This window comes from Orcinus orca, chromosome 5 (genome assembly GCF_937001465.1).
Source record: "Orcinus orca chromosome 5, mOrcOrc1.1, whole genome shotgun sequence".
NCBI classification, from domain to species: Eukaryota; Metazoa; Chordata; class Mammalia; order Artiodactyla; family Delphinidae; genus Orcinus; species Orcinus orca.
In genome coordinates, this window is record NC_064563.1 from 30592862 (window position 1) to 31169577 (window position 576716).

Here is a 576716-nt window from a genome sequence, read left to right on the forward strand (position 1 = left end):
CCATTCACAGGCGGGGCAGCTGAAGAGTAAAGCAGGTAACTCGCTCAAAGGCACATAAAAGTCAGAGGCAGAGCCCATATCCAGGGCTGCGGGACATCGGGAGACCGGCAGGACGGGGACAACCCTCAGAGTCACCAGCTGTCTTCTCCGCAAGAGGGCAGTGTTCTGGGTCAGACGCTGACAACGTTTAATGTTCTCAGCAAAACGTCAGGAATATTTGAGTAAGAGGAAATCAGACAGAGAAGTGTTCCTCTTCTTTTCTTTATTAATGAGTTGGGATACACAAAGACTTAATAAAAGTTACATAAAAGGCTCAAGCATCATTGAGATCTTCAGGCATCACTCTCATTTCACGACAATGGCCACCTGTGTAGACAATGGCTAACACTGTGTAACAGAAGCTGGGCGCTCACGGGCGCTCAGTAATTCAAGTATCTTTCATTCTAAGTAAACCCGACATGGACTTTCTAATCCAATGGGCTGCGAATGGAGGGAAACTGTCTCTGGCTCCGGATTTTCTGTAACACGTCCGAGGGGCCTTTGGGTTAGAGCTGCCACGTGTTAGTGGGTCACTCTTCCTAGGGACACGAGGCAGGCCGCACCAGGCTGACAGGCATTCTCCACAAGAAGATGGGGGGCAAAGTCCTAACAGAAGCCATCCAAATGTCCCCTGTGAGGGAAAGTCAGTGGCCATCGCCCCAGGCTGGGGGTGGAGAGGATGGCTAGCATTACTTGCTGGGGAGAAAAGAGCCCTCTAAGTGGGGGAGGGGCGGAAGAATGTTAGAAGGAAATCTGAGAGCACACAGTGGCAAAGGCATGGGGTGAGAGGATTTCAGAAAGGGTGTGCTCCAGCGGGCATGAAGGGAGCACTAATTCAGATGGAAAACCAGTGGGAACACCAGAATGCCACCAAAGACACAAGTCCCCTTGGGCTCCACAGTCAGGAAGTAGCACGGCCAACTGGTTTTCCAGACTGACCCCGCCAGGTGACCGTGTACCGGGGATGCCCTTGGGTATGCTCCACTCAGGCCTGTGCAGAAGCCCCCACTGCCACAAGTGTCCACAGTTCTCTAAAACGCAAAGAACCGCCTTTTAAAAGTGTTATTTACCCATCTCACCTATGGGGAAAATGAGGTCACGGGAGACGAAGGCCGACCATTAGCTCAACAGGGAGGCTGCAGGAGGCTATCCCTCACCCAGTTTCTCCCTCCGGCACTGTGGGCTGAGTGCAGGAGAGATGGAAGATGGGGCCGGGGGTGGGGCAGATGTGCTGCCCTGTTGGGCGGAGGGCCTAGAAGCAGCTGGAATCTCTTCGTCTGGTTACATTCACAGCTAAGGGCTTCGTTCTCAGTCAACTGATCTGTTTCCAACAAGACTCCCCCATCCGGTGCCGTCAGGGAGCTGCAGGCTCCACAGTGGGCCGGGGTGCTGGTGGTGGTCCGTGCCCGGGACCTTTCTGAAGCGGACGCTGCCCCGTGAGCCGGGCTTCCTGTCCTGCTCTTCCAACTCGCTCCATCACCGCACCTCCATCCTTCCTTCTTCCCGCTGTCTTGCCTCTTCCTCATCTCCAGTTTGCAGCTGCCACCCAACTGCACCTGGGCTGCTAGGGTGTGGCTCAGAGGAGCGTATTGGTTGGAAAGAGCCTTGTCCTGTTAGTGTTTAGAAGGCCCATTAACATTACAGGATCTTGGGAAGCTCTGAAGTGCCTGATCTGGAATATTCTTTGTTATCCTTCCTTTTAGGGTCAGAAAAAAAGGGCCATTTAGACAAAGAAGTTTGATTTTCCAACAAACAGAAGTCCCAACTGTTTTTTCCGGCATCAGAATCATTCTTTGGCTGCGCTCCCCTTCCACCACGTTGCTGGTGCTCTTGCTGAGTTAGGAACTCAGCGCATTTTCAAAACTAGGGAAGAATCCAGGGGTCTCGATGTCCGGCTGAGTGCTCACTTTACCCGGGTTTCTCTCTCCAAATGGTGACCAGGCCACTCACTAGGGATATTCTAGTTTGCTTGGTGGCCTGATTTGTAACAGATGGAAACTAAGGTCACTAGCCGGCCGCCTCATCTTTTGACTCTCTCTCGAGGGTGCGCTGTCCATCCATCCCGCCCCAGCCTGGCTCACACCAGCAGCACCTGAGAGGCAGGTGGGCGTGGTCAGGAAGCTAGGGGGCTGGCCCCTTGTAGAAACAGGTATATGGGAGCCATGTCGGCACCCCAACCTTACTTTCTCCTCCACTTATATAGCATAGTTAAGATCCAAGAGGTTAATAAAAGTTCCTGCCAGAAAGGCAACCTGTAATACTAAGTTTGCAAATGTTTCAAGGGGTTTTGCTCATTTACTGGGCTTAAGAAGTGAGTCAGTTGACTCAAAGGGAAAATGGCTTCAGGTCTTGGTGCTGTTTCAGTAAGAACAGTACTGGATCATTTTTGGTTAAGATTTAGCACGAACCAGAGTTTTCCAGATGGTGTCCATGTTAGCTGACTTCGACGCAGAGACCGTACACGCCTGTTCAGTGTGTTTGTATCAGAGGCACCAGACAGCACAGGTGATGGGAGAAAGCCCTCTCCCACGGCTGCGAAGAACACAGAACTTAACCCACACCACCTGAAAAATACACGAACACTTTTGCGACTCCAATAAACTTACTTAAAATTTATATATTTCCAGGGTAATGAGAAGCCCTTTTAAAACTGACGTGCCCGTCTCTCCCCTCAGCAAAACAAAATTTTGTTCCCTACTATCTGCATCCTCAACCACAGTAAAACCTTCTGGGTACACACATCTCTCTTCTCTCCAGTTTATAGGAGGCCATGAGTAGGGTCTGTTCCTCCCGAGGCCTCCAGCCACGGTCCCCGTGAACTTCTGGTCTCTCGGTCACTCTGCTTTCACGTTGAGTTGAGTTTTGGCACGGCTGGGAAATTTCAGTTAAAAAACAACCATATTCCAGACATGTTATAGAAGAGGTCTGCTGAAGACTTGAAACTTCACCAGGCAGTGGGCACAGACCCCTTTAATAAAATAATAATCCCTAAAATAATTTAAAAATCTACAAAAGACACCCAAGCTCAGACACTGTGGACCGGGGTTGGGGTGGGGGAAGCGTGATCATGGCTTGTTTTTGTACGTGGAGGAACACTTCCACATCACACCCACACTATGTAGTTCAAAGAAACAACACAGCCACCAGGAGCGGGGAGGGACCGGGTTGCATTAACACAGGGACTTGGATGCTGCTTTGTTCACTGTTGCCTCTTCATTGCTGCTGAGACACAGGGCAGCCCGTGCCCTTCCAGCAAAGCCAGACTCTATCTCCTCCCTGCCCACCCTCCCTCTCTCTCTCCCTGTGTCAAGTCCTTGGGCCAAGGGTCATGGTTAGAATGGTCTTCAGTGCGGTTAGGCAGTGGAGGGGTCCCAAGGGCTGGCCAGTTCCCGGTCACTGTGCCCAGGGCCTCGGGCCATCACAATATCACGCACTGCAGTTTGTGGGTGCCAGTGGCCCGGTCTCCCCGCCATTTGGTTTTCTTCTTCTTCTTCTGGCTTTTTTCTGGAATCTGTTGCCTTTTGAGACAAGGAAGGGCAGAATAACAACGTTAGAAAGGGCTTTGCTTCTCCCTGCCTTCTCCTCCCTTGCCCCTGGGTCTGCGGCTGGGAGGCCAGTTCTGGCTCTGGAGGGGGAGGGGGCTGGGGGAGGGGGAGGGGAAGGGGGAGAAGGGGCCTCTGTCCTGGATGCTGGAGGAAGAGAGCCTGTCCTGGACAGTGTCTCTAAGGCGAGGAAGTGGGAAGGGAGAGAGGGCAGAGCAAAACCTGTCATGCTACTGCTGAGACTTCCTGATACCATGCTGTGGCTATGTTTATTTCAATCACAAGCTATGTTATATGTTATACAAGGTTGGCTTCTATGTCTGTGTTTCATATTTTAAATAAAATGACAGGTCAACTGAGCACAAAAGCTTTTTACGTGTTTCCTGTTCATTTTTCCTACATCTAAAACCTGCCCTTGGAACTCGAGGTCCATAACCAAGACATCACCCCCTCCTGGTGTGGTAGCATCTCCTAACTCCAGGCAAAGGCCCATGAGAAAATCGCTTCCCGAGTGCAGGCCTGCCAGCTAAAGCATAAGGTGAAGGCTGCAAACCACAGTCCACGCTGGGGAATGACGAGAAAAGGGGGTTGTCGGGTGTGTGTGTATGGGTGTGAGTGTGTGCACGCACTGGGGGGGCTGAGAGGCGGCAGGTTGGGAAGTGCACGGCGATTCCATGACTAAGCAACAGCCCTACAGGTCGGCATAAGACAACACACCAAATGCACGCTGTCTGAGAACCACTGGTTAGGCCGCTCTGTACGTTGAAGATTTTGGCAACAGCAAAGGTGGGGGGACAGTGAGCCCAGCCAGGACACTGTCTCCGTCGTCTAGGCATGAGATGATTAAGGTTTGGACCTGACTATGCATAGGAATCCACAAGAGACTACAGCCTGGGATTTCTGACACTCCCTGGAGACCGACAGTGGGTAGGGGCTGGAAAGGCGACACATGTACAAAGCCTCTGTGATTGCAGCCTGGGGATCAGAATGCTGGTTGTTCAGGTGAAACGTCAAGGGGTGCTCTGACATCAGGGAAGAGGAGAATGGCCTACTTTTTACCGCGTTGGCAGCTTTGGTGTTGGGAGAACAGCGGGGGCAGGATGGAGGCGCTGCCCTCGGGGAGCCTGAGCTGCAGGATGGAGGGGAGGCCAGGGAGGCACCTCGCGCAGGAAAGCACTTTGTTTAGCTTGTGGTTTCACCCATAGGGAGTCGGGGAGAGCAAAGGTAGGTGGGAAGGACAGAGATGGACAGAAGTGTAAGAAATCCAAAACTAGGGACTTCCCCGGCAGTCCAGTGGTTAAGAATCCGCCTTCCAATGCAGGGGACGCAGGTTCGATCCCTGGTCGGGTAACTAAGATCCCACATACCGCGGGGCAACTAGGCCCACGTGCCGCAACTGCTGAGCCCACGTGCTCTGGAGCCTGGGTGCCACAACTAAAGAGAAGCCCATGCACTGCAACGAAGAGCCCGCATGCTGCAACAGAGATCCTGTGTGCCGCAACTAAGACCCAATGCAGCCAAAAAATTAATAAATAAATTAAATTAAAAAAAAAAGAAATCCAAAACCAGGCCCAGAACTGCCCAGCCTGGGCCTCAGACACGGCACCACGCTCCTCCAGCCTTCCCGGTGTCCGTCTGGCCACAGAGGCCCTGCTTCCAGGCAGGCGAGCCTCACTCACCTAATTACTCTAACCAGGTCATGGAAGGCTCTGTCGACGTTGAGAGGTGGGTCCTTGGCACTGGTTTCTATGTACGGAATCTGGAAGGCAAAGCAGCGTTACGGAGTTCCTGTAACAGCGTTACAAAGTCCTGTTCCCTAAAGAGGCAAATTCTCAGAGGTCCCAAGGAACCCTGAGAAGCCCCCATGGAACCCCAGCTCCTACAACCTCAAGCCCTCAGTGGTTTCTCACTCTATAAAGTCAGAAAGTTTTACTGACAGCTTTTCTGATTCTCTCGTGTTCTCTGGTCACAGAGATATTTAAGAGCCCCCTAACAACAGAATAAAAATGATCTTTTTAGACACTTGAAGACTAAAGACTGTTTCATTTATCAAACTGATGTATGTTCTGATTCTATTCAGTTTTCTCTCTGAGGTCTATTTCTCTACCTTAGAGGATTCTGCCCCTCTTCTCAGGTCCTCCAGAGGGGACGCCGGTGGGAAAGGCTGAGGCGAGGCTGGCCCAGGGCAGGACTCTGCACCCTGGCGACCCCGGTGTCTATGCACCCCACACCGACCTCAACCGTCTGCCTGGCCCAGCTCTTGCTTGGTCTGCATCTATGAGCCGGGAGCTCAGCCACGTTTGCAGAAGGCTTATGTCTGCATGTTGAAGGCCGAGGATCGTTACCCGGCTGGAAGGCAGCAGTAACTGTGAGATGTGGCTGAGGGGACCCTATAGGGCCATGTCTACCCCAAGCCTCGGACTGGCACAGGGAGGAAAACAAAGGCTCCATGAGGTCAGGACATGGTCTTCTCCTTTAACAGGGACCCCACAAAGTCAGGAGGCTCATGCCCACTCCCCCAACAAGAGGCGAGCGTGTGGACTCCGGACAACACGCACAGGCCCCCTAGATGAGATGCAGGTGAGCCAATCATGATTAGACTGAAGAACTTTGGTATTTTTCGCAACCTTCTCCTGATTACAAAATTAAGGCATTTCATTATAACACACTTGAAAAGGAAAGGCACAGCAAAGAAAATAAAAACAATCAACACTTTAAATGCATGGGGGTCCGGGGTAACAGGGTAAGTCGTTATCTTAGAGGAGCATGTCGTAACTGATCGCCCAGAACACATCATAAAGTATCTTCCCCTCATCGCGGGAGATCAGATGTTCACCCACTGCTGTGGCTTCAAGCAGGGGCTTGCTCTAGCCGACCCAGACACAAAGGGCAGAGTACAAAGGACATGGCTCAGACCTTGGAAATTTTCATTTGACAAATATTTGAGCCTCTGATAACCCCGAGAGGAAACTGCCTTCCACTGTAGGCTGTTGGACTGTAGGCTGCTCACCGAGGTGACCGTGGGCTGTTTGGCCTCCCAGGTCTCAACGTCCCTGACCTCACTAATCCTCTCGTTAACCCTCTGAGGTAAGCGGTTATCTCCGTTTCACAGCTGGGGAGACTGAGCTCAGAGTGGTGACGTACTTGCCCAAGGCCACACGGTGGCCAGCAGAGAATCAAGATCTGGACCAAGTGCACACTGCACTTCCCACATGGCCTGGCACGGACAGGTAGAGGTGCTGAGGTCTGCTGCGGAGCCTCTTCTAGGCACGGCAGGTGCCCCAATAGCTCTTGGGAGCCAGAGTCCTGTGCAAGCTCGTGAGGGCAGGACAGCGTTCTTCCCTGTGCACACTCACCCAGCGGGGAAGCGGGAGGGCAGCTGGGGCTGGGACCTCCCCGGAGGCTCGTAAGTCCCAGGCTCCTGGGGCCTCGGACCTCCGCTGCCTGCTCACGGGCACACCGCTGTAGCACGCCCAGGTCCCCAGACGCCTCCGCTTTCTTTCTAGGGATCCTGCTTCTGAAGAAACACTGATGTGCATTATCTGGGTTCTTAGAATTCTAGGGCGTCGTAGTAACAAGACTTAAACTAAGGGAAACCCTGCAATAAGTGGTAGTACTATATGACTCCACCGAAGGGCCAGGAAATGCCACCTTCCTGCATTGGATGGTCAGCTAAAGAAGAACTTGCCTTATGAGCTCTAAAATTAGGACAGTAGCTCACAGGGTCATTTGGTCGAATGATAAATGAGGCAGCAGCATTTGCTGTAGGAGCAAGGTCAGCTGAGAGACTGGAGACCTGGGTTCTAGTGGGGATGGGTGGGTACTCCTCGCCAGCCGTGAAGCCCCCAGAATTCCCTCAGCCCCCTGTGTCCCATTCCCTTTTACCTGCAGAATGGGGCTGCTGCTACCCTCGTGCAGCGCCCTTCCCCCGTCCCCAGCCAGCCACGCGCCCACCCAGGGGTCTGTGAAGGCTCTTAGCATGAGCTCACCGTGCGGAGCCCGAGGCTGTGGGATGCAATGGCTCCTGGCCTCTCTCTGTGCAGGAGGTTGGCCGGTGGAGGGCACGGGCACGCTACTGTCTGAGGCCTGCGTCTAATGCTAAACCCAGAGGTTAGTTCCAGGTGCTCACCTGGAGACTTCTGAGCACACCTGTCTGGTTGATGACTTCCTCCTCCTCGAGGCATTTCCTTTCCTTGGCTCCCAAGGCCCCACTCTGGTCCTCACACATCACTGACCACTCTGTCCCTTTTGCTGCTTCCTCTCATTTCCCCATACCCACAGCACCGAAGTGTCCCCAGCCTCAAGCCTGGGACCCCTGCCCTAACGACACCCATTCCCCTGGGCTTCATGGCTTTTTTCTTTTTGTGTGTATATATCTCTATCTCTATCTCTATGTGTGTGTATACATAAATACATAATTATATACACACACAAAATTGAGGTAGAACTGAAATAACACTAATTTCAGGTGTACAACGTAATGATTCGATATTTGTATATGTTGCAAAATGATCACCACAATGAGTCTAGTTACATCCATCATATATAGTTACAGAACCGTTTTTTCTTGTGATGAGAACTTTGAAGATTTACTCTGGTTTCATGGCTTTAGATTCTACCCACATGCTGCTGATTTCCAATATTTACCTCCAGATGGTGTATCTGACAGCAGTCTGGACACCTCCACTTGACTATCCCCTCAGCTCCTCAAACTAAGCACCTAAAACAAAGCTCCTGGTGTTCCCCACGTCCTCGATGCTCTAGTCCCCCTGCCCGGCTAGTGGAACTCCAGTCTTCTGAAAGTTCCTCGTGCCCCAAACCTTAGCATCCTCCTCAAATCCTTTCTCTGTCACCCCACATCCGGTCTGGGGACAAATCCTGTCGGCTTTCAGAAAGACACCAGAATCCACCCGCTCCTTGCCACCTCCACGGGCACCACGCGGGTGCACGTCAGCCGGTACCCGGCTTACGGTGCAGCCCCCAAAGACCTTTCTCCACACGGGCGCCAGAGGGAAGCTGTTCAGTCATGAGTCGGGCCATGTCACTCCTCACTCAAAACCCTCCAGTGGGGCTTCCCTGGTGGCGCAGTGGTTGAGAATCTGCCTGCTAATGCAGGGGACACGGGTTCGAGCCCTGGTCTGGGAGGATCCCACATGCCGCGGAGCAACTGGGCCCGTGAGCCACAACTACTGAGCCTGCGCGTCTGGAGCCTGTGCTCCACAACAAGAGAGGCCGCGATAGTGAGAGGCCCACGCACCGCGATGAAGAGTGGCCCCCGCTTGCCACAACTAGAGAAAGCCCTTGCACAGAAACGAAGGCCCAACACAGCAAAAATTAATAAATAAATTAATAAACTCCTACCCCCAACATCTTCTTTAAAAAAAAAACAAAAACCCTCCAGTGGTTTCCCCTCCACTCTGAGCAAAAGCCCATAAGGCCTTAACCCCCCCGCTCTGACCTCACTTCCTGCTACTCACCCCTCCTACTCCTGCTCTGGCCGCTCCGGCCTCCTTTCACCTCCTTGCTGTTCCTCAAACTCCCACCTCAGGGCCTTTGCACTGATTATTCCTCTGCTGGAACATGCTTTCCCCAGATATCCAGAGGACTCACTCCCTCACCTCCTGTCAGTCCTCACTGATATGCACCTTTCCAGTAAGGCTTTCCCTGACCACCTATGTGTAAAAACAGCCCCCCACTCCACGTTCCCTACCCCCTTCCCTGATTTACTTTCCCCCAGAGCACATGTGACCTTTGGACATGCTCTAATTTGCTGCCGTCTCTAGAAGCAAGCACCCTGAGGCAAGGAGTTTTGTTTGCCAGGGCCTAGGACTGTTGAATGAATACGTGAATAAACACAGAAGGCAGAGAAAAGCAAAATGAACTCGCAGTGGGCCCCTCCCTCTACTTACGGAGCTGGGCCCACTGGGCAGAGGGAAGGGGCAACCCTGCAGACTTTCCAGGAGGCTGGGTGAACTTCTACATAACTGACCATTGAGGCTGGGGCATGGCTGTGCTAATGCGGGGGGAAGGGTGGGAAGAAGCCCAGTGACCCCACCATCCAGTGGGCAAAGGGGCATCACAGTGAACTGAAAAAAAGAGCAACCCAAAGGTGTCTGCTGACATGCACGGTGTGGCCTGGGCAAGCCTCGGTCTGATCACTTGATGAAGACAGTGGTGCCTACCTCAATGTGTGGTTGCGGGGAGTGGATGCTCCCCCAGCACAATGCCTGGCACAGAGCAGGGCTCAGTGAAGGCGGCTGATCTGACGATTCTGAACATAGTCAGGCACTGGCTCAGAGACAGGGACGAAGCCAAGCCTCTGCACAGCCCAGCGAGGAGCCTGCTGCGTCGGGGCCAGGAGGTGAAGGTACCTGCTCTCGACAGTAGGGCCTCTAACGACTGCCAAGTAGGTGCTTTCTCTCTGGCCTGTCGTCTTGTTTCACAAAATATCCCACATCACATGTGCCTCTATGTGGATCTAGCCCACTACTTAGGAGGCCTGTGTTTCATTCCAATAGACTAGGACTGCAGGAGTGAAGGGGCACTGACATCTCCTGAGCCCTCACCCTGACACCCCACCCCCACACATGGGTGCGCACACACCCACACATGGGTGCATGCACACACACACACGCGTGTGCGCGCACACACACACATACCACCTACATTGTGTTTGGTGGCCATTTCTTTTCCTTGCTCCCTGGTGATTTTCCTCAAATGCATCAAATCGACCTTGTTGGCCACGAGGATCATCGGGAATGACTCCCTGGGAAAAAAAGGAACAGCAGCTTGTGAGCTTCCCTTGGTGAAGGCGGGGCACCCACGTCTCAGACCTGACACAGCACACAGCACCTCCCTGTGGGGCTGGGTTAACTTCAGAGTCTTTCCCTCTACATCTCCTGGAATGGAAGAGGGACCCGGGGGCTGCTGGCTGCCTTGGTTTGAAGCCTCAGGCCTGTTGCAAGGTGAGTGCAGGCCCTCCTGGGAATCCCCTGGCTCTGCACTGACTGGGCCAGCGGCCAGGTTCCCAGACCTGCTTCCTCTCATCTCCCAGTCACCCTGACACACCACCCGTGCAGGCCATCATGCTGTGGCCATCGGCAGTGACTTGTGAAGAGCACCAGGGCCAGGGGCTGGCACACAGCTGCCACTCAATGAATGGCAGCCGCAAAGTCAGGATGGCTCCCAAGAGTGGAAGGCGGGGATCAAGAGGCATGTCTGCCTTACAGATTCCCGTGGACACATGGGGCCAAACTGCTGTCCCAACGTGAATGAAACGCCAGTCTTTGTCAGCGTTGAGTATTTTCATAAAGAAATTATAATTTGATGGGTGAAAAATGGTACTTTATCCTTCTTCCTTGCACTTCTTTGATTAGCAAGAAGGTTGAATATTTTCCCGTATCTGTGTCATGTATGTTTTCTCTTTAGAGATTCCTATAGTCAGGGGCTTAACCCACATTTGTCTCTTGGAGCTCTGTGTGTATATGTGTGTATGTGTGTGAGTGTATATCCCTTTACCTTGAAAAGTTATTAACGCTTTGCCTTTGAGATAAGTGTTAACTGGATTTTTCGAATTTTGAAATTTTCGAAAATTTTGAATTTTCGAGATTTGCTCAAAGCTTGCTGTTTTCCTATTAGTCTGTCCTTTTACTTTTACATTGCCTCTTTAAGAGCCAATTAACTGAAAAGACCAGTTGGGCTTAAAACAGACTCCAAATTATTTAGCTACGCCATATTATGCTAAGGAAAACATGAGCCTTTAATAGGGGCTTAGAAATCCCACAGTCAAATGTGATGTAACCAGTTACGATGTACGCCGGAGAGAAAATTCACTTTTTCTTTGACTGTAATAAAATTTGGTTACATTGGAGCTGAAAAACAGATGTTATTTATGATTCCTTGACTCATCGGACAGTTTAGGAGAGATGGCGGGGGGCGGGGGCGGGCGCCTCGAGGCCTTGGTTGCGTGTAGACTCCTCTGGCTGTGCGGAAAGGTCTGAATTCAGCTCTGCCCCTCGAACCTCAGCTTTCACCTGAAGGTCTGAGAAAGACAGACAGACAGACAGAGCCCACCCTGAGCCAGGCATGGGGAGGTCCCAGCCTGGCCGCCCTCACCTGTCCTTGACGCGCAGGATGAGCTGGTGGAAGCGGTCCACGTGCTCGAAGCTGGCCTTGTCCGTGACCGAGAAGACGATGAGGAAGCCGTCCCCCGTGCGCATGTACTGCTCCCGCATGGCGCTGAACTCCTCCTGTCCGGCTGTGTCCAGAACTGGGGTGGGATGAGGCCGCTCAGGGGCTGTCACCACCCACCCTGGAGCCCCTGGGGCCTGTGGACCCTGAGGCTGCTGCTGCGGCCCCTGGGGTAGCTCCATCGAGCTCCCCCCAAGAGGTTCCAGGCTGTGCTTGGTAAGGGTCCAGCGGGGCCTCAGACACCTCAGTGTGCGGCTCTAACTGACTTACTTGTGGACCCACTGACTCCAGCCCACGGCGCTCCCTGGGCCTTAATTCTCTGCCTACAGAAAAGCCTCATAAAGCCAGTGATCGACTCTGCCGCAAAACCCCTCTGGAGTCCCCAGACCTAGGCTTGGAGCCCTGCTGCAGGCCTTACAAGCTGATTCTTGGGAAAGTCACCTGACTCTCTGAGCCTCCATTTTCCCCTTTGTAAAATGGACACAATGGTGTTTCCCTGGTGGCGCAGTGGTTAAGAATCCTCCTGCCCGTGCAGGGGACACGGGTTCGAGCCCTGGTCCGGGAAGATCCCACATGCCGCGGAGCAACTAAGCCCGTGTGCCACAACTACTGAGCCTGTACTCTAGAGCCCGCGAGCCACAACTACTGAGCCTGTGCTCTAGAGCCTGCAAGACATAACTACTGAGCCCATGTGCCACAACTACTGAGCCTGTGCTCTAGAGCCCGTGAGCCACAATTACTGAGCCTGCGCTCTAGAGCCCGTGCTCCGCAACAAGAGAAGCCACCGTAATGAGAAGACCGTGCACCACAACCAAGAGTAGCCCCTGCTCGCCGCAACTAGAGAAAGCCCACGCGCAGCAACGAAGACCCAACGCAGCCAAACATAAAAATAAATAAACTAAAAAAAAAAAATGGACACAATGCCTCTACCTTGCAGCTCCTGTGGAGGAGAACCCTGGGACAAGTCTGAGGGAAGCCCCAAGAGGCCATCCCCGGGTCAGGAAGGGTCCTCAGTCCCTGTGCGGACAGACGCCAGGCAGGGCGAGGAGAAGAAGCAGCCCCCTGAGAGCCGGGACCCTCGCCACCTAGGATGCGGCTGCTACCGGGTGGTGGGATGTGGGAGCTGAGGCAGCTGGGGAGACGGAGGCTGCGGGGGGAACCTCTCCACAAAGGCTCTTCCCCCCAACCCATCCATCTCTTCCACTACCCGCACCGCTATTCTCCAGAGATAAAATGCTCTCCCTGACTGTTTCAGAGAGAGGTCACAGCCTCAGCGGCGTAGGGGGCGGGGGTGTCTCCCTTTAGACCTGCAAGCCTGGCCGGCTCCAGCCCTGTGGGCATTGTGAAATCTGAACCCCTCAGCGGCCTGCAAGCCCCTGCCCCAGACTCACTTCCCCTCTCCTGCACGCAGCGGAGCGGCTAGTTACCGATTTCGAAGCTGGGTTCTGGGCTGAGTCTGGCTCCTCATATCCCTAGAGTGTGACCCTGGGCAAGCTCACTTCTCTGTGCCTCCTCTTCCTAAAATGGGGCTTGTCGGGGCTGTTTTGAGTGAATGTACTCAGGCCCTCGGAGCAGTGCTGGCACAAAGAAGCCCTATAGGAGCATCTGCTGTGAGCCTGTGTCCTCTCCCACCTCCGGGCCTGGGACTCCATCCCCCAGCCACCCCTCCTCTCTGCTCCCCTAGCTTGGTGAGCAGGCTCTGACTCACAGAATTCTGCTCCTGAGCCCCCATGACTCTCACCACCCCCATACAGACCCTTCATGACGCTGTTCTCACTGCCCATGAAAAGGCCCCCAGCTGGACTGTTAGTTCCCAGAAGCAGGGACCTGGTTTGTGTGTCACTCATCTACTCAGAGCCTGGCACAAACAGTACTCAAATAGTAGTTGAATGAATAAATGAATGTGAAGTCTATTTGGTTTCATGCATCCATTCATTCATTCAGGAAATATTTGAGAGCTACTGTGTGTCAGGTAGTGTTCTAGGCACTATGGATACAGGGGGAATGGGGCAAAATCCTTGCTCCCATAGGACTTACATATACTCTGATAGGAAGGCAGATAAATGAATGGATAATATTATATCTAGTAAAGATGAGCACATACTATGAAGAACAATGGCACCAGTTCAAGGAAACTGGAAGAAGTTGGTGTCGTTTTGGATAGGGAAGGATGGCGTCTCTAGGAGAAGCTTTTGAACAGTGACTAAATGATGGGGGAGGGGGAGCCACGTGGCTGAGGGCAAGAGCATTCCCAGCAGAGGGAACACAGTGCGTGGAGGTGTGCAAGGGCAGGCCCGCTGGCCTGGGAAAGAGGAGGGACTGGTGAGTGGAGGATAGGAGGTGGGGGCAGGTGATGGGGGGGGTGGGCTGCTGCACCGGGGTAAGGCTGACTTCATTCTAAGCAAGAAACGGGCCACCGCAGAGACTGGGCCAACGAGCGAAATGATCAATAGGACATTTGAAAAGTTTATCCTGGCTGTTGGGAAAACCCAGACCAAGAGTAGAAGCAGTGGCACTAGGTAGGAGGTTATGCCATAACCAGCAGGACAGGATGGAGGGCTGGACCAACGGTGGGATGCGGTGGACGCTGTGAGAAGTGACCAGGTTTAGGCCACTTTCTAAGACAGAGCCAACAGGAGCGGGGCGTTCTGGGTGGAAATATGCAGATGTGGGAGTGGGAGAGAAGAGTGTTGAGGACAGTGGCTGTCTGGGGCCTGGGCCAAATGAATGGTGGTGTCTTATCCCGAGGTGGGGAAGACGGTGAAAAAAGGGTTGGGAGGGCTGAGTTGTTTTTTTTTGCGATACATGGGCCTCTCACTGTTGTGGCGTCTCCCGTTGCGGAGCACAGGCTCCGGACGCGCAGCCTCAGCGGCCATGGCTCACGGGCCCAGCCGCTCCACGGCATGTAGGATCCTCCCGGACCGGGGCACGAACCCGCGTCCCCTGCATCGGCAGGCAGACTCTCAACCACTGCGCCACCAGGGAAGCCCAGGGCTGAGTTTTTGACACACACTTCAGAACCTCTCAGACTCCTATGTGGGTTTCAAATAGGCATTTGCAGACTTCAGTCAGAAACTGAGAAGAGGGGCAAGAGATACAGATGTAGGATATATCCATCTACATGTGTGTGGATGGCAAGGAAAGCCACAGGACGGGCTAACCAGGACCCCCAGGAAGCCACGTCTCCTCAGGAGACATCTTGAGCCCGTGCCTGAGAAAGTGACCTCGTCCCCACAGCCTGTCGCCCCTGCACACCCTCCTGAGTCACTCAGCATGGCCGAGGGGCAAGGCTCGGCGGACACACGGACCCAGGCTGTGCCCCACGCACAAGAGCCTCGGTCTCCTCATGGACGAAAGGCGGGGCAGGGCTCCTGGGTCTTCAGGATTGAGTTCTGATATCCTAGAATTCTTTGGTCTGGATATCAAATGAAGGGGCTAAGGAAATAAGATCTACAGCTGAGGACCAGTGGGGTGACTGAGGCAGTTTCCCCAATTTCCTAGGGAGGGGGTGGGGAACGAAGACTGCACCTTCACCCAGAGGGAGTGGAGCCTTTGGTCCTAAGTAAATCCCACTCAGAAATGCAGTCAAGAAAACAGATGAAAATGGCATGGATTTGGCTGAAGTGGGGATGGGGAGGCCTGAACTGAATAGCAAAAGACATTCAGGTAATATTGTAGTTAATATGCTCATAGATTTTGAGGGTGTATATTATCCAAAACAAAAACTAGAGGTCTAAGATATTTAAAAATCTGATCATTCAGAACTTATAAAAAACGATTCAACAGGGAGTTGAAAATCAAAATGGACCCTCTAGAACGGAGAAAAAGTCATTTCAGACATTGATGGCCTTAGAAATTACATTACCCACAGTTTCTAAGAGAATTCTTGGAGGATATACACCAGCAAAGTGAAAAATAGATCCACGAAAGAAAGACAAGTGGTATTATAAACAATGGTACCAATGGTATGCAAAGGAAACAGCAAAACCTAAGAGTTAAATTTAAATAAATATAACACAACTTGGAGAAAATGAATGGCAATTTAGAACTAAAATCTATGCTGATCTATATGTGAGGGTATGGGCTGGGAAAAAGTAAGTCATTACTAAAGTGCTTGCCTTATCTGGGAAGAGTTTAAAGATGTTGATCACATCCAGATGTTGATAGAAAAACATAAGTATATACACACATATGTATATAGAATAACCACCTGAAATAAAACTCAAACCTTCCTAATCATTAGAGGAAAGAAAAACAGGACTAAGTAAACGGGACCAATCCAATGAAACTATACAAAAATAAGAAAGTTTAAAAAGTAGACATGAGGGCTTCCCTGGTGGCGCAGTGGTTGAGAGTCTGCCTGCTGATGCGGGGGACACGTGTTCGTGCCCCGGTCCGGGAAGATCCCACATGCCGCAGAGCGGCTGGGCCCGTGACCCACGGCTGCTGAGCCTGTGCATCTGGAGAATGTGCTCCGCAACGGGAGAGGCCACAGCAGTGAGGGGCCCGCGTACCGAAAAAAAAAAAAAAAAAGTAGACATGAAATAAGATGGCAGAAATAAACCTATGATGAATGACAGTAAATGCAAATGGGTTAAATTCACCCATTAAAAACAGATACTCAGTACAAAATCCACTTGTCTGCTACTATAAAAGACACGTCTAAAACAAAATGACACAGAAAGAGTGAAAAATGAAAAGATAAAAAAGGATATGCTAGCCACATGCATCCACAAAACAGAATTCAAGGCTAAGGAATTAAACAGAACAAACTAGGGTATTTATAATAGGAAAAAGTACAGCATCAAGAAATGCCAAAGTCATGAGTCATAAGCATATAAGAATGTTGCCTAAAATATATATATATATGTATAAAAAACTAATTTTTAAAACAGTAGGAAATGACAAATCCCACAATCATTGTGGGAGAATTGAACAGTCCTCCCTTAGAGATAGAACAAGTGACTCCCAAAATAATGATTTATCGTTAAATAATACAATTCACAAATGTAATCTGAGAGACTGAAAGAATGAACTTTACATTCAAAACCATAAATAAGTATTTTCAAACACACATGAAATTGTCATAAAAATTGGCCATATATTAGGCCATAAATAAAAATTTCAACAAATTCCAGAAAGCATAAGTCATATGGGTCATCAGAAATGAACAGAAACATGAGTATAAAAGAAACTATCGGGCTTCCCTGGTGGCGCAGTGGTTGAGAGTCCGCCTGCCGATGCAGGGGACATGGGTTCGTGACCCGGTCCGGGAAGATCCCACATGCCGCGGAGCGGCTGGGCCCGTGAGCCATGGCCGCTGAGCCTGCGCGTCCGGAGCCTGTGCTCCACAATGGGAGAGGCCACAACAGTGAGAGGCCCGCGTACCACACACACACACAAAAAGACAGAGCCTGGGGAAGGGCCTCGTAGGCAGAGGAACAGCATGGGCAAGGGCCCGGGGGCTGGAAAGGAGAGAGCAGTGAGGAGGCTGGTGTGCTGAGGGAAAAGGTCTGTGTTGGGAAGAGGAGGGAGAAAGAGAAAGAGGAGACAGGGAGATCAGAGGCTGGGACCTTGGATCCTAAACTAAAATGTTAGAACTTGGGGGGCACTGGGGAGCTATTGAAGGTCCAGAAAGGAAGGAGATGTAGTCAGGGGAGAGAGAGTTTGGCATCCAGAGAGGGAGGGGGCTGAAGGAGGGTGCTTGTGAAGAGGTGGAGAAGGACCCCGAGCAGAGGCTACCAGGGTGTAAGCAAAGGCAGTGTGCTTCAGAGGGAGGGGAAAGAATGAACAGGGGCACCCCGAGGACATGGAACACAGGGAATGGGGGCCAAGGGGAGAGAGCAGAGTTGAGGGCGCCTTGGAAATTCCAAACCTTGGGCCCCAGGAAGGCAGGTTCAACCAGGGAGGAGTGGGGGCCGAGCTGGGCCTTGTCTGGTTTGCGGTCCACCCCTTGCCCACCCCTCCCCTCCCCTCCACATATCCTGCAAAAGCCTGGTCACAGGCCCCTGGTCAGCAGCTCTGCCTCCAAGACTTCTGGGGAGGCTGCAGAAAACGGGCAGCTATGCTTTAAAAAAAAAATCATGATTCTGCCTGCATCCCCTATGCCTGATGTCATGAAGGTAGGAGGACTCCTGAGACAGGAAGTATTAGTCACTGTGAGAGGTGTTCTGCCAATGTGTGCATGTGTGAGCGAGACAGACGGGCAGACAGACAGAGACAGACAGAGGCAGCCAGACTGGAGAAAGAGGGAGGAGAGAGACAGAGGGGGCCAGTGCTGTGCATCTCCATCTGCCCTGCCCCAGTCTTCCCACCCGGGGGTGGACAGGCCCTGCAGTGCTGCTGAGGAGGATTTAAGTGGAAACCCTGGAGCCGTTCTTGGATCTGGTGGATTCAGAAGCCGAGCCCACATGCTGGCGGGGATGGGGCCCCAGGCCGGCGGGCAGCCAGCATGGAGGCAGCACCTGCTTGGGTCCCTGCTGAACCCTCCCCCCATCCCCCTCCCTAGGTCTCTCCCTCTCCTTCCTCCTCCTCCTCCAGGGCTCCCAGAGGGAGGCAAACCCTGGCAAGGGGTCTGGTGGCTGTGACACTGGCCCACAGCTCAGGGTACAGTCCAAGCTCTTTGGCTAAGCGCAGTCCCACTCACTGTTCCGACTGGCGGCAAGCGCCGCGCTGGGGCTTTACACACACACGTCCTTGCAGTCCTTTTCATGGCCCTGGAAAGAAGGTATTACTGTCCCCCTTGCACAGATGAGAAAACTGAGGCCCAGGGAGTTAAAGGGATCTGCTTAAGGCCACACGCTGGGGAGGAGGGTGCTCTAACTCCCCAAGGCCCAGCTGCCTCAGCTCATCCAGGCTGTTTCCTTCAACCAGAGGGTGTGGATCTGGCCGGGCTGTGTCTCGACTCCAGGCCTTTGCCCAGCCATGACTCCAACCAGAATGCCCTCTTGGGGCTCCCCCCAGCTGCCCTCCAAAAGGGCTACAGCCCTCCTCCTCTCCTGAGGGCCCCGCCAGCCTCTGACCTCCGACCTCCGTCTTTGAACCCTTGCTGGTGTGTGTGGCTCTGGTTCCTCCCAGACTGTGCCTCTAGGCCGGGCTCAGCTCCCCACCAGGTGGTGGAGCCCCAGAGCGTGGGAGTCTGGCTTTCATTTCCCTGGGTCCCCCAAAAGCTTCAGCACCCAATGAAGGGCTCAAAAAATATTTACAGAATGACTGGACAAATCGCACGCACGCTACGGGAAATGCAGTTATTGTGTTCAAGCAGCTCACGCCAGCTGTAAGGGAAACCACTAAAAACAGACTTTTGAAGTCCTATAACTCACCCTTCAGGGTGAAGTAAGGGTTCTGGAACATGAAGCAACACAGATGACCATTTCTGGAGATAATATGCCTCCAAGGACCGTGCGTGGTGTTTTCTATACCCCTCTCATGCACGGGCCCACTGTGCAAGGCAGGAGGGATGTGCCCATTTTACAGGGCAGTCAGGCAGCGAAGCCTGTGCTCTTCCTAAGAAAAGACTCCCATTAAGAAATGCCACCTAGTTGAGGGTCAATAGTGATGAAGCCTCCCCTTTCTGGGAGAGGGTGTGTATGGGGTAGGCTGGGTGCCGGGCAGAGGGCCGGATGCATCGACCAGGCACTGTTCCCAGAAAAAGGGCCGCTTTCTCCTTCTCCAAAGTGCTGGCCCAGTGTGGGAGCCAGGCCGCTCTAAGGGGAGGGAGCTAAAATCCCGTGGCAGGCGCCAGCTGGCTCCCTGGCGATGGGGGAAGATTTCCTCTGGCAGTGGCCCCAACCTTGACTAGCTGACCCCAGGGGAAAAGTGCTGGCCACCGGCCCCAGGGGACACTTGTTCTCATGACCATACCGCTGCAGCTGCAGGAGTGGGGTAAAGTGGGGGAGGTCTTGGGAGACATTTCCATGAGGCCCACAGATTCATGGACTTGGTGGGCACATTGCATGTGTGGGTGCACACCCTTTCAGGGAGGGGATCCATGGCTTTGTGGGATTCTTAGAGGAGCCTGGACCTCCCCGCACCCCACCTCCATGTCGCTCTCAGGGAGGGAAGAGAAGAAAGAGGGGAAAGAGCAGCAGCGGGGCTCACCTGTGTAACCAGGGACCCAGGAGCATCCCAGAGACAGGTGGGGGCCTGGGTCCCGGCCTGGCTCTGCCAGTCCCTGAGTGAGGAGCTGGCAGCAGTGTCCTCAAGGCCTGTGAAGAGGGGCAGGCCTAAAAGGAGGGGTGAGGACGGAACACCTGAGGTTTGTGGGGATGGAAGACAAAGTCCTGGAGGCTATGCCTCCTCCCCCCACCCCCACCTGGTCACCCCAAACCGTTCACCTACTCCACATCTGCCCCTGGGCAGCCACGTGGAGCCAGGAGGAGAGAGCTCGGCTGAGCTGGCCTGGTTCCCTTAGAGCAGCTCGCAGGCCACCCTTGGAACACCCAGTAAATCTAAACACATCCCCATCCAGTCCCTCCATTCTCAGGCCACCATTTCCCACCGCTTCCTCTCTCCTCAAGCCTCCACCCACAGCTGAGGATCAGAAACAGATTATCAGGAGCTAAACTCCACAAGTGTCCAAACCAACCCGCCTTGGAGACAGCAGAAGCCTCATACACTGCAGGTGAGGAAAGTAAAATGATGCAGCCACTTTAGAAAACAGTTTGGCAGTTCCTCAAAATGTTAATCAGAGTTACCACAGGACCCGGCAATTCCGCTCCCAGGGGTGTACCCAAGAGAACTGAAAACACATGTCCGCACAAAAACTTGCACACCAATGCCCACAGCAGCATTATTCATCATAGACCCAAAGCGGAAACAACCCAAGTGTCCATCAACTGATGAATGGATAAACGAAATGTCATCCCTCCCTATACAGCTGACCCTTGAACAGCATGGGTTTGAACTGAGCAGGTCTATTCATACCATTTATACGGGGATTCTTTTCAATAAATATACAAAAATATATGTGTAGAACATCGTGTGCAGGACTTGTATTGAAGTGGATGGCCTATCCTTACATTAGGCATAAGGTGAGTGATATTTAAAATTACTAATCTGTTAGTTTTCTTATTGTTTTATAACTTTGCTTTCAAAGAATTACATAACTGCAGAGTATGTCTCTTCCCCTCCTCAGCTTGTAATTAGAGAAACTGCATATGAGTCTATCATCACGAGTAAGTGGTTTCTAAAAAAAAGTAACAGTGTTTCCAGTACTGTATTATGAATATGACTGTAATACTGTATGCTGTGAAAACTTTATAACGCTTCATTCATTAGTGTTAAAGCTAGGCTACTGGGAAACAGCTGTATCGGTTACACTAGGCTACCATAAAGTGCTCATGTCGCTGCTCCTTTGTTATCAATGCATGAATCATTATACCTGTGTATAAATATGAACTTCTTTTTCATAGTATCCTTTCATTTTTGATGTTTAGTGTTAGTAACACATATAATATCTACAGTGCTTTGTATCCTATAAGACAAAAGTGATGTAGGTACTGACAGACAGATATAAACAGATGACATAAACTTATGGTATCGATAAATACAGTACTGTAAATGTATTTTCTCTTCCTTATGATTTGCTTAATAACATTTTCTTTAGCTTACTTTATTGTGAAAATACAGTATATAATATATGTAACGTATAAAATACACGCTAATCGACAGTTTATGTTTTTGGTAAAGGCTTTGATCAGTAGCAGGCTATTAGTAGTTAAGTTTTGGGGGAGTCAAAAGTTATAAGCAGATTTTCAACTGCGAGGGAGGTCGGTACCCCTAACCACCACGTTGTTCGAGGATCAACTGTACTAGAATATTATTCACACGTAAAAAGGAATGAAATCCTGAGACATGCTACAACATGGATGAACCTTGAAAGCACTGTGCTAGGGGACAGAAACCAGACACAAAGGTCACATGTTATATGATTCCACACATGTGAAATGTCCAGAATGGGAAAATCCATAAAGACAGAGAGGAGATGAGTGGCCTGGGGACTGGGGGGGGGGAGGGTGGGGGGAATGACAGATGATGGGTGTGAGTTTCCTGGAGGGTGATGAAAATGTCGAGGATGAGACAGTGGTGATCCCAGGGCTCGCTGATCTGTGACATCTATCAGCAGTTTGTGATTGCACACCTTTGTGTATATACTATCAGCCGCTGAACTGTACACTTTAAAAGGGGGGGATTTTACACGTGAATTATATCTAAATTTTGAGGGAAAAAACCCACCTCCCTTCTCTGAAATGCGTGCTCCGCCTTCCCCTCTCTGCGGTGGACGCCCCGGCCTACTCCTGTCCAAGACCATCATCCCTCCAGCTGCCCACTGGATCCTGTCCCCTGTCACCCATGGAAGCACATTGCTACTATTTTGTCTCCTCCCCCTCCTGCATCATCCATTTCCCTATTGGTTCATTTCCATCAGTATGTAAACATGGTATAATTTCTTTCACCTTAAAAGAAATGAACAAAGATAAAGAAGAAAAAATTAAAAATAAACAACCCCTCCCCTTGACCTCACACCTTCCAGCTACTGTGCATTTCTCTCGTCCTCTTTACAGCCACACTCCTTGACTGATCTGTTTTTACTGCCTGTCCTTCCTCTCTCCACTCTCTCTATTTTTTTTTTTTACATCTTTATTGGAGTATAATTGCTTTACAATGGTGTGTTAGTTTCTGCTTTGTAACAAAGTGAATCAGTTATACATATACATATGTTCCCATATCTCTCCCTCTTGCGTCTCCCTCCCTCCCCTTCTCCACTCTCTTGAACCCACCGTTATCAGGCCACTCTATCAACGCTGAGCTTGTCAAGTCACCATGACCTCCATGTCACTAAATCCAGTGGACACTTCGTGGTCCTCATCCCACCGGATCACTCACCAGCATCTGATGCGCTTGATGGTTCCCTCCTTTTTGAAGAGCCTTCTGCACTTGGCCTTGGTATGTCACTCTATCTTGCTTCTTCTCTGACCCTAATCACTCTCTGAGCACCAGTGGGTTGCTGCGCTCAATCCCGGGACCCCGTCTCTAAACACGTTCACTTTCTCAGAGGTCTCCTGTCTCATGGCTTCATGTGGCAACTCCCAAGTTTCCATCTCCAGCCTGCACACCTCCCCTTACTCCAGACTCAGACCCCAGGTGCTGGTTTGACTTTTATTTGTATGTGTGAAAGGCATCTCAGATTTCACACATCCAGAATTAGACTCTTAATTTTTCCCTCAAACTTGCTTTTACCAGTCTTTCTAACCTTTTTTTAAAAATTTATTTAAAAATATTTAAAAAAATTTATTTCATTCAAGTATAGTTGATTTATCAGTCTTCCTAATCTTGATAAACGTAACTCTATTCTACCCGTTGTCCAGGTCAAAGGCTCTTCCCTCCATACTCCTACCCCATCCCACATACTCCATCGACAAATTCTGTTACTTCCTCCTTAAAATACATCCAGACTCTCTTTCTCACCACCTCCTTTATCGATGCCCTAGTCTACCATTAGGAGCCTCTTAACTGGTCTCCCTAGTTCTGCCCTGGCTCCTCTCTGGTCTATTGTCCACACCACGGCCAGAGTGAGCCTTTGAAACATCAGTCAGACCATGCCCGTCCTCTGCTCAAAACCCCCCAGTGGCTTATTTCCCTACAAGGCCCTAGAAGATCACTGCCCCCTAGCTATCTCCCTGATGTCTCCTATTAGCTTCTCTCTCACTTCCTCTGCACTCTAGCCTCCTAGCTATTCCCCAAACACATCCCTGCCTCAGGGCCTTTGCACCTGATTCTCCGTCCAAGATTCTCTCCCCCCAGGTACAGGCACAGCTTTTCCCTTCAGGTCTCTGTTCCAACACCACCTCATCGGGAAGGCCTTCCCTAATGGGCACAGATAAGATAGCAACCCCGTCCTCACTGTCTATTCCCTTCTACCTTGCCTCATTCTCCTTCACAGCATTCATCACCACCTGACACAGTACATATTTGTTTATGCCCTGTCTCCCCCATTCTACCAGAAGCTTCATGAGAGCAGGGCCCTGGCTTTGCCAACTGCTGCACGCAAAGCGCCCCAAAGACAGCAACAGGTACCCAGAAGTATTTCTAGAATGAACTAGTGAACAGTCCCACATACATAAGTCTCGGGGACCGATCCACACAACACTGGAGGGGAGAGGTGGAAGCTCCACGTCAGGGGATCAAGCCTCACTCTGGACCTCCCCAGATGCAGGCAGATGGGTCAGTGACCCCTCATCTGCACACGTGATAGGACCTATTCTTGAAAGCACCAAGCCACTCTCTGAATATAAATCATATTAGAACAGCCCTAGCAACAAAAGCATTACCGAGGCTTTCTACGTGCTGAGCTTCACAAGGTGCTGCGTTCCCTCCGTCACTCAACAAACAATAACTAAGCACCCAATAGACGCTGCTGGCACCAGAGATACAATGGTGGGCAAAGTCTCTCTCCTGAAGGAGCTTACAATCTGTGATGTTTCTTTTTTTTTTTTAACTTTTTATTTTATATCGGAGTATAGTTGATTAACACTGTTGTGTTCGTTTCAGGTGTCCAGCAAAGTGATTCAGTTATACATACACATGTATCTCTTCTTTTCCAAATTCTTTTCCCCTTTAGGTTGTTACATGATACTGAGCAGAGTTCCCTGTGCTATACTGTAGGTCCTTGTTGGTTATCCATTTTAAATATAGCAGCGTGTACACGTCAATCCCAAACTCCCTAAGGGATAGTTAGGGAGTCAACAGCTATGAGGCTCTCTCCCATTTGGGCACAGACCCCACCGATGAGGGCAGGTGGTCTTGGCCCAGAGGCTGTCTGTGCCCAAGGGAAAGAGGAGCCCCCAGTCACTCGGACCTGGGGCCTGGTGACAACAGGCTGACAGCATCACCCAACACAAGGGCAGACAGGTGAGATCTCAAATCTGCTGACCGGGCTGGTGCGCTTAGCGCAGACCGGTCACGTGACTTCTAACAGGGATCAACTCGAAGTTCTGAAATCAGGGCAAAACCCGAAATTAACTGCAGGAGTCTAGGACCTGATTGTCAGCAAGGTGAGTAAGAGGAAAACCTGGGGTTTGGGGTGCTGACAAGCTTGGAATGACCCCCAGGCTGTGCTGTGACTCTGAAGGGGGAGGGGTGCACGCTGCACTCAGACCTTCACCACTCAGCCCTGCCGAACTGACTCTAGGTCACTGGCTGATGGCCGGTCCCTCAGCTCCCAGGCTGGCTGGTGGGGCTAAGATGAGCATAGAGCAAGATATCCTTGGCTTCAGGGTCAGAGGGAATGGGGTGCTAAGTAGCTGTGTGACCTTGGACTTGTTATTTCACCTCTCTGAGTCTTAGTTCCTTCCCCTGCAGGGCCCTGACCTACCAGTCAGGGCTGCTGGACAGGTGCGGAAGCAGGAGGTCTGGGTTCCCAGCGGGAGGGCTCTTGGGGACACAGGGTGGCAACGCTGGCAGCAATTTTACGATGGTACCAAAGTATTTCACCATTTTACCCACTGGTACAGTAGTACTGCTGCGTACTGGCCGGACCCTGTGCTGAGTGCTTCACGGGGATTGCTTTATTTCATCCTTGTAGCAATCCTGCTAAATTGAGATTAGTGTCTTCACTTTACAGGTGAGCACAGCTGCTCTTCGGCCAGTACACACCAGTGCTACTGCACCAGTGGGTGAAATGGTAAAATACTTCCGTACCATCGGAAAATTGCTGCCACCGCTGCTACCCTGTGTCCCCAAGAGCCCTCCCCCTGGGAACGCAGACCTTCTGCTCCCGCAGCTGTCCAGCAGTAGCTGCTAACACTGCTGAGGGCGGAAGGAGCGACAGCGACCAGGCTTCAGGGTCAGGAAGGGCTTTCTACCAGCAAGCACCGCCCCAGGCACCTTGGAGATCAGTGAGCTCTGCGTCACTGGAAGCATTCAAGCAGGGATGGCTGATGGAGGTGAGATGAAGGGTCAGGCAGAGAGGCCTGCGGGGCTGAGTTGCATAATCTCAGGCCAGCGGCCATGCTCCCTCAGAAAGGAAAAGAAAGAGGGAAATCCCTCCCACATCACTGTGGGCAGGGAAAGGGGAAGATGGGTGGGAGGACGGGTGGAAGGACGGCCAGCTCTGCCCATACCCCCCTCTTAGTGGGGGCCACAAGGAGGGGTCTACTCTGAAGTTGGCCTAAGGGCTGCTGAGCATAGAGGCCACCATGCAAAGCCCCCAGCTCAGAAAAAACTCTCAGTAAGTGTTCCTGTCCTCTTGCTGCCCTACCCACGTCCTCCTCCCCCCACCTCCCCAGAAAGAATGTGGATTCAAGTGTTCGGGGAAAAGCCAGGTCCAGGCCCCTCGGTGAAGACAACAGCACTTGTGTCTGCGGTTTGGGCAGAAGCCAGGGTGGAAACGTCCCAGCTTCTGAGGGTGCAGGAGGGGAGCCAGGGTTTTTACTCTTTGCAGAGACTGAGCCCTTGCCGGGGACAGAGTGGCTGCAGAGCGGGGCCCAAGAGCCCCTAGGTGGGAAGGGGTGTCCGCAAGGCCACTGTCCTCTGTCAATGGAAGAAAGATGCCAGCTTCCAGAGGCTGGCTGGGCAGAGGGCGGGGCTGGCAGCCATGTGGGTGGGAAGGCCCAGATTGTTAAGTGGGCAGAAGATTTGGTCAACATCCTACCCTGCAGGACTGAGGCTTGGGTCAGAGTGGGAGGCAGGCTGACAGGATGGGACGTACTTGGCAGAGTGAGGAGGCCCTAGGCCTGGCTCTGCCTCTAGAGATGTCTGAGCCCGGCAGTCACTTCTCCATCTGCACTGCAGTTTCCTCAGGTGTAAAGTAAAGGGGGCTGATACCACAGCGCTCAGGAGCCTTCCAGCTCCAAACAGACTGGAAGAACAGGCAGGCAAGCACTCCAAGACAAAAGAAGTGAGAGCAGGGACTGGAGCAGATATCTGTACGCCCACGTGCACAGCGGCTTTGTTCACGATGGCCAAAACGCAAATGTCCATTGCCGGATGAGAGGCTCAACAAAATGTGGTAGATGCATAAAGTGGAATAGGAAGGGAATTCTGGCACATGTTATAACATGGGTGAACCATGTGGTAAGTGAAATAAGACAGTCACAGTCGGATATTGTATGATTCCACCCGTACGGGGTCCCTAGAGTAGTCAAAACCATAGAGACAGAAAGTAGAATGGGGGTTGCCGGGGGCTGGGGCTGATGGGGAAATGGGAGCTCTTGTTTGGCAGGTACAGGGTTTCAGCTGGAGGAAATGCAAATGTTCTGAAGATGGATGGGGGTGATGGTTGCAGAACAATATGAATGTACTGAATGCCACAGAACTGTCCACTTAAACATGCTTAAGATGGTCAGTTTTACATTACGTATATTTTACCACAAAAAAAACAAAAACAAACACAAAACTCCAGGACTCTGGGCCTCCCTGGTGGTGCAGTGGTTGAGAGTCCGCCTGCCGATGCAGGGGACGCGGGTTCGGGCCCCGGTCCGGGAAGATCCCACATGCCGCGGAGCGGCTGGGCCCGTGAGCCATGGCCGCTGAGCCTGCGCGTCCGGAGCCTGTGCTCCGCAACGGGAGAGGCCCCAACAGTGAGAGGCCCGCGTACCGCAAAAAACAACAACAACAACAAAAAAACCTCCAGGACTTTGACTAAGGCTCGGGTCTTCCTGATTCATGAAGCCGGAGAACTGGGGTATGGGGAGTCATACAGCTGACAGACAGGGTGATGGGGTCCAAAGCCACAGACCCCCGAAGAGGGAGATGGGGAGCCGATGCAGCCCCACAGCGCAGAGGTGGGGCCCAGATGATGAGGAGGCGATGCCCCCAGAGTTGGGCCCTTAACACTGCAAGGTGAGACAAAGGTCCCAAACCCTTGTGGGAAAGAACACAGAGCAGGCTTGCTCCAATGTTGGGGGGCCCCACAGACACTGGGGAACCTGGCTGCTGGCCCCTGAGGTCGGCCATCTCCTGTCTTTTAGATTCTGCGAGCACCAGGGCAATGAGACTCCTTGAAAGACAACAAGAAATAGGTTTGTAAGTGGGAAGACTGAGACTCTTCAGTATGGAAACCACAGAGAAGGCCCCCTGAGCAAGTTTGAGCATCTCTGCTCTGAGATTCAGATCAGAACTGGAGCCCCTGGTCCTCTGAAGACCTTGGGCAAGGAGCTGGAAGGGCAGGTGTGTGTGTCTGCCGACCCTGATAGTCCAGGCCACGCCCCCTTCTCACTGGGATTTCAGCTCCATTCCCAGAGGTGCAGGGACCAACTGTGTGAGGTGGGAGAGGTTTTCCCACCCAGCCACACTGACGGAGAGTACAGGAGACAAAGGGAAGTTGAAACCATTGCTGGCTGTGTGACTCCCTCCGTGCTTTATTTTTATAGTGATAACAAAAGTAGCTACCACAATAGTGTTTGTAAGGATGAACAGTACATAGCACGGGCCTTCCACACAGTAACTGCCCAACAGATATCATTATTATCTCCTCCTGTTCATCATCATTATCACGCTGCCATGTTTTTCTCTTTCTGAATTTGGAAGAAGAGAAACCCCAGAGTTCAGAGTGCTTGGCAGGCATCCCAGGCTTAGCACCTCCCCCAGGATGCTGTGGGCTCCAGGGAAGAAGGATGTCACGGGTAGTCCCGTCCATCCCAGGGCAGCCAACAACCCCAGAAGAGTTCAGCCCCAGTAGGGGTCAGAGTTACACCCAAGCCTAATACAACCAGCCTTTGATTAAAGTTCCCCAAATATGGGACAACCTTTTAAATGCCAGACTAATTAGTATTTAGCTGTAATGCTTTAAGCCTTTCTTTTCTTAAAACAAGACCTAATTGAGTAGAGAAGTGTGCTAATCTGGGAATCCAGTACCTACTCCTGAGGCAGGCCTGGGTGGGCAATGCCCTAAATCAGGCCTGATTCTGGGGGCAGGATCAGAGGCGTAGCACCTAAGGGGAGCCCAGGAGCTTCAGAACACAAGCTCTGCAAATTCACACTTATAAAGTAATGCTGTGGCCATGCTTCCTCCACTGCTATAAATGTCATCCCCAAATCTTCCTAAAACCACCCTTGAGGAAAAAAAAATCTTTTTCTAGAAACAACCTTGGGTAATCTAATATCCAAAGTTACTTTTAAAAAATGTTAGAGGGACTTGCCTGGTGGCACAGTGGTTAAGACTCCATGCTCCCAATTCAGGGGGCCTGGGTTCAATCCCTGGTCAGGGAACTAGATTCCACACGCATGGCACAACTAAGAGTTCGCATGCTACAACTAAGGAGCCTGCATGCCACAACTAAGAAGCCCATGCGCCGCAACTAAGGAGCCCGCCTGCAGCAACTCAGGAGCCATGTGCTAAGGAGCCGGTGCAGCCAAATAAATAATAAATAAATAAATAAATAAATAAATAAATAAACATTAAAAAAAATCTCCATCATTAAAAAAAAAAGTTAGAGAAGTTAATATGGCAGTAGATAGAAATAATATTTATTGAACCAGGCATGACGTTACTCTCTTACATATGCATTATGCAATGCTTTTCAGAATGTCTTCTGTGGAACTAGCCCAGAATGATGTGCAAAAAAATGGTCCTTTGGGAAACCCTAAGGATAATATATTCTTCCAATATACTTATAACGTATGTTTGTATATTGAAGGTTCTTTCAAGCCCTGCAGTAAAGAAACTGCTTACATTTATTTAACTCAGTATATCCCAAAGAGTGGTATATATTCAAATGGGTGATGCATGAGATGATTTTAGAAAGTGCATAAATGTTTTTAATTTTAATGGTTATATATATTTATTTTGATGTCAGTTGGCAAATAATATAGCTAGCACATCAAACCTATGATTGCACATATATTGCTCAGGACTCATTCGTTCACTCATTCCACGGACATTTACTGAGGACCTACTATGAGCCCAGCAGTATTCTAGATGTTGAGAATGTAGCAGTAAATAAAATAAAGTCCCTGCTCTCATAAATTTACTTTTTAGTGGGGAGTGACAAAAACTCAAACAAACAGAAAAATATATTGAACACATATAAATATATGTTCAACAGTAAAAGGCAGAATAAAGAAAAACAGTTGGGCAAGGGGACAGAAGTGACAGGGGTGGGGTGAGTACTAGTGTAGGCAAGACCTCTCAGACAAAGGGGCACTTGAACGGAGAGCTAAATGAAGGAGACTGTCTTTCTGCAGGAAGAACGTGCTGGGCAGAGAGAACACCAGACACAAATCCCTGACGTGAGAATATGCTTGGCACCTGGTGGAACGGTTCCAGGTTCCAGGGCGGCAGACAAACCCTAAGGGATGCTTTTTAAAATTAATTAAATCAAATTCAAATACCATAATATTTGCCCTTTTAAAGTGTATATACACAAAGTTGTTCTGTTTTTTTAGAGTGATGATTTGGTTCTGGTTCTGGCCAAGATGAAGTACTGGGGGTCAGATTTACCTTCTCACCTAAACAACCAAAAAACAGACAAAATATAGGAAACTGGATTTCAAGACACTGGACATCAGGCAACAAAGGATGGTGACCCCTGAGAGATGGGATACAAAAGAGGGGAAGGCATGGGAGTTCCCTGGTGCCTAGTGGCTAGGATTCTGGGCTTTCACTGCTGTGGCCTGGGTTCAATCCCTGGTTGGGGAACTGAGATCCTGCAAGCCAAGGCCAAAACGAACAAACAAAAAACAGGGAAAGGCACCTATGAACGTTCAGCTTCCCAGCTTACTGCCCTGAGAGAGCTTCTAGGCCACAGTGTTGAAACCCAGGGATAAAGAATGTCATTTTATAATAATAAAAAGGTCAGTTCATCAAGAGGATGATCCAACCTAAACATTTATGCACTTAACAACAGAGTGTCAAAATACATGCAGCGAAAACTGATCGAACTAAAAGGAAAAAAATAGGCAAGTCCACAATTAAACTGTGAAATTCAATGCCCCTCTCTCAATAATTGACAGAACAAGTAGACAGAAGATCAGTAAGGATACAGAAGACTTAGAGAACACTACCAGCTTGATCTGGTTGACATTCGTAGAACACCCCACCCAACAGAGTGGAATACACATTCTTTTCATGTGCACATGGAATATTTGCCAAGATAGACCATATCCTGAGTCATAAAACAAGCCTCAATAAATTTTAAAGAATTCAAATAATATATTGTATGTTTTCTGACACAATGAAACTAAAATAGCAATCGATGACAGAAAGATCTCTGGAAAATTCCTAAATAGTTGCAACTAAATGATACACTTCTAAATAACCTAAGGGTCAAAGAAGATATAAAAAGGGAACTTGGAAAGTATTTTTAACCTAATGGCAATGAAAACACAACATATTAAAATTTGTGGGATACAGCTAAATGAGTGGTTAGGGGGAATTTATAGCACCAAAATGAATATCTTATTAAAGAAATGTTCAAATCAATGACATCAGCTTCCACTTTAAGATGTTAGAAAAATTAGAGCAAATTAAATCCAAAGTAGGAAGGCAAAAGGAAACACTAAACATAAGAATGGAAATCAATAGAATTAAATGGGAAAAATCAATTTACTGGTTCTTTGTGAAAATCGATGGCATTGATTTTCAAATCTCTAGCCAGCCTGATTAGGAAAAAAGAGAAGACACAAATTACCAATATCAAAAATGAGAGATGTAACATCACTACAAATCCTACGGAATATAAAAAGATAATAAGAGAATATTATGAACTTGATGCCAATAAATTTGATAACTCTGATGAAACGATCAAGTTTCTGAAAGGCACAAACTACAAAAGCTCACTGGAGAAGAAATAGATAACCTGAATAGCCCTATATCTATTAAAGAAATTGAATTTGCAGTTAAAAACCTTCCCACTAAGAAAACTCCAAGCCCAGATGTCTTCATAGGTGAATTCTACCAAACATTTAAGGAAGAAGTAATACCAATGTCATTGAAATTCTTCCAGAAAATTGAAAAAGAGAGAATACTTCCCAAGTCATTCTATAAAGCCAGAATTACTCAGACATTACAAGAAAACTACAGACCAACATCTCTCAAGAACACAGATGGGGCTTCACTGGCGGTACAGTGGTTGGGAGTGGGCCTGCCAATGCAGGGGACACGGGTTTGAGCACTGGTCCAGGAGGATCCCACATGCCGCAGAGCAGCTAAGCCCGTGCGCCACAACTGCTGAGTCTGTGCTCTAGAGCCCGTGAGCCGCAGCTACTGAGCCCACGTGCCACAACTGCTGAGGCCTGCACGCCTGGAGCCTGTGCTCCGAGATGAAGAGAGGCCACCGCAGTGAGAGGCCTGTGCACCGCAGCGAAGAGTAGCCCCTGCTTGCCACAACTAGGGAAAGCCTGTGCACAGCAACGAGGACCCAATGCAGCCAAAAATAAAATAAATAAAATAAATTTATTAAAAAAAAAAGAACATAGATGCAACAATTCTAAAAAACTTTTAACAAATCAAAGCCAACAATATATAAAAAGATAATATATCATGACCAAGTGGGGTTTATCCCAGGAATACAATCTTGGTTTAACATTAGAAAAACTAATCAATGTAATTTACCATATTAAAGACTAAAAAAGAAAAACCCATATGATTATCTCAATAGACACAGAAAAAGCATTTGACAATATCACATTCCTGATAACATTCAATGTCATTCATAACATTCATTCCTGATAAAAAACTCTCAGCAAACTAGGAATAGAAAGCAACTTCCTTGACGTGATAAAGGGCATCTATAAAAACCCTACAGCTAACATTATACTTAATGCTGAAAGACTGAAAGCTTTCTCCTGAAGATCAAGAACAAGACAAGTATGTCTTTAAGTCAATGAAATAAGGCAAGAAAACGAAACAGAAGTCATCCAGATTGGAAAGGAAGACGTAAAACTATCTTTACTCACAGACATGATCATCTCTGCAGAAAACCTAATAGAACCTATAAAAAAGCCACTAGCACTAATACGTAATTAGCAAGGCTGCAAGTTACAATATATAAAATTCTATTGTATTTCTATATACTGGCAATAAACAATTGAAAACTGAAATTAAAAAAACAGTATCATTTATAATACAGAGGTAAGTATAAATCTGACAAAATATGTAAAAGGCCTATGCACTCAAAACTACAAAACAATTGATAAGAGAATTAAAAAAGACTTAAATAAATGGAGAGAGGTACTGTGTTCGTGAGTTGGAAGGCTCAGCGTTGTTAGGATGTCAATTCTCCTCATATTCATCCATACGAATATGAATCAACACAATCTCAATCAAAATCTAGAATCTTAGAATTTAACTGATTCTAAAATTCATACGGAAATGCAAAGGACCTAGGCTAGCCAAAACAACTTTGAAAAAGAATGAAGTTGGAGATTTAACAGTACCTGATTTCAAGACTTATTATAAAGCTACAGGTACCAAGACAGTGTGCTATTGGTGTTAAGACAGACAACAGATCAAACAGAATATGTGGACAATCAATTTTCATCAAAGGTACAAAAAAGGCAATTCAGTAGGGAAAGGACAATCTTTTCAACAAATAGTGCTGGGACAACCGCATATCCATATACCAAAAAGATGAACTTTGTCCCATACCTCATACCATATACAAAAATTAATTCAGGATAGATCATAAACCTAAATATAAAACCTAAAACCATTAAACTTCTAAAAGAAAACATAGGAGAAAACCTTTGTGACCTTGGGTCAGGCAAAGATTTCTCAGACACAACACGAAGCGGGGTGGAGAGTCACCTCAAAGAACAAACTGATAAACTGAACTTCATCAAAATTAAAAACTCTCATCTTTGAAAGACACTGTTAAGAGAATAAAAAACAAGCCAAAGACTAGGAAAAAACATTTGCAAATCACATGTGTGAGAGAGGACTTGTATCCCCGTGGTTTTCAAATGTCATAGAATGACATTCTATGATTAATGGCTCTTTGTTTCGAGACTCAGATGGTATAAAGTAAGAATCAGTAAGAATCTAGAACAGTGGTTCTCTAACTTCATCACCTGAAGGGCTTGTTAAAACACAGGTTGCTGGGCCCCACCCTCAGAATTTCTGAACTGGTAGGGCTTGCGGGTTTTCATTTCTGATTAAGTTTCCTGCTGGTGCCCCTGCAGCTGGTCTGGCTACCACACTTCGAGAACTGCTACTCCAGACCAACTTAGACTAAACTAGAAACACAATGTCAGATGCAAGACTCCCCACCCCACCCCAGGGACAGTTTTCAAATAAACTATGTTTATTAAGAGAAAAAATTGATTTCCCCCTTTTTAATTAGCTAGAGACATCTATAAATGTTAATCAGAGCTTCTGATGAGAGAGAAATAAACATGACATCACTGAGTTGGCTTGATTCTAGCCTTGCCTCTTTGTCGAATACACATTTTGGTTTCCACAAAGTTGTTCAGAATTCACCCTGGAAAACATACACAGCCTTATACCAACCATCCCATAATGGCAACACAGAAGAAACTGGCATGCCCCGCTGAAGCCTATCAACTTTCCCTGACCCCCGCGTAACGCCCCACCGACAGGCAGGGCTGCATCGCGTCTCACCGTCCAAGATGGCCCACTGGTTGTCAATCTCTGTATGCTTCAGGTAGGAGTCTTCGATGGTGGGGTCATAGTCAGGCACAAAGATCTTCTGGAAAAACTGGATGGTGAGGGCGCTCTTGCCCACACCCCCGTCTCCCACCACCACCAGCTTGTACGTGGGGAGGTTGTCACTGGGGACAGCACTGGTCGCCATGTTGCTGGTAGGTCAGACCTGGGGAGGCAAGATATGTGGAATGAGACGGGGCTTCTTCTTCTCTGACTCAGGGGAAAATATTCACGGGGCTTCCTCCTTTCTTACAGAGTAACAAATACTCCCAGTTGTAGAAAGTTTTGAAAATGAAGACATGCAAGAGAAAAGTGCTACCCCAGGTCCCTCACCCAGAGACAATAACTGTTAAAATGATTTATTCGACCATTTACTGAATGTCAACTATGTGCCAGGCCCGGTCTTGGGGATATAATGCCACACGGCCTTTAACCAGCCAAAGGCCATGTCAACGAAGTTTTTCCACCATCAAATTCCGCCCTAGTCCTGTACAGTTAAACACGTGGGCGTTAGTCTGAGCAGGGAGGGCAAGGAGGTTCGCCTTTCACATCAACTGGTCATTGGACTGTGGTGCTGAGAAGAATGGGAGGCTGTCTGAGCTTAAAGGAAAAGACAGTCACAACAGCTTAGCACAGCTGAGCTCAGCGTCTCTGAGCCCCTTCCAACTCTCAGAATTCTGTGATCCTGGCTCTGTTCTCTGATCTCCTTGGCCTCTATCATGTAGAAAGTCGTGTTAGACTCTCGTGACATCTGGTCAACCCCTCTTTTAGCTGGGGAGGAAGAAGAGGAGGATCAGGGATAAGTTTTATTTTGATGACGTTGAGTCCAGTTAAGGCAGTGGTTCTCAACCAGGGGCAATTTTGTCCCCCGGGGATATCTGCAATGTCTGGAAATATTTTTGGTTGCCAAAACCAAGTGGGTGCTACCAGCGTCTAGTCAGCAGAGGCCAGGGATGCTGCTAAAGATCCTATAATGCCCAGGAAAACACCCCCAGAACCACCCTAAAATGTCCACAGTGCCAAGGCTGAGAAACGTTGAGCTAAGCTGACTAGGCAGGGGCTGGAAATATGGGACCAGGATCCTAAAGAGCAGTTGAGCCTGAACAGATAAGGACTGACTGTGTAGAGGTGATGGCAGAGAAGTGAAGAGTGACTTTGGAAACTGCATCACAAAGTACCAAGGAGGAGAGGCGGGCAGAGAGCATGGAAGGAGCATTCAGAAAAATCGGAGGGAAACCAGGATCTGTCATGGTGATGGAAGCCCAGGGTTTCCAGAAGGAGGAGGTTGACAGCACCGAAGGCTAAACACTGGTGCGGGATGAGGGAGGAGAGTCACCTAAAGAACAATTTGAGGGTGTTGCCAGGGACCTAAGATGCTAACTAGGGAAACGCACAAACCACCTCTGGTAGGGCCATTCCTGGGTAGCTTCAGGACTCATAGAAGGGTAGGGGGGCAGGCAGCATGCCAGGGGACAACGAACTGTGTGTCCTGTGTGCAATCACTGCTGCTCGGGAAGGCCACTGACTGAGCCATAGTTTCCTTACGTAATAGATTAAAGGGCTGGGTTTTCACAGTTGTTCTTAGCTCTAAAAGAGTCCTCCATTCTAGATTTCAACAGAAAGGACGTTAGACACAAATGTAGGTTATGTGGCCACGCTGATTTGCATGGGGCTATAGGCGAGAGTCGTTGCATAATCTTTTGCAGTTACTGAAGCTTGATGTTGACATTTAGGGTTTCCCTGCAGTGGCAGGGAAAGTAGGCGCTTTCACACGTTGTGGGTGAGAATGTAAATCTGTCCAAACTGGACTGAGAATACACTTGCATAAATACATCAAAATTTAAAACAGACATATCCTCTCTCAAAGCTATACCACATGTGAGAATGTAGTCTAAGGAGGTAATCAGACAAGTGTACAAAGATGTTAAGAACAGGGGTAAAAATGGAAATAACTTAAATACTGGGGGGCAAGTTAAAGAAAAATTTATCCATACAATGCAATACTATATGGCCATTCAGAAGGACGATATTCCCTAGCCTAGAAAAGGTTTATAATATACATGGGGGAAAAAAAGCCAGTCTGCAAAACAGCAAGTACATATGATTACACTTCCATGAAGCTACCATCTATGAATCTACATGTCTAGGGTGGTTCTAGGCATAGAGAGGATTGGCACGTAGCTGTCTCTACAGGAGACTTAGGGACACTTTCTCAGATTTTCAATTTTCTACAACAAGCATGTGTTCTATTTGTGTATCAGAAAAGCTGAACAGTATTAAAATATTTCCACCAAGCAGCCACATAGCACAGGGATATCAACTCGGTGCTTTGTGACCGCCTGGAGGGGTGGGATAGGGAGAGTGGGAGGGAGGGAGACGCAAGAGGGAAGAGATATGGGAACATATGTATACGTATAACTGATTCACTTTGTTATAAAGCAGAAACTAACACACCATTGTAAAGCAATTATACCCCAATAAAGATGTTAAAAAAAATATTTCCACCAAATAAAATGTTCGGGCCACCTGAAAATGTGCGATTCCCTCTCCTTCGAGTGGGGATTTATAACTCCTTTGGTGCGGGATAGAAGGACCAGGTGCCAGCTGAGCCCCAGCATCTGGTTCCCCCATCCCCCCTAGGTGGGGATGATAGTGGGGTTAAGCTGAGCCTTCAACACACTGAGCTCTCCCACGTGACAGAGCTGGTGGTCCAAAGGGGCCAGAGGGGAGGTGAGGGAGACAAAAATGAACTGCTGTCCTAGCCTGGGGAGGATGGTGACACTAAGCCAGCGTGAACATGTCTGCCTATGAAAGAGGCTGTTTTTAAAGCTCCCTTCCAAGAAGATACAAATGCTCGGGCTTCCCTGGTGGCGCAGTGGTTGGGAGTCCGCCTGCCGATGCAGGGGACACGGGTTCGGGCCCCGGTCCGGGAAGATCCCACATGCTGCGGAGTGGCTGGGCCCGTGAGCCATGGCCGCTGAGCCTGCGCGTCCGGAGCCTGTGCTCCGCAACGGGAGAGGCCACAGCAGTGAGAGGCCCGCGTACCGTAAAAAAAAAAAAAAGTGAAGTCAGAAAGAGAAAGACAAATACCGTATGCTAACACATATATATGGAATCAAGAAAAAAAAATGTCATGAAGAACCTAGGGGTAGGATGGGAATAAAGACACAGACCTACTAGAGAATGGACTTGAGGATACGGGGAGGGGTAAGGGTAAGCTGTGACAAAGTGAGAGAGTGGCATGGACATATATACACTACCAAACATAAAATAGATAGCTAGTGGGAAGCAGCCGCATAGCACAGGGAGATCAGCTCGGTGCTTTGTGACCACATGGAGGGGTGGGATAGGGAGGGTGGGAGGGAGGGAGACGCAGGAGGGAGATGTGGGAACATATGTATATGTATAACTGATTCACTTTGTTATAGATCGGAAACTAACACACCATTGTAAAGCAATTATACTCCAATAAAGATGTAAAAAATAAATAAATAAGCTCCAAGGATATGATGTATAGCACAGGGAATACAGCCAATATTTTATAATAGTTTTAAATGGAGTATAATCGATAAAAAATTTGAATCACTATGTTGTACACATGAAGCTAATATAATATTGTAAATCAACTATACCTCAATAAAAAAAATTAAAATAAATAAAAATGAAAGCTCCCTTCCCTTCTCGCTGGCAGCAACGTGAATAAAAAAATACTAAGTGGGTGGGAAGGTATCGGGAAGGAAAACCGTTTCCCTTGATTTTCTTCTCAAAATAAAACAAGATGAGAAATACACTAGTAAATATGATAGAGGACCAACCTTTGAGGCGGTGCTCAGACCACCCACAGTAGAACCACCTGGGGACTTGAAAAAAATCGCCCTCTGCTTGCGAAGCAAGGCAGCTGGCAGGAAATGGTCAGATGAGGGCTGATTTCCTTTCACAGTGCCCTGCACTCAGGAGTTGGGCCCTGAGAGACCACGGGGGGCCAATCTGGGGTTCCCTCCCACCTCAGACTCAGTGGAACAGGGTTAGAACGCACGGTTAACACAAACCTTGGACTGGGTCCCTCGTGGGGAGAAACCCTTTAGTGCTTCCCGTGGCTGATGGGTCAAGTCCTCGCCCCTTCACTGGACATTCAAGGCAGTCACTGGCTGCCATCGCTGACCTCTCCAGTGGGACCCACGTTGCAGCCTCTGACACTACTCTCTCCCAAGCAACTCTGTGTTCCCCAGTGTGCCCTGTGGTCCTGTGGAGCCCTCTGCCCACCCCACCTCCTACTGGGGCCCTGGGGAGAGCGCACACCTCTTCACAGGTCAGGCCCAGGCCGAGGAATCGCCTCTCGGGAGGCACCCCCTTCGACCCCGTGCCCCACAGTTCCTGCTGCAGAGCCCACCACCACACTTGAAGTTTTCTATACTTACTGTACACAACAGGGCAGGGATGCATCTCGTCCCTCCCTGGATCACCAAGGCCCAGCACCGCATCAGCAAGGACAGACGTCAGCTAGAGGAACTGGGGGCCCAACAATGGCCTTTCTGAACAACCATCAGACAACCCACCAGCCACAGCACTGGCCTCCCCACGCAGCGGGCTCGGGGGCAGCTCTCCCGGCCAGGCCTTGGGACTGTCTCCCTCCTTCTCCCAAGTCAGACGGATCACACAGATAAGACCCTTCCTGGAAGCAAGTGTGAGCCCAGGTTTACAAAGGCGGGACCATGAGTCCAGAAAACCCCTCAATCTATAAGGGCTCTCGGGCAGATCTTCTCTTCATGCACATGTTTTTCCAGTCTTCAACCTCCCCCGAAATAATCCCTGACTAAAATGATGTCTTTGTAAACAGGGAGGGCAGTCAAAACGCCAAGGGGCGTGCACCACACTCCTACAAAATCGGCTGATCTCACGTGGTGTGGAGAAAGAATTTTTAAAGTCACCAGAGGCTATGACGAAAGTCACCACAGGATAAATGTTGGTCGGTGCTTAAGGAGCAAACTGTTTCCATTTACGACATCCCTCTCCTCTCCAGTCTATTCAACTAGACGGCACCTTGGAGATCATTCTAGAACGCTGGTTCTTCACCATTTGGGGGTCATAGATGGCCCCTTCGAGGTGGGAGGGTGGAATAAGGTGGGCCCGGGGCTCCCTTTAAAGTCTCGCCACCAATTTTCCGTGCCTGATACTCTCCTGCCCACCAGCTGAGCGACCTTGGGCGAGTTAACCTTTCACAGCCTCAGTTTTTTTACTTGAAAGATAGAGTTGGCTAGAGAATCATCCTTTGCAGGATTGCTCTAAGCGGGAAATTAAAATGTATGAGGCAAGCCCAGCTTAAAGAAGGTGCTCAAATGTTTGTTCTCTCGCCCTGTTTACTTTGTTCCCAGAAGAGGCGGACCCACAGTCTCCCTCCCTCCCTCCACTCTGAGGCTCCGCGGTTCCCAGCCTCCTCCCCCGCCCCCATCAGAAGCCCCGCTGCCACCTCAGCTCCCTTGCAGTCAGATTAAATAGGCTCGTGTGGCAACGTCACCCATCAGTTAGAACACTGTTTCCATGGGAAATGGCTCCGAGGTTCCAGACAGCCCACTCCACTCAGAAACCAACTTTTGGAACCGCAGCCCCTGGGCGGAGGAGGCGCCGAGCGCTGGTTCCCATGGCAACCACCGCTCCCAGAGCCCTTCCCAGTGCCCGAGCAACCCAAACCCCGGCTCATACTGGAAACTTCTCTCTAAAAGGCAGTATCACTGCCTCGACGATTTTAATGACGTGTATACGAAAACTTCAGGCATCTTTCGGCTGAGAAATAAACTTTTTTGGTGGCTGTCTTTTGCTCCCTTTCTCTCCCCACGATTAGCACCAGGCCTGCTTGGTTTGAAGTTGTTTCCTGAATGGCAGATTTCGTCTTCCCAGCAACGGGGGAGCTCCAAGAGGACAACAGCCACGTCTCCTCATTCTCTTGACCTCTCACAGGGCCAGGCAGGGCCCAACACGTGGGAACCTCAGGGTGTATTCGCTGACTGACTACTCCATACTGGCCCAATAAGCAGGGCGTGACACCCTCCCTTCGGACAGGGGTAGGCTCGTGTCCCTAGGACGTGGGGGCTGGGTGGACCCATGACCCCAGAATAACCTTTTCACCCAGCAATTTTCAAAGTGTGCTTGGAGGGAGTTCCTGAGACCTCCTGGGAAGCCTTGTGCAAAGCCCCCTCTGTTCTCAGGGGGGCAGCTTGGGGTGGAGCGTCAGTCATAGCCCTGGACTCTTCAGCCAGGCAGCTTGAGTTCCACTTGTGTCTCTGATACGGACTCCCTGTGTGATGTGGAGCGAGTTTCTTAACTTCAGGGAGCCTCAGTTTCCCCATCTATAAAACAGAACAGGACCCTCAAGAATGTGTAATTACAGTCCCAGTGGGGGGGAAACTGGAGGGCCCCCCAGTGAGGGCATACTTGCACTGATGTGCAAAGCAGCTGGGCCCCTGGGCTCCCTGCAATGTGGTAGAGCCTAGTGATCTGGACCCCTGCTTGTCCCATCCATGGCCCTGAGAGCACCTGAACGCATAGGGCTGCTGGAGGACCCAACACAGTAACAAATCCTAGGACAGCAGTGGGCCCCAGCAGCCCCCCAAAAGAGCAGTGCCCAGTGGTTATTATCTCTTACCAAATCTGCCGCCTTCTCCCCAAGTTCCCAGTTTCTAGGGCTTCTAGAGAGCTTGTTTCCCAGAAGAACAGCCCAGAACACTGCCCATTTTTCTAAGTGGGCACATAGGAAAAGAAATGGCTTTGGCTGCAGACACTGTCAAGGGGCTCACGGGTTTCCTGGCCTCTCCATGCTCCCCATCCCCCAAGCACCACTTCCGAAGTGATGTCATGGTCCTAGCCAGAAGAAGAGGTGCCCAGGAGAGGCTACATGGCAGTAACAACCCCCACTATTTAGTGGGCATCAGCAGTGGGTGGATCAGACACCGAAGGTCAGGCTTGGAACCGTCGTGCTGCACTGCCTAGAATTCTTTCGGTCATTACTTTTGCAACATCACAGGACTTTTCCTTGACTGTCTTTGTGACTCGTAACCCATAGGGCACGCTTCATCTTCTCTGACTATAGGAGCTGTGGCAGTGGTCATCCCAGAGCCTCTCCCAAAGATGCTACCAACTTAATTGAAGGTTTAGTTTTCACTGCTTTTTGCTTCTCTATTTCCATACTAATTCTTTTAAAGACCTCCCCTAACCCCATCTGTCAAACTACAAGTTGTCTGGTAAATAAAGCTGGAAGAGGGGGACACATTCATTATTAATGCAGCTCTTGGGAGAGTGAATGGACTTTCATTCACATTGAGCTGAATCAGCGCTGGGAAGCTAATCTCATCTCTGTGACGTCTGGGTGTGCCCAGTGCAGGGGGATGAGGATACATTGGGGGGTGACCCAACCCATGTGGAGGAAACGGCTCTGCATTCCAGGAGCTGCCCTTCCCTTCTGCACAATTCCCAGAAATGGGCAGCTTCCCCAGGGCTGCTGATTTGCAGGCTGTGCAAAAGTGGCGTGCGGCCCCGCCAGGGGTCTAGGCCACTTGGCATCCCTAAGGCTCCACTCTCCCCTCCCTAAGACTTTGCTCTGCCCTTTGTCTCCCACCTTTGCTAATCCCAGCCCAGCACTGTCACTGCATCACTCAACCCCTCCGGGAAGCCAGCGCATTCAGCTCACTTGATTATTAAGATTTAACCACCAATCCCACCGTGTGCTATTTTATGCTGTACAGGACCTTAAACATCAGCAGGTCTGGATGGTATGTGGCATGGGTGCCTCCCCCGCTTTCCCAGAGCCAATGGCAGGCACCACAGTCCATCGTGGTCCTCTTTCCTGCTCAGTCCTACAACCCTTTTCAACGCAGCACACTTGGCAGCCACAACCAGGTGACTGGTCCGGAGAGGAAACTTGTTTGCCATCCCAGATCGAACCCACTACTCTTTAGGTTCCCTCCAAAACATCCCACCTACTGGCCGTCCTGTTCCATGGGAGGGGCTCAGGACCTTCTGGGGGAGCCTGCCTGGCTACCTCTGGAGAACTCTGTTACACAAGTCTTCTGGGTAATACATCAGCCCCTGCTTTTCTACCCCATCAAATCCAAGCTCCTCTGCCAGGATCACACCTGGACTGCTGACAGCAGGGCAGAAATATCAGACAGGAGTCCTGAGATCCAGACAAAGGCCAATGCCTGAAGTAAGCCAGGCCCTTGACCTTACTCATGAACCCCAAGTACCACGTGCTTCCTTATATCACAACTGTTAACACTAGGGTCTTACTTGCTAGTGTGTGAGTACCTCCTGACAGAGCCTGGAGCTTAGCCATCTACAACCCAGCGCTATGAGTCCCAGAAATGACCTGCTATAATAATTACAAGGGTGATCATGTTAAAAATGATAGGAGCACTTAATTAACGTAGGCGATGTGTCTGATGCTGTTGGAAGATTTTACCAAATTAACTCATTTAGTTGTCGTAACAACCCTATGAGGTATAACTTTGTCCCCGTGTTACAATTGAAGAAATTGAGACACCAAGAAGTCAAGTAACTCTTCTAAGGTCAGCCAGCTAGAAAGCAGCAGTGCCAGGATCTAAAACCACAAGAGTGTGGCTCCAGAGCCCATGGCCAGTGCGCCAGGCTAGGCAACTTCTCGTGGGGCAGAGGGGTGGGTGGGGGCAGACTCGGGCCAGGCCAGAGGCAGCAGATCCGAAGTGCTGGGAAGAGGTCAGCAGTGAGCCAGGGAGGTGGTGTCAGAGTCAGGGAGGCCTCCAAGGCCGGACTGCTGCCCCTGTGGGAGAAGCAGCCGAGCAGGTCAGGGCCCAAGGGGCACCCAGGGTAAATACTAGTCACTGGGAACAGACACGCCCCCCCCATCCCAACTGGGACAAAGTCTGCCAAATAGGGCACAGGTCTGGTACCGCCAGGTGCTCCTGCCCTGAGGACCAGGGAGAAAGCTGAGGGATCAGGCAGCTGCCCAGCACCGTGGGAACACCAGGGGCTTCTGAGACCTCCTATTTCAGCACCCGTGTCGGGCCCCTCTCCACTGTGCTGGTCCCTGCCCCAGCCTGTCTCCTTGTGGTCCTACACACCGGCTGCTCCCTGCCAAGCTGGGGGCTGGCGCCTCAACTGGAGCCCTTCACCAAGGAGCCTGAGCTAGGAACTCGCACAGCTGCAACCTTAGGCAAGTTACTTACACTCTGTCCCTCGGTTTTCTCTTCTGTAAAAGTGGGAACAGTGGCAGCATTTGACTTGTGGTGGTCATGATAGGCTACATTTATTTGCTTGGCCCAGTGTCTGGCCCATAGAGAGCGTTCAATAAACATCAGGGAGTTACCAACATCAGCATCCTTCGAAGTCCATCTCACGTCCCTCCTCCTGCAGGAAGCCCTCCTGCCTCCCCAGAGTCTTTCCTGAGCTTATGCCCTGCAAACTGGCTGGTTCCACAGATGACAGCTCAACGGAACTCAGCCCCTCGCCACTCCGTCCTCGGGGCGCTCTCACGCTCATCTGCCAGCTGGTCTCAGCTCCCCCATTCCGCCTTGGGGGGCAGCCTCCTGCAGCCATGCTGTAGGACGACAAGCCCCGCATGCTGCTGACCCAATGATGAAGGAGATTTAAGCTCCTCAAAGACATTTCCCCAAATATTCAGGAGACGCTTTTTCACTGAATAGACTGCGCAGCAGATACCGAATTGCTGGGAACTCGGCATGAAACGGTTTCTCCCTCTGGTCTTTAAACCCAGAAGTGCTCTCCATCCTAAAGCCTAGCCCCTCTCTGGGTTCCTCCTGTTTTGGTGGATTTATCCTTGGAAAGAAAAACCTGTTAAGGACACATGACATGAGAAAGGGCCCATTTTTCCTGAGCCCAGAGGAGAATGATCCAGGAGAAGGAAAGTGGATAGGCCACCGGTGCTGGCCACCCTTCCCCCAGTACACACAGAGGGTCAGATCCGGGAGACTTGCACGTCCAGTCAGTACTCCCAGAGCACCTCCAATGTGCTGGTCCTCGGAGCTGGGGAGACGGAGATGAATGAGGCCCAGCGCCTGGCTTTTGGGGCTCATGGGGTGTGGGGGGGGGAGGGGCAGACAGACAGAGGACTACAGTATACAAAGCTAAGTGGGAGCACAGGGGCAGCGGGGGGCATCTCACTCAGCCTGGGGGCATTGCAGAAAGCTTCCCGGTTGAGGCAATGACAAAATGGGGTCTTGAAGGCCAAGTAGGTATCAGCTAAGGGAAGTGATAGGGACAAGCATATCCCAGGTGAGGACCAGAAGTTGCAAAGCTGTAAAGCACAGAGGTGTGGAAAACCAAGAAGGTGCCAAGTTCTGCAAGCAACACGTGTGACTGGAGCGCAGAATGTGTGACGTGTGCGGTGCGGGGGGAAGGGGAGTGGGGAGGAGCTCCTGTTGGCTGCCTGACATCTGGGGGCGTCTGTCTTTGTATCCAGAGCACTAAGCACAGTGCCGGGCACACAGTGGCTGCTCTTCAGCACAGAATGATGAAGGAACAAGCGCAGGGGCTGCAGGGCGAGGCGGTGGGGAGCATAGGGGCCCCGCGTGACCCCGAGGCCCCCGGACCCTCCCCTCCCCACAGGCGCGCCATGCAGGCTCGCTGGAAGGCCGCACGGTCCAGCAGGCCCACAGCCCTTTCTGATGACCGCAGTGAAGTTCACCAGCCAGAAAAGCCCAGCGGACGCTGCATAACTCGCACAGGACAAACTGAGGGCTCCAGAAGCTCAGAGGAGAGGAGAGGGGAAGCAGACGGGAAAGGGCTGCAGGGCCGGTGGGAGCGGGAAGGTCACGCAGGCGGAGCTGGCATGGCCACAAAGGCCCAAAGGCAGAGCTGTGTGGGGTGGCATTTGGCCTCCCCATTTACCAGCGGGGAGCAGAGTCAGAGGCGCTAAGGCATGTGCCCGAGGGCACGGCTTGGGAAAGGGTGAAGCTGGGATTTGGCATCCAGACCGACAGCTAAAAACTAGAATTCTGCCCCACTCCCCGCCCAGCTAGTCCAGGCGGCTGGGTGGGTCTGCGGGGGTCTCCGGGCCGAGGGGTTAACGGGGGCTTCGGTGTCTCAGGGTCTGCACGACCCTTCAGAACAACGTGCTCCACTGGCATCCCCGGGCCACGGGGGTGCTGCCACCTGGCCGCTTGGCCCTCACAGGCCCACGTCCTCACGGGCTGAGGTCGCACCCCAATGCCCGGCCCCCTGTGTCCCCGTGTCCCACCACCACAGGGAGGCTGGGGCTGCACTCAGTCCAGGGGTGAGGGGCAGGGCTGCCGCCCGGCCCGCAGCTTCCTCGAGGGGCAGAGAGGAGGAAGTGGCTTTATCTTTGGATTCTTCTTCTCAGTCCTGGGGGCCATTCCGATTTCCCTAGGGCCGGGCAGTCCCACCCGCAGTTGAGGAGGAGCTTCCCAGCCTCAGGCCGGCATCTGCATGCCCATCGGGAAAGTCACCCTGGCCATCACCCCAATGCGGAGGGTCGTCTTCTGGACACTCTGGGGCTCCCCAAAGTGAGGCTCTCAGACTCCCCAAAGGCTGGCAGCCCGCTCCGCATCCTGATTCAGGTGCTCCCTCGGCCCATGCCTGGAGGAGGGGCTCCTGCAAGCCCCCCACACCCCGGGCTGCTCAGGCTCAACCCCGCACACGGGACCCCCGGCAGCCCGCCCTGCCCCTCTCTCCTCGGCCTCCCCCGCCAGCTCCAACATCCCTTTACCTCAAATCCCAGGCCAAGACCTCGTGGCACATCTCCCTCCGTGGCTGGCTCTGCCCTCTGCCTGGGCCCCCCTCACTGGCGCCGCCCTCCCGCCACTCCAGCGCGGCCACCCCTCAACCGAGCCCGGGCGCAGTGCGCCTCCTGGGAACCGACCCGGTGCCTGAAGCTCTCCCCACGGGCCCTCCCTGAGCTGCCGGGCATCACATCCCTGGCGCCCAGAGCCTCTCTCCCACTGATTCCTAGTACGGCGTCCTTGGGGGCAGGGGCAGTGCCCAATTCATAGGGCCTCACGGAGTCAGCCAGGGAATGCTGTCTGCCCGCACTGCCTCTTCACTCTCCCCGGCCTGCGAAAACACTCCCTCTAGGAGGCACGGCCGCCCTGCGCCCCAGGCTCCCGAAGCCACCCCTTCGTTCCCGGCCGCTCCTGCTCCCCAGGCCTCCTTCCACTGAGCCGCCTTGCCTGCGTCTACGAAGTGCCGCCAGGTGGCAGGTGGCAGCCAGAGTGCTTTGCAGCCACTATTCCGCTGATTCATCACAGCCACCTCGTGGAGAAGGCTCTGTTTAGCCCCTGAGGTCCCCGAGGTTCCAGGGTTGTCCATGCCACGCATCGCCACCTGCAAGTGACCACGAGCTCCCGGCTCAGCCACATGGCCACGCTGCCTCTTCTCCCTTCAAATCTAGGAGCTGGGAGTTGTTTTACTGGCACATTTCCCCGCGGGGGTGGGGCTGGGGGCTACAGGCTGGGCTTCATTTTCCTTATCTCGGGGTCACCCTGGAGCCCTGGTATGGCTTTCCGCACAGAAATGCTTCCGGCGTCTGCATTTCCCAAATGCAGGGGTGACCCTGGGAGTTGGCTGGGATTCTGCTTGGGTGGCGGGTAGGCTGAAGTGCTGTGAGCCACACAGAGAAGTGGGGTGGTGGCCCTCACAAGGGAGATACCATGTGAGCATTCCCACTGGGCACACAAGGGCACCAGCCCAGAGGAGGAGTGGGTGACCGTAAGGGGGTCCTTCCCTGTCAGCCACACTCCCGAGCACTGAGCCCCCTGTGGCTCCCAGGGCCCAGCTCCCTGACCATCCCTGCCTTCGGGCTGGGGATGCCACACCCCGTCCCCAGAACTCCCTGATGGCATCAAGGCAGAGGTTCTCACACTGTCTTTCTCCCGAGCGGAGGCAACCGGAGCACAGCTCCACAGGCTGTCCCTCAGCGCTGCCCCAGCCCAGAGCTGCTGCCTCCTGGAACCTATGGCCTCACACCAGCGCAGCAGGTAAGCGGCCCAGGAGAAGGGCAGGGGTGGTGACAGACAGCAAAGGGAAGGCCTGGATGCCGGGGGCAGGCCTCCCTTTGTGTCAGCAACCCCCTGCCTATGAGATGGATGCTTCTCACCAGGGCTGAATGGTTAAACTCCAGCCCCCCGCATCCTACCTGACCCACTACCTCAACTGCTTCACCCTACAATAGCAGAAAGAGGGACTCAGGAGACAAATGGACACCCCAAACTCATGTGTAGGCAGAGGCCAGGTCGATAAATGAGAGAAGGGGACAGGGACAGGCAATAGGGAGCAGTGGGGCCTGTGGTAAACAGGAGGCCACTGGTACCTTCCACCACCTGACCGCCATGACAGAAGCATATCTGCAACGGGGCTTCCAGACAGTCAAAATTTTTAAAGCGTAGCCAGAAATCTGAATTTTTATGTGAAAATGATTTTTTACATGTTGGCTACCAATTAAAAAGTTTTACACATTATATAAGCCAAATAAATCACCTCCCTGGGGTGGGGGGCGGGCAGCCCATAAGGGCACCTGCTGCTACCCTGCCACCTCGAGCATGCCAGCATTGAGTGGTGTGGCCACTCCGAGGCAGACGACCCTTGGCACTGCCTTGGCCTGGCCTAGCTTCGGCCGCAAAGAGGTGTGAGGTTAAAGGAAGTGGCAGTGACACTGCGGAGCAGCTGCAGGGCTTACTCAGCCTGGAAACTTTCCGGTCTAGCCGTCTTTAGCTGGGGGAGAGCACACAGCCACCCCAGGAGCACGGCAGAGCCCTCGGAGGAAGAGGGCAGAAAGGCACATTCAAAAATGACCACTGCTTTGATTTGTTTCCATCGTTTGTATTCAAAAGGTTAAACATCATAAATGAAAAATGTGAAAAATTTTATGTTCGACCCAAAATGAGAAAGAAACAGGATCTAGGCCCTTCCCCGAGGTGAGGAGAGGTGACCCAATCCCCATTCGAAACGAGTAAGCAGACTGCAGAGAAAAGGGCTGGGGCAAAACAAAAGGGAAACTTCCTGAACACGAGGCGCAATGAGCGGCCGGGGAGGTGTGGGGTTTTCCTCAGCAAAGGGAAAGTCCAGGGAAGCAGGACCAGGGTGGGAGGGTCCAGCCGCCTTGTTGTGGAGGCTTGAACCAGGCTGGAGGTGGGGAGGACTGTCTTCTCAGGGACCCTGCCAAACTCCGGAAGGGCAGTAGGCCACTATTCACATCTCTCTCCCCAAACCCTATAGAGTGGCTGCATCTTTCCTGCCCTCCTACCCAGCCTGGCCAGGCCAGACAGCGAGTCCTGGATGCAGAGGGGGCAAAGGGCAGAGTGGGCAGACCTACTCCGTTCCCAAGGGGCAGGAGACATCTAGAAGCCGCCATTGGCCAGGGGACCGGCCGCCCACCTCTCTTTTTTCTATATACAGCACTTTTATAAGAAGTCATGAATCAAAGCATTTGCCCCTCTGCTGGGAATGTGACGTCAGGTAAATCACTCAACCCGGGTGTGCACCTCCGTTTCCTCATCTGTTATCTACGTCCTCACCTCACAGCGTTTTTCTGTGGACAGAATGAGCCAATACACGCAAGTGCTTAGAACAGTGCCTGGCACAGAAAGTGTTACTATTACTGTCATCGTCATCCTCATAAGTATGTTGTGGGAACTCTCTCCAACATCCCCTCCACGAAATTGCACAGAAGGGTTCCTGGGGCCACACAAGGCTGCTTTCCAGGCTGCCCCAGAGCACTCAGGACCGGGGGCAGGAGGGGAAGGAAGCGGCTGCTTTTGAATCACCACCTTCAGCCCGCGAGGCGCACAGCGCAGCCTCCTCTACAGGGAGACCTCAGCCACCCAGCGGGATGAAGGATCACTGCTCCTGCCGCTGGGCCACCCCAGGGTTCAGCAAGGAAGCACATTCTATTCCGGGACGATCTGAGGAATGATCACCACCCACAGTCCGTGCTGGCTTGTTTCGGGGGTGCAGAGAAAGGAGAAACTGTGGAGCTACATGCTATCGGGCAGGGGACGAGCCCAAGTAGGGTAAAGCTGGAGGCAGAGCAGATGTCAGGAGCATGGAAATGAATCCAACGGACCCAGTTTTGAATCCTGGTTGTGCCACTTACTAGCTGTGTGACCTCGGACAAATTACGTATAAACCTCTCCGTGCAAAACTATCCTTGGTGAATGGGTAGCAGCAATCAGCTGGAGGTGGAATCAGGCCCAGTGCTGTGGCCAGGGCCGATCATTAGAATGCCTGTTTATCATGTCCTGACCACATGCCACACTTCCCTGACCAGCACCTCAGACTAGGTGAGGTCACTGCTCTAGTTCCCTAGACACCCAGCTGTCTGTCTTGACAGCACTTTGCATGCTGCACTCAGTTGCCTAATTGTTTATGATGTAATGTGTCTTCCCCACCAGACTGTCAGCTCCAGGAGGCCAGGGCGCATCCTCCGTTTTATTCTCCACTGTTATCTCTGGAGCCCAGCGCATGCCTGACACCAAGAAGATGCTCAATAAATATCTTGATCTGCATCAGCTCTAATCCTCACAGCTACTCTGAACACTGTCCTAACACAAAGGAAAAAAGATCACCACTTGAGTTTGCTCTGGTCATTGGGAAAGCCCGACTTAAGACTCTGACCTGGCTTGGAACAGTGACAGTAACCACCCCCACAGCTCCTGCTGTGGGTCCTGCAGAAGGTCACAGTGTAGGTCTGGGGTGCATGCCTCTTGCTCAGACAAGCTCTTTATTGGCTCTTTTCAGGAGTAAAAGGGTAGGCTCCCAGCCTTGTCTCCATGTCTTTACTCCTCTATAGTCAAAAGTAATGGAAATTGGGAGTTTTCAGAAGTTCTGGGGGAAAGTGCCCAGAAAAATTGGTCCCTGGAAAATGGCAGTCAACTAGGCTTGAGGAGACAGAGAGCCGGGGAGAAAGTCTCCAAGGGTGTGAGCAGGCAAGAGAAGGGTGTCTGACGCTCAGTTTTAACTTCTGCCCCGTTCTAAGCTACGGGCAGCCCCCTTTCTCAGAGGCCCTTGGTGACAGCCTGTTACGTACAATAGCCGTGGCTCAGCGGGGCTTAGGGAATGAGGAAGCCACGCCTATGGTACCCACGCAAAGTGTGGCAGCTGACCCCGGAGCTCAGATGGCCTGCTGGCATGGTCCCCACCCTGCAATCCCCAGAAACACTGCAGATGGGGACGGTTTCCATCAACGACTGCATAATCTTCAAAGAAAAATAAATGATACGCTCAGAAAACTTGCACAGGGAGAAACTCTTTGGGGAAGAATGAAGATCTATTGGGGCGAGCACCTCTCCATTTCCACATATGTGGGATGAGGGCCTGGCCCCGCATGACCGGGCTAGAGGAGAAAAGGGGGTGGGGATGCCTGAGACATGTGTCACAGCAGCACTGTCCCTATTACAGACACCGCTAAGGAGGCCCACGGCAGATAGGGACTTGCCCAAGGTCACACAGAGGACAGGTAGGGGGCAGAGACTCAGCAGGGGGGCCCTCTGGCCTGCAGCCCGGGCCCCTTCCCACTCTCCTGTGGGTCTTCTGAGGAAGGGAGGGAGGGCTGAGGTTCCGAGGCCCCTCTGGCTGCCAATCTGGTGGTGCCAGACCCTGCCTGGGGCCCTCTCCTTCCTCCTTCCACACAGATGCTCTCCCAGCCTCCACCCAGCTTTCCTATCCACACACACCAGCCCTAAGGAGAAAACAGCCCCTGTTGAGTGCTTTATTAGAATGGTTATTTGGTGCAAGTGCTAAGTGACCTGCTCCCACTCCCCTTTTCCATCCCTCCAGCCATCCCCAGTTTGAGCCCAGAAGTAAAACAAAGGCTTTGTTTCTTTATTTTGATTTCCTGCTTAAAATCTCAAACATGCAGGAAACACCCACCCAGCCCCAGATAAGTGGACTGGGGCCACTGCGTGCAGGCAGGGCCGGGGGTCACTGAGTGGGGTGACCGGGAAGGCTCTGATGCCAGCTGACCTTCGCTCCCGGGAGCGCCAGCAGGCCACCGGGGCCTGACTTCCTTTGCGGGAAGAGAATGGGTGTGCGGAGCGTATGGGGAATGCTAGGCCTTTTTCACTCTGTCGCCCGGGGAATCTCAACCTGAGGAATGTGGGTGTGGAGGGACCACCGAGAAGACACATCTCCTACAAGTTAGTATTTAATATATGCCCCCGGGGCTTTGGGACCGTGGCTCCACCCTTTCCCATCATCTCCAGTTACAATAAAGCAGGCATTGAAAGAAGAACATGATAGATGCTATTTTTGGGCTGCTGAGCCTCCTTGTGAGAGAATGGTACTCGCCAAGAAAGATGCATTTGCCTCCGCCTCTTCCCGGGGACCTCCATTCCCAGTGGATTTAAAATATAAAGGGGTGAATTGGGCGGTCATCTAAAAGGGGGAATTTTCAAGAAGGTGTGTTAAAGTTCTAAAGGCTAAAAAGAAGAAGAAGAAAAAAAACTGGAACTGAGTTAAAATGAATTTTGCTCTTGAAGTGAATATATAATATGCTTTGGGGAGGCAAGAACCTGTCCCCAGGCCCCCCTAAAAATAGTCAGCCCTAAGCGGAGAGTGGGCCTCCCCAACTCCAGCGCATCTTCAGCGATCTCCACACAGCACCACATGCCTACAAATATTTGTACTTTGAATCTGGGTAGTTAGGATACTAGGGACGGCCTAACACACAGTATGTATAGCAGATTCTTTTTAAACCAAAGCTTTTCTTTAAAAAGTAGGCCGTCAACATAACATGTATGTGTATTTTTGCATAAACCAATAGGAATGGACTTTAGAATATGCTTAGTTGCCTTCATTGGTACAGTCTCTGACCGCTTCTACTGCAAGACAAACCCCAACAAAGCAGGTCCTTCTGAGGTCTTTGGGGTCCCAGCCTTTGCTGGCTTTTGCAGCATCTCCATGGAGTCAGGGGAAAGGACGCAGGCAGTGTTATCCTTTGTCGGCAACTCGGGAATGGAAAACATCTCAACTCATTCTCACCACTTAGTAAAGAAAACTCGGGGACGCCTCAGATCTCCGTGTTCTATTACGAAACTCGTTCACATCTCTGTCCCCGGTTTGAACTCCTTGACTCCTTGAAAATGGAATCTGCCTGGGTAGGCAAGGCTTTTCCAGAAGGTTTTTCATCTTTTCTGCGCAGCTTTAGAAGTGGTGCTTTGCTAACTGCCCTAAGTCAAGCCCAAGCTACCTGCAAATGGGCCACGTCAGGCTCCAGCTCGGGAGTGGGGTCAGGCGGGGGCGGGGCGGGTAGCAGGAGGCTGCAAACAGCTGGGGGAGAAGCCTTCTCCTGTCTCCTGTAGTCAAGGAGAGCTTCCCCCTCTGCAGCTGGAGAGCTTGGCAGAGGGGAGGACCTGGGACCACACACCTGGGACACCATCTTTCTGTGAGAGCCGAGGAAAGGGAGAGCTGGCAAGGCCACGTTAGGGGTTACAAAGGTACTACGTTGCACTCTGGTCTTCCTTCCTGTAAAGCGGTCCTGCACTTTAGACCAGAAATGTATTTTGCTCAAGATTGTTGACGATGAGCGGCTTCACAAGTCGGTGTCATCTAATGATAAAAAGAAAATCATGGGGTTTTCTTCTCTCTTTTCCAAATATATACATTTACCATTTAAATTACAGTTCGCTTTGGGCAGCTCTGACTAAATGATGCTCCACAGCCTGGCCTGAAGCCACAGTGGTCAAGGCAAGTATGTATTCGGATAGAGGAACTTTTTGAAAAAGGTTCAATCCCGAGATGCACACTCATTCCTCCCCGGGGTGAGTTCAGGCAGCAAAAGGATCTATCGACAACCTTGATGGAGACCCAGGTGGCATTTTCAGTGAATTCGCTGGGGACGTGGAGGTAAAAGAGCCAAGACACGGAAACTTGGGAGCAAGGCTCTAAAAGCCAGCCGGAGGCTGAGGGCAGGCCCAGCCAGCCAGGCCTCCTGACCGAGGATGTGCTGAAGCCCTGCCAAAGGGATCAGGTGCCGGCAAAACGGTCGCATCTGCTCATTTGGGGTAACGGGTACACGGTGCTTGTTATATGTTATCCTTCATCTTTTATATTTTTGAAATTTAAAAAATATACCAAGTGCACAAATGATGGAGGGGTTCCTGGTTGACAGTGAGATTAACGAGAGTCGGGGAAAACCACTTCCATCTAGGCTCCCTCTGCCTTTCTTGCCAACCAGCCATGCCTGCACCTCCGTGGCTTCTGCTGCTTCACAGCGTCGCTGTGCATGAACTGCTCTGTCCCCTCTCCTCACGAGGCCTTCACTCCACTGCAGCACTGATTATATATGGCCAGAACCCTGTGGGCCATGTCCCATGAGCACCAGGAGAGAAGGGGCGTGTCATCAAATGACCAAAGTCATCAGTCCTGGGAGCAGCACCGAGTAACAGACGGAGCATGTGCTCCAGGACCAGAGAGACCTTGGTGAGACTCCTTCCAGGCTCTGCTCCTCTCAGGCCATGGCCGTGGGGATGCCTACTTAACCACCCTGAGCCCCCATTTCCACATCTGTAAGAGGCTAACAGCAAAACTGTTGTGAGGCTTAGAGATGGTCAATGCGGAACATCTACCGCAGCCCAGCCCACAAGTCTTCACTGAAGGAAGGGAAGGAAGAGACGGGAAGGAGGGAGCGGAGAGAGGGTAGACCTCCAGAGAGGCCGTCTTTAAGCCACGCCACCTGAGGAGCAGTTGGAGAAAGCATAGGCTGCTTGTGCTGGAGAAAAGCACGGTTGTCAAGGTTCACGTGGCACAGATCCAGCGGGACAGGTTAAAGGGAGAAAGAAAAGAACTTTGCCAGGATAAGTGAATCCCCAAACGGGGTAAACTGATTTAAGGGGCGTCAAGCACCCTGCCTCTGAAAGCGTCCAGCTAAGACCCGCCCCTCACAGGCTGCACCAGAGGGACCCCCTGTTGAAAGTTTCCCAGCCTCTACTCAAGGGGTCACTTTCCCATTTGGGCTGTATTTGTCTACTACTGAACTATTACTGGTTTAATCTTTACCTTAAAATCGCCATACTTTTTAACTTAAAATTCTTACTCAGCCTTAATCTGAATAAAATAGCCAGTAAAAAAAAAAAAAGGGTTTGATGTCATACCTGTATTTTTATAGTACACAGAAGTGTGTGTATATATACATATATATATAACTATTAAAATGTGTCCCACCTGAAACCATCTCCCTCATCACTATGAGAAATGTGCTCTCCTGGGTCTGAATTGAGACTGAATATTCTCCAGGGGCCCCTTCTGGGTCCATGATTCTGTTATCTGAAGGCTGCTTGAATACTGATAATGCTCTTAATTCTTACGGCCCTTTCTGGTCTCCCAAGCATGTTCTCATCTGTGTGTTTCATCTAATCCCCATGACAACCCTGAGGGCGGGGCAGAGAAATCGCAGACAGAGCCTGGGCCCCTGCAGCACAGGACTCTCCCAAGGCCCTGTCAACGGTCGCAGAGGACCTGAATCACAGCGCTGAACTCTCCATACCCCCTCCCTCCTTCTACTGCCACACACTGCACAGCCAAATCCCTTCCTGGTACCGTCCAAACTCTCATTAGCAACACAACCCAGATCCAAATCACGATGTTTTATCCATTTAGGCGGCCAGATGCCAGGCTCCGTAGGTGAAAATATGCCTCTCTGAGACCCAGAATGTCATTTCACAACCAATGATGACCCACACTGTCATTTGGCCATCCGGCCATCAACAGGTTCCACCGAGTAAAGCTATCAAAAATACTAAAGGAGGGCTTCCCTGGTGGCGCAGTGGTTAAGAATCCACCTGCCAATGCAGGGGACACGGGTTCGAGCCCTGGTCCGGGAAGATCCCACATGCCGCGGAGCAACTAAGCCCGTGTGCCACAACTACTGAGCCTGCGCTCTAGAGCCCATGAGCCACAAGTACTGAAGCCCACACGCCTAGAGCCCATGCTCCGCAACAAGAGAAGCCACCAGAATGAGAAGTCCGCGCACCGCAACAAAGTGTAGCCCCCGCTCGCCACAACTAGAGAAAGCCCGCGCACAGCAGTGAAGACCCAACGCAGCCAAAAATAAATACATATAATTAATTTTAAAAATACTAAAGGACAATGATAGCGACATTAAAAAGCTAAATACACACTGCTACTTCATGACCCCTACAAGGGGGATGGCTGCAGAAAGCTGCCATGGATCATACCAATGGGCTACAGGCCCTTGGCTCAGTGGTGGAGCTCAGTGGAAGGCCGGGGGAATCTCAGAACAGGCGGGACCAGCCTCATTATGCGCAGCAGGAACGCTACCTAGAAGACTGGAGATGGGCACCAAGGGATGCATGGCAGACACCAGGGAGTGCAGTGTGGCTGTCACCTCGGCCTCGACAACGTCCTCTGCTGCCTGAAGCAGGAGGTGGCGGCACTGCCCCCTCAGTCAGAGTTCCACAAGACAGACCCACTAGCTGATTGCATGGATTTCTACCCACAAGCTGAGAACTGACACCCGTCCCGCTCTACTTCCACTCTTGACACCGGCTCTACCATGACAGCCTGCTGGCCTGGCTGGGAGGGCAGAGCCCCAGGGTAGGTCCTCAGTGAACAGCAGTGAAGCAAGGGATCTACCCTGGGATCCAGGGCTCATTTTCAGAGATCCACACATCTCCCAAACTGAATGCCCAACTTCATACATCCCAGGAATTTTCTTTGGGCTTCTCACTGGCATGTTAAAGAGGCAGTGGCCCAAGAAGGTAAAAATCATTGCTCTGAACGCTCAGCCCTCTTGGCTGCCTGTCCCGTGCAAAAACTTGCTGGAAGTGGCACTAATATCCCATCCCTGTGGCCAGAGACTTCACAAAAGCTGAGAACATCTTTGGGAGATCTAAGCTCTCCTTAATCCACTATGACTTGGGTTACGTTATTTGCAGCCAAAAGCACCCGCACTGATCCGGTACCACAGGGCCCAGTGGCATCACCCAAGACAGTGAGGGGTGGCAAGGCCTCAGAGTCCAGCAACAAAATTCCTCTCAAAGCTCGACCTCTCCGCTCAGCCTCTAGACCATGCATAGCTGCCAGATTACCCGGGCACAGGGAGCTCACCCAGTTCCTTCCTTTTCCCCATCCCCAGACAAAGGTAACTTTACCTCCTAGCCAGCCAGATACCTGCCCCCGGCCAGGTAAGTACAGAGCCTCTGGAACTCAATGCACACTCTTTGGACCCTTGAGAACATCCCAGCTTTGCACAAGAACGTGTTCCCAATTCGTTCACATGTGTATGGTTTGTGCAAACTACGTGAAGCTCATGAGCAGGTATGTTTTCAATCGCTTGCAGGGAGGCATGCTCCATATGGGGGGACTTCATTGGTAGACAATGATGACACCAGATGTGAAACATAAAATGGAGGCCACATTTCCCCAAGAAGTCACTTGATGCAGCAGGCTGGTCACCATGTGAATCAGGCTGATGTTAGGACCAGGCACCCCAGGAGTTAGTTCAGTCCATCAGAGCCCAGAAGTCCTCCCTGGTGCCAGGTGATCACTCAGGCTCAGGAACCAACCCCAGGGATAATGGACTTGCCTCTCTATAAGCAGCTCAGATCAACTGAAAGTGTGAAATACCTGTGGTTAGAGCTAATAAAAGTTATACCTGTCACAAAGATATCTTAGGTAGGTGAAAACATAAGTAGTGGCAAATACAAACAGAGCTGGCAGCCCTGGAAGACTGTCACTGCCCCACCAGGGTTCAGCAGAGGGCCACACTGCCCCCCCATAAGGAAATGTTGAGGCGGGGAGCAGCTTCTATCAGAGCACCCAGCTTACGCAACCTCCACCCGCACCCCCAAAGAGGCTGGCAGACTCTGCGCCTCGAAAACCCCAGAGCATTAAAGCTCCAACCTTCCTGACCTAGCAGAGAAAGGACGAACTACACCTTAAACCACAGACAGAAAAGCTAATTGGCTGGGAGTGAGAACAGACTGGGGGTCAAAACCATGAATGTTTTCATGGAACATTTTCAGCCCCAGTCAGCAGGGACATGCGATTTACAGGAAATTAGGAGACTTACAAAAATGTTAGCCAGCTCAAGTTTCTTTCCTGGGAAGAAAAGTAGGAGAAACTCTAAGAACTGTTTTGGTGAAAGTGCTTTGTTCACTGCAAAGCCCCTGACACGTGTCAGTTATTAATACCAGCAGCTCGCCACCCCACACTTCACCCAACCAGTGAAAGGCAATAGAGCCAAAGCCTAACACAAGCTGCACCTGGAGCCTTCAGGCCAGGTCAGCCAGACCCTCACAAGAGGGGCCTGAGGGGCTGCGGGGTCTACATCATGGACCCTAGATATGATCTTGCGCAAGGTACTCTTTCTAGCCCCTGTTCCCCATTGCACATGGGGGTCATAATAAAGCCCTTCTGCAGGAGTCTTGTCAAATGATGAGCAAGCGTACCCACGTCAAGTGCCTGGTCTGTGTCAGCCCTGCTGGCAGCTGTTATTACAGCGGAGCTTCAGGGCTTTTAGTCAGATTTCCTTATCAGATTTCCTTATCATTCCTGCTGCCGGGGAGGTCACTCTTTTGAGGCCACAATTTTGAGCCTTGTCAGTCACCCTCTCTGGTCAGGTCCAGGATAGAGTGTGAGTCCTAAGGGGCAAGAACCATTCAAGCCCAGGGAGGGTTGCTCGGAGTAGGCGCTGGTGGGAGGAGGAGGGGCAATCCCAGAGCTCCGGGGATCAAGGCCGGGATGAAGTGGCCCTTCTCCACCTCTCCAGCCTCGGCTCTGGCCCTGGCCAGCATAGACCTCAGTTCCAGCCACAAAGTCTAATTGGTGTCCAGTGCCCACGCTCCCGCCAGGCATCACCTCCCCTCCCCTAGGAGGCCTTCCCTGCCCTTCCACGCTGTCTGCTCCCACAGCCCCCGTGCTTCCCTCATCCCAGTACCGACCACGCTGGCTGTCGCTCAGTTTGCACCCCTACCTTCCTCGCGGCGCGGTAACTGGCACTGTGCCCTACATTCGGTGGGCGCCCCTGCAGCTCCCGTCAATGAATGAGCCGGGCCCTGGTTGTGACCAGAGACCCAGGCCCCCGGCGCAGCAAAGGTTTATGAAGCAGCCTGCTTTTCATCTTTCAGATGAATCTGACAACTCCCTCGGCCGATCCCTGCCCTCGTTAACGCCATTTTAAAAGGGGAAAGATCCCCCAACTCCGCCTCCAACCACCCGAGTCCCGCCGCCCACCTCCCCGCGCGTTCTCGCCAGGGCAGACAAGGAACCCAAGGGCAGTTACCATGAAAGGGGCTTTCTGTGCGGTGGGCAGGCCCTTCTCACTGGGGTCTCGATCGTCTCCGAATTCTCGATCGCACACCGTCACGCTGGAGCCTGCCGTGGGGGCAAAAGGCCACTCTCCGCCAGCCCCTGAGCGTAGTCCGCCTGTGGCGAGCGCGGCCGGGCCCGGGGCGGCCACACCTCCCCCCCGGAACAAAGCGCCCGGCCGGGTGCCCTCCCTTCCCAGCCTGCCCCGACCGCTCACCGCGCGCTCCAGCCCGGCTCGGCTCCGGCCTCAGGCCGCCTCCTCCATGCCCGCACCGGCGAGAAGGGAGCGCCGCGCCCGCCGGGCCCCGCGGCAGCCGGACTGACGGCTCCCGGCCCGCGGCCTCACGGCCGCTCTGGCCTGTCCCCGCCCCGGCGCCTCCTTAAAGCGACCGCGCAGCCCGGCGCGCCGCGCATTCCTTATAATGCAACAGCGGCTGCTAAAAATAGAGCGCCGCCGCCGTGGGCGCAGTGGGGGCCGGGCCCGGCGCCGCGACTCTGACACCCCGTGGGCCCCAGATTCCCAGGACGCGCGGCCCGATGCTCAGGCCATCCGCGCCGAGCGCCCCGGACCCGGCAGGGCGAGCGGACCCGGCCACGGAACCCCGCCGCCGCCTCCCCCGTGGCCCCGCGCACTTACCCAGATCCTACCCTCTGCGCGGCGGAGCTGGCTTTAAAGTGGACGCCGAATGGGAATTCGCCCGGGCCTCTTTAAGAGCCTCTGCACTCCAGCCTTTAAATCTCCGCTCCCGCCCGGCCAACTTCTGAGCCTGCAGACGCCTCCCCCGACCTAGGCGATCCCAGCCCGCCACCTTAACCGCGTTCCCTTCGAATCCCGGGCCGTGTTTCTTCCTAGATCCAGTCCCCAGCGTTGCTTCCCCCAGGCCCTCTCGGTGCCAGGTTCCTGGGCCTAAAGTTCGTTCAGATGGAGGCGACGGACGGGGACGGGCGACACTCGCGATCCATTTCATTGTTTCAGTTCCTCTAACTCCTCTCCATCGGCGTCATTTTTTCCTTATTTTAAAAATTGAGATGTAATTCACATACCATAAAATTCCAGCTTTTAAAGTGGACAATTCAGTGGATTTTAGTATAGTCACAAAGTGGCAGCCACCACTATTACCTAATTCCAGATCATTTTCATAACACCCCCCGCCTCAAACAAACAAACAAAAACCGCCGAACCCATTTGCAGTCACTCCCCATTCCCTGCGCCTTCCCCAGCCCCTGGAAACCACTAATCCACTTTCTGTCTCTATGGATTTGCCTACTCAGGACATTTCATGAAAGTGGAATCATACATGTGGTCTTTTGTGACCCAGCTTCCTTCACTTCGCAGGATGTTTTCAAGGTTCATCCACGTTGCAGCATGTAGAAATACATAACTCCTTGTCGTGACTGAATAGCATTCCATTGCGTGGATACACCACATTTTGTTTATCTTTCATCAGCTGATGGACAGATTGTACTTTTGGGCTATTATGAATAAAGCTGCTATGAACATTAGTGTACAAGTCTTTGTATGAACATTTCATTCCTTTTGGGTATATATCAATACCTAGGAGTAGACTTGTGGGTCATATGCTAGCTATGCTTAACATTTTGAGGAACCCCCGAACTGTTTTCCAAAGCAGCTGTGCTATTTTATATTCTAACCAACAATGTATGAGAATTCCATGTGTCCACATCCTCACCAATACTTGTTATCATCTCTCTCTCTTTTTTTTTTTTTCCGGTACGCGGGCCTCTCACTGTTGTGGCCTCTCCCGCTGCGGAGCACAGGTTCCGGATGCGCAGGCTCAGCGGCCATGGCTCACGGGCCCAGCCGCTCCGCAGCATGTGGGACCTTCCCGGACCGGGGCAGGAACCCGTGTCCCCCGCACCGGCAGGCGGACTGTCAACCACTGCGCCACCAGGGAAGCCCTATCATCTCTATTTGATTACAGCCATTGTGTGTGGGGGGGGGACATATCTCACTGTAGTTTAGATTATCAGTGTCATTTTTGAGGATGTTCTTTTTGTAGACGGACCTTGATGATGACTTGGAACCAGCTTTACACATCTGGGGAACTCATTCCCTTATCATTTTGAGAGCTTCACCCACCACCCCAGGTCTCAGGAAACTTTGCTACCCTGAGTCATTCATGCCATGGTGGTTTCAGTTGGCACCCCAGGCATCCAAGCAGCCATTTGGTGAGAGCTATTGTGCCCTCTGCAGCCACTCCCACCTGCTGCTCTGAAGGCCCCGTGGACCCCTCGGGTCCCCATGGCTCGGGGGAAGGTTTGGGTACCATCAAGAGTATCTCATCTCGGTAGGGAGTAAAAGAACTGGTTGAGGAGGGGCCTTGAGGGACAGATGTTCATCTCGACCGGCTGGTCTTGGCCTGGGACCTGCATCTTCCTCCCCCTTCCATTTACCACAGGCCCTGGGGGAGGCAGGCAGGGGTCTGTGTGTCCTGGTTGTCTCTGCACAGGAGTCAAAGCTTTGTCTTTATACCCCTTTCATATACAAAGCTTTAAGAACCTGTTTGCCTTAGAAACAGGTTCTTAACCAGCTAGTAATCACACACAAGTACCTGGGATTCTCTAATGGTGAGATTAGACCCTGCAGATTATGGCTGGGGTCTTACAACAGGGTGTTCATCCCACTTGGGCTGCCACTTCTGCTCTTTGCGCCCTGAAATAAAGCAGGACTCAGCTGCTGGCAAACAGGAGCTTTAGAGAACAGGGCCACTGAGCAGAAAAGGGAGGCCTGGGATTGATGGTTCATTCACTCAGTAAATGCTGCCAGAGCACCTACTACGTGCCGGTGCTGTGCACAGTCCTACCTCCAAGCAAACTCAGAGCACCAGCGGAGGGGTAAGTGGTGTGGAATCAAGAGGCGGCGCAGAGGGAGCCCAGAGGAGGGGCACATAACCCAGTGTGGGGAGGGGCAAGTGCCCAGGGCAGGTTTTCTGTGAGAGGTAATGATGGAGCCAGGGTTTGATGGGCAAAGACCAATCAGCTAGGCTGTGAAGGGAGGGAGAAAACCTTATAGGCTGAGGTATGACTGAGCTGAAATCTTTCCCCAAACTCCAGCAGATCCCCATGGCTGACCAGGTGTGCATGGGGCTTGATAGAAGGTCAAGAACCCAGGCAGGGCTCAGGCCAAATTTCAGGCCCTGAGGTCCTAGGCCAGACCCGAGGCCAGGAGACAGTTCCTGGAATAGGACAAAGATCGGAGCTGTGACCCAGAGTAGAACTTCCCCGCTCAGCGACAAGAGCAAACATGCCTGATGCGCTGCAGGGCGTCCCGTGCCAGCCTCTCTGCCCAAAACTTGCTGAGTGCCACGCCTCACAGAAGACCCACACCGGTGTCTTGGGGTTCAGTAGGCAAACATGGGGGGCCTGTGGACTTCAGGGCCAGGAGCCAGCCAGGTCACAGTGGCACAACCTTCCTCCAGAACTCTGCCCGAGTGCGGCCCCTGGGGGTTCAAGCAGCTCTGGGCTCCGGAACCCTCACAGCATGCCAGACACGGGCACAGTGATGGGTCTGCACGCCTCCCAAGGACCCGGGCAGAAGGTCTCACTGGCCCTGCTTTAGACATAGGAGACCACAAGCCCAGTCCAACCCAGCCAGTGGACTGAGAGTCAGGGCCTTCTGAACACAGAGCCTCCACTCTCTCCCCTATGTCTGGTGGCCTCGGCGGGCAGGTTGGTCAGTTGTGTGTGTGTGTGTGTGTGTGTGTGTGTGTGTGTGTGTGTGTGTGTGTGTGTGGTGTTGGGAAAGCAGGGAGAAGGTGAAGAAAACACTAGCACTTGTTCCAGTCCCAGTCTCCTCGGGCCTGTGGCTGGAATTTATCTTTTGCTGGCCCTGGAGCGCCAACGATGGGTTAGCCGAAGAGCCTCACCCCACCCACAGGCCTGTTCTTTCCCTCAGCTGACCTTCCCTCTGTGCCAACTACAAGACCTTTGGCCAGTGATCTGGCACCAGGAACTCCATGGTCTTCTCTCAGGGCTGTCATGGGCTTTACCAACGCAGGTTCAGCCGTTTCTCAGCTTCAGCTCTCCCTGCTACCCCTCTGCACCTGCCACAGCTGCCCCAGCCCCACTAGGAGCTAGGCCTCCCAAGATTTTCTTCTCTGATGCTTAAGGTTACTGATGCTTGCGGTCCATCCTTTGCATGGGCTCCCTCTTGCTCTCTGGGGCCAGAAGAGCAGCTTTTTTTTTTTTTTTTTTGCGGTACGCGGGCCTCTCACTGTTGTGGCCTCTCCCGTTGCGGAGCACAGGCTCCGGATGCGCAGGCTCAGCGGCCATGGCTCACAGGCCCAGCCGCTCCGCGGCATGTGGGATCTTCCCGGACCGGGGCACGAACCCGCGTCCCCTGCATCAGCAGGCGGACTCTCAACCACTGCGCCACCAGGGAAGCCCCCAGAAGAGCAGCTTTTAATCAATCGACTTCCCACTCATGGCCAAACTTCTCCCCAGAGTTGTCCATACTCAACTAACATTTGTTTCTGATCGTTTATTTTTCTCCACTTCGTCCTTCCTCTGTTTAAACTAAAATCCAGCGGTTTTTAAACATTTGGGGGGACTTCCCTGGTGGCACAGTGGATAGGACTCCATGCTCCCAATGCAGGGGCCTGGGTTCGATCTCTGGTCAGAGAACTAGATCCCACAGGCATGCCGCAACTAAGGAGCCTGCATGCCACAACTAAGGAAGCCACCTGCCGCAACTAAGACGTGGCACAACCAAATAAATATTTTTAAAAATAAATAAATAAACATTTTGGCCTGCAACCCATAGCAATAAAGAGGTTTGACATTGCAAACCAGAACACAGACATACACACACAAGTGCAACAAAAATTTCATGAAACAATACTTATTGTTACTATGTGCCATGCACTCTGATCTATTCTATTCTATTCTGTTTCATTAGAAAATGCTAGCAAGACCTACTAAATTGATTTCACGCCCCACTAATGGGTTGTGACCTACAGTTTGAAAAACACTGAACCGTGGGTTTTTGTTTGTTTGTTTTTCCATGTTAAATTTATTTATTTATGGCTGTGCAGGGTCTTCATTTCTGTGTGAGGGCTTTCTCTAATTGTGGCAAGTGGGGGCCACTCTTCATGGTGGTGCGCGGGCCTCTCACTATCGCAGCCTCTGTTGTTGCGGAGCACAGGCTCCAGACGCGCAGGCTCAGTAATTGTGGCTCACGGGCCCAGTTGCTCCGCGGCATGTGGGATCCTCCCAGACAAGGGCTCGAACCCGTGTCCTCTGCATTGGCAGGCAGACTCTCAATGACTGCGCCACCAGGGACGCCCGTGAACCGTGTTTTGACACCTATAGCCTCAGGGTAGTGACATGATAGAAATTTGTCAAGAAAGAAAAGTCTACTCTAAGATTTTGAAACACATGCTAGGGACAATAGTTTGAAAAGAGTTCTGAGTTTCATAAGCCCAGGAGATTTCCTCTTCTAAGTAGGACGTGGTAGGTTGCGGCTGGTCAATTCTCCTATTGCAACAAAATGAGATGAGGCTCTCCAGCTGTTCCCTCTCCCCTCCCCAAGGACATTTGCTAATTCGGGGCACTGGCTGATGATCAATCTTTGTCCAGAAAGAAGACTTCTAATGGAATAAAGAGAAACCAGTAAAGCTTTTACTGGTCACATGGTATTGGAACGAATCTAAATGCATCTAAAAAGCAGAGTGAAATCTTCCAAAGTCCCACAGTGCTTAGAAAATAAAGCCTTCCCAAGAAGAAAGAGCCTGCCTCAAAAACAAGGCCAGCTCCTGCCTCCTCCTGAGATTTGCCAGATTTCGAAGCTCCGTGGGGACAGTGGCCAGAGAGCTGGACTGGGAACTTCTGAAGGGCAGAGCTGACTCTCCATAACCTTCCATGGCTTAGGAGACAGAGATCTGCAAGGCTCTCAATCAAAATCCACACATGAGGAATAGGGATAAACCGGAGATACATTGAGTCCTGTAAAAACTGAAACCCAGCCACAACCCAGCTCAATCCTTCAATGGATTGAGGTGATCACTCCTCAACCCACCTGCTTGTCAGAGGAAAGAGGGAACACGTGGGTCAAATGACATCATCTGGAGTCTCTCTACTTCTTATTTACCATGTGTGTGTATAGTAAAACATAACTAGTCTTGTGAAGAGGCATGAACATATAATTGATAAGGAAGAGAAAACGTTGTAGACACCCAGATCATTCAGATATTGGAGTCAGTAGACAGGACTTTGACTGTGGAGGACCTGGAACTCTCATACACTGCTGGTGGAGGTGTAAAATGGTATATCCATGCATCAGCCAGGGTGTATGCAGGATACAGAAACTACACAGTACTTTGGACAGGAAATTTTAATATAAAGAATTATTAAGTATTAGAGGGGGGACTTCCCTGGTGGCGCAGTGGTTGGGAATCCGCCTGTCAATGCGGGGGACGCGGGTTCGAGCCCTGGTCCGGGAGGATCCCACGTGCCGCGGAGCAACTGAGCCCGTGAGCCACAACTACTGAGCCTGCGCTCTAGAGCCTGCAGGCCACAGCTGCTGAGCCCACGTGCCACAGCTGCCGGGGCCTGCATGCCTGGAGCCCGTGCTCCACAACAGAGAAAGGCCGCCGCGGTGAGAGGCCAGCGCGCCGCAGCAAAAGAGTGGCCCCCGCTCGCCACAACTAGAGAGAGCCCACACACAGCAACAAAGACCCAATGCGGCCAAAACTAAATAAATAAATTTATTAAAAAAAAAAAAAAGTATTAGAGGGGACTACCTACTAAGGAGAAAAGAGAGCTCTAAAGAAGATAGTTATAGCAGATGTCAGGAGAAGCCTCTTGGGCTGAGACAGAGCACCCAAAGAAGGAACAAGTGTGTATGAGTCCTAATGTTCACCTTCTACCAGGGGGCTGAGAATCATACCTTGTTGGAGATTATGTAGCCATGACCCACTGGATGATGAAGACGTTTGCTGAAGGTCTATGCAGATGGTATTCATTGGAAAGCATTCCTCTTGGTGCTGAGGGAAGCCATCCATGGAAGGGCGCCACACCGTGGAAATTGCTGGAAAACTTCCCCCAGGAGTGATGCATTGGAAGGTCAACCTCTGGGGTTTTGGAGGAAGCTGCCCATGGAGATGTGCTTTGTATTTCTGGTTGCCACATGCTACAGGAATCTTCCAGGTGAGAACATCAGAACCAGGAAGAGAGTCCTCTTTCTCCTGCAGTGACTGCCAGTGCTCCCTACTGACAAACCTTAACACTGTGCCAGATGGCAAAGGAGAAATGTTTGCAGGGCCCAGCTCCATTAGCACAGGGCAGGTCATTAAGTATGGATTTGGATCTGAGAGGTAATAAATTGATAACTGGCACAACTAGCTTTGAGAAACTGTTTAGCAGAATCTACTAAAACTAAACATACAGCTACCTTTGGACTCAACGTTTCTACTCCTAGGTATATATCTAAGAGAAATTAGCCCCTAAAGAGGAGACAATCCAAATGTTTATTAACTGGAGGATGAATAAATAAGTTGTAGTTTATTCATACAATGGAATACTCTACTGCAATAACTAAGAATGATACAAAAACAACAGGAAGGAATCTCACAGGTACTATATTAAGTGAAAGAAGCCAGATGCAAAAGACATTTATGAAGTCCAGTAAAAGGTAAAACTAACTGATGGTGATTGATGTCAGAATAGTGGTTTTCTCTTGGGCGAGAGGAAGATAACAGCTTGGGTGGGACAGAAGTGCCAGAAGTGTTATGTATCTTGATGTGGGTGGTGGTTTTATGAATATATACCAATGTGAAAGTTCAATAAGCTGTGCATTAATGATTAGCACACTTTACACATTTCACTGTATGTGTATTACACAGTCATCCCTCGGTACCCACAGGGGATCGGTTCCAGGACCCGATGCAGACACCAAAATTCACAGATGCTCAAGCCCCATGGTCGGCCCTCCAGTATCTGCTGGTTCTGCAACCACAGATTCAACCAACCTCAGAGCATGTGTTCAGTTTGCGATTTGCAGTTGGTTGAATTGGTTGGATCTGTGGATGTGGAATTCGTGGATACCGAGGGCCACCTGCCTGTATATTTATTGAAAAAAATCCATGTAAAAGTGGACCAGTGCAATTGAAACCCGTGCCTTTCAAGGGTAAACTGTACTTTAAAAATTCATAATACCTCCACTTAGATTAATATGTTGAATAAAGTGGAGAAAAATGTAGACAGATTAGATGGAGAAAAATGGCACCAGATAAGTGGAATTTACCAAAAAACCAAAACTATAAAAACAAAGTGAACATTCTAGAACTTAAAAAGTATAATAACTGAAATCAAGAACTCATTGGATAAGTTTAATAACAGATTGAACACTGTTGAGCACAAAATTAATGAACTTGAAGATGAGTCAAAAGAACATGTTGAAACTAAAGCACAGAGGGAGAAAAAAGATGGAGAGAAAAAGAGATAATAGTATCAAAAAGATATGTGGGACATATTCAAATGTCTAACATTCATATCACCCGATTCGCAGAAGGAGAGGAGAGAGAGAAAATGAAACAGAAGCAATACAGGTTTTCCCCACTATCTGAAAGTAGAACGTTCCTATGAAAACTTTCATAGGCTGAAATAGTATAAAATGAAATAGCAATTACCTTTGTGCTAATAGGTGCACAAAATAAATTGAAATAAGGCACACATGCTCACAGACACCATTCAAAGCTATGGTGCCTTGATGCTGAGACACTGAATGTAGTTCCTGGGAAGGAGCGTGGCGATGCTACTTTTGCTGCCTCTGTAACAGCTCCATGCAAAACAAATGCTGAATGTTATTTTTGATTTTTTCCTTTTTCCTTAAAAGTGAAAAGCCTCTATGGATTTCTTTCTATTAGTGAAAACATGTACTAATGTAGGTCTTTTATAAAAGCAAGGTGACATAAAGTGAACTTTCAAAAAGTGGGAAATGACTGTATTCAGAGAGACAATGGCAGAGAATTTTCCAAAACTGGTGAAAGACATAAATCCATAGATTCAAGGAGTTTGATGAATTCCAAAAAGGATAAACACAAAGAAAACTACACGCAGGCTCATCATAGTTATATTGCTGACAGCAGGGTAAAAAATAAAATTTTAAGTGTCAGAAATCTTTCTTCATTGAAAAAAACCCTTTGATGAAAAAACCCATTTCCTGGCAGCTGATAAGAAGCTGATCTTGAGTGAGAGCCATTCTCTGCCACATTAAAAATGTGGCCAGCCCCCAACATCATTCTGCAGCTCAGAGCCTGGGACCAGCATCCTCAGCACCACTTCTGAATGATGCCCAGCCCCAGCTTGCAAAATGATTGGAAAATGATCATCATTTGTAGCCATGTGTTTTCATGTCTTAGTATTTGAAATATTATAATACCAAGTCAGAAAAAGGGAAATTGCTTGGATTTTGAAACTGAAAATGCAAGGTTGGCTCATTTCAATTTAGCCCAATTTTCTGAAATCCAATAGCATCACCCCGTCAACAAACAAGACAGAAGAATTTTAGATCTCTGATGGTTAGGATTTTAAAACATTATTTTTACATTAAAACAAATATGTATATGGTAGTATTCCAAGACACATGCAAATCTTTGAGATAAATATTAGCGAAGTTTAGAGAACTCAGAGGCCATTTAGAATTAAGACCTTAGATGTCCACACAAATTTTAGGATGGCACATGGCAGAAAGAGAGCTAGCTAATGATTTGGCCTCTTCTTATAAGGGCACTAATCCCACTCATGAGGGCATCACCCTCATAACCTAATTACCTCCTAAAAGCCTCACCTTCAAATACCATCCCATTAGGAAATGGGTTTCAACATATGAATTCCGAGGGGACACAAACATGCAGCCCATAACACTATGAAACTATAATAATCAAGTCAGAGGAGTCCTGACATAGGGATAGACAAATAGATCAGTGGAATAGACTAGAGAGTCCTGAAAGAAATTCACACTTAACAACCAATTGATATTTGACAAAGGTGCCAAAGTAATCCAACGGAGTAAAGGAAAGTTTTTCAACAAATGGTGCTCGCACAGTCAGAAATCCATATGGAATAAAAAAAAGAACCTTGACCTCTATCTCATATCCTCCAGAAAAATTAATCTGAAACAGTGGTACAACCATACTGTGGGATGTGCAGCAATTAAAAAAGGACAAAATATTGATACATGCAACAACTGTAGGGAATTATGCTGAATGACAAAAAGCCAATCCCCAAAGGCTACATACTGTGTGATATGATTTAGATATCATTTAAAAAAATTTTTATCTTATATTAGGGTATAGTTGATTAACAATGTTGTGTTAGTTTCAGGTGTACAGCAAAGTGATTCAGGTATACATATACATGTATCCATTCTTTTTAAAATTCTTTTCCCATTTACGTTATTACAGAATATTGAGCAGAATTCCCTGTGCTATACTAGATATTTTTTAAATGACAAAATTTTAGAAACGGAGGGCATAATACTGGTTGCCAGAAGTTAGGGACTGGTGGGGAGAGATATGTAGAAGGGAGGTGGTTGTGGCCATAAAGGGCAACACAGAGGATCCTTGTGTTCAGGATCTTGACTATGGTGGTGAATACATGAACCTAAATATGACAGCATTTTATAGAACCTAATACACACACACACACACACACACACAAATGAGTACAAATAAAACTAGGGAAACCTGAGTAAGATGGGTGGATTGTATTGATGTCAATATCCTGGTTGCAATATTATACTATAGTTTTACAAAATGTTACCATTGGGGGAAACTCGGCAGAGTGTACAAAGATTTTCTCAAGGTTATTTTTACAACTGTGTGAGTCTATAATTATCTCAATAAAAATTTCAATGAAAAAGTGAATTTGAGATGGATCATCTCAAATGTGAATTTTAATCATCTAAATGTGAATTTTAAATAACTTCTTTTATTATAATTAAAAAATAATTTCTAGGGCTTCCCTGGTGGCGCAGTGGTTGAGAGTCCGCCTGCCGATGCAGGGGACACTGGTTCGTGCCCCGGTCCGGGGGGATCCCACATGCCGTGGGGCTGCTGGGCCCGTGAGCCATGGCCGCTGAGCCTGCGCGTCAGGAGCCTGTACTCCGCAATGGGAGAGGCCACAGCAGTGAGAGGCCCGCGAACCACAAAAAAAAAAAAAAAAAAAAAAAAAAGAAAAAAAATAATAATTTCTAGTATTATAACTTTAGGATAAAGGGTATGTCTTCATGGGAGTAGGCAAAGATTCCTTAGGAAAAGATCTCTTCAGACAAAGAAAACAATAAATAGAATAAAAAATTAGTAAATTAAATCTCATCAAAAATGTAAAATTTCAAAAAAAAAAATGTAAAATTTCTGGTCATTAAAGCCATCCTGGTAACATCAAGCTGGCAGCTAGGGGCAGAGTGTGGAAGATTCTACATCTGATACTTCACCACTTAGGCCCCCGAGTAACACTAACCGTGTCCACCCTGACTGAGGAAAACTAATCCAATGGCTCCATCTGTAGGCAAGGGAGGGAGCGGTCATCTTGATCCTTGACTGGGAAGCTACCTCCCAGCAATGATCCTACACTCCAAACATGATACTTTAACAACAATACCAATAACGGCTTTACTGTCCAGAAACTTTAAAAGGCATTATCTCTCTCCACAACATCCCTGAATGGTAGGCATTATACTCCTCCTTTTAAAGACGAGGAAACGGAGGCTGAGGAAGTTGAAGTAACTTGCCCAAGCTCACACGGGCAGTAGGTGGTAGGTCCAGGGCTCACCCAAGCCTATTAGACTCGAAAGTTCCCAGTTCTATGACTCCTGGCTGCCTTCCTCAGAGCAAGTTACAGTAGGGACATGCTGGTACTTATGGAAAAAGAAAACATAATATCCAGAAGCAGAGATATTTGTCAGCCTAGACAAAGATGTATTATATGTATACATTCTTATCTAACATGGAAGACTGGAAGTTATCTGGGGAAATAATTTGCTCTGGTTTGTGATTTGCTGTTAAAGCGAGTAGGTTCATTCTTCTTTTACACAGTCACATCACGGCTCTGAAGAGTTTTAATCGAGAAAATGCTCCTGGTGTTCAATTTGGATCACAGAAGTGTTTCCCTTGAGGAAACCACCACCTTGTGGCAATGAACATAACTCGCAGGAGAAAGAAGGGTTTTTGTCTGTTTGTTTGTTTCCAGTCTTTCAAACTCCAAAACACAGTGGTAACACTTAAGTTGGAAGTTTTTGCAGTAAACAAAGCAAAACAAACAAATGGAAAAAGTACCTTCCTTAGGATGGGCTTAATTAAAACGGGTGTCTTTGAAAAAGGTATCTGACTTCTGGGCAAAGCAATCAAATCACTGACCCATGTCATAAAATAGGTAACATGGAAATTTCATTAAATCAAGACGTTAAAAGTTGGAGTGATCCATTTGGGGGAAAATTGAGGAGGTTCCATACTGTTTAAACCGTACACTTTAAAAAAAATTTTTATTTTTGGCTGTGTTGGGTCTTCGTTGCTGTGCGTGGGCTTTTCTCTAGCTGCAGCAAGCGGGAGCTACTCTTCGTTGCGGTGTGTGGACTTACTGCGGTGTCTTCTCTTACTGCAGAGCATAGGCTCTAGGCACACAGCCTTCAGTAGTTGTGGCACACGGGATCAGTAGCTGTGGCTCGCGGGCTCTAGAGCACAGGCCCGGTAGTTGTGGCACATGGGCTTAGTTGCTCTGTGGCACGTGGGATCTTCCCGGACCAGGACTCGAACCCGTATCCCCTGCATTGGCAAGCAGATTCTTAACCACCGTGCCACCAGGGAAGTCCTGTAAACTGTACACTTTTGAAAGTAAAAAGCATTGCTATTACTAATTACACGGGACAGTAAGTGTAAGGTCAGGGTGTAAAGACATGTTATTCCCCATATTTGTTTCTGTGTTTTAGCCTGGCAAAGTTGTGACTGCATTTTATAGCAGAGACCACGTGATGAGAAATCTAACCTTTTTAAAGTGAATAAAAAGTCTTTATCTCTCTGAGTGCTGGCAGGAGGAGTTTAGTACCTGATTTGAATTTTATTTTGGGAACTAAGATCTAAGGGAAATTTCAAATGATTCAAGAACTTGAATAACCACCACCATGTGGCCAAAAACATCACTTGCACTTAGTAGACCCAGTCTGTAATGCTGTGTCTTACAGATACCATTGTATGGATGTAACACAGACTACTCACTCACCTACTGAAGGACATCTTGGTTGCTTCCAATTTTGGGTGATTACGAATAAAGCTGCTATAAATATTTATGTGCAGGTTTTTGTGTACACATAAGTTTTCAAGTCTGTTGGATAAATATATAGGAGCACAATTGCTAGATCATATGGTAAGACTATGCTTAGCTTTGTAAGAAGCTGCTAAACTGTCTTCCAAAGTGGCTGTACAATTTTGCATTCCCACCAACAATAAATGAGAGTGCCTGTTGCTCTGTATCTCCACCAGCATTTAACATAGTTCTTTTTAAAAATTTTAGACATTCTAATAGGTATGTAGAAGTCTCTCATTATTGTTTTAATTTGTAATTCCCTAATGACAAAAGGGGTTGAGTGTATTTTTCATTTGTTTACTTTTCATCTGTATATCTTCTTTGGTGAGGTATCTGTTCAGATCTTTTGCCCATTTTAAAAATTGGGTTGTTTACTTTTTTAAAAAATAAATTTATTTGTTTAATTAATTTATTTTTGGCTGTGTTGGGTCTTCGTTGCTGGGCGCGGGCTTTCTCTAGTTGCGGTGAGTGGGGGCTACTCTTCCTTGCCGTGTGCGGGTTTCTCATTGCGGTGGCTTATCTTGTTGCGGAGCGCAGGCTCTAGGCATGCAGGCTTCAGTAGTTGCGGCACAGGGGCTTAGTTGCTCCGTGGCATGTGGGATCTTCCCGGACCAGGGCTCGAAGCTGTGTCCCCTGCATTGTCTGGTGGATTCTTAACCACTGCACCACCAGGGAATCCTGGGTTGTTTTCGTATTGTTGAGTTTTGTATATTTTGGATACAAGTCCCTTCTCAGATATGTGTTTTGCAAATATTTTCTCTCTTGTCTTTCCATTCTCTTAACAGTCTTTTGAAGAGCACAAGTTTTTAATTTTAATAAAATCTAACTTATAAATTTTTTCTTTCATGGATCATTCTTTTGATGTTTTATCTTAAAAAGTCATTGCCAAACCCAAGTTCACCTAGATTTTCTCCTTTGTTTTCTTCTCAAGTTTTAAGGTTTTCCATTTTATATTTATGTCTATGATCCATTTTGAGTCAATTTTTGTGAAAAGTGTAAGGTCTATGTCCAGATTTTTTTTTGCAAATGGATGTCCAATTACTCCAGCACCATTTTTTGAAAAGACCATTCTTTCTACAATCACTTTCCTTTACCCCTTTGTCAAAGATCAGTTGACTACATTTGTACAGGTCTTTTTCTGCACTTTTTATTCTATTCCATTGATCTATGTATCTATTCTTTCACTAAAATGCTGTCTTGCTTATTGTAGCTTAATGGTAAGTCTCGAAGTCCAATAGTGTCAGTTCTCCAACTTTGTTATTCTTCACTGTTGTGTTGACTATTCTTTGTCCCTTATCTTTTCATATAAAACCTAGAATTCGTTTGTTGTTATCTACAAAATAGCTTGCTGGGATTTTGACTGAAACTGTGTTTAATCTATAGATCACATCTAAAAATATTGATTCTTCCTCTCCACAAACATGGAATATCTCTCCATTTATATAAATCTTTTAGATGTCTTTCACCAGCTATTATTGATTTCTAGTTTAATTCCATTGTGGTCTGAGGATATACTCTGTATGATTTCTATTCTTTTAAGTTTGTTAGGGCATTTTTATGATGTGGCATGTGGCCTATCTTGGTGAATGTTCCATGTGAACTTGAGAAGAATCTGTATTCTGCTGTTCAGAGGAAGTATTGTCTAGATGTCAATTAGATCAGGTTGGCTGATGTTTGCTTAGTTCAACTATATCCTTGCTCATTATCTGCCTGCTGGATCTACTCATTCCTAAAGATGTGGTGTTGAAGTCTTCAATTATAATAGTGGGTTTATCTATATTTTCTTGGCAGTTCAGATAGTTTTTGCCTAGTATTTGGATGCTCTGTTGTTAGGTGCATACACAGTAAGTATTGTTATGTCTTCCTGGAGAACTGATCCCTTTAACATTATGTAGTGCCCTCTCTTTATCCCTGATACATTTCCTTGTTCTGAAATCTGCTTTGCCTGAAATTAATATAGCTACTCCAGCTTTCTTTTGATTAGTGTTAGCATGGCATAGCTTTCTTCACCCCTTTACTTTGCTTTTAAGTGTCTTTTTTTAAAACTTTTAAACCTGTGTCTTTATATTTAAAGTGGATTTCTTGTAGACAGCATACAGTTGGGCCTTGTTTTATCCATTGACAATTTCCGTCTTTTAATTGGTGTAGATCATTTACAACAGGTTTGTACTTGTTTTCTATTTGCTCCACTTGACTTTCATACTTAATTTTGAATTTGTAATTTTGTATTCTTTGTCTTAAAGGGAACCTCTTCCGACCCTCAAACCCTGGAGCCACCCCTGCCCGGCATGTATTAACTAGCAATAGAAAAGCTGCATGCCAGTCCTGGTGGGACAGAAGGGATGCAGGGATTCGAGGATGCAACTCTACAGTACATGGATGCACGGGGTCTTTGCTTGGTGGGTTCATATGTCCCAGACAGGGACAAACTCTTTAGCCAATGAAAGTGTTCCTACAGTCCAATTCTGACAGCAAGGGGCGGGACACCCTCCTGCCTTTCCGCTGGGCTCAGAGTAGGCGTGTCTTCTGTGTACTCCTGTTTATTTCTTGGCCGCCTTAGGCCAGCGCTGTGTTGCCATGACGACCGTGGCTGGGTCGCAGCAAATTTTGTTGGAAACTCTCGCTGCAGGTTGAAGACGGTGTATCTGTTTGCAGTGACTCAGTTTCCCAGGAATAAATTGGAACAGTAGGGATAGCAAGGTTCTGTAGACTTTTTCCATCCGAATTCCTCGGCAGGCGCTCGGATACCTGACGGGCTGCGTGGCCCGGGAGCTCGTATTCTGGCCTCTGCGCGTACCCCTTGGCCAGCTCCGGGGCGGGAAAGGGGCTCCGCAAATCCACAGAAAATCTTCCGGCGAGCCATGAGCCCGCGGGCCGCAAGCTCTGCTTCTCCCGTGGGGTGTTCATTTTGCATCATTGCGTTTATTTGCTGCCACTCTAACTTAAAGGGGCGGGGGGGCTTTGTCTGAAGGAGGATCTCGGCTTGCTGATCAGCGCAACGTTTTGTCAGTAACAGAGCTTCTGTCTTCTTTGCAGTGCCATGGGGAGCAAGAAGGAAATGGCCCTGCAGGTAAGCCTCAAAGAGGAGCTTCCTTCCAGCACTTGACTGGGGTTGGGGGGCGAGGAGGATGGTGTGGAGCGGGAAGTGGAGTATAAAAACGATATTGTGGGCTTCCCTGGTGGCGCAGTGGTTGAGAGTCCTCCTGCCGATGCAGGAGACACGGGTTCGTGCCCCGGTCAGGGAAGATCCCACATGCCGCGGAGCGGCTGGGCCTGTGAGACATGGCCGCTGAGCCTGCGCATCCGGAGTCTGTGCTCTGCAACGGGAGAGGCCACAACAGTGAGAGGCCCGCGTACCGCAAAAAAAAAAAAGATATTGTTTGCCAGTAGTATGTGACAGACAGCGTTCTCGAACTTGAATATTGTACCTTCCATCTTAAAGGGAAAAAAAAACCTTATCTTGGATCTCTAGTGATGACAAATTTTTTGTGCACTTAAATATAAACACACATAAACTTGGGTGTAAGCTGTTTATGCTTATAGTGCTTATGCAACCATAATACTCAAACATGAATTAACGTAAAACTAAAAAAACAAGAAAATATGAATCAGTATAATTCGATGTTGACATCTTTTTTTGTTGAAGTATAATTGTGGCTTGCTGAGAGAATATGGTATCGGTTCTTTTAAGTTTGGCCATGTGTCTGTAACTATGCCCTCTCTGCAGACCCAGTTCTCACACCACTACTCTCTAAAATCATTCGCTTGTTCAAGAAATATGTTTTGATATTTTGTGCGCTGCACTTTCATTATAGAGTGCCTTACTTCATTTGTGCCTGTGATAAGTGACTCCATAAGCCAGGGTCTGCTCTTTTATTCCCTGGTCCTGGACAGTAAGTGGTGGTTGACTCTAAAGTGATGCAGGCATGGGTCCTGGCAGCGGAAGGGAGGGCTTTATCATAAGATCATCTGGATGATGTATAATATGGATACCTTTGAAAGCACACTTTAAAATGTCTCATAGTCAGTTCAGTCCATCAGGGTATGAGCTCAGGCTCTAGGCACTTCCTGGAGAGAAGAGCGGCAGTGGTCTTGAGTCATCTGATTTCTCCTTTATTGTTCTCTGTGGCACCAGCACTTTACATGTGAATTCCAAAAGCCTAGTGATTTTTAAAAGGGAGAAAGCAATGTCAGGCTGAGGATAGTGTTCAGGGGGCGGGGTGGGGGAGGAGGGAAGATCTTCGGACTGGAAGTCGAAGACTTGATGTAGTCCTTACCTCTTCTCTTAGCCAGCTCCGGGACTTTGGATAAATCACGTAACCTCTCTGGGCTATAGCTTGCTCACCTGTGGAATGAGGATGTTGGGTGAATTATACCTAAGGGCCTTCCAGCATTGATATTCTAGTACTCTAGAGTTATAAAACTTTTCCTCTGTCTGTATTCTGTCTGTAAATCAATTCTAAGCACCTGGTCCTACCACTTATTGCTGTGAATGATTTCCTCAACCTCTCTGAGCCTCCATGCTCTTTATGTAAACAGGACGGATAATGCATAACCAGCAGAGTTGTTATGATGAGACTTCTTTAGACATTTCCAGGCTGGTCTGAATGCTGTCTGTCGTGGCTCTAAGATTTTTGCCCCATACGACTGTCTTTTCTTGTGTCTATACCTTATATCCCCTTTGAGAGTAATAGCATTTTTCACCAATTCTTTTTCCACGCGTATTCCTCAGAGCTCTGAGTTCACTGCGGTCCTCAAAGGAAGTGCTCCCATTTGCTGAGGTCGGGGTGGCTATGCACTGAGGCATCTGTGTAAGCGTTGCCTGTCTACCAGGTCAACTCCTTGAAAGCAGTGCTTTAGGGTCTGCCAACCCAGGAACCCTGTTCTCTCTCTGGGTAAGACTATTTAGGGTTCCTTCTGTGACTAAGACAGGAATTGCAGGATATCAAGAGACAGTGTGGTCAAAAGGTGCCACACATTCGCCATTCATTCTCTACCTCATGTAGGATTTCTTGAGGTCCAGGTATTTCCCATACTTCTCTGTTCCTGTGCTGCTCCTAGGAGTGAGGTTCTTCAGCTGTCCAGAGTCCTGGCCCTGGTGTGGCTCAGTCCATGATGGGGGTGCACCACAGAGAGTTGCCACTGACTGACAGCTGAGTCTCTGAAAGTGACTCTTATGAGAGAGAGGGTGAGGACTCCTGAGTTCTATCATTTTCCTCAGGACTACAGTTGTGGGCTCAGGATGACACCAGTCCAACTCTCTTACGGCATGTAAGGCATCATGAAGACTTTTCTGTTTTTAATTTCTTTTTTTTTCATAGAAACAAAAAATGTATGGAAGCCTGAATTATTTAGAAAGATGGATGTTTAATAGAGGATTTGCAGATGTTACATGTTTCCAGCCCTTTTAAAGAGACAAACACCTTAGCATACCTGTGTTAACAATGAGCGGTAATTGTCATGGTCTTTTAATTTATATTTTTTCAAAGCAGCTCTCCACAAAAACTTATTAATTACAAAGGGAAAGAGAATAATTTCACAGTGCAGAAGTCTGACAGACCACCTTAATCAAGTGATCAAAGTGAACATCATCATGGAGGCAGATCAACAATGTGTGTCACCTGAGAGGATGCAATGAGAGAACATTCTTCTGATTCTGACACTCCAACCAATCCAACTAGTTCCAGCTAATCCAACCAGTTCTGACCAATCCCAACCAGCTCTAACCAATCCAACTAATTCCAACCAATCCAACCAGTTCCAACTAATCCAACCAGTTCCAACCAATCCAACTAATTCCAAGCAATCCAACTGATCCAACCAGTTCCAACTGATCCAACCAATTCCAATCCAACCAATTCCAACTAATCCAGCCAGTTCCAACTAATCCAACTAATTCCAACCAATCCAACCAGTTCCAACCAATCCAACTAATTCCAAGCAATCCAACTGATCCAACCAGGTCCAACTAATCCAACTAATTCCAACCAATCCAACCAGTTCCAACCAAGCCAACCAGTTCTGACCAATCCCAACCAGTTCTAACAAATCCAACTAATTCCAACCAATCCAACTAGTGTCAACTAATCCCAATCAGTTCCAACTAATCCAATCAGTTCTAACCAATTCAACCATTCCAACCAATCCAAAGATGCACAGCCTGCTTCTAATCAGGAGGAAACACCAAACACACCCAAACTGAGGGGCATTCTACAAAATAACCCTCCTGTAGTCTTCACAAGTATCAAGGTCCTGAAAATCAAAGAACAGCTGAAGAACTGTTACAGACTAAGACAGACTAAAGAGACTTGACAAATAAATCCAGCACATGATTCTGTTTAGATCCTTTGTTATTCGGGACATTATTGGGATGATTGGTAAAACTTAAATGGGGTCTGGGGATTAGATAGTAATAATATATCAGTGTTTATTTCTTGACTTTGATGATTGTACTGTGGTTATGTTGAATAATGTGTTCGGGGATAACAGGAAATCAGGTTAGTAATTTACTTTCAAATAGTTCAAGAAAAGATTATTTACACTGTACTTGCATATTTTCTGTAAGTTTGAAATTATTTCCAAATAAAAACATTATACAAAAATGTACACTATTAATAATGTACTATTTATAATATGTATTTCTTTGATTCTCATTTCTGATATAAACCAAAATACTTTGTAGATAGATAAGAGAAAAATGTGAAGAAATGGCAATAAACGCAACTGTTAATTACTTAGGATGTAGATGTTGGGATATATTTAACAAAAGATGTGCAAAACATACACACCAAAAACTATGAAAAGTTGCTGTGAAAAATTAAGGGCTATTTAATAAATGTTAAGAAACATTATGTTCATGTACTGGAAGACTCAGTCTTGTTAAGATTTCAGTTTTATCCCAAATCGATCCATAGATTCAATGCAATCCCAATTAAAATAATTGCAGAAATTGACAAGCTGGTTCTGAAATGTATATGAAAATGTAAAGGAGCTAGCATAGCCAAAACAATCTTGAAAAAGAAAAACACATATGGAAGCCTTACACGGCCTGATTCCAAGACTTATCATAAAGCTACAGTAATCAAAATAGTATAGTACTGGAATAAGAATAAATAGGTCAATAAAACAGAATAGAGTCCCAAATAAACCCATACTTACGCAATCAATTGGTTTTCAACAAAGCAAGTTAATAGGGAAATAAATTTTTTTCAGCAACTTTTGCAGAAACAACTATACCTACACATGAAAAAAAAATTAACCCCAATCGTTCCCTCACAAAAATTAATTTCAAATGGCTCACAGGCTTAAATGTGAAAGCCTAAATTGTAAAGCTTCCAGAAGAAAATAGGAGAGCATCTTTATGACTTTGAGGAAAGGTTTCCTAAGAAGGACATAGTAGCCTTAACCATAAAACTAAAATTTAATCCATTTGATTTCATCAATATGAAAAACTTCTGCTCAACAAAAACTGTTAAGGAAATTAATAGGCCAACCTCAAACTTGGAGAGAAATTTTTTATAATACATATTTCTGACAAGAACTTGTCCCCCACCAAAAGTATATATAATCTAATAATATACTTTAAATTGGTCAACAATCCAATTTAAGAAAATGGACAGATCAATGGACACTTCTCACAGAAGATATACAAATGACTGATAAGCCCATTAAATAGTGCTCAATACCATTAGTCATCAGGGAAAAGAAATGAAAGCCACACTGAGATACCACTACATCACCATTAGCGTGGCTAGAATTTCAAAGCCTCACAGCACCAAATTTTGGTGAGAATGAGGAGCAGCCAGAGCTCTTATACTTTGCTGATAGAAGTTTAAAATGGTTCAAGCACTTTAGGAAAAACACTGGCAGTTTCCTATTAAACTGAATATATACTTACCCTATGTCCCAGCAATTTAATTCCTAGGTATTTACCTACCAAAGACAAATGAGAACACGAACACAAAAAGATTTAACAAGAATGTTCCTAAGTCTTTATTCATAAGAGCCCCAAACTCTCTATCAAGCAGTTTGTGATGTTGTCGTACAATGGAACATGCTCAGGAATAAAAATGAACAAACCACTGACACACAACTACGCAGATGAACCCCCAAATATGCTGAGCCAAAGAGGTCAGTGCAAAATAAGACATGCTGTACTATTTCACTTATATGATGTTCTACAATAGGCAAAATGACCTTTTTGCGGTACGCGGGCCTCTCACGGCTGTGGCCTCTCCCGTTGCGGACCACAGGCTCCAGACGCGCAGGCTCAGCGGCCATGGCTCACGGGCCCAGCCGCCCCGCGGCATGTGGGATCTTCCCGGACCGGGGCTCTGCATTGGCAGGCGGACTCTCAACCACTGCGCCACCAGGGAAGCCCAAAAAGAACTTCTTATGACGGAAAGCAGATGAGTGTTTCCCTGGGATGAGGACTGCGGAGTGACCGGGAGGAGAAAGGAGGGAACTTTCTGGGAGATGGAATGTCCTGTATTGTGATAGGAGTGTGGTTACCTGGATGTGTGCATTTGTCAAAACTCATTGATTCGTAGCAATTTAGTTCTGTGTATCTCATTATATATAATTTATAGCTCGATAAAATGTATAAAAAGACAAAAAAAATGAGTACCTCTCTGTACATAGATACAGATAAATGTCAGAATTTAATGTTGGGCTTCCCCGGTGGCGCAGTGGTTGGGAACCTGCCTGCCGACGCGGGGGACACGGGGGATCCCACGTGCCGCGGAGCTGAGCCTGCGCTCTAGAGCCCGCGAGCCACGGCTACTGAGGCCCGCGCGCCTGGAGCCCGTGCTCCGCGGCGGGAGAGGCCACTGCAGTGAGAAGCCCACGCGCCGCGGCTGGACCCAATGCAGCCAAAAATAAAAATAAATTAATTAAAAAAAATTAACGTTGAGTAAAAACACAAATTGAAAAAGGATATATTCAGTATGATACCATTTATGCATATTTAGGGACACGAAACAATTTTATATAGTGTTTTTGGACAAGTAACAAGTTAAAAAATTTTTAAATGAGATTTTCTTAGGACAGTGGTTATTCTTGGGGGTGGAGGCAGGAGGAGAGAGAAAAGAGAAGAGAGGATTGGGGAAAGATGACAGCTGAGCTGTATTTGTAAGTATTTCATTGAGAGAGAGAACAAGAGCGAGAGAGAACAATACGTAGATACCTGGAGCAAATGAATACATAAAACTGTCTCCCCATCGTCACCCTCAGTAATACAGCGTTTGTTTCTCTTTGATGCTAGGTCAACATCAGTACCCAGGAACTTTGGGAGGAAATGCTCAGTTCCAAAGGACTAACTGGTAATTTAAGATAATTTTTTAGACCCATCCTTTTCAAAATTGCCAAATGACATATTGAACCATGAAGAGAAAACTGCAAAGAGCATCATTTTCCTATAACCTCGAGTTTCATAAATAAAGAACCAGGTAATTTCTTTGTGTTTAAATACATATCTGACTTGAACATCTGTGAGTTCAGTTCAGGAAACTAGTCAGTACTGCCGGATAGCAGGGTTCCCTTCTTTTAGATTATGGTTAGCCATACTCAGGGCTTGTTTGGTGTTAAGCAACGGAAACCTCTTCTAATTACCTGAGGCACAAAAGGGGAAGGTACTGAAAGGAATACGGGATCTCTCAGAACTCAAGTGCTGGAAGGAGAGACAGGCAACCCAAGCAAGTGGAACCAGGGGCTGCACAGTCATTAGGAAACAGCAAAGCCACTGTCACTGGGCCTCCTTGTCGCTGTCATCCTTGTATCAATTATCTATTGCTGAGCAACAATTTACCCCCAAACGTAGTGCCTTATAACACTAAACATGCATTATCCCGCGGTTTCTGTGGATCCAGAATCCAGGGGCTGCTTAGCTGGGTGCCTTGACTTGGAGTCTCTCACAAGGCTGCAGCTACGGAGTCACAAAGAGAATGTCAAGGCTCAGCTGAGTCAGATCTACTTCCAACGTCAGTCGTTTGGCTTTGGCAGATCTTAGAAGGTCACTTCCAAGCCCATTCCTGTGGCCATTGGCAGGACCTAGGTCCTTGCTAGCTGTTTACCAGAGACATCAGTTTCTTGCCGTCAACTTCTCCATAAGGCTACTCACAACATGGTAGCTTCTTTCTTCCCCCAAAGCAGGGCTCAGGGAGGGAGGAAAAGAGAGAGAGAGAGAGATACGAAAGTCCCAGCCTTTTTGTAACCTAATCTCAAAAGTAACATCCCATTGTTTTTGCCCTGTTCTCTTCGCCCTGGGTGGAGCCTGCACTCAAAGGCAGAAGGTTACACAAAGGCTTGAATCCCGGGAGGCAGGGCTCACCGGCGGCATCTTAGAGGCTGCCCAGCACAGCTGCTCCCTGTCTTCCTATCTCTGCTTCTTTTCCTCTAGAGATCTCTGGGCTCCATTTCTGTGTCTGCTCAGTTCTCTCTATAAATAAATACGCTCGGTCAGCTGGTATCTGCTCTCACCTCTCTCCATCGCTGCCCCTGCACCCAAGACTTCAGCACTCAAGCCCCCCTCCCCCATCCCTCCAGCCCCTTCACCCACTGTCCCCTGAGGTTTGTCCTCGGCTCCAACCTGTTTCCCGAACATGCCACAAGTTTCCCCACTTCTTCACTTGTATCCACGTTGTTCCTACTACCTGAAATATCATGACCCCTCTACAACCTGTAGAAACCTTTCTCATCCCCAGGCAGTTCTAAAGCAGCCTCCTTGCATGAAATCTTTCCTGAACCTCTGTGCGGTCACTTCCGCCTGGTGTCTCTGTCTCAACCCCCAGCACACACCCAACCTGGTGTGGCCCCTGTGAAGGCAGGCATTCCATGCCTTCCCCCAGACTCTAGCACAGGGCCATTGTCTTTTTCATTTCCATCAGAAGCAGACGTGTCCAGGCCCGGGCCGAGTGGGTTCTTAATAAATGTGCTTCCATTGATCCAGGATGTGGGTGTGAGTCTGGCCACACTCTACTACTTGAGGGATTACAAGGCTTTGTTGATGGTGCCAGGTCTTAACTATGTTGTCCATGTGCCTTGTGTGCAACCGGAACATGGCTCCAGGGCAAAACCACCATGACTTCTATTTCTTTAACAACAGTAAGAAAGCCACCAGCTCCTCATTTTTGGAGGACGTGCCACGTTCCAGGCACCCTAATCTATTGAGCGTGGACTTTGTTGAGTCCTGCTCGAAGCACGACACGAGGGAACTGTGTGGACCTAAGACAGCGGGGGCTCGTCTGCCCCTCTTCATCAAGCAGTCGCCAGGAACTCAGGCTCCTCCCTCTTTCTAGAACCAGCAGAGATTTTCTTCCAAGGTCAGCCACCGTCTTGGAACTCTGGTCTTCTGCTGGCTCACTTCCATCTGCCTTCAAACATGCGAAAGTCTATTCAGATTTACACACACCCCCCGCTTTTCATTTTCTCTGCCATTCCTTTCCTTGCTTCTCTTTCTGCTTCCTGCCTTTCAGAGTCAATCTCTTCATAACTTCCTCTCCCATCCGCAGCCTCTCTCCCACAACCGTGGGAAGTGTGCCTTTGTCACCACCACTCCTCGTAGAGCCAGGGAGTGCAAGAGGAGATGGGAAGCTGGTACAAATGACTAGGCTGACCTAGCAATGCAAACCCTGCCTAGAGATTGGCAGCTAATTGGGTCCCAATTTTTTCCTGCTGGGGCTTGAACCTGTTCTCCTTGGTGGGCCTGGATACAGGGTCCTGTAATTCTTCAAGGATTTTTTCCTGGAGTCACCCAAATGCCTTTCTCTCCCGTTCCTGTGGTCTATTGAAATCTCCAAAACCCTCAGCTGTGAAGCTGTTGTCCTCAAAGGAGCCTCCAAGAAGCTTTATCCTCCGCCTGGATGTTGAGGAGAACCAGATCCTTCTCTCTGGCCTCTGCCGGTGTCTGGCTGACTTTGGGGCTATTTGCCCTAGACTCTCTGGTCGGTACTGGAAATGCAATGTGTCTGGAATCTAGTTCACTCTCCTCCCTCCCCAGATGCTCTCTCCCTGCCTCCACCCAGTGCTTTCTCTCTGCCGGGCTCAAAGGTGGTCCTTCTCACACCCACAGGACTGCCACCCCCAGTCTTTCCACTACATTTTCAAAGTCTCAGGGATGCCTTCGTTTCTCCCCTCCCTCAACACAGCCACCCCTGTGTCTGGCTTCCTCGTCCCTCTTAAAGCCAGCCTGGCTCTCACTTTCTCTGCAAAACTATGTTGCTTGGCAGAACTAACCCATACTGTTGAATTCATGCATCTTCTTTCCTGGAGTCATTGAAAGAGCACGGGCTGTGGCATCAGACAAACCTCGGTCCAAAACTCGGGTCTACTGCTTGAGACTTTTTATTTATTTATTTTTTTACCTTGGGTTGGTTATTTCATTCCTCATTTATATGGTAGGATAATGATACCTATCTTGCTGGATTTTTTGAGAGAAAAGCAAAGTGCAGATGCTCTCTCATAGCTCAGTAAATATTAACTCTCTCTCCTTTCTAAAACTTACTGTGAACCCTCGTTGCCTAGTAAATCAGGATGGAACTCCTCAAACCCACATTCCCCACTCCTCCAGTGATCTCTGCCACCACTGATCAACCCAACCGCAGCGGCCCCTGGACTCCCCCACCACGCTTCCCACCATGGCCTCCCTCTCTGCCCGTCCAAGCCTGGCATTTCCACAATGCCCGATGCACGTCGCCTCTCCACTGCGAAGCCTCCTCCCCTGAGTCCTACAGTACAGCGTTAAGACAGTGCTGCCAGAGTCTATGCTAATTTTAATAATGATAATTTAGGGAATTCCCTGGTGGTACAGTGGTTAGGACTCTGATCTTTCACTGCTGAGGACCTGGGTTCAATTTTCTGATCGGGGAACTAAGATCCCGCGAGCCATGTGACATGGCCAAAAAAAAAAAAAAAAGGTAATTTATATCATGGTTTATTAACAGTTCTCATGTGATGTGAAAATTTTGAAATGTGAATCTTCAAAAAGTAAAATCGCAAATTGCATGCTATTAAAGCTGGCAGGGCTGGTAGTGTATAAGCAGTGTCCACACTCTGACCCCGTGAGGATGCATTCTAACTGCAGAACAGAAACACCCCCTGTGTGGATCAGACATGAGCTCTGAGTGCTGAGGTCTTTAGGAAGACATCCTTCCTTAAAATGTGACCACCGGTCCATCACCATCTAGCACTTACTTGCTGCATCTGACTGGGCTGGGCAGGTCTGGTGCGTATCCGGTGCACATGAGTTGGCTTCGCTGCTTAGCTTCTTACAGGCCTCGGGGTCTAGTGCAATCAGACAGGAGGGTCCCTCACACCCAGTCCCACCACGCTCCAGAGACTGGGACCAAAGCAGAAAAACGCACCCCAGTTTCCACCTAGGTCTCTCTCAGTTTCACTTTCCAGGAGAATAATGTTGATTTGATAAAGTAAAGTTTTAAAGATAAAACTCTCCTTTACCCAAAGCAAGTGGCTTCCAATGCATCAGGAGGAAAGGTTAATGCTATGTTTATTACCAAAGTAGCTAAGAGTTGGTTGCATCCTGATAGGTCACCTACAGTGACCTCTTCCTTTTAGAAGAGATAGTTTCAGTCTATTTCAAATACGTACTGAGGGCTTCTCTGTGCTAGGCCTGACCCTGAATGTAGCTGGAAGTCCCTTAAGGCAAAGGATCCGTGTTAAGTAAGTGATTTTCCACCATACTCACTTCATTGTGTTTAGAATTCGGAACACTGAGTTCATGAAGGAAAGCTGTGTTGCCACACTCGCTCATACTCTGCTGGGATAATAAGTCCCTTTAACCGCGAAATAAATATCCCTGCAAACAGATGTCCATCGGAGGGGGTTGGAATGTGCATGTATCAATTTTGCCTGACGTGCGGGGCGCTGGTGCCTGCTGAGCGCTCCCGCTTCTTGGTTCCACGCAGTCGTCGACATCTACCAAGGCTGGTGTGGCCCCTGCAAGCCTGTGGTGAGCCTCTTCCAGAAGATGAGGATCGAGGTCGGCCTGGACCTTCTGCATTTTGCATTAGTAAGGTCCTCTCTCAGCACAATGTCACACAACTTGTAAAAAACTTAAAAAATTTAAAACAGGAACAGGAAGTTTGAGGGACCTTTTTCAGATCATCGACAAGGCATCCGTTGTGGATTTTTTTGCTGATACCAGTTTCTCTAGAGAGGAAGCCTCCCCCCCACCCTGCTTCTCGACAGTCCCTGTGGGCTCAGCTGCCCCTGATGCCGGAGCCGGGAAGGTGTGCGGCCACTTTAAGGCCAACACTCCCTCTTGGCTCGTGTCCACTGTGAACCCTGAAGTTTCACTTCCAGAGCACAGGGTTTAAGATTGCTATCCTCGCTCCTTAAAGGGGAACTTTCAGCAAACGTTTACTCAGGTCAGTGTATGGAAATGGGAATCACTTCCAGAGAAGCATGCAAGAGACACTGGAGGAGCTGCACGGGTTGAGGCTCAGAGACGGTGAACACAGGCGAGACTCTCCCTGAGTTAACTCTTGAGAAGCTGGGCTCCCAGGGCTTGCACTCCTCTCGTGGGAGTGGGCTGTGAGGCTTCTGTGGAGTGAGCGGAGGAGGGGTCTGGATGGGGAGCTTTATCAGACCCGGAGGTGAGCTGAGGACCTTCCTCTGTTGTTGCCACTCGGGGCACATGTGGGATGTTAGTGGTGGAGCTCCCTTGATCCGGAGCAGGACAAACTGTCACATCTTCCTTATTTTATTCCTCAGAAAACGACACTGGCAACACTTTTTACCAGTATGTTGACAGTTGTTAAGATTCTGATGAAAGGCATTAGAAGAAGGAGCATGAGAGAGAGCAAGCCAGGGCTCCAGCTGGGGAGGGCAGTCACTGTGTGATGTACGTGTGTGCACGTGTGTGGTGTATGTGTGTATGTGGTGTGTGGGAGGATGTGATATGTGTGTGTGATGTGTGTATATTATGCGTAACGTATGCGCGTTCATGTGTAGCAGGATGTATGTGCTGGTAGTATGTGTGTGTAGTTTGTATATGTGTGTGTGGTATGTATATGTGTGTGGTATGTATACGTGTGTGGTATGTATACGTGTGTGTGGTATGTATGCGGTGTGTGGTATGTATGCGGTGTGTGGTATGTGGGGGATGAGGAGTATGTGCGTTTGGGGTGTGTGTGTGTGTGTGTGTGTGTGTGGTGTGCATGCAATATGGATGTGTATGTGCTCTGTATGGGGGGTGTGGTGTGTGTGTCCCGCACGGTTTTCCCGCCATCCTGTCCCTGCACCCGCTCTGCTGACAGCCTGTTTCCTTTAGGCAGAGGCGGACTGTCTTGATGTCCTCAAAAAATACAGAGGGAGGTGTGAGCCGACCTTTCTGTTTTATGCAGTAAGTACATTTTCAGTCCAGAACTGTCCCACGGCTGCATATCACAAGGGTTCAGATGGACGCCTCTCACCAAGAGGCCACACTGCTCCCAGCGAGTGAATGCTGTTTCCTCCCTGACTCTATTATTTTGGCTGAGGACAGATGCCCTTAATCATGGCACTGCTCATGGGTGGAGCTCTGGGCTTGGGGCCTTCATGAGGGCAGTACCTGGGACAGAGCAGGACTCACTCAGAGGCCTGTGCTCTTTCTGGTTCGTGAACCTCTTATTTTATTTGTTTGTTTGTTTTTGGCTGCGTTGGGTCTTTGTTGCTGCGCACAGGCTTTCTCTAGTTGCGGCGAGCGGGGAATACTCTTCATTGCGCTGTGTGGACTTCTCACTGCAGTGGCTTCTCTTGTTGTGGAGCACGGGCTCTAGGCACTCGGGCTTCAGTAGTTGTGGCACATGGGCTCAGTAGTTGTGGCGTGTGGGCTCCGTAGTCGTGGGACGTGGGCTCAGTAGTTGTGGCGCACAGGCTTAGCTGCTCCATGGCATGTGGGATCTTCCCGGGACTAGGGATCGAACCTGTGTCCCCTGCATTGGCAAGTGGATTCTTAACCATTGTGCCACCAGGGAAGTCCCTAGTGAACCTCTTGACTGAGGTCTCACTCTCAGTGCAGAGTTTGGAGACCTCCGCAGAGGGGACTTTTCAGCAAACATGAACGCTCCCTCTTGGGGTAGACAAGCTTTGTATTCACCTTCGTTTCATTATAAAATGTGAAGATATGTTGATACAAAGTCAGAAATGAGAGGGGTGATTGAGGACCCCCAGTGGTTCAGCATTTGAAAGGTCATCTGGCTGCCTTCGGCTGTGACATCCACCCGGGGCTCCAGGCCCCTGAGGGCCCCCCGCTGTCTCACACCTGGCTTCCTGGTTTTAGGTCACCTGCCAGGCCCTGAAGACAGTGGATTGATATTCTCCTCCTGACCCGGTCCAGCCCCTCACAGCACAGTCAGGGAAACTGGGATCTGCCAACCGGGGCCAGAGTTGTTTAGTTTGGAAAACTTTGGGCTCCTGCCCTTGACACTGCAAGTATTACAAGTTGGAAGTTTATGGTGAAACATTATTTGAGCTTCGGCTTTCTCGAGGGAGACTGAGGTTTTACGAAGAAACCTGGTGGGGGAGGGAGCAGGGGTGGGAAGCGCTGAGATGAAAGTGCCCTCCGCCAGACTGGCATCAGAGCTCAGTCGCTGAAATGGGATCATTACTGCAGTGGTTTTCTTGCTTGAGCCTGGAGTGGGCGGGATTAAAGCATAAATCATAATTGGCCATGTGGGAGTGTGCGGCAGCCCATCACAGTCACACAGCGGCCATCCCCTGAGGGTGGGATGGAAACAGAAGGAGAACCCAGTGCACGTGAACTTCCATGAGTGACTGGCAGGGAGACTTCTGAAAAAGTGAAGGCGGTGAACTCGGGTTCACCGGGAACACCACCTCCACTGTGAGGTCTTCCCTGACCACCCCAGATGGAGCTGGGGATCAGTTATTGCCCCAAATCCCAAGTACCCCATGAAAGCAATGTTCTTATTCTATTGCAACTGTTTCTCTGACACGACCACTCTCTCCCCACTTGACACCCCACTCACTGAGGGTGGCAGCTATGTCTTTTCATGTTTAGTGTTTCTGTTCTCTGCCTCTGTCTTGGTGTTGGCATAGTAAGTGCTCAGCTGATACTTGTTGGGTGAAGGAGTCAAGGAGAGGCCACACTTAGTCACTCACAACCCAGTGCGCCCTGGTCCTCCCCCACCTAACTCCCCGCTGTCCTGAAGGAAGTTTTGAAGGGAGGGGCCTGGGGTAGGGGGCAGAGAAGTGGATGGAGGCTGTGGGCCTGGGGTCCACAGACCTTGACCTTGGGCACGCTCGTAAACAAAGCTCTTGGAACCTCCTGTCTCTTGAAGGAGGTTGCGCATCGTGTGGTCTGAGCAGGACATCTGTGCTGTATTCTAGGGAGGGGAGCTGGTGGCATTGGTTAGAGGAGCAAATGCCCCGCTGCTGCAGAAAACCATCCGAGAGCAGCTGCAGGCTGAGAAGATTGTGCTGGCCGAAGGCAGAGAGCGGAGAGTGGTAAGCGGCCAGCCCACGAGTGTCCCCCAGGCCAGGCCAGCAGGTGCCTCCCCTGCCCCGCCAATGTCTTCACTGTCCTTGGAAAGCTGCATTACATGCCCACGCTGGCTGGAGGCCTCTGAGGGCTCAGGGGAGGGTGCAAGTCCCACTAGGAAATCTTCTTTGAAGTCGTCCCCTTCATCCAGAACACTTTAACGTCTTTTATCCATTTCCCTTTCATCCCCACTGCATCTCTTAACAGCGTTTCTGGAACCCTGACAACGAATTCAGAAATGGACATGAAGTTCCGAATCCAGTAGTGGGTACAAGGAGTCAGCCTCAGGGGGAAATCTCTCCTGGTGACCTGCCCTCCCTTCTCATGCCTGAGTGTGACTTGTGATCCCAGAGGGTTCATTTCTTTAACTAGAAAGGGGTCATTACCTTAAGAAACAAGATCAGCACTGCTTGTGATTTTGGTAAATTACTTCCAGGACAACGTGGACTGCAAGTTTTTCACAAAAAATTGGCAACCTTTGAAAACCGACACACCTTAGGTAGAAGTATCTCCTGGTGCCCCGAGCAGTTGCCAAAGGAGCCTTAACGTTATTCCGCATTCACTGTTCACGTTTCCGCATTCAGTTCCAAAGAGCAAAGCCCTGTTTTCATAGAATGGATTGGAATCAAATCCCATTTGTTCCCCAGAAAAGTGGCAATTTTTCCCCAAGAAAGAAAATCACAGACGCTTGTACCTACTCCACAGATAAATGATCTCTCTCTGTACTACCTGCACTGTGTAGCCAGTTGCTTACTATTTACCTGCATTTCAATTCTTACTGTCTTCTTGACAACTCTCTATTTCATCTTTCTTTTCCTTAGTTTCTACTTGATGCTCGTGGAAACAGGCAGACTCTAAACCTTAAGATCAGCATGGATTTCCTGGTCCTCAATCGCTCTCCCTCCCCCGCTCCCTACCACCCAACTACTCAAAAGGTTCCTGAAAAGTTTCCAAGGCTGATAATATATATATATATATTTTTTGCGGTACGTGGGCCTCTCACTGTTGTGGCCTCTCCCGTCGCGGAGCACAGGCTCTGGACGCGCAGGCTCAGCGGCCATGGCTCACGGGCCCAGCCGCTCCGCGGCATGTGGGATCTTCCCGGACCGGGGCACGAACCCGTGTCCCCTGCATCAGCAGGCGGCCTCCCAACCACTGCGCCACCAGGGAAGCCCCAAGGCTGATAATCTTGACCCTCTTCTTCTGCTCTGCATTTAGGAACTTTACCTATTTGGCTTCTGCTGGTTTTTGAAGGTCTTTGTGGAGTTTTAATTAGCTAACTACTTACTGTCCATGACCAATTTGTACTAGATTGAAGATGAGGCTCTTTCTGATGAAGATGAATGCTTTTCCCACGAAAAGGAAGATGGTGACGATGAGGATGCGGGTGAGTACAGAACCAACAAGCATGGCAAGAAGGCAGAGCAGACTCGGATTTGATGTGTGTGTGTTTTGTTTTGCTTTAATTTATTTATTTTTGGCTGCGTTGGGTCTTTGTCGCTGGGCGCGGGCTTTCTCTAGTTGTGGCGAGTGGGGGCTACTCTCCGTTGTGGTGCACGAGCTTCTCATTGCGGTGGCTTCTCTTGTTGTGGAGCACGGGTTCTAGGCACGCGGGCTTCAGTAATTGTGGCACGTGGGCTCAGTAGTTGTGGCTCGCAGGCTCTAGAGCTCAGGCTCAGTAGTTGTGGTGCACGGGCTTAGTTGCTCCACGGCATGTGGAATCTTCCCGGACCAGGGCTCGAACCCGTGTCCCCTTCATTGGCAGGCGGATTCTTAACCACTGCGCCACCAAGGAAGCCCTGATGTGTGTTTTTTATTTTTAAATTTTTTTTGGCCTCACTGCGCGTCATGTGGGACCTCAGTTCTCCTGCCATGGATCGAACCTGCGCCCCCTCTGCTGGAAGCACGGAGTCTCGACCACTGGACCACCGGGGAAGTCCCTGATGTGTCTTTATAAAATATATGAGTAATCAGTTTATTGAGCGATCTGAACTCTGGGAAGATAACCCATAAAATATTTTGTCTCCAATCACCTGACTTCAAACATACTGTGTTGTGTCCCTCCTGCCCTTTAATGGCATCTTGGGCACATTTCACAGCTTTCTGATCATGTTCAGTTATAACAGCTGTGAGTTTCATGGCAATTTCTGGGTCAGGAAAGTCTCCCTTAGTAAGATGGAGGGAGTGACGCTAATAAGGTAAAGTAATGATGCTGGTGTTCCCTTAGTCCTTATTTGAGCTAAAGAGTTTGAGCTTCTTTCGCCTTTTTTCTGAAGTGTCAGAAAGTCAGCTGTACTGAACCCCTTCCCTCCCCACAGCCCTGCACCCTCTTCCACTTATGCCCCAAGTATTAACTCATGGATTTTACACTCCTGAGCATTGCTGTTCTTCCTGAACCTTTAATATGAGAAGAACACCTTGACCTGACAGTGGGAAGAGAAGCCAGAGTTTAGAGAGGCTGTTGTTGGCAAGGTGCCTCCTGACGGTCCCTGAGACACCAGGGGAGACCAGGATGCAGCTCAAGAACCGAGCTGGAGAGAGAAGGAAGTTCTGATTACTCCCTGAAATAGGAAAGCTGCTTATTCACGTGTGGATGACGAGGACTTTCTGAGTTGGATCCTAACAAGGGAAGAGGCACAGTTTAGGAGAGCAAGAAACCAAGTGTGAAAAGGAAATCAGCGACTTGGCTTCTGCAGGAAATGTTTGTTGTCTCTTTCTGGGATGACCTCTTTTTTCCCTTCCCCATTATTTTCTCCCAAATCAGGTCTCTCCACCCAGAAAACTACCCAAAGCCTATCCTTGCCCTTAGCCTTCCTCTCCCCCGAGCCTAGCTTCCTGAACGTGGTCCACACTCCTTGGGCCACCCTCTCCTCCGCCCCTGCCCCCTTGCCGCTCCCCAAGGCTCCAGTGACCTTCTTGGTGTCAAATCCAGCGGGCAGTTTCCAGTCATAGCCTATGGCATCCTTCTGTGGGCTTGGCCGATGTCCCCAACGTCTTCCTACTCAAAGCCCTCTTCTCGTCTGGTGTCTGAGATGTCGAGACCTTTCTCGTTTTCCTTCTTGTTTTCTCTGGCCTCTCCGCCACCTCCCCTTCCTTGGCTTCTTTTCTTTTGCTCCCTTTTCAGGCTGGAGTTCTCAGGGCCCCAGCCCTGGTCTCTTCTCTTCTCACCCTATACCTCTAGGCGGTCTCATGAATCGGTCCATTTATAAGGGGATTTATTGTAAGAGTCCCTTAAAGTCCAAGTGTTCATAGGATGTTAGAAATAGTGTTCACGGAATAATGAATCAATTGGCTTGCTTAAAATGATTCACACCTTTGCAGTCCACATTTTTTAGATTTTTCAAAGTAGGAGGCCCTCCTCAGGTGCAGATACTGTCATGTTACAACACAACTGATATAGAAGTTGAAAAGAGAAAATAGGCCGTGGGGGGATATAGAGTCTGTGGAGAGTGTAGGTAGCTCACCAAGGCCAAGTCCATACAAACGGGAGTCTGACAGGGATGGGTCTGTGCCCAGACACAGGGCTCCCCACGGCGTCTGCGGGCCTGAGCGGTGGACGGTGGCCACGCGGCACCTTCCTCATCCCCACAGCTGCTTGGACCTATGGACACGGCCCACCAGTAGACTGGCCAGTGATCTATGACTGGTGCCTGGGCTCCAAGCAATGAGCTGGCCAATTCTCAGGAGAGTGTGAACAGAGACAGAGGAGACTGAAGGCGCAGTTTGGTAGAATGTGCTGGCCCTGACCATTCATGCCAACTCGGGGCCTGGGGCAACCACTACTGTCCACACGCTGGGAAAGGCAAAGAGGCACACCGAAAGGAGAACACGGTCGGCAGCACTTAGAGGTCAAGAATCACGACAGGGTGACAGACAGGAAGGGACAAGAGCCGACTCTTTTGGTTGTTTCTGGTTTTTGTTCCTGAGTTGTCTTTGACCTCCTCCCCCATCTCCCATCCTCTCCTCCCTCCCCACGCCCTCCCTCCCAGGTTCATGTCCCTTGCATGTGTCTCTGTCCCTTGCAGCCAGGCTAAGGTTGGGGTCTGGAGCCAGACCCCTGTATCCACTAGAGTCTAGGTCTCCACAAGCACAGCCAAGAGGCCAGGGGAGGGAAGCCGGGGGCTGTGTGCGGGGCTGCACGTCCCTGCGGAGGGGCTCCCGAGAGCGCAGCGTCTGACAGCACCATCGCCAGCTTGTTGCAGTGTCATCAGAGAAGGCCTGCACCTTGGCAGTCATTAAACCAGATGCGGGTCCATGGGAAGATGGATGAGATTATCACGAAGGTGACAGAGACAACGCTTACCTTACAGACTATCCTCATGTCTTCTCTGGTGGAAAAACAGGGGTGGAGCATTGTGTAGCAGGGTCCTCGGGGGGAAAGAAGGCTTCTAAGTAGTTTTAATTAAAATTCCATTTAAGTAACTTACAATTTGTAAATCGAATTGGAGGACGAGGGTCTCCACTGCTTTTAATGTTGCCTTTTCCGTCATCTTTTACTCTCAACACATTGAAATGTGAATTTGGGCTTGCTTTACCCTTTTAGAATATATATATATATATATATATATATATATATCCTACAGATCCAGGAAGCTGGGTTTGACATTTTAACAAATAAAGAGAGAGCCATGAGAGAAGCAGAAATGTGACTTTTCTACCAACACAGAGATGGAGAGGTCAGCTTCTCTGCTTCCACTTATCCAAAACAGTCTCATTTCTTTCTCTTTCTCCAACATTGTGTTTATAGATTGCTATTAGTTTGGGAGAAAGTAGAGTATTATGAACAGCAAGAATATGAACAGCAAGTGAGCCATGAACTTGGTCTCCGAATCATAATTACGGGCTGCATCAGGGAGACATTCTTTGGCAGCAAGGATGAGAGTCTGGCTCCAACTTAAGGGATGAAATAAGGAATTTATCAGAGGGACACTCCATGACTCCCAGAACTGAAGAGAGTTGAAGGAGTTGCATAAGAAGGTGTGGGGAGAAGAAGAACCAAGGCAGGGGTAGGGCCCTTGGGAGCGAAACCTCATGGACAGTCACTTCGGGTTCTGCTGTTGGGGGACTCAGACCCAACCACTTTCCATCTGCTTCTGCTTGTGACTCACCCACTTGGGAGGGAGGGTATCGGTGAGCGAGCCTGGGCTCCACCTCTCAGGTGAGGGGGTGTGTATGTGGAGGGGTGGATAGGCATTGTGGTTGTCAGCTGGCCTAGGACCAAGTGAAATGGGGAAGGGTTTCTCCCCAAAGGAAGCCTGAGTACTGCTACTTGAAGAAGGGGGAAGGGTTGCACAGTCTCAACCGCATCCCCTGGTTATCCAGCACCCACATGATTTCCATATTTGTGGTCTTCTAAATGCTCCCACCTAACTTATTATCTCATGTTCAACCCCAAGGGAGTCAACTCGAAGCCTCATCTTCCTGCCTTTAACTTATATCTGGGTGTGGTTAGGCCCCCCGCCTCCCCGGGGCCCTCCGCGGGCATGCAGGCCGGTGGCAAGGCCGTTCACTGACGCTCTCCCATCCTGTGTGTGGGATGGGCCCTCCGGCCCTCTGCAGGCCCTGGGGCCCCTGCCCCGGCTCACCGTCTTCCCTCCCTGTGCCAGGAGGCATTTAAGAAGCTGGTACATCACATGTGCAGTGGACCAAGCCACCTCCTCAACCTCACCAGGACTGAGGGCACCGAGGAAGTGGTCACCGCCTGGCAAACCCTCATGGGACCCTGTGACCCCGATGTGGCAAGGAGGGAGCAGCCTGACAGGTGATGTCACCAGCTGTGGTCCTCGCATCCATCTCAGAACCTGCATCCAAGGAAGCTGAGAGCCCTGCTCGAGGTTCAGCCCAGAACCATGGGTAACACAGAAGGCTCTCCGATGGCCATGAAGCTCCCTCTTTGTCATACATTAGGGGAGTCCCTGACCTCCCTGTTATGTATTTGAGAAGACCCTGACATCCTCTCCCTCTGATCCAGTCCCCAGCTCTTCACTGCCTCTTTCCCTCTTCTGAAGGCTGCAGCTGGGTCCCCACTGTTCTTCTCTCTGCAGCCAAAGGGTCCCGTCGTGGGGTCCCAGAGCCACCTGCAACTCTCAGCCAGGAAATGCAGATTCCAGGGCCCCACCCAGGTCTACCAAGTCAGAGGCCTAGGAATGTGCAGGGTAGACTCACCTCCTCAAGCCCCATCCCCTACTCCCTACCCAAGGTGTCCTGAGGCCCGCGAGAGTCTGAGCACTCTGTTCTGCACACAGCACTAGGCTGCCTTGGTCTGCTCCCTGGCCCTGTGTGAATATTTAGCCTGGCACCACCAATGCCAAATCCACTGTGTCTTGCCTTTGAAGCTGAGAGAGGCCTCACCAACAGGAAAGAAATTAGCAAGAGACTAAGTAACTGCAGTTTTTACTGTGACATAACAGTTGTAGGGGGCCGGGAACATTCATATATGAGGCAGCCTGGGCTGATGAAAGACAGCCCAGGGTTCAGATCTTAAGTTTTCTGAGCCTCAGTTCTCTCATCTATAAAAGGGGGATATGAGCACCTGTCGGGGGAGGCTGTACAGTGTTGTGGTTCAGAGCACTGACCTTAGAATCTCTCTTCTTCCTCTTACTAACTGTGTGACCCTGGGTCATCCATGCTTTAATCCCTCTGCCTTAATTTCCTCATCTGGAAAATGGGAACTATAATAGGATAGGACCTGCCTCAGATGAAAAGAGACAGAAAGAGAAAGAGAGAGAGAGGTTAGAACACTGTTTGACATACGGGAAGTCCTAGCAATATTATTATTATCATAGGGGACCTTGGGGGATTAACTATGCCAACCTGTACCAAGCCCTCGGCAGGGTGCTAGCCTAGCCCCCGTAGTAACAGCAATAAACTAGCAGCTCCTGGGCTCCCACCATAACTCATGCATATTTAAACTGGGGATCATGAGAGTCTCCCTCACAGGGCTGCCGCACAAATGAAATGAGATCAGGTATGTTAAGCACTGGCAACGTTCCCAGAACACCGCGGCTACTATCATCCTTGCTGCTGTTCCTGGCGTTTCCAGCAGAGAAAACCATGTCACAGAAATGCCAGCTGCTGATTGGTAGCTGGTGGCCATGTTGCCAGAGAGCAAAACATTTCTTTTCAAATGAGACAATCGTTTCTTGTACGTTTTGCATGCTCCCAGTCTCCGGGCTCAGTATGGCACAGAAATGCCCTTTAATGCAGTCCATGGAAGCCGGGACTCGGAAGACGCCCGCTGGGAACTGACACTGCTCTTCCCCAGTTTTAAGTTTTCAGACCAGGTTCCGGAAGCCCCTCTGGGTAAGTCATCCAGGCAGATCTGGTCTGTATTAAATCTGCAGCGGGGATGGGGGGCGGGTACTGACAGTAACTATGTGGTAACCAAGTCCTCCGTCTAATAAGGGCCTGCTGGGGAAACAGGGCCCATTACATAACTTTAGCGGCAGTCCTGCTCTATTGTGTTTTCAGAGTAACAGTTTTGCTTTTTCATTACATTTTTGGCTGCATTTTTACTTTGAAGTCAAACTCTCGTTACAAAGTTACTTTGCATTCTCCTGTGGAAACCACCCGGAAAATGTAACTTTCTGGAAGCCCACTTCCATGGCAGAGGCCAGATGTTATTCCCTCACTTTCTCTGTGCTCCACGTGCCCCATCAAGCCCTTGGTGGGGTCACCGAGAAGCAGAGAGCTTCACAGAAGGGCCCTCTGCCCATCGCTGCAATGGCTCTCATATCCCTCAGAGCCCACATTTTGGGAAAAGCATGCTGGGTCATCCCCACCTCCACATCTGGGTGAGAAACCCACGGGGCTCAGAGTGCACGTGACTCACCCCACTCCACGAGTGGAAGAACCAGACACGGCCCGTGCTGCTCCTGTCACCGTGTTGCACGTCTCTGGGTTGAGTCTGAAGTGAGGTGGAAGGGGCCAGGGGGTGAACATCCTGGGAAAAGCAAAGGATGTGAGGGGGGGCATTCTTGGGAGAAGCCTGCCTGCAGATCTGAAACGGTAATAACCCCCGTGTGCCTAAATGTTTGGGTTTTAACCAGTCGGTTTACCTAAATGTTTGAAATGTTCGTCATGGTCTCGTCAAGATTTGAATCCAATCAAGCAAGAATAGGTGGTTTGAGGGCGAGGAAAGGAAGGGCGGGAGCTGACCCCTGCTGGCCCTCGTTTAATCCTGGTGCTGCCCGCTGCCAACTGAGGGACAAGCTGGGAGTGTGATGGAGTTTAGGGAGCTGAGAAATCCTGGGAAGTGTGGCTCTATGTGGACCAGAGACCCAAGTCTGAACATCCAAGTGCGGGCGATGGTTCTCCAAAGCCATCCTCTGTGGGAAGAACTCTCACTCTGGTGTGTTACTGCAAGGACCAGCTTTCCTTTGGGGGCCTGCCCTCAGGGAGAGCCCACGACATGTTTCCTTATGTGTCCAGGGTCATGTGACATCTTCATCCTTTTGGGGGGGTGACTGGAAACAAGTAGGTATGACTATGGGAAAGGAGAGCAAACTGGCTGGGCACCACTCATCGGGGGGCCATCGGGGAGAGTGTTGGGAGATCGTGAGCCTGACTTTTTGGCCTCAGGTGATAATGAACAAAGGGAACAATTCCAGAAGGGTCTGAGCCTAGACCACACCTGGGAGTGAGTGCACAGCCTCGTTGGGGTGTGGTGTTCTGCCCCTTTGTCTGACATGTATGTTGTGCCTTCTCAGTTGTCAGGGGCAGAGTGTGCTTTCCACGTACCCAGCACTTCTTCTGGGCCCTGGAGACAGGATCCTGGGTTTGAATCCTGGCTCCACTATCTATCAGCTGAATAGCCTCGGGAAAGTTACTTCCCTTTTTGGACCTCAGTTTCCTCATTTGTGAAATGGAGATAATGAGAGGCCCATTATAGCCCCATAATAATCATCTTCCTCAGAGGGCTCTTGTGAAGATGAAAGGAGACAAAGCACGGTGAAGCTCTTAGCCTGGGGCCTGACACACATCAAGTGCTCAACCAATGTCACTTGCTCTCCTCATTTTTTCCGAGTCCCTAACACACATATTAGGACCTCTCTCTGCTGCTCCGTCCACCCTGACCCCTAACTTCACCGTCTGTGATGTACTTAGATTTCCCCTTTCCGCTGTTCCTTTGCGGACAGTTTGGGGACAGGGCTGCTGTAAGAAGTCCTACAGCATGCCTGTTGTCCCACAGGCCTCGAGGCCGAAGGAGAGGGCGCCGGTGAGGCGCTGTACTCCCCCGAGGACGTGGACAAGGCGGCCTGCGACCAGGCTGAGGCCGTGAGATGAAGCACCAGTGCACTCATATCTGCTGCACGTAAGGAAACCTCCAGAACCGAAACTTCCTCTTTTGAGCACCGATACTTTTTTGGTTTAGTTATCGTTCATGAATAAAAATAATAGTATCCACTTTCCTGCCTTATTAAACAGTACGAATATGGAACATGTACTTTTTTTTGGCCATCTCTGGGATTTTAGAAAATAAATGGACATCAGTCCTTGAACTCTGCCGTGATACAGTGTCATCTCAGGGGATACTGAGTTACAGAGGACAGTGTTTCCCAGTAATAAATCTACGTTATGGATGAAACAATTTTAGAGCTTAACTTGGTAACGACGGACTTGAAAATAGTCCAACAAGATTGAATGTGACACTTCAGGGCTTACTGACATGGGGGCAGATATAAATCAGCTTTAAATGTTCATGCTGCCCACCCAGGCCACAAGGGTAGTCCTGGAATAGGCCAGATTCTTCTCCACGAATCAGGGCATGTTCAGAAAGCAATGCTTGGGGGTTACATTTGGAACCAGGGTTCATCTAATTTTCTTGATGCCCCCTTCCCCCATTTCTTTGGTTTCTGATTTTGGCTAAAGTCTAATTTTAAAACCTGAGCACTCCTAGTTGTGGCGCCCCCTTTCACTACTGCCTGGTTTAGCTGTCCCTCCATGGGACACAGGAGGTTTTCAGTAACTAGCTTTACCCCTGTGAATAGTAACATGCCAGCTACCCTCTCACCGGTTTGCTCTTTGGTTTATCTGTAAATTCACTGAGCCCAGGCATACTCTCCTCTCTGACTGAGGAAAAGGCTGTGTTCTTCTACACCACGAGGCAAATGGCAGAGATTTCCTTCTCATCTGCTGGTTTTCTCCAGGGGGCTTCGTGCTTATGACTTGAAGCAGCTCTTTAAATGGGTAGTTAGCTCCCAGAAGACTGTCCTTTACGGATGCACTACTCTTTCCCCCGGCCTGTAGCATGAGGCCCTCCGTGCTGGCACCGGCGACAGGATGAGTCAGGCTGCAGAAGGCGGGGACACCGGGTGGCCTGTGACAGCGGGTGGGTGGCTGCACTTCCCATGACCTTGTGTCACCTCTAGATGGAAACATGCCTGCCCACTGTGCTCAGCGCATCAGCACAGGCCTCTGTGAGAAACACCCAGCAGAGCCCTCCCTGACAGAATCCGTCAGGAGAGTTGAATCTACTGTTCCAGGTCCCCAGGCACATAGCCCACCATGGGGCTGTGCTCTTCCCTTTGTGAGTGGCCTCGAGACGGGGACTCGGTTGGCCTGTGTTCACCTCAGAGCTGGCAATAGGGCCCGACGCCTGCTCTTCCACACCACAGGTGCTGTGTGGCTCTGAATGAGCTGCTTGGGGTACACCCAGCTGACAGCTATCTAGTCTCCCCGGAAGCTGGGAGGCCAAACTCCCATCACTGGAGAGATGAGAGGTAATAAATGGAGTGACCAAGGCCTCTGAAAGCAGGGGACAGAGAAGAGCAGGTGGGGGAACTGGCCCGTGTGTGCTGGTGTCTGTGATGACCTTTCAGCCTCCCCAGGAAGCGGCTGGGAGTGGCAGGGCTGGGACAGGGAAAGCAGGAGGGACGCTAGGTGATAGGGCTGGGGTGGGAGGTGTGATGACATGCTCCTTCCTTCTATTGCACGGTAGGGCGCTTCTTTTCTCAGAGTCCAGAAGGTTCCTGGCGGAAAGAATGGGGCTAGGGCAGAGGGGGAGGAAGAGAAGTGCTGTGTGGCTCTAAATGAACTGCTGGGGGTACACCCAGCTGGCAGCCATCTGGAGGAAGGCTGAACTATCTGCTTGCTCACTGTCTGAGGACGGAACTCCTTGGCAGAGACCCTGGGCCTGCAGGGTGGGTGCCATTTTAGGCGTTAAGGCTCCTCCTGGGTGTGAGCGCCTGACAGGGTGGAGGGCAGGCCTAGCCCCACGAAGTGAAGGACACGGCTTGACTAGCTCAGGCCCTCCACTCAGCCAGGGCTGCAGGGAGAGAGGGAGGAAGGTGGCTCGGTGGGTCCCAATGTGGCCTTGGCGGGGGCCCCCTCCGCTTTCCCTGAGGCCAGGTCATGGAACAAAACTTCCCTCGTGCTGGGAACTGACACATACCTCCCTGCCCAGCAACCAGGGAAGGTCAGTGCAAAGGAGTAGGACTGGGAAAGCACCGGCCCCTATCCCAGGTGGCAAGGTGTCCGGAACCTCCCCGTCGGCTCTCCAGCAGGATCTGGGGTCAGTCCCCCCTTCCCAGGCCTCGCTTCCAAGTTTCCCCTGTGGCGGGGGAATCACCTCACCATCTTCCCCCCACGCTCTAGGGCAGGCGCCCTTGGTTCTCTCTCCGGTTCTAGTGAGGCCAAGAGACAGGAGGTGCGTCCCTACACTTCAGAGACGGGGAAGAGAAGGCGGCGCCCAGTAAATGCAGGGCGTCTGTGCAGACGGTCATTTGACAAGCTCTGGGCCTGAGTCCAGTGGGTGGTGGCAGGGGAGGAGTGGCATAGGACCGAGTGGGGAGTCCTGGTGGCTGGAAGTGGCCGCCTGTAAAGACCAGGAAGAGGGGGCCGCAGACCGCTGCAGAGGCCCCTGGAAGCTGCAGTTACCCTAGGGCGCTGGCCCCCCCTCTGAAATGCAAAGTCACTTCCCAGCCTCTCATTCACCAAGAATCTCAGGTTCCGAAAGCCAGTACACATCATCTTCTAATGTTTCCTAATGTTCTAGGTATTTGGAAAACAGACTCCTTTTTAGAAGTTGCCATGCTTTTTTCTTGGCTTTTATTAGCATGTGTTAAAATCATATTATCCAAACACTACCAGAAGAACATGTATTGTTCTGCATAAAGTGCTTAAGGAAAAAAATGCAACTTATTAAATTGGACATTCTTTTCTAGTTCATAAATTTTGGGTTACAATCAGGGCACAAAAGGAGAAACAGAATGCAGTATTAGAGAGAGCGAGAAGCTTAGTTAAGAACTTGGGTGGAAACACAAGACCACGTCCCATTCCTCCCACTTCCTTGCTGACTGAACACTGCACCTGCATAAAGCAGCAAACAGCTTTGTTTTAATAAATACATTTTCCTTCATTCAACTCAGAAAAGTTAATCATAGTAAAGCACTTTTTCTTTGACCATCTGTTTATAGCCACAGGCAAGATTTATCCACAGAGTTTAAGTGTGAAAGTGTCATTTCATTGGGCTTTCCACTTTCCAATGCTATCTGGGTTCAAGATTGTCTCAGCAATTCATATTGGTTTATTTATATTTACCTGGTACTTAAAATACCAACTCTATAGTGTTTAGTGTTACAAATGCCAACCAAGGATATTTTCCCAGTACTAGAAATGTCAATGAGTGGGCCTAAGTAAGGCTTTCCCCCCAATACACTCCATTTTCTTTAAACTAGCTTCTGCACATTAGCACTCTGATGGTTGCACAAAACCCAAGTTCCTGTTGTGACAGATTTTTAAATCGGTAATGTTCTGAAAAAATAACAACTTGGAAATCTCTGTGTTTGAATCTTGGGTGGTCATGTTGAGAACAGAAAAAAACGGCATTAAATACACTTTAAAAACATTCATTTGCAATCAAACATATTTAACTCTTCCAGGGAAGGAGCAGGTTGGTGATGGGGTGCCCCGTCAGGAGCGGCTGGTGGGCTGGGGAACCCGTCGGGTGCACGCACTCAGGGCAAGCTTCTGGGCCGCAGACCTCGCTTCCTGGCCGCGATGCCTTTGAACTTCGCAGAGCAAAGGGAAAAGCGAGGCTGGTTGTACCTTTAAACAGTCAAGAGCAACCTCCTTGAGTTCACCTTGAAGCGGACCCAGAAGTTGGAGCGTGTGCCAAGCTGAGGGCTGCCGAAGGGCTAAGCAGTAGTGGCTGGAAAAGGCGGTCAACTGCGGTCCTCCTGGGGAGACCCCCTTCCCTTCTCTCAAACGTCAGTGCTTTGGGCTTCATGCAGGAAAAAATCTTAGCCGCGTCGCTTACTAAAATTTCCATCTCATTTTACAAAAGCACACTGAATAGCAGTCCTGAGTGACAAGTATATAGAATTTGCTGAGTATAGCCAAGAGAAAAACAGCTTTCTAAACTATCCTGTTCTTTGCTTCTTCCTACAGATGCGTCTGTAGGACGTTCTTTAGTTTCACAGTGATATATGCTGTTTCAGGAAGCACAAGGTGATCGGTCTTTGTTTCCACGAAGTGATGACCTACTTTAGTTGGAGCTTAAGGTTCCATGACTGGTTCTAAATCCTGCCATATACTGCTATACCAGTGACAGGATTTAGGGCAGCGGGGAGGCTCCCGGTGCCCAGTTCCTGCCAAGCATAGCCCACCAGTCATGGCTGGGCTTTCACTATCAGTAGTTATACTTCCCTTTGATGTTTCAAAAAACCTATGGTGTATTTGTCGCCTCACTCCACTCCACCCTGTCCATCTGACTTGGAAGCCTGAGAGCTTACTGAATTAGGCTGAAAAGAGGCTCTGTACCTGCTGATATTGACGGCAGTATAAGATGCTAGCTTACTATTTTGCACAGCACCATATATCGTGCCTGTTATTCAGGCCAACTATAGCCAACCTTTTCGTTTTGTTTTTTTCTTTTTTTGTTTTTTATAAAGAAAATCTATGTAAGTTGAGGTTCAGAAATGCATATATTTTTTACTTACAAATATTCATCTGACCAAAATCCAACATAACCTTTATGGAACACTTAACAATCGTTTTGTTTTTAAAATAACATTTCATTCAAACTGTATATAATTCAGTAAAGATTTTTATACAGCAAGCAATGCTTAAACCCTGGAAAATCTGTAGAAAAGAGATTTTCACACAAAATAAGAAAAGAAAACTTTGAGGTATCCCTCACACACACACGTCCATTCATCCTGACCCACGTGCACGCACGCGCACACACACGCACACACACACGCACACACAGCCATTCTCACTCACAAAGTGGCTGCAGCATAGGCAAAAAATTGTAGGTCCAAAGGAAAATAATTGATTGTTCTAATAAAGAGTCCAGGTAGCTCAGAAAGAAACAAAACAAAACACAACAGTCCTCTGAGGAAATTACTACCTCAAAAAAATGTTCTCAAGGTGAATTTGAGATCTAAGCCTACCAAATTGCTTTTGCAAAACAGCTCCCTGCAGTCCAAGGTGACTTGTGCAAATAGAAGGAATCAAATGAGGCTAGTTCCTGTACTTCCTTTAACAAGGATGTGGGATGCTCGCAGGCGCCCAGGGCGTTCCCATCACGCCAGGTACTGCTGCAGTGCCATCTTTGCCCTGCAATCACAAAGCTCCTGTTAGCCGTCATCTCAGAAGTGTAATTAAGGTAAAAAGCCCATGGTTCAAAGATGGTAGCCGGGAAAGTCTAAAAAGGTAGGCCCCCCAAGGGAATCGGGTACCTACTTACGGTAGGTAAGTGGGACACCTACCGTAGAGGGCAGAGATCTGTGGTCAGCACACACGTCAAACCCATGCTGGCTACATCCTCTTCCTGTGGTCCTGCTCTTGTCCTTATAGCTGCTGCAACCCAGTGACATTCTATAATTTTCCTTTGTCAATGGCATATAGTTGTGATGGATCTGGGATTCTTGACTTTCTCCTATTGCCATGCAGGTTTTATCTAGTGCTGCAGGACACTGGGGAGGACACTTAGGGTTCTGGGAAGCTAAGAGGAACACTGACCCAGGAAGAGGTGGGTAGGGGCTGATTAGAAGGTGCGTGGGAGGGGCAAAGAGCTCCTGGGATGAGGCTGTCTGGTGGTTCAAATGCCTCAGAACTGAGGAAGGGAGGTTACAATTTTATCCCATTCTTCTCATTATGCCTGATAACACTGACTGATGTGGGATGTGGGTTGTTACAGTGATTAGGGAAAAAGTTAGCTAGCTGGAGAGGAAAAGGTGCAATGTGGGCAATGCCTTAACCTATCCTGATCCTTATTAAAGTGCCTTCCTTTGAGCTGGGACTCAGAAGGCCTCCTTTACTCTCCCATCATGATTTGGTAAAGGCTGCAATTGTGGAAGTTAGGAAGTCAGGTTTTGGCAATGATCTCCCCTTCTAAGTTATGGAAAGAAAACGTTTAATTTTTCTGTTACTATTAGCTGATGAAAGTATATCAAAGCAGATTAGGCAGCGATAAGCTGGACTCAAGCGCAGTTTCTTTGCTGCAGTAATGGATACAATCCACAGTTTTAAAAGAGGTGTGCTAAGGGATATTCTTGCAATTATTTAAGACTCTGTAAAGATGATAGTTGCAAATAGTCCAGTTCATCAGAACAGAGAGCTCCATACAGACCACTCCAAGTTATGAGCAAGTTGGGTTCTACAAGGTCGTTGTGTTAGGAAATAAGTTTATGAATAATGCCACAGGCTACCTCTTATTGACCATAACTTCACAACCCTGAGGCCCTCTGAGGCTGGGTGGAGAGGCCTAGTTAGCAATAGCTCCTCATCTGTAAGTGTCTGAAAGTCAAAGGATCACAAAGCCTTAAAGACAAAGAACCTGAAAGATGTTGTCTTTAGGTAACAGACTTTACTATGATGGGAAAGCCCACATGAGGGTCTTGATCGAAATTCTGTATTACTCTTTAAAATCGTCAATTCAGACTCCTTCTGGATCTTTCTAAGGGTTTGGCTATATCTGATTATATCGGACCTCAGAGACTGTGCCCTCATTATCTTTCTGCTATCTATTAATATCTAAGGAGTCTTTCAGATGGATGGTTTTGTAGGCAAGGTCACCTTTCCTTAAATGGACTGAGGTAGAGTAGCTCAGACCCTGACCCTTTTAATTGGGTTTAAGAACTGCTGACAACGTATGTGCCATCGAAATTGGGGAAACAGTACCAGATTGGTCTAAGAAATGCAGGCCAGGGCTTAAAACTATCCCACTTCATGCTGGTGAGGCCTCTTTCCAGGTCATCCCAGAGATGATTTTAAGCAGAACTATTTTAATTTCTGAACAAACACAAGAAAAGAAACCCAGGGAATAGTCTGGCTCTCGGCCAGAAGAGACGGGCTGACAGAGCCTGTCATTTAAGCCAGCAGCTGTTACTACTGCTGTGGAGGTAGACATGAAGGTTCCCGTCCTCAAGGTACAGCTCAAATCCCACCTTCAGCATGTGGCCGGCCCTGACGTGCCTTTGATGGAACACTCATCTGAGCAGCAGGGTGGGGGCTGCAGTTATTCGGGGATTTGTCCTTAACACACTGGATGGCAAGCTTCAGGGAGGAAGGGGCCCAGCTCTTTGTGCTCCATCTGGCCCAGCCATTCACTTGAGGAACAATTAAACAAGTGCCTCTTCCCTTCTGTGGAGCAGATAAGCAAGCTGATAGCCACAACACCATGTGTTGTGTCCTACGGGAGCACAGAGGGGTCCTTAGCAAGGCCTGGGGGCCAGGGTGCAGAAGGATCCAGCAAGATTTTTCCACGGAGGTGACAACCTGATTTGAGTTTTGAAGGACGGATGGCCATTGTGCAGGCGTTCTCCGCCCTTGCTTTCAGGACACCTGTGCGCCTGGGTCTCTGCCTGCCTCACCAGTTGTTCTTCCTGCTGCTTTGCTGGACCTTCTTCATCTTCCCCTAAAGGTGGCGGTGGGGTGTCCCAGAGTATGGTCCTTAACCCTCCTGTCTTCTCTCCTCTCGTTTATTCTCCCTAAGTGACTTCAGCCAGCTCCAGGGCTTTATATACCATCCCAATTCATATCTTCAGCCCCACTCTCCCGAGTCCCTTGGATATCTAATAGCATCCAAAAGTTGGCACACCAAACAAGAACCCTTGATTCTCCCTACCCCCACCCACTTCTCTTCTATTCTTCACCATCTTGGCAAATGACCATCTTGGCAAATCCTCCATTCAGCTGCTCATGCTAAAACTCTAGGCAATTCCCTTTCCTCTCTTTCTTTAACATCCTACATCAAATCCATGAGCAAACCTGTTGGCTCTACCTTTAGATTAAATCCTGAAACCAATCACTTCTCAATACTCCCAGCACTACCACCCTCATCCCTTATCTAACACGACTGTAATGGCCTTTAGCTGGTCTCCCTGCTTCCATTCCTGCCCTACTACAGACCACTCTCTACATAGCCATCAGAGCCATCTTTTAAAAGTTTGAATCAGATACTGTCTCTTCTGCTCAAAACTCTCTAATGACTGACTTCCTATTAAAATCCGGATAAAATCCAAAGTCCTTGCCACAGTCTACAAGGCTCTTCAGTTGCTCCCACTGCCTCCCTGTGTCCAATTCTTACCACTCTCCCCCTCACTCATTTTTCCCCAGCCCCACTGGTCTTCCTGCTGTTTCTTGAACATTCAAGCATTCCTGCCTCAGGGCCTTGAACCCACTGTCCCCTGTCTGGAATACTATTCTAAGCATCTGCCTGGAAGACTCTCTCATTTCACCCAGGTCTTTGATCAAATGTCACATCCTCGGAAAGGCTGGGACTAATCTATACCACAAGAAGCTTTCTTACTTTCCATTCCCTCACCCTTGCTTATACCTTCGTAGTACCTCTCATTATCTGCTATCATATTACATATTCATTTACTTATTATCTGTCTTCTGTACTAGAATGTAAGTTACATGAGGGCAAGGTTGTCATCAATTTTATTCACCCTTATATCGCCGATGCCTGAAACGGTGCCTGGTAAGGTTGGTATTAAAATATATATATATATTTGTTGAATGAATGGGGATTCAGAGGCGAAGGAACTGGGATGGCAAATCAGATGGAATAGAAGGTGTAAATGCCTGAAGGTGTGATACTGTAAGAGGGCAGGTGTGGCTGGAACACAGGGTGGGCACGGGGGAGGGGGCAGCACAAGGAAGGCAGAGCCAGACCATGGAGCACTCTGAGCCCTGCTCGCGAGTGTGGAGAATGAAAGTGAGCTGGAAAACGAAGGCTGTGTTATAAGAAGGGTCCACAGCCAGGAAAAACAATCTCGGCTACCCTGAGCTTAGAGGGGTCTCTGACTATGACTCTCGCCTCCCCCAGAAAAGGTGAGCTCTCTGAGGACAGGGACTCCTTAGTGGTCACTGCTGCATCCCCAGCAGCCAGGCCAGGCTGGCACAAGGCAGGCGCTCAGTGAGGTTTTGAGCTAATGAATGTTTTTATAATTGGCCTTCATTTCTGCTCTCCAAAAGGCCACAAGCATTTCTATTCTAATGATCGAGGGACTGAAAGGGAATAACCTCTGGATCCTCTCCAGAGTCCCACTAAGGTGGCCTGGGCTCATGTCAATTCAGAGTAAGACGAGAATCTTTAATAATCTGCTAATTATTAGTTTATCTCTTACTCAAATGTCACACAGTTGACTCACAGATTAAAAAGGGAATCCAAGAATCTAAAAGATTTTGAGTTTGGCTATGTGACTTACTAAGCAATTCAAACCCTGTCATAAAAGAATGCAACATACCCCAAAGCAAGGCCCTTTTACTTTGATACTCACTTGTCACAAAGATTTGAATCTGGTGACTGACTCAGTTTGTGCAGAATATCTACGATGCCCATGTCTCGTAATTTATCCTGGCGTTCTTGTGAGCCTGAGAGATGAAAGCTAGCAGGTTACTGGGAACATGGCCCAGGCAATTGCTCTCTCCTTAATGTACAGCCAACAATCTGGAGCCTTACCAGTGTCCTTTGCCCTCTCCCCTTCCGCCCCCTCGCCCTCCACTCTCCCCAGTGCAGCCAGATCCCCTCATGCTTGGATTCTCCAACAGTGCTCTAACTGGTCTCCCTGCCTCTTGACCCTCCTTCCCGCAGTCCATCTGGGTTCTGCTGCTGGATTAATTTCTCCATGGACCACAGGGTCAAGGTCAGCTTCTTCAGCCTGGCACGAGGCCCTGCCACCAGGCCCCATCTTCATCACTTCTTTCTGGACATATTTAGCCAGGCTCTTCCTACCCCAAACCAGTCCTGTTTTCCCCTTCCATTCTCTTCCACCCTCCTCGGACCTCCCAGCACTTCCGGGTGCCTCTTAGCACGTGGCAGTTCCAACTCCGCACTGCTGTGTTCTATCTTCCAACTAGACTAGGACCTCCTTGAGGGCAGCTTGTTTCCCTGGTACCCGGCTGTTACTTGGTCTCTCGGCCTGCACGCTGAATGCAGTTCTTCCTCCTTCCACTTTGTTCTGGACACAGTGCTAAGGAGGATAATTCTCCTGGATTCTTTCCTCCACCCCTGAAGAGCCCACAGTGACTCACTCATGCATTCACCTCCTTGAGACCCAGTGAACCAGAATCTCTAGGGGTAGAGCCCAGACATCTGCATTTTACAAAGTTCCTCGGGTGATTCTCATGCAGCCAACCCAGCACTGAGACACACTGCTCTCCCGCATGTGTTCACTACCTTAGCTGTACATTGGAATCACCTGGGGAATTAAAAAACCACTTATGTCTGGAGACCACCCCAGAGATTCTGATTTAACTGGCTGGTGCAAAAATCCCTGGGTGATTCTAATGCACAGTCAAGGTGGAGAGCTATAGGGGCCTCCTCGCAGACTGGCTGCCCCACCAGGCACAGTGTGTCTCTCCCTTCTCACCAACGCACCCTCTTCTCCATTAAGCTTATCTGCCTGTCGTCCTTCTATGTGCGGCCCCTGCTCACAGTGAAAGGCCGACCCTCAGGCCCACCCTCACCTCTCATCTTCTTCAAGCGCATCTCACCATCCTCCTCCTCAGCCCTCTCAAGGACAAGGACTGTCACTCACTTCCCTACGGTCTCCTCCACCCTCACGTTCAGTAATCTGGAACAGTGCTGACTCCACGGTGGGGCTCAGTGTTAACTAGACCCATGGATTCTCATTCATACCAAGGTGACACGGTTGGGGGCTTGGGGACCAGTGAGTGGTGCCTCTACCCAGGATTTCAGGGGCACCTGATGCCTTTCCTGTGCAAGACCTTCCTTCCCATAATTTTCTTCAGAACAAATCTCACCAATCTCTTACCTTCCTCTTCATTCCATATGAGGTTTGATATACAAAACATAGCAGCAAGCTGCAATTTGACATGTGAATGACCCTATTTGATGCAGAAAAGGAAACAAAAATAGAGGTAATCTCATTTGAGGTAATTTTTGGTAACGTACCACAGGCAATTCCAATAGCCTAAAAGTCTGAAGCAGGGACCTCAAACCCCAGTGTCTTGAGGGGCCACACAATTAGTACTAATGGGTGAACAGGCTGGGCTAAAGGCAAGAGAATGGTAGGCAATCCGGCACACCGGGGAGTGAAGCCTTGCCAAAAGACATTCACACTCAAATTTCAGAAACCCTCTGGCTGGCCACACAAAACACCTCTAGGGCCACAGGTGCAGTCTGCAATTTATCACTCAACCCATACACACAGGAACACTGGCATATGACAAGTCTGTGCTTTTGACTATGCCTTCTCTACAGTAGGAAACATTCAGGGCCAATAAACGGAATGGATGTGCACTTAGTATTCATCTCTTTGGCTACTGAGTATCTGACTCAAAGTACTCTTATTTCTATAGGCACATCACAAAAACTTGACTAAGTCTCTACTATTCTTAAGGAGCCTCCTATTTTCCTGAAACACACTTCTGGTTTATTTCTCTTTATGTACTGAAAGTACAACCATTTTTGCTTAAGTTATTATTTGTCCATATACAGTGCTTTCTCCTAAATGAAAGAGGACCCAGTGGTAAAACAATCTTTCCAGATGATTTTTTTTAACGGAGGTATAGCTGATTTACAATGCGGTGCCAATCTCTGCTGTACAGCAAAGTGACTCAGTTATACATGTATATATATTCTTTTTTTATATTCTTTTCCACTATGGTTTGTCCCAGGAGACTGGATATCGTTCCCTGTGCTATACAGTAGGACCTTGTTGATTATCCATTCTAAATGTAATAGTTTGCATCTACCAACCCCAAACTCCCAGTCCATCCCCCTCCTCCCCCACCTTGGCAACCACAAGTCCGATCTCTGTGTTACAGATGATTTTTTAATTGGTCAATTAAAAAAAGAAAGTCCCCACTACACTTAAATAACTTATGCATATCTGTGAAATACCATGACACGATACATGCTCAACAGTCTCTTGAAGGCTGAGACAGACTCGTCTTGCCATGTAGAACTATATCTGAACTAAGCAGAGACAAAGAAAAGCACATGCCTTCCTTCATTAGAATTCTATGGTTGGTGATTCTTTTTCCCTCCTACCTGCCAAGACTTTTAGAGAGCTGTCCAGTTGGGGCTCCACTAAGACAAAACAGAATAAAATGTGTCATCTGCTCCCAGCATCAGGCCAGCAATGAGTATTTGTTGAATAAATGAACTTATTTATAACACAACAGTAAGTATTTACTACATATAAGTTCATCCATCCTTCAATAAACATTTTTTGAGGAAACAAATTGCTGTGATAGGGAAAACTGGAGGGTGGAGGGGTGGGAACCTAATTTTAAGTGAAATGGACAGAAAAGATCTCTTTGAAGGAGGCAATATTTATACAGAGGAAGAATAAAAAATAGGAAGAACAAAGGTGCTCTTTGAACAGGTGTACAAAGAGCAAGAGGTACCAAGAAGAGGGAAAAGTCTGCGAAAAGGTTTGAGGTAAGAAGAAACTGTAGAGCTTATGCATATTGAGAAGGAAAAGTAGAGTAACATTAGTTCAGAGATGTAGGCATGGCTAAACTGTAGGCCCTTGCGGGCCAGAGTAAGGACTGATTTCATTCTGAGTTGACAGGAAGCCCTGAAGGATTTAAGCAGTGGAGGGACAACACCTTATTTACATTTTTAGAAGGTCACCCAGGCTGAAGGGACTGGAGTGACAGTGCTGAGGTGTCTGGGAGGCTGTTATGGTCAGTCAGGTATGAGAGGCTATGGCTTGATCTAGGGTGAGACCAGCGGCGACAGAAAGAAGTCAACAGCATCCAGAGCGGCTAGGGGCCGGGCTAACAGGACCTACTGATAAACTGGATTACTAGACGAAGGAGCTGGAGAAATAAAGTCTGACTCCTTGGTGTGAGTAATGGGTAGATGGCAGAGCCACTCTACTCAGATGGAAAAGGTCAGGAGGGGAGAAATTTAGGTTTAGGGGAGATACTTAAGAATCGATTTTTAAACACCAACCTCAAGAAGCTTCAGACAGCCACAGAGAGATGCTGAGTAAGCAGGAAGATATACAAGCCCAGAGTTCAGAAGAGAGGTCTAGGCTGGAGAATACCCTCCGTGTGACCCTCGGACCTTGCTCCCCTACCCCCTCCCGCCCACTAAGAAAAGAACCAGCATTTGTAAAGCTGTAGACACCATCAGGGAAGCTTGCTGTCATGGCTTTTGAAGGCCAGTAACCATTATTGTGGTTGTGTTTTGTACTGCTTGATACCATGACAGTGTAACTAAGATAATGCCTAATCTATTTATCAAAATTGACTACTGAACTGGAGCCCAGAAACCAAACAAAGAATAGGGATGACAGCAAAAGCCATGGGAGTGGATGAGATTCCCTAAACCAGCGGTTCTCAGCTCTGGCTATACCTAAGAACCACCTGGGGAACTGTAAACAAAAAAAACCACTGATGCCCAGGCTACACCCCAGAACTATTAAATCAGAATCTCAGGAGGAAAGGGGCAAGGCAACAGTCTTTGAAAGATTCCTCCACCATGCAACAAAGGGTATGAACCATCAATCTCAATAGTACATGTGCGAGAGCAAAGATAAAGGTCCAGGGCTAAGCAGGGAGGCATAATGGAATGGAGGCCAAGAGAAAAGAATGTTTCCAGGAGGAGGAACTATAAGTGAGGAAAGTTGAGGAGAGAAAACCATCCTTTGGACTTGGCATAATAGGATGGTGACCTTAACCAGAACAGTTTCAGTTGAGCAATGGGGTTGGAGGCCAGATGAAGTGGGCTAAAGAGTGAATTTAGTGGTGAGGAAGGAGACAGCACACGCAGAAGACGCTCTTAAGTCTGGCTCTGAACAGCAGCAGAGAGACAGGTGTACCTCAATGGGTATGGGAAGTCCAGAGAAGCTTTCAGAAGATTACAGAGATACTATGTGGATCTGGTATTGGAAAGATAAGGGAGTTCCCAGTTGAAGCAGTATGGTTTTCATTCAACAAATACTTACTAAGCATATACTAAAGGCCAGGCACTGTACAGGGTCATGGATATACAATTGTGCACAGAACTGATACAGTCCTTACCCTCAGGGAGCTTACAGTCGGTAGGCACACAAACAAACAACTATATGTTGCGATAATTGAGCTAAGTGCTCTGAAGGGAGTACTTCACTCAATTATGCCGTAACAAAGAATAACCCACGCAGATGAGAGCCCACAAGGAAGTGTTAGCAGAGCTAAGATCTGAGAGGCGAGAAGGCATCCCATGGGGAGAATAGTATTCCAGGCAGAGGAGGCAGCATGTGTGAAGGTCCTGAGGCAGAAAAGAACATGCACGGCCTTTTCCAGGAGTGGAAAGAGGTCAGTGTAGTGAACAAAGGGAAGAGAGGAATGAGAGAAGTTGGGGGATACAGATGAGTCAGGTAATATAGGACTCCACAGGCCATCAAAAGGGGGGATGGGAGCTTCCCTGGTGGCGTAGTGGGGCATCCAGCCGTGTAGCCGATGCAGGGGACACGGGTTCGCGCCCCGGTCCGGGAAGATCCCACATGCCACGGAGCGGCTGGGCCCGTGAGCCATGGCTGCTGAGCCTGCGCGTCCGGACCCTGTGCTCCGCAACGGGAGAGGCCACAACAGTGACAGGCCCGAGTACCACAAAAAAAAAAAAAAAAAAAAGTTGGGGGATGGATTTTATTCAAGGTGTAATAGGGAACTGCTGAAGGATTTTGGCTTCTATTCTCTTAGTAAAACAAAAGGTGAGGTCACTACTAAGAGTGATGAGGGAGATAAGAGGTGAGGTTTAAAGAATGAGGAGAAAGTAAGAACCTATTCTTCTGGAGAATGGAGGCGCCAGCTTGCTGGAGAATCACAGGAGGGTACCAGGCAGTGCTGAGTGCCCATGTGGGTTTTGTAAGTGTGAATTTAACATGAAACCAGTCAGCCCGGTTCTGTGCCTTTCTCTGCAGTTGTTAACTCTGACAAGGAGGCAAAGAGAAGACAGGTTCATCCACGATTAGGGCTTTGCTAGGAGACGCCGACAGAATGAAAAGAGGATGGATGTTTGATTTCCAGATTTTGGCAATGGGCAGATTCTGGTGATGACAAGATCCCGGGTATGGCCATGGCAGTAGGTGGCTGAGGTGTTTGCAAATAGGTAGCAGATTGTGACTGAAAGCAGATGATCAAAGAACAAGAGCCAGAGATACCAGAGGCTAGAGGGTTCATCCGTATAGGACTGAAGCTTTGAGAGGGAAGCTTTGGGGGCACTGAGCGAAGGCCAAGAGCCCAAGCTCTCACTGTGTAAGAGGAAGGCAATCAGACAATAGGGTGGGGAATGGCACAAGCTTCAAGAGCCTGGTGTCATTTTTCCCTTCAGGGTGGAAGAGAGTTTCTGGAATCGGTTACAGAGGAGTCTATTCTTTGTTTAATCTCTGCACAATTCGTTTTGAGCTAACAGTGCTACAGTGCTTGCCTTCTCACGTGCAGCTAGTGTGGAGCCATGAAGGGGACAAAGGCCTACCATGTAATACTTGATTTTCTGCAGGATGTCATCATTGGTCATAATAAGTTCTTTTGCCGTTGTCCCATCTGCTATGTTGGCTAGGATGCACAGTGTCTGGAAAAGAACAAAGGGCCAGCGATCAGGAAAGCTCTGAAGTCCTCAGACTCAAGCTCTCTCAAGAACTTAGGCAATTTCCCATCTGAAGTACATGGATTCTCACAGGTTCCACTCTGAATGCCCTGATTTCTTATCTCATAACGTCATTGCCAACAAAAGTAACCACACCTAAGGAAAGTCTGCCTTAGCTAAAAGAGAGCCCAAATGTTTCAGTGGCTTCTTTCTGGGCATAAACCATCACTGCTAGGCAAAGGCAGCCATAGTTCATGCTATCACATAAATCAGAGGGAAAATGTAATTTATTAATATTTTCTTGAAAATTTCATTTTTAAGAGAAGCTCTTGCTACTAACCCACAAGGTTTCTTCAAAGAGGTAGTCTCTTTGGTAGAAACTTCAAAGGTGTTATAACTCCCCCCTACCTCCCCTTCCAAATACCACTTGCTTCCAAGCTCATGACCTTCTGGATCCCCGTCCACTAGCCACATGCAATGAGGACCTCTTGACTTTTTTGAACCCTACTGGAGGAACAGAAAGGGAAGCAAAATGTGTGAAGAAGCTTAGTCCAGGCTGGCCTAATGTGGAGGATAGAGGGAGCCTGTGCCAGCTGGCAGGACAGTCTCATTATGAGGACAATCAGCACACTGGTACTGGAGGAAAAGACTGTTCTCGTTGGCTGTTACATTCTCACAGCCAGACCAGCAAGAGGCAAGGATTAAGGTAAAAGTGAATGGATGGTGACAGGGACACTGAGCCAGTGACAGCCCTAGCAGTTCAACAAACATTGGCAGAGCACCTATAATGTGCATGCACTCCGCCCATTCCACTGGGCAACGGGCTGAGACAGGAATAAGACACTCTCCTTAACTCCAAAGCCAGTACACAATTACATTTCACTGTGGTGCAACTGAGGTAAAAACACAACTGAGGACAAAGGATTAATCTCCAAAATTTATAAGCAGCTCAATAACAAAAAAACAAACCCAATGCAAAAATGGGCAAAAGACCTAAACAGACATTTCTCCAAAGAAGATATACAGATTGCCAACAAACACATGAAAGAATGCTCAACATCATTAATCATTAGAGAAATGCAAATCAAAACTACAGTGAGCTATCTATCACCTCACACCAGTCAGAATGGCCATCATCAAAAAATCTACAAACAATAAATGCTGGACAGGGTGTGGAGAAAAGGGAACACTCTTGCACTGCTGGTGGGAATGTGAATTGGTACAGCCACTATGGAGAACAGTATGGAGGTTCCTTAAAAAACTACAAATAGAACTACCATATGACCCAGCAATCCCACTACTGGGCATATACCCTGAGAAAACCATAATTCAAAAAGAGTCATGTACCAAAATGTTCACTGCAGCTCTATTTACAACAGCCCGGAGATGGAAACAACCTAAGTGTCCATCATCGGATGAATGGATAAAGAAGATGTGGCACATATATACAATGGAATATTACTCAGCCATAAAAAGAAATGAAATTGAGCTATTTGTAATGAGGTGGATAGACCTAGAGTCTGTCATACAGAGTGAAGTAAGTCAGAAAGAGAAAGACAAATACCGTATGCTAACGCATATATATGGAATTTAAGAAAAAAAAATGTCATGAAGAACCTAATGGTAAGACAGGAATAAAGACGCAGACCTACTACAGAACGGACTTGAGGATATGAGGAGGGGGAAGGGTGAGCTGTGACAAAGTGAGAGAGAGGCATGGACATATATACACTACCAAACGTAAGGTAGATAGCTAGTGGGAAGCAGCCACATAGCACAGGGAGATCAGCTCGGTGCTTTATGACCACCTGGAGGGGTGGGATAGGGAGGGTGGGAGGGAGGGAGACGCAATAGGGAAGAGATATGGGAACATATGTATATGTATAACTGATTCACTTTGTTATAAAGCAGAAACTAACACACCATTGTAAAGCAATTATACTCTAATAAAGATGTAAAAAAAAAAAAACAGAACTGAGAAAGTACTAAGTGCATTTGTGTGATAATGCAAGGGTCAGGGAAGGCTTCTTGGAGGAAGTGATACTGAGTCCAGGAGCAGAGTAAGGAATTACTCAAAGAAAGTGACGAGAGGTGGAGATGGTGCCTGGATTCAAATAATTTTCTCCAATTTTAACCTTTCTCTTTGCTAGACTTAAGCTAATTAAGCTTGCAGGTTATAGCTAACTGAGGAGAATGTTTTCTTACTATGGCCCAAACCCTCAGATATCTTAAAGGGTGTGTGATCTTATTTTTCCTAGATTACAGCACTGCAGTAACTAGATTGTTAAGGAGTGAGTCCTGAGGTTTGAACCAAAAAAGGTTGCCTCTAGGATACAGGAAACAGAAAATGCAATTTATGATCCAAGGCACTGGGGGACTATTAATTCCAGGGTACTTAAATCATGAAGAGGAGACCTTGATATGCCCCAGAAGTGGGAGAGAGATGATCTGAGGAAGACATCAGATTTCACAGTGATCCGGTACATGGTGAGCCTGTCAGAAGTCTTGACATGCACAACACCCTTGAATTTTTCAGGACTGAGGGGAAAGCAAGGGGGAAAAACAGATTTGGACTCTAACCATGGAAAAGAATTTAGACTCACGTAGGGAAGAACTACCCCTCTCTTACCTACTAAGACAGTGGGTATAAGGGGGGATTTCAGGAAATAGTCCTCAGAATAGCCTAGGCCAGCAAGATAGGCAAGTGATTCCCCTTCCTGGAGTGTTAGAATACACCTATGCATCCTCAGGCTTGTCCAGCATGGCAGAGTGACCTAGAGTTCTGCTTTGAAGCCCACGTACTCCTTCTGTAAATATTCTCAGGAGACAAGAAACCAAATCTTAAAGAGACTGATTCAGTTCATGGGCCAAGCCAATTTAACACATGAGCTAGGGAGCAGAGATAAAAGCAACACACACACACACTCATATGAACAACTGGAATCAATGATATAGAGGTAATGATTGGCAAATTATGGCCTGTGGACCAAATACAACCCAACCCAATGCCTGTTTTGGTAAATAAAGTTTTACTGGAAGACAGCCATGTCTACGTGCTTACACACATTGTCTATACCTGCTTTCAGGTTAGAAGAGCACAGATGAATGGATAAAGAAGATGTGGCACATATATAAAATGGAATATTACTCAGCCATAAAAAAAACTGAAACTGAGTTATTTGTAGTGAGGTGGATGGACCTAGAGTCTGTCATATAGAGTGAAGTAAGTCAGAAAGAGAAAAACAAATACTATATGCTAACACATACATATGGAATCTAAGAAAAAAAAAAAGGGTCATGAAGAACCTAGGGGTAAGACAGGAATAAAGACACAGACCTACTAGAGAATGGACTTGAGGATATGGGGAGGGGGAAGGGTAAGCTGTGACAAAGTGAGAGAGTGGCATGGACATATATACACTACCAAACGTAAAATAGCTAGCTAGTGGGAAGCAGTCACATAGCACAGGGAGATCAGCTCAGTGCTTTGTGACCACCTAGAGGGGTGGGATAGGGAGGGTGGGAGGGAGGGAGATGCAAGAGGGGAGAGATATGGGGATATATGTATAACTGGTTCTGCTTTATAACAAGCAGAAACTAACACACCATTGTAAAGCAATTATACTCCAATAAAGATGTTTAAAAAAAAAAAGTACAGTTGAGAAGTTGCTACAGAGACTGTATAGCCTGCAAAACTTAAAATACCTGTCTTGCCCTTTGTACAAAGTTTGCCAACCCCTGAAATAGATAATAGAAAAATAAAAGGGGGGAAAATCAATGAAACTGAAGCTGCTTCTTGGAGAAGACCAATAAAATTGATAAACCTCTAGACAGACTGAATCAGGAAAAAAGGAATTACCAATATAAAGTACAAAAGACAGTTCACTGCAAAGAATACTACAGACTTTAAAAACATAAGAGAATATTTTGAACAATTTTATGTTAATAAATTTGAAAACATAGATGAAATGGACAAATTTCTTGAAAGACATAATGTCAAAGCTCACTCAAGAAGAAACAGATAAACTGAATAGTTCTATTTCTATAAAAGAAATTGAATTTGTAGCTAAACACCTTTCCACAAAAGAAACACCAGGTCTAGATGGCTTCACTGGTACATACCACCATAATTTGAGAAAGAAAGAAGACCAATTCTTCACAAATTTTCTTGCAGAAAATTGAAGAGAGAACACTTCCACCTCATTCCCCGAGGCAAGCATTACTCCAATATCAAAAACCAGACAAAGACATCACAAGAAAGCTATTCACCAATATCATGAATATAGATGTGAAACATTCCTCACCAAATTTCAGTAAATTGAATCCAACAACATATGTAAAGGGTAATATATAATGACATTTTAATATGGTATATATCTATTTAGATCTTAGATTGCTTTATCAGTGTTTTATAGTTTTCAGCAAACAGATCCTGCACGTAATTTGTGAGACTTATACATAGTTTCATTTTTTTCTGAGCTATTGTAAACGATAGTGTTTTTAAAATTTTAATTTCTACTTGTTCATGCTAGTATATAAAAATACAATTGATTCTTCTTGTGCCCTTGGTTAACTCACTGACTAGTTTTAGCTTGACTCCATGACATTTTCTACACAGACTTTCATGTTGTCTGGGAAGAGTTTTATTTCTTCCTTTTCAATCTGTATGCCTTTTATTTCTTTTTCTTGCCTTACTGTACTCGATAGCAGTTTCAGTATGATGTTGAATAGGAGTGGTAACAATGGAATACTTGTCTTGCTCCTGATCTAAGGACAGTGATAGATATGCTCGCCATTTTGATCATGGTGATTGTCTCATGGTGTTTATATATGTCAACTTATCACGTTGTATGCTTTAAATACATGTATCTTATTGTATATCAATATATCTCAATAAAAACGGAAAAAAAGAATGTATCTTTTGATACTTTTGAGAAGAATTAAACTTCTAGCTAAAAACCAGACAGTTTAAGCCTCCCCAGAGTCGCCTACTTCTGGACCATCACCCAAATCTGTGAGAGGGTATCATTGTATCCTGCCAAAACACCCCATTGTTGTTGGCCTTTTCTTTTGCCTTCATCCAAATCTTGCCTCACCTTTCTACCTTGCTTCGCTTTTCAAGTTCGTGGAATTCTATCTAGGTGAGCTGTCTTTGTAAACAAATTTCTATGCTCTCCAGGTAGAACAGTTTATTTTGAACACTGTCTCTTCTTTACTGTTGTGTTCCAGAAACAAATCTCATTCACCCTAATTTCAGTGATGCCTACAAGATCATAGTTTTTCTGTGTTAAATTTTTGTTAAGCAAAAAACATAGTTGTTTATTACTGAATTTCAGTAGAAATCACCTAAAACATCCATCTTAAAAGCACTTTGTCAAATCTAACACCTTTTTTGCTCACAAATTCCAACACGGCTCCCAAGTCCTACCACTCTTACTTCCTGGACTGTCCTTCTGAAGCCTGATGAACTACCCTAACTCAGGAACACGGAGGATAAGGAGCGTGGGCCCTGCAGTTAGACTTTGGGTCCAACTCTCCATGATGACCTTGGGCAAGTTTCTTCCATACATATAAGTGTACAGCTCAATGAACTGTGAAATGAACACACCCATGTAGCCAACATTTATGTCAGAAAGCTGAATATTACCATAACTTCAGATCTTGTGTTAAAAATTTAAGTTTGCAGGTGACTTTTCCTTTTATGACAAAATATATACTATGTTAAAAATCCTATAATAAATCCCAGGAACTATAGAAAAGTAATTCCCAAACTGTCTCCTGATGAACGCATAGCCTCTGTATTTTCATGCCTACCTTAAACTTGCCCTATTGAAACACAACAGAAAGTAGGGGTATGAGATAGAAATAAGGAACTGGGAAGCATGACAATAAAAAATAAAAGATGTCTCCAGGGCTTCCCTGGTGGCGCAGTGGCTGAGAGTCCGTCTGCCGATGCAGGGGACACGGGTTTGTGCCCCGGTCCGGGGCCACAATAGTGAGAGGCCCGCGTACCGCAAAAAAAAAAAAAAAAAAGATGTCTCCAGCATAAGGGATTATTTCATCAGGGAATTGTAGGAATTTGAGTTCAGAGCATGGTGATATAGAGGGCTAGAAGCAGTGAATCCTGGAGAAAGGATTCATTCTAGGATGGTCAGAGGTGGCCATCCCTGTAGAGACGAATAGTATGTACAGAGCGTGACACAGAGGGTATAGACTCTGGTCATGTTTTCTTCCATTCCAAGAGGAGGAATTCTTTTTTTTCTTTTTTCTTTTGCGGTATGCGGGCCTCTCACTGCTGTGCCCTCTCCCGTTGCAGAGCACAGGCTCCTGACGCGCAGGCTCAGCGGCCATGGCTCACGGGCCCAGCCGCTCCGCGGCATATGGGATCTTCCCGGACCGGGGCACAAACCCGTGTCCCCTGCATCGGCAGGCGGACTCTCAACCACTGAGCCACCAGGGAAGCCCGAAGAGGAGGAATTCTTGAAGAGAGTTTAAGGGGTGGTGAAGGATCTCTCCCCTCAGAACTTTCTTGTCTCTACAGCACCTCTGATCTCAGCACCCTGTCTTTTGCAGACTTGAATATTTCAGGAGACTCCTAACTATGATATCTCTTGGCACTCACAGTCAGAAGATATTCCTACAAAAAAAAAAAAAAAAAGGAACACATACCTGCTCTTTGACCTCAATGTTATGTTCCCCTTCCAAAATAAGGGTGACAGCTTGCATAATTTGCTTTCCATGGGTACTCATTATTTTATCTATGTGCTGCAAAACAATGGGAAACCCACAATTATGATTTGGAGAACAAAGAAAAAGACCATAGAAAAGAACAGAAGACTTCCAAAAGTTAAACAATGTACAGAGAAGACTCAGAAAACAAGTGAGGCACAGAGAAGGGAACCACCCACATTTCTTTATCTGCCTGAAGGCCGCTGACCCTGTTGCTCAGGGAACATTAGAGAACAACAAGAAAGACCCCACACCAAGGCTCAGCCTTTCCTGCTGTGACATATGCCCACTGCTCTCCATGCTGACACCTTCAGAGGTCAATCCAGTCAATGTGGGCGGGGCAGGGAGGTATCTACACAATAGCACTGAGAAGGAGTCTCTAAAGGGAAAGAAGCTGAAGCCCCAGAGATAAGTCATTTAGGCAGACGAGAAAACCCATCCTGGCCAGCAAATCAAGTAACAAGTCAAGGCAGGCTCCCATCCAGCACAGAGGAACGAGAGGACAGGCAGTGCAGAAGTGGAGGGTTAGGTGGCCATATGGTGAAACAGCTCCCAGAACACCTATGAAGGTGACAGGTCTAAACATCAACTCCTGGCTTCTCTGGGAAGGGGCAGCATTTGAATCACACTTCTGGGCAGATGTTGATGGGAGCAGAGAGGCAGGGCAATGTTTTGTGATGCATATGCAGGGGTAGCTAATCTGGAAACCTGGGTGATTTTACTTACTGGGCGAGTAGAGAGGAGATTTCTAAGAAGGCCCAATGTCTTCATCAGCACATTCAAATCTGAATCTGATAATAACCGGAATAGCTGTTCAGTACTCAAGCTTCGTAAAATATCTGCTTTTATTTTTTGTTCAGCCTGAAATGCCATATTCTGAAAGGATTAAAGAAGTTTCAAGAATCATGCCTATATTTGCATTATTAAATTATATTTTAATAGTAATTCTGATAATTTTCAAAGTATAAACAGAATCTGCAGAAAATCCTTAAGGTTAAGTCACATCATTTTTCTGATTCCTGTTAATCACCTATAATTCTGTCCGTCAGAAGAAAGATAACTGTCACTCCTATACATACTCCTCTATGAGCACTATGACCACTTCCTGACACGGCATTTGCATGTCTTAAGATTTCTCAAATAAATACAAAATCTACTATTATATTTTTAAAAATTCAATTTATTTAAATTAAAAAACCAAATGCTTCACCCATTTTTCCCATCCCCACCCTTACCTCTGGCAACCACCAATCTGTTCTCTGTATCTATGTGCTTGGTTACTTTTGAGAATATCCTTCTGGTCATCATGTTGCTTTGTGCGCACTTTAATAACAAAATGACTACTGACAACTATACTGTGCCATGCACTTTGAGAAAGACTTAAATGTACTCCCTTATTATGCATGAAAATAAGTAGTGTTTTTTTTTTTTTTTTTTGCGGTACGCGGGCCTCTCACTGTTGTGGCCTCTCCCGTTGCGGAGCACAGGCTCCGGACGCGCAGGCTCAGCGGCCATGGCTCACGGGCCCAGCCGCTCCGTGGCACGTGGGATCTTCCCGGACCGGGGCACGAACCCGCGTCCCCTGCATCGGCAGGCGGACTCTCAACCACTGCGCCACCAGGGAAGCCCAGTAGTGGGTTTTGTTAACTTTACTGGCAGAAAACACCTACTGTGTTCACAGTTCTATGCTAGGTGCTGATCCACTGGACCATATCATGCAGGAAGCTCTCGGGGGTAGGAGGTGTATCCAACCTGCTAGCAGCCCCAGATGGGCAGGAGCTGTTTTGCTCCTTTTTCTCCTTTTTGGACACATTATGGATTACCCCACCTTAACCTAAAGCTACAATAGGTCTGAAGGAAAAAAAAAAACATGGCTGATTCCAAATAATTCATACATCAACTTTTGGTATAAAAAAATCTCTTGTAAACTAGAAACGTATTATAATATGTGGTTATTGCCCTCCAGGAACTTCTTAAAATTAAGGATCTAAGACATATGAAAGATCAAGTTACCTAATAACACAAGGCAACATGGCAGAGCAAAAAGAGTACTGAGTTGGGTGTCAAGAGACCCAGGCCAAAGAGAATTCCAAGGTTTTATATTTTGTGGACAGAGAACATAATAACTGATAATATGGAAATTGATGACAATAAGATAGCTAATATGAATTTGAGGAGTGGGATAAATTCAATTTTCAACATTAAAACTGTGCTTGTCAGGGAGCCCTCAAATGAAGTCCCATTAGCCATTTAAGTGATAGACCTGGTGAACAGGGTACAGTTCCATCTGGATATGTATATTCCAAAGCAACCTCTTCTATTAGGGGGAGTTGAACCCATGAGAATAGATGAAGTCCCTGAAACTGTAGTGTAAAGGGAAGTAGAAACTGGGAACCGAAACTTGGGGGAATGTTCTCTGAGAAAGAGGTTGAAAAGGAGGCTAAGTACAAAGGGAGGTAAAAAAAAAAAGAAAATTAAGTCCTGGGAAAGAGTTTCAAGAAAGAGAAGTGCCAAAAGCTGGTAAGTTAAGGAGAAAAATAACTGTGAATCTACTACATTCAGTGCTTTCTTGGAAGATGATTATTTCCAACCAAAGTTTGTGTGAAAAGACAGCAGATATAGCACAGTACAGGGAGATGAATATGGGCTTGGGACAGGTTCAGAACCCATTTCCATCATTTATTAGCTGTGAGGCCTTAGATGATTCATTTACCTTCTACGTTCCAGTTTCCCAATTGTAAGGTGGATATATACCAATATAATGTAAAATAAAAATTAGAGATAGCAAATATAAAACACCTAGTTGAGCGTCTGGCACACAGTATTGAATTATAACTACTCTAATTATGTTTAAAAAATTCATGGAGAATTACTCTTTTCAATTTCAATAAATTTTATTTAAAAAAATTGTAAGGAAAAATGGTTCTCTGACTTCATAGTTGTATAGTTTTAGAATTCAGATTATTATAAATTATTTACTAGAAACTGTTAAGAAATCATTGAGCATGTATACCCCAGTTCTGTTACCTTGGGGAGTTACTTAATGGCTCTGTGCTTAGCTTACCCACCTGTAGAATACGTGTACTCTCTAGCTTATTTCACAAAGACGTTATAAAGGAGACACGACAGTACTTTGTAAAGTAGGCAGCGCTATACAGATATCAATACGTTCATGAGGAGGAAAACCTTTTTTTCCCCAAAATTAGATGTCAAGTTTCAACACCTGTCTGCTTTTCTTAATAAACAGGAGAACCGAGGAACACAGTGGCCAAGCAACTTGCTTACATTTGAATCCGAAAGGTGAATGAAGTCTTCTAGGTCCTAAGTCTTTAGAAAACTGGGCCAAAAGAGCAAGATTTTTAAAAAAGAAAATTCCAGACATTTCAAAAACACATTCTTTAGTTTTAACTTTGATAACTGCTCCCTTCTCTTTGTGAAACATACCATTAAAGCCCAAATTCCATTCACTCGTAAAGCAGGATTTTCACTTTGGGTTAATCCACAAAGTAGCTCTACAGCTCCCGATTCTAAAATTGGCTGTGATTGGAAAGGAGAAAAAACAGTTTTAAAGTCAGGTTTGTTAACTAAGTGTATATATACCCTGGCACTCTGATTCCTATTTCTTTCCTACTCTTACCCAATTCCAAGCAACCTTCACAAAGCAGGCAGTGAGGCAGCCATAAAGATCACCTTGATTCCCATCTTACCCCTAGGTTCTTCATGACATTTTTCTTTTTCTTAGATTCCATATATATGTGTTAGCATGCAGTATCTGTCTTTCTCTTTCTGACTTACTTCACTCTGCATGACGTAAAATAGATAGCTAGTGGGAAGCAGCCGCATAGCACAGGGAGATCAGCTCGGTGTTTTGTGTCCACCTAGAGGGGTGGGATAGGGAGGGTGGGAGGGAGGGAGACGCAAGAGGGAAGAGATATGGGGACATATGTATATGTATAACTGATTCACTTTGTTATAAAGCAGAAACTAACACACCATTGTAAAGCAATTATACTCCAATAAAGATGAAAAAACAAACAAAAAGAATAAGAATGATGGAAAAAATCTTAAAAAAAAAATCACCTTGAGAAGGTCAAGAACAATCACTCTCTCACAAATCCAAAAACCAAAATAAACCCTGTTGTTTCCTTTTTTTCTGTAGTCCTGAAAGGCTCAGGAGATACCCTAATTCTGTGTACGTTTCACACATACCCTTATGATCCCATTACTTATCCATATTCTTCTCACCCTCCTCTGAGAGGGCCACCCCTGCTTCATGCAGCATGTGTCTCAGGTGTCCTTTACAAGTTGTGACTATGAAGCAATATGGCTGGTTTAGAATAGAATTGTCTTCCTTACAAATTGCTAATCTTATTCATCAATATGCTGTAGAATTCATCTTTTAGAACTACTTTCAGGACTATCTATCAATCATACAAGCAAAACAGTCTTGTACTTTTATGGTCATATCACATTTTATACCTAAAATAGCATGCGTTAGTCTGACTACTTAACTTATGATACTTGGCTGAAAATAGGTTTTGGTAGTTTCTAAAAAATTCAAGCCTTAGAGGACTGATGTACCATCACTAACAAATGCTTAGAAGGCCATCTTTCAAGTGGATTCTAGAAATGTCTTAAGCAATGCAGATTTATATACAAATTGTGCAGTTTTTTAAAAAAACATTTTATTTTGAAATAAGTTAAACTTATAAAATAGCAAGACTAATATAAGGAACTTCCATATATTCTTCTCCCAGATTCACCAATTTTTTAAAACATCTTTATTGGAGTATAATTGCTTTACAATGTTGTGTTAGTTTCTGCTATATGACAAACTGTATCAGTTATATGTATACATACATCCCCATATCCCCTCCCTCTTGCATCTCCCTCCCACCCTCCCTATCCCACCCCTCTAGGTGGTCACAAAGTACTGAGCTGATCTCCCTGGGCCATGTAGCTGCTTCCCACTAGCTATCTATTTTATATTTGGTAGGGTACATATGCCACTGTTACTCCTCTCTCACTTCGTTCCAGCTTACCCTTCCCCCTCCCCGTGTCCTCAAGTCCATTCTGTACATCTGCGTCTTTATTCCTGTCCTGCCCCTAGGTTCATCAGAACCTTCCCCCCCGCCCCCAGACTCCATATATATGTGTTAGCATACGGTTATTTTTTGCGGTACACGGGCCTCTCACTGTTGTGGCCTCTCCTGTTGCGGAGCACAGGCTCCGGATGCGCAGGCTCAGCGGCCATGGCTCACGGGCCCAGCCACTTCACGGCATGTGGGATCTTCCCGGACCGGGGCACGAACCCGCGTCCCCTGCATCGGCAGGCGGACTCTCAACCACTGCGCCACCAGGGAAGCCCTAGCATATGGTATTTGTTTTTCTCTTTCTGACTTACTTCACTCTGTATAATAGACTCTAGGTCCATCCACCTCACTACAAATAACTCAGTTTCGTTTCCTTTTATGGCTTAGTAATATTCCATTGTATATATGTGTCACATCTTCTTTATCCATTCATCTGTCGATGGACACTTAGGTTGCTTCCATGTCCTGGCTATTGTAAATAGAGCTGCAATGAACATTGTAGTACATGACTCTTTTTGAATTTTGGTTTTCTCAGGGTATATGCCCAGTAGTGGGATTGCTGGGTCATATGGTAGTTCTATTTGTAGTTTTTTAAGGAACCTCCATACTGTTCTCCATAGTGGCTGTATCAGTTTACATTCCCACCAACAGTGCAAGAGGGTTTCCTTTTCTCCACACCCTCTCCAGCATTTATTCTTTGTAGATTTTTTGATGATGGCCATTCTGACCTGTGTGAGGTGATACTTCACTGTAGTTTTGATTTGCATTTCTCTAATGATTAGTGATGTTGAGCATCCTTTCATGTGTTTGTTGGCAATCTGTATACCAGATTCACCAATTTTTAACGTTGCCATATTTGTTTTATCATTATGTCTCTCATTCTACACACCCATATCCACATTATTTATCTTTTTCTGAACCCTTTGAAAGTAGAATGCAGGCATCATGCCACTTTACCCTTAATACTTCAATGAGTATTTCCTAAGAACAAGGATATTCTCTTAGATAACCAAAGAACACTTACCAAATTCAGAGAAACTGACATTACAACAATACTTTTTTTGAATCTATAGTCCATATTCCCATTTTGTCAACTGGCCCAATAAATGCTCTTATACCATTTCCTTCACGAGTCCAGTTTATTTTTAATATTAAAAAATCAATCATATTAACGATCCTATACCTGAGTTCATCTAACTTACTTTCTAACTAGACCCTAAATATTCTGAAGGTGGATCTGAGGCAACATAAGAGCTGTCCAGGATGATTAAAAGTGTTGCACTGACTGCAGCCAGATCACCCTCAGCCGAGACCCCCACCACCAGGGCAGAGGAACAGACAAAAGCTCTGGTATCCTATCTCGCCTTCCCCTTCCTTCAGAACAACTGAAGGAAGCTGTTTCTCCCTTTTTGTTCCAAGATTTCTGCTTGCTGAATAGTTGTCTCTGAATCTCCACCTTGTTAGTAATGTCTTCCTAACAGTCAAAAGCCTGAAGGTGTTACAATGTAGAAAGACATTCATCAAAATGGGACGACTAAATGTACTTAATAAAGGATGGTATCTAAACCTAGTTCACGATTGGGCAGGCCAGGGATATTTTAACATGATAAAACTAATCTGTAAGGTTTCCCCCCTCCTTTATTAAAGTTTATTTCCATTTCCCTATTATAAAAATAATGCATGCTCAAACAATTTATAAAATGCATAAAAGAAGGGGAAAAAATCCCCAAATGCAATCCTTCCCTAAACAACTACCATTACCATTAAAAATTAAAAAGATTATTTTCCAATGCCAGCAGTTATCTCTTGAAATGACCTGTAATCCTGGTTTACAAAATTGGGTCTTAACGTATTCTTTAGTAAATATAATTTGAAAATAGTCTATTACTTGTGTAATTATTTCCTACATTTGCAGTTGTAGGCAGTTTAGATTGACTGCAAGCTGTAATATCTTTTAAATACACTTCATATGCCAGGCAGAAAAGGGATAAGAGGAAATGATAATCATATTTTTAAATGATTTAATACGCACCCCCAAACCAAACAATTCAGAAATAGCTTTTAAGCACCAATCCTCAAATTTCTATGTCAACTACTGTGAAAACTATTTAACTAAACTCTAGGTAGGCCGGGCAAAAGTCATCTAGGAAGAGAAAATCAACACTAACCTCTTTACTTGGAGAAAATTCAAGAAGAAGATTACATAACATGGAAGACGCTACTACTAGGATTTCATCTGGTGCATTCTGTAAAACCTGTGGGATTAAAAATAAAAGATACTATTAATGGTTTGCAACCATGGGGGTAAGATCACAAGAATAAATGAGAACAAAAACAATTTATCTTTCAAACTGATTTCTCATATTGGAGAGATAGTTAGGAAAGATCCACTTGACATTGAGTGAAACTTTACATAGTGCTGTCATTATGACTGACTAAGGCCCTCACATCTATCTTGCTGGAGGAGAAGCTACAGCCCCACTTCCAGGATGGGGGCTGCTACATGGAAAAGGAGATAGACACAAGTCAGGGAGCGGGTGCTCTATGTAAAAAGTTTGAAGACCACAGAACTGCTTTAGGGCAAGTTAACCCAATTTACTCCACCATATTCAGGCCACTTATGAAACCACAGAATTGACCGAGGACCTGAGACTTTCTGATGTCTCTGGAAAGACTTGTTTGACTAGGAACATGGATGGATCAAGCTACTACTCAGGCAGGGCAAGGTGGGGAACTGGTTCTCAGGACTGGAATCACACAGTCCTGGTTCCAACCCTCACTCCTCCACTTACTAGATGTGTGAACTTAAAGCACATTTCTTAACCTCTCTGAGCCTTCAAATTGAGGAAAATAACACTTCCTTGATGGGACTTTTTAAGATTAAATGTGATTTGGTGAATAATAAGGGAAGCGGCATAGCATCACAGTTAAGAACACAGAATGCTTGAGTGCAAATTTCAGCTTAACCACTAACTAGGTGTATGAATTCCTTGGTTATGAAATGGGGATAATAATAGTGTCTGCTTCATAGAGTTTATGTGAAAATTAATATATGAAAAGATTTTACAACAGTAATTGTCACACAGTAATGGTTATATAAATAAGGTTTTAAAAAAGGTAACTTACTGCCATAATTGTTGTTATCAGGCACATAGCAGTTATACAGCAAACTAACTGCCATGGACTCTTACTGAACTCAGAAAACAACACAGCATGATGACAAAGGTTCGTTGCCATTAGCTATTATCAGAACCTCCTCTTTCTAGATTCTAAGAGAGAAGACTTCAAAAACACTACCACGTATACGCAATATCCACTTCAAATAAATCCTTTGCATTTGGAATCAGATCAGAATGAGGCTTATGATCCCAAAAGTAATCCTAGGAGCTCTAGTTACACAAATGGAAATGGATCATCACAAAAAATTCAGAGAGTTAAATATATTATCAGCTAAATCAAGTCTGAGGTTTCCAAGTTAAGAACAAGCAAGAATTACAAAATGGAAGCAGTTCTCCTAAGATACTGTGTTTTAACTCTTCTGTGAATCATTAGCTAGCTGATAAAGATCACATCTCATATACTATGCAGGCTGATCTCTGTGTGTGCCACAACCCACTTTAACACCCTTTTCACCCTTCCCTCCCTTTGCCATGCCCTTCCTATGTCTCTCAGGTATATACTCTATCCATGCCTTAAGGCTGTCCCATTCCAGAAGCCTCCTTGGAGCCCTTCCTATCAGAAGTCATCCTATCCTCCCCTGAGTGCCCACTGCTACTGTCTGTGACCTCTCTTAGGGTCCTTACTACTGTTCACTTTCAAATTCTTTGTGCAGCCCTGCCAACCTCTTTTCCTACTAACAAATCTAAGCTTCTTGAAGGAATAATCTATAATAATATCTATAGTCTAATTTATCCAGGCCTGTATCAACTAAATGGCATTGCACAAAGTGGGTGCTCAATGAATGCTTTTGAATTAAGACAAATAATCATTTTCCAAAATTATACTACTTAGAATCATTGACTGAAATAAGTGAGCACCTATCAAGGCTTTTAAAAAGTTGCTTTGTTTCTGGTCTATGTGCTGGGGAATTTGCAATCATATGAATTCAGAGCAGGGTATTTTTTGGGGAGGGGCATTCTGTGTTTTGTTAAGAAGAAAAAAATGACTTTAAAAATGTGTAACTTTTAAAAGAAACATTAATAAATGGCTATTACTTGTTTTAAAAAGTTGCTTTGCTTGACATGATTCACTTTTTAAAGTATTATTTACTGTTTTAGAGATTAATCTGCTTTTATAAGTTTCATTTTCAAATTACATAATAAATTAAAACAGAAAAGATTCTATGAAATTCTTAGAAGCATTTACTCACTACAGTATAAGATATAACATGTGAAATTCAGAAGTTGACATCTAACACTGATCAAACAGAATTTCACCAAAATAAGAACAAAAAATAATCACAAATAAAAGTTTTAGCTAAAATCAAATGTCTACTCTCTTGTGGTTTGCTAACCAACATTTAAAAACATGGAAAAGCAAAGGGGAAAAAGAATCAATAGACATGCAAACAGCCTCTGAACTAAGAGAAACCTAAAAGTATCTGAAATAAATCACTCATTTACTTCCAGGCTTTTAATACTATACTTTAAATGTGCAACATAGTAGTAGTTTGATAGTAATTATACCCACACATAACCAAGTGCTCAAAATCCTTTTAGACTGCTCACCAGACCTTTGTCCAGGTAGAACTAGTCAAAAACCATATGTTGCTTCTTTCTGATTCATATGAGAGAGGGGTACCAAGCTGAGCAATCAGAGAAAATGGCTCCAGAGAAAATATTTGGCAGTTATTTTGGGAAACAGGAGAGCACTTTAAAAAATCTTGAATGGGGACTTCCCTGGTGGCACAGTGGTTAAGAATCCACCTGCCAATGCAGGGCACACGGGTTCAAGCTCTGGTCCGGGAAGATCCCACATGTCGCGGAGCAACTAAGCCCGCGCGCCACAAATACTTAGCCTGTGCTCTAGAGCCCGCAAACCACAACTACTGAGCCCACGTGCCACAACTACTGGAGCCCACGTACCACAACTGCTAAAGCCCACGCGCCTAGAGCCCGTGCTCCGCAACAAGAGAAGCCACCGCAGTGAGAAGCCTGTGCACCGCAACGAAGAGTAGCCCCCGCTCGCTGCAACTAGAGAAAGCCCCCACACAGCAACGGAGACCCAACGCAGCCAAAAAAAAAAAAAAGTTAAAGTGATATGTTTAAGAAAATTGTTTTGAATGGACAGAATCAATAAATCAAGATTAAGCTGCTATGAAAAAGGTGCAATCTAAGAACAAGCAAGAGTGGCAACAATAAAATTCCTTTACTAAGGAGAGCGTAATGTTTCTGTTCATGCTACTCCTCTCTGGAAAATCCTCCTGACTTCCTTTTGCATTCAAAGCTACTTTGTAATCTTCCTGCCTGAAGTCTCCCCCAACTATTTCTACCATACTTATGCCTCTATTATAACCTGAGGCTTTAAGCTGGGGGCAAGAGCTCTGCAGTAAAAAGTTTTGGTAGACTTACTGCGCCCAGAGGCTTTCACAGTAGATACTAAAAAGCAAAACAAAAAACCAAAAGCTTAAACAAATAAATCTGTTGATTAAATGCAAGGTGTATAGTTACTTAAAAAAAAGATGGTGAGACTAAGTTGACCTGTGGTTCTATACTGTATCAGGGATAACATTATTAGTAGCAACCTGTGCATATTCTAAGTCTCAATTCAGATAATTATTTGACCTAAACCACCTTTTCCTTTTTTTTTGGCCCTCAAGGAAAGACCTTTAGGTCTTAACAAAGAAGTCATTCTGGAATAGAGAGACAAGAAGTAATAATTGTTTTAAAAAATATCCAGGGATTGCCAAAAGACTAAGAGCAGGTTATATCTGTAAATGGCTGATTCCTTTCTTTTTTATAACTAAAAATTACAAAGATGACTCTGGATATAAGTCTAAAGTGTAATACAAGACACACAGGGAGATCTGATGCGTAAGTAGAGTTTCATTTAATGAAAGAAAGCCAGGCATGTACTTCCCCTGTCACACACGAGATGCTGACCTCAGAAATACATTCTGCACGTTCTAAAGAGGCTTAAAACATCACATCTGAGGAGATAAATGTTCAAAACGCTTTAACATAAAAATCAGATACACTCCTAGACCAGAGAGTGCTGTCAGCTACCTCGCACACTAAAGGCTCGGTGGGAATAGGTGTGGACTTGCTGCTTTCTTCTTACCTTCATTAAAGGTTTCCACACGGCGTGATCCTGGAAACTGGTGCGAAGCTGCTGCACAGATCTAGATAAACTGTGCAAACATCTACAAAGAATAATCAAAATTAGCTTCACAAGAAGCCGAAACTTTTACTTTTCAAACACACTGCTTGGCATTGCACAATTACTAATATACACTTCAAGTTTATCTACAGACATCGTTAATTCAACTACTTCAGGACTTCACAGGCTTTTCAGGCTAGCTTCTCTGTTAAATAGTGTTACGCACTGTATGAATTCACCTGAGAATACTTTCAAGTAACATTTGGATTCTGTGCTTACTCGGTGAAGGTCCGGAAAGGAAACAGGTTAAACACACGGCAAAGGATTTTTATTCAGGCCATTTAAAGCTCATACCTGACGGCAGCTAACCGCACCTTGACACTAGACTCAGACAAGCCAGTCACAATTCGGTCCATCATATTTTCAGTCTCAATGATCTGGAGAAAAAGGTTAATGCTGCATAAATAACAACACGAAGATGACAAACTTCACTGCTTGTAAATGCAAGTATGTTAATGTCCATTTTAAGTTAATGTTTTCAGCAAGAGTTTTTGCCTCTGGAACAATCATTCTGCAGTGGGGGCAGGCAGCTCATCAGAAAGGTAGGGCTACCCCACCAAGGACCTGCCAGACTGAATGACAGGCTTATGGGCAGATTATGTTTCTTCATTTATTTTTAAAGACACTTAAAACAATAATTACATGTGATAAATATTGCAGAGGTGTTGCATAAACAGTATTGAGAAAAAGCAAGATACGACTGAACTACCATTGGGCAGGTTCCTGCCAGAGTTTCTCCTGCCAGAGTGAGTTTCTTGAAAAATCATGGTCCACACTCAGCCCTTATGAAAAGAAATCTGTGGGTTTCTGACAGAGCCACCCTGTGGCTACTTTCTTCCCAAGCAAGTGGAAATTAAGCTAAATATTTAGAAAAGTAATCCTTGCCAACTTTCACTGTAGCACCAAGTCCTGCTACATGTAATCATTACAATCATGAAGCTTTATTATTTTTTTGAAATTTAAAAACAAGATAGCCTACGATTTTCCTTCATTAAACAATGCATAGATACAAAATAGTGTGTGGAAGAAATTAAGTTTAATTTGTGTGGTCCTACGGAAATATAGCATATTAAGAAAAAATGCTAATGCTATCAAAACACAAATATTAACAAAAACAACTATTATTTGTTGAGTACTTCTATGTGCCAGGCATTGTGCTAATAAGCATGTTACATTATGTGACTTAAGCCTTTTGTAGGCATTATTATTCCCCATCAGCACATTAGGAAACTGAAGATTCTAGATAATCCAGAGTTTGCTTAGGATCACGGAGCTGAGGCAGGAATCCAGGCATCTGACTCTGGAGTCCTTATGCTCAGCCATGCTTGTAACACTGCCCTGGTTAGAGTAGTCCTGTGCTCATCAGGTAGTTCCCAGTGTGGGCAACACATTAATGGGAGTCATTACTTTCACCTGGGAGAACACCTGGCTGGGGGAACATGTAGGAAGATCACCTGTGGAGTTTAACAAAGTCCCAGGCCAATTAAATCAGATTCTCTGTGGCGGGGCCTAGGCACCTGTAGTTTTTTAAAAAGCTCCTCAGTTAGAGTCCAGTGTGCAGGCAAGGTTGAGGGTCACTGCCCTAGACTAAAATGAGAGGAGTTAAAGGCTGACCTCAGAACAGGAGAGGGTGAGAAATCTCAGGATGTTCAAGCCGAACGGGAAGAGAAGAAAACAGAGTTGAAATGAACAGTGCCTGAGAGAAGATTACCAACTATTAGGAACAGAGAACCACACTGCAGTTGTAGGGCAGGAGGAATGGTCATTTTTTTAAAAACATAGTGATTTGCAGGTTCCGAGGTGGCTGAAGAAAACTTACATATTGATCTATTTCTCACTCCAGACCAAACCTAATCTCACCGTTACCTTTAGGCACATCCACCCTCTGTCCTCATTGTCACTTCCAGCCCCGGAACGTCTGCCTATCTATCGGACCCTCATATGCCTTTCTTTCTCACCTGGATGCCCTGCTCAGATACTCCACATATTAGATTCCTTTCCACTGTCCTCCCACAACTCATTCCTGCTTCAGATCCCAAACTGCTGGTATTACAGTAGAAAAACCACCAAACCCGGCTGCCTGGTCTCTCAGGGTATGCCATCCCCCCTCAGTGGAGTCCTCACCGAGGGCCCGCCAGCCTTGCACTCCCCTGCAGGAGACTCCCACACTCCTTAGGATGTTTACCTCCTACCTCTAACGCTTCCTACCTCCCTCACACCCTCAGTCCCTCTGAGCTCACCTCATTTTTGCAGGGACATTGCTTTCTTTCTGGGACACAAGTTGCCTCAACTTCCCCCTTCTCATTAACGTGTCTCCATACCTCTCTTCTTCACTCCTGTATTGTTGAAGCTGGGTACTTACAGCTCAAATCCCTGCCCCCTCCCCCACCCCTCTTTCTTGCATCTTTACTCTGCCCCACGCCACTGGATCCTCTTCCTCAGCCTGCCCCACCTCCCATTCCCACTCCTATTTAAAAGACGTAAGTGCCCAAACATTAACCTCTTTAAGCTACAGACCTCTCACCCCTTCCCCTCCTTAAATGGCCATGTGTCCCAAAGCTCTGTTCATCCTTACTCTACTTAAATGACATCAAAATCAGCTTGATATGGGTAATTCTCTTTCCTGACCTCTAGCTTCATATTTCCAACTGCCTGCTAAACACAAACGTAAGTTCCACAATGTTTGGTGGAACGTCTAACTCATTATGTCCCACGCTGGGTTTATCTTCCCTCCCTAAGCCTGCTCTTTCCCTACATCTGTCTGTCTGTCGCTCTGATAGTGTTATTATTCTCCCAGTCACCCAGGCACTATATTTGTGTTACTTTTGACTCCATCTCTTCCTGAATACCCAATCAAGTGATTTTGCACTGTACACCTTATATTCATTTCTTTACTAGTCTCAGTCCAATAAACTAGTTAGGACCTTATTGCTATTTGTTTGGGATTATAGTGTTTTCCAAGTTATCTAATCTTTTGTGCTACAGCAACTGTCAAAGACTGGTTGACTGACAGGTTACTTCAGTCAAGGACTAGCCACTGTTCTTGAAAAAGACAAGCCCAAACCAGGACCTTTAGCATGGGAAGGAAATTAAAACTTGGGGCAAAAGTCTTAGGCACTGGATAACTAGATGCAGAAGTCTGAAAGCTCCTTCCCAGTGGCTTGGGAAATAAATTTTACTTGAGAATAAGAAGGGATAACTTGGGAGAAACAGCTGCCTGTACTGAGTGTAACTACATTATCAGAAAATAAAGTGATGGGGGCTGGGGCAGAGACAGGGACACATGATTACTCTCCAAGAACTGAGAAATACTATTAGACTGGCTTCTGGTGCTTAAGAAACCTGGGCATGGGAAAGACTTGAAAGAGACTTCTGGATAATATTGACCGGCCACATCTAACCAAAGATGTAAATCTGTTAAGGCACAGGACAGGTGTAGCAATCATGTAGGCGTATAGACTCGCTCTATGCTTCTGAGCAACTCAATTGACCTCTCTGGGCCTTCAGTAAAATGAGAGGATAGAGCAATGATTATTTTACCTCCAATTCTTTGCAGTCAGGTAAATAAAAATTGTGTTAGTCTGCTTGGGCAAAACTATCATGTTGTTCAGAAGTGACACGGGAAGCAAGGCTGGTTAGAAGAGACTGGAGATAGTGCAGGACAGGGGGACAAAATCAGGGATTAGGCAAGGAAGGGCAAACAGGGCACAGCTCCTATTTACATACCCGCATTCACCTATTCGGCAAACATCTGAGTGTCCACTGAGTGCTAGGCATGGTTTTAAAACTGGAAGATACAATGCGGAAGACAGAGCCCTTGTTCCCACCAAACTTGCAGTGTTGAACAAGCAAGTGCAATTAACTATTCAAGTGCTATGCCACTTGAATCCATGTCAGAAAGAGCTGACACAGGCCATCGGGCTTAAGGCAAACAGAGTGAAATAAGCACAAAAGCTAAGTAGGGAAAACATCCATTGTCAAGAATGGGAGTTTTACTATAGGCTGGGAAGTGGCCATTAATGATCTTACCAGAGAATGTTCTGGCTCAGGCCAGAGGACACTGGAGAACTATGTTAGTGGTCAGTCACTGCAACATAGAGTGGAGCTTTGAGCTTTCTCTCAAGTTTCTTGGGGGTGTGGTGGCTGACACTTTGGGCTGGAGGATAGCTATAGGTGGCTGGAAAACTTTTCTCCTGATTTAGGATATAAAACAGTAGGACTATCTGGAAGTATATTCCCTTCGGACTACAGGTCATAGTCTATCAAAATATCTGCAGTAGGAAGCCAAGATTTGTAACTAAATTCGTCATGGAGGAACTTCAGTAACGCTACTAGGTTTCCAGAAAGCACACTACTTGAGTGTCTGATCTACTTTCTCCATCAAGATATCAGTCAGGGAGCAAGTGGGTGAAAATGATGCAAAATCAGAATGTGAAATGAATCTAGGATTCTAATCCAGAAGAGTATCCTAAGAGGCTACGTGAATGAGCAACATGATCTAACCACAATTGTAGCCTTGAGGCTACTGAGAGTGCCTATGCAGGGATAAAAGGAGAATTACAGTGAGTACACTAACCAAAATGAGGATAAAAATGTGATTAGGAGGTAGGGAAAGGTTTGGAATCAAATCCACAGAAAAAATTTTCAGGTCAGCTGGGAAGGAACTGGCAGTGGCTGCTGCCATAGCCCTCTGACCCACATGAAGGTCTAACAGAGCACTAGGTAGCTTCTCAGATCTGGGCTTGGAAAGCCAAGTACAACAAAACACATTTTCAACGACCCCAGTACCGTGCTGTAAAGCCTTGATAATAATGGACAGCCAAGTCCTAGCCCCCACAAAGGATCTTTAGGTCTTTCCAGGATATAAGAGCAATGCCAAGTGGGGCTTGAAGTTGTTGTTCCTCATGATTCTTGTTGGAGATTCCTCAGCCATAGCTCAGCAAATATACCCTGCAGCATAGCTTGTTGAATCTGCTTTAAAAGAGAGAGACAGAGAGAGAGAGAGATACACAGACACTGTGCCTGGCCGGGAGGAATATCAATAGTGGCCTGAATCCTCAGAGTGGAGGAGCCATCTCTCTATCTCTGCTCTTTTAGAGGACTGGTTTGTACATTTAACTATAGAATTAAATCCCATAAAATATGCTGTACCCTAAACTGACCACACTTTAGGTCAATGGACTAGGTGCTGTGTACCTCTCTGCTGGTGTCTTCATAACTACATGCTTTTGCTAAGCTTTCTGTCTCTGACATTGCAGCTCTTGTAGGAGTAGATGAAGATCTACTGGAACAGCATCTGAGGCCCCTGTCTTGGGACAGGAGATCCCTACAGCCTCGGGGAGAGAAGGGTAGTCAGCTTAGAGGGTCATGGGGAAAATGCAGAACCCAGATAACCCTAAGGCAGAGGTTCACGGCACACATGGGAATGTTAACAAGATAAAGGTGGCCTTAGCTTAAAAGGAATTCCCTAGCCCTCCATGAGCACTAGTGGATCCATAATTAAGTTGTGGCCAAGTCATATACCATCTCTTCCTCAGAAAACTGAAGAACTGAAGGATTACAGAGTTAAAACAAATAAACAAACAGAAAGACAAGACACGGCTATTCTTCCAGCAAGACCCAGGATGAAGCATTTTCCAGGTACTACAAACTTCAGTGTGGACTCTGAACTGTGATGAAACCAGATCAAGCAGAAGATGTGGAAAGTGAAACCAGGCAGATTCTTAGTGGTGTCACCAAACTTCTCAGACAATTCAAAGCAGGTGGGCTCGGAGTCAAGGGAGTTGGATTTTCTTAATGTCAATTACTTATGCTAATGTGCACAATGGCCAGGCAAACAATTTAATTCCAAAGGGGCTTTTGTGAAAGGTTCCTAGAAAGAGTTCCAACAGAGGATAACAAGACAGAACTCTCCAGAAAGAGTGAAGACTTGGAATCAAACTTTGTAAGTCAGGAGAGGCAGCCATCTAAGATCTAAGATGATAAGGTACCAAATCCAGAAAGTCTAGTTAAAGCAGCAAGGACTAAGCAGTCAAGCAGAGTGTAGCACAAGGAGGTCAGGAAGAAAGAGTAGGTGTGGCAAGGAAAAAGGATCTACAAGAGCCCTGAACCTGTTAGCTGTAGATGGCAATGCTTCAGTTTCATAAGTGTCAATGTAGATGGGTCTCAGGGCACACACTTGCGTCTTTCCTACTTGGGGCCACTTACTTAAGGTCCAGCCCCTTATCTAACTTATCTTTTTTAAAGATGAGCCCTATGAACACAAGATCGGATGACAGTGCAGTCGACTGGCTTTGGAAATGAGGTAGAGGCTGGGAGGAAGGAGAAGGGTTAACAGATAACAAAGTAAACACTAGAGTGAGATAAACATGTACAGCCAGCTGATCTGGTAGACTGAATAGCATTGGTAAGGGACTGGGGAGGGATCTATCCCTAAAAATGGAAAACCAACTTTCCTAGGTTTTAGGATGTGACCATTCTGATTTTGCCACAGAATACTTAAGGATATGCTGCCATGCATATTATGGAAATGCTTGAGTACTTAATATTTATAATTCCTGAGTACATCCTCATGCCATGTGCCCTTTATTAAAACAAAACAAAACAAACAAACAAAAACCCCCAAGAGCACATGGCCTTTCATGAATCAAGCAAGGGCAGCTGCAGTGCTTGCTCCTAAACAAGTTCAACTGGGAAACCAATCCTCTTTCTGCATTCTTCTGCATGGCGTTAATGGCAGCAGATACAACTCTCTGAAAGAACTAAATCCATTTACAGCTGTTAATTTTTAGTTGAATAATGTTAAAATCTACAGAGGTCTTAGAAATAAACTCATCCACCTTCTTTAGTTGACAACGAGGTCTTTGAAATTCAGAAATATTAAGTCACTGGTCCAGGTTCTCTAGGCACATCTGAGGCAGAGCTGGGGCTCCACCTGGTTTTCTTACTTCCAGTGTGAGGTCCTTTCTACTCACTGCACTTAAGGATAAGATTTTTGCTTAGCCTTAGTAACTAAGTTGAGGCCTGAATTTGAAAATGAGGAAAGAAGAAAACTTAAAAAGTCAGCAGTGCTGTGCGAACTACATATTATATACTGACATCCTAGGCCAAAAAAGATTAGCATATACTATAAAAGGCAAAAGAGGTCATCATTAATAAACTGGACTGACAAGGAAAAAAGAAAAGGTACAACTCACAGGACTTACAAGAGAGAAAAATGACAAATCAACCATTCAGCTTGGGTTGGAGTATAAACGCCAAAGGCAGAGAGGATGCAAGTCAATGAAGAAAAGTTAAGAAAACACTGTGAAGAAACCACCAGAGTGAGTTCCACTGACTTTTAAATTCAATTCCCTTATAATCTGATCTCCATTCTAAAATCGGGATCTAGCTTCAGCAGATACCACCTAAAGAGAACTAATATCCTACTGTTCTCAGGCCACAAGCCCCATCTGCTCTGGATGAGAATGGCAGGTTTTCCCAACCACAGCCTATCCTATGTCATATCTTTGCCACTGCTCCAATTTAAGATTTCTGACATTTTCCTCTAGTAAATATTTAAAAAATAAAGGGTAGGGCTTCCCTGGTGGTGCAGTGGTTGAGAGTCTGCCTGCCGATGCAGGGGACACGGGTTCGTGCCCTGGTCCAGGAAGATCCCACATGCCGCGGAGCAACTAGGCCCGTGAGCCATGGCCGCTGAGCCTGCGCGTCCGGAGCCTGTGCTCCGCAACGGGAGAGGCCACAACAGTGAGAGGCCCGCGTACCGCCAAAAAAAAAAAAAAGGTAGTTTTTACCAGAGGCTCTTTTTTTTTTTTTTTTTTCCCCTAAAAGATCACAGCTTCTCTTAGGACAGACTACTGATCAAAACATTGTATTCTGGAGTCTCAGTAAACATTTTACAAAGCATTTCTTCCCTTCTCTCAGTCTTCTATTGCTCTTCACATCCACATTCATACCAGACTTCTCTAACTCCACAATCTTGGGAGACAGGGGGTTGGGAGAAAACTTGGGTTGGCCCAAAACTTCGTTTGGGTTTTTCTGTAACATCTTAGCCAGAGAAATTGAAAAACAAAACACCATAAGAGTTGATCTGTAGGGCCTCCTTTTGGTCCTTTCTCTTGAAGGCACTGAACTAAATTAACATCTAAGCTCTCCTGCAGGTCTAAGCCTGGGAGCAGTTATCACTTCACTTTAGAAGTGGAGGACAAAGAGGAGGGGGTTCTTAGGGTGGGCCTGTTTTTAAGCTTCTATATTTCATTCTTGCTTTTAAGCCTCTTTAAGTGGTATTTTGTAATTTCTACCTCAGGACCTTTTTACCTTCTTAATAGCTGGGAAACTTCATTTATGTTAAATGCTTAGAAGAAAAACTCAAAGTTCTAAACTTTTCTACACTTTAGGGAAAAGTGAGAGAACTCTCTTGGCCTGACCTGTCCTTCTCCTAAAACCAAAAATACAAACACAGTGTGTGAGAAATACTTACAATGTCTAAAAATAAATCAACACTTCCTCTATCAAAAAAATATTTCCCTACACATAAGAGTTCAATTTTTAAAGTTCAACCATTAGCTTTACGGCAGAATAGAACCTAAACAGCTGCTGATTTACACTTTTATTTTAGCACATAAATAAAACCATTATAAGTGACTATTCAAACAACAGAACTAGAAACTTCCCTTCCATCTCTTACTGTTTGCCAGGGATCTGAATGATGCACTGCCCTAAGAACTGTGCAACACAGTGGCCCCACTCAGCCCCTACTCTACATAAAGCTGTGCATGCCACAGCTTTGTGTAAGACCTGTAGTCTTAATTATCCTACGGGTTGGCTGGCTGAATTCTATTGTCCAGACATACACAATTTACTCAATAAATACAAGCATAGTATCTACCAAATACTGCTTTTATGGAGCTTACATTCCAGTTATGAACATTACAGCTTGATAAGAGATAACTACTAAAAGATTTCAAAATGCTGCCTCAAGTTTAAATCTACTCCATAAGGAAGCTGTCTACAAAATAAAATTCTGAAATGACATCATTAACTCTGGATGCTTCCTTTCCAGAACATTAATTTACAGTGTAATCATGTCAAGATAGTGGCCTTAGAAAAACATTTCCAATTATGCAGAAGTAAAACAGATATGGAGATCTTTCATTCTTTAATACCTTGGAAGGAAAAGGTGAGAATGCTTTTAAGTAAACTTCTTTATAGTATATAAATGGACTTCAATTACAGCCTTATTTTAATCATATTTGGGTGGATCACGGCAAAACTGGCTTTCAATGCAGATGAGACTTTTTACATACACCCAAGGCCCTGGAATTACTACACAGCAATTTAGTGTCTCATTCCTTAGCTGCTTTAAATTGTAAACTCCCACAAGTACACACTAGTCTTCTGCTTCATTCCTGGGCACGAAGGAGGAGGTGTATCATAAATGCCAGATGAATAAATGGACATGATTAAAGCATCTCATTATCCACTTTGTACCAAAAACTGTGTGAGAGAAAAGACACATTTTCTGAATCTGATATTTTGCAACCAATTAATACAAACTATTAAGTTTTCTGAATTCATAGCACTACTTCAGACTATCACACATTCTCCAGTGACACTTCTTGCCATTTCATATCATAATTTGGCTCTAGTAATGGCATTTAATTCTACATGAGTAAAGTAATGAAGAGGTTAACAGCAAAGGCTTTGGAGTCAGAGAGACTGGGACACGATGCACGGGCTATCACTTATTAGCTGTGTGGTCTTGGTCAAATCACTTGTTTCCTGATCTGCAATAGCTATCTTACAAGGTTGTATAAGGTTTAAGGGAGATAATGTGCTAACGCTGATTATCAGCACAGTGCCCAGCACACAGTAAGTGCTCAATAAATGGTAGTTCTGTTAAATTTCATTTCCCAAACAGATTATCTCTTGATGTAAACACTTAATTACATGCCTTTTACATGCCCCCATACCACCTAACACAAGGCTTTGTATATAGCAAAGGCTGAATGGATACTTGCTTAATAAGGCAACTGGATCTTAATTTTTCTCATTGGCATGGTGAAAAATCTTATTCTGGCAACTCTGCTAATCAATACACAGAATCTAATCTAATACACAGATCAATACACTAATCTAATCTAATACACAGATAATCTTTTGGTTATCCTACCATAACCAAAAGTCATAGTTATTACCCAATTTGTCTGGGTTCTGTCACATGCCAAAATCATTCAAACAAGGGAATCAGCATGTAGGAAAGAATCCAGTGACAGTGTTATACTGTCAACATTTGATAATGCCTCTCTTTCAGGAAGTCAGACAACTGATCTCCGCGCCCCACCCCGATCCTGGGCTTTGGTAGGGTCCCATTTCTTTCTGTAGTTCAGTGCGAAGAGGCAAATGGGAAATGCAGTTTTTCATCAAACTGGTTTATGGTCGTTTCTGTTTAAGCTATGCAGTTTTCGCACAGGGCGGGCAAAGTTTTTCTGCAAAGGGCCAGATGGTAAATATTTTAGTTTAGGCTTTGTGGGCCTTGTCATTGTGCAGCCAACATCTCAACCTGCCACTGTAGTGCAAAACAGACACAGGCAACACATAAACAAATCAACGTGGCTATATTCCAATAAAACTTGATAGACGTTTTGTCAATTATATCTCAATAAAGTTGAAAAAAGATAAAGAGAGAAAAACTTTATGGACACAAATTTGAATTTAATTTACTTTTCATATGTCAGGAAATATTCTTCTTCTTTCGGTTTTCTTCCTCCAACCATTTAAAAATGCAAAAACCATTTTTAGCTCACATGCTACAGGATAATTACATAGGTAATAAGTACCCACAGGATATAGTTTGCTGACTCCTGTGCTAGCATTTTAATCACAGGAAAGAGTGTAGCACTGGTTCTGGTTCTTCATCACAAACTCAATCTTCTCAAGGTCTACTACTCCACAAATTTTATCATCCCAAACATTTCATTCATTTCCAGATAGAAAATTCTTGAAAATCCAACTAAGTCACTAATTTTAGTTCTACAGATCTAATATAGACCATATTTTAGCCCATTTCTTGGTTTATAATCACCTGTCTTAGATTGTAAATAACTAATGAAACAATCAATCTATACTTCCTATTTAAAAAATAACAAGAAGTATAATTCAATGATTTATGCAACTACAATACCACAAATAACAGTAAAACACTAATTTTATGTCTCCACTTAATGAAACTCTGAAATATAAGTTCATTACTTGATTTTATAAATACCTCTATTCTGTATATAGCATTATCACTCCCAGGTTTGCTTCTTTCAGTATGCTGAAGGCCAAGGGTCTCAATACTGTGGGCAAGTGGCAAAACCTGGTCCTGTCATGGTGAACTCTTTAAAAATACTTACCATCATGAATCAGTGTTGCAGAGTTCATTTAAAATTCTTTGGTAGATTAGCTTTCAGACGATAACTAACAATTTAACCACAGATTAAGTCAAGGAATTCTGAATTCTGAATGAATTTGTTGTTATTCAGTAGCAGAACCAAGTCCTGAAGGGTGCTACTTCTGTGGTACCGTCGAAAACCTTCAAAATGTTCAAGGCATTTGTTTCAACATGTAGACTAAGGCTCAGAAAGAATTTTTTGCATCTGCCTGATTTCACGGCAGAGACAAATACAGAATTTTGACAGTGTACCTTTGAAATGATCATTTAGAATTACTGAACTTCACAAAATGTTTTAAAATATGAATTCATGGTACAATTATACTGTTACACAGAAGACCAACTAGTAATAAAATCAAGCAATAACAAATGATTAAAATGTTCAAAGTGAAGTGCTTATCAAGTTTAAGAGATAGCAGAAAGATATTAAGAAAAACTGACCTAAATTTACAAATATACTTTAAAATCGTGTAACTTCTAAAACATAGAAGATTTACATTTGTTCAAGATTTGAACACATGTATTTGAGATATGGTTTCATATGAATGATGACCCTTTGGAGAAATGACATCTATGGCAACCACAGACAGTAATAAGTAATACTTAGATAAACAACATTAGACAGAATTTGGCCTCCTTACTTTTCTCAAGACATCTACTACTTATGATACTAACAAATTATTGATTTATATTGTATATTCTATTTAACTCCAAGAAAAGCAATATTACATTTGGTGCTTCAGAGGGTATGCTATAGCAACAAAGAGTTTTGAAAACAAGTATTTTAAATATATTTAAAAATATAATTATAAGAGTAAGAAGACATCTTGTCATTTTAATAAGAGATAAACTAAAAAAAAGAGCTGATGCTTCTGAAGTATAAATATTCTTTTTACTAGAAGGAATAACTAGTAGTCTTGGAAATTTATAGCATAAAATCACTGTTTTCACTGTAAACCTTCTTTATTTATGCCCCAACACTGTTCAGCTTTTCTCTCAATACTTAAAAATATATATTTATTTTTAATCTTCCAATGAAGTTATTTAAGATAGTCTAATAAATGCTTCGATTTACTGAGCACCTACAGGCAACATGCTAAACATTTTCAATACATTAGAGAGCTCATCCTCACAATGTCCCTGTAGATATAACTTCCTTTGCTAGGAAAAAGAGAGTAGAAAAATTCTCATTCTTCTTTGTTTTCCTTTTCTTTTCTAATTTTTTTCTCCCTGTACTTCTCAAAAAAATTGCCCAGGAAAAAAAAAATTGTTCAGTTTAAAAAGAAAAAAAACATCTCACGCTTTGCTACCTTCTTCACATACATCATGTACACACCACTGTGACTGTTCCACAGGCACCCCCCTGCCCTCGCCAGGGAGTAAAACCTTAAGATTTTATGTTATCAATTCTTGAAGATATAAAAGGCATTTAGAAAATATTAAATTATTAATTTCCAAAGTGATTCAAGGACTGCTCCATTGATATCACCATATCTATTTTAATTGGTTCCAAATAATTCTTTGAGCCCCTAGCAAATTCTTACTGGCCATTCCTTACTTTCCTCAGACGTACTGAGGTTTTATTATAAATGCTGAGTAGTAAGGCTGTGTCTTTATTCCTCTTTATCTCACCTTACTGTTTTCCCCCTCCCTCCACCCATCTGACATTGTTTATACAATGTAGGCAGTTCAATCAATCTATGTAAAATTGAATTAAATTACTGACCTTCACTAATTATGATTTTCATAAAAATCTGACATTCATTGAGAATATTTTATACAGGTGTATATCACTTTATAGCATAGGCTGATTCCTGACAGTCGGTCTAATTTCTATAAACCAAATCATACTTTTATCCCTAGGGGAAAAAAACTGGTCCAGATTCACACTTGTGAATGTTATAAATTTTTAAATATCATACATTTAAAAAGGAAAACAACTAAGAAATAATGGTAAAAATTATTTCAAAATTAAACAAGTACCATACCATAAAACATGTTCTCTTTGACCTACATCAAAGAAGTAGAAGACACGCCCTTGGTATTGTCTGCCTCTTGAAAATGGGAATTTCCTACATTTTCTCTATGCTAGTATAGTGAAACCCCTTGCCTATGTGATCAGATGTAGGTTTCCTCTATTTTAAATCTCCTCTCTTCACATACCCGTAAAATTGCTAGCAAAGTTATGAAAGTTCTTAACGCAGAGGCCCATATATAACACAATTAATGGTGCTTAACAATGCAATTTTGCAATAGAGTTCAAATATTCATTTGTCCATTCATTTTTTCCATTCACCCATTTATTCTTCAAATATTGGTAAGTGCCAACTACGCACCCCATAGTATTGTAGATGCTGGGAATACAGTGAGGAACAAAATATAAAAAATCCCTGCCCTCATGGAGCTTACATTCTAGTTCCTCAAAAGGGATCTCCAGCTAAAATGTAAGTACTCAAAATCCAAGAGGAAAGCTTTCTGAAAAGCTCCATTAGTCAGATATCTCAAAGGAGCAAAGGCTACAATAAGTACTACATTTGTAACATGTTTTATTTTTATCAAAAATAAAAATAACGTCCTGTTAAGTTTATTAATTTCCTTGAATTTTAATTTATATTTTAAATTTCTAATTTTCCTCAATTTACACTTCCTAGCTATTTCTAATAAATTCTACAAGCTCCTTGAAGAAAGTAAAAGAGAGACCATCCTTTTAAATTTCCAACCTAATTGACGATCAACAGGTACCAATCAAGTGATGGTCTTCAAAAAAGCAATTCTTTGTTATAAAACAATGGGCCTCACAATTATAGGACTGCTGTAATTTGCCACTGCTGCCTCTGCATGACTTAGCCAACTGACTGGGGTTTTGATTGAGATGCCAGTACTTAAAATAATTTGTTAGTTGTCTTAACTTCTTTGTTACTGCCCCATTAACTGAACTTATGCTTCTTAGTCAGCATTACTAGGTGGTAAGGACTACTGTTAGAAACTGCAGACTTTCCCCATGGCAGAGATTACAGCTAATTTTTACCTGGCATTGCTGTCAGTGCAGTTACTGCTAATGTGCTCTGGACCCTTCTTTCACCAAGCTCTTAACTCCTGCTCTGCCCTTGCTTTCCCTAACCAAAATCCTTGAATTATTCTAAGTTTAATATGGCCAGGCCACATCTGTTGCCAAGGTGAGTGGTCCTTCATCTTTTCTTGGGCTTCTTCTCCCTTTTCATGTCATAGCCAATGGTAATGTTTTCCACTTTCACCGCAGGACTCTTTCCACCCTTTCACTGACAGGACACCACAGGAAATCAGGAAATTTGTAGATATGCCACAGAGTGATAAAGGATGCCAAGCTAGGAATTAGGATACCAACTTTGCTCTGCACAGAAGGGTACAGAAAGATCTAGGTGTATTAAGGGAAATATCACTCTGTGTATGATTTCTGCATTTTCATTTCTATATTCATCTCTCTGTATCCACTCCACAATATTTATTGACTGCTTATTAGGTTCCAGGGACTGTTTGTTATACAGTTGGTTTCTTTTAATGAGAACACACTAACACTGCTTCAAAGCAGGAGTGGTAAATCTCTGACCTACAGGTCATATTCAGTCTTCAGCTTAATTTTGTGTGGCCCAGAGAGAAGCTATTAAGAAATGAAATCACAGCAGGCCTTTTGCAGTCTTTACAAGCAATAAGATAGAGCCATAATTCCATGAAGAGAGGAGGCTTGTATCTTTCTCCTTTACTGTTGTGTATACCTCTCACTGTCTCTATCTCTTTGCTTTAGTTTTCTATTCATTCTGCCTCATTCCCTTAACTGGTCATAATAGGGCAATGGGATATATGTTACTTCCTATATTTACTGAATTACATTACCATTTTCAATTTAAAGGGCAGACCAACTGAACATTTCATACTTTTATCCTGGAATAAATAAGCCTTTTTGTTTGGCTGGGGGGTGGGGTGAGGGATGGGGTGGAAATAGGTCTATAGTCTTTGAAATTTCTTTCAGAGATTGTCCACTCATCAACTGAGTAAACTGAAATTCCATCTTGGCAAGTATAAAAATTGCATTAAAAAATAAAACAATAATAAACATTGTACTTTAAGAATCTACACCAAAAAAAGAAATACAATCAAAGTTAAGGCAGAAGTGTAAAAGGTAAATAAATATTTCATGGAGAAAGTAAATAAAAATCTATCCAAATAATTATTTCAACAAAAATAGAATAGAAATAAACGCATTCAAAGGAAGAGTTAACATATCATATTTATCATATTTATACACTGAAAATAAAAATTCTCCACTCCTAAGAAACGTTTTCACGCAGATTTTATCACAAAATTACTTTATATTTTCCAATTTACAATTTCTCTCTTCAGTAGTTGCTATGAACTATAAATTATTCACTTGTTTTCCCAGAAATTAAATATGTTCCTAAAAACTCTATATAATCCCCATTACATAGGCATACTATAGTATCTTTTCTTCAGCACACACAAAAAACTATAATAATGATAACTTATTCTTTATTTGTTATCTTTCTACAGAAATTATCAGGATTAGCCTTACCAGGAAATTATACACATTATAAATACAAGTTTTAATAGACTACTGATCATCAGACTGTTACGTTATATTTCTAGAACATGATATCACAAGTTAAAGTCATTAATTCCAAAACAATAGTTTATTAACAAAAAAGTACAAAGAAGTACAAATGGACATCCTATTTTCCCCCATTCTGGTCCATCTATCTATCTCCCTTTCAGTCCATGGCATGGCCTTCTTCAACTAAAAGACTGGGTAAAATACCTCTCCTCTTTCCATTGGGCCCTAATAAATACATAATGATTTGTTTGGGGATGGTTTAAGTTATACAGTCCATGTCAATTTTTAAAAAATGTTTTATCTATATGAATTGCCATAAAAGCCCCTTCCCTTGCAATACACCATGTACCTAAACTGAATGAAACATATGAACAACAACATTCATAAATCATGATTAGACATAGGGAAAATCATATCACTAGTATGTTTGCCTTCAAGTAACATTTTACAAATGAAAGCTTAGAGGTGTCAAAAAGGATTTTCACAGATATTTACTAGAACACTTCAAGTCAAAAACATCTTGTTAACTGAACTAAATTGAGGTACATGGAAAACATTCCGCTTAGTTGTGTTTTCTGCACTGATTTTAAAGCAAAGCTACTTACATATCTAATCTTACTGATCTTACTGCTATTAATTTCAATTTTCTCCAAGAATGGTACAATTTATTTCAATAAACCTACAGTTAATTCCATACTTCTCTTTCTACAAGCCCAAAGTACTTCTCTAAATCATGTTAAAGTCCCAATACTTTGTGATTTCTCTCACAGGGCTCCTTAAAATACCAATGCAAGATGGGGAGATTTAGTAAACTGACACATTCAGTAAATAATACACAATTTGCTCTCTGTGCTATGGCTCATCAAGACAGAACATATGAATTAATTTACTGATGTTCCTAAAAGCCTTTTTTATAATTTATTAGATTATACGGGGTTTTTTTTTGAGTAGTAAGCTCCAGGCTTTTGGTTTGTGGAGGGAGCCAGATCAGAGCTTACCACAATACTTTACTCCCTGCTTAGAACTATTCTCATAAAGAACATGAGCTCAGTGTTGGGACTAGGCTGTAATAACGTAAGGTGCTATAGCAGTGACACATTTTTTGGGAGCTGGAAAATTCAGATGACCACTCACTAAACATAAAATCATTATTCCACAAAGATTTTATTCACATCGAACTTGCACAGTAGCAAAAAAAAAATCAAAACATAACTAAGCCACATATCAAAGAACAATATACAATAGAGATTTGAACTTCTCAATGGCATTGGAAAGTATTTCCATAAATAACATTTACAATTCTAGTGTTAGGTCTTTCAAGGTGTCTGAAGCTTCACAGTGCTAGAATTGATTTTTATCAGAACACATGCAAAAATGTGCAACACAATAATCCATATTAATGACACAACAAAGCACGCCAGTTATTTGTCATTCCAGCACGGCCATGCCACTCTATGTTCTAAAAACAAACAAACAACCCCCCAAATCCGGGTCCCATTCATTCTTCAATTATGCCTTTAGTCACTCTGTTTTATTATATTCAAACAGTCACTGTTAGTGCTCTTCACCACGACTTTCAGGTTGACGTCACTCCCTGCCTGCTGGCTGTCAGGACTGGGGGACGCCCCTCTCCCAGACTCACCTTCTTCCGGATGTCTTCATCGTTTGCTCCGAGAGAGGCATAGAGCTTGAATGCAGCCTGGCGAAGTTCGTGAGCATGCTTTAAGTCATGATCAAGCTATGGGAGGGAAAAAATGATACGTTCCAACCCAGTCCACAAATTAAATTTTCAATAAAACTAATAAAGTAGAGTCGAAGAAAAAATATGTTTTAACAACTATTAACGTATCAGTGCTGGTTATTTTGGGTTTCTGCTCACATATGACTGAGACCTTGCTGTGTCTGTGTCAACATGACCTGGAATTCTTGCAGTCTGCTTCTGTCTAAAATGTGACACTGGTATATGAAAAATCTTTGTGAACCTTTGAGCCTTAAAAATTCAGTGTTTCTAGATGGTAGCTTTAGTGGCACTGGTGATTGCTAGCACCAGCTCTTTTTTTTTTGGCTGTGCCACGCGGCGCACGAGATCTTAGCTTCCCAACCAGGGATCAAACCCGTGTCCCCTGCAGTGGAAGCACAGAGTCCCTGGACCACCAGGGAATTTCCCACCAACTCTTTGAAATGCTCTCAAAAAACACGGCACAAGAACTTCCCTGGTGGTCCAGTGGCTAAGATTCCACACTCCCAATGCAGGGGCCCTGGGTTCGATCCCTGGTCAGGGCACATGCTGCAACTAATTAATTAATTAAATTAAAACAAAACAAAACAAAAAAAATGGCACACTCAGGCCTTTCTAACCCCGGAATACAGCTGATAACTTGAGTGCTGCTGCAACAGTATCTTTAGAAGGTTTTCCTAAACTTTAATAGTGCTAACCAAATTTCCGTATTTAAAAAGCTTTTAGAAGCAGGAAAACCTTTGTAAAAATGCTTAATAAACAACAGACCGTGGTAACCATTACTACCTATTACAGCTATCTGAGAATTATGTTCAGGGGGCTTTTTTGGGATAAATTTATTAAAATTACTTACTGGTATGAAACAATTAATGCTATCTTTTCATATGCATAACTGGCTTTCTCAGTTATCAATTCTTCCATATACCTGATTTATCACCAAACTACCATAAAAATAAAAGAGAACCGTGTTCTCAGGACACTTTCAGTGACTAAATATGAACCAGTAAATATATAAGGCATATCAGTAAAGTAAATAATTTTATAACTAAGAGATATAACTTATCCAAATGATTACAACTTTTTCCAAATGAGTTGCCTTGGAAAGGTTCACCCTTATGCAAAGATATAGGTGTTGTTCATAATATTCTGAGACCCTCTTCTGAACATTCCTAAAGAACTGAATGGCACACTAGCAAGAAAACCCTGACAATAATAACATATTTTCATCGACTAAGAGAGTTTCAAGTTAACTGTCACTGGTGTGTGAAGTGGGGGAAATCCAACTGGGTAACATCATTTAGAGTAACAACAACAACAAAAACTCCACAGTAAAAAACTAAAACTCAGTTGGGTTCTGAAGGCAATTATTAAGAGTAGCTCCCCAAATATTTTGATCAAAGCAGGTACTGATGGTTTATGGGAGGAACCTCCCAATATATGACACTCATTTTGATGTGTAAGTTCTAAAATATCTATTCTTATGTCTTAACTACTTTCCAGTCATAACATTTATTAGAATATTGACTTGGACTAAAATACAATGAAAATCAGACATTTATTAACATGTAAAAAAGTCTCTCTTATGGGTCTAGTACCTATACTTGTATGTCAGAAACCACTGGATAATCCATCATCAAAAATAAAGATGACAAAACAAACTAATATTCAAGTTTAGGAGATTTTAAAAAAAGTTATTATTATTCCAGTTTTACTGTGATGGAAATAAAATGGAAAAACCCTAAGAAAAGGGATAATCTTCTATATACTAGTTAAATGTTTTGCACATGTGTAAGCTAGACGTTCTTGTAACTATGTTTCCTCACTCTCATGTCCATCAAAGTGTTCTACTTGCCTTGCTGCCATGGTCAGCTAAGGGTGTTCAGGAGGCTATAGTTAGGACTTGCTCATATGTCTTTGTACTTTGAGTTACTGTGTCAGTGAGCAAGTAGCCAGAGGGAAAACAGACAAGGCAGCTGCTTCAATATAACCTATCACTTCTACTAGAAAAACAATACTGCTGAAGGAAGAGCAGGCACATAACTTTAATACATAAAGGGCAGTGTACATTAATACAAATATCAATGGAAGTTATTTTAGGCCCTTTCTGAGGCAGAGAAAAGTTATACCCTTAATAGTTTGTTTTATTTTCAGTGTTAAATGCCAAATGAACAGTTGCCTACTGGATGAAGTTTTTTAGAACTCAGGGGCATGGGAGAGGTCAAGAGAATAGTTTAAAAAAAATTTACCATTGGGACCAGTGGCATCAAAAATACAGTCACATTTGTGAAACAGTACTGGTTACTATTTAGGAGGCAATGCTCTCTATACCATGACCTCCTTAAATAAACTTTCTCTAACAGAATATTTATCTCTCATGCTTAGAGAAGTGGTTATGACAAACACGTTGAGAAAACCAAAGCCAAAAAGAATATCTACCTATTCTGAGGAACTTATAGTTTGAGAAAAAGTTAGCACAATTTGGTCCTTGATGGTCTCAAACTAGAGGTTAGATGGTGCTTTAGCTGTCACTAGCAGGCCCAAAGCACAGTTTGAAACTGCAGAAAAGAAAGAAGAGATGGCAAAAATTAGAAGAAAAGGTAGCAAAAGAAAAAGACAGTGGCGGAGAGTAAAATAAAGCCACTCAGTCGCCTGGAACAAAAGATTACCCTTGTCCTAAAGAATGAGAATATAGTGACAAAGCTGATTCTGGGACTTTCAATAGCATTAGATGATGTTGATATAATGTCAATAACCAGCTTAGAGACCCCACTATTTTGGGGTTAGCTGGGAATTTGGGATGCAATTTTCTGATTATCTCCTTACTAAAAAAACTTCTGACAATAAACATGAAACAAACTGGATGCAAAACTCATAAAGTGACATCATCTACGTTACTAAAAGATTTCTTTATTTAAAAGGGCTCTGAACTATTAATTATCAATTGGTTCAAAAGTAGTGAACAGTAAGAAAATCTTTTTAAAAATCCCTCTCTTGAGCTGCTGAAAAGGAAAAGAGAACATACCCTTTTAATATCAGTGATGGCACTCACAGAGCTGGGATACTTGAAATAATCAGCAAGCATGGCAATGAGGTGATCAGTAATGCTAGCAATTCTCTGTAGCTCAACATCTGGTTCAATCAGATAGGCGAGTGTCTCAGCTCCTTCAACTCTCTCCTCTAGTAACCTCTCCTTACTGCACATTCGAACCAAACAAGGCAATGTCTGGAAGGTAGTGATATTAATTATTTGCTTTTTGGTAAACGCAAAAGCATGATGGAGATCATATAGTAACTATATCAACCCCACAGTTTTTACTGGGAGTCATGTTTGTGATCAAATGTTTCAATAAAGACTTTCAGAGAATAAAAGTTTTTTTTGGAATGTAAAAACACACAAAATTCAGTGCATATTAATCATTTATACTGGCACACTAAACTAAACATATATTCAAAGCACATTAATATAAAGTCTAATTAGGCTCTTGTGATCGGTAAGACTGAAGCTTTATTGTACAACCTTACAAAAGACATTTAAGAATCCCTAATAAATCATTTCTGATGCTCCTGCCCTGTCTACGTATTTATTTACCTAAAATACATCCAGCAGTTTAATTAGGAACGATTTTGCCTTAGAAAAAGTATGCTATCTTTTCCTTAATGTGTGTGATATAGCTGGGATGACTTTCAATTTTTGTTTAGAGTTTAATACTTACAGTTGCAAAAACAAAATACAGCTTTAAAAACTCAGTGATCTTCCCATTAGTCAGATTCTACCAGTTCTCCTATAATCCAAGTGGAATGCATCAATCACAGTTCCTGAGTTCTCCAGAGAACTCCCTGGAATGACTGTGATATCTACTAGTCCAATTTTACTTCTGAGGTCCTTCAAAAACCTTGGCACTGGTCTTGGTAATTTCTCTACATTAGGTTCTCAATAAAAATATCCCATGTTTATATTTCTAAGGCTGATGAATCAACTTTAAAGGATAATGTGGAAATAGAAACTGAAACATCAGAATTACAGGAAGACTTCCTCTACAACCCCAGGCAACTATGCTTTGTTCTTTTCTAAGTTCCTATTATAGCTTGACCACAGAGTTCAGCACTTTATTGTTCACTGCTGATTTCTTATCAGGCTGGTTCCATCTTTTAAATATGACCCTAGGCTTCCAAGAAGAAAGCCTATTCTTATTTTCCTTGGAACAGTTACCAACATTTATCAATACCATAAACTCATGGATTATTGAATTTAATGCTCACAACTGCTACACAAAGAAGATACTTATTAACCTAGTTTACCAATGAGAAAGAAAAGGAGGGGGAGAGCAGTTAAGTAAGGGTATGGAAGCCCTCTATGCAGTGCTACTTACTTAGGGGGTCCTCAGATCTCATTAAACTATCTTGCTTCACCAAAGACTAAAGGAAACATTAATCTTCTTAATGTTCTTTTAACCTTGGGTTCATTTTGAACACTGATAATGAGATCTCACATTCATAAAGTGACACACTATCAATTTACTTACAGTTGTTCTGTTCTTTATAACTAAAAGCTGCTTAATGTATTTAATACATTGTTATTCTCAATATCCCTTTGGGATAGATGAACAGGAATTATTGCTTCCATTTTCATAATTAGGGGTCTGAGGCACCACAAGAATAAGGGATGTGCCCAAGGCTACCGACCCAGTCAGTGGTGGAAGTGCTAAAACCAGAATCCAGGTCTTAGGACTTTTAAGGGCTAGTCTTTTATCTGGGCTTTTCTGAGTTCTAGTTGCATCTGACACACCACAATAATGATGATTGCTTTCATGTGTTATTTACTTATTCTTTCTCGTTATGCCTTTTGATTATCTGCCATGTGGGTGAAATAAAGTCTTTATAGAGTTAGTGAACTGCTTGCCTACAAAACTGTGTTGCAAACTTAATGAAAATCAAGGACTAAAATATATTTTCTATTTAACCTGAATTTTATACATTTTTATAATTTTTACATCCTTCTAATTGCCATAAAAGTGAAAAAGGTTTGACAAGGAAAGATTTACTTTGACTTTCAAAACATATCTAAAACTACATGTCATCCCACTGAAAAGCATGGTGTTTTAATATTATTTCATGCTGTGCACGCATACCATAGTGATAAATGTGTTAAATAGGAATACAAATATTTATATTCAACACTTATATGCCTGGATAATTTTCACATGTTTTTAGGAAGAATTAATTCACTCACCTTTAATACAATACAGTTGTCATCTGTCCGAATTGCTCCAGCTCTACACATGTAAGTTAAACTGGAATAAGATGGCAGAAAGTAAGTTTTTGCTTGTGTTTTAAAGCTTTAAAAACAACCACCACCACCTACTTGCCTTTAAGATATTATGGGGAAAAAGAAAGACAACTACTCTTTCTTATCTTGAGGGAGAAGGTTTTGACACTCCCTTATCTGAGATTCTGTTAATTAAATAGTCAAACAAAACTATGTGATATAGGCAGACAGTAAGCCAGAAGTTTTTAAAAATACCTACAAAATTGTTTTAAAAATAAATGGCCAAATGAATGGGTAAACGATAAAGCAAGGTGCTGGGCACACTGGAGTTCTCTATACATTTCTCTATACTTTTTGTTTGAAATTTTCCATAATAAAAAGGAAAAAATTTTTAAATAAAATATAACGTTAACAAAGTATCTAAATTTAAATGAAGTTAAGTTGGGATATTTCAACTACAAGAGCAGTGGTAGAAGTATCACAGAAGCAGCATTTAACTTGTAACACTTATAGCTATCCCTATTAGCTAAGATAGTTAAGATATTAACTAGTTAAGATATTAACTAGTTAAGATATTAACTAACTAGTCAGAGGTTACCAGAAGTGGCTTTGAGAATTAATTAGTGATTTGGCTCTACTGAAAAACAATTTACCTTCACAATTATATCTGGCTGTGAATAAGAATACAATTACTTTCTACTCTCTAAGCAAGTACTGAACATTAAGCAATTAAGAAACTTAAATTAATGGATTTCCTTTTTGAATTAGATTCCTTTGGTAAGCTGGAGGGAAAAAAGCCTAAAATACCCCATGTTCTGGCTTCTAGGGAAAGTTATAAACAAGTCAGTAAAACTCCTTACTTACACTGTAGGAGATGAATTCTTTATAGCTGTTATCATTATCTTAAGATTTGTTACTACATTGTTTTTTGAAACCAGTTCCATGAGAGTATTACCTTACTAACAAAAAGGCAAATGCTCAGTTTTGAAGACAAAAAAGCAGACAAACAAAAAATACAAATCATATAAACAAACAGAAAACAATTCATGATGCAGGAGTGATTCACTGAAAACTCATTCTGGCCAAAATATTAGAGAGCCACAGCTTCTTAAATACTGAAACTAAACCATTCACTTAGCACAGAACCCTACATAACAGGTGTTAAACCTATCTGGTAATGTATTGATAATTACAGAATTAACATGTACTGAATGCTTACATGAGCCAGGAACTGTGCTAATAAGAACTTTACATAACTATCTTATAAATGGTCACATCTCTATGAGGAATCTTTGTTTTGTTTTTCCAAAATTGAGGAAGTCACATTCTCTGAAATCATGCCTTGGTTATCAACTTCAACTAATTCTCACTATTTCTATATCTTTATGTTTTCCTGCCATAATACTTAGCATAATATGTGTTGGTTAAATCTGATCTAATTCTGTGTTATTTCAACTGAAATACAAGGAGAAGGGAATATAATGAAGTAATTTTCTGTAGGTAGTCTTAGATGTTATAAGAGAGTTCTTGTTGTGCATGCTACTACTAGTAGTAAACTGAGTATAAAACTCACATCCATTTAAGAAGGTATGAGATAATCCCATGACTTTCAAATTTCAAAATCCCAAAACAAGATGGGGATTGAAAAGTGAGCTCATTAGGCTGTCCAAAAATACTCTAAATTGATAAAGCACTGTCTTTCTTCCCACATTGTCTTGACCTTTACCATTTTGCTGATGTGAGCTGCATTTCAATGGGCTTATCCCTCTGTAACATCTTCACAAAAATTTGTGGTAACAATTCTCCATCAACCAAAACTAGAAATAAAACAAACAACAAGGATTAAGGAATTCTTTAAATCTACAAAGTTCATAAATTAAATTGTGTAGGTGCCACTGAAAGTTCCAGCCTACCATTTACCAGGGTCATCGATACCTGGGGGTTTTCAAAAGCTAAAACTGAGAAGCATTTCAGTGCCTGCATTCGAACCTGTAAAAATAAATGAACAAAGCATTTATTTTAATTTTGCAAATATGAATTTTAATGTCTCAGAATCTAAACTCTTCTGAAGAAATAACTATTTAAATCTGCCTAAAGTACTAAAGGAAGGACTCAAGGGAATAAAAATAAGACCTGTATATCTGAAGAGTACAGTAAGTTAAAATTATAAAAAGTTAAAATTAATTTTGAAATAATAGAAAAGAAAAAACAGGGAGGAAGTAGCAACTAAAATGGAACTAGATAAATCCCTATTCAAATTTAAAAGAACGCTGTAAAAAATACAATGCTGGTAAGGCAAAGGGAACTCAGTAACAATTACTAATTGCTTTTCAAGTGGAACATTTCTTCTTCCCAAATTACAAACCAGAGAACTGAAGAGAAGACCAAAAAAAAAGAGTACTCTTGTAGTTGTGTATGGGATGGGGAGTGGGGGAATAGAACAGGAGAGGAAAGGAAGTTATGATGAAAGTTCGAAAAGGACTAAACTAATTTAACTTTAGAAATACTTATGAATTATGTTACTATACCTCAAAACTAGGTAACTGGTCTGGGATGATACCAAGGGCTCAAACTCTTGACCACATACAACATATTTTATAATTTGCAGGAGCTCCTATGAGAGCTGTTATTTTTCATTCTTTTTGTTCAGCTTTCACCAGATGACCTCATCCTCACTTCCAAGCCTGAGTCTATATATGATGTTCTCCTGTGGAGCCTGAGATTGGCAGGATAGGTAGCTGAGGTGTGAAGAAGCTCTGTCCCTCACTTGGGCAATGCTCTGCAGCACAAGCACGTGCCTACAGATGGAACCTAGAATATGTTCATGACACTCTGACAGTGGAGCAAACCTTGGCAAGAGTAATGTTACCAAAACCTTTTTCCTTCTACAACCTGTAACTTGCCATAGTAGATAAGGAAGTCTAGTGTGGAAAAGAAAAGAAAGAAATGAAGAACTTAATGAAGCTAGAGGATGGAAAAGAACAAGAACAGTAAATCGCCACCCCAGCAACTGTTTCTTGACACACAAGTGCTGACTGGTCTCAGCCTACACACAGTACAGAGCAGAGGAAGCAGCTCTCAGTATATATGTCCTTCCCTTGCCTCTGGCTAGTTTCAAGCTGGTTCCATTCCCCACTCCTATTCTTGTGAGATCTTCACCAAGATCTAACTTTGGATGTCTGAAGTAGGGAAAATGTACATATTAGCAGGGCAGACCTGCAATAAAGCTAAGGACAAAAAGAGCAGACTAGGATCAGTGCAAATGGATAGAAGACAAAAATGACAGCTTCTCTGCTTTACAGGAAATTCCTAGCATATTTAGTTCTAATGTGACACAATAAAGACAGTGTCCCAATATTTGCTACAACTTACCAGCTAGACAATAATGAAATGACCAAAGTTTTAACTAAATGCCTGATAGTATATCATGACACTGCTTACCTATATATAAGAGATAGTAAAGAAATTTAATTAACACAACTGAAAACCCTTGACTTTTTAAGTCAAAATACAAAACAGAACACATTTTAAATGTTGATGTATATGTGAGTATATGCTGTAAGTTTCGGTCAGTGTGGCTAAATAAAGGTTTCAAATAGGAAATCCAAGGTCTTTCCTGTTATAGCAAGCCATTGCTCCTACATACTTCAAGGCATAACCTCACTTGCAACTTTGGCACTGACACCATACCAGAAGAGACTACTAATGATCACAGGTAAAAATCAATAGGAACTTATACCACAATCATATCCTGAAGGAAAAAAAAAAAAAAGGAAAGGCAAGGTAGATTTTTTTTTAAGTGTACTCTCTCTAGAGGTAAAACAATGCCCCATAACATTTTACTGATAAAATACTATTCTTGATCACAATATCTACCAAAGAAACAACAAAACATGTGTGCCTCTTTCCAGACCAGGACTCTAGAAGCCCAAAATAAAGTATAAAAGTCTGGCCATAATTTTTAACATCTTACTTTGTAAGATACTGAGGTTAGTAGGTGAGCAATATTCTGAACTGCACCATGATTAAATAAAATTGTTTGATGATCTGGACCCTGTAAGAAAAGAGAATATAATAATACATTAAGAAGAGTAATGATTCATTCCAATAAAACATTTACTTAAATGGAGAAAACCACATTCACTACAATGTAGAATTTTTAGTTACCCTTCTCCTGTATAAACCCATTCCCAAAAAGCAGGATAGACACTGTTTTCAGTCCTGCAAAGGGCTGTAATATCTTACCTCTCATCTCAGTTCCATAGAACCGCTGCCTCCTTAGCTCCCTAAATAAGGAAGGGGGCACAGAAGCTATCCTGGCATAGGCCCTCACACCATTACAGCAACAAAAGCACTCCAAATTCTGCATTTCACGTGCACACCCTTACCCTATGCCCACAGGAGACAGTGTACTCATTCTTACAACTTAAGACTGATGACCTAGTCAGGGGAACTCTAAAACTAATTAATTACAAGAGAAACTGGACCAGATCCTAAGCTACCTCAACACATCTGGGAGGTTGGAGCAGTGGATGGTAGGAAACACAGCACTGCATAACTGAGAAGTAAACATGTTTTAGTTCTCTTTCTCTCTCATTTCTCTTAAAATTATCACTTCTTAGAGTAAGAAAGTGAAGTAACAGGAAAATTCAGGTATTTTATTTTTTACCAACTCTGTTTTCTACTAATCAATTTACTGAAGATCTTCAAAATGGCACAAGCTAAAGATTAATGCAAGGCTTTGAATTTGCCAGTACTTAATTCACTTCTTTTATGTCCCACCAATTCACTCAAATAATGAAAAGTCAATTAAAGCCAAGGCAAGGATGGTAGTTCATGCTTATCATTATTTAGGCGAGAAAAGTGTAGCACCGAAAGGTAGGTTATCTATTTGGGTTCACCAGAGGAAACCAATTCCTAGTCTAGAAAAAAAGCTCTCAAACCAACTTCTCCAACTCACTATTCAGCCAAGTTACAACTGTTTTGCAGATGCTCATTCTTTCTTGGACCAAAATATCCATCATTTGAAGTGGGAAGATTAGCATTCATACTTCCGATTAATAAAAGAGCCATACTCTCTTTTATAGGCAGCAATCCCCTAAACATTTTACATACTATTAAGAGCCCTTTAGGGACTTCCCTGATGGTCCAGTGGGTAAGACTCTGCACTCTCAATGCAGGGGGCCCGGGTTCGATCCCTGGTTGGGGAACTAGATCCCACGTGCATGTCAAAACTAAGAGTTCGCATGCAGCAATTAGGAAGTCCTCATGCCACAACTAAAGATCCCGCCTGCCGCAACTAAGACCCGGAGCAGCCTAAATAAACAAACATTTTTAAAAAGAGCCCTTAAAAAAAAAAACACTTCAGCAATTTCTTTCTTAATTTACATACATTTTAAAAATTGAAGTATAATTGATTCTATACATTTTCTAACTTCTAATTTCTTATTTTTAATCACTATATAATATTCCAGAGTTTACTCAAGCAAACCCCCATCACATATTTTTGGTACCTTCTAATGTCTCACTATTAATTGACTCATTTGAAACACAGGAGTCTCTGGCTTATTCATTATAAGGATAGTGGTGGAGACTACAAAGGGGGAGCCAAGGAAAAGAAGGGTCTCCTCAGAATCTGACCCATTTTTTCTACCTATTAACAAGTAGGTAACTAGAATAAGTTACGAAGATAAGCCTCAATTAAACTTGACTAAGGTTTTTTTGCCTTCCTTATAAATTTTAACATCCCAATTTATATACAGGCAATGTTTAGCAGAACAGCTAAGTAGGCAGGGGGCTGCCTCTACCCCCTTGTACCTCACTGTTCTTCCACTGTATTCAGCCAATCCATTCTCCTGATTTGAGGTGACCTAATACTAATAGATTATTTTATATTCTTCAAGACAAAGAAGAATACACAAGTACATTCTTTCCCCCTATTTTAACATAAATGGTAGGATAATACTATATATTTATATATATATAATATATAAAATACTACATACAAATACTATATATATACTATACATACATATATAAGTATATATATGCATGGCTCTAAACCTCTTATTTCCTTTATAATATATCTCAGTGATCACTCATATCAGTACACAAAGAGCTTTCTCATTTCTTTTTTGGCCTTAATCCATTGTACAAATGTCCCATACTTTAATTAGTATCCTATAGTTAGACATTCAGATTGTTTTCAGTCTTGGACTTATATTTATAAATGATGGTGAAGCACAGTGCAATTCTCTGTACGTAACTGTTTCCCACCGCTTACAAGATATTGTACTTTTTAATCCCTCACATTCTTTGCCCAAATTGCAGCAAATGTTTGTTACAAAAGAAGCTCTTCCTCCTCTCTATGGTCATAGATAGGATTGTGTAAAAACAACTGCAAGGAAGGAATTAGTGGCTGAACCAACTAAAGAGGAGGAACTATTATTCCATTATCAACTCTCTCTTTAGTCTCTCCAAATCAACCTGCACGAACCTGGAGTTAGTGAAACAGCCTCTCAGTGTGGGAAGCACATAAGCCCTCATGATCCTAAACCCCAAAAGATAGGTCTCGAAATCTGAGTCACTGCTTAAGTGGCAACAATGTAGAAGTTAGAATTCCAATTAATATTATTACTAGCCTTTTTTTGCTCCTTAATAAATCAGGGAGAGAATTTCAAAAATATAACTATGATTAGTTTACAACACAAATGCTTTAGAAATCTCTTTTTCTGTCTCTCCTGCCCAAAGTATGCAAATTTAATATTGATACTAGTATATGAAAATTTGTAAATGAGTCTTAAAATGCTACTATGAATTTTATTTATTGTTTTCATAAACAAAATGAAAATAAAAGGTTTTTATAATTAATGACATACAGAGATCATCAGACCAGTTGCTTTCAAAGATACATGTTTTTAGTGTGTCAGTAGGAAAATAAATAGTATTTTAGACTATTACTGTTGTCACTGGGTTTATACATGCTATAATGTTTCCTGAGGTCTAGTTATATCTCAGACTACTTAAATTGGGTCATCTAATTACCATGGCAAATGCTAATTATCAGGCTAAAAGAAAGATGAGTTCAGGTTTTTAATTTTCTTCAGTTCTGTTAGTGGCATGAGGGTGCCTGTAAATTCTTATTCAGCATAAGTTTCTCTCCAGCAAAAGAACTAGTGATTTAACAGTATTCCGTTATCTATCTCCAGCAAAAGAACTAGTAATTTAACAGTATTCCGTTATCTATGATTTCGGCTAAAACAGCATTGAGAAGTTTCAGATGAGCAAGCCTAAAAGCACTGAGAAGTTCCTGAAGAGCAATTCTAAAAACTATTTGGGTAACTTCAGGGATAGGATTATTCAAACTTCTCATAATTTGACATGTAGTAGTTATACCTCCAGGTCCAATTTTCAGTGTCCATTTGGGATAACTGTGATTATGACTAGTAGATGCTGTGCTCTCAAGCACTTGCATCTAGATGCTGAAAGATTTGTAATGAGGCATATAGTTCTGGAGTATCCTTCTCCACCTATCTACCAGGGTTGGCTGTAAGACATCATTTAATGTTGGAAATTGTTTTCTCAAAGCTTTTCTTTGCCCACCTCAAGAGATTAAGGAATTGACATCCCTGGTCCTATAAGTTGGCTTACATGCTCACAAAGCAATCCAGGAGGAGAAACTTCAGAGACTTTTGACAAAAATCTTAAATTCTAAATGTCTTTAATATATAGAATAGAATAGGCTATGACAGCTAGGATTTGAGAGGGGTTTTAAGTTATAATCTGTAGTTAGTTATAATCTATAGTTACTTTTTCTGAAAGGAACTGACTTAAGTTATATTTTGGAAACTGTTCTAAAATAGCATAGATCTGTGATCTTCTTAGTTTAGTATGCAGTTGTTCACTTTTCCTTCTTTCCTATAGTTCCCCAAACTCCTCATTTTATATTTGCATTATAAGTGATAAGCAGGTAAGTAATGCTGTCCTGAAAAACTTATCAGAAGATAAACAATGACTTGGTTAAAAGTTAGCAAATTATGGTTATCAAAAGAGTACACTCAATATGTAAACTATGAAGCAAAATAAGTAGCACTGCATGGCACTCTTCAGTTTAGGTTCAGGCTCTTCTAATAACTGAATTCCTCTCAACAAAGAGGAGAGAAGAATCTCTCTTAGTTCTCCTTATAAGAGATCACTTAAAACAATTTCCAACAATGTGGAAACTGAGGGTGTGGGAAAACAGTCATGAGCATATACTGCTGGTAGGAGTATAAAATTGTATAACCTCCAATATAAGACAACATGTGGTAAAATTACACATGCACACATTCTTTGACTCAGCAATTCTGTTTCTTATAAAATGTCTTACATACAGGGTATTTGCTGCATCACTGCTGTGAAATAAGATTGGAAACAAGCTAAATGCCCAACAATAGAGGACTGGTTGAATAAATTATTGTACATCTATACAATAAAATACTCTTCATCTGTTTAAAAAAAAAAGAATGAGGAAACTCCCCATGTACTGATGTGGAATATCCTTCAAGATGTTAAGTAAAAAATGCAAGGTGCAGAACAGTATGTATGGTATGCTACCATTTGTGTCAAAAAAAAAAAGAGGGGAAAATACATAAGTCTGCTTATATGTGTATAGATTAACTACAGGAGGATACACACAGAAGGCACATCTCCTGAGGACATGCAAGATTTTATATTATAGAGAACATTTGTTCTGGTTCTTACTTTACAGCAGTGTGAGAAGATCTGACAGATGTACTCCTGGGTATAGCGGGACCTGCTAAGCAGCGCCATGAGATGCGGTATCACTGTGGCATCCTGGAGTCAAAGGGAAGAAGAGCACAGCAACAAGGAACTCAAACACAGTAAGTATCTCTAACAAATGATTTCCACGAGCAGATACATATGTAAGCCTCTTATCTTAATGACAGTAAATCAAGTCTCTTTAAGGAACACAACACAGAAGCAACACGGCAATCAAAACTGTCTAGGCAAAGGACAAGGAAAGGGGCTTCAATTTTCATCCTTGACAACAAAATACAAGAACAGGAAATTCTCAGTTTCTCTCCCATAAACAGCCTACATCCCCACAATAAAACAAAATAATTTCAATAAGACTTGACATAAATCTATTCTGAAACCAAAATGTGACATATTAATAAGATATGTAACAATGCATTGCTTATAAGGAGGAATTACTGTATTAAAATAAAAGTTGACAATTTTGATCTCTGAGATGTTCTGGTAAGTATCAGCAACAGGTTAACACTCATAACAACTGTAGTTAGCTAATTTCAGTCTTCACAATTTATATAATAGCAACTTCTCACTTATAGCCCACTCTCTGCCTACTACTGACACTTCACAACATACACGATGGTACAGGACAAGACAGAAGAATCCACCCAACCTGCTGCAGGGCTCTCCAAAAATCTCCTCTTTCTTGAGTGCAAAAAGAATTAAATGTTGAAATAATATTTGGCTTGAACCACAGATGGTGAAGGAGACTTAGCTCAAGCCCCCTAGTCAATGCTGTCACAAGTCCTGTAGCAATGCTTCTCAAATATGAATGTGCACTGCGTGTATGTTCCCAGGGGACATTCTGTATATACAGATTCTGATTCTCTAGGTTTGGAGTAGGACTTAAGATTCTCCATTCTAACAAGCTCCCAACTGATACCTGATGTTGCTGGTCCACAGACCACCCTTTGACAAAAGACAACAGAGGGCAAGGAAGGAAACTTAAAACAATACCAGAATACCACTGTTGGGATAAACAAGATTTGGGGTTTCCCTCAGAAAGAAAAGAATGCTCAAGATCCATAAAAGCTAAGTAGGAAAATAGGTTGTTTATGCCTACAAGTAGAATCTTTTCCCCTTGCTTGTTAGTATAACCCTGTGTTGTCATAAGCAGTTTAAAAACAAAATGAGGGAATTCCCTGAAGGTGCAGGGGTTAGGACTCAACGCTTTCACTGCCATAGACCCAGGTTTGATCCCAGGTCAGGGAACTAAGATCCCGCAAGCGGCGCAGCGTGGACAAAAAAAATAAACAACACTCAGAAAATTTCAAAGAAAGTCAGCTACTAAATTCATTTAAGAAAGGGAAGAGATGAGAATGTAAAGTATGCATCTATTTTACAGATGCGGGGTTGGGGTGGCAGGAATAACGATGACAGTGGTTCCACTGAAAGATGATAGGGAAGTAGGTAACAGCTGAGAGAGAAGAAGCAATTGAGAGGAAGAGCCTCTATTACGCTCCTAAAACTACTTCCACCTCATTCCTTTCCTCCATTGCTCTCTCACCCCTCAGTTTTCCTGTGACAATAGCCCCTATCTCATTTCTTCACACCTGCGTCCTTTCTGCCAACTGTGTTATATATCTGCAGTTTATGGTTGATTAAACAAGGCAAAGAACAGTTACATAATTTCCCCAGTCACCCATCTGATAAACAGGATTGCAAACTAGACATCCTGCCCTCTTCAACAGGACTGTGCTGTCTTTAGTTTAGTGCCTGAGTTGCCATGGTAGCTGGCCTCTACACAATCCAACTCACAGATGTCAGTCAGTTACACCTAAATACTACTCTCTGTCATTGTCCCACCTAACACTTTTCATGGATTCTCCACTGTCTCTGAGGGATAAAACTGTTTCACAATTTAGGTATTCTCTCTGTGAAAGTCACGTTAATGTCCCTGTGTCTTAATTTTTCTTATGTAAAGAAGTTAAGTTTGTATAGACTAGTGTTCTCCAAATTATGCACCACCATCCATTAGTGGGTCATGAAATCAGTTTAGAGAGGGAGGAGGAAGGAGCTAAATCAGTTAACCAGGATCAATTTCTCCCCCATTACTGGGCTGGGGGTTGGGGAGAAACTTATAGGGTAAAGAAGATGGGTGATTGGTTTAATTTCTTTGTAAACGCGACAATTGGACTTTCAGGAAAACAGATGGAGAGTCCTTCTATGTGGAATGTTTTGAGGAGGATATCCGCATTTTAGGAGTGCTTACAGTTAACCAGTGGTTCTCAAAGAGTGGTCCGTGGACCAGTAGCATCTCAAGTTACTGGGAAACTTGTTAGAAATGCATGTTCTCAGGCCCTACCCCACACTCACTGAATCAGAAACTCTGTAGGTAGAGTCCAGGGTTCTGTGTTTAATGAGCTCTCCAGGCAATTCTGGTGCATGCTCAAGTTTGAGAACCAGTGTAGTAAACAGTCTTTGGATTTATGAGGCACAGCTCCCTGAAGAATGCTGCACAAATCCCTGAGGTATAAAATTGAGATGTTTCATAATTTAGAGCCTCCCTGCTGTGTGGTGACCCATAAACCTCACAGACCTTATGCATCATTACAAGCCAGAGGAGCAAGGGCCTAATGTAGGAAAAACAAACTATGGAGGCACGTGGCATGTTCCCTCTCCCTGCCTGCTTTGCCTGTGCCTCTTGACTGCTTATACTCTTGAAATACTTGTAAAACATGATTCTGGACAAGATCTCTGATTCATTATGTGTCCACTTTGAAACTCTGACATTCTGTGTGTCAGCTCAGAGAATCACAACCAGCATTTTTTTTTAATGAAAAAGGATAGAACAGAAATCAGAAGGCACCACATTTATGTAACTGTTTTGTGAAGACTATCTCAGGATGTTCCACCACCCCTCACCCCCTCCCCTTTCTGCCCCACACACACAGTATGGCAGTGGAAAATATCATTCTTACTGTGGACTGTGGATAAGAGTTTGAAAAATACTAGTCTGGATAATTTTTATTAAGAAAGTCCCAAGTAATCAACAGATAAAAACACCCCCTAATACTCCCTGAAGTTTTTGAAAACCACTGAATGACTCTAAAGATCTTTAGATTCTCTCACACATACTCTGATTCTAGCCTGGTAAGTAAGCCTCTAACAAGTTGCTTCTGGTTCCCCTCTCCAGCCGAAATGAACACGGATTCCCTTCCTGCATTAGACTATTCTGTCCACTGTCCTGCATATTCTCTCTTACACAGATGTTTCCTAGAACAGCTTCTTTTCTCTCCGCTTCTTGAAATCTTATCCATTATTCAAGACCAGGTTGAATTCTACCTTCTCTACAAAGCCTACTCTACTGGATTTAACCTATAGTGAGTGCATTAAATATACTCCTTAATTTGTACCTATTAGGAAATTAAGAAGGGTCTTTTTACAAAAACCAAAAGAAAAAAAACGGCTTACAAATTCCTCAAGATCTGAGACGATCTTTCACTTCTTTACAAAGCCTACAACGTTTGATATTTGCAAATTAGCAAGACTTCAAACACTTCTTGAGACTTTTCTACAACACAGTTATCACAGTTAAGATCAGTTTTGAGATGCTAAATATGGGTTGGCCAAAAGGTTCGTTCGTTTTTTTCCGTTAAGATGGCTCCAGTAGCACTTCGCTGTCTTTAACTTTATTGAAAACAATTTTGTTAGATCGTATGTGACAGCTGTCATATCAGTGTGCATTTAAAAAAAGACTTATCAAAATTGGTGAATTTTTGTGTAGTCATTTTAGTATTGAAGATGGAAGAAAAAAGGCAACATTTTCGGCATATTATGCTTTATTATTTCAAGAAAGGTAAAAATGCAACTGAAACGCAAAAAAAGATTTGTGCAGTGTATGGAGAAGATGCTGTGACTGAACATGTCAAAAATGGTTTGTGAAGTTCTGTGCTGGAGATTTCTTGCTGGACGATACTCCATGGTCGGGTAGAACAGTTGACAGTGATTGAATCAAGACATTAGTTGAGAACGATAAACGTTATACCACGTGCGAGATAGCCAACATACTCAAAATATCCAAATCATGCCTTGAAAATCATTTGCACCAGCTTGGTTATGTTCACCGCTTTGATGTTTGGGTTCCACATAAGTTAAGGATAAAAAACCTTCTTGACCGTATTTCCACATGCGGTTCTCTACTGAAACATAATGAAAAAGTTCCGTTTTTAAAACAAATTGTGGTGGGCAATGAAAAGTGGATACTGTGCAATAATGTGGAATGGAAGAGATCATGGGGCAAGCAAAATGAACCACCACCAACCACACCAAAGGCCGGTCTTCATCCAAAGAAGGTGATGTTGTCCATATGGTGGGATTGGAAGGGAGTCCTCTATTATGAGTTCCTTCCGGAAAACCAAACAAGTAATTCCAACAAGTATTGCTCCCAGTTAGACCAACTGAAAGCAGCACTAGACGAAAAGCGTCCAGAATTAGTCAACAGAAAATGCATAATCTTCCATCAGGATAACGCAAGACCGCATGTTTCTTTGATGACCAGGCAAAAACTGTTACAGCTTGGCTGGGAAGCTCTGATTCATCGGCCGTATTCACCAGGCATTGCACGTTCAGATTTCCATTTATTTAGGTCTTTACAAAATTCTCTTAATGGAAAAAATTTCAATTCCTGAAAGACTGTAAAAGGCACCTGGAACAGTTCTTTGCTCAAAAAGATAAAAAGTTTTGGGAAGATGGAATTATGAAGTTGCCTGAAAAACGGCAGAAGGTAGTGGAACAAAAGGGTGAATACGCTGTTCAATAAAGTTCTTGGTGAAAATGAAAAATGTGTCTTTCATTTTTACTTAAAAACTGAAGGCACTTTTTGGTCAACCCAATAAATTAGAAGTATGCTGTTAGTAAAATGTAACTGATGATTCAAAAACACCTAAAACTCACTGTATACAGTAGTTCCTCTGGAGTAACGGGACTGGTGAAGATGGTGCGCAGGCATCGGAGGCAAGCTTCAATGAACTTCAGGTCTGGGGACAGTAGTCCTATTAATAGAAAACAGATTTGAGACTCATCCTTTCAACTCATATTTAAAACTCTGCAAACTGATTCTAATTTTTACTTGTATAAAAATGACTTCTTTACATACCTTGCAGTAAGGCAGGGATAATATGGCAATCGAGTAGAGACTTAACATTGTTTTCAGTACCCATAGCAAGACTTCCCAATACCACTGCACATTCGGTTTTCAACTCTGTGCTTGAGGTTTCTTGCTGAAGCAAGTACAATAATCTAAAAAGAAAGAACTTGATAAACAGAAGAGACTAAAAAACTTAAAAGTAAACATTAGCTAAAAGTAATGTTACAGAAAAAGGCTACCAATACATCCCACACACTGAAAATATGTTTGGCGAGCTTATGGAGGGCTAGGAAATGGTCATATTTTTATATAAGCTGTTACTTTAATAATGGAATATCGAGTGGGGGTGGATCTAAAGAGATTTTCTTCATTTTGAGCAACAGAACTATCATATAATCTTAGTTTATCAGAACTGTGAATCTGAAAGTTGTCCACAAGTGATCTCTGTGGAAACAGCAGCACCACAGTCCACGTTATCTGCCACTCCAGGATATGAAGACTCCCAAAGCCAAGTGCTGCCGGATCTTAAGGACCTTGAATACCCAATACTGCAGTTCAGAGATCACAGAGATCTAGCCTAGAGGGAATATTCAGAGTCCTTGTGCTGCTCTTCAAGCAAGGGAAGCTCTCTTCTTTCTCCAGTCCTCCTATTTGGGAGATCAGAAGATCCTATTTCTACTCCAGGCCAGCCTGACAAATAAATACTCCCCAAATTCTAATCATCCACCACTTATGACCATCTCCTTTATGTTCTAATGTAGAACCTTCATGTTCTCTAAAGCATATTTATATATACTGAGCACTAATTCCCTAAGAAAGGCTGCTGACAGCTTTATAGTGACCAAAGGTCAATCACGTTAAAAACAATAAAACCATTAATCCTATATTAAAAGATAGAAAAGAAGAAAGAGAAAAAACCAAAACATTAAAAAATTCTGAATGAAAAACTTACAGCAATTGCACATAAAACTTAGTTCTGGGTAGCAAAGGCAAAGAGGAAGTTATACAACTGTCACTGTCTACCAAAAGGAAGCTTATTAGCTTCATCAGAAGAAATCAAACTTTCTATGTTAACTTAAAAACCAGCAAATTCGAAAAATTAGAAATTAAAAAAGCAGGGTTAAAAAACCAAGAATTTTTTTTAAACTCAAAAAAGGTTTTGCGAATCCTAATAAATTATTATCCAATCATACAAAAACTGCCAGAGTGCAAAGGAGACAGGGAAGATTCAGGCTGGTGTACCTGCTTATCTACACAACACATCCTTTTATTGCAGGGTCAATGATCTTCCTGAACCTCTAAAAAGTATTAATACATTTGTTTCATATTCCATTCCCTGGTACCTTAATTTTTTTTAAAAGAGATGCTTCATATACTTCAAAGCATTTATTAAAAAAAAATAAGAACAGACAATACAGAAAAAAGATAGGTCTTATGGTTGAGAATGAGAAATACATTCAAAACTTAGTATGAATAGCAGAAAAGGGGATGACAGCAAACTTACCTTGGAACAGCTCCTAGAACAATGAGGTTGGCTTTCTGCTTGTTGTTTCCAATTACAGCATTTTTCATGTCTCTGAATTCAGGGGAAAGAGAAAAGGGTAAGGTATGTTGAGACATCACAGAAAAATAAAAGATCAATGCATCCCACTTTATCTTTATTATGCAACATCTTGGATTGGCAAGTACAGAAGTTAGGGACAAAGTGAAAACACTGACGCTTTTCCACCTGGAGTGCCAAAGAGAAGGGACAGAGATAGGTACCTTATAAACCTGGGGCTGTAAAACAGGAGAGTAGCAAGGTGGGGGGAGGGGGGAATGAGAGACATCTTGAGTATTGGCAAAAGACTTCCAATACAAAGAAAGTTGAGTTCTTCAAAAAGGCTACCAATCCTTTGAATAAAAAGAAATATAGGCCATCTTCTCACGCACAGCTCTGGGAGTAGGGAGTAAAAGCAGCCAGCCGACAGAACAGATCTGATCTTGTTTCAGGGACAATGACTTTCCTTTTTTCCTTTTTTTCTGAATTCTCTGGACTGAATATTTCTGATTCCATTTTATCTCCTTTATTGTCTTATTAGCTGTACCTCTTTGGGTTTTGTTTTGTTGTTTTTCAGTGGTTGCTTTACAATATGCATCTTTTAACTTAACACAGTCAATCTTCAAGGGATATTGTCCCATTTCATGTGTATTTTAAGAGCCTTGCAAGCATATACTTCCATCTTCCCATCCATTCTTTGAGCTGCTGTCATAGTTTTATTTTTAAATTAGTTAGAAACAACATAATATACTGTACTTTTTTTTTTTTTTTTTTTTTTGGCTGTGCTGTGAGATCTGTGGGATCTTAGTTTCCCCACCAGGGGTTGAACCCATGCCCCCTGCAGCAGAAGCACGGAGTCCTAACCACTGGACCACCAGGGAATTCCCTATATTGTATTATTTTTGATTTAAAAGGCACTTATCTTTTAAGGAGATTTAAAAATAAGAAAAAATCTTTTGTATTTCCCATATATTCACCAGTATTTTTTATTCTAGCTACACTCAGATCTTTATTTCACCAGGATTAACACTCTATTCCATAAAAAGAGTATCAATGACCAGTTGGTTCACAAACACATGGTTGTTCCCAAAAGACAGGCAGAGAAAATACAAATAGCTCAAAATAAGCCCAGTACTAATAAAATGTTTAATTAAAAAAACTTACGCTAATTAGTCAGTAGTGCTATCTTAATATAGAACATTAGAACACTGTGACTCTCAAAGTATGGAAGAAGGCATCAGAGACTCCATGGGCATTTCAGAAGTTTCAGAGAGAGTCTGGAAATTTCTGGCCATAGTTTTAAAATAGAAAGCCTTTTTTGCACAATCCTAAAGAAAATCATATTTTTCAGTACTGTACCTGCCTTGTAAATAAAAAGGAGACTATACTTTTTTTTTTGAATTTTGTTTTATTTTTTTGTACAGCAGGTTCTTATTAGTTATCCATTTTATACATATTAGTGTATATATGGCAATCTCAATCTCCCAATGCATCCCACCACCACCACCCCCCCCTCCACCTTCCCCCCTTGGTGTCCATACGTTTGCTTTCTGCATCTGTGTCTCAATATCTGCCCTGCAAACTGGTTCATCTGTACCATTTTCTAGTTTCCACATATACACGTTAATACACAATATTTGTTTTTCTCTTTCTGACCTACCTCACTCTGTATGACAGTCTCTAGATCCATCCACGTCTCTACAAATGACCCAATTTCGTTCCTTTTTATGGCTGAGTAATAGTCCACTGTATACATGTACCACATCTTCTTTATCCATTCATCTGATGATGGGCATTTAGGTTGCTTCCATGTCCTGGCTATTGTAAATAGTGCTGCAATGAACATTGGGGTGCATGTGTCTTTTTGAATTACGTTTTCTCTGGGTATATGCCCAGTAGTGGGATTGCTGGGTCATATGGTAGTTCTAGTTTTAGTTTTTTAAGGAACCTCCATACTGTTCTCCATAGTGGCTGTATCAATTTACATTCCCACCAACAGTGCAAGAGGGTCTCCTTTTCTCCACACCCTCTCCAGCATTTGTTGTTTGTAGATTTTCTGACGATGCCCAATCTAACTGGTGTGAGGTGATACCTCATTGTGGTTTTGATTTGCATTTCTCTAATAATTAGTGATGTTGAGCAGCTTTTCATGTGCTTCTTGGCCATCTGTATGTCTTCTCTGGAGAAATGTCTATTTAGGTCTTCTGCCCATTTTTGGATTGGGTTGTTTGTTTTTTAATATTGAGCTGCACGAGTTTATATATTTTGGAGATTAATCCTTTGTCCGCTGATTCGTTTGCAAATATTTTCTCACATTCTGAGGGTTGTCTTTTCATCTTGTTTGTAGCTTCCTTTGCTATGCAAAAGGTTTGAAGTTTCATTAGGTCCCATTTGTTTATTTTTGTTTTTATTTCCATTACTCTAGGAGGTGGATCAAAAAAGATCTTGCTGTGATTTATGTCAAAGAGTGTTCTTCCTATGTTTTCCTCTAAGAGTTTTATAGTTTCTGGCCTCACATTAAGGTCTCTAAACCGTTTTGAGTTTATTTTTGTGTATGGTGTTAGGGAGTGTTCTAATTTCATTCTTTTACATGTAGCTGTCCAGTTCTCCGAGCACCACTTATTGAAGAGACTGTCTTTTCTCCATTGTATATCCTTGCCTCCTTTGTCATAGATTAGTTGACCATAGGTGCGTGGGTTTATCTCTGGGCTTTCTATCCTGTTCCATTGATCTATATTTCTGGTTTTGTGCCAGTACCATATTGTCTTGATTACTGTAGCTTTGTAGTATAGTCTGAAGTCAGGGAGTCTGATTCCTCCAGCTCCATTTTTTTCCCCTCAGGACCGTTTTGGCTATTTGGGGTCTTTTGTGTCTCCATACAAATTTTAAGATTTTTTGTTCTAGTTCTGTAAAAATGCCACTGGTAATCTGATAGCGATTGCATTCAATCAGGAGATTGCTTTGGGTAGTACAGTCATTTCCACAATATTGATTCTTCCAATCCAAGAACATGGTATATCTCTCCATCTGTTTGTATCATCTTTAATTTCTTTCATCAGTGTCTTATAGTTTTCTGCATACAGGTCTTTTGTCTCCCTAGGCAGGTTTATTCCTAGGTATTTTATTCTTTTTGTTGCAATGGTAAAAGGGAGTGTTTCCTTAATTTCTCTTTCAGATTTTTCATCATCAGTGTACAGGAATGCAAGTGATTTCTGTGCATTAATTTTGTATCCTGAAAGTTTACCAAATTCATTAGCTCTAGTAGTTTTCTGGTGGCATCTTTAGGATTCTCTATGCATAGTATCATGTCATCTGGAAACAGTGACAGTTTTACTTCTTCTTTTCCAATTTGGAGTCCTTTTAATTCTTTTTCTTCTCTAATTGCCATGGCTAGGACTTCCAAAACTATGTTGAATAATAGTGGGGAGAGTGGACATCCTTGTCTTGTTCCTGGTTTTAGAGGAAATGCTTTCAGTTCTTCACCATTGAGAATGATGTTTGCTGTGGGTTTGTCGTATATGGCCTTTATTATGTTGAGGTAGGTTCCCTCTATGCCCACTTTCTGGAGAGTTTTTATCATAAATGGGTGTTGAGTTTTGTCAAAAGCTTTCTCTGCATCTATTGAGATGATCATACGGTTTTTCTTCTTCAATTTGCTAATATGGTGTACCACACTGATTGATTTGCGTATACTGAAGAATCCTTGCATCCCTGGGATATATCCCACTTGATCATGGTGTATGATCCTTTTAATGTGTTCTTGGATTCTGTTTGCAAGTATTTTGTTGAGGATTTTTGCATCTATATTCATGAGTGATATTGGTCTGTAATTTTCTTTTTTTGTAATATCTTTGTCTGGTTTTGGTATCAGGGTGATGGTGGCCTCATAGAATGAGTTTGGGAGTGTTCCTTCCTCTGCAATTTTTTGGAAGAGTTTGAGAAGGATGGGTGTTAAGTGCTTCTCTAAATGTTTGATAGAATTCACCTGCGAAGCCATCTGGTCCTGGACTTTTCTTTGTTGGAAGATTTTTAATCACAGTTTCAATTTCATTACTTGTGATTGGTCTGTTCATATTTTCTATTTCTTCCTGGTTCAGTCTTAGAAGGTTATACCTTTCTAAGAATTTGTCCATTTCTTCCAGGTTGTCCATTTTACTGGCATAGAGTTGCTTGTAGTAGTCTCTTAGGATGCTTTGTATTTCTGTGGTGTCCATTGTAACTTTTCCTTTTTCGTTTCTAATTTTATTGATTTGAGTCTTCTCCCTCTTTTTCTTGATGAGTCCGGCTAATGGTTTATCAATTTTGTTTATCTTCTCAACGAACCAGCTTTTAGTTTTACTAATCTTTGCTACTGTTTTCTTTGTTTCTATTTCATTTATTTCTGCTTTGTTCTTTATGATTTCTTTTCTTCTACTAACTTTGGGTTTTGTTTGTTCTTCTTTCTCTAGTTCTTTTAGGTGTAAGGTTAGATTGTTTATTTGAGATGTTTGTTGTTTCTTGAGGTAGGATTGTATAGCTATAAACTTCCTTCTTAGAACTGCTCTTGCTGCATCCCATAGGTTTTGGATTGTCGTGTTTTTATTGTCATTTGTCTCTGGGTATTTTTTGATTTCTTCAGTGATCTCTTGGTTATTTAGTAACATATTGTGTAGCCTCCATGTGTTTTTGTTTTTGATGGTTTTTTCCCTGTAACTGATTTCTAATCTCATAGCGTTGTGGTCAGAAAAGATGCTTGATATGACTTCAATTTTCTTAAATTTACTGAGGCTTAATTTGTGACCCAAGGTGTGATCTATCCTGGAGAATGTTCCGTGCGCACTTGAGAATAAAGTGTAATCTGCTGTTTTTGGATGGAATCTCCCATAAATATCAAATAAATCTATCTGGTCTATTGTGTCATTTAAAGCTTCTGTTTCCTTATTTATTTTCATTTTGGATGACCTGTCTATTGGTGTAAGTGAGGTGTTAAAGTCCCCCACTATTACTGCGTTACTGTCGATTTCCTCTTTTATAGCTGCTAGCAGTTGCCTTATGTATTGAGGTGCTCCTATGTTGGGTGCATATATATATTTATAATTGTTATATCTTCTCCTTGGATTGATCCCTTGATCATTATGTACTGTCCTTCCTTGTGTGTTGTAACATTCTTTATTTTAAAGTCTATTTTATCTGATATGAGTATTGCTACTCCAGCTTTCTTTTGATTTCCATTTGCATGGAATATCTTTTTCCATCCCCTCACTTTCAGTCTGTATATGTCCCTAGGTCTGAAGTGGGTCTCTTGTAGACAGCATATATATGGGTCTTATTTTTGTATCCATTCAGCGAGCCTGTGTCTTTTGGTTGGAGCATTTAATCCATTCACGTTTAAGGTAATTATCGATTTGTATGTCCCTATTACCATTTTCTTAATTGTTTTGGGTTTGTTTTTTGTAGGTCCTTTTCTTCTCTTGTGTTTCCCACTTAGAGAAGTTCCTTTAGCATTTGTTGTAGAGCTGGTTTGGTGGTGCTGAATTCTCTCAGCTTTTGCTTGTCTGTAAAGCTTTTGATTTCTCCATCGAATCTGTATGAGATCCTTGCCAGGTAGAGTAATCTTGGTTGTAGGTTCTTCCCTCTCATCACTTTAAATATGTCATGCCACTCCCTTCTGGCTTGTAGAATTTCTGCTGAGAAATCAGCTGTTAACCTTATGGGAGTTCCCTTGTATGTTATTTGTCATTTTTCCCTTGCTGCTTTCAATACTTTTTCTTTGTCTTTAATTTTTGCCAATTTGATTACTATGTGTCTCGGCATGTTTCTCCTTGGGTTTATCCTGTATGGGACTCTCTGCACTTCCTGGACTTGGGTGGCTATTTCCTTTCCCATGTTAAGGAAGTTTTTGACTATAATCTCTTCAAATATTTTCTCGGGTCCTTTCTCCCTCTCTTCTTCTGGGACCCCTGTAATGCAAATGCTGTTGCATTTAATGTTGTCCCAGAGGTCTCTTAGGCTGTCTTCATTTCTTTTCATTCTTTTTTCTTTACTCTGCTCCTCAGCAGTGAATTTCACCATTCTTTCAGGTCACTTATCCGTTCTTCTGCCTCAGTTATTCTGCTATTGATTTCTTCTAGTGTAGTTTTCATTTCAGTTATTGTATTGTTTATTTCTGTGTGTTTGTTCTTTAATTCTTCTAGGTCTTTGTTAAACATTTCTTGCATCTTCTCGATCTTTGCCTCCATTCTTTTTCTGAGGTCCTGGATCATCTTCACTATCATTATTCTGAATTCTTTTTCTGGAAGGTTGCCTATCTCCACTTCATTTAGTTGTTTTTCTGGGGTTTTATCTTTTTCCTTCATCTGGTACATAGCCCTCTGCCTTTTCATCTTGTCTATCTTTCTGTGAATGTGGTTTTTGTTCCACAGGCTGCAGGATTGTAGTTCTTCTTGCTTCTGCTCAAGACTATACTTTTCATTAAAAGTTATTTCACTTTGGAAAATCAGATCAGTGGCACTCATGGTATATGGGTCATCAATACCATACCGACATCAGTCCATAGTTTCTGCTCTTGCATTCATACCTCATTAAGTTTTCTAACATGGTCACCCCTAAGCACTTACATATTGAAACATTATAAATTATCTTTTTTTCATATTCCAAAATACATTCCCCTAATTACTTACTGAGATCTCTTTGACTTCTCTTTTAGGTATAGCTCTACAGTATACAGGAATTTTTTGCTGACCATGAAAGTTACAATTCTGAAAAAGTTCTGTAACTGGCAAACCATGATCTTATAGAAAAACAGAGTAGAAAGTGGGGGCGGGGGGGAGTTATTAAGAAAATCAGTGACTAAATGTTATTGTCAGCTTGTGTTTCCAGTACCAACCAATTTCACTGGCATTGAAAACCCTGGTAACAATAATTATAATACCCCTCTCCTTAATTACCTTCTTCAATTATTACAGAAAAATGCTGCTATGACGTAGTGGTCTGCTAAAAGCTGATTCTCCCCACAAATTTTTGAATAGCATTTTCACAAGTCTTGAGCCAAACACTGTACCTGTTAGTCTTCTTCCTTCAGCTCAGTGCTTGAGGGTGGTCTATTTTTCAGGTCCTTACCTCTCTCTCTGTAAATATCCCTCAGATCTTCCATATGGTTTATAGGGGATCAGCAGGAGTATTTTTTGTTTATGAGGACTAAGCTGAATGAAGTTTACTAAGGTTTTAACCAAGTTCTGATACATGATTATAAAATTATGTGATACTGAAGCTTCCCTGAGCAAAGCATAGTTGATGATAAATTGTACATCTAAGCTCCTGCCTCCTTATGGATGTCTGCTGTTTTCTTAGAGACCTGCTTCCCAGTTGTCAGCTTATAGACCCTAACCTAGCAGTCTGTCATCTTCTTTCATCTTCTTCTTTTCTCTTAATGTGTTCTGCCTATACCAACACAGTACATTCATTTGTCCAGTAGCTATCTATCTACTGAGGGTTTATTTATGCCAGGTGCCATTCTGGAGGTTCTCTCTATTCTGGAATTCCCAACCCTAACATTTTCTCAGATTTCTCCCCATTCTTCCTAAACGAAGCAGAAATGAGGTGTCCCCACCTTATAAACACAACCCAAATACCTCAAACCATGCCAGAGTAAATGTTTTTATAGACAAAAGCAAACAAAAACTCCAAAACCAACTTTCCAGTTCTCCTAATAGTTTGCAAAAAGGACACGAAGGAGGCAGCTGGTAGTTATAGAGTAATCGCAGGCTAAAGAGAACACAATTAATAAAATGGACCAATGTCTAAAGAAAACAATTCTTGCTCTGGCTCTAATAAGTAAAATATATCTATACTAGACAAGGAAGAGATGTTAACGCCCTGCAAATAAATTCTATTCAGTTGTACCAGAAGATCATTTCTATGAAAGAGTTAAAATCGAAAGAGACAATAATGAATACATATACTCATTTTTAGCAGATCTAAGTACAGGGTAAGATTCAATTTCAGAGCCAGCCAAATGAAGCTTCTTTCAGTTCCCAGAGTGTAGCTATTTTCTCTCTCTTTCATTTCCTTATTATTCCCTCCCTTATATCATTCCCTGGCCAATTTTACTCATCTTTCAGGTCTGAGCTTCTATGTCAGTGTCATCCTCCAGGAAGCATGCCCTGACAACTCCCAAGTCTGGGTTAGGTATCCCTCCCTAGTGGCCTGTATCATAACATATTCATTACTTTTTTAGGAAAGAAGTCTGTCTCCTCTTCAGAGGCAAGAAACCAGTCTGACCTGGAAATATCAGAGAAGTTACTATCAATGGATCACAAAACATACCATATAGAAATCCGTATTTTTGTAAAATACAAACTCACAAGTATCAAGATGGGAGCACAACAAAACTAGGCAGGGTTTACACATTGCTTTGAAGTTCACAAAGCATTCCATACCCATTATTTAATCTTCACCACAATCTTGAGTAATATTAACCCCATTTTACAGATGAGGAAGCTAAGACTTGGGTTTTGGCTCTTCTCAGAGCTCCACAATAAATGACAGAGCCAGTCTCAACCCATGTCCCTTATGCCAAGTGTTTTTTCCATTACCTCCAGTGATATCAGGCATTCAGAGAAAAGACAAAAGAATTTAGTAAATGAATTTCCTTTTTCCTCCTGTCTTTCAATTTACATTTTTATGCAAAATAAAAGCATATCTTTTAGGCAAAGACATCCTTTTCCCAGTAGATCAAAGAAATATATAATCTCAATCTCATGTCCATCAATCCTTAATATTGGAGGGGGGTGGAATGCCCTACTAACATACTACTGAAATTCAACAATTACTTTTTGAGCTCAGCACTGTGCTAGGCTCTATGAAGGATACAAAAGCATCACATAATGAGATGTCTGATCTGAAGAGTTTACAATCTTTTTGAGATGACAAAAATAACACTAACAATGTAAGGCAGTGTATATTATAAATAGTGTGCTTATAGGGCTGAGAAAAGTAGATGATAAGACAAGCTTCACAGGTTTTGAAGCAATGGTAGGAACTAAGATGGACCTTAGAAAATGGCTAGGATTTGAATAAGTGGATGAGGAGGGCAAAAGGAACCATACTGGAAATGAATATGGCATACTTCTGGGGCAGTACCAGGAGCCAAGATTGAAAAGAAGGTTCCTTTTAAGGTGGAACATTAAGCATGGAACAAAGTTAGAAAAGTGATAGGGAGAAGAGACAAACTAAAGGGGGATGGATTAAGAAGAAATCATGTTTTTGATCAGAAAAAGGACATGAAGGAAGCAATGACAATGGAAGATAAGCTGAATGTGGAATGGACTGGAATACAGATAATTCTAGAGTCGAGAGGCAACTAAACGGCTGATGCCCTTCCTCTGTGGTCCCAAGACCCTCTGTGCTTATCATTATCACAGTATTCACTAATCAAACTACAGTGAACTGTCTCTTTAGTTATCTGACTCCTGCATTAGACTTTTGGATCTCCCAGAGCAGTGACTAATTATTCACTCTTATATACTCCCATACTAGCACAATGCCTACCTAGCACCTGATAGGCACTCAATAAGTGTTTGTTTAAAAAACTACTCAATCCATCCAGGTATCTGGTTATATGAGACTAAGTAGCAGCATAGGAACCATTAATAGAGAGGACATTTTAAGGAAGCAGTTAACAAGATGATTTGATAGGTTTGACAGGTACAGGAAATGTGATATGTGACATGTCTTGAGTGACTACTTCAAGTCTGGGTGCCTGGGTGCAGAGAACACTAGGAAGTTTGGAGAATAAATCCCTTAGCAAGACAAGGATCTATCTTGAATTTATACATACTGAATTATCTTTGAGATGAGATAAGAATATCTGGGTAGAAAAGCTAAAATGTAAGCCTTGGGGATAGTCTACTCCTTGAGGATGGGAATAGAGGAGTCGATATTAAGATGTTACAAAAATGCATTTGGCAGAGAACATTTTCGGCTAAAATCTAGCTAGAACCTTAAATTTGCCCAGTAATAAATGGACTCAAAATGCACCCACTTTTACATGGAGGTTAACCTTTCTACTTCCTTTCTTTGCTCTGAAGGAGTTTAATTTTTAGTGTGGTAGAGAAAAAGGTCTTGAATATAAAACGAGATGTGCAGTGCCTACTACAGCATATGTCTAAATCAGAGTATTATGATTTGTGATCAAAACCAAGAGAGAAAGTAAACACCACACTTTGTCATTAAAATAGTAGGAAAAAAATAATAATTGGAACCTAGACCTGTTGGAGAAACAAAGTCTAAGTCAATCAGGTATGAGCATATTATTCCTAAACAGTCAAGACACCATAAATTTTAACTGAAAACCTAATTATCATCTAAAAATAGAAAATCATCTTTAAAGTCATTGAAGGCTGGGGCCAGAAGCTAAAGATCAATGATGTCATTTTCATTTTGAACCAGTATGACTCTTCACTTACCTGAAGCAGCTCTTATTTGGAATACTACACATTCATTCTTGGTCTAATTGGCATGAAGTAGCCAAAAAGTACAGCAGATACGGAAAAGTACAGTCTAACGTCTGACCTACTTACGAAAACTCACTTTTCATAAGACATAAGGAAGAAATACGTATTTGTGGGTAGCTATAATAAGGCAACAGGGTAAACAACTTAACAAAATTATTTGGACTTGGAAAATTACAAACTTAATCACTGCTCTGACCCTGTAATAATAATTATTATGATGTTCTTTTTGGAAAATGTAACATCCAAACATCCAAGTACAATAAGTTTCTAATATCCAGCATGGTTAAGGAATGAGATTATTCATATTCCAATCAAAATCACCATCATCATATGTGAATTGCCAATTTTAAAAGAAGTAGATAATGATGATCTATTATTCAAACTAAAGTTACTTTTAACATAAGGCTTTGATTCAGCAGGTACTTGAGAGATTTACAGTGAACTTCATTTCAAGTCAACTTAGGCAATTATTGTGCACCTACTATATGTATAAATTGAACAGAACTGAGAATTGACAGTAATTTAGTTCATTCTTATCAACAAATTACCCTGAGGTGTAGATTTCTGGAATGTAGGGTAGCGTCAGATACAGTTCCGATTTTTATAAACACTAGTTTAGGAGTTGTACTTAACTCTGTTTTATCAGAGTTATCAGCTGATTACAAATCACCTTACATTCTCCAAAAATGAAAAGTGCAATGTAATAACTGCACTAATAAATGTAAAATATTTTTACAGTACATTAATAAATATTTTTAATATATGTAATCATTCCAAAGAACATCAGAAATGTGTTAGACCATTATGAATATGGAAGCATACAGTTAAGTGGCTTATAAATATGAAAAGATATATATACAGATATGCATACAAATATTCAGATATTTTTGATGTTCAAAGTTAGTATCACATACATATATAAACAGCTTATATATCTGTACACAAAACTATGTCAATCTGATCTAACAATTTCTGGAAAATCTTGCTACCCTCTTAACCAGACTAACCTGTCTCAGAATACAAAGTTTTAAACAAGTAACTCTCAGAATCACTCCATTTCATTTGGTATTAAGGTCATCTTCACTTATGTTTACCTGTAACACTTTTGAAAGTAACTAACAGGACATTTCTTTTGAATTAGCCTAAAACTTATCCTTAATTTAAAATTTCCAAAAGCCAGAGGCTTCATTTTATGGGAGCTCATATCTTTAGGACATGCAAGAAAATGGAAAGTGCCTATATTCTACTGAAACCAGAGGTACATATTTGCTTGGAACCAGAGAATGAAGTACCAAAACCATTACCAAAATGAACTTATTTCATCAGTATATTAAAATACTTCAGAAGACACTTCTTAAAAATTGATACTTGGTGAAAACCACACAATTCTACAGTATCCACAACTGCCTGCCTTAGTTTACCAGAAAGAGCCAATCTAGTTTTCTAGTTTGATTCAACTTTGAAACTACAAAGCCAGCCACATTTGCTTGTATCATCTTTTGCCTTTCAACATAGGGAATATCAACGTAAGGCCACAGGGGGATATCTGTTTATTTTTTTCACGGAGAATCACTAACGTCAAAACCAGATTCAGGTGCTCTAATTTAGGTATGTTAAAAAAAAGCACAATATTTAAGCAGCTTTAACTCAAGGTCTACAAAAACATTTCAACAGTTATTCTTCTGCAACTATGAAATTTAACATGGTTGAGCTAATACCAGGGTAACTTCACCAAAAACATCCTGTAATTGTTTTTTTAAAGTCACACGCAGATCACCACACTAGAGGAAGCTGAAAATTTGCAATACGGTATAGTTTATCTGATGTACCTACTCTCTGTTGTAGTTGCAAAGGCTGTAGTTTATGACCTACACAGCTGATTGCCCTGTTCTCTCTGCTCATATCTGACTCCTATCTTACTCCATTAACTACTCAGTTACACATTTGAAACCTTGCTTTTCAGGACCTAATTCTGTTTTCAAACCTTTAGTATAATAGGACCATTCAAATTTATGCTAAATATTGTACTATAAACAAAAAAGTTGTCTCTAGGATAACTCCTCATTCTTTAACAATTAAACTTAAGCAGTTCTGATGTTTAATAGTATTCTTCAAAGGCATACTCACTGACTAGGTAAAACAGTCCTTCACAACATGGGTTATCTACAAAGAAGTTCCCTATATTTATGCATAGGTCTATGGCTCTAACTCAGCAGAGTAGATCAGTTAGAGACCTTGATGAAAAGTTATTATTCATCTTTAATTTCTTCGATTTTGTTTTTCCTGCTAGTGAAAAATCAGACTAATATTGCTAGAAAAACGATAGAGCTCTGGTTGTCTCATAGCTAAAGCTAGTCATCAATTCTTTTTTATGTCCTTCGAATTGGATATTTTGGATTCAAAGCTGGTTACTTCAGCCTCTGTCTTTTCCTTCCCTAAAACCAGAAGGCTACCTTTGGTTGTTTACACTCTGTGGCCACCTTCCTTCTACCTGCCTCTTTTGGTCTAGTAATGGTCTCTGTATGACTGACTCAACGGTGGCTGTGTAATGTGTATTAAATAAAAGAAAAGAATTGGTCAATTCTCTTTTCCTAAACATCATTTTGGCTCCCCCTTTTCCTCTATCAATATTGTATTATTCTTGTATTAGACAAGGTTACTTAAAAGTAAATGTTAAAAATTTAACTCATTTTTCATTCAATTGACTACGTACAATTAATCTTCAGACAGTAACAAAATTCAGGAAAGAATTAAGTCAGAAAGGATAATTTTTTCTCTCTGCGGTAAAGAAAGCTTTATCAAATCATACTACACACGCCCCCAGAAGGCCATAAAGTGAAAAGATTTTGGGTGATCTGTCTGTTTCAAACTCTAAATAGATTTTAGTATTTTAAGTAGCAATCACATTTACTGGAACGTGTTATCACTCAGATTTTCTTGTCTGAATCAAGAATTCTAGCTCCTCTCCCTTTTCTTCTCCTTCGGTGGGAATTGTTTTATCTCTGACATTTTTTTAGTTTTTCTTTCTCTTCTTTGAAAAGAATCACCTTATTTTTGAAGTTGTTTTAAATTAGGGTCAATAACTACTAACCATTTAAGTACCAATTTGTGGGTATCCACAACATACCAGGCACTGAATGTTATATTTCTGTCTTAATTCTTAACCACTTGGCAAGATGGGCAGTATTACTCTCTCTTTACAGATGATAAAGTTGACGCTCAAAGAAATCAAATAACCTGCCCAAGCACTGTACTAGGAAAGGACTCTACTAGGAAGCATCAGAACCAGGTATCCAACCTACCGTTGTCCAACTTGAAAGCCCATGCTCTTTCCACTCCACTATCCCTCCACACAAACCTTTCTTATCTTCTTAGCTGACAGCTAAGTGTCTTAGACTTGATAATTTTTTAAGAGGCACTAAGTCTATCAAACTATACCATAGCTAGTTTGAAATAATACACTCTTCCCAGTGGTTTTTTTTTTTTTTTTTGCAGTAGCGGGCCTCTCACTGTTGTGGCCTCTCCCATTGCGGAGCACAGGCTCCGGACGCGCAGGCTCAACGGCCATGGCTCACGGGCCCAGCCGCTCCGCGGCATGTGGGATCTTCCCGGACCGGGGCACGAACCCGTGTCCCCTGCATCGGCAGGCGGATTCTCAACCACTGCGCCACCAGGGAAACCCTTCCCAGTGTTTTTTATGCCTTATTTGATATTTAATCACCTTTAAAAAAGCTACAGTGTTTTTTGGTAAATGAGAAATTTCTAACAGTGACAACACTTGAATCAGCTACTCACATCAGATATGACTCAAGATACAAGTCTTTCACGCAGAATCCTTGACTGAGAAATTTAGCTTTTCTCCTAAACTGCCACAGAAGCAGTAATAATGAAAACAACAACAACAATAACATCATCTTGTATCATTTACTGAATACTTAATGAGTCTGACATTTCCAGCGGAACTATTTATTGAGGAATCTTAAGTGATATCTAGGATTAGCAATATACAAAGCTGTGTCTAGCTTTGTGTGGGGGAGTGTCTGCCTGTCTAAGAAAGAATGTCAAATTAAACCTATCTCTTCCACTAATTTGTGTGTGTAGGTACAACCCAAACTGATTTATTTAAGAGACAGATTTAATACCACTTTTCCTGGTATTAATCAAACTAGACTTAAAGGCGCTGATTAAATCATTATAGTCTCCCAGTTAAGGGGACAAAGGCAAAGTTAACATAATGAGAAAACAAGAAATATCATCTCCTGTTTCTGTAAACTGAGAAGATGTGAAGAGAAGGTGTCGAGTTTCCCAGGTGGATCTCCATCCAGCTCCTCACCTTCCCTTCTAGCTCAATTTGAAGAGTCAAGCAGCCTTACTTATCTTGCCTCTACTTTACAAATACACACTCTCAAGACGTCCCTGCTATAGAGCTTTTTTTTTTGGAAGTGGGACGCATCCTAGCCTTGCCATGGTTGAGCAAGAGTTAAACTAAAGATGTTATCTTGCTGATAACACTAACAGGGTTAAGAAGAAAGGGACTCATTTGTGCCCTCACTGCTATCCCAAATGTATCTCATCCTGACCTTTTTTGGGTCCTCCTTCCCCAGGACACAGCTCAGCCCTGTGGGTGCTCCGTGTTTCCCAACCCTATGAGTCAGTCGCCTTAGGCTAGACCTTCTTTCTTACAAGTAATGTGATAAGAGCATGAAAATCTGCTCTTAGGAGAGAGAATTCATCTTTCAATCATTTGCAATCTTATTGCACTTGTCCCACTTTTTTTTTTTTTTTTTTTTTAAGAATAATCACCTCAGGTATGTTGCTTAAAAATATTTCCTCTCATTAAACATGAGGCAATTGTGGAGAAAAGAAGGGCATTTAGGTTATCAAGAGTTTATTTAAAATGTGGGAAAAAAAAGTTTAAATTTTCTAATGACTGCTTTCTAAATTCTTGTATTTAGAACATCACTAGGAAATTCAAACCTTAAAGACAGTCAATGAGTTAACCAAAAACAAAGCAAAACAAGAAGCCCAAAACCCTGGTGACCTATTCTCCCACCCCCTTTCCGATTATCAAAGATAATCAGTTTTACTCTCTTGCTTTTGCTGGATATTGAAGTCACAAAAGCATTCTCCAAAGTAAACATTTTTTAAAATGTAAAACAAGTATTCTACAAAAAATGAAGCTAACCATGTCAGTTAACTATCCAACGGACAATTCTTTATAGTACCATATTAAAGTCATGAATGTCAAGGGGTCTTTCCAAAACAGAAGAAAAAAGTTACAACCCTGCATTTTCAGAATTATAATACTTGACAGATTCAAACATGAAACAAACAAGACTTTTTGATAGACTCTTAAATACATACTACTTACATGACACCTTGTAGAACTTTCTGGGGATCAGGGTCAAATAGCCTGTCAACATAGTGGCGACTGCTAGCTGTTACTTCCTAGAAAGTGGGGGGAAAAATTATGACATCTGAAGCCGTGCAAATCACAAATTCACAGTATCACCCATAACATCAAACAGCTATATAATCTAACTTAAGGTAGAAGCATTAGAATTTTTATAAATACTTATTATATTAAATCTATCTGAGAAAATCTTGTGACAAGATAAAACATAAGATGGGGAAGAAAGAGATACCCGGTTCTCACTAAAAACATAACTAGACAGTGGGACCTTTGCAGTGAGCCCTGCAAGCTCTGCCGATGGAAGAACTGGGCGTTAAGTATTGAGAAGCAAACTAAGTTTCTTAATTAACTGTTGGATGTCACCTACACACGAAAAAAACATGGGAATGTTGCTTCTGTTTATACCCACTAAAGGGAGGGAAAATCTGATTCTCAGCGAGGAAAAAAGGGTAAGGACTTCATGAACAGTTTATGAAGGGCAGTCTTGGTGCAAGAGGAAGACTCTCAGAGTGATGCAGAGGAGAGCTATACTGCTAGGAAGCAGACATATGCAAAAAATAAAAACGAATATAAAGGAGTTGTCACACTTTCTGTGAGGGAAAAAAAATTAAGAATTAGGATGATTTATCAGGTCCAAAAGAGCTACCCAGTCTGAACTGGCTAAAGCTGGGCAGACGAGGGAGAGCTAGAATATGAAGAGCAGGGGAGACACTTACCTCCTTTTATTTGTATTTTGGGGTTTGCACTATTATGTTATTTCTTGTAATACTTATTTGGGGGGCATACTTATTTTTTATATTTAATTTTCAATACTTAACATTATTTAAAACAAAGAACATGTTTAAGAACCAGAAAAAAAGAATTTTTGTCCCTTGCTGTTTCTTCCTGATGCCTGCTGGAATATGCTGCTCATGTACTATGACCCATTAGCAATAAATTATTATAGAGAGGAAGAAATACTTTTCCAGTTTACCCAGAACCCCTGATCAGAAAAGAGTTAACTGCTAAGACACAGTGCCAGCTTAAAATTCTGAATCTCCAAAAATAACTCTGGAAAAAATTCTATAAACTCAAATTTCCTGACAATATAGCTAATCCAAAATCAAAGTGTATTTTCACATTATGAGCTTGCAACCAAAATACCCCTGTAGGCAACTCAAGTACCCACTTTTAATACATACTCCATTTCTAAAGAACAAACTGGCAGCAAATAAGCCAAACTGATGAAAATTCTTGTGCCTAATAGGGTACCATTAAGTACTTGCTAACGGGGTCTGGTTTCCTCAAAATAACAGAATCACAGAGTTAGAAGGACTCTTAATTATCTCTCTCAATCCCCTGGTTAACAAATGAGGGCTGATCTTTACCCAGATGTCAGACTGTCAAATGTTAAGTAGGGATGCAAACAACTGTACAAATATATCAAGAAACAATATACACAAGAGCAAAATCCAGGGTAAAACAGAAAACAGTATTCCTATAATACAAACAGATATGTCTTCTCACTCCATTTGAGCACATGTGCTTTCCTGACTTTCCAACATGGTAAGTTCTGAGAACTTCAGACTCTTAGACTCCCTCCTATGTAAGGAAAGATTTTGATTTTACTGTTTCTCTCCACACACTCTCCCACAGCTCTACATCTCTTGCCTCTCAATGTGGTTTTTAAAAAGGTACTTGGGTTTAAGACCTTATTTTAAACAACATAAATTTCTCCCATTAATAGCAACTCTATTGCTCTATGCCTGGTTCATTCAATTTAACAAGCACTGTGTACCTACTATACGCAAGGCACTGAGGAAGGCATTAAAGGCCAAAAAAAAAAGTAAGGCATGGTCCCTCCCCTCAAGAATTCATATTCTATTGTAACTGTGTTTACATGTTTATATTCCCTACTAGAATATAAAACAGAAGAATACATAGTGAAGATTTCTTAGAGGAGTTGGTTTTGGAAAATGAATAAGAGTGCATGAGAACAGACAAGGAAAGAATCAGGGTCACAACCACAGCCATAAGGTATGTGAAGCCAACACACAAATACCATCAGCAAGTATACCAGTTGCTGGCACTGAAAAAGAAGGGAGGAAGGTAGAAAGGCAACCACAGAATATAAAACACAAAAGGCTAATCAATGGGCAGCCAATAATTGAAGTGTTCAGATTGCCTTTTGGTCAAAGTTCTATGCTAGGTGCCAAAGAAAATACAAGAGGATGTGAAGGCAGAACAGTGCACTTAAGGAGCTTACATCTATAAAGGGGTCAGTCCTATGTACAAAAAATGATCCTCTGAGCTGCCTAGGTAGCAGCAAGCTGAGAGGATATAGTCACTTGTTCAATCTGATTTTACTCTTATGTTTTTGCTTAACAAATTTACTTAGTTGTTTGTATGGGACACTTCTCATATTTCACTGCTTTCCTTTGTAGATCAGTCTCTCCCCTTTCAGCCCTCTTCTCTCGTCTTTCAAAAGGCAGCCTGAAATATAAGACTTTGAGAGAGAAGGCAATTGGTGCAGATATTAAATAAGTTGGTCAGAGATAATTTCTTTAAAAGGTGACACTTGAGCAAAGACCTGAAAAAGGTCAAGGAGTAAGTCATGCAGCTACCTGGGAGCAAAGCTTTTTAAGCAAAGAGAACAACAAATGCAAAGGCTCTGAAATGTTAAGTGTCTGCTGGGATCAAAGAACAGGAGGTCATTACAGCTGGAGCAGAATGAGCAAAGGAGAAAACAGTAGGAGATGAGGTCAGAGAAGAGTGGCCAGATGGTAAAGAGCTGCGGTGTCCAATATGATAGCCACTAGTCTCATATGGCTGTTGGGCATCTGAAATGTGCCTAGAAACTGAATTTAAAATTTTTAAACTTTAATTAAAATTAAAATTTAAAAACCAATACTGGATTCAGTTATTAGAAAACTTCTAAGAATGTTGTGAATTATTTAAGTATGTAAATTTACTTTCAACTGTAAATTTCATGAAACCTAAATACTGATCAAGTATTTCCAATCAAAATACAAATCAAGTATTTCCAACCAAAATTTGGTATCAAAATTGTGTAAAATACACATCAGATTTTTGAAGACTTGATATAAAAAAGTAAAACAATTTCATTGATAATTCATTACACTGATTACATGTTGAAATAATATTTGGATATACTGGTTTAAATTAGATATACTGAAATTAATTTCATGTTTTCTTTTTACTTGTATAGCATGGTTGCTGGAAAATTTTTAATTACATATGTGGTTGGCATTATTTTTCCACTGGACAACACTGGTATAGACCCTTGTTGGTCATTGTAAGGATTTTTATTTTTATGGTGTGAGTTGGGAAGCCATTAGAGAGTTTTGAGAAAGTAGAGACATGAACTGACTTGTTTTAAAAGGACTGCTCTGGTTGCAACTTTAGAAACAGACAAATGTGTGGAGGGGGCTAGGGAACAAAGCAGGGAGACCAGGAAGGAGGCTATTCAATAATTAGAAATGCTGTCACTTCAGAGAGATGATGGAAGCCTGGACTAGGGCATGAGTTCTGGAGGTAGTAAGAGTCACTCAGATTCCTGATAAATGTTAAAGCTGAAATGACTATCAAACTGGATATGCTGTCAGAGTAGATGTGGAGTGTGAAAGAACAGAGGAGCCAAGGATTACACTTAAAGTTTTTGCCTGAGCACCTAGAAAGTCAGACTGAATTGTCAGTTAATGAGATGAGCAAGACTGTGGGAGATGCAGGTTTGAGCGAGAAGATCAAAAGTTCAGTTTTGGACATGTTAGGACTGAGAATTTTATTAGCCACCCAAGTGAGAATGTCAAGTTAGCAGTTGAATATGTCTAGAGTTTAGGAGAGAGTTGTGGGTGGGAGATACAAATTAGGGAGTTGACAGATTATACACAGGATAAGTTCACTTAGGGAATAACCATGATAAGGCAAGGCCTGAAGACTGAACTCTGGAGCATCTGAACAAGCAGCCAGTATGGTGGGAGGAAATCTGAGAAGCCAGATAGGGTAAGGTTTCAAGGAGGGAGTAATCAAATATGCCAAATGCTACGGATGTGTAGCATAAGATAATAACTAAGACCTGACCATTAGACTTAGGAACATGGAGGTCATCAGTGATCTTGACAACAGTGTGGGCAGAGTGGTGGGGTCAAAGCCTGCTTGGCAAGCGTTTAAGAGAGAATGGGAAAAGAGGAATTAGAGAAAGTACACACAGACAGCTCTTTCAAGGAGTTTCACTGTAAAGGGGAGTGAAGAAAGAGTAAGAGCTAGAGGGACAAGCGAAGTTAGGAGAGCTTTTTTTTTTTTTTAAAGCCGGAATAAATTAAAGCATACTTATTGATCGACGGAAATTTTTGTTTTGTTTTGATAAAGAAAAACATGCTGCACTGGGGTAGGGGGAGAACTTCTGGAACAACGTTCATAATAATTGAGAGGGAAGTGGATTTACTGACCAAGTAGAACATGGAAAGTACAACAGTCAGAGGCAATAAATTAGGTGGATACGGTGATGAGAGCTTGTGGACATTCTCTCTGATTATCTCTATTTTCTGAAAGTTAAAATTGTGGGGTTGGGTGCGAGACTGAAGAACAGAAGGAATAAAACACAGCATGGGCCAGAAAATATACCAGGACTGCCAGGCAGCACTAACCTTCTTGAGGTTCATGATTATGAATTTAAAATGAGACCAGTCAGCATGGCTGTGTTTTTCTCCAGCTACATTAAAATATACAGAAGTAGACATGAATAATAGAGTTAGATTTAACCAGAGCTGGAATTTCACCAGACAAGGATGACAAAGCCAAAGGAATGGGAGGGCTGAGTTGAGGGTATATGCAAAGTTGAGATTATAATGACAGGCCTATTGAAGACCAATGAAAAAGCTGTAGGATTAATGGAATGCAGGTAACAGGGGGATTGACGAAGGCTTGTAGGTGTTCGGGTAGAAGGAGTGGTTTGGGAGGACAGAAGGTGGTGACCAGAATTTGTAAAACTGAAGAGATTATGAAGGGGTTTTAGTTATTGGTAACGTCAAGGTCTAGGAAATAACCATGTGGACAAACACCTCAAGGGAACACAGAGGATATGATCATTGGGCAAGTCTAGAGTTTTAGAAAAATTGTCTACATAGGTAATGAAATTTCCATAAATTATCACAGAAATAGTGCTAGAAAAAGTGAACATGAGCTAGGAGCTAAAATCTTAAAGAAATGAGGGGGAATGATCCAGGGGATCTATAGATGACTACAAGGTAGAGTCTGATGAGATTCAGAGCTGGAATGTTTAGAGAAAAGGGAAGAGAGGGGTCTGAAAAGAGTAATGAGGAGCAATTCTCTGTCTCCACTTCTAGGCCTAGAGATATGAGGGATATGGGAAGAAAAAGAGCCAACAGCTGAGAAGACTGCAGGAGAAAGCTGAGGAAAAGGGTGTCAAGAGGTGAAAAGCCTGGTTTCAGTCTAAACAAAAAGATGAAGGAAATGTTCAGACAAGAGGGTGAGGATAACAGAAACCCAGTGAAAGAAGCGGGAGAGAGGCAAGGGATCTGGATAGAAAAGTAAATGGACAGAGACACATGCGCATGAGGAAGGACCCTAGAGTCCTGGGCTTCCTGTGGTAGTTAATGTAAACAGAGATAAAGAGCTTAATCCTGAATGTTGGGGAGGGACAGTTTGATCTAGGCACTAATTTACCCCTGAAATAGGACAAACACTGGAGTTTCTTCCTCCCTCCTGCCCACAGAGGCCAAAAGGTTAAAAGAGTGTCTGATGATCTGTTCTTTCAAGACGTGGCTTCACGCTCACTTCAAAACACTAATACCCTTTTATTTATTTTTTATTCTTTTTTTTTTGATGAAAATATTTTCATTTATTCTTTTTTTTAAGATTTTTTTTTACATCTTTATTGGAGTATAATTGCTTTACAATGGTGTGTTAGTTTCTGCTTTATAACAAAGTGAATCAGTTATACATATACATATGTTCCCATATCTCTTCCCTCTTGCGTCTCCCTCCCTCCCACCCTCCCTATCCCACCCCTCCAGGTGGTCACAAAGTACCAAGCTGATCTCCCTGTGCTATGCGGCTGCTTCCCACTAGCTATCTACCCTACGTTTGGTAGTGTATATATGTCCATGCCTCTCTCTCGCTTTGTCACAGCTCAGCTTTGTCACAGCTCACCCTTCCCCCTCCCCATATCCTCAAGTCCATGCTCTAGTAGGTCTGCGTCTTTATTCCTGCCTTACCCCTAGGTTCATCATGACATTTTTTTTCCCCTTAGATTCCATATATATGTGTTAGCATACGGTATTTGTCTTTCTCTTTCTGACTTACTTCACTCTGTATGACAGACTCTAGGTCCATCCACCTCATTACAAATAGCTCAATTTCGTTTCTTTTTATGGCTGAGTAATATTCCATTGTATGTGGCACATATATACAATGGAATATTACACTAATACCCTTTTAAATTACTCTATAGCTTCCGGTAGCTGGAAGGGCTTGTACACACAGTGATCCTCCATCCTCCCAACCGATCCAGTGAATGTGCCAAGCAGCCAGCTAAAGCTCAGGGTACAGTCTGTGCCCATGAAGGAGAGTAGTGCTAGCCAGGGTCACACTATGACCTCTGCCTTTTGGCACAAGGCTTCAAACAAATGACCTAGAAAGCCCTCGAAACCTAGCTCTAAACTTACTGTACCCATTCAAAGCTGCAGAAGCCACCACAAACGTATAGATTAAAAACTGTTACATTTTTACGCTTAACAGCACCCCTCCAAATTATATTATGTAAAAATGTACATGAATCCTTTCAAGCAGAAAGTTTGTATACACCAAATTTGTGACTTAGTATTTAGAATTTAGTAGAGCTGAATGTACATATGTACGAACAGGTACTAAACATTAAAGAAGGAAGAGAAGCTTGTAGCAAATTTCTTCTTGAAGGAAAACAGAAACAGGTAATGAGTTGCGTTCCACTGTGGAGAACTATTAATGTGGAAGCAATTTCCCTTTTAGTAGGGTGACCATTTGTGATGTCTCCCCTTGAGTGAAGACTGGTTGTAGTGACTTGATTCTAGCAAGCAGAAAGCAGTGGAGGTGATAGGATGTCACTGCAGAACTCTCCCTCTCTCTGTGTCCATGTCTGTGTCTGTCTGTCTGTCTCTCCCTCCCTCCCTCAGTCAAAAGCCAGCTTCCATGTTGTAAGTTGCCCTATGGAGAGCCCCACATGGCATGGAACTAAGGGGAGCCCCTGGCCAAGAGCCAGCAAGGGATTGAGGCCCTCGTTTCAACAGCCCACATGGAACTAAATCCTGCCAATAATCCTGTGAGTGAGCTTGGAAATGGATTCTCCCTCAACTGAGCCTTGAAACGTGGCTCCTGTTGACACCCTGACTGCAACCTCACAAGGAACTCTGGGGCAGAGGCATTAGCTAAGCCACATCTGAATTCCTGACCTACAGAAACTGTGAGATAATAAATGTTGTTTTAAGCAGCTAAGTAATCTGTTACATAACAATAAACAGATAATGAATCTACCTTCAAATTTATCATCCAAACCAGGATAATTTTAAGACTGAAAGAGGGCACTACTAATACTTGTCACAGAATAACACATAAATGAAGAGTGTTGGAGACAAACCGGGCTTATATGCTCGCCCTACCTTTTATTCCTCTTTTGTGGCACAAAATTTATCTCTAATAAATTAGAGATAGCTCAGAAAACTGGTCAGACATACTGAAAAAGCAAACCAGAACCATCTCTAATTGCCCTTCTGAATAAACTACGCATGATTCGGGTAAATTAAAACCCTGCCTTTTGAAAAAAATTCTTCGGGAAAGGTTCTGAATGCCAAATTATTAAGTCCCAGACTTGCCACGAATGGGATTTAACACAAAGAACAGAAGAAGTAAATTCGTTCAACTGAAGTTCTAAAACCTGAAGTGAAACAATGGGTTTATTAGACAATGAAGAGTGAGGGTTTAAGTGTAAATAAGAAAATATCAAACTATTTTATTTCATTAAAATCTTGCTCTATATGTATTTCATTAAAATAATATGTTCTTTAATCCTACCATATTCAGGCATTGAATGGTAGAAGAATATATGACTTGGGATCAGAAGATGGGTTTGAAACCTAGTTCTACCACTTGGTAGCTTTGTGACATAGGGCAAAAATAATATTTTGAGACTGTTTCTTCAAGTATAAAATGGTAACGTTACCACATAGCTCAGAGTGTGGATCAAATGAGATAACACACAAGAAAAACCCCTATAAACTGTAAATGAACCATATAAACACGGATTTCAGGAAAAGCCTATTTTTGTATAAAAAATATAATTGCCTTAACAAATGTACTAATGCTCTTCTCAGTTATTTATAGTCATATTCATGATTAAAGCCTAATTATTCAGACATACCTTTCCTCACCCGATAGCTTTTTTCTCAGACCAAGCTAAGTACTTAGCAAGAAATAAATATGCATTTGAATGCTGACCTTAGAAATCTAAACTTTCATTACTTGAGATTTAAAATAACTGTTAAAAATATGTAAGGTAATCCTTAGTGCACTTTTTATTACTAACTTGCATTATAACTGTAGGTATAACCATGGACTCAGACAATATAAAATCACAGTTACGAATACCAATATATAGTTCAAGGAGTAATTTTTTTTTTTTTTTTTTTTTTGGCTGCACCTTGGCATGAGGTATCTTGGTTCCCTGACCAGGGATCGAACCTGTGCCCTCTGCAGTGGAAGCGCAGAGTCTTAACCACTGTACTGCCAGGGAAGTCGCAAGGAATAATCAATTTATAGTGTTCTCGTACCCATACACCAAATCAGAAAGAAAAGGTAGACAGAATACAAATATTTTTATAATACGTGACACTTGTTTAGTATGTTACAGTTTACAAAGTATTTTCATATCTATTTTCTCACTTAATTCACATGTTCTTTAGAAATTGGAATATTACAAATCTCACTGCGGAATTCTGACCCCTGAGAAATGAATGTTTAAACTAGTTGTTGCCATATTAATCAAAATTTCATGTGTCAATTATTCCACAAACTACTTCAAGATAAAATTGTTCATAATGTTGATCATTCAGCATTGTCAGGGAAAATCCTGGTTTAGGGAAGAGATGAAAGGAGCACAACCCAAAAAACAGAATGTTTGAGCTCTATAAAGCTTCAGTTTAAAACCTATTTCATGCTGAAATTCAACATGTGAATATATTTAATTTACTAGGTGCTGGTAACAGAGTTAAGATAGAGTCCCTTACCCTCAACTCATTCACAGCACAGAAAGGAAACAGATAGGTAAGTAAGTTACAGTTGTCACTTCTAACACAGGATAAGTGTAACCATAAAAGTGAACACAAGATAAAAAGAAAGCTGAAGATACAATTAACTGAAGTTAGGGGTGGAATGGGAGGTGGTATCTAAGCAGCAAGGATGATTAATCTGAAAGACTAGTATTATTTTGCTAGGTGAAATGGGGAGGAAAAAAAAGATAAGGACTCTAGGCGGAGAGCACAGCACACGCAAAAGAGTTCTGAAGCAATGTGGTGTGTTTGAGAAACGCAATTTAGTATTATAGTGATATAGTATACACTTGGGAATACAAAACAAAGCTAAAGTTGTACTCTTTAATTCAGTCAACAAATATTTAGACAGCTATGCAGGTACTGTTCTAGGCAAGAACCAAAAAAAGCCCAACTTTGCAGGGCTTACATTTCAGCAAGGGGAGAAAAATAAAAAGCAATAAACATAATAAATAAATGATATAGAATATTATAGGGCTATACATGCTATGGGGGGAAATGTTTAATAGCACATTTTATTTCCATCTCCTTTTACTATACACTGCACAAGCTGCGGGGAGGGAGAAGTGCAGGAGAGAAAGAGGGAAGTGTACTAATACATCCCCCCCCAGAGAACCCCATACACTCAGCATCTCAGTAGTTCTAAACAGTAGTTCTAAACAGGGACACTACTGCCTAAGATATATTCTTTAAATCTATGGAAGTGATTTTGGGTTGTCAAAATGGCAATAGGTGCTACTGATATCTAGTGGGCAAGGGCTAAGGATGCTAGATGTCCTGCAGTGAGTGGGACAACAGGCCCATACTCGAAAAGACTTTCCACTATGCAGTCATGTAGGAAAATAAACTTTAATTGCCTGAGCCTAGAATCTAACTCCATTTTACATATAAACAAAAAATGTATTTCGCATCATTTTACTATACCATTTTCCAAGAATGCAACTCCCATATGAATACAGGAAAGGGTGTACTTTGTGTTGTTAGGAACTTTATCAAAAGTTGTTCACTTCAAAAAAATCACATCAAAAACAGTATCACTTATTGTATTTAAGTAGCCATCACATCATACCTATATCACTGTCTTATAGCAGTCATATTTACAGCTAAACTACCCTTATTTGTAAATATATCACTATTTTATTACTTCTTTCTAGTACCTGAGTATTTACTCATTTAAATAATATAAATTAGTTTCCTGCTCTTTCTCCCTTAACACAGCTGAGGCATTATGCCAACTCTTAAAAATTTACATGTAAGAGCAGTTATCTATGAATTTCACTCCAGGAGAGCCAAGGAGGTGCTTCAAAATACGTTTTAAGAAGGGGATGTGGAGTCTAGCAGAGTTGAGAACTACTAACTGAAACAGCTCTTAACATTCCAGTCAGCTGGGAGCTCCAGAACCTCTTCTCCATCCCAAACATTTTGAAACGAAAATTTGATTTTCTGATGCCTCCAACTCTCAGTCCAAACAAATGCTTCCTACTGTCACTTTGACAATTTTCTGAAATGCCAAATAACTGTACTGCTTAGATCACTCACAGATTCACAATTATTCAATTTGAAGTCCAGGAACTAGAGAATTTTTTCCTAACTTTGAGGGGAAAAAAACCCTACCTCCCTCTGGAACAATACAAAAAAGGATAATATAACAAAGACTGACCTTTTCCTTGCAGATGGCTATCATGCCCTCCCTATGTATTAAAAAATTGCTACTTGCCTCCAAAAGGAAGAAAAATTAGAAGAAAATGCCTAAGTAAACCCCAAATTTTGTGGATATTTTGATTTTTCCTTTCTTTTACTTTTTTGTATTCTAGTAAACTTCTGGCCCCATTAGGATTCAATCAGATTCTCATTCAATTTTTGCAGACCCATCACATAGTACTTTTTTAAACTTTTTTTTTTTTTTTTTTGCGGTACGCGGGCCTCTCACTGCCGTGGCCTCTCCCGTTGCGGAGCACAGGCTCCGGACGCGCAGGCTCAGCGGCCATGGCTCACGGGCCCAGCCGCTCCGCGGCATGTGGGATCTTCCCAGACCGGGGCACGAACCCATGTCCCCTGCATCGGCAGGCGGACTCTCAACCAGTGCGCCACCAGGGAAGCCCTAAACTATTTTTATCTTTACATTTTTTTTTATTATTATGGGATTCATTCTTAGGTGATCCTAGAGGTTTGCAGCATTCTTCCTCCCAAAATTCACCAAAGCCCTGCTTTTCTGCAGTCTCTAGCAACTTTGGGAAGTTTATAAAATGGCACTTCAGTTTGGCTGGGTCCCATCAGTGCAGAATGTAACATACTTATGACAACCAAAATTCCTAGAATATAATGTTTCAATCTCATAAACACAATTATGAAAATACTGAAATATATAATTTTAAACTTAATCTACTTGGATAAGAAGCAGCCCTGACCTCTCAATAAGTAATTAAGACTGAAAATCAGATTTCACATGTTAAGAGAACTTATTTTAAAATAAAGAGCTAATAAATCAGTAGTCATATAAAGTTTGAAAATAAAATTCTAAAATGTAAGGTTGTGCACACAAATTTTTCCTCTATGTGTTTGGAAATCTGACTACAACACTTCATAGACAATAGTATATGACAGTGGACAGGTCAGTCTCTGGTTCTCAGTTTTCATCAATAAAAAACAGACAAGGACAAACTAAAGATTATCTGCAGGCTTCTTTCAGGCAAAGATTCCATAACTTTACTTACCCAAAGGGGGATTTTTTTTCATAATAGGAAAACCAGAGCACAGTAGTGAGTTTTTAATGTAATAAAATATTATTATAGCCCTTGTATATCGTATCAACATGCTATAAAGATGCTTAGGTGGTCTCAAGAACTGGAAGCAATTTAGCATTCATGCTTCTTTCTAATCAGGTACTGCAATGTTTATCCCTTTAAAGTATGGTACAAATCACAAAGAGCTATTTGGGTCTAGACGATTTCTTTCTCACTATTAAATTCTATTCATTTACTCTTCAATGTAGACAAGAATGTCTGAAGACTGAGGACCAGGAAGAGATCCCTCTGGACAGAGTAAGTGGACCATGTAAGGATTTATGGTGCAGAATCTGGAAGTCCAAGGGAGCAAGAACCTAATATGGGACATTAGAGTGACAAGGATTGTGAGTTTTATAAAGCTTGAGGTATTCTCTGGGTTGGCAAAGGTTCATTTAGATGCCTTCCAAAATGATAAGACAGCCCAGGAAATCCACTAGGATGCATTCAAATGCCTACTTCTTAATCCTGACATAACAGAGTGAGGCCATTCAGGCACGGGTGATGATGTCCTTGACCATAAGAATAGTTTAAATTATTCTTCAAGACTGCAATCATGTAATGACTTTGAGATCCAGGGTACCATCTTTCATGGTACACCTCAGAGGTGGTACAGTCCAGACAGGCTAGCTGCCTTCTGATTTTTTTTTTTTCCAAAAGGCTTTACTTGCTTCAGATTCTTAGAGGCAGTAAACACCCTTGCCTCAGAGCTATCCATGGTGCTTGACTCATACTCAGCCCGTCACTTCCAGCAATTGGTGCATTAGCTTTCCGACCACAGTACCGCTCAGGATCTGCCTGACCCATCACCCACATTGTGGCCTGTGACTATTATGCCAGTATCACGGGCCACTTGTAATTTCTCTCTATTCCACTTTGCCTATGCCCAGATCCACAGTGCCTTACTTTGTCCTGGCTTAGATCTCTCATCTATCTCTGCCTCCCAGGCCTGCTATACCATCTGCTACACAAAGCCCTTTCTGTACAAACAGTACACCTTGGGGAAGATCACTGGCATAATCTGGGAAAAAGATTACAGTTCTTCAGAGCCAAATCCCCCATATGATACCTTACGTGAGTTTTGAAACCTTGTTGTTACAATTTTTACCATTCCAAAATGATTGAAAACGAGTTTTAAATTTTGCTCTATGCTTTTGTGACTGACTTTGGAATGAATAAAGAATATGAACTGTTAACTCAAGATTTATGTGTGGGTTTCAGGGAATCTATGAGCCCCTTGAAATTATGTGATTCTTTAGGCAGATGCATGTTTTTCTGGGGAAGATGGTGTTGAGCCTCTTACCCTTAAAACGTTAAGAACTCGGTTAATGTGTTGATGACTACCAATAATAATCATCTCCCCAGGTTTAAGCACTAGACTTCTATATCTGTGGTTTAATAAATATATTTGGTCTTTCTCCCAGTTCCTGGCACAGAGGTCCTGAAACCTTGAAATTTCCTGGGTGACATCAATGTCTTTACTTATTCATAAGGAACATCTTTCAAGAGTTTTGCTAATGAACGATTAGGCTGGGGCACCTAGGTAGCCTCAAGATGGGACTGGTTACCCAAAAGACGAAGTGATTAGAGGGCTGGAACTTTCAGTCCCATCCACCAACCTCTGGAAAGTGGAAGAGTGGGAGGCTGGAGATTAACGCTCTATAAAAACTCCTGAATAAAACGTGATTAAGTTTCCAGGTAAGTGAATGGATCCACCTGCCAGGAGGGTGGTGCACCCCAGTTCCACATGGACAGAAGTTCCTGTACTTGGGACCTTTCTGATCTTGCCCTATGTACCTCTTCACCTGGCTGTTCATCTGAATCTTTTATAAGATAAATGTTTTGCTGAGCTTTGTGAACCATTCTGACAAATGACTGAATTTGAGGAGGGAGCAGTGGGAACCCCTGATTTATAACTGCTCAGTCAGAGGACAGGAGAACAACCTGGACTTGCAACTGCTGTCTGAGGTGGGGGCAGTCTTGCAGGACTTAACCTGTGGAATCTGACACTATCTCCAAGTAAATAGTGTCAGAATTGAGTTAAATTGTAGGACACCCAGCTAGTATCCATAGAGAACCAGAGAATTGCTTGGTGGTGTGGAAAACATTCCAGAATATCCAGCTGCCTACTGGACACCTCTAAATGAATTCCCATAAAACACTTCAAACTCAGCATGTCCAAAATGAAACTCATTCTTCCTCCTTACTCTTCTAACACGTTCAGCTCCTAATCCTCACCATCTCAGTAGAGGATACCACCTAGATATAAAACTAAAAATCTTGTCAATCATGCCTGATCATGATTATGACTCTTTCCTTTTCCTCATTCCCCTCATCCAATCAGTCACATCTTACAACTTTTTGAAAGCTTAATAAATTCTTAAAACACTCCAGAAACAGAAGAATCATGTGTTCTCTAATCATTTTGCAGGTGGTAAAGATCTCCAAATATTAATAGATTCTATAGGCTGGAAACTCTTCCCACTGGACCATAACTTTTCATTTTTAATAGAAAGCATAACACCGTCTCATCATTCCCCCGCCCCCAATAACTGTTTTATGAATATGCCAGAGAATGTAGCTAACTCTTTATTCTTCTGAGTTTATGAAATGAGATCAAAACAGTTTTCTTCTACCAAAGTGACAAGTGGGGGCTGTTTCTGCAAAACAGCTCTTATTTGGAATACTTTTCATTCCTAGCTAAACAGTCCTAAGGATCATAGCACTACAGCTCAGGGAAGGCAGCTGCTCTCCAATTTCCAGAAGATAACAGAAATCATCCTTTGTCAATAAATCCATATCTTTACCTAGAAGCCAACATAACATATTACACTGCAAAACAACGGCCAAATCAGAAATCAAAAAGATACAAGTCAGAGTAACTGAAATTCCTGGCTCCTGGTACTACTTTAAAATTCTTGATGAGAATGGGAGGAGACAAGAAGGCTAGATATAAATATCCAAGTGAAACTGAAGACCTTACCTAACTCTTGGTAAAGTTTAAAAGACTTCCTGAGCATTCGCTGTCTGAATTCAGGTGGCAATCATTCCTTAAAAAGATAGAAGATGTCCAGAAACATATGATGAGCATCTCCCATTCTTCCCACATTGCCATTAAAGATTAGGAAGTTCATACTGGTTTTCTTTTAGGACCACCTCCTGACATATCCTGTGCTTGCTGGTGTTTTGTAGAGAAAACAAAAGGGAAACTTTAAAATGTGCTTACAAGATTTTACTTTGCATTTACTACTAAAAACCAAGAGAGGGCAAATTCATACTTATAAGATAGTTGACCTTAACCTCACAGAAAAAAATTTTTTTAGCTCTTGTCAGTTGTCCATGTAAGAGAGCAAATCACTGTGCACCTGAAGACCAACAAATGCTTATAATCATCAAGAACAGAACATAATCAAGGAATATCCAGACTTGGAATACCCTATACAGTGCAAATAACTGCTCATCAAATAGGCATAATGGCACTGGGAAATAAATGTAACAAAGGCCTTAGCCGTCTGTGCCAGCCTACAGTATGATTCAAAGGCATTTTATTATCTTGTCTCTCTCAAATCACTACAAACTGACCAAAGTAAAGTGTAATCATCCTCTTAACAGGGTCTTTCAAAAGGCATAAATTTTCATCTCAAGTCTGATACCAATTTTTTAAAAAATAGGTCATACTTCTGGTGTTATGTCTAAGAATTCTTTACCAAGCCCAAGGTTCTGCAAATTTTGTTTATTCTAAAAGTTTTATATTTTACAATTAAATCTACGATCCATTTTGAATTAATTTTTGTACAAGGTGTGAAATTAAGATCAAAGTTCATTTTTTAACCTATGTTTAAGGGGATGAAAAGATAAGCTACAGACGGGGAGAAAATATTTGCAAAGCACCCATCTGACCAATGACTCACATCTAGAATATATAAAGAGACTTCAAAATTCTACAGTAAAAAAACAAACAGGGCTTCCCAGGTGGCACAGTGGTTGAGAGTCTGCCTGCTGAGGCAGGGGACACGGGTACGTGCCCCGGTCCAGGAAGATCCCACATGCCGCGGAGTGGCTGGGCCCGTGAGCCATGGCCGCTGAGCCTGTGCTCTGCAACGGGAGAGGCCACAACAGTGAGAGGCCCGCGTAAAAAAAAAAGTCCAACTAGAAAGTGGGCAAAAGGACGTGAAAAAATATTTCACTATAATATTTTATTCATATTTCACTAAAATATTTTATTCATATTTCAATAGAATATTTTATTCATATTTCAATAAAATATGGATGGCAAGTAAGTAATGAAAATATTTTTGACATTACTAATCATTACAGAAATGTAAATTGAGACCATGATGAGATATCACTATATATCTATTAGAACAGCTAAAATAAAAAATGACATACCAAATTGCTGGTGAGCATGCAAAGAAACTGAATCTCTCAAACATAACTGGTGGGAATGTAAAATGGTACAGCCACTTTGGAAAAGTTTGTCAGTTTCTTTAAGAATTAAACATACATTTACCATACAACCTAGCAATTGCACTATTGGGCATTTATCTCAGAGATACAAAAAGTTATGTCCACACAAAAGCCTGTACATGTTTGTTCATAGCAGGTTATAACAGCCAAAAATTGGAAATGCCCAAAATTTCTAACAGGTGAACAGTTAAGCAAACTATCTTTCAAACATCCATATTATATATCCATTCCACAGGATACTACTCAGCAGTAAAAAGGAAGAAACTACTGATACATACAACAGCTTGAATGGATCTCCAGGGCATTACACTGAGCGAGAAAAGCCAATCTCAAAAGATCACACGCTGTATGACTCCATTTATGCAACATTATAGAAAATGACAAAATCATGGAGATGGAGAAGAGATTAGTTGTCACCAGGGGTTAGAGATAGTGCGTGTGGGGCAGTAGGCAGGTGTCACTATAAAGAAGTAGCATGAGGGAGATCTTGACTATGGTATTACAGAACTGTATACATATTTATACCAATATCAGTTTTGTGGTTTTGATATTGTACTATAGTTATATAAAATGTGACCAAACACGGGAACTGGGTACAGTATACACAGGGATCTCTCTGTACTATCTTTGCAACTTGCTGTGAATCTGTCATTATCTCAAAATAAAAAGTTTAAAAAAATGCAATCAATGTAAAATCACCCAAAAGTTTGGGAAACATGGGAAAATTTATAAATTTGTTGAAAACAGTGTTGTTGTAATGCTAAATGCATTACAGGGATGGGGTGATCATGGTGTAGCCTAGAAAGACACCTGGAGATTTTGTCCAACTCCTCCAAATAAATAGTTCAATCAAATATTTATTGAGAATCTAATATATGAAAGACATAGTGCTATAAAAAGTAGTTGGGTTAAGAAGAAGAAAAGGTCAAGCACTTACCTCTGAATTAATTTACTCTCTAAGAAGATAAAACAGACTAATTATTAAAAGCCTCAGGGCCACTGCAAAAGCAGTTTCCTTTGCCTGGAATGTTCTTCTGTTTTTCTAGTTAGTTCTTACTTGTCCTTGAACTCTAGCTCATTGTCACTTCTTTAGGGAAATCTTCCCTAGCTCTCTTTGCTCTCCATATTAGAACACGTTCCCCTATTACATGCTTGTACAGCACCCTATATTTTTCATTCATAACACTAATCACCATTCACAAAAAACTGTGTGACATTTTGATGTCTATTTTCTCCATTAGGCTAATCTCCAAGAAGGCAAAGACAGTCTAGGTAGCTCACCACTGTATTCCCAAACCCAATGCCATGCCTGGCAAATGACAGAAGCTCAAAATATGTTACATGAATAAACCTATACAAAGCTCTAATTCATATGTGCAAATGAGCAGGCAGACAACAAGAGTTACTGGGTTTTGTAAGAACCCAAGATCACTTCAACTTGAGAAAGCCAGTTTATATGGAATAGAAGGTTCATGCAGAGGATAAAGAATCTTATATCCAAAGCTGAATATGAACATCAGCCTTTCAGCAACAGGAACCCATTGAAGAATTGAAACAGGGAACCGGTGCATCCGATGTGCTGTATAGGGAAATAAATGCAGAGAACTGAATTCAACCAAGAGGATAAGACACTAGAGGCAGTAAAAATAACTGCAAGGAACTGTGGTAATGCAGGCACAAAATGATAAGTTCCGGAATGAGAGGGTGGTCATGGGAAAAGACAGATGTGAGAAACACTGAGAATGAAGAGCCAACAGAACTTAAGAACTGATTAGCTATAGGGGCATGAAAGGGGGAAGAGTCAATGATGATTCAAGTGGTTTAACAGTGGGTGATCCATGAAAGATAATACCATTAACAGAAATGAGAAGTCAGGACTAAGTTCTCTTAGGAGAAGGAATGTGCTTTGTTGGAAAGTGATGTGTAACATCCACACAACTGAAGACGTGAGACTAGATGGAGAACAGTCAAGGCTGCCAATGTAGATGTGTGAGTTGATTATAGTTAAGGTTATAAAAATGAATGAGACCTCTCAGAGAGGAGAAGGTATAAAGGGCCTTGAATGGAAATTCTTTAAAACCATTTGATCTGCCTCTGGTGAGAATTATGTTTCTCAGGTTATGGAGTCATTCAGATGGTGAGCTTCCTGAAGGCATAGCTGAGCTCAACTGTGCACTGGGTGTTGTGCAAAATAGTAGCCTATTAAAGGAACCAATTATTTTCAAGATAATTTCTGATGATTAATTCCTGTTCCACTTGCACTTTGTATTTCAAAAAGTGGTGCCCTAGGTAGAACTTTGAAAGGTACAGGCTTCACTTGAAATTATTATAATCAGTGAGTTTAGACAGTTTAAATCATTTATCCAAAGGTCTGTTTCCCCAAGGCTCCAGAACTGAAGAACTGAAAGACCAAACTTTGGGACTGTGAAAACCTTAAAAAAAAAAAAAAAAAAAAAAGAGCCCCCAATGAGACTAGGGCTAAAGCAAATGCCCACTAGAAGTAGGGAATACTCTTCAAGAAGTTTTTGAATAAAGTAAAATAGGAAATATTATTTACTGAGGGAGTGAAAAAAAACCCCCCAAAATTTCAACTGTACACTACATGGGTTGACAACGTACAAAAACTAAAGAAGCTTCAAATGAAGGATAAGCTAGATAATTAAGGAAATTGAGAACAGTCCAGATGCATACTTAAAAAAACAACAAAAAGCTAATGAGGGAAAGTCATTGGCCTGCTCTCCCACAAAATGTTCCTAGGTGTCAGTCAGAGGTGGAGTAACAAGCTAATTCAATGCTTAGGTGAGCAGTATTTCCCCAGCTACAGTTTAAAAATAAGAAAAGGGACTATTGAAATGGATCAGAGGACAAATTTGTGTACAGCTCCCACCCCACCCCCGCCCAAATAAATCAAGGTGGAATATGCCACAATGCTCTAACTGTGAACTGCAGCAAACGTCCTAAGTGCTTCCAGATAGGTGAGTTGTGTTTGTGGGAGAAGTCAGGGAAGAGAAACCCGTTGGAGCCACAGCCTCAAGGTACCTGACAAGGCATCTATAATCCAACCATCCTCTCAACATCAGACTGACTTCCACGATAAGTCTAAAAGATGGTCAACCAGTCTTTGCCTGCTTGTTTCCAACAACAGCAAATGGACCATTGGTAAACTGACCATTCTCAGAGCTGGACAGCTCTCATTTGTTGCAAAACCCTTCTAAGTTATCTCCTAGTAACTTTCACCCCCGGTCCTTGGTTCTCTCAAGAGCAACACAGCAAAGGTGAAAGTTTTGGTTTCATTTTTAAATTTAAGCGAACAAACTAGGTATTACTTCCAGGCATGTCAATACATTCCCTTCTTTCAATAGTAGGAAAATCTGATCTCTTTTTTCAACGTTTGACTCCCTGTGAAGGAAAAAGGAAGGCCAGTCACAGGTTCCTCAAGACTCCGCAGCAGAGCGGAGAAAAGGGGCTTAAATAACTACATACACTAGGAGACGTTGCAGCTGATAAGAAATTCCCGTTGCCAAGAAGCAAGCAGCTCTAGCCTGTGACCGGGTGCTGGGACGCGATAGAAGCCACACAGACCTGGCCTGGCAGCCCGAGACAGTGGGGGCCAAGAAGCCTCCGTCTCTTTTTGCCAAAGCCGCGGAGGGCTGAGTGGGCGCTCACCCCCAGGCCAGCGGCAAACCCGGCGCCTCACACGGCAAAGCGCTCGGCCCCAGGAAAGAGGCATCGGTAAGAAGGCTCGGTGAAACGCCTGGCAAAGCCCAAGCCGCGCCGCCGGGCCAGCTGCCCGTGTGTCCAACCACCCGGCCCGCCCGACGCCGTCCTGAGAACCTGCACCGGTGAGCGCTCCCGGAGTTGGAGACGTCTCGGGCTCGGCCGGGTCCCGTCTCTCCCCCCCGCCCACCCTCTCTCAACTCCCATGCTTAGAGCTGAGCCGGAGGCCACCCCAAGGAGTGGTGCCCAGGAGGCACGCCGCGTTGGTGGTGAATGCTGCGGGCTGGGCCCGAGCTCTCGGGCAGGCGGGCAGCCAAGCGGCTGCGGCCGGTAACTCACCGAAAGGACGCTCATGCGGATTGGGGTCTCCAACAGGCACGCCATCTTGAGCCTTCCCACCCGGCTGCGGCCGGCGCCGGCGCCGGGGCCGGCACTTTCGACAGCCGACTACTGGGCCAACCACAGTTACCGCTGAAGAAAGTCAGGTAGGTAGACGAGAACGGACCACGCTCTAGACACCGCTGAAGTACGGCCAGGCCCCGCAGAGGGGAGAGCAAAGGGAAACCGCACCAGGGGCCTCCTTACGAATCGTCCTCTCAGAAACGGCAGCTACTCTCAGCCTGGGTGAGAGGTGGGAGCGCGCAGCAGTTTCCGCATGCGCAAAGAAGATCGGCCGGCCCCACCTGCGGCTCGCGGTGGGCGGAGCCTCAGGGGCGGAGCCTCAGGGGCGGAGTCTTGCTGTAAGCGTCACAGATTGATTTGTTGCGATTTCTTGAGCTCGCGTACTCATTATTCCGAAAAACTGGTGTGTAGAGCCAAATACATAATTTGAAGTTCACTTTCACATTCATTATCTCACTCCTTCTTTGCACCAAACTCCTAGTGTCGTTATTATCTCCATTTTACAGATGGAGAAACTGTGATCTCAGAACCAGGGCTCCTGCCACCAGTAAGAGTGTTTCACGATCCAACCTTGAAGTGTGACCTGTTTCAGCATTATCTGCCCGAGCCTTTTATTCTAGTGTAGTGTTAAGAATAGATACTCTAGAGCCAGAACGCCTGAGTTTAATCCTTGCTACTTCACAGAGCTGCATTACCTCGGCAAGTTACTTAAACTCCTATGCTTCAGTTTCCTCTTGTGCAAAATAAGGGGCTATGAAGATGGAAAATATAAAGCTCTTAGAACATGCCTGGAACGTAGAAAACGTTATATATGTGTTAGCATTTCTGCAGCCTCTGAGTCAAGCAGAAAAAAATGGAGTCAAATATCTGAATAATTCACACTAAAACCCTCTGATAATTGAGGCCAAATAAAAATATGCTTCTAATTCTATTTTCTGATTGATGAATTCAGCTCTCCCACTCCATTTGTGTGTTTGGGTGTATATGAACAAAACTGCCCTGGACTTGGCTAAACAGGTTTCAACTTCATGCTGCTCACAACCAGCAAGGTTTTCACAGGATGAGTGCAATTAACCTGTTATATTACTTGTCTTTCTCTCATTGCTATAGCCGCTCCCTAATGTAGGCTGCTATTACTTCTCCCCTGTACTAGAGCAATTGTCTTCCAACTGATGTTGTAGCTAGCCTCTCCTTCACTTTGCTCCTCACTGCTTTCCTATCTTCCCCCTGTACTTGGTCTCTGAATATACTGTGGTACTAATCTCGCTTATGGGCCTGTGCCCCCTAACAAACTGTTGACTTTCTGGAAAGAGGTGATTTCATTGTAGATTTTCTTCCTGCTGCAGCACTATTTCCCAAACTTCAGTACTCTGCATACCACCCACACAATCTTTGCCAATCTGCACCCAAGTATTATTATTCAATATTTTTCTTTAAAGCCAATTTCAACTGATTAAATAATTTTAGCCTCATCCTAAATCATAATACTCTGAAAAATGTAGTGTATTGTGCTCCTAATTTTTATTCTAGTACACATTAACATAACAACTACAAAAATGTTCAAATGTCCATCCGTGTATCACCTAGAATCATGTCATGTACTACATACCACAACAGAGCAGAGCAGAGCCCTTACACAGAGTGTACAGAGGTATCAACTAAATTTTCAGTTGGCATTTGTATGATATAGAGTTGTTGCAGCTGTATTTGATCCACATGTCATTAATTAGCTCAAGCAATACATCCTCCAGGAAGCCCCTCCCCTAAGTATAGGTTAGGTGACCCCTCCCTCATGTCTTCACACATCATTCTGTTCTTGCCTCTAACATAGCATCTCCAACAATAGACTCTAACTTTTGGGGTAATATTTTACTTGTCTGTCTCCCCGTTATACACTTCAGAGCAGGCCCTAGGAATTTTATCTTCCAGGTCTTTTATCTCACTGCCTAGCATAGACTACTCACTTAGTAAATGTTTGTTGAATGAATTTTTGGCTTAGTTTGGGCACCCCCAAAGGCAGATCCTGGGACAATGATTTGGGTGCAAGTAGTTTATTTGGAAAGTGTTTCCATGCAACAGAATTGATGGATCAGCTAGAGTGAGAAAAGAAAGGAGAAAAAGTCAATATAAGGGTCCACTGTTGATGTCACTGCCTATTCCCTAAGGACCCCTGAAAAACATACAGCATGCCCCACCCCCTAGATATCCATCTTGAGGTTGGAGTATTAATCCACCACTCCCATCCTGTATTAGTTGAGGATTTCCCCTCAGCTTTTAATTCCCTACCCTCCTGGATTGTACCTGTGCACAGAACAGAGAGGGCTTCCTTAACCTGATGCAGAAAAGCAGAATCTGCAGGCTCTCCTTTGGGGTAGGATACAGGCAGCATGCACTTGAACTTGCAGCAGAACCATCATTACAGCTGTGGCTGAAATCAGAGTGAGGAGGGGCTAGGGAACATGACTCAAAGCATCCAGGCTTTTCTGTTTTATTTCCAGAAAACTGACATAGCCATTTTACAGGAAAGAAGCATTGATTAGCAAAGTCCTAAGCTTGGGATCAGGAATCCCATTTCTAGTTCAAATTTTGCTACTAAATAATCTTAGGTACATCCTTCAAACCTAAATAATGAGTAGAAATTGAGGGTAATAAAAAAAAAAATTGATTCAGCCTCCACGTAACAGCAACAGCAAAACTTTGGCCCAGTGGTGGAGAGCGGGAATAGCCACACGGACTCCCCTGAAAACAGGAACGAAATTTCTCCCCATCCTCCCCTATCTCAGAGCAGTATTAATTTCTGAAAAAATAATGACAACAAAGTGTGAGTTTAATAAAGAAAAAGTAGAAATACACAATCGAAAGTAAGTAGCAAGAAAGAAATCTGAAAAGTATTTATAGATATCTAAATGGAACTGCCAGGGTAGAGAAATAAAGCCATATTTTTGAAAGTAGAAACATACCTATGCAAAAAAAAAAAAAGGAAAGCTTAAAATATAGAAAGATTCAAAACAAAAACTGAGTGATCCCAAAAGGAATTTAGAAGACCCTTTAAAAGATTTGAAAACAGAAGAGATTCTTTAAATAAATTAATAAGAGAAAATAGACTAACACTGGTGCAGAGGAGATATAGTTCAGTTCAACAGACACTAACTGTGGGTTTACTGGCACACACATTGTACTAGGGATTCAAAGTGGAATAAAGACATGGCTCCTGCCTTCAAGCAGACAAAAATGTGAGACTCTGAGAGGTTCAATAATTTGCTCTCTCGTACATAATCCCCTGGGACCTGATAGGACTCTCCCACATGGGATTACTGAGCACTCACTTAAGCAACCAGCCAGTTAAGGAAAATCTACAAGGGCTTTGCAATGGGAAATAATGCATCCATAATTCAGGTGCTTGGCGGGTGTAAAATATGTATATGCATAAAGCAGAATTAGTAAGATGTTGAAAAAGTCCTCTATTAGAAACTACAGTTAAAAAAAAAGAAAATGCTCTTTTTATAACTGAATAATTGCTGTGCTCGAATTCCAACTTACAAATATAGAAGAAATGATGGAATTTGGAAACCACCCCTTGACAACCATATGAGTTATACTTGTTTGAGGCAAGAATCAACAATGGATGCTGAAACTAACTGGTGGGAATATGATGAGAAACGGAACCTCCCCACAAGTTACTAATGATAGTAGAGAAACTTGGTAGACACCACTTTATTCAAGTGATTATAATTAATATCACCGCTAATGGGATAAATAGACACCATGATATGATGCACTGAAAAGGACACAACATCATTTCTGTGGTATTCCTGCCAAAATGCATGGGTGTGATCATGAGGGAACATCAGACAAACCTTGAGAGACACAACACATCTACATCCTCCAAAACTGGCCTGAAAGACAAAGAAAAGCTGAGGAGTTGCTATAGATGAAAGGAAAATAATGTGACATGACACTTATTAAATACAACTTGTGATCTAGGATTGAATCCTGGAAAAAAACATTTTCCCTTTTGCTATATAGGACATCAAGGGGAAAGATGGCAAACTGTGAACAAATTCTGTAGATGAGGTACCATCGTTAATGTACCTATTTTGATAACTGTACTGTTGTTATAAAGAGAATACCTTTGTTCTTAGGAAACACAGAGTGAAGAATTTAAGTGTAAAAAACTGAGTCACTATGTATTAAACAATTGTTTTCTTTAATAATGAAAAAGGGACTCATTTAGAGAATAATAATAATAAGAGGACCAAGGATCCTGGAAATTAATTCATTCAATAAAATATATTTACTAGGTACCTACTATGTGCCAGGCACAGTGCTGGGTCGTGGTGGTGTAATACAATTAACAAGAGAGATACATTCCCTGTTATCACAGAGCTTTCAAAAGAAGGGAAGAGAGGACTTCCCTGGTAGCACAGTGGTTAAGAATCCACCTGCCAATGCAGGGAACACATGTTCGAGCCGTGGTCCGGGAAGATCCCACATGCTGCGGAGCAGCTAAGCCCGTGTGCCACAACTACTGAGCCTGTGCTCTAGAACCTGAGAGCCACAACTACTGAAGCCCACACGCCTAGAGCCCGTGCTCTGCAACAAGAGAAGCCACCACAATGAGAAGCCCATGCAATGCAACGAAGAGTAGCCCCCACTCACCACAACTAGAGAGAACCCACGTGCAGCAACGAAGACCCAACACAGCCATAAATAAATAAATAAATTTATTTATTATTTTTTTAAAAGGGAAGAGAGACAAGAGAACAAGTCATTAGAATGTAGGATGATACGTGAAAAGGTGTGGGGCAAAGGGAACATCTATGAGGGAAACTCATCAGGACTAAAGTCACAGGAAGTCTTTCTGTTGGGGGTGGCACCCAAGCTCTGACCTGAAGTGTCAACAGGAACAGACCAGGCAAAACTCTGTGCGTTGCTCCACACAGAGCTTGGCTTGTCCATAAACATTTGTGTAATGGAACAATTAAGACATCCCTTTCTCTGCACTTAGCTGTGGAAACACTGGCAGATCTTGCAAAATCAGTGCTAGGACAAGAGCTCCGATTATTTATAGGAAAAGAGACACTATAAAATCAGCAGGTCTTCAGATGGGTTGCCATCTTCTGGATTACCTGGGTACTAAAAGACAACTCCACACCCACCCCAAGCAAAGATGACCACATTAGGCAGATGAGTTTGAAAATGGAGACGTGAAGGTAACAATCTAGGCAAAGCAAATCCAATCTTCACCATTTACAATACCGGAATGGAATCTGGATGTCATTAAACCTATAAACAAGAGATATTGCTTGCTTTTTAACAAAAAAATCTGATGAAATCAGGAAGTCCAGATGGAATGTCTGACAAGTTTAAGATTCAGAGGCTAGAGACACTACAGGACTCTTATTTCTCTGTGATGTTTGCCGCTCTTTAGTTGTACCACCACAGACTTGCTCACTCTTTAGTTTTCCTGTGGAATGTGCTGCCATCAGGTGGTGGTAGGTGCCATAATCACCTGGTTCAATGATAAGATACAGATAGCAGGGATGGATGTTTTACCTTGATGTGTATAACATTTTATTTATAAACTGACTTGAAAACTCATTGCCCAGATATCTCCACAGCTCACTCCCTTATTTAATGAAGGTTTCTGCTCAATATGTCACCCTATCAACATGGTCTTCCAGAACCACCCTATATTCATTAAGTACCCTACCCCTACCATGGCATTTCCAATCCCCTCACTCTGTTCTGTTTTAAATCATCCATTTTTTTAAAAGATTTTGTTTTGATGTGGACCATTTTTAATTTCTCTTTTTTCCCCCGCGCCCACCCCACTCCATTTTTAAAAAGAGACTTTATTTATTTATTTAGGCCACACCACACGGCATGTGGGATCTTAGCTCCCTGACCAGGGATCGAACGGCACCCCCTGCATTGGAAGATGCAGTCTTAACCACTGAACAGACAGGGAGGTCCCAATCATCTTTTAAACACAGTTCTTCCTTCCTGTGTCATTTATGTTTATTCAAGTCTTATTTGGCTGGATTTCATTGTCAAGTAACATTTTTTCAAGAGGGGCTCATGGGTATTGTCTCCCTGGAGCACTTTCATGGTTGAAAACATCTTGCTTGTTGCCTTTTACTTGAATGACATCTTGGCTGGTACAACATACAGGAAAAAAGAACCCATTTTTTGTATTTTAAGCAAAAAGTTTACAAAATTATTGGAAGGAATAAAGGGCAAACAGGGAGGGAATATTTCACTTGAGATCAGGAACAGTGAGAAATTCACCATCACTGCATGAACTTGGGGTGCTGGGCTGCCACCACCATTTCCAGAGCCAGAAGAGAAAAGCAACAGCTTTTACTTTTCTTCTACCTTCTAACCTCACACAAGTGTTTCTCATTTGCAAAAGCCAATCCAGACCTCAGCCAGCAAGGGAGTCTAAGAAATGTATTGGGTTGGCCAAAAGATTCCTTCAGTTTTTTTCCATAAGGTGGCTCTAGTAGCACTTAATTGTCTTTAACTTCATTCAAAACAATTTTGTTAGATTGTATGTGACAGCTGTCATAACAGCGTGCATTAAAAAAAAGATATCAAAATTGGTGAATTTTTGTGTAACCATTTTAATATTGAAGATGGAAGAAAAAAAGAAACATTTTCAGAGCATATTATGCTTTATTATTTCAAGAACGGTAAAAACACAACCAAAATGGAAAAAAATTTGTGCAGTGTATGGAGAAGGTGCTGTGACTGATTGAACATGTCAAAAGTGGTTTGCAAAGTTTCGTGCTGGTGATTTCTCACTGGATGATACTCCATGGTTGGATAGACCAGTTGAAGTTGATAGCAATCAAATCGAGACATTAATTGAGAATGATCAACCTTATACCACATGGGAGATAGCCGACATACTCAAAATATCCAAATCATGCCTTGAAAATCATTTGCACCATCTTGGTTATGTTAATCACTTTGATGTTTGGGTTCCACATAAGTTAAGTGAAAAAAACCTTCTTGACCGTATTTCCACATGTGATTCTCTACTGAAACGTAATGAAAACATTCCGTTTTTAAAACAAATTGTAGTGGGCAATGAAAAGTGGATACTGTGCAATAATGTGGAATGGAAGAGATCATGGGGTAAGCAAAATGAACCACCACCAACCACACCAAAGGCCGGTCTTCATCCAAAGAAGGCGATGTTGTCCATATGGTGGGATTGGAAGGGAGTCCTCTATTATGAGTTCCTTCCGGAAAACCAAACAAGTAATTCCAACAAGTACTGCTCCCAGTTAGACCAACTGAAAGCAGCACTAGACGAAAAGCATCCAGAATTAGTCAACAGAAAATGCATAATCTTCCATCAGGATAACGCAAGACCACATGTTTCTTTGATGACCAGGCAAAAACTGTTACAGCTTAGCTGGGGAAGCTCTGATTCATCCACCATATTCACCAGACATTGCACCTTCGGATTACCATTTATTTAGATCTTCACAAAATTCTCTTGATGGAAAAAAATTCAATTCCCTGGAGGACTGTAAAAGGCATCTGGAACAGTTCTTTGCTCAAAAAGGTAAAATGTTTTGGGAAGAAGGAATTATGAAGTTGGCTGAAAAATGGCAGAAGGTAGTGGAACAAAAGGGTGAATATGTTGTTCAATAAAGTTCTTGGTGAAAATGAAAAATGTGTCTTTCATTTTTACTTAAAAACTGAAGGGACTTTTTGGCCTGCCCAATAGTTTCTTAGCTTCTAGCCCCTGCAATACATGGATGGGCAGCTATATACGTTCCTAAATATTTCAGTGTGTGCTTCCTAAAAACGAGGAATCCCCTTATGTAACCACAGTAAAATGATCACAATCAGGAAATTAACACTGATACAATACTATCTAATTTACAGATCTTCTTCAGATTTGGCAATAATCTTAATAATGTATTTTATAGCAACACATTGCATTCAGTTATCATGAATCTTCAGTATCATTTAATTTTTAATCTTTCTCAGTCTGTCCTTGTATTTCATGACCATTATATATATATATTTAAAGACAGGCCAGTTATTTAAAAAAATTTTGTCTATTTCAATTTGTCTCCTATTTTTCAAGATTAGATTCAGGTTATGCATTTTTGGCAGGAATACCACAGAAGTAATGTATCAGGGGCACATGATGTGGATTTGTCCATTCCTAGTGAGATTAACTTTGGTCACTCTGTTAAGTGGTGTCTGCCAGGTTTCTTTAGTGTAAAATCCTTATTTTTCTCTTTGTTAAAATTAGTATCTTTTGGAAAGATACTTTGAGATCATATAAATAGTCTTAAATAATAGATACATTGAGACAATGTAAGTATCCTATTACTCTTCAAAGTTTTCCCCAATTGTTTTAGCATTCATTAAAATTCTTACTTGTAACAAGTGATGTTGATGATGAGGACGATGATGATGATGGTTTATGGTGATTTTCTGATTTTCTAACTCCAACTTTCCTTCTATGCTTACCAATCAGCATTCTTGTGTAAATAAGACCTCTCTTTTCCTATTTATTTATTTACTTATTTATGTCAGGATGGAATAGTAGATTCCTACTTTATTCAATGGGCTAAAATCTGTTACTATGATTGTGCATTTTGATGCTGAAATTGTTTCAGATTTGGCCAGTGGAAAAGCCTTCACTCAATGTCCTTTTGATGTCTCAGATTCTTTGAGCACTTCCTTGTTTTCTGGCACAAGATGATCCATGCTCATTTTGTACTTTCTCTGTCTTGGAATCAACCATTTCAACAAAAAGACTTGATTTAAAGGAGAAAGATCTGGTTGTATCTAAGAAGTTTTAATTAACACCTGCTCAGGTTCATCCCAGCTTATGCTCTTTCTAGCATGTTTCCATAGTTGACATGTGGTTTCTTTTTTCATCTTGCTCATCATTGGGTGCCTCTATCTAGATACTGTCTTTGCTCTGACAGAATCAGGGAATTCCTTTCCCACCCCATAAGAGGGACTTTCCTCATGGACCACACACACAATTGGAGAGGGTTTACCTACCCGTTCAGTGAATGGTCCTTCATGTTTGCAAAAAGAATTTTCATTGTTCACACATCCATTTTTCTCCCACAATCCTCCCATTTCACCTCGTTCAGCATGGGAAGGAGTTGAGGCTATTGATTTAGTTTTATTCTCTCTGGATTTGAGAAAGTCAGTGAGAATTCTTAAGTTTATTAACATACCAGTATGACCTCTGGAAATGGGGTGTTGGTTGGGAATAGAGTTAAGAGCTAAGCCATGATGCACTTTTTCATCCCTATTCATAATCTTCTATTTCCTTCTTTGACCATGAGATTTTGAATGTTATGGCATTAAATTATTGTTTCCTATTGGTCACAGAAGAAGAAAATTCAAATTGACATATTAAAATGTTGTTGTAAAATCTACATGGAGGGCTTCCCTGGTGGCGCAGTGGTTGAGAGTCCGCCTGCCGATGCAGGGGACACGGGTTTGTGCCCTGGTCTGGGAAGATCCCACGTGCCGCAGAGCGGCTGGGCCCGTGAGCCATGGCCGCTGAGCCTGCATGTCCGGAGCCTGTGCTCCGCAACGGGAGAGGCCACAACAGTGAGAGGCCCGTGTACCACACACACACACACAAAAACTACATGGAAATAACAAGAAGACACCATTGCACACCTAACAACATGGCTAAAATTTAACAGACAGATAATACCAAGTGCTGTTGTGCACATGGAATAATTAGAACACTCATATTACGTAGGTAAGTGTAAATTAGCACAACTGACACTATCTATTAAAGCTAAACATATATCTACTATGTTATCCAGAGATTCCATTCCTGGGCATAATCTAAGGGGGAAAAGTGTTATGTCCACCAAAAGGTTTTACAAGAATGTATATGGTGGCTTTATTCATAACAATTGTTAGAAACAATCCAAATGTCCTTCAACAGAAAAATGGATACATGAACTGTGGTATGTTTACACAATGGAAAACAACACAGCAATAAGAAATAGTATACTATGGCTGTATCTATCTATAGTATAGTTGTTACTGAACCAAACTTGAGCCTGCTTACTTGCTCACAGTAAAGCCCAATCTACTGACAGCAGGGTATGTTGAAGGAAAGTGCAGTGGTTATTGCAGGGCGCCAAGCCAGGACTCCAGGTAGTTAGTGCCCAAAAGACCCGAACTCCCCGATGGCTTTCAGGGAAAGGTTTTTAAAGACAGGGTGAAGGAGGGGGTTGTGGGTGCGTGATCAGCTTGTGGACATTCTGACTGGTTGGTGGTGAGGTAATTGGGAGTCAACATCATCAACCTTCTGATTCCAACCAGTCTGGGGTCTCCGTGCTTGTGATCAGCATACAGTTAACTTCTTCCACCTGGTGGGAGTTTCAGTATCTGCAAAATAGCTCAAAGGATATGGTATGGCTCAGGGATCAAACCCGTGCCCCCTGTGTTGGAAGTGCGGAGCCTTAACCACCGGACCGCCAGGGAATTCCCTGGCTCAGATTATTATCTATAGCCCTTGAGGAGGAACTAAATGTCCTTGACTTTGTTTAATGGCTAAACTATTATTATTTTGTCCTGCTTGATTGTTTTCCTTTGCTTCTGCATTTTCTCACTTCTCTAATTAAATTTATTCTTTGGAACTTGGAGAAGGCCTAGGTGGCTAGTTTTTCTACAAAGAGGCAGGTGGAGGACATTGCGGGGGGTGGGGGGGTGGTCATCTGCCCTGCGAAGGCCCCATAGGGTCCTTCTGCTCAGTTACATAGATTCATGGATGAACCTCACAGATATTAAGTGAAAGAAGCCAGACACAAAAGAGTACACAATATACACTGACATTTCTATGAAGTTTAAAAACAAGTAGAGCTAATCTACGGTGCTAGAGGTTAGACTAGAGTTTTTCTTTTGGGAGAATAGGCTTGGGAGGAAACACAAGGGAGTCTTTTGGAATGCTAGAAATGTTTTATATCTTGATATGGGTGATTATATATGGAAAAATTAATCAAAATGGGCACTTAAGATTTGATTTGTTCATGGCATTTTAAGTTAATTAAAATTAACAATTTTTCAATCGAGAAAAAAAGATCCAGAAAAAGATAATTCCTGTAGATTGAAAATCAAGTGGAAGAAGTTAAATTTTTTTTAGAAGTTAAATTTAACAATGTCAAAAAAGTTATCTGTTCTTTATATAGTTCAAAAAATTTAATACAGAAGGGAAAATAAAACATTAAAAACTAATAGGAAATATTAGATTTCCATCTTTTTCTACCCTCTTGATTGATTTAGATATCATGAAAATAGTATCTTCCTTGTAAATTTGAAAGAAATCACCTATAAATCACTCATAAATGTCTTTCAATGGATTTATGTCTTTGACTTTCCCAGTCTTTTTTTTTGTTTAACATCTTAGTATAGTAGTATAATTGCTTTACAGTGGTGTGTTAGTTTCTGCTGTATAACAAAGTGAATCAGCTATACATAAACATATATCCCCATATCTCCACCCTCTTGCGTCTCCCTCCCACCCTCCCTATCCCACCCCTCTAGGTGGTCACAAAGCACCGAGTTGATCTCCCTGTGCTATGTGGCTGCTTCCCACTAGCTATCTATTTTACATTTGGTAGTGTATATATCCCAGTGTCTTCTTATTGTCATTGTTTTGTTTACATCTTCTGCTTCATTTTGAATTAACTTTGGTGTCTTTATTCCTAGAAATTGTTTATCTAGTTTTTTTTTAATGAGCAGAGATGGTTGTATTATTCTCCGTATTATCTTGATTATTTTCTTGATTAAATTTGCCATAAGGGTTTTATTTGTTTGCTTGTTTCTGCCTTGGCCACTAATTCTTCAATTGTCAGTCTGGTCATTTTCCCTCCTGGATGTTTTCGAGATATTCATCTGCTTTCATTGAGCTTGCAGTCTAGTTACACAAACAACCATTTGGTAGGGAAATGAAGAGTCCCTGGCCCCTTTAAAAAAAAAAACTGATAATTTTAGAAACTCTTCGAGGAGATAATTTCAAAATCCTCAGTGAGTTTTTACGTTTTATTTTAAATTTATTTTTATTTCGGGTGTCTTAAAAAATCGTTTGTTTAATCGTTTCTAATCACTTTCAGGCAATTATCTTTGCCGTGAGAAGTTCATCCTAAGTTTGATTTTATCAAACTACACTATTTCCGGGAATTTTTGTTTGTTTGTCTTACTACTCTGGTTTTGACTTTTAGCACCTGTCAGGCTGCTCGGACTTCAAGAACCACCTGCTACAACAGGCAAAGTACGAGACGATTTAAAAGCTCCCTGGAATCCGTGTTGGTCATTCCCTTCCCGACCTCTCTCTCGCGAGATTTGGAAACCGGAAGTGAATTATATTGCTGGAGTCTCAATTGCAAGAGGCGGCGTCTCAGTTAAGGTTGGCGGGATCTGAGCGATCAGTCGGGTCTTCGTTGTCCGGCCTGGGCTGGCTCTGGTTTAGGGGGTTGCGGGCAGCGCTCCCTGCCTCGGGTCGGCAGCATGCGGGTGGCTGTGGCCGGCTGCTGCCACGGCGAGCTGGACAAGATCTATGAGACGCTGGCGCTGGCGGAGCGGCGCGGCCCGGGACCGATAGACCTTCTGCTATGCTGCGGCGACTTCCAGGCTGTGCGCAACGAGGCCGACCTGCGCTGCATGGCCGTGCCGCCCAAGTACCGCCACATGCAGACCTTCTACAGGTGAGGGGCGTGGCTTGGGCCCGGGCCCCCGCGGTGCGAGGTGTGACTAGCCAGCGGTGGGGGCTGAGAACCCGGGCTGAGTTGGAATCCTGTCTGCCACTGACCCGCTGTCTCTCTTAGTTCCCGTCTTTGTTTACGCTGTGTGTCTAGGAACTGGCGCTTAGTAAATGTCACTTTTCTTCTTTCCATTCATCTGTTTTGTTTCGGAAGGGATCGCAGCCTGAGGGGAAAATCTGGAGGAAGAAACTGACAGGTTAATCTACTTTATGCTTAATAGGACTCTGGGACTACTTCATTTATTGATCTAGGAGTTTTTATTGGACGCTTGCTATGTGCTAGTCCTCATTCTAGAAACTAAGGTTGTTGCAGTGAACTGACAAAAGTTTTTGACCTCATTGAATATACGTTGGCTTGAACCCAAGGTGGCGGCCCTGAATCATTCTTAAGGACAAGGATGGACAATTCGTTTAGAAAGGGCTTAACTTTTTATGATGAGCTCAAGTTTTTTTTACTTCGGACCTTATTTTGCTTTTCTGCTATGCCTAATAGTACAGGCATGCCCAATTGCTTTTCTCCATGTCTCATTTCTGCTATGCCAATTGACAACTTTACCCTTATGTTCTAGGTATTACTCTGGAGAGAAAAAGGCTCCAGTTCTCACAATTTTCATCGGGGGTAACCATGAAGCCTCAAATCATTTGCAAGAGTTACCCTATGGTGGCTGGGTAGCACCAAACATTTATTATTTAGGTATGTGTTCGTGGGTAATTTCTTGGTCTGATGGCATGGAAGAGCCTGTCAGGATTTGTTTATCAGTTGATCAGCATCTTGAAATGTATGGTGTTTTGGGAATGTCTCTTGATTTAAATAATCATGAAAATTTAATTAAAATAATTCATTTAAGTAGGTAATCATGAAAATATGGCCATGCATCATCTAGTGCTTTAAGCAATACTTAATATAACTGCAAAGAGCTTCTGTATGATTTGCAATCCCTTAATTTTTTTCTTACTCTTCTTATTAAATTAAAAAAAATGAACTTTTTATAATGGAAATATTTAAACATACACAAAAGTAGAGAATAGTATAATGAATCTCTGTACCTATTAAACAGCTTTAACAACAATTGTTGTTCTGCCATCCTTCTTTCAACCCACTCCCCGCCTAAACTCTTGTGGGAGGAGGTGACAGGAGTATTTTATCTATTTATTTATTTGGCTGTGTCAGGTCTTTAGTTGTCGCATGTGGGATCTTCCTCGCGGTGCGGTATCTTCCTTGCCGTGGGCAGGCTTCTCTCTAGTTGTGGCGCCTGGGCGCTCTGGAACTCCAGAGTGTGCTGGCTCAGTAGTTGCGGCATGAGGGCTCTAGGGGCTTAGGGGCATGTGGGATCTTAGTTCCCTGACCAGGGCTCAATCCCATGTCCCCTGCATTGGAAGGTGGATTCTTAACCACTGGACCACCAGGGAAGTCCCAACTGGAGTATTTTAAAGCAAACCTCAGCCATCGGATTATTTCACCTGTAAATACTTTAGCATGTGTTTTTAAGTGATGAGGATTTAAAAAAAATACCACAACTACAGTACCATGATTATACCTATTACCTATCATTATCTGTTGCCTAGTTCATGTTCAGATTTCCCTGATTATCACAAAGATGTCTGTTTTACAGTTGACTTGTTCAAATAGGGTCCAAACAAGGTCCACACTTTCATTTGATTGTCATGATTCTGAAGTCTCTTAGACTATAACTGTCCCTTTTCGCACTCTCTTCTCCCCCAAACCCCCATGCTGTTTATTTGTTGAAGAATATGGGAAATTTATCTGGCAGAATTTCCCACATTCTGGGTTTAGCTGATTGGATTTCCTTGGGTTGTTTAACGTGTTCCTTTTATCCTCTGTGTTGCTTATAATCTGCATTTAGATTTATAGACCTGATTAGGTTCAGGTTCAGTTTTAGTCCTTTTAAACTATACAGTCCTTTCATCTCTTTATTTAAATGTTTAGAGGTATTTCTAGTGATGACATTATAACTTCAGAAATTTAATTTCTCTATGCCATTACTGATGGATCAACTTTTGACAACTGTAGTATTGTGAGAAGGTGAAATTGTCTGAAGATGATCAATCAAATGAAATAGAGAAACTACACGTTTCTATATTCTATAAGTCAAAGGTATATATTATATATACCTTATATATAACATATAAATCCATCATAGGACATTTTCCCCTATTTCCCCCGCCCCATCCCCACATTCCTTTAGGTACCAAATTTATGTATGTCTGTTTCCCTCTTCACACTCCCTGTCTCATTTGTTCCTTCTTTTCTGCTCAGTCTCTTGCCTCCGTAGTCTGTCTCCCTACTCTATGTTATATATTGTTGGCATATTTTCTATGTAAAAGAGTAACCTCATCATGACACTTAATTTTCAAATAATTTTAAGACTGCATGATATTCTAGGCCTCTAAACTGTTTGTTCAGTTAGTAAAGATTGCTTTAAAAAAATGATTGCTTTTGCCTACAGTAATTTTATTTAACTATGTAATTTTTCAGGCTTGGCAGGTGTAGTAAAATACCGAGGTGTAAGGATTGGTGGAATCTCTGGTATCTTTAAATCTCATGACTATCGAAAAGGTATTGTTATGCTTCTTTTTTTTTTACATTTTATTACATTCTTTTTTTTCTTTTTTTAATTGGAGTACAGTTGATTTACAATGTGGTGTTAATTTCAGGTATACAGCAAAGTGAGTATTGTTATTCTGAGAACTGTTTTTAAACTTAGAACTTCCATGCCCCATAGTAACTTAAGCATAATATACAGTTTGACTTTTTCATTGGATTTCTCCTATGAACTGATTAATTTATTCTTAAATTTATATTATAAAATATTTTATAAATATGAAAAAATAGAGAACACTAGAACGTATTATCTGTGTATACACCATCTAGTTTTATTTGGTATTTTGCCACTTTTAGTTTTGATTTTTAAGAAATAAAAGAGTACAGATACAATCGAAGTTCATTGTTTATCTGTCCTCAGTCCCATCTCTCTCCTTTTATTCCTCCCTTACCTCACCAGGCAGTCACTATTCTGAATTTGGTGTTTATCATTCACTTGATTATTCTATATCATTACCATATCAGTAACAGCTTTAAACAGTGTATTATATAGCATGTTTTAAACTTCATATAAGTGTATAATTTTACATGTATCTTTCTGCAACTTGCTTCTTTGTTTAATATGTTTTTTAAATCCATGTTGATACATGTAACTCTGTCATTTAAATTTGTGAATAGTATTCCATTGTATAAATATACCACACTGTATCTGAATGAATTATATCTTGATTTTAAAGTTAAAGGAATAGCTTGGATCCACATTGATTTTAAAATTTCATGAATTAAGTTGACAGCTAAAACTTACATCCTCAGTGTAACTGTTAAATCACAAGTCTGTTCCTTGCAGCCCTGTTCCCCATGATTCTGAACTATTGTGATGGGTCTGCAAAAATAGGCCATCTTCTACATGGCAGGTGTGGGCACAAATTGGAACCACTCTTTGGAGGAAAATTAGTAACATCTGTGGAAATTATAGAAGTATTCTTACTCAGGAGTTCTACTTCCAGGAATTTATCTACAGATATATTCCACAAGTGCAAAATGATATAAACAAATGTATTTCAGCCTTGTTTGTAATAGCAAAAGATAGGAACTAGTTAAATGTGTCATGATATAACTATACAGTGCAATGCTATGAAGTCAAAAAGAAGGAAAAAAGAAGCAGCTCTATGTGTGACTAATATGAAAAGAACTCCAAAATAAAGTGAAAAAAACAAGGCACAGAACGTGTATAAATTATACTGCCACTTGTATAGAAAGAAAAGGGAGGATAAAGAAATATGTATATTATATGCATAGATGACATCCCTGGAATAAAATACTGAAACCTGATTAACGCTGGTTCCCTGTAGGTAGGGTTACTGATGGGGATGGGGGAAGGAATAGGAGAACCCTGTCAGCTTGTTTTAGCAGCTTGATTGACGTAAAATTTATGTACCATTGTAAGTACACAATTCAGTGATTTTAGTAAATTGTAGAGTTATGCAGCCTTTAGCACCATCTGGATTTAGAACATCTCTATCATGCCTAAAAGTTTTGTGCCAAACTTAATCCCTGCTCCCACGCCAGCCCTAGGTACCCACTAGGGTCTACCCTCCAGGAGGAATACTTTTTACCCTATGCCTTTCTTTTTTTTCTTTATTTTATTGAAGTATAGTTGATTTACAATATTGTGTTAATTTCTGCTGTACAGCAAAGTGATTCAGTTACACATATATATACATTCTTTTTCATATTCTTCTCTATTATGGTTTATCACAGGATATTGAATATAAGTCTCTGTGCCATACAGTAGGACCTTGTTGTTTATCCATTCTGTATGTAATAATTTGCATCCGCTAACCCCAAACTCCCAATCCATCCTTCCCTCACCCCCACTCCCCCTTACCCTATACCTTTCTGATGGTATCTTTTAAATCTTAAACTATGTGACTAAACAGTGTATTCCAAAATTAAATATAATTTAATTTAAAAAATCATAAGCCTCCCACTTATCTAGATTTATAGTTGGTGATCAGTTATTAGAAAATACCAGCATTTTGAGTGTTTTTTTAATAAAATTTTCAAGAACCAAAAGCATTGATGACAAGCATCAGTTTTGGAGAAGTGTACGTATGTATTTATACTTGCAGTATTTAAGGGAGTTGATAATAGCTTATTTCTCTTCTTCAATTTAAGGTCACTTTGAGTGCCCCCCCTATAATGCAGCTACAATAAGGAGTATCTACCATGTGAGAAATATTGAAGTCTACAAATTAAAACAGGTATGTAAAAAGTACATTACAGCAGACTTGAAAAAATGGTAAACTAATTCTCTACCGGAATGTATTTTGATCTGCTACTTCCAAGAAGAGCTCAATTCTGTATTTCCACAATTTGGATCTTGAGTTGTTTTTAGGAGGTTCACAGATGAACATTTTTTAGATTTTAATGGCTATACATTTATTTTAGTGATTAATAATAAAATAAAATATTCGATCCATGACTTCAGCTACTATTCCTTAGGGTAAGGCTGAAGAATATATATTGGAATAAAGTTATACTTGAAAGAAAGTGTTAAATATTTTATTTTAAATAATGATATTAAATAGAAAATAATAGTGAAGATGATATGGGAAAATTGTGAAGGTGATAACCGAAACGCCGGCTCAACTGGAGAGTAAATGAAACTAGGTTTTTGTTTGTGAACCCATTAAATGTCTGACACCGGGCTAAGCAGCTTTCATCCGTGATAGTTCATATAACTGTCACTCAAATTCTGTCATGCAGCGTGTCCAACTTTGTCACACTAAGGGAGAGAGGCCAAAGGCTCAGATAGATAAAGTAACCTCCCGGACTTCCCACACAGTTAAGAGCCTGCCAGAGCCCCCAGGCTGGTAGAGCCTGCCAGACTGAACTCAGGCCCTTCCCATCATAAATACAGCCTCGACTGGAACATAAAGATGTTTACAGGTATGCCCCATTCATAACAGTTACTTACCTTTTACTTTTTACTTTTACTCATCTAAATCCTACTGGTCCTTGGAGACCCAGCTTAGATTTCACTTCCCAACCAGTGTTCTAGTTTAAAGTCCTCACCCTTCTCTGAATTTTTGTAGCACTTATTGCCCATACCAGCTTTTCAGTGGTTAATCATGTCTATCTTACCTTTTGTATTTTCTTGAACACTTACTTAAATTATTTTAATTTAGTTGTCCAAGTATTTGCTTTGGATTACTTGACAGTATGGAGTATATTTTGTGTTCTCCCCAAGAAGACACCAGCTACCTTAAATACCTCTAATATAATTTTTGTAGTAAACAGAGAGGTTTTTTTGGTGTTTACTATGTGAGTCCATCAGAAAAAAAAAAAAAAGGTTTACTGTAGGTTAGGTTTACTGTATCATTTACATTACAAGTCTCATGAAATCTGGACATTGATCTTAAAACAGTAGTTTCTTTACTAAAAGGGAAAAGAACAGTGCATGTTGTAGATTTTAGAAACCCAGTGCTAAAGACCTCAGCTGATTGGCAATCTAATCAAAGTGTGTCTCTATTGAACTGCCTTGCCACGGAAAATAAAGGTGATTTGTCAGGCAGAGAGAAAGGTGTTTCTCTTTGCCTCGACGAGTGAGTAGCTCAGTATTTCTGTGACTTCCTTAAATAAAGTGTTCTTAGAATGAATTACACAGAAATCTACAGATCTCCGTGGGTAAATGGTTGTGTGGCGGTGGAGAGAAGGGAGGGGATTGCTTTTGGTTAATCTGTTTTTAAGAGCTTTCTTTCTTTTCTTTGTCTGTTAAAGCTGAAGCAGCCTATGGACATATTCTTATCTCATGATTGGCCGAGAAGTATATATCATTATGGAAATAAGAAGCAACTTCTTAAGACTAAATCTTTTTTCCGACAAGAAGTGGAAAATAACACATTAGGAAGTCCCGCTGCCTCAGAACTTTTAGAGCACTTAAAACCTACTTACTGGTTTTCTGCACACCTTCATGTGAAGTTTGCAGCCTTGATGCAACATCAGGTAGAAAACAAAATGCTTATTCTTTGATTTAACAAGCAGTTATTGAACATCTACGGGCTAGGCCCTATGGGCATAGTTGGAAAGTTAGAGAAAGAGATCAAAGATAACTTTCCTTTTGTGAATAACTCAGTATGCAGTGGGGAGAAGGGACAAGCAAGCAATTATAAAATAGTGTACTAAGTTTGTGACAAAAAGTGCTTGGGATACTGTGGGAACACCTAAGCCAGGCCATGGTGAGATGGGGATGTGGACAGAGAGATGAAGGGATAGAGAAGGTTTTCTAAAGGAGTTGATGGTGCCAGGAAGAAGCAGATTATCAGGGTAATCTAGGCCCAGGGACCGATGTGTGCACAGGCTGGAAGGTCTGAGCGCGTGGTGCCTTTGGGGAAGTGCAGCTGGTCCCTGGGGCTGAGGCACAGGGAGAGATGAAGCTGGAGCAAGATCATAGCTGCCTTCTGGGATATGCTCTGGAGTTTGGGTTTTAACCAGGAGGTAATGGGGAAGGTTGAAGTCAGAGTTTCATTTCAGAAGGATTAGATTGGCAGCAGTTTTGTGTGTGGATTGGAGTAATGTTAAATGGGAGGCAGAGGAGGCAAAAGATGAGGTTCTAACCTAAGGCAAAGGGGGAACACAGAGAATGAAGCAGGTTCCAGAGAGATTTTGGAAGCAGAATCATCAGGATTTAGTGACAGAGGGAGGAGTGAATCTAGAATGACTCCCAGAGTTTTCCTTTGGTAATTGCATGGGGATGGTGCTTGATGCAAAGTAGAAAATAAATACTTACTTAGAGTTAGACTTTAATGGAACTATGCAGTTCTTCCTTTCACCTCTGATTCTGGTTGAATTCTGACTTTCCCATAAAGTATCCCATAGGAAATACGTTTAGAAAATGCTGGGTTAACAAAGTTCGGGATTTCTTCCCAGAGGCTTGTGTAGAATTTCTGCAAGTCCAGTGTGCTAATGGGCATTACCTTTCTCTGAGATGGCGGAGGGGTTGTGCAGCGCTTCCTGAACTTACCTGACCAAACCCTTTTCTGCGGTAGAGGTACACTTCGGTGATGCTCTTCGCACACGGTCTGGAAGATTCTGTCTGAAAACATTCCTGTGGGCCCTCTCTGTTGTGGGCTTATTCTTACTCCCCAGCTTCACTGGGAGAAGAAGGCGAGGTTACTCTTGCATTTTCCTATGGGCTGTTGCCAGCGTGATTATCCTCTTCTCACGTCCAAGTCTTCTGTTTCTGTCAGTCACCTTTCCCACATCTGTGTTACTCTCCTCTGTCTCTTGGGGCTCATGATGCTCTTGGATTGCTACTGAAGCACCTAATTTGCTACTTTTCCCTGATTCTGTCTTCTGTTGTCAACCTTGGGGACTTGTGTCTCTGAATTAATATGTTTGATCCCTTTTTGTTGCTCCTCAACTGCCTCTGACTTCACTGGTATTCTGTCTGAGCCCTTTTACTAACACCAAAGGTCATCTTTCCTCAGAACTGCCCTGCTGCCAGGATCTGCCCGTGATCTCTGTGCATCCCACCTCTCAGTCCCTCCCCACCACTGAATTGAAACCTGGTCCTCAGCAGGGTGTCCCATCACTTGCTTCCTTGTCTTTCTTTCTCCATGTGCCTTGCTGTTTTTTTTGTTTGTTTGTTTGTTTTGTTTTGTTTTGTTTTGTTTTTTTGCGGTACGCGGGCCTCTCACTGCTGTGGCCTCTCCCGTTGCGGAGCACAGGCTCCGGACGCGCAGGCTCAGTGGCCATGGCTCACGGGCCTAGCCGCTCCGCGGCATGTGGGATCTTCCCGGCCCAGGGCACGAACCCGTGTCCCCTGCATCGGCAGGCGGACTCTCAATCACTGCGCCACCAGGGAAGCCCTGCCTTGCTGTTTTTAGTGAGTCACTTTTTACTTCTTCCAGTGTGACCTTCATGTTTGTGATCCTCCCATGTTTCTTTCTGCTGGTTCACTTTTTAAAAAAGAACTTTATTGGAGTATAATTTCCATATCAAAAAATTCACCTGCTTTAAGTGTAGAATTCAGTGATTTTTAGTAAATTTCCAGAGTTGTGCAAACATATAATCTAGTTCTAGAACATTGCCATCACCCCAAAAGATCCTTTGTGCCTCTTTGCTGCCAGTCTTTGTTCTGTCAGCATTCAGCCCCAGGCAACCACTAATCTGTCTTGTCTCTATGGATTTGCCTTTTCTGAACATTTTATATAAGTGGAATCACAAAATACATAGTCTTTGGTAACTGGTTTCTTTCCTTTACTTGCTTTTGAGGCTCATTCTTGTTGTCGCATGTGTCAGTGTTTCTTTCATTTTTATTGGTGAATAGTATTTCATCCTATGGAGTATATATATATGTATATATATATATATATATATATATACATACATATATATATATCTACTTTGGTGTTGTATCTAAGAATCTTTGCCTAACCCAGGGTTACAAAGATTTTCTCCTATGAATTCTTCTACGAGTTGTATAGTTTTAGCTCTGCCAATTTACTTTTAAGCTCTTCCGTTGTCTGATCTTTAACCTTTGTGTTATATGCTTTGGTTTATGTGTGTTATTTGCTTTGATTTAACATTATCATTACCACCATTTCTTTCTGTTTTGACTATTGTAAGGAAATTGAAGCCCAGGCCCAGAGAGTGTAAGTGCCTTGCTTGTCATTGCACAAGGGGGTATAGAGCTAACTTGTTTTGGAAAAGTAACCATTGTTCCTTTGACACACAACTTAGGGGATTGGGTAATGAAGATTATTTCCATCCTTTTCAATGTCTGAATTGCTTGTGATGTTTTAACGTTCTTTCTTAAATCATGGTTCATATTGTCTAGGCCAAGGATAAAGGACAGTCAGCCAAAGCAACCAGATTTCTAGCCCTGGACAAATGCTTACCACACAGAGACTTTCTTCAGGTAAAAAGAAAATGAAATAACTTTGCAATATAGTTTTACTCTTCCAGTGATTAAAAAAAATTGTCTCCTTGCAGAAATTATCGGTGCTGTTTGTAATCTATGTGTTCTGAGATTTCTTTGGGAATGTTTAAGTTACATTCATGTTTGTAAGCTACTAAATTAAATTCCTTTCAAACTTTACTCTTATATTGACATTCTTAGAATATTAAAAATAGATATGTACTTCTTAAAATCACCAATTTCTTCTTGTAGGTAATAGATATAGAACACGACCCCAGTGCTCCTGATTACTTGGAGTATGATACCGAATGGCTCGCCATTCTCAGGGCTACTAATGATCTTACGAATGTGAGTGAGCGCCTATGGAATATGCCTGAAAATAATGGCCTGCATACGAGGTGAGTCTGACCTTCTTTAGGATTTTCCCTCTCCATTGTATGCACAGTTTCTGTCCCCTCCACCTTCTTATTTTTTTAAATCAAGGGAGTTATTGCTACAATTCAGAGTTTATTGACTGGTATGAAAATTGCAAGTTTTCCGTCCGAGAGATCCAAGAAAATAGACTGCTGAGCGCCAACCCAAAGAAGTGTATAAGTGCAGCAAACTATAAGCGCATAAGCGCATGAAACCTTAAGACCGTGGAGATTTGGTTCACACATTAAAATAATTTGTACTTGTTTTAGGCAGTGAGTTAAGGACAGCTTTTTCTAAGAATTGTTTTAATCTCAAAATGGTCCTTTGCTAAGTTAACTATAATTTTATGAAGTGGAATTCTGAAATGTGGTTTATTTTTTAATGCACCTGCCGTCCATAGTTAGAGCTCATCATTTGTTGTCCAAGGCTGATAAAATATAAAAAGCTATTGTTTTGGACTTTTCTAGGTGGGATTACAGTGCAACAAAAGAAGCTATGAACGAAGTATTGGAAAAATTGAATCATGACCTCAAAGTTCCATGTAACTTTAGTGTAACGGCTGCTTGTTATGACCCTAGCAAGCCACAGACACAAATGCAGTTGGTTCATAGGATCAATCCTCAGACTACTGAATTTTGTGCCCAACTTGGCATCACTGACATTAACATCAGGCTTCAGAAGGCCAAGGAAGAACAGCACTTGTGTGGTGACTATGAAGAGCAGGATGACGTGCAGAGTAATGACTCTGGAGAAGACCCTAGTGAGTATAACACAGACACATCTGCCCTGTCCTCTATTAATCCAGACGAAATAATGTTAGATGAAGAAGAGGAATATGATGATAGTATTGTAAGCACACACAGTGACATGAATACACCATCTGTAGAACCATCTTCTGATCAAGCTTCTGACTTTTCTGCAAGCTTCTCTGACATCAGGATCTTGCCAGGTTCCATGACTGTATCTTCTGATGATACATCTGGTTCCCCAGTTGGCAAGGAGGGGAATCGCGGTGACCCTGTGGAGTTGGGGGATGGAAAGGACTTAACCAACGTGCTGTTGAAGAGACTGAGTGATGAACATGAACCTGAACAAAGAAAGAAAATCAAGAGGAGGAATCAAGCCATCTATGCTGCAGTGGATAATGATGATACAGCCTAAGACAATTTACTTGTTTTAGTGTTATATGTAGATATGTGATTTTTGAGACTATATTTTTAGAGCTGGATCTTTGACTCAAGACTTAACTTTGTAATAATGAAGTTACATAAATTTTAGTTAGGTATCGACTTTATCTTTAGGCCTTTGTATGTTTCAGATTAAAAAAATATTAAACTTTCATATATTTACTTGATTGAGTACCCCTTTTTCTGAGAACATACATTATTCACTTTCAGTTTTTTCAGCAAGCACTTATTGAACACCTACTTTGTACCAGGCACTCTTCCATAAGATGGCACTACAAAGATGAGTAAGACAGGGGTTTTTACCTTCATAGAGTTACTATCACTGTAAATATTTTGGTGTATAAAATATGGCATATTTTGTTTTACAGTTAAGTCATTATTGTATATATACTTATATATGCTCCCTTTTCGTTTATTATAAATATTTTCTCTGGTCAGCTCTTAATGTCTATCGAATATAATTGAAGCTGAAGAGGGTAGATAAGATTTCAGGAAATAAGTACTAAACATTGGCAAACATAAAATCTTATACTTAGTTGATGAGATTAATATAACCCTGCTGACTTTTACATATTATATTTTAGCTTTAGGTTTAATTTTAATGTGACTATACAGGTCATGTGGGGCACAGTTCAGCTTAGTATTAATTACTAGCAGGGAATAAAATAGATAACCAACAGGGACCTAGTGTATAGCACAGGGAACTATACTCAGTATTTTGTAATAACCTATAAGGGAAAAGAATTATCCTAGTAGAGATGGAAAGTGAAAGTAATTTCTGTAGAAGGAATAGTGTTATCGAGGGACTACTGGTTCAGGTGGTTTCAGGAGAAACTACCAAACCTTTTAAAGGTAACCACTAATATTATGCAAAGTGTTCCAAAATATAGAAAATGAAGGAAAGTTCAGTTTCTTTTCATGACGCTAATATAACATTGATATCTAAATCTGACAAAGGTTGCGCAAAGAAACCACAAACCAATCTCACATATGAATATTGAGTCCCAATTGAAGTCCTAAATAAAATATTAGCAAACAGAATCTATAGCACATTTTAAGATACAGCATGACTGATACAAAGATAGTTCAATATTAGGAAGTCTGTTCATATAATTCACCCAGTAATAGATCTAAGGACAAACAATGCAACACCCATTTCTGATTTTTTTTGAAAAGTAAAATCTAGCATCTTGTTTAAAAGGGAAATACTATAAGCATTCCCATCAAAGGAAAGTGAGAGCAAAATCAAGGAACAAGATACCCACTACCTCCTTTATATTTTAATATTGGTGAAAACAATGAGGGGAATCAGAATTGTAAAGGCAGAAGCATCTTTATACAGATGACCTGAATGTTTCGTTGGAAAACACCAGAATATTAAAACTAAAACTAAGATACCACTAAAGTAATATGTAAATAAAGTAATACAGCAAAGTAATGTTATGAACTGAACATACAAATCAATAGTTTTCACATACACAATTACTAGTGAGTGGCATGATATAAGCAAAACAACAAAAATACTTAATGAGAAATGCATAAAACCTGTAATGAAAACCTTAAAATGCACCCGAAAAATGCAAAAGTAAACCTGAGCTAATAGAAAATCATCTCTTATTCCTGGATAGATAAACTCAACATTTTAAAGATGCCAATTCTCAAGTTAACGTATAAATTTAACATCCTAATCAGAATATCAACACATGTTTTTTGTTTGTCTTTCTGGAGCTAGACAAGTTGATTTTAATGCTTGTGGATAAATAAGTTAGAACAGACAGGAAAATCCCCTGCAAAGAGTAATGGACATATGCTGGGCATAACAGCTATTAAAACGTAATACAAAGCCTCTACAGTAATTAAAACAACATAGTACTGGTTCATTAGAGGACAGGCCAATGGAACAGAAAGACAAGAAATAGGCCCAAACATATATAAGAGTTTAGTATAGTATTTAAGTGACATCTCAAATCACTGAGGAAAAAGACATTTTAAATAAATAGGATTGGGCCTTGGGAAAGAAACTTTTTTTTATATACCAAAATTAACTCCAAATAGATCAGAGATATACATGTGAAGAATGAAACCATATAAATACCAGATGAAAAATGGGTAAATTTCCTTTTAATCTGGAACTGAGGAAAGCCTTTGTAACTGTATCTCAGAATCCAGACACAGTAAAAGACTGACACATTTTTTTGTTTTTTGTTTTTTTGCGGTACGCGGGCCACTCACTGTTGTGGCCTCTCCCGTTGCGGAGCACAGGCTCCGGACGCGCAGGCTCAGCGGCCATGGTTCATGGGCCTAGCCGCTCCGCGGCATGTGGGATCTTCCCGGACCGGGGCACGAACCTGTGTCCCCTGCGTCGGCAGGTAGACTCTCAACCACTGCGCCACCAGGGAAGCCCAAGACTGACACATTTTGACTATATGCAAAAATAGATAACTTTTGCACGGCAAACAAAACAAAACACCATAAACAATATTAAAAGATAAATGACAAACTGGAAGAATGTATTTGCAACTCATATCACAGACTCATCCTTCCAAAATATAAAGAACTCTTTATATAGACTCAGTAATTAAACTTGTAGGAATAGGTCCTAAAGATACATCTCCAAAATAAAAGAAAGCATAAGCACAAGAGTATTCATTGTAGCATTATTTGTAATAACAAACCATTGGAAACAGTCTAAACGTTCACCAGGAGAAGATTGGTTGAACAAATACCCAGTGGAGTAACACACAGATTTAAAAAAGAATGTGGGTTGGGGGGGGGGGGCTTCCCTGGTGGCGCAGTGGTTGAGAGTCCGCCTGCTGATGCAGGGGACACGGGTTCGCGCCCCAGTCCGGGAAGATGCCACATGCCGCGGAGCGGCTAGGCCCGTGAGCCATGGCCGCTGAGCCTGCGTGTCCGGAGCCTGTGCTCTGCAACGGGAGAGGCCCCAACAGTGAGAGGCCCGCGTACCGCAAAAAAAAAAAAAAAAAAAAAGAATGTGGGACAAAAAAACATGTATATAAATGTTTATAGCAGCACTATTCTTGACAGCCAGATAGTAGAGGTAACCCAAATGTCCATTCAACTGATGAATGAATACATAAAATATATACCCACACAACAGAATATTATTCAGCAATAAAAAGGAATGAAGTACATATGCTACAACATGGATGAAACTTGAAAACATTATGCTAGGTGAAAGAAGCCAGATCCAAAAAAAAAAAAAGAAAACACATGTTGATTGATTTCCATTTATACGAAATGTCCCAATTAGACAAATCTATAGAAACAGAAAGTAGATTATTGGTTGCCCAGGGCTGGGGGAAGGGAATGGGGGGTAATGAAGAATGACTGCTAATGGGTATGTGATTTTTTTGGGGGGTGACAAAAATGTTCCCAAATTAGATTATGGTGATGGTTACACAACTCTGTGAATATACTGTAAATATGAAAACCATTGAATTGTACACTAAAAAAAATGGGAGATTCTCATGAACTGATACAGAGTGAGTTTTAGGTTATACTAAGTTAAATCAAGGTAGAGAGCAGTGTATATTTTCTGTGTGAGAAGGAAATTTCCTTGCTTTGCTTTTTTTCTTTTAGTTTTGACTTTGTAAAACATCTACATGTTTCAAAAGTCAAAACTTTTGAAAAACTGAAGTATAGTTGATTTACAATATTGTTAGTTTCAGGTGTACAGCAAACTGATTCATATATATATATGTATACATACATATATATATCATCAGATTATTTTCCATTATAGGTTATTACAAGATATTGAATATAGTTCCCTGTGCTTTACAGTAAATCCTTGTTGTTTATCTATTTTATATATAGTAGTATGTATCTGTTAATCCCATATTCCTAATTTATCCCTCCCCATCCCCTCTTTCCCCTTTGGTAACCATAAATTTGTTTTCTACGTCTGTGAGTCTGCTTCCGTTTTGTAAATAAATTCATTTGTATTATTTTTTAGATTTCACATATAAGTAATATATAATGTTTGTCTTTCTCTGACTTACTTCACTTAGTGTGATATTCTCTGGGTCTGTGTTACTGCAAATGACAATATTTCATTTTTTATGGCTGACTAATATTCCACTGTATATATACCACATCTTTTTTATCCATTCATCTGTTGATGGACACTTAGGTTGCTTCTGTGTCTTGGCTATTGTAAATAGTGGTCCTATGAACATTGGGGTGCATGTATCTTTTTGAATTGCCGTTTTTGTCTTTTATGGATATATGCCCAGGAGTGGGATTGCTGGATCATATGGTAGCTCTATTTTTAGTTTTTTAAGGAACCTCCATACTATTTTCCATAGTGGCTGCACCAATTTACATTCCTACCAAAAGTGCAAGAGGTTTCCCTTTTCTTCACACCCTCTCCAGCATTTATTATTTGTAGACTTTTTTTTTTTTTTTTTTTTTTTTGCGGTACGCGGGCCTCTCACTGCTGTGGCCTCTCCCGTTGAGGAGCACAGGCTCCGGACGCGCAGGCTCAGCGGCCATGGCTCACGGGCCCAGCCGCTCTGCGGCATGTGGGATCTTCCCGGCCCGGGACACGAACCCATGTCCCCTGCATCGGCAGGCAGACTCTCAACCACTGCACCACCAGGGAAGCCCTATTTGTAGACTTTTAAATGATGGCAATTCTAACCAGTGTGAGGGGGTACTTCATTGTAGTTGTCAAAACTATATTTAAAAGGTATACTCGGGGTGGCGGGGTTGGATGAACTGGCAGATTGGGATTGACATATATACACTATTGATACTATGTATAAAATAGATAACTAATAAGAACCTACTGTATAGCACAGGGAACTCTACCCAAGGCTCTGTGGTGACCTAAATGAGAAGGAAATCCAAAAGAGAGGGGATAGATGTATACATATAGCTGATTCACTTTGCTGTACAGTAGAAACTAACACAGTATTATAAAGCAACTATACTCCAATAAAAATTTTTTAAAAAGGTATACTCAGAGATGTCTTCCTCCCATTCTGAACCCCTTCATCCTGTTACTCCCTTCCCAACTCTTTGCATTAGTTTCTAGTTTATCCTAGTGTCTGAAATGGTGATGTCACAGGTGGACCTTTAAAGGTCATTGATTTTTGGCCTGCAAGCATTAATTCCCCTTTCTGGTAGCGGCACCACACATTATTTCTTTGGGAATCACCACTACTGCACTGGTGTCCTGCCCTAACCTGTCCAAAGGCAGTCATGTGACTCAAGTTATAACAGTTGGATGCTCCCTCCTTGGAATATGGGTATTGATCAGAGAGATAAAAAGATGAAAATGGTTGTTCCAGTGGCAGTACCCAGACAAAACTCTACAGCAGTTTCTCAGAATTGCTCTTTTTTTAACCTAGTGTTTCAGCATTCCTTTCATCTTCTAATCCCAACTCCCTATTTGATCTCCTTCCACTAAATTCCCCTCTTGTTTAATTTAGCCAGCATGAGTTTTGGTGCTTGCAAGCCAAATACCCTGACTGATACATGTGCTCCTGGATGTTAATGGGCTTGTAATTAAGATAGGGGAAGAAAAAGCAAAATAAGAAAAGTATGGCCCTCTTCTATTATGTTTTTTTTTATCAGCTTAGGCCAGATATTTATTCATTCATTCAAGAAATATTTATTGAGATAAATATGTCCCAGTCACTATACCAGGGATACAATGGTGAGAAAAACCAGTTATAATTCCAGCCTTCATGGAGCTTAAAGTACAATGAGGGAATTTAATATTAATAAAATAATCGCATCCAAAATTGTGAAATTCCAACTATGGCAGTGTGCCAAGTGACAGGAACATAGTACTACAAGAGCAAATCAAATGGGATATCTGAGCCGCAGGTTTTGTTTAATATAATACCTACTGGAGGTCTTGGTTCAAGCTATAAAATAAGAAGGGTTGTACTCCCTGGGGAATATAGCCAATATTTTGTAATGGCTGTAAATGTAAAGTAACCTTTAAAAATTGTATAAAAGGAAAAAAGAGGGCTTCCCTGGTGGTGCAGTGGTTAAGAATCCACCTGCCAATGCAGGCGACACGGGTTCGAGCCCTGCTCCGGGAAGATCCCACATGCCGTGGAGCAACTAAGGCCGTGTGCCACAATTACTGAGCCTGCGCTCTAGAGCCCGCAAGCCACAACTACTGAGCCCAAGTGCTGCACCTACTGAAGCCTGCGTGTCTAGAGCCCGTGCTCCACAACAAGAGAAGCCACCGCAATGAGAAGCCCGTGCACCGCAACGAAGACCAAACACAGCCAAAAATAAATAAATAAATTTAAAAGAAAGAGAAAAAGGCTTTGCCCTAAGCAAATGAGTATATATTTATGCTATAAGCAGAAATAAAATAACAGCTGTATCTCTAAAAAAAAGAAAAGAAAATAGGTACAAAGTTTGGAAAGGAAACATTATTTGCAGATCATCTATATCTAGATCACCTATATAGGAAGAAATAAAGTAAAATAAAAAGATTCATACAAATAAACAAGGTCAACAAAAGTTTACCAGATTCAAAGAAAACTTTAAAAATCACAGCATTTTTTTTTTCTATAACAGCAATCATCAGTAAGCAAAAGTGACAGACACAGCAACACAGCAACAAGAAAAATGAAAACATTTCTGGAAAATAATTTATCAAAAATGCACAAGACTTCAGTAGAGAAAAACTGAAAACTGTATTAAAGGAAATAATTTAATATTTAAATAAATGAGGAAATGGTCTAGGATTCTGGATGTGATAGCTTAACATTGCAAAGGTGTCAGTTCTTGCCAAACCACCTGGGAGAAAATATCGACTCCATCCTGGGAATTTAGCAAATCTGGTAAGTTAAATTTTAGTATAAATTATAGTAGTGAAATTATAAAGAAGATTCAAAATCAGTTCCTAAAAGTGTATAAAAGAATGGTAACAAGAAAGAATGCTGTGAATTATTGATGTGACCACTATCTTTATTTTTAATGTATAAAATGTGGAAAGGAAATGTTAGAGAAGAATATCAAAGGATTCCAAAGCATTTCAGTTGCTTTCCTTTGTCCATTTTGGACTTCTCCATGTATTGACTTATTGAATCCAAGATAGGAAGTTCCTGATGATTGCCTGAATTCTTCATTAGTAATTTTATCAAACTTCTCAACTCTCATCATAAGTCTGTGCTCATCAGTCACTGTTGGGATACTCAATTGTTTTTATTCAAACTTTGTTTTTTTTTTTTGAATTGCTTATATATTCACATAGTATTGAATTCCAATAGTACAAGTAGCATATGATGAAAAATCTCTTCCTGTCTGTTTCCTAGTCACTCAGTTGCTTTCCCTAGAGTCAATCAATAGTTGAATTTCTTTTTCTACTCTCTTTTGAGAATGATAGTGGCAATCCATGCATTTTCTTATTTATTTATTTATTTATTTTTTTGCTGTACGCGGGCCTCTCACTGCCGTGGCCTCCTCCGCCGTGGAGCACAGGCTCTGGACGCGCAGGCCCAGTGGCCATGGCTCACGGGCCCAGCCGCTCGGCGCCATGCGGGATCCCCCCGGACCAGGGCACGAACCCGCGTCCCCTGCACCGGCAGGCGGACTCCCAACCACTGCGCCGCCAGGGAAGCCCGCATTTTCTTCTTTACCGTGCTTTTTCTCACTTAAAATATATATCTTGGAGGTGACTGCATGTCCATATATAAGTCTTCCTTATTTTTTATGGAAGCATATTATTCCATTGTATGGATGTATCTAAGTTTATTAAACCAGTCCCTTCTGATGGACATTAGGTTTTTCACAATCCTTTGAAAATAAACACAATGCAAATGAAAATATATGTCATTTCACTCATGTGCAACTAGATCTCTAGGATAAATTCCTGGTAATAGAATCACTGGACACAGGGTATATTATTTCATAATTTCAATAAGTATAGCTTAACTGTTCTCTGATGAGGCTATACAGATTTATGCTTCCAGCAATGTGTGAAAATGATTGTTTCTCCACACCTTTTCCCACACCTTATTTTATTAAACTTTATAGGCATTGAGAGATAAAAAATAGTATCTCAGGGCAGCTTTTAATTATCTTATGGGTAAGACTGTCTTCATATATATTGAAATCTATTTGTATTTCTTTTACTGTAGACTTCCTGGTCATTGCTTTTCCCTAATTTTCTACTGGGTTGAAGTTTAATTTCTTACTTATTTATAAGGTTTTTATGTAACAGGCAATTTATAACTTCACTATTTGATTGTCTCTGACTTACTATTAAGGAGTCTGTAATCATGGGGTCTTTAGGTCTTTTTTTTTTAAATAAATTTATTTATTTTATTTATTTTTAATTTTTTTGGTTGCATTGGGTTTTCGTTGCTGCACACGGGCTTTCTCTAGTTGCAGCAAGCAGGGGCTACTTCGTTGCAGTGCACGGGTTTCTCATTGCAGTGGCTTCTCCTGTTGCTGAGCACAGGCTCTAGGCATGTGGGCTTCAGTAGTTGTGGCACGTGGGCTCAGTAGTTGTGTCTCGCAGGTTCTAAAGCACAGGTTCAGTAGTTGTGGTGCACGGGCTTAGTTGCTCCATGGCATGTGGGATCTTCCCGGACCAGGGCTTGAACCCGTGTCCCTTGCATTGGCAGGTGGATTCTTAACCACTGCGCCACCAGGGAAGCCCCTTTAGGTCATTTTAATAAAATAAAATTATAAAATCAAATAAAACACAGAATCAGAATACTAAACAAGACAAGTGTATAGTTACTGAATTATTGTTAGGTGAACACCCTTATAACTATATTCCAGGTCACCCAGATGACTAGAACTTTGCCATTTACCACGGAAGTCCCTCCATGGCTCCACTCTGATCTCAATATCCTCCCTTCTTCCAAAAGTATCCATTATCCTGTCTTTATAGTAATCACTTTCTTGTGTTTCTTTGTAGTTTTTCACCTGTGGGCAATCCTACATACTGTAGTTGAGTCCTGTCCATTCAAAAAATTGTTATGTCTTTAAGGGGCTTTTAATCTTCATGATTTCGCTTCATTTTTTCTCTTCTTTACACTTTTTCAGCTGGAGATTCAAGGACTTTTGGTGTCTGGAATCCCACAGTCTGGATTTTGCTTTTGGTGCAGTTCAACATGCTCCTCTATCCTCTGTTTTTCCTGCAGATTGGCAGCTGGAGCCAGATGCTTGATCAGACTTAGGTCAAATTCCTTGGAAAAGACCGTAGGTGGTGCTGTGTTCCTTCATCAGCAGGTGCACCATGTCTGCTTTTCATTCTTTTTGTGATATTAGCAGCATTTGATGCCCAATGTCTAGATCCAATAATTTATTGGGAGTTGAAAAATAGTGATATTCTAATTCAGTAATTTTTTTTTATTAGTTTGAATACCTTTTATAACAATGCTATTTTTATAGCCAGTAAACAATAGTGCAATTGTGTATGGGAAATATAGGATAAATGTTTGATTCTTTCTCTTACAAGTCTTCAGATAGTGACTTGAATCCCTATCACAGTCCAAAACTGGTCAATCAGTTTTAAAAACCTATGGACTAAATCATATTAAATGAGTTTCAATCAGTTGCACTTATGCCTTAGAAAGCAAAGAGTGTCCCATTTTTTTAGTAGAAACCCCTACTACTGAATCATTTTGACATGACTCTTTCCTTGCTATCTGGCATGAAAATATATTCCAGACTCATCTTGTACCTTTTTTCTGCCTCAGGCATGAAATGAATCATTTCCCCCCAAAAGCCCTTGTTTCTTTAGTGAGACAATGTATCTCAAGACCATAATCTGGGTACAAACATTGTTAATTATAATTGGATTGGTCATTGTTTCTAGGCCTCTTCAATGGACAGAGCTAGGAAAAGGGCACACACATACACACACATGACAAAACACCTCATGCATTCACACTGATACTTCCAATCTAAAGTCAGGATTGCAGGATGTTTCCCTTAACCTCATGAATGTAGTTTTTTGTTTTTTCTATTATTGCATTGACTATATCGTGCCACTCCCTTCTGGCCTATAAAGTTTCTGCTGAAAAGTCAGCTGATAGCCTTATTGGAGTTCACATGTATGTAACTAGTTGCTTTTCTCTCGCTGCTTTTAATATTCTTTTTCTTTAATTTTGAAGTTTTATCATAATGTGTAGACTCCTTTGTGTTCATCTTGCTTGGGACTCTTTGTGATTCTTAGACCTGGATGTCTGTTTTCTTTCCTAGGTTAGGGATGTTTCAGTTATTATTTCTTCAAATAATTTCTCTGCCCCTTTCTCTCTCTTCTCCTTCTTGGACTCCTATAATGCAAATGTTAGTATGCTTTATGTTGTCCCAGAGGCCTCTTAAAACTATCCTAATTTAAACAAAAATTCTTTTTCTTTCTTCTGTTCTGCTTGGGTGATTTCCACTCCTCTGTCTTCCAGTTCACTGATCCGTTCCTTTTTATCATCTAATCTAGTGTCAACTCCTTGTAGTATGTTTTTAATTTCACTTATTGTATTCTTCAGCTCTATTTCATTCTTCTTTATATTTTTTAACTCTTTGTTAAACTTTTCACTGTGTTCATACATTCCTCTCCCACATCTGTTTAGCCTCTTTATGTTCATTACCTTCAACTCTTTATTGGTTAGATTGCTTATCTCCAGTTTGCTTAGTTCTTCCTCTGGGGTTTTGTTTTGTTCTTTCATTTGTAACATATTCTTCTATTTCCTCAGAGGAATATGTCAGAATGTCTCCTAATTTTACCTAATTTTCTGTGTATTGCCTAATACTTCTCTGTATTAGATAGGTTGGTTATGTTTACTGATCTTGGAGAAGTGGTCTTATGTAGGGGACGTCCTTTGGGACCCAGCAGCAGCACATTCCCCTCTGGTCACCAGAGCTATATGCTCTGGGGGTGCCAGCTATGTGGGCTGCATGAGCCCTTCTGTTGTGATGGGGCTGACTAATGTGGGTGCACTAGTAGGTGGGGCTGGGTCCTGGTATGGCTGGCTGTGTGTCCCAGGGTGTACCAGGATGGTACTGGCATTCTGTGGGGCAGGCTTGGCTGGGTCCTGCTTTGGCTGGGTGCATAATCTTGGGGGGGGGGTGTCCTAGGGCTGGTGCTGGCCCACTGGTGTGCAGGGCTGGACCCTGATGTGTCTGGCCACAGGGCCCAGGGGTTTTGGGATTGGTGCTCACCTGCTGGGAGGTGGGCCAGGTCCTGGGGCAGCTGGCTGTGGGCCTGAGTAGGCTGGAGCTGGTGCTGGCCCGATGATCAGAAGGTGTTGGTCTTGGGTGGCTGGGGAGGCCCAGGACTGCTGCTGGGTCTTTGGTGAGCAGGCAAGCCCCCAGCACTCACAGGCTAGAGGGAGTACTGCAATATGGCACTTGCTAGCGCCTGTGTCCTTATGGTAGATGGGCTCCCCCAAGTGGCTGCTGCCAAGCATCTATGTCCGTAAGGGGCGTCCCAATTGCCTCCTGCTTCTCCAGGAGGATATCCAAAATCAGCAAGTCAATCTGACCCAGTGTTGTTTCAGACTACTGCCTCTGTGCTGAGTCTTAGAGAGTGTGAGAGTTTGTGTGCACAGTTTAAGAGTGGAGTCTCTGTTTCCTGCAGCCCAAACCTAAGTCCCACTGGCCTTCAAAGCTAGATGTTCTAGGAGTCCTCTTCCTGGTGTAGGACTCCCTAGCTGGGAAGCCTGATTGAGGCCTGGATCCCTCTCTCTCTCTGGGGAGAACCCCTGCAATTGTGCTTATCCTCCCATCTGTGAGCTGCCTTCCCAGGGGTGTGGGTCTTCACTATACTCCATCTCCACCTCTGTTACCAGAATCATTATGGTTCCTCCTTCAGGTCTTCAGTTGTGGAAAATCTTTTCTGCTAGTTTTCAGGTCATTCTCAGCTATAGTTGGTCTGTAAGTAGTTGTAATGTTGGTGCGTCTGTGGGAGGAGGTGAGCTCAGGGTCCTCCTACTCTGCCACCTTGGCCACCTCCTCTGCTTGATCCTCTCAGTTCTTGCTTTTAAAATTTGTTAGGCAGAAAAAAAATCTGTTAGGAAGCATCAGAGCTGTGTTTAGTGTAAAGCTAGTTTTTTCCCCCCAGTACTGAGACAAGAGCATTCTGAGTTCTCTACCCAATATCCTATGAATTATGAGGGTTTTCAGCCTGACTGGTGAGGACAGGAGCTATTTCTCATCCTGTGTGAGTGCCACACACTCTTCCTCTAATCCCTTCTGGTGGTTCTTTCCTCAGCCTTGGATTGTTACCTCACACACCTGCTCTGATTATTACTCAGCTGAATTCTCAAGCATAACCCTCTGTAGGTCTCTGAATTTTTGCTCTGTGATTCTCTTTTCTCTAGTACTCTGCTTACCTCAATCTTCCAGGACTCTCAGCTCTGTCTTTTCAATGCAAAATATGGGTTCTACCTTGGCTCCCATTCCCTGCACTGAGGCTAGAAATCCTCACGTGGCAGGAAGCTGAGTTAACTACAGGGCTTACCTTGTTTGTTTCCCATCAATCAGGGATGACTGTCCTTTATTGCCTGATGCTCAGTGTTTTGAAAAACCATTGTTTCATTTATTTTGTCTATTCTTTGTTTGTTTCAGGTGAGAGGATAAACCTGGTTCCTTTATTCTGCCTCTGGAAGTAGAATTCCTTATCCTGTACAATTTTGTTTTTGTTTTGTTTTTGTGGTACGCGGGCCTCTCACTGTTGTGGCCTCTCCCGTTGCAGAGCACAGGCTCCGGACGCGCAGGCTCAGCGGCCATGGCTCACGGGCCCAGCCGCTCCGCGGCATGTGGGATCTTCCCAGACCGGGGCACGAACCCGTGTCCCCTGCATCGGCAGGCGGACTCTCAATCACTGTGCCACCAGGGAAGCCCCCTGTACAATTTTGATTGTTCCATTTCTATCAGTATCTCCTCAGTGTGAGGCTCTGTGTTGGAGAGAAGCCTCACAGAGCTATTCCAGCCCCTTCAGATTTTACTGGGAGCCCCTCGCTCTCATCCACTATTATACTGGACAAAACCCCTCCCACTTTCAGTGTGGCCACACTTTCCAGTAAATATATGTTGGATCCTTTGAGTTTCTTCTCCTCTGAGGTTTGACTGATTCTCTCTGCTTTCTCTAGCATAGAAACTGAAACCATGGAGTTCTCGGGGCTATGTGTGGTCTGTCACCATCCACTTGTATTTTGGGATTTATGGGGATAACTTGTCACAGAGTTTTGTTGTAAATGTTGTCTGTGGGATTTTGGTTTTACAATTTAGTTGTTCTGCCTGTTTTTACATGGGGATTTGGATTTAAATTATATACTGCTGCTGTTATCATTTTCCCAGAATCCTGCTGAAATCTCTCGAGAGAAAGTTGTGTTCTTATCATGTCATGTACTTCTTTTGGACTGTCATTTTCACTAATAGTTAATAGTTTGTGGTCTTTTCCTCCTAAATAATTGAAATTCTTCTTCAGATTCTTTCTTCCCAAAAGGTGTGGCTGCTTGCTTCTTTTTCTCCTCCTCCACCCCCTCCTCTTCCTTTTCTCTTTCATTTCTTCAAGAATATGTTCCATTCAGTCACAGCTTTTTGCCTGTTTCTTAACTCTTTATTTCTATCAATTTATTATAGGGACAAGTGTTTCACCATCGCTATTCCAGCTATTCTGTGCTGCCAGTACAGCTGCTCCAAAGGCATGTGGGGAAATCAGAAAAAGGAGCCTTTCTTCAATACCTACCACAGAATAAGACATACAAAAAAGCCAACGGAATTTAAGAAGTACAGTTATGGGAACAGAAAAATAGACCAGTGGAACAAAAGAGAAAACTCAAAGACAGATGTGCATATATATGGGGACATACATATGGCGACTTGCTATATGATAGCGCTGGCATCACCACCCAATGGAGAAAGCATGAACTATTCTGTAGATGATGTTGGAGAAACTAGTTCACTACAGGCAGAAAAAGAAAAAATCAATCTTTATATCTTACCATGTACAAATGTACACTCCAGATGAACAAATAAACAATGTGAACTATGAAATTATAAAGAAAAAAAGAAAAAATGTGGGAGAATATCTTTGTGACTTAGGAGTATGGAAAGTCTTCTTCAATAGGATCTCCAGGGATTTCCCTGGTAGTCCAGTGGTAAAGAATCCACCTGACAATGCAGGGGACACAGGTTCGATCCCTGGTTGGGGAACTAGGATCCCACATGCCATGGGGCAACTAGGCCTGCGTGCCACAACTACTGAGTTCGTGTGCCTCAATGAGAGAGCCCATGTGCCACAAACTACAGAGCCCATGCACTCTGGAACCCCCGTGCCACAACTACAGAGCCCATGTGCCTTGGAGCCTGCATGCCCCAACTAGAGAGAAGACTGTGTGCCACAATGGAGAGCCCGTGTGCCGTAATGAAAGATCCTGCATGCCTCAACGAAGATCACGTGCGCTGCAAATAAGACCAAAGCAGCCAAAAATAAATTAAATAAATAAATAAATAATAAATCTTAAAAAAAAGGATCCCCAAAATGTAAATCATTCAACAAAATAACTGTTGTACTTATTGCATCAAAATGAAAATATCTGTTAAATAGAGGACATCAAAGACAAATTAATCCAGATGATATGTTGGGAAATGATAATTGCAATGTTTAAGACCAACACAAGACTAATATCTAGATTCTACAAGGGATTTGTAGATTTATAAGAAGAAGGCAGAGAACCCAACAGACAAATGAACCAAGCATATGAAAAAGCAATTTACAGAAGAGGAAAACAAACAGCTAACTTATATGTGAAGAGATGCTCAAACTCATTAGTTATCAGAGAAGTGCAAGTTAAAGCAACAGTGAGATATCTCACAGGAACATTGGTGTACTGATGACAATCTAGCAATTGGTTACCAGCCCAGAACTGGCATGATGGGCACCTGAATAGAATGGATATGGTAGCAAAGATGGAGGCCATGTATTGTCCAATATTATAGACTCCCACTTCCCAAGATTGATCTAACTTGTCAGCAATAGAGATCAACACTGAGTACTTGGTATGGCACTATTTCTTGAGGAGAGCAACTGGCAACTTGGTGCCCAGTTGGTTGACTACATGAAGCCCCTGATGATGAAAGCTTCATTGTCACAGGAATGAATATTCCAAGTATGAGTTTGCCTTTCCTGCCTGCAAAGCCTCAGTTACAACACTATCTGGGGTTATGGAATGCTTGATCTACAGGCATGGAATCTCACATAGCATAGCATTTGACCAGGGACTCGCTTTACAGTTAGGGAGGTGCAGGGGTGAGCCCATGGGATCTACTGGTTGTATCACATTTTGCACCATCCAGAGGCAGCTTTCGGAAAGACATTCTTAAAGGTGCAGCTGAAGTGCTAGCTTGGAGAAAACACTCTGAAAGAATTGGGTGCTATCCTTCAGGACACAGTATATTCATGTCAATTCAGAGACCTGTGTATGGTGCTTTCTTCCCAATAGAAAGAGTAGATGGATCTGGGAATCAAGAGTTATAAATAGGAGTGGCCCCACTGACCTATTGGAGGATTTTGTGCTTCTGTCCCTGTAACTCTGCACTCTTCAGTATTATAGGTTCTGATCTCAAATAAAGCAGATTCTTGCCAGGTGATATTGCAAGGGTCTTACAAATTGCTGCAGGGCACATTGGACTTCTTGTGACAGGGACCAGCAAGTAAAGGGGACAGTTTCACTGGTAAAGGTAATTGATCCTGATCAGCAGAAGGAGGTCAGGCTGCTTTTACATGATGGTAGCAGGGAGGAATATGAACTGAACCCAGGAGATCCAATCTGGGGCCTCTTGGTATTCCCTGGCCCCATGATAACTGAACAGACATGTGCAGCAATGCTGACCTAAGGAAGAGTATGACTATCAAGGGTTCAGGCACTTCAGGGAGGTAAGTTGCACAACCAGCTAAGCTACCAACACCTGATGAGGTAATCTCTGAGGGTGAAAGGAATTCAGAATGGATTTTGGAGGACAGAGAGGATGAGTTGCAGCCCTGAGATCAACTTCAACTACAGTGACAGGGGCTGTAGTTTATTCCTCTAACCTCCTTCTTGTTAGTTTCCCCTCAGTAAGAGAGGTCCATGGGAACCATGGAAGTACTGCTCCCCAAAGCTATCTGGAAAAGTAGATCTGTGCAGCTCAAGGGGTGAACTGTGGCAGCCAGGAGACTGTGCCTCATGGCTCTCCAACCAGAGGGAGCATAAGCGACCAATGGCTCCAGCTACTGCACTATGAAATCCAACACTGAGCTGTGCCAAGACCACTCCTCCCACGGGCTTTTCCCAGCAGTCACTGTGTGTAGCAAGAATACTGAGGTAGACTCGTTCCTGGGAGACACACGACTCCTCTAGTGGCTGACTTTGGTTTGAGGACTCTCTGATGACTTTGCTGAGCCTTCCTTAGACAAGAACAGCCTTGGGCAAGGCAGCCTAGGACACTTCCACCCAAGCTTCTCTCAGACTTGCCCTGTCATTTGACAGCTGTCCCAGCCTTATACAGCTCCCTTCTTATGTTTTCTCACACTGGCATTTCTCCTAACAAAATCCTTGCACAGTTAATCTCATCTTGGGGTCTGCTTCTTGAAGGACCTGAATCAACTTGGGATTCACCCCTGCCCCCAGTAGGGTGGTGATGGCCACTGAGCAGAGGGGAATCCCTGACTCACACTTGGCTCTGGCCCTACTCCCTCCATCTCCTGCCCCACCTCCTACCAAGGTGATAGCTGCCAGCTCACATTGAGGAAAAATGTGACTCCTGTTCATGTCAAATCTAGCTGTCCCACCAAAGGCACTGGGCACATGCAGACTGAATAAGGATGCTCCCACATAAGGATACCCCTTCAAGACTGCAACAGGTAACTGTTTCACCTAAATTCATAGAGACAGAGTAAGTTAAGCAAAATGAAGAGACAGAGGAACTGCTCTCAATTGAAAGAGCAAGAGAAAACCCCTAAAAAAATAATGAGACAGAAATAAACCATTTATCAGATAAAGAATTCAAAGCATTAGCAATAAGAAAGCTAACTGAATTATGGAAAAGAATAGATGGAAACAGTGAGAATCAAGGAACTGGAAAATATAAAAAAGAATGAGCCAGAACTGAAGAACACAATAACTGAAGTGAAAAACACACTAGAAGGAATGAATAGCAGACTAAGTGATAAAGAAAAACACACAAGTGATTTGGAAGATACAATAATGAAAATAACCCAATCAGAACAGCCAAAAAAAAAAAGCAAACAAAAACTGAGAACAGTCTAAGAGATTTCTAGGATAACATCAAGTGTACCAACATTCGCATTATAGGGGTCCCAGAAGGAAAAGTGAGAGAGAGAAGGGGGTCAAAAATGTATTTGAGGAAATTATGGCTGAAACCTTCTCAAACTTCAAGAAGGAAACAGGCATCCAGGTATCATAGGAAGCACAGAGTGTCCCAAACAAGATGAATCCAAACAGATCCACACCAACAAAATAATAATTAAAATGACAAAAGTTAAAGAGATAATTCTAAAGGCAGCAAGAGAAAAACAGAGCCATATTCACAGGGATCCCCAGAAGGCTATCAGCTGATTTCTCCGCAGAAACTTTGCAGGCAGAAGGAAGCGGCATCGTATATTTAAAGTGCTGAAAGGGAAAAACATGCAACCTAGGATACCCTACTCAGTAAGTTTATCATGAGAATGGAAGAAGAGACAACTTCTCAGACAAACCAAAACTAAAAGAGTTGATCAGTACTAAACCTACCCTAAAATAAATGTTAAAGGGTCTTCTGTAAGTGGAAAAGAAGTAAGAAGCAATAAGAAAGGGAAAATCCCACTAGGAAAGGCAAATACATAGTTAGGACTGAGGCTCAACCACTTAAATGAGCCAGTATGAAGATTAAAAGACAAAAAATTATAAAAGTAACTATAACTGCAATAAGCAGTTAAGGGATAAATGAGAAGATGTAAAATATGACATCAAAAGCACAAAATGTGGGGGAGGGGAGTAAAAAGGTAGGTCTTTTAGAATGTGGTTGAACTTAAATGACTAACAGTTTAAAACAAATAGATATAGTTATAGGTAAACATACACGAACCCCATGATAACCACAAATCAAACATGTACAATAGATACACAAAAACTAAAAGGAGAGAAACACAAGCATACTGCTAAAGAAAATCATCAAACCACAAGGGAAGAAAGAAAGAAAGAAAGAAACAAAAAACACATGAATAGAGTAGAACTACAAAAACAATCAGAAATCAAGCAATAAAATGGCAATAAGTACATACTTATTAATAATTACTTTAAATGTCAATGGACTCAATGCTCCAATCAAAAGATATAGAGTGGCTAATTGGATAAAAAAGCAAGACTCTTCTATATGCTGCCTTCTAAAGACTCACTTCAGAGCTAAAGACACACATAGACTGAAAGTGAAGAGATGGAAAAAGCTATTTCATGCAAACAGAAATGACAAGAAGGCAGGGGTAGGAATACTCATATCAGACAAAATAGAATTTAAAACAGAGGCTATAACAAAAGACAAAGGAGTGCATTATATAATGATAAAGGGTCAATATAAGAAGCAGATATTACACTCATTAACATATGTGCATCTAATATAGGAGCACCTAAATATATAAAACAAATACTAGCAGACATAAAGGTGGAAATTGACAATAATACAATAATAGTAGGGGACTCTACCACCCCACTTATATCAATGGACAGATCATCCAGAAATAAAATCAATAAAGCAACAGTGGTCTTAAATGACACAACAGACCAGTTGGACTTAATAGAAAAGATCAATGAAACCAAGAGCTGGTTTTTTGAAAAGATAAACAAAATTGATAAACCTTTGGCCAAACTTATCAAGAAGAAAAGAGAGAGGACCAAAATAAGTAAAATAAGAAATGAAAGAACAAAAATAACAATTGATTCCACAGAGATACAAAAAATCATAAGAGAATACTTTGAACAGTTATATGGCAACACATTGAACAACCTAGAAGAAATGGACAAATTTCTAGAAAAATACAACCTGCCAAGAAGAAACAGACACTTTGAACAGACTGACCACTAGTAGTGAAATTGAATTTGTAATCAAAAGAATTCCCAGCTAACTAAAGTCCAGGACCGGATGGCTTCACAGGTAAATTCTACCAAACATATAAAGAAGACCTAATACCTATCCTTCTCAAACTATTCCAAAAATTAGAAGAGGATGGAACACTCCCAAATTCATTCTACAACACCACCATAACCTTGATACCAAAACCAAAGATATTACAAAAAAGGAAAATTACAGGGCAATATTGCTGATGAATATAGATGCCAAAATTGCCAAAAAATATGAGCAAAGCAAATCCAACAATAAATAAAAAGGATCATACATCATGATCAAGTGGGATTTACTCAGGGGATGCAAGGATGGTTCAATATTTCCAAATCAATCAATGTGATAACCATATTAGCAAAAGGAAGGATAAAAATCACGTTATCATCTCAACAGATGCAGAAAAAGCATTTGACAAAATTCAACATCCATCCATGATGAGAACTCTCACCTAAGTTGAAAAAGAGAGAACATATCGTAACATAATAAAGGCCAAATCCACAGCTAATATCGTACTCAATGCTGAAAAACGGAAAGCCTTTCCTTTAAAATCTGGAACAAACAAGGATTCCCACTCTTGCCACTTTTCTATTTAATGTAGTACTGGAAGTCCTAGCCACAGCAATCAGACAAGAAAAAAAAAGCATCCAAATTGGAAGAGAAGTAAAACTCACTGTTTGCAGATGACATGATACTATATATAGGAAACCCAAAAGTCTCCATGACACTTTTCATAGAACTAGAACAAATAATCCTAAAATTTATATGAAACCACAAAAGACCATGAATTGCAAAAGCAATCTTGAGAAAAAAGAACAAAGCTCGTGGTATCATGGTCCTTGATTTCAGACTATATGATAAAGCTACGGTAATCAAAACAGCATTGTACTGGCACAAAAACAGATTAAATGGATTAGAATAGAGAGTTCAGAAATAAACCCACACACCTATGGTCAATTAATCTACAACAATGGAGGCAAGAGTATACAGTGGAGAAAACACAGTCTCCTCAATAAGTCGTGTTGGGAAAACTGGACAGCTACACATGAAAGAATGAGATTAGAACATTTCCTCATACCATATACAAAAATAAACTCAAAATGGATTAAAGACCTAAATGTAAGACATGAAATCATAACACTTCTAGAAGAGAGCATAGGCAGGACACTCTTTGACACAAATTGTAGCAATATTTTTTGGGATCTGTCTCCTAAGGCAAAAAAATAAATAAAAGCAAAAATAAATAAACAGGACCTAATTAAACTTGGAAGTTTTTCCACAGCAAAGGAAACCACTGAGAAAACAAAAAGACAGCCTACTAAATGGGAGAAAATATCTGCAAATGTTATGATCAATAAGGGGTTAACATCCAAAGTCTACGAACAGCTCATAGAACTCAATATCAAAAAACAAATACCCCGATTAAAAAATGGCAAAAGACCTGAATAAATATTTTTCCAAAGAAGATATACAGATTGCTAACAGGCACATGAAAATATGTTAAATATTGCCGATAGAGAAATGCACATCAAAACCACAATGAAACATTACCTCACACCTGTCAGAATGGCTAACATGAAAAAGTCTACAAATAACAAATGTTGGTGAGGATGTGGAAAAAAGGGAACCCCTGCACACTGTTGGTGGGAATGTAAACTGGTGTAGCCACTGTGGAAAACAGTATGGAGGTTCCTCAAAAAATTCAAAATAGAACTACCATGCAACCCAGAAGTTTCACTCCTGGATATATATATCTGAAAAAAACTAAAACACTAACTCGAAAAGATACATGCATCCCAATGCTCATAGCAGCGTTATTTACAAGAGCTAACATATGGGAGTAACCTATGTCCATCAGAAGATTAACGAATAAAGAAGATGTGAGATACACACACACACACACACAATGAAATATTACTCATCCATAAAAAGAATGAAATTCTGCAGCATTTGCACAAATGTGGATGGACCTACAGGATATTATGCCTAGTGAAATAAGTCAGAGAAAGACAAATACTGTATGATATTGTTTATATGTGGAATCTGAAAAATAAAACAAATGAATGTATATAACAAAACAGAAACAGACTCACAGATATAGAGAACAAAGAAGTGGTTACCAGTGAGGGTGAGAGAAGGGAGGAGGGGCAAGATAGGGGTAGGGGATTAAGAGGTACAAATTACTATGTATAACATTGATAAGGAACAAGGATATATTGTACAGCAGAGGGAAATATAGCTATTATTTTATAATAACTTTAAATGGAATATAATCTATAAAATATTGAATCGCTATGCTGTACACCTGAAACTAATGTAATATTGTAAATCAATTATACTTCAATTAAGAAGAGGATTAAAGAAAAAAGAATGACTCCCTGATTTCTGACTTGGGTAGTGGGTGCATGGTGATTGTCAGGCACTGAGATAAGGGAGACCAAGGATCTCCATTTAAATAGAAAAGGTAAAACAAGAGGACAGATTGTGGGGTGTGCGGAAGGACAAGAGGAGGAGAAGGCAGAGAGGTTTCAGGTAAGGAGGACGCTTCCACCTATTATTATGGGGTTTTGTTGCAGATGAATTTGCCCTTTCCCCACTGGAGGCCTGGTCTCAGTTCTCCAAACCTTAAAGAGCAGCTCCAACTGCAAAAACAGATTCTCAGGAAAGGATATGGATGGAGATCAGAGAGAAGAAGCTTACTGTGAGGTTTCTGTCTCAGTCAGCTTGGGCTGCTATACAAAATACTTCAGACTGGTGGCTTCATCAACAGACCCTTACTCCTCCCAGTTCTGGAGGCTGGGAAGTCCAAGATAAAGGTACAGATTGGGTTCCTGGTGAGGACCCTCTTCCTGGATCGTAGACAGCTACCTTCTTGCTGGGTCTTCCCTTGCACTTTCCTTGTGCTCACGGGGAGAGGGATCTGTTTTCCGCTTCTTATAATGATCCCACCCTCATGATCTCATCTAAGGCTGATGGCTTCTGAAAGGCCCTACCCCCAAATACCATCACATTGGGGGTTAGGGCTTTAACATAGGAATTTTGGTGATGGTACAGGTTGGGGGGTAGGGCCACAAACATTCAGTCCATAACAGTTTCTTTCAGCCAGAATGGGAAGTGCTCAATCTCGTGGCCTCTCAGTCTTTATAAAGGTACCCGTGTCATGTGGACACTTGGTGTAGGTGGCTCCAAGATGTTCCCAATTCCTTACAGGAAGAAGAAATTAAGCACTGACTTATAAAAGTTAATAGCAAAGCCCCTTTGAACAGCCCTCCATGATCAGACTGGTTACACTGACTTCTGTGGGCTTCTTGCAGACCCTGTTCTTCAAGCTGGAAGGGTGGCATCTGAGGCACAACTGATTCACTGAGAACAATTATTTCCCCTTATCTCCCTGCCCTTCTCCCCAACCCCTTTTTTATCTGCAAGTAAATTTAAAAAGTGGGGGGGGGGGAATTACATGTGTGAATCGAGTAATACCCAGAATACACCCAGAAGCACATTCTTGGTGGCTATAGGAAATTACATGTGTGAATCGAGTAATACCCAGAATACACCCAGAAGCACATTCTTGGTGGCTATAGGAAATTACATGTGTGAATCGAGTAATACCCAGAATAAACCCAGAAGCACATTCTTGGTGGCTATATAAGGTTTTGTAAGCAGAAGCATGTTTGATTAGTGTGGCTGTGTGGAGAACAAAAACCATTATCTCCAGAAACACAAGGCCAGAAGCATTTTTTCTTGGAAATGCAGAATAGTTTAAAATATTGCCATGGGACAAGGAGATTTTACTCTGGCACGAACTCACTGAGTTTTAGTAAAAAAAAAAAATTTTTTTTCCAGATTTGATGTTGATAATGTCACTCCTCAATGTGTCCCAAGGGTTAGGTTATGGATTCTTTCTCGGTCTGCAGTGAACTGCCTCTGTCCAGCGGTCTCCTCTCTTGTCATGGAAACCCAACACTCCAGTCTCTGTTTCTGCGTCAGAAGAGTGGTGAAAGGAATTGGCAACGTTGATAAGCTATTACCCTCTGTGTATTCGTTTTGCCCTGTGAATGGCTGAATGCTTTAACAAGCTTATCAGTCCCACTTATTTAACAAATGTTAAAAACCGGAACTGTGGTTCCAACAGCTCCAAAGAAAACAGGACAAGGGTTGTAAACTTGAACATTTCCTTCTTGCAGTAAATTGGAGTTCAAAGAAGCTACAGAATTGAGTGGTAGGCATTTCATGCGTAATTGTAGGCAACAAAAATTTATTGTTAAACATTCCTTTAATGTTTCCTTCTTGACACAGTGTGTCCTTTATAGCAGAGGGAGTCTAGATCCAAACACTGGACTATTTCCAACTGAGGTTATCAGAGGTTATCTGCAGAGCCAACGAGTGCCGAGATCTCTGCTGGTTCCTTGATTTTCTTCCCAGTACTGCCTTTTCTCTGTACTCGCTTCAAACATCCAAAGAACAGCATTGTAAAATACAATAGAAAGAACAATGGATTCAGAATTTTTTCCCATCCTGTTCATTTATTTGGGGCTACACCAATCCATGTTTCCTAAGGTCTCATCACTCAGCAACAATTACCAAGGCTCCATAATCCATTGGATTGACCAAGTCTGGCTTACATTGCAATGTAGGAAGTAAGAGCTCTCTCACAGGAGACCTAAACTCTAGGAAAGTAGATAATAGCTGGATGCATGTGTGACTGTCACCAGTGTATTCAGACCCATCCATTGCTTAAAGGTAAATAGCTCTGGGTACATCTCTACTCAGATATCTGTACTGAGGTACCTAGGGGTTGCTTGGCTGGTTGAAGAAAGCCTGAGATTGTATGGTGAAGATATCTGTGGGAATTTTAAACAGAATTAATGTCACGGAGGGTCAAAGAGCAGGGACCTTCCTCAGGGGATATGTAGGAGAAACTGTGGATAAATGGCGTCCAGGGTAAAGGTACTGATGAAAGCTATGGCTTCAGGGTCCAGGGTCTCCTGAAACGTATCCTTGAGCCTCTAGGGATCTGTGGAGTCCAGGTTAGGAGCCGCTGCTGTGCCATCTGCCTGCACAGACAGAAAGCTAGTGTGGTACAGTCCAGAGAAGGCAGAAGAGGGAGCAGACGGAAGGGAAGGCGGTTCTGCTCTGAACACGAGAGGGAAGGCTGAAAGGATCCAGGGTCCCTGGGACGTTCCCGGTAGAGTGCCTCAGATGACAGGAGGCCTCCTTGGAAAGAGTCAGCAAGGACATCAGGCTGTGACCCAGAAAGATCCCAGACACCAGAGCCTGACTGCCGACTTCTGCACACATCTCAACAATTCTCACACGGGGCTGAGGATTTCCTTCTCAGCTGTTCACTGGGAAACAGATTTCATTCATCTGAAAGCAACAATGACTTCATGTTTGTCATCAGGGAGTCCAGGCCATCTACAGTAATAGTATTCTATTTTTATCCTTGGTGGAAAGTGGGGGTTGCTTCTTTGGCTTATAGAGCCCTTTCATCCTCACAATGAGCCTGAGGTCAGCACTGTACAGAGGAGCTGAGGCTCTGGGCAGTTTCAGGACTTGCTCTAGTACTCTTGGCTACAGTGGGTAGAGGCATGACTCCAAGCTCATTGCTCTTTTCATCATACCCTCTACTTGGTTCTTGGTCAGACAGGTCCTACTTTTTTTTGTGTTTAGTATTTCACTGCATCGCTAATGCTCACTTTCATCCCTGTGACAAAGATCACCAACTACTTCCCTGCTCTCTGCCTCGACCACTTGTTTGATGGTGTTGGCTATCTTGCAAGCAGCTAGAAGGCACCAGGATCTGTGACCCACCTGAAATGTGGGCACTAGGAACGTATCACTCCCACAAATGGAGTCCTCTGGTTACCTCAGAGTGCGGCCCAGGAGCTCTGCTTCCTCTGCCCCTCCATAAGGAAAGAACGACCAATCTATCCAGTGCCAGGGAACTTTTGCAAAGATGCCAAGGTACCCTGACCCTAGAAATGACAAGGTCCAGAGAGAAATTCAGCTCCAAAAGGAATAGGAGTGTGTGGAGGCCCAAAGAGCTGTTCCTGGAGAACCTCAGGCACATAGAAAATGAGAAGCCACTGACAAGTGGGACAGCTTTACTTCCCTTGACGTAGGAGCTGCTATATCAGGATCCAATGTCTGCTTTGAAGGGAACCTCCCTGTTCACACCAGAGCATTCTGTGGATACCTGTTCATGGCTGAGAGAAGGCTCTGGATGAAGACAGAGCAGAGGGTGGCTCGCAAGAGGATTACTAAGCGTGCCTGTCGGGGTGATAGGGACCAGACCACAGGAGAGTCACATTATCTTGGGAAATGTGGGGATTACCACATCAGTGGAGTGTGGTGACGCCGACCTCGTGAGACGGGGAGGAAGCTCACATCCCACAGGGGGGACTTCTGGGCAAAGGGAAGCCACCATAACTGAAATCGGGGAATCAATTCTCGTTCCAGATCACCAGGCCCTTGGACTGCTGGGGTTTCTACGTTACCTACTTATTTGTGGAGATGAATTTTCTTTTCGTTCAACAAAATCTTTTGTTTGCAAAGCTTGGACCAAATTACAGGGTTGTCTGGTGAAGGAACTTCCCCAAGTCTCTGCCCATGATTTTGACTGAGGCCAAACTGCTTAGGTGCACACTTTGCTGGCGCCAGGATTGTGCTACTATACAGTTTTCTTCAGGTGAAATTGTTGCCTTGTAACCCTCCTGATAGGCCCACAAACCAGTAGGATTAGTGTGTAGGTCACCTGAAAAATCATGTGAACGCCTTACAATATGCAAGTCTTTGTGTTTAGGGCAACTTAGCAAAGGGAGGAGCTTCCTGGGAACTTCTTGTGTTTGGCATAATCTTCTGTCAATGATTTACTTCCTTCAGCACTGTTGAATTGAAGGTTAGGTGGTGATTTATCAGAAAGTGTAGCAGGAAAAATCTTGTCATCATTGTTAAGACGGCAGCTATTGGCTAACTACAAGTTTCTGGCTGGAAGGTAAGCTCTGATTTACTGGATTTGTATTTTCTGAAAGAGTTACATGTCAAGCAAAAAATAGACTACTGATGAATGGAGATCTCTGCTGTCCTGGAGTTGGCTGGAGTTAGAGCTTATGGTGAAGGAGAGGGTGGTACTGCAGGTAACTGCTCAGAGCCTGAGCTTTGGGGACAGGCGGACCCTAGTTAAAGTCATGGCTCCGCTAACTGTGATCTTGACAAGTTATTTAACCTTCAGTTTGCTGCTTCTTAGTTCTATTAGTTTTTTGGTAAGTTATCTTGGATTTTCTAGGTAGGCAATCATATTTTCTACAACTAGTGAGATTTTTGTCTCTTCCTAATATTCATAGTAGAAATTCTTTTCTCTTGTTTCACTGCATTGGTTAGACTTAGCAGAATGATGGTGAAAGTAACAGTGATAATGGACATCCATGTCATATTCCTGGTCTTAATGGGGATATTTCAAATGCTTCACATTAAGGATGATCATTGCTACATGTTCTGGTAGACATTGTCAGCTTAAGAAAGTTTCCTTGTGCTTTTTAGAAAGCATGAATGGATGTCAAATTTTAGCATGCTGTTGTTAGCATCTACTGAGCCAAAATGATCATACAGCTTTTCTTCTTTAATCTGTGGAAATAATGCATTTCATTAATAGTTTTCCTATTAATTCATTATTTTCCTATTACAAATCATCCTTACATTCCTCAAATAAAACCTAATCAATGCACCTTTCTTTTTAACATTGCTGGATTTGATTTGATCATATTTTATTTAGAATTTAAAAAATCAAAACTTATAATTATTAGAGACATGCAAATCAAAACCACAATGACATATCACCTTTCATCTGTCAGAATGGCTAGCATCAAAAAGTCTACAAATAACAAATGTTGGCGAGGAGGTAGAGAATAGGGAACCCTCATATACTGTTGGTGGGAATGTAAATTGGTGCAGCCACTATGGAAAACAGTATGGAGGTTCCTGAAAAAACTAAAAATATAACAGAAGTACCATATGATCCAGCAATTCCACTCCTTGGTATATAACCAAAGAAAACAAAAACACTGATTTGAAAAGATACATGCACCCCAATGCACATAGCAGCACTATTTACAACAGGCAAGATATGGAAGCAAGCCAAGTGTCCATCAAACGATGAATGGATAAAGAAGATGCGGTATATACATATGTATATACAATGGAATTATTACTCAGCCATAAAAATAATGAAATTCTGCCATTTGCAGCAACGTGGATGGACCTAGAGAATATTATACTTACTAAAATAAGTCAGTCAGAGAAAGATAAATACTGTATGATATCACTTACATGCGGAATGTAAAAAATAATACAAATGAACACACAGGCAACACCAAAACAGACTCAAAGGTAGAGAAAACAAACTAGTGGTGACCAAAGGGGAGAGGGAAGGGGCCAGGGGGCAAACAGGGGTAGGGGATTAAGAAATATGAACCATACTAGGTATAAAATTGACAAGCAACAAGGATATATTGTTTAGCAAGGGAATTATAGCCATTATTTTGTAAGAATTTTTAATGAAATATAATCTGTAAAAATACTGAATCACTATGCTATACACCTGAAAATAATCTCATATTATAAATCAACTATATTTCAATTAAAAAATCTAAGCTTGAAAGTGATATTCAGGTATCATCTTCTCGTGTGCTATCTTTATCAGGTCTTGTGACTATAATTTTTAATTAATAGTGTTGATTTTAGGGAGCAGGACAGGAGAGAGGGGTGGACATGCTGATGAAGCTTCAGCTCTCCCTGTCGGTCATCCTGCTGCTTGCCTGTGGCTTCCTCTACCAGTTCACCCAGAAGTCCAGCTGCCTCTTCCCCCACCTGCCTCCCTACAAGTCCCAGCAGGGGCTGGAAGCCCTCCTGGGCCATGGGCGCAGCATCGTGTTCCTAGAGACCTCAGAGAGAATGCAGCTATCCCCGCTGGTCTCCTGTGCTGTGGAGTCTGCGGCCAAGGTCTACGCGGAGCAGCCTGTGCTGTTACTTATGAAAGGGCTCAACAATTCCATGCAGCTGCCCCCAAACTCCACCTCCCCAGCCCTTTCCCTCCTCTCGGCAATAGACAATGTTTTCCTCTTCCCTTTGGATATGAAAAGCCTGTTTGAAGACACACCGCTGTTTTCGTGGTACACTCAGGTAAGTGTTCAGAGAATCTCAGAATGTCGGTGTTGGGAAGGACCATAGAAAATGGGTCCAATCTAGCCATTTTATAGATGGGTAAACTGAGGGTAAGGCTAGATTGTCAGAGATAGGCTAGAACCCAGATCTTTTGACTCTTGCCTGGTCTTCATTCTACGGTGTTGAGTCCTGATTCAAGGAAACAGGAGAGACTTGATTTAGGCTTATCTTTACCCTGCTGCCTTTTGCTTTCACCTTATTTCTTAGGATTTCTTGAGACTATTCTTAACTGAATGAGTTTCTACATCTTTTCTAGGTGTATAGACCATTCATTTTTCACTGACAGTTTTAAACCCATCTATGTTAAACTTTTTTGCACCTAAGGGGGGAAATAAGGCAATATTTAACTGGAAAATGATGTAAATAGAAAATTCATGAAAGATCAGGTGGGTGCTGCTGTATGAGATTGGGTTACATTGAGATACGATCAAGAAACTCCTGGAGCTCTTAGGAATTTTGTAATTTTGTGCGAAACTCCCTCTACCTTTCCCTTTAAAGGACACTTGTGGTGGCATTTAGGGCCCATGATAATCCAGGATAATCTCAGCTCAAGATCCTTAATTTTTTTTTTTTTTTTTTTGGCCACACCGTGTGGCATGTGGGATCTTACTTCCCCGACCAGGGATCGAACCCACGCCCCCTGTGGTGGAAGCACGGGCCTCCAGGGAAGTCCCAAGATCCTTAATTTAATCACATTGGCAAAGATCCTTTTCCTATAGGAGGTAATATTTACAGGTTTCAGGAATTAGGACCACTGAGTGGCTGTTATTCAGCCTACTACAGTATTTGTATAAAAAAAGAGAAAACTCCTGTCCCACCCTCTCTCATTCACCTGGGGACTGGGTGGGCTGTCCTGGGTGGGGGACACACTTGCACCTTGGGGGAGTCGGGCTGTGGTATCTTCTGCTCCAGTTAGGCTACAATAGGATAGCTGGTGGCCAGCTGTGAGGATGGCCTAGCGTGCCATCACTTGCTGGTGACCACTGGATTTGCTGCACTGATTTGGGCAACTGTAGCCCTTAAAGATGCCTAGGGATGAGTACTGAGGGGGTGGGGAGGGAATGAGCAAGCAGAATCCTAATCCCCTTTCTGGTGCTCACCTCTGGGGGAGCCTTGTGTTTTACGTTGATGTTAGTCCAATGCCCACATCAAGGTAGGCTTCCTTCCTTCTGTGCGGCTTTTGATATCTGGGTCTGTTCACTAATACTCACCAATTTACCAAAGAATCAACTTTACTTATTTTTACTGAAAGTAAGTGGGTCTCTGGAGTCAGACTGCCTGGGTTGAAATCTAACCTCTGCCTCTCTTACCTTGCACAAATGACTGAACTTCTTGGTCTTTCCTTTTAATTTTTCACTTGAAAAATAGGACTAATAATAGCACCTATTCTGAGGATTTGTGTAGATTATAAGAGATCAGAACAGTTATTGATAAATTTTTTTAAAATTTTTGAATTATATTTATTTTTTTATACAGCAGGTTCTTATTAGTTATCCATTTTATACATATTAGTGTATACATGTCAATCCCAATCTCCCAATTCATCCCACCACCACAGTTATTGATAAATTGTAGCTATTATTATTCATGAGGTTTTCAGCAATTGTGTACAATATAATGACGTTAATAGCTCAGGTGAAGATTTCTGCAAAGTCTTAGTGGACTTGCTTTCGTTTGGCTTTATAGTAGAATTTTAAAAAATGTTTCTTTTGTCAAAAGCCAAGGGTCATTGTTTAATCTTTTAATCAACATATTTAAATTCAGAAAAATCTACTGTGTTTTCTGTACTCAAAATTTTAGCATTCCATTTGGGAACACTGGCATTTATAATGGTTTATTTTTATTCGTTTCAAAGTCAATTTCTGTTTTGTTCACATTTCACCGTTTTCAGTTATCCTTGACTCCTCTGTCTCCAGCTCCATATCCAATCCATCAGCACATCCTGACCGGCTTTATCTTTACCGTGTGCCCAGGATGTGACCACTTCTCTCATCTCCTTTATCGTCACCCTGGTCTAAACCACCATCATCTCCTGCCTGGATTATTTCAACAGCTTCCTAACTTGCCTCTTTGCTTCTGCCCTTGCCCCCTGCCCCCATCTATTTTCCACACTGCACCCAATGTGACCCCTTTTAGACTAATTCAGATCACAACACTCCTTTCTTTCAAACCTTCCAAATCATTTCAGTCTTTACCCCAGCCTACGGGATCCTCCCTCACTCCCGCCCCTGTCCCCGCTCTGATCTGGTTTCCTACCCTTCTCCCTTCACTACTCTGCACTGCTGTTTTCCTGTTCCTGTACATAGTGAGCGTGCTCCTGCCCCAGGGCCCTTGCACTTGCTGTATCCTCTACCTAGAGCCCTCTTCTCGGAGATAGCAGCATGGTTCATCCACCCACTTCATCCAGTGTTCTGTTCGAACACAAGATAAGATAGTGCTGTATCCTGCCCCCTTCATAGCCCCCTCGCCTGACTTTTTTTCCTTCATATTCCTTATGAACACCCAACATATGATATATTTATTTGTTTGTTGTCTATCTCCTGCCAGTAAAGATTTTTATCTGTTTGTTCACTGCTGTATCCTTAGGATCTTAGAGCTTGGCGAATAGCAAGTAGGCCTTCAATGAATATTATTAAAGGAATTAATTAGTGGATGAAGGCATGGATGCATTTTAAGATTCTTTTATCAATTTCTCAAAGAGCATAGCTATTAATCTATCTTATATTTTCATATTTATTTTTTTTTCTTTATCAGTTCTCAGCACTTTTAGGACTTACCAAAAAATTCTTCCTTCACAGTTTCATATTTGTGGTTAATTTCCATCCTGCTGAAAGTGACTCATAGGGTTCATTGTGAAATCCCTTCTGGGTTTCATCTTTCTACTGCTTTTTTCAAAAAACAATTTCATGAAATCTTTAAAAGCTGCTAAAACCTTCCCATTGATACTGATTGCTGTACACTTTTCACTTAAAGGCAACTTTTTTGGGTGGAGGTAATTTTGGTACATTTGCAATATTGGGCTTTTGGCAAATAGAGTTTTGGGAAGTTGGCTTGCTTCCTGCTCAGCTACCCTGTGCCTGGCCTCCTGCTGTGACATCCCTCCCTCTTCCCCTGCCTGGGGGCTGATTTGCACCTGTTCCTGCAGATCAACAGCAGCGCAGAGAGATACTGGCTCCACGTCAGTTCAGATGCATCCCGCCTGGCCTTCATCTGGAAGTACGGTGGTGTCTACATGGATACTGATGTCATCTCCATCAGACCCATCCCCGAGGACAACTTTCTGGCCGCGCAGACATCTCAGTTCTCCAGTAATGGGGTGTTTGGATTCCTCCCCCACCACCCTTTCCTGTGGCAGTGCATGGAAAACTTTGTGGAAAATTACAATTCAGATATTTGGGGCCACCAGGGTCCCGAATTGATGACAAGGATTTTGAGAGTATGGTGCAAACTCAGAGACTTCCAGGAGGTGAGCGACCTCAAGTGTTTAAACTTCTCCTTCTTACACCCCCAAAGATTTTATCCCATCTCCTATGCAGCGTGGAGGCGCTACTATGAAGCCTGGGACACAGAGCCGAGCTTCAACGACTCCTACGCACTGCATCTGTGGAACTACATGAACCAGGAAGGGAGGGCTGTGGTCAGAGGAAGCAACACACTGGTGGAAAATCTCTACCGTAAGCACTGTCCCAAGTCTTATAGGGACCTGCTTCAAGGTCCAGAGAGCTCGGTGACTGGGGAGCGGGGCCCAGGTAACAAATAGAGCCAATGTTGGGTCGTTGGTGCTACATCATGGAACTGGCCACTTCCTGGAGTGCCAGACTTTCACCTGATCTCCATTTCCCCTAGGTGTGCGGACGCTCACCCACATATCAGTTACAGTTACAATTTTCCACATCATTCCACCAAAGAACTATTAGAACTAGTAAAGGAATTCAGTAAAGTGACAGTCAATACGCAAAAAACAGCTGCATTTCTAACCACTAATAATGAACCATCAAAAAGAAAAAGAAAACAATCCGAATGACATCTGCATCAAAAAGAACAAAACACCTAGGAATAAGTTTAACCAAGGATGTGAAAGGCCTGCACGTTGAAAACTTTAGGACATTGATGAAGAAACTGAAGAAGATACAAGGAAATAGAAAGATATCACATGCTCATGGGTTGGAAGGATGAATATTGTTAAAATGTCCATTCTACCCAGAGCAATGTACACACTGAAAGCAATCCCTACCAAAATTCCAATGGCATATTTCTCAGAAATAGAGCAAAGGATCCTAATATTTGTGTGGAACAACAAAGGACCAGGAATAGACAAAGCGATTCTCAGAAAGGAGAACAGGCTGGTGGCATCTCGCTCCCTGACCTCAAACAATATTACAAAGCTACAGTAACTAAAACAGTTGTGTGGTTCTGGCACAAAAACAGACACACGGACCAGATGAACAGAACAGAGAGCCCAGAAATAAATCTACACGGGTGTGATCAGTTTATTTACGACAAAAGGGCCAAGAACATACAACAGGGAAGGGGCAGTCCCCTCAATAAACAGCACCGGGAAAGCTGGACACCACACACCAAAGAACTACACTGGACAAAGTCTACACTGCACACAACAGGGACTAAAACCCCACAGTTTTCTACATCAAGACCTTTCTCTCCTGGGTCCTCTGAAGAGGGATCCCCCCAGCCTCCAGCAGTCAGTCGCACACAGGAAGTTTCTCCCCACTTTTCCTCACTTCTCTTCACTTTTTTCCTCACCGTTCTCTCCCAGTGGGACCTCCCTGGGACGGTCCTGAGAAAACTGTGCTCCTGTCCGCATAGATGCAGCCCAGTGTTGTCCTCAAGCTGAAACCCCAGCGGGTTCTAAGGAGACTGAGCACTGTCAGCTACGTTGCCGTCCCTGTCCGGAAGCCAAAGTCCTACAGGTGCCGGAGGAGGTGGAGCTCCTGGTAGCTGAGCGAGGATGAAACTCTCACGTGCTCCGTGTCATAGAGGCGGGATCAGCGCCTCCTGCTGGCAGGGGTGGGAACGTGCAGGTAGCGCATGTCAGTAAGAGTGGGCTTTCTGTGAGTATAATAGAAAAATCCCAAAGAAGACTGTTGACGTAGAAGTATAGAAGTTCATTTCTCTCTCACGTAAAAGTAGTCTGAAGGCAGGCAGATCAGGGTGAGTATGGTCACTGCAATCATCAGGGACCTAGGCTTCTTCCATCTTCCTGTTTGCCATCCTGCCCATGGTCCATATGGCAGCTTGATCTCCAGCCCATCATTTCTGCATTTCAGGCAGCAGGACGAAGGAAAGAGGAAAGGTGCACTTCCCTTATTTTATGAAGACTTCCTGCGAGTACCATATAACACTTCCTCTTACATCTCATTGACCAGAATGTAGCTGCAGGAGAGGCTGGGACATTCAAGAAGGAAGAGAAAATGGGTGTTAGGATAGGCAGCTAATGGTTTTGCTACGTGTTATATTTACTTTTGTAAGGTTAATTACAGGATCTGTTAGAGAATTGGCTGGGGAAAAAAGAGACTTGATTTCTAGTCCTGAATTTGATAGTCATTAAAACATTCAGTCAGTAATATTAATTGAGTCCCTTCTGTGTGCCAAGCACTGATTTAGATGCTGAAGATGCTGCTGGATCAAGCAGACAAGGTCCTGTCTAAATCAGCTTGGGCTGCAATAACAAAGTACTATTCACCAGGTGGTTTATAAACAACAACAATTTATTTGTCACAGTTCTGGAGGCTGGAAGTCCAAGATCAGGTTGGCAGCATGGTTGGGTTCTAGTGAGGGTCCACTTCTGAGCGGCAGATGGCACACTTCTTGTTGAATCCTCATATGGTGGAAAGCGGCAAGAAAGCTCTCTGGGGTCCCTTTTATAGGGGAACTAATCCCATTCATGAGGGTTCCACCCTCACGTCCTAAACCTCCCAAAGACCCCACTTCCTAATATCATCACTTTGGGGGTAGGACTTCAACATCTGAGTTTGGGGGGGAGGACACAAACATTCAGTCCATTGCAGGTCCCTAGTACTTACATCTTAATAACTGGCCACATCCCCCCTGGGATAGTGTCCTCTGCTCCCCAGGGTGTCTGCTATTCCCTACTCTACCCCTGTTGGCTTATAAAAGCAAATTACAAATTCAAATTTTAAAAACTGCTGGCCCTTCTACAGTCACATAAAAGTTTACCTCCTCTTTCTAGGAGGTATGAGAATTAATATTTCTTCTACAAATATTCATCAACCAAGATTTTCTATAACTTCCTTTTTGGTAGCTGCTTTAACGGAAACATAAGTTTATATTTTTCTCCATATATAAAATTATGATGCTTTTTCAAATGACATCCACCCATCCCCTTTCATTCTGATATTTCCCCCTTTGAGAATCACTGTTCTGACTGTCTTATTAAAAACTACCTGCAAGTCATGTCTCCTGCCCCAGCTTTATTTATTCCCAACTACTTGCTCTGTATTCTTAGGTCCAGCCTGACCCCAGAGTGAGACTTTGAGGCCTGCTGCTACACCCCATGGCTGCCCTCTGACCTGTGTCCCCAGAACCCCTGCTGGGTTTCAGCTCACCTGAGTCTCTCCACAGGTGAGGCTTCCTAGGGCTAGCCCTCTGAGGGAGGAGAAGGGTCACACACGCTGGATCTAATTTCCACGTCTGGAGAATGCATGACAAATGGTCCTCCAACTAACATTCCCAGTCCCTAGGGCTTGGAAGGGTTTAATTAGAAACATTTTCAATATTTCAAAAATATATGAACTGTTTTATGATGGGACCAAATAAGTCAACCTGAATGTCACATTTCTTTATGCTGGGTTGTGATTATATGAATTCACTGTGGCATTATTGATAATTTGACATTTGTAGGGAGTTTTACGTGGCAGCAAAATGTTTTTGATTAATAAAATGTGGGGAATAAGTTAATAATGTATTACTTAATAAATGCAGTTTGTTAAGTAGAAAAGAATATTTCAAAACTTGGTGGTGCTGGGAAAAAATGCATAAACTAAAACGTATATGATTAAAAAAATAAGCACTAGAGATGTAATGTACAACATGATGACTATAGCTAACACTGCTGTGTGATATATAGGACAGTTGTTAAGAGAATAAATCCTAGGGCTTCCCTGGTGGCGCAGTGGTTGAGAGTCTGCCTGTCGGTGCAGGGGACACGGGTTCGTGTCCCGGTCCAGGAAGATCCCACTTTCCACCGGAGCGGCTGGGCCCGTAAGCCATGGCCGCTGAGACTGCACGTCCGGAGCCTGTGCTCCGCAACAAGAGAGGCCACGACAGTGAGAGGCCTGCGTACTGCAAAAAAAACCCCGAACAAACAAACAAAAAAAACAGAATAAATCCTAGGAGTTCTCATCACAAGGAGAAATATTTTTTCCTCTTTCTCTTTCTTTTTACTGTATCTATATGAGAATATGGATGCTAGCTGAATCTACTGTGGTTGTCATTTCACAATATACGTAAATCATGCTGTATACCTTAAACTTATACAGTGATGTATGACAATCATTTCTCAATAAAGCTGGAAAGAAAACATGGTGGTGAGGGGGGTATTGGGCAAAGTAAAAAGAGTAGTGAGTGCTAAGAAGCGTGGGATTCCAGATGATCCTGGATTCCTTCTGGCCTTCGGGGAGTCCAAGCCACACATTTACATCATGATACATTTTGCATATAGGCCATTCTGGTGTTTTCCCCTATGTTAATTTTTTTCCAAATCCGACACTCGTTCTTAGAATTTCAAACAGTAAGATTGTACAGAGGAAAAGGTGAAAGTCTCTCTTGTACCACTGTCAAGTTTGGTATGTCTCTCACTTTTCTCTGCATATATATCCACGTGATTTGTAAAAAGTCTTGGCCACAGGCTTCCGAGTATCCACCACTATCGCCTCATCTGCCCTAGCTCTTTCCCGCCAGGACCCCCATAATGCAGCAACTAAAGGGTGAAGATGGGGACTTCCCTGGCAGTCCAGTGGTTACAACTCCACACTCCCAATGCAGGGGGCACGGGTTCAATCCCTGGCTGGGGAAGATCCTGCATGCCACACAGCCAAAAAAAAAAGAATATGTTAAAGCATGAAGACCAGCCCCAGCGTGCTAGTCCCTGTGTCAGCCTAGTGGTTAAATATTTTGAATATCACCCCTGAATTTCTCATATGTATAGTTTAAAAAAACATAAATGGATTCATGTAATACATATTATTATGTCAGTTGTTTTTAATTTAACAATACATTTGTCTTGGACACCTTTTTTTCATTAACATACCAAAATATATTCTTCGTAAGGGCTGCAGAGTGTTTCATTGTAGGATATATCATAATCTATTTACTTAAACCCCAACTGGTGAACATTTAAATTGATTGTAATTTTAATCGTACAAGAAATACTGTAGTCCTGATTACCACATTTTGGGGACTTTAAATTGTGATATGTGCTGCAAAATTGTTTTCAAAGCGCCTGTTTGAAATTGCTCATTTTCCCATCCTTCACCAGTGCCAAAACGCTACTTAATTTTAGCCAATATTATTGTTTAAAAATGCCTCTAATTGTTATGTTACTTTTGGTGAGGTTGAGTGTTTCACATGTTCAATTGATATATTTTTTTATTCTGTGTCTTGCCTAATCTTTTGTTCACTTTTCTATGGGATTGTTTTTCTATTTCTTAGTGACTTAACTAGTCTTTGTATATCAAGGACACAAACAGTTTACTATTTTGTCGCAATTTGTGCAGTCTGTCTCAGCCCTCCCCACCTAGTGTTTGTTTCAAGACTCAGAGAGTGGGTCCTGGTTAAAATGACCCTGCATTCTCATTTTGCAAAAGAGGAGGAAAGAGGTCTTTTTGTAAGTGCAGAGACATCCTCCAAAGTGATCTTTTTCAGAGAATGGGTTAGAGTGTAAGCTCTGCCTAGGGAAGAGGTTCCCCCTCAGTTCCAGCTGATTCTTGACATGTGAGAGTGCGGGCCTTTTGTTGCTAGATTCTCAGATTTTTCAAGAAGAAACCAGCAAACCAGGTTTTTATGTAAAATGCCCTTCGAACTATACGCCTGTCTGTCTATCTATACATCAATAATGTGAAAACTCAACAATACACCTTTGACCTAAAATCACCTCCAGGACCATTAGTGGCCAGCATCCCAGCACTGAGAGGCCTGTCCTCTATACCTCATATGCCCTTTAGGAAAGTGGGATCTGGAACGGGAGCTGACTTCCAAGGTGTGATGCCAGCAGTTGACAGCAGAGGGCACTACTACTACGGGCTCCCTAGAGTGTAAAGTAGACCCTCATTTGGCAGACATGTCCCACTGTTTCCTGACACATCCCTAAGTGTAAGAAGGACACCAGTTGTGATGGTGTCTGTGCTGGTCAGAGAGCTGGTATCTGGCACTGGCCTGAGGAAGAGGTGAGGGGCTACACGGCAAAATGGAAACCACAGATATTGAGAACCCACTCTTCTGTCCATCCAATAGTTACAGCTCAGCTGCTCAGGGTGAAAGGAATGTCCCCGGGAGTGGCCCACTAGGGCCAGTCTCCTTTGGCTTGTTCCTGTGTCTTGGATCATACACCTGTTCCCACTTGTGCCACCAAATCTTGTGTGTTGTGGCACAGGTGGCACAGCAGAAGGTGACAGTTTCCTAGTGCTAAGTGATCTAGTGCTCTATAAACTCTTGGTTTCCTCGGGTCTTAGAACAGAACCTGGCACGTAGTAGGCACTCAGTAACTCTTGGCTGTACTGAATGTCAAACTGTGGCCCAGTAAAGGGAGAGTGTGCGGGTTCCACGCACGCGAGGTCTTGGTCAGCTGAGGAAGGAATCTAAATACTTTTGCTTTCGGCGTTACCGAAAAGGTGGTTCTGGGTGCACGTCAAGTTCCCTTGCTCACAGCAGCCCTGCAAAAGATGGCACCCGTTTCCACAGGGGGAAATTGAAGCTGGTGGGAATGACACATGCGTGCACGCGCGCGCGTGCGCGCACACACACACACACACACACACGCGCGCGCACGCGCACACACACGCACAGAGCTACTTTTTGTATACTTCAGGGAAGCGAGTTGAGAAGCAAAAGCTACCAACCCTGACACTTGACTGAACTTGGGAGGACACACCCGTGACTGCCAGGCCCTGGGCTGAGATGTTTTAACTAAGTTGGTTCTCATAATTACCTGCTAGGTAGAGTTTATTTTCCCCATTTTACAGAGCGGTAAGTGACTTCCCAGGATTACACCGCCTGGGAAGGTGGAACTTAAATGCGTCTTTGACTCCACAGCCTGGATTCTTCTCTGCCCTCCTGCAGGAAGTCCTGGAGGGAAAGGGGTGCCCCAACCAGGAGAGCAGAGGATGAACAAGACTCCCCATCAAGAACTGGTGGCTGACAGTCATCCCTACTTGGGCCTGGCCCCTGTCCACCCTTTTTGTTTTTTTTTACATTTAAAAAATTGTGGTAAAATATACATTCCATAAACTTTACAATTTTAACCATTTTCAAGTGTACCATTCAATGGCATTGAGTACATTCACATTGTTGTGCAACCAGCACCACCATCTGCCTCTAGAAGCTTTTTATTATCCCTGACTGAAAATCTGTACCCATTAGACAATAATTTCCATTCCCTCCTCCCCCCAGCCCTGTCATCCACCATTCTACTTTCTGTCTCTATGAACCTGACTATACTAGGTACGTTGTGTAAGTGGAATCATATAATATATGTCCTTTTGTGTCTGGCTTATTTCATTTAGCATAACATTTTCAAGGTTGATTCATATTGTAGCATGTGTCAGAATTTCATTCCCTTTTAAGGGCTGAAATATATACGTATGTATATAATATATGCATAACATTTTGTTTATCCATTCATCTGTCAATGGACACTTGGGTTGTTTCCAACTTTTGGCTATCGTGAATAATGCTGTTATGAACGTGGGTGTACAAATACCTGTTTGAGTCTCCGCTTTTAATTCTTTTGTGTATATACCCAGAAGTGGAATTGCTGGATCATATGGTAATTCCATGTTTAATCTTTTGAGGAGCCACTATTCTCTTTTCCACAGTGGCTGAACCGTTTTACATTCTCACAGCAGTGCATAAGCGTTCCAATTTCTTCACATTCTTGCCAACACTTGTTCCCATGAAATTTTGTTTTGAATACCCCGTGACACAGCTTGGCAGATTGAGGCTGGGGTGGGAGGAAGGCTTAAGGAAAAAAAGAATTCTCAGAAATCTGAGTCTCAGTAAAGCAACAGATGGTTATAGGAAGGGGTCAGAGACTGTTATCCAGAAAGAAAGAGTTCTTTGGTTCTGGGTTTCCCAGCTGGATCCACAAGGCTGGCCAGAAGGTTGGGAGTTGGGGGGAAAATGGTTGCCATCTGAACAGACCTGGGATTTACTCAAAGGACCAGTATGGGTTCGGATCAGAAACCAAGACGGTCCCTTTAGTTTAGGACGGGTGGGGCAGGGCTGTCTGCCCAGGAGGCTACAGCTGCCCCCAGCTTTCAGCAGGCCGGCAGCTGTACTGGGTGGGGGGCGGTGTGTGTGTGTGTGTGTGTGTGTGTGTGTGTGGGCGGTGTGTGTGTGTGTGTGTGTGTGTGTGTGTGTGTGTTTGTGTCTGTCTATGTGTCTGTGTGTGTCTGTGTAGACGGGAGGACGTCCCCGCCTCTCAGCAAGGCCTGGGAGCCACTCACTAGGATGCCGGATTTTCCTGACGGATTAAACGTGGCATTCCCTCCTTCCCGCTTCCGTAACAGGCCTAAAAATAGCTCGTCCCAGAGGGGCTCGGGAGAGGCTCCGCCCCTCTTTGGGGTCGCGGGAGCGGGAGGCATCAGAGACCACGGGCCTCCGGCTGCTGGCGCCAAAGGTTCTCTGTGTTCCCGGTCCCGCAGGTTGGCAGCACTGGGTGGGCGGGAGGCTCTGTCACGCGCCCTCGAGAGCCCGCGCTACTCGGGGCCGAGGAAGCAGCCCAGGCCGGCGCGGCGGCGAGGATTCCGGGAACGGCCTCTGTCCGGGGCGGTGGAGCGAGTCGGGAGGCTGGGCCGGGGCGGAGGAGCGGAGCCGCCGGCTCGCGACCTCTGCCCGCTCCCCAGGCTCCGGGGACCCCCAGGTGAGCCGCACCGCGTGGGAGAGCTATGCCAGGAATGCAGCCCGGGAGGGGCGCGGGTGGGGAGCGTCGTGCAGTCCGAGACCGGAGCCACGGGCCGCAGGGGGTTCAACAGCAGCGGCTCGAGCGCCCTGCGGGGTCCAGGCGGGGAGCTGCGCCTCGGGACCCGCGGCCTCCAGCCTGGCCGGCTCCGGACCGAGGTACCCGGAGGGGAGTAAGAATGACTGAACCCGCCGGACTGGCCTTCGCTGGGAGGATGGCCTCGGATTTTCAGATTTTCAAAAAAGTAAAATGATTGGGGGCGGGGGTGGGGTTGCTGCTTTGCGTTCTGTAGGAAAAGGGGGATCTTTTAGCGATGAGATGAGTTATTGATAAAAACAAACAGATTAGCATCTCTGGTTCCTCCGCCTTGCACTCCGAGGCAGGAGTGTAGCAGGAGGCAGCCACCGTATTTTCCTTTTGAGGTGGCTGCAGATAAAAGGCCAGGGGAACTTGCTGGGTACGGGACAAGGGCCCGGAAGGCAGGTCAGAGGAGGGGTCTGCGGGGCCTGGGCAGGGGTTACCCAGGCCTGTACCTTAAGGCGCAGGGCCTGCCTGCCCCTGCACGGTCTCTTGAAATGTGGTATCTAACAGGACTTTGAAGAGAGGCCTGATGAGTGAGAGGTGCTCCGACTGTGGCCTCCTACACTTCCGTCCACAGACGGGGTGCGTGGTTTCTCTCCTTTGTCACAGCCCCTCACACCTGCCCCTAGAGCTGGGCACTGGCCAGTGAGAACAGCCCCACCTAGAGAAGGCCGGTTCTCCAATCAAGCAGCTGATAAGCGGTCTTCTATCTGTCTCTGTCAGCACCAACGCTCTGGAGACCTCTCCCTCACGTGGGAATCTTTTTGGATACCATCCAACTTGATAAAATGGTCGCATGAAGTTACATGCTTCAGGTTGGGAACAGAAACCTGAACTCACTTGTGCAGAATACCTGGGTTCTGCCAGGGAGCTGGAATTTGGTCCAAAGGCTTGTTGCTCAACTGACACAGGAGGAGGGAAGGGGACAACTTGGTGGGCTGTTCTGAACCTCGCTGTGGGCCCCTTGCAGGGAGGGCCAGTCCTGGTCAACAGGGTTTACCGCTTGCAGTGCCATCTGTCACTAGGCCTCCTGCCTCTAGAGAGGGTTTTGTGGGGTCTGATGTCCCAGGCTCTGAAGCTGGAGAAACACTACCAAGAAGCAATGACTTCTCCATGGGAAAGAAAACACCAGTATGTTCTAAACTGCTATTCTTTTAGATGTGAAAACTAGTGTTGGTTTTTCACAATTTTGCACCTGGGAAGATAGGTCTTGTCAGTATGTAGTCGTCTCTAAAATACTTTGAAGAGACGTCAGTCAAATCCCTACCTCCCATTTTTATTTTAAAGAAAATCCTTTTGTGGCAAAAACTTAAAATGGGCTTTTGACCAAACCAAGGACATCATCTCTTAAAAGTATCTCCAAAGTTTCTAGGGAGGAAATGGGAGACCTGGTGTAAGGGACAGCTGTGAGCCTGGTGGAGTGTATCTCTCTCTTGCTACTTTATGGGTAAGAAAGAGTGGAAAGGGGGACTCCTTTCTTTAGAAAACAGCAGAAACAGAGCAAAGCAGAACAAGGTCTGTAACGGTAGTGCTTCAGGAGAGCTCCTGGGTCACTCTTGTCTCCGTTGGGGTCTCTAGCGCTCCCTTGCCTACGGTGTGTGCACGGCCTGTTTGCAAACTGTGCGAGGGTTTCCTTGGCAGCCAGAACACTTAGCACTAATGACACGCCTGAGCTCCTGGGACGGCACCGCTGAAGTTAGCTGGGAGTCAGGGCAGGCTTGTAAATGATTGCCTGGCAGCTGCCTTGGAAGCTTGGCTCCTCCAAGTGCTCCTTGTAGCTTGGCAGCATTCTTGAGGAAGCAGAACAGACAGCAAGGTGGCAGCGGTGGTGGTGTAGTCTATCTGTTAATTTATGTTTAAAAAATCAGCCAGAATTTTGTTTAAAAAAATCAGCTCTTTGGTCATTTTTGTGGATGTTCTCTTTGACAGATTATAGGTGGGCAGGTTTCAGAAGAATTGTAAAGTTTCCAGGAGTTGTTTCACTGTGGAATGGCTGCCTTGTGAGGTAGTGAGCATCCCGTCACTGGGAGTGTGCAAAGCTAGGTGGTAGACAGGCTTGTTTTCTTGGCCGTGGGATTACCCCAGGTAGAAACTGTCTCTTCAATAATGAAGTGAGTTTGGAATGCTAGCGTAAATATTCTTTTGGGTCCCACTAATTCATGACAATGGTCTAAGATTGGGAAGTTCCAGGGACCCATCAAAACATCTAGAGATGGTTAATAGTTCTAGATTTCCTAATGACGGTGAGTCATTTTATTTATTTATTTATTTATTTATTTAACTGCTTGTGGGATCTTAGTTCCCCAATCAGGGATTGAACCCGCGCCCCCTGCAGTGGAAGCACAGAGTCTTAACCACTGGTCTGCCAGGGAAGTCCCACAGTGAGTCATTTTTGCCTTGTGTTTCTATTCCCAGATGTGGGAAAAGAAGTCTGCTGATAATTCAGTCTGCAGAAAGTACGGCGTGCCTGCCCTCTGGGATGTGTAGTTTCCAGGTAACCAGCAGCATTCTCGTTTGGCTTTGTCTTCTGCCCATCCCAACCAGGACCCAAGCTGTGGAGCTGAGTTGTATTTGGCTAAGTTCTGCCAGGATACAGGGAGACTTTAGGGTCTCCAGCATAGACCCTGTTGTGATTTGCCGTAAACTCTTTCAGTCCTTACAGTTTGGTCAAGAAATCTCAGGTATTGTAATTTACAAAATGGGAAGGGATTTATGTATCATCCTCATCATCATTGGGAGGTAGTTTGGCATAATTAAAAGTTTTGGAGTCAGAACTTGATTTGGATCTTGGCTTCCTTACTTAGTAACTGAAGGACTTGGGGCAGGGCCCTTAGCTTCTCTGAGCCTCAGTTTCTACATCTATCAGATGAGGCAAATCATAGCTACATACAAGGTTGTATGATGGCTAGAAATAGGAATATTAAAGGCTGGCACAGTGCCTGGTGCACGGATACTTAATAAATTATAGCTGCTATCATCCTCATCAACTTCAATTCCCACAGTTCAGGGTATGTGCCCAGCAGTGGGATTGCTGGGTCATATGGTAGCTCTATTTTTAGTTTTTTAAGGAACCTCATACTGTTCTCCGTAGTGGCTGTATCAATTTACATTCCCACGAACAATGCAAAAGGGTTCCAAAAGGGAACCCTCCACACCCTCTCCAGCATTCATTGTTTGTAGATTTTTTGATGATGGCCATTCTGACCGGTGTGAGGTGATACCTCATTGTAGTTTTGATTTGCATTTCTCTAATAATTAGTGATGTTGAGCATCTTTTCATGTGCCTCTTGGCCATCTGTATGTCTTCTTTGGTGAAATGCCTATTTGGGTCTTACACTTATTTTTTAATTGGGTTGTTTGTTTTTTTGATATTTAGCCCCATGAGCTGTGTTTGTATATTTTGGAGATTAATCCTTTGTCCGTTGCTTCATTTGCAAATATTTTCTACTATTCTGAGGGTTGTCTTTTCATCTTGTTTATGATTTCCTTTGCTATTTTAAGTTTTAAGTTTAATTAGGTCCCATTATTTTTTAAATTTTAAGTTTAATTAGTTCCTATTATTTTCATTACTCTAGGAGATGGGTCAAAAAAGATCTTACTGTGGTTTTTGTCAGAGAGTGTATCCCATTGTTCATTGCAGCACTATTGACAATAGCCAGGACATAGAAACAACCTAAATGTCCAACGATAGATGAATGGATAAAGAAGATGTGGTACATATGTACGATTACAATGGAATATTACTCAGCCATAAAAAGGAATGAAATGGGGTCATTTGTAGAGATGTGGATGGACCTAGAGTCTGTCATACAGAGTGAAGTGAGCCAGAAAGAGAAAAACAAATATCGTATATTAACGCATATATATGGAATCTAGAAAGATGGTACAGATGAACCTATTTGTAGGGCAGGAATAGAGATGTAGACGTAGAGAATGGACACGTGGACACGGTGGGGAAAGGGGAGGGTGAGACGAATTGGGAGATTAGGTTTGACATAAATGCACTACCATGTGTAAAATAGACAGCTAGTGGGAACCTGCTGTATAGCACAGGGAACTCAACTCGGTGCTCTGTGATGACCTAGATGGGTGGGATGGGGGGGTGGGTGGGAGGGAGGTCCAAGAGGGGGGGGATATAGGTATACATATAGCTGATTCACTTCATTGTACAGCAGAAACTAACACAACATTGTAAAGCAGTTTTACTCCAATTAAAAAAAAATTCCCACAGTTCTGCTCACCATTTGATGTCAGAACCCTAGGACTTCTGAGAATTGGACTCTTGGGGTTCTAGTGACAAAAATGGGTGGTACTTTTGGGATTTAGTAAAAACTCAGGAACTCAGATCCCTGATTCAGAATTCTGTATAACTGGGAGTGGGGCTGCCACCTTGGGTATTTACAGACTGTGCTCAGAGTGTAAACATGAGGGTTTATGGGCTGCTCAGGAAGCCAGCTAGAGCACTGCTGCCACCTCTTGACGGTCAGTGTGGGACACTTAACTGATGAGCCTGTGCCCACCCACGAGGGCTCCTGCCCTCTAAGCTTTCATTAGCGGCCTGGAGGATTAGGCTATGGACACAGATGGTCAGCACATCAAGCATTTCACTAAGTCTAAATGGCGTTTCTCTCCAAGGAGTACAACTTAAGTGCCCCTAAGTCCATTCTTACTCTTTATCCTAATTCTTGTTGGTCCATAGCCTCAGTTCCCCAAGACCCCGAGAATATAGAATCTTGAAGCAGATATTTTAAGATTTTGACAGTTCCATTCAGGTCAATAGCAATCTGGGCTGCGGGTAATATGCTAAGGGCTGGAATCCAACAGATGTGAATAAGCCATGGTCTCAGCCCCTGTGGAGCTCACAGCTGGGGATGTGGTGGGACAGGGGTGGGGGGCAGAAAGGACACAGAAATGTCCTGTATGGCCCCTCCTTGGGGCTCCCTGTCCTAGCTCCTTCCCTGGCACTTAATGCTCTGGGGGGTAATTCGGTGTATTTTTCTGACTTTCTGGAGAACCAAATCTGGAGCCAGACCCCAACACTTAACTAGTCGTGTGATTGTGGGAAAGTCATCTGCCCTCTGTATTCACCTTGAAATGTCTTCATCTGTCCACTGGGTTGTTGTGGGAATCAAATGGGATAATTCATGCAAAGTCTTATAACTGTGTGTGAAGCACACAGTTCCAGAAGTGTTCACGATTTTTATTAACAATGGCAGGGGGGACGTCCCTGGTGGCGCAGTGCATAAGCATCTGCCTGCCAATGCAGGGGACATGGGTTCGAGCCCTGGTCTGGGAAGATCCCCCATGCCGCGGAGCAGCTAAGCTCGTGCGCCACAACTACTGAGCCTGTGCTCTAGAGCCCGCAAGCCACAACTACTGAGCCCGTGCGCACAACTAATGAAGCCCATGCACCTAGAGCCTGTGCTCCGCAACAAGAGAAGCCACCGCAACGAGAAGCCTGTGCACCGCAACGAAGGGTAGACCTCGCTTGCCGCAGCTAGAGAAAGCCTGCATGCAGCAACGAACACCCAACGCAGCCGAAAACAAGCAAACAAACAAACAAAAACAATGGCAGGGACCGTTGCCTGGGTCACCATCCGTCCGAAGGGCCAGTCACGGTGCCTGGCACTTAGTAGGGACTCAGGAGCCGTTTGTTGGTGGGATGGGTGAATGAATGTTGCACAGCCACCCAGCACAGACCAGAGTGTGGTGAGGGCGACCAAAGGAGTATACGCTCTGTGCTCTGGGAGCCCAGGGGAGAGGCCAGGGATTCTGCCTATGGGCCTGGGAGGTATTTATGGTGGCATTCATGTCTGAGCAAGGCCTTGAGCATGAGTTCACCTGCACGAGAAGCAAAAGGAAGTGGCGGAGGGCCGTCTATCCCAAGAGGCAGCATGGCGTAGTGGCTCAGAGTGCAACTCTGTAACCAGGCTGCGTGGGATGGATCCTGCTTCCTGCACCTGGGGCAAGCTTCTTCACTTCTTTGTGGCTTAGATAATAATAGTACCTCCTTGAAGGGTTGTTGTGAAGATTACATGAGTTATTCTTTATAAAGCATTTAAAAACAGTGCCTATGAATAAATAGCCCATAGATATGAAAGTATGGACAGCAAGTAAATGGTAGGTGGGAGATGCAGCTAGAAAGGTAGTTTGGAAGCAGTTCATAGAGGTCTTTGACTATCTTATTTTTTATTGAATTATATTTGACTTACAATATTATATTAGTTTCAGGTATATGAAATAGTGATTCAGTATTTTTATACATTACAGAATGATCTCCACAATAAGTCTAGTTACCGTCTGTCACCATACAAAGTTATTACAATATTATTGACTACATTCCTTATGCTGTACATGACATCCCAGTGACTTATTTGATAACTAAAAGTTTGTACCTCTTAATCTCTCTCACCTATTGCACTCATCCCTCTGCCCCCTCCCCTTTGGCACTCACCAGTTTGTTCTCTGTATCTATGAGTCTGTTTCTGTTTTGTTATGTTTGTTCATTTGTTTTGTCTCTTAGATTCCACATGTAAGTGAAATCATACAGTATTTGTCTTTCTCTGATTTATTTCACCTAGCATAATACCCTCCATGTCCATCGATGTTGTCGCAAATGGCAAGATTTCATTCCTTTTTATGGCTGAGTAATTATCTATCTATCTATATCTTCTTTATCCATTCATCTGTTGATGGACACTTAGGTTGCTTCCATATGTTGGCTATTGTAAGTAATGCTGCAATGAACATAGGGCTGCATTTATGTTTTTGAATTAGTGCTTTTGTTTTCTTCAGAAAAATATCCAGAAGTGGGATTTCTGGATTGTATGGTAGTTCTATGTGTAATTTTTTGAGGACCCTCCATACTGTTTTCCATAAAGCTGTATTAATTTACAATCCCACCAACAGTGCATGAGGGCTCACTTTTCTCCACATCCTCCAACACTTGTTATTTCTTGTCTTTTTGATAATAGCCATTCTGTGAGGTGATATCTCCCTGAGGTTTTGATTTGCATTTTCCTGATGATGAGTGATGTTGAGCATCTTTTCATGTTGTGCCACTCCCTTCTGGCCTGCAAAGTTCTGCTGAAAAGTCAGGTCATAGTTTTAGGGGAGTTCCCTGTACACAACTAGTTGCTTTTCTCTTGCTGCATTTAAGATTCTCTCGTTATCTTGAGTTTTTGCCATTTTTAATTATAATGTGTCTTGGTATGGAACTCTTTGGTTTCATCTTGTCTGGGACTCTCTGTGCTTCCTGGACCTGGATGTCTGTTTTCTTGTCCACATTAGGGAACTTTTCAGCTATTATTTCTCCAGTTAAGTTCTCTTCCCCTTTGTCTCTCTTCTCCTTCTGGGACTCCTATATTGTGAATGTTAGTACACTTGATCCTGTCCAAGAGGTCTCTTAAACGGTCCTCATTTTTTAAAATTATTTTTTAGTTTTCACCTTCGGTGATTTCCACTACTCTGTCTTCCAGTTCATTGATCCATTCCTCTGTATTATCTAATCTACTGTTGATTCCCTTCTAGTGTGTTTTTCTTTCAGTTATCGTATTCTTCAGGTCTGTTTGGTTCTCCTTTATATTTTCTGACTCTTGGTTGAACTTCTCACTGTGTTCATCCATTCTTCTCCTGAGTTTGTGGAGCATCTTTATGACCATGACCTTGAACTCTTTATTGGGTAGATTGCTTATCTCCACTCATTTCTTTTGGAGTTTTGTCTTGTTCCTTCATTTGAAACATATTTCTCTGTCTCCTCATTTTGTCTAATTCTCTGTGTTTATTTCTATGTATTAGGTAGGTCAGTTTTGTTTCTAGATCTTGGAGAAGTGGCCTCATGTAGGAAACGTCCTATGGAGCCTAGTACCACACTCCCTTCTGGTCCCCAGAGCTATATGCTCCATGGGTGCCAGCCATGTGGGCTGAGTGGACCCTTCTGTGTGGCTGGGCTGGCTGCTGTGAGTGTGCTGGTAGGTGTGGCTGGCCCTGCCTCATGTAGTGGCTGCCAGCCCCCTGGTGATCGGGGTTGAGTCCTGGGGCAGCTGGCTGTGGGGGCCAGAGGGGCCCAGGGCTGGTGCCAGCTCTCGCATATGCAAGCCTTGCTGGCCTTCAAAGCCAGGTGTTCTGGGAACTCATCTTCACAGTGCAGGACCTCTGGGCTGGGGAGCCCTGAGGTGGGGCTCAGACCCCTCCCTCCTTGGGGAGAACCTCTGCAGTTGTAATTATCCTCTTGTTTGTGGGTTGCTCGCCGAGGGGTGTGGGTCTTGACTAATTTGCGTCCCCACTCCTTTTACCCATCTTGTGGTTCCTTCTTTATATCTTTAGTTGGGGAAAACCATTTTTGCTAGTCTCCAGGTCATCCTTATAGATAGCCAGTCTGTAAATAGTTGTAATTTTAGTGTGTCTGTGGGAGGAGGTGAGCTAGGGTCTTCCTACTTCACCATGTTGGCCATACTTGCTTGAATATCTACTTAGTGAATTTGGAATTAGCCCACGAGGAGCACAGAACATCACTTCCCATGTGGCTGAAGCTCAGTGGTGGCTGCCCCTTGTAAACAGGGCACGCACTTCCCATTTTGCCACAGTCCTTAATGCTCCCTATGCCAACACTCCCTACTGCAATGGTTCTGAAGCAGTTAGTCTGGAGATCTGCATTTCTAACGAGTGTCCAGTTGATGCTGATGCTGCTGGTCAGTGACTACACTTTGAGAACCACTGCCCACGTGTATCTCGGACACTAAGATAGGGAATCAGTTGCCACTTAGCATCAAGCTTGTATTTGGTTTCTCTTACACCTGGCATGTTTCCTACCTTTAATAGTACCTTCGTGGTCCTGGTGGAATTTAGATTTGCAATTTCTGGTATAATCAGTATTGGAAGGCTAAGTCTAAAGGTCCCAAGAGATAGGCCTGTGAGAAGGAGATTTGGGAGTGGCTAAGGCTCAGCCTATAGCAGGCCTATGGTAGCTGAAGCTATGGTTACGTGTGAGCTCATCCCCAGGGAGAGTGTGCAGGGAGAGATGGGTGATGGGTGACCAGCAGACTGTCACAGGGGCACTGGCACACCCTGCCTTAAAGAAAGGGTGCAAGGATAGTAGGCTCTTCCTTGTTCAAGGAAGAGGCTGGAAGGGGCATTCGAAGAGGTGGGAGGAGAGCTGAGAGAGTGGCTGGTGGAACATTCTTGGCCTTATTATGAGAGGGGACTGTGGGCAGACATCTGAGGCCAAAGCTTAAATATTAAATAGTTAAACAGCGAGTTCTCAGGTGAGCTCCTGGTCTGTGGGAGGACAGGAAGCAGGTGTCCTGTTACCCTGGCCCACAGCCCACCTGGCAACACGCTGCTGCTCCAAAGCACAGCTTGTTGTGGCGATTGTCTCTGAGGCTCCGGTGACACAGTTAGAGCCTGCAGCTGAGCATGGTGAGTGTCATGTCACCTGCCTCCTTTTTAAAAAATAATGTGACATATTAAGAGGAATGTGCTGGTCTTCTCCTCATGGCCGTGATGAGGATGCTCATGGCTGGATGGTTTTGTTTCTGGAGTATGTGTTGGGGAGGAGGATCTGAGAAAGGGAAACATTGGAGCTGAAATGGAAAAGGTGGGTCCGTGGCATCCTGTGGCAGCTTGAAGACCAGGCTAAGGGGTTTGTTTGCACTTGGTACTGGGGCAGCAAGGAGCCATGCTAAGCTGCCGAGGAGGGGGCTGGGGGCAGGTGTGTGATTAATGCATCTCGGTGGCCCCAGTGCCTGGCACCGGGCCTGGCCAAGCTAGGCATGTTCTAAAGGAGCGGGGGAGGGGGTGAGTGAATGAATGAATGAGTTCGATGGGTAAGGTTTGATGATCTGATCCAAGCCAAGTTTTAGGACAAATAGCCTCAAGAATCGATGTTGGATGGTTCAAAGTCCACAAGCTTTGGAGCCAGATGCACCTCCAGCTGTACTTCAACTCTGGCCTCCCTACCTGGGGAAGACACTTAACCTTTCCAGACATCCGTTTCCTTGTTTGTAAAGTGAGGATAGTTCTACCTGTTGGTAGGTTTGCATTTAGAGTGTGTGTCTGGCTTGGAGGCTGGCACTCCCTGCACTGCGGCCGGTTTTCTTACCGAGCACCCTCCCCTTGCCTCTCCTCCAGTCCCCAGAGTACCCCAGGGCAGGTGGGAGCAGGCTTGTCACCTCCCACTGCCGCCTTTCCCAGATGAAGACAGGCTCAGGGCGCTCAGGGGCCTTTCCTGGAGGCCTTCCCCTCTTTGCAAACCGAGCCTGACTGTTTCTTCAAGGCCTTTCAGCTTCCTGAGGTCAATGACCTTTTTCTTCTCTGACTTTCTGCTGTACTTGAAAGTGTAAATCACATGATCTAAAAAGAACTTGACTGAATAGGGTCACATGTATTTCCTGTTCAGTCAGATTCTAAGTTCTTTAAGGGCAGAAATTGTATATTTTTCTTTAAGAAATTATAAAAGTAATAGATGATGACGCAAAGAACTGAATAGTATAGAGAGGTGGTGAGTGGAAAATAAAAGTCCTCTAACCTCCGTTCCCACTTCCCAGGTATAACCATTGCTAACAGCTTATTTTCCTAGAAATAGTCTATGCTTATTAAAAAATGTAGATAATGAACCATATTTAGGAAGAATAAATCAGTCTACTTAATTATGATTATATATGAATAACAAATATGAATCATTCATATATGTGTGTGTGTTATGTGGTATCATTATCATCATTGGTCTATGTAAGACCTGTCTATCTATCCATCTCCTACCCATGCACCATCTATTTTATTTATTTGTTTTATTCATTTATTTATCCCCATTTCACATTCCTATTTCCCTCCTGCCTCATAGGAAACATTCTAATGTGAGATATATATATTTATGCATATATGTATATATAATACATATACACATACATATGTGAGGTATACATATCTCCTTTATTTTTGCTAATGATTATTAAATGTCATATTAATATATTATTTAAACAGAAATGGATATATATGTGTATATATAGTCATTATTCCATATCAGTCAGTACATAAAAACTGCCTTATTCTTATCAATAGCTGCATAGTATTTCATCGTATAGAGATACCATTCATATCCCCACTGTACTTTGTACTTTGCTTTCTTGTAATTTTCTTGTAATTTGCTATTACAAATAATACTACAAAGACAATTTTCGTACAAGCACCTTTGCACACTTGTATGAGTTTATCTGTAGAACAGATTGTAAATCTTAGTACTGGAATGTTCATTTTAAATTCCGGTTGCTATTGTCAAGTTACTCCCCAAAGAGAGCAATTTCTTTGTCTAACAAGAGAGTGGTGAGTAGAATCTGAGTCATTTAACAACAAACTGGAGCTGTTTTCTAAACCATGAGGTTTGAAACAGACCATCGTGGACTGAGCACAATCTCTGTGCAGAGACACGGCTGCTCTCTTGAGCGCCACCCCGTGGCAGGGGCGGACATCATTTCGCTCACATCCCACTAGAGAGAACATAGTCATACTGATCACACCTGACAGCTGGGGAAACTGGGAACTGTAGCGCACCCCTCCATTAAATGTTGCAATTACAGAAGGAGAGCCACTTAATGTCCACCATTAAGTGACTCTGCCTCCCGTGGCAAGTTATTAGACTTCATCCTGAGGTCAATGTAAGGTTGCAGAAAGACCTGCTTATACATTGGACAGCTCCCTCCTGACCAAGCCCTCTGGCAGGCACTCTTACAGTGGACTTGGGCACGGCGGGGGGTTCACTGAGGACCTGCTATGTGCCAGGCATTGGCCTGGGTGTTTCGCCTGCCTCATTGCTAACCGCAAGCCTGAAGAGGAGGCCCTGTGATCCCCAGTACACACGGAGGCTTAAAGATGTAAAGGATCTTGCTGCAGGCTGAGGATCTGAATCCACATTTGTGTGTCATAAAGCCCACACGCTTGCTCTGGCTGTGTCAGTGCACAGCACGCACACTACAGGCTCCTGCTGGCCAGCGCGGTACACGGAGCCACACGCACCAGGCCTAACTTCAACCCTCCTCTCATTTTCCAGGCCCTCTCTCAGCTCCTGTGCCTGCTGCCGTGGTCTTGGCGGCACCCTTCCCCAGTGGTCAGCCCAGGGCTCCCCCCGTCCATGCAGTCCCACGCTACCACCGCCCAGGGCCTCAGCGACCCCCTCTTTGCGGCCTACACTCTCCCCACCTTCAAGTTCCAACCTCGCCGTGAGAGAATGGACTGGAGGCGCATTAGCGCCCTGGACGTGGACCGCGTGGCACGGGAGCTGGATGTGGCCACCCTGCAGGAGAACATCGTCAGCGTCACCTTCTGCAACCTGGACCGGGAGGTGTGCGGCCGCTGCGGGCAGCCCGTGGACCCGGCGCTGCTCAAGGTGCTGCGGCTGGCGCAGCTCACCATTGAGTACCTGCTGCACTGCCAGGACTGCCTGAGCACCAGCGTGGCCCAGCTGGAGGCGCGGCTGCAGGCCAGCCTGGGCCAGCAGGAGCGCGGCCAGCAGGAGCTGGGCCGCCAGGCCGACGAGCTCAGGGGCGTGCGGGAGGAGAGCCGCCGACGGCGCAAGATGATCAGCGCCCTGCAGCAGCTGCTCCTGCAGACGGGCGCCCACAGCTACCATGCGGTGAGCATCTCTGCGGGCGGGGCCGCCGGGAGGGCTGTGGGCCCGGCCACCGGCCACCCCGGCGGCACCACTGCCTGGCCCCTGAGGCTGCTGTGGCTATTCTCACTGGGGCTGGGAGCAGATTTCAGAGATGCCGCTGGTGGCCAGAGAGCCCCAGGGTGTCTCATCAAGTCTATGGCGTGTGTGTGTGTGTGTGTGTGTGTGTGTGTGTGTGTGTGGAGATTGTACATGTGCGGCAGGTGTGTGTATGAGTTCATGTCTCATGTGTGCATGTGTGAATGTATGCAAGGTGTGTATGTGTGTTTATGGATGGTGTCTGTGATTGGAAGGTACATCTGTGACTGGTATGTGTTGGTATGTATGTAGAGTGTGTGGTGTGTAACATGCTTGCATGTGAAGATATATTTATGGTGTGTGTGTGTGAATGAATGAAGGGTTGTATGTGTGTAAGGGTGTGTGTATTCATGGAGGGCATGGGTGTGTATATACGAAGGCTGTGTGTGTGTGTAGAGAGTGTGATGTGTAAAGGTATGTGTAAGAGGTGTGTGACAGGGGACTGGTAGAGCCAGGCCTGTTCTGGAAAAGTGACTCTATTAGTCAGCCAAGTGACAGTTCATTCCCCAGAGTGGCATTTGAGCATTTGCGTTTCTTTCTATGGAAAGAGTGGATGGGGGACAGTTGCCCTTTAGTAGCTTGTCAGGGGGCCCAGCCCTCTGCCAGGCTCTGAGGATGAAGACACAAATCATGCTGGTTCAGGTTTAACAGAAATTCATAGTTTGGGGGTGGGTGGACAGAAGGAATCATTAGGACATGATGTTAGTGGATTGAATGGTAATTGACATAATTAATATAATGTTAATTACGAGAAAAGGGTCAGAACCTTTCCAGCAGTAAAGGACAAAACAGCAGTCTAACCTGGCTTAGGCCAATAAGGAATTTATTGGTTAATTTAACTGAAAGAGTCAGGGTTATGGTGGGACTTAGGTGATGGCACCAGAATCTAGTTTCTCTCTCTGCAGCTCTTGGCAGTTCTTTGTCAGTGTGGATTCCATTCTCAGAAACCCTCTGCCCATGTGGCAGCAAGTTGGGCCACTGCAATGCCAGCATCTCATTTTCCCAGATTCAAAGCTGGCATGGTGGAGGGACTAGTCTGGTGCCTGGTTTGTGAGTGTGCTGCTTGGGGTGGAAAAGGGGAAGCAGGGAAGGGTGGGTTGAGGGGACGGGCTTATAATTTGGAATAAGATGCCTTGTAACATATTCCCTGCCCCGCAGCTGATATTCCTTCAAACAACTAGAAATTCATGTGTCACTTTAGAACTCAGGAGTGGGCAGAGTCCGTCAACCCAGACTGTATCCATCTGGATTAGGTTTGGCTGTGGGTGACAGGAAACCTCAAATTATAATTGTTTAAACCAGATAGAAGTTTATTTCTCTCTCTCATGAACAAAGTTTAGAGGTAAACAATCCAGGGGTGGCATGTAATCGCGGACCCAGTTCTGGATTTGTTTCTCTCCAGCCTCATTGTGTGACTTCTGCCTCCTGGTCCAAGATGGCTGCCTGAGTTCCACCTCTCAGGTGCACATTCCATTCAGCAGGAGGAGGGAGGGTGAGGAATATCATGGCTCTTTCTTTAATGACACCTCCCAAAAGTGGTTGCATATACCGCTTCTGTTTACATGCCATTGGCCAGAATTTAGTCACATGGCCACACCTGGTTGTAAGGGAGGAGGTGACATATATTCTCATTAGCCTCACGGTCAGCTAAAAATCAAGGTTTCTATTGCTAAGGTAAAAGGGAAAACTGGTACTGGGGGACGATTGGCAATTTCTGTCACATTTGCCTTTGTGTAAAGACAGCAAATAATCTGCCCTCTTACTCTGATTGACTAGCAATGGCAGCCTGCAAAGCCGTGTTGGAAGAATTTTGAAGTTTTACAGTGAAAAAATGATATGCTGGATTGGCATTGTCTGAAATGCTTGAGGAGAGTGAAGTGGAATTTCAGATGCTATATTTACTACCCTTTGCTCCAGTGGTTCTCAACTCTGGGTGAGACTTGGACATTGGTGTTTTTTGAAAAAAACCTTTTTATTGTGGAAAATTTCAAACATATACGAAAGTAGAGAGAATAATATAATGAACCTTCATCTTCACACTCTCCAGCCCAATAGTTATCAACTCATGGCCAATGTTGTCGCATTTGTTCCTCTACCCAATTTCCCCCAGCCCTGTATTATTTTGAAGTGTATCAGTCATATGAGTTTATCTGTAAATATTTCACTATGTAGCTCTAAAAGGCAGGGACTCCCATCCCACTTTTAAACATAAACGTAATACCATCATCATGCCCTGAAAAACCAACAAAAATTCCTTAGTATCAGCAAAGGATGATACTAATCATTGTTCCTAGCTCCCCACGGCACTGGTAGTGTTTTAAAATTCAGAAAAAGAAAAAAATATATATATATTGGGGGGGGATAAAATATATAGTATATATATTTTGGGTTCAGTCACTGCCTTACTCAGTAAATCAAACTCTTTATATATGAAGCAGCCCAAGGGGCCCAAGGAATGAGAGTTTTGATAGAGGGAGAATCCCTGGCTGACTCAGGTGAGCTAATCCTGCACTTCCCACTACTTCCCTCTGTGTAGTGCCACCTGTGTGACAAGACCTTCATGAATGCCACCTTTCTCCGGGGCCACATCCAGCGCAGACATACGGGCGTGGTGGAAGGTGGTGAGTCCAGGTGGTCCTCCTGGGACCGTGCAAGGGCCTGGGCTTGTGTTCAGTGGGTGAGGGGCATGTACACCACCAAAGCTGCCCTCAGAACCTCATCATCAAGTTGAGGATGGGAGGATCCCACATGGGGCGGGGAGGGTTTCTGACCACGTGTTTAGAGAAAAAGGGCTGGGAGTCAGACAGGTAGGTTCCAGTCTTAGCTTTGTCCCCTTCTGTTATGTGACCACGGTCAGTGTTTCCTCCTCTGTCCTTCACTGTGAATGGGGCAGTCAGACAGAGTGACTTTGAAGGGCCCTTACCTCCCAGCCTTCTGGAATTTGCTGTTCTCTGGTGCTGACTATGAATAAGCTTAACTGGGCTTAATGAGCAGTCAGACCAATTCTTTGACTTTTTTAATGTCATGAGCTTATTATGACTTAATCACTGTAATTTTACTGTTTCAAATTCTAAAACGAGTAGCAAGGCTGTATGTTTTTCCCATTAAGAGGTTTGCGTACTTTATATCTGTTTTTTAAGGTTCAATAAGAAATAGCTGTTAAAACGTAAAATAAATATAGATACGAAAATATAATGTGATAAAATGTAATATAAATTAAAGGTAAAAATCCCATTGAATAAAATATTTTTCCCTTTATTTTAATTTCTTTTTCAAAGAACAGAGTTTTAAAACAGCACAATTCACCTAGTTACTATGCATTTATTATATATCTGATTCTTCTTGGTTCTGCATTAGAGGCTGCTAAAGAAAAACACATTTTCTACTTATTAAATATTTTTTTCTGATAAAGATATATATCTTTGGAGAGGTATTTATACACATATTCATAGTAGCTCAGATGTAGAAGAACCCAAATGTCCATTGACAGATGAATGGATAAGCAATGTGTGGTATATAGATACAAAGAAATACTATTCAGCCTTAAAAAGAAAGGTAATTCTGCAATATTCTACAACAGGGTGTTATGCTAAGTGAGCTAAGCCAGTCACAGAAGGACAAATACTATATGATTTTACTTAAATGAGGTACCTAGAATAGTCAAATTCATAGAAACAGAAAGTAGAATGATGGTTGCCAGGGGCTAGAGGAAGGGGGAATGGGGAGTTAGTGTTTAGTGAGACTAGAGTTGCTGATTTACGAGATGAAAAGCATTCTGAAGATGGATGGTGGTGATGGTTGCACAACATTATGAAGGTATGTAATACCACCGAACTATACATTTAAGAATGGCTAAGGCGGGGGCTTCCCTGGTGGCGCAGTGGTTGAGAGTCCGCCTGCCGATGCAGGGGACACGGGTTCGTGCCCCGGTCCGGGAAGATCCCACATGCCGTGGAACGGCTGGGCCCGTGAGCCATGGCTGCTGAGCCTGCGCATCCGGAGCCTGTGCTCCGCAACGGGAGAGGCCACAACAGTGAGAGGCCCACGTACCGAAAAAAAAAAAAAAAAAAAAAAAAAGAATGGCTAAGGCGGTAAATTTTGTGTTATGTATATTTCATCACAATAAAGAAATTGGAAAAAATATGCCTTAGCTCTAGAAAATTTAAATACAGAAAGGTAGAAAAGAGAAAATAAAAACTGTGGACAATATCACCTACAGTTAATATGTTGGTATGTTCTCAGTCATTATTTTTCTTTATACAAATATAGTCATATAGGATGCAGTTTTGACACTGCTTATTTTCAATTAAGAATATATCACATTTTCCAAAGTCAGTAAATCATCTTTGAAAACATGATTTTTAATGGCTGAATAGTATTTCATCATGTGGCGATCATAATATATTTCACAGTTGAATTATTTCTCAATTTATATGGGCTACTAAAAAATTTTCCTGTTACAAGTCACATGATGATAACATTCTTGTACATAAATCGTTGTGCATATTCCTTGTTATTTCCTTAATGTAAAGTGCTGTAAGGAGAGGAAAAATATGTTCTTAAGGCAACTTTTGCTACATTAATGTTCATTAATTTATAGTCAGGCAGCTGGCTTCTCAGATAACCCAGCCCTCCCATTCCAGACTCACCTCAGATCACTTAATTAACCCAAATTAATTTACACTGCATCTAAAAGTTGCTTGTTTCTAAAAAGTCCCATCTGAGAAAAGCCATATATTTCTTTTCAGAGTAAAGCTTAAAGTTTCAGTAACAGTACCATCTAATAGTCTCTAAATGTACTTTAAAAAGTAACAAATGCTGGGCTTCCCTGGTGGCGCAGTGGTTGAGAATCTGCCTGCTAATGCAGGGGACATGGGTTCGAGCCCTGGTCTGGGAGGATCCCCCATGCTGCGGAGCAACTAGGCCCGTGAGCCACAACTACTGAGCCCGCGCGTCTGGAGCCTGTGCTCCGCAACGAGAGAGGCCACAATAGTGAGAGGCCCGCGCACCGTGATGAAGAGTGGCCCCTGCTTGCCACAACTAGAGAAAGCCCTGGCACACAGCCAAAAATAAATAAATAAATTAAAAAAAAGTAACAAATGTTCAAGAACAATTGGTGTCTTTTTCATTAACTCTTAGTTTATCATTATGTGATTTAGTTAGAATATTCTAACTAAATCATTATGTGATTTAGTTAGAATATTCTTCTGTAATTCAAGGTTTCTTCATAATGCATGCTGCCTTTTTTTCACTGGAAATTTAAAACTACACATTTAAACTACACTATATTCCTGAAAAGAGTGAACTTAAAACTACAATTATTATCACTATTTTAAATTCCCCTCTGATTGCTGTCAGGATACATAGATATGTTCTTTGTATTGATAATCAGTGTGTATACACTATTTGGTATTCTGCTTCTGTTACTCTGCTGATTTTACATTCACATTACCATGTGTTAGTACTGTCAAAATAGTTATTTTAAATGAGAACAATAGTTCACATGGATTGAGCTGTTCTGTCAGGCACTACACTAAGCCCTTTGCATTATCACATTTCATCCTCACAGTAACTCTCTGGGTTAGGTGCTATTACTATGTCCATTTTCCAGTTTGGAGAAACAGAGGGTCAGGGAGGTTCTGTCATTTGCCCAGAGTCAGTGTACAATGTAAGTGGCAAAGCTGAACTCAGACTGAGGTGTGACGGTATACATTCCACTGACTTTGACTTACGCCGTCACCCTCTCTTCGAGTGGACCCCACAGGAAAGCAGAAGAAGCAGGAGCAGCCAGTGGAGGAGGTGTTGGAAGAGCTGTGGGCCAAGCTGAAGTGGACCCAAGGGGAGCTGGAAGCGCAGAGGGCAGCGGAGAGGCAGCGGCAGCTTCAGGTGGGTGTGGAGAGGAAACGGCAGGGGGCTTGGTCACGGACTAGCTGAGAGACCCATGATGCACTCGCATCCCACAGGGCCAAAATTCTGGCTGTTTCATAGAGCAGGAGACAGAGCTAGGATGGCATCTTCCTGGATGTGCTAAATGATTTTGGGTAGTTTGGCAAGGAAAATTCAATTACTTGGTCAGACCTGTATGGCCAAAAGAGAGCTGCAGCTTCTTGCATTAGCACCTTCGGAGAGCATTTGAACCTGAATTTTAACTTCTTACAATATAATGTTAGCTTTTTGAGGACAAAGACTGGATAAGCTCCCAAAGGCAGCCCAGAGGAGGTACTCAGTAAGTATTTGTAGAACGAAAATGCATAAACTTGCCTCACTCCTTCCGGCATTTATTCATTCATCACTCCTTCCCTCAGCGTGCATTTACTGAGCACCAACTATGCCAGGCATTGTGAGGAATATAAAGAGAGAAAAGACATGATCCCCATCCTCAAGGGCCTTTATGGTTCAGATAAGACTAATCCCACTCCCTGTCCCAGCAGTGGGGACCGGGGGATGAATGTTCTTTGGGTCTCCATAGTGGCTTGCACGGACAAGGAGCCCTAGCAGTTTCTCGGTAAATATTTGTCATAATGTGGAATTAATGATTCTCTTGTTCTTGCTTTTCTTTGTAGGAAGCAGAGATCATTCGCCAGAGGGAAGCAGAAGCTAAGAAAGAATTTGATGAATGGAAAGAAAAAGAGCGGGCCAAGCTATACGGGGAAATAGACAAGCTCAAAAAATTATTTTGGGATGAATTTAAAAGTGTTGCTAACCAGAACTCTACGCTAGAAGAGGTACCCAACCTAAAAGGCTTCTCAGAGTTCTTTGGTTGAAAACCTGCTTATTTGTTCTCAAAATTCATTTCTTTGTTTGTACTAGTTCTCTGTCATCTGCCATTGGGGGTGGGTAATACACTGTGAGGCCAGATACTAGAGGCCAGTGCCCAGGATTGAATCCCTGCTCCATCACATACTGGCTGTGTGATCTTAGGCTAGTTACCTAACCTTCCTCTGCCTCAGTTTATTTTCTGTAGGATAGGTTTCTGAAAGGGTTAAATTAACACATAGACAGCACTTAACATTATCTGGCATATAGTAAGAGCTCCTGAGACATTATCCTTATTTTCTCAAAGGGCTTTCATCACTGGACAAGAAATGAGGCAAAATGTAAATGAATGCATTTTTCTTCTAACAAGTACTTGCTGAGCCCTGGCTACAGGCCAGTCTCTCTGTTGGGGTCTGTGGGGGTCACACATAATAGCTAACATTTACTGAAACTTTTCTAGCCCCTGTGCAGAGTACTTTACATACACTAACTTTTAATCCTCATAACAACCAAACAACTATAACATTCTAAAGGTAAGTGTGTCATTAGTTTATTAATTTCTTTTTGAAAGTTCTTTTTTTAGGGAATTCCCTGGCAGTCCAGTGGTTAGGGCTCTGCGCTTTCACTGCAGGGATCCCTGGTCAGGGAACAAAGATCCCACGTGCTGCACAGTATGGCCAAAAAGTAAAAAAAAAAAAAAAAAAAAAAAAAAAAAAAGAAATAAAGTTCTTTTTTTTTTTTTTTTTTTTTAAAAAAAAGCTATTATCATTCCTCCTTTACAGGCCAAGACACTGAGGTCACATAACTTGCCTAAGGTCACACAGCTGTTAAGAGGTAGCGCTGGGATTTGAACCCAGCTCCTTAAACTTCAAAGCCCCTGCTCTTCTACTGGATATATTATTAAGTTTATTCAAGAAAACCTTATTAAAGTTATCCGTGGACTGTATCTTCCCATATAAACCTGTATAACTAAAACCGTATCAGGGACAATGTTTGAGGAGAAGTATTTTCAGGATGTATTTAGCTCTTATTGGTCCACTGAACATCAAGGAGAATCTTTTCTTGATTTGAAAATGAATTGTGTAATAGTGTTTCTCATGATCATTGCATGCTTTGCCTAAAGAAACACCTAGACCACTTTTCTAGAAGGGGATTGTCGTAGGATATGCGTGGAGCCTTGGTGGTCTCAATCTGAGATGGAAAGCCAAGGATGGAGGGCGGTGGGAGTGCAATGAGAGCTCTGCGTGTGTGTGTGTGTGTGTGTGTGTGTGTGTGTGTATCGATAGTGACCCAAGTCCTCCCATTCCTAAATGTTCCCCCAGGGTGGACAGGGATAATCTGTGGAGAACAAGATGCTGCCCCACCATGTGGATGTCACACTCCTAACCCCCAGCTCCACACCCATCATCTCTGAGCTCATCTGAAACTCCCTAACTCTCATGCTTCCCCTGACATGGTACTCTTTGACTAGACACGTTAGATACCTAGGTATTGATTTGAATTTGGAGTTGTTGTTCATAAACCGTGTCCTCAAAAATCAAAAGGTTACTTTTGGTTAGGAAATTCTGGGTTGTGGTAAATGAGGACATAATTCTTACTACCATCCATGGTTTCCTTTTAACTTGGATCACACTGTCCTAAACTGGAACATCCTTTTTTTTTTTTTTTTTGCCTTTCCCCTATAGGATGGCTTCTGTTGTATTTTTGTGTTTGTGTGTCTCCCCCGCCCATCTCCTCTCACCTGACATTTTATTATTTCACTTTTATTAAAGTATAGGAACCAAACTGGATACAAGATTCTCAGTGTCGTTGGATAATTATCTTGTTGATTTATTTTTTAAAAATTCTGGGGGATGGGGAAACAGATAAGATTCCATTTAGAGTGATTGTGAAAAACACTGTAAGTCCACTTTACCCCAGTTGAAAGGAAAACACCACGAAGGTTTGTGATGCCAAGAAAGCCAGCTCTCTGGTGTGTCATAAGCAGCAGTGTGAAGACAGAAGTGACACATCAGGGGCCGAAAGTTGTGCATACATCTGATCAAGCATTTGACTCTACAAAAATATTCAAGGGGTTTAGAAATGGTTAACACTTGGACCCAATATTGCTTTAGCAGGAACTGAGAAGAGTTAAAGATTAGCAAGAGTGAGAAGTTAAACTCAGGGACTTAACTGTTCTCTAAAGCTTGAATAGGGCTTATGAGTTTGTTATAGTAATAGAGATGGAGATAATTGCTTTTGTCACTGCAGTAGTGATATATTTAAAAATATAACCATAGGGGGGTGGAAAGGCACCTTGTCTTTGATCCACTTTTCCATGCCTTTTCCTTCACACCATACACTATTAGCTTGGGGAGCACTAGGCGTTGGTGACATGACTCCAAGTTGTGAAAAGCCAGGCCTTCTTGGTGACAGCCAGGATTTTTCTTTGTGGGAAGAGGGCCAGGAGTCCTCAGGGAGTGGTCTGGAGTGCCTGAGACCCTCCTCAAAGCTCCGATAGTCTGATTCTCTTCAGCCTATTCGAGACTGAGGAAGAAATGGGAAAGCCGTCAGGCAAGTTCCGGGTTTGAAGTACAGCAGAATTTCAGCGCGATGGAAATGACACTCTTGAATCCTGTTCTTCCATGGGAATTTGCTTCTCCTGCGCAAGGGCTGAGCTCTCAGGAGAACACGAGTGAAGGGGAGTGTGAACTTGTGTGAATGTTTGCAGGCATGCAGATACCTAGTGAGTTCAGGTTGGGGCTTTGTGGTTGGGGTTAGGTGTGCCCTTCTGACACCGCTCCGGGTATAAAAGACAACATCATGATTAGATGTTCATCTGAATGAAACTGTACCCTGGTCTTTTCAGAAACTGCAGGCACTGCAGTCCCACAAGGTGATGAAGTCCAACCTCGGGTCCCTGCAGGATGAGGAGCCCGAGGAACGACTCAGCCAGGCTCAGGAGCTCCGGGGCCTGAAGGAGAAGATGGAGATTCAGGTGAGCCGATGCCCCGTGCCTTTCTTCCCAGAGCCAGGAGAGAACCATGCTGTCTTCCAACAGTTTGTCGGTTTTGCTCTGTGGTTTAAGGGAAGTTGAAAGACATCAAAGTTCTATATTTTCAGACCTTCTGCCAATTCATGAAAGCATAGAGTAGGGTTCTTAGGATTCTCAGGTGAGGCTGGTGACATAAATGTGTGCAATGTCAGATTTGCCTGGGAGTTTTTTCAAAATACATTCAGCCGTGTATCTTACTGGACACCCTTGCCCTCATTTTGATTCCAACCCAGTTGAAAACAATTCTTAGAAAGTGTGACAGTCTTCTGGCTTTAAAGATATTTGGCATGGGTCTAATGGTGTGATGTTAAATACGTAACAACCGGTTGTCTGGAACTAAAAAAGCTTTGATTTGTAGCATTTGCCATTTTCTGTGGTGTAAATATTCCCACTATGGCTGATTTCATGCTGCTAATGTGAGGTCACTAATGTGAGGTCATGCACAATCTGCTGTCATGGGCTGGGAGGGGGTGGCCTGGCCTCCACTGGATGAACCTTACATCAGTCCAGTTACATATGGTCTGTATCACTGATAGTTCCATGGCCAGGAAGGGCAGTTGGCACAGTCATTCAATCATGTCCTGCTTCTGCTCTCCAAGACTGTTAAGAAAGAGCTTAACATTTAACTAGCAGAGGTGAAGAGTTTCCACTGCTTGATGTTTCAAGTTTCACATTTAAAAAAGCCGTTCTTTTTCTATGAACTCTTTCACATCCTTTGCCTATTTTTTCTGTTGATATCCTTACCAATTTGTGAGTTTGTGTAACGTATGGAAATTAACCAACCCTTTGTTGCTCTTGTTGTGGCTATTTTCCCCTATTTCCTAGTCATCCTTAAATTTTGTTTATCATGGTCTTGACCATACAAAATTAATAATGTTTATGTGGTCAAAATGATCAGATCCCACTCTGAGATTTAAAAAGAAAATAATCATGGGAATTCCCTGGCTGTACAGTGATTAGGACCCCATGCTTCCACTGGCAGGGTCCTGGGTTCGATCCCTAGTCAGGCAACTAAGATCCCATAAGCTGCGCAGTGTGGCCAAAAAGAGAAAAAGAAAATATTCCTGTGTTTTCTTTTTGTTAGTGTGTTTGCTCATTCATTCATCCATTCATTCATTCATACATGTCACTTTATTGAGGTACGATTCACATGTAAAAAGCTGTGCATATTTAATGTACATAACTCATTGAATCTGGGGGTAAGTGTAGCTATATTTTGGCTATTGTGAATAGTGCTGCAATGAACATGGGAGTGTGAGTATTTCTTTGAGATCCTTATTTCAATTCCTTTGAATCAGTCAACAAGTGGGATTGCTGGATTATATGGTAGTTCTGTTTTTAAGTTTTTTAATAAGAGGAAAACAAACAAGTTTATTAACATGTATACCTCATGGATACATGGGAGATTCCCCTGGGAAAATGAGTAACTCTCTTGGTTTTTAATTTTTTTGAGGAGCCCCCATACTGTTTTTCCATAATGACTGTACCGAGTTACATTCCCACCAACAGTGTAAAATGTTTCCTTCTTTCCACATCCTTGCCAACACTTGTTATCTTTTGTTACTTTTAAAAATAGTGGCCATTCTGACAGGTATGAGATGATAATCTCATTGTAGTTTGATTTGCATTTTTCTGCTGAATAATGATGTTGAGCACATTTTCATATACCTGTTGACTATTTGTAGGTCTTCTTTGGAGAAATGTCTATTCAAGTCCTTTGTCCATTTTTAATTGGATTGGTTTTTGCTGTTGAGTTATATGAGTTCCTTGTATTTTGGATATTAACTCCTTATGAGATACATGGTTTGCAAATATTTTCTCCCATTTCATAGGTCATCTTTTCATCAGTTGATGGTTTCCTTTGCTGTAAAGAAACTTTAGTTTGATGTAGTCCCATTTGTTTAGTTTTGCTTTTGTTGCCTGTGCTTTTGGTATCACATCCAAAAATCATTGACAAGATCAATGTCCCTGTTTTCTTCTAGGATTTTTAGGGTTTCAAGTCTTACATTTAAGTCTTTAATCCATTTTGAGTTGGCTTTTGTGTATGGTGTAAGATATTGGTCCAATTTCATGCTTTTGCATGTGGATATCCATTTTCCCAACACCATTTACTGAAGAGACTATTCTTTTCCTATTTTGTATTCTGGGTGCCCTTGTTGAAGATTTGTTGACCATACATATGTGGGTTTAATTTTGGATTTCATATTCTGTTCCATTGGTCTGTGTGTCTGTTTTTATGCCAGTACCATACTGTTTTAATTACTGTAGCTTTGTAATATAATTTGAAATCAGGAAGTGATGCCTCTAGTTTGTCTTCTTGCTCAAGATTGGTTTGGCTATTTGTGGTCTTTTGTGGTTCCACATGAATTTTAGGATTTTTTTTTTCTATTTCTGTGAAAAATGACATTAAAATATTGATACGGATTGCTTTGAATATGTAAATTGTTTTGGGTAGTATGGGTATTTTAACAATATTCTTCCAATCCATGAGCATGGGATATCTTTTCGTTTATTTGTCTTCTACAATTTATTTCATTGACGTTTTATAGTTTTCACTGTATAGCTCTTTCACCTCCTTGGATAAATTTATTCCTATATTTAATTGATTTTGATGCTATTGTAAATGGGATAGTTTTCTTAATTTCTTTTTTGGATAGTTTGTTTTTAGTGTAGAGAAATACAACTGATTTTTGCATGCTGATTTTGTATCCTGCAACTTTACCAAATTTGTTTATATTAACAGTTCTTTTTTTTTTTGGTGGAGTCTTTAGGATTTTCCATTTGTAAGGTCATCGGTCATCTCATCTGCAAACAGATAATTTTACTTCTTCCTTCCCAATTTGGATGCCTTTTATTTTTTTTCTTGTCTCAGTGCTCTGGCTAGGACTTCCAGTACCATGTTGAATAAGAATGGTGAGAGTGAACATTCTTGTCTTGTTTCTGATCTTGGAGGAAAAGTGTTCAGCTTTCACTGTTGAGTATGATGTTACCTCTGGGTTTGCCATATATATGGCCCTTATTATGTTGAGGTATATTCCTTCTATACACACTTTGATGAGAGTTTTTTTTTATCATAAAAGAATATTGAATTTTGTCAAATGCTTTTTCGACATCTATTGAAATGATCATATAATTTTATCCTTTATTTTGTTAATGTAGTGTATCACATGTATTGATTTGTGTATGTTGAAACATTCTTGTATCCTGGGGATGAATCCTACTTGATCATGTTGTGTGATCCTTTTAATATGCTTATATTTTGTTGAATATTTTTGCGTCTATGTTCTTTAAGGATATTGGCCTATAATTTTTTTTCTTGTAGTGTCCTTCTCTGGCATTTGACAAGGGTAATACTGGCCTCATAAAATGTGTTTGGAAGTTTCTTCCTCTTCAATTTTTGGGAAGAATTTGCATTAATTCTTTAAACATTTAGTAGAATTCACCAGTGAAGCCATCCAGTTCTGGGATTTTCTTTGTTGGGAGATTTTTGACCACTGATTCAATCTCCCTACTCATTATTGTCTGTTCAGATTTTCTGTTTTTTTATGATTCAGTCTTGGTTGGTTTTATGTTTCTAGGAACTTGTCTATTTTTTCTAGGTTATCCAATTTATTGGTGTGTAACTGTGTATAGACATCTCTTGTAATCCTTTGCATTTCTGTGATAACAGTTGTAGTGTCTCCTCTTTTATTTCTGATTTTATATGTTTGAGACTTCTCTTTTTTTCTTAATCTAGCCAAGGATTTGTCAATTTTGTTTATCTTTTCAAAAACTAACTCTTACTTTTGTTGATCTTGTCTATTGTTTTTCTATTCTCTATTTCATTTATGTCTGATCTACTCTTTATTACTTCCTGCCTTTTGCTAACTTTGGGTTTAGTTTATTATTCTTTTTCTAGGTCCTTGGGGTATAAAGTTAGGTTATTTATTTGAGATCTTTCCTTTTTCTTAATGTAAAATTTTATGACTGTAAACTTCCCTCATTGAACTGCTTTTGCTGCATCCCAGAAGTTTTGGTATGTTGTGTTTCCATTTTTGTTTGTCACGAGTTATTTTTTTTGTTTCTCTTTTGATTTCTTCTTTGTTCAGGAATGTGTTGTTTAATATCTACACATTTGTAAATTATCCTGTTTCTCTCCTATTATTGATTTCTAGTTTCATAGCATTGTGGTTGGAAAAGATTAACTTGTTATGATTTCAAGCTTAAAATGGCAAGACTTGTTTTGTGGGCTAATGTGTGATCTGTCCTGGGGAATGTTCTTTGGGCATTTGAGGAGAATGTGTACTCTGCTACTTGGATGGGATGTTCTATGTATGCCTGTTCAGTACACTTGGTCTATAGTGCTGTTCAAGTCCATTGTTTACTTATTGATTTTCTGTCTAGATGATATATCCATTGTTGAAAGAGGAGTATTGAAATCCCCTACTATTATTGTATTACTGTCTGTTTCTCCCTTCAGTTCTGTTAATATTTGCTTTATATATTTAGGTGCTCCTATGTTGGGTGAGTATATAGTCGTCCCTCAGTATCCATTCATAGGAGATTGGTTCCAGACCCACTATGGATACCAAAGTTCTCAGATACTCAAGTCCCTTATGTTTTGCACATCCTCCCATATACTCTACATCATCTATAGATTACTTCTAATTACTTATAATACCTAATACAATGTAAATTCTATGTAACTCATTGTAAATATTGTAATACAATGTAAATGCTATGTAAATAGTTGCCAGCATGAGGCAAATTCAAGCTTTGCTTTTTGGAACTTTCTGGAACTTTTTTCCAAATATTTTCAATCCATGGTTAGTTAAATCCATGGATGTGGGATACACAGATGTGGAACCTATGGATATGGAGGGCTGACTGTATATTTACAGTCGTTATATCCTCCTGATGAATTGATCCTTATATGTAGTGACCTTCTTTGTCTCTAGTAACAGTTTTTGACTTATTTTGTCTGATATAAGTATAGGTATCCTGTTCTCTTTTGTTTACCATTTGCATGAAATGTCTTCTCTCATCCCTTCAGTTTCAGCCTATGTGTGTCCTTAAAGCTAACCTGAGTCTCTTGTACGCAGCATATAGTTGGATCTTTTTTAAAAAATCCATTTAGCCACTTTTGATCTTTTGGTTGGAGAATTTAATCCATTTAAATTTAAAGTAATTACTGTTAGGTAAGGATTTTCTATTGACGTTTTGTTAATGGTTTTCAGACTGTTCTGTAGTTACTTTGTCCCTTTCTTTTTCTCTTGCTGTCTTCATTTGTGAGTTGATGATTTTTTTGTCACGGTATGGTTTGATTCCTTTCTCTTTCTCTTTTGTATATCTGCTACAGGTTTTTTCTTTGTGATTAGTATTAGATTATATAAAACATCTTATAATTACAGCACTCTGTTTTAAGCCAAAAACAACTTAACTTTGATTGCATACAAATAGTCTACACTTTTACTTTTCCTCCTCCACACCTTCCACTGTGCACAAGCTAGCCAGTAGGATCTCAAGCTGGTGTTGAGATCCGTGTGCCAGGACCAAAAACCGAGTCAGCTGTGCTGATTCCCTCCATTCTGGGTGGGGTGAGGCGGAAGTGGGCCTCCTGGGCAGCATCCTTCAAGGCTGGGGCAGTTGGGTGCTCACTTGCTCTCACTTTCCCCATGGGAGAGATGGTGGGCTGAGTGGGTCTCTCTTGGCACTGAGCTGTGCCGCCTTGGGTGAGGGGTGACACAGGTGAGGTGAAAGCTGTTCTTCTTCCCCTCTTCAGTGCGTCTGTTCTTGGGTTTTTTTGCTTCACCGAGGTGCTGGGACCTCTCAGCTGGATTCCCAGGCTCCCATAAAGGTCTCATCTGTGGGTGTTTTGAGAGCTGGAACCTCCTGGTCCATCATCTTGCTGACGTCACTCACATGTTTTAAGTTGAAATCTTTGACCACCTAGAATTTATTTTCGTTTAAGATATGAAATAAGCATCCAAGTTCATATTTTTTTCAGGCAGTTAACTACTTGTTTGAACACCATTTGTCAATAATCCATCTTCCCCCAGACTAAGATTCCATTTTTTCCCCATCTTTGTCTGGGTTTTCTACTACTCGTGTAGCTTTATAGTATATTTTAATATCTAGAGGGGCCCACTTGATAAGCATTTAATCTTTTCCAGAAAACAGAATGGAAGAGAAAAATGAAGGTATTGCAGGAAGAGCATGCAGCTCAGAAGAGAGAGGTAGGTCTCACTGGACCGTTTTGGGGAGCCTGGTTTTCCACGACCTCCTCTCATCCTTCAGCTCCCCATCCTTCAGCCCCCACCCCTTGAACTGGTTGGCAGAAAATCATTTTTTGCTGATACTGTTCCTGGCTGCTGACCCCCATCAGTACACAGAGGGGTCGGCCGCCCAGAGAGCAGCTTCCCTGGCAGGGAGCAGGGGCCTCTGGGCCTTCTCTTCTGAATCCAACACATCCTTTCTCTGTGGTTTCCTCTGCAGTGACCCCGTAAGGTGCTCTAAGGAGGGTGGTGCTGTAAAAACTCAGAGAGCTGCCTGGTCATTCTGTGTTTGGGCCCTCCTTTGAAACTCCAACCAGGAGAGACCCCGGTGGCTGTGGACCTCAGTGGTAGTTCACGGGCAGCTCAAATGGAAGGGTTCAGACACTGAGACCAGTGGGCAGAGAGCAGCAGGCCTCAGGGCAGAGAAAACAGCTTCTCTGAAAATGTCCCTGACAAGGAGGCAAGTTGAGGAGGCTCCTCAACAGGAGCCTCAGGTTCTGCTGCGGAAAGCTCAGAAGGTGAAGGTGCTTAGGTCTGAGTCTGGCGCAGGATGGATTCCCCCCGTTCCAGTAATTCCCATCTGATGGGTTTATCTTATTTGAAACATTTAAAAATGGGAAATGCATTCAAGTTTGTTCCAAAAGCAGAAGAACTATATTAAGGTACATGGAGTAAAGTCTTACTTCTGCTCCGTTTCCATCTCCCTGTCCCCGACACCCACCCCACAGGTGACCACTTTTATTGCTTTCTTGTATTCTTCTAGAGGTTCTTTATGCAAAAATAAACAGTGTCATTTTCTCTCTGCTCTTAGACGGCATTTCCTTCACCTTTTGTCTTCACCTAAAAACATCCATTTGATCATTTTCGCCTCAACTTGACTGTCCTTCAGTGGGTGGCACACCGGACAGGGAGCCTTTTGCCCTGACCTTAGGGGCCTGCATTCAATTCTCACTTCTCAGACACCACTTGAAATGTTCTCAAATGGGAAGGAAGTCAGTCTTGTTAGAAAGCCACCTGCCCCGGTCTGGAGACACTCCACCTGCTTCAGGTGAAACCCCGACCAGCGTTTGCCTACAGGTGCAGGCCCTGCAGGCACTGGGCACTCAGAGGTCCCTGCAGACATGTGACTGACCGACCATCCTGTGCCACCAGCTGCAGGAGCAGAACGAGAGGCTCCAGGCCTCCCTGTCTCAGGATCAGAGGAAAGCAGCTATCCAGGCCCAGCGCCAGATCACTGCCCTTCGCGCCCAGCTCCAGGAACAAACCAGGCTCATCGCCTCCCAGGAGGAGATGGTAGGTGTGTCCCTCCTCCCAGCCAGGACCTGGAGCCCTAGGCCTCTTCCCTGCGAGGATTTCCTTAGATTCTTCTGGACTTACCGGCACTAGCCTCATTAGTCAGACTCTTTGAGGAGACAGAAGAGTCCTCAGATTTGAGGGGCAGGAAGTGATGAAGATGCTGAAGACGTGCCTGCTGTCCAGTGTTAGTGGGTTCATGGTACCACCAGAGACCGTGTGAGGGCCAGCACCTGGTTGATACTTTGCTTATCCCTCCGTGGAAGCCTCACTGCTGCCCTTCAAGGTAGATATTACCTTCTCCCCATCTTCATTTGACAGATGATGAAACAGGCAGGAGAAGTCAAGTGCCTCACTCGAGTCCACACGGGGCACGTTATAAATGACAGGGGTGAGATTCAACCCTCGCCAGGCAGGTGGAATGCAAAGCGTGTCCCCCTTTCACTGTGTCCTCAGACATCATTTCTTAACTAATTTCTTTTTCATAAATTGACTGCCTCTGATGAAGTTGTCAGATAAACTAGTGTGATGAAGAGGCATCACTCACTAAGCACCCTCACCTAGGACTGGCCCCTGTGACTCTTCATCTAATGCAGATCACTCTCTGCCCAGCCTGGGCTCAGCTCCTCCTTCTGAGCCCCAGGTCGGTGGAGATGAGTATCTGTCCCCAGCTGGGCCCTCCTGCGGCCTCAGGTCCTTTGCCATGGGTCTGATACCACCCTCCACACAGCTTCCCTGGGCTGAGCACCCACTGTCACTGTCTAATCCACTGTTCCTGTACCTCTTTCTATTTGTGCCGTCTGTTCTCCCAGCTATACTTCACCGTCAACATATCTTATTAACCCGTGGCCCTGATGCTTTTCTTTTTACTGTTTCTCCCCCAACACACTTAACTCTTCACAGCTGTGGCCGCCTCAGGTCCAGTCTGGAGGTTTCCTCCTTATGTTACCCAGAACTCTTGTTTGCACATGTTTCAGTTAGGAACCCACTGGCTAAACATAGCAGAATAGGTTAACAGGGGTTTATTTTTATTGTAGCACCAAAAGAGGTGACAGTTGGTGGCCTTGGTTTAGCTGCAAGATTATGCCATTGGAAACCCAGACTCTGTTTCGTTTTTCTTTTTTTCTTTGTTTTAATTACCATCTTCAGCATATTGACTTTTGTTCTCATGCTTGACTCTCATAGTTGCAAGATGGCTGCCATATCCCCAACCATCACAGTCATATCCAGTGGAAGCAGTTGATGAAAAGGCTCTTTCCCAAGACTTCTACTTATATTTTACTGTTCAAAACTGTGTTATATGGGCAACTATAGTTGCAAGGAAGGTTAGAAAGGGAATAATTAGTTTTATACTTTCTAGGGTAGAGGTAAGCAAAGGAGGAATAGTTAGAAATGGACGTTGGATGAGTCATTCATCAGTAGGTAATGAAAAACAACTCAAGCCTAAGCAGAAGAGGGGATTTGTCATAAGGGTAGACTGCGTGTCTCAGAGAGCTCGAGGCAGGGGTGCAGCGAGGTCTAGGAATGAACTGGGACCAGAGACATGAGTGCAGTCAGGAGTTTTCCTCTGCTGTGTGTCTCTGTTCCTCTCTCTGTAGCCGCTTCGAGTTTTTCTTTTACTCTGAAGGTCAGCTTCCACTCCATGTCTGCCCTACATGGCAAGACAAACAAGCAAACAAATAAACAGTGACAACCAAAACTCAAACCAGTTGGCTGTCAGGAGCTCTTGAGTTCACACGTTACCAGTCCAGAATTCTCTGCCCAGACCTGGCTGTGGTGTGGGGGACTCGTTGCTACAAGGGGCTGTCCTGTCTGCAACTATGTGGAAGGAGGAAGAGGAAGCACTTCCTGGAAAAGAGGGGTTGAGCAGAGAGTCGGTGACTGTCCACATCATGCCTCCTCCCTCCCACGGGGCACTCAGCTCAGATGCCCACATCGCAGGAGGGGAGCCTCCCTTGCCCTGGCTGATTTCCACCAATTATACCGACAGCACTGCCTGTGTGCCTGCCCGCCTCTGCTTGCATGGGGCTCCTGCCCTTCAAACCACAGTGCCTCTCTGAAGAGGGGCATTCTTGTCTCCTCACCAAGGGAAAGTGGAGCATGGTACCATCTCGGTTGCTGCTGTTCACCCTTGGTGCCATTGAGGGGCTGGGGCAGAGTACTCTGAGCTCCCTCCAGTTCCCAGTGGTTGGCATGGAAACACTGGCCGTCCCTTCGTCACAGAGCTAGGCAGAGCCACCGCTCACAGCAGAGTCCCCTGCTGGCTGTAACCTGCTCTGTTCCACATCTTTGCAGATCCAGACCATGTCTCTCAGGAAGGTGGAGGGTAAGTCTGTACGGGGAGGTTTGTAACAATTGTAGCTATCGTCTTGGCCTCTCCTGTCTCTTGTCCCCCACCAGTCAATGTATAGGACGAGGCTGGTGGCAGCAGCTCAGGGGCCTGTAGCGTCAGGCTCTCTGGCTGGGTGGGGGAGGGTGAGAAGACGTCGGTTTCTGGGACAGACAGGGCTCCAGCCCAGGTTTGTGCTGAAGGCGTTCCATGCGGCTGGCAGGGTTTCTTGCCTGGCCTGCTCTTCTCTGTAGGACGGTGGAGACCTGAGGTGGGAGTGGGCAGTGAGGATCTTGGGGGCAGTGATGGATGGGGCAGGCAGGGCTCCTGAACAGGCTCTTTCTAATTCACCGTGCCTGTGATTCAGTTCCATCCAACTTTACCTTGTTTCCAGCGTGTAGCGAGTTGACCCCAAATCTCTGCGAATCTGTGTGAATGTGGCCTGTCTGGAGGGTACGCCCTCCTCCTCTTGGGTACTCTGGCGTGCTGGTGTGCGTGCTTGTGTGTGTCTGACGGACACAGGCGCTGGCGTCTAAAGGGCGCCAACAACCTACAGGGGGCCCCTCCTGCTTATGAAACCTGGCCCTTCTACTCCACGCCGCCTCCCCTGCCCTATGCCTGTAGCTTCCCTTCTGCCTCTCCTTGCAGACCCACACATCTCCCCCGCATGTCTTGCCTCGAGGCTAGACATTTCTTTCCCAGCCTCGCAACCAGTTCAGAGAGGCACTATTCCTATGGCCTTGATCTCCTGGGTGCTGGGGCTGGGGTGTGAGCCATCCATAGGAGCTGTGTGCCATGGACTTCAAGTCCATTGTCCCCAGGATTTAACGTGGGGCGGGTATTATTGTTCTCACTTTCTGGATGAGGAGCCTGAGGCTTAGAGAAGTTCAAGGACTTACCGTGTCGTGTGCAGCTAGTTGGGGGGCAGAGCTGGAACGTGGACTCTGATCTTTCTGCCTCCGGGGTCCATGGTTGTGACCACTGCTCCATCCTGCCTCTCTCTGCTAGAGAACCGACTCGAGGGCTTGCTGTGTCTGGCCAGCGCTCACATGCTGTCCCGTGCTTTCCTCTAAGGCGGGGATGGGGTCCAAGGCATTGGAGACACTAACAACTCCTGCTCTCCTCAGGGATCCGCAAGGGCCCGAAGGCTGTGGACACAGAGAAGGACTCTTCCGAGGAAGGTGAGGCTCCCTTTTCTTCCCTGGGGGCGGTCCTCTTCATTGTTTAGCTTGTCCCTACTTAACTGTGTCTGGCTACCTGAGGCTGGGGCACGGGAACTGGGGACGTGAAATAAATATTTCTTAAGCACTTGCCAGACACATTACACACAGGTACTAATGTGCAGCCAGCTGGTTCACCCAGGCTCAGAGAGGGTCAGTGACTTTCCCAGAGTCACAGAGCCGGCAGGTGGTGGAGTCAGGATTTGGCGCGGTGTCTGCTGCATAGCCTGTCCCTGGTGCCTGCCCCACCACTTGCCTGGTACTACCCAGAGCGGTGGATGCAGCCTCCCTGCGTTGGCTTCAAATGACCTTTGCGGTTTTCTCCTGCATGGCGAGCATGCTGCAGACAGATCCCACGGGACCTAACTGATGTGCAGGGATCCTCCTCGGCGCCCTCTGCAGAGCCCTGGGTACCTGCTGCTTTTATTCACTCCCTCTGCCGAGCTCTCAACCAGATGTTTCCAGGGAATGCAAAGGAGGAGAAGTGAAAAAAATAGACTCTCCTGAGAGGGTCAGGGAGAAGGAGCTCCCAGGAAAGGTCAGAGAGCTCACAGCCAACCTGCGGACCAGGCCTGCCTGCCCAGCCAGGCTGTGATGTGACAGTCCCAGAGCGACCCAACAGGTGCACCCAGGAAAGGGTTTTATTGGTGTCACCAAAGAGTTCATCGTGGGCTGTTTTATTTTGTTTTTTAATGTAATAGTTTACTTTTGAGACAGTAATCTATGCTATTGACCAAAAACAAAAAAAAAAAAAAAAGAAGGGAGAAGGAAAGAAAAGCAAAAGGGTGCACAGTGAGAAGTAGGTCTTCCTCCTGCCGGGCCATCCAGTCTCCGCCCAGAGATTCCATTGTTAATGGTTTTTCACGCATCTTTCCAGAGATACTTGGTGCAAACACAGGCACATAGATGTATGCATTCTTTTCCTTTTTCCTAAACGGGAGCACAGTGTACATATTTTTCTGTGGTTATGGCTTAACAGCGTATCTGGGAAGTCATTTCCAATCCCTTTATATAGAGCTGCTGCATTAATTTTTCAGGACTTCGCAGTATTCCATTGGATGGTTGAACCTAAATTTACCTAATCAGTCCTCTGCTACCTCCCTCCCCACCCAGTGCGTTTAACCTTGGGATATAGTAGCAAAAATTAGTTACATGTAACCTTGAGTAACACAAGGTCCACAGTGGGGATGAAGCAAATCCTCCAATGGGGGCCTAGAGTTCGAGGAGAAGGAGGCTGAGAAGTGCGAGTTAGGGAGACGTCTCCCCGCCCCCTCCATGCCCCATCCTGTTGCAGGCGGGACCCAGACCTTTGTCAGGCTGTGCTGTGCCTCTTCACTTGCTCGTCCCAGACCAGCAGAGCAGCATCCCTTGGGAACTTACTAGAAACGTAAAATTTTCAAATTCTCGGCCCCATGCCACACAGACTGAATGAGAACTTCTGGGGCAGGGCCAGCCATCTCTGTCTGCACCCGCCCTCCAGGGCATTCTGGGGCTTGCTCTAGTTTGAGGACCGCTGCGGGGCCCGCGGCTCTCTGCAACTGGCTGCACGCTAAGAAGCTCCCAGGCTGCTTGCAGCTCTCTGGAGGACCATGCCAGTCCCCTACTACCTAAATCACAACACGCGGTGAGGGGCGTCCCAGGCATCAGTAGTACTTAAACCTCCACAGGTGATTTCAACATACAGCCAAAACTGGGGCTCATGCCCTGTGCAAACTTTATGGAAGAGCGTCAACCCTGAGGGGCAGTGGGGGGCTTGTTAAAACACAGATTGCTGGGATCTACCTCCAGAATTTTTTTTTTTTTTTTTTTGCGGTACGCGGGCCTCTCACTGTTGTGGCCTCTCCCGTTGCGGAGCACAGGCTCTGGACGCGCAGGCTCAGCGGCCATGGCTCACGGGCCTGGCCGCTCTGCGGCATGTGGGATCTTCCCAGACCGGGGCATGAACCTGCGTCCCCTGCATCGGCAGGCGGACTCAACCACTGCACCACCAGGGAAGCCCCTAGCTCCAGAATTTTTGATTCAGTAGGTTGGACTGGGATCTGAGAATCTGCGTTTCTAATAAGTGACAGGTGGTGCCGATGCCGTGGCTCACACTTTGAGAACCGCTGCTCTAGAACAGCTGGTTCTCAGGCATGGGTGCTGTTAGGTCTGGGGAGTTTCACAAATAGATCTTAAGGCCCGGGGCCCACCCTCCGAGATTCTGATACAATTAGCTTGGGATGGAGCCCAGGTGATTCCGATAGGCAGCCAGGGTTAAGGCCATCGCCTTGACTGTGAGCTCCTTGAGGGTTTTCTTTAGTGTCCTTAGCACTGGCCTGTTCAAGCTCCATATTACTTGTCAGGAAACATCTACTGAGTGAATCAAAAGGCTGGCCCATCTGTAACCACAGTGGCCCCCGGCATTGGACCTGAAGAGCACTTCTGGGAGGCCTTCCCTGACTCACCCGGGATGGCCCCTTTGTAGCAGTTATCACATTTCATTGTAATTGCTTATCTTGTTACCCGCTGGGTCGGTATTTCTCAAGGTGCAGTCTGTGGCTCACCTCCATCAGAATCATCTGGGCAAGTTAAAATGCAGATTCCAGGGCCCTTCCCCAGACCTATGGCATCAGACTCTCTGGAGGATGGGTCAGAGAATGTACACTTTAAACCCAGGCAATTCTGATGTATATAACTGGAGGGAGAACGCCTGATTTAGACAGTAAACAAGGGGAGCAGGGAGCTATCTGTCCACATTGCTGTATGTCAATTATATCTCAGTAAAGCTGGGGCGGGGGCGGGGGGCGTGAAGACCAGAACCCAGGGAACAGACTGCTGTCAGGACTCAGCGGTGAGTCAAAAGCCTGAAATCTCTCAGTTAACCTGGGACAGGACTGACCCAGATCTTGGAGGGCCAGACCGGCAGGGGATGAGGATCCTGAAGGTGGGTAGGGGGTCTGCAGCAGTGGTTCCCAGGAGGAGAAGGACCCGGGGATGGACACTCAGAGGGGATCGGTGGCCCTGGGTGCACAGGCTGGAGACCAGGATCCCTGGCTGTGTGCGGTGTGGCTTTGGGAGTAGAGGTTTCGGGCACCCAGGCTGACCTTGGTGGTTGTCTTGTGCTGCAGAGCTGGAGGACTCCCGCAGTGGACAGCAGAAGGTGCTGGCAGCTCTCAGTCGAAACCCCACCTTGCTGAAGCAGTTCAGGCCGGTCCTGGAGGACACCCTGGAGGAGAAGCTGGAGAGCATGGGGATAAAGCGAGTGAGTTCCAGGGCCCCTGTGGCAGGGCCGGTACCTGCCGTTTAGACACAGGGCATTCTTGAACCGACAAAGGGTCGATTGTTCTTTATGTTGTAAGCTTATTCATCTTATTTGTTCCAGTGGGGCACCTTTGGTGTCCAGGAATATAAACCTGCACAGCTGACACTGTGCTCTCTTCTCTGTTTCCTCCAATGGCTTCCTGAGAGGTCACCCTGTGTCCTGACTTCTCCTTGCTCTCCACTCATTGGCTACTTTCTTCTGCGTCTCTATTTTGTTGTTGTTGTTCACGTATTCAACAAATATTTATTGAGCACCTTTGTGCTAAGTAGTGCACTAGATGCTGAGAATACAGTGATGAATTAGACAGAACTGATAATTTTTTTCATCGAGCTTACAAATGGTAGGGAACTCAGGTATTAAACAATGATTGTCCAGAAATTTAATAACTTACCATTGTGAGAAATACTCTGCAAGAGAGGTATTGGATGCTATAGGAATGAATAATAAGGGGATGTGCCTTAGCTTGAAGGTCCAGGTGTGACGGTGGACGATATGTGGATATTACTTTGACAGATTACTCCTCTCCAACTGGATAGAGTCTCAGTGGAACTATCAAACAAGATGTTCCATCTTCTCCTGCACAAAGGGGCTATATGTGCCCCAAAGGGCTGTGTCTCTGTTTCTGACAGAGGGAATTTAATTGGCTCAGTGTGGCCTTTGGAGGGGCCCCTTGGGTGAAGTGTCCATCATCGGTGGCACACGTGGCCATGCCCACTCAGCAGGTGGCTGTGGGTGGAGCAGGCTCTGAACACTCTGGTACAAATTAGCATTTGAACACCATTGTCCCTACATGCCTGTGTTCAACCAGAGAATGCATATTATCATGAAAGGCATTATTTTTGGCTGCGTTGAGTCTTCATTGCTGTATGCGGGCTTTCTCTAGCTGCGGTGCACGGGCTTCTCATTGTGGTGGCTTCTCTTGTTGCGGAGCATGGGCTCTAGGCGCACAGGATTCAGTAGTTGTGGCACGTGGGCTCAGTAGTTGTGGCTTGCGGGCTCAGCAGCTGTGGCTCACGGGCTCTAGAGCGCAGGCTCAGTAGCTGCTGTGCATGAGCTTATTAGTTGCTCCGCGGCATGTGGGACCTTCCCAGACCAGGGCTCAAACCCGTGTCCCCTGCATTGGCAGGTGGATTCTCAACCACTGCGCCACCGGGGAAGCCCAGTGACATCTTTTATTAAAAAAACACACCTTGTTATCAAAGAAGCTGAGCATCGCATCGTTGAGAATTCCAAAACAAAAAACAAAAAAACCCAGACACCTAGGTTTAATGTAGCAAGGATGCCCCCTAATCACTGACTGTTTTCAACTACTGCTCAATCTAACTCTGGCCTTACGTTCAGACTTGATTAAACCATTTCTTTCTAATCTTAAATGATTTCTCATGGGCTCTAGGTGGATGTCAAAAGCCCAAGCAAGTTCCAGTAGGTTTTGGAAGGGTGCCTGGCTTTGTTTTTTTGCAGTTGATGTTTTCAAATCTTGTTAGCCACGGAGGACAATGTGTCCAGCATAACGATAGTGCCTGGGGGTACAAAAAGGAGCAAGCCATGGTCTCCCCACTGTAGGATTCGGTCGGGTGGTGGAGAGGCATGTCCCACCTAAGCCTGTATGCTCGATGTCGATGGACTGGTGCGTAGCCCCTTTGTACCATCCTGCTGTGTGTGCTTTGCTGGGGCCCCCAGGTCCTAGCCCACCTTGCTTTCAGCAGCCTGCTTGCCCTGCTCTAATGCTCAGCTCCTCTCCCAGAAGCACCGGCACTGATCCCAGTGACTCCCAGGCCAGCAGCAGCTTTGAGAGGCTTAGGGAAGGAGAAGGGGAGCCCATCTCCAGAGGGAACCTCTGTGGTCTTCCAGGATGCAAAGGGAATCCCTGCTCACACCCTCCGACACCTGGAGTCCCTCCTGCGAGCCCAGCGGGAGCAGAAGGCGGGGAGGTTTTCTGAATTTCTGAGTCTGAGGGAGAAGCTCATCAAGGAAGCCAGCAGCAGAGTGAAGGAGGAGAGACAGTGGAACAGGGCTCCGGTGTCCCAACCAGACGGCGAGGCTCCAGGTGAGCTAGCGAGTGGGCTTGCTCGGGGCTGTGACCTGCGAGGGTGCAGGCTTGTTTGCATATAAGGGGGTGCGTAATCCCCCCCGTCCACATCCAGGGCTTTGCTCTGAAGGGCCAGACGACAGGGTCCTCCCAGGTGTCTGAGTCCAAAAGTCTTCTGCTGGAAAAACAGAGTCTGTGGATGGGGTGGGGTGGGCACCAGAGTCCCTCGGGGAAGCAGAGGAGAGCCAGGACCAGAGCTGTGCTCAGCCCTGAGCTGGCCCTGCTCCAATGCACTGCCCACTTCAGCAGCTTAGCTCTGCACTGTTTTACTTGCTTGGATCACAAGTTGAGCTTTGCCGCAACAGAGAGCAGCCCATTCTGTTTGTGGCTCTATAAACCAGGCCTGTCAGCACAGAGGCTGCGGGTGGAGGCAAGGATCCGTCAAATGAATACTCGGCTCTGGGGCAGCGGTTGGGCCAGTTTGTCAGGCAGACAAGTCCTCAGAACTCAGATGTCTCCTGGGCCGGGTCCAGCCGCTGCTTTGTCCCTGGAATTTGTGATATGGAAAGGCCCTGTGGGTCTTGTGGAGGACTGAAGTATGTGGGCGAGGACCCTCCGCGCTCTGTCCTCAGGGCACGCAGGGAGCAAGGGAACTGTGTTCTTTGGCTCAGGAGCCCCCATCTCTAGATTCAGATCCACAGGCCGGGTGATGCCCTAGCTCCTTTCGGTCATGGACGTGTGCAGCCAGAGGAACGTCACTTCTGCTGTCTCCTTGTGTCCAGGCAGGCCCCAACCTGAGCTCTGTATGCAAAGGAAGTTTCCAGAGTGTGGTCCACCCATCGCTGGGGGCTATGAGGGTTGATTTTAGTTGGTACGTGAATCAATAATTTCAAGATTTAATCTTTATTTTTCTTCATGTACATTGGAAAAATATTACTAACATAGCAATCCTGAGAGCTCATGGAAATTATTACTTGCATAAGTATGAAGTGGGTACTTTATGTTTAAAAGTGGTGTCATTTTATATAAAAATGTTAAATAGAGAACAGGACAGTTGCTTTGAGAATATGGTGAAAATCGTGTCGATGATCTGGGTAACTCTGTTGTATTTGGTTTAAACTTCTGGCCTTAAAAGCTCTAAGGAAAGGATAGTTTTTAGTCTTGTACAGAAATCTCAGAGTGAAGGGTGTTTGTCCTGGCTGCTAACCTGCCTTTCACATAACCCTCTGCCTCAAATGCTCATTCATTCCTAATTTGTTTAATTGAGTGCAGTATTTACTGAGGTTGACCTGGGCTGGGGCCTGCTTCCTTAGCTGGAAACCAGCCAGGACTAGGTGATGTGACAGGGCCAAGCACAGGCTGGGGCAGCTCGGAGAGGGGACGGGCCCCGAAGGAGGGTGAATGGAAGCCCCCTCTGAGTCCTGGTTTCCAAAAGAAGAGAAAGTTTTCTTGCTCTTCCAGGTGCTCCCCTCCCCTCCAGTGCTTGGTCCCAGAGCCTGCAGTGGGAACCTCCCCTGGCCCCCACCTTCTATCTCCGCTTCCCTGGCCTTGGGTCCTGCCTTCTCCAGGGCCCATCACTGACCTGTGAGATGAACACTGTTCTCTCGGCATTTCGTAGGCCTCCTTCCAGCTCTGCACCCACGTGTTCTCTTTCTAGGTCCCACGAGTGCTGTACGGAAGCTCACCTCCTGTCTCTGCTCAGAGTATGCCTCTTGTGTTTGGGGGCAGAGCTGTGGGGTGCAGGCAAGGCAGTGGCAAGAGCCCTAGATTTGGGATGACTGACGACCTGGGTTTGCATCTGCCTCTGACTTCCGTGGAATCGTGGGCCTTGAGTGTTCCCGAATCCCTGGAAGCCTGCCTGGGGCTAAATGGATGTTGGATGTGAAGTGCTTAGCTTGGTCTGTGCATAGTAACTGTAGCTGTTGTTATTTTCCCTCAGCAAGTTCACCCTCCTTTCAGTTTACTCTTTCCTGGAAACCCCACTTCTGTGTAAACGCATTCTCCGAGAGCTGTGCGTTTTGAACCGTCTTTTCGAACTTCGAACTACAGTAAGAAATGCATTTTATGCTGTGGCTCAGTCCACACGTGTACGAGTTTGATGAAACAGTACTTACTCGGACTCCCTGTGATGCACTTTCTCTCCTCTTCTCTTCCCATAAAAAAACTGCCAATCCTGCATTACTGCCTGCCCCTTGTGGTTTGCGAACTGGAGGGGCTGTATCTAATTGCCTGCCTCAAGCACTCCTGCACAAGCTGAGTTCTGGGAGGCGGGTGTGTGGATCTCGATGGCCCAGGTGGTCCACCGGCACCCTCTCGTGGCAGCAGAGCCTTCCTGCAGGGCTGCCTGCGCTCCAGCAGCAGCCACTGGGGTTGGGTAGAGAGGGGAGTAGGTGGCCTTGGCGAGGCCAGCTTCTACGATTGTGTTGGGGGAGCTGCAGACATGTTGGACCCTCTTCAGACCTGCTGCCTCCCGCGGGTCTCCCGAAACGATGCCATGACCCTGGAACACCAGCTGCTCTCTTGGTCTCTGATGAAACCTGGCCCCAGGTCTGGCCAGCAGCAGGACACCTGGGGTGGGGGAAGTTATTAAATCCGCTGTGATTATGATGGTGCTCTGCACAGAGTGACTTGCCCAGTTCCCGTGTGTGGAACCTCTTTCTGCTTCTCTCGGGCTCGAGGGCCCAGATGGGTATGCTCTGAAACTCACTCTTACCTGTGTTTCTAGTCAAAAGCCAGCAGAGCACACCGGTCACCAAAGAGGCCCAGACAAAGGCCAGGACCCTGCACGTGGCACAGTCATCCAAGCTGGCAGAGTCCCCCGTGTCACGTCTTCAGAGCCGCGGCAGCCATGGCCCGGGCCTGGCTCAGGGGCCCACCCCTACTCCTGGCTCCAGAGCGCCTGGCCCCTCCAGCACCCCGCCTTCCCTGGGGCCCGGGCTGAGGTGAGCCAGGCTCTGCGCTCTCCCTGGGTCTGTGGTGTGGCTCCCGCCCTGTCCTGGGCCCCCCACAGCCTTCTGTGGACAGGGGAGGGGCAGAGGCAGAAGTGAACAGGAAGGGTCTCAGGTGCGGTCCAGCCCTAGCTCCCATGAAGAGACCGGGGTCCTTTGCTCCCAGCCAGGACACACCTACCCTCCCTTTACTCGCCTGTCCCCAAGCCTCGGTTGCCACGCTGGAGGGGCTGGGTCTTCCATCTGCTCACGGAGGAGCTGGTGTGGCTGCCACCCTCCAGGTGACTCCTGGCTGGCGTCTGGGCCCAGGGAGGGAGCAGGGCTGGCTCTGGGCAAACCAAACAAGCTTGCAAGTGGTGAAGTGTGGCGTTGAACGTCCTCCTTCCGGCCCACATGTCGCCCGTTTCTTCTTTTCCTCAGCAGTACGCCCCCGTTCAGTTCTGAAGAGGCCTCGGAGGCCGATGCCAGCTCTCACGTGTCCCTCCAGCCCCCGAGACTTCCTTCGAGGAGGGGGCCCCGGCCGCAGGATGACTCGGACTGGTCTGACACCGAGACCTCGGAGGGGAGCGCCCAGATGCCTGGCAAGAACTCAGGTGCGCTGGCTTCCTCAGGAGAGGAAGGTTTTCTTATAAAAATGTTAAGAGGCTTGTAGCTTCTGGCTTCAGTTGCATTTTCTAGCCAAAGATGAAAGAATATGGAACTTTTGTCTTTCCAAAGTCAGTAAGTGGAAGCGCTGGGGTGTAAGCCCAGCTCTATCTGCCAAGTCCAGTGTCCATGGATCCTGCAGTACTTCATCTTGTCCACAGTGTTCCAAGCCTGCCAATCCGTCGACCACCAGAACCAGATCTCTGGAGAAGTACTGACGACCTGCCAGGCGAGATGATAGGGTGTAAACATCTAGGAACCGGGAATCCGGAGTCCTCGGACACGCGTCAGCCTCTGTCACTTGCTCCCTGCGTGTGCTTGTGTGAAGGGTTTCGGTTCCTTTGTTGTAAAATGAGGTTTCCGGACAAGATGGGTAATGAGGGGCGAGGTACACATTAGGCCCTTAACAAACAGTTTTTGAATGAATCAATGAGCCGAGGGCTGTCGTAGCTCCGGACCTCTGTTCAGGCCCCAGAGGTTTGAATCCTGGAAGTCCGTGGCTAGCTCCCTGCTTCTTGGCCGGTCCTGAGGTCTGGACACCCACCTTGCTCTCCCACGTCACCAGAGTCCGTTGATAACGTAGTCCCTGCTTAGCCCCCTTCTTGCGTGGAGTTCACAGAAAGTGTGTCTGGCCCACAGCCCTCCTTTGCGAATTTATATTGATGATATTTCTTCGTTTCTCTGTGAAGGTGTTGGAGGAGGAACCGCACGTTAGTCTTGCAGTTCATGTACCAACTGAGCAGGGATTCCTCCCGGCCTCCCGTTGAGAGGGAAGGGCAGCTTCCTAAGCCTGTGTACCCAGCCGTGTCCTTAAGTGCACTGTACACCTACAGGATGTTCCAAGCACACGCTGGCCTGGGCCTCTCTCTCTTTGCCCCTCTTTTACTGTTTTTGCCCTTCCTTCTTCCTCTTGACCCTTTTCCATGCTCCCTTTATCCACACCAGAGCCTGGATGTGACCCATAAGGATGATGCATTCGGACTCTGGGCTTTTCCCCCTGGTTGCCTTCCAGGAACACTGGTGCGGTTGATGGTCAGAAATCATGAGAAGCAGCTGGAGGCTTCGACCAAGAAGCCTGCTGGAGAGGTCGGTCTGTTCTGCAAGCCCAATGCCGGGCCACAGAGGGCTGCTGTGCCAGGAGGGAAGCCCCAGGTAGGCTGTAGGACCTTGGAGGCTGCCCTGCAATTCCCTACAGAGCCAGCTCTGAGTTTGGGGGACTGAGGGAGGGTCCAGCGAGCGTCAGCCTGGGCCCTGGTGTGACACTGCGGGTGACGTCACTGTCCCCTCTGCCCTTGCACAGGTAGAGGGATGGCCACTTTCCAGTGCTTGTTATTTCATTATACGAACAACCGCTCAGTGGGTTGTGTCTCCCGGCCGCACACGCTCCCACTTCCTGCCTCTGATAGAGCCTGGACCCAGCTCTGTGTCTGGCTTCCTGCAGTAGCCGCTCTCTTCCGGCTCCGCCTCACCCCACAGCCGACCCCTCCCCCTTCCTTTATGCCCCAAGGACCCCAGCGCAAGGCTGTGTGCAGAGCAGATTGCTTCACAGGGTGGGGTGTTGGAGTAGCATCACACAGCACGTCAGAGTAGGCCACAACCCACAATGGGGATATTTAGACTAAATATTCAAGGCCATTTCTCATCACTAAGAATGTCTCGATGGCCTTGCTTCTCTCAGGCTCCAGCTGCCATCAGATTTAGAACTCAGATGCTCAGCCTTCCAGACCATTCCCGTCAGGACGTCCTCTTCGCTGCCCGCCCCCCATCAGGGAACAACTTCCATATTCCTGTTGCTGTCTCAGGCAGAAACATTTCGAGCTCTTATTACTTTACACTCCTTTCTCAATCAAGAAGACGCATCCTGGGATGCCATTGCCCTAAAATTCAGAAAGAGTGGGCCATCACTTTTTGGTTCTCCCTAGCATACTCCCCCAACCCCAAATACCTACCTTGTGCTACATAACATGTTTGGTTTATTATGCAGCCCATGTGTGTTTGCGAGTAATGAGTCTAAAGGATTTTAAAAGTATTCATCCCTTTTCCCATGTTGTGAAAGAACGCCGACAGCCCTAAGCAGGTTGAGGCACCGCTCAGAGCCTGCTTGCCGCCCCCGGGCCCTGCTGGTTTCTGATTGGTTGGCCTTACATTCCAGGCAAATGACCTGGGCACTGACCGTGGCTCTGGTTCCAGGACAGCCTGGGACCGTGGCCCATTCTGGGCTCTTCAGTTGGCCCCAGCCCAGACCCTTTCCAGGACGAAAGATTCCTGGCACTTCGAGTTCCCCTCACGCTCCTATGGTCAGAATGTTTCCCAGCCCCTAGACAAGAAGTCTGTGGCGGGTGGGGTGGGCGTGTTAGCCCCTGGTGCGTCAGCTCAGGAATTTGGAGAAGTTGAGGCTCTAGGCTTCCAGATCCATCACTGTGGGCAGTTAAAAAACCTGGACAAAGTTTAAATTACAACAAGAGCAACCTGCTCTGCTACAGGCCTCTCCAAGGAGCTTGCCTTGGTGTGGCCAGTGGAATTTCAGGGGTGTTTGCGTTGCTGTGACCCCAGGTCTCTGAAGCAGGTTCTCAGGGAAATGAGAAGGCAGGAGGAGAAGCATCCCCCTCCTGCTTTCTTCCAAATCCGCATTTTGTCCCCATGTCTGTCCTGCACATCCATCCTCCCTTGTCAGATGCATTTTCTTCTCCCCTCCCCTCCCTGCAGCTTTCTGAAGATGAGAGTGACTTGGAGATCTCTTCCTTGGAAGATCTCCCCCAGGACGTGATCCAGAGAGAGAAACCAAAGCCCTTGTCTCGCTCGAAGCTCCCAGAGAAGATTGGTGCCAGCTCCTGGAGCCCTGGTCAGCCCAGGGCCCCTGGCTGGTGATCCTGTCCCAGAGCCTGGTGGCCAGAGGATCAGCCTCGTCTCCCAGCTGGGTGGGGCTGGCTCACGGTCCCCCCCCAACAGATGGGGCTGCTGGGCCTCTTGTCGTCACCAGTAACCGAGAGGTCTTCTCCCCTGGAGAGAAGCAGAGCAGAAGATGGATATGATCTCTCCCGCCCCCTGTGAGGGGCCCTGGCAGTGCCCCTGGGTCCCAGGGCTTGAGAAAGGGTCGTAACAGGACCTCAGAGCAGCATCCTTCCTCCACCTCCACGTTCACTCCAGACTGAAAGGAAACACCTGGTCTCTAGTCCGGAGTGTTTTGTAAACCTGCAGAAACGCTGTAGAGATGGGTCTTTTATGGGGTCCTTTTGGGGACTTATGCCTGAGCCAGTCATTCACTGATTGACCCAAAGCCATTTACTGAGGTCCTCCAGCCTCTCACTGCTGAGTTGGGGTAGAGGCAGAGATGGGGGGTGAAAAGTACAGGGTCATAATCTGTTGACAGAGATTAGGATGCTATGGGAGTGCAGACAGAGCCTCCCAGTGCAGCCTGGGGTGACCTTGGAGAGCTTCCCAGAGCTGATGTCTGGCAGGGCCTGCTCGTGGGTGGGAGGGAAGGAGGGCCTCATATCCCCAAAGAACCACAAATTAAATTTTTGATATTATTTCTAAAATTAGGTTATGTATGTAACTACTGTATTTTTTTTAATTTGAAAAGCATTAATTTATTATATGTAAACCTTTAAATACAGTACAATGTTTCTCACTCTCTGGTATTTCTTCATGTTTTTGGTGCTTTAGCAGGGGCTGGGTGGGGGCTGGAGCCATCTGTACCCCAACTGTGTCAGTTTAGGGCCTTTGGGGTGCAGTTGCCAAGATGGAGATAGGATTGCAGTCGGTTTGCTGGGGAGTCACACCGGCGGAGGAAGCCGGATCGGGCAGGGAAAGCGCTCACGTGCAGTGCAGGTCTGACCCCTGTGGGAGAAGGGAGAGCGGGAAGCAGGAGTGGGGAGGGAGGAGCCCCAGACCACCTTGCGGCTGACATCTCCACCAACCCTGTGGGAGTTCCAGAGCAGGCACTGCCCACCAGGGAGTCCCCACTGGGCAGGAGTGGCCAGGACCTCATGCCCCCAGCCAGCTTGGCCATTGGCTGGGGTGCCCCGGCGAGTAAGACCTAGTTGAACAGCCACTGTTTTCCCTAAAGGGAAACCCAGCCGTGCACCCCCAGCCGTGCACCTCCAGGCCTCACGAGTAGAGGGAATAGCGTGATGAACCCACGTCCCCAACACCCAACTTCAGCCATTGTCCACTCAGCTCGTGGCCAGTCTTGCCTCACCTATCTCTCCCCACTACCTTGGGCCTGTCCCTCTCCCCAGCCCTCCATCCAGGCTTCTTTTGACCTCTGCGTGGTCCTGATACCTGGGTTAAGCCCTGAAGTTCTAGCAGGAGGAACCAGGGGAAGTGAGGAGGAAAGGCACTGCAGAGGGCAAAGGGGATCTGGGGCAAAGGAGGCTTGGGGGTATCATGGTGCCAGGCTGTTCAGTGAGGCCAGAGGCTAGCTTATGAAGGGCCTTACGTGGGACTCGGGTCAACCCACCCCTTAGCTCCTGGGGAGTAAGTTCCCTTTGTGGATCTCATACCTTTTTTTTTTTTAATATTTTTGTGGTGCGCAGGCCTCTCACTGTTGTGGCCTCTCCCGTTGCGGAGCACAGGCTCCAGATGCACAGGCTCAGCGGCCATGGCTCACGGGCCCAGCCGCTCCATGGCATGTGGGATCTTCCCGAACTGGGGCACGAACCCGTGTCCCCTGCATCGGCAGGCGGACTCTCAACCACTGCGCCACCAGGGAAGCCCTGGATCTCATACCTTTGAACAGCTGAGAAGGTGTACAACCAGGATCTCAGTGGCAAGTGAGGAGGGGGAGGGACAGTGAGTGGGGAGTGGTGGGGGCAGTTCATCCCTCTCTCAGAGTTCTGCTGACAAAGTTATGCTTTCTTATTCACAGGCTTTGGGCAAGGAAGGTGTAAAAAGGTGCTTGTGGGGTCCCTCGCCACATGCTGGTTTCCCGTAGCACTGAGGGCACTACCGTTGCCGGTCCCCCACATCGCAATGCGCTCTGGGACCTCTGCTTTTCGGCCTCAGGGTTGTCTCTGGTGGGAGGTTGCACAGGCTACTTGCAGGTACAGCCTGCAAATGCTGGAGAGCTGTCTCTACCAGGGCAGCGCACACCCAAGGTGGAGTGAGAGTTGGTGAGTAATCGCTCCAGCCTTCCCATGCTTTGGTGGGACAGTTCTGAGGTTAATTCTGCAGTTTCTCAAAGTCCCCAGGGGGAGTGAATCCCAGTCTCCTGCAACAGTTACAATTTATTAACACACCCTTTATTGGCCTTTCTCCCTCTGGTTTCATTTTTCTCACCCTCTCGCTTCCGCTTCTTGGGAGCACCTCTGAAACAAATAAAACCTGTACCCAAGTCCTTGCCTCAGGTTCCGCTTTCAGGGGGACCCAAGTGAAATAGATGTGAATACCCATGTGCTTTGCATGTGCTTACACATGCTAGTGATAATCACCTGTACAGAATGACTCTGTTTCTGAATGTACATTATTAAGTTCTATGTCCCCAAATGTGTTTCTCTATCTACTCTGGAGACTCACATATTAGTTTCGCATTTCTATGCTGTTTACCCCTCCCTACTTTCAAATACATTAAAATTTTGCGGGGGCAAGATTTATAAGAACTTTGGAACTATGTGTATTAGTCAGGGTTCTCCAGAGAAGCAGAAGCAATAGGATATAGATATAAGTTCAGATATAGATACAGATATATGAAGAGGAAATTTATGACAGGAATTGGGTCATGCAGTTATAAAGGCCGAGAAGTCCCATGATCTGGTGTCTGCAGGCTGGAGAACCAGGAAAGCTTCTCAGTCCTGGAGTGTGAAGGTCTGAGAACCAGGAATTACAAGTCTCAAGGGCAGGAGAAGATGGACGTCCCAGCTCAAGAAGAGAGAGCTAAATCGTCCTTTATCCTTCCTCTGCCTTTTCATTCTATTTGGGCTCTCAGTGGACTGGATGAAGCCCAGCCAGGCTGGTGAGGGTGGATTTTCTTTGCTCAGTCTACTGATTCAAATGCTAATCTCTTCCGGAAGCACCCTGAGAGACACACCCCAAAATAAAGTTTTCCCAGCTATCTGGGCATCCCTTAGCCTAGTCAAGTTGACCCTGACATAAAATTAACCATCGCAATATGTAACATAGTAAATTATTTAAAAATTATCCAAGCAGTAAGATTGATGTAGAAAAATTAGAAAACACAGATAATCAAAAAGAAAAATAAATTTGAATAACCCCCAAATCCAGAGTCAACTACTAGGTATGCATGCACTGATTAAAAACATGCATATGTCTCCTTCCTAGAGTTCAACTATATTTATTCTTCTCTAACTTGATTTTCCTTCTTGAAAATAGATTATAAATGTCCTTACATCAATACGCATGTATCAACATAATTATATTTAATGGCCACATAGTATCACAAGGTAAAGATTACAAAAATTTATTTAGCCAAGCATTCCTACTTTGGGCCTTTGATAAATCATGGAATGATAAACAAATGTGTATATACATCTTTGTGAGCTTAATAAAGATTTCCTTAGGATAAGGACTTAGAAGTGAGGTTGCTGGACCAACATCGTAATGAAAGCCAGCACTATATGCCAGGCACTGGTCCAAGTTTCTTACGAATATTCACTGACTGAGGGCTTGCCTGGCGGTCCAGTGGTTAAGACTCTGAGCTTCCACTGTAGGGGGCATGGTTTCCATCCCTGGGCGGGGAACTAAGATCCTGCATGCCGTGTGGTGCGGCCACACACACACACGCAAAATTCACTGATTGAACCTGACAGTAACTCTTTGAGGAGGTGCTGCTATTACAGTCATTTTAGGACTAGGACGTGAGACACAGAGCAGTTAAACTTGCTTTGAGTCCTGTCTCCAGTAAATGGTATGACTGGGATCTGACCTGGCCAGCTGGCTCTGGAGCCCCGGCTCCTCACCATGTATTTTTTTTTATATATATTTTTTCTTTTCTATTTCTCTTCTCTTATTTTTGTTTTTAATTAATTAATTTATTTATTTATTTTTGGCTGCATTGGGTCTTCGTTGCTGAGCGTGGGCTTTCTCTAGCTGCGGCGAGTGGGGGCTACTCTTTGTTGCGGAGCACGGGCTCTAGGCACGAGGGCTTCAGTAGTTGTGGCCCATGGGCTCAGTAGTTGTGGCTCGTGGGCTCTAGAGCGCAGGCTCAGTAGTTGTGGCACACGGCCTTAGTTGCTCCACGGCATGTGGGATCTTCCCGGACCAGGGCTCGAACCCGTGTCCCCTGCATTGGCAGGCGGATTCTTAACCACTGCGCCACCAGGGAAGTCCCTCACCATGTATTTAGTGGGATTTTCATTACATAAACACTCTGCAGAGAACCTGAGCCACTGAGTCTAGTGTTTGGGGTGCTCCTTTTCTCATTCCCTTGCCACCAGGGGGTATCATTCATCTCTAAATGTTTGGACAGTGTGCTAGATGAAAAACGAAATCTCACCTTTTAAAAAATTTACATTTTTTAGTTTTCTTCTAAGACAGGATTTCTTTTTTCATTTTCCTATCAATTATTTCTATTTCTTCTTTTATAAATTGCCCGATTATATTCTTAGTGCTTTTTTTTGGTCAGTTGATGTCATTAACTTTTCCTTGTTGTTTTTTTCTTTATGTTTAAAAAAAATTTATCTATTTGTTTATTTTGGCTGTGCTGGGTCTTTGTTGTGGCACATGGGACCTTTTTAGTTGCGGCATGCAGGCTTCTTAGTTGTGGCATACGAACTCTTAGTTGTGGCATGCATGTGGGATCTAGTTCCCCAATCAGGGATCAAACCCAGGGCCCCTACATTGGGAGCGTGGAGTCTTACCCACTGGACTACCAGGGAATTCCCTCTTTATCTTTTTATTATGGAAAATTTCAAGCATATATAAAAACAGAGAGAATGTATAATGGCCTTGATGTTCTCATGGCTCAGCTTTAACAATTATCAACACGTGAAGACTCTTATTTCCTGCAAACCTCTTGCCAACCTCCCCTTGAATAATCATATTATTATATCTACAGATATTTCCATATGTATCTCTAAAGTATATTTCCTTTTCAAAATAACCACTTTACCACCACCACTAAAACAAAACTCAGTAATATCTTCTAAACGTCATCCAGTCTGTTGTGTTCACATGTCCTCTCTTATCCTATACATGTTTATGTCTCTTTTAATCCATAGATTTCATTTCCACTTTCCCCTTCCTCCCTTCTCTCCCTCCCTCCTTTTCTCCCTCACAATCCTTATTATTTTTTTTGTTGCTAAAGAAATTTGGTTATTTGCCTTGGAGAATTCCCCTGGTCTCGATTTTGCTGACTGCATTACTGTGATGGTGTTTCATGCATTCCTCTTTCCCCTGAACTATCTGTAAATTGTAGTTAGATCTAAATACTTGAGCGGGTTCCACTTTTTTGATTTTTAGATTCCTTTTTGACAAAACACTTCGTAGGTGGCACTGTGCACTTCCAGCAACAGGAACATAACATCTGGTTCCCTCTTTTTACGTTGTTGATGATGGCATTGATGATATATTGAGGATCATTACCTAAATCCATCTATGGATGAGGGATTTCCAAAATTATGATAGTCTATCATTCCTTTGGCATTTACTAGCTGGGACGCTTCTGTAAGGAGAAATTCCCCAAATAGAACTGTCTGGTTGCCTTAAGATACAGTTTATATAGGTAAGGAAGCTAAGGGTTTGATTCTTACCCCTTTCAAAATAATGAGATGGTTTCCTTCTGTACTCCATGGGAACCATATGCACTCATACATTTAAATATATTTGATCTGTTGAAATTGATGGTGATTGTTGTCCTTACTGATGTTGAACTCATCGTCTTTGGCCAATGGGTGCTTCTTGCTGTTGGTTCCTGGGTCCTTTTGAATGACCTTAGCAGTCTGATAGCTTCCTTGCTATCCGTTATGAAAGAAGATCCAGGCTCATAGCATACATTTCCTGCCTCAGACCTGAAAGTAATTTCTCTGGGGAAATCCTGGTTTCTTTTAGAGGAAGATGATATTTACAGACACAACCTGGGTGCCGTGGGGTCCTGGTTACCACTGGTATTGTCATTACTTCTAAGTGCTTTCAGTGGACTGAGACAGGAAATACAGGTAAGAAAATGTATTATAAGTTCCTGCTGATATTTCCCATTCAAATTCAGGACTACAGGATTTTTGCTTTATTTCATTGATTTAATATCTATTTGTATCTCTTTTCTTCCACTCCAAGAGTCTTGGCTCTGAACAGCACAATCTCAGTCTTAGAATAGCAGTACCAACTTTATTGTCCACAATATGAATATTAAAAGCAGTTTAAAATTTATTACTGCTATAGTTTGGAGTTTTGGGGTCCTGAGGGTGTATCCCACCAGGGATGCCCAAATTACTATGTTTTTTTTTGGTTTTTTGTTTTTTTTTTTGTGGTACACGGGCCTCTCACTGTTGTGGCCTCTCCCGTTGCGGAACACAGCCTCCGGATGCGCAGGCTCAGCGGCCATGGCTCACGGGCCCAGCTGCTCCGCGGCATGTGGTGTCCTCCCGGACCGGGACGTGAACCCGCGTCCCCTGCATCAGCAGGCGGACTCTCAACCACTGCGCCACCAGGGAAGCCCCAAATTGCTATGTTTTAAAATCACTTCCAATAGTTTCTCTCTGTGGTTATGCTACTGAATGGCTGTATAATTTGGTTTGCTTCTTCGTTTTACTTTTGATTTTTAGAGTTAGCATTTTTATTACTTAATTTGCTTCATATTGCTTTTATATATACATATTGCTAATATATAAAATGTAAATATATTAAAATTATATATATTATTATATAAATAAGCCTTTATATATATTGAAAATATTAATCCATTGTCATACTGCTATTTTTTGTCTTTTAATTCTGTTTATAGGTTCCTTCCCACAGAGAGATTTTTAAGTTTTTATATGTCTAACTGACGTTTTCCTTTATAATGTCTGCCTTTAGTGGTTGTCAGCATCAGAAAGGCTTTTTTCATGCCAATATTCATACAATTTCATCTATATTTTCTTTTACTTCTATTAAAAAATTTAAAATGTGAATACTTAATCTGTCTGGACTTTGTGGGGGGAGGGTGTTAGCTGTGAGTTAGGGATGGTACTTACTTTTTTCCAAACAGTTAGCCAGTGGTCTAACCATCATTATTTGACAATTTATCCTTTCTTCACTTTTGAAAATATCCCCTTTATCAGATGTAAATTATTGTATGTGCTTGGATCTGTTTCTGGACTTTTTATTTATTCCATTAATCTGACGGTTCTGACACTGGAATCGCACTGCTCTTAATCATTAAAATTTATCATCCAGCAGGATGCAAATACCCTAATTATTTTTATTTCTCAGAATTTTATTATTGGTTATATTTCAAAGTTGAAACTATATTAGATTCTTATGAAGGCATCCAGATCTCCATCTATGAATAAACAAATAAATCTGGATGGCTCTCACGTGCACCTTCATGAGCACTAATTACAACTCTTATTTGAAGTTGGGTCTAGTCAAAGCTCTAACTTGCGGGCTTCCCTGGTGGCGCAGTTGTTGAGAGTCTGCCTGCCGATGCAGGGGACACGGGTTCGTGCCCCGGTCCGGGAAGCTCCCACGTGCCACGGAGCGGCTGGGCCCCGTGAGCCATGGCCGCTGAGCCTGCGCGTCCGGAAAAAAAGCAGCTCTAACTTGGTCCTTAACTGGGTGTCTTTTGAATACTTCTAAGCAGAGTGTCCCGTTTCTCACAAATCCTGCATCTCACAATTCTTCCTGGATTCCCATCAGGCTGGTTCTTTGTAGGGTGGGAACGTAATCCCTGGTAGTGTGGGGTGGCAGTGTGCTGTAGGCTCAGTTAACAAAATGTTCGTCAGGTGATTCGAGGTTAACAGCTTTTATTTTGCTGATAAGAACATAACAGAAAGAAAGTATGCAACAGTTAACACACTAGCACCTTTATTTTATAAAAGATTTTTAATATCAGATGAATAAGATTGAGTTAATCTTAGACTAGAAGACCTAACTTCCCAAGAATTGGCCCCTCACAATGACATGCACCCCTCGTTTTCTTCATTCACTTCAAAACGAGGTGGACAAATGAAGACCTGATTATGGACCAGCTCTGGTCCCTAGCCTGGCACTCGGGAACTGCAGTTTGTATCTGTGGACCATATATTACATGATTGCATGATTCAGTAGGAAAAAAGAAAATGTAATGAGTTGTATCTTCTGAGATAACTTCAATAATGAGCTTAACTTATGCATGTAAGGATGATAATGATTGGAAGTTTATAATAGGTTGGTGGCTACAACCTGAAAAAGGTTTTTGCCACCTAAAAATCCGAACCCACAATGTAGGAAGTAGAAGATACTTTGATCTCATGGCTGGAATCTGATAGTGTTGTGAAACTGAGATACACATGAGACCATTTTCAATTTTGGAAAATCTAGAGTGAAATGACATTATAATAAGTTGATTTACACACTGTTATCAATTCTGAGTTTATAGGGAATTGAAGTAAAGCAAACTCTAAAGTCAACAAAACCTCAGCAGTGGTTCTACACTTTTTTCTCTTCCTTGTGTGTGTTCCCTGCCAGTTTCTGAGGGGAGCTACTGAGATCCTCCAAGTCTTCTCTAAGAGGAAGGGATGTGGAAAGAATCATTCATACCTGCATGGCCTATTCTCTGTCTGTTCTCATGCCTGTCTCATTTACATACCCATCTCCCTGGAGGTAATGGTGCAGGTTCCATGTTAGAATAATAGACAGAAGAAGACAGAGCTGCCAGGCACTAACATTTGCTAAGTTCTTTAGGGAGGAGGACATGTCGCTGATCCTTGTATCACCTGTTTCTACAGAGAGCAGACACTCCCCATCTGATAAGCCTAACTGGGCCAATTCTAAGTCAGTTATTGTGCCAGGAGTGTCTTCATAGTGTATGAAGACACACCTGATGACAAGACAAGAGAGAAGAACCAACATAAGCAAGGAAAGAGACATATTTCCAAGGGATAGAGAGGGCTCAGGATAAAGGTCTGAGGGGGGTGAACGGAGGACCTGAACCAGGATGAGGTAATGAGCTGAATTGTTGCTGCAATAGCTGGTCAGTGTTAGGCTCTTGTAGAAATGGAGATGTGTTCCATGCTCAACAGAGCCCATCAGCATCATAGATCAAATAAATGGATGGTCTGAAGGAGCAGAGAGCTGCCCTCAGCTCACTGATTCCATGATTTGACCACAGTCAGAGATCTTACAGAGGAGAACTTGGGCCCAATAGCTGATCACTAAGGGTCCATTGAGCCCCAAGATTCTAGAGCCTTTTCTTTGCCTTGGTTCAGCACAATAGTTATTCAGAGAAAGTGCTTTGAATTCCTGACCAGGAGCGGTATGTTGACTTAGAAGCTGCTACTGCTTGTTTTGTTTTGTGCAGGATCAGCCCGCGGGTGCCTACCGCACAGTGGCACTGTGGGCCAGAGTGGATGGCTCGTGAGGACTTTTCAATGACATGTGGACCTTTCCGCAAGAGTTAACCAGGGCTCTTCCAGCCTGCACCACCACTCAGGACGGGTGGGCAGGACTTGGCAAATTGTCTTATTCAGCCAGGCAACTCTCCTATCATTAAAAGAACAAAAATCAAGAACCTTTGAAGGTAGGTATAGAACAGGGACTTGTCCTGCTTTCCTGCTTACCCTTGTGTTGCCAAGGCCTAGCAGAGAGTCTTGCACCAAAAAGGCAATCAATGAATACCGATGGGTTTCCACAACCTGTGTTCTCAAGGAGACTCACTGTCAGGAAGTTTCCCCGTCCTGGAAACATCCAACACATAGGGCAATCCCACACGGAAAAGTCCTTATGACCTTTTTGCGTCCTCAGTTGCTGTACTGTCTCTCATTTTGTTTATAGGTACATCTAATTGATTTGCTTATACCTGCTGCATCCCAGGCCTCATTCCTTCAATCTGTTAGATATACCCAGTCATAACTGAATCTCAGCCTCGGCTGACATGCCTTTGAGTTGCCCTTGAACTGTCTGTCCTCTACTCTTCAATATTCCAGCACATATGCATACCACTATCACCACCACCATCTCCACCATCACCACCACCTGCTCCATCATCACCACCACCACCACCACCATCACCGCCACCACCACTGCCACCACCATCACTGCCACCTCTTCAACCATCACCACCACCGCCGCTATCATCACCACCACTATCATCACCGCCTCCACAACCACGACCATTGTATATTTATCCATGTAACTCTGGGGATTGTCACTCATTTGTGAACACATCTTCTATTGTAGACAGAGTGGAAAGAGCCTGAAGAAGGGAGCTAGGAGCACTGATTCAAATCCTGACAGCCACAGACCTGTTTTGTGACCTTGGGAAAGTCACGTAACATTTTGTTTTCTCACCTGTGAAGTGAGAAGTTTGGCAGAGCCGATCTTCTAGACTTACAGTATTGTATAGTCCCATGAATGCCTTAGGCTTTAGAAATTCACTTTTACCTTTAAAAAGGTTAGTCAATTTACTAATTATAACCTGAAAGTCCTTTTGATATTTAAAAAATCCTCTTGCTTTCTCTTTGTTCTTTGAAAATTTAGAGCTGCCTCATTTCATAATGCCTGAAGCCTATATTTATAATCAGCATCTATTTCATGGTTCTGAGCCGTTTTTCATGTAATTGTCTTTTTTTTTGGCTTTGAAATTAGTTCTTTTGTGGTTAATGTATAGCAGAAACAAAATGACTTTTAAAAAAGCCCTTTGGGAAATATGGGGTTCACAGCTGTATTACTAGGGGCACACAGCACTGAGAGAGAACTAGGTCTCAGAAGGGAAAGCAGCCTCATTCTGGGGAGAGAGAGAAAGGAGCAGCCGAGGCCAGAGGCTGGTGGTGTGCCTGAAATTTGCAGTGGTGTAGACAGTAGTTCGAGGGTGGCCTGGAATAAGCCAGAAAAAATGGTAGTCTGGACTCCAGAGGGGAAGGGAAGGCTATGTCCAGTGAGACCGGCAGGGGGCGACAGATCACAGAGCACCGGTAGGGTGAGAGCTGAGGGTGGGTCAGGCGGAGGCTCTGCGTTTATGTGGGGCATTCCAGACACTCCAGGAAAGAACGGCCCTTACCTGGGACCCACAGATGGGTAGATTTAGGTACATTTGGGTTTCACATGTAAGTTCTGAGAGAGCTGAAAAGTTTAGGGAGGGTACTGCAGCAAAGAATGGGACTTCCTATTAGTCAAGGGCATAGGGGTTTGGAGCATCAATATTTGGAGTGTGGCTGTGTATAAATGATCACATGATTTCTACTCAACGGCTGCTGCAGCCTAGGTGGCAAATATACTTTTTTTTTTTTTTTTACAAATTTATTTTATTTATTTATTTTTGGCTGTGTTGGGTCTTCGTTGACTCTTGCAGGCTTTCTTTAGTTGAGGCGAGCGGGGGCTAGTCTTCGTTGCAGTGTGTGGGCTTCTCATTGCGGTGGCTTCTTTTGTTGTGGAGCACGGGCTCTAGGCGTGCGGGCTTCAGTAGTTGTGGCACGCGGGCTCAGTAGTTGTGGCTCGCGGGCTTTAGAGTGCAGGCTCAGTAGTTGTGGTGCACGGGCTTAGTTGCTCCGCAGCATGTGGGATCTTCCTGGACCAGGGCTCGACCCCGTGTCCCCAGCATAGGCGGCAGATTCTTAACCACTGCACCGCCAGGGAAGCCCTATACTTGGTTTTAATACTCCTTGAATGTGTATATATTTCTCATTCTAGATGTGGATTCAGGCATTCTCAGTACATTCTTTAGTCACATAGGTGGTTGAAAGTTTCCCTGTAGAAGGGGTTTAAGGGTGACGATCTGATTTGGGGGGCCCAAGGCATTAGAGTCGGTGAAAATGGAAAATAAAAAGATTTCATTCTCATTCTTAAATGATAGAATACTTAGGTGTAGAGAAGTAGGATAATTGTTTTCCATCATTACATTAAAAGATGTGATTCCACTGTGTTCTAGAAAATCTATTATCACTCCAAATGCCATTGCTTTGTAGTCAATCTGTCTTTTATCTCGATTTAAGTTTAAGATGTTCTCTTTATTGCTGCAATTCTACATTTTCATCACTGTGTTTGTAAGTTTGGATTCATTTGTTTTTTTCTATCTTTATTAAGATACAGCATGAATTTAAGTTGGAGGATTTATATCTTTAAAAAACTTTAAAAATTGCAGTATTCTAAACATAAAGATAATTAACTGGACTTTACAGAAACTGATCTAGGATTTTTTATTCTGCATATGGTTGGCTAGATCCTTCCACAAACAAATAATAGCAGCTGACACTGATGGAGCACTTATTGTACAACAAGTACCTTGATGAGAGTTACTGTTATTCCCCCATTTTACAGAATGGAGTACTGAGGCTCAGATAGGTTCAAGGTCACATGACTACACATGGTAGAGGGAGAGTTTGAACGTAGGGCAATTTACTTTAGCAACTACTGTTCTTGCTATACTTCCTCTTGATATTAGCCTCAAGTTTTTAAACCTTTAGTGTGCTTACTTTTCTTTTTTTAAATTTATTTTTATTCCATTTGGGGAGGCTCTTAGGGGACTAATAAATACTAGTTGAAGGGGACAAAAGTCTCCACTCATGACCAGGTTCTTCTGTCCTCAGGTTTGAATGCACTTTCCCAAGCATGTTTCTGCCCAGTTCTTTCCCACAAACCTTCCTCCTCTACCTTAGAAAGATGCACTCCTGCCCAGGGAACCTCTAGGGTGTACAGGGCCCTGAGCAAATATTTTTCATAAAGCTGTCTATGAAAACTATTTGATTAAGACAAAGAAATTGCAGTTAATTTAAATTTTAAATTAATTTTAAAGAATTTAAAATCCATGGGCATGGGCTCATGTGACATAGTGATTTATTGTTGGCAATATAGAAAAATAGGGGGAGCAGAGGTACTTATGGATTTGTTTATTGTCCAGTTGGTGCATGTGAAGACTCTCTGTAGTGTTCTGGCACCACCTCATCCTGTTCAGGTCCAGGAAACATTCTTCATGTTCTTTATTGTCAAATGCACCATTCCTGGCTAATTTCATACTCCTCATTATGAGGAAAAGGTAGCAATGCTGTTATTGCTCCCATTGCTGTGGCTGTTTGTATTGAAACAATATAGATCTGCTCATTCCCGCAGTTCCCTGATATCAGCTATTTAGTGACGGTGATATCACTGCTTATGATGCTGCCTCTGCATCAGGCCACCTGTGAATACTGGCTTCCAATGACTCTCTCAAATGTTGCCTGCTTCGTGGTTGAGAAGCACAACAACAAATCTTACCCGGAGTATACAGGAAAATGAGAATGATAGATCTCTGGTCTTGTTACCTTTACCATTTGGAATTTTTTAACCTGAAAATAGACCACATCTTCTTTTTTTAAAAAATTAATTTATTTTTGGCTGCGTTGGGTCTTCGTTGCTGTGCGTGGGCTTTCTCTAGTTGCGGCGAGCGGGGGCTACTCTTCGTTGCGGTGTGCGGGCTTCTCATTGCGGTGGCTTCTCTTGTTGCAGAGCATGGGCTCTAGGCACATGGACTTCAGTAGTTGTGGCACACGGGTTCAGTAGTTGTGGCTTGTGGGCTCTAGAGTGCAGGCTCAGTAGTTGTGGAGCATGGGCTTCGTTGCTCTGTGGAACGTGGGATCTTCCTGGACCAGGGCTCGAACCCGTGTCCCCTGCATTGGCAAGCGAGTTCTTAACCACTGGGTCACCAAGGAAGTCCCTAGACCACATCTTCTGACCACGTCTTCTCTTGAAATTTTTAGGCTTTAATCACTGCCTTCATAGGATGTGATCTCGTTCAACGTAGACACACCTTTGCCTGCAGGGAGGATGGACGAGGGGCCTGTGAGGGGAGTGAGAAAAGCGAGGCACATACCTTGTATGAGGCATGTCCATCTGTCCTCTACCGTGGGGGAAGACTGAGCAGGAGAGCACAATGTCGCCGCATGGATTAGGAGCAAGCGAGGACATCAATTAAAGCGCCCCCTGGTGTTGCAGAGCGGCAATCTCAAGAGGCCTCAGGGGATGTAGGTGAGACCATCCCCAGAGGACCGCTGGGCGTGTGGCATGGAGCCGGTGAGGACTTGGGAAACCTTCCTGGGCGCCAGCAGCCGGGGACACATTGGATAAGTGACACCTACTGCTGTCCGATGTTGTAGGTCTGAGGCGGCACTGAGCATAGAACATGGGGGAGGGGGGAGGGTTGACACACGGGCCCTGAACTTATTCTGTGGGATATGTGAGTGTCACCCCAACTCAGCATGTTAACACCACTTTAGGGGCCCAATCTTGCATGATCTCACAAAGAAATACTGTACTAAGTAGGAAGGGTAAGCTGCTGGCCTGGCTGCTGGCCTGAAACGGGACACATAGGCATGTTCCAGAGCTCCTCTGGGCATCCGACATCCCCACATCCAGGGTAGAGAGTCAGCACTGAGAAGGGGAGAAACAGGGATGGAGTTCTCTGTGTCCTGATCTGGGCTTGAGGCATCTTCTCAGAAGAGACTGCTGGCCCCAGCCAGTTCCAGGCCCTGAGGGGTGCTTAGAAAATGTCAAGGAAGGAGCAGGGCCCCGTGAGGCCTGGGCCGCTTGCCTGCTCAGGCCTAAGCCATGTATCGCTGCTGCTAATCTCCTCACGACGGTGACCACATCCACATTTGCGGTTGTAGCGTCAGCCCTAGGCCTCTGCACACTGGACACGGGAAGGAAGCTAGGTTGTGCTGCGTTCTGGTTTGGTGGATGAGGATGGACCTCTAATTTAAATCTTCTATTTGGTATGATCACTTCTTTTACCAGTTGATCTGTACTGCTGTGAAAACAAGCAACTATTTTGTTCTTGACTTACAGCCTGAACCCATATAAGGAAAGGATGTTTCTTCCAGCTGCAGAGGTCTGCCCTGACCTTGGCCTCACAGGGCTCCATTACCGGTTGGAGGAGCTTTTCTTTCTTGCTTCAACTGGCAGTCTTCCATTCAATGTTTGTTCTTTGCTCACCTGAGGGAGGTCTCTTGCCTTGGATAAGCTCTTTCAAATCTGGAGGTACCCTCTACTGAGTGTGAATGTCTGTGTAATGGTGTTTTGGGGGCTGTTGTGGTTATTATTGTTTTGTCTTTTGCCAATTATTCCTGTGACAAAGCATATATATATGCTTTATATATATATGTAGGTTTGGGTGTGTTTCATAGTACAGTAGGTGCTGGATTCCTAATTTAACAGAAGAGGAAATGAATGTTCTGAGTGACCTGACCAGACCAGAGTCCACAGCAAGGATCTATACCCTGGAATCACATATTGAGACTGTCGACTGAAGAAAAATGCAAACCTAAAAGTTGTGAGTTAGGTTTTATTCAGGGACCTTACTGAGGACTGAAGCCTGGGAAGGCGGCCTCTCAGATAGCTCTGAGGAACAGTTCCAAAGAGGTAAGGGAGGAGCCAGGTTACACAGGAGTTTTTGCTGAAAAAATCAAAAAGCAAAGACAAACCAAACATGGGGTAGAACATCAAAAGATTACTGCTAATCACAAAAGACAGACGACTCAAGTTAATGATTTTAGTGCTTTTTTTGGCGGGGCGGGGGGACGCAGGCCTCTCACTGTTGTGTCCTCTCCCGTTGCGGAGCACAGGCTCCGGATGCGCAGGCTCAGAGGCCATGGCTCACGGGCCCAGCCGCTCCGCGGCATGTGGGATCTTCCCGGACCGGGGCACGAACCCGTGTCCCCTGCATCGGCAGTTGGACTCTCAACCACTGCGCCACCAGGGAAGCCCAGTGCTTTTTTATGTATGGGAAGATGCAAGAATCTGGGCTCATTGAAATTATTCCCTAGATTTGCATCTTAACTACCTAGGGCCAGTATCCTGTTTTCCTTCATCCAGAATTCCCTTCATAGAGTGCTAACGGGGGTGGCTGCAGTGGCCGATGACTTGATGGTGGGCAGCATTTGTTGTTTAATGGAATGGCAGACAACATTTTTTTATAGGCACTGGGGTAGCGTCCTGAGATCCACACCCGGGGTTAATACTTTGGTAAGCCTGGCTGGTTTCTCATGCTTCTTTTTTTTTTTTTTTTTTTTTTTTGTGGTACGCGGGCCTCTCACTGTTGTGGCCTCTCCCGTTGCGGAGCACAGGCTCTGGACGCACAGGCTCAGCGGCCATGGCTCACGGGCCCAGCCACTCCGCGGCATGTGGGATCTTCCCGGACCGGGGCACGAACCCGTGTCCCCTGCATCGGCAGGCAGACTCTCAACCACTGTGCCACCAGGGAAGCCCTCTCATGCTTCTTAAGCCCACAAGCAATTGGAGTTGCCACAAGGTTCTCCAAACCCCTGGAAAACTAAGGCACATCTTCCTGGGTTATCAATTTTATTTAAATATCTGAGGGGATAAAGGTTAAGCATTTTAACTGGCAAATAACTTTAACCCTTAAAACATTACAACAAATACAGATATATTACAGAGCAGAACGTGATATGCACCAGAGTCCCTATCTGGAGCTCTAATTGGGTCTGGGCCCTCCAGGCCTCCTGGACAAGTTTCCCAAAGCTGAAGTTCTCTCTCTCTCTCTTTTTTTTAATGTTTAAAAAAATATTTTTGAGATATAATTCATATAACATAAACATCACAACTTTAAAGTGTACAAGTCAATAGTTTTTAGTATATTCACAATGTTGCACAGCCATCTCCACTATTACCCTCTTTTTGAGGGGTTCTTTCGTGAAACAGTTTGGGATGCTACCTCCCTGCCGCTCTTCCTCCAGGGAAGAATTCACAGCATCAGTGACAGGAGGTAGGGAAAATTTCTTATTTGTGAGGGTGGCTTTTGGGGATGCATTTTCAGTTCCTATCAAGTCCTTCCACCTAGGCAATCCTCTCTATTTGGGAGACAGCCTGTTCCTCGAGTATTCATGCTGTGCTATGGATAGACTATCACTAAAAGAATCAAGGATGAAGTCTTCCTGCCATAGAAATGACCAAATCACAAAGGATTAAACAGCTTAGAAACTGTGAAAACTTCTGAGAGAATAGTAGGGGCTGGACTTGCTTTAATCAGGTTTCAATGCAGAGACAGGTGTCCTGTCAATTCCCTCATTCAGGGACACATTTGTGGTGACATTAACAAAGTCAGCATTCCCTGGAGACCCACAAAAGCCTGATCCAATGTGAGTTTGTGCCCTTCTGTAAAGATTTGCGGTGTGACTCCAAGCAGTTTAGATAATGGCCTTCTTCTCACTGAAGATGCCCGTGGCTATTCCATGGGGCCAGATCCGTGGTCATGTTGTTTTTCACTTTTCATGCAAATTCACAAGCAGGCTTGAACTGTGGTGGCTTCTCTTGGCATTCCTGCCCAGTATCTGCCCTGAATGAGGACTTGATTTTGCCTCTGATTTGGGATTTTCTCTTCTTACAGACTTCCTGGAGATTCTTGAGACAAACATATGCCTTCTCAAAGCCATATAGCAAAATCCTGTTAACTTAGGTCCTAGATTTCATACCCACTGCAAATTCTGAGAACTTGGGGTGGAGGAAAATGGCTCCTGCCTCTTTGAGAAATGGTAATTTGCATAGCTGTGAATAACAATAATTATGCTTTATAGGCTAGTACCATGTGCTAGATGCTTTACACGTATTATTTTTAATCCTCACAACAACCTTGCAAGGTAGGTGTTAGCCCATGTTGACTGAGCTGCTGAGGCTGAGAGAGGTTAGTAACTGGCCTACTTTCATACAGCTTGCTAGGAAATGCTCTGACTCCAAATTTCCCAGCACCCCTCTTCCCCCTTTCCTTTAAGCCTTACTTCTCATTTGGTCCCTTGTCTTGGTGCATTGAAACACAATGGGCTTTGAGTCTGTTGACTGAAAAAAAGTGCACAACCTAAAAGTTGAGAATTATTGTATTTGGTAGCTTTACCGAGGACTTAAGCCCTGGAGACAGGCTCTCAGATAGCTCTGAGGGACAGATCTGAAGAGGTAAGGGAGGAGCCGGGATATACAGAAATTCAAACAAAAAACCCAGGTAGATGAGCATCAAAAGATTACCACTCATTAAAGAAACCCAGACATCTCAGGTTAATGAATTTAGCACTTTTCTATGTATGGGAAGATGCAAGAATCTGGGCTCATTTAAATCATTCCTTTGATAGACACCTCAGCTATCTAGGGCCAGTATCCTGTTTTTCTCCATCCTGAATCCCTGTAGGGTGCACATTCGGGGACTGCAGTGGCTGATGGATTGGTCGTCCCAGCATCCTTTGTTTACTGATATGGCAGGCGACATTTTTTGTCCACAAGTCAGACAGACATGATTCAAATGCCAGCTCCGCTAATCACTAGAAGAATGACTGTTACCTCTCTGAGTCTCAGTTTCCTCAGCTCTAATTGTGATAATAATGCTCTGGGAAATTGCTGGTTGCTATGGAAATGAAATGAGCTGAAGCACTTCCAAGTCCCTGGCATGGTATTGGCACATTACATAGCACAGCAGAATCTCAACAAGTGGCACTTCCTTCTCCTTCTTTATTCATCTTTGTATCTGCCATGGCACCTGGTACAGAGTAGGTACTCAAGAAATATTTGAGGAAGTAAATTCAAAGGATTCTCCGTGGCCTTGTTTCACAGGGACATTGTGAAGTTGGACCCTCTCCAAAAGCTCCCTGAAAGAACAAAAGCAGTTTTGAAGCATGTCAAAGCTACTCATGGTTAAAATCTCTAGGATGAAGCAGGAAGACAAGAAAAATCATAAAAATAACAATAATACTAAAATTCTGAAGTAAAATTCGCTAGGTTGGAGGGCTGTTGATCTTCAAGAAATAGCAAGTTGAGGCGTGTCACGTTGTGGATGGGCAAGGGACAATAAAAGTGATGAGAATGGCTCTTGGTCTTGGAGGGTTGTTCGACAATGCCTGAATTGGCTGGAGACAGTGCACTTTTGTAAGTGCATCCTTGTTTAAGAGAATAAAGGATAAAATACAAGATTTTTGAATGCTTGATGTGGAGTGTTGGAGGGAGTGCACCTTCCCTGTTATGCAGGGAGTGGTTGGCTGAGGTCTCGGAAGGGATTCGGGAGGGTGAGAGTGTGACGTGGGTGCTGCTTGTCCCCAGCCACTTGCATGACAGACACTGCTCACTGACCATGGCAGTCTCTCATGCCTGAGTCCTTCTCAGCACAGTCAGTTGGAATCAGTCTAGGCTTTTAAGATCCAATGATTGTTGTCCCCGGCTCCAAACAGGGAGATGTTTGTGCCCATTTGGTACAAAGATTCAAAGACCCCTCTTCCCTCCAAGGAAGCTTCATTCTAGTCTCCTGACACAGCTAGGTCATGGCACCAAAGCTACTAGAACCTCTCAGGATGGCATTAAGATTTTAGTGAAGTGCAGTAGTTCCCCGTTATCCATGGGGGATACATTCCAAGACCCCCAGTGGATGCCTGAACCCGCAGAGAGTACCTAACCCTATATATACTATATTTTTTCCTATACATACATACCTATGATAAAGTTTAATTTATAAATTAGATGCAGTAAGAGATTGTTGTTAAATAATAACTAATAACCAAGTAGAATAATTATAACAGTATACTAATAAAAGTGGATTTATCATGCACTGTGGCAGTAACATCTGCAGTTTAAGTTTTGATAGCAAAACTAGCACAAATTTCTTTTTCCTTCTTCACAATTTCACAGATAGGAAAGTCATTCTAACCATAAATATGCAACCTCAGCATATTTTTTCTTTCCTTATGTCAAGAACTTTCACCTTTTCACTTAAAGGAAGCGCTTTAAGGCTTCTCCTTGGCATATCTGAGTTGCCTGCAACACTACTCTTCCCACTGGGGCCATTATTAAATAAAACAAGGGTTTCTTGAACACAAACACTGTGATAACATGACAGTGTATCTGATAACCAAGATGTCTACTAAGCGACTAATAGGTGTCATACGCTGGACAAGAGGATGATTCACTTCCTGGATAAGACAGAGTAGGATGGAGTAGGGCGGAGTGGGATGGTATGAGGTTTCATCACACTACACAGAATGGTGCACAATTTAAAACTTATGACTTTATTTCTGGAAATTTCCATTTAATAATTTTGGACCACAGTTGACCAGTGGTAACTGAAACCACAGAAAGCAAAACGGCAGATAAGGGGGACTACTGTAGCCATTAATATGTTTTGCTTCTTTTTGCAATGCATTTGCCCTAGAACTCAGACACAAGTCTATGCACACTAGGTTAGAGGACAATCAAAATTACACACTGCATCCAGAATCATCCCTACTCATGCTTGAAGTAAACCTGTTCTTTGTCATTTTTCTTCTCTTGAGATGGGATTTTCTAGGACATACTTCATTCCTCATGCTCCTCAAGTCTACCAAACCCACTTGGCACAATTGATATTTCTCTGGGAGCTGTACCCACTCAAGGTCTCTGATGAAAGCCTGGTCTGGGTGTCCGTGTTTCTTTTAATTAAGATACATTTGCTTTAAGTAGTCGTAAATCCCAACTGAAATTTGGTTATGCAATAAAGATGCTAACTATCATACATTACAAAGAGTTCAGAGATGGAATGTCTGCAAATGAGGAGCAAAATTAGAGTTCTGTTTCCACCTTCTCTAGGCTTCTCTTCTGCTCTCCTTCATCTTCAGGCTGGTAGCAACCTAGCTTCAATGTTTCCAGTCATCACATATAATCATGGTTATGCTAGATGGAGGAAGAATGTGTGTGTGTGTGTGTGTGTGTGTGTGTGTGAGTGTGTGTGTGTGTGTGTGTGTGTGTATTTGGGGGATGGGTCTGTAGGTTTTGCTGTCTTCTCATTAGGAAGTGAAGAAATCTTTTTTTAGAATCCTCCAACAGACTTTCCTTTACAAATCACTAGCTAAAACTGGATCATATGCTCCATTCCCTAAACCAATCCCTGGGAAGGGGAATGTGTCACTATGATTGACTTAGGCCAATCAAAATATATCCTTTGAGCTGGGGAAAGCGCCATAGGATGGAGGGTGGATACACTTCTTTAGCAAGAAAAAATGATGGTAATAGGACAGATGTTGAGTAGCCAAGGCTACTACAGGGGCAGAACTGATTGGATCAGAGGTGCACCCTTCACAGAGGATGACAAAATTTTCATTGGTTAGTGGTCAGTCAGATTTTCTCTCATGAGAAAAATTTAAACTAAGAGAAACGTAGGTTCTGCTTAGATTGTAGTAGATACTTTAACTAAAAGTTCATGCAGAGTTGGATCTGGGTGGGGCAACCATTTTTAGTTGAGGAGTAAGCAGCTGGCAGAGAGGCCCCCAAATCATACAGTGGGTTTTCTGCTCCTTACATACAAAAAGACTTGACCAGGATATCCATATATGCTTGCATCCCAGGTTGAGCACAATGTAAATTTAGCTGGTCCCTCTGCCTACCTAGAATGTGTTATGTTTGTACTTCTCAAACTAATGAAGTAATTTAGGTGGGTAAAAAGCACTAAAGCTAAGATGATGCTTGCTCTTCAAGGCCCACCTGTTCTTAAGTGTCTGGATATAATCCTCAGTAGTATTGGCTTGGCAATACCCACCTGATAGAGTCAACAAGACCTCTAGTTCCTCAGACCTGACCCTTTTCCACTGGGAGAATTCTGTGTGGCTCACACAGTCACATTGTGTTTCCTGAGCACAATGACAGCTGGAATGGCCAGTATCTTTTATGCTGGTCCCTGGAAAGACTTCATCTTGCCCTTACTTTGGAATGATAGGTTAGCTGGTTGTAAAATTCGAGCTTGACAACTGTTTTTCCTCTGAACTTTGAAGATATGATTACAAAGTCTTCTGGCATTTTTTGGTACTGATGTCAGTCTCATTGTCATGGATTTATAATAAATAATCTTTTCTTTACTTATTTTAAGATGTTCTTCTTATTCCTGATATACTACATTTTCATGACTATGTCCCTAAGTATAGCTTAATTCTCAGGAGGCAGTGTACTTTTCATACCAGAGAATATGTCTTTCTCCAGTTCTAGAGACATTTCCTCTCCTCCAGGTTGACTAATCTTTTCTCTTGGATCCATATTAAGTGAATGTTAAAGCTCCTCATCTTGTGTGTCATGTCTCTAAAATCTTTTTTAGGCATTACATCTCTTTCTCTTCTTGTGCTGAGTCATTTCCTTTACTCATTCTTCTGAGATAGCATGCTATATCTAGTCCATTATTTAACCTGACTATGATTCTTACATCAATGACTATATTTTAAATTTCCAGCATTTCTATTTGGTTCATTTTAAAATACCACCTGTTTGTTTTTCCCAATTCTTTTTTGGGGGACACATTTAAAGTGTCCTTATTTTATAGCCTCTTATATTTTTCTATTAGCTGTAGATCTTGATTTTTGATTTCTCTTGGTTTTCAAATCTGGTGACTTTCTCATCAGGACTTATTTCCTCACATGCTTTATAATTTTTGATAGTGAGCTTAATTTTAGTGAAAGATGCTTTAGTGAGGGAAGCTTGTGTATGCTGGGATGTGGATGCATCCATATGGAGTACCTGCTCTGGGACCTTATAATTTCAGTTATTTCAGGCTATTATCTTTCTTCCTTCCTTCCTTCCTCTTTCTTTCTTTCTTTCTTTCTTTCTTTCTTTCTTTCTTTCTGTCTTTCTTTCTTTCTTTCTTTCTTTCTTTCTTTCTCTCTCTCTCTCTCTTTCTTTTTTCTTTCTTCCTCTCTCTCTCCCTCCTCCTTTCCTCCCTCCTTCCCTTCCTTCCTTCCTTCCTTCCTTCCTTCCTCCCTCCCTTCCTCCCTCCCTCCCTTCCTTCCTCCCTCCCTTCCTCCCTTCCTTCCTTCCTTTCATAATTTTAAAAATATTTTGCTACATGGTTTATAAATATTTTATTTTAATGGCAAATTTTCTACATGTTTGCGTAAAATAGACATTCAGTACATGTTTGTTCAATAAGTGAATACAGGTGAATATTGAAAGTATATTATATGCATGAAACCCATTTGGGGAAGAATAAATGAAGTGCCAATTCTCCTTTTCATAGAAAGAAGAGCTAGCTTCCTTTTAGGAAATAGAATGTTAAAGTGTTGCACATCCTCTCCAAGTGTAGGTGCCCCACGTTTAGCCTATTTTTGGAGTTTCCATTCCATTACAACATGAAATCAGGGTAGAGCAGGGGAACCAGAGGGCAGCCAGCTATTGGGTTTCACAATAGTATCTTTACACTCTTTGTCTCATCCTCCTCTGTGAATCATACTCCTCAGTGACTGCTCTGAGGTTAAACTGTCAGCAGCAGGGGCTATAATAATTCCCTTGAGGGTGTCTAACATAAGGACTGCTGCTTCAGAAAGCCTTTTCTTCTACATTCAGGAGAGAAATATGCTTAAAGGGAGAGGAGAGTTGAACTATTTGCCATCAATTATGATGAGTAATTGACACTTGTAATCCTTTTTAAAAAAAATTTCTAGGTGATTAAAAGCAGAGTGAATTTAGTTTCATTTCTTTCAAAATCTTATCACCCTACAACTTTCATATATACACATAATTCTCCCACCATCACCCTAGTGTGAAGAAATTATATTAGCAGATATTTTCAATCAATCCACTCAATGTGCTAGGCATAAAATTACATTTTTTTGGCTGTTATACTTCTAGGAGTCCAGAAGCCTCCCATTCCTTAGCACATTCTGGTTGAGAACCAAGGCCTATGAAGTTGACTTTGTTCTTACTGTTACACATTTCATCCATAAACACAAATCAAAGAAACCCATGTGTTGCTCAAAATATTCAGTGTTAACACACAAAACAGAGAGATCAAAACACAAGAAGAGATGTCTAACAGACCAATAGCTTGCTGATGAGTATAAAATGAAAATACATTTTTAAAAAGCTGACACTATCTCCTAATATGAGACAAGACATGCAGAGAATAGCCATTGATTTGTTCTTTGTCTTCTATACTGCCTTTGTTTATCACCTAAAGACCTACAAAGTGATACCTTTGAGATATGGGGATTGTGAGGAAATTCTCATCCTGGAAGCTTTCACCTCTGTATCAAATGTGTAAAGTAACAATTTTGAAAATATTCTTTCAATTAAGTTTTCAAAGTTAAGAATTTCCTGGTTTAGTATTGGATTTAAAGACTGCCAAGATTTGCCTATTACTATTACTTACTCAATGCTCTTGTGTTTCCTCTCTGTACATAAGCAGATATATCCGTCTTAATGTGGCTCTATTGCTACTCCCGGCCATGTGGGGGAGTGTGGGAACACTGACAGCTGCCCAGAAATGCTGTGGTGGTGGAAGGATGGATGTAGTGCACTGATTGTCTCAAATTCTCAGGCTTTGAGCCTTGCATTATATCTAGTGATATACAATGTCCTATTTAATAAGATTTGTTTCTAGTGCTCTTCATTTCTTCCTGAAGATCCTAGTTTCCATCTGGTATCATTTCCCTTCAGTCTGAAGAACTTTCTCTAGCAGTTTTTGTAGTGTAGATCTGCTGGCAATGCATTCTCATGATTTCCTTTTATCAGAAAACTATATTTTGCCTTCACTCACTTTTAATTATTATTAAAAGATAATTGAGCTGAATATATCATTTTAGCTTGACAGCTTTTTCTTCCAGCACCTTAATTATATCATACCACCATCTTCTGGCCTCCATTGTTTCTTTTTGATATTGTCCTACATGTCACTGTTCTTTTTCTCTGTCCTTGGGTAATTTCTACAGATCTATCTTCAAGTTAACTGATGGTTTCCTGTCATCTCCAATTTGATTATAAGTTCATACATTTTTGTTACAGAAATTATATTGTCAGTTTTAGAATTTCATTTGAAAACATAGTTTCTATTTCTGCTGATATTTCTTATCTTTTCATTCATTATGAGCATATTTTCTTTTATGTATTTGAGCATAGTTACATTAACCACTTTAAAATCCTTGTCTGTTACTTCCAGCATCTATGTTATCTTGAAGTCAGTCTCCATTGATTGCCTTTTCTATTAAAAATGGGTCATGTCATGTGCATGTAAAATAATTTGGATTCTATTCTGGATGTTGTAAATGTTATGTTCTAGAGACATTGGATTTTACTATATTCTTCCAGAGTATTGATTTGTTTCTTTCTTTGTTTGAGTTGACAATTAACTTGCTTGTATTTAAACTGCAAACTCTGTTTCTTGGGGGGCATCTCAAATCTCCATTCAGCTTTTTACCTAAGGCAGCTGTTTTTAGTCAGCCCTGCACGTGTAGAGTTTACTCAGAGATTTGGGGAAAATATTACATACAAAATTTAGACCTTACACCTCTGGGTGTCTTTCTTCCAGTATTCTCCCCTCACTTTATGGTGGCTCTAGTTGCCCTGAACTCTTTTCTCTGATTCTTCAGTCCATAAAGACTATAGATTTTCTAATAGAGTTTTAGCTGCTTTTTCCTGCCTAACTCTGTTCTTCTTGGGCTAGAAGCCACAGAAACCTGCTTTGTGTGAGTTTTCTTTCTTCCAAGTGTAAACTACCCTCCAGAATATGCCTGTCTTTGTTCACTCTCTAGTGGCTTCAGGTGGTTGCTTTTTCTATTTTTTACAGCTTTTATATTTGTTATCTGCAGGAGGATCAGTCTGGAAGGAGCTTTCTAAGCCATACTGGAAACTCCTCCAGATGACTTTTGCTAATAATTTTTCTGCCAGGCAAAACCCCTAAGCCAAGAAAAACGTGGAGAAGCACAGATTGTAGACATGAAGCTCTATATACAACATAGAATGTGTGTTCATTTTTCTCACAGGTGATTTCTTTCCCATCTTTGGTCCACAATCAGTGGCACGTATCTCTTCCGTGTTTTGGGGCCAGTGAGAGCGGTATTCCCCTTTATGCAGTGAGCTCAGTTCAAATATCAAATGTGTGGGGGCTGAGACTTTCCAAAAGAGGTTAAAATACAAACCCCATGGTGTATGTCTAGTGGAACCCCCCCAGTGAGCCATCAACTCCCACTCATCACTCTGCCTTTGAGTTCTTTTTTTCATTTCCAGCACAGTTCAGTTTGGCTAAAAAGTAACAAAAGTTTTTTTTTTTTTTTTTGCGGTACGCGGGCCTCAGCGGCCATGGCTCATGGGCCCAGCCGCTCTGCGGCATGTGGGATCTTCCCGGACCGGGGCACGCGTCCCCTGCATCTGCAGGAGGACTCTCAACCACTGCGCCACTAGGGAAGCCCCTTTTTGTTTAATTTTATACAGCATACCTATGTGTTTGAACTGGGTGTGGGGGTGAGCTTCCTGTGTCAGCTCAGCTTGCCTCATTGACTGAGAGGCAAGGGTTATAACTCCAGCTGACACAAGCATCAGTTTGCTTAGCTACCTCTGTCTGAGCTGGGGGGAGGCTCTCATCCAAGTGGAACTTCACCTACCCAGGTCTAGCCTCCTCTGCCCCAAACTTGGCATAAGCTCCTAGGGGCTGGTGAGCAATGCCAACCTGTGTCTGACTTAAAAACGTTCTATACCAGATATGCTGAACCACTGTTCCAGGACCACATCGGGACACCTTGCCTCTCTCCTGCCTCAGAGTGACTTTCTTCTCTCCATGTATAACCCCTCCCTTTATAACTTTGGAGACAGACTTTGTCCTCTCTTGTTGCTAAAGCCTTAACGTTGTGTGCCAGGATCTAAGTGTCAGTCTCATAGACATCTACAATCTTTCTCCCAGATCCTCCTGCAAACAGATCTCCCTCGTGGTAGATGTTCTGTTGTGTGAGAATTCCTCAATGGATATATAGGCTCCACTCAGCTCCACTTCTCCTTCATTTCCCCTAGGGTCCTATTTTCTTCTATATACACACAAAAAGTGGTGATTTTTTCCTTTCAAAATTGTCTGAAATTTTACATCCCTAAAGGACTTGCTGTGGGATTGGCACACTTGCTGCAGCAAAAAGGTTAAAAGAAGGAATTTAATATGCTCCTTTCCCATTCCCTCTGGTGGGTAGGTGGAGTATTCACCTGGGATGGACACTAGTGGGGAGAGGGCTGAGGGTGAGGGGGCTCAAGTTCCCGCCCTTAGCCTGGGGAGGGGAAAGAGGGGGAGCCCACTGGTGACATAGGCAATCATGTCCTACTCATTTTTTTTCACAGCAGCCTCAGTGACAGCTTTACTTTTCTCTTGTCCTTTCTGCCTTCCCCTCCTCCATTTCTTTTTAACAGCAAAAGAGGAACCAAAAGGAGAGTGTATTAGAGAGAGCACCATTACTTTAAACATAATTAATTCTAGGGCTTTCTTACAGCAGGGTTTCTCAAATTTTAACAAGCATAAGAATCACCTGAGGATCTTATTAAGCTGCAGATTCTGATTCAATAGGTCTGGGCATCAAGAGTCTGCATTTCTAACAAGCTCCCAGGTAATACTGTTATGGAACCAAACTTGGGTCTGCTTGCCCATGCTCAGTAAAGTCAGTGTCCTGACTCCAGGACACTGGAGTGAAGTGTCCTGTGGTGGTGGAAAGTGAAGGAAAGTGCAGTGTTTATTGCAGGGCGCCAAGCAAGGAGTCCAGGGCAGCTAGTGCTCAAATCACCTGAACTCCCTGACGGGTTCAGCAAAGCATTTTAAAAGGCCAGGTGAGGGAGGGGAGTCCCAGGGTATGTGATCAGTTTGTGCACAATTCTCTGATTGAGTGATTGATGGTGAGGTAACAGCGCAGTGTCACAGCAGTTAACATTATCAATCCTTAGGTACCAGTAGGTCAGGGGGGCTATGTGCTCATGGTCATCAGGTAGTTAACTTTTTCCGTTTGGTGGTGATTTTAGCATCTGTAAAACAACTCAGGAAATGTGCTTCAGATACTACTATCTAGGTACTTCAGAGAAGAGCTAAAGCTAAAGGATATGGGGGAGGGGGTCTTTCCTGGGAAGGTCTTACAGGGTCCTGCTCAGTTACAATACCAAAACTTATGGTCCATGGACCATACTTTGAGGATTAAGGTATTACAGTTCAGACGTATAGCCAGGTGCTAACATCAAGGGGAGGGAGCCTGGGGGCCGGGCCAGGATGTGATGTGGGATTTTTGCTGTAGTTCCCGGTCTCTGCCACAAAGGGGGCAATACCAATGGAGGCATAGAAGGAATGAGAGGGCATGAAATTGTAAGTTTGGGGGCTCCCTCTTGGCAATGAAACTGTACTTTTACATACTTCATAAATCTGTCTTTCCCTGGGTGTGATTTCAAATGGGGAAAAGTCCACACTGAGAAGGAGAAATATCTATGTGACTACTCTGTGCTATGAAATTTTATTTTATTTTTTTTGCTCATGTTTTCACACATTTGGGCCAGCCTTAAGAAGCAGTACAATTGCATCAGTTAGGAATACATCCAACTTCTAGTTACAGAAAATCCAGTGACAGTGGGGTTTATTGGTTTCACATAATGGGAAGTCTGAACCATTGGGTAGTGGGTCAGACCTCATCTTCTATATGCCTCCAGAACTTTGTTCTCAACTCTGGCTGAATGACCTGGGGAATTTAAAAATAATCATGTTGTCCAGAGCACAGCCCAGATCAATTAAATCAGAATTTCCAGGGTCAGGACCCAGGCGTCAGTATTTACCAAATCTCACCCCATGAATCTAATGGGTGAGAACCTCCACTCCTGGCCTTGCTGCTGCAGAGCTTTCTCCAACACTTTGCATCATGTTCTTAACAGCTCTCAGCTGCTGGCATTGGCTCAGTACCGGACAGTGTTACAGCCAGCATATCTGTGAGTCTCTTGGCCTATCCAGCTTGGTTCCCAGATGCCTGATGCAGCCTCAGTCACTACATTCTAGATAAGAAGGAGGAGGAAGGGGGAAAGGCAGGGCTCAGACTGCCACTCACATCTTATTGGCTAGAATTGTGTCAGGTGTCTTCTGCTAGGACAGAGGTGGCTGGAAAAGTGACTACTTCACCTTTTTCAGCCTCTGTAGTAGAAGTAGACAAGAGCAATGTGGGTTGGGAATAGCTATGAGGTCAGAGATAGGTATTGGGTTTTTTAAAGAGTTGATTGTTATTGCAAACATAAAAATTACATGCCTGTTGGTCTCAGAACTTCAAGACAAGAACTGTCAATAGTTTGATGCATTTCCTTCCAGATTCTTACATGTTTTCCCTATGATTAAATTATATTGCACTTACAATGATGAATTTTACCTTTTCTTGTAGCATGAAAGGATGAGAATTTCTCCATATGTTATGATGATTTCTTAAACATCATTTTATTGTCTGCATTATATTTCACTGTGCTACTGCATCATAGTTTAACTTTTTCCTTGTTGTTAAGATTAAGGTTTTTGTTTTCCCTTTTCCAGTTTTACAGAATTAAAAACAATGCTGCACTGAACTTCTTCGTGCCCAAATTCTTCCCCCCTGCTTCGTTCCTGTCTATCTATCTATCAATCATCTATCATCTATTTTGGTGGGAGAGAGGAGGAGATAAAGAAAAAAAAATTGGTTTCTACTTCAAAGAACTTTCCCAAAGAGTGGTGATTCATTTATATTATACATCCTCATGGATGAACACTGCTCTCCTGGTTTTCATGACGGTTTGAATTCAAGGTGATGTGTGTAATGTTTTTCTGAAGTCCAGTGTATTCATTTGGACCTGTGTGGGGTGTTTCTTGTGTTCTTGATCTCATATGAAAGGAGGGGGAAGGGTAAGCTGGGACGAAGTGAGACAGTGGCATGGACATACATACATTACCAAATGTAAAATAGATAGCTAGTGGGAAGCAGCCACATAGCACAGGGAGATCAGCTCGGTGCTTTGAGTCTACCTAGAGGGGTGGGATAGGGCGGGTGGGAGGGAGACGCAAGAGGGAGGAGGTATGGGGATATATGTTTATGTATAACTGATTCACTTTGTTATACAGCAGAAACTAACACACCAATGTAAAGCAGTTATATTCCAATAAAGATGTTAAACAAAACAAAACAAAACAGAAAACCAGAAAGATACATGCAGCCCTATGTTGACAGCAGCACTGTTCACAATAGCCAAAACATGGAAACAACCTAAATGTCCATCGACAGATGAATGGATAAAGTTGTGGTACATATATACAATGGAATACTACTCAGTCATAAAAAAGAACAAAATAAAGCCATTTTCAGCAACATGGATGCCACATGTTGGAGATTATCATACTAAGTGAAGTAAGTAAGTCAGAGAGAGACAAATATCATATGATATCACTTATATGTGGAAACTAAAATAAGGCACAAATGCACCTATCTACAAAACAGAAGCAGACTCATAGACATAGAGAACAGACTTGTGGTTGCCTAGGGGGAGAGGGGAGGGAGGAGAGACTGGGAGTTTGGGGTTCGTAGATGCAAACTATTACATTTAGAATGGATAAATAATAAGATCCTAATGTATAGCACAGGGAACTATATTCAATAACCTGTGATAAACCATAATGGAAAAGAATATAAAAAAGAACATGTATGTATGTATAACTGAGTCACTTTGCTGTACAGCAGACATTGGCTCGGCATTGTAAATCAACTATACTTCAATTAAAAAAATTAAAAAGAAAAGAAAGGAAGGTATTGACATTTTGGCTTCAAGAACAAATTAAAAAATCATAAACACAACTTGTGTTTGATTTGGGTCTGGGCTGATTACCAAGCAACCATTCAGCCACAATGGTCTCAAATATTTAAACACCCTGTGAAATTGCAATTAATTTAGCAACTGTTGATTTGAAGAACTGTGCAACCAACAAGGGAATGAGGGGAGAATTTGAAGTCTGGATGCCAAGTTCAGAGCAAAATATTAAGTCTCCTCCTCACATCTGCCATATCTGTAAATATAATAGAGGGAGAGGATAATAAGAATCATATGAATAATGTTAAATAAAAAGTGCAAATAAAGCAGGAAATTTTTTCCATTAAATTTGCCACTTATTCAAGTTCAGTAAAGTGGTTGTAAGGAAAATAACAATTTAAGGCAGAAGGCTAGTTACATTGTTGCTATTCAGAACTTCTTAAGGGCGGAAGAATGAATACCTATCAACTCCCCTGCTTTAAACTTACTTATTTGCCTTAAAACATGTTATTTTGTAACTTGAACATCTATGTTGTGCCTTGAAAAGTCCAAGAAGAAAGTAAAATCATACTGAAAGCCAGCAACTGCATCAATACATCTAGACAGATGTTTGCTGGTGGGTTTTGGTAACAAACCCTTTTTCCTCACATTGCACAGATATTCTTTTTATAGGCACAGCCCTGGCAGTAATGAGAATGCGGGTTGGTGCACAGAAATGTTACAAATTCTGCAAGTGGAGAACTTATTCTCTCCATAGGGGCTGAATTTTGCTTTTTTTAGAAGGTAAAATTTTATTTTTGTTCAGCTTTCTCCCACCAATTTCACTAGTATTTCCTGCACATGGAAAGACGTATATCTGGTGTGATAATACTATCAAAAGTACTACCAAATACCTTCAGCTGATGGTTCCCTTAGCCACAGAACAAGCTTTTTTTAGAGTCAGGATGATTTCCTTTGGGCAGATTCCCAGGAAGGGACCACTGGGTCACAGAGAATGAATCCGGTAGTGACTTGGAGTATGTTGCCAGAGAGGCCAGGAGGGTCATTCCAATGCCAGCTCTCCAGTGAACCCTTCACTGGCTTCTCTCTGCCCCGTTGGCTGTGCCCCTTTGCAGATGGATGGGGCTAGTGGTGGGAGGGTTTTGCCAGCCCTCAGGAGAAGACACAGTCACATACACCCACCCATTCTGACGCCCCACCTCCATCCCTCAAAATGCTTGTTGGACATTTTTCTTTCTCTCATTCTCTCTTAATTATGACTTAACTCCTAAGACTTGGGCAAACACTCCCAGTATCATAAGGGGGGGCTAGCTGGGTGGCCTATGCCCTATTATGGTATTTTATTCACCCTTCAGCCAGACTCCATCCTCCTTACCAGAGCCATTGCCATAGCAACTGTCCTCCTTTGGGCAATAAGTATGGGCGGCAAAGTCCTACATGATTAATATGTTTGCTATTTTACCTTTCAAAAAATTCTTTAGGGAAATTCAAGTTGGATTGTTGAACAAAATAAATAAGCTTCTTATTGTCAACGAGGGCTAAGGGTGGCAGCTTTGATAACAGGAAAAGCCTGGACTGGCCACAAACCTGAGACCAGAGTGAGCAGGTCACATCCAGCTCCACTTCAGACAAGAAAGGAATGAAAAAACTCTCGATTGATGGAAATTGACTCAGAACCCAGAGTGCTGGGGAGCTCTAACATAAGATTAGTGCTGAGATGAAATGTGCCTCAACCCAAACCCAATCTCAGTGACCTTTGGGTGGCTTTTGGCTGTCACCACTGGAGGGATCAGGGATTTCACCTGCAGGGAATGCCCTTTGGGGGCTCTGGGCCTTCCCTGACGCTCTGGCATCACACCACAGGTCTCCTCAGCCTTAAACATGCACCCATGTCACACAGCACACTGAGAATTTTGCAGAGGCTGAATGTATCAGCTCAGAGGGAAGAGCTAACCTAATGTCCTCCTCCATCACCACCATCTTCTGTCCACCATTTACAATAGATTTGCTCTTTTTCTTTTTTTTTGGCGGTACGCCTCAGTCACCTCACCTCCCTCACCTCCCTCACCTCACCACCCTCACTTCCCTCACCTCACCTCTCACACATCACCTCACTTCCCTCACCTCACCTCTCACACATCACCTCACCTCCCTCACCTCCCTCACCTCACCACCCTCACTTCACCTTCCTCACCTCCCTCAACTCACCTCACCTCCTCCACCTCATCTCCCTCACCTCCCTCACCTCACCTCCCTCTCCTCACCTCACCTCCATCACCTCACCTCCCTCACCTCCCTCACCTCACCTCCCTCTCCTCACCTCACCTCCATCACCTCACCTCCCTCACCTCCTTCTCACTGTTGTGGCCTCTCCCGTTGCGTAGCACAGGCTCTGGACGCGCAGGCTCAGCGGCCATGGCTCACGGGCCCAGCCGCTCTGCGGCATGTTGGGTCCTCCCAAACCGGGGCACAAACCCGTGTCCCCTGCATTGGCAGGTGGACTCTCAACCACTGCACCACCAGGGAAGACCAGATTTGCTCTTTTTGGACATTTTGTTTAAAATTAGAGAATTAAAGATTGAAATTTTACAGTATGTTGTTTTAAGTATTATGCTTCTTGGTTTCATAGGCAATTACTTTTTCCTTTAAAGTAGACTTATTCCTCCCTCCCTCCCTCCCTCTCTCCCTTCCTTCCTTCCTTCCCTCCTTTGTCTGTATTTATGTATGTATTTTGCCTTAGTGGGATTCACTCTGGCATAGTGGAAAGAGAGTGAGGTGTGGAGGCAGACAAACCTTGGTTGGAGCATGCTTTCCTATTAGCTATGTAGCTTTGGCATAGGGTGACCAGATGTCCTAATTTGCTGAGGACTGAGGGGTTTCCTGGAAGACAAGATTTTCAGTGCTAAACTCAGGACAGTTTATCACAAACCAGGACAGTTGATCACCTTACTTAGGCAAGACACTTAACCTCTCTGAGCCTTCGTGTCTTCATATGTGAAATGAGGGTAATAATACTTGTCTCCTGAGTTATTTTGAGGATTGGAGCTAGTGTACAAAAAGGGCCTGAAGCTATGTCTGAGAGCTACTAGATCTCAGTAGATGATACTGATAGTAGTATTAAGATTAGTAATTTTCTATATAGTTTTTAAGGCTCGAAGAGATCTTTCATCATCATTCAGTTCTGCCATCAATGCTTTTCTCTTAATTTCTAATGTCTGTTCAGGAAAGGGGAGTTTAGTTTGTTTTCTTCACTTTTATGTAAGCCTAGGTTTCTAAAACGTTACTTTCCCAATTAAAAAAAGGCTACTAAATTTTGCCTAACATGTCTGAGTGGAGTCTAAGGGTAACACACCAACTGAGATTCAGATTATCTTTTAGAAACCCTGAGAAAGTCATTGAGGCCCCTAAGGTCTTCCTCTTTAGATACAAGACATATGGCTTTTACCAAGCCCCTTCTTTCCCCGATGCAGGTCTGATGTGTTTCAGGTATTGAAGGCTTGGGAACCGACGGTCTGCTCTGGATACTTCCCTACACAGGAGAGTGAAGGTCCAGGCCACCTGCCAACATTAGATCACCTGCCCCACAGCAAGCTTGTCCTCGCTCTTTTGAGTTGGCCCTTTTGTCCAGAAAAAGGCGTTGGGAACCAGGGAGCCCAATGGGGTGGAAACGTGTGGCCTTGGGGAGAAAGTAAGAGGTTAAACCTGCGTATGGACTCCAACACTTGTTCTAGCTCCCCCTGACTCTCTCCTGGTCCTTGCCCACTATCGGGGTGTGGGCCTCTGTCTCCCATCTTCAAGTTTGAGTAGAGGTGATGAAATGGAGAAATGAATAACAAAGTGTCTCCAAAGGGGAAAAACTAAGACAACTCAGTAGAGGTCCAGTTTCTGGGCTCATAAGCATTTTATTTTATTGGTTCAGAATAAACAGAGAGCTCTATTCAGCCAGGACTTATCAGCTTCCTCCCTCCAAGCTGTCTGAGATGGTCTGGTCTCCAGGTAACAGGCTGCACCTGCCCTTGTGGACTTCCTGCTTGGATGTTATTATTATTTTTAAATAGTGGTAAAGAAAAAACACACAACAAAATTTTTCATATTAACTATTTTTAAGTGTATAGTTAAGTACATTCATATTGTGCCATTTCTGGATGTTATTTTCAAGTTTTTGATCCTTCATAAGTTCTTAGGTTTGTGTTTTTCCTCTGGATAGGAAATGAAGATATTCTCATTGAAGAAAATTTGGAAAGTATGGAGAAGTACAAATAAAGAAAAAGAATCATTATATCACTATAAAAACAACCACTTTAAAATATTTTGGAATATATTTCTTTCCAGGGCATTTTTCAATGCACTAGTTAAAAGAATTAATATTTTAAAAAATCTTAAGAATTTAATGGCTGTGTATTAATTTACATGTATAAACTATTATTTATGTAAGTCTTCCTCTAGCTGGATTTTAGGATGATACAGTTTCACTATTCCAAACAATTGATATATATCTTTGGGCATAAATATTTATGATTATTTCCATAGAGGATGTGAATAAAAGAATTGCTGGATTAAAGAACAAATATTTTTAGCCTTTTGCCTATTAGGTTTTACATTATCTTTACATTTCCTCCCAAAATCTAAGTTAAAAGATAAGACAAAATGTGATATTTTCTATAGAAGGGACTTGTATGTTCCTCATCTCCAGGCAGGTCCCAACTCTCCCTGGAAGGTTCTCCAAGGAAGAAATCTCTGATTTCTTTTAGCAGTCCTATAGTAGGGGTAGCTAAGGGTTTTCATCTTATTTGATCATTAGGTAGTAGCTGCCTTTAGTACCGAGTATGTGGTGCTATGCATACTGAAAACCATCACTGTTAGACCCTTTTTTCTGTACCTAAATTAAATACTTTTGCTCCAGAATAGGATTTGAATACTTTTGAAGAACTTGAGTGACATTATTTCTCCACGATATAGTGTCTTGCGCTAAATACTAAACCAAAAGGAAACTCTGTTTATCCCTACTCCTAATTCCTCTTTTACTCATCTCACATTCATTTGGGCTATTCTGAAGAAAATCATCCCTTTCCTTCCTCAGGGTGGATTGGGAAGGATGATAAATCAGCCTGGCTTCAGCTGGACAAATGGAATAGTTCCAAAGCAGCTCCGAGGTGTATGCAAACGCTTGAGAACTGAAAAATCAAAGAAACTGTGGGTGCCGCTGAGGACCCAGAGATACAGCTGACTGAGTCTGTGTGAGTATCGGTGAGTGTACGTTTGCTCGTGTGTGGTTCCTGACAAGCATCTGGGAGCTTTGGGCCACTCAGACTGGTCACAGGATGGAGGTTGATGAGGAGACATCAGGGTTGTTGGGGGATTAGAGATAAGGTGTGTAAAGCACTAAATGCAGTACTGATAATCCCAAGGACTTGATAAGGAACAAAATAGTGAAAACGTGTTGGTGAATCATTGTGATTGATCCCTGAAGGTCACATAACTGGTTGGCCCTGGAGTTGGGACCAGAAGTTCAGGTTTCCCCAGAGACTGGATTCCAAGCCCAGTGCTCTCTCCAATGAAATGCTCCAACTCTGAGATACCAGGCACTTTGGCGCAAATTGTAGTCATTGCAGTGGTTGACCCTGTATAATATCTGTGGTGGCAGGATGGGGCTGAATATTACCCGAGAAAAAAGGTAAAAGAATTGGGCATCCCATGGAAACATGGATTTAACCCTCTTTCTTTTGGACCTCAACATGAATGACAGCGAAACACTAGCCCACTCCTCAGGATTCCCCAGGGATTTTTATGGAAAGCAGTGATGAGTCATATTTTGAGCTTGTACATTATGACTTGCATATACTGTTTTCGCACAGAGTCTTCAAAATGTCCTTAACCTTAGTTTTCTACTATCCAGTTTGGTAATCCCACTTGTTTAAAATTGAATGTGAAGGTTGTTTTCTTTTCTTTTCTTTTCTTTTCTTTTTTTGCCATTTTTAGGTTGTAATTATCAGTTTCCTGGGAGAACCAAAGAAGTCTCCCAGATCTTCCCTCTCTGTACTGTAAATACTGTGCTATTTGGTAAATGGTCAGAGAGGTTCAGAGGTTGTGCCTCTGAAGGTTTTTTTGGAGTTCAGTTTCAACCAAAGGGGTAAAAAAATAAAATAAAATCAAGGCAAAGCAATGAGTGCCTGATTGCTAAGGACTCTGGGTCCTTAGGATATAGTCTTTGTGGTATATGACAAATCTCCACTTCTTTTTTTTTAAGATTTATTTATTATTTATTTATTTAATTTATTTTTGGCCGCGTCGGGTCTTAGTTGTGGCACGCGGGCTCTTCATTGTGGTGCACGCGGGCACAGGATTTTCTCTTCTCTAGTTGTGGCCCACAGGTTCCAGGGCACGTGGGCTCTTTAGTTTGCAGCACGCGGGCTGTCGTCGAGGCGCGTGAGCTCAGTAGTTGTGGCATGTGGGCTTAGTTGCCCCGCGGCATGTGGGATCTTACTTCCCTGACCAGGGATCGAACCCGCGTCCCCTGCATTGTAAGGCGGATTCTTTACCACTGTACCGCCAGGGAAGTCCCCATCTCCACGTTTTGACTGTGGAACCCAGGCTTGGCCAAGCTAAATACCATTGCTCTGGCTATAGGAAGAGATGATGGATGGATACCTGGATAGGAATAGATTCATGACCCAAATAGTCCAATGAGTTTTATCAGGACTTTTTTCTCCTACAGATATCAGGAAAGAGATACCTCCTTTTTGGCAAGTTTCCCGAGCCGAAAGATGGCCTGTGCCTGGAAATATGATCAGCCATCACTGCTAGCCTGCGGGAACAACCTGCCTGAGAAACACACCAACTGAGAGGAAAGCAGAACTGAGACGTGAGCAGAAAAAGGTAGGGTCTTGAGCATATTCCTCGATCCTTCTGTGCCTGAAACCAATCCTGGCCTCATGCTAGCTACACAAGCCAAGGCCCTGGTTGTCTTAAGTTGTTTAAGTCAGATGTTTTCACTTAAATAGATCCTTTACTCACATTATTCCATTAGCCTTATTATACCTATTCTGTAGATAAGGAAACTGAGATTCTGAAAGGTTAAGTGTTTTGTTCAAGCTAACACAGCTGGGAAATGGTGCGGCCTGGATTTGAGATTGGGATGTTCTGCTTCTATAGAGCATGCTGTTTCCATAGCCTGATGCAGCCTCAGTGAGTATGGCTAATGGAGCTGGTCAAGCCAGACCTTGATGTCACCAAGGGGACAGGCACTGACTCTCTTGTTTTACTAGCTCATGGGCTTACCAATGACATTAGACACTCCAGGCTGGCACACTCAGGGTCAGACAGGCTAAACTTGGTTTTTGGACCCCATGCTGCATGCCCGGCAGCTCTGGGAATCCCTTTTTATTCAGGCTTCCCAAGTTGCAGAAACTGCTAACTGGACTGGATCAGACCTGGCTGGCCTCCAGGCAGCCAGGCTGCTGCTGAGAAGACAGAGATTCTGCAAACAGAAACACCCCAGGGAGATGCACTCGGCTTTGAGGTGCTGAGACTCCCACCTCCACATTCTGAAGCTAAGGAAAAAAGAGCAGAAGCTGTTCGAATGTGAGAAAACAGTATCTTTAATATTTAAGTAACAAAACATGGAGGTCAATACTCAGTGCATGTACAATAAGACAGAGTAGCAACAAAAAAAATTTACAAAGCGCAATCTAACTACATGGAGGCTTTCAAACAATTAAGTGTTGGATAGAGAATGTGCTAATTAAAAGCCCAGCTGAGCCACACCTCAGGGCCTCAGACCTGACTAGGGACTTGGTGGTGGTGCGGGGGAGAGTTCACTGTGTTCATGGCCTTCCACTCAAACCCTGAGAACCCTGAACAATCTCCATGTCCTACATTGCTCAGCTTTCTCTCTCCCAACCTCCACTTTGTGTGTGTGTGTGTGTGTGTGTGTGTGTGTGCGTGTGTGCGCATGCACTTGCTGACTTTTTTTTAATTTTAATTTTTTTTTTTACACTAGGTCCTTGTTGGTTATGTATTTTAAACATAGCAGTGTGTGCATGTCAATCCCAAACTTCCAATCTGTCCCTCCCTCTTACCCTTCCCCAATGGTCACCATAAGGTGACCATTCTCTAAGTCTGTGAGTCTGTTTCTGTTTTGTAAATAAGTTCATTTGTATCATAGTTTAGATTCTGCATATAAGCGACATCATATGATATTTGTCTTTCTCTCTCTGACTTATTTCACTTAGTATGATAATCTCCAGGTCCATCCTGATTTTATCTGTTCATCCTTTACCCCATCTTAGACAATGATTTTCATGAGCGCTCTTATGTGGTTTGGCCTAAAACCATTGCTGTCTCATTGAGAAGTGTCTCTGGGTTTACTCTTTGGATTCTTGGTGAACACAAGTCCTCTCTGTTTAATGGGCCATGATCTGGTCCCCGCCCCCGCCCCCCCCCACGTAGTCTTTACAGCCTGAAGACCCCTATGAATATTCACCCATCTCCTTGGAGGCCACTTTCATATGCACTATTGGCCTGAGGACTTTTTTCCTCCAAAGAATAACCCAATGGTCAGATTCCCCCAGTGCCAGCGCTGTTCCCTGAGTAGGTAGTTTTGAGAGATTGGCCTTACCTCAGTTTCCTGGGGGGGGCCTATTCTGGCTCTCGTGCTGGGATGGGATTCTGGTGGCCTGGAAGAAGGAGGTTAGGCTTTTGGCAGTAGTGATGCACACAAGGAAGGCGTGTGGCTGCAGAGAGTTCTCGAACATCCAACGGTCCAACCACTCAAGATGAATTTAGTGAAGGGACCAACTTTCAGTGTCACAAAGCTGACCACAGTGCCAAGTAAGTGCTATCCTCAACTCTTAGTGGCCTGCAGCCATGGAAGTGTGGACACTTGTCACTTGGAAATATTACATTCAGGCTCATCACTTTTTAAAAAAAGAACCAGTTTCAACTCACTTCCTAGGACCTGCTGTGTTCCATTATTTGGTTTTTACATGGATTATACTGATTCTATCATCTATAATCAGAGCCCAGGAGACCTCCAAGGGAAAGAAATAGGATCAGTGAGCATTTCATGAAATTTGGACTTAAATGTGATTTTACAAAGTACAATACAACATCAGAGCAATTATTTTTTTCATTTTCTTCTATTCATGTGCAGCAGTGAGGCTGATTCACAGAGACAGTGTATCATTTCACTAATACATTATTTATTCTAAGTATATTTAGAATACCAAATGTATTTAGATTACCAAAAAAAAAAAAAAGAAAAAAGAAAAAAATTCTTTTCTCATTCCTCTGAGGACAGTTTCTGGCCTGCGGCAGAAAGAGGACCTGCAGTGGGGAGTCCAGCTAGAATTAGCAGATGTTAGCAGAAGTGGAAAAGGTTGGTTTCGTCAAACTGAAATCACTTTGGTCCCAGTAATGTTCAAGATCATAGTGTAAGAAAACTCAGATAATGAGCTGCAGATACGATAAATATTTTTCCCTACTAACTTTCCTTCAATCAGTGTTATTAGTAGCCAAGTTAGGGCGGGGGTGGGGGCAAGGGGCAAAAATCGAATAGCAGAAAATGATGTCTTTTGATTGAGTCTTTTTTTCCTTTCATGATTGTTCTGGGGGATGAGTTGGGAAATAGATCATCAATGGGCCATTGGCTAGAAGGAGGAGGGAGAGTCTGCCTAAATTATCTAAGTGATGGATAGGAATTCAAACCACATTCTATCATCAGATTAAAAAGGTTATGTTAAAAAAAAGAAAAGGATTGGAAGGATTGGAAAGATTGGAAAATGGATTGGAAAAGGATCGGAGGATTGGAAAATGTGGGCTATAGCCTCTAAGGCACATCTGCTAACTCAGCTGTTTTGTGATGAACATTTAGAGACAGAGGCCGGTGTCCAAGACCATCTGGCCTCACCACAGGTGAAACCAAGGCTTTCTAACTTCCAACTGTGAGTCAAAAGCAATGGGAAATCAAGGTAAAATGTCCTTGTTTTGGGGTGAGCTCTAGTTGGGGGATTTCTTCTGCTCCTGCCGAGGTGTCTTGGAGGGCTACACGTAGTCGTACTTGGAAGGATGAGATTGTCCCTCATCTTCTGTGCGGGCACCCCCATCGTATATCTTCTTGTTTTTGGTGTTGGACTCAAAGACAGTGCTGGCTTTGAAGCCTCCAGGCCTGTAGGCAACATTGTGGCCCGAGGCGTGATAAGAGACGGCTTTGTAGCTGAAAGCAAATAAATATTCTATGATCATAGATGTATTTGGTAGGAGGACAAACTACTCATTTTCCCTAGGATGTCTGACTTTTAGCACTGAAAGTCCAGTGTCCCAGGAAACCCTTAGTCCTCGGCAAACTGAGACAGTTGCTTCCCTGGGCTTTGGGACACTGGCTTTTCAGCCTCTGTGGTAGAGCAGAATTTCTTGCTTTGTATTAGAGCTGGGGGGTTAGTGACTAGTGAGTTCCCTCTGTTCATCAGTTAAGATGAAGCGGAACCAGAAATGATGTCCAGGTGAACATGGTCATGCCAAAGAATCACAGAATTTGTGAGCTGGGAGGTATTTACATGCAACCCATCTCCCCTAATCTGCTTAGTATGTGGATGAGGTAACAGAGGCTCAGAGAGGGCAAATGACTGGCTAGAGGTCACGGGGCTGGTGAACAGGAGAACCTGACTGGGATCCAGGTCTCCCAACCCCAGGCCCAGTTACAGAGGCACAACAGGCATTCTCAGCGGCAGTGCTACTAACATTTTGGAACGGATACTTCTTTGCTGTAGGGGCCTGTCCTGTGCTCTGTAGGATATTTAGCACCAGATTCCAGGATCACCCAACCCTTCCACCCCAAAGCTGTAACCATCAAGAGTCTTCAGATGTTGCCCAATATCTCCTGGGGACCAGGGCGGGGGGGGGGGGGGAGGTGCTGGGAGGTGGGTAAAATTGCTCCCAGCTGAGGACCATTGAGTTACAGAATACTGGAGTCGGGTGCAGGGGGGGGAATCCTGGAGGGCTGGGTTTTTCCTTCAATAGCATCATTTCTAAATCTGCTCAGGCTGAAATAGGCCTGTTCTGTTCTTTAGGTCTCTTCGTAAAAGATAAGGTTCATGACCCTCTTGTCAGTAGAGTTCTTCCGTGTACCTATACTGATCATTCTGCCTGCAAATGATATGTTAAAATGGACTCGGATAAAACATCGGATTGCATTGGGACGGGGAGACTCACTTGGTTTCCTCGGGCGTCAGGCCCCGGCACGTGATGCACATCAGCACGCCCCCAATTAGCGTGAGGCCTCCAGCGACCCAGCCGACAAACAGAGCCGCACCGAAGGTGTACCTGGGTGGGGAGACGGTGGCTGTGAATGTGGTTGACTCAACTCCCCGGGCTCTACCCAGTGAACCTGGCCATGCCCATCCTCTCTGTCCCCACTTCTGGATTCTACATCTATCCCAGCCTGCTCCTGAACACAGCCCTTTGGGTCGCAGTCAACTGAATCAGGTGTCCTGGAGAATAGAATTGGGACTAAAGCTACTCAGCAAAAAAGCTGTGGGATTCTTAGGCCCCTAGCATCACTCAGGCATAGAATTAATTGTAAACTTCTAATTTCAGAGAAACATCTCAGGAAATCCCCCTCCCTCCCTATTGGCAAAGGGAAGTGTCTTGAAGGTTTGGTAAGAGAAGTTTGAGAGATTAGGGAACCAGTCTCAAGTTATTATTTCAGAAGGAATTTTGGTCTCTTGGGTTCTTACTGTGGATAAATCTCTAACTCAAGTAACCCTGGTAACCATCCATGCCGGTAGGAGCATTAAGTTTAGAAAGACCTAATGTGAAGAGACCAGTCATTCTTTCATTCATTTCTTTACTCATTTGTTCAACAAGTATTTATTGAGCTCCTACTATGTGCCTGGCACTGCCAGGCACTGGGACAAAGGGATGAACAAAACGGACACAGACCCCACCCTCATGGTGCTTCTGTTCCAGTCCACACTGAATTCCAGTCCACCAAGGCTGGTGCCCTTCCCCTTGGAGGGTTGCCTCCAATGGGACTCAATTACATCAAAACAGGATTGTCTGAGAACAAAATCTCTGAAGTTGCCTGCCCAAGGGACACGGGAATGTTCTAAGGAGACGGTGTAAGAGAGTGATGGCGGACATTAGTGCTGGGTGCCAGGCGGGTGGGTGACTCCTCAGGCAGGGGCAGTGACACCAGGCACCCAGATACTGCGGCCAAGGCGAGCTCTTCAAAATAGGGTGACCAACCATCCTGATATGCCTGTGACAGAGAAGTTTCCCAGGATCTGGGACTATCAGTGCTAAAACTGGGAAAATCCCAGGAAAACCAGGACGAGTTGATCAACATGCTTCTAAGTAACCCTTGTAGTCAAGAGACCATGAGGGGACGGTAAAGGAGGATGAGGGCAGCTTATGGGGATCACATTTTTTCCTGTTCTTGAAATAAAGCAGGAACATGGGTGGCGAGTGGAGTTCCAGGGAGCCAGAGAGTAATGGATTTATCACGTGCTCACGCTCATCTGTCTCCCATGATGGTGCTGCTAGAGAAATACCAAGTGTATCCACTCCAGAGATGACGGGTCACTTAGGTATAATATTTACATTGCTCTCCCAGAACAAGATCTTTCTCCTTCAGGAATTTACTGCTGCTTCTTGCTATGAAATACATCCCTTTGAAGTGGCTAAATGAATATAGGTATTGGAATTGCTCTTCCATCTTTGAAAAGTTCTACTCTGCTTCCGATACCAAATTACAGTGAGGTTTCATCTCCCTCCACTAGACCGTGACCTCCGTGAGAACGAGGACCTTGTCGTTATCCCCAGACCTCAGAAGAGTGCCTGTATGTTCGATACATTTGTAGAATGAATGAATGAATGAATGAGAGAAAGAGCAGCCGTACAAGGAAGAAACATTACTTTTCTCATCTGTACCGCACCTCCCTCATTTCGATTCCAGCTTTGCCCTGTCCCTAGCTGGGTTCCCGTCATGGACTGGAGACGTGGGGGTGACGCTCATTTACAGGCTTGGGTTAGCAGTGCCTGTTTCATTGCCACCACAATGGGGCCTGTGTAAGAGTGGTAGATAAATACTGTGAACTGTCGCTGTATTTCAATGCAAATGTCAGATCAGCCTCAAGTCATATCGCCAAGGATATTTCACTGAAATGAAGCTTATGAATTTACAGATCATTGTTGATTTATGATATGGCATGGTTGCCTCTGATAAATTTTTGCTATTTCAGGCGCTGACAGTCACATTAGGCATACGTGTTTAATCGGATTTTTACAACAATGTTCACCACGGAATACTGAGACTAGATTAGGGGGTTACCTGGTCTGGACGGTCTGCACCATCCCACCCATGCTGGTGTACATGTTAGCTGTGGACATCCAGAAGTTAGTCACCAGCATGTTGGCAAATACAGACACTCCAGCGATTGCACAGAGACCTGTGGGCAAGAAAAAGAAAACTCTGGAGTCAGCTTTAAATGGATCACATTGTTTGTGAGGCAATGTATGTTTAAACGAGTTTAGAGGAGCAGGCTGCAGAATATGCTATTCCTATAACAGGATGGTCAATCCAAGCATCGATTATTGAATTCCCACTGTGAGTCAGACCCTGTGCTAGGTGCCTACACTCTTTTATCTCTCCAGCTGAGGAAGGATTTGTACGTGCGCAGAAAGAGATTTTCCATCTTGGGACCAGGGGTCAGTAGTACAAATATTTTGGGCCTGGTTCTTTGATGATGTCAAGGGCTTTTCCCTTAAAATCATTTTCTAAAGTCTCACCAAAATAATGCCTTTAGGGATTGAGTCACATGTCTACCTAGAGTTGAGAATCTCTCATAATGAGGCGAGGGTGGCAGCTAAGAGGGACACCAGCACTCACGATAATTCTGCAGAGTGTAGGTGAGCCTTAATCTCAGATCTTGAATCCCAGCGCGTAAAGCTCTGATCCGTGTTCAAACCATGCTCACTAGGGAGAAGCCCTGTCCTCTGCCAGAATGATTTTGCTTTGACATTCCTGGATGCGCATGTGAGAGAGGGAACCCCAGGCTCCTTGTTTACCTGAGATGATGAACATGATCCCGGAGGTAAGTGTCATTTTGGCTTTGGCAGAGTCATCCATGCTGCCGATGCGGATGCACTTGAGGGCGAAGATGGACACCAGGAGGCCAATGATGCTCAGGACGATGCCCACAATCATCAGGGCTCGCACTGCCTGCAGCATGGCTGCGGGGCGAGGGGCAAGACACAAGCAGACAAGTAAGACCACCTCCACGTGATTGAGTAGGCTCTGGTGTAATACAACGAAACGACTACAGCCAACCAGCACAAGACGGCTGAGAAAAGGCGAGTCCATAAACTGTGAACCTTATCATCCTCAGGGGATATGAAATTGTGAAAAACACAAAACCATTGCTTACACTCCCCTGATGGATGAAAGACATGCACGCAGGAGTCTATAGAATGAGAAAATTATGAACTGTTGGAGCTGGGAGGGCCAAGGGAATTTAGCTACTTCATGTCCTCATTTGAAAGCCTGATAACCTGGGGTCCAAGAAGGGGGAAATGGCTTGACTGAGGTGCCATTAAAAATTATTGATAGAGCTTATAGTAAAACTGTGTTGCTTTGACTTCTAACCCAAACAGCTTTCTTCTCTAGTCTTTCCATAGGAACTCAGTGCTTCATAGGGTTGTGTCCACTTCCAGAAAGCTCAATACTCACTTACAGCCTGTAATGAAGCAAGGTCACTAGGTGGTATACCAGGGGCACTGTATTGTTGCCTCTTCCCAAAGGGACTACTAAGGTCATGGTGAGCTGTAGGTTTGACGATTATATCAATCTCAGGCCCTTCAGCACAACCACAGTTTATCAGCAGTTCCCTTTCCAGGAATCAATGGAAGCTGTACATCCTGCTGGGACTCGCCTGCAGTGGCCTCCCCTCCAGATATTTCCAAAGAGGTTTCTAGTGCGTCCTTAAGGTGCAGTGACTCATCCCAACAGTTTTTTACTGAGCCTGCATGCCTAGGCATGGGGATGACCGTGAGTAACAGGTCGGATATGGTCTCTGCCTTCACGGAGCTTATGCCAAAGTGGGGAAAGAAAGTCATTAAACATGTCCACCACAAGCATAATTAATTTTACAAAAGGAAGATAAATTAGTTTTTGTGTCTTCCAGAGGGAAAGGCCACTAGTGTGGGTAGTTCTGGTAGAGCAGAACTGAAGAACCATGTGAAGCAAAGCAGAGAGCTCTGTCCTATTCTAGTTGTCATAGCCAACTGCTACTTTTATTTTCTGGTACGCGGGCCTCTCACTGTTGTGGCCTCTCCCATTGCAGAGCACAGGCTCCAGACGCGCAGGCTCAGCGGCCATGGCTCACGGGCCCAGCCGCTCCGCGGCATGTGGGATCTTCCCAGACCGGGGCTCAAACCCGTATCCCCTGCATCGGCAGGCAGACTCTCAACCACTGCGCCACCAGGGAAGCCCGCCAACTTCTACTTTTAATTGAAAGCTATTAGGGACTTTTCAACGTTAAGAGATTGAATCCATATAAAAACTCCCTTGCAATGTAGGTAGTATTATTATCTCTATTTTATGATTGAAGAAATTGAGACTCAGAGGTTAAATAACTGCCCAAAGACACATAGCAAGGGAAAGGCAGAGCTGGGGGTCAAACCTGGAACTGTTTCAAAATGGTTATTTTCCCATCACAATACGTTGCTCTGAGGTACTTTATCTTGGAAAAACAGGTAGAGTTCTGGCTGCCAGCAAGGTATAGGGATCTGTAAGCTCCTAACAGAATGTATCCTTCAGACTTGGAGACTAGACCATAAAATGTCATCCTCTGAAATGGATGCTAAGAATGTATAAAGGAATATTCTCCAAAAGTCATCTCAGGGAATTGCCTGTCCCAGGAGATTATTTATAAATGTGACTCTCAAGACAAGGGAGCCCTGGGAGGAATTCTCTCCAGTCTCTTAGGGAAGATGTCATCTCAAATATGGCCGATATCAGGGGAGCTGCCTGCTTATTCACTCTAATGTGTGTATCATAAAGCAATTTGTCATGATGGAAGAATTGGAAATCAATGAAAGATATTGAAAACAGGAGAGGTAGATCAGTTCATTAAAGAGCCTTCTGCAGTGTCTGAGGAATGGAGGCCCCGGCAACTTTCTCATCAGGTAGTGAGACAATGGTAACCAGCTACTCTAGTTCTGTGCCATTGACTTCCATTCACTTAATTCTGATTCTCTTCTCCCTAAAGAAACTTCTGCTTTTAACTTTGCTTCCCTGCTGGGAAGAGATTTCTATAAGCATCCATCATCAGTCTTGGGCCTATTAACCACTATATTCTGGGGGTAGATGTGTTGGTGTACGGTGTGGACCAATCTTCCAGGATCTGACCATTCATTCCTAGAAGAATTGATGAACATTAGCGTCTTGGGCTTGCAGTTTCCTGATGCTAGAGCCACGGTGGCCCCACTAAGGTGAAAAGAACTCACGAGGGCTTAAGAGTGGCCTCTGGATCCACTCCTTAATATAAGAGGACTCTAGTGTGTCACCTCTGTTTTCCAAAGCCTTGCCCAATGGCTTTGTTGACCCCACACATACTGGGAACAAATACCTCATCCATTCCCTCATTAACAAGTGCAGGCATGTGACATCTACTTGTGTATTTATTTATACCTTTGTGTATTCATCCAGCACATGTTGGTATCCTTTCATAGTCAAACATTAACAGATTCATGCGCTCATCCATGAATTCATTCATTCATTCATCCATCATGTATTCTTAAGCTCAAATTCTCTGCAAAGCCCTTTGCCAGATGCTGTAGGAAGAATAAAATTTCATGAGAAATAATCTCTGTCTTCAAGCAGCTTACAACCTGGAAAGATTATATTTTCACTGGAAATCCTGAACCTCAAATTTCTTTCCACCTTGGGAGTACCTTGGCTAAGAAATCATAATAGAACCCCTTTCTGACAGTCACTCATCGTGTGGTTCTAGCTCTCTTTCATACACACAATTAAACTCTAAGGCTGTGATTCAGGACAGCTGTGGAGAGGACATTTGTGGGGCAGCCCCAGACTTCAGGAAATACCCTCAGGGCTCTTCTATTTTTGCATGTTGCTACCAGAAAACTGGACCTATGAGAGGAGGAAGGGACTTTGACTTTCCTTCCGTCTTGTCCTCATGGGCCTCTTATGAACTTCAAATCTACTCAGGAACCTGTTAAAGGTTTTAAAAACTGCTCTTGTTCTGATATTTTAAGCCCTAAGCCATTCAGAGAACAAAATCTTCTATCCCTTTTGAGAAGCACCTGGCAAGGCATCTGGTTAAAACAACTAAAACCCAACCAACCAACCAACCAACCAATCAACCAATCAACCAGCCAAATAAACAATATTAACCAAGTAGGATAAAAAATATCCCTTCCTCATTCTATGCAAAATTTTACTCATCCTGGACTGTTGGCAAGGATGGGGTCATTGAATCTCTTTAACTGAGTGGTTCTACTATTTGTTCCTGAAAACATACCATGTATGTGCTATGGCTGTGGCTGAAGTATGTGGTCTTCCCTGACATTGCTGGATTAGAAGGGATGGTGATGCCAGCTGGTGGGAGGTGAAAGCACCGGGCTTGCCTGATGTGGAGAGCAGCTGCTGCTGTGTGTGCCACAGGATTCTTTGGGTACCGAAGCCGTAGCCAGCCTGTCTTTGCCTTTGCAAAGACAGCCTTTGCCTCAGGCTCTCAGATGCCCTCTTGCCTTTGCTGGGTCAGGTATGCATGACAAGACCTCATTCTTTACTGCTCTCTCTTGATCTCTGGATTTCTGATGAACACTGGTACCTGCTTTGAACCAGGGGTCCACCCTGACCCTGAGCTCCTTTTTAGTTTTTAGAATCTCCTTCTAGGGTTAGGGTTAGATTACCACTTTCTTTTAGCCTGTGGTTGGGCAAAGACACACTGTCTTAAATCTTGCGTGGCCACTGTCAGAGCCATAACTCTGGACCTGGATGGATGAACAAAGATCTTCCTTGCTCTGGAGACCCCTTGTGGGTGTTCTTCTGAGGGTGGGAGCTGTGATGGGGGCAGCTGTCAGGAAGCGAGGGGAAATGTTCTTCACTACTCATTGCTGGAACCCCCCTATGTCTAGTAATGACCATGGGGATGCATGGTGGTGACCTGAACTTCCTTTCCATCTGGAAGATTCTACCACCTGGAATACTAATCCGTCTCCATGGATGAGTCACCAGAGGAACTGCTTCCAAAGGAGGTAAGATTTCTCTTTTAGCCTCTCTGTCTCTTATTTGATATTCTGAGCAAGGGGCATAGGCTTATCAGCTGATAACAGGTGAGTCAACGGGTTCTATAGACTGATTCCCTGCACCAAAGGTGTGACTACAGCATTCTTTCCAATGAACAAAGACGTATTATCAGACCTGAAAGGTGGGCAGGATTCAGGGCTGACAGAAGCAAACAGAAAAATGGGAACTCAGTTTCCGCCCCCCACCCCCCACCGTTGCAATATATCTTATTCCCCCAAAGTAGCTATGAACTGACAGGCAAGGCGTGGTTCCCAATCCTGGCTGTACCTTAGCCTCTCCTGGGGAAACTTCTAAAGAAATGTTAATGTTTTGCCTTGATCCCTAGGGATTTTCATTTAATTGTTCAGTGACATAAAATTGCAAGGAATAATCTGGGAAAACAGCCCTCAAGAGGGCTTAGGAGGAGGTGCTCAGAATGGGGAGTTGAGAGGAAAGAGTTCCCAGTGGCTGACATCACTAAGCTGGCTAGGGGGTGTGGGTGGGGCTGATGAGACCGCAAGTCACAAAGTGCCAAAGACTGGAAATGGGGCCTTTGTTGGGGTGGGAGGGGGAGGACCCATATCTTCAGGCACAGCTTGGCTTCAGATTGAAGGCAGGAATGGCTGGTGGAGGAGCCCAAAGGAGGGGATCCCAGAGGAAGGAAGTCTCAGGCCAGACCTCAGAGGGAAAGCCCTTCAGAACAAGGTGGGAAGGCTTTGATTCTCTAGAGATCCCAGGGAACTGATATGGAGGTCCTGGGTATCTCATGAAAACCTGCAGACTTCATGATACCAGGTGAGTGTCATTAGGCAAGTCTTTTAACCTCACGGAAGCCAAGTCTCCTCAACTCTGAAGTGGGATAGAGATATTTCTTGCAAAGAAGTATGAGGATCAGATGCTGCTTGGCCCCAGCATGGAACTAAGCCAGCCTCAGTAAGTTTTAGTTTCTTCCCCTTCCCTAAAAAGAAGTTATCTCTCCATAGAGAACAAACTAGTGGTTACCAGTGGGGAGCGGGGGAGGGGCAATATAGGGGTGTGGGAGTGGGAGATACAAACTATCGGGTGTAATCTAGGCTACAGGGATGTATTGAACAACACGGGGAATGTAACCAACATTTGGTAATAACTGTAACTGGAAAGTAAGCTTTAAAAATTGTATAAAAATTAATTTAAAACAATAAAACAATTTGAAAAAAAGCAGTTATCTCTCTCCAATCTGACATGGCTTTGATTTGTGTTAACCGTGTACAAACCTGAATCCTCTCACATGGTGATAAAATATAGTTGAGAATTTGAAAGCCATGGGTGAGAGAGTGTGAAGGGCAGGAATGGAAGAAGACTTGGGAAGAGGAGGAAGAGAAAGGCCTGGACCAAGGTAGGGGGGAAGATCTCCTTTTATTCACAATATTTCAGGATGCCAGTTGACACTGTAGTCACTCCTGCTGCCTTGAGGACTGGCTATTCTTAAATCCACGCTGTTCTCCAAGGCCATACATGATCAACGATTTAAAGTATCTCCTCTCCCACAAACTCAGTCCCAAGAAATGTCTTTCCTGGATTTTGGTGGGATCCTGTTTCCCCGATGCAGACCGGCAGGGCTGGGGTCCCCCTCTGTGAAGGCTGCCTGGAGCTTTTCAGAGTTTCAGATTTGTGAGCAGTTGTCGGGAGTGGTACAGAGATCTGTGGGATCCTTTTTCATTTGGGGATGTGAGGGGGCTTCAGGGAGGAGATGGTATTGAGCTGGACCTCACATATGGGAAGATTTGTGCAGGTTGCAGTTGGGGTGTAAGAGGGGGGACATTTGGGCAGTAGGGGCAATGGGTATCCAGGACCAAGCCCAAGGCATAGTCAATGGACAGGGAAAACCTTAGGCTGTGGGCAAAGGGCTGGTAAGAGATGGGTCAGGGAAGGGAGGTGAGCAATGCAGGAGGGTGTGGGTGTCAGGCTGTCATGTCTGCACCTAATTAAGCTGGGAGTGGGGAACCATGGAAGCTGGTTAGGTCTTGAAATATCCAGGGAGATGAGAGGTGAGAACTGGAAGTTGGTGACTGGAAGATTCTGCCCGACCTTCTGCCACAATCAAAGCAGAAAACACTCTAAAGAGATGAAGGATAGAAACCAGAGGTTAAGAGTGAGGGGTGGTAGAAAAATTGAGTCTTTTAATCTGATTGTCAGTGAGCCGGGGAGAGACAGAAACTGACAATGATCCGAATCAAGAGAAGGTTTTCCAGTAAAGGAGGATATAAGCATAAGAGAGGAGGGAAGATGAAAGAGGCAGAAAGGAGAGGGGCTGAGCAGCGGTGATGGCCAGACAGGAGGGCGTGGGGCCTTCAGAGCCGGGGTGGAGAGGTCGGCCTTGGGCGGGAGGGAGGGAGGGAGGGGATCTTGTTCTGCAGAGAGATGGGGAGATGAGGAGAGGTTCTGGGAGGGCTCAGGGAGGATGGGATCCCTCGATAGAACAGGAAAGACCATGAGAGTGGCAGCGATGGGGTCTGGCCATTTAGGGGAGTGGGGATATTCGGGAGCCCCATGTGTAGAAAAATACAGAATGAGCAAGAGATTGATAACAGGTGATGGGGCCCTGGGTTAACGAGCTGAAGTCATGGAATGTCATGCCTTAATTTTCAACGTAAGGTCAATCTTATTTTTTCATTTAATAGTTAAAATTAGCTAGCAACTCAACAATCCACGGTCTCACATCTCCTCCCTTCTGACCTTTGCCCTCACGCTATAGCATCATCCCTCCTCCAGGGTTTCCTTCCCTCCGGCCAGGTTCTACCACCCTTGATTCTCTAAGCAGGTCTCAGTCAGGGATGGGTCTGTCCTGCAACACAAGTGGCTTCTAAAAATGGAGTCAATACCCCAATTCTTCCACTCTGCCACCCACCTTCTATTTCTTTCTACACATGGAGATGAATTAATTGAATTGCTCTTTACAATTCAATTTCAAGGGCTTCACAGGCTCCTAACCGTTTTGTGCAAACTTATTCCCATCTACCTGTCCACAAAGTGTTCGTTTCAGAGAGACAAAACCCAGCCCTGTTTTCCTTTCCTCACCAAACTCACATCTGGGCCACTGATTAGCCTGACCTTTTACTTCTTTTTGCTTTAAAAAACAAATGCAAGTAGAGCTTCCATAATATCTAGAATGCAAAGTTCCTATGATTCCTATTTGAAATAATTATCTGTATGAGAAACAGGGATTTAGCGGATTTTATCTTCAGGGGTGAAAAGATGTCACATTTATAATTATATTTATATTCTGAAATTATTATAATATCATTACAGTTCTATAATTATATTTTGACATGCATTGTTTTTTAGGAGTGCAGACCAGAACCTCTCAACACAAATGCAGAGAAAAGATATTTATAGTTTAATGGCAATGTATACTTTCTGGCACCTACAGAGAACTCCAGCTTTTCAAAGGAAAAATTAATTGAATTGATAATGAAATGATATTAGCTCCCCATAAACTTTTTGGACTGGAAGAAAATATTCACCATCCTACCTACTCCCATGTGTGTGCAGGCAAGAGCAATGCACATACATGCACACGATTACTTTTCTCCTTGAGAAACATTGTCTATTCTAGTACCATGAGCTTGTCCTCATGATAGACCCATTCTTTTCAAGACCTGCTTCCTTACTAGCAATTCCTTTGACCTGAGTACGAAGTTTCTGATATTCACCGCTACGACTATAGCCCTCTTTGACACCGGGTCAACTTCTCCTCTTATTCACACCTCCGATCCGGAGCCCGTGCTGCGAGGGTCATGCCCTGCGCGCATCTCACCAGTCCCTCCTGGCTGCGGTGAGAGAAGCAGGCCCTTCCCTGCCTCACCTGTGCCCTCGCCTACCTGGCAGGCCCAGGATGGTGAAGTAGGGCCGGCACTGGGTGAAGCCGGAGCTCTGCTGCACGCAGCTGCGCCAGAGCCCTTCGTACTGGAACACGGCGGTGACAGGGTTGTCGTACAGGTCCTGGGTGCTCCACATGTCCATCACCGTGGCAGTGATGCAGCCGGCCAGGCCCAGCATGGACAGCAGGAAGCCCACCACTTGACATGTGGTGGTGGACATGGCCTGGGTCACCGTCCTCCCACCCAGCTGCGTCCTTCGTCCTGCTGTGCTCCCGGGGAGCTGCTCTGATTAGATGGTTTCCCTCAGCCCTTAGTGTTTGCTCACAGTGTTTTCCTTAGATAGTTCAGTTTCACTCTTGGTTCAAGGGCATTATTTTTTCATTTGTTAGGGAAGCAGCCCCAAGAGGCACTTGTCCCGCTGCACCGCGCAGGCCCAGCTGGTTTGAGGGCGAGGCAGTCTGAGTGGACCCCCGCCCCATCCTGGCTCGGGCTCTGCCCAGAGGGCGCCACCCTCTGGGGAAGAAGCGCAGCTGAGACCGCCCCCCCCCCCCCGCCACCCCCCGCACCACCACCAAAAAAAAAAAAGCCCTTCCTTTAGGCTCTGCTCATCACAGGAAACCACTTCGCCTGACCTCACTTAAAAAAAAAAAGGCTCCAGGAATCTCCTCTTACACCAGATGTTAACATTTTCTCCTCACGACTAAAACCACGTTTCACTGACAGTTCCATTTTGATCTTACAGAAATGGGTAGGGCAGGTATTATTATTTCCCACCCATATTTTTTGGGGGGGGCTGTGAGTCAAGCGACCTACAAACAGGTTAAGAAACTTGCCCAAGTGCCTTGAGCCACAGCTACTTTTTTTTTTTTTTTTTTTTGCGGTACGCGGGCCTCTCACTGTTGTGGCCTCTCCCGTTGCGAAGCACAGGCTCTGGACGCGCAGGCTCAGCAGCCATGGCTCACAGGCCCAGCCGCTCCACGGCATGTGGGATCTTCCCGGATCGGGGCACGAACCCGTGTCCCCTGCATCGGCAGGCGGACTCTCAACCACTGCACCACCAGGGAAAGCCCCCACAGCTACTTTAAAGATGACAAAGGTGGAGCTCCCATCTCAACTTCCAATCTGGGGCTCCTTCTCTGTTTCCATATGGAGTGACAGAGGCAGGCAGAGTTGTCCCCTCTTTTGAGAACAGGAAGCCAAATCCTAGAGATAGGCTCTCAGTCCACTGATATTGGAACTGGGATGAGAAGCAGGGCATTGTATTGACGGCCATCTCACCCTTTCACTCCTGTTGCAAGAACCACGTGAAGACCACGTGGCATGCAGACATGGAAGTTCCACAAAGGCCAGAAGGAGGGCACAGGGCAGGCTGGGCCAGAGACCCTGACCTGGTTACTGAGAGGCCTAGCGTCTGCTCCTGACACTGTCCCTAACACGCCGTGTGCTGCGTGATTTGGAACAATGGCTCAACCTCTGTGGGTCACAGTTTTTTCATCTGTAACATGGACAGATTAAACTAGAACACTTCAGAGCCCATTCAGGTCTCACACACTGTCACCTTCTACATTTTGCAAAAGCTGTTTTCACGACAGTTGGTCAAAATATCAGGATTATATAGTCACACAAAAGAGAGACTTGGCTGGAGATCAGCCATGGCGTTTTGTCTACATAATTTGATTTTAGAATTATGTTAGGGAACTGATGGACCTGCTGCTTCCCGTAGGTGGTGTGTGTCTGGCCTCCGAATTCAGACACACTTTAACGAGACTTTCCCCAAATCTGGATGTCAGGGCCCTGATACACAGCCCCACACACCCATGCCCCAATCTCTAGCCTGCAGACAGGTTCTCCCGGAAACAGGCCTGTGCATCTGGACATTTCAATGTTATCTTGGGTGCACCCAGCCACCACTCCCACGGCTTTATTCCCAGTAAACACAGAAAGCAAATATGCAAGGTCTCCCCTCTGATTTGAATGGAGGCAATGCTCCCCTCAACCCCACACCTTGCTTTAGGTTCTGTGATCAGTGTTTGTAGAGGAAAAAGAATGAGTCAGGAAACCCAGAAGACGAGAGCAGGCAAGAGTTACATGACTAAAGTCAAGTCATGGCTCTGTATCCCTGAACTGAGCTACAAGGCCAAGTCTGAAATGTGGGTAGAAGGCAGCTAGAAGAAGTGACTGTTCTCTGCTTGTGGACAGGGATCGACCGATTCAACTGGAAAATGTTGGAGTAAGTCAGGAATGATTCTGCCACTGTGTCTGTGGACAGAGCTCATTTTATTCTTTTTTCAACTAAGAGGCAGGCTTTTTATCCACAAAGAGATCTGTAAGAGTTTGGTTTCCAGTTGTTCATTTTATGACATCTGTCTACCCCCTCCCCACACATTGACTACAATACCACCAGAACAGTAGATTGAAAATGGAAACATTAAAACGAAAAAGTTGTTATAGTTATCTATTCTGATTCATGGAGGTTTCCCCACCCACTCTCCTATGCAAATGTTTTTATGCAAAATTTCAGGACAGAAAAAACAAAGTTATTCAGGTAATAAGGAATTAAGCTTTCTTTCTTGCTTGAAATGGCGACAGTGGCTTTATGTTTTTGGAGGAAGGAAAAGTTAAGTTTAAAGGATAAACTAAAGTTCCCTCTACCTAGGCAGAATACTGAACGAGTAGAGAGAAATTCTAAGTCTATACGCTTTTTAAAATATGAAATAAGTACTAACATGTTTTAAAACATGTGAAAGATGGGATTTTTCACTTCCTGGTGAGTTTTCTGTGCTCCAAAATGAGTGGACCACTGCTTTAGCTGTCACTGCCAAAGAGTGAATGGGGGTCCGCAGAGGAACATCTGGCTTTCTTGTTCATGGCAACAGGCTTTGTTAAAATATATTAAATGTATCTCTAATGATAGTGATAGTTTGTGGTCTGATTATAATAGTATATAATAATAATGGTAATAATTCACGGTATGTGTTTAACAATAATGAGGTTGTTACAACTTTGTTTAATCACCTTTAAAATAGAGCAAAAATTTTTGCTGACTTCTTAGGGGGAATCGTCCCTATATTCAACTTTAAATTTGGTTCTGGTGGTGGCATTTCAGGTTGTAAATTTCCAGGAGCTTGTATTATTTTACTGACATTGGAGAAAACATTTCCCCTACCTTTTCTTTATCTCATTTTAGGAATATTAATATAACACCATCTATGGCAATTAGGCAAAATGGTGGTCAAATAGCAATATAAAATATCATAGCTAGGAATATAGGAGGAGTAAAATTAGTATTATTAGCAAGACAAATGATTGATACATCTATTGATTTTTTTCTTTTAAACTGTTAACACACTTTATATTCTTAATTCCTGACTCTACCTTTTGGTGCTCAAAATAGAAAATTTAGAAGTAGGGAAAATTTTAAAAAATCTTACAGTTTTAAATCCTAGACAAAATATCTGGCATACTTTCTTTTTAATCCATTCTCTGTATATATTTTTACATGATTAAGAGATTATACGATTTAATGTTTTGTGCTTTTCACTTGATCACATACATTGTTTAATATATTTAATTTAGTATATTAATATCCCATTAATAGAAGTACTACTATTCACTAAAACAGCATCTCTTCTTATATAGTTAGATTATATCCCTTCCCCAGTTTTTTTTTTTTTTTTTGTATGAAAAACAATGTTATGATGAACATTTTTCACATAACTCTTTGCTAGCATTTCTGATTACTCTTTTAGGACAGATTCCTAAGAGAGGAATTAAGATGTCAAAGGGTGTGAGGTTTTAAAAAATCTTTCTTATGTAGAAGCAGATGTTTTTTTTCTATGAATTTTATTCCTAGCAGCAGTATTTGAAAGATCTTGCCTCATTGTACCCTTACCTACACTGTGAATTTGGTAAGTTATACACGATCACTTGTTTTGATTTGCATTACTTTGATTACTAATGAGTTTGAAACTATAGTTTTTAAACAAATATTTATGGAGCCTTTGTTTTTCCCTTTTCTTGAGTTGTCAGTTTGTACTTCTTCCTCATTTATTTGCTGGAATTTTAGCATTTTTCTACCAATTTATATGAATTATTTATTTGTTAAGGATCTTAATATATTGCTATGATTACTAAAAAGATCTTTTCACATCGATTATTTCCTTTTTAGTGTTTTTCATGGTTCTAGAAAAAATACAGCGTATTCCATTTATATTTTATTTATATGTTCCATTTATAAGTTCACAGTACATGGTGCATAATAATACGTGCTTAATAAAAATCTGTTGAATGATGTAGTAAAATGACTGTTCTTTTCTATGCTTAGGAATTTAATTTCCATTTAGAAATGATATTAGAATTATAGAAAGTTTAAAAGTATTTTATGTATCTTTACATTTAATTAATCTGGAATCTATTTTGGTTTGTAGTCTATGATTCTTTTTTTCCCTCAAAAAAAGTTAATCAATAATTTTTACAGCACTTACTGAATAACCTTCCCTCTCCCCATGCTTTGTAAAACCTCCTCTATCTATATTAAATTCACGTATATGTCTTTCTAATTTTAGACTTTGTTCCATTGACCTTCTGTCCATCTTTGGGCCGAAGCACCCTTTTAATTATCACAGCTTTAGAATTTGGTTGAATATCTGGCCGAGTTAGCGCTTTACTTTTGTATTATTCTTAAAAAAACATTTAAAAGTTAATTTCATCTACTTTCTTCTTATAGATAACCACTTTGTCAAGTTCCCAAAGGAAAACTCTTACTAGCATTTTGATTAGAATTCTTGTAATATTATCCACACAAGCTTACGCTCTGCAGAAATTCTTCCTGGGTTTGAATTCTCACCTGCCATTTACTACTACAGTGTCACTGGGCAAATTCTACAGCCTTTTTGTGCTTCAGTTTCCTTATCTATAAAATGGAGGTAATACCACTACTTACCTCATAGTGTTGTGAAAATTAAAGTTAAGTGTAAGGTAATTTATGTAAATTTATACAACCATGTAAATTATATTTAAAATATAAATGAACATATGCTAATTTCTTGAGCCAATGCCTAGCACAGAGTAAGGTCTTAATACATTTTATTATTTTGTAATTAATTAATTATATTATTTATTATTATACATTAATTAGGAACAAATTCACATCTTTATAATATTCCTATCTAGGAATCTGTAGTATATATTTCCATTTAATTGACATTTAAAATTTTCTTAGTAAACCTCTTTTTTCATCTTTGTCCTTGCCTAATATTTACACTTGATCTTAGCCAAAAGGCCGAGAAGCGATCCTTGCCTAATATTTAAAGATATTATTCCTAAGTGTTTAACACATATTGTATTGTGTTGCCTCACAAGGAGGTCTAAGTTATTTTAATTCTCTTAATACACTACACTCTCTCATGCCACTGTGTCTTTTCCAATGATGTTCCTCTCTTTCTGGAAAATTCTTTACCTCTTTATCTTCCTGGGTAACTCATACTTCTTGTTAGTAACTCAGCTCAGCTGTCAGTTCCTTTAGGAAGTCCCTTCCGTCATGTCTGCTGACTATGCTTTATTGCAGTGATTCTTAACTGGGGCTGCTTTTGCCCCAGGGGATACATGGCAATGTCTGGAGACATCTTTGTTGTCACAACTGGGGAGGGAGAGGTGCTGCTACTCCCATCTAGTGGATGGAGGCCAAGGATGCTGCTAAATAGCCTATAATGTACAGAACAGTACCCTACAAGAAAGAATTACATGGCCTAAACTGTCAGTAGTGCCAAGGTTGAGAAACCTTGCATTGCAATGGTTTGTTCATCCTCTGTCTCTCTTTCTAGATTTGTGAGCCTTTTGATATCTATGTTCCTCATGTGCAGACAACTTGGGACATAGTAGGTGCTCAATAAATGTTTGTTGAACAAATAAACGTTCTTTCTAGCGCCACGATTTCTGTGTTACTGCGTTTTAAAATTTAAAAAAAAATTCTTTTAATTTAAAATTTTAATTAATTAACATATTTATTTTGTGTTATTGTTTATTTCCTATTATTTCTGCCTGTGTAGGGGGACCAAAGGCTTTGCCTTTCTTTCCTTATCCCTGCCAAGAGGAGACCTTGTCCAAACCCGGCCAGCCTAGGACAGGGTGGCTGCCAGTGATGGTTCTGGTGAAAAGACTTTGTCTAGGAAGGTTGGCTGCCAGTCCTATGGCTCAGATTTCTCTGGAGGGTTTGGCTGTGCCTGATTTCTTCCCTCTGAGCCTGAGTATCTGTGTTTGCATTCTTGGGAGTATGTAGCTTCTCCATGGAAATTAAAATATTCTGTGCTTACATTTCAATGGCAACGGAAAGGAAGTTAAAACAAGTATGTTCCAGATCCTCAGGCTAGCCACTTACGGTTCGGGTTCATTTTGGTGTTTATGATCATGTTTATATCAGGGGTCAGTGAAGTGATAGCCTCAGCTGCTACTTGAACAAAGGGTTCATTCCAGCTCAACTAGAAATGGAGTCAGGGGAATTTCTCCCTACCTTGTGGCACTGGCACCATGAGCTCAGACACCTGTGCCCTGGTGGTCAATATTCTGTCCTGTCTTTGCATAAACCCGATTGCAACAGTTAGTGGTGGTAAATACACAGCAGAGAACTATTCCACCCCAATTCCAGAAATAATTGGGTTGATAGCCTTAGAGCCACGTTCAGTAGTTCCACATCCCAACCTCACCTCAAATGAACAAGACCATTGCAAAAAGCAGCAAGTCACAGATGCCTCATCACTACAGACTCAAGAGGATGATTCTCTGATGGGGTGGTGCCTAAGTGTAACATGTGAGTACCTCGAATTTATTAATACCATTTTGTAAAACAAACCCACGTGAATAGAGAATCTGCATTAATAATACTAAAGTCAAAACATTGACAGAGGTGAAATACAAAATCGGACTTGAGGCTGTCTCTGTCTTGTTAAACTCCAAACGAAAACCAACAATATCCCTAACACCAGATGACATTTGTGTTTATTAGTGTTTTAGTGGTATTTACATTACATTTGCAAGTGTGGCTTTGGTCCTTGTATAAGATTTATATGCATTAGGAATTTAAATCTATTGTTATACGTGTTTATATTAAAGTGACACTAAAATGAATATAATTGAAATCAACATTGAGGGGCTGCAAGAATTTCTTTCTTTTAAAAGCAATTCCTACAAAATTCTCTTTGAAAAATCCTTCTCTGAACTATCTAGTTGCAGGATCTTCACATATGAACACACAAAAAATTTCTAAGAGAAGGCCCTAGAGCAGTTTCAGTCTGGCTCAGTGTTAGCTCTGTGCACGTGGGCAAGTCACTTTGCCCTTCTAAGTCTCCCTCTCTTAACCTGCAAAATAAGTACCGGGGTTGTTGACAGCTGTTGCTAGTCCAGGATTGCAGCCCCAATCTTAGGCAAGAGGGGAGGGTAGGAAAGGTGCCTTTGCACTGGGGATTCCTGCTTTGTGTCTGAGAGCCTTGGGGCTCCCAGTTAGGGCTGCGAGCTGGGGCTTAGGTGCAGGCAGGTCTGAGCCCTGGCTCCATTTGCATGTGACTTTGGGCAAGTTACCCCAGTTCAGCTTCCTTGTTTCTAAAAAGGTGGTAGCGATAGCACCAAGTTCACAGGGTGGCTTGTGGAGATTACACAAAATATTGCAAGGCAGTTGTTGGCTCAAGTGCTAGTGCCAGGTCTGCCATAGTTATTTGCCCTTTGTGAAGCCGTATGACTCCTCAGATGTCACGTGGGTGCTCTGTGCACGAGAGGTCAGCCTCAGGCTGACTCTCTCCTTCGTGGCCTCTAGCTCTGCATGGACACAGGTCCATGGACCAGACCTCTGAGAGATTTGGGGCGTTTTGCATTTGAGGTGAGTGAGAATCCCTAGGGCAGATGGTTAGCCCCGAAGCTTGGGAGGGGTCAGCAGGACATAGGGATGTGGGAGTGGCTCGCCTTCCTCCAGTCCCTGGTGGAGGGAGACCTCACTGAATTGGCAGCTGGTCACCCATGGATCTGGTTCACATTCTCCTGTTTGTACACAGGCCCTTCATCTCTTAGCTTGGCATTCGATGCTCTTCATCATCATCTCCGTAAAAACCCTCTTCTCCAGCCAAGGTCATTCCTTCATTTTCTCCCAAGTCAGACTTGGGTGGAAGCACCCCCATGCCTTTTCCCATGCTGTTTTTCCTCCTGGGATGCTGCCCCTCTAACTCTTAACTACCTTTCAAGGGTCACTTGTGGGATTTCCTTCTCGGTGGGTCTCTTCCTGAGCAGGTCATCTTCATCTCATCTACTGCAGCACCGGCCTTCTGTCCTCCTTCCTTGTCACCTTGTCATACCCAGCCCGCAGTGCACTTTCACATTTTTGGGGGGGGGGGGCGCCAGGCCCACAGAATCCTGAGGTTGTAGTGAGCTCTCCATCCATAAGTGTGGAATGTATAAAAGACTGAGTCACTGCGTCACTGAGTCTTTACCTCTTACCTTCTGTGTGGGTCTAAGTCTTGACCCTGCAGCCAAATGGGGAATTCCTGCAGGAGAAGCCCTAGTTCTATTTCTGACCCTCTTTACTGTGTCCACCTTAGGAAATGCCTCTCTCCAGACTTTGATGTATATTTATGGAAGGAAAAAAGAACTAAGAAATAAAAATGACACGTGTATTCATTGTCTTACTCTGTTACCTGAGTGAAAGATACTTTTAACATTCTCTACTCTTGAGACTTGAATTTCTTCAAGTTAACATGACCCATCTACAAATCCTTGAAAACAAATCCTTGTGTGGCTAATATGCCAGTCTGGACATCACACCCACACCCCTTTGCCCTGCACAGTGGAGTGCACTTTCTACAAGGGTCCTCTGTGCAGAGAGTGCCCTGAAGCTGGTTCCATGTGACCAATATGTTCTGGAGGTCGGGAGACTCAGAGAAGGGGCGCATCTGGCGCCTCTGTCCCTGAGAAATGCAGCACCCAGTTCTTTTTCTCTGTCCCTTTCCTCTGCTCCCTTTCTGTTGCTGCTACATGCTGAGGTGTCCCCTGGAAGCTGGGACCAGGCACAGGGGGGGCTGGAGATGGAACTCCGTTCAGGAGATTCACAGTCCCCAACTCAGGGAGGGGAGATCTCTAGGGCTAAAGGAAGGAAGTGGCTATGATCTGGGCCTCCTGAGTCCTCTTCCTGTTGGTGATTGAGACAATGCTATTGCTTGCATAGGAGTTATTTAAAAATGTGCCCAATGGGGAGAACTGGGTACCATCCAGTTAGGGATACAGGAGCCCTACCAGCTCTAGGAAGCTCCTCTCCCTAAGTTTCCTGCACTCCTTTTCCTACCTTGGTGGTGGAGGCTTTTGCTTCTCCCTCTCCCGTGGTCCTTCTGTGGTGCGCCAGACAGAGGCCACTGTCTCCTGTCCACCTCTGTCTTCCCCCACATCCTGCCAGGTACCAGCCCTTACCTGGCAGCCCCAGCAGGGTGAAGTAGCCCCGGCACTCGGTGAACCCAGAGCTCTCTCGGACACAGGAGCGCCACAGCCCTTGGTAGTTGAATACAGCTGTCACCGGGTTGTTGTACAGATCCTGGGTGCTCCACTGGTCCATGCAGGTGGCGGCAATGATGCCCGCAACCCCAAGCAGTGAAATCACAAACCCCAAGCCCTGGCAGGCGGTCACGGACATGGTGGGGTGCAGAGTTGACACAGAGCGCCACTCAGCAGGGGGCCAGTCCAGTTCTGAGAGCACTGAGTGTAGGGATGGAGTTTTCTCAGAGAGGCTGGCACACACGTCACGAATGGGCCGTGTAAGGAGGGGATTCAACAGTGCCACCTGGGCTCACCCTGCTCCTTTATCTACCTGAGTGAGATAATTTCCATAACATGGTACCAAGAGCCATTTGTTTTCCACCATATGTACACTCTACTCACTGTTTACCTTCTGAGGGAGTTTTCTGATTAGCCAGGCTCCCGTCTGTGGAGAGTAAAGCAGGAACAGAGGGCAATGCCTGCAAGGCCCACAGGCTGGCCAGGCACGGCTCCTAGTGGCTAAGTCACAACACACTTGGAGATGTCAAAACACTTGGAGATGTACACATATATGTATAGATAGCTAGACACATATAACTGAATCACTTTGTGGTACAGCAGTAATTAACACAACATTGTAAATCAACTATACTTCAATTAAAAAAAATACTTGGAGATGAAAGGGCTTCATCCTTGTGGCTCTCCCAAGGTACTGCTGCCACTTCAGTTAAAAACCTAGGTAAGGCAGGTTATGAGGCAGGATGAAATACAGCCGATTCTCCTTAAGCACGTTGCTAACGTTCTATAAGGTTTCCGGGAACACTGAATTAGCGAATACTGAATCGTTGCTCCTGAGAGGATACAGGGTTCGGTTCCTGTGAGCCTCGGGTCACATTTCCATCAACCGATCAATACATAACCTTGTTATATATGGGTTTCTGCCTAAAGACACCTAATTTACATCGTTGATTCATTAACATTGAGCTCGTGGCCATCCGCACTAGAACTCACGCCTGAAGCTCGTCTAACGCATCCTTTTCTCTGTAAGGCGCATCCCAGCCTTCCCGCCTTAGGACCACTAACCAGCACTTCAAGCACTATGCTTGGGGCCATTTTTATTTTTTAATTTTTCATTTTAGAATTCATCCAATTTAATGGATCCATTGGCCATTGATGAGTAGTATTTTTTTTTAAATTTATTTATTTTTGGCTGTGTTGGGTCTTCGTTTCTATGTGAAGTCTTTCTCTACTTGTGGCAAGCGGGGGCCACTCCTCATTGCGGTGCGCGGGCCTCTCACTATCGCGGCCTCTCCTGCTGCGGAGCACAGGCTCCAGACGCGCAGGCTCAGCAGTTGTGGCTCACGGGCCTAGTTGCTCCGCGGCATGTGGGATCCTCCCAGACCAGGGCTCGAACCCGTGTCCCCTGCATTAGCAGGCAGATTCTCAACCACTGTGCCACCAGGGAAGCCCGGGGCCATTTTAAATAGAGAAATCACCAAATAAAAGCACAAAGACGTGAAAAACATGGCACTAAAATACTGCGAGAGAGGCATTTGTTTACAGGATGAGCTGAAACAAGAAGGCAAAACCTTGCTTGTTTTGCCTCACCTGGGAACGTGTACCTCCCACCGCCCAATATATCTTGCCGTCTGCATACGCACATGTCAGGTGACCACTGAGGAAGCACCCTGAGCACTGATTAAAGTACATTCTAGTGAATAGGTGAACTGTCAAATATGAATCTGCAAATAATTGACTAGTTATGTGATGGAACTGAGTAGTGACTGTGGTCAAGCTGTTTGCAGCTTCTGTGGCACTGACTCCACCTTCAGCCCAGAGACCATGGGGGAGGGAAGATGGCAGAGGGAAGAAGCAGGACAGTTCTGGGCTCTGGAGTCAGCAGCCTGGGTTCACCCTCATGGCACTAACTGTGTGAGACAACAGCTAAATCGCTTAACCTCTCTGAGTCTCGTTGTCTTCATCTGTAAAATGAGATAATAAGCATGATTATCTCCCTGGATTGTTTTGTAGCTTCAATGTGATAATGCATGTGAAATGCTAGGTATTACATGTGGAGCTCTGAACTCAGAAACAATAGCAAATATTACTAGGGCAAACTGATAGTAGTAGAATTAAAAGCTTTAGTAATTGACTGATCACTTTTGCATTGTGTTTCTTCACATTGATCAGGAACTAAACCCCAGCCTCTCACACAAAGTATCTCTAATTATAGAGAGGTTTTACAATTTTTTGGTCCAAATATCATTTCTACCTACTTTGACCCTGGATTCAAGTCTCAACTCTCTTACCAACTCACAGAACTATATTATACACTGTTGGCTAATACCTCTGTGCCTCAGTTTCCCCAAATTATTAAAGTATTTGTAATGTATAGAAATATTGGATCACTATGTTGTGTACCAGGAAAAAATAATGTAAAAGGTTTGGAATATCTCAGAAATCTCATAATTTAAAAAAAGAGGAACCCCTTTCGTTGTCTGTGATATTTTCAGGAAGACTAATATGTCGTGTAGGTAAAATGTGTGTGTGTGTGTGTGTGTGTGTGTGTGTGTGTGTGTGTGTGTATGCTTGTGTGGCAGTGCAAGGAGAGGAGAGGGGTGTGCTACCCTGGTTTTGAAGCAGGAGGGAAGAATCTGCCCACTTTTCTCTTGCTCCCTGAAGCAGCTGCTTGGGTCATTTATTAGAACCCCTCAGGGCATCTGGGGACATAGTTTGAAAACCACTGGACAAGATTCTTTCAATAATCGATTCAACAATTTATACAGTGAAGGGATGGACTAGAAAATTCAGCTCCCTGGCCCAGGGAGAAAACAAAGAAGCTTGTTAGGCTCAGTCTGACTTGGTCTCCATATGGAAAAAAAAAAAGAAAAAGTCCTCTGAGAATATATGACCATGAGACTTTGTTTCATATGTGACTGGGTTTGAATGGACACATCCCACATCACGGTCCTGGAACTCCCACACTAAGAAAATAGCATTACAAGGTGATTCCAGACTGAAAAAACTTCAGGAACGACTTGCAGAGGCAACTGCACAGCCCTCAGTGAAGACTGAATAGACTTTTACATTTAAGGCTGTCAAACTTGAACTCAAAAATTCTAAGTCTATTATGAACAGTGGTAAACCAACTCTTTAAAAAAATCGCTGACTTTATAGCATTTGCCAATTTGCATGGCGTAACTACTCCCATTATGGCTGACTTCAAGCTACCATCGTGAGGCCACTGAATGTAAAGTTGGGAAGAGATGCATGAATCAGCTCCCACAAGCTGACTCCAGCACATCACTCGATTACAAGGAAGATCACAAGACTTAACAAACGGTTACAATGGACCCCCTAAGAAAATCAGATAATATTGGTTAAAGACATAAAAGAAGGAACAAAAATCACAAGTAACTAAAAGATGCCATGAGAAAAAGAACAGGAAGATTTAACCACTATCCACCCACCTAGAATTCCTAGAAGTTAAAAATGTAGTCAGTGAAACAAAAAACTCAGTGGGTAGTGTAACAGGTGCAGTTTTTGGCCCGATGATTTCTGCCTTTTAGGTTACACCATGGTTATATTATGTCATATGGCAAAAAGAGTTTTACAGATGTCAATTTACTTATCAGGGGACCTTAAAATAGAGAGATTATCCTAGATTATAGGATAGGAAGCGCAATGTATTCCTATGAGCCCTAAGAAGCAAAAGAGGAATGCAGGACAGATAGTGAGAGAAATACAGCGGAAAGGAAGTCAGAGATTAGGAGAACGAGAAGGATTCAATGCACCAGTGTTGATTTGAAGATGAAAGGAGTCATAAATCAAGGAAACAGGGACCTCAGTTCTACAGCTGCAAAGAACTGAATTCCTCCAACCAACAGTGATCTTGGAAGAGGACCTCAAGCCCCACATAAGAACCACAGCCATGACTGGTACCTTGATTTAAGCCTGGTGAGACCATAAGCAGAGTATCAAACCACACCATGCTAGACTTGTGACCTACAGAAATTGTGAGATAATAAATGGATGTTGTTTGAAGCTGCAAAGTTTCTGAAAATTTGTTATGGCAGCGATAACTAACAACAGGTAATTAGCAGATTAAATACACCTAAAGTTAACATTCATAAACTAAAAGATAGAACTGAGGAAAGTATGCAAAATTAGACACAAATAAAGAGGTAGAAAACAGGAAATAGCAGTAAGAGGCATGGAGGATAGAATGAGAAGTTCCAACATTCATCCAATGTATGAGTACTGAAAGAAGAGAATAAAGAGAATGAGAGAAAGACAATATGTGCTAAGCTACTGCCTAAGAATTTTCTATAGCTGGTGAAGAGCATTACTTCCATGTTAAGGTTGTACAGTAGTTCCATGAAAGGTGAATAAAAATAAAACAATAGCTGCATGTATTATACTATTGCAAAAATACCAAAGATAAAGAGAGAAACCTTTTAAAAATCTGAAAGAAGAGAATTATAGCCATTATATCAATTGCACCAATAGAAACCAGGAGGTGAAAGAACTATATCTTTAAAAATTGAGAATAAAAATAACTATCAACCTCAAGACAATGAGAAGATAGGCCACAAATGGAGAGAAAATATTTGCAAAAGGAACATATTTATGAAAGAAAAATATCTGCAAATTATTTTTTATCCCAAAAATTTTTGAATCAGACTCACCCCAAATATACAAAGAACTTTTGAAAGTCAACAAGAAGAAAATGAACAACCTGATTAAAAAATGGGCAAGAGATCTGAAGAGTTCCTCATCAAAGAAAATATACAGATGGCAAATAAGCATCTGAAAAGATGCTCAACATCATATGTCATTAGGGAATTACAAATTAAAACGACAACAAGATACTACTACCTACCTGTTAGAATGGCTAAAATCCAAAACACTAACACCAAATTCTAACAAGGATGTGGAGCAACAGGAACTCTCATTTATTGCTGGTGATAATGCAAAATGGTACAGCCAATTTGGAAGACAGTTCCGCAGTTTCTTACAAAACTAAACATACTCTTACCATATGATCCAGGCAATCACACTCCTTGGTATTTACCTACGTGAGGTGAAAACTTATGTCCACACAAAAACCTGCACACAGATGTTTATAAAAACTTTATTCATAATTGACAAAACTTGTAGGTAACTAAGATGTCCTTCAGTAGGTGAATGGATAAATAAACTGTGGCACACCCAGACAATGGAATATTAGCTAGTGCTAAAAAGAAATGGGCTATAAAGGCATGAAAAGACATGAGGAAACCTTATATACACATTACTAAGTGAAAGAAGCCAACCTGAGAAGGCTACATACTGTATGATTCCAACTATATGACATTCTAGAAACGGCAAAACTATGGAGGCAGTAAGAAAGATTAGTGGTTACCAAGGTCTCGGGGCTCAGGAGGGATGTATAGGAGGAGCACGGAAGATTTTTAGGGCAGTGAAGCTATTCTGTATGATATTATAATGGGGGGTGGGTATCTGTCTTTATACATTTATCAAAACCCATAGAATGTACAACATCAAGAGTGTACCCTAATGTAAACTATGGACTTAGGGTGAAAACGATGTGTCAGTGTAGGTTCATTGATTGTAACAGAGGTACCATTCTGGGGTTGAATGTAGGTCATTGGGAAGGCTGTGCCTGTGTGGGGGGAACTCTCTCCATATTGCTGTGAGCCTAAAACTGCTCTTAAACATAAAGTCTCTTTTTAATAAAAGGGCTGAGTTCCGTATTTGGGATGATATCTGAGTGGAGATACAAGAACAGCTCTGGAAGTGCAGAGCAGAGAACAAGACTTCCACAGGGGCAGGGAGCTGGAATGAGAAGTGCTCGTGAAAAGGTAAAATCGCTGGGAATTCTGAGAAATCTTGGAGTGGGCAGTAGACTTTCTCAAGGTGTGGCATGAGAGCTCAAAACAATCTCATTTAGGTCTTCAGGGACAGGGGAGCCCCTAGGGGGAATCTCAGTTACATGACAAGCAGAAGAAGCAAGGACACTATCTCGGTGATGTGCTCAGTCATGGGGAGGACATAAGTCAGAACACTTTCAAACTCTCGGTAACAGGGCGATTGTGAGTCTTGAATTGGGAAGAGAGAATTCTGACTCAAAACATTCTCAGTGACTTCAAGACTGGCTCCATGTAGCTCTGACCCTCTGGCTGCCAGATGTACACCTTAAGGTCTGTGACCAAGAGAACACTCCTTATATCTAACCTTCTGTCCAGGTGGTCAGTGGTCAAGGATTCTTTAAAAAACTTGTAGGAATTTTTTTTATCATCAAATCTTGGAATGAACCTAGAGTCTGTCATACAGAGTGAAGTAAGTCAGAAAGAGAAAGACAAATACCGTATGCTAACACATATGTATGGAATTTAAGGAAAAAAAATGTCATGAAGAACCTAGGGGTAAGACAGGAATAAAGACACAGACCTACTAGAGAATGGACGTGAGGATATGGGGAGGGGAAGGGTAAGCTGTGACAAAGTGAGAGAGTGGCATGGACATATATACACTACCAAATGTGAAATAGATAGCTAGCGGGAAGCAGCTGCATAGCATAGGGAGATCAGCTCGGCGCTTTGTGACCACCTAGAGGCGTGGGATAGGGAGGGTGGGAGGGAGGGAGACACAAGAGGAAAGAGATATGGGAACATATGTATATGTATAACTGATTCACTTTGTTATAAAGCAGAAACTAACACACCATTGTAAAGCAATTATACTCCAATAAAGATGTAAAACAAACAAACAAAATCAAAAAAAATCTTGGAATCAGAGGCAAAGCAATCTCAGTATATACGCTAACATGTGAAGAAGTTCATGTCCTAACTCTAACATTGTGGTTTTACTTACACCATTTTACCAAAACTGGACCTCTCTCCCCCAGAGAAATAAGGAATATTTTGAAGAATAACAGGCTGAATACCACTACGTGCAGAGATCTCCGGCACTGAGTGTAGGCTCTGAAAAAACAAACTCAAATTTCCCGAGAGAGCCAGTCTGCTCTTTCCAGGTAAAATGTCTACCCCAGATTCTGCAGGAGAAACTCAGCATGTCCTTGTCATAAGCTTATGCTCCTGAGTTAGCTATGACTCAGAGAAATGACCGCTGAACCCTGAGTTTCAGCCTAATGTGGGTGTTCCAAGGACAGGACTCAGCCACACGGTGACTCATTTCCATTTGGTTTGGCTTGTGGGAGTAAAAAGATTATACTCCCTTGACTGTGGTGGGTAAAAACGACTCAAGTACTCCATCCCATTTGAGTTTCAAGATTCAATTCTAAAGCCAGTAAGCAAGAATAATCAATATACTGCCCAGCATTCATCAGCTTTCTAGACCTGGCTATATTTTTGAGTCCTAGTTGGAGTGACTAATTGCATATGGATTTTTAATAAAAAATTTGCCTAACATATCTGGAAAAGAATTTGGACAGTATGCATCATTTCAGGCTAGACAAGAATTAGGTCCCTATTTGTCTGCCAAGCAGGGTTTTAGCTGGGAAACCCAAGCCTTCCTTCTTTGGTGATAAAGCAAAATGCAGCAGGAATATGGACACATCCACAGTGTCCATATTTTTCTGTTGCCAGCACAAACCAATATCAAGGTGTCCCCTAAAATATAGGAAACACTTTTAGGGCAAATGTTCTAGGACAGAATCAGCCCTTCATGCAGGTGTGATGATGTCACAGAGGATCCTCATACTCCCCTGCCCTCACCTATGTCGCTTCCTCATTGATGCTCATTGATGCTCCGTGCCCCAGGCTCCTCAAACTCACTCCCAGCTCTAAGAGCTGCTATCAGGAAAGAGATGTGCTAAGGCACGACGATTGAATGGCAAAGCTTAGTTTGTAACCTCTTCCGGACTCTGTGTTTTACCCCATGAATCAACTTCTCCTCTCTCCCCCTAAAAAGACAAATAAAACAAAACATTGTGTTTTTGTTAATGGTTTGGTGATCTCCAGTCTTTTGGATTGTATGAATGAGTAAATTTTCATATAAAAGATTCCAGGACACAAAGGAGACCAGCAAATTTTAATTTTTCCCACTAAAGACAATAACTAATTATTATCACCATCATTCGTAAGAGAAAAATGTTTTGATATAAAGAATATAAAAAACCATAATCTCAGAATAAAGGACAGTCACACACAGCTAGAAAACCACAATCTCAGAAATATATGCATATATATATATATATATATATATATATTTGGATTTATGATCCACATTGTCCTCATTTCTTTTTTTCTTTTTCTTTTTTTTTTTTTTTTTTTTGCGGTACGCGGGCCTCTCACTGTTGTGGTCTCTCCCGTTGCGGAGCACAGGCTCTGGACGCGCAGGCTCAGCGGCCATGGCTCACAGGCCCAGTTGCTCCACGGCATGTGGGATCTTCCCGGACCGGGGCACGAACCCGCGTCCCCTGCATCGGCAGGCGGACTCTCAACCACTGCACCACCAGGGAAGGCCCCTCATTTCTTTTCAGATGGGAAAACCATCATCATGGATCAGTATGGTCCATGGAGCAGCATGGCTGCAGAAGCCTGGAGCTGGAGGACTGGGTGTTTTCCTATAGCCAATGAGATGCTCACTGCTAAGGTTTCTTGAACGGAAGCAATGCCAGGATATAGGGGCTAGAAGCATGATTATTGAATAGAAGGTGAGGGTGGGAGTTTTGGTGATCCTGAAGGGAGTTGTTAGCTTTGGGAGGAGATATATATGGGCAAAGATGGGAGATCTTGAGGATTCAGGATGATCTGGTGGGGGGTGTACAGACTAAGGTGGGTGGAAGGGCAGTGTGTCTGCTAAAAAATCATTCTCATCAGGCGTGGAAGAAAAGCAATGAAAAGTTCCTAAAGACAGTGACTATAACCTTACAAGGACTTATTTAGAATGTTCTGTAGACAGAGACTAAGGAACATCATTGACTGATTGATTTTGTGTGACCTATTTGATTCATTTCTGGATGCATTTGCCTAAAAAGGAATTGCGGAGCCAGGTGTACCCTAAGCACTGGAAATCTGGAAATAAATAAGATTCAGTCCTTGTTCCCAGATATGTAAAATTATTTATAAATGATATATATGTGCTACTATATTTATGTATTACATTGCAAAACATAACCTAACAAGAAATTAAAGGAGGATAATACAAAGTGATTGTAAATATAAGTTCTGAAATAATCTTCCTGTATCCCAGTGTATTGTTTTGTCTGTCATCACTGTGTGCTTCCCTATTTGGAAATTACTGGCCAAATCAGCTGTGAGCAAGTTGAGAGAGAGACTGGTAAGTCAGAGCGATGATGGCTTTGCAGAGAGAAGTATTAATACAAGGCTGAGGAATAGACATGGGGCTCAAAGAGAGTAGCCCAAGTTCCTTAGGATTAAAGAGAAAAGAAGGGGGAAAGAGTGGATAAAAGTGAAATGAAGCAAAAAGAAGAGAGAAGAATATGTAGCTTGGGCCTGGGAGGAAAGTAGAGAGGTCAAGAAACCTGTTGAATGACCCTTGAGGCAGAGCCTATCAACAGAAAGGGAGCTTGAAACTTTAGGTGGGGTGGATCAGGCTCATTTAGACCCAGCTAAGTGAGCAGCATGAGGCTGGGTCTGCGATTTAGCCACTCAGCCCCACACAGTAATACAGTGATGACTGATGGCTGTGCTCAACCACAGAGGACTGGGTGGGAAGGGCTTCCATGAGACCTGAAATAAAGAAAAACCAGAAGTCTTCAGGGAGAACCTTGCACTGCTGTTGATATATAGGTCACAAGGCACTGTGGCTCAATGATAGCTTTTTGAATCATCTGATATCAGCACTGGAGTTACCAGTCATCCTGGTTTGCTTGGGAGTGTCCCAGTTATATCACTGAAAGTCCCAGGTTCTGGGAAACCCCACAGTTTGGGGAAGATTTGGACAGCTGATCACCCTAAGTTAGAGCATCTTGCTCACTCTTTTGAGGAATGACCTCTTATCACTTTCAGTCCATTAGGTTCCAGTAGAGTGGTTTCCTCTCTAGGGGTAGACATGTGACTGAAGCTGGCCAATCAGTATCTTTCACCTCCTTGGTCACAGTGATTGGATTATGAATGAGCACAAAATACAAACCAGGTCAGTGAGACTCAATTCTAGGCATTTTGTTGGGTTGTTGGGAAAGAAAAGGGGCTGTTTTCACTGGGACTGCAGGCATTGAGTCTGATGAACACTTGAAGATTCTGGAAACACTTATTGGAATCTTGAATGAATCAACTTAGAAAAAAGTAGAAAGGAGAGATGGTGAGAGATACTGATGATCTTGATGATGTCTGATTCCCTCTACCAGACTCCGCCTAAAGAGAGTTTACACTTAAACTTTTCAGTTACGTGAGCCAACAAATCTCTCCATCCCCGCCATCCCACCCCCTGCTCAAGCCAATTTGAATTAGGTTTTTCTAACTTTTAACTGATAGAGTCCTGACAAATACAGCTTGTGGTGATCAGATAGAGACAAGGAAATATATATTGTTCTATCCAGAAGACATCTTTCATTCTGCATCTTGATGCTTGGGGTAAGGGGTACAAATAGCTGTTAGCCCTCCTGTAAGGTAAAAGAAGTAATTAGTAGTTGTGTGGAGTTTAATAGTCAGGAATAAAAGTGGAGAACTGATGTCTAATGGAACTCGGTTAGTATTTCAGAAAATAGTCAAGAAGAGTGCAGGACCAGTGCTACAAGAAATTTGGAAAATTCTAGTTTTTTGTCACTCCATTATATTTACTTTATTTTTATTTATTCCTCTGTGCAGAGTGATTAACATTAAAATCTTCAAAAAAATATTAAAAATTAGCTTGTAAGCATCTTTTGGGGAGCAGGTAAGCTAGGGGAAGTAGAAATCAAGTGAGAATAATAATTTACAGCCCTCTGTCCAACCAAAAGTCTTTATGTATTTGTTCAACACTTACTTAGAAGTGATGAGAAAAACATATTTACTAAAAATTTACTTCTGTTAATTAAAGTTGTCCTAAAAACATTCCATAAAACGTTTTTGTAGTTCTCATTCTTCCCTATAGTTTTATGATTTACTGAAGCAGACATCTCCTTGGTAGGCTTATTACAAAGTTTAAAATTTAAAAAATAAATTTCAGTAAATGGCACTATGCTATGCATGATTCAGTTTTATAATTTCAGTTCTCTGTGACAGAGACCTTTGGTGGCCATTAGCAGGCTGGCTTTTGGTTGGAACAGTCAAGAGAAAAAGAGGTGCTAGAGAGATGTGCTTGAAAAACTTTTACTGGAGGGCACATTGTAGTTTGGAGGCAGTGGGACTATTTAACTTTTCACCAACAAGGTATAGAGTTGTGTGAGGAAACATGAGTTAAATGACATCATATTTCCAATTTATTCAGTGATGGTGTAATATCCCATATGGACTGTCATCACTATCAGTTGCCTGGTTAGCCTAATCCAGCTCTGGAGAGAAAACATGGTAGCAGATACTGAGGGGGAGAAGAATTTGGATCTCTGAGTCTTCAGGAAAGGATGCTTTAAAAAAGAGTAAGAAAACTGGTCTGTTGTCCTCAGGATGGGCAGTAGAAATGGTAGAAATGCCAGGTGGAGAGGTTCCTTGTTTCTAGAAATGGTGAGCTATGTAATTTGATCAATCCTTCCACTGGAAACTATTTAAAAAGCTGAATAAAATATTAGGAAAAAGGGTTCTTAAAAAATAAAGGGATCACCAGCCAAAAGTGAAAGAAAACCAGAACCCTGGGAAATAACTGAGCATGGAAGTGACTTTTAATTGAGGGCATTTGCTGACCTTTCAAAATTAGAACCTTTGTTTTGACAACCTAATGAGGTATGTGTGGAGAAGAAAGATCAAAGTTCCATGAGAGCTAAAGATAAGGACTCAAGAGACTATCCCACAATTAACTGGGAATCCAAAAATCTAAACCCTCAAGATAAGGGTGTACCAGAAGTTTAGAACTTAAGCTATAAAAAAATTCCCTGGTATTCCAGATAGTTTGATTTAAGGTTCTTTTGGACTGTCAATAACCTCAGGCACCTGGCATAAAGCAAACTCAAATTCTTCCTTGCAGAACATCTCTTTATTGTGGGCCTTGAATTATTTCTTCAAATGATTAAAAAATATATAATATATAACATATAGCCAAAGATAACCAGGCACACATAGAAATAAGACTCCATGAGAAAGAGCCAGTCAAAAACAAAAGCAAAACAAAACACAACAGCCGATTAGACATAGTCAAAGAAGGAATTAGTGAACTGATAGACCCATTAAAGAAATTATTCACAATACTGTATGAGGTAAAATGAGGGAGAGATAGAGATGACAGAGATAGAGATAGAGTTAGAGATAGAGATGAGAGAGAAAGAGAGAGAGAGAAAGAAAAGGGGGTAAGAATACTGCAATATACAGTGATAAGGCATAAACATATGTATAATTGCAATCCAAAGAGAAGAGAGAGAGAATGCAGCAGATGCTGTATGTGAAGAGATAATTGCTGAGAGTTTTTCAGAACTGATTAAAGACACTATTGCACAGATTCAAGAAATCCCCAAATCCCTAGCAAGATAAATAAAAAGAAATGTATTCCTAGACATATCATGACATTACTGAAAATCAAAGATAAGGAGAGTTTTTTAATAGCAGCTGATGAACAAGAGAGTAATTTAAAAGGAGCAGCAGTAGACTGTCAGCAACAATGGAAGGCAGAAGACAGTGGAATGATGTCTCCAAGTGGCTGAAAGAAGATAGCTGCCAACCTACCATTTTATATTTGGCAAACACATCTTTCAAGACTTGTGATAAAGAAAAAGCATTCAAACAAACAAAAAATGAGTAAGTTCTTCATTAGCAGACCTATAACTAAGGAAATTCTAAAGGAATTTTGTAGACAGTAAAAAAAGTGATTTCAAATATCCTAAATCTGATAAAGAGTATCTATTAAACCTGAAATCTGATAATGAATATCTATTAAACCCTCAACTAACATCATATCTAAAAAGACAATGATTTCTCCCTAAGATCAGGAACAAGACAAGGATGTCTACTCTCATCATTCTATTCAACATTTTACTGGAGATTCTAATCTGGGCAACTAGTCAAGAAAATGAAATAAAACATGTCCAGATTGAAAAGGAAGAAGTGAAACTATCTCTATTTTCAGATGACATGATCTCATATACAGAAAATCCTTAAGAATCCACTAAAAAGCTAATAGAACTTATAATGAGTTGAGCAGGTTACAGGCTACAAGGTCAATATATAATTGCATTTCTATATTCTTGCAATGAAAAAATCTGAAAAGGACATTAAGAAAACAATTTCATCTAAAATAGCATAAAAAAGAGCAAAAGGGTTAGGAATAAATTTAATGAAAGAAGTATAAAACTTATATTCTGAAAACTACAAAACATTATAGAAATAAATTTAAAAAGATTGAAATAAATGGAAAAACATCTCCTGTTCATGACTTGGAAAATTTAATATTGTTAAGGTGACAATACTCCTCAATCTGATCTTCAAATTCAGTGCAATCTCTATAAAAATTCCAGCTGACTTCTTTATAAAAAATGATAAGCTTATCCTAAAGTTCATATGGAAATTCAAAGGATCTGGTATAGCCAAAAGAACCTTGAAAAAGAACAAAACTGAAGAGTTCACACTTTCCAGTTTCAAAACTTATTACAAATCTACAGTAATCAAGACAGCGTGGTACAGGAATAATGGAATGGAATTGAGAGTCCAGAAATAGACCCTCACCATAATGTCATAAGTCAAAAATCTTGTTTTTGACAAGAGTGCCAAGACAATTCAATAGAGGAAAGAATAATCTCTTCAACAAATGGTGCTGATCAACTGGATATCCACATGGAAACAAATGAAGTTGGACCCTTACCTACACTACATACAAAAATTAACTCAACATGGACCTATATGTTAAGTGCTAAAGCTATAAAACTCTTAGAAGAAAACATAGACATAAATCTTTGTGATCTTGGAGTAAGCAATGGTTTCTTAGATATGACACCAAAAGCACATGCAACAAAAGAAAACAAAGAAACTGGACTTTATTAGAATAAAATTTTTGTGTGTCAAAGGACAGGATCAAGAAAAGTGAGATGAACCAGTGGAATGTGGTACTGTGGAAATCATCTTTTTTAAGAATTTGAAATCCAATTTTCACTTTGAAGAATGGAGATATGCTAAAGGTAAGTATACTGTTAGTCCTCCCAGGAGAGAAGGCTAGTAAAAGGGAGTGCAGTGATGCTTCAGAACACTTCTGATAAAGGTCCTGTACAGTGACTGTTTTCCAAACTAAAGAGATTATGTACGTGAACTGAGGCAGGTTCCCCACCCCTGCTTTTGATTTAAACGAAAATTTTTAATGAAAAAAATTTAATATAAATGAGTCACCTTTAGTTAATGTATACAATGAGATGAGAAGAAACCCCCTACATGGCAAGTGGTTGGAGTGATATGGTCGTAGGAGTTTTCATTCACCACTGGCACACACCTTATCTGAGCTGACACTCAGAATCAGGAAGCAGTGGTACTCTGTGGTTCCTGCTCTCCGAAAGAGAATGAGGCAAGAGAGTAAACAAGGTGGGAGGGCTGGCTGGTTTCTGTTTGATTAGCCTGGGCCCAGAGGTACCCTGACTTCTCCTGGTACTCCACACAGAAACTGCATGTTCACCTTTTGGTGCTTTTATTCAGTGGAGCTGAAACTATTCTCAAAGTGTTTCTGAGTTGGGGAAAATGAAAGCTCCAATGTGCATTTTCCTTTAAAAAAGAGTTTCTTTAAATGACAGTATTTTATTATTATTATTATTATAAAAGTAATATAAAATGTAGAAAATGTTACAGAATAAAAAAAATGTGTAAATCCAAAGAGGGAAGAATAGGTGGAGCATAGGATTTTTAAGGCAGTGAAACTACTCTGTAGGATCCTATATTGTCAGTTTATATTTGTCTAAACCCATGGGACGTACACCAAGAGTGAACCCTAATGATGTGTCAGTGTAGGTTCATCAATTGTAACAAATGTACCACTCTGGTGGGGGATGTTGATAATGGGGGAGACTATCCATGTGTGGGGGGGAGGTTATATGAGGAATCTCTGTACCTTCCCCTCAGTTTTTCTGTGAACCTAAGACTGCTCTAAAAAAATAAAATGTAATAAAATTTTTTCAAAAAGAAAAAGATTTAAAAATCCAAAAAAATAAAACCAAGAAAAGCACAGAGAATAAAACAATAAACTGTGACTCTATCTCTAAAAGGTACTATTGTTAACATTTTGGCTTTATTTCCTTCTAGTCTTCTTTCCTTGAATACATGGTTTTTAAATAGTTAGGATCATACTACATGTATAGTTTTTACTCAAGCTTTTTTATTTAACTTTATATCTGTCAAAAATATTTTCATACTTCATCAAAAATTTATTGTAAGTGTAAATTTTAATACTTTATCATGTGGATGTACCATGTTTGTTTAACCTTTCCCCCCGCTGTTGAGTATTTAGGTTATTTGTAGTGTTTACTTTTTTTTTTTTTTTTTTGCCATACGCGGGCCTCTCACTGTTGTGGCCTCTCCCGTTGCGGAGCACAGGCTCCGGACGCGCAGGCTCAGCGGCCATGGCTCACAGGCCCAGCCGCTCCACGGCATGTGGGATCTTCCTGGACCGGGGCACGAACCCGTGTCCCCTGCATCGGCAGGCAGACTCTCAACCACTGCGCCACCAGGGAAGCCCAGTAATGTTTACTTTTTACGTGTAATATGATTTTTGAAAAACCAGAATCTCTGATTTTTGAAATCTTGATGGTTAGAAGTTTAAAAAAACTAACACTTAAACTGTAAGCAGTTTTCTGTTTCACTAGCGATAGAGGCTCTAATACTCCTTCAAGACCGGCTGCATTTTGTTCTGGGCACCACTGGAATTAACAATATAATCACACAAATGTAAAGTACTCACTTACTATTCTTGGAGAAAATGTGGTATCATCACCAACCATAATATAGATGTTTGTAGACTGAGAATCCAAGTATCCTGATGGGTAAAGTACATATTTTGGGTGTATGCCTGAGTCAGAATCTTGTCTCTGTAGAATTTTTATTTTTTTTTGTAAGGAGAAGTTAATGGAGTAAGAAAAAAAAAAGGTTTTTTTTCCTCATTTTAGAATGAAACTGCTTTTTGCCTGAAGGCTGGTTGTTTCCCTGGATATGAATATGCATGTGTGTGTGTATGCTGTGGTTACCTGGAGCACTCAGCCTCTTGCGATCTAAATAAGACTGGTTCTATCACTCATTCTGCATCTCCTGGGTCTCCAAAGCCCTGCCCGCAATTTCTGCAATTTCCTGACAGTCTTATGTTCTTGTATCAATTTTGCCTCTGGGATCCTGCTCCCCTGCAGCTGTTCCTGTCCCATACCATGTATACTCAGATCTCAGATTCAGCTTCTTCCTCAATTTCCATGGTACTAACTCACATAGAGCATCCTTATGTAGAGAAATAATAATAATGACCACCGACATTTACTGAGCACTTACACTGTACCAAGCATTATTATAAGAACTTCAGAGGTATTGCCTAATTTAATCTTCATAACAACTCTATCAGATAGGAATATCCCAACTTTACAAATGAAGAACCTGAGACACTGAGAGATTAGGTACAATTTATGTTCAAGTATGTTTACTAAAGCATAAATTTATTTTAAAAATTAGTAAGCATCCTAATAGTTCTGCAAGGTGCTAGGGATTCAATGGTGAATAATACAGATGTGGTCTTGGCCATCAGAGAGCTCATGGTCTAGAGGAAGGATTAAGACAATTATCAAATTACCAAAAACACGAAATAGATGAAGTACAGAGTGATACTCCAGAAAATTTCATTTAATCTTTTTATTTATGGAAACTTCCTGAGTGAAATGGCGACTAATAGAGACCTGGAGGATGATTGGAAGTGAGCCATAAAAGTGGGAAGTGGGAAGAACGAGGTAAAGAGTGGTTTGGGTACAGAGTAGTTTGTGCAAAGGCTGAGAATGAAAAATAAGTATGGGAGGACCAGGTGCTAAAGGAGGTTGGGAATGGCTGCAGCACAGAGGGCTGTGGGTGAATGTGAGAGAGGGGCTAGGGAGTTGGGGAGTTGGACAGAAGCCAGGACATGGAGGGCTTGTAGGCCATGGAGTAAACATGAAGGGTCTAATAGGTCTCTTAAGGGTTTTGGACTCCATCCCAAGTGTGGTGGCAAGCCAATGAAGGGCTTGAGAGGGGAGGGATAAGCTCATCTTTACATCTTGCTTACTTACTTTGGTTGCGTATGGACAATGGGATTGACTAGTGGGCAACTACTAACAACAGGCAATCCAGAAGGCTTCTGAGGGAGCCTTTTATGGTGGCCTGGACTTACGGTGGCCTGGACTGAAGGAGTGGCAATGCCAATGGCGAGAAGTAGATGGATTTGAGGTTTACTTAAAAGGTTGTATTAGTCTGGGTTATTAATTGCAGAAAACAGAATCATTCCAGGTGATTTAAGCAGGAAGGGATTTATTATAAGATATTAAGTAGCTCACAAAATGTATAGGAAGACTCAGGGAATAGACTCCAGGCTGAGCTTCCAGAAAATCCGCTAGAGGAGGTGGTAGAGAAATCCCTCTGCTACAGCTGCTTCTGTCACTATCAAACTCAGAACTACACTGTCTCTGCTGCTACCCACATCGGCAACATGGATGCCCCACGCCCTGCTTCTTTTATATAACTCAGTTTTGATCAAAGCATCATGCAACTTTATCTAATGAGAAGAACCTTAATCACATAGGTCCCGCCTAGTGGCAAGGAAGCAAGAGAAATGTACAATCTCTGTATAGGAAGTCATGCTAGAAAGTAATTGGAATGGCATTGAGTGAGTCAACATGCAGTACCTGTTTCAAAGGTGGCAGGGCTGATAGGCTTTGGTGAATGATTTTGTGGAGAGTAAGAGAGAAGAGGGTATTAAGAAAAGCCCCTGGGAGGGAGGGAGATGCAAGAGGGAAGACATATGGGAACATATGTTTATGTATGACTGATTCACTTTGTTATAAAGCAGAAACTAACACACCATTGTAAAGCAATTATACCCCAATAAAGATGTTAAAAAAAAAAAAAGAAAAGCCCCTAATTCTAGCTTAGATCCTGAGAGTATCATGGTAGATTTTTATTAAAGTAAAAACATGGCAGAAGGAGGACCTCTTTGGAGGTTGGAGAAAGGAGAGATAAGTTCATTGGGGTAGGGATTGACTTTGAGATATCTGTGGGTTGTATGTACAAAGGTGACCCCTGGATAGTTAGATGTAGGCACCTGGAGGTATAGATTAATGAGTTATCATTATATGGATGGCACCTGGTGAGAGAGACGAGACAGTCATTAGAGGAATGAGATCATATGGGAATAGAATACAGTATCTGTAGCATGGAGGGCCAAAGATAAGAACCTTGGGAATACTACCAACACTAGAGGACAGGCAGAGCAAGAGGCATCAGCAAAGAGACTGGGAAGCATTGACCAGAGAGGTGGAAGGAAGTTGGAATGTGGGTCATGGAAGGCAAGAGAAAAGAGTGTTTGGAAGAGAAGGGAGAGTGTGACAGTGTCGAATGCTGCTAGAGGTCAAGCAAATGGAGGACTGAGTGGCGTCCAGTGGATTGAATGATAAAGAGGTCATTCATTTCTCTTCTGTTCTCTTTTGAGGGCAATTTAAGTCTAGTGAGAGGGAAGAAAGTCAGATGTAGGGAGCGGAGGAGTGCATAGGATGTGGGGAAGAGGAGAGGACGGCAGTAGATGTCTCTTTCCATAAGTTTGGCCATGAAAGGAGAGATGAGAAAGGGATATGGGATTGAAGGAATATGGGGGGTGGGTGAGAAGGCATGGCTAGAGTGTATAAATGCTGATAAACAGGAGAGAGGAAGAGGAATAAGGTTCAGAAGAGAGAGGGGATAATTGAGAGATTGAGGTCCCTAAGAAGATAGAAGGGGTAAAGCCAGAGCTTAGACAGGTAGAGAGAGAGAGAGAGATATTCATTCATTCAATTATTTTTATTCATTCATTCATTTAATTCATTTTTTTCTGAGCCACTGCCTCCTTCAGCTGGGTATTGTGCAGTTCAGAGGCCATTAAGTATTTCTCCATTGAATCATCCTTCTATTTCCTCTTGAATTTATTCATTCTCTACTCACTCACTCAATCCTCCCTCCCTCCCTCTTTTCCTCCCTCCCTTCCTTCCTTCCTTCCTTCCTTCCTTCCTTCCTTCCTTCCTCCCTCCTTTCATGGGCTCATCCTGGGCCAAGGAAGGGACAGTCCTTTGGGTCACTTTTCTTTCTGAGCCATCTGCCTCCTTCTCCTGGCCTTGTGTAGTCCAGAGTTCACTATGAAATCCTCCATTCAATCATCCTTCTAGTTGCTCTTGAATTTATTTACTATCTCAAACGTGCCCATACTTTATTCACCCATTCAGCTACTTATTTATTTATTCATTCATTTATTAATTAATTCGTTCATCCATTCATACTCTACTCATTCATTCATTCACTCACATGTTCCCACTTAACTCATTTACTCAACTGACATTTATGTGTTGGTCATTGTGGGGATAGAGAAGAGCGGTGGATCAGTTCAGAGTCTGGAATTCAGAACTGTCTGCTTTGGTCAAGGGCACTGGGCAGACCCATCTTCCTTCTCTTATACACCTCTGCTTGGCTGGTGGCTCTCAAGCTAAGTGCTTCTCAACTATTGATGTTCGCACAGATAACCTGGGGATCTTGTTAAATGAAAGATTTTGGTTCTGTAGCTATGGGTGAGGCTTAAGATGCAGCATCTCTGACAAGATCCCAGGTTAGATCTATGTTTCTTGTCTTCAGACCACATTCTGTGTAGCAAGAGTCTTGATCAGTGCTGTCCAATAGACATGTTAGTGTGGCCAGATAATATTTAGGACACCCAGTTTAATTAATGAATTTCAGATAAACAATGAATTTTATTTTTAGAATAAGTATGTCCCAAATAGCGCATGGGACATATTTATACTAAAAATTTACTAAATATACTAAAAAAATTTGTGTTTATTTGAAATTCAAACTAATCTGGGCATCCAGTATTTTTATTTCCTAAATCTGGAAAGCTTATGTATGATCTGAGCCACAAATGTGAATCACATATGTAATTTAAAATTTTCTAATAGCTACATTTTAAAAAGTAAAAACAGGTAGGTGAATTAATTTAAAGAATATACTTTATTTAACCCAATATATCCAAAATACCATTTCAGCATATTATTAATATAAATATTATTAATGAGATAGTTCTCATTCTCTTTTTTGTACTAAGCCTTTGCTATCCAGTGTATATTTTACACTTACATCTCATTTTGAATTAGCCACATTTCAAGTGCTTTGCAGCCTCGTGTGGCTAATGGCTACTGTGTTGAACAGCTCAGGTCCAAATCTCCCTAGCTATTCCTATTTCACTGACCTGGGGCATGAGCTTTAAAAGCTCCAATGATTCCAATGTGCAGCCTGGTTACCACTTCTGCTCTTCAGGGCTGCCTGGTCACAGATCATTCCGTGATGAGCGGCAGCGGCCACAAGAGGGAGCCAGCCCTTTGGAATAAAGGCTTCTCAAAGCTGCCCGGTCTTCACTAGGCAGGGACTTGGGAAAACCTGGACGAATCCACGAGCTGGACCTGTTCCTCAGTTTCCCTTACACTCGCTTTCCCAGCTAAGGTTTCCCACAGCCCGGGCCGCTATTGCAGATCTCTCTGTTAAGTTGCTCCATAATTATCCCTTTCCTCGGCTGTATCTTGATCTCCCCTCTCCCACTATCATAAGGTCTTTCCCCCCTTAGCAGTTTGTAAGGTACAAAAACTAGAAACCAGGGGTCCTAGAAGTTGGGGTTGTATTCCAGCTCTGCTACTGACGAGCCAAGCGCCCTTTCAGGGCTTCCTGTAATCGTTGCCAGCTTCTTCACTAGTGTGGAGATACGATCAATCTCATAAGCATGTCGAGAAAGGACAACGTGTGATGATATACTTAGTGTTCAGGAGATACGCCTAAGAAAATGAAGCGACGTAGGTGCTCAGGGAGTAACGGTTCATTCCCCGCCTGCCCCCCTGCAGATGTGTTGGAGGTAACGTGACACACCTAACATATTAGCTCCCAAACTTGGCTGTACCACAGGATCATTGAACAAACTTACGCATAAATCCTATTTCCTGATCCTCCCAGAGATTCTGCTCCAGTAGCTCTGGGATGAGGCCAGGGATTATGGATTATGAATTTTAAAGAAGTTCTCCAGGTGATTCTGAGAAGCCAGCCTGGTACTGGTTTTGTGGCTCGTGTGGGACTGACATGTGGAAGGAACAGGGGATTTGCAATCAGGGGTCCTGGGCTTCACTTCATGCTTTGCTGTTTACGTAACTTCTCTGAGCCTCTGTCATGCCATTGCTAAAGGAGACAGTATAAGACCCCTGCCCAGGGGGTGGTAAGATATATAAGGCAGAGTAAGGGCTGGGCAGCCATGCTCCATCCTTTCCCCACCCCTTCCTATGCCCCCTCTTTCCCAAGTCCCTGGCCTTCCTACAGTTTCTTGCACAGGCCATTCTTTCTCACCTCCCAACCACTCCACACCTTTCCTGTTATTGGGATGTCCTCTGCTTCTTTCTCTGTCCGAGCTGGGCCAGCTAAACCAACAGCGCTTCTTGCTTCCCTTGGACTTACTAGATTCTGTCTTTGATGTCCTATTGCTCCGCCCTGGTTTCGGATTCAGTTTCTTTGATGGAGCAATGAGTTTATCCTTAGGCCAATTCAAATGTGGCCTTTTCTATCTCCTCACCACTCTTCCCACCCTACTCCCCACCCTGTCTCCCACTTCACTCAGCCCCAAGGAGCCGGACTTAGCTGACAGGTCTTCATGGGAGGCGGTGTGTGCCATAGAGGAAGGAAAGAGGAGAAGTTCCATGTGGGAAAGAACAAAGAAGACAACCTTTGCAGGTTTTGGTCTGAAACAGATTTGCTCTACAGCAAACCTATCAAAAACAAAGCTAGAGGACAAATGCCCAAAGGTTAATATCTTACCAGGTCTCATATATAAATGATATTAAATGAAGTTTGCAGTTTTGATTCATATCATGGATTAAACATTCTGATTTTTCACACTTGAGACAGTAATTGTATCTTAAAGTGACTGTAGGATTGTCAACCAAGAGTGAGCAGAAAAACCAAGGGCTTGCTACAGTTTTCATCTAGTTGTAGAGGAAATTTACACTCACTGACCAAACTTTAAAGTGACAATACCAGACCCAAAATAAAATTGCATTTTTATTATGTCAGCATTGGTAACTATTCAATGTACTGGTCATACCCAGTATTCTTAACCTCTTTATCTATTTATTTATTTTTTCAGATCTGTAAGTTTATTTGCTCAATGTACAACAGCTACATAATGAGTCACATTCATGATCTTCCATCACTGAGGAAAACTGCTAAGGATGGTCCGTGTGTGAAATAATTCCTTAGAGAAACATGGAGTTGGAAAAATAATCACTGATTAGACCTTAAAAATAGTTCACTGCATAACATGACAAAAAGCAAAAAGGCTCATTCAGAGAATATATTCGTTGTTCTCCTACACTATAATAGTTATAATTTCACCATGACAAACACCAGACATTAAGATTAAGCTAACACTGGTGTTTCTTTTGCTTCCCCCCCCCACCCTTAAAAACAAAATATATAACTGCATGTCACTATAGCAACATCCAAAACAGATCAATTTGTTATGGTCACTATTTGGTAGAGCAAACTTTACCCCCAAAAGAAAAAATTAAATTAAAAAAACTTTTAAAAATTTGAAGACTTAATTCTTTTTTGTCATAGGAATACATAACACCTACAGTATAAGTTGCTAAATTTCAAGCTACTGTATAGAACTACAACACTAGCATGCACAGTATTGTATCAACAGGGTAATGGAGGAGTAATCATTTCACTGGAGAGACAGCATCATAGGCAAGTGCATTTCTTTAAAAATAAAGAAAAGAAAATAAACCATTCAAGCTGCTTAAATATCAAGTCTCGGGCTTCCCTGGTGGCGCAGTGGTTGAGAGTCCGCCTGCCGATGCAGGGGACACGGGTTCGTGCCCCGATCCGGGAAGATCCCACATGCCGCGGAGCGGCTGGGCCCGTGAGCCATGGCCGCTGAGCCTGTGCGTCCAGAGCCTGTGCTCCGCAACGGGAGAGGCCACAACAGTAAGAGGCCCACGTACCGCAAAAAAAAAAAAAAATCAGGTCTCCCATTCCCTCCATTTTTAGCCCTCAGATATGGTTTTATCTTGCATTATTCTAAAAAGCAGCCAGAGCTAAAGCTGAAATGTAAAAGAAAAATAGGTTTTGTAGTTCCAGTAAATCATTTCCAAATGCTACAAGGAAGGACCCAACACTGCTCACTGGGCATGAAGATAAATTAAGGAAATCCCCACTTACGCTCCCCCCCCCCCCCCACCAAATCTGTTCCCATCCGTGCCATTGACCTCAGGCCCCTGTTAGGGCACAGAAGCTATAAAGCTCTCTTCTGTTAGTTCTTCTGGTAGGTTTGGTTTGTTGGGACTTCCGCTCTAGCACATGGAGGGGGCCTTCTAAGGAAAGTCATGCTGGGTAACTGTGCCACATTACAGAGGATAGTCACACCCTTCTATCTTCACTGTCACCTAGATCCTGGTCAACACGTGCATTTCACAACTGGAAGCTCCCTTTTGGTTTTAGCAAAAGCAACTGTCAGGTTTTCCTCAATTACTATTCATTCCTCTCCCTGCCTAAATAAAACAAAGAAACAAACAAGTCTGGTGTCATTACCTATCTCAGCAGTTCACGCTGTTACTGACCTTATAAAAAAGGCTGAATGCACACACAACAGGTCGTGTGTTAAGACTTATCCAAAATGAGAACCAAGGACCTAAGGCTAACTGAACAAACTTGTGGAAATAGCATCGTGGGTTCCTTCAATTCTAAAACGTGTACAGATGGTACAAATCAATTTCCAACTTCTATGCTTTCATTAAAAAGAAAAAAAATACATAGAAAAAGTTTTGGTCAAATAGGAGTTAAGTATTTATTATCTGATAATGATTTTAGTTTATTTTCCTACAACGATTATTTGGGGAAGGAATGTTTTCAGGGAGGAAAAACTGACACCCAAGGCTCCCGAAATTGGACAGAATGTTTATGAATAGAGCTCTTCCTTTAGGATTTTTCTACCAGTGAGCTCCTAGCACCTGAATTTTCACACACTGCACCACAAACTTTCTCAAAACGACCGCCACCTTCTATGACCCAACAGCTTTTCAACCCACCCGAGTGCATGCCCTGGGCACAAGGTACAGTAGGGAAGACTCAGGTGAGGAGTGAGACAGCAGTGCAGTCCCTGAGGAAGGAGCTATGGCAGCTGAAAAAAATCAGGATTTCTCTGGAAATATCAGCACAATAAATGACATACAGACCTGAATTTTCCTCTATTTTTGTGGTGTTTAACGTTTCTATTAAAGTGATTAATCATTTTTGTGGTGGATTTAAGTTAAGAAGAAAGAAGGACAAAAATCCCACAGCCACCTGCCAAGCACCTATTCAACAAAACCTAAAGTAGCTTTGATTCTCCTCAGGCAAGCCTTTTGGCCTAGGAGACAGATAACAGCAAAACCAACCTGGATGAGGCTGAATAAGGATGTAAAAGCCAAAATAAGAAAAACACACTATCAATGGCTTGATGTCATATATGGCTGTAATGTAGAAATACTGTAAACTACAATTTAGTGTTAATACTGTCAACTAATCAGAAACTTCTGAAAACTGGCAAGGCCTAAACCACAAGGATAAATATACCTTATGTTCTAAGTCTATCAGTTTGGGATTTTAACTATTCCATGTCTGGTAGAGTACACCCTGAAAAACAAAATGCACAACTAAAACGGATGAGCTAGAAAGTACCCAGAACTTAAAAGACAAGAGCATATGTACATAAAAATCCTTACTGGAACCACATAACTTATTGAATGGGGGCTATTCCGTTTACGTTTTCTTTTCATCTTAAAACCCTATTTTCTAGGGGTAAGACAGGAATAAAGACACAGACCTACTGGAGAACGGACTTGAGGATATGGGGAGGGGGAAGGGTGATCTGTGACAAAGCGAGAGAGAGGCATGGACATATATACACTACCAAACATAAGGTAGATAGCTAGTGGGAAGCAGCTGCATAGCACAGGGAATATCCGCTCGGTGCTTTGTGACTGCCTGGAGGGGTGGGATAGGGAGGGTGGGAGGGAGGGAGACGCAAGAGAGAAGAGATATGGGAACATATATATATGTATAACTGATTCACTTTGTTATAAAGCAGAAACTAACACACCATTGTAAAGCAATTTTACTCCAATAAAGATGTTTAAAAAAACCCCTATTTTCTAGCAATAAGTTAAATTAAGGACAGCTCCACTTGCATTAGTCTACAGAACAGTCCATATGCCAGTGTGAGGCTGCTATTCCAATACCAGCACAGCTAGCCTGACTTTCCACTAGTGGTATTTTGGCAAAAATGTCAAAGAGGCAATCAAAGACAGGACAGGTTGTGGGTTTCTCCCTAGGAAGGTCATCGCTCCCTTTCCCTCCCCGACCCGACCCACAACTCATGGGAAAAAAATAAAGCCTGCAGTAGTAGCATCAGCGTGTGCTGCCAGCCCACCTGGGGTCCTTAATTGTTGCCTTCTCCACCGTCGTCGTCTTGCTGATCGCTTGTCCAGAGCGTGAGGTTGTCGCGGAGGAGCTGCCTGATGAGCGTGGAGTCCTTTGTAGGAGTCTTGTTGAGAGCGTCGAGCTCAGCAATGGCGTCATCAAAAGCGGTCTTGGCCAAGTGGCAGGCTTGCTCTGGGGCGTTCTGGATCTCATAGTAGAAGACGGAGTAGTTAAGGGCCAGGCCTAATCTAGTGGGGTGAGTGGGCTGCACGTGCTCCTGGCTAATCTCATGGACTTCGCTGTAGGCCTTCTCAGATGACTCCATGATGGTCACCCCCTTCTCTCCAGTGGCGACTTTGGCCAGGTAGTGGTAATAGTCCCCTTTCATCTTCAGGTAAAACACTTTGCTCTCATACTGGGTCTCACTGCAGTTCTTGATCAGGTAGTTATCCAGTAGGCTCAGCACATCCTGACATACAGCCTCCAACTCCTTCTCTATTTTTTCACGGTAAGCACGGACCATCTCTATCTTCTTCTCATTACCATCTGCAGATGTCTTCTGCTCAATGCTACTAATGACCCTCCAGGAAGAACGGCGTGCCCCAACTACATTCTTGTAGGCCACAGAGAGAAGATTTCTTTCTTCATTGGACAGTGGCTTATTCAGCTCTGTCACCTGCAGGAGCGACGGGCGACTAGTCCCCAAGTCAACCCAGCGAAAACCCGCGTCTGCGAAGCGGGGTGTGGGGGGTGTGGGGGTACTCATGTTCTTCATGGCCTCGGCCATGTCGTCGTAGCGCTCCGCCTGCTCCACCAGCCGGGCTTTCTGCACCAGTTGCTTGCGGTCCACCATCTTCACGGGCTGGGTCGGGCCAGGCGAGGAGACCGGGGCGGCCTGAAGGGCTTGGAGGGTGGCTGCGGGCGCGGCTGGAGCCTGTGTGCCGGGAGGACCGACCCACGAAGCGAGCGGCTGAGGTGACGGCGTGAAGGCTGCGGCTCAAGCTGAGACCACGGGACCCGGCGCGAGGCGGCTCTTAACCTCTTTATTTTCATGTTTTTTAATATAATGGGATAATTTTTTATGCTATTACATCAAAATTTACCCCAGTCTTTTAAAACCCTGTGTAGTATTGCATCATTTGTCTGTACTGTAATTTATTTCACATGATCCAGCAATCTCACTCCTGGGCATATATCCAGAGAAAACTCTAACCTGAAAAGATACCTGCACCCCAATGTTCACAGCAGCACTATTCACAAGAGCCAAGGCATGGATGCAATGTAAATGTCCATTGACAGATGAATGGATAAAAGATGTGGTATGATGGAATATTACTCAGCCATAAAAAAGAATGAAATGATGCCGTTTTCAGCAACATGGGTGGACTTAGAGATTATCATACTAAGTGAAGTAAGCCAGACAGAGAAAGACATATATCATATGATATCACTTATATATGGAATCTAAAATAATAATACAAATGAACTTATTTATAAAACAGAAATAGACTCACAGACATAGAAAACAAATTTATGATTGCCCAAGTGGAAAGGGGGGGAGGGATGAATTTGGAATTTGAGATTAACAGTTATAGACTACTATATATAAAATAGATAACCAACAAGGACCTACTGTATAGCACAGGGAACTATATTCAATATCTTGTAGTAACCTATAATGGAAGAGAATATATGTATATCTATATATATCTTCTAATCACTTTGCTATACACATGAAACATTGTAATCAATTATACTTCAGTTAAAAAAAGGAAAAAATTCAGCTAGTTTAAAAAATAATCAATCGCATATAATGTATATTTAGTTGTTTCCAATTTTTAAATTATAATTATTTATAATGACATCAATGATATTGATATCTTAGAACATTAATCTTTTCCCCCTCGTTTCATTATTTCCTTAGGATAAACTCCCTGAAGTGAAATATCTGGTATGAGCGTAAAAAAAAATACATATTTAAAATTTTGATCATATTGTCCTCTCAAAAAGTTAGATCAGCTTATACTCCTGCTAAAAAACAGTATATTTAAATGACAATTTTCCATACCCTCAAAAACAGGATTATCAATATTTTACTACTTTCAAGAAAGAATAGATGGAAGTGACGCCCCATTTTAACCTGCAATGCTTTGGTTATTGTCTGCCAAGTACCTTTTTCTGTATTTGTGGACATCTTTATTTCTTCTCTTTCGATTTGCTTGTTCATGTTCATGAGTAAAGTTTTAATCAGATTAATAATTCCATTACAAGGTTGTGTCTTAATATCTTCTTTCAGTGAAATTAATGTCAAATTGGTGGGCAGAGGTCTCTACCCTCCAATTATATATGATTAATGCCTCCAATTACTGTCTTAGATTAAAGTACTTTTCAGGTTCTTATCTTCTGTGCAACTCAAGGTTTTATGATATTTTTATTTATTTTTTAGAAGAATTTGAGTGTAGCGTGAAGCTCACTCAGACAGAAATAAGGTTGCTAATGTGGTCTTTGGTAGGGAAGGGAGCTGCCTCTCTGTGGGACCTACTCATTGATTCTAAAAGCCAGACCATCCAGATCTATTTGAAACAATCTTTGAGGATGTTTATTAAGACCGAAAAGAAGTTTGTTAATGAGATTGAACTCAACTTTTTTTGCTGGACAGTTAACTTAAATATAAATGTAGCCATCTGATGAAGCATATACTGATAGGTTCTGTCATCACTTTCAATTTTCTCTTCACTATGGAGGTTTTTGAAAGTCTTCACCTGGGATGAGGAATAGAATGGCCACTCCTGGCCCTTTGGCAGAGACCGGGTTTCTGGGAACCTTTTCTGTGTGTCTCCATAGTTCTTGCTGTGCTAGACACATCTTTACATGAGATGTATGTCATGTTTCAGTTCAGTGTAAGGGCCCAGTGTAATCATGAGAGTAAAGCTCAGGGATTTTCTTCCCTCCAGTATGTTTTGCAAAATACAGTGAAGGAGCTGAATACACAGGTTACAAACCTAAGACAATTTTCCTTCCCCGGTGTCTACTCAAACCCAGTCTTGGAATAGTCCTCTACTACTCGTGGATGACATCCCAAGCAGACCCTGCTTTCCCAATCATCCTTAGACACAAAAGGTCCACAAATCAGAGACCAAGAAAAGGTCCCTTTTCAGTGATCAGTATGTCCACTCTAACTACGGTGTGTGTCCACTGTTATTTGACACCCACAGAGGCTCACTTGTCAACATTTCCTCCCTCTATAGGACCAAATTATTTTCAGTATAATCATGAAAGGAAACAAATAATAACAATGGCCAAAGAAAAGAATGTAAACAGTGAAAGTTTTCTTTTCTTAAACGTCTCAAAGTTTTCTTTTCTCAAACATGACATATATAATCATGTCAGGTAACAAAAAGTAAGTAAAAATAAAACAAATACTACAATACAGGAAAGGGGAAAAGTAGTGAATTAATACTTTCTACGTAGGTTATGATTATTTTAAAGAAAGAAAAAATTACACTGTAGTTTGCACTCGGCTTTAAATTTTAAACCAAGAAAAACTCCAAGTGGTCTCAGAGAACGACAGAATTGAAGTAACATATGTTCTTTATCTTTACAATAACCATGCTATCATGGCTTATTTCAAATCTACTGATTAAATGCAGGGATATGAAGTACCACAGGAGTTGGAGATATTAAACTGTGCCTGAAGCAAACACAATGATTCTGAACCCTTAAAATTTACTCTTAAAACGAATGTGTGCAGCTAAGTTCGAGTGTGTTGGGGCCAACTGGGCAGCAGGAAACTTTCTGAATTAACTTCCAGGCAGAAACTGTGTATTAAAAGAGAAGTAATAAAAATATCCTAATTTGGAGCCTACATATATAGTACTCAAGTGTATCCACAGCAATTGTTTAGATATTAGACCAACAAAAGATACTTTTGGGGGGAGAAGTTTATCACTGACATTTTATAGAGTTGTCACATGATGATGATAAAAATCAGCTTGACGTTGATTAGACTTTATTATTGCTTTTAAATTCTCTACAGACGATGCCTACCTGATGCCTTGATACCATATCAGCTCTGGAGCTTGGATTCAACCCTCAGGAAAACATAGGAGGAAGATATGAGTTTCGGTTGTTGAGTGAAATGGGGCTCAAAGTAAAAATTATGCTCAGTTATTAAAGAATGGAAAAAGTTACTCTCTTAAACATCTGAGTGTGTGGCTGGAAATTTGTAGCTTGTTATTCCAGAAACAGCTTCTTGGTGCTTGCTGATTCCCTTTCTCTCTCTCATCTGAGCCCGTATAGTATAGTTTGTTGTATGGGTAGAAGAGATTTTAAACTTTTATTTTGGAGAGAAGAATCGCTTTGTAAATGGGATCCAAACCAAACACAGCCTTCCCTGCCCCCCCTTGGGGTGGGTGGGTGGGGTAGAAGCATGAATGTGTAACCTCAGTACACGATTTGCACAGAATTCAGGGAACATCCACGCTCAATGTCAAGTGGGTCACAGAAGCCCCTTTCATCTCCAATCCCCTCCCCTCTTCAGGGCATTCCACACCATCTTCTTTGCCAATCCCTGGCCTGAGGCTGCTCTCAGGAGCTAAAATGGCAGGTGCCTGTTCATTCCCAATGTCTTCATTCTGAAGGGCATCTATCTGAATATCTGTGGCAGCGAGGGAGGGACCTGCCGTCCTAGAGGGGGACTCTTTCGTAGAGCAATGGAAATTTTTCTGAATCCTGAAATCCAGCATGGCTTTGCAAATGACCACGCTGGTGAGTGAGTCTTCAATCAGGATGCCTCTTTGGTGGTGTTTCAGCTTGCAATTAGCTCCAAAGTCCTCAGGGGTTGGCACAATCGGTATGGACCCCCACTGGGTTTGATAACTCTCCAAAGCGTCCGTGGGGGTGCCGTGCCCATGCCAGGAAGGTGCTGCGGCAATTAAAGAATGTTTTCTTCCTGAGCTCTGGGGTGCATTTATCTTCAAGCTAATGTTACGGTTGGCGCTTTCTTTTGCCAAAGCTCCGTAACAACTGGGCCTCTTATTCCTTCCCATGGAGTAAGAGGAGGGTTCAAATCAAAAGAAAACCCTTCCTCCGGTGAGGGGGAAGAGTGCTAGTTGAGTGTCCACTAGACTCAATAAGTCAGCCTCATTTCAAAGTCATCTTGTTGACCTATCTCAGGTCCTGCTGAAGCTGTGACCCAGAATAGGCGCTGTGCCTCTTTTGTCTCCAAGGGCTGGCGGGAGGGAAGCTGGGCAGCAGGACGGTGCCCTGCTGGACAATGGGGAGCGTTGACAGAGTGCTCCCATTTATTGGCTGAGCGACTACATCAGTCATTCATTCACAGGCACAAGGTCTAAATTGCAGAACCAATTAACAGCACTAATAGCCCTTGCCTGAATTAATCTTTGAGACAAAGGGAGGAGAAGTGGAAGTGCTATTAGCAAATCGAGCTGTACCATCCCTGCTTTATTGCGCAAATCTCAGTGTCTGTATGTGGCTATTGTGCGCTGACTGCAATTACAGCCCTCATTTAAAAATGATTAAGTGGTTATAATTATTTTTCAATTAAAACTTATAGCTTCCATTTATGCAACATTTCAGACTTCAATTACACTTCTTTTGAAAAGTGCCACTGAACCAAAAGATTCCCGTTTCCTCTTTGAACCAGGAAACCTGAAACTCAACCCAGATAGGATTTTGATTTCCAACCTTCAGAATTCATTTTATGAAACGTAGACATCGTGATGAGAGTTCCCAAGCGATACAGAGATGTGTGGTACCTGCTGGAAGTGACCACCGCCACCCAGGGGGTGGGGAGAGAGAGAGAGTTCAGGCTCCTCCTGGAGGTTTGTGAAGACTGAGAAAAGAAGGTTGTTCCTGCCATTGGAAGGCAGTGTCACTAGGAGAGGTGATACCTGAGGCTAAATGTTTAGAGCACTCAGCTGTGCTCTTGTGACAGTAATGATTGCTGCAAGAAAGGTGTGAAGCTGTAACAGGGAAGAGCCAATTTTGACTCCAAGTTGGATCTGTTTCTTTGACTTTAACCCTTGCTTTTTGTTGCTTTTGTTATTATAATCATACATAATGGTCTGCCTCAGGGAACCCTACCCACCTGTGAATGGCTGCAAGAAAGAAGAAATTAACACATCCCCTCCCCAAGGCTGGCCATTCCAGGAGCTGATGGCCCTTTTTACTTTACTTCCTCCCCGCCTCGCCCTCTCTATTCTGCCTTTTTACTTCACTTCCCTCTCTGATTCTATAAAAGAAACTGGCATCCAGACCTGATAAGATGGTTCTTTTGAGACACTTGTCTGCCATCTTCTCGCGGCTTTCCGGATAAAGTCGTCTTCCCTGCCTCAACACCTTGACCCCGATTTATTGGCCTGTCATGAGGCAAGCAGAGCGAGCTTGGACTCTGTAATAAAGTTTTGAGCAATCTAATTCATTTGAGCAGTCTACTTCATAAAAATTAGAGCCGTTTCAGAGTTTTCCCCTTAAAACCCATCTCATTTGCTTTTAATGACTTTCTTGAGAAGGAGAGAAAGGAATTGCTAGGCATTACTCATAAACCGTAGTCGATTTTATCTTGCTGCTGCCCATAATCGGAGTACATCCATGGCGTTGACCCTCAAGGGGACATCATGGATCATGTGTGTAGTGGTGGAAAAAAAGGTGTGAGAATCTCTGGGGTCTAGAGGTTCCAGTCAGGACTGTGTCCCAGAGCCCTGCGCACCAACTTTAGACCAGAGCTGTAAAAAGTGGTTCTTGGCCTCCGAGAAGCAGTAGAAAGTGTTAGTTGCTATCCTCATGCTGGCTGACCTTGGCCTGCTATTCTAACTGGATATTCTGAGTTAATAGCCTCAGTTTAATTCTGTGCTGTTAAAGGCATGCATGCTACGTGTAATAAGTTTAAAACTCACACAATTAAAAGAAATTATTTATAATTCTTGTTCCTTAGTAACAAAGTCCTGGTTTCTCTGACCTAATTTTGGCTCTGGTGAGGAAAATTATGTCTTAAGAAATGAAAGGCAATGGCAGTAATGAAATCTGTTATTTTATGTAGTTTCTATAACCCACCTATGATGTAGATGATATAAAATTAACTTTCCAGATAGGATGAAAGAAGTTGCTCAGAGGGCTAAGAATTTGGCCCCAGTCACATAGCTAATAAGTAGCAGGGCTGGATTTACTTGTCCATCTTGGCACCAGTAACACTATTTCTTAATCACAATAGCTTTATAGAAAGTCTGATAAATGGAAGGGCAAGTAACTTCCTGCCTTGCCCCGCTGCCATCTCTCAGTCCCACCCTCTCCACACCTACCCACCTCACTCCTCTTCTTCAGAACAATCAATGATTTTCTTGGCCCTTTACTCTTACATGTGAATTTAAGGATGAGCTTGTCACATTCCATAAATAAAACCCCTGTTGGGATATTGATTGGAATTACATTAAATTTATAGGTTACTTTGGGGAAAACTTGACATCTTTATGAGATGAAGTCTTCCTGTCTATGAACGTGGAGTATCTCTCTGTTTGTTCAGGTCTCCTTTCATGTACTTCAATAATACTTTATAATTTTTTCGTAAAGCACATCTATTTATTCCAAGGTTCCTTACAGATTTTAATCTTTCGGTACTGTGAATGGGATCTTTTCCTATTATGTTTTCTATTTGATTATCGCTATTGCATAGAATTTCAATTGATTTTTGTATATAACTCCTAGCTCTAGCAAGCTTGCCGAATTCTCTCATTTGCAAATTAATTTCCTCTTTTCAGTTCTATGTTTGTATGAATTGAATTGCTTGTATTCAGTACCATGGTGGATAGAAGCGATGATGGAGGCATTTTTGCCTTGTTCTTGATTTTAAAGGGACAACCTGTAATGTTTCACCATTAAGCATATTATTTGTGTTAGGTTTTGATAAATGCCCTGTCACATGTTAAAGAAATTATTTTCTAAAAGAATAATAATTATTTTATTAGAAGTTACTTTTAATCCTGATTAAGTGTTAAATTTCATCAAATCTTTTCCTGCATTTACTAAGCTAATCACATAGTTTTTCTCATTTAATCTGGTATTGTGGTATATTATATGAATAGACTTCCTTGCATTCCTGGGATATGCCCTATCTTATCAGATTATACTGTTGTATTCAATTTAATGGTATTTTACCTAAGTTTTTCCATTTAGTTTTATAAATGAGATTGATCTATAATTCCCTCTCTCTCTCCCTCCCTCCTTCTTCCCTTCCTTCCTTCCTTCCATCCCTCATTTTAGTGCTGAGCCTGTGTCCTCCCCCACTGTAGCAATGAAGAACAAGCCTGACTCCATATTGGACCTATTCCTTTAGCTCTCACCTTTGTGCTCTGTTGCCTGTGCTTAGTCTGCTGGCTCTGCACCTTTGTAAAGTAATGTTGCCTGTAGACTGAAATATACCTAATAGCACATTCTCAGGGCCCTGCTTCCCAGGTTTGACCTTTAATGGTATAACACTTTTCCATTCATGTAGAGATAAAAAGTTGCAGAACAGAAAATAATGATAGTCTTGTTGGAGGTTTACAGGAACATTGTGACCAGACCTACATGGACAGCGGCAGGACCAATGGATTCTGGCACCAAGAAGTTTGCAACAACTAGCCACACCCCTCCCTTTTAGTATAAAAGATGCCTGAGTTCTAACTCAGGTAAGATGGGACACTAGATTACCATCTTCTCAGTCTGATGGCTTTCGGAATAAAGTTGCTATTCCTTGCCCCAGCAACTTGTCTCTTGGTTTATTGGGCTGTCATGTGGTGCGCATATGAGCTTGGACTCGGTAACACCATCAGTTAATTTCCATCATTCCATATTTTTCCATTCTTTGAAACAGTTTATGTGTGATCAAGATTGTTTATTTAGCACATACTTATTGAGTATTCACTATGTGCCAGGCCCTCTTCTAGTTTCTGGTGATATGGTAACGGATAAGCAGAAGTCTCACTTTACACATTCCTTAATACTTTGACTAAACGCCGCTGGCTCCGGGTCTTTGGGAGTGAAGAAGAGTTTTTCCCTTTTCAACTCAATTTCTTTCATAGTTTTTCGGTTTATTCAGGTTTCCTATTCGTCTTCACTTTGTTTTTTAGATTCTTCCTAGGAACTTTTCTAATATAGCTGCTTACTAATATATTGAGAGAAAATTATTTATAGTATTAAATTATGATTTTTAGACTCTGTTGTAGATGTACCTTTTTCTTCTTTTTTTCCTCCACAGTATTGCTTATTTCTGCCTTTTCATTCTTACTTAGTCTTGTTAAAATTCTGGTTAAAATTTTGTCTGTTTTGTTATTATTAAACTATTTTTGTTAGTTTTGCAAGGAACCATCTTTTAGTTCCTAATTTCTGCCCTTAACTTTACTATTTTCTTCCACTATTTTTTAAAGGACTTTTTGCTTCTAGCTTCTTAAAATGACCACATAACTAATTTATTTCCAATCTGTCCATTAAAAAAATACATTTCTCTAAATATCATTCCCACAGAAAGGAATCACAGCTTCTTGAAGAATTGCTGAGTCCAGATTTGGGGCAGAAAATGTACAAAATGAGCCTGGAACATCTGTCACAATAGATAACAAAGAAGCTATCAAAGACTACCAGGGTCATAACAATAGGACCCTGAAGCCTAATTAAAGGGGTTCATTGTCATTGGCCAAAGATGGCGCAATATGACCGTCAAAAAGAATAATATCTGCAGTGGATTGAAATACATCATGCATATTAAAATCCATTAACTCGTAAAGATACTAAAAATATCCTTCATAGAATCTTTGATGTTAGGAGATCAAATTACTGTCCTGAAAACCTTTTAGAAATGGAAAGTGTCAGTATTTATCATGCTTTTCTGATACAAGCCATACCTCGGGGTAACTAAATAGTTGATGAAGGAAAGCTCTTTTCAGAATAATTTTAGTTAATAAATAAAAAATGATATGCTAGGAGATCACCACTTTGCAGCTCTCAATGGTCAAACGAAGGTGGGCAATAATCCCTGATGACTTCTAAAGTCTCCTGAGTTGATGTGCTGGGATTACACACCACCACCTATGATGTATTCTTGCCAAAAATCCAAACCTTGACCAAATTAGATCTCAACATCTAACTAATAATTTATAGGAAGTACAGGGAAACAAGGAACATGTTAAATATTCCATGTTAAAAACAAGGAACATTCTGACCCCACGAGGACAGAATAAATAAAATCCAGAACATGGGAAATTCTGCAAGAAAAACACCACTTTTTCAACAAATAATTAGTGAGAGAGAGAGAGAGAGAGAGAGTTGAACTTATAGATTAAAAGATACATAGACCTTGTTTAGAATCCTTATTCAAACTAACTATATAAAAAATTAATGAGGAATTACTATTAGTTGTTTTAGGTGTGATGACAGAATTATGGTTTGCTTAATAAAAGAGAGAGATGCTTATCTTTTAGAGACACACACTGAAGGATTTATGGATGGAATGATATGATGTTTTTTACTCTGAGATAGTCAAATGCTAATAATGATTGAAGCTGGATAATGGATACATAGGGTTGCATTATACTCTTCTCTACTTTCGTTTGAGTTTTTTCCTTAATTAAAAGGAATGTACCTAAAGTTTTAAATTTGCTCTGCACTGGGACATGGAGTGTGTGAGATTTTGTGTGAGCCCTTTAAGAACAGAGTCTCTGTTTCCTACCTCCTTCTGTGTCTCCTGCACTCAAGTCCCACTGACCTTAAAAGAAAGATGTTCTGGGGGCTTGTCTTCCTGGTGCAGGACCCGAGGGCTGGGGCCCTCAATATGGGGCTTGGATCCCTCGCTAGTTGGGGAAAACCTTTCCAGTGGTGCTTATCCTCCCATTTGTGGGTTCCCTACCTGGGGGTATGGGTCTTGACTACACCACATCTCCACCCCTCCTATTCATCTCCTTGTGGTTCCTTCTTTAGATCTTTAATTGTGGAAAATCTTTTCTGCTAGTTTTCAGGTCATTCACATAGATAGTTGGTCTGTAAGTAGTTGCAGTGTTGGTGCGTCTGTGAGAGGAGGTGAGCTCTGGGTCCTCCTACTCTGCCATCTTGGCCACCACTCTGGATTGTTTGTCTCTTTGTTTTGATATTGACTTATATAATTTCTTTATATAATTTGGATATTAACCCCTTATCAGATATATCACTGGCAAATATCTTCTCCCATTCAGTAGTTTGCCTTTTTGTTTTGTTAATGGTTTCCTTTGCTGTGCAAAAGCTTTTTAGTTGGATGTAGTCTCAGTTATTTACTTTGCTTTGTTGCCTTTGCTTGGGGAGACAGATCCAAAAAAATATTCCTAAGATTGATGTCAAAGAGTGTACTGACTGTTTTCTTCTAGGAGTTTATGGTTTCTGGTCTTATGTTTAAGTCTGTAGTTCATTTTGAGTTCCTTTTGTATATGGTTAAAGAAATTGGTCTGGTTTCATTCTTTTGCATTTAGGTGTGCAGTTTCCCCAGCACCACTTATTAAAGAGACTGTCTTTTTCCCATTGTGTATTCTTGCCTTCTTTGTTGTAGAATAATTAACCATATAGCATTGGTATATTTTGGGGGCTCTCTGTTCTGTTCCATTGATTTATATGTCTGTTTTTGTGTGGGTAACATACTGTTTTGATTACTATAGCTTTGTGGTATAGGCTGAAGTCAGGGAGCATGATACCTCCCACTTCGTTTTTCTTTGTTATTGTTCATTTCTAATTTAATTGTGTTATATCAAGAAATGTTTTCTGTATAGTATTGATTTGATTCTTTAAAATTATTTTAGACTTCTCTTGTCACCTAATGCAAGGTCAAAATCAATTTAAAAAGTAATGAAAAAAATAAGTGTTGCATTTAAATTTGTAAGGAATATGTTATTGATTTTGTGGGTTTAGAATTCTCATATCTATTAGATCAAGTTGTTAATTGTGTTGTTCTTTATTCTTACAATTTTTTATTTGTTTGAGGTATTGCTTTTTGATAGAGCTGTGTTAACATTTTCTACTATGATTATAAATTTTAAAATTTTCTTTGAAATTTATAAAGTTTTATGTTATACATATTGAGCCTAAACAGTTTATTTTACTTGATTTATTATATTTTGAGCCTATTTTGCTTATCTATCACTGTAAAACAGAGCCTGAATAGTGGCATAACACATAATATTTTTATTATGCTCATGAATTCTGAGTCAGGAATCTGTGCAGGGAATACTGGGGGTGGCCTGTCTCTTCTCCTCAACCTGTGGAGCAAATGACTCAAATAGCTAAGCACTGGGATCACCTGGACAGTTCTTCACGTGAAGTCTAGGGCCTGAGCAGTGGTGACTCAAAGGCTGAGGCTAATGTCCAATGGTCCTTTACGAACACATGGTCCTTTACGAACCTGACTTTTTCATAGCATGGCATTCAGCTGGGTTCTGAGAGGGGGCACCCCAAGGAGGAGAGTCTGGAGAGTGGGTTTCAAGAGAACAAGGAAGAAACTGCAAGCCTTCTTCTGACAGTGCCCCTCAGAAATCTCATAGCATCTGTTCTGTTTCATCTTATTGGTTTCAACCCAGTGATCAAAGCCAACTCAGATTTAAGGGCAGGGAAATCAGACTCTATCTCTTCATGGGGAGTAACAGGGTCACAATGCAGAAGGTCATGTGGAATGGGAGATGTTTTTGTGGCCAACTTTGGAAAATACAATCTGCCTCAGAGCCCATGTTGTTTGGTGCATATTTGCAGCCTTTATTATTCCACATTTTTGTTTGAATGTTCTTTTTATTATTCCTTGTATTGCTCCTTATTTTTATTAATCTTAAATTTTTTATGCAATTAATATTGCTTGCCTAGTTTCCTTTTTGGTAATATTTGCAAGATATATCTTTCTTGATTCCTTTATTTTTCCATCTTTCTTGAGGTTTTATTTTAGGTTGGTCTTTTAAAAATACTTATAATCTCCATCACTTAATTGGTAAATGTAATAATATAATCTGTTTACATGTCTTGTGATTCCTAATATACTTTAGTTAATTCCACTACCTTAGAAGAATGCCTGACATATAGTAGGTTCTTAATATTAGTTACTATTATTGTTACTGCTGCTGCTACTACTACTACTATTACTATTATAACTTTTCTTCTTGAATTCCATTTCAGAGCCCTTAATCATGAAACCAGAGAGAAGAACTTCCTCATCTTCTTTTTACTCATTTTCCAAACTTCTCTACTGAAAAATGCTGTGCCTGCATCTCTGTATGGTAAGGATGTTCTTCAGAGACTTTCAGTGCTTCCTGATATCTGGCTGGGGAAAGACAATTTCTTTCCTGGACCCGTAACCATGGGGAATTTTCAGCACAGGCTCAATGTCAGATACTATAATTAAGAACATAAGTTTAGAATTATTTTATCACTCACTAACTGTTTGACTTTAGACAAGTTACTTAACCTTTCACAACCTCAGTTTTCATATCTGGAATCTGAAGATGCTGATTGCAATGAAAAGTAAATGAAATAATGTAGACTGCTTATCACAGTGATTTTAAGTGGAAGATATAGTTATTAGTATCATTTCCAGGGGCATTTTCTGAAGGAAAACTCCAAGTCAGGCCCTAAGCTGAGGCCTGGGTACTACATTCAGGAACCCACTAGTGGGCAGGGGAGTAAGCTTCCAGTCCCTTCTCCCTCATGGGGACACACACCTTGTCAGGACTCCTTCTCAACTGGTCTGCAGGTAGACATTGCCATCTTAGTTTCATGACATGAAGCTAATCCAAATATCCTTTCCCAGCAGTGGTCTCATTTAGGGTGTGAGCTGCCCAACACGAGGTCTCTAATCATTTTCTTTGAAGATGAGGTTCAGCAGCATGCAAGGGCCTCGATGGGTAACAGAAGGGCCAACATGCTTGCTTAAAACTGAATTTAGCACTGTCACTTTATTCTTTTTGCCTTCAGATGCCAGCGAGTTGGCTTCACTGGGGCTGGTGGGCATATCGTAGTTACAGGTTCAAGTGGGGCTGAAATTCAGCAGCTTTTTGCTCCAGTACCCATGCACTTGCTGGGCTGGGCTGCACCAGGCAGGGTGGGGGCTACTTCTGCATAGTAAAGTCCCCAGAGTATCAAGGATAAGCAGGGATGTGCCTGAGAAGGTTGACTCATGCTACCACCTTCCCTATTTCTCTCTCTCATTGACGGTGGAAGTGTCCATGGTTCTGATGAATGCCACAGGGTTGGAAGGATGCTTGGAGCTAGTGTTTCCTCCCTCTCCCTTTCAGCTGTCTTTGTCTTTCAGCATCCTTAGCACAGTCTCATCCAGGGTGGGACTGACAATGGACACCAGCTCCGGAATTTCTTTCAGTCTGTATGGACACCTATTGTGTATCCTCAGCAGTAATGTTCTTCATCAGAGGCTACCTGATTCTCTACCCCATCTCCCTCCTCCACCAGCCATGGACATATCGCTTCTCAAGCTTGTTGCTGGTAACCTGTGCCAGACTTAGAGTAGGTGCAGCCTTGGGAAGGGTAACACATTAGTAAAGTCCAGTGAGCAGCCTGTCAACTGAACCGGTACCCTCAGAGTTTCCAAGAGTGTAGCTGAGCAGCTACCAAGAGTCCTGTCATATTGGGAAGAGCATGCCAACACTTGTTTCAAATTAAGTATATGCGATACCCTGGGTCTTTCCCATATTCTCTATTGGTGCCATAGAAATCCCTTCTTTTACCCTTAAATAACTTCACAAATATTTTTAATATAAAAGCATAGCTTTCCTTAAAATTCTGAGTTTTATAAAGACATGATTAATATTTACTGACTACTTAAACACTTGCCAGATATTTTCATTCAGTTATCTCATTCAGTTCTCGCAACTGGGTGAGGTAGTGATTATTGCCCTCAGTTTACAGATAAAGAAATGGAAAGGAGATTAAGTAAGCTGCCCAAAGTCACACAGCTAGAAACTGAGGTACAGAAAAGTCAAGTAATGTTCCCAAGTTCACATAGATCTTAAATGTTATCGTGGAGGCTTGAACCCAGGTCTTGTGACTTCAGATAAAATATTCTTATTGTAGCACATAACCAGCCTTTCATTTCTGTTCCCTAAGTCACTTAATCTTGCCTGGTCATCCATCGTAATTAATCTAATACTAATCTTTTCCTCTCTATTCACTCTTGTGAGTTCAAAAAGCACTGGTTGACTGACTCTATGAACCAGCTGGGCACTGACTCACTACTTCCCAAGACCCCTCCTCATGGAAGCCCCTTCCCTTGCTCCTACTTTACCTTCTACTTCCCTTGTCATTATTTGATTAATATCAATTTTCCCCTAGACCATAAACTACACTCACTGTTTATGGCACAGTGCTGGGTACATTGTAGGTGGTCAGAATTTTTTTTGTCGAATGAATGAATAAATGAATAAAATCTTCCACCTGACACTCATGTCCATACTCTTGATTTTGCCTTTCTGATTTTATCTGCTGCTCCACTTCAACTTGAGCCTTCTGCTCTAGCCCGCCTGATCTTTTTCCCTACTTACATGCTCCTTGCTCCTGTCATTACGCATTTCCCTTATGCTGTTAGCCCCGCTTGAGACATCCTCTCTCAGTTCTGTGCACGTAAATGTTTTTCCCCACCAATGCGGATCACCTCGCCAGTCCTCCCATGAAGTCTTCTTTGAACATTCAGGCCATCACAGACCATTGTTTTCCTATTTTTTATGGCTAGCCATCTTTATTTGCCTTTCCAAGTAAGATGGCAAACTCCTTGATTAAGAACATGTAGTATTAGTTTTGTGCACTCCTCTGTAGTGAAGGGGTAATAACTGGCAAGTGATAAATGATTGCACATGCTTTGCTGGTTCTGTGACTCGGCAAGTGGAGGACTAGGTCATACTGTATAACATCTCCAAGGCTACATGTCCAACTATAAGAGAGGAATAATAACATCTACCTTGCAAGGTTGTTTTGACAATTCAATGAGATGATCTATGTAAAGAGCTTAGCACCTTGATTGCATTTGTTACATGCTCAATAAATGATATTCAAGATAGGCCAGATTATACTGAAAAAATAAACAAGCCCCAAATCTCAATGACTTAACACAGTGAAGGTTTATATCTTGTCCATGCTACATGTCCAACAGGGGCTGTTTTTGTTCATCAGTCACTCAGGGACCAGGCTGACAGAGGTTCATCTTGACAAGTGCATCCATGATCACCTTGGACGGGGGAAAAGACTGTTGTGAATTATGCATTGATTCTTAGAGCTTATGCCTGAAAGTGGCATGTCGCTTCCACACATATTTCTTCAGTCCAAGCAAGTAATATGGTCATGCCTAACTTCATGTGTGTGGGCGGTGGGGGGGGGTGAGTTCAACCCTACTTTAGAGTAACCTGGGCTGGTTCCCCTAACTATAAAGAGGTAATGATAATGATTGTATTTATATCATAAGGTTGTCATAAGAATCGAACGAGTGATTGCATATTAAGTGCATATAACTGCCCAGCACATAGTTAAGTGCTTGCTAAATATTAGCTGTTAATATTCTGTCTATGGAATGAGCCATTTGACACATGCAGTTGTGTGGATTCATTTAACCATTTCATGAAACTTAATCGAGAGCCTCCTAAGTAGGAGACCATGTGCTAGGTGTTGAGGATTATAGAAATGGATGACGCAGGTGCCAATGTCAAGTTAGGATACGTTGGAAACTGTTTTAGTTCTGATTCAAAATCTTGACTCATGCTAAGATGTACCAAAGAGGATTCTGAAATCTTACAAGGAACATAGAGACTACCCACTTATTGGACATATTTTATGTCACTAATATACTTAAGGTATTGCCAGGTTTTGATGGAGGTTGTGAGATTTATTTATTCTCTGTTTGAAGTTAGCCAGATATTTGTCCCACGTTTTCCCATGTCTGAAATTTTTTTTTGGTATGCCTTTCTTTGTGGCATCCTAAAAGTATGCGACAATAAAGCTCACTGGTTACCTAGTCCAGAGACCTGAAGACTGTATTTCCATGTCCCCTGGAGGTAATCATCCCAGGGGCTACTCTCTTTTTTATAACCACTAGAGGGCAGTAGCAACTCACCGATGCATTAGGACAATTAATACCATGATCAAGTGAGATTTATCCCTGGGATGCAAGGATAGTTCACATTTGCAAATCAAAAAGCGTGATACACCATCTTAGCGGAATGAAGGATAAAATCATATGATCATTTCAATAGAGGCAGAAAAGGCATTTGACAAAATTCAATATCCTGTCGTGATAAAAACTCTTAGCAAATTAGGTATAGAGGGAATTTACCTCAACATAATGAAAGACATATTTGACAAGCCCTCAGTTGACATCATACTCAACAGTGTAAAGCTAAAAGCTTTTCCTCTAAGATAGGAGCAAGCCAAAGTGCATACTCTCACCTCTCCTACTCAGTATAGTGTTGGAAGTCCTAGCTGGAGCTATCAGGCAAGAAAAAAAAAGGTATCCAAATCAGAAAGGAGGAAGTAAAATTTATCTTGCTATAGAGAGGTATGTTGTCTGAGATCAAACCTTTATGGAACATCCTGAATCCGGTGGCTAAGCAAAGCTGGGGTATAAAACCTTGGCCACTTTGACCTGATGTGGTAAATTATGACCAGGAATATTTGCTCTAGATCTCCCCGTTGAGTTGGCTAAGGTTTTATCAGGGCTGCATTTCAGTTTGACTTCTCCCTCTGCCAATCCTACTTCTTCCCTTTGAATCCCTTTATTGAGATTCAAAAACATTTCATACCTCAAACTCCATCTCAAGTGTCAGCTTCTGGAGAACCCAACTGGTAACATTTTGCCTCCCATCTTGAGATATATTAGCAGTGTTACAATTTCAGGCCTTTCCACCATTTCAAGAAAAATTCATTTAGCAAATATCAAAAAAATTGAAGATTTACAGAGAGTAAAAGTAAGTATAGTGACCTTCTTGGCTTGTTTTCCTGCCCTCTGCAAGACTGTCAACTAGTGCCATTAACTTGGCCTCAATTAGGATTCCAGGCCCAATCCTCCCTTAGGCAAATCCTTGTATTCCAGATCTAAGAAACTAGGTTCTCATATTCATTTATGACTAAGCTCCCACCTTGTATCTTATTTCCAGTAACTACTCAGTCCTGTGCCCTATATGCATTGTTTTTGTTTGTTTGTTTGTTTTTTTCTTAAAGCAGCATTGTTTTTAATAATATGCAAACAGTCCAGGAACATTAGAATGGATACATTGTGCTACATACAAGGGAATATTAATAAGTAATGAAAATGAATGAATCACAGCTATATGTGTCATGAATTAACCTCTGACCAAATGTTCATGAAAAGAGCAAGATAAAAGAATACGTGCAGTAGATTTCACGTACACCAAGTTCAGAAGGCCGGCAAAACTAAACCATGTTCTTTAGGCATGCATGCAGAAGTAGAAAAACTACAAAGAAAAGCAAGGGAGTCATTTCCCAAAAAAGTCAGGGCAGTGCTACTTTCCTTGCGGGAGAGAAGTGTCCTTTGGAAGGGACACACGATCTTTTGGGTTGCTGGAAATAGTGTCTTCCTTTTTTAAGTGGTGGTTATGCATGCATTGTTTAACCCAAGTCGTTCTGGGTTGATGTGTTAAATTACCAGAGCACAGAGGAAAAAGCACCTGCTTCATATAAGTCTTTTGTTTGCTGTCTCTGCTCTCCTCTATCTCTCCTTACATTAGCACATAGTTTTCCATGATTAGGTACTTATTTCCATATAAAAAAGGTAACCTGAAGGTGGTGTTGCTTTTTCTTTGCATGGACTTTTCTTTCTTTCTTTTTTTTGCGGTACGCGGGCCTCTCACTGTTGTGGCCTCTCCCATTGCACAGCACAGGCCCCGGATGCGCAGGCTCAGTGGCCATGGCTCACGGCCCATCCATTCCGCGGCATGTGGGATCTTCCCGGACCGGGGCACGAACCCTTGTCCCCTGCATCGGCAGGCGGACTCTCAACCACTGTGCCACCAGGGAAGCCCCAAGACCTTTCTTATTTAGTCTCCATCTTCTCCTTCTCCTCCACCTACTCTGTTCCTGCAATTATTGATTCCTTCTTCATGTCAGGAGAACACAATTAGACAAAGAGATAAAAGACATGGTCCCTTCTCTCGGGAGCTCCCAGTCCACTGTGGATTCAGGGAAATGAACATGTAATCTCTAAGTGACTGCTCAGTGCTGTGTCAGTGTGGACCAATGGCTCCCTGGGAGCAGGGCGCACATGGTGGTGGAGGTGAGGCTTGGTCACGGTGCTGAAGGATGGAAGGAATGTGGTCATGTTCACTTCTGGATTCTTGGCTACATTTGTTCTTGAAGTTTGGGTCAGTTTAGCTTTCAGATATGTGACATGCAAATGTAACGAGCTTGTCATTTCTTTTTTATAAATGACTGATTCTGACATGTTTGAAGGGTATTTTAAAAGTTATTTCAATATGAAAATTTCATCTGAAATCTTCTCTCTGCATTCTTAATTTGCCTTATAAACCATTTCATTCCAGGAGGCTGAAAAACCAACTTCATCTCAGGTTTGAACCGTATCACCTCAAAAATCCCAAGAAGACCTGTGGTAATCAAGGAAGTTTAGAGTACATTGAGTGTCTCAATATTTCCTTCTGGCTTTTGAGTACATACATGCAGATTTTCTCATCACACATGAAACTCTACATTTTAAAAGCATAGTGATATTTCTCAGTCAGAGCACAGTTCATCAAAAGGTGCCGTTTTTCAAACCTGAGACTTAATGTCTTGGGACATATTCTGAGGATACCTAGTGCCAGCGTCTTTCCCCCCACAAACATTTGCATGTTCTCCACCTTATAGGTTGCGAGGGCTGGATGCTGCCCTGCCACTCCCAGAAACCTCTGCATGGTGGTAATGTCAGACCTTTGCCATGTAACACATATTTAGCTTAATTCCCCCATTTTCAGGAGAAATAAGTTAAAAAAGTATGATGATTGCTAATCCGTCTCAACTTTCTTACAAACGCTTAATATTGTATCACTTGAATGATTGATTCCTTGATAAATCACTTTTAAAGCCATAGTATTACTTATGGATCATTTTCATCAATAATTTTGTTGACACAAACTAACTCCACTGTTTAGAGTTAAATAGAATTTATTAGTAGAAATAACATACATTTATCACTGTGTAATGTCCTAGAATCAACTAGCATTCATACTCAAGACCTTTAATGGACAAAAAATCTAAACAACAGACAGCAATCTGAAAAACTAGTTCTAGCTGATTTAGGAGAGGCTATGAATCATTTCGATCTGCTCAAAGTTTTGCATCCCCCATTCCTTACTTACATTAAAACCAAGTCAGCTTAGTATTAGCTTTGAAAAATAACACATCTTTTAAAGTGAAATCAGTCAGTCACTCAGAAATCATGGAGCATTGATTATTTGTCTTAATTACTTCTAAGTCCATTCCCTTGGTTATTGGCATTATCCATAAATGAGAACTTTTGCCATCCTGAATCCAATGCAGAGAAATGGGTGGAGCTTGGTCAGCCCCTGGCCAGCACATGGATCACTTCTCAATCTGCAACAGAATGATGTTCTGAAACAACCTTTTTGCTCAAAGTGCCCTTCACAGACTGACCACCAGGCTGCAGTCCTGCCTGCCTCACAGACACATTGGGGTCAAAACACTGGCCCAAGGGGTTGACTTGGACTATCTCAGGATTGTCCAGCTGCTCTGCACATATTCAGGGAAATTCCTGAAGGATGATGAGATGTCCCCAGAACCAGCATGTGCCCAATGCCTTCTTGACGACTAGAGTGCCTTGGACAAGAGATCCCCCAGCTGTCTCTACAGAGACGCCTGTCTTCCAGAAATGCATCGAGACTCCATAAGTGACCCTCCAGGTGAACACTCCTACTTATTAGTTTTGCCTAGTCACAAACACGTATACGAATCCTTGAGAAATTATGCTATTTGCCCACAAAGCCAAAACAAATCAAACACTCATCACATCCTCCGTTAACGTATTTGACATAAATTGCATTTAAGCGGAACTAAGGGTGTGATCGCATAGCTGTTTGATAGCAGCCGTCCGTGCACACTGCTCACTTATGCTCTGGGTTTATTACTGATATTATTCTGTACGAAAAATGAATCTTCCCATGTTGAGAAATTAACTTGGTCTTAATGGAGATAGTCTAGAGGTCACAAAAATGGTACAATTAATTCAGCACTTCTGTCTCCAAGTGATGGTGTTGCAACAAATTGTGAAGTGTAATTATGGTCATAGAACATCAGAGCATTTGGCAAAATCAATTAATTCTGTCAAGACAAATCATTCGGAATTGGCTTTGGCTTTAGATTGAATTATTTGCATTTTCATTTGGTGCTTTGCCATCGTGTATATACACGTGAGGAGGCTCCAGGGGCAGGATTTTGGAAACTCACTTGAAAACTCACTGCTTCGGAGATAATCCTGCTAAAACCCAATACGTTGCATCTCGGCTTCAGTTTATAACTAAGATTGGCATATGTGGGTACTTTGAGGATTAGGAGTGAACAAAATGAAATACTAATGCTCAAGGTCCCAGTATTGGATGAAGAACGGGGACCCTAAGAGGATCTGTCCTGCTCCCTGCATCTCTGGCTAAAAGCTAACTTGTCTTCTTTCCGTGTCATTTTCTGGAGCGTAGAGCTGACTGTGGAAGTCATAGGACAGAATTGACCAGACCAGATAAATTACCCTGGGGAAGAACAACTCAGACTTACTGGAAGTGTGTCAAACAACTGGTCTACCTCCTGGCTGTGGGGAGCAGAACTGTGAAACGAATGCTGGGAAGGTTTAGACATTCTCTTTTCTCTTTTTTTCTTCCATCTTCCCTTTCTCTCTACCACCGTGTCCTCTGTCTCTATTCCTTCTTCCTCCTTCCCTCCTTTCTTTCTTTCCTGTCCAAATGGTGGGGACTGTCTAATCAAAGCTATAAAGTAGGAAAGAAAGACTTTTGGAGCAGGGGCTAGTCAGGCAATAGGTTTGGCTGAAATGAAAGGAGGAGGTTTGGAGTAAAAGAGCTAGTGGGAAGCAGCCACATAGCACAGGGAGATCAGCTCGGTGCTTTGTGTCCACCTAGAGGGGTGGGATAGGGAGGGTGGGAGGGAGGGAGACATTAAAGGGAAGAGATATGGGGACATATGTATATGTATAGCTGATTCACTTTGTTATAAAGCAGAAACTAACACACCATTGTAAAGCAATTATACTCCAATAAAGATGTTAAAAAATATATTATTAGATTTGATTGGCAAAAAAAAAAAAAGTAATTTGGGCATGTACTCATGCAGATGACATTGAAAGTTGGGGTACTTTAGTCCCAAAGGACAATTGTGAGTCTGGTAAATTCTCGAGCAGGAAATTGATGTGATAAACATAGTACTGAGAAGGACATTTCAACAATGAGTGGAACTAACTGTGGCAGAACCTAATATTTCTTTATCAAGGGACAGAGCCGTCCATCTGTCCCAGTTCTAGGTCACAGAATCTGCAAGTATCCCAGTTAATTAAAAAATTGATTGTTAACAGCAGGAATTCACTCTGGAAGACTTGAAGATGCTTCTTAAAAGATACACATGGCCATTTTCTGCCTGTATCCAGGCTTAGGGTATCTTTGCAGAAGATCCGGCCCTCCTTCATGGCTCAGCTGGAGCACCTCCTTTTCGGGGAAGTCTTTCCTGACCTACTCCATTCAGGTACTTTCCTCTGTCATTGTTTGTATCACCCTACTCTTTTCACCTGCCCACACTGGATCCTGTCCTCTGAGCCCCCATATTCCTCCACTCCTGTTGCCCCTTGGAGGTAGAGGTTGTCTTTAACTCTCCAATCAATGACCCCAACACAGTGTATTATACAGCAGGTGACTGTGGACTGGCTGAGCCTCTATAACTCTGGGCAATCAGGTGGGATGTGCAGATATCACTCCATAACCTTATTGGAAAACATTGTTTTTCAAATGCACTTTCTTCTTTTTTAAAAATAATTAATTAATTTATTTATTTTGGGCTACATTGGGTCTTTGTTGCTGCACATGGGCTTTCTCTAGTTGAGGTGAGCGGGGGCTACTCTTTGTTGTGGTGCGTGGGCTTCTCATTGCTGTGGCTTCTCTTGTTGCGGAGCATGGGCTCTAGGCATGCGGGCTTCAGTAGCTGTGGCACACAGGCTCAGTAGTTGTGGCTTGTGGGCTCTAGAGCGCAGGCTCAGTAGTTGTGGTACACGGGCTTAGCTGCTCCATGGCATGTGGGATATTCCTGGACCAGGGCTTGAACCTGTGTCCCCTGCATTCGCAGGTGGATTCTGGGAATCCCTGCAAATGTATTTTCAAATATGTCTTGTCCTAAGAAGAGGTCAGACTGTGAAAGGTCAGATTCAATGGGATTGGGTTAGGTTGTTTGCAACTCTGACATTCTGTGATCTAAGTGCTAAATTCCCTGAAAGGAGGAGGCGGTAGAGTCAATGGGGCTGTCTGCTAAGGTTATCAGGGGAGTTAGGGGCTGGAGGAAACCAAGTACTCCAATCTTCCCTAACCCACCCACATGGCCCAATCTAATCAAGCACTCTTAACATCAGAAACTATAAACAAAACCAAACCCAAATAAGACCTCTTTGTTGGTACAGCAAAAAAGAGAGAAGCAAAGACACCAATTTCCACACTCCCTAATTTCCTTGGATCTTGTTCAGGATGGATGTGGCTGTTGACAGACAGGATGGTGATGATCTCTCAGACTGGGTCTTGACTGCTGCTGGACTCTCCACCTTCAGAGACATCAGCACATCTTCTGATAGAACAGGATGCAGGATGCAGCGTGCAGGATGCAGGGGTGCCACTTTGGTACCAGGACTCATACGTCTCACAGTGGTTTTCTTCCCAGGGTTTTATTCCAGAAGCTGGTACTCATTTCTCCTTGGTCGATATATACCTAAGGCCCACCTCGTAGAAGCCAGGGTAAATCTCTGCTTTATCTTCCTTAGTAAGTTTGGTAAAACACCAGAATTAAAATATTCTTGTGTAAGTACTTGATGTCCAGTATAAAGGTGTTACTTTTGCTTCTTTTTCATAATACTTGACCCACATAAACAAACAAAAAATATCTCCCCTCCCATTCTCTTTCTTTATCTATTAAGGCATGATGACAATCACAAACACTATTTTAACACATTCTTTTTACACTTTGGCAAGAAGGAAATCAGAGGGGAGACAGGTTAGAATTGGTCAGTCCCAGGGACTTCAGGTGTGAATGATTAGGAAAGGGAGGTTGGCAGATGGTGTTAGCAAATGTGTGGATAAAAGGCTGTTACAGGAAACAGGAAAAAGTCTAGTTGTCTGGGGGGTTGGCTGTATAGGAGATAAAGATGGAAAGGCAGGTTGAGGTCATATCGTGTAGCGTCCTGAATTGGGTGAGCAGTGGGTGAACCATTGGATGACACAATTGGTGCTGTGATTTAGAGAGGTTAATTTGATGGTGGATCTATTTAATCTGTTACCATCTCAGCTCCAATGACAGAATGCTGAGCCCTGTTGGAGAAGTTTTTATAAACTCTACAGATAGCACTGAAATGCATTGTCTTCCATCTCAGCAGGTTGGTAATCTCACCTTAGCAGTCCTTCTATGTGCCATCGGTTCATCACTCATCTGTTCCCAGCAGTAAAGTATTGGTATTCCTATTACAAACCATTTCCTTACGACCCTTGGAAATTTCTTACTTCATACATCTAATTAAAGCCATTACTATAAGCAGTGGGAAAACATTAAAAAATTATAAACGAAGGAAAGCCTTTGACTTGCATTTGGGAATGTTCATTTTAGGTGTAGAATGAAGAAGGGGTTGTGAGTAAGGTTGAGGAATGATACTTCAGGCAGGAAGAGGCAGGGGAGAGAAGATAGGGTCTAGAGCCACGCATTGCCAGTGAAGATGAAGGAGAGAGAATAAATGTGTGAAGTGTTTAGAAGATGAAATTCACAGGACTTGGATTACAGGTTGGATGTGAAGGTTGAGAGAACAGGGAACACCTCCCAGGTTTCTGACTTGAGTGGTGGATGGTCATATCATAAGAAAATGCAAAATGAGGAACAGTTCAGGAGGAAGATGATGAATTATTTCTGGAAGATTTAGCAAGATAGAATTGTCTTCAGACTCTACTTATATAAACATTTTTTAATCCTTAATTTTGAAAACCATCTGCTGCAGTTGCCAAAGTTGTTTTTAATATGAAATTTGTTTGCTCCATTGAGTTGCCTCTGCTTAGGCACTTCTTGTGACGGAAGTGTTCCATCTCAATTTTTCTTCCCCAAAGTGGGCATGCCTTGATGTTGTTATTATAAAAAAATTCTGAACACACCACCTCAACTTTGATAGCATTTTGGATTGATTTGGAAAAAAAAACTAAATCTTTCCCTATTTCTCACACATACTTATGTGTATCACATTTCATGCATAAAATACACATTACCTTGGTGTAGATGCTTCATTTCTGACTCTGGTGAGGGCTTGATGGTTTGACTCTACCGAATTGTATACCGTATTTATACTATGAAACTAGAGGGAACATATAGGTCTACGTAATTTTCTTTCCTTAAAGCTGGAGCATGAAACAATGGCTCCTCCATTCCTGCCTTGGCTGAAAGAGAGCTTCTCCTCCTTATCTGCCTAAGTTACCTTGTAAGATCCTGGCATTAATGGGCTACATTTACTGGAGGGCAGGGTGACTGTATTTCAAAACTGCTTTCTTTTTCACTGCCCAGGTACAGCCGACTTGGTCGCTGCTCCTTTGGCATCATGGTAGAGGGCTCAGTTTGCAGCACTCACTCCTTTGGACTGACCTTAGTTTTAGTGATTATTTCTTGATCGACATACCCACCTCCCCCCAATGCCAGCAGCAGGATGAATGACCCCTGGCTTTACTGTTGTGATTAGAAAGAGAGCCTTCCCCCACGCCAACACCCTTGGGGGTCTTCAGAGACCCTTCCTTTGGGTCCTTCTTGTGACAAATAAGCCTGGCTTGTGGCTGCTAAAGGGTGACCCTCAGTCTGCTCCATGCTGTAGCCATTGGAAGGGGACACCCTGGTCCTGAAGAAAAAGAGACATTGCATTGATTTTCTTGACTTTAAGTGATAGCATAAAGAGACTTAGAATTGGAATAAGAAAGATTTTCTAGCCATCAGTTATTCATTTTTCCAATGTTTACTAAACATGGGCTTTTTGTCAACTATTATTTCTGTTGTTAGGACTATAGGGATGACATGAGACCAGGAGCCCCCAAAGCAACAGGGAAGACTTTCAATACAGCCTGAAGATTCTCTGACAGGACCAGGGCAGAGGCCTGTGGGAGAAGGGGCACTTTACCCAGCCTCAGAGTTGGAGGGCATTGCTGTTGGTTAAAATTGAGTTATGAAGAACTAGAAGGGTAAGGAAAGGAGAGAAGAGATATCAGGCAGAGGGGACGGCATGAGCCAAGCACTAGAGGTGAGCTTGGGACCACCATGGATGATTGGGGGAAGGCTGAGGTCTTGTGCCCTGGATGAATTTAAGAAAAGGCCACAACTAAATCACCAGGTTGTATGCGTAGAATGTGTGATGCCCAGAGGCAGGTTGAGGCTCCTATAATGTCACAAGGTTGCTCTAGACCTAAGGATTATGCTGAGCATTTTTTCCGCCTGACACATAAAGTTTCAAAGCACCTTGGACTTCTCAGAAAGTTAGATGACAAATCCAAACACATCAGTCACTTGGTAGTGCCTTTAACATCTTTGGTGCGCACTGAATTTCCCTCAATGAAAACAAAACTCCACCTGCTTTCAGTTACTTCTCTCCTAGAAGGAGTGAGGGTGGGGTGCTGGAAATAAATGCTCTGCTTGCATCCTTCACTTGTACAGAGGCATGAAGCATATTATATTCCCTGCCGGACATTTCTTCATAAAAAGACACCTTTCCTCCTTCTCCAGTCTGTACTGGAGACCATTAATTAGAAAAAGTTTTATCTAGCAAGCTTAGAATTTCTTCTTCTCTGCCCCTTTTCTCCACCTCTCTTTGCTTCTAAAAGCAAGGACAGGTCACTTGCTTTTGCCGTGAACATTTGGATGAAATGTTCTGATGAATACACATATGTGTGTACACAAAGGCATGAAAGCCCAGTTTCCGTCGGAAGTGTTTTGTTTTCCTTGGGTTTTTAACTTTAAATGGAGCTCACGCTCCCCCTCTTAGGTTAGCCTTCCAGGCTGCTTTATTTCTCTGTGTCCATGCTTTCATGGTGTAGAATAATAGCTTTTGTTTCAGAAGCACAGGGCAAGAGGACTCTGAATGCTAGAGGTCTGCATTATAACCATAATGGTAGATTTGGTTGGCAAAGCAGAGGTTGGGGGAAGGTGAGAATGAGCGTTTTCCATTGGTGAGCCCGAGTCCTTCTAGCAACATGGGCACAATGGACGCCATTCTGAGCACAGAACAGGCTCTGTTGTCAGAGACGCCGACACACTCATTCATGCCCCACACAATGGGCCCTGTGTGGCAACCTTGCCCAACACGGTGGCACCCGCTTCTCCAGGTGATTGTTACAGAACAAAAAGAACTTTGTCTCCTCTGTATCCACTAAGCCTTGTGTGTTAGCATTTCTTTCTTTAAAAAAAAATAAAATTTGTTTTCCCATCTTTTCTTTATTCCAAAGTGAATGGACTAAAGTGAATTTCAGGCTTGGTTCCAGAATAAGGAACCAGTGGAGCACCTGAAATGGCTGGTATGAAAAGAAGAGAGTGGACGAAGGTAACTAATTAAAGAAGCTCTTGATTACTGCATCTCTTTCATCCTATTATCATTGAGGAAAGGGAAAATGGAGGCCAGGTGGCCATCTCAGGCTTGGACCTCATGAAGAGTCATGACCAGTAAGGGCTTGGGTTTCTAATTCACTAACGAATTGTCTATGGCTCAGGGCAGGACCCAACTGGAAGAGTTCCTCCTCTACTGGCTAAGAATCTAAGCTCCCAGACCCTCACACTCTCCTCTCAGAGATACTCCATTGCTGTGGAGACAAGTTCAAATCCATGTAAACATCAGTATTTGTGGGAAGTCCAATGCCTTCAGGCTTATTTAAATCTGTTCTTTCAAATTTTAATGGTCTATTTTAAATTCTGTACTTATAATCTGTTTTCTTTTAGCTTGTGTTCAATCAGGCAGCAACACAAAACCTCCCCTGCTATGTTCTGAAATGAGTTTTTTCTGGAAGTTAACTCGTTTGGGGACTTCTGGAGTCAGAGTGTCTGGGTTTGAATCCCAGCTCCAACTCTCAGTAGCTGTGTACCTTAGGCAAATTAGTTATCATTGTAGGGTCTTACTTTTCCTATAAAAAGGGGATAATGATAGTGTCTACTTAAGGGATAGTTGTGGGATCAAATATGAAGCTCTTAAAAAAGTACCTGGCAGGCTTCCCTGGTGGTGCAGTGGTTAAGAATCCCCCTGCCAATGCAGGGGACATGGGTTCGAGCCCTGGTCCTGGAAGATCCCACGTGCCACGGAGCAACTAAGCCCGTGCACCACAACTACTGAGCCTGCGCTCTAGAGTCCATGCTCTGCAACAAGAGAAGCCACCGCAATGAGAAGCCCGCGCACCTCAATGAAGAGTAGCCCCCGCTTGCCACAACTAGAGAAAGCCCGTGCACAGCAACGAAGACCCAACACAGCCAAAGATAATAAATAAAAATAAGTAAATAAATAAATAAAAATAAAATAAAATAAAAACGTACCTGGCACCTAGTAAGCTTCAATACACTTTAACTGCTGCTAATGCATATCAGATAGGCATTAAAATCTCCTAAATGAATCTTCTCAGAGTTTCTTATTGAGATTGATGGTTTTCCTTCACCCAAAACACTGTTCATCTTCTTGTTCTTGTAGCTTTCCCTGTGGCCAGGAAGGCTGGCTAATCCCTTTCATGCCCTTGCTCTGCATCCCACGTAGACCACAACAGTCCTTCAGTACCTAAACTACTTATTCCCATGACCACTTTTTCCAAACGGAAGAAGATTTCTCAGTCACTTTACCAATGAGCTGCCTTTCTCACTCCTGGTCAAGACATTGTTCTAATAACACAGCTTATGTTTGCATGTTAAGCATTTCACTCCAGACCCTAATCACACAGATTTGACTCAGAAGTAAAAAAAAACAAAAAACAAAAAGTTGAATCAAATACCTGGCATTGTAATGATTTATAAACATTTATATTATCATGATTTTTTTTTAGTTAATGCAAATCGTTTCTTTTACTGAATCAGTTTGAACATGGAGATTCTTGTCAAAGAGAATTCCTGCCCATTCTCCTCCCAAAAGGAAAGTATAATATTAATCTAGAAGAACTGGGTATGAATGTATATTTATAAGATATATAAAAAGCTACATATTAATTTTAATGAAACATCAAAGCAAAACATGAATTGTAGCAAACACTTTATATGTAAGCAAAGGGCAAGTACACTTAGGTGGTGGGGCTGAGAGGTAGGTGAGTCTGTAGGTGAGACTAGATTTGTGGAGCTCTGTCAAAAATGGAAAAGAGGCCGCTTGAAGGACAGGAGAAGGGAAAGTGTGCAAGGAGAGGATGTTGCAAGAAAATTCACTGGACTGGAGGTTTAGAGGTGTGCCAGCTCTTCCATGCACCTGACTCGAGCTGTGACTATAGGTGAGGTCACCAAAGTTAATCACCTGGACATTCCTGGCTGTGATCCCCTTCCTACCTCTAATGAAAACAGAATGAAAAGGGTTGGTAAAGGTCTAAATGAAAGGTTTCAGCCATTTATAGGACCATTCCTGGGAGATCCTGGTGGATCTGACTATAACAGCACAGAGGCAAAAATGTAAAGGGACGTACCATTCCATGTAGCAAGTTATACCTTCGACAAACTATTTATCCCTTTGAGCTTCAGTTCCTTCATCTATAAGCTGGGAATAACAGTAGCAACTACCTTTCAGGATTGTTGAGAGGATGGCCGCAGAGCTCATAGCTCAGGGTCTGACATGTAGGAAAGGCTCAACAAGTATTCATCATCATCGTCATCTTCATACTCTTTATCATCATCATCATCATTATCATCAAACAGAATAACTGAACTGATTGTGACCGTCTCCATGACAGAAAGCACTGTATATCATTTTTGTAAAAAATATTTATTTATTTATTTATTTTGGCTGCCCTTGGTGTTAGTTGCGGCATGCGGGATCTTCGTTGCAGCACGTGGGCTTCTTAGTTGCGGCATGCATGTGGGATATAGTTCCCCAACCAGGGACTGAATCCGGGTCCCCTGCATTGGGAGCATGGAGTCCTACCCGCTGGACCACCAGGGAAGTCCCAGCACTGTATATCATTTAATGTCAGTCTATTCCATCTAGAACCCCTTTGACCCTCTCACCTGGCACTGGGTCATTCCTATTCCCTGCCAAGTGAGAACACCCTGCTGGTGGTAAACTTTTCTACCTCAAACTTTTCAAAATACTTCTCCTTTTAAAATCAATAAATTAGGCTCATATTTGAAACTAAGATATTGGCAGATAAATTCTGAAAGGACTTTAGGCACTGGGTGTCGGTCAAAAATGGACCCGTGTGTGTCAGCTGTAGCCAACCGAACTATCTTTTTTTTTTTTTTTGGCTTTATTTAGATTTATTGATCTTTTCTCTTTATGCTTTGTGATTCCAGTTTAGAAATAATAATAATAGTAATGATAATAATAAATTTTACATTTCAAGAAACAGCTTGCCAGATCAATTGAGGTATCATGTACCAGGGCTGGCCCGGTGAACAGCTTTAGTAAAGAAAAGAAAATGTCAAACCTGTCAAAGGGAAAAAGAGAAGGAATTTCCAGAATTCCGTTCAGGGGAAAAAATAAAGCAACAATTCTGCAAGTGACACTGGGAGACATGTCTTTGTATAAGACGGTGTAGTCTCTATGTAGGAAGAATCCCCATTCAGAGAAAACCCACTGGAGCTCTGTGTTTTCCAGAAGCCTTCCAGTCTCCAACCAAGAAGGACCTAGCAGCTTCCCCTCTTCCCCCTCCCCCTCCGGGTGAGTGTGTACACTGGCGCCCCAGCTGAACAACAGCACAGCTTCCCGGGTCCCTCTCTCCACTCCACCCGGCCCACTGCCTTCTGGTTGCCCTCCCCGGCACTCCCTACCTACTGCTCCATCTGAGGGGGCAACCGTATTCAGGATATTTCTTTACCCCCTTCCCTTTAAAAATCACTCTCCCCCAAACTACAAGCCCTTCTGAAAGACTTGCAAATCTGTTCAATGTCATTAAACTAAGGTAGGCATTTATGGCTTGATACGCAAATTCCCCCAGGAACCTACATAGACTGGTCAGAAGACTCTGGAGAGTTGGTGGAGGAGATGGGGCAGGGGGCACAGCCTCAATACCACTTCTCAAATCCTGCCTGGAGGGGGCTGAGGTCCCCTCCAGGGCTCTCCCAGTGACTATCTCCTTATCCCTGCCTCTGATTCCAGCCTGAGTCAGCTGCTTTTTTTTTTAACCCTAGGACCATTCTTGGAGCAGGATTTGGATTTTCCTGATGTCAATCAGCTAAAATTCAGAGTGCTGCTTATTCCTTGACTTGGCTGGTGATCACCAGCAGAATGTATCCTCACAGTAGAGCAGGTTGTTTGGCCATAGATGTGGATGAAATAGTAGTAAGTTACATTCAATGCAGGGAGGTACTTATAAAAGGTTGGTCCATCTCTGCCTTGGGAAAAAGTGATACCCAGCTTTTGAACAGTCTCTTTCAATTACAATCAAGGTCATGGAAGTGTACTGAGGGCACGGGGTACACACACAGAGCACAGCAGACCCTCAGATTTAGCGGTTATAGCTTTCTATTCCTGAGGTACACTGAGGATCCATGACAAGTAGCAATTTCTACCTGTACAGGGTAAATATTTTAATTGGTTTTTTAATGAAGCCAGTGTGTGGGGTCAGCCATTGGGCCAATGAATGAGTCCAACCCAGTGGAGACAGTGACGAGGTCTGGGAGAGGAATAGTTCTCAAACAGAATGCAAGTGCTTTGACCAAATTAAACACAGGAATGTGCAATGTCCAAACCATCTTTTATGGAAGAAAGATTGATTAGTTGATAAAATATACATCATCTTGGCTTCCAAATCCTAGAGGCCATCAAAGCTATCCTGATGTTAGAGATATCACTATTTTAATGATCCCTGTTGAAGAGTGTTAAAAAAAAAAATGCTGTGCTTTCAGACCTTAAGACTTATTGCGTGTATTTTCACAGCTTTCTTAAAATAAAAAGGGGTGTTGTGGAAAATGATAAAATTTATCATTTATAGCAAAATATTAATGTAGCAGCAGGAGATTCGATGAGGCCATCTATCTATGAGCATTCAAACTTCAAAGGAAGCATAAACATGAAATTAATGGTTTGTCTAGTGTAAGAGACAAATAAATGCAAATGTGGGCTCATTAATATCAAGTGGATGACTTCTTGGTTTATGGGGTTTGGATTGATTTTGTCAAAGGCCAATAGATTTATTTTAAAAAGTCTTTGAAATTTAGCATCCATACACCCTTATTGAGAGAAATAAAACCCCCAGCACTCCCAGACGGCCCCTCTTCCTCCTCCCCCCCCCCCACTTCCTAGATGTTGCTTTACTGAGATAAAGTTCTTACATTAGGACTTACTTTCACACTGAAATATGTCCCTTGTAGGAACTGCTATAAATGTCAGCATTTTCCACAGCATTAGTTTATGGGCAGAGGGAATTTTAATGGCATCATAATCTCATGGCAATCAATTGTGGTGCTTGGAAAAAAAAGTTCTGGGGGTGTCCATTAAATGGGCTTTGCATCACTTTTTTTTTTTTTTTTTGCGGTACGCGGGCCTCTCACTGTTGTGGCCTCTCCCGTTGCGGAGCACAGGCTCCGGACGCGCAGGCTCAGCGGCCATGGCTCACGGGCCCAGCCGCTCCGCGGCATGTGGGATCTTCCTGGACTGGGGAACGAACCCGTGTCCCGTGCATCGGCAGGCGGACTCTCAACCACTGCGCCACCAGGGAAGCCCTGCATCACTTTTAATGCTCCAAAATCTTGAAGTCTCTCCCTGTCTTTCCTGTTTGTCTATTGGCAAAATAGTTTTTCTTTATCCCCCCCGCACCCCCATTTTAGGCTGAAGTAGAATTAAACACTTTCATTTACAGCTTAATTCTCTAAGAGGGAAGAAATCACTTATTCTCTTTCACTTGAGCAAGGTCATGGGTCTATTGGTTTTGATACAACATAGGGAACCAAAGCAGGAGTTTTGGTGGGCTTTTTGCTCTTTCTAGATTGTCAGATGCCTCTGGCATGGTCAAAATCTAGCTTTTGTGGTTGTCAAGTTATTCTGAGTGGAGTGGGGTGTCCAGTGTAAAGGGCACCCCATACACAGCAGCTCCTCCTCTTTCAGAGTTTCTGCTGTCTATCCCATCTCTACCTCCAACTCCAGCACGATCTCCATACCTATTTCTATGTATCTCATACCTAAATGTTGAGCATAGATGATGTATGGGTTATCACAATTATTTCAAGTGAGTTTTCCATTTCCATTGTTCTTTTTTTGCTTAGTTTTTCACCTTCAAGAGATGACATGGAGTTTTTCAGGTTCACTGTATTCTTAATCATTTTGTGACACTTTCTTACTTCAATCTCTCTGATCCTTCTTGAGGATTTATGTGTACAGTAAACTAATTTGGGAAAAGAAATTGTTTAGGACTTCGTTCTGTAGTCTGTTCTCCACAAAACTTGAAAGTGAGGGAAATGATATTACCCTCTGAGAGTTAAATTGTAAAGTCAATACACGAGGAACAAGAATAAAGATTTGCAAGGTAACCGCAAGGAGGTGTAGGCTCTGAATTAACTGTGACCTGATTCAGTGCATTCACCAATTAATGATGAACAGATATTTCAATCAGCGGTCAGGAGTGGGGAGAAAGGAAGCCACAGAAATAAATGTTGCTGTTTCTGTCCTAACCCCACCCATGGGAGAAGAAATCATACAACCAAAGGATGGAAGAGACAATTCCTACAGTCAAATAGCTACATCAGGATATATTAGCTAGGCCTATTTGTGAAATTCACTTTTTAGAATATCTTCCCATCCCCAAATCCCCTTCTCTGATAATCAGTCTCACCCACCTATAAGCATGGGCTTGGACAGAGTTGATTGCCCCAGGGTAGGGCCTCAGACCCAAGTTCAGCTATTTGGAATTTGGCTCCTGCAGAATTGGATGGGGATTCTAAATAACCTCAACTTATCCCTTGAACTGAGGACATAAAATTCAGCAGCCCTGAGGGGGTTGTGTTTGGTCACAGCATGGTCAAGCAGTAAAAACAAGTCAGCAGAAGGAAAGAAGAAGGATGAGAAAGGGATATGGAGTGAGAAATAGAGACACTGGAGGAGAGAGAGGTGTGGCGTGGCAAGGCTTGAGATCCTGAGGCTTTCTTCGTTTTATCCCTAACGAAACCAGACTGTGCTGTCTGCCATAGGGATACCCCAATTCCTTATAATGAATTCCCCTGGCCTGAAGGGAGAAATGGGAGGGAAATCCAACAGGGAGGAGATATAGGTATATGTATGGCTGATTCATTTTGCTGTGCAGTAGAAGCTAACACAACGTTGTAAAGCAACAGTACTCCAGAAAAAATTAATTAAAAAAAAAAAAGAAAGTAGAAATTATAGAGTGAGCTCTCACTCATGACTTCACTTTCAGGCAATTGCCACACACTGCAGTGTATGAGTGCCCAGTTAAGTAAAGATAATAGTATATGATTTTAATTGAATAAGAAATATTGGTTGAAGATGTTGCTAACAATGAAAGCATAAGGGAACAAGAAAATGGTTGAGCCGACCCTTCTCCTGCTCCCTCGAATGAGTGCTTCATCAGTCACCATGTGAGGTCAAAAGAATGAAAATCTAATCAAGTATGAAAGGAAGAGAAGCCAATACAAGCTCCAAATTCTAAAGGCTATTAGAAATATGAATTACATCCACTATCATTATCAAAAACCTCTACCCATGTTAAACATTGACCTTGAGATATTAACTAGAACTAAAATTCAGTGAAATGTAAAATGCAGATATTTAGAGCATGAGGGCAAATCTCTATAATTTTTTCCGAAAATGTCTAAAGTGGTTTCGAACCGCATTTAAAGTTTGAAATATTCGATTCACTTTTTAAACATTTTAAATTAAACTTAATAATAAAAAATGATTTAGAAGCATCTTAAATTTCTTACTTGGGAGTGAAGGCAAAAAGCCAAATAGTGGGAAAACACTTAATTCTCCCTGCCATGGTAAAAATAATAGTTAATACAATATGGTGACAAACTAAAACATCCCTTTCCTTTGTTAACAAATACTTTTGAAGACATGGAAAACATCACTAAAGATTTGACTAAGCAGGTATTGAAAAAATCATGTCATGTTGGATTTTTCTATATAGTTGGATGAAAATACAGATGTTTCATATATGACTCAGGTAATGGCATTTGTGGCAGGAGATAGGTACACGAATGTTCATAACATTTATCAAAATAGCCCCAAACTATAAATAACCCCAAAGAATAAATAAATTGCCAAGTATTTTCATGCCCAGGAATACCATACAGTAATAAAAATGAACTACCCACAACATATTGACAACTGATTTTTAACAAAGAGGTTGAGATAAGTAAATGAAGAAAAGACAGGTTTTCCAACAAACAGTGCAGGAACAATTGGATACCCATATGCAAAAATATAAACTTCAACTCATACCTTGCACCATATAAAAAAATTAACTCAGCATATAGACCTACAGGTAAGACCAAAGACTATACCACTTCTATAAGAAAATATGGGAGAAATTATTAGTCATCTTTGGCTGGGCAAGGAATTTTTAGATAGGACACAAAAAGCAGGAAGCATAAAGGGTTCTACTTTCCCTGAACCCTCAAACATTGTTCCACTGGGACAACCTCCAATAAAGAATGAAAGGGCCTATTTTCCTACAGCCTTGACAAAGTTTATTCCCAAACTCTTTTTTTTTTCTCTGTGCCACTCTGGTCGGTGAGAAGGATAGCTCAATATTGCCTTTCTTTGTGTTTCTTTAATTTGAGTGAGATAATTTCATTTCATATGTTTAATATTTCTTTTCCAGTGAACCATCTGTCCAACTTCTGTGCTTACTTTTCTTTGGAGCTGATTTTTCTTTTAATTTTTCTAGAACTTCTTTGTATATTTGGAAAATTAGCTCTTTATCTGAAAAAGGAATTATAAATATGTCTTCTAGTGTGTCAGGGATCTTTTTACTTATGAAAAGCTGTTTTATTTCATGTAATCAAATTAGTAAACTTTTAAAATGGCTTCTGGATTTTGAGTCAAAGTTAGAAGAGATCTTCCCCATTCCAGATTTATAAAGGAATTTATAAATTATTATATGGGATTTATAAATGATTATAGTTATTAGCTAGAGCTTGTGTGTTCTCATTTTTTATATTCAAGTCTTTGGTCCATTTAAGTTTATTTTAGTGAGATCCTCTCCTTCTGGATGGGAATATTTTCTGGAAATTTCTAAGATCTATGAGCTCTTCTGCTCCCTCCATACTTCTGCTCTTCTTTGTGTCACCTCTGTGACTTCCAACAGAGGCTTGTGGTTCAGCTCTGCCTTTGACACCACTTCTGTGCAATTGGAATTGTCAGGTTTCTTCTGTCTCTTAGTTTCCCTGAAAATGTGTTTTATGAGGTTTTTCTCCCCCATTTTCCTTGTTGTTCTTTTTGGTCTCTAGGGGAAGTGGGAAAATTCAGAACTAAACCACTGTCACATTTAAATCATAAGCAATACTGCTATGAACATGATTTTAATGATTGTACTTATACAAAAAATAAAGAAAGAAAGATGACAGATGATAGATAGATTTTGCAATATATCTGCTGGGGATAATACAGTGAAAAAAATATTCACCACTTATTCTTAAGGGTGGAGACAGATAATATGCAACTGAGTACATAATTTAATAATACAGGTATAATTCAAAATCTCTGTTACTGGCCTGGTAAACCATATTTCATATTTTGTACAAGCTATACTCTGTTACTGAGAACTTATCCTATAGAAATGCATGCACGTGTATACAAAGTTAAAATGTGTCCATTGGCACATTGCTAATGATACCAAACATTTGGAAACCCTCTAAATATCCACTTACTGGAGGCTGGTTACTAAATTATGACACATCCATACAATGAACTAATCTGCAACCCTTTAAAAAATGAGGTAAATCTGTAAGTAACCACATGGAAAGAATTTCAAGACACATTGCTAATCGAAAAAAAAGTCTTGAAAATATACAATGATTGCATTCTATAATTTTTTTGTTCCAAATTATATAACACATATATACATATTTATACTTAGTGTTGTATATAAATATATACTGTTTTATGTATGGTAACACATATAGCATATGTACAGCATATATAGCATGTTTCCATTTGTGTGTTAAAATGTATGTAAAATTCTCAATTATTAATAGAGATGATTAGACAGAGGTCTGGAAGAATATGAAACAAACTGTAAAAAGTGATTACCTGAGGGAAAGGGAGTGAGGTTGGTCTGGGGCAGGGGCAGGATTGTTAAAAGCAGTAGTTAGTCCTGAGCCTGTTTAATCTCCTGTCCATTCCTCACCCTGTCCCCTGCTCTGCCTTACATCTGACAGTGATTGAGCCCAGCAGGTCATGTTTGTCATTGGCGTCCAGCTGGGTACTAGCAGGAGAATAAAGGACAGGAGGAAGGGAAAAGCCACAATCAGTATTTTCCCCCTCCTCTGTCTTTATTAGGTTATTTCTCTAGTGTCAACTGGTCTCCTCTATGGGTCCAGCTCCCACTTCCCAAATCCACCACGGTTTCAGTTTCAGTGGAGTGGCCTGGGTCCCTGGTTCTGGCAGTGTACCTCCTTTGACCCTGCAGCCTAAGTGTGGCAAAGCCTCCCTGGAGTTGTTAATCTTTTAAATTGTCTCCTGGCTGTTTGAGTTCTCAGAACTTCCACCACTGGTATAGCCAATTCCCTGTATTAAATACCTTCATGTTGTTCTCGTTTTCCTGCTTCTGTTTGATATAGGAGAGTTTGCTTTTTTAATTTATGTACTTCAATTTTTGTTTTCTTTTCTTGAACCTTGTGATTGGATTAATTGGATTAACCATAATCCTTGGTCATAAAGTTTTATCATTGTTTTATGCATGGCTCTTCATTCATTCATTCCTAATGCAATAAGCACCAGTGAATCCAACACAAATTTAGAATTCAATTGATAATTTATATCTACTTATGTGCTCCCCTGCAGCATGTTCCCTCCCTCCTCTCCCTGTATTCCCCCTCCCACAGATATAACCATCATTCCAAATCCTGAGTTTAGCATTCCCTTTGCTTATTATTATTATTATTTTTTTGTGGTATGCAGGCCTCTCACTGTTGTGGCCTCTCCCATTGCGGAGCACAGGCTCTGGACGCGCAGGCTCAGTGGCCATGGCTCACGGGCCTAGCCGCTCTGCGGCATGTGGGATCTTCCCGGACCGGGGCACGAACCCATGTCCCCTGCATCGGCAGGTGGACTCTCAACCACTGTGCCACCAGGGAAGCCCTCCCTTTGCTTTTAATATATTTTTATATGATATGTATTCCAAAAATGTATAAATATTTTAAGTTGTTTACAACTTAAGAGTATTGTGCTATATGTAAACTTATGGGTCTTACTATTTCATTTAATGTGTTATATTGCTAAGATTCATCCATATTGTGGCATATAGCTAGAATTTGTTCATTTTGACCACTATATAATATTCCATTCTGTGACTATACCACAGTTTAGTCATATAGTTTCCTGTTGATGGGCCTATGATTGTTTGCAGGTTTTTGCTATTATGATGACTCTTGTACATATCTTCTAGTACACATGAGTGAGAGTTTCTCTTGGATATATATCTAGGAGTGAAATTTCTGGGCCAAAAATATGAGTATTTTTGACTATATGAAATAATCCCAAACTGTTTTCTAAAGTGGGGTGTGAGAGTTCTTTTTGATCTATGGTCTCTCCAAAATTTATTCACACTTTAAAATGTTTGCTAACCTAGGTATAAAATGACATTTTACTGTGGTTTTCTATGTATTTCTGTCTTGTTTCCATTTTCTAATAAGGCAGGTAGTTTTGTAATTATTTTAGTTATTTTATTTAAAAAACCCAACTATATGATTTGGATACATTGCTTCACACAGTTAATTAGATGGAGTATTTGCTAATCACTCAGCCTATCAAACTAGAGCAGAGAATTCATTTAGTTAATTCTGGTTGATTTTATAGCTCTATCTAGATCATGGGTATTACCTGAAAGTTACAGGCAAATATTATAGACAGTATTGTACAATATAATACACCATCCTGCTCAGGAAAACCTTATCCAACATAACCATTATCCAATTCAAGAAACTTCTTTCATGTATGTTGATTTGATGGTTCCTGTCAATTAAATGTGAAAACCCCAAGTTTAAACTTACTATCTATATGGCACTATGGGCATTTATTTAAGGCTTCATGAGTTTGGAGCTGTATAATAAATGGAGAAATCAAGAAAGTGCTAGAAATGGCCTCTCTTCTTAAAGACCATGATTGGAAGGATGAAAGATTTACACCAGAATCCACTTTTTAAAAAATGTTATTGAAGTATAGTTGATTTACAATGTTGTGTTTAATTTCTGCTGTATAGCAAAGTGACTCAAATATATATAAATATAAATATATATATTCTTTTTCATATTCTTTTTCATTATGGTTTATCACAGGATATTGACTATAGCTCCCTGTTCTATACAGTAAGAGTTTGTTGTTTATCCATTCTATATACAATGCTTTGCATCTGCTAATCCCAAACTCCCAATCCTTCCCTCCCCAACCTCCCTGGAAGTCACTTGAGACATATTTATGGAGTGACCTACTATCAACAATGAAATAATTTGATAAAAATTAAAATAAGTTCTGATGAGATAACAAATGAAGCTGTGGTCAGGGTGGCGTGTGGTAGACAACTGATGGCTTCCTGCAGGAGATGATATTGGAGCTTCCAGATTTTGAGGAGGTGATTGTTTTTTAGATACCATAATTTTGTAGTGGACAGAACATATAAATTTTGGGTAAGAATAATACTCCATCCTCAGGGAAAGCTAAAATTTACTTTCATTTGGTTTCCTCTTAAGATTATAGGGATAAGAGGAATATGACATGGAATATCTTCCATTTTGCTCATATAAAGCCAGCACTGACTGAATGGTTCTTCCTGAATAACTTTGCCTGGAATTCTGCCATCTCTCTTGGAGTTAGGTGGTATTTCCAATCAAGTTATATTTTCTGCCTTTCCTATAGGTACAACTAGTTTCCTGGTGAGCTCCTCTTGCAGTCAGCTTCATTTCCATTCACTTCCCCACCCCCCAAAACTGTGGAACTTTTGTTTTAAAAATATGATTCTAAATTCCTGTTTTGTGTGCCAAGGTATAAAGTAGACAAGTCAGATGAATGCAAAAAAAAAAAAAAAAAAGGTTGAAAGGATGATAAGAGAACTTGAGAAGGTTGAAGACCTGATGAAACGTTTGCTTATTTGTTCTTTATTATAAAATTTTCTTTGTGTACCTCTGTGCCTCTTATCAGCTTTTGAGGTTTGAGGTACTGTACAACTAAATTTGCACAGTTACACAAGTTGGAGTGGAACTAAACTCAGAAAGCATGCTGGGCCAGAAGTTCACAAGATAATGAAAGATTTCATTTGGTCTAAGACACAAATCTTTAAGTAGTTTAACATCTCTGAAATCAGGATGGCATTTTAGTCTAGAAGTAAATAGAGTTTTTCTAGAGAGAATGTGCTCATCACCTGGGGGCAATGCCAGCCTGTAATTACTTTAAATTCTCTGCTTGAGGGTTTTGGGAACACACTGATAGTGAGAATTTGTTTATTTATTTATTTAAATTAATTAATTAATTTTTGGCTGCATTGGGTCTTCGTTGCTGTGCACAGGCTTTCTCTAGTTGCAGCGAGTGGGGGTTACTCTTTGTTGTGGTGTGCAGGCTTCTCATTGCAGTGGCTTCTCTTGTTGTGTAGCATGGGATCTAGGTGCATGAGCTTCAGTAGTTGTGGCACGTGGTCTCAGTAGCTGTGACTTGTGGGCTCTAGAGCGCAGGCTCAGTAGTTGTGGCGCATGGGCTTAGTTGTTCTGCAGCATGTGGGATCTTCCCAGACCAGAGTTCGAACCCGTGTCCCCTGCATTGGCAGGTGGATTTTTAACCACTGCACCACCAGGGAAGTCCTGATAGTGAGAATTGAGACTACAAACTTGCTTGAGTACCAGTTTATGGTTCAAATTCCCAGAAAAAATTGTTCCTCCCTTAACCCAGTGCCAAGATTAAGGAAGGCAAGTATATTTCTTGTTTAGTCCTGCATCTAGGGCATGGCCCATTTATATCTCAGCTTTATACTTCATCTTAGGCATTTTATTTATCTCTTAATGGTACATAAAATGATGGCATATGTTGGAAATCGTGGAGCCCTCAGAAGATGCAGACATGAATGTGGGAATTTCCATAAGAATGAACCATAAGAATGAACCAACTTATTATTTCTCATGAAGGGTGATTTTAATGATTCAAAGCACGATTTTAAGAGGTCATTCTCATGTACAGAGGATTTAGCCTCATGGTACCTTAGCTGGGAACTTGGCATCTGAAAAAATAAAGAGTCACTGAATCTTCCACTTTCTTGATGAAACATAAAAAGTAATCTGATTTTGGAGAAATAGTGTTTTCTATTTTAAAAGAAATTTTGATGTATTTTTTTCTGAGATTGACTGTTTTCTGAATGTATTACTCCTTTTCATTACACTCAAAAGCTACAAAATCTCATTGACCCTCAATTTACCAGCACATTAGCTGGTTTTATCCCTTTGACTTGGACAGCTGCCTGGTTCTGAGCTCTGAGTTTCTGTTTGAGATTCAAAGTCTGACAACAATGGAAATGGATTAGTTGTACTTGAGTGGAAAAAGTGGAAGGGGAGAGAAGTGGTCAGTCAGAATAGAGCCAACATGTTTTGCTGGTAGATTTGATGAGGTTGAGAGAGACAATGAGATGCAGAAGATGATGGTCAAGACTGGGGGATGAGTAACAGTGGAGACGAAGCAAGTCTTTGGGGAGGGATAAAGTGTTCTCCTGAGTGGATATCACTAATTTCCATTACATTTTTTGAAAACTCAATCAAATCACCCCAAAAAAGATTCGTGAAATGCCATGTTGTCTCCAGCAATGGGATAGTCAGGTTTGTCAGATGGAACATGCCTCCCAAGTCACTGGAAATAACTGAAGAGCTAAATAGAAGTGCAGACTCATTAGAGCTATCTATGGGACATTGGTCTTTTTGATCTCTGTCTGCATGCTAAGGAAAGTGTAAGTGAGCCTCCTTTTCATCTTTCCCATCACACTTTAAAAGGCTGCTGTAATGTTCCCACCAACTGAATCATTTTCATTTCCAACTCTAATCAGTTTGTGAATAAATATCCTTGGGAGATGTGAGCTGCTTTAAATGATGGCTGCCTTTCCACCTTTAATCTATGACACTACAGTTCTCTTGAGAGAAAATAGCTCCTTGTGTCTTTATTCCCTCTCTGAGTTCATATATGCAGGACACCTCCGTTTTTATTATCACATAATAACGGCTTTAGTAGGTGAATAAAACATTGCACAAGTTTTGCAAAAATGAGAGGATATTCACCCTTGCTACCTTTAATCTCCTGCATTCTCCTGTTAATGAGTATAAATTATCAAAGCTATTTCTCAAAGTCTTTACATAGCACAAAACCAGTGGCAGATCATTCTCAAGAAGGGCTCTTTTTAAATATCATAATTAGTGGTATTACCTTTAATCTTTTGTGGTGTGAAAATCAAGGACAACTTGAAACTTGATACAAGGTAAGAGACTACTTATTTTGGTGAATTTTAGGAGATGAAAATGAAGGTTTGAATCAGGTCTTCTTCCTTTGGAGAATTCTTAAAGATTCCAAAAGTATGAGAAATAATGGTAAATATCTTAGCATATACTTCTTCTAAGAATTGGTTTACTACTTTGATCAGATGAGATACAATTTGATTCTCTCCCCTAAGTTCAAAAGGACCAAGAGCTAAGCATTTTCTGGAAAGGTCTGAATATATCAAACTAATTGCTCCTAATGGAACATTTGGTTTGGGGGGCCCTATTAGATTATTTTCTGAAATATATTCATGTCAAACTTCCAGGTTCAAGTTGGTAAATTGAATCAACACAGTTATCTCTCTTCTCTTCCCTATCAAAATTCTAAAAGGATATTAAAATGCAAGAACAAAGGGGGGAAAAAAACCCCAAAATCAAAGAAACAAACAAAATGCCTGTGAGCTATGGGAAATGGTTCAGGGTACCATACATAGACTGGAAACTTTGAGGAAGTTCTGAAAATTAGAAAACAGATTAGACAAAACTAATAGAAAAGTCAATCCATGCTTACAAAGCCCGTAAATCAGCACTAGTGAAAAAGAAACAGTTGATGTATTTCCCCAAGTGAGTTCCAGAAAACCTGAAATCTTGGAGCGAGAGGGTCTAGGACATTGAAGGGAGGCATTGCTAAGAAAACTGTCAGCACTACCCTCTCTGCATGCACTTCCCAAAACGCGCGCGTGCGTGCACACACACACACACACACACACACTTAGATTGGGTGCCAGTAACCTTCAATCTCTGGCCTCACTTGGCACAAGTCTTGCTAAGTAAACGGGGGATTTTTCTTACAGCCATTTCAACATTGTCAATAGGTCCAAAGAAAGAAGGAAGTCTATAGTTTATTTTAAATGTTACAACAATAATGGCAAAACAAAGCAAACAAAGCCAGACAAAGCAGTGAAATTTCTGAAGACCTTCTTACTCCGTGTATCTCCTCGGATTCTTTCTACAGGCAGTTAGGTCTTTCATAAGATCCAGTCATATTTTAGATGCCAAGCAGCAGCTAGATGAATCTTCAAGAAAGGGACACAGGAAAGGACCGTGAGAACTTCGTCAAAGCCTGAACGTGAGGCAGGTGGTCACCGTGAAGCCTCAGGCTTCCCTGGGGTCTGATGGCACTCAGGGGAAGTTTGGCCCTTTTTACAGGGAAATCTCACGACCAGTGGCTTTGATTGAGGGGTGTGCTATGGACTCTAGTCTACTTCAGGGATAGAATCACAAAGGGAAGCCTGTCTGAATGTTTGCCTTTCCCTACCATTCACCATAATAGCAGAATCTTCAAATTATCTATGATCATAGAAATTTGAAAATTTAATTATATCCCAGGAAGTGGGTGGCTACTGACAGGAAAGCCTGTTGACTTTTGGAGTGATAGAAACATTCTTTATCTTGATAAGGATGTTAGTTACATGAGTGTATACACACAGATACATTTATTGAGCTATACACTCAAAGCTTGTTCACTTTATAAATTAATAAATAAATAGTACCTAAAATATGTAATATTATATTGGATAATACAAATGTTTTTTAGAAAAATGTAAATTACCAAAATTTATCCCCCGCAAACATAAAACACCCTGAAAGACACAACTATTAGAAGGAATTAAAGAGGGAATAAAAGATGTACCTATACTTACACTTGTACCAGACATTATTAGCCAGGTTTGAATAAAAACTTCAAAATCCAGATAATTTCTATATCATTTAAAATTTCATACTGCAGGGAAAAATTAGAAGTGTTCTTGATCTCTTCTTTGAGGGATAACCCAAACTCTAAGATATATGAATGTACTCTCAACATTAAACTATAAATTAATTTCATTTTTTAATATAAGTGTAAAAATCATAAGTAAAGAAGGACTAGATGAAATTCTAACAGTATGTTAAAATAACAATTCAATATTACCAAATAGCTTTATTCAGAAAATGCAAGAATAGTTCAATATTAGAAAATTTAATAATATAATCCAAGATATTAATTAATTCAGTATTAAATGATGAATTAAATGGGAATAAATATGATTATAAGTACAAATGCAAAAAAAGCAATTAAAAAAGTTTAATGCCCATTCCTGATTTAAGGAAAAATAATGTGGTAGGAATAGAAGATATTTTATATTTTCTTTTTCTAAATGTCTTATTTTTTAAAGGTATAATACGTAAACATAATTTAAATTTCTAAAGGTATAAGAGGGTAACATTGAAAAGTAAGTCTTCCTTCCACCCAGTCAACCACTCACTCAGTTTTACACAGTCTGTAACTTCCTAATCCCACTATTTTGCAGCATTCTGCTTTCACCTAACAATATATCTTGGTATCCAAAACATAGTAGGATGTATAGAATGACCTCATTTAAAAATGGCTGCCTCATAGATCAATGTCTGGAAATGTAAAGATTCATTTAATCATTCTGTTTTAGTAATTGTTTTTTTTCACAGTCTTTTGCTAGTTCATGCAATACTTAAGTAAATATCTTTGAAATGCATATTTGTGCACTTGGATGAGTATATCTGTTAAACATTTCTAAATGTGGACTTGGTAACAAACAGTAGGTGCACTTCTGATTTTGAGAGATTTTTACCAAATTTTCGTTCTTTTTTTTGGTTGTTGTAGTTTTTTTTAATTAAATTAATTTTTTAATTGAAGTGTAGTTGATTTACAATGCTGTGCCAATCTCTGCTGTACAGCAGAGTTACTCAGTTTAACACGTATATACATTCTTTTTTAAATATTCTTTTCTGCTACAGTTTATCCCAGGAGATTGGATATAATTCCTTGTGCTATACAGTAGGATCTTGTTGTTTATCCATTCTAGATGAATAGTTTGCATCTACCAACTCGAAATTTCCAGTCCATCCCTCTCCCTTCCCCACAAATTTTCCTTCTTGATGTGCTTGTACTATTTGGCAATCTTTCCATCAGTGTATGAGAGTGGGCTCCTTGTTTTCTTGTCAATATGGAAGACTAGGTTTCTTGACCCACTCTCTCACTAAAAACAATTAAAAATGATAGATAAAATATCAAAATACATTTTAAAGACACCAGTGAACTAGCAAGGAAGTAAGGGGGAAATATCTCCCTGATAATTGTAACCAAAAATTTTTGCCTAAATTCAAACTCCTAGGCAGACCAAAATATCTCAAGCTGAGGATTGATTTTACAGTGACTCTGGGTGGGTTATGACCCTAGATACCTGAAAAAAAAAAGCAAAAATAAATCTTTTGGTGAGAAGAGAAGTCCCACAGAAAAAGTGAGGAAAACAAGACTAAAAAATAAGTGAAGACGGGAAATCAGGAAGGTTTACTACATATCGTACTTATGAGTGGTCCCATAAAATAAAACTATAGATCAGCTGCAGATATTAATATGATATACATGTACAAATAATAAGTGAAATGGGTAGACAAAATTCTAACAAAATATTTAATCTAAATAAGTGAAAGTAATAATGCACTATTACTCTTTTACTCACCTTCAAAGCAACTTGCAGAGAAAATAACTAAACACACAGGGAAACAAGGCAACATGAATGAGAACCAGCAGAAACACAAGATAATAGAAACAGACCCTCAAAGACTTCAGATATTGGAATTATTAGAGACAGAGAATAAAATAGCCATATGTGTCATATGTAAAGAGATAAAAGACAAGCCTGAAAATATGATCAGGAAATGAACCAAATTTAACTTATAAAAATGAAAAATATTATGACTGAAACATAAAACATAATAGATAGTATAGTCATTCTGGAAAACCATAAGGAGATTCCTCAAAAAGTTAAAAAGAGAACTACCATGTGATCCAGTGATCTCAGTTCTGGGAATATATCCAAAGGAAATGAAATCAGTATTTTGAAGAGCTATCTGCACTGCCATATTCATTGCAGTACTATTCACAGCAGCCAAGATATGAAATCCGTTTGTGTCCATCAACAGATAAATAGATAAAGAAAATAGATAAAGAAAAATAGATAAATAGATAAAGAAAATAGATAAAGAAAAATAGATAAAGAAAATAGATAAAGAAAATAAAGATACAAAATTGGTATATGTATACAATGGATTATTATTCAGCCTTAAAAAAGAAGGAAAGCTTGTCATTTGTGACAACACGGATGAGCCCGGATGACATTATGCTGAGTGAAATAAGTAGGCAGAGAAAAACAAATACTGCATGATCTCACTTAAAAAAGTCAAAAGTCATTGAAGCAAAGAGTAGAATGGGGAGGGGAGGAAATGGGGAGATCTTGGCCAAAGCGTACAAAATTTCAGTGAGGAGGGATGGTAAGTTCCGGAGATCTAATGTACAACATGGTGACTATAGTTAATAATACTGTATTGTATACTTGAAATTTGCTAAGAGAGTCGTTCTTAAATATTCTCACCACAAAAGAAAAAAAAGATAACTATGTGAGGTGATGGACATGTTAGTTGGCTTTATTGTGGTAATAATTTCATAGTGTATACATATATCAAAACATCATGTTGTACACTCTAAATAGATTTACAGCCCAGGCCTAAGAGACTGGCAGCTTCTACTTCCTGTCTCCTGGGACACTTGCTCTCGGTGTCCCGAGCTGTCACATAAGAAGGATGACTGCTATGCTGGAGGAAACACAGGGGGAGGCCCTCGTATCACATGGAGAGGAGACGAGGCCAGCCAAGCCCAGCCTTCAAGCCACACCTGCTAAGGCACCAGGCATATGAGTTAAGCTGTCTTGAACACTTTAGACCAGAACAACTACAAACAGGTGATCCCTGTTGACATCATGTGAAGAAGAAGTGTGACCCAGCTGAGTCCTGCCTGAATTCCTGACTCACAAAATTATAAAATATTTGTCTTAATCTATTGAGTTTGGGTTAGTTTGCACAAAGCAATAAATAACCAGGAAAGCCATCGTCAATGGTTGTTAAAGCTGTAGCCGTGGATAGGGCTGCTGAGAACAAACAGACAACACCAGGTTTACTCTAAAAATCATCTGGAGAAAGGCTTGTGTCTTACCCACAGGAAAACCCTTTATATATCGGAAGATGATAATTATAATCTCCCCTATGAGCCTTCCTGGTGGTGCAGTGGTTAAGAATCCTCCTGCCAATGCAGGGGGACATGGGTTCGAGCCCTGGTCCAGGAAGACCCCACATGCCGCAGAGCAACTGAGCCCGTGTGCCACAACTACTGAAGCCCGCAAGACTAGAGCCCGTGCTCTGCAATAAGAGAAACCACCACAGTGAGAAGTCTGCACACCTCAGTGAAGAGTAGCCCCTGCTTACCGCAACTAGAGAAAGCCCATGTGCAACAATGAAGACCCAATGCAGCCAAAAATAAATTAATTAATTAAAAAAAATCTCCCCTTTGATGAACAGCTCAAGTCCCTTCTTTTCAAGGAACAATGTACTTAATTTTATCTTGTTAGTCATATTCCTTCTTTCTGGTTTCCCAAGTTTTAAAAATCCTATTTGCTACAGTATATGTTTTCATCAGCCCTCTGAATATTTTGTCTTTCATACATGAACACTCAAGCGTAGATTTGATGCCTTATTTTTCTTTTTTTTTTTTAACACATTAGGTTCCTTTTTAAAGAAAACTCATTAAGCAAAATTGCCAATGAGAATTTTCAACAATAGTAACAACAAAAACTTAACTTTTCCACCAGTAGTTCTAAAAACACTTGCTTAAAACTTATGACCGATGGAGAAAGACAAGGTCTCATCATCTCCAACCCAGAAAAGAGAGGAGGGTGGGAAAACGCCGCATGGAGTCTTTGCCTGGCAATCCTACCAGCTCCTGTGAAAAGGGGCAGGATCAGTTCCCCAAAGGGAGAGGTGGGTACCCAGAAGAAGGACAGGGTACCCCAAAGGAGGGGAGGGATGCTGAGTAGTCAGAAACAATAAAGTCTACTGTAGGTTCCCAAATTATATTTGAGTAGACACCTACAAAATCATCATTTTTTTCTGGATGTCACTTAATGTTTATCTTTTTACCATCAAAGGCCTACGATATTTTATGCTCCATTGCTTTTGCCTGAAATTGGATGAAGACATCTTTATTAATCAGGGAAAATATTACGAAGTCTAGGGAAGGCAGGATAACAGGGTATTTTTTTTTTTAATTCAGCATCTTGTTGTGTAACCAGATGTGCCTTTGCTTATTCATTAGATTTCATTGTTCACAGTGATCTTGTAAGAATCTGGCCAAGCTTTGCAAAAGGATGTCACACTGGCCTCATTCCAAGGAAATTAATAATCTTATTTCAAGCTCCTCTCCCTTCTCTTAGCCGGGCTTCTAGGGAAGGCCACTGGTGTTCCCCTCTCTATGAATTACAAGGTGGTTCAGGCCCCCAATATTTCTATTACAGAACATACTGTCTTTCATTTCAAAATTGCCTCTTATGAGTATTATTCTCTGTTCTAAAAAGATGTCATTGTTTCACTCCTATTCTACACTCCTTCTGTGTTCAAGGTCGCTAGTTACTCTGTTATTCAGGCAGACAATCTTTTCCTAATTTTTTTCCAATCAGTCTCAGTTCAAGGACTTACATACTCAATAGCCCCCATAAGTTTTGTCATTTCTTCTCTTGAAAATATTTTCTGTAGCGACTCTTTCTTCAGCAGCTTCCATGTATTCAATTCCTCCTAATGCATTGCTGTATGGAACATAGGGAAGCCTTGTTTATGGTGGGTTTTGTGGGGGGAAAATGATTTTTTCTTATTTCCTTAGATTCAGCAACTATTAACTAAAGTTTCTTAACTGATTTGGGAAACGAACTGTTTTCATCTAGCTTATGAGGAGAGAGTTCTCAGCTTCCGAAGGGCAAGAGATTTTTTGAGTTTTGAGGGTAGCAGAAACAGAGCATAGATCAAAGGCGAATGTTAACCAAAGCAGGAGTTTTGTGGGAAAAGTGTGGAAAGTAAAAGGATACTTCGGATCAAAGTTTCAAAATAAAATCCAGAAATCTTGCTCAAGCTAAAAGTGTATGTGTTGTATTGATTTATTTTCTTCCAGTTTAATTGAGAGATAATTGACATACAGCACTGTATTTTTTTCCCCAAATGCTGTCAATCATAATTTCCAGGATTATCATCATAGAATATCCTTGAGGGCTAAAAACTTACCTATGAAATCTTTTTTTTAAAACATCTTTATTGTAGTATAATTGCTTTACAATGGTCTGTTAGTTTCTGCTGTATAACAAAGTGAATCAGCTACATGTCCACATATACCCCCATATGCCCTCCCTCTTGCATCTCCCTCCCACCCTCCCTATCCCACCCCTCTAGGTGGTCACAAAGCACCGAGCTGATCTCCCTGTGCTATGCAGCTGCTTCCCACTAGATATCTATTTTATATTTGGTAGTGTATATATGTCAGTGCCACTCTCTCACTTCGTCCCAGCTTCCCCTTCCCCTTCCCTGTGTCCTCAGGTCCACTCTCTATGTCTGCATCTTTATTCCTGTGCTGCCCCTAGGTTCTTCACAACATTTTTTTTTTAGATTCCATATATATGTGTTAGCATACAGTATTTGTTTTTCTCTTTCTGACTTACTTCACTCGGTATGACAGACTCTAGGTCCATCCACTTCACTACAAATAACTCAGTTTCATTTCTTTTTATGGCTGAGCAATATTCCATTGTATATATATGTGCCATATCTTCTTTATCCATTCATCTGTCGATGGACACTTAGGTTGCTTCCATGTCCTGGCTATTGTAAACGGTGCTGCAATGAACATTTTGGTACATGACTCCTTCTGAATTATGGTTTTCTCAGGGTATATGCCCAGTAGTGGGATTGCTGGGTCATATGGTAGTTCATTTTTTAGGTTTTTAAGGAACCTCCATACTGTTCTCCATAGTGGCTGTATCAATTTATATTCCCACCAACAGTGCTACAGTGTTCCCTTTTCTCCACACCCTCTCCAGCATTTATTGTTTGTAGATTTTTTGATGATGGCCATTCTGACCTGTGTGAGGTGATACCTCACTGTAGTTTTGATTTGCATTTCTTTAATGATTAGCGGACATAGAGCATCCTTTCATGTGTTTGTTGACAATCTGTATATCTTCTTTGGAGAAATGTCTATTTAGGTCTTCTGCCCATTCTTGGATTGTGTTGTTCTTTTGATATTGAGCTGCATGAGCTGCTTGTATATTTTGGAGATTAATCCTTTGCCAGTTGCTTCATTTGCAAATATTTTCTCCCATTCTGAGGGCTGTCTTTTTGTTTTGTTTATGGTTTCCTTTGCTGTAAAAAGCTTTTAAGTTTCATTAAGTCCCATTTGTTTATTTTTGTTTTTATTTCCATTTCTCTAGGAGGTGGGTCAAAAAGGGTCTTGCCGTGATTTACGTCATTGAGTGTTCTGTCTATGTTTTCCTCTAAGAGTTTGATAGTGTCCGGTCTTACATTTAGGTCTCTAATCCATTTTGAGTTTATTTTTGTGTATGGTGTTAGGGAGTTTTCTAAATTCATTCTTTTACATGTAGCTGTCCAGTTTTCCCAGCGCCACTTATTGAAGAGGCTATTTTTCTCCACTGTATATTCTTGCCTCCTTTATGAAACATAAGATGACCATATGTGTGTGGGTTAATTTCTCAGCTTTCTATCCTGTTCCATTGACCTATGTTTCTGTTTTTGTGCCAGTACCATACTGTCTTGATTACTGTAGCTTTGTAGTGTAGTCTGAAGTCAGGAAGCCTGATTCCTCCAGCTCTGTTTTTCTTTCTCAAGATTGCTTTAGCTATTCGGGGTTTTTGTGTTTCCATACAAATTGCAAATTTTTTTGTTCTAGTTCTGTGAAAAATGCCATTGGTAGTTTGATAGGGATTGCACTGAATCTATAGATTGCTTTGGGTAGTAGAGTCATTTTCACAATATTGATTCTTCCAATCCAAGAACATGGTATATCTCTCCATCTGTTTGTATCATCTTTAATTTCTTTCATCAGTATCTTATAGTTTTCTGTATACAGGTCTTTTTTCTCCCTAGGTAGGTTTATTCCTAGGTATTTTATTCTTTTTGTTGCAATGGTAAATAGGAGTGTTTCCTTAATTTCTCTTTCAGATATTTCATCATTAGTGTATAGGAATGCAAGAGATTTCTGTGCATTAATTTTGTGTCCTGGTACTTTACCAAATTCATTGATTAGCTGTAGAAGTTTTCTGGTAGCATATTTAGGATTCTTTATGTGTAGTATCATGTCACCTGCAAACAGTGACAACTTTAATTCTTCTTTTCCGATTTGTATTCCTTTTATTTCTTTTTCTTCTCTGAATGCTGTGGCTAAAACTTCCACTACTATGTTGAATAATAGTGGTGAGAATGGACAATCTTGTATTGTTCCTGATCTTAGTGGAAATGGTTTCTGTTTTTCACCATTGAGAAAGATGTTGGCAGTGGGTTTGTCATATATGGCCTTTATTATGTTGAGGTAAGTTCTCTCTATGCCTACTTTCTGGAGAGTTTTTATCATAAATAGGTATTGAATTTTTTCAAAAGCTTTTTCTGCACCTACTGAGATGATCATATGGTTTTTCTCTTTCAGTTTGTTAATATGGTTTATCACATTGATTGATTTGTGTATATTGAAGAATCCTTGCATTCCTGGGGTAAACCCCACTTGATCATAGTGTATGATCATTTTAGTGTGCTACTGGATTCTGTTTGCTAGTATTTTGTTGAGGTTTTTTGCATCTATGTTCAACAGTGATATTGGCCTGTAGTTTTCTTTTTTTGTGACATCTTTGTCTGTTTTTTGTATCACGGTGATGGTGGCCTCATAGAATGAGTTTCGGGGTGTTCCTCCCTCTGCTATATTTTGTAAGAGTTTGAGAAGGATAGGTGTTAGCTCTTCTCTAAATGTTTGATGGAATTCACCTGTGAAGCCATCTGGTCCTGGGCTGTTGTTTTTTGGAAGATTTTTAATCACAGTTTCAGTTTCAGTACCTGTGATTGGTCTGTTTAAATTTTTCATTTCTTCCTGGTTCAGTCTTGGAAGTTGTGCTTTTGTAAGAATTTGTCCATTTCTTCCAGGTTGTCCATTTTAATGGCATATAGTTGCTTGTAATAATCTCTCATGATCCTTTGTATTTCTGCAGTATCAGTTGTTATTTCTCCTTTTTCATTTCTAATTCTATTGATTTGAGTCTTCTCCCTTTTTTTCCTTGATGAGTCTGGCTAATGGCTTATCAATTTTGTTTATCTTCTCAAAGAACCAGCCTTTAGTTTTACTGATCTTTGCTACTGTTTCCTTCATTTCTTTTTCATTGATTTCTGATCTGATCTTTCTGATTTCTCTTCTTCTGCTGACTTTGGGGTTTTTGTTCTTCTTTCTCTAATTGCTTTGGTGTAAGGTTAGGTTATTTATTTGAGATTTTTCTTGTTTCTTCAGGTAGGATTGTATTGTTATAAACTTCCATCTTAGAGCTGCTTTTGCTGCATCCCATAGGTTTTTGGTCGTCGTGTTTTCATTATCATTTGTTTCTAGGTATTTTTTGATTTCCTCTTTGATTTCTTCAGTGATCTCTTGGTTATTAAGTAGTGTATTGTTTAGCCTCCATGTGTTTGTATTTTTTTTACAGATTTTTTCCTGTACTTGTTATGTAGTCTTATAGTGTTGTGGTTGGAAATGATACTTGATACAATTTCAGTATTCTTAGATTTACCAAGGCTTGATTTGTGATCCAAAATATGATCTATCCTGGAGAAGGTTCCATGAGCATTTGAGAAGAAAGTGTATTCTGTTGTTTTTGGATGGAATGTCCTATAAGTATCAATTAACTCTGTCTTGTTTAATGTAACATTTAAAGCTTGTGTTTCCTTATTTATTTTCATTTTGGATGATCTGTCCATTGATGAAAGTGGGGTGTTCAAGTCCCCTGCTATGATTGTGATACTGTCGATTTCCCATTTTATGGCTGTTAGCATTTGCCTTATGTATTGAGGTGCTCCAATGTATGGGTGCATAAATATTTACAATAGGTATATCTTCTTAGATTGATCCCTTGATCATTATGTAGTGTCTTTCTTTGTCTCTTCTAATAGTCTTTGTTTTAAAGTCTATTTTGTCTGATATGAGAATTGCTACTCTGGCTTTCTTTTGATTTCCATTTGCATGGAATATATTTTTCCATCCCCTCACTTTCAGTCTGTATGTGTCCCTGATTCTGAAGTGGGTCTCTTGTAGACAGCATATATACAGGTCTTGTTTTTGTATCCATTCAGCCAGTCTATGTCTTTTCTTTGGAGCATTTAATCCATTTACATTTAAGGTAATTATCAATATATATGTTCCTATTACCATTTTCTTTTTTCTTTATTCTGCTCTGTGGTAGTTATTTCCAGTATTTTATCTTCCAGTCAGTTATCCGTTCTTCTGCCTCAGTTATTCTGCTTTGAATTCCTTCTAGAGAATTTTTAATTTCATTTATTGTGTTGTTCATCATTGTTTGTTTGCTCTTTAATTCTTCTACGTCCTTGTTAAATTTTCTTTTATTTTCTCCATTTTATTCCCAAGATTTTGGATCATCTTTACTATCATTACTCTGAATTCTTTTTCAGGTAGACTGCTTATTTCCTCTTCACTTATTTGGTCTGGTGGGTTTTTACCTTGCTCCTTTATCTGCTGTGTATTTTTCTGTCTTCTCATTTTGCTTAACTTACTGTGTTTGGGGTCTCCTTTTCACAGGCCGCAGGTTCATAGTTCCTGTTGTTTTTGGTGTATGCCCCCAGTGTGTAAGGTTAGTTTAGTGGGTTGTGTAGGCTTCCTGGGGAGGGGACTGGTGCCTCTGTTCTGGTGGATGAGGCTGGATCTTGTCTTTCTGGTCAGCAGGACCGCATCTGTTTGTGTGTTTTGGGGTGTGTGTGAACTTATTATGATCTTAGGCAGCCTCTCTGCTAATGGTATGCATTGTGTTCCTGTCTTGCTAGTTGTTTGGCATGGGGTGTCCAGCACTGTAGCTTGCTGGTCATTGAGTGGAGCTGGGTGCTGGTGTTGAGATGGAGATCTCTGGGAGAGCTCTCTCCTATTGATATTACATGGGGCCAGGATGTCTCTGGTGGACCAATGTGCTGAACTTTGCTCTCTCATCTCAGAGGCTCAGGCCTGATGCGAGGCCAGAGCACCAAGACCCTGTCAGCCACACAGCTCAGAAGAAAAGGGAGAAAAAAAAAGAAAGAATGAATAAATAAAGTTATTTAAAAATATATTATTAAAATAAAAAAATTAAAAAGTAATAAAAAAGAAAAGAAAGAAGAGAGCAACCAAGCCAATAAACAAATCCACCAATAATAACAAGTGCTAATAACTATACCAAAAAACCAAAAACAAAACAAAAAAATGGACAGAGAGAACCCTAGGGCAAATGGTAAAAGCACAGCTATACAGACAAAATCACACAAAGAAGCATACACATACACAGTCACAAAAAGAGAAAAAGGAAAAAAATATATATATATAAATAAAGGAAGAGAGCAACCAAATCAATAAACAAATCTACCAGTGAAAATAAGCTCTAAATACGAAACTGAGATAAACATAAAACCAGAAACAAATTAGATTCAGAAAGAAAACCCCAAGCCTACTGTTGCTCCCAAAGTCCACCACCTCAATTTTGGGATGATTTGCTGTCTATTCAGATATCACAGAGGCAGGGCACATCAAGTTGACCGTGGAGATTTAATCCACTCTTCCTGAGGCTGCACGTAGAAATTTCCCTTTCCCTTCTTTGTTCGCACAGCTCCTGGGGTTCAGCTTTGGATTTGGCCCTGCCTCCGCATGTAGGTCACCTGAGGTCGTCTGTTCCCCACCAAGACAGGACGGGGTTAAAGTAGCAGCTGATCAGGGGTCTCTGGCTCACTCAGGCCGGGGGGAGGAAGGGGTATGGAATGCGGGACAAGCCTGCGGCGGCAGAGGCCAGCATGACGTTGCAACAGCCTGAGGCATGCTGTGTGTTCTCCCAGGGAAGTTGTCCCTGGATCATGGGACCCTTGCAGTGGTGGGCTGCACAGGCTCCTAGGAGGGGAGGTGTGGATAGTGACCTGTGCTTGCACACAGGCTTCTTGGTGGCTGCAGCAGTAGCCTTAGCATTTCATGCCTGTCTCTGGTGTCCGCGCTGATAGCTGTGGCTCGTGCCTATCTCTGGAGCTTATTTAGGTGGTGCTCTGAATCCTCTCTCCTTGTGCACCCCGAAACAATGGTCTCTTGCCTCTTAAGCAGGTCCAGACTTTTTGCTGGACTCCCTTCTGGCTAGCTGTGGCACACTAGACCCTTCAGGCTGTGTTCATGCAGCCAACCCCAGTCCTCTCCCTGGGATATGACCTCTGAACCCCAAGCCTCAGCTCCCAGCCCCCACCTGCCCTGGTGGGTGAGCAGCCCAACCTCTTAGGCTGATGAGTGCTGGTCGGTACTGATCCTCTGTGCAGGAATCTCTCCACTTTGCCCTCTGTGCCCTTGTTGCTGAGGTCTCCTCCATGGCTCCAAAGCTTCCCCCACCACTACTCCCTGTCTCCACCAGTGAAGGGACTTCCTAGTGTGTGGACACTTTTCCTCCTTCACAGCTCCCTCCCAAGGTGCAAGTTCCATCCCTATTCTTTTGTCTCTGTTTTTCCTTTTTTCTTTTGCCCTACCCAGGTACGTGTGGAGTTTCTTGCTTTTCGGGAAGTCTGAGGTTTTCTCCCAGAGTTCAGTAGGTGTTCTGTTGGAGTTGTTCCACAGGTAGATGTATTTTTGATGTATTTGTGGGGAGGAAGGTGATCTCTATGTCTTACTCCCCCACCATCTTGAAGGTCCCCTCAGCACTGTATGTTTAAGGAGTACAGCATAGTGATTTGACTTACATACATCATGAAATGATTACCACAATAAGTTTAGTGAACATTCATCATCTCATATAGATACAAAATTAAAGAAAGAGAAAAATATATGATTTTCCATGTGATGAGAATTCTTAGAATTTACTTTCTTAACTTTCATATGTAACATAGAGCAGTGTTAATTATATTTATCATGTTATACATTACATCCCTGGTATTTGTTTATCTTGTAACTGGAAGTTTGTACCTTTTGACCACCTTCATCCAATTCTCCCTCTCCCAATCCCCCACCTCTAGCAACCACCAGTCTGATCTGTTTTTCTATGAGTTTGTTAATTTCTGAAGTATAATTGACCTATAATACTATGTTAGTTCCTATTACACAGCATAGTGATTTGATATTTTTTATATTTCAAAATGATCACCAAGATAGGTCTAGTTACTATGTATCACCATACAAAGATATTAAATAATTATTGACTATATTCCCCACACTGTGTATTTCATACCCGTGACTCATGAGACCATCCCATTAATGCTTATAGTAACTACTAATTAATCACAGCCTATCATGAATTGCTTATACCTATGAAAAACTGCAATTAAAATCTTCATTTTACAAAACCCAAGATCAGACAGCTGTTAAGAGATGGGTATGTTTAATTCTAAAGCCAGTTATCTTTGAAATGAAATAGTATGGACTGTGCTGCCTCATAATGCAAAAACCAACATCACAAAGAAAACTAAATATCAGTGGATAATAGAACTAATACCCAAGGAATATTTAGCAGTAGAAATAATAAAATATTTGAAACAAAGTATAATTATTATCTTTAGAAAGACACTAAGGATTGGAACGAAAATGGCGGAGTAGAAGGACGTGCTCTCACTCCCTCTTGCGAGAACACCAGGATCACAACTGGCTGCTGGACAATCATCAACAGGAAGACACTGGAACTCACCAAAAAAGATACCCCACATCCAAAGACAAAGGAAAAGCCACAATGAGACGGTAGGACGGGCGCAATCACAGTAAAATCAAATCCCATAACTGCTGGGTGGGTGACTCACAGACTGGAGAACACTTATACCACAGAAGCCCACCCACTGGAGTGAAGGTTCTGAGCCCCACGCCAGGCTTCCCAATCTGGGGGTCGGCAACGGGAGGAGGAATTCACAGAGAATCAGACTTTGAAGGCTACTGGGATTTGATTGCAGAACTTTGATAGAACTGGGGGAAACAGAGACTCCACCCTTGGAGGGCACACACAAAGTAGTGTGTGCATCGGGACACAGGGAAGGAGCAGTTACCCCAGGGGAGACTGAACCAGACCTACTTGCTAGTGTTGGCGGATTTCCTGCAGAGGTGGGAGCTGGCTGTGGCTCACTGTTGGGACAAGGACACTGGCAGCAGAAGTTCTGGGAAGTTCTCCTTGGCGTGAGCCCCCCCAGAGTCCACCATTAACCCCATCAAAGAGCCCAGGTAGGTCCAGTGTTGTGCTCCCTTAGGCCAAACAACCAACAGGGAGGGAACCCAGCCCCACCCATCAGCAGTCAAGCGGATTAAAGTTTTACTGAGCTCTGCCCACCAGAGCAACAGTCAGCTCTACCCACCACCAGCCCCTCCCATCAGGAAACTTACACAAACCTCTTAGATAGCCTCATCTACCAGAGGGCAGACAGCAGAAGCAAGAAGAACTACAATCCTGCAGCCTGTGGAACAAAAACCACATTCACAGAAAGACAGACAAGATGAAAAGGCAGAGGGCTATGTACCAGATGAAGGAACAAGATAAAACCCCAGAAAAACAACTAAATGAAGTGGAGATAGGCAATCTTCCAGAAAAAGAATTCAGAATAATGATAGTGAAGATGATCCAGGACATCAGAAAAAGAATGGAAGCAAAGATCAAGAAGATGCAAGAAAGTTTAACAAAGACCTAGAAGAATTAAAGAACAAACACACAGAAATAAAAACTGCAATAACTGAAATGAAAACTACACGAGAAGGAATCAATAGCAGAATAACTGAAGCAGAAGAACAGATAAGTGACCTGGAAGACAGAATGGTGGAATTCACCTCTGCAGAACAGAATAAAGAAAAAAGAATGAAAAGAAATGAAGACAGCCTAAGAGACCTCTGGTTCAACATTAAATGCAACAACATTTGCATTATAGTGGTCCCAGAAGGAGAAGACAGAGAGAAAGGACCCGAGAAAATATTTGAAGAGATTATAGTTGAAAACTTCCCTAAAATGGGAAAAGAAATAGCCACCCAAGTCCAAGAAGCTCAGAGAGTCCCATACAGGGCAAACCCAAGGAGAAACATGCCGAGACACGTAGTAATCAAATTGGCAAAAATTAAAGACAAAGAAAAAGTATTGAAAGCAGCAAGGGAAAAATGACAAATAACATACAAGGGAACTCCCATAAGGTTAACAGCTGATTTCTCAGCAGAAGCTCTACAAGCCAGAAGGGAGTGTCATGATATACTTAAAGTGATGAAAGGGAAGAACCTACAACCAAGATTACTCTACCCAGCAAGGATCTCATTCAGATTCCATGGAGAAACCAAAAGCTTTACAGACAAGCAAAAGCTAAGAGAATTCAGCACCACCAAACCAGCTCTACAACAAATGCTAAAGGAGCTTCTCTAAGTGGGAAAAACAAGAGAAGAAAAGGACCTACAAAAAAAACCCCAAAACAATTAAGAAAATGTTCATAAGAACATACATATGGATAATTACCTTAAATGTGAATGGATTAAATGCTCCAACCAAAAGACACAGGATTGCTGAATGGATACAAAAACAAGACCTATATATATATGCTGTCTACAAGAGAGCCACATCAGACCTAGGGACACATACAGACTGAAAGTGAGGGGATGGAAAAAGATATTCCATGCAAATGGAAATCAAAAGAAAGCTGGAGTAGCAATACTCATATCAGATAAAATAGACTTTAAAATAAAGAATGTTAAAACAGACAAGGAAGGACACTACATAATGATCAAGGGATCAATCCAAGAAGAAGATATAGCAATTATAAATATATATGCACCCAACATAGGAGCACTTCAATACATAAGGCAACTGCTAACAGCTATAAAAGAGGAAATTGACAGTAACACAATAGTAGTGGAGGACTTTAACACCTCACTTACAACAATGGACAGATCATCCAAAATGAAAATAAATAAGGAAACAGAAGCTTTAAATGACACAATAGACCAGATAGATTTAATTGATATTTAAAGGACATGCCACCTAAAAACAGCAGATTACACTTTCTTCTCAAGTGCACATGGAACATTATCCAGGATAAATCACATCTTGGGTAACAAATGAAGCCTCAGTAAATTTAAGAAAATTGAAATCATATCATGCATCTTTTCTGACCACAATGCTATGAGATTAGAAATGAATTAAAGGGAAAAAACTGTAAAAAACACAAACACATGGAGGGTAAACAATACATTACTAAATAACCAAGAGATCACTGAAGAAATCAAAGAAGACATCAAAAAATACCTAGAAACAAATGAAAACACGATGATCCAAAAACTATGGGATGCAGCAAAAGCAGTTCTAAGAGGGAAGTTTATAGCTATACAAGCTTACTTCAAGAAACAAGAAAAATCTCAAATAAACAATCTAAGCTTACACCTAAAGGCACTAGAGAAAGAAGAACAAACAAAACCCAAAGTTAGCTGAAGGAAAGAAATCATAAAGATCAGAGCAGAAATAAATGAAATAGAAACAAAGAAAACAATAGAAAAGATCAATAAAACTAAAAGCTGGTTCTTTGAGAAGATAAACAAAATTGATAAACCATTATCCAGACTCATCAAGAAAAAGAGAGCGAGGACTCAAATCAATAAAATTAGAAATGAAAAAGGAGAAGTTACAACAGACACAGCAGAAATACAAAGCATCCTAAGAGACTACTACAAGCAGCTGTATGTCAATAAAATGGACAACCTGGAAGAAGTGGACAAATTCTTAGAAAGGTATAACCTTCCAAGACTGAACCAGGAAGAAATAGAAAATATGAACAGACCAATCACGAGTAATGAAATTGAACCTGTGATTAAAAATCTTCCAACAAACAAAGTCCAGGACCAGATGTCTTCACAGGTGAATTCTATCAAACATTTAGAGAAGAGCTAACACCCATCCTTCTCAAACTCTTCCAAAAAATTGCAGAGGAAGGAACACTCCTGAACTCATTCTATGAGGCCACCATCACCCTGATACCAAAACCAGACAAAGATACTACAAAAAAAGAAAATTACAGACTAAGATCACTGATGAATATAGATGCAAAAATCCCAACAAAATACTAGGAAACAATCCAACAGCACATTAAAACGATCATACAACATGATCAAGTGGGATTTATTGCAGGAATGCAAGGATTCTTCAATACATGCAAAACAAGCAATGTGATACACCATATTAACAAATTGAAGAGTAAAAACAACATGATCATCTCAATAGATGCAGAAAAAGCTTTTGACAAAATTCAACACCTATTTATGATAAACAATCTCCAGAACGTGGGCATAGAGGGAACCTACCTCAACATAATAAAGGCCATATATGACAAACCCACAGCAAACATCATTCTCAATGGTGAAAAACTGAAACCATTTCCTCTAAGATCAGTAAGAAGGCAAGGTTGTCCACTCTCACCACTATTATTCAACATAGTTTTGGAATTCCTAGTCACGACAATCAGAGAAGAAAAAGAAATAAAAAGGAATACAAATTGGAATAGAAGAAGGAAAACTGTCACTGTTTGCAGATGACATGATACTATACATAGAGAATCCTAAAGATGCCACCAGAAAACTACTACAGCTCATCAATGAATTTGGTTAAAGTTACAGGATACAAAATTAATGCACAGAAGTCTCTTGCATTCGTATACACTAATGCTGAAAAATCTGAAAGAGAAATCAAGGAAACACTCCCATTTACCTCTGCAACAAAAAGAATAAAATACCTAGGAATAAACCTACCTAGGGAGAAAAAAGACCTGTATGCAGAAAACTATAAGACACTGATGAAAGAAATTAAAGATGATACAAACAGATGGAGAGATATACCATGTTCTTGGATTGGAAGAATCAATATTGTGAAAATGACTATACTACCCAAAGCAATCTACAGATTCAATGCAATCTCTAGCAAATTACCAATGGCATTTTTTATGGAACTAGAACAAAAAATCTTAAAATTTGTATGGAGACACAAAAGACCCCAAATAGCCAAAGCAGTCTTGAGGGAAAAAACGGAGCTGGAGGAATCAGACTCCTTGACTTTAGACTATATTATAAAGCTACAGTAATCAAGACAGTATAGTACTGGCACAAAAACAGAAATATAGATCAATGGAACAGGATAGAAAGCCCAGAAATAAACCCACGCACCTATGGTCAACAATATATGACAAAGGAGGCAAGGATATACAATAGAGAAAAGACAGTTTCTTCCATAAGTGCTGCTGGGAAAACTGGACAGCTACATGTAAAAGAATGAAATTAGAACACTCCCTAACACCATACACAAAAATAAACTTGAAATGGATTAAAGACCTAAATGTAAGACCAGGCACGATAAAACTCTTAGAGGAAAACATGGGAAGAACCCTCTTTGACATAAATCACAGCAAGTTCTTTTTTGATCCACCTCCTAGAGTAATGGAAATAAAAACAAAAATAAACAAATGAGACCTAATGAAACTTACAAGTTTTCACACAGCAAAGGAAACTACAAACAAGATGAAAAGACAACCCTCAGAATGGGAGAAAATATTTGCAAATGAATCAATGGACAAAGGATTAATCTCCAAAATATATAAACAGCTCATGCAGCTCAACATTAAAAAACAAACAACCAATCCAAAAATGGGCAGAAGGTCTAAACAGACATTTCTCCAAAGAAGACATACAGATGGCCAAGAAGCACATGAAAAGCTGCTCAACATCACTAATTATTAGAGAAATGCAAATCAAAGCTACAATGAGGTATCACCTCACACTAGTTAGAATGGGCATCATCAGGAAATCTACAAACAACAAATGCTGGAGAGGGTGTGGAGAAAAGGGAACTCTCTTGCACTGTTGGTGGGAATGTAAATTGATACAGCCACTATGGAGAACAGTACGGCGGTTCCTTAAAAAACTAAAAATAGAATTAGCAGATGATCCATCAATCCCACCACTGGGCATATACCCAGAGAAAACCATAATTCAAAACTACACATGCACCCCAATGTTCATTGCAGCACTATTTACAATAGCCAGGTCACTATTTACAATAGCCAGGTCATGGAAACAACCTAAATGCCCATTGACAGACGAATGGATAAGGATGTGGTACATATATACAATGGAATATTACTCAGCCATAAAAAGGAACGAAATTGGGCATTTGTTGAGACGTGGTTGGATGTAGAGACTGTCATACAGAGTGAGGTAGGTCAGAAAGAGAAAAACAAATATTGTATATTAATGCATATATGTGGAACCTGGAAAAATGGTACAGATGAACCGGTTTGCAGGGCAGAAATTGAGACACAGATGTAGAGAACAAACATATGGACGCCAAGGGGGCAAAGTGGTGGGGTGTGGGGGTGGTGGTGTGATGAATTGGACGATTGGGATTGACATGTATACACTGATGTGTATAAAATTGATGACTAATAAGAACCTGCTGTATAAAAAATAAATAAAATTAAAAAATTAAAAAAAAGAAAAGAACTGTTTTATAGGGATACACTTACAAATGTCAGAACTATTAGGTGGCAAAATGTGTATCTTTTACCAAAATAAAAATTCTTCAATTAAAAAAAAAAAACTCGGTAGGATGGGAAGATGGCGGAAGAGTAAGACGCGGAGATCACCTTCCTCCCCACAGATACACCAGAAATACATCTACACGTGGAACAACTCCTACAGAACACCTACTGAACGCTGGCAGAAGACCTCAGACCTCCCAAAAGGCAAGAAACTCCCCACGTACCTGGGTAGGGCAAAAGAAAAAAGAATAAACAGAGACAAAAGGATAGGGACGGGACCTGCACCAGTGGGAGGGAGCTGTGAAGGAGGAAAAGTTCCCACATACTAGGAAGCCCCTTCGCGGGCAGAGACTACGGGAGTGGGAGAGGGGAGCTTCGGAGCCGCGGAGGAGTGCATAGCAACAGGGGTGCGGCGGGAAAAGCAGGGAGATTCCCGCACAGAGGATCGGTGCCGACCGGCACTCACCAGCCCGAGAGGCTTGTCTGCTCACCCGCCAGGGCGGGCGGGGCTGCGAGCTGAGGCTCGGGTTTGGTTTCGGTCGGAGGGCAGGGAGAGGACTGGGGTTGGCGGCTTGAACATAGCCTGAAGGGTTAGTGCACCACGGCTAGCCGGGAGGGAGTCTGGGGAAAAGTCTGGAGCTGCCGAAGAGGCAAGAGACTTTTTCTTTACTCTTTGTTTCCTGGTGCGCGAGGAGAGGGGATTAAGAGCACCGCTTAAAGGAGCTCCAGAGACGGGCGCGAGCCGCGGCTAAAAGCGCGGACCCCAGAGAAGGGCGGGAGACGCTAAGGCTGCTGCTGCCGCCACCAAGGGGCCTGTGTGTGAGCACAGGTCACTATCCACACCCCTCTTCCGTGGAGCCTGTGCAGCCCGCCACTGCCAGGTTCCCGGGATCCAGGGACAACTTCCCCGGGAGAACGCACGGCGGGCCTCAGGCTGGTGCAACGTCTCGCCGGCCTCTGCCGCCACAGGCCCGCGCCCCACGCAGTGTCCCTCCCTCCCCCCCGGCCTGAGTGCGCCAGAGCCCCCGAATCAGCGGCTCCTTTAACCCGGTCCTGTCTGAGCAAAAAACAGACGCCCTCCAGCGACCTAAACGCAGAGGCAGGGCCAAATCCAAAGCTGAGTCCCTGTGAGCTGTGAGAACAAAGAAGAGAAAGGGAAATCTCTCTCAGTAGCCTCAGAAACAGCGGATTAAAGCTCCACAATCAACTTGATGTACCCTGCATCTGTGGAATACATGAATAGACAACGAGTCATCCCAAATTGAGGAGGTGGGCTTCGAGAGCAAGATCTATGATTTTTTCCCCTTTTCCTCTTTTTGTGAATGTATATGCTTCTGTGAGAGATCTTGTCTGTATAGTTTTGCTACCACCATTTGTCCTAGGGTTCTATCCGTCCATGGTTTTTTAAAAATTTTTTTCTTAATAATTAATTTTAATAACTTTATTATACTTTACCTTCTTTCTTTCTTTCTTTCTTTCTTTCTTTCTTTCTTTCCTTCTTTCCTTCTTTCCTTCCCTCCTTTAGACAACGAAGCATCCCAAATTGAGGGGGTGGTCTCTGAGAGCAAGATTTATGATTTTTTCCCCTTTACCTCTTTTTGTGAGGGTCTATGTGTATGCTTCTGTGTAAGATTTTGTCTGTATAGCTTTGCTTCCATCATTTGTCCTAAGGTTCTATCTGTCCCTTTTTTTTTCTAGATAAGTATTTTCTAATTCAATAACTTTATTATACTTTATTTTATTTTACTGTATCTTCTTTCTGTCTTTTTTCCTTCTTTCCCTCCTTTCTTCCTCCCTCCCTCCCTCCCTCCTCTCTTTCCTTCTTGCCTTCTTTCCTTCTTTGCTTCTTTCTTTCTTTCTTCCTTCCTTCCTTCCCTCCTTTCTTTCCTTCTTTCTTTCTTTCTTTCTTTCTTTCTTTCTTTCTTTCTTTCTTTCTTCATACTTCTACTAATTCTCTCTACTTTTTCTCCCTTTTATTCTGAGCCGTGTGTGGATAAAAGGCTCTTGGTGCTCCAGCCAGGAGTCAGGGCTGTGCCTCTGAGGTAGGAGAGCCAACTTCAGGACACTGGTCAACAAGAGACCTCCCAGCTCCACATAATATCAAACGGCAAAAATCTCCCAGAGACCTCCATCTTAACACCAGCACCCAGCTTCACTCAATGACCAGCAAGCTACAGTGCTGGACAACCTATGCCAAACAACTAGCAAAACAGGAACACAACCCCACCCATTAGCAAAGAGGCTGCCTAAAATCATAGTAACTCCACAGACACCCCAAAACACACCACCAGATGTGAACTTGCCCACTAGAGAGACAAGATCCAGCCTCATCCACCACAACACAGGCACTAGTCCCCTCCACCAGGAAGCCTACACAACCCACTGAACCAACCTTAGCCACTGGAGACAGACATCAAAAACAGCGGGAACTACGAACCTGCAGCCTGCGAAAAGGAGACCCCAAACACAGTAAGATAAGCAAAATGAGAAGACAGAAAAACACACAGCAGATAAAGGAGCAAGATAAAAATGAACCACACCTAACAAATGAAGAGGAAATAGGCAGTCTACCTGAAAAAGAATTCAGAATAATGATAGTAAGGATGATCTGAAATCTTGGAAATAGAATGGAAAAAATGCAAGAAACAGTTAACAAGGATCTAGAAGAAATAAAGATGAAACAAGCAACAATGAACAACACAATAAATGAAATTAAAAGTACTCTAGATGGGATCAATAGCAGAATAACTGAGGCAGAAGAACGGATAAGTGACCTGGAAGATAAAATAGTGGAAATAACTACTGCAGAGCAGAATAAAGAAAAAAGAATGCAAAGAATTGAGGACAGTCTCAGAGACCTCTGGGACAACATTAAACGCACCAACATTCGAATTATAGGGGTTCCAGAAGAAGAAGAGAAAAAGAAAGGGATGGAGAAAATATTTGAAGAAATTATAGTTGAAAACTTCCCTAATGTGGGAAAGGAAATATTAATCAAGTCCAGGAAGCACAGAGAGTCCCATACAGGATAAATCCAAGGAGAAATACACCAAGACACATATTAATCAAACTGTCAAAAATTAAATACAAAGAAAGCATATTAAAAGCAGCAAGGGAAAAACAACAAATAACACACAAGGGAATCCCCATAAGGTTAACAGCTGATCTCTCAGCAGAAACCCTACAAACCAGAAGGGAGTGGCAGGACATACTGAAAGTGATGAAGGAGAAAAACCTGCAACCAAGACTACTCTACCCAACAAAGATCTCATTCAGATTTGATGGAGAAATTAAAACCTTTACAGACAAGCAAAAGCTGAGAGAGTTCAGCACCACCAAACCAGCTTTGCAACAAATGCTAAAGGAACTTCTCTAGACAAGAAACACAAGAGAAGGAAAAGACCTATAATAACGAACCCAAAACAATTTAGAAAATGGGAATAGGAACATACATATCGATAATTACCTTAAATGTAAAGGGACTAAATGCTCCCACCAAAAGACACAGATTGGCTGAATGGATACAAAAACAAGATCCTTATATATGCTGTCTACAGGAGACCCACTTCAGACCTAGAGACACATACAGACTGAAAGTAAGGGGATGGAAAAAGATATTCCATGCCAATGGAAACCAAAAGAAAGCTGGAGTAGCAATTCTCATATCAGACAAAATAGAGTTTAAAATAAGGAGTATTAGAAGAGACAAAGAAGGACACTACATAATGATCAAGGGATCGATCCAAGAAGAAGATATAACAATTGTAAATATTTATGCACCCAACATAGGAGCACCTCAATACATAAGGCAAATACTAACAGCCATAAAAGGGGAAATCGACAGTAACACATTCATAGTAGGGGACTTTAACACCCCACTTTCACCCATGGACAGATCATCCAAAATGAAAATCAATAAGGAAACACAAGCTTTAAATGATACATTAAACAAGATGGACTTAATTGATATTTATAGGACACTCCATCCAAAAACAGCAGAATACACATTTTTCTCGAGTGCTCATGGAACAATCTCCAGGATAGATCATATCTTGGGTCACAAATCAAGCCTTGGTAAATTTAAGAAAATTGAAATTGTATCAAGTATCTTTTCCGACCACAACGCCATGAGACTAGATATCAATTACAGGAAAAGATCTGTAAAAAATACAAACACATGGAGGCTAAACAATACACTACTTAATAATGAAGTGATCACTGAAGAAATCAAAGAGGAAATCAAAAAATACCTAGAAACAAATGACAATGGAGACACAACGACCCAAAACCTATGGGATGCAGCAAAAGCAGTTCTAAGAGGGAAGTTTATAGCAATACAAGCCCACCTTAAGAAGCAGGAAACATCTCGAATAAACAACCTAACCTTGCACCTCAAGCAATTAGAGAAAGAAGAACAAAAAAACTCCAAAGCTAGCAGAAGGAAAGAAATCATAAAAATCAGATCAGAAATAAATGAAAAAGAAATGAAGGAAACAATAGCAAAGATCAATAAAACTAAAAGCTGGTTCTTTGAGAAGATAAACAAAATAGATAAACCACTAGCCAGACTCATCAAAAAAAAACTCATCAAAAAAAAAGAAGACTCAAATCAATAGAATTAGAAATGAAAAAGGAGAAGTAACAACTGACACTGCAGAAATAAAAAAGATCATGAGAGATTACTACAAGCAACTCTATGCCAATAAAATGGACAATCTGGAAGAAATGGACAAATTCTTAGAAATGCACAACTGCCACGACTGAATCAGAAAGAAATAGAAAATATGAACAGACCAATCACAAGCACTGAAATTGAAACTGTGATTAAAAATCTTCCAACAAAGAAAAGCCCAGGACCAGATGGCTTCACAGGCGAATTCTATCAAACATTTAGAGAAGAGCTAACACCTATCCTTCTCAAACTCTTCCAAAATATAGCAGAGGGAGGAACACTCCCAAATTCCTTCTACGAGGCCACCATCACCTTGATACCAAAACCAGACAAGGATGTCACAAAGAAAGAAAACTACAGGCCAATATCACTGATGAACATAGATGCAAAAATCCTCAACAAAATACTAGCAAACAGAATCCAACAGCACATTAAGAGGATCATACACCATGATCAAGTGAGGTTTATTCCAGGCATGCAAGGATTCTTCAATATATACAAATCTATCAATGTGATACACCATATTAACAAATTGAAGGAGAAAAACCATATGATCATCTCAATAGATGCAGAGAAAGCTTTTGACAAAATTCAACACCCATTTATGATAAAAACCCTGCAGAAAGTAGGCATAGAGGGAACTTTCCTCAACATAATAAAGGCCATATATGACAAGCCCACAGCCAACATCATCCTCAATGGTGAAAAACTGAAAGCATTTCCACTAAGATCAGGAACAAGACAAGGTTGCCCACTCTCACCACTCTTATTCAACATAGTTTTGGAAGTTTTAGCCACAGCAATCAGAGAAGAAAAGGAAATAAAAGGAATCCAAATTGGAAAAGAAGAAGTAAAGCTGTCACTGTTTGCAGATGACATGATCCTATACATAGAGAATCCTAAAGATGCTACCAGAAAACTACTAGAGCTAATCAATGAATTTATTAAAGTAGCGGGATACAAAATTAATGCACAGAAATCTCTGGCATTCCTATATACTAATGATGAAAAATCTGAAATTGAAATCAAGAAAACACTCCCATTTACCATTGCAACAAAAAGCATAAAATATCTAGGAATAAACCTACCTAAGGAGACAAAAGACCTGTATGCAGAAAATTATAAGACACTGATGAAAGAAATTAAAGATGATACAAATAGATGGAGAGATATACCATGTTCTTGGATTGGAAGAATCAACATAGTGAAAATGACTCTACTACCCAAAGCAATCTATAGGTTCAGTGTAATCCCTATCAAACTACCACTGGCATTTTTCACAGAACTAGAACAAAAAATTCCACAATTTGTATGGAAACACAAAAGACCCCGAATAGCCAAAGCGATCTTGAGAACGAAAAAAGGAGCTGGAGGAATCAGGCTCCCTGACTTCAGACTATACTACAAAGCTATAGTAATCAAGACAGTATGGTACTGGCTCAAAAACAGAAAGATAGATCAATGGAACAGGATAGAAAGCCCAGAGATAAACCCACGCACATATGGACACCTTATCTTTGATAAAGGTGGCAGGAATGTACAGTGGAGAAAGGACAGCCTCTTCAATAAGTGGTGCTGGGAAAACTGGACAGATACATGTAAAAGTATGAGATTAGATCACTCCCTAACACCATACACAAAAATAAGCTCAAAATGGATGAAAGACCTAAATGTAAGGCCAGACACTATCAAACTCTTAGAGGAAAACATAGGCAGAACACTCTATGACATAAATCACAGCAAGATCCTTTTTGACCCACCTCCTACAGAAACAGAAATAAAACCAAAAATAAACAAATGGGACCTAATGAAACTTAAAAGCTTTTGCACAGCAAAGGAAACCATAAACAAGACCAAAAGACAACCCTCAGAATGGGAGAAAATATTTGCAAATGAAGCAACTGACAAAGGATTAATCTCCAAAATTTACAAGCAGCTCATGCAGCTCAATAACAAAAAAACAAACAACCCAATCTAAAAATGGGCTGAAGACCTAAATAGACATTTCTCCAAAGAAGATATACAGACTGCCAACAAACACATGAAAGAATGCTCAACATCATTAATCATTAGAGAAATGCAAATCAAAACTACAATGAGATATCATCTCACACCAGTCAGAATGGCCATCATCAAAAAATCTAGAAACAATAAATGCTGGAGAGGATGTGGAGAAAAAGGAACACTCTTGCACTGCTGGTGGGAATGTGAATTGGTACAGCCACTATGGAGAAAAGTATGGAGGTTCCTTAAAAAACTACAAATAGAACTACCATATGACCCAGCAATCCCACTACTGGGCATATACCCTGAGAAAACCAAAATTCAAAAAGAGTCATGTACCAAAATGTTCATTGCAGCTCTATTTACGATAGCCCGGAGATGGAAACAACCTAAGTGCTCATCATCGGACGAATGGATAAAGAAGATGTGGCACATATATACAATGGAATATTACTCAGCCATAAAAAGAAACGAAATTGAGCTATTTGTAATGAGGTGGATAGACCTAGAGTCTGTCATACAGAGTGAAGTAAGTCAGAAGGAAAAAGACAAATACCATATACTAACACATATATATGGAATTTAAGAAGAAAAAAAAATAATGTCATGAAGAACCTAGGGGTAAGACAGGAATAAAGACACAGACCTACTGGAGAATCGACTTGAGGATATGGGGAGGGGGAAGGGTGAGCTGTGACAGGGCGAAAGAGAGTCATGGACATATACACACTAACAAACGTAAGGTAGATAGCTAGTGGGAAGCAGCCGCATGGCACAGGGATATCGGCTCGGTGCTTTGTGACCACCTGGAGGGGTGGGATAGGGAGGGTGGGAGGGAGGGAGACGCAAGAGGGAAGAGATATGGGAACATATGTATATGTATAACTGATTCACTTTGTTATGGGGCAAAAACTAACACACCATTTTAAAGCAATTATACCCCAATAAAGATGTTAAAAAAAAAATTAAAAGATTGCTCGGGGAAAAAAAAAAAAAAAAACTCAAAATGAACCACAGACCTAAATGTAAAACACAAAACTATAAATCTCCTAAAAAATAACATAGGAGAAATCCTAGATGACCTTGGGTATGGCAATGACTTTTAAGATATAACACCTAAAGCACATTCCATGAAAGAAAGAATTGGTAAGCTAAACTTCATTAAAATAGAAAATTTCTGCTGTGTGAAAATCACTATCAAGGTAATGAAAAGACAAGCTACAGAGTGGGAGAAAATAGTTGTAAAAGACGCATCTTGTTAGGATAAAGTGGCAACTTACATGTACAACTGATGTAATTTATTTTGGTATGTAGTGAGGTACAGACTTTAGTTTTAAATGGGTGTACAATTTTCTAGGTATCAATTTTAAAGATTATAACTTCACTTTATCACAATCAAACTTCCCAGACATACTTAGAACTATTTGTGGATATTCTTTTCTGTTTAATTTGTATATGTGTTCGTTCATGTAGTAATGCTACAATGTTTGAATTGTAGTGGCTTTATAGTGAGTTATATAGCTGCCTGCTCATTAACAGATACTCAACTTCTAATGAAATTTATTACTTGTAGAAAAAAAAAGAAAGATACTAAAAGATATCCCATTAATTTCTTCAATTTATTCAACAAGTACTTTTCGAGCACTGTTATGTGTCAAGCACTATGTGTACACTGAGAATACAGCAATGAACAAAATAATTCCTACTCTTTTAGAATTAAGATTCTAATGATGGGAGCAAGAGATAATAAATAAGTAAACAAACAAATATGTCAGTTGGTAATAACTGCTGTGAAGAAGGCTAAAGCAAGAACAATTTTTACATTTTAAAATATTTATTAATTTATATTAAATTTTATTTATTTATATTTAATTTTAAACTATAGTTGATTTACAATGTTGTGTTAATTTCTGCTGTACAAAAAAGTGACTCAGTTACACACACACACACACACACACACACACACACACACACACATATATATATATACACACACACACATATATATACATTCTTTTTCATATTCTTTTCCATTATGGTTTATCACATGATAATGAATATAGTTCCCTGTGCTATACAGTAGGACCTTGTTGTTTATCCATTCTTTTCTTTTTTTTAAATAAATTTATTTATTTATTTATTTTATTTTTGGCTGTGTTGGGTCTTCGTTGCTGCACATGGGCTTTCTCTAGTTGTGGTGAGCGGGGGCTACTCTTCGTTGCAGTGCATGGGCTTCTCATTGTGGTGGCTTCTCTTGTTGTGGAGCACGGCTTTAGGCACATGGGCTTCAGTAGTTGTGGCAGACGGGCTCAGTAGTTGTAGCTCACAGGCTCTAGAGTGCAGGCTCAGTAGTTGTGGCTCACGGGCTTAGTTGCTCCGTGGCACGTGGGATCTTCCCAGACCCGGGCTCAAACTTGTTTCCCCCACACTGGCAGGTGGATTCTCAACCACTGTGCCACCAGGGAAGCCCTATCTATTCTTATATAATAGTTTTCATCCCAAACTCCCAATCCATCCCTCCCCCACCCTCTCTCCTCCTTGGCCATCACAAGTCTGTTCTTTATGTCTGTGAGTCTGTTTCTAAACTAAGAACAATTTTTTTTTTTTTGAGGTATGCGGGCCTCTCACCACTGTGGCCTCTCCCATTGCAGAGCACAGGCTCTGGACACGCAGGCTCAGCGGCCGTGGCTCACGGGCCCAGCCGCTCCACGGCATGTGGGATCCTCCTGGACCGGGGCACGAACCCGTGTCGCCTGCATTGGCAGGCGGACTCTCAACCACATTGCCACCAGGGAAGGCCCAAGAACAATTTTTTAATGTAAAATAACTAGTTAGAAATTTTTGAAATGAAAAATATGGTTGTTGAAATGAAATTCTCAGTAAGTGGGCTGAATAACAGAGTAGACATAGCTGAAGGGAAAATTTGCAGTTTGAAGATCAGAGCAGTGCATAAGGATGAATAGCCAGAAATACAAAGGAAAATGAAGAAACATGAAGCATAGATATACAAAGCTCAACATCTGTCCAGTGGGAATTCCGGGAGGACAGAACAGAGAAGAGAGAATGCAGGGGGCTGGTGGTGGATCACTCAAATAAATCAGACTAGAACATCTTTCCAGAGCTAAAGAAAGACCAGTGACCTCAGATGCCAAGACCCTACTAATACCAAACAGAATTCCTAAAAAGACACTCAGCCTGGACACACTCTGGTAGATTGTCAGGACATCAAGAATAAAGAGACCATCCCTAAAGCTTCATTTCTTCTTTCAACATCCATCGAAGAACCACTTATGGGGTGCCACTATGTATGTTACAAGCAGTGTTTGAGGGTCTGAGGATCGTGGCGAACAACACAGATGAGGGCTCACCCTCGTGAGGGCAGGGCAGGGGTCAGATCGAGATCAGCTTATTGAATACTTAAATACTTAAATAACTACCTGTGAGTATATGAGTGGAAATAATTAGGGTGAAGAAACCGGAAGCAAGTGGGGGTGAGGGCCTCCTTTAGGTGGGAGATCACAGAGGGATGCTCTGAGGAGCCCTGAGACTGGAAGAAAAGGACTAGCAATGGGGAGACCAGGGCAAACTTATTCCAGGCAGGGGGGCCAGCAAGGTCCCAGGTTGCTATGTGGGAAAGAAGGAGTGTGTTCTAGGACTGGGAAGAGCCAGTATAGGAAGAGAAGGATGGGTGGGATGAGGGCAGAGATGGTGGATGAGATTAGGAACCACTTGGAGACACTCATGTCCCTGTATGACATATTGTGTTGTAAAGACTTCAGGGGGGCATGACAGCCACTGAAGGTGCTGGTGACTCAACTTGTTTCTTCTCTGATGCCTGTTCTGCTGCATCTTAAATCAGCTGGGCTAAGACCTCAGCCTCAGTGTCTGTCCTGGAGAACTAAGGAGAGTTTGGGGGTTTAACGGGTTTAATGAGTGATTTGTCAAGTTCCTCCCTAATTTAACTTGCGGTTTCCAGCTCAGAGGGAGGAGCTCCGGCCAGAGGGCACCTGGACTGGGCAGCCTGGGGTACTGAAAGAGAAGGGCTGGGCCCAGGACCTGAGCTGTTCAGTGAGAGGTGATCAGTATCCAACATGGATGGAATGGCCATTCAGCCCCTGTCCACCTTTGGCTAGTTTGGAAGGTTGGGGGGGGTGGTTGTGCTAAGAAAGTTGCAGAGAGCAGAAGCCTCTTGCTTTCCTCCTGACAGTGAGGCCTGATACCCCTTTCCTACCCACATTAATAGCTGTAGTTTCTAGAGCTGAAGTGGGGCTATCAGGAATCCATTTGAGAAGTATGGAGTAGCATTTTGAATGTGGGCTGATAACAGCTCCTCACTTATCGGCAGTGAATTGCATGCTGCAGGGCAGCATTGGGTGGGAGGTCTAGTGGATGGTGAATTCTGCATTCTTTGTCAGTAGGGCCTTAGCCGCAGAGAAGGAATGACATTTGGGAAACTCAAGAGTCTGGCAATTAGCCCAGGAAGGGAGTTGGCCAACACCTTTCATGGCTTCCAGAGATTCTTCCAGAGCAATCAAAAAACAAATAACTCTGGGTCTGTGGTCCCGACTCCGGGCGTTTGAGGCTTGAGAGAAAGTGCATTGGGAAGAGAGGCTGAGAACCATCGAATGGAAAATCCCAAGTGCTCCCTGCAAAATGGCTCAAATTGTGGCTAATTTGTGGAGCAATGTATCTGCATTGCAGGGCTATAAGCTGTGAAAACCATTACAGGGAAACACCACTATACCACGGTCAGTAGGATCCCAATTTTTCAATCCTGTAAAACATAGGGGTCACAATATTGGGAGCTTAATAAAAAAACAGTAGTTTTCAGTGAGTCACCATTGTCACAAAAAGAGCAAAAGTAAAGGTGGTAGAAAATGTACTGTGCACAAGTGGACGTTCAGGGGAAAGGGGAAGTCTTAAAAGACCATGGGCCGTCACTTCCTGTCCATCGGGACCCCTCAGCTCCTGCCCAGGAGAAGAACTTCAGCTGGTCTTGCTTGAGGAAAGGAGTCAACTGCCGAGCACATTGTAGCCAAGTTTACATCACTGAGCATGACTGTGGGTGGAGGTTTAGGTATTATTGTCCCGGCAAAACCACCCTGTGGTGCTGAGGGGGGTGTGATGACCTCAGACGTAGGGAAGCAGAAGAAGCTATAAAAATGTGGGTTCATTCCTGTGGGCCAAGGAACGGAGGAATTATGACGCCCCTGCTGAATATATGTGCAGCAGAAACCTACTCTCAAATACAGGAGAGAAAGAAAGAGAGGGGGGAGGAGGAGAAGGCAGCGGAGGAGGGGGAGGGGGAGGGAGGGGAGGGAGGGGAGGAAGGGACTGAACACTCAGATCAGTGAAGGTTACAACAACTAGTATGCATTGACTTTTTGTCTCTACGACCTGAGAGTCAAAACCTCTTTTGTTGTACGCGGCTCCTATGCACATCTTATCAGGGATGAAAAAGTGTCTATTATTGTATAAATTTTAGGAGAAAAATTCTTCTCTGGTCAGATTCATTCCAATCAGAAGAGAGTCTTGGGGACTTGGTTATTATAGAAAGTGTTTTAATTAACAGAGATCAAACAGTCTATAATTATTCTCTATTATCCGGAAGAAACGTCTAACCCGACGGAAGCAATATGCAGGCCCACAAGAAGGAACTACACCACTGTTTTCACAATGAGTCTTGCTTTTTCAGACCAAAGCCAGGCTGCCCATGGGCCTCTGTTTTCTATTTTGCTGCAGACAAGGGGGCAGGAAGTGTAGTCCCATCCCATAGACTGCTAAACTGAGGCATATTCTCCAAGGGACTATAATAGGTGGGCTACTGGGGCCTCTCAGCATAACATGATGAGACCAAAAACTCCCTGAGACCCCACGTGTGGTTCCAGCACATGCAGGCAGGATATGGGCCTCCCTTCAGATGGGGGGGCTGAGCGCTTGCTGGGGACCCTCTGTTTAAAAAGCACCACTCAGGACCCCTGCCGGGCTACGGATGCTCTCAGAGACTAGGGTGGTGTGTCTCAGTGCTGTATTAGCACTCAGCCTGTGACCATCAGTGGGGGATTCCACGCAGTCCTAGCACTGTGACATTCACACAGAGGGCACAGGACAACAGGCAGGTCTCCAAAAGGACCCAAAAGGGTCCCAACATCGCCCTGGCAAGAAGGCGGTAATGGTGGAATAAGGGACAATTGGCTCTGTGTAAAGATGAAGCACGTATCACTTCATCTCGGAGAAGCAACAAGCCGCCCCCAGGAATCTGGATCCAGAAGCAGCAGCTGGAGTCCAAGGGATCAAGATAGAGCATCTGTATCAGGAGCTACAGTAGCACTGAGGGAGGGGTGACGATACCCATTGGGAGGGAGGAAGCTGCGTTTCCAGATCTGAGGAGCAGGTGCCGGTTTATCACTGAGGGCGCTAAGAAATCCAGAAAACAACTCAGGTAATTCATGATATTCTGGATAGGTGTGCCTGAGGCGGACATGTCTCATGTGGTTAAGGTGCTGGTATGTGACACCCAATGGTGTTAGCTCAGATGTCCCAGTCCTCTTTACCCCCTGGGCAGGGGGAGAACAGGTATTATGTTTTTTCTAAGAGGTGTTGAGATGTTCCACCTTTCCATGAGTGTGAGCTAATAGGAAGGGTCCCTTTGTACCAGGACTAAGGTGGGCATCAAGGCAGTCCCTCCCCTGGTTAGCAGGATATCCAAGAGGTGATTACAGGTTAGACCTTGCAGCCCATCTCTCTGTTGCTCCCAGCCCAGGCTTGCCCTTGTCCTTGTGTGACATCTTTGAATCTTACACGGTTTAGAGCATATTCCCAGAGTGGGCGTGGGAAGAGACACACTTTTGCACCTGCAGTGAGTGACGGCCATTGCCTGAGCATCTAACCAGCCACATTCGGCACTTTATTGAACACTGTGTTCAATAGACTGGATCCTGATCACTAAACACAATGCTTCGTCATGCTTCTGCCACTCTGGACGATTCTGGGCCCTCAACATTTAGGTGCAGGTTCTAATACAGGATCTAGCTTTGGTAGCATATTTAATCATTTTCGATACAGCAGAACAGTTACCAAGCCCGTTATAAAACATCCCTGCTGAAAGGACTTACAAAGTAGTGCAGGCTCCCGTCTGTATAGCAAAGGGCACTGAAGAGAGAGGGCTGGCTTAAGTCAGGTCCAGAGGTACCTTTCCAGCTAAGAAGGCTTTTCTAATCAAAATTAAACCGCAGGAATATGTGCTGGTTGGTGGTCATGGGAGTGGTTATGCTGTGCCTCTGTCTTTGCCTGTAAGGTTCTCCCAGGCCACCCCTCAATCTTCTCATTTTATAGAAGAACTCAATCAGCTTCTTGATTTCTCTTGTTGATAGGGAAAACCTATATTCCTGCCACCTTCTTTGCACCCCAGAGGAGGAAGAGGAACCCTGGGGGAAGCTGGAGCCACGTGTACTGCTGGACAGTGGTGCTGGGGGCTGGGGATTAGGGAGAGGCTAGGACCGCAGGTGACTGTGTGGTGCATTTGCTTTGGTTTGTGAAGCTCTGCAATGAATGGGCCTTGGTGGGGGAAACCCTCTTTTTCCCTTGCATTTCCTCTGCTTTGCTAATTCTTGCCATGAAGGGGTCCAGAGTCAGGTCCTGGGGGAAAGGAGCTGGGGAGGCCACCTGGCAGGATGGGACCCAGGCACAAAGGTGGTATGACAGGCCACCAGTGGCATGGGCCAGCTCAGAGGTTTGACATTCCACAAAAGAAAATAAAAATTTCTGTCTCCTGGGCTGAGCCCTCGAGACCTGGAGGGCCGATGGGTGGCTCGTTGGGAACATCCTCTCTCTCTTCTCTACGTTGACACCACCTTCCAGACCAACTTCCAGAGAGGATGTCTCACTTGCCTGTGTCTCCCTTTGGGCTTTGTACAGACTTTTCTCACGTCACCTCCCTCTGAAAGCGGCAATGACTTTTTACTTGTGTTGCTTTCCCTCTAGACTCTGAGTTCCAGAAGAGCAGTGTTCTGGGTAGAATAGTGTCATCTCCCCCCAACTCCCACTTCCCATCACCTGCCAAACCTGTGTCCTTCCTGGAACCTCAGAATATGACTCTTTGGAAATAGGATTATTGCAGATGTAAATAGTTAAGGTGAGGTCACAGTGGAGTAGGACAGGTCCTTAATCCAGTATGACTTGTGTCCTTATAGGAAGAGACACAGAGACAGACACACAAAAGGAAGATGATCTGAAGAGACACAGGGGTAACTCCCAGTGATGACGGAGGCAGAGAGTGGAGTGAGGCACCTACAAGTCCAGAAACATCAAGGATTACCGGTAAACCACAGAAACTTGGAAGAGGCAAGGAAGAATCCCCACCTTCCTTGCCTAGAGCCTTTGGAGAGAGCATGGCCCTGCTGACACCTTGATTTTGGGCTTCTCAGCCTCCAGACCTGTGAGACAATGAATTTCTGTTGTTTTAAGTGCCCCAGTCTGTGGCCCTTTGTCACAGTGGCCCAAGGAAATTAACCCCGGAGCTGTGTTCTGGTCCCTGTTGTATTGCAGGTACCTAAAACAGGGTCTGGAGTGGAGAGGCAAGCTGTCAGTGTTTGCCAGAGCTGAACTGTATGTAGAGATGGGGGACAAGAGAAATGGGCTGGAGGACAGAGTAGACACAAAAAGGTAGAAATCTCGCCTCTCTAGGTCATAGTCCAGTAGTTTGGATGCCTGGAAATCAGGGTAGACGATATACACCCAGGAAGTGCTCATTCAGTAAGAGAATGAATAAATGAATGAATGAATTTGTGATATTGGATTTCTCTCACCTTGGCATTGCTTCTCAAAGAACATCCATTGACAGGCCTGGTGGCAGGAAACGATGAAACTCACCACGGACAAAAGAGCAACGGGGCAGAACTGTGTCAAGAAACAAACATGTACAAATGACTTGTAGAAAGTGTGACAGTTCAATATGCCCCAAATTTCAGGGGCCAGGGTCAAGGATAAGACTGACCTCGTGGAGAGAGAGGGTGATGCTTAGTGTCATGTTGCACCTGCCGCTCTGCCTGCGATGACCTGCTTCCCTGCTGGAAAGTCTTTCTTCCTCATCTTAGCTCTGCCACCTGATTCCTGCAGACCCCACCCCTGCACTGGGGAGTCTCTCTGGGAAAGCAGGCTGGTTTTCTTGCAGATGTGCCCCTGCCCCCACTCTGCGTCCCTTCCCCTCCCTCACGCTCTTCATTGTTCTTCATTGGCCAGCCTTGTTTGCAGCACAAGGACATGAAGAAGATATTCCTCTTATTCTCCAGTCATTGTCACTAATTGAAATGGGAAGCAAGACAAGGCTCCAGAAGAAAAGCTTATTATGGGTTGCCTTGTTGGAAGAAAATGAATCACCTAAGCAGATAGGTTTCCATGATCTCAGGCAAACCTCGCTCTTTATTCGACACAACCCCATCTAATTGTTCAAGAAAATGTTCATCTGCTTCATAATGGAACAGCCATAATGGAAGTGTTGTGAAATCACTGAAAAGTTTATTCAAGGCTCGCTTCTGAAAGCCCAGCCATAATGCATGGGATTCGGAGGAGTTAATAGAATTGGCTCTCATTGAAAATGCATGGATAGCAAATTTCCCTAACACGAATCCTTTTAAATATGCCTGTTGATGGAAGTCTGAATTGGCATTTGACAGATGCAAAGCACTAACAAAAGGGGTGACTCTCCCAGCTCTACTGCTAGTCATTCCCCTGTGACTGTGTCATCCGAGTCCCTGCTCAGCCTCCCACAACTGAATGGGGCCTAGAAACCCCAAGAGTTCCCAGGAAACCAAGTCTTCTAAACAGGAGGTATTGAACTTTTTCCTCAAAGTGTAAAACATAGTAGTAAGAAGAGAAAACTGTTTGTCTTAGTCCATTTGGGCTACTATAATAAAATACCACAGACTGGGTGACTTATAAACAACAGAAATTTATTTCTCATAGTTCTGGAGGCTGGGAAGTCCAAGATCAAGGTGCTGGCAGATTCAATGTCTGGTGAAGACCTGCTTCCTTGTTCATAGGTACCCAGCTGTGTCCTCACATGGCAGAAGGGGAAAAGGAGCTCTTTGGGTTCTCTTTTGATAAGGGCACTAATCCCAACCATGAGGGCTCCACCCTCATGACCTAATCACTATATATATATATATTATATATATGGTGGAAGTGATGCTATTCCAGTTTCTAGACCCGGGCCTTGAGGAAGAAAGTGGCAACCTCCACTTCCTGTCTCTGGGAGCATTCTCTCTGGGAGCCCTGAGCTGCCATGCTGGAGAGGCTACAGGTAGACACTCTGGTGGACAGTCCCAGCTGAGCCCATCCTTCCAGCCATCTCTTCTTAGATACGAGATCAAGAAGTAAAGCCATCTTGGACCCTGTAGCCCAGCCCACATGCCAGCTGAATATGCTCAAGTGACCTCAACTGATGCTACCTGGCACCAGTGAATCATCCAACCGCGCCCTGCCTGAAATTTGGACCCCAGAACATGAAACATACATGATAAAATAGACGTTGTTTGAAGCTACTGAGATTTGGGGTAGTGTATTACACAGTAACTGACACCCTGATAAGAAGGTTAAAACCACCAATGTTAGGGGTGCTTTAGTTCTTCCCTCTATGGTGAAAACTTTTGTGTTTGCTTCTCCCGTTGGTGCTTGGCGTTAATCTCAAGCCACTCACATCATGGGACCTTTTTGGTGACTCATACTACAGCTAGAAGGCCACATAGTGGGGCTTTTCTTTTTGAGGCACTTTTTTCCCCCTCAGAGACGCATCCCAGGGCCAAAAGGAGCTTGCCCACACAATGGCCTGTGTGCATGGGTGTATGTGTGTGTGTGTGTCTGCTTCTTGCTTGTGTGAGCATGTATGTTTCATTACCAGACTTTATTTTCTGTCCTCAATGCCGCTTTTTTCTTTTTCTTTTTCTTTTGGTGGGTACTAGAGAAACCATTTCAAGGCAAAGCCCTGTCTATTGCTTTTGTTTTTGCCCCCTTGCTTGGTTGGAGCCTTCGGCATTCAGCGCCGGCGTTTCTCCCAGGGATCGGCATTGTTCCTTCCTCCTGGGCCGGGCACGACGCTCGGAGGGTCAGTTGGAAATGAAGCTTCTATTATCTGCGATCTGCCTCACCCTCTAAGCCGGTCCGTCCCTACACGGAGGCTCAGCCAAGCGTGAAGAAAACTAATTGTCCCCACTCTCTGCTCTACTGCACACCAAACCCCTGCTCGTGCTTCCCCAGATCCGCACCAGTCGGAGAAAACGCGGCTTCGCGGAGGCAGAGGGACTGGAGCTCCCAGGTCCGCCCTGCCCGAGATGCCCGCCCGCGGCAGCCGGGACTCAACCAGACACATCCCGATGCTTCTCCCGGAGCTGCCAGGGCCGGGGAAGGGGCGGAGGGAGGGCGAGAAAGCTGATGACTCTGCGTGTTCCCAGTAATTGCAATGGGCATAGAAAAGGGGACTTGATTAATTTGCGTGTTGAATTATGCATCACTTCTGCGTGCTGCCCTCCCAGCTTCAAACCTTTATTATTCACGTTGCTTGAATCCGACCATCTCTCCCCTCCTCGCCTGAACGCTGCTGTCCAACAAGTATGAGGGAAGCCTTGGCGCTTGATCGCTGTGACCACCTAACAGGGCGCTTCCAGGAAGTGGGCAGAATTAGTGAAATGTGATCTGTATTTAAAACACACACTGACACCCCCACATACACCGCGCCCCACCCCCGCACCACACACACACACGGCTGGAGTAAGCCCCAGATTTATGATCTGAGGGCAAACTCAGCTGTCTTTTGTAGTCTAGGACAAAACAAATTAAAGACAGAAGTGGCGATTACTTTGTTAGTCGCGTTTTAAGTTAACACCACATGAAAGAAAGTCTGCTTTAATAAAGAAAGAAACAACAAGGGACGCCACACGGCAATGAGATTAACTTTACCTGGGAGTTTTCAAGGCCTGTGGATCAGAGATTTGATCTCCTAATTTTTCATCTCTCTGCTCTGTCCAATTTTAGGCTTAAGCTTAGGCTTAAGCAGGGGCCCTTTTCAATCCCTCCTGAGTGGATGGTGGAACCTGGCTTTTCATGAAGGGTCCTAGCATCCCCTAAACGGTGCAGTCTGCCTTGCTGCGCCTCTTTCCAGGTGAAGACAGAAAACTCTTTGCGTTACTAAACCGAGTAAGAGAAAGGCAACACTTCCTGTGTGAACTGAAGCTGGGGTTGCTGAACTGGGCGAGGCCCATTTTTTAGCCAAGCTTTTGGTCTGAGGGGCAAAGCTAACAAGGGAAACAAATTCAGTTATTGAAACAAGACTATATTAAAAAAATGGTTTTGGTAACAGCTTTATTGAGATGTAATTCACATACCACACCATTCCCCCATTTAAAATATACAATTCAGTGGTTTTCAGTATATTCGTAGAGTTGTGCAACTATCACTGTAACAAATTTTAGAACATTTTCATTACCCACAAAAGAAACCCCATATTCTTTAGCTATGACCCGCCCAGTCCCCGCAACTCAAGGTAACCACTAATCTGCTTTCTGTCTCTATAGATTTGCCAATTCTGGACATTTCATATAAAAGGTATCATAGAATACATGGCCTTTTGTGTTCGATTTCTTTTGCAAGAACATTTTCAAGGTTCATCCATGCTATAGCCTGAATCAGTACATTTTTTAGTTTTACGGCCAAATAATATTCTATTATCTGGATATACCACATTTTTTTTAAACTGTTCATCAGTTGGTGGAGCAATATGATGATTCTGCAGTTTTTTATTTGGAGTTTTTATGTTTTCTGTCTCTATGGTAAGAATCTCATACCCAGTTGACAAGAAAGCTTTTGGGTAATGGACTAGACCAGAAGAAGAGCAATGGAAAACCCTAAGCAAGAAATAGATTTTACTTTCTTCCAAGCTGGGGTTAGAGCAAAGAGTGAGGTCCTAAGGCATCTTTTATAGCATGCAGAAGAAGCTTTACAAAATGAGCCCTTTTTCTAAGTACTAATAAAAAAAGCGTCTTGCATCTTTTCAAAACGGCAAGAATCCTACTTAACAAACATACATTGAGGAACTCTTAGAGTTGCTGACCTCAAGGACTTCAAAGTCTAATGAAAAAACTATAGTCACAGATGATGGATGAAAACAAGTGACAAATAGTGGTAGAAACGACACATGGGAGTGCAAAATGGTCTCTTCTGATGGGCAGGTTGAGGGCCAAGGTAAACCCGAAGGATAAACTAGCCAGGTAAAACAGAAGCCTGGCTAGAGTCAGGCTTGCCTCAGTCCTACCAAGACTGAGCTTTCAAACCAACATCTCAATAATGCCTCTTTTCCTCAGAGGAAGCAGCTGCCTTTCCAGCACTGGCTTTCCCTCTGAACCCCTGTGGACATAGTGGAAGGATGGAAGGAGCTAACGTTCCCCAGGTGTTTTTCATCAGCAGACGATAAATAAATGCCTTAATGCTCTACTAATGCCAGCTATCTCCAGTGTGATGATGGGTCAGCTAGTCAGACAATAGAGTATTTACTGAGTACTTACTAAGTGCCCCCAAACATGAGAGAATAAAGACAGTAATGAGGACCCTGCCCTAGGCTATATGAAACAAAGAGTGACCAGGACAAGATATTATTCCTTCAGCTGGAAAGGACTGCTGTCACCTCCCAGGCCCAGTAGCCAGTGGCTTGTCCCTCTCCCAGGGTTCTCAGCACTTTCCCCTTTGTGTATCTTCTTCACCAGACTGTGATGTCCTTGAGGGTGGGGACCATGTTCTTTCATATTTAAAATTTGAGCGTATCAGGGAGTTCCCTCTGAAACCTCACTGCTTCTCTAGTTATCCTTCCTTTTTCTTTCTCTCTGTAGCTATTTGTGATTTTATAGTTAGAATTTCATTTTTTTAAGCCTCTTGAGCCATATATCCTTGCAAAGCATAGCTCTACAGCCATGGCTATCTTTCCTTAGAACTTTCAGATGTTTAATTTCCTAAAGTCTACGGCACTGCTTTGGATCACGTGATTGACGTGATGGGGCATTTCCTCACCACCAGTGATTTTTTTCTCTCATGTTGATTAGCAAACTCAAAATAGTAATTACCTTCATTGTTCCCTCTACCTTTAGAACCAAATAGTCATCAGAAAGACAGGTCAAATGTTCTTTCTTTAGTAGAATAAGCCTTCCCATTGAGCTCTAGGTAGCCAAGCCCCTGTTGCTTCCCCCATCTTGCCCAGGGGCCAGGAAATCTTGCCTGACAGGTGGCCCCTGACCCATCCAGCTGAGTGCCACCATCTCTAGGTCAGGCTCAGCTCCCTTCAGAAAATGAGAGAACGTTTGAGCAATGAAATCCTACCTTTAACCCGGAATAGGTAGACAAGTTTATGGATACATGAGTGTGTCCAAAAACATAATGGATTGAAAGGATCCTGAGTGGCTCACACGATCAAGGAAAGAATTAATTCAAATCTCAGGAAGGGCAAGAGCCAGGGCAAGGACTTCAGGAGACCTCAGCAGCAGCTGCGGGAACCGCCTTTCTAGGGGCCGCCATTATGTTAACTCTACTCTAATACTCCAGCAGCTGGGTATATAAAATGGTTCAAGTTTCAAATTCCAGAAGAGAGACCAGTTGGCCCTGCTTAAGTCAGGGATCTATCCTTTAACCAGTGCCTCTCCCAGAGCACAGATATAGTCATTGATTGCCCACCACTTTGCCTGGGAACATTCCTAGAGCAGGGAGATTTGTTGTGAACTGGGAACCCATCCCCTTAGTGAGTGTCTGCCAAAGTGCGTGCTTGCCTCCTTGCTCCAAGCTGGTCAGCGGCCCGCCAGGCAAGGAAAAACTCTACTCAAGACTCTCTCTGAGGCAATCACTCTTTCATCTGGTAGAAGGTTCCAAGATCAAAGGGGAAAAAAATCACCAACCCGTAACTTTCTGGTGTTTACGATGCTATATTCTTTCACCTGCTTACCTAGCATTTTAAGTTCTGTTATTTAACAGGCTAGAAATTCATGAGGTCAAGTATTTATTGCAATGCACAAATTTTATGTACCTAAACTGTGCAGCTGGGAATAGGCGTTTTCTTAAAACATAGTGCAGCCCTCAAGGGAAAGACTCTAAATCAGAAACCCCCAGGGATTTTTAACCAACAAAAGACTTCAGGAGGGACTCATCCCTGGAAGTACTGCAAGATCAGGGCAGGCGGATGCTCTCTTTTATTTATGTCTTCACTGACTATTTAGTGAGCACTTACTATGTGTCAGCACTGTGATAGGCACCCGGGATACCAAAGTGATCCAGACAGATATGGTCTCTGGCCCTAGAGAGCTTATGGCGCACTATTAAACTAGGAAGAACACTCATCAGCCTCCAATGGGGATGTACCAGGAGTGTAGAATCATATAGAGATTGACCTCACCCAGCCAGGGAGGCCTGCTCAAGAGGGCCTGAGACCTGAAAAGAGAGGCTTGAGGTCATGTGGAGTGTAGGGGAAGAGTGTTCCAGGCAGTAAGAACTGCATGTGCAAAAGCTCTGAGTCAAGAGTGAACACGATGCCTCCAAGGAGCTCTGTGTTACTGAATTGTAGACAGCACGAGGGAGTGTGGCCAGATGAGACAGCAACCAGCTTAGAGACAGCTTGAATTAGAATTTTATCCTGGAGGCACTGGGTGGAGCGGGAGGGGTGGGTCACTGAAGGTTTTAAGCAGGGGGCTACCTCTGGATGTTGTGAGGAGAAGGGTTGCAGCTGGACCGCCCTGGAGACCAGGCACATGGGAACCTGGTAAAGAAGACTCATAAAGACCTAATGGGCCCTTTCTAGAAAGCTCTTCTGAGAGCCAGCACTTGCCTCCCTGAGATGTAGGAGAGGTCCTCTAAGAGCCAGGGCCGAGTGCTGGAGACCCTGCCGGAGGGTGAGGTGGCCAAGGCCAAGGCAGGGCTGAGAGAAAGGCTCAAGGAGCTCCTCAGGACCACCGTGAGACTCTGCTGACACAGAACAGACCAACAGAGCCTCAGGCCAGCCTCTCTCTTTTTAAGTGTCTTCATCAACCTCACCGCTGGCCTAGAGCTCCTGGCCTCTTCCCATCAGGAAGAGAGGCTCCCAACACTGAGAGATGTGCCAGGCCCAGGTTCAGAACCTTGTGTTGTTTGGAGCCCAGGATGGGCGTAGCCTCTCCCCAGCATCCCTCCATCACTGCACGGAGAAGGTCAATAGCTGGTCTCCCTGTCTTCTCCTGTGAAATTGTTTTTTTTCTTTTTGGCTTGGTTTTACTGAAGTGTGACTGACTAATTCTCCAGGCTGCTTCCACCCATTTCTCTGAAGAGACCGATTCTTTGTCTGAAATGGACAGATTGAATTGTTGTCTTGTCACTTACTAATATTTATTAAGCACATATGGGCAAAGCCCCATGAAAGACCTTTGAGGGAGTAACAGATACAAATCTTGGCTTCAAGGGACCTGCAGTCATGTGTGAGAAATAAGACACATTGATTCAGCATCTATTTACTGAGGACAACATGTCATGCTCTGTGCTGGGTTCCTGAGGCACAGCAATGAGTGGCCACTCTCCAGGAGCTCCCATGAAAACACACAAGTGCGTACCAACTTCTGAAAGTGCTGTTATTTTAGAATTCAGCACCTTGGTTCCTTGGAGAGTGAGAGAGAGAGAGAAGTTTCCTTGCCAGGTGAACACACTGACTGGTGTGCAGGATGGAGGCTGAGTCTCCAGAGCTTTGGCCATCAAATGTCAGAGCTTTTGGGGAAGGGGCAGCTCTACATGACAGGGGGAAGAATCTGGGTTCCAGTCTTCCCAGCATCAGGAACTGAAGGGGTGGCGATGCATGAGGGCAGAGATGCTCAGTGCAAGGTGAGGGGTGGGGGGAAGGGGGAGAGGTGATGTCAGAAAAGACTTTACAGTGGAGGCAACACCTGGATGTGGGTTAGCTGGGCCGTCTGGCTGGAGAATACCCCTGGCAGAGAGAAGAGAATGTCCACACATAGAGGACAGGCTAAAGAAAATGTGAAGAGCTGTCCTATGATGAAATTCCACAGACTAATGAAAAGCCAATCTCTAAATCTATATATCAACAGGGGCGGATCTCAAAAAACAATGCTGTGTTAAAAAGGCAAGATATGTAATACCCATATCTGTATAGATATAGACATAGATAGATATGTAAATGTAGATATAAACCTAGAAGGAAAACACATCAAACTCCTCAGAGTGATTGTCTCTGGGGAGTGGAGAAAAGGTTGAGGATGGAGGTGAAGAGGTCTTAAGATTTATCTGTAGTGTTCCAGTTTCTCAAAAGGAGAATATGTTCATACGTTATTTAGGGAATTCAAAATCTATAATACAGGTGAAGATTGGTTACTACTCTAGACAGAGAGAGAAGGAGTCCATGGGATATGAAGGGTGAGAGAGAGTACTTGCAGCTGGGAGGGATGGAGGAAACTTCATGAAGGAGGCAGCCCCTGGTTGAAGGATGGGCACATCTGGCCCCGCCGAGGTGGTGTGGGCAGAGGGAAAGGCACAGGGATAGGAAAGTGCAAGATGGGTACTGGGATGAGCTATAATTTGCCAGGAATGTGTGTGTGAAGGTGAAGATGGGAGTCAGGGAGAAAAACTGGCTTAGGACCTAGTCACTGGGGGCACGGTCATGGGCTTTGGGGGCTTTGGAGCAAATGAGGGGCTCAGTAGGGCTGGTAGCCACAGGCAATGCAGGGAGCTATTACAGGGGGCTGTGCAGGCAGAAGGGGACATGAGCGTAAGGCCCTCTAGGTGCAGAATACTGGGGTGCAGACGTAACCTTTGGCGGATCATACAGTTCAAACCTAAACATCCTACCTGGCTTCTTAGAAAAGGGCTCATCTCCAGCCTTAAACATTGTGGAGCAAAAAACCAAACAAAAACAAACGAAAACCAAAAACAAAACAATGTGAGGCAAGGCAAGCTCTGAAGAATGACATGTTCTTTAAACTGATGCTCTCAAGGAAAGCCTTCGTTTCCTCGAGCAATTCTTTATTAATTTAAACAGCAAGGCTTTCTGCTAACACTAAGAGATTATAATATTCCAGTGAGACTTCCTTTGCTTAACATGAAAATAAACCTGACAGAAGGATTACAAAACTAAACAGGAAATATTACAAGAAACACTAATTACATCCCATTCTTTCTTCTCACTCACTAATACAACTATTTAGGCAAACAAAGAAGTGGAAAAAAGGAGAGAGAAGAACTGAAGGGTAGACGGCTTTGCTAATCCCTGCTGCTTTGATAAATCTACAAGAGGATCATTTGACATCTGAGAAGTGGGAGGTGTCTTTCAAGGAGTGCTTTGCATGGGGTGACCACAGGTAACTCTGATTTATCTTTTGAATCAAACAGCTTTGGGCTGAACGTATAATTTGTCCTCTGTGAAGCCATCTTGGAACCCTCGCTTCTCCTCTGGCTGGGGTAATTACCCCTGCTCAGGCCCGAAGCCCCTGCTCTGTGAGGACACCTGGGCAGAGATGGCTGTCTGCAGAGGGTGAGCACATCCAGACCCGAGTCCACGGGGAAAATGTGTTTGGGGCCCACCTTGACTAGCCCAGTGCCTGTGTTTGTAAGAATTTCCTGAGTGAGAAGTCGATTTGGGGAAAAAGTGAAAGGGACAGAATAAGAAGAGGAAGAGAGAAAAGGTGGGTGGTCCGGGCGACTTGTAATGGTTGAAACGCTGTATTCTGGGGTCTGTATAACGCTGTCCACCCAAAGACCATCCCTGTTTGGTCCGTCTCTGCAAAAAGGTTTCATCCCCGATATTTGTATCCTGGACCCTGGATTCTAATGCAATAGTTAATTGCCATCCCATCACCCCCCCTTCCATCAGAACCTTCTCTTCAGCCAGCTTTGGAAGGGTCCTTATAAGGCAGGAATTCTTACTAAAAACTCAGGAAGGCCTGCGAGTGCAGCATGAAAGGAAAAAGATGCAGTTTCTGAACAATCAGCCTGACACGTGCCCACTCACGTTGGTTGTACATGTACATAATGATGGATTACTGGGTTCTCAGGTATTACCACCCCCTACCCACTGCAACCATTGCAACTTTCTCTCTGTGTGTGATGTGTCTGGAGCTCCCAGTTCCATCACTGTCCCAGAGTTGGTTTTGCCTCAACGGTCACCTTGCCCCTGCATCTTGTGTTATCTGTCTCATCTGATCAATGCTGAGGGGCTTCTTGGTCTAAGGGCTGATGTAGTAACTGCCGGGGATTCCCAATACCTCCATGCCTGTTCTTATCCTATTTAATGTTACAGCCTAAATCCTGTGAATCCTGGGAGCATGACTCTACCTGTGTTCAGCCTCTACCTGTGTATACCTGAAATGCCTTATTCTCAGAGCTGTGTGTTAGACCACGTGGGCTTTCTGGTGGAAAGAGGAGAGTTTCCAGTCTGTCACCTGAAATAGTTTCCCTCATTTCCTTAAAGGCCTTTCTTTCATTTTAGTTTTTGGCTGCATTATAATTTGCCCATCTTGGATACAGTGACTTGTCATTTTGTTTGGGCATTTTATGTTTACCTAGTAACCTGGAAATGTAAAACAAAATGTGTGTGTTTAATCTTTTCACCACCAAAAAACAAGCAAACGAAAGCAAACAACAACAAACAAACACTATTAGTTTCTGGAAGAATTATGTCCAAGTTCGCCAAGAGTAACTATTGCTTCACAAAATGCTCATTTTCAGGAACACAGTTCTGAAAAAAAAAAGTTTGAAGGAAATAAAGGAAATAAGCAAAAAAATAAAAGAGAGTTGGATCACCAAAATTGGATTAGTAAGATTCCACTTAGAAATTGAGGACCTGTTTACTAATAAGACTCCACAGTATATTCCTAACCTGTTTGTTTTAAACTGAAGATGGCTCTCTATGGGATCCGCAGAGTGCATTGTAGGTGTATTTGGAGTGAATATAGTAAAACTTATAGGCAGCAAATAAGAATTAAAACTCTGCAAGGAGAGGGCAGCCCCGAAGTGTGCTCGAGCTCTGAGGCTTAACACAAATAGGTAGACTGTCAGTTACTCTGCGTGAGTGCAGGTCTCCTGCCCCACACGAATACAGCCCTGCACTGAGGGAACTTATGGAAGAAAGTGCCTGCTATGGACTTCATTGTCCACCCTGCCCCCCTCCAATTCATATATTGAAGCCCTAAAACCCAACTGGACTATGTTTGGAGATAAAGCCTGTAAAGAGGTAAATGAAGTTAGGTCATATGGGTGGGGTCCTTAACCAATAGGACTGATGTCCTTATAAGAGGAAGAGACCCTAGGGATGTCTTTGCAAAAAGGCCAGGTGAGGACACAGCCAGAAGGCAGCCATCTGCAAGACAAAGAGAGAGCCCCAGGAGAAACCAGACCTGCCAACACCTCAATCTTGGACTTCCAGCCTCCAGAACGGTGGGCAAATAAATTTCTGTTGTTTAAGCCACCCAGTCTGCAGTATTTTGTTAGGGCAGCCCTAGCAGACTAACCCAGTGCTGACAACCAAGGGACAACCAAGAGGGGCAGGGCTGCTGGGAGATTGTATGTTGATCACAGTTTCTCCCATCTTCTATAAAGAGGAAAAATTAGATCTTGCAGTTTTCTATTATCCAGAACTGTCCAAGAATCTAATGACCTATGGAAATGGTGAGCTTTTTGTCTCTAAAGTAGGTACCTGCTTGGTAGAGATTTTGTAGCTGGACTGTAAGCCAAGGGATTCTCAGTGACGAAAGTACATTTTCCCCCAGGGGTTGTTTGGAAATGTGGGTGAGTGACTTTGGTTGTTACAGTGACCAGGTAGATAAAACATATCCAGATAACCAAGTTTAACCAAGTTTCTTTTAAGTCTACTCTAATATAGCAAATTCAAAGGTCTGTGACTTCTGTTTTTTAAAAAGACTTTTAGGGCTTCCCTGGTGGCGCAGTGGTTGAGTGTCCGCCTGCCGATGCAGGGGACACGGGTACGTGCCCTGGTCCGGGAGGATCCCACATGCCGCGGAGCGGCTAGGCCCGTGAGCCATGGCCACTGAGCCTGCGCGTCCGGAGCCTGTGCTCCGCAACGGGAGAGGCCACAACAGTGAGAGGCCCGCGTATCGCAAATAGTAATAATAGTAATAAATAAAATAAATAAATAAAAAAACTTTAAAAAGATATAGTTACTCATGAGTGAGAGCACAGAACTACAAATGGGGTCACTCAGGGGCTGTGATACATAATGGCTTCATATCTGGTCCTTTAAAGCAATGTCCCCAAACTTGCTGGATGAAAAAAAGAATTTCCTCAGTGGCTTATTAAAAAGACAAGTTCCAACAGATTCACAGACTTAGAGGATGAACTTATGGTCACCAGGGTGGAAGGGTTAGGGGGAGGGATAGTTAGGGATTTGGAGATTAACATGTACGCTCTGCTATGTTTAAAATGTATAACCAACAAGGACCTACTGTATAGCACAGGGAACTCTGCTCAATATTATGTAACAACCTAAATGGGAAAAGAATATGAAAAATAATAGAAGCATGTATATGTGTAACTGAATCACTTTTCTGTACACCTGAAACTAACACAATATTGTTAATCAACTATACTTCAATATAAAATAAAAAGTAAAAAATAAAAAACAGAAAAAAAAAAAACCAAAGACGGGCTTCCCTGGTGGCGCAGTGGTTGGGAGTCCACCTGCCGATGCAGGGGACACGGGTTCATGCCCCGGTCCGGGAAGATCCCACATGCTGCGGAGCGGCTGGGCCCGTGAACCATGGCCGCTGAGCCTGTGCATCCAGAGCCTGTGCTCCGCAACGGGAGAGGCCACAGCAGTGAGAGGCCCGCGTACCATAAAAAAAAAAAAAAAAAAGTTCCCAGGTCCCACCCCAGACTGCCTGAATCAGATTTTCTAAGGGAGGGCTTCAAAAGTTCTGTGTCAGTGTCTGAACCCTGGCTGCATGCTGGAATCACCCAAGGAACTCAATAAAATCTGATGCCTGGGCCCTACTCCAGACACTCTGCTGTAGCTGGTCTGGGCTGGGGGCTGGATTTCTTAAAGCATCTCCAGGGGATGCTGCTGTGCAGTCAGGGCTGAGGACCACGACGTTGTGTCAGAGCCCCAAGTGATTCTTATCCTGAATCATAATGGTTACCATGATTGAAGAGTTGTGTTCCTTGATGGCCTGATTGGTTGCTGGCCCAGGCAGGTTTGAGCTGCATGTGGGATTAGGGAGTGCATCCCTAGTGGAGTATCAGGAATATTTGGGCCTAAGTTTGATTGGTAATAGGAATCTGAAGTCATGTCTATGGATTTACTTGCATTGATTAGAGTGACCAATGTTATATCAAGGCTGGGGCGGCCGGTGGGGGAGTGTGGGGTTAGGGGAACCAAGATCCTGCAGGCCACGTGGCAGGACCAGAAAAAAAAGGCAGTAAAAAGATAAAGAAACCCAGAAGGGATCTCACAATGAACTGCGAACTTGAAGACATAGCAATAGAAAGTATTCAAAATGAAATAGAGAGAGAGAAAAGATTGAAGAAAAAGAACAGCGTATTGAGTCGTGGGTCAAAGTCAAGTGGCCTGGTAAATGTGGAATTAGAGTCCCAGAAAAGAAAAAAGGATTGGGGAGGCCATAAAAATAGTCGAAGAAATAAAGAATAAAAAAGTTTCCAAATCTGATAAAGACTATAAACCTACAGTTCAAGATGTTTACATACGGAGCTAGTACAGTGCAAAGATGAAGATTTTGGACTTGGGAATAGTCAGATCTAGGTTCCCACCATGTTTGCAACATCCTGTCTATGTGACTTAGATGGTTTACTTAAGCTGTCTAAACTTCAGTTTCCTCATCTGCAAAGTAGAGATAAAAATTGCACAAGAGCTTCCCTGGTGGCGCAGTGGTTGAGAGTCTGCCTGCCAATGCAGGGGACGTGGGTTCGTGCCCCGGTCTGGGAAGATCCCACATGCCGCTGAGCAGCTGGGCCCGTGAGCCATGGCCACTGAGACTGCACGCCCGGAGCCTGTGCTCCGCAACAGGAGAGGCCACAGCAGTGAGAGGTCCGCGTACCTCAAAAAAAAAAAAAAAAAGAAAAAGAAATGCACAAAAATAGTCATTGTTTTATGGTTTCTAATAGAAAAATATTGGCAACGACTTAAATGTTTATCTATAAGGCATGGTTAAATTAATTGTGGTATGGCTATATTATGGAATATTATACTGATGACAAAAAGAGGGATGTCTATATGAATTGGTATGGAAAAGTCTCCAAGAATACTGCTATATGAAAAAGCAGGTCATGTGGTATAACTTCACTCAGGTATTCAAAAATTGTGTATAGATACGTATCTGTGTCTATAATAAAGATACAAAGAGGCTTGGAAGGATGCTCATCAAATTGCCTCTGAAAGAGAATGAGTCATGAGAGAGGGCAAAACACCTCTCTCATATTTATCTCTGTAAATTACTGTAATGCCTGAATTCTTTTACAATGACTGTGAAATGATTTTTGAAAGAGGGAAAATAGAAGCAATATGATTTTGGGAGTTTTCCTCAGGCTACCCATGCTGATGGATGATGAATGAGATGCTGGAAGATCATGTGAACTGGTGATATGTCAATTTAAAGAAATCACTCCCCTCCTGAAAATCCTTCTGAGGCTCTGTTACCTAGGGAATAAAACTCAGCCCCTGAGCAGGGCTCATGTCATGCCTGATTTTTCCGAGTTAATTTTCTACCACACACATCTGAGAGCTCTTCCCCCTCTTGAAAGCTGGCCAACTCTTAGTCATTCTTCTGTACTTGGATTATTTAGTACATTCTTTACTTCTCTGCTCTCTCTCTCCCTACCCTGGAAGAGTTACTTACCCCTATGCTATATCTTACCTACGCATACTTCCACATTGGCATTTATTAAAATGTAGTGCTGCTGTGTAATCATGTGTGAATTTAGGGAAAAGGGCTGGTAAAATTCATTTTTGAGGTCTCAGTGCAGGGCCTAGTCTATGGCAGGTACTGAATAAATAATCCATTTATCAAATGAATGAATGAATGGATGGATGAATGAATGAACGAGAAGACAGAGACTTCAACTCTCTGCACATCTATTAGAAATAGCATTCATAATGGAAGTCTTACTGTATTGGAAGTATAGAGAGACACCTTTTTAGTTGTTTTAATGATCTCATCTCCGAGAATTAAGAAAACAACAAGAAGAACTTTTCATCTAGATTCAATTCTGACATAGAAGTTTATTAATTTGCTACAACTACCATAACTAAGTACTGCAGACTGGGTGGCTTAAACAATGGAAGTTCATTTTCTCACAGTTCTGGAGGCTAGATGTCCAAGATCAAAGTGTCCACAGGTTTTGTTTCCTCTGAGGCCTCTCTCCTTGGCTCACATGGAGGCCTTCTCACTGTGTCCTCATATAGTCTTTTCTCTGTGCACATGTACTCCTGGGGTCTTTTTTGTGTGTCCAAATTTCCTCTTCTTATAAGGACACCAGTCAGGTTGGATTAGGGCCCACCCTAATCACCTCATTTTAATTTAATCACTTCTTTAAAGGCCTTATCTCCAAATACAGTCACATTCTGAGGTACTGAGGGTTAGGACTTCAACATGTGAATTTTGAGGGGACACAACTCAGCCCATAATTGGAGTGCTGAAAACCTCAGAAGAAAGTGGTCATGTCATTTTGGAACTGGTAATATTAACAGACTGTACCACAGGTGTTAAGTGGGTAAAACTGTAAGAAGACATATTTAAGACAAAGACAATTCAAATAAAATCACATGGCTAGAAACTTTACATACGAAAGTACTGTTCAACAATTTCATAGACTGAAATATAAGGCAGTGAGACCACTATCATCTTTTGTATTCAAGAGAAGAATTTTTGCATTGAATGGGAATTATGCTCAATGACCTTGCAAGCCCCTGCCAATTCTCAGGTTTTTAATTTGACTTTACCCAGTCCCCAGATTGCAAGACAAGGAGATAAACAGAATTCAAATCCAATCTTTCCTCGATGAAATAGGAAGTGCAAAAGAAGCTCTCTTGAAGACTGGAAGGGGAAGTGGGAGATACCGAAGGGGACCACCCGTGGCAGATGGTGAAGTGGGCTTGCTTTGACTCTTGGCACCCTCCTGGAAATATTGCTAGCTCCTGTGGTCATACCTAAGACAGGAGGAGGCTGGTTGCAGATTTTTGTTGTCTTTGTTCCTGTGCCAGTGAGGACTGAGCCCTTACTGAGACCTTTTCCTGTTGCTTCCGCATTGCCTGGTTAAGGCAATACTTGGAGGCATGCGCCTTCTGACTCTGAAGAGGGACACCCTTGCTTGTCCCTATTCAGAGCCATAATGTGAATTGGGATGAAATATCAGCTGCCCATCATGCTTAGTCTATCTGTGTTAAGAAACTGTACTTTGAAAGGAATATTGGAACTGTTGGGATACAGTCTGCAGTAACCAGTGCTGCTTTATTATACAATCCACACTGGCTTCCCACCCCACTTTTTTTTTTTTTTATTGAACTGGTTACTCAGTCATACTAAACATGGAATAAAGTGAAATAAATAAATATATAAAACTCGGAGTGCACGGAGTCTTTTCACTGTCAAGCTGGCTCAAATGTTCTCAATGTTTATCGGAGAGCTTGGATGCCCTGGTGAAAATAGCATTGTGCAGTGAAACAGAAAATAAGATGTCATGGCAAACTAAACATCTTCACTTTCTGGACAAATATCTAAGTTGACTCGACCATAGAGAGGAGGCTGGGGAATGACCAGAGGGAGGATGCCTGGCTTCCTCACCCCATGTTTTGGGCCTCCCTGGGGTTCAGGTGAGCAGTGGGTGAAATTCACTGACACCTGACTCCTGTTAAAGCTTCTGGCAACTTCTGGCAGGCTCAAGTCTACACTTAGGTGGCTCCTTTGTATGTTGTAAAAGTAAAGATGGTTAGTTTGCCGTGACAGTTTATTTTCTGTCCTACTGCACAGCGTTATTTTAACCAAGGAGGCTTACTTACTCCCTCCTTGATAAACTCTCTGGGACTTGATATCTGCAAATGAATCCCATTAAAATGAATGGGTATGAAAATAACCGTGTGTGTGTGTGTGTGTGTGTGTGTGTGTGTGTGTAGAAAAGAGAGGATGAGAAACAGAGGGGAGAGGGCGAAAAGGCAGATAGATCCACATTCACTTATTAGCTTGTGATTTAATATGTGTACCACCCCCCAATTAAAAGTGGGGATAACGATACTACTAATCTCAGGGGGGCACTTATGAGGATTAAATAAAATACCTGGATCTTACCAAGCACCCCATAAACAAAAACAAATGAGTACCTGGCCATATTAAGCACTCTATAAATGTTAACTATTATTTCATTTTTTATAAAAATGTAAGGAGGAAAAGAAGGGAAACAGAAGAGAAAGAAATTTTAAAATTAAAGAACACATTGGAGACCAAGGAGAAAAGATAATCTTATTTATTTACAAGGATTATATCCATGAAGTCAAATTCATTCATTCTTTCAGAAAACAAGGGCAGACACCTATGAAACACTAACGAAAGTACATAATGCAGGAAGGTAGCATACATGGTCAGTACTCCACTAATATCCCCTCAAGTCCTTCACCATTCCCCTGCATGATAGTTCTTTGGATTCTTTCTTCCTCAACAGCTAGAACTTGTACCTGTTTGTAAGAGGGCTTTCCTCAGGCTACTTAAAACCCGTTTGGGCTGAGGCCACAGAGAACCCAACATGCCTGAGGATGTTCGCCCTCTTGAGAGTAGCCCTTGACTGAAGGGTGACACCCTTGCTTCCCCTCCATCTTTTTCTTGGTTCACTTTCCCCATTCCCTTCCTGGTTTCTCCTGACAACATATCCTAATGAATCAGTTTGTTAGGGAACTGTTGACTGAAACTGAAAATAACTGCTTGCATGAGTTGTCTCACAATAGGAGGTCCCGATAAGGAACGTGGTGCTGTCGCCAAAACTAACCTGGAGAATTTGGGAGGGGCCAAATGGAGGGAGGAGATGCCAGCCCATAATATGTCCTGCCAACCTCCCAGAAACACTCACGCTGGAATCCATCTCGGCTGAGAGATGCGCGTACCACCAGGAAGGCCCCTGAGTCAGACCAAATATGGGCACAAGCAAGATGATTGGCCAGAGACAACCCGGAAAGCTAACCTCATTACCAGAAAACCTGAGACTGAGAGCCACATGGCAGAGCAGTGCTCCTGGGCTCTCTTACCTTGATGTTTCTCTGCTTGATCGCCCCTTTCCAATAAAGTCTTTTGCTTTGTCAGTACACGTGTCTCCTTGGACAATCCATTTCCAAGTGTTAGACAAGAGCCCACTCTCAGGGCCTTAGAAGGGTCCCCCTTCGGGTAACAACTTTAGCATGAATTCTTATCTCAGACTCTGTTTCTCAGGAATCTAGTGTAAGACTAGGATGTCCCCAACTTATAACTAGTTGTTTTCCAAGAAAAGTTTTGTAAATCAGTTTGGAAATCAACAAATATTATCGTGTAGAAAGTGTATTAGAAATGTTGTTAGAATCCACAAAGCTGTTCTAACCCATCATGCATTTAAAATACTGAGCATTTGCTGCAAAACACTGTACAGAACTTTACTGTTGCTTTACCTGCAACAAAATTAACAGGGGAAAAACGAAAATGAGAGCAACGACAACAAAAAGCAGTTTTCCCTGAGCCTCAGTAAAGACTTAGCCTTGGGCAAATTTCTAGGGATTTCCAGGAGTATGAGAAGTTGGTAAAACAGGTTCTTTTCTGTCTAGTTTTTCTTTCCTTCCCTTCATGCAAATGCACCACAGATAAGCACCACTGTTTCCTTTCAAAGCAATGCAGGGTCTTTTTGATAACAAACAGCATAGGGAACAGGAACATGGAGGAGGACCCAGCAGGGAGGGAAGCAGGGGAGGAGGGAAAAGGGAAGAGATATTCCTTAGGATCAGAGTAGGGGTTAAAAAAAGATTCAAGAGAATGACTGTAAACATGGGGGGGAAGAGGTGTCGAGGGGGAAAGTCACCAAGCAGTGCACACAGAAAGACAAAAAAGAACCTTCCATAGAAGGCTATGAAGAACCCCGGAATAAGGAATTGAGGATGGAGAGAAAAGTGTTCTACAAAGGCTTGAGGAAGGTTTCTTCCTCAGTTTCTTCTGGACGTCTTTCCTCTCGTTGCCTTCCCCTCTGTGGTGTAGAGTTCAGTCATCTTCAGTGAATTGTTTGCCCCATTTGGAGAACTACAGTTCATGGAAAGGTGTTGTGAGTCTCTTTCTCTCCTGGATTCTGGAGTTCTTCATATACTGTTTGACTGGCAGCCAACTGCAAACACATGAGTGAGTCCAGCAGACCCATACAACTCAGCCCAGCACAAATTGTCCACCCACAGAATCATGAGTGAAATAAATAGTTGTTTTAAGCCCTAAGTTTTGGCGTGGTTGTGTAAATCTGATACTGTATTGCTCATGATTATGCATTTATTATTATAAAAAGCATGATAATGATAATGCAAATTATGCAAAAGTTGTGTTAATAGTACTTGCAAGGAGCATGATCCTGGTTTGAAATGAAGTTTTTAGCTTTTCATTTATTAGTTCCTTAGGTTCTATAATCAGCTCAGTCTTCCGCTTAAATCACCAACACACACATTTAGAAACAGAGAGTTGAGACCTGACTTCTCCAACAGCTGTGGAGAGCCCTAATTATTGGCACGGCATCGTCCTGGTTCAATACTTACTCCTCAACTCTCCATCTAGACATTCCTCATCGCTTGTGTCAATGAGGGTCCATTTAGAAAAACAAAACCGCATTATTTATTTATTTGTTTATTTATTTATTGGAGTAGAGTTGCTTTACAATATTGTCTTAATTTACACTGTACAGCAAAGTGAATCAGCTATACGTATACATATATCCCCTCTTTTGGGGAAGGTTATTTATTTTAACAGAGGGAACTTAATATAGGGAATTGATGAAACAGTTATTGGAAGACTCAGAAGGCAAACAAGGGAACACTGCGGTAAGAAGCCACATAGCCCAAAGGCTAGGAAAACAAAGTGGTAGAGGTTGAAGTGGTTTTCGAAACTAGAAGCTTGGAGGAGCCCCATGGAGCTGGGACTCTTTCTTCTCAGGAGAGGGCACTGCCTAGATAGTGCCAATACTATGCAGGAATGCAGGGAGACTATTTCTGGGAGTGCTAGGAGAAGCTGGAGACTGGAAACTGTTGCTCCTGGAATGAAGACCCATTGCTGGGGCATCCTGATAGGAGTGAACAAGCAAGCAGGAAGGAACCAGTCCCTTCTCCCTCCTGTTTTCTAGCCTCTCTCTGGAGTTTCTATTCATAAAATCTAACAGAAATCATTCATTTATGGCAAAGAAAAGTTGTGGTCTCAGAGTCCCAGTGCCAGCATCACAGAACAGCATATTGACGGGTGGGTTTGGAGCTAAGATATAAGAGCTTAATATCTGGCATTCCCCATCTTTATCTTAAAGATTCCCTGAGCATGTCTTTCTTCTCTTTTCTCTGTGTCCAGCTGGACTTAAAATAGCAAAATCTCCAAGCACAGAGTTGATGCTTAACAACTTTTGTTTGAACAAATGAATATGAGGCTGTAGAGTCATTTTTTAAACACCCTCTTTGTGTTAGACGCTGTACTGAGCACTTTTTATGTTTATCTTCTTTGATACTCACAAACACCATATGAGGAAGGAGATACTTTTTCTCTTTGTGTCAGTCAGTGTACAGTCAGAAAAGCAGAAACCCACCTAGGTATTTCAGACAGAGGGAATTTAATACAGAAAATGGTTTACAAAAGTTGTAAGGTCTGGAGGAACAAAAGGGGAAGGTGATGCTTCTCAGAGCTCATCGGTGTGAGCTCACTACTGAGATTGAAAGAGCTCTGTTGCTGCACCTGTGTGATGGGTCGAACCAGTGTTATTACTGCTGAGTACAAAGCTTGGATGCCCCTCCCTGCACCGTTGCTACAGCAACTGCCTCAGCTATAGTAACCACGGTCACTATTCTAGGGACTGGTAGTTACCTGCTGTTGCTGCTACTGCTAAAACCTGTTGTTGTAGTACTCACCACTATTTCAGGAAACTGTAGTCACCTGCAGGAGACTACAGTCCCAATGTGATCATTGCTAGATCCAGAAGCAGAAAAATAGCTTCTCTCTTCCATCTGACTTCCAATCTTTGGCCGACTTTAACAGAAGTCAGCAGGCAAGGGAGTTTGGGAAATGTAGTTTTCAAGCTTCTAATCCCAGCAGTATACAGAAGAGTATAAAAGAACAAGTGTGGGGTTGAGAGCCAAAGATAAATATCTGGAATTTTCCACCCCTTTGGCTACTAAGCACCTGTATATACTTTTCTGCTCTTTTAAACTTTCACCAACAATATTAAAAAAAACTCATGCTTCAACTTAATACAATGCAACCATCCCTTATACAAACCAATATACTTTTACCCTCTTCCTAAAAGAAGATATATGAAGTCCAATATGCATCTCTGATATACATCTCAATTGGACCAGTTCAATATTTTGTTCATCTTCCTTGGTCTAACAGCCTTATAATCCACTTCCATGTATATTACTTAGGGTTTTGCCAATATAAATGAAAAAAATCCTGCAATTATTTAGGTGTACAAAGTATCCTTTAAGGTCAGACTTTAAGATTTTTGTCCCTAAAATTGCTGGAATCTGATACTAAGAGTGTGATACTGGATCTGAGTCTAGAGGCCATAAAAGGTGGAGAGACTAAATCTTGAGAAGAATCTGCATCCTTCTGTAAGGCAGCTGCCTTGGGTGAGGTTATTACCAAGGTCTTCTTGCAAGAGAAGACTAGTCTTCTCAGCTGGAGGAAGAGGGACTGACAAGAAGACTTGGGGGATCAGGAGTTTCTCAAATTTGCATGAGTCCATCCAAATGGCCCCATTCCAATTCTCAGGGTCCCACCTGCTCCTTCTAAATAAATCCTCAAACTCTCACATAAAAGATCGATGAGTTCATGAATTCAAATGACATTTTAATTCTCCAAACTGTGGGATAGAATTTGGGAATGATATCAAACCTGTGGCTAAAGAGATAAAAAATCCTTTAGTATCATCACAGAAGCTCTCTAGTTCTGTGACCAGACCTTGAGCTGAGAGACTAAGGCCCTAAGCTTGTCATGTTCTTTCTGTAATGTCTCCAGGAAGGTCAGACACACGCATTCCACTCATAGTCTTGTAGTCTTCATTCCCACCATCACCCCATCCTGCTGTTATAGAAATCATTCCCTTTATTGCAATGACCCATAAGTACTCTCTGGGACCTCCATAGCAGTTGCTGCTGTCCTGCTGCTCCCGCTTGCAGAGTCAGAAGCAGAAAAGTGACTCTCTTTTCCTGTTGCTTTTACTCTCCCTCCCGTGTCCCTCATTGGCAGAGAATAACCTGCATCCAGCTGGCATCAGAGGCTGAAAAAATGCCATTTTTAGGTTTCCTGCTTTGACAGTTAGAGAAGAGCTAAAAGGCCAATTGTTGGACGGACAGCCAAGGCACTATTACCTCCCATTTTAAAGATGAGGAAACTGAGGCTAGACAGCTTAAATGATCTGCCCTAGTACATAGTAAACAGAGCTCATAACAGAGACAACACATCTTGTTCTCTCTGAATCCAAAGTCTGTAGTCTTTCCACTATGAAACATGTTCCCAGAAACCAGTTTTCAGAGAGTCTGAAAAATAGCAAGGTGTGGAATTTGAGCATTTCCAACCTCCCCATTCCATTTTAGATTCACCAATCACTGCTCCCAACTGATTTGGATATGTTGATAGGTTGCCTTGCCATCATGAAAGGTTCAAATTATGAAGGGACAGAGAAGATGCAGGAGCACATTAAGAGGCGACTATAGCATAGTGGTTAAAATCACAAATTGCTTGGATTTGTAACCCAGCCCCATGATTTATTAGTTGTTTAACCTTGAGCAAGTTATGTAACATCTCAGTGCCTCAGTTTCCTCATCTGTACAATGGTGGTAGTACTTTCTGTCTCATGTAGTTGGTGTGAGGAATAAAAGAGTTAATCCAACATAGAGCTCATAGAATAGTTAAATCTAACTGTTATTATTATGATAGTTAATTTCATTTGACTACTAAGAGGCTCCTGAAGACATAATGTTAACTTCAATGTCTTTCTCAAAACCAAATATATCTACCAAGAGCTCTCAAGAGATGTGGATCCAAAAACTCTCCCCAAAGTGAAAGGCGAGGGAGGACCCAGGTATTCCCAAGAGAGAGGAGAGGCTTGAGGGAGAAGGAGGCCTGGAATGAAGTGAGTATCCACCACGAGTGAGAGAGCTCAGGAGGCCAGGGACAGCTGTGGTCTGAGGCCATACCTTGTGCCCAACCTGGGGGAGGAGAACCAAGAAAGCTGCCTGCTTCCTGGGCACCAGGGGGACTCTGACATCGGGCACTGTAAAAAGTAGGGGAGAACCAGGAAGAGAAGTCATATTTCTCAGGCATCCTGGCCTGGAAGTTTGGGTGAACTGTCTCCCCTCTACCCAACCCCCTGCTGTGCAAGACTCTGGCTTATAGCTGGCATTGTTTATCCCTTATTCCTAGTTCTTTCTTTCATCCAACAGTTATTTATTGAACAACAACTTATATGTCAAACTGAGTTGGGCTCCTAATACTATCCCCATTTTACAGATGAGAAAACTGACATGCAGAGAAGTTAGAAAACTTGCCCCATCACACAGGAAGATTTGAGGGGGGATTGTTATTTCCCCTAGGAGAGTCAAGGGAAAAGCCTGGTTTTCTCAAGCTGTACTCTCTAAGGAATCCCTAAGTCTTCAATGGGGTAACAGAGAAAGCAAGAGTGAGGTTAGGTTGCTGAAAATTTTGTCATAGATACTCAGGCAATTGACTGATGGGGAAAGCATTAGGCAATGTCTTCATTATCAAGCGGAGTGCTCACTGCCTTCGAGGGGTTTGGTCTGATTTTTTTTTTTTTTTTTTTTTTTTTGGTGAAGGACAAGAAAATATCCAGTGATGATGTAAGTGGCATCTGCTTCTGACCCAGTAGAAAACCTGAAATGCACCAAACTTGCTGGGGAGGGACAGGCCACAGCAGAGTTTTGGTCCAAACCCTAGTCCCAGGTGAAGGAAGGGATGCTTTGCTACTCTCTGCTGGTTCTATGTCTGTTTTATTATTCATGGTACCTGGCCGATTGCACAGATAGGGTTAGGAAGGTCAGTGCAGAATTAATACGTTGAATTGGGAGATGGCATGGGCTGGTGATGGAATCTGTCACAGCAGAGTGATTCTTATTGAGGGGGCTTGATTTGATATTAATATTAATTTGATGTTTCTTCGCATCTTCAAGAAATTTGTCCTACCCAGATAGGAGAACGCCTGAGTGCTAGCCCCATGCAAAGCAGTCATGTATGTTGGGTTTTATGGTAGGGGTGGAAAGCTGGGGGCAAGAGGAGGGAGGATCAGCTTATCTACAGTCCTTAGTGTGAGGCTCTACTATGGATGTTCGAAAAGGTATGTAGAGAGTCTTTCAGGAATTAAACAGGTTCGATATTTCTGCCCCAAAGTATAGTTCCCAAGTAAGTCTATCTACTCAAAATCTTAAGAACCAATACCCAGGGAGTGATATGCCAGGGGACTTATCACCCCCACTTCTCAACCTCAATCCAGTTTAAACCAATGGTCCTCAAGGTGGCTGCACATTAAAATCACTTGGGAAGCTTTGAACAATTTGTGCATGCCTGGGCCCCAGCCCAGGCTCTCTGAATCAGAACCTCTGAGGTTGGGCCTGGGCACAGGTGTGTTCAAAGGGCTCTCTCATTATCCTAACCTGCACCCAGGAATGCAACCTACCAGGATATGCTGTCTTGGAAATCTCCTCACATGAAGCAAAGGGGCTAAAACCTCAAGGACCAATAACTCTAACAGCCTGCCCTCCACCCTCCCGAGGCTGCAATGATGGGCTCTTCTAAGCAGACGTGGAAAGCTGACCTCCAGCCTCCAGCCTGGTTCTGGGTGGTTTCTCAATTTCATATACCACCTGGTCTCTGACTTAAACATGCACCAGAATCACCTTGAGAGCTTGTTAAAGCACACATGGTTGGGTCTCACCCCCTAGTTTCTAAATTCCATAGGTCGGGGGGGCCTGAGAATGTGAATTTCTCACCAGTTCCCAGGTGATGCTGCTGCTGCCGCTCTGGGGACCACAGTCAGAACCACTGGCAAACACAGATGAGAATTTCAGCCAGTTCAGTCATGAGATCTGTGTGATGCTGAATAGCTGCTCTAACTGGATTTTTCCACTGATGAAATTTCGTTCTCGTCTGGCTGCTGCTGTAGCTGAGCTCAGGGCGACACCACTTGGGCTTTAGAAGTAAATGGGCTTGTGCTTTTGAGCCTGGTACTCAGCAATTGTTGCTGGGGTTTGCCGTGGTAAACGCAGCCTGGTGTCCTGGTTCGAGGTAAGCTTCCTCAGATCACAATGGCAGTTGCAAGAACCTGGGGTTGATTAGAAACACGTTTTGCTGCTGAAATGATAAACTAAGACCTTGGGCTTGGACTCGACGTTGCTTCTGGAGTGTGAGCTCCCCAAAGGCAGGGCTGTGTTCCTTCACATCTGTCGGCCTATCGAGGAGCCTGGGACAGAGTGGGCACTAAGTAAAGATCTGCTGAAGGAGGTTGCTCGCATGGGTGCCCCTCAGGCCAAAGCCTAGCCCTGTCCACACTCCTGGATCCACTGAGATTCAAAAGAGCTGGCCTCTGTTGCAATTGGAAAGTCAACAAGTCCCTCATCAGGACCACCAGTACTGTACTCTGTCTGGTTCTCCTTTCCTTTCAGCAAATCCAGGCATTTCCGTCTCCCCAGTCCACAAACAGTTAACTACACCGTGTCTGGTTCTGGTCAATTGTCTGTTACGAGAAGTGACACAGGTCACTTCCGGGCTGAGACAGTGAAGAGCCCCACCTGTCTTTCCAAGCTCTCTTCTCCCTTCCTGGCCAGTGTGGAGGCCTTGCATTGAGATGGCCGAACCTCCGATGGAAGCAGTCTGGGTGGCTGGGTCACTGCGTGCAGGACAGTGGCCCTGGAGAGCCACCTGACTCACGGGAGTGAGAATAAACTATGTTGGATTCTAGGTCCTGAGACTTACCTTTCCTCCAGGACTTGAGATGTTTAGGTCCTGGTGCCTTGTTTTGAATTTCTCTATACTAAAGGCAGCTACTGCCTTCTGGGTTGTAGATTCAACCTGATGTCCCATTAGGCATATTTTGCTCCAGCAAAACCAGAAAACAATGCAAAGTCATCCTTTGTTGTGTTGTGTGATGACTGCTTGTGTTTAGGGGAATGGGGTTCTATGTGTGGCTCCTTCCCCTGGACATTTGCATATTATACTCTATCCCTGTAATTATGAGGATGAGGAGGGGAGGCACAGGGAAGGGGAGAGGGGGAGAGCGTAGGTGCGGAGAGAGAGAAGAATTTTCTGTGGATTAAAGAAGTTTCAGGCGTCAGTGATCATGTGGCCATGTGGAGAGATTTGCAGGGATTGAGGAACCTTCTTAGCACCCATGAAATTTGATATACCTACTTGTAAGTGTTGTCTGGAGGGCAGGATTGGTATACAAATAAAAGGGGATGCCATGTTTGAACACACACTTTTGTGTCCTCCTCTCAAATTCCGCAAGATAGCTACTAACCGGCTTTTACAGGTTGAGGTCACTTTGCCCAGAGATGTGAAGTAACTTGTTCAAGGTCACGCAGCGAGAAGGTGGCACAGCCGCGAAGCCCACCTCAGTCTGTCCAGTGGTCCACATTGGCAGAGGTTGCTCATCTTCTGTCTGCACTCTCTGGAAGGGGATGCTGTGGCATCTCCTCCCGCGGATCAGAACCTGCCTAGCCAAGCAGCAGCCCTCAGATCCCACCCTTCGGCTCCTTCTTTGACTGCTGCCTTGTCTCCCCATTTGAGAATGTGCCAGGACAAGATCCCTCTTTCTCCTTTCCAGGTCAACCCCTCTCTCTGCAACCCAAGGCTCCTACTGCCAGGAAATGCTCCCCACAGTATAGCAATGGGAACGGGCTATAGGTGTGCCGAGACGATGACCACCACTTCTCCTCCCCAGCCTGGGACTATGGTGCATCCCCATCACAGGGTGCTGATGACAGAGCAACCTCATCTAGTTCCCTCAGTGTACCATACACACACCGTCATCTCTCTGTGCCATCCAATCAAAAGTGCTGGAGAACACCGCTCTGGAACACATTCTCCTGCTGAGGGGAAAAAGCTGGTAGAGAAAGGGGCTGTGATCTGGGGAGAAAGGAGGTATAATTAATGGACAGTGGATAGAAGGTTTTGGAAATTACAAATGCTCATGTTATAAAGAGTGGATACAATGACCCCTTTTGTGATTTGCATCTTGCTTCTTTTCAATTAATGGCATTTTGCAAAAGTTTCTGTCATAGCACTTATAGACTGACCATGTTCCTTTTAATGGCTCCTGTGGTTCATCCTATGCTTGTGTTATATTTTGCTTACCTAGTCCCCTATTGACGAATATTTAGGTTGTTGCACAGGTTTTTTTGCTATTGTAAATTATCTTGCAATGAACATCCTTACACATATGGTTCTCTTTCTTTATTCTTCTTTGCTTTTTTCCCCCACATTTTTTAGTATAGTTAGAGGATAAATTCCTAGAAATGTAATTGCTAGGTCAAAGTGTATGTTCATTTTTAATTTTATTAGCTATTGCTAAATTTACAGGCTTTAAAATGTATATAGTCAACTTTACTCATCTTTCCCATTATGGTTTATGGGTTTTGTGCCATGGTCTTCCCTCTTACAAAAAATTTCCTTCTAGTGCTTTTATGGTTTTATCTTTTTGATGTTTAAATCTTTGCTCCATCTGGAATTCAAGTTAATGTAAGGAGTGAAATAGAGATCTGTTTTTATTTTTTCCCAAATGGCTAACCAGTTGTCCCAACACTGGTTATTGAATAATCCATCTTTTTTCTTGCTGATTTGAAATGCTACTTTTACCATGTACAAAACTCCCACATGTATTGGGGTTTTTTTTTTTTTTCAGTTCTTTCCTCTGTTCCATTAAATCTTCTATCTAATCCTATGTGAGTTTAAATGACTGTAGCTTGATTATATATTTTAATATGTGGTTGAGTTTGTCCTCTCTTATTACTCAGAGACTTTCAGAGTCTGTCTGGCCATTCTTTCTTCAGAGACTTTCTGGCCATTTTTACTTATTTAATTTTATATATAAACTTAAATATGATTTTGCGGAATAAAAAATGCTGCAAGTATTTTGATTGAGATAACACAGAATGTAAAGATCCACTTAGGAATAATTAACTTCATTCATTAATCTTCCCATTCAACAGGAAGGCATTCCTTTCTATTTATTAAAATATTTTGTGTTGTTTTTCTTCAGAAGTAAGTAGAGATTTCTCCTCTTCTTGGTCTTTTACATTTATTTCAAAGTTTAATCCTTTTGTGGGGAATGGTAGTAGAAGGATAATTTGGGGTGTGATATTAAATGGAGTATTTTCATTTTAATATATTTTCTAACTGGTTATTATTTAAATACAAACTACTTTTAAAAAATATATTTTATTTTATTGATTTATTTTTGGCTGCATTGGGTCTTTGTGGCTGTACGTGGGCTTTCTCTAGTTGCTGCGAGCGGGGGCTACTCTTCCTTGCGCTGCACGGGCTTCTCATTGCGGTGGCTTCTCTTGTTGCGGGCTCTAGGTGCGCAGGCTCAGTAGTTGTGGCTCGCGGACACTAGAGCGCAGGCTCAGTAGTTGCAGTGCACAGGCTTAGTTGCTCCGCGGCATGTGGGATCTTCCTGCACTAGGGCTCGAACACTTGTCCCCTGCAATGGCAGGAGGATTCTTAACCACTGCGCCACCAGGGAAGTCCCAAACTACTTTTTAATATTAACTTTGCAGCCATTTATGTTACTAAATTCTCCTGCTGTTTCTAATACTTCTCAGGTGATTCTCTTGGGTTTTCTATAATACAGTCATAGAACCTAAAGATAGTGATACGGTATCTTTTCCAATGGGAAGCTTCTAGTGCTCTGATATTAAGCATAATTCTGGCTTTGGAAGTATGTGTTGATGTACGCATATTTATATCAGCATGCATGTATATGTACACATTTGCATATATGTACATGCAAGTATATCTGAAAATTAATCAAGTTAAAGTTTCTATCTGTTTATATTTTATTAAGAATTTTTTGTTGTAATTCATATTGAATTTTACCAAATGCCTTCTTTTATATCTATCCAGATGATCACTCTATTTTCCCTCATTTGACCTATTAATATAGATTTTCTAATATTGAACCCTCTTTGCATTCATGAATGAATTCTTTTTCATGGGTTGTTCACTTAAAGAATTACTAACTTCTATTTGCAAATATTTTGTTTAGGATTTGTGTATCGTATCCATAAACTGATTAGTCTGTATTTTCTTTTTGTACCATCTTAGGTGGATTTTGATGAGCATATTTCTAACTCCCTTATTAAAGGAGTTTGGAAGCATAGCTAGTCTTGAAATAAATGTACATGTCAGGGGTGAAGAAAGGGGTGGAGTTTTAAGTTTAGGGAAAAATGTGTTTGGAGAACAGGAGCTATATAACTGCCTGGTACATGTGTTTGAGTGAGTGTGTGTGTGTGTGTGTGTGTGTGTGTGTGTGTGTGTGTGTGTTTGTGTGTGTGTAACTCAGAAGGGGCTGGAGCTGAAAGGGGAGGCCAAGAGTGCCATAAGTGGACCAATATCAGGTGAGAGGGGATATTATATTTCTTTTTAGGGTCTAGGACCTAACCCAGTTGAGCTAAGATCTCCAAACTTTCCTTTAATTTACCTTCCATCAATCACAAAAAAATTTGAGCCTGAACCCTCAAATCTGCAGTTATATATTAAGAAACCTCAAGGGAAGCTTTTAAATATTTATCAAGTTCAATTAAGTTTTATAACATACTTATCATATCTCCCATAACTTTAAACACCATTGAAGAAATTATGGATAATTTTTTTGCTAATATGGTAGCTTTACCATTAAGTATTAGCTAAAGTTATAATATACCCTGGGGGTCAGGTTGATTTTAAATGCTCCTGAGTATAAAATTATTATTATTACTATAGTCTTTTTCATAATTTCAATTTTATTTTTTATTTTTGCCAGCTCTGGTCTGATCTGACATTACAAGGGAAATTGAAGTCTTCTGACAACTACTCCTCTAGAGATATTTTGTTTTTTAAGCATTTGTTAACTGTAAAGTGACCAGAGGGCCCGAAATGGGAGAATTCTAATTTTGCAAGAAGGGAGATATTACATAATGGCTATAAGAATAGACTTTAGAGCCAAGCTGCCTGGGTTTGATTTCAGGCTCTGCCACTTCCTATCTATCGAGCTTTGGGCAAGTTACTCAAACTAAGCCTCAATTTTCTCATCTGTAGAATGGAAACAATAATGTTGTAAGGATTCAAAAAGATAGTCCATGTATAGCTCTTAGCATACTAAGTGCTCCAAGTCAACAGTAGCTGGTTTTAAGCCAGTGTGAGGGTGACATAAAGACAGCACTGGTCAGACTGGTCTGAGGGGGCACCAGAAAGGGGAGTTGACCTTTCGTTAGGGCCAGAGGGTCCTCATCCCAGGATACCTAGGGTGATGAGGTCAGAGAAATCTGGCCCCCTTTATTCAGTGAACTATCACTTCCAGCTCTGTAAGCCTGTTTTTCCCAAACAGCCAAGGCTACTCAGTAGCTAAGATGCTATTTGCATTTTCTGATCCAGCTAATGAAGTAGTTCATAGTTTTACAGTAACTCTTCATACAAAGCTGCTATTTTATTTACTCATTTTTCTAACAACTGAGTATTATATTTCCCAAGCAAATGAAAAAGAGGAAACTTAGGGATGGCTTGGGCTCTTTGTGGAACAAAAAGAGATACTGATATTTTCAATGTGAAATAATTCTATATACCTCTTCTTGCAGTAAATAAGAGAATATCTTTTTTTAAAAAAACATATTTATTTATTTAGCTGCACCGGGTCTTAGTTGCAGCATGCGGGATCTTTAGTTGCGGCATGCAGGATCTTTTGGTTGTAGCACGTGGGCTCTTAGTTGCAGCATGCATGCAGGATCTAGTTCCCTGACCAGGGATTGAACCTGGGCCCCCTGTAGTAGGAGCACAGAGTCTTAACCAGGGAAGTCCCAAGAGAATATCTTTTATTGGGCTTCAGGATAGCTAAGAGTCATCAGATGTCAGAAGTTGAAGGAAAATGTGTGGAAAGAAAATTTTAAATTGAGAATATTCTCATGAATTGATTTTTTCAAAAAATGAACAGGGAGGGCTGCTATTTATTGTTCAGTTTCCATGTTAGCACTGACCACAGAACACCAGAATTCTATGGGAACATAGTTTGAATATACTCTTTGTGAAAATCTTTTGTAAGTTCTTCATGGTCACTACATATTTTTTACTACATATTTTTTGATTGTGATAAAATACATAGCATAAAATTTCCATTTTAGCAGTTTTAAAGGGTATAATGTAGTGACATTAGATGTATTCACAGTGTTATGTAACTGTCACCACTATCTAGTTCCAGAACTTTCCATCACCCCAGAAGGAAGCCCTGTACCCATTGAGCAGTCACTCCCCATTCTGCCCTCCTCCCAGCCCCTGGCAACCATTAATCTTCTTTCTATCTCTATAATTTGTCTATTCTGGCTATTTCATATAAATGGAATTGTACAATTATTACATTTTTAAAACATTAATTACTCAAGCTGCCTTTTGATTAAAGGTAGAGAATATATGTTCTCCCTCCTAAGACCTCACTAAATCTAAGAGATTTCAATGCATTTTTAGATGCTGGAAGGTAAATAGAGAAGACATAGCCTGAATTGTGCATTGAGCAGAGAGAACCAATTTGCCCTCAGAACCCCAGAGAGGCACCTGGAAGTGTCATGTATAGGGTGAGGCATGGGACCAAAGACAAGAAATTAACCCCAAAGATGAGCAGAAACTAGTCAACCCAGTCACCCATCACCCACCACCTCAGTTGCAGAATGTCAGCAATCAGGTGTCTACCCTACTGTAAAGATCAGAGGTTCCTCTGTGGATGGCCCTTTGCAGTGACACCTAGGGGTGCCCAAGCAACCCAGCCTGTTTAGCCTGGAGCAGAGCCCACCAACTAGCAAGCCCTGCACTCGTGACCCTCAGCTTCCAATTCTCCTTTGACTGCCACATAAGCATGAAAAGACAATGAAGAGTCACCAGGCACCTGAAGACGACGTCCAGCAGGAAAAAAATGAGCTGATGTATCCAAAAAGAAGACTAAATCTGAGCAAAAGGGATAACTAGGGAATTGAAAACTAAAACTTAAAAAACCTCACAAAACAGTTTGGTATCCAGATTAGTATTCTAATTGATAGCCTCAAAAAAGTAGTGGAAGATGGCCATGAATAAAGGAACTCTAAGAGAGAAAGAATGAGCTCTTGGAAAGTAGAACCATTAGTGCCCAAATTGAAAATTAAATAGATGTTAGAAGATAAAATGGAGAATATTGCTTGGAAAGGAGAGGAGAAGGACAGTGAAACTGAAAATAAGAAATATGGAGGATCTAATCCAGGAGGCCCAACATTTAATCCAGAGTTGTTCTGAAAGGGAACCCAGAGAGAATGGAGGTGAGAAAGTTACTTTTAAAACACAAGCAAATGTTCCAGGGCTGAAGGATGAAAGTAGAGACCCATTTAAAACACCACTAAGTACCCCAAATAGTGAACCTAAAAATGGTTTACATCAAGGTCTATTATTATGACATTTCAGAGCCCCAGGGATAAAAGACAATTCTAAAAGCATCTAGAGCAGAAAGAAAAGGAACATCTACAAAGGAATGAGAATCGGAATGGCGTCAAACTTCTCAACAGTGGTAAATTACACTAGAAGACAGAGGTGCAGTGTCTTCAAAATTGTGAGGGAAAATAATTTGCAACCTAGAATTCTACCTTCAGCCAAGCTATTAATCAAATATGAGGAGAGAATGAAGACATTTTCATACATGTAAAGATGTAGCTAGCTCCTCCTCTTAAGATGTGCTTGAGGAGAACTGGGTATGAACAGGAGACAGAAGAAGGAACTGGAGGCTAGCGGCAGCAGCGTTAACCCGGGAGAGCGCGGCGGAGTGGTCCGGTAGAGCCCAGTGCAGAGGCACCAGTCAGCAGTGGTGCGGTCTGGTGGGAAGGCCAAGGGAGGGGGCCTTCTGGAAAAAGGAGACTCAATACAATGTCTGAGTCTATGAAGCATTTGGAAATCATTAGGGTATGTTGATACCAGAAAGATGGCAGGAAATTAGAAACACAGTTAGATGCACCAGACCAAAAAAAAACTCTAAAGAGAGGAACTATAGTCAGGGCAGTACCCCTAGCTTTGCAGAGGGCACATTTACTATGTCATGTAACTACCCATTATGGAGTTAACAAAGGTAGTGAAATAACGGTATTAGGAGGATGTGGAGAGATGGGGAGGGGACAGCCTAAGAGAGTTAAATATCCGTTAATCTTAACACCATAATTGATAGACAAGGTCGACAGTGGATAAATGAAGAAATAGTACGGGGCTTCCCTGGTGGCGCAATGGTTGAGAGTCCGCCTGCCGATGCAGGGGAGGCGGGTTCGTTCCCCGGTCCGGGAAGATCCCACATACTGCGGAGTGGCTGGGCCCGTGAGCCATGGCCGCTGAGCCTGCGCGTCCGGAGCCTGAACTCCGCAATGGGAGAGGCCACAACAGTGAGAGACCCGCGTACTAAAAAAAGGAATAGTTGTAGAAGCACATTATCTGGCACTTGTAAGTAACCAGGAGAAGAAACAGCTCAAAAAAGTTAAGAATGCTGGTATCTGGGAAGCAGCAATAGGATGGGAAGGGCTAGGATAAAGGACTACTGTTTTCCCTCTTTTTAAAATGCAATTTAAAAAAAAATGTGCATTATTACATTGGTTAAAAAAAAAAGCAAATAAAAAAAAATCAATTCAAGCTGAAGGATGAGAAAAAATATATGTAAATGGCATTTAGAAGCCAGTTTATTTGTGACTAAGACAGCTAGGCTATACAACTGTAGACAATTTAAAAAATTTTCAAATCCTATGACAAATGAAAAATGACTTCCTTAGAAAAGAAGATGAACCTGCGTCCGGCAGAATAGAGCTTCTGTCCATTTCCAGAAGAAAATTCATTGCTCATTATGAGGGTGTCTCTATCAACCTACAACCTGAGTTGTTAAAGTTAAAATTTAACAGTTTTAAAACTTTACAAAGCCCATGAAAAGCCTTTATAACATTGTAAATTCCAACCTGGGTGGAGGGATAAAGTCCACACAAATTCTGGCTTCCTTCAACTTCGAGTAACTCAGCATGTACATGCTTAGGAATCAAGATGAATCCTAAAAGTGAAATACTTTCACGTTTGTAGAGAAAGCAGTTGGTAGCATGTAGTTTGTTAAGAAAAGGATTCTACATTCCACCCAGCATGTGCATACACCCAGTATGGCCCCAAAGGGCTTGGCGCTGTGTGAGAAGTTGCAAGGAAGTGGAAGTGAAAACAAGGAAGTGGCTGAGTTAAGTTGGGCAGAAATAGAATCTCCTCTGTGTTAGAGTGAGCCCTTCATGGCCCCAAAACATCACGGACATTGCAAGGTGCATCAGTTAGCTTGGCTGCCATTTCAAAATACCACAGACCAGGCGGCGTAAACAACAGGAGTTAATTTTCTGACAATTCTGGAGGCTAGACGTCCAAGCAGGATGGGTTTGCTTTCTCCTGAGACCTCTCTTCTTGGCTTGCAGATGGCCATCTTCCCTATGTCTTTGCACAGCCTTTTCTCTGTACTCTGGCATTCCTGGTGTCTCTTCCTCTTCTTATAAAGACTCTGGTCCTTTGAATTAGGGCACCACCCTTATGCCTCATTTAACCTGAATTACCTCTTTACAGGCCCTATCTCCAGATAGCCGCATCTGAGATTAGGGCTTCAGTGTACGAATTTGCGGGGGCGGGGGGGACACAATTCTGTCCATAACACAAGGGATAGGCAAAGAGCTATTCTAGAGTGTGTTCTGTTTAACTCTGGTGGGAACCGAATGACCAAATGACCTGCTTCTAAGACATGTATACCCCAGAGCCTCCTACTGAAGAACACACATCAGTCAACCCTGTAACCATCCATGAAGCTGTGCGCTGGAAGCTACAGCTCTTGATGGGCAGCTGTCAGTGTCTGTCGACAGCCTCAGGCTCCTTAGAGAGGGATGTTGCATGATGATGTCATGGTATGGGTACCATGTCATGGTATAGATACAGGAGATGGCCAGTTGGATGCATTTTCAAAAGAACACATCCTGTTTACCAAGTTTCACTGATTTGAATGAGGAATGAATAGGAAACTGACTTAAACAGAGTTTTCTGGTTCTGTTTTCCAAAGAAGGACTCTCCAAGCTGGGTCACAATTCTGAAGTTGAAGGAGAAAATCCCCAGTTCTTCGGTAAATGTTCCTTTGGAGTCAAATGGATCTTGGACAGGAATAGCTGGGTACATACTTGATGACCAGAGGTTGTGCAGGAAAGGAAAAATATTCATATCTTACTATATGGCTTAGTTGTGTTAGTGTTTAAATGGCTATGATAATGTCAACACAGATACTAATCAAACCAAAACTAAGATTTGAACCTCTAATAGGATGTTCATGGATGAGCAGGTGCATGTGTACAGTGACCAGAAAGTTGGAAAGAGATCTAAGTCCCCACCTCTCTCAGAGAGAGACCAATCAATCATCTTTGAGAGAGGGAAGTCCACAAATGATGCCTAAAACAGAAAAATCATGAGTTATCAATATAGATATGTTATTTGGAAACATAGAGGTAAATCCTAAAATAATCAGCTAAAACAGGAGAAAGTGATTGCCTGTGGGAAGGGGGAGGAAAGAGATGCAGAAGGAGCCTGCTGTTTTCTTTTATTTTTTTAAATAACATACCTTATAGAACTAGTTGACTCTTTAAACCTTGGGCACGTAGAACTTTGATTTAAAATAAACAAATAACATAAAAAGGGGAAAACAAAAGAAAAATAAATCACAATGACTCTATTTCATTTGTCCTAAGATGACTACATAGAAAAGGCAGTAGCCACAGACACAACAGTAGTGAGAGTAATAACAATAACACCAAGGCAGCATCCACTAATTGTCCATTGAGAAAGTTCATTCATTCAATAAGTACTTATGAAACACCTACTATATGCTAAGCCAGGATGATCATGATGGTCAAGGTTCCTGCTCTCATAGATTTTCTATTCTAGTCAGGTACATAGAAAAACGCATAAACAATTAAATAAGATCATTTTTTATAAGTTGAGTGCTTTGAGGGGAAAAAAAAAAGGATAATGGGCTAGAGAGTAACTTGGGAGAAGGAATGATTATTTAAACTGTGTAGTCAGGCAAGGCCTTTTTAAAGAAGTGAGGTTTGAGCTCAGACCTGAGCAATGAAGAGGCAGCCATGGGAAAGGGAGAGGTAACAGAATGTTCAAAGGCCCTGAGGTAGGAATAAACTTGGTATGTTTCTGGAATAGTCAGGAGGCCAGTGTGACTGGATCGTGGCGACCAAGAGAGAGGGAGCATGCGATGAGATATATAAGGTAAACTTTATTCTGGGTTTGACTGAAAGTCATTGAGAGTTTTCCGTGGTGTAGTGATGAGATCTGATTTACACTTGAAAAAATCAGTCAGGTCGCTGGGCGAAGGCTGGATTGGGACAAGAAATGGAAAGGGAAGCAAGAGTGGGACAGGAAGCTTAGTTTGGAGACTCTTGCAGAACAGGGGACTGGGAGGGGACTGTGGAGGTAGAAAGGGGTAGACAGATTTGGGTTGGGAATCTTAATTTAATGGAGTGCTAAAGGGCAGCTAAGAGGTTGATGGGGACACCCCAGAGGGAGAGGGGCAGAAGAAAGAAACTCTACTTCTGCAGCTGGTTCCTCAAATTCCCAGCCTCCCTCTGACACATGTGAACAGAAAGCCCTGGTCCGGGGTGACTGAGGGACCCAAGTGTTTATAAGGGGAATAAAGACTTGCCAAATTGCTATAAACTCAGCCCGTCTCCATCCTGGCTTTTGCCACACTTGCCGTGAATGTGAAACTGAACTTGTAAATGACTGTGCTTGGAGTCAGAGCTGAGAACTACACCCCTCTAGACAGCTATTCAGAGGCTGAGGGAATAGCACCCACTTGCTGTGATGCTATGCATTAAAAGGCACTTATACTGCTAAAACCAGCATTAGAATTGCACAGAAACGTTGCCGTCGTGCTCTCAATGGGACTCTGGATTCCAGGTGGGATGTTCAGAGCCTGCAGAGGGGAGAAAAGCCATCTCAGACAGTGCAACAATCTCTCCTCCATGGCCCACCGAGCCACACCGCCTCTCTCTTGTGGAGAACTGTCTCCATAAATGGGGAGAAAAATGAGCTTATTCCCAAGCCAAGATTAAACTGGGTCCACACTGTGTGGAGATGATGGGTTTCCGAGAGAAGAGGAATGAAACGAAGCCAAGAAAGTCCATTCATTCTGGGGTGGCGGGCAGGTCGGTCCAGGTGTCTTAGGAGTTCCGTGCAGCTCCCTGTATGTGCCCAGCACATAGCAAGTCTGTCGATGAATGAATGTGAGAGCCACATGCTTCCAAAGGTCTAGTCTCAATAGTCCTTTATTCATTCAGTTTCTGTTTAAGCATCCAACAAATCTGATGGACCATGTCTCCAAAAAGAGGCCTCGGGGGTCACATGTGGGCAGTTGGCACCTACCCATGAATTTGTGCTGCATAGAGGCCATCCATCTCACTCTAGTAATTCATTCCCTAATGTGATCTGAAGTCTAGAATTATCCATGAGCAAACAGAAGATAATGAATTAGGATCAAGCAGTCATCTGCAGTATCTCTGCTGGACCACGGTCCACCCTAAGGAAATAATTGCTGGGATTAGCCAGCTCTTCCGATAATTGTCAACTCTCAAATTTAGTTGGTTCCTAAAGAAGTGAAAAGACATATTTCTGAAACATCAAATGCCCAGCTGAAGGGAGAAAGACCTTGGACTAAGAATGTTACCCTGGTGTGGGACCAGCCTGTATGCACTGAGCCTCATTCCTCATCAAGTGAATCAAATGATTACCAGTCTTGAGAGGATGCTACAAGGACAAGTAAATCAATATGTAAGAATAGTCTATTTCAGGTCCACAGTATGTGGAACTCATGGAAGAGAAAAAAATTGTCAAAAACAAGCAAAATCCCTCTCAACCCCTGACACAGCTGTCCGAGTATCTTGTCACTAAAAAAAATCCTTCACTGGGCTTTGTTTTTGGTGCCAACCTACTCTTATTTAACATATAATTATCAGTGACTTATATATGGTTCTGCAATACATTAAAAACAACATAAGAAAGTGTGGACCTTTAAGAAAAAGGCCTGATATTAAGTAGAAAAGAGAAGGAAAGGTCAACCAAAAAGCAGACATAAACATATCCAGTCTCATCTTATGTTTGTGTATCTAAAAGAGATACAGAAGAAAAAAGAAGAAAAGAAAAGGAGACAGCAAAATTATATCACCCCTTGGCAATAGCCAGCAAGGTATGGTTAAGTTATGTTTCTGGCCCTCCTTTCCTGAAGACAAAAAAAGCATGTCAACCTTTTCAGAAATTTAGCCATAAACACGTCTAAAATCAAAAAGTTTTAGACGTCTGTGGGGCATTTCTGGAAATGTTCTCTGTCTTTGATCTAGATGGAGTTACATGGGTGTATACTTATATAAAAAGTATTGAGACATTAAGATTTGTTCACTTACTGTATGTCTGTTATATCTCAGTTTTAAAAATCCTAAACAATGAGGGATTAAATTCTAGAATAATTCATTTACCTGGATCATCTTATTTCCCAGTGTTGCCAGGTAGATGAAGGATCATTTTGCTTCTCATACATATTAATTATAAAAGCAGCCACCCTTGGTGGAGCATTTACCAAGTACCGTACCTGTTGTCAATCACTGTGTAATTAACTCTTTATTTAATATGCGCAAATTCCCTGTCATCAATAAGAACTGAGGTTCAGAGAGGCTAAAGTGTAAGACCTGCACCAAAGTGAGGACCACGTTGATAATCAAAGATATCAAAGAATCTAGGGTTCTTGCTACTTCTAAGGTCCTCTTAGCAGGGGTCCAGTTCGTATAATGTCATTACTGTAACAAGGCACGATGCCGTTCCCTGGGATGATTGAAATCCTTCCACTGCACAGCTGCTGCACCAGGATGGCAAGGGGGTCTAGCCTAAGAGTCTCACCGTGGCATAAGGCATGAGTCCTCTCTAATCTTACTTCTCCAAACTCAGGGTGGGCCTGTCAGACCCAGCCCAAGGTGAGAGGTCTGAGTGTGGGTAAAGTAGCCCAGAGGGTCTTTTATCTCAGCCGTGGGGGTTAGGAGAAACTTGTTCTGCAAGTACACCTCTGAGTCTTCCTATCTTACACCCAGACAAGTCATTTTTGACCTTAAGAGCCATAATTTGCTGCCATTGTCGATCTGGTTTCATATTGACCCCTGTCCCAAGGCGGTGTATGATTCCTGTCTAACTGGGTTGGCCAGGATAAGGGAAAGTCCCTCAGGTTATAAGGGGAAATTCATTGAGTGGAGAGCAGGTGAGGGTAGCAGGGAGCACATCAATGAACTCTTTGAAATATTATCCCCACCATCTTTCTCATTCCCACGTCACCCGCCAGGGGTTGCTCCCTCTTCTCTTCTCTTTCCCATTCTCAGCCAAACGTGGTGAAATCTCTTCATTTCCTCACCTGCCATTCAGGCTTCCACTCTCTCCATCCTGACTGTCCCAGCATTTCTCCACCCACCACTCCCTCTGTGTCACCTAGGACCGCTGTGTCTCCCAGGGGACATGTTTCAGCCCTTATCTTATTTGCCCTCTCAGCAATGTTCTTTCACTGATCCCCTGTTGGACAGTTTCTGTGTGCTGCTCCAAATCTATCCTTCATCCTTTCCACCCTACCCCAGGGTGATGACTTCTAAGCATTACATCAAAAGACCCCCATACCTTCTAACTAACAGTTAGGTTTGTCCAGTGAAAGAACAGGCAGGAGACTAGAGGGAGAGAGGAGAGAAAGGTCAAGATATTTATTCCCCTGACTTTTTCCCCACCAGGCTCCAGCTGGGCAATTGTTGGGCAGCCCCCTTTGACAGCCTCCTGGGTTCAGGTAACCTCTCTCTCTCCCCATGTCCCTTCCTGCCTACGGCTGGTAAGGCCAACCTGTTGCTGACCCTCGGGTTCTTCAGTATCCCTTGTTGGTATTCCTTAACATTGCTCACTCCTTTGCAAATAATTTCTTCATTAAACTCTTTAATCACCCATTGTTTTCACATGCCAATGTATATTGATTTCCTTTCTTGAAACACATTTTTTCACCTGGTCTCCATCACACCTCACTCTCCTGTTTTCATTCAACCTTTCTGTTCATTCCTTTTCTGTCCCCTTGGTAGGTTTCATCTATTCACCAAACCATGAAATTTGGAATTCCATAAGTCCTCAGCCCTCTTTTCTTCCTACTGTATTCCATTCTAAGGGCCTTTCTTCAACATCCATACCTTCAATAACTACCTAGAGGCCAACGACTCATAAACTTGTCTCTCCATCCACACCCGTTCTTTGAGATCCACACTCATATATTCAACTTCCTTTTTACTATAGTTTCATTGGTTAAATCATTGAATATTTTTTGAGAGCCTATTATGTTCTAGATGTGTTCTTGGATGTTTAAAAAGGGCCTCAAACCATTTGTCGAACGTAAATCCATGATTTCTCACTCCTTCCCCCAACGCTTTTCCTCTTCCACCGTTCCCTTCCCTAGTGAGTGGTTCTAACACCATCTGTCCAATCCCACAACCAGGATCTTTGGTTTCCTTTTTTTGATGGCTCCCTTTCTCTCACTCTCCTTAACTACCTCATCATCACATCAGTGAATCATAAAATTATCTCCTAAATCTCTCTCAAATCTAACCGATTTTCTCCATCTCTACTACCACTACCATAGCCCAAGCTGCCGCCATTTCTTACCTGTACACTCTAACTGCAGTAGTCTCCTTTCTTAGTCCCCCCACTCCAATAAACAGTGAACTTATTGAGGTACAAACTTAATCATGCTAGATCAAGTCCCTGCTTATCTTCCAATGCCTCTGCTTGCTCTTACACACTACTGCCTGAGGTCTGTCTCCTGCCCACCTCGCCAGCCTCTTTTCAAACGGCACCCTCCCCAGCACCTTGTGTACTAGCCTCCCTTGTCTCCCTTCATTTCCCAGAATTGATATAATTCCTCCTGCTACAGAAACTTGACCCTTAACATTCCCTTTGTTTAGAATCCTTTCCCCACGTACCCCACCTCACTCAATAGATACTCTTATTTTCTAGCTAAAATGTCATTGCCTCAAAGATGCCTTCCCTGGCTCCTCTTTCAAAACTCCATCATCCTGTTATTGACTCTCAAAGCACCAGATACCTCTTCTTCAAACCATTTTTCACAGTTGTAATTTTACATTAATTTGTGTGCTGTTTTGAATAATAAACTATACGTGAGTAGAGGAACCACTGTGTTTTGTTCAAGCGCCTGGCACATAGCGCGTGCTCAATAAATTTTTGCGGAAAGAAAGAATAAAGGAAGAGATTCACTGAGAGTGAGGCTTACTATAGTAAGAGAAAGAGCCATGTTTACATCAGTGTTGTTTCTCCCTTAATGCAGTTTCTCAAAGGCTTTGGAAGAAGTCAGGTGGTTCAATTAACATTGGTGCCACAAGAAAACAACCTTGGCCCATGAGATAATTCTGAGTGACGTTGACAATCCAACAACCAGTCTGAAAACCTTAAAAGGAAAATGTTTTGTCACTTAATCTCCCAAAGATAGACTACATTGCCAAGAAATATGTTATTCAATGATTTAATCACATTCCTTAGTCTTATTTTATTAGAACAATAAAATATCGAACAGTAGATTAGAATTCAATTACAGTAAGATTTGAAAAAGTGGAAATATCAGGTTATGATCAGGCACTAATGTCTGACTGCTTAGTATCAGTCACAACTTGGCCTGATTTATTTCTCTTTATTAAGACTCAGATAGGACTTTTCAGGCGAATTCCCTAAATACTTTCGCTTCATGTTGGTGTTTGCCCATGGTGCATTAAGAACTCTAGAACTCTGGCCAACCCTGCATCAGAAACCTTGGAAGGCAATGCATGATAATCCCTCACCTCTAATTGACTTCCTTCTAACGTAATCAGAAGAGATCAAAGTTTTTCTCCTAGGAATCCCAGTTATGAGGGATAACCAGCATTTACTGACCTATGTGCCAGTGAATGTAATGTAAGCCAGCATTTACAACTAGCTATGTGTCAGGCACTGTCCTGGCATTTTATACAGATTTTTCTCCTTTAACTCTTTCAATTGCTTTTTAAGGTAGGTATGAGTAACACTGACATTTTCCAGATGGGGAAGTTGAGGCTCATGTCCTTTTAACCTTAGAGCCCCCAAGCCTTAGAGCTAGGATTTATTATTACGGCCAAAAGTCAGTCCTGGAAATCCTTGCCCTGGGGCTCTTTTTCTTAAAACCACATTAACTCTGAGTTCTTGCATCCTTGGCGGTCAAGCTGAAAAGAAATTCCTTTCAGTGCTTCTGCACAAATGCTCTCTAGCATGAAATCCTGTGGGGATTTTTTTCTAGTTGGAAATATGTAATTTCCCATTCTCTCTTGCTTTAACTGTAAGTGTTTTGAGGCATTCATGAATTTTGTAAAAATGTCTTGATAAAATCCAGCCAATCAAGAGATGAACTAAGTAAAGAACTAAAAATTTATATTCTTAAAAATAAAGAACTGAATCACAGATGTAGAGAACAAACTAATGGTTACCAGTGGGGAGAGGGAAGGGGGAGGGGCAACATAGGGGTAGGGGAGTAAGAGGTACAAAATATTAGATATAAGCTACAAGGATATATTGTAAAACACAAGGAATATAGCCAATATTTTATAATAACTGTAAATGGAGTATAACCTTATTATTTATCTATTTTTGGCAGTGTTGGGTTTTCATTGCTGTGCGCGGGCTTTCTCTAGTTACGGCGAGTGGGGGCTACTCTTCGTTGCGGTGCCCGGGCTTCTCATTGCGGTGGCTTCTCTTGTTGCAGAGCATGGGCTCTAGGCACGCGGGCTCCAGTAGTTGTGGCTTGCGGGCTCTAGAGCGCAGGCTCAGTAGTTTTGGTGCATGGGCTTAGTTGCTCTGTGGCATGTGGGACCTTCCTGGACCAGGGCTCAAACCCATGTCCCCTGCATTGGCAGGCGGATTCTTAACCACTGCGCCACCAGAGAAACCCTATAACCTTTAAAAATTGTGAATCTCTATATTGCATGCCTGTAACACATAATATTGTACAGCAACTATACTTCAATAAAAAATAAAGATAAATCAAGAAAAATAAAATAATACAAAAGATCATAGGAAAATGCAAAAGCAGTCTAGCAATTCAGAACTGCTCCCGGAATGCAGACTTTTGAAAATACTTCTAATTTAAAATTCAACATATTTTTTAAGTAGAGATTTTGGAAACTGTATAAAATTAATTTATGTTGATTTCTTTACTGTCATTCATATACGTGTGTTGCATAGTTTACATTATATTGTACTTTGCCTTTTCAATTATTATACGGCAAGTATTTCCCTTTGTCTTTAAATAATATTTAACAGTATTATTTCAACAGTGGCATAATAAATCATTATGTGTGTGGATTCACCATAATCAAAAAACAAACAAACAAAAAGAGGTTGTGATAAACTGGTATTGAGCAATGAATCCATTAAGTAAAAACTGAGACTAGAACACCGTGAGAATTATGTTATACTCCTTTGATAAAGTAAAAAGAAGTAAGAATAGATTTGGAAGGAGAAGATGATAAGAGGAAAAATAAGAAGGCCAATTTCCTCAACTTTTAGACCAATGAATCAATCAACACTGCCTAAAATGTAAGCATCTAGTTTACTTTAAAAGGTTATGACCCCAGGCTCTAAAAGTGCTTCTTAATCTTTGTTCTCAATCCTAGGGCTATATTTTAGGAAATCTCTTATAGTGAAGAAGCATTTAGCTAAAGTTTAGGTATTTCTTCAGTTTCATTTTTGTTTCTCTTTCTTCTTGAAATTCAATTAAATTTCAATGTAATATTTTTTCTTAAAATTAGTATATGGAAAAATATTTTTGCATTTTTAAATTGAAGTATAATTGATTTACAATATTGTGTTAGTTTCAAGTGTACAGCAAAGTGATTCAGTTATATATATACCTTCTCTTTCAGATTCTTTTCCCTTATTACAAAGTACTGAGTATAGTTCCCTGCACTATAGAGTAGGTCCTTGCTGGTTATCTATTTTATATATAGTAGTGTGTATATGGTAGAACATTTTTTTTATCTTTATAGAAATATTTCTCATGCTTATTCTCTCTTACTCATAAAAGAAATGTCTGAAATGAAGCTTATCTGTGTGAACAGTGGTTATTTCCAGTGGTGGAATTGGGGTATACTCTCCTACATCACCACAGTTCCACTATCACAGCTAACAAAATTAACAGTAATACTTTAACATCATGTAATACCTAGTCCATGTGAAAAATTCCCCAACTGGCCCCAAAATGGTTGCTTCAAATCAGATTCCAATCAAAGACCACACATTGCATTTCATCGTGATGCCATTCAAGTCTCCTTTAGTGTAGAGCAACCTCCTTCTGTTTTGCTTTCCTTAACGGTAATTTGTTGAGACCGGGCCAGCCGTTCTTCAGAATGTGCCACCTTATGAACTTCTGATCCCTTGTGATATTGTTTTACTTGCTCCAGTCGGCCCTGTATTTCTTGTAAAATCAAAGTTAAAAACTAAAGGCTTGATTAGATTCAATCTAAATAGTTTAGGCAAGAGTATGTCACAGCTGATGGATTTTGTGTTGCTTTGTCACAGAAGGTGCATGCTGTCTGGTTGTCCCACTGCTGATGCCAAGATAGAGCACTGACCCCTCCTTTGTAAAGGTATGCTTTCCCCCTTGTAATCTATGAGGTGACATTTTAGCAACGACATCTATTCCCTTATAGTTTTAGATTCCTTCGATGATCCATGTCTGAATCATTTCTCTTATTAGGGGTTGCAAAGTAGTGATTTTCTAATTCTGTAAGTGCATCTATTTTTAGCTAAGATTTTACTGTGAAGGAAAATGTCCTTTCATCAACTGAGGCTAATTGGTTACCCTGGAATACAGATCCCACTTGAAAGGCAGGATAATACCTAATTCTCTTCCATTAATTACAAATTTTACCAGTAAGGAATTGATGTAATAGTCTTCTCTGATGGTGACAAATCACTTCTTTTTTGCCTTTTCTCTTTTAAGTATCATTATAGACTGATGGAATTTTATATATCCAAGTTACAGTTATCATGCATTTGACGCTTAAATTGCTCCAACTTTGACCAGTAAGAAACCCTTCAAGCTGATGCTTGTATTGTTTTGACATAACCTCATTTTTCTTTGAAATCTTGTTTGATTTCTGGCTCAAGAGACTTAGTTTTTAGGGAGTAAATTCCATTCATTTCCACCTCCCCCGCAGGTACTGAGAGGAGAAATGTACTCAAACAGGTGTATCTGATGAACACCTTTTACACAGCTAGCTCAAAGCTGGATACTGTGAAAGAACAAAAAAAAAGGTATGTTCTTTTTTTTGGCCGTGCCGTGCCACATGCGGGATCTTAGTTCGCCAGTGGAACCTGTGCCCTCTGCATTGGGAGCACAGAGTTTTAACCACTGGCCTGCCAGGGAAGTCCCAAAAGGTATGTTCTTTATTAGCTGGTGAGAAGCTTATACTCTAGCTGCAGAGCTGACTGGCACCAGCACAGTTAGAGGAAAGGAGAGGAGAGCACTTGTTCTGGGTCAACTGTCAATCAAGCACATGGGTCCAGGCATGAGCAGGGGGAGGGAAGAGCTTTGACCCTGGTTCCAGGGGACCAGCCCAGGGCAGAGAGATATGGTTCTCTCCTGCCTCAGTGAAACCCAGGCTAATGTCTAGTGTTTACCTGTTTCCTGGAGTGTTTACTGGAAACCTCACCAGTGAAACAGCACTCCTGGCAGGTGCTGGGGTTTTTTTTTTTTTTTTGCTTTGTTTTATTTTTGTTTTTTTGTTTGCTTGTTGTGGAGAGCTTGGCTTTGGAAGGCAGCACACAGTTTCCAGGAAGGGGAATCTAGGGTTGGGGGGTAGAAGGGTGAGCTGGTGTGCCCCTTTACTGGAAATCTCACAGGCTGGCAGAGGGCGTGTTCTCAGCAGCTGTTGATTGGCTCTGATAATGGTTTGTACCACACCTGTCTCTCTCTCTTCCCAGTACACTGCTGGCTCTGAGCAGGCAGCAGACTGCCTTGCTCACCTTCCTGTGCTCAGAGCCTGACACCATGCTACCCAGACCCACCTACCCCTCCCACTGTTGATCACTGAGCTAAAAAGAGAGAGAACAGACTTTCCTACCCAAACATCTATCAAAACCGGCAAGGGAGTCTGCTGCGCCTTGAGTCCTGCCTGTGCCCTGTTGGCCACATGACCCTAATCTGGTTACTTAGCCTTCTCAAAATACCATTTACTGATCATATGCTAAGTGGCAGGTGTTTTATATGCATTACCTCTTAAGTTGTTTTTTTTTTTTTGCGGTACCCGGTCCTCTCCCTGTTGTGGCCTCTCCCGTTGCGGAGCACAGGCTCCGGACGCGCAGGCTCAGCGGCCATGGCTCACGGGCCCAGCCGCTCCGCGGCACGTGGGATCTTCCCGGACCAGGGCACGAACCCGTGGCCCCTGCATCGGCAGGCGGACTCTCAACCACTGCGCCACCAGGGAAGCCCTTTCACCATTATTGTAATGGAGTATTATCAGAACTGGGGTCCTATTTAATTAGTTTCTGATTAATTGAGGTGGATCAGGTAACCCTTGTCATTTCCACCTTTGTCAAACATCCTTCTGCAACATATGAGCCCACTCTGTTGTCTAACAAGTGTCATCGTGAAACATACAGAGGGCCCCCGACTTAGAATTGTTTTCAACTTATCATTTACCGACTTTACGATGGTGTGAAAGAAACATGCATTCACTAAAGATTGTACTTCGAATTCTGAATTTGACTCTTTTCCCGGGCTAGTGATATGCAGTATGATACTCTCCTGTGATGCTGGGCAGTGGGTCCCAGTCAGCTGTGGGATTATGAGGGTAACCAACTGATACAACCATTCTGTACTCTTATGATCATTCTGTCTTTCATTTTCAGTATAGTATTCAATAAATTACATGAGATATTCAACACTTTATTATAAAGTAGGCTTTGTGTTAGAGGATTTTGCCCAACTGCAGGCTAATATAAGTGTTCTGGGCACTTTAAGGTAGGCTAGGCTATGATGTCTGGTAGGTTAGGTGTATTACATGCATTTTCCACTTAAAATATCTTCAACTCACAATGGGTTTATCAGGACATAACCCCATTGTAGGTCAAGGAAGATCTGTAATTTGACCTTTCTTTGCTGATCAGGAAGATCTGTAATTTGATCTTTCTTTGTTGATTCAGGAATCGACAGTGCCGCAGGGTAGTTATTACAAACATTAACAAGAAGTACAGTTCTGTAGGGAAAATGGAGAAGGCTGAAGGAATTGGACTGAATTCATATTGACCCCAGGATGTAACTTCTTCATAAATTCTCATTTTAACATTTTTCTTCCAAAAGCAATTCTGGCTTGGAACAGCACTTTGTTGGGGTCTGGTTAATCTAATTTAACCAGCAAGTAAAGAGGGCTTCCTAAGTACAGTTGTGTTTATTTCTCTTAGACCCCGTGGTGATTCCCTGGAAGTCGATCCTGTTTTCTGCCAGGCTCTGGGTCCCAGCGGCAGCTTCATGTGGTGCTATTAGCTATTTTCTTCCCTAATTTATCACCTTGTCCTATACTGCTTTGTAATTCAATATACATCATTGCAATGAAGCAAAATTAAAGTATCAGCACAGCATTCCTGTTTAGGTACCTAATTATGTGACAATTATATTTTTTCTTGTGAGATGTTTTGCCATTTTTACAAGCTTGTAGAAAGAAGAGTTTATTTGCATTTCAAAATAGAATTTTACTGTTGGAGAATCCTCACCAAGAAGACAGAATCAGAGATTATTTTCTGATAGTGACAGTACTGGAAGGACAGCACATTTCAGTTGAACAAACAGCTTTTTTAGGAGTAACTTAGATGCACACCTGTTTCTTTTTCCCACGAGATACGCACAGTCATTCTGGTCTTTAGCTAAACTGCACAAGAAGGAGGTTCAGCAAAGAGAAAGTTTTTAAAGCTTTTGTTAAGAAAATAATTTTATCACAGGAAAAAAATTTTATTATTTACATATTTGCTAAAATGTATAAATTCTGTGCTGATTCAAACATTTCCCCAAATATTCTTGAGTTTTTAAAAATTATTATTGGACTTCCCTGGCAGTCCAGTTGTTAAGACTCCATGCTTCCGCTGCAGGAGGCGTGGGTTCAATCTCTGGTAGGGGAACTAAGATCCTGCATGCCGTGCAGCGCAGCCAAAATAAATAAATAAATTTTTAAAAATTATCATTAAGATCCTGTGCCTTTTATCCCAAACTCTAATACATATTTCAACTGGAACATCTAATCCCACAAGGTTCACACATTTGATGAGTTTCTGTCATGGACATATTTAAAAAATTAAATCACAGAGCCGATTCTGTCTGGAGACCACATGTCCAGTAAAGTAATTTTTTTTTATAATAGTTTTTATTTGTTGACAGTTGGCTTTATTTATTTATTTATTTATGGCTGTGTTGGGTCTTCGTTTCTGTGCGAGGGTTTTCTCTAGCTGTGGCAAGCGGGGTCCACTCTTCATCGTGGTGTGTGGGCCTCTCACTATCGCGGCCTCTCTTGTTGCGGAGCACAAGCTCCAGACGCGCAGGCTCAGTAGTTGTGGCTCACGGGCCCAGTTGGTCCGCGGCATGTGGGATCCTCCCAGACCAGGGCTCAGAACCCTTGTTCTCTGCATTGGCAGGCAGATTCTCAACCACTGCGCCACCACGGAAGCCCTTAAAGTAATTTTTTTACAACGGTAAGTCAAGTCACACTGCATGCCAACTCACCCTTAGTACAATGTTGCCACATTATTGTGCTACCAGAAGAAAATCGTATTAGATCTAATATATTAATGATGCATCTTGTAAACATAGTTTTGCAAAAACTCTCACACAAGTTCCTAAGATTTATTCAAGATCTCAAGAGACATGACCAACAGGCAGTACAAATTGTCTACCCCGTACCCTCTTGACATCTTCAGTCATGTAGGAGCCCCCTCAGCCTGGAAGTTAAAGAGCAGTAAAAAGACAAAGTCTCATTTGTGCCTGTAGTTGGGAAAATGCAACTTTGCTTTGGGAGGAAGTTGCAGCATTCCGAGTGTCCACAAGATGGCACTGTTGCCCAGGGACGTTAATGCGACCATGTCGGTGAGTATTGGGCAGCTGCTGCAGAGCCCAAAGTAAGGGAACATTTTGGATGCTGGTGAAAATTCAAGCAACACTGAGCACAGGAGAGGAGAGGGTTGCACAGGGAGTACAGAAAGCTTAGGGAGTGGAAATCTGGGTCAGCCTCCAATTCATGAATTTTGTTTATAGCAATACTATAATTTTATACACATATGTGCTGGTTACTTTTTGAGAAAGAGGCAAGTGAAACTTACAGGCCCCTTTGATTTCAAATTAAGTTTTCTTGTGGTTTATCCTTTTATCACCTGCCAAGAAAGCAAATTGGAATCAAGAATTTCTCTAAGGAAGAAAGTTTCAGGACAAACCCATGTATAGCCCAATGTATCTTCTCTGACCCAAAAGACTTAATCATTGGAAGATAATTTTTAGACATCAGTTATCTATACTATTACTACTTTGGATGATTACAGTATTGCTGAACAAGGTGAAAGAAACATAGTTTCTTTTCATTTTTTAGTCTAAATAGATCCCTGGCTGGTTTTAGTTATCTGGATGCAATGCTTCAACATTTGGGAGTCTCAGGGGTACGTATGCAAATATGTGTATGTGCTTCTGTGTTTTACTGGGAAATTTATTTTAAAAGGTCAGGATTGTCCTTTCTGCCTTTGAATCCCCCTTTCCCCTGCTCCAGCGTTCTTACTCCTCCTGGGTGCCTCCAGATCATAAGGATTTGTCAATAGGAAGATTGTTTTCAGCAATCCTAAATCAGACTATACTGATTCTATTTTCCAAAGGAAGAGCCTGCTTTTATCTTAGGAAGGGAGAATTTGAGGCCTGTTTGCTTAAGTGGGATGGGTTGGTGGGGAAAACCAGCACTATCTTCCTTTGGTAAGTGTTTGAATCCACATAGGAACAGCGGAGGGTAAGTTCAAGTAATGTTACAGTGCAGCTCTGAAGTCTAGGGCTGGAACTTTGAGAAGATCAAAGTTAAAAATAAGGAAAGCACTTTTTAATAAAGGTATTATATAAAGTTAGATGAAACATAGTTAATAAAAACAGTACTCATTACTGGCAGTGTACATTGGAATATCCTTTTCAGAAAACAAAAAGCAAAGGACCTTAAAATGTTTCTAGACTTTAACCTGGTAAGAACACATATGAGAATTACTGTAAAAGAATCATTCAACAGAAAAAAAAGCCATAATCAAAAATATTCTTTGTAGCACGATCTGTAATTCTGAAAAATTGGAAAAATTAAATGTCAAACATTACATAAGATAGTCACTAGATAGATTAAGGTACACCTAACTACTGGATGAAGTTTTAGGCAGCATTAAAAATAAACGTAAAATCATTTCTTTTTAGATTCCACATATAGGCAGTATCATATGGTATTTCTCTTTCTCTGTCTGACTTACTTCACTCAATATGACAATCTCTAGGTCCATCCATGTTGCTCCAAAAAGTATTATTTCATTCTTTTTAATGGCTGAATAATATTCCATTGTATATATGTACCAAATGAACTTACTTACAAAACAGAAACAGATTCACAAACTTATGGTTACTGGGGGGAAGGGTGGAGGGAAGGGGTCGTTAGGGAGTTTGGGATTGACATATACACACTGATATATTTAAAACAGATAACCAACAAAGACCTACTATATAGCACAGGAAACTCTGCTCAATGTTATGTGGCAGCCTGGATGGGACAGGAGTTTGGGGGAGAATGGATACAATTGGTTGAAATATAAACCGTAGCATGTATTCCAAAGACAAATATTAATGATTTATAGACAGTGTTATAAGTTCTCTGGGAGAGAGTTTTTGTTGTCCATTCTTCTCTTTAGGAGTCCAAATAATAATTGTATGTTGATTTTTGTGCAGATACAGTATAATATAAGCTGATAAAGTTCCAGGATCCTCACTACGTGGCCATCAGCGTCAAAGCACTAGGACAGGGAGAGTGTCCCCTGACTCAGCAAGTTCCTTTCGATATCAATTTTTCACCCTGAGACACAAAATGGCTCTAACATCTTTACTTCCTGATGACCCTGCTGTTGCCACACACGCCCCCTCCTTAGTGGAACAGTTAGTGTGAAGAAATTCAAGTCCATTGAGGTTGACTACAGATGTTAGGGAGAGAAGGCTTCCTTGTTTTGTGAATTATTTCCAGTGTAAGTTAGGATAAATATTGTAAATTATCTGGAAAAGTTTAAGTCCGTCTTTGTAACCAGTTTGGATGCAAAGGGGCTTACTGGTGAGTTATTTAAAATAATTTTAAAAATCACCTAACTTTTCGGTAGAGGCTTTTTTCTTTCCACTTTCTATGTAAGAGATACTAATGTCTTGAATTGTCCTTTAGATGTTGGCCATGTTTCATCCTTGTCAAGTTTTGAGGTTTGAGTAGAAAAATAGTAGAGATGCAGGCTGTGAATTAAGTGCTATTTCAATTAAAAAGTGGCCTGGAGGCCCCCTGCTACTTACCTGTGCATGGTGTGCTCATCGGGGAGTGGATGAGGGGGTGGGATGGAGGTGGGCGTTAGAGGCTAGAAGACAGAAGGATATCGGGATGAATCTGAGAGGGTCACCTTCCAGGGACTGTTATCAGTACCATGTTGTTCCCCGAGAACCAGTCCTCAAGAAACAGCCAAGTTCCCAGCGATGAGGCCAGCATCTAGAAAGGAAAGGAATATAAAACAAAATCCAAACCAGGCATTGCTTTCCTAAATTAACTTTCTTTTCCTTTTATTGCAGTGGTTTTCTACATGAATGGGCTACATCATGCTTCTGCAGCCAAAGTAATTTCCATCCTATGCCTATGGAGAATGAATTGGAACTCAAGCCTTCAGAGTCTAAAGAGCTATTCCAGCTCCATGTAGGAGCAAGGGCTGAGAGGCTGCGTGCATTATTTCATGACCACTGTGTTCTGGTCTGGTCCGAGGCCAAGAAGGTGACCATCCTCCAGAAAGTAAAGGAAGATTCATATGGGCCTGACTTCTTATTAGCAAATTCAGGACACAAGAGTCATGCACATTAAAAAAAAAGTTTGGTTCAAGACAGAAAAAAGCAGCATCACTCTGGAAATTAGATGCATAAAGTGTCTTTCTTTACCAACCAGATGATTTGGCTAATGGTCTATGCATAACCTCCACTCACAAGCACCCAAGAGATTTACTCCAGGCCTTGTTGCCATGTTTCCCATGTTGGCAAATAGATAGAATCATGTTTTAGCATCTTGTCCAAAGAAACATACACATGGGGGTCAACTCTGCGTCTTCACTGCATTTTCTTTTTCTTCTTTGGAAATTGCCTTTGGAATGGAGGGATCGTGGGAGCCATGGCTGGTCTATCTTATTTAAATTAGGAGGATTTTTAAAAAATTAAACAAATATGGAAATCACTGAGAACAACATATCAAACCCATGTATACAGCATTCAGTTTAATAAATACGATTTTGGTTTTTTAAGAAATAAAAGATTTAAAATAAAAAGTCCTCCATTTTCCCTTTCCTGGCCCCACTCTCTCTCTCCCTCCTTAAATAAAATCACTGTCATGAACTTAGTGTGTGTCTGGTCAATGTTTCTGTACTTCACTGTATATAAAAATGTATCCATAGGTAATGAATTTTGTGGGTGCTTTATAAAGTTAAATAGATGCATGTTCTCATACTTTGTGTAATGCCTTCCAGTTTTAATTTTTTCTCAGCCTTTAAAAATATTTTAAATAATTTTGTTAGTTACAATAAAATTTACAGTATACTTATATACGAGCAGCATTTTTTCTTTCTTTCTTTCTTTCTCTCTTTTTTCTCAGCCTTGTTTTTGATCTCCACTATGTACCCATGGATTTTGTCAATACATTTATTCCATTCTATTGACTATGCTGTAATTTATCCCATTATTTATTCCATTATCCTGGACATTGAATTGTTTCCATTTTTTTTCACCATTACAACTCTGTTTAAATGGACATTCTTGTTCATGTTTCCACGGGCAACTACACAGGGCTGGCTACATAATTTGCTGGCCCAGTGCAAAATGAAACTGTAGGGCTGGGGCTTCCCTGGTGGCGCAGCGGTTGAGAGTCTGCCTGCCGATGCAGACGACACGGGTTCGCGTCCCGGTCCGGGAAGATCCCACATGCCGCTGTGCGGCGGGGCCCGTGAGCCATGGCCGCTGAACCTGCGCGTCCGGAGCCTGTGCGTACCGCAAAAAAAAAAAAAAAAGAAATTGTAGGGCTGGCCCCTGCATGCTTATTCAAAACATAGGGGAAAAGTGCTGTTAAAGGAACTAAAATATAAAACTTTTTCTTTTCTTCCATGGTCTCTCTCTCTCTAAACTGTCACACTGTTTTTTTATTTGCCATCCTAATATTGTTCTAAGAAAGATGAGAAATGTAAATTATTATCAGGAATTTTACCTTTCAGCAGTCTATGGTATACTATGCAATGCCAGTTTTAAATGCAAATATAAGCATATTTAACACTTACAGGGAATCACTGAAATCACACAACTCTCATCTTGCAGCTCCGACATGCATATGTATTTCATTTGTACCAGAAACAGTAGAAACACTGAACAAAACTAATTGAAGTGTTTTTATGTCACTTCTTGACTCAGGTACCTTCTACCCACACTCTCTGCCTTTGACTTCCTGATGAATAAGGAAACACTGAGAGAAAAAGAACTGAGTTGCTCTGTCCTTCCCTTTCCTTCTGTGTCATCACTTTCAGGGTAAGTGGTTGGTTAATACAGGGAAGTAACGTGAGTAAGGAAGGGTAAGACAGGGATCCTTGGTTGCCCATGCCTTCTTTCTGCATTTGAGGCAAGTTCTGGTTCAGGAGAAGTGTGGCCTCTTGGGGATGTCAGCTTCATGATTACTCGATTACTCTGTCGTAGATGTCACATGCTTACCTTGTTCTCCCTCTGAGCCCCACTAAACTCCCCCACATGATGGGTCCACTGGAATGCTGTGCTCGGGGGACATCCTGAACGCGAGATGTGAATGGGAGGCAAGGAACAGGGAGGTGTGCATATTACACCCACCTCCTCTGCCCAGGACATGCTCCATTGTCTCAGGGAACTTCACTCAAAAGCACAAGTTTAAAGCTATTAAGAATTTCAAGATGGTGAAAGCAGAACATTAGACCAAGCACGCGGCCCTCATGAGGACAGGCACTGTGAGACTATGCATGCCCATGGAGCTGGTCCTGCATCTATCTGCCTGAAAGGTGCTCCAGGATCTTGTCTGCAAATGGGTTTCTGAGTGGCCATGCACATTGTCCATTTTAATCTGAAATTACCAAAATGCTTTCCCTAATGGCCATACAAAGGTACACAAATAACAGCAGTGTATGAAAGCTCCCATTAGCTCATATTCTCACACATACTTAATAATGAAATATTACTTAATTTTTGCCAAGCGTATTAGCTTTGTTGTTATTTCCCTGTGAGGTCGAACATCTTTTCATTTGCTTGTTTATTCTGGGGGCGGGGGAGTATGGGTTTCCCTTCTGTGAACTTCTTGTTCTATAATATTTGCCCATTTATTTACTGGGTTGTCTGTCTTGGGGTATTGATTTGTAGTTTTTAAAAACATTCTTAATACTAATCTTGACTGTTATATATATCGTCAATCTCTTCTCTCAGCCTGCTTTTTTTTTTTTTTTTTTTTTTTTTTTTTTTTTGCGGTTCGCGGGCCTCTCACCGTTGCAGCCTCTCCCGTTGTGGAGCACAGGCTCCGGATGCGCAGGCTCAGCGGCCATGGCTCACGGGCCCAGCCGCTCCACGGCATGTGGGATCTTCCCAGACTGGGCCACGAACCCGTGTCCCCTGAATCGGCAGGCAGACTCTCAACCACTGTGCCACCAGGGAAGCCCTGTAAGAGGGGCCTTTTGTTCTACAAACATTTTAAAATTTATGGTAGCCCCATTTACCAATATTTCCCATTATTATTTCTATTTTTTATGTCTTCCTTGCCTTAAGCTCACAAAGATACTCTCCTATATTTTTTTTCTTGTTTAAACTTTTAAATATATATGCCACCTGGAGTTTGTTTTTATGTACAGGATGAGGTAAGAATTTAACTTTATATTTAATTTGGAAAGTCAGTTGCCCCAGTACCACTTATTAAATAGTACATCACCTCCCCCACTGATTTCTGTTGGGCTGTTTCTCAGATCCCAATATTATTCCACTGATCTATTTATATTTCTCACTTACTAGCAGAGCTTTTAGTTAGTTTTGATATCTGGTTGAGTGAGAGCCCAGTACTTTTAAATAACACATATTCTATTCATTAAAAACACAGAAACAATTAAAAAACAAACAAACAAGTTTTCTTACTTTTGGGGCTGCATTAAGAAGTTCTCCAACCTACATAGTGTGAAAACACAATGACTTTGAAATCAGACAGATTTGAGTTCTGTCATTTTCTGGCTGTTTGAACTTGGGGTGTGTTTCTTAACCTCTGAGGCTAGACTCTCTAATCTGTAAAATGGGGATAATAAGATCTACGACCTAAAGCTATTGAGAGGATTAAGTGAGTTAAGTGCCTGGCGCAACCTAAACACTCAGGAAATATGACTTTTCTTCCCTTTTCCTGTCCTTAAAAAGAGCCGCGTGTTTCTCGGTTATTCTATTCACTGGTGGACTCTCCAGAGGGTGGCTAGGGCTTGCTTAAAGGCAAAACAAAATCCATCCCAGGCTGATGATCTGATTCAGTCACTTTTCTAAAACCCAAATAATTGCCTGGGCTTCAGCATAGCAGAAGTTGCAAGGATGTCCTTAAGTGGTTCGTCAGCTGACTGCCACTCTTCTTAATGACATGACACAAATAGGTCATAATCAAACCAGAGTCAATCAGCCGCCCCTCCAAATTACACAAACTCAACTTTCCCGACAAGTGCTGAAAAGACGAAAAGGAGGAGGAATCAATAGGATTAAGAGTTTGAAATTCTGATGTCTCACCCACGGTGAGAGGTCTGGGACCTCCAACTCTCCAGCATGGCTCAGACCAACATCATTTCCTCAGATGGAGAGAAATTCTTTAAACTAATACACCTTGAAACCTGGGATGGAGTTGAGAACATGCTTGGAATTTCATCATGTCCAGGTAGACACCTAAATTGAAGTGGCTCTTCTGGAAGATCAAAGGAAAGAAAAAGTGCTTCAAGAATAAATACATGACTAATCCCACAACAGCAAGAGGGGGAGGCTAATGGGCCTAATGAGGCGGGATATCAGGCGTCTCGAGGGACTTCTGCTGTACGGGCCACACTCCTGGGAAGAAACAAGCCAGCAGGTGAGTATGGCGCAGGCTGAGTCTGTGCATGGGATGCTCTGGGGCATCACCTGATGGAGTGGAGAGGCCCAGCTGGGAGAGTGCTGAAGGCATATGCCATGAGGAAAGGGTCTGTGGCTGCAGTCGTGGAGGGCAGTGGCCAGTCTCTCCCGGAGCCACCACTGTGCTTCAGCACCTTCCATAAATACGAGCGTCTGGAGAGTGACACGTGCAGTGGAGAGCACTTTGGGCACAGACCCGTGTTCAAATCGGACTCCAGGACTTGCCAGCTGTAGGACCTCAGGCAAGTTCCCCCGCCCTTTCCGAGCTTTGTGCTCTTCATCTACTAAATGGGAGAAAGAATTTCAAATTTAAAGCATTGTTTGAGAATAAACTGAAATTAGATACAATCTATAGAGTTCTTAATGCAAGAGGGGTTCAATAAATGTACCCAAGAGTGTGGTCCACCTTAAAGAGTAAGATGTGATTGTCTTTGTTGGGCCTGGGTTTTGCTCCTTCCCCACAGACACACCAAGTCTCCACTTTCCTGGGTCCTCCACTCCCTCAGTAAATTCTCCATCCACCTCAGCAAGCTTCTCTTCCCCTCCGGCCGCTCGGAGCCCCCTATTCTTGGCTCACCTGCACTAACCATTGTGTGTGTGGAGTTACATGCAAGGGTAAGATCTGAACTTACAGATCTGAACTTACATCTCTCCCAAAGCTGTAGATGGGAGGTCTGTGATTCAGAGCACATGGCCCTTCAGTCACAATATTCCAAATCAATGTCTCCCTTGGACGTTTCTGAATCAGTAGGTTGGGGGAGGATCCAGGAATCTGTACTTAACAAGTATTTCTAGATCCTTGCTATCGGCGTGTTTTGGCATCTCTGGCATCACCTTGTTAGAAAGGCAGAATCTCAGGCTTCTCCTCAGAACCACTGAATCAGAAGGTGCACTTGGAACAGATACTCAGGTAGAATTGCCAGGTAAAATACAGGATGCCCAGTTATATTTCAATTTCAGATAAACAGCGAGAAGTTTTGTAGTCTAAGTATATCCCATAACTGTACCTATAGAACAAAAAAATACTTGCCAAATCTGGCAACCCTATCTTCAGGTGATTTTTATGCACATTAAAGTATTAGAAGCACCGGTCTCCATCAGTAGATCTCAAACTTTCACATGCTTCAGAATCAGCTCGAGGCCTTTTTGAAACCCACATTGCTGGGCTCCACCTCCAGAGTTTCTGAGTCAGTAAGTCTGTGCAGGGGCCTGAGAATGTGCATTTCTAACAAGATCCCAGTTGATGCAGATGCACACACTTTGAGTACCATAGACCTACACAAATAGATTCCTAGGTCTGCCCTCAAGATTCTCTGCAATCCCTAGAGCTCGGGTGAGATAAGGGCTGAGGTTCCCTCCAACATTCCTATCTATGAATAAAGAGAGAGAGAGAGGTCTGATTCCAAGTCAACAGCCTATAAAACCTTCCCACCATTTATAACAAGGTCTATCAGGACAAGCATGGAGGACCACGTGGAGTAGGTACCAGGAGCTCATCTTCTTCTGACTTTGTGTGTTTCTTCCTTGTTTCCAAGCTACTGGTTCTCAGAGCACAACAGGGAAGGATGGAGGGCTGGGAATGGATGGATTCAAAGCAGGGACGAATCTCTTAAGGGGATGGGGAAGAGTGGGGACAGATTGAGGGTTAGGGGGAGACCAGCTAGGCAGAGTGGGAAATGGTGGGGACTGGGGAGGGGGTGAGAGGTGGGGCAGGGATGGCTCCTTGGTAGGACTGGGGGACCCCAGCTGAAGTGACCATTGGAACTCAGAGGAAGGACACCAGCTCCTGGGGTCTGAGACCGAGATGAAAATCCCCGTTCTGCCAGGAATCAGCCTTGTGACCTTGGCCAGGTGGTTCTACCACTCTGAGCTTGAATTTCCTCATGTGAGCAATGGTTCTCCTTCCTTGAAGGTTGATTGTGAGGGATAAATGAGACAATGCAGAGACAGAAAATTCCTGTTCCCTTGAGGAGGCACTCAGTAAATGGTATCAGTTGCTATTATAGTTGTAAGAGGGTTTAATGCTACTTTAGAGTAACATCCTGTTTTAGAGAATCTCTTTACCTGTATTTAGTTTTAGAAGATAATAGGTTTAGGGGAAATGTCATGCATACTCTGTGGTGACAGAGGCTTCTTGTAAAAACTATACATTGTGATCAAGAGGCACATTCCTGCCTGAATGTGGTTTCCCCTCTCACCCCTCCCACTCCAGTTCTTCCAGGCTCAGATGGAAAAACGAGGCCCATGGAAGAGCTGTAGGCTGGACTTGTGTGGAACAGGCCCCTAGCCCTCAGCTGGTACCATAGTGAGGTCAGCTGTCAGCTGGGCACCAGGCTAGACAGTGAGAGGCCTCGGATGACAGACCAAAGAGTGGACCAATTTAACTAGATCCCTTTGTTTCCTGGTGAATGCAACCCAAGTGTTCTTTGATGGTTTCTGTGCCTTGTTTTATAATATTTTGTTTTATTTTCAATAGTAGCGTACTGTCCAATTGCCTCTTTGGAGGTACAGCTCTATGCGTGTTAACAGTGTATAAATGGGTGTAATCACTCCTACCATCACAATACAGAACAGTTCCACCACGCGGAAGTGTCCTGTGCTGCCACTTTGCCATCTACACCTTCCCTCCCCCACTGACCCTTAGCAACTATACTTTTGTCATTTTGAGAATGTCATATAAATAAAAGAAATTATTCTTATGCTGACTGAAAAAGCCAGTCTTGCCTTATTTTACATCCTAAAGTATAAAGACAGCAAACCTTATTATTATTATGTGGCACGAAAACTGAAGACAAGAAAACCCATTGGTAAACTAGACTTGCCTTGTTCCTGTCACCCCCTTTCCCTCCAGTTTTTTTTTTTTTTTTTTTTTTTTACCACCATGAGAAAAAATTTTATTTGTGAAAATTTTAAGCAGTACAAAACTCGGAAGCTCCATTCGGGTGCAACAGACATGGATATGATACTAAGCAACTCTAGTCTTTTCCGTAAATTGAGTAAGATGCATAAGTTTGACAGAGCATATAGTAATCCTTAAAGCGGCAATCCTCAAATTTCAACGTGACCCTGTATATTTCTAAATAAGCCAGGCTAGAATGAGCTACAGAGTTTTGTTTTTAAGAATATATTGAAAAAAGAAAAAGAGATATGACATTGACAATTACATGAAGTGATCTGAAAGAGGTACATAGAAGCTTAACTGAAACATTTCGCATAGATAAAATATTGATGCCTTATAAACCCATATGGCCCACAGTTTCGGTAAGACTACTAGGTTCTCTAGAGGATGAAGAGGTCTCATCAATGTGTTCTCAATTCTCTACAGACTTACTTCTTCCAGGAAGGCTTCTCCAGATATTCCTTATCCTCTCCTTCTGGACCTTTCCCCCCCACACGCTGTGCCTCTCTTTTTGTAACCTTCTCAAGGAGTCCGTTCTGAGCATGAATAAAGCAACAGGACACAGGGAAAAGCACATGTTCTTTGAAGACACACAGATCTCAGGACCAACCTGGGTCCACTAGGACTGTGGGCATATTTAGCCTCCTGGAGCATCAGTTTCCTCAGGGCAGAATAACATCTACCCTGAAGGATGGAGTGAGGATGAAATGCGGGGTTAACACAAAGCTCCTGGCGCAGAGCAGTCCAAGAGGCAGGCAGTTAGTATTCTGAGCTGTCGGTACTAAGAGGGCTCATGATCATAAGAGTTTACATCTGCTTGTCCGTCTCAGAAGCCCATAGACCGTTCCTCCATACATGTACAGGCACAAAAAATTATTCAGTGTCAAAAAGGCTCAAAGCAATGGACTACATTTTTATTTCATCTGTTATCCCGGCCACGTAATGAAGTGGGGCTCACATAAGGGGGAAGCATCAAAAGGTTTTGCTCTGTCGTGGCTTCCCTGTGAGACCTTGACCTTGGCACCTTGACCTCCTTCCCTCGTCCTTGATTTTTCTTTTATATGAAAATATGAAGCTAACCTCAAAATCCTCAGACGTTTCTCTCAGTTGTGAACTTCTAAAACCTCAAGTACACATAGACCACAGCTTTAGAATTTAGTAAATTCTTATATACTCTTTCCCCATTCTATCCAGGTTGAAAACATTTGCTGACCCTGAAGACGTGGACCAACCCCTCACCTTCTGTTTCTTATTCGGACATTTCACTGAGTCTCTACAGAAACATGGAGAGATTATCAAGTGAATCTAGACTGTACAGAAACAATGAGTAGATAATTGACTTAAAAATACACGGAGCTTTTCTACTTAAATATCATGGGAAAGGAAAAAGAGAGAAGAAGTCTGGATTAATAAAGTAGTACACCTCATTGATTTCTGCCATGTAGATACAGTTTCATAATAATATATGACAGTCATGACATTTCCTGGGCATTTAGTATGTGCTGGGCACCAGGCTGGGCTCTCTGCATGTTATCTCATTTCATTCTGGTAACACATCTGTGGCAAGGCGTTGGGTTTGCTATTTTAATCCCCCTTTCAACTGATGAATAAACACACCCTGAGACATATATTAAGTAGCCCATAGTTATAGAAGTAGTAAGTAGCAGAAAACTAGACAGAGCTAAATAAAGTACAAGTAGTTTCTGAACGGGAATTACATTCACTCCCGTCACTAAAGGGAAGATAGTAGCCTCCAAGGGTTGGCCTTGTCCCCCTTTGATCCTTTAGTGCCAAAAAGTGCTTGAATGTGACTAGCACTCCATGACTATGGTTGAATGGATAAAGGTGTAGAGGGAAAGACAGAGGAGCAAGCCTGGGTAGGAGGTAGAGCAAAGGGAGGGGAGACCGCAGTGGGGAAAGAAGAATCAGGCTCCCATGGGGGTGGCTAACAGAGGCTGGCTCTGGGAAACACACCTCAGAGAGCGAAGAAGGAGTGGTGGGGCTTTCAGGGATGCAGTTCCTTAAGAGGACCGTGATGAGGTTGCGAGGCGGGGAGATGCCGGATGTGAGAACAGGAGATGAATGTGTTCTCTGACCTGGGAGCTGAGAAACCCACTGAAATCCTCCTTGCCATTTCCAGCTACTGACTACCAAAGAGGTCAATGTTTCTGTAACCAGAGAGATTTTTTTCTTTTCAGTATAATTAGCAGGGAACAAATAAGATTTGTCCATGAAAACATTCCTAAACTATGTTTCTATCCCCAGTTGTGCTATGAGGAAAAGTAGTAACCTGAATAATGATGGGCAAACTGTAGCCATCTGGGAAGGGGAAAAAGGCTGGGGATTCTCTTTGTGTCATGTTAAAAAGAAAATGTATGACTCCACTTTGAAGAGGTTGACAGAACAGACCCTAAGCTGATATTCTCATTCACTGTACAAAATACACGGGGAAAGGGATTTGTTTTAAGTGAAAGAAAATAAATAGTAAATACAAAATTACAGCTAATACTTATTAAGTGTGTGGCCTGGTACTAAGCACCTTACAACCATAATGTCTTTCAATCCTCAAAACAATCCCATGAGATTAGTGCTATTTCTATGTCCATTTTGCAGATGAGGAAAGTGAGACCCAGAGAGGTCGCACAGCTAGCAAGCAGCAGAGCTGGGATTCCAGTCTTGAGGGTCTGACTCCAGACTCAAGTGATCAACCAAATTGATAATCTGATGCCTGAAAAAGACGCAAAAGACAAAACGAACCCAAGACAGAAGAGTCTTAAGGAGTTAGTTATCGCTACAGAAATGAGTGAGGAAGGCCCAAAGGACTGTGGAGAAAGCGTGTGTTTACTTAAGGAAGGATAGAGACACAGCAGATGCAGGTCGAGAAGGCTTATAGGGTCTTGATGGAGAGCTAGGACCCAACGTGAGGGAGAAAAGATCTGTGTTTTCAGGGCCTCTTCCTAGTGGCTTTGTGACCACAGGAACGTCACTTAACTTCTCAAAACTTGGGTTTCTTCTGTAAAATAGAGATAATACCTACAGACAGGGTGTTCCGAGTTGACCGCACGGGAAGGCAGGGAAGCAGGGATGTGCTACATACGTGCGTTATGGCAGCCTAGCCCCCTCAGGGGACGTAGAGCTACAAAGTAGTTCCAAGTGAGAAGTGTGGCCGAAGGGAAAAAAAAGTAGTTTGTGAGAAGATCTCAGACCCTCAAATAAACGAATAAAGAAACCAGGATCGGTCTGCAGCAAAACACTTGATTTGTCGGGTGCTTTTTTTCTCTTATGGGGCCGACTGCATCCCTGGCTCTCTTTTTTTTAACTTTTACTGAAGGCCACTTAGAAATACATGCTGGGAGTGACAAATACAAGGCCGCCTCATTTTGGAAACAACCACAGACTTTGCGAGGCCACAGATGAAGAATTCAGCCCTCTTGGGCCACCAGGTGATCCAAGTTAAAACAAATATCTGGGGGAAGACAGGTGGGGCGGCACACAGCCTCGGGAACCCAGCTGACAGAGGAGACTGCATTCCCCAGCTTGCTGGATTTGTCCGTGGCACAGACACTGGCGGCTGCCATGTGTAGTAGGGGACTGCTTGTAGTTAGTGGCCTTCCCCTTTCCTTCCTGCCATCTCCTGTCCAGCCGACCTTCTTAGGGGATAGACAGCTCCTGGTTTTAAAGCCCATCCAGACCCCTCCTTCCCACAGAGCCCCTCCTCTTTAGCCCACTTCCTGTGGAACCACGTTAGGTTTTATACAATATAATTAGTAGGCTGAAGACATTCTGATTAAGGAGATAAGGCTTAACACCACCAAGGAAGCTTTTAAAATTTATGAGAGAACCAGGTGAATCTTCATACCCTCCACCCCCAAGAGAAAGTGCTAACTGCCTAACGCTTTCTTTCAGCCTCTGAGAAAAATAAAAGAAATAGAAGGAAAGCGTGCTGGGCCAAGACCCAAAAGACTTGGGCTGTAGACTGCCCTTTCCTGCTGTCAGGCTGTGTGACTTTGGAGAAATCACTTTACCCCTCTGATCTTTCTTCATTTTCCTCCGTGGTGAAGTGAGCACTTTAGATCAGTGTTTCTCCAAGCGTGTGACTTGAGACAGTATGATTGTGACAGGGGAAAATTTTAATTTCAGTTAATCTTACTAAAAAAACTACCGCAAAAAAACCTCAACGATTCATGTGATGATTGTGTAGGATGAGGCCAAAGTGAATCAAATGAAAGAAAAATCTAAAGTTACTAAAATTACAGATGGATGTGATAGTAGAAAGGAGTCAGCCTTGACCTTCTGCCCCTTACCAAGGGCAGAGATCAAGACTGGCAGGCAGCCTCCTCCTCTTTAATGGCTCTTTTTGGTTCCCCTCTGCTCTGCCCTCCCAGCTTCTATCAGGGATTTTCGTCAACGTTACTGAGAAACCTTCCCCACACACCCAGTCACTGGTCTGCAGTCCTTGGATCCCAAACTGTAATTTGCATAAGTGATCATATGTCAACCAGAGCACTTCACAAATAAAAGTCTTAGTAAGGCCAATAGCATTTCAAATCTCCTTTTAATTTTTTATAAAATTATCACATCTTGCCCACAGGTTTCTGCCCTTCAGTTCCCCAAGGACTCCCTCCTTCATACATTCATTTGTTTAATATGACTTGTTAGGAATCATCTGTATGCCAACCAGGGAGGCGATTCTAAAACTAGAAAAGCCGGGTGGGGTGGGGTGGGGGGGGATGAACAGACATATATACACTACTATGTATAAAATAGATAACTAATGAGAACCTATTGTATAACACAGGGAACTCTACTCAATGCTCTGTGGTGACCTAAATGGGAAGGAAATCTAAAAAAGAGGGGATATATATATATATACGTATAACTGATTCACTTTGCTGTACAGCAGAAACTAACACAACATTGTAAAGCAACTATACTCCCAATAAAAATTAATTTAAAAAAAAAGATAAATAAGGGACTTCCCTGGCGGTCCAGGTGTTAAGACTTTGCCTTCCAATGCAGGGGGTGCAGGTTCGATTCCTGGTCGGGGAGCTCAGATCCCACATGCCTTGTGGTCAAAAAACCAAGACATAAAACAGAAGCAACGTTGTAACAAATTCAATAAAGACTTTATAAAAAAAGATAAATAAGTACTAGGGATGTAATGTACAACATAATAAATATAATTATCACTGCTGTACATTATGTATGAAAGTTAAGAAAGTAAATCCTGAGTTCTTATCACAAGGAAAAAAACCTTTCTTTTCTATTTCTTTAATGTTGTATCTATATGAGATGTTGGCTGTTTAACAGACCTATTGTGATAATCATTAAAAAAATAAAACCAGAGAAGGAAGGAGTAAATAAGCATGTTTCTGAACAGTTCTGTAACGTTGTGTCCAAAGGAGGGACTGGGCAACTAAGAGGCTTTGGAATGTCTCCATATTGCCTTAAACAGAAATATTATGATAAGTAACTTTTTGTTTATGGCATGCTTTGATCTTCCTACAAAGATGTGACAAATGCAAACTATTCTTAGCAAGAAAATGCAAAACCATTTGGTATACCACGATTGATATGCAAGAGCTCAGTACAGGATGAACAAGCAAAAAACAGTGTTCCCACCTTAAGGCAAAGACACAGAGGCTGGGCAGATTGAAAGAATCTGGCTGAGGAATTCAGGGGCCCGAGAAGGGTAACCAACACACTATACCTTTACTTGCTAAGCTCCCTGGCACAGGAGGGCCCTCTGATGTGAACATCATGAAATGAGTCTAGAAGGGACTGGGGACTCGACTGGTGGGCTCTGCAGGAAATCTGCCTGAGCCTATGCCCCTCCAAATCTGTGATGATTTGGGATTAGCTTGGTGATGTCCTGGTCCCTGGCTGTGTGTGTGTCGGCGAAACTTAGAAGCAGCTAGTGAGACTTGGACCCAAAAAGCTGAAGCAGTGTGAGCCCAGCCAGTAAGAGGGCTCCATCCATGGTGACAGGAGATACGGATTCATTCCAATTCTGCATATTCTTCTCATCCACCTGAGAAAGGGAAAGCTTTGCAGCTCCTCCACCTTACCCCAAAACTCTACATTTTCTCCTCTTCCTTGGTCTCAACCTCAGCCCTGAATTCCATGGGTCCTCAGCGGCCCCCTTTAACCACCTCCAGTGAGCCCTCGATTTTATAGATAGTAGTGGGCAGACAGTGAGCATTGGTATAGCAGTTTCATCGTGAGAGCCGTAAGCCCTTGGGTGAGTTACTGAATGTCTCTGAGCCTCAGTTTCCTCCTGTGAGAAGCAGCAGTAATAGCAGTACCTACCTCCTGGTGCCTTAGGGAGAATTTAACAACATGGAGTGTCTGAGACACCTCACGTGCTTCTTTGCACAGAGCGCTTAATTAACATCCATCTAATAAACGACTGTGGTTCTCTCTTATTGCAAACAGAGTACATCTCCCCGGGGAAGATGAAGACAGAGCTTCAGAGTGCTGGAAAGAAATACAATCAATTAAAACATATCCCTAAAACACATTTTACTGAAAGAGAAAAAATAATCTCTTTTAATTCACTAGCTGAGATGGTACCTAAACAGTCAACAATGTTGGCTTTTCTCTCAGTCACTGATTTCAAGAGATAAAAATCTCACCCATTTGAATCCAATGGACTGTCTTACCCACCAATCCAGGCACAGTCAATGCCCCTTGGAGTAAAACACAACTTTTGTGACTTCTTTTTCTGCATCTAAGCCAGGGAATTCAGTAAATGAATGGTCTGAGGCTTGGTGCTCAGACTTTGGCATCCATCCAGGCAGCAGCTCCACTGGACTCTGGGAGTCTTCCAGGCTTGTCTGATCGTACTCCATGGTTTGTGTCTTCCAGTACCATGGATTTCTCCTAGTAAGACTGTCAGAACTTTTGATGCTCTCCTCCATCACTGAGGGAAAGAGTATACAAGTGAATTGATACCATCAGTAGGGGACCAAAGCCCCATTATTAGGACTTTCATGATTCACTGGCAGTGGCCTGGCACTCCATCATTCCTTTCCCACCCTGTTTTATTGACAGTGGTGTGGAACCTTCACATGAGGGCTCTGGGTCCATTCAGGAAACTAAGGAATTTGAACCATAGGGGTTGACAAATACATTCATGAATCAAGGTCATTCCCCCCTTATTAACTAAGGAATGCTGTTTTGACATCTAACTGAAACCCAGAGGATGGCCAGATGATAGAAATGAATACAATCCCTTTTGGTCTCAGTGCAAAGAATTTTGTTTTTCTCTTTCTGAATTTATCCTACTTTTGAGCCCTCCCCAAATAAGAAGAGTGAAATCAAAATGGTAATTTCCTTTTTGGGAATAATTTGTCATGAATCAAATTTACCTGTTTTCCTCCAGATTGTCTCGTAAGGGGGTGAGGGCTCCTTCTCTCAGTGGGTCTGATGACTCAGATGCACATCCCATTGCACAATGGTGGACAGTGGAGATAATCTAATTTCTGTTCCCATTAAAAGGAAAAAAGGAAGGCAAGAATAAAATGTCGCTGTAGAATGTCCTCTGAGAGTTGGCACGGGAGAGCAAGAGGCTGCGACCAAAGAGGCAGGCAGTCTTGGTGTGCCACGGGAGCTCCAGAAGAGGCCATCTGCAGAAGGATGGGGCTAAGACAGAGAGAGACTGAATCGCAGGCATGGCTTCATATTTGCTGAGGTAATTTCTCTTCCTAAAATAAGAAATCCAAAACCACTTCCGTGATCCCTCATTTTGCCTGTTTATTATAAAATGTGTTTTCAAGAAATGTCGGAGCAACTTCAACCATCGGCAAAGGGAGCAAAGGTTGTTAATTTGACAGCAGATTGGCCTCCTATCTGATGCCAACCCTCTCTACCTAACAAGTTGGCTGTGAAGGCTGCTACAGTAAGTTGTGTGATACACTTTGAATTTCACCAGGCCAGTGGTAACAAGGCAGGTCTGAACCCCAGGTGACAGCTGAAGATGCCACAGCATCAGATAGGGAGCCATTTGTATTTACACCTTGTTTGTGCTTACTTTAACTCAGTGTGTAACTTATTTATACACATATGTAAATGGCTTATTATAAACCAAGAGTATATTTGGACAGAGAAGAGTTCAGCTTACCTGTTCTATAGATGACTTCAAGTTTTTCTTGTCAATTTCCTTCTCAAAGAGAATTCAAAGCAAATGGAGTCTTCTTATTAGGTATAAGTATCACAAACAGTCCAGAGAACCCAGGATGTAAAGACAATGGTAAGGAGAACATTTTAAATGTCTTAAAGGTGTCGTCTCATCCAGCTGACTTATAAGCACTCACTTCAAATGAGTCTATGGAGTTTGAGGTGAGAAATATACACAAAACATTTCAACTTCTGGCCAGGCTGTTACTCCTTTTGCCACATATTCAGTTTGCTTGATTAAAAATTAGATGGGAAAGTAAATGCATTACCACAGCATAAGGATGTGGCACTGGGAAGAAACCGACATTATGAAAAATGATGCTGATAATTTATGAAGACCTAGGAAGGAAATTTCTGATCTGACAGCAGTGTTCACATTTTAAAAAGGAAAACTAAACACGAGCAGGAGGAGGAAGGGGAGAGGAAGGAATGAGAAAGGAAAAAACAAAAAAGAATGGAAGAATTAGTCTTCCGTGTAGAGGAACTTCCTCCTGGGGGAATGCATTTACTGTTTTCCTTAGTTGTGAAAACCATCATCAGATGTTGACGGTTGGTCTTGTCCTTGCTTAGGTCTGTAGATCTCCAATCATCCATTTGGGAGACATTAAAACAGTGGGTGTGGGACTTCCCTGGTGGTGCAGTGGTTAAGAATCCTCCTGCCAATGCAGGGGACACGGGTTCAAGCCCTGGTCCGGGAAGATCCCACATGCTGTGGAGCAACTAAGCCCGTGAGCCACAACTACTGAGCCTGTACTCTAGAGCTCACGAGCCACAACTACTGAAGCCTGTGAGCCTAGAGCCCGTGCTCTGCACCAAGAGAAGCCACCACAGTGAGAAGCTCGTGCACAGCAACAAAGACACAGCACAGCCAAAAAATAATAAATAAATAAATACATTAAAAACAAAAACAGGGGGGTGATACTATATTACCCCTTTATTTGGGTGAAAAGTGTCTGTCATCATCTTTTATTTCAAGAAAAGTAAAACCTATTCTTAAGTAATCTTCTCCTCCACTTGGAAGCCCCCAAATAACAGCACCTCTCATTTCTTTCTTGATATATGCAAATTTTGCTACACAATTATTTAGACCTGGCAACTTTTAACACAAGAGTTGATGCTGCTGCTTCATCAAGGTATGCCTTGATGAAGCAGGAAATCCTCAGGGAAATGTGAACTTGTTCATACCCATAGTAGCTCTTTTAATAAAACAATGCATTACTGACCCAACATCTGACTCTACATAAGGATTCATCCTTTGGTACATTTCTATGTTATATAAAGGTTTTCAACTGGTAAACGTCTTTCTATTGCATGAATATGTTATGGAAAAATAATTGCATATCCTCTGCATACAGTCTTTCAGGCTCAAACTGCAGCAAGAATGAAAGGTGACTATGGTTAAAATTTTGCCCTGAAATCATAATGTTAAATTGTCAGCGATATTTAAAAACAACAACAAAACCTTCTCTCTTTACCTATCTTTACCTACTTCATCTCACTCTCACATTATTTTAAAAAAAGAAAACTTCATTGCATATTCTAGAAAAGTATATTGGTGGGGCAAGATTTAACAGAGCCAGAGAAAATGTGCAAGGAGTGAGAAAGTGAATTGATGGATGGATGGTTAAATGAATATAAATGAACTGACACCTTTACAGGAAAATAACATTTCTTTTCTTTTTTTATTCTATAGATCAGTGGGTTTTGTATCTGTAATTCTTTCATATCAGCAAAGAGGAAATAAACTCTCATGTAAATCATTTTCCCCCCATCTGGAGCATATTAAAACCATGGCTTTTTTTTTTTTCTTTTAAGCAGACTCTTTTTCCCTATTTGCTTATCAGTTCATCCACCATTACATTTTAAATGAAATTGCGAGACCCTTGTCCCTCCCCCAAATTTCAGCCTGATGTAGGAAGGTGGGAAGCAGACTTTTCTTGCTTTAGAATAGTGACCTAGATTCAATTACAGATAGACTCAGAGGAGAGAAGTGACACCTTACAATTTTCTTAGAAGTCTTGAAAAAATTAGAAATCCCAAAACAATACTTAATGGAAAAGAATCTGTTTATTTCCCCCATTCTACCGGCTTAACTTTTTCTCTGCCTTAATTGCATTGCTTTGGTCCATTTAATTGTTTCTGGTGTAACATCACAATAGGTTTCCCCTGGGATATTTAGAATCATAAAAACGGGCATTTCAAGGAAATTTCTGAATTTGGTTTTTGAGAGTGGGTGTCTACATATGGGGTGTGTGTAATCCTGCAAACTGGGCACAAAAAGATGAAAAATAATCGCATTAAAGGTATACTTTTTCCTTATGTTCTTAAAACAAAAAGCAAACAAATTACATTACAAAAGCACACTTCTTGTAATTGCATTGCAGACAAAGCACTGAACGGGGGAAAAAGTCAGGGGCATATATGTTTTACTGTTTCCCCAATTACTGTGAAAAAAAATGTGGTCAAAGAAATAGAAAGAGGGGAGAATCCTGTGATTGTGCTTATTGACTTTTATCACTAAATTAAGCATATAAATGACCTGAACGGGTGGCTTGGTATATTAAATTAAAAAAAGAAGAACAATGATTCTCTCTTCCTTTTCCCTCCCTCTCTGATCTCAGCCTGAAAGGAGTCTCGGAGAGATAAGAAAGATGGGATTCGGTAGCGCTGCTCTGGTCCGTCCTGCTTCTCCCGGGGCAGGGAGGCAGTTGCCTTCCACGTAGGATTTCCGTTCCGGGTTCGCAAGAAGCGGTCACAAGCCGGGGCACGTTCCCCGCCACCTCCACCGTCCCCCCACCTCCAAACAAACACAGAAGCCAAAATTGGCTGTCCCAAGACCAATGCAGTGGGGAACTTTTGCGGTGCGTGAGCGCAAGGCAGACGGCTGTGGGCGGGCGTGGATACCTCCACCCCCGCCGCGGGGTTGGTGACGCCCAGCGTAGGAAGAGGGCTGAAGTGAGCTCGCGTCTACGCGGGTATCCAAAATGAAAAACCTGCAAACTGCGCAGAAGCCCGGGGTTGAGGTGCAGAAAACAGAGCAGGGGTGTCGCTTGGGTTCTCAAACACCTCGCATGGATGAGTTTTCCTCGAGAGATTATTTCAGATCCTGGAAATAAGGCTCCGCTGGGCGCTGGCCGTGGCATTGGGGATATGGGTGCACGCCCGGCCCTGCGAAAAGGGTGCCCCTGGTCGCGCAGAGGAGCGCAGCAGGCTCCGGGCCCCGGGGGAGCCGGCGGAGGATTGTTTCATTTCAAAGTGAAAATCTGCAGGCTTTGGGAAACGATATTCAAAAAAGTATATCATCTCCATATGCCGCTCAATGGAGGATCCTCATAATTTACAGCGGCAGATAAGGCTAGAGGGTGTAATAAAAAATCTGAAGCCCTCCCCTCCCCCTCGCCGCCTCCCCGGAATTGCACCTTGGGCAGCGGAGCAGAATCCGGAATGTGAACTTCTCCCGACATATGTTTCCCGCAGATAAGTAAACAATCTGGACGTGAAATGGAAATGGTAATTAATGCAGTAATGCTGTTACACATCGAGTGTGCAAATCCCATTGACTCGCCGCGTCACGGGGGGTGCCGGGCGAACGGGGACTAGAGGCGTGTGCCTTGGCCACCGGCTCCCTCCCTCTCCTCTCTCCTCCCTCGGTCCTCGGGCCGGGCGCCGGGAGAGCCCGCGGGGGTTTGGTCCGGCTGCAGGAAGTAGGGAGCCGCTAAGCGGCTCTCGGGACTCAAGGCTCTCCGCCCTCCGCCAGCTAGGGGGATGCGCCGTGCCACCTCTCCCGCGGCACCCAGAGCGCGCCTCATTCCCACCTCCCTTCCTTCTCACCGCCTCTCTAGCGCCGACAGAACCTCGGGACTCCGAGCTGCGGCCGGGCCCTGAAGCACTCCGGGGAGGCAGGGAGCGGCAGGCGGTGCCTGGGGGCCGAAGGAGGACCTGCGCCCTAGTGCGGTGTATCGTCCCGCACGCACCCGTCGGGTCTAGTGTTGCGTCTGCTCCCAGCTCCAAGGCCGAGTGCGGTCCGGCCGACACTCAAGAGTTTTCTGAAGTCCCTTCCGCGCCTGCCCCGAAGGCAGGGATCCCGAATGAATTGCTTCTTTTCCCAACCCAAGAGTGAAAAAATTTGGAAATGGCCACTGACTGCCAGAGTACCGCAACTCCTTCACTTTGCAGCAAAGAGGAAACCCATGGACTCCTTTCGGTCTCTATCCGGCCAAGGCACCCGCTCCCTTCCCCAACTCGGAGCAAACTCTTCGGGCATTTTGGGGGTCGGAGAGGATGACCAGAGCAGAGATTCGAGCGAAGAGGACGGAGAACCTAGGGAGGTTGCCCAAGTACGTCCGGGGCCCGGGGCCCTTCCCGCTTCCGAGAGCACAAGTCCCACACCCGGGCCCCGGGGACCGACCAGGAGTCCACGGGAGATGGCTCCTCTGGACGCAGGGCCGGGGTCTGGACGAGGAGGGGCTGCCGAAGCACCCTCTTTTCTACTTCAGTCCCCTCCCAGTGCCAGGGCGGACACTACCAAGCTTCGGGCTCCAAGCGCGCACAGAGCCTGGGTTAGGACGGCGGCGACCACTAGTCTCTGGTTCGGTGTGGGGGCCCTAGGATTTCTAGCGGCCCACACCCGCCCCCAACTTTGCTATTTCGTAATTACTCTGTAGCGGCCCTGCGCCAGCGCTTCTGGTTCCAGGACAAGGCTCATCCCAGTAGCTCCAAGAAAGAAACCAGCCCAAGTAGCGCTCCGGCACCTGGGTCTGCGAGGTCTCCGAGGCCAGGGCCGGGCCAGAGGCTAGAAGCGCGTGGCCCTCGGCCGAGGCGGGAAGCACCCGCCCCGGCATCTCCTGAACCCCAATCTAATGGGCCCCTTCTGCCTCTGTCTGTGTTCCTCTCTAACACTCATACACAGGTACAATGCGCTCAGTGAATAAAGATGCGTTCTCAACACGAATCTCGTGAGTTACATGATATTCAAATTCAAATGACTTGAAATTCATTGTCCGCTTGAACAATGGTGACAAGGCCTGAGCTGGGAAAGAGCCGAAAAAAACGAGTCGAGTCCTCAAGGGCAGTCCTTGGCGCCACGGCTAGCCAAGTTTTCCCGGCCCTGGCAGTCTCGGATCTCTCCAGAGAAGCCCGCGCTGGAGAGGTTTCCCCAGATGGTGTGATGTAATGAAAGTCCTCTAGGCCCCACCCTGTCTGAAATATCACCCCACTTTAGATGATTGGAGAGATTCCTGGAGGTTATCTAGATCCTGCTTTAAAATGCAAATGTTAAGGAGGGGTGGTCTCAGAAGTCAGCCACTCACACTTCAGTCTGATTTACTCTAAGTAGCTGGTCTTTCCCATCAATGAAGTTAGCAGTTCTAAGGAAACTGATATTTAAATGAGAAAACTAGGAAACTGGAAGGGAATCAAAGGTGTTTGGAGTCAGATCCAAAACTGGGGAAGTGCAAGAAAGGCTGCAGAGGCTCTCCAGGAGAGGCCAGGAGCAGAAGGGGGCCAACAATCCCACATCTCCCAGAAGAATATGGCTAGTGTGCCCTTGAGCCAAAAGGCTGCCAAGGTTTAAGTAAGAAAACCTACAATTCAAACTCTGCCCCTGCCGTGCCAGCGCCGCTCGCTGCCATCCCGAGCAGCGTGTTGGCCAGGTCTCCTTGGTCCTAGGAAACACCCAGTAGAGGAAGGGCGGGGGCGAGCGCGGCTTGCTTTTGGGTCAAATTTTTTTTTTTTTTTTTTTTGGTGGTTGTTCCCTGGAAGCAATCGCACCCGCTGGCGAGAGGTCGGGGCCTGCCCTGGAGCCCCTGCTCGAGGGAGGCCCAGGTTGAGGGCAGGAGATGTCCCGGACTCCCGGGCGGAGGGACGCGCGCCAAGCGCAGAGAGGTCCACGGAGTCGCCTCTTGCAGGGTCTCGGGCGCCCCGCGCGCCGAGGGAGCTCGCTTTCTCCCGACCACGCAGTCTGGCCAAAGGAACTCTTGGTTTCTCTTTGCTGCGCATCGCGCGCCGGGGAGAAGCATCTCTCCTCGACTCCGGGCGGGCGGGGCGCTGTTCTCCCTACAGGTTTGCTTTAATGATTTTCTTGAAAGAAAGAGACAGTTGTGAGCAAACAGGTTTGACAGGGACTGCTCCCCACCGCCCCCCCCCCCAACCCCAGGGGATTTCTTTTTGTCTGCGCCTGACTTCAAAGTCGTAATCGGCCCCTGTCAGCGGCGTGACGGGGAGGATTTGGGCTGTTTGTTGGGGCGAGTCCCGGCTGCGCACCTCGGCGGAGGCTCTGCGGCCTGCGGGGCGCGGGAGGCAAGGCTCAGGCAGGTCCCTGCGGGGGCCGAAGCTGGGGCCGGGCCTAAGGAGCGCAGACAGCTGCACAAGCCCGGCTGCCAGGTACGGAGAAGAGGTGTGATTGGCAGAAGCTGCCCGAGCTAGGTCTGCGGCTTTAAGTCCGGGACCTGCGTTGGGCCCTCTGCTCCCTGCTGGCTGGAAAGAAATCTCAGTGACCCAGCCGCGGCGCACCGGCGCCTCCCAGCCACGGCGCACCCCAGTTTCCTGGAGCTCCGTTCCGAGTCCCCAGGGCCGGGCTCAATCTGGAACCCTGGTTTCAGTTTTCCAACTGCCGCCGCCCGAAGCCTTCCATACTCGGACCCACTTGGTGCCCCTTCCCAGCCTAACCCCGCCTGGAAGTCTGCTGGGCGCCCGGGTGGGGCCGTGCGCGGGGTTCCTCCTCGGGCTGGGGCACTCTGTGTACCCAGGGCGCTGGTGCGCCGGGCTCTGCGGGGAGACACCCAGACCCCTGTAAGCTTCGTCTTAAGAGATGTTAAGGGACACTGAGCTATGAGGGAGATCAGAGCGGTTGACAGGACTGTCAGCTGGGGTTATATCAGACAGCGAAACCGCGAAGCCTCCACCCTGGGCCTCCTGGGCTTCCTAGGGGGCGGGAGGAGGGGCTTTCCCTAAGCGCCCGGAGCCCCCAGACCGGACGACCACCAGAGGCAAGTCACTTCCTAATTGTTTCGATTTGTAAGAGGGTTTTGTGATGCTAAGTAAGCGTGGCGCAGCCCGCCCGGCCTCCCCCCACGAGTCCCCCAGCCCGCCTTTGTTTACCTTCGCCTGATCGCTCATTTATTTATCTATCTATTATTTATAGGCGTCCTCTCCTATTCAGCGCCCGTGTATGTTAATTGTGTTATACCATTTAATTCTAACATCGGTCTCCAAAGAGCTCTTAATGAGAAAAGCATATACAACACGGAACACTTTGCTATTCAGCTCAGCCAGATGGACAACTGCTAACTTTTTTTTTTTTTTAATAATGAAAATCCCCCTTTGACAAAGGGGCTCAGATGAATAGGCTCCGAATAACACCTCGAACACTTCTAATTGTTTTGAGGACAATATGCTAATCCGTGGTTTTCGGCTTTGGTGTCTGTTGACCACATTTCCGTGCACTTGCGGCCACCGACTCCTTTGGAAACGGCAGAGGCAAGCGCAAAAATCCCTCAACAGCAGCAGAAGGCAGACCAGCCGCTCGGCTGCCGCCACCCCCACCCAGCACCATATCAAAGCCAGTGAGAAAGGCACCCGACCTGCGGAGAAACACGCGTGAGCACGGCTGTGGCGGTGAGAGTGGGGCGGGGAGACAAGCAATGGGGGGCACCCTTCGATTTTGAGAAAAAGTTCCAAAGAGTTGTTCTGAAAGCAATCAAAAGGTCCTTTCTCCCCATGAAAGCCAGAGCAATCTTCAAGCCAACATTCAACCACCGGGGATAAGAAAAAGGCTCTTTTCCTTGTTGGATAAACACAAAGGGGTACGAGTTATTTAATTTATATGATGTTTTAAGAAACTCCTTGTAGGAGCCGTGTCACCATCGCCTTCATTTTCCCTTTGCACCTGCAGGGTCTTAGTAAAAAGTCTCCCACCGTCCGGAGCGGGGACCTACAGCATTTCTTAGACTTTTATTTTTGAACTTAGAAACCAGTATCAAGCCCCCAATCCCCAGCAGACCCGCAACAGCATTTTCAAAAACCTTGTTAAAAAAAATATCCATTCCACCGCTCTTCCCCCAGCATTGAACTTAAACACCCACCGCAGGACGAGGTGCTCTGCGGGCAACTGCTTCCCTGTAGGCTCGGCGCTTCTTTCCATTCCTTTGGAGTTTGGTTAAAAAAAAGAAAATGCACTCAGATCTCAGAAGTCTGGGTCGGCCTTTGTCTTAGTTCAATCGCTTCTCGAAGTGGTCTGACCACTTTGTGAAAAACTCAAGGAAGGAGTGATGTCCCAGGAATGGATGCCTTTGTCTGGCCTCTAAAGGCAAAAAGTGGATCCCGAGGGGGCAAACGGGACAAACCCTAGACTCTGGGCCCCTCTGCACCTGGCCCACGGGACACCAGGCTCGGCCCATGCAGGCCAGCCGCCACTGCTGGAGTCACTCTATGTACACTCAGCCTCCCAGAGACCCCGGCCCCCGCGGACCTGGCCTCTCGACTTCAGATTTTATGCACATCAAAGGTTACTTTTTGCAATGACAGATTGTCTTTATTCAAAACGTCTTTGTTCAACAAATGAACAGAGTAAGGAGGTGAAATCCTTCTAGGTACATTTCCAAGACATTGTCAAAACATTTATGACCATTTAGGATGTTTTTATTCTTTTAATTTTTGTTCACTTTCTACTTCCTGACTTCATAACCTGACATTCTGTCTAAAAGTAAACTTAGGTCTCTAGGAGCACTGCTTTATACAAAGTAAATAACCATGTGGGTCCTTTTGTTTTACCTGTAAAGAAGCAAACACTATCATAGCATGATTTTAAATAAAAACGTTTCCCTTTCTGTGGTTTTAAACTTTTAAGCCTTTTCCCCCCACATGAAGAGCAAATGGCACCTAGTTGTGTCTGATGGCAAAACACAGAGACACAGCTAACTCTTTCTTCAGGGTGCAAAAGAAAAAAATATGCATATTCTAGATATAATACCAGGATCTGGGAGTTCTGGAGTCCAAAGCCCATCAGAGGAAAGAGAAGGGGACATAAATAAAGCAAAACTGCCTACTTTTTTGTCCAAAGGGGGTACAGTCGGAGGTTTGTTTTGGGACAGTCGGGGTAGGGGCAGCTGTATAGCTGTCATAACCGTTCGCAAGTTTCTGGCACCTGTCTGCGCCTTGGGTCCGGGAGGATGCCCCTACCATCCCCGTGGAAGAGAGAGAGAGGCAGAGTCTGGGGTAGGGTAGGGGGTGGCAGCAGGACTGACCCCCAGGCATCTGCAGGCCCCGGATAGGCGCAGAGGATGGGGTGCAGACCCCGATTCCAGGCCGCCCTCCAGGTCTGGTAGGCCGGGTTGGGGGTTACATGGCCGTGGCGTGGGCTGACGAATAAGGGTCTATGCCAGTCTTGGTCATGCCCGGGAAGAGGATGTAGGCGACGGGGGGCTGCAGGGTGGAGGCAGACCAGGCGGTACAGTTACAGGGCACCACGTAGCCCGGGTTGGTGGGGGACGGGTGCGTGTGCGTGTGCTGGCTGGGACAGCTGAGGCTGCCGAAAGCGCCGTTCTGGTAGCCCAGGGTGGACGCGTAGGGCAGCGCGCCGGTGGCCAAGGTGTGGGGCACTTCACCCATCTTCTGGATGGCGCTCGAGCTAAACTGCGCGGGGTCCAGCAGGGAGTAGGGCGCCGAGGCGGGCGGCAAGAAGGCCCGGGCTTTCTCGGGCGCGCTCAGGAGGCCGTCGGAGGCCCCCACGGGCAGGCCGGCCGCCTTGAGCGGGTCCGTGTCGCCCAGGTAGGGCAGGGGGAAGACATACCTGTCCTTCTTGAGCAGGTTCTTGGGCTTGCGCCGCGGCCGGTACTTGTAGTCAGGGTGCTCCTTCATGTGCTGCGCGCGTAGCCTCTTGGCCTCGTCAATGTACGGCCGCTTCTCTGCCTCGGACAGAAGCTTCCATTCGGCGCCTAGGCGTTTGCTGATCTCTGAGTTGTGCATCTTGGGGTTTTCCTGGGCCATCTTGCGCCGCTGGCCTCGGGACCATACCATGAAGGCGTTCATGGGTCGCTTGATGTGGTCTGAAGGTTTGGACATGGTCCGGGAGGCTAGGCGGTGGGGGTGGGCAGTGCAGGGGCTCTGCAGGCGAGCCCGGACGCGGTTGTCGGTCTGCCTGTCTGTCCGTCCTGAGCCGGGGCTCTGCGCTCCCCTCGCCTCCGCACCGCAGAGGGGAAGCCAGAGAGAAGCGCTCACCCCGCAAAGTTCAGCTGATCATGCCAGTCTCGGCACCTAGGCAGGCCCCGGGGGGCGAGCGGGGGCAGGAAGGGCGGGGGGAGGAGAGGGAGGCCGGCCGGGGGGCTGCCGGCACCGGAGGCTGGGGCCCAAGTACCGGAGTCTCTGGGATTGAGTGGCCAGGTAATTTGCTGGCGAGGGCAGGAAGCTCCTCCTTCTTCCCCTCTCCACCTTCGCCTTTTCTGGTTCTCTTCTCTCCAGTGTCTACGGCCGTGGCACCCTCCCCCCCGCCCGTGGCTTTCCCGGAGCTGCCTCGCCTAGCGCAGCACCAGGCTGAGAATGCGGGGAAGCTGGTGAACGAGAGCCAAAAGCGGCGAAGTTCAAAGGCGAGGTGGGCCAGGACGGCACGCACTCTGACATAAGCGCGGGGCGGCGACTCCCCAACCTGGGCGCCAATCAGCAGCAGAGAAGGCGAGGGGGCGCACCTGCCAACGCGCCCGCGTTGGAAAGAGGGAGCGCGACTGCTGGGGGCGGGGAGAGGTGTAAGGGAGAGACCGAGAGAACGGAGCGCCTAGCTCCGGACCGGGGACTTGGATTCCACCTTGTTTCTGGCACTGTCAACAAATAAAACTCTTCTTGCCCGTTTCCTTTCCCGGTTGTGCAAAGGAGAAATGGGGCTTCGAATACAAAGACCCGGGGAGGGGGCAGCAGAGGGAGCAAGCCAAGAGAGCGTGTTGATAAATAGGACAGCCTCGCCACGAAATGCAAGGACAGCACTTTCCCCCCCTTGTCAAAGATCCTTGGAAGAGAAAAAGAATGTATCAAACTCAGGTTAAAAAGCGAAATAAACTTTTCGCGCCGTGCCCTCGGCGGTCCGTTGGCTGCGTTCTCACGGGACGCCGGTGCGGCTCCGCCTCCACCCTGCCCCGGGATGCTGCGCCTTGGGCGAAGCGCAGGGCCCCGGGCTAGCTAAGCCGCGCGTTCCAAGCCGATGCCCGAGGGCCTTGCGTCCGAAGGTGCAGAGTTTTCAAACCCTGGTTGGTGAGCCTTGAAGAGCACCGCGACCCGCTCTTCACTTTCGTAGAGGGGGCGAGGGATGGAATTTCCATCACGATTCCTATTTATGTTACTATTATTTAGTGTTTTTAAACCTCCAACTTTCCACATCTGTCCAAACCGGGAGGGCAATCTGAAGGCCGGCTAGCGCCCGGCGGGGCGTGTGGTTTTCCCCGCTGCCCCTTCAGCAGCGGCCCTAGAGCGGAGTCTCAGGCTGTATCCGCACCCAGGGTCGGTTTGTCCCCGGGCGTCTCTTCCCACCCAGCGAGAAAGCGAGACTCGTTTCTTGCGTCAGATGAGCATTCTTCGGGTAAAGAGGACGAAATAACCCGCGGAGCCAACCTGCGCGCCTGTTTCCTTTGAATAATTGCCTGCCCGATGTGAAATGCCCTTGGGGGAAATATTTATTAAATGGAAACCATTGTCCCAGGCCCAGCAGGACCTGCGTGTGTTCCAGGCTTATTGGCTTTTGCACCAGCCTCTCTCGGGAGCACCGACCAGAAACGCGCGCTGCTCCTCGGGCTTGGACCGGTTGGGGGTGGGGGAGGTAAGCAGAGAACGAGGAGGCAGGGAGAGAGGGTCTTTCTTTAGCAGGTACTGTGTCAAGTTTGAGGCGAAGGCTTTGCTTCTCCTTCCTACAATTAGAAAGACGTGTGGCATTTCTCATCCTCAGCGCGCTCTTCAGAGAGGTGGGCACTATGCCCATTTTACAGATTAGGAAACTGAGGCTGGGAAAGGCTACGCGATTTGCCAAAAGTGACTCCAATGGAAAGTGGTGACGCCGGGTGTACAGAATTTTAAACACTTACCTGGTTTGTTTGTTTTTTTTTCCCCACCCCACGCGGCGCCACGTCTGAGGATTAAATAGTGCTGAAGCCAAACGCGGGCCCCTCGACGAGACTACTGTAGCCATCGAAACCTGCCATACGGATAAACTGCACTGGAGGACTGATCCTCAAGCCTGCTCTTGATTTACTCAGGCTCTTGTCCGAGACCTGGCCTCCCTGAGCATAGACCTCGCGCCCAGAGAGCCACCTCTGCCTGGGCTCGCGAGCAGGTGCTGTCTTCACATTCCTCTTAGCCCCAGCCCCGGCCTCCACCTGCCCTCTACCCCTGTTTTCTCGGCAAGAAGTTTCATTTAGCTTGGGGTACCAGGAAGTAGAAGCCCTTTCCAGCCCAGTCCGGGGAGGGTTTCCAAGAGTGGCTGGCAACTCCAACTCAGATTGGACCAGCCTGCTGACTTAGCGCTGTGCTCAGAGCCCGCCAGGGATCCGAGGTCCAGGGACCAGGCCATTCGAGTTCCACGGGGCGATCTCGACCGTTTGCGGAAGGAATGACAGAAATGTTCACATCTGCAGAGAGGTGGACCCTCCAAATCTCACTCAGGAACCCTCAGGGGACACTAAACCCACAGAGAGGTTTGTGTTAATGCAAACCAACCTCTTGAAAACTGCTTTAGGAGGGGATCTGGCATGGGGTCGTAGACCCCTTCTCTCTTTCCAGCCTCCAGGCCAACTCAGTCCTTTTGTCCCGAGGCAACTCGGGGCAGGCGCGGGCTCTCCTTCAGTCCTCATATTTCCACTTCCTCTTCTTGTCCGCGTTCCTCTTTAAACATCTTGCGCTCAGAGCTCAGCTCGCAATCCAGGAGTCCGGAGAGAATTATTACAAAGGGCGCACAATGGTGGCGTGGCAGTTTGTGGGCAGGGCGCCCCTGACCACCCAGGGTTCCGAAGCCCCAGGCTGTTTGGGTCACGCTGCACTGACTCTGGCGGGAGCCAGCATCTTGGCCTTGAGACTTGAACTCCGCGCTGCGAAGGAACTCAGGGTTGAGGGGCGCGCTCTCCCCGCCTGGCATCGCGGCGTCTCCTAGGCGGACGGCGCAGCCAGAGCTGGCTGGCCACCGGTTCATTCAACCCTCCTTAACGCTGGGCCTGGCTTGGTGCTGTCTCCAGCCCATGCCTCTACCTTCTCCTGGGCTGCTTTGTCCCTCTGAGCTCTGCCTCCCTGCCAGGCTTAGATTCCTGGGCAGACGTCCTGGAGAGGTGGCTCCTGGGAGAACCAGCAGTTTTGGTCACCACCGGAACAGGTCTTAAGACAGAGGTCGCCTAAACGCGCCTCCTGCTTTATCCGCAGCCTGAAGCTTGGGCCGAAGGCCACTCTCCAGGGCCGAAGACCTCCCTGGGATGTGGCTTTTCCGCTTCCGCGTTTGCCTACAGAATCTTCGCGCACGTCCTCAGTACGCGCGTCTTTACGCAGCGCAGTTACTCAAGGCCTGCCGCGTGCGGTCCTGAGCCTGGTGTCTGAATCACTGAGCAACACGGACCCGGTCAGCGAACCGTCGCTGTTCGGGTCGAACGAAGGAGAGAGGCCTCGGAGGTCAAGACCCAATCCACTTCTCGCCCCGCCCCCTCTCCCCTGGCGCCCCAGCAAGATCCAAGATGCGCCCTCCTCTCTTCTGTCTCTGGGCCTTTGTAGGGAGCACTTCCCCTCTCCTGTCGCCCAACTCCTTTGCGTACCTCAGGTCTCTTTCAAGGCTTCACCTCCTCTGAAGGGCCTTCGTTGATTCCCGAACTGGGCTAAGACCCCCTTCTATGCTCTCCCTCTATGCCCTCTCCATCTCACGCCCTCTTCCCCAGCCTCGTGTGGCGCCCTGTCGCAGCCCATGCAGTCCACCAGCCATCGAGCTCCTCGAAGGTGGTGGCTGCGTGTTATTCATCTTTGAGTGTCCAGGGTCCGCACACCGCCGAACGCAAAGAAGACACCGGATAGTTTCCTTCTGCTCAGGCTTAAGCTTTTCCAACAGGCCTTTCCATGACTTGCAGCTGAGCGGACAGGACCCCAGATGCAGCCTGGTAGAGCCAAACGTGGAAGTCACGGGCCCCCAGGCCTGCACCCACCTGCTTGGCCTCAATGCCCTGCCGGCCTTCCAGCCTCCACCCCACCTCTCTAGTGGGAGGAAGGGCTCCTCTCCTAAGCCTCCTGGACTGAGCGACAGCCCGGCGCTGAAAGGAAGATGCGCAGACCCTGGCTTGGAGAATGTGATTCGGAGGGTGGAGGAGAAGAGGAGAGCTTGTCACGCGGCTCGCGCCCGTCGGGTTTTCGAAGAGGCCAGGAGAGCCACCGCGTCTGGACAGGCCGAGGTGTTGGGCACGCGCGGGACGCCAGCCCTGCCGGCTCACTGCGGCCCCTCTGGGATTCCCGAGAGGAGCTGAGGGAAGTTCCAGGTGACGGTTTCGGGGAGTTTGCGCGCAGCCCCGGCTCCCGCTCGCTGCGGGGAGTGTGAGCTTGAGACACACTCAAGGTGTGCAGCTGCTGGAGCGCTGATCCGGCCCACTCCCGAGAGGCAATAGCCCAGGGGCCAACGTTGCAGATGGTAAATTGAATCTTAGGAAATAGTACACTTTTGGTTAAATCATAAACTTTTACCTTTTCTTATTACAAAAAATATTTTAATATTTGGCTCCCCTGCTTTTCCCCTTTTTCCTGTTTTCTATTTTCAAATTCAGAGACCCAGGGCTGTGGTCCTCTTAAAACATTTCCTGGTAATTGCTCTAGGGTCTTCCTTCCAGAACCCAGCCCAGCCCCGGTGCTTCTTGAAAGTTTGTAAAACTCCAAGTGTCCCTCGCAGCCAAGATGGCACAGGAGGGCGCGGCTTCCACCAAGAAACGATGAGAAACCAAACAAAACTGGGTCTCAGTCCTGGAGCGCCTGCAACAGCGTGTTTGCCGCCAACTGGCAGAGCGAGCTTAGTGGGCTGAAGGACACTTATGTCTCAGACTCCGAGTGTGCCCAGGTAAGGAGATTTTTTGATACTTCAAACCACCTTAATTTGAGTAGCTGGGGTCTGTTGCAAGCAGACATCACTTGATTCACCGACTTGGTACAAGTGAATAGAGGATTGCATAACATCTACACAAGCCTCCCGGAAAGGGCAAGGGTTGGGAGCAGAGGTAGGGCTGTGAAATCTTATTCATTCACTAACGGCTATTTATTCAGCACCATGTGTCAGACACCATGCTGGATCCTGGGACACAGCAGTGAACAAAACCTGCAAATGCCCTTCTCCCCTGGTACTTACAGCCCAAGGGGAGGACAGACATAAACTGAGAAACAAATCCTGGGCTGATTCCTGGCTCCGCCACTAAGTAGTTCCATCACTTCAGGCAAAGTACTTAACCTGTCTGTGTCCTGGTTTCCTCACCTGCAATGGGTATAATGGATTGTTATAAGGATTAATTGAGTTACTATGAGGAAAACCCTTAGAACATGCTTGGCCTGTGAACCTGCCCAATAAACAGATTATATTGTTTTATCATTAAATAAATATGGAGTTGATTTCTGATAGTGGCCAACAGTGAATCAGGGTGATGAGACAGGGGCTGAGGGAAGGGTGGTCTCATTTACGTTGGGTGCCCAGGGGCCTGAACCCTGGAAGGCGCCAGACTGCTGAGGGAAGCAGGGGGGGGGGCGGGTAAAGCAGGAGAAGTAGGAAATACCACCACCTGGGGGAGAGACTAACTGAAGGTACCTGAAAGATTTAAGGAGCCAGTATGGCTGAAACCTGGCCATGACCTTGGGGAGAGTATAAGGAAAAGGCTGGGTGAGGTCGGCAGAGCCCAGACTATCTAGGGCCTTGTAGACTCCATGAGGAGTTCGGGTTTTATTCTAAGTGTACTGGGAAGTCATTGGAATGAGAACCAACAGAATGATTTAACAACAATCCCAGCATACACAAATTATTCATTATCAGACACTCTACTTATGGAGGAATCTCACCTCCAGTTATGGGCCAGAAACTTCATAAATGGACAGAGTTTTCTTGGCCCCGGAATCAGCTGCTTGACCATCCCTTAAAGAATAATGCCACCCTGCTGAACGCTTTGGAATCCTCTTCTCTCTCCTTTCCCCGCTGGAAGCCAAGGAATAAACCAAGGGATGGTCACAGCTGTTCACGATTCTGAAAACATATCCATTGATATTCTGTAAATATTAGCGGCCTGATGGGTCCCTGACTTACTCTTCCCACTTCCCACCAAGTAAAGTTCTCCTACTTCCCTGTGGAGAGCATGAGGCCTCTGACTTGACCCTTTCTGGAGATACTGAGTCCACATTTAGGCATCTTGAATGTCTCAGCCTGAGAAATATAGGAGCTGTATGTGAGCAAGTGAGGTTTCTTAGGATTAAAAAATATCCCATGGTTATAAGAACAGGAAAGACACATTTTGTTTCTAAGAATAAAAGCCAAAGGAATGTCAACATTGTATGCCTATCCATTGGGTTTTATTGTGTTCAGGTGTTTCACATGCATTAGGGCTCCCACAACCCCATTCTTCTAATGTAAGAATCCTTGGTCAGCTTTCATCATAAATAATACTCTTTAAGACTCTGTGTTTGCCTAATGCAATCGGCCAAGTTATTGGAGCATACCTTCTCTTGCCAATTTTATCACAAATTATACAGTGCAGAGGATAAGACCAAACTCTGGCAACAAGCCCCAATCGAGGATCAGAATAACACTTCCTCTTTTTGTGGTAGCTGCCTTTGCTGCTCCCAACATAAACAGCAGGAAATATTAGGGCACTCAGCAGTTGCAAAAGGGGTCACATTAAGCATGCTTATTTTTGTGTACCTTTTGTTTCTTTAAAGCATCATTTTTACATGTCTGAACACGAACCACCCTTAACATTTTATTTAACGAGAAAGTCATTGAAATATTTATGGAGTGAATTGATGGTTACATAGAAAGAGCTATAAAAATGAATTTTAAGACCTAGGGCTTCTGATTACTGTGAGACCTTGGGCAAATCACTTGACTTCTCTTGGCCTCAGTGTAACAAGTTACTCCAAAACTTAGTGGCTTGAAACCACAAACTTTATGATCTAATCTGGTTTCTGAGGGTCAAGAATCCAGAACTACCCGGGTAGTTCTGACTCAGAGTTGCTTATGAGAGTGTGATCAAGATGTTGCTGGGGCTGCAGTCATCTGAAGGCTCCACTGAGCTGGATTTGCTTCCAGGCTCACTCATGTGGCTGTTGGCAGGAGGTCTCAGTTTCTCATCACACAAGCCTCTCCCTAAAGACTGCTCACATCATGGCAGCTTGATTCCCTTGTGCAGATGGTCTGAGAGGGACTGAGACAGAGGCTTGGTCCACTGTGGGAGAGGACTACACCAGGCTGTGGATATCAAGAGGAGGGATCACAGGGGACTGTTCTGGGGGCTTCCTACCACACGCTCCAACTGGACAAGAGTGGAAAGAGCTTTGTAGGCAGCAAAATACCATAACTCTAAGTTACCTTCACTGATTCTGTTTCTTCTGGACAGAATCATAGCTAGCTCTGGACAGAACTGTGCAGAGAACCTCATTTTGTTTAAAATTCTACCACTTGCCTCTGTCAGTGGACATTGGCCCTGCTGGAGCTGGCTCATGCCCTTCTTGCAGTTTCGTTAACACCATCCTGCCCCTCACCATTCTCCTTCCCAAACTGTGTCCTATTAACTTCTGTCAGCTTCTGTGAGCTGAGACGCTCACTAGTTATTAAGGTGCCTATAAAGGACTTGAGGATTATTTTTAAGCCCCAATTGAAATTTATTATAAAAATATGGGGGTACTTAGCATTCGAAGGAAGGGTTGACTCAGTAGGGAACAGCAAGGGGAGTTCCGGGACCTCACAGGTTCATGGACTTTGTCTCTGGGGCCACAGACACTGAGTGGTGGCCATCAGCTTATCTGGAGCTGGATTTTAGAAGAGGACCCAGGTCAGGGTGACTGTGATGGGGAAAATAGAGGCAGTGTTGATGATGTTGACGGAGCCCTTTGCAGCACCCCTGAAATGATCTCACTTTACTCTGTCTGCTCTTTAGCTAGTGCCGACCTTGATATCCACAGGTAAAACAAATGTGAAAATATCTCTAAGTGAAAAGCGCATTAGCAATCCGTTCATGAGGAACCAGTGCATTGACTTAGAATATGTTGATCAATTTGACCTTTTCCTTTTTTTGTTATTTAAATTTTACTTTACTGAAATAGTACATTCACGTGGTTTCAAAAGTTAGAAAGTACTAAAGCCTGGTAAGTCTCCTGCCCCAGGAAACTCCTGCCTTTCACAGTTCCCCAAAGAGCCTTTCTCCAGAGATAGCCATTTTCCATTCCTCCAGAATCACTTCACATCTCCATATTTCTAAACAAAATGTGCAGACTGTTATCTCCTGGCTGATAGGTGAGGAGTTAGTTCTCTGGCTCCCCACCCACTCTGCTTCCTCCCTTCTCCTCTCCTAATGTAGTTCTATTTTGTGTAGTTTAAAAATTTTTTTTAATTTTTAATTTTTTGATTAAATTAGCAGTGTTCACATGATTATACCTATGCAGATTTGAGCATTGTAGTGTATTAGGAAGATGTTAATTTTTTACTTTCTGCTAATTGCCCTATTTCCCACTTACTTGGTTTGCTTTCTAGCTGTTACTGATTCTCCCCAGCCTTCCCACAGCCCCTTACACAACTTCCCATGAGGCCAGCCATGTCAGGGAGTCCCCCATTCAAGACTCTTTCTCGGAGACATCCTTTCTGGAGGTCCTTTCCTTCTGGGTTGGGGTCTTAGTTTCTGTTTCTCACACCTTCCCCTTTCTTGTTTTCTCCCATGTTTTGTGGGAGTGCATCTCCCCGTATTTTCATCAGGTTGAAGAGATGGCAGGACAATGGTGGTCCTCAACATGAGTCTCCTTGAGTCCCAGGGCTCCAGGCTGGAATGGTTGCTTCTCAGCCTGGTGCCTGTGGTCTCCTTTCATCTTCCCCCAGAACATTGCCTTCACTTCTTTCTCCTGTGGGAGCTGCAGGTTTTGTGTCCTGTCTTCAGCTCTCAGGTTTCTTCCTTCATGGTTTGGGTACAGGAGCGTCCTGTCCTCACTTTTGCTCTTCTCCCTTGACTCTGGCCCCTACCTCTAACTTTTTGAGCTCCCCTCTGTCTTACCTCATGGCATTCTTTCTCCCCTTCCTTCCGGAGGCCAGTGCCGTCATGCTGCCCCGTGGCAGTCCTGCCCTCTGCGAACATGCTTCTCTACTCTTATTAGAGCTTTCCCTGAAAACATTCAAGGGAACGCTCTATCCAGGACAGACCTGGCTTTGGAAGAGTTGACATCTCTGATTCTAGCGTGGGATAGTGGCGGAGGGAAAGTTCAGTTGACACAAACCTGGCAAACCTCGTCCTACGTGGTGAGGGACCAACAGGACTTGGCGGAGGAGATGGGAAGAGGAGGGGATCTGTCCTTCCTGGTCATTATCCACAGGGATTTCTGCTGAACCAGTGAGGCAAGACATAGACTCAGAAAGTGTTTTGAGAGCAGACAATTGTAGCAGGAAGCAGCCAGCTATTATTGAATCCTTCTTTACTCATATCGTATTCCAGGTACTTATGCAAAAACTCTGTACATACATTATTTAATAGTCAATATGCTTAGGTGGAGAAATCTGTCATTATCCCCATTTTGAAGGCAAGGAAACTGAGGCCCTAAAAAAGTTAGACAGGACTTGCCCAAAGTCACAGAGCTAGTAAGCAGTGGATCCAGGGTTTGAACTCAGATGTTGTCTGACTCAAGACCCTTCATCCTGCTGTCCCAGCTCCCCTCAGGATGACCCACTGTGAACTTGAATGGAACCTAAGCATGGTACAAGGCAGAGGAGGGGCGTGTGGATCCTTGAGGGCTAGAACTTCACAGAAGGCTCCTTGAGCAGAGACCTTGACCCTCTTCTTTAATGAAAGGATGGGAAGGTCCTATAGGCTGAGGGGAGGGAAGGTAGCAGTTCAGGTGGAGAGATGTGTGCATTGCAGCAGGTATAGAGATGAGAGGAAGGACTCAGTACAAATTGGGGAAAGGTGTAAGAAGAACAGATCTCGATAGCATTGGATACCAGAATGGGGGCTGGCAGTCTGTCGGATGGGCAACCAACACAGTACATGTTAGAGATGAGGAGTAAGGGCTTAAAAGTGAGACTTTATAGAAAGACAAATGCCATGTGACATCACTTCTCTGTGGAATCTAAAATATGACACAAATGAACTTGTCTATGAAACAGAAACTGACTCGCAGACATGGAGAACAGACTTGTGGTTGCCGAGGGGGAGGAGGGTTGAGGGAAGGATGGATTGGGAGTTTGGGATTAGCAGATGCAAACTATTATATATAGAATGGATAAACAACAAACAAGGTCCTACTGTAGAGCACAGGAAACTATAGTCAATATCCTGTGATAAACCATAAAGGAAAATAATATGGTAAATAATGTATATACTATGTATAACTGAATCACTTTGCTGTACAGTAGAAATTAATACAACATTGTAGATCAACTATACTTCAATAATATAAATTTTTTAAAAAGTGAGACTTTGTGAAGTTCAGTGTGAGAGTGTTATAGAAATGGTTGGAGATGGGAAGAAATTGGAAGTTATCCTGTACTTATTTACTATCCTTATTTATTCTGGATAAGCATTTGCAATGTCTCTGCTAATGCAACATTTATTTCAATAAATTCCCCTAAATTCTTACTTTTATCAGAAAGCGGAATGTCTAGTCTGCTGATTAGGACTTATTTTGGTCTGCTATTATGGTTTTAACCAAATATATCTTGCAGCAGTTCTTTGCTAAAAATATTTTTAGGTTTGTACTTACTATGCAAGCATGGATTGATTCCCTTATCAACCTATGTTCAAGAGCTAAATTCAGTAGGATAATTTTAGCAATGATTAGTCTTCACTATAAATCAGGACAGTCCATTTATAATCCTTGGATTATAATTTAGAAGATAATCTCAATCCTTGTATTTCATAGTATGTACTACACACTGAGATTCTCTGTTTATTAATCTCCACAATGGACACAAGATTAAGAGAAAAAGAAGCCACCCTGAAATGTGTGGCAAAGTCCCTTATGTACATTCAAGTCATGGGGCCAGGATTGGTACATAGGTCTGTCTAATCCTACTCTACCAGACTGCCTCGCTGAAATACTTGCTTAAAGATGTCTAAACATAGGGCATATTTATTGGATATGTGAATTTGGACTTGAACTGAGTAAGTAGGACAGATACCTTGAAGTACTTTTGTGGTCCTGTTCGCTGGCACAGAACCCCCTCCTCATTTGTGAACATCATATTGTGATTCTCTGACTTGCTAACACAACGTCTACGACAGATAATGCTGACAGCCCAGCCAACAGTCATTTCCCCTATTCTTCCTTGATAATCGGACCTTGATTCTTTTCAGTATCCACTGCTCAGGGGTAACTTGATTAAACCTATAATAGACTCACCATCTGCTTGTCAGTGATTGGTTGAAGGGTGGGCATGTGCCCCGGTCTGGCCAATGAGCGGGAGTCTGCTCTGATGTGGGATTCTGGGGAAAGTTTTCCTTGCTCTACACAAGAGTTGCACAGGAGGAAATGATCCCAGTTTTTCTGTTTTGAGATCTTGTTGTATTCATGTTGCTATTTCACTGTTGGAACTAGGACCGCTTCCCTGAGACCATGAGGGGGAATGAGAGGAAGCAAGCACATCAATAAGATGAGGATGAAGAGTCGTGAAAGGGCGAGAATTTAGTTCCTTGATTTAATAGAACTACTGCATTAGCTGAACCCAACTTTTGAAACTTGATGAGTGAGCGAATTCACTTTTTTTATTGTTTAAGTCCTTTCTGGTTAGGTTTTCTGTTGGTGCAGTCAAAAGCTGCCTATGTGGTAACAAAGCCCCCCTCTTTACCATCTCAGGTTTTGTTTAAAATTGGACTTAGCTGAATTTATACAACCACCACTAAGCTCTTATGTGTGGGAGCTGAAGCTCTTTTGGTATGCACATCTGAGTCTTCTTTTTATGGATTTTCTGTTCAGCTACACTCTATTTTCACATACTTTAATGTAGTAAAATTGTGATTATTTTTACTGACCAGTTTATGTGGGTTGGCATCTGCTTGCTGTATAAATAACCCCTCAGTTTTGCAACTGGGGAGGAATAGGAATGAGCTGGGCTGAGTTTCTCCCTGTAATGATCTTGGAGCAGTAGATACTGCTGTCCTTTACGGCTGCTGGGAGCTATGTTGGCCCCGATACGATTCGGGGTCTAGAGAACGCCCTCCCCCAAACACACACATTGTAGCTCCTCAGCACCTATCCCGAGTCCTATGATTGTGCTGATTTTGCCAGTCCTGATACAGCTGCCCGTGGCTGCCCAGCAGTACCTCTATTCATCTGTCATTCTGATTACACTCCCTCAATGAGACTGCAACTGAAGATCCATCAGACTCTAGCCATTTCATCTGTGAGGTGTCTCTTAGCATCTCTCTATGTCCAAACTAGGCTGTTTCTTTCCGATCTTTTCTTTTTCTCCCAGTCTCAGAAGGAGAGATGCCTTCTTTTCTCCAAAGTTCCCTGTACCAGAGGCTCATTCTTCTATCTTCCTCCTGCTATAAAGCTGGAGCCTTTTCTATTAACATGTCTTCTGCAAGGATGCCATTCTTTCTAGCTAGGGATGGGCTCTGGTTTCTCTTGTCCTCAGGCAGAAGACAAGCTGACTGCGCTGTTCTTTCAGTGTACTAGACGTCTAGAGTGGAAAATCCAGGCCTTTGGCTCCATGTCTTCCCTGAACCTCTGGTCCTTAACACCCTGCCTTCTGTTCCCTGCTCCTGTAAATTACCAAAAGGGAACTAGCGAAGGCAACCAGGCCCTCGTCCTGGCAAATGTGTGACCTTCGCTCAGCCCTGCTTTCCCTCGACCATTTGCAGCTGTTGGTGCTGTTCTCCACCCTCTAAACTCTTCTGCCAAAAAGTTTAACTTTAAACTTTCCCTGACCTCAGCCCTTTGATTCCTCCCTTTTCACTTTCTCTCTGGGACAGCCCAGTTGTGTATTGAAAACCTGTCAGCTGAGATCAGATGAGCTTCCTGCCAAGAAGAATCTGATTAACCTTGTACCCAGGACAATCCAGGGGCTCATACGAAATAGCACAACAGATGCCTGGTGATTCAGACCTGTCTTCTGCTCCGACCTCTTTCCCAGCTCTAAGCCTGTTTCTGTGCTTAATGAACATTTCCACGTGGGTGTCTGGATATTGCTTCTTTTCCCTTCTGTCCAGAACAGAAGTTATCTTTCCTTCCATGCTGACTGCTCAGCTTCTTCCTTCTTTATTTCAGCCTGTCATAGCATGATTCACTGGGGATATTAGGGTTCTCACCAACTCTTCCTTTTCTCCTTTCTTTCATATGCTG

The 576716-nt window shown here is 43.3% G+C and overlaps 9 protein-coding genes and 1 non-coding gene across 21 annotated transcripts; 5 read left to right on the forward strand and 5 right to left on the reverse strand.

Annotated features, from left to right (window-relative positions):
- Nucleotides 1–247: 247 nt before the first annotated feature.
- Nucleotides 248–59629, reverse strand: MRAS (muscle RAS oncogene homolog). 3 transcript variants are annotated; one of them, XM_033404100.2, is made up of 6 exons: nt 59282–59629; nt 34333–34543; nt 11697–11850; nt 10248–10347; nt 5261–5340; nt 248–3557 (listed from the first exon to the last, which is right to left on the reverse strand). In XM_033404100.2, exons 2-6 carry the CDS (start codon nt 34523–34525, stop codon nt 3458–3460), a joined length of 627 nt encoding a protein of 208 aa, XP_033259991.1. In that variant the 5' UTR covers nt 34526–34543; nt 59282–59629; the 3' UTR covers nt 248–3457. The 3 variants fall into 3 exon arrangements, with proteins under 3 accessions (XP_033259991.1, XP_004279008.1, XP_004279009.1); XM_004278960.3 differs by lacking the exon at nt 59282–59629 and adding an exon at nt 58862–59223; XM_004278961.3 differs by lacking the exon at nt 59282–59629 and adding an exon at nt 58619–58855.
- A 14887-nt stretch (nt 59630–74516) lies between these two features.
- Nucleotides 74517–101291, forward strand: NME9 (NME/NM23 family member 9). The gene is given in 11 exon segments (XM_033404099.2): nt 74517–74664; nt 75001–75034; nt 81227–81284; nt 85884–85987; nt 87251–87322; nt 90770–90845; nt 93661–93706; nt 93708–93741; nt 94042–94134; nt 95065–95219; nt 96624–101291. Coding segments are annotated over 10 exon segments (903 nt in total). The 5' UTR covers nt 74517–74664; nt 75001–75004; the 3' UTR covers nt 96859–101291.
- A 198-nt stretch (nt 101292–101489) lies between these two features.
- Nucleotides 101490–207983, reverse strand: ARMC8 (armadillo repeat containing 8). Of its 4 annotated transcripts, XM_004278954.4 has the most exons (22): nt 207681–207982; nt 187013–187089; nt 171113–171184; nt 169618–169760; nt 169416–169513; nt 164448–164540; nt 159679–159759; nt 157619–157694; nt 157432–157522; nt 155670–155730; nt 153462–153662; nt 150344–150439; nt 132956–133038; nt 132563–132644; nt 128452–128538; nt 124635–124727; nt 121917–122066; nt 121131–121226; nt 114351–114446; nt 109690–109762; nt 108193–108286; nt 101490–104020 (listed from the first exon to the last, which is right to left on the reverse strand). In XM_004278954.4, exons 1-22 carry the CDS (start codon nt 207723–207725, stop codon nt 103987–103989), a joined length of 2022 nt encoding a protein of 673 aa, XP_004279002.1. In that variant the 5' UTR covers nt 207726–207982; the 3' UTR covers nt 101490–103986. The 4 variants fall into 4 exon arrangements, with proteins under 4 accessions (XP_004279002.1, XP_004279005.1, XP_033259989.1 ...); XM_004278957.4 differs by lacking the exon at nt 153462–153662 and having other exon boundaries at nt 207681–207983; XM_033404098.2 differs by lacking the exon at nt 187013–187089.
- TRNAE-CUC (transfer RNA glutamic acid (anticodon CUC)) lies at nt 160843–160915 on the forward strand. The gene has a single exon. It is a non-coding gene; the product is annotated as a tRNA-Glu (tRNA).
- Nucleotides 207984–220120: 12137 nt separating the features above from the next.
- On the forward strand, nt 220121–231697 carry DBR1 (debranching RNA lariats 1). Its single transcript, XM_004278952.3, has 8 exons — nt 220121–220465; nt 221091–221215; nt 223019–223099; nt 225263–225348; nt 226868–227092; nt 229929–230009; nt 230262–230407; nt 230891–231697. The coding sequence occupies exons 1-8, from the start codon at nt 220269–220271 to the stop codon at nt 231582–231584; spliced, it is 1635 nt and encodes a 544-aa protein (XP_004279000.1). The 5' UTR covers nt 220121–220268; the 3' UTR covers nt 231585–231697.
- Nucleotides 231698–259477: 27780 nt separating this feature from the next.
- Nucleotides 259478–263690, forward strand: A4GNT (alpha-1,4-N-acetylglucosaminyltransferase). Its single transcript, XM_004278951.1, has 2 exons — nt 259478–259888; nt 263076–263690. Exons 1-2 carry the CDS (start codon nt 259478–259480, stop codon nt 263688–263690), a joined length of 1026 nt encoding a protein of 341 aa, XP_004278999.1.
- Nucleotides 263691–271782: 8092 nt separating this feature from the next.
- Nucleotides 271783–318344, forward strand: DZIP1L (DAZ interacting zinc finger protein 1 like). Of its 4 annotated transcripts, none has more exons than XM_004278978.3 (17): nt 271783–272045; nt 274581–274659; nt 284209–284790; nt 287441–287525; nt 290669–290790; nt 291468–291629; nt 294509–294637; nt 300847–300909; nt 302101–302241; nt 304537–304567; nt 305698–305751; nt 308898–309031; nt 310943–311138; nt 313846–314062; nt 314492–314661; nt 315726–315865; nt 317420–318344. In XM_004278978.3, exons 2-17 carry the CDS (start codon nt 274645–274647, stop codon nt 317579–317581), a joined length of 2403 nt encoding a protein of 800 aa, XP_004279026.2. In that variant the 5' UTR covers nt 271783–272045; nt 274581–274644; the 3' UTR covers nt 317582–318344. The 4 variants fall into 4 exon arrangements, with proteins under 4 accessions (XP_004279026.2, XP_033259985.1, XP_033259986.1 ...); XM_033404094.2 differs by having other exon boundaries at nt 271784–272045; nt 314489–314661; XM_033404095.2 differs by lacking the exon at nt 274581–274659 and having other exon boundaries at nt 271785–272045; nt 314489–314661.
- A 39751-nt stretch (nt 318345–358095) lies between these two features.
- CLDN18 (claudin 18) lies at nt 358096–380120 on the reverse strand. Of its 2 annotated transcripts, none has more exons than XM_004278949.3 (5): nt 370460–370718; nt 362354–362518; nt 361617–361734; nt 359498–359608; nt 358096–358502 (listed from the first exon to the last, which is right to left on the reverse strand). In XM_004278949.3, the coding sequence occupies exons 1-5, from the start codon at nt 370677–370679 to the stop codon at nt 358331–358333; spliced, it is 786 nt and encodes a 261-aa protein (XP_004278997.1). In that variant the 5' UTR covers nt 370680–370718; the 3' UTR covers nt 358096–358330. The 2 variants fall into 2 exon arrangements, with proteins under 2 accessions (XP_004278997.1, XP_004278998.1); XM_004278950.1 differs by lacking the exon at nt 370460–370718 and adding an exon at nt 379901–380120 and having other exon boundaries at nt 358331–358502.
- Nucleotides 380121–405445: 25325 nt separating this feature from the next.
- LOC101278999 (14-3-3 protein gamma-like) lies at nt 405446–406573 on the reverse strand. 3 transcript variants are annotated; one of them, XM_012536428.3, is made up of 2 exons: nt 406491–406573; nt 405446–406400 (listed from the first exon to the last, which is right to left on the reverse strand). In XM_012536428.3, the coding sequence occupies exons 1-2, from the start codon at nt 406571–406573 to the stop codon at nt 405740–405742; spliced, it is 744 nt and encodes a 247-aa protein (XP_012391882.1). In that variant the 3' UTR covers nt 405446–405739. The 3 variants fall into 3 exon arrangements, with proteins under 3 accessions (XP_012391882.1, XP_004278996.1, XP_033259983.1); XM_004278948.3 differs by having other exon boundaries at nt 405446–406396; nt 406487–406573; XM_033404092.2 differs by having other exon boundaries at nt 405446–406389; nt 406483–406573.
- Nucleotides 406574–561731: 155158 nt separating this feature from the next.
- On the reverse strand, nt 561732–563752 carry SOX14 (SRY-box transcription factor 14). Its single transcript, XM_004278947.4, has one exon. The coding sequence runs from the start codon at nt 563274–563276 to the stop codon at nt 562554–562556; it is 723 nt and encodes a 240-aa protein (XP_004278995.1). The 5' UTR covers nt 563277–563752; the 3' UTR covers nt 561732–562553.
- Between the last annotated feature and the right edge of the window lie 12964 nt (nt 563753–576716).

Coding starts and splice junctions, on each gene's coding strand:
- DZIP1L (XM_033404094.2), top strand. Junction 287,526..290,668: donor TACGGGCGTGGTGGAAGGTG/GTGAGTCCAGGT, acceptor TGGACCCCACAG/GAAAGCAGAAGAAGCAGGAG. Junction 314,063..314,488: donor TCCCTGGGGCCCGGGCTGAG/GTGAGCCAGGCT, acceptor TCTTTTCCTCAG/CAGTACGCCCCCGTTCAGTT.
- SOX14 (XM_004278947.4), bottom strand. CDS start 563,276: ATGTCCAAACCTTCAGACCACATCAAGCGACCCATGAACGCCTTCATG.
- LOC101278999 (XM_012536428.3), bottom strand. CDS start 406,573: ATGGTGGACCGCAAGCAACTGGTGCAGAAAGCCCGGCTGGTGGAGCAG. Junction 406,401..406,490: donor GACATGGCCGAGGCCATGAA/GAACATGAGTAC, acceptor CCCGTCGCTCCT/GCAGGTGACAGAGCTGAATA.
- MRAS (XM_033404100.2), bottom strand. CDS start 34,525: ATGGCGACCAGTGCTGTCCCCAGTGACAACCTCCCCACGTACAAGCTG. Junction 5,341..10,247: donor AAATGGCCACCAAACACAAT/GTAGGTGGTATG, acceptor TTTGCCTTCCAG/ATTCCGTACATAGAAACCAG. Junction 3,558..5,260: donor GACCTGGTTAGAGTAATTAG/GTGAGTGAGGCT, acceptor TTGTCTCAAAAG/GCAACAGATTCCAGAAAAAA.
- ARMC8 (XM_004278954.4), bottom strand. CDS start 207,725: ATGGCGTGCCTGTTGGAGACCCCAATCCGCATGAGCGTCCTTTCG. Junction 157,695..159,678: donor TAACCTCAGTATCTTACAAA/GTAAGATGTTAA, acceptor TTATTTTTACAG/GTTCGAATGCAGGCACTGAA. Junction 153,663..155,669: donor ACAACTGTATTGTATTAAAG/GTGAGTGAATTA, acceptor ACTACCTTCCAG/ACATTGCCTTGTTTGGTTCG.
- CLDN18 (XM_004278949.3), bottom strand. CDS start 370,679: ATGTCCACCACCACATGTCAAGTGGTGGGCTTCCTGCTGTCCATGCTG. Junction 359,609..361,616: donor GTGCAGACCGTCCAGACCAG/GTAACCCCCTAA, acceptor CTCCCCACCCAG/GTACACCTTCGGTGCGGCTC. Junction 358,503..359,497: donor CTGACGCCCGAGGAAACCAA/GTGAGTCTCCCC, acceptor ATTTGCTTTCAG/CTACAAAGCCGTCTCTTATC.
- DBR1 (XM_004278952.3), top strand. CDS start 220,269: ATGCGGGTGGCTGTGGCCGGCTGCTGCCACGGCGAGCTGGACAAGATC. Junction 223,100..225,262: donor ATCTCATGACTATCGAAAAG/GTATTGTTATGC, acceptor CTTCAATTTAAG/GTCACTTTGAGTGCCCCCCC. Junction 230,408..230,890: donor AATAATGGCCTGCATACGAG/GTGAGTCTGACC, acceptor GGACTTTTCTAG/GTGGGATTACAGTGCAACAA.
- A4GNT (XM_004278951.1), top strand. CDS start 259,478: ATGCTGATGAAGCTTCAGCTCTCCCTGTCGGTCATCCTGCTGCTTGCC. Junction 259,889..263,075: donor TGTTTTCGTGGTACACTCAG/GTAAGTGTTCAG, acceptor CTGTTCCTGCAG/ATCAACAGCAGCGCAGAGAG.